Source organism: Misgurnus anguillicaudatus, chromosome 5, assembly GCF_027580225.2.
Source record: "Misgurnus anguillicaudatus chromosome 5, ASM2758022v2, whole genome shotgun sequence".
NCBI classification, from domain to species: Eukaryota; Metazoa; Chordata; class Actinopteri; order Cypriniformes; family Cobitidae; genus Misgurnus; species Misgurnus anguillicaudatus.
Genome location: NC_073341.2, coordinates 38,685,059 through 39,123,553, shown reverse-complemented (window position 1 = coordinate 39,123,553; position 438,495 = coordinate 38,685,059). Strand labels below are relative to the sequence as shown.

At 37.0% G+C, this 438,495-nt stretch overlaps 13 protein-coding genes across 29 annotated transcripts in view; 4 read left to right on the top strand and 9 right to left on the bottom strand.

Moving 5' to 3' along the window:
- Window positions 1-794: 794 nt before the first annotated feature.
- Window positions 795-79,586, bottom strand: grm6a (glutamate receptor, metabotropic 6a). Its single transcript, XM_055168045.2, has 12 exons — window positions 79,280-79,586; window positions 64,290-64,886; window positions 36,884-37,100; window positions 36,448-36,583; window positions 27,976-28,130; window positions 24,586-24,726; window positions 24,197-24,397; window positions 17,481-17,620; window positions 16,781-17,404; window positions 13,019-13,330; window positions 6,324-6,569; window positions 795-2,053 (listed from the first exon to the last, which is right to left on the bottom strand). The coding sequence occupies exons 2-11, from the start codon at window positions 64,839-64,841 to the stop codon at window positions 6,327-6,329; spliced, it is 2,721 nt and encodes a 906-aa protein (XP_055024020.2). The 5' UTR covers window positions 64,842-64,886; window positions 79,280-79,586; the 3' UTR covers window positions 795-2,053; window positions 6,324-6,326.
- Window positions 79,587-83,694: 4,108 nt separating this feature from the next.
- abt1 (activator of basal transcription 1) lies at window positions 83,695-86,907 on the top strand. Its single transcript, XM_055168555.2, has 4 exons — window positions 83,695-83,852; window positions 84,020-84,400; window positions 85,638-85,813; window positions 86,358-86,907. Exons 2-4 carry the CDS (start codon window positions 84,043-84,045, stop codon window positions 86,736-86,738), a joined length of 915 nt encoding a protein of 304 aa, XP_055024530.2. The 5' UTR covers window positions 83,695-83,852; window positions 84,020-84,042; the 3' UTR covers window positions 86,739-86,907.
- Window positions 86,908-87,086: 179 nt separating this feature from the next.
- On the bottom strand, window positions 87,087-95,861 carry comta (catechol-O-methyltransferase a). Its single transcript, XM_055168556.2, has 7 exons — window positions 95,785-95,861; window positions 95,461-95,666; window positions 93,069-93,240; window positions 92,351-92,468; window positions 89,564-89,757; window positions 88,436-88,567; window positions 87,087-88,353 (listed from the first exon to the last, which is right to left on the bottom strand). Exons 3-7 carry the CDS (start codon window positions 93,237-93,239, stop codon window positions 88,174-88,176), a joined length of 795 nt encoding a protein of 264 aa, XP_055024531.1. The 5' UTR covers window position 93,240; window positions 95,461-95,666; window positions 95,785-95,861; the 3' UTR covers window positions 87,087-88,173.
- Window positions 95,862-97,699: 1,838 nt separating this feature from the next.
- Window positions 97,700-153,506, top strand: cdk16 (cyclin dependent kinase 16). Of its 3 annotated transcripts, none has more exons than XM_073868156.1 (17): window positions 97,701-98,216; window positions 110,819-110,999; window positions 116,068-116,226; window positions 118,492-118,625; window positions 118,924-119,049; window positions 121,504-121,560; window positions 124,407-124,521; window positions 125,250-125,344; window positions 132,243-132,305; window positions 132,386-132,509; window positions 133,180-133,300; window positions 136,255-136,356; window positions 136,474-136,575; window positions 136,690-136,732; window positions 141,537-141,627; window positions 141,883-141,960; window positions 145,011-145,240. In XM_073868156.1, exons 2-17 carry the CDS (start codon window positions 110,879-110,881, stop codon window positions 145,223-145,225), a joined length of 1,746 nt encoding a protein of 581 aa, XP_073724257.1. In that variant the 5' UTR covers window positions 97,701-98,216; window positions 110,819-110,878; the 3' UTR covers window positions 145,226-145,240. The 3 variants fall into 3 exon arrangements, with proteins under 3 accessions (XP_073724258.1, XP_073724257.1, XP_073724259.1); XM_073868158.1 differs by lacking the exon at window positions 145,011-145,240 and adding an exon at window positions 149,584-153,506 and having other exon boundaries at window positions 97,703-98,216; XM_073868157.1 differs by lacking the exon at window positions 116,068-116,226 and having other exon boundaries at window positions 97,700-98,216.
- Window positions 153,507-156,314: 2,808 nt separating this feature from the next.
- Window positions 156,315-159,579, top strand: tsr2 (TSR2 ribosome maturation factor). Its single transcript, XM_055168120.2, has 5 exons — window positions 156,315-156,472; window positions 157,953-158,043; window positions 158,140-158,231; window positions 158,344-158,514; window positions 158,599-159,579. The coding sequence occupies exons 1-5, from the start codon at window positions 156,389-156,391 to the stop codon at window positions 158,728-158,730; spliced, it is 570 nt and encodes a 189-aa protein (XP_055024095.2). The 5' UTR covers window positions 156,315-156,388; the 3' UTR covers window positions 158,731-159,579.
- A 1,137-nt stretch (window positions 159,580-160,716) lies between these two features.
- On the bottom strand, window positions 160,717-186,470 carry srpk3 (SRSF protein kinase 3). Its single transcript, XM_055168119.2, has 16 exons — window positions 186,371-186,470; window positions 185,825-185,936; window positions 182,464-182,855; window positions 182,235-182,343; window positions 181,993-182,080; window positions 181,829-181,916; window positions 181,553-181,659; window positions 179,659-179,824; window positions 177,859-177,884; window positions 173,093-173,312; window positions 171,271-171,477; window positions 170,789-170,886; window positions 170,564-170,671; window positions 169,071-169,140; window positions 163,542-163,634; window positions 160,717-161,405 (listed from the first exon to the last, which is right to left on the bottom strand). Exons 1-16 carry the CDS (start codon window positions 186,384-186,386, stop codon window positions 161,221-161,223), a joined length of 2,085 nt encoding a protein of 694 aa, XP_055024094.1. The 5' UTR covers window positions 186,387-186,470; the 3' UTR covers window positions 160,717-161,220.
- Window positions 186,471-188,751: 2,281 nt separating this feature from the next.
- plxnb3 (plexin B3) lies at window positions 188,752-270,773 on the bottom strand. 4 transcript variants are annotated; one of them, XM_055167580.2, is made up of 35 exons: window positions 270,489-270,773; window positions 230,416-231,529; window positions 226,309-226,488; window positions 221,162-221,290; window positions 220,758-220,858; window positions 220,138-220,270; window positions 214,130-214,289; window positions 213,473-213,581; window positions 212,759-212,867; window positions 210,232-210,357; window positions 209,906-210,022; window positions 209,601-209,691; window positions 209,171-209,337; window positions 206,988-207,139; window positions 206,634-206,897; window positions 206,231-206,404; window positions 205,999-206,140; window positions 205,652-205,888; window positions 203,351-203,509; window positions 202,188-202,336; window positions 201,970-202,070; window positions 201,491-201,708; window positions 200,911-201,089; window positions 200,705-200,771; window positions 198,756-198,902; window positions 198,511-198,670; window positions 198,316-198,419; window positions 198,151-198,232; window positions 197,904-198,070; window positions 197,620-197,780; window positions 194,915-195,062; window positions 192,208-192,272; window positions 192,001-192,076; window positions 191,588-191,662; window positions 188,752-191,511 (listed from the first exon to the last, which is right to left on the bottom strand). In XM_055167580.2, the coding sequence occupies exons 2-35, from the start codon at window positions 231,514-231,516 to the stop codon at window positions 191,407-191,409; spliced, it is 5,655 nt and encodes a 1,884-aa protein (XP_055023555.2). In that variant the 5' UTR covers window positions 231,517-231,529; window positions 270,489-270,773; the 3' UTR covers window positions 188,752-191,406. The 4 variants fall into 4 exon arrangements, with proteins under 4 accessions (XP_055023555.2, XP_055023553.2, XP_055023554.2 ...); XM_055167578.2 differs by having other exon boundaries at window positions 230,416-231,532; window positions 270,489-270,772; XM_055167579.2 differs by lacking the exon at window positions 270,489-270,773 and adding an exon at window positions 240,966-241,153.
- A 5,064-nt stretch (window positions 270,774-275,837) lies between these two features.
- Window positions 275,838-299,998, bottom strand: abcd1 (ATP-binding cassette, sub-family D (ALD), member 1). 2 transcript variants are annotated; one of them, XM_055167695.2, is made up of 11 exons: window positions 298,137-299,998; window positions 297,590-297,770; window positions 295,657-295,799; window positions 291,775-291,943; window positions 291,569-291,663; window positions 286,952-287,097; window positions 284,007-284,152; window positions 283,575-283,659; window positions 282,052-282,177; window positions 281,346-281,665; window positions 275,838-277,253 (listed from the first exon to the last, which is right to left on the bottom strand). In XM_055167695.2, exons 1-10 carry the CDS (start codon window positions 299,058-299,060, stop codon window positions 281,380-281,382), a joined length of 2,301 nt encoding a protein of 766 aa, XP_055023670.2. In that variant the 5' UTR covers window positions 299,061-299,998; the 3' UTR covers window positions 275,838-277,253; window positions 281,346-281,379. The 2 variants fall into 2 exon arrangements, with proteins under 2 accessions (XP_055023670.2, XP_055023671.2); XM_055167696.2 differs by having other exon boundaries at window positions 299,818-299,987.
- A 6,622-nt stretch (window positions 299,999-306,620) lies between these two features.
- ccdc120a (coiled-coil domain containing 120a) lies at window positions 306,621-367,349 on the bottom strand. Of its 6 annotated transcripts, none has more exons than XM_055168541.2 (11): window positions 367,098-367,349; window positions 320,091-320,223; window positions 319,886-319,973; window positions 318,622-318,752; window positions 316,847-316,963; window positions 316,629-316,752; window positions 314,151-314,207; window positions 313,663-313,804; window positions 311,521-311,622; window positions 310,078-311,109; window positions 306,621-307,379 (listed from the first exon to the last, which is right to left on the bottom strand). In XM_055168541.2, the coding sequence occupies exons 2-11, from the start codon at window positions 320,136-320,138 to the stop codon at window positions 307,280-307,282; spliced, it is 1,941 nt and encodes a 646-aa protein (XP_055024516.2). In that variant the 5' UTR covers window positions 320,139-320,223; window positions 367,098-367,349; the 3' UTR covers window positions 306,621-307,279. The 6 variants fall into 6 exon arrangements, with proteins under 6 accessions (XP_055024516.2, XP_055024517.2, XP_055024515.2 ...); XM_055168542.2 differs by lacking the exon at window positions 367,098-367,349 and adding an exon at window positions 343,609-343,925 and having other exon boundaries at window positions 313,663-313,801; XM_055168540.2 differs by lacking the exon at window positions 367,098-367,349 and adding an exon at window positions 343,609-343,923.
- A 5,075-nt stretch (window positions 367,350-372,424) lies between these two features.
- mbd1a (methyl-CpG binding domain protein 1a) lies at window positions 372,425-390,108 on the bottom strand. 2 transcript variants are annotated; one of them, XM_073868153.1, is made up of 15 exons: window positions 389,533-390,108; window positions 385,941-386,405; window positions 385,664-385,773; window positions 385,041-385,513; window positions 384,776-384,846; window positions 384,624-384,664; window positions 383,157-383,207; window positions 382,974-383,009; window positions 382,823-382,879; window positions 380,721-380,748; window positions 379,230-379,417; window positions 378,806-379,111; window positions 377,265-377,366; window positions 374,040-374,291; window positions 372,425-373,894 (listed from the first exon to the last, which is right to left on the bottom strand). In XM_073868153.1, exons 2-15 carry the CDS (start codon window positions 386,173-386,175, stop codon window positions 373,424-373,426), a joined length of 2,421 nt encoding a protein of 806 aa, XP_073724254.1. In that variant the 5' UTR covers window positions 386,176-386,405; window positions 389,533-390,108; the 3' UTR covers window positions 372,425-373,423. The 2 variants fall into 2 exon arrangements, with proteins under 2 accessions (XP_073724254.1, XP_073724255.1); XM_073868154.1 differs by lacking the exon at window positions 383,157-383,207 and having other exon boundaries at window positions 389,533-390,105.
- A 1,451-nt stretch (window positions 390,109-391,559) lies between these two features.
- cxxc1a (CXXC finger protein 1a) lies at window positions 391,560-405,183 on the bottom strand. 2 transcript variants are annotated; one of them, XM_073868151.1, is made up of 16 exons: window positions 404,996-405,183; window positions 403,863-403,975; window positions 403,676-403,776; window positions 403,467-403,594; window positions 403,199-403,354; window positions 401,849-401,920; window positions 401,507-401,653; window positions 399,822-399,929; window positions 398,701-398,882; window positions 398,406-398,619; window positions 398,199-398,306; window positions 398,056-398,105; window positions 395,373-395,469; window positions 395,136-395,288; window positions 392,064-392,211; window positions 391,560-391,971 (listed from the first exon to the last, which is right to left on the bottom strand). In XM_073868151.1, the coding sequence occupies exons 1-15, from the start codon at window positions 404,996-404,998 to the stop codon at window positions 392,065-392,067; spliced, it is 1,779 nt and encodes a 592-aa protein (XP_073724252.1). In that variant the 5' UTR covers window positions 404,999-405,183; the 3' UTR covers window positions 391,560-391,971; window position 392,064. The 2 variants fall into 2 exon arrangements, with proteins under 2 accessions (XP_073724252.1, XP_073724253.1); XM_073868152.1 differs by lacking the exon at window positions 401,849-401,920 and having other exon boundaries at window positions 404,996-405,182.
- A 3,089-nt stretch (window positions 405,184-408,272) lies between these two features.
- On the top strand, window positions 408,273-415,854 carry LOC129414874 (uncharacterized). Of its 2 annotated transcripts, XR_008634587.2 has the most exons (5): window positions 408,273-408,396; window positions 408,496-408,627; window positions 408,710-408,958; window positions 413,427-413,837; window positions 415,518-415,854. XR_008634587.2 is itself a non-coding variant. In XM_055168996.2 (4 exons), the coding sequence occupies exons 1-4, from the start codon at window positions 408,294-408,296 to the stop codon at window positions 413,684-413,686; spliced, it is 744 nt and encodes a 247-aa protein (XP_055024971.1). In that variant the 5' UTR covers window positions 408,273-408,293; the 3' UTR covers window positions 413,687-414,604. The 2 variants fall into 2 exon arrangements, 1 of the variants encoding a protein (XP_055024971.1); XM_055168996.2 differs by lacking the exon at window positions 415,518-415,854 and having other exon boundaries at window positions 413,427-414,604.
- Window positions 415,855-421,613: 5,759 nt separating this feature from the next.
- The window catches only part of tfe3a (transcription factor binding to IGHM enhancer 3a), a 29,172-nt gene continuing 12,290 nt past the window's right edge, over window positions 421,614-438,495 (bottom strand). For 2 of the 3 annotated variants that reach the window (XM_055168075.2, XM_055168077.2), the window contains exons 6-11: window positions 437,357-437,474; window positions 435,359-435,415; window positions 435,148-435,204; window positions 434,952-435,027; window positions 427,144-427,291; window positions 421,614-425,476 (exon numbers count right to left, since the gene is read on the bottom strand). In XM_055168075.2, coding sequence (XP_055024050.2) covers window positions 425,030-425,476; window positions 427,144-427,291; window positions 434,952-435,027; window positions 435,148-435,204; window positions 435,359-435,415; window positions 437,357-437,474 — 903 coding nt within the window. In that variant the 3' untranslated portion in view covers window positions 421,614-425,029. The remainder of the gene's footprint in view (window positions 425,477-427,143; window positions 427,292-434,951; window positions 435,028-435,147; window positions 435,205-435,358; window positions 435,416-437,356; window positions 437,475-438,495) is intronic. The other variant, XM_055168076.2, reaches the window with a different exon arrangement.

Sequence of the window (438,495 nt, the reverse complement as noted above, 5' to 3'; positions counted from 1 at the left end):
TATAAAATAAAAATTAACTGTCTTTCTGCGTTCAAAGTCATGCAGCGCTGCGCATATCGATCAACATATGACATCAAGGTACCGCGAGAATGATCGTTTCTCGCAGTATTTTGAAATCATACGCCAATCCGTATGCGCAGGGCCGCATGAACACACGTTGAATAGTCTCTGTATTACTGTATGTTAATATGTATAAAAAAAGATTACCTTTTTTTTGGTTACAACATGGTAATCTTACAATTTAATTAATTTTTAACATGGACATATTTATTTTTTTAACTCCAAAATGTTCGATAACTTCATGTATAATCATCATTACCAAGTAGGCTACCAGGTTGAAAACGTATAATATTTTTAATCAAATATTAATTACACGTATACTATTACAGTAGCCAAATGTTTTGCTGTATGATGCTGCGATGACCACAATGTGGCAGTGTTGCCCAAAAATGCACAGCCACTCAAATTTACTTTCAACTATTACAATACTCTAAAATGTCCTAAACACCCAAAATTATTTTGTTTATATGTCGTTAAAACTAGGGGAAAATTTAATATTTAATTCTTAAAAACATTCCCTTTACAATTCCTAATGCAGATGAAGTTTCTGTAGATTTAAGCAGTAAAACATTTTTCTGAATGTTATTGGTAACAACACTAAAATGCATGAGAATATGGACCCTTGTGTTTAGCATGCAATAAAATAAGTAGGCTTTTACTGCCTTTATAAAATATATTAGTATAGTATTGAAATTGTATAATATACTGTATAAAAGGACAACAACAGGCACTGACATTATTAAAACATTTATTATTCTGGCATGCATGAAAAGCACTGACCATATATACAGTCTATAAACATCTGTCTAAAAACTTGCTGTAGGGCATTATTACATTATTATTTTGTGAACAAAAACTGTAAACTGCAAGATTCAGAAGAGTAAGTTTCATTCAGAGCACAGAACTGTACGAATTGCTTTGTCTGTTAACAACTTCATCATTTACCAAACAATTCAGCTTCAGATCCAAGTAAATTTACTTGTACATTTTGTTGTAGACTAACTCAGAACAAATATAAAGATGTAAAGGTCTTGTTAAAAGTGATCAAACATACATACATACATACAGCAATCATGTTACACAGGTAACACAATAATAAGACTTGTCAGAGTTTCCCATGCAAACTGTCAGTCAAGCACAAAGCAAAACTGAAAAACACAAAGTAATACTTATATTCTTTTTTCTTCTTCTATTTACAAAGTAAAGCCAGTTTCCATGTACATAATACTCACAATGCATTTTGGATGCTGTATTGATATTTTTTCTGATATCCTTTACAGGTTTCTCTACACAAGCACCAACATATCTTTGGCCATGGAGATCAATCGATAAAGAATTATTATAAACATTATTTAATAAAATAAAAAACACTAACTGATAACACCAAGTTAAACTATTTTCAATATAAAAGTTAAAACATGATATATAAGATGCATAACTCAATCAAATACACAACTGTCTTAAAACAGGGTCTAATTCATTATTTCAGCTTATAATCTAAAATAAAATTGTGTAATATGACACAATTTGAGCTAATCCGTATGGTTAAAAGTGAGGAAGAGAGAGTATTTATCAGATCTGGTGTTCTTTCATCAGTGCAATAATGTCCAAAACTACACCACTGTAAACACCTCATGCTTATATCTTATTACATTAATCATTACATTAACCACACAGTAAACTCAATAAACAAAATGACATTCGTATCAAGGTAAAAAAAAAGGAAAATAGATGTTAATCCAAATTGTGTTGTGCTATCCTCAAAAATCCTCTGCATGGGAAAAGCTTTGAACACTTTCTATCTACGAAGCATTTCAAGTGTTAAACAAAGATGCTTGATAAAGTGTTTTCTGTTCGCAGCGTTTGCGGTTTGTGTTTCACAGCACGTTGGCTTTGTTACCGTCCACACCTGGAACCAACAAAATATAACCCAGCAAAACTCTGATTCTGTTCCCTTGTGATCTGAAATGTAAACAGCTGTTCCAAGGGTCATCTGTAAATACAAAGATAGTTTTGTAAATACGAGAAACTCAGCAACAGTCTGAACAATAACTAAGCAGATTATATTGTATATATTCTGTACTGTAATCACATTTTTGTAATAATATATGTTAGCAGAATAAATAAATCAGCATATTTTTATCAGCATAATATTAGTTGTATTTAAACAATTATTGTATTTATTGTTTACCGGCAGTTTCTATGAAAGGTTTTACTGGATGGATTTGTAAAAAAAGATCATGTGTGCATGTGCGCCACATACACTGAAAAAAATGATTCATTGAATTTAATCAATTTTTTTTAAGGTAAGTGGTTGCAATCAATTTATTTAAGCTACATTTAAACAAAAGTTTTATATTTTATTTTACATTACTAATCTTTTTTGTTTAAATGTAGCTTAAATAAATTCATTGCAACCACTTACCTTAAAAAATTGATTAAATTCAATGAATCATTTTTTTCAGTGTACACATTCAGTTCTTGTGCATGGATTATGGTTAAAACAAATGGTTTGTAGAGATTTACTGCGTTTGTATTAGCTATTATGGCAACCCCTAACTGCACAAATTATGTCGGTCTTCTTGGATTTCATAATAAACATTAAACAGCCAGTCAAAACGGCACACTTGTGTCCTTCGCAATAGACTACCATTAACTTTAGTGGCTCACCAGAAGTCATAAACCGGAAAGCTCATAGATGGCGGCGCCCACATTTACGTCAAGAAACAGGTGCATATGCACTTTTGAGGTACTAATATGCACTCTTTAGGTACAAAGGTGTACTTTGTAAAAGTGACAGGTGTGCAAAGAGGTTAATCACACAGGTATAATTTAATTGTGAAATGTTTTGCCTATAAAGCCTTTAAAATATTTTTTAAATATTAGTTACCTACAAAGAAATCCTGACTTTATACTTAAAGAGCCACTGTATCATGTTTTCTTTTGACAGCATCTAGTCTCACAATATCTCATCAGACCTCTCACTAAGACCTCTGTGTGCTTTTTAGTACGAATTTCAGCACAAAAGGTCAAGCAACAACTCAAATTTTGGCTTCTGGACATAAAAAGTCTTACATTGGTTTCTTTAACAACTTTCTCTTCAAAGCAACATCCACCACTGACAGATCTAGAGTGAAAGCAAGATGTGCCATCACGTCTTATGTGTCTGCTCAGAATAGATCATGACTGTTTTTATATACGACTCTTTGACAAAAATGCTTCATGGAGTCAGTTATGGTGGACGTGGGTGTTTTCGTCTGTCACTTAAGTGAATCATGGCGGTTTGGTCGTATTTCCTATGACTGCAGGCAAATACAGTCCTCTCATGGTTATATCTCTCATGAATACACATTCTTGTTCTTGATGTCAGTAAGGGAATGCCATCAAAACTGCTGCTTTAGGCGAAGACATTTTTTTGGAGAAAGTGATTCACTGCTATTCATTGCAGTCTCAGTGGGATAACAATTGTGAGGATTTTGAAGTAGCTACATTTTAAAGAAAGTACGATGAGAAAATTTATGTATTGTTTTCCCATTCAAAACTCACTGGTATGATGCTGCGGTTGGTTGCTAGGGTGTTGCTATGCAGTTTTCTGTGTGCTAAGCCGCATCTAGTAGTGCTTAATTCAAGCATCTTTTATGATTTTTTTCATATTTATATACAGATATTTTCATATTTACTGACTGTTAACATAAATCACAAAAAGCATTAGAAGCTTAAAACGACTGTTAATGTGAGCACAGTACTGTTGTTCAACCAGCTGGATGTTTGTCCAGAGTAATTCATCATATACTGACATAACAGACTGTCTCTCTGTGGTTTCTGGAAATAAAATCCCTTATTTAAGGGCACAGGAGTGATAGAGCGAGTGTGAGATCTGAAACCCACACACAGGTCATAAATTATAATTGTCAGTCAGCTGCAGTGGCGTCCTGTGAGTTTTTTCAAGGGTCACAACATTTAAATAGCTTGTTGTGTGTGTGTGGCTCGTCATGTTAAAATATGTTTTCGGCATGCCTTGTAAACCTATGTGCATCGCGCGTCATGTCAAAATATGTGCCTGCTGCAGACGCTTCGAATAAGTTTATGATAAAAAAGACACTGATGTTTACCAGATACTCGCTTAATCTCATGTGTAATCAGAGTTTAGTGTTAAGTTAGTGTCGTGCGAGTATTTTGGGAACGTGAACGTCTCTTTTATCGCACGTGTGCAGCAGGCATGTATTTTGACATGACGCACTGAACACATATTTTGAATTCACACCCCTTGAAAGAGAAGTCAACGGGCACCACTGTTCAGTTGTCAAACAAATTTTTTTTACGCTGATTTCTATTACACTGTAACCGTGGGTTCACACCAGCCACGTTTGAGGTGTCAAATTCGTGTGTACCGCACCTAGTTTGCAGCTTGAACAGTTTGAGTTAACTAACTTCATTTGCGAGTAAAATTCTAGTCAACAAGATATTCATGATATCGCGTCATGGGAGGGGCTTCTCCGACTCTGCTCGCTTCCTGTAATCACGTCACTACTAAAGCAAGCTCCTGATGGAAAGTTCACATTTTTCAACTCGTGCGTTTGCCGCGGCAACGCTCAATTCGCACGAACTAGACACGCGAATGAGGCGGATTTACATCTACCGCGCCGCGTTAATTCACTATTTTTTTATGATGATTTAAATTACACTGTAAAAATATGCATTTTTGTCAAATTAACATATTTTATGTTACTTTAACTGAACAAATTAATTTAAATGATTTCAACTTGTTTTTATAAGTTATGTCAATTTATCAGAGGTCAAAACTTAAAATAGTAGGTTGAATTGACTTATAAAACACTTGTTTTAACTTCATGCTGCATTTTTAACAGTGTAGTGTTTGTTTTCAATGACTAAAGTAAGGCTGTCACTAATGATTGTTTTAATCATCAATAATCAGACAATTATTTTTGGATTAATCAATTAATTGGACAAATATTACAATTAGATTTTTTGCTTATTACATCAAAATAAATCACTAAATAAGGGTATTTATGTGTAAAAGTGTACTTTAAAAAGTCAAATGCCACATACTGAGTTATACTAATATAATCCTGTGTAAAAATTTGACTTTTCCATGTTTAAGTTCTATAATTGAGTCCCCAGTGCTTCTATTAACCTAGTAAACATGAAAAACAAAAACCCAGTTACTTTGTTTTGGTAAACCAAGCAAGTAGGTCATTCAGTTTTCACCTGTTTTGTGAGAGAGAAATTTGACAGCTGCTATTGATTTCCTAGCACAAATGAGTTTCAATTTCAACTACCATCATTGCATCAGTTTTTCCATTTCATCAGCTCATTTGGATTTTAAAGGACACACCCCAAAACGGCACATTTGCTCACACCTACAAAGTGGCCATTTTAACATGCTATAATAAATTATCTATGAGGTATTTTCAGCTAAAACTTCACAGACACACTCTGGGGACACCGAAGATTCATTTTACATCTTTAAAAAAAATTCAAAATATGACCCCTTTAATTCTGATATCCATTAAAATGAATGAATGAAGTTTACGGTTTGTTTACTCAATGTGCTCATTTCTATGCATGTTTTAATGCTTTTAGTGTCTGCTTGTGCACCAAAATATCAATGTAACCCGGAGGAATATCCAAATCATCCAGCATCATTTTGTGCAGCTTTAGTGATTTTTGCTTCCAGTAGCTAAATAAAGTAAATGTGCTGCTTTAGACTCTGTGTAATGAGAAAGCAAATGTGTGCTGGAGAGATAAAGAACAAGCAGAAAAGAAACCCAAAAGCATTTCACTGCAAAAATTGAGCAGAGAGAAAGAGTAAGAGAGAGAGAGAGGTGCAGACGAAGAGAAAGATGTTATGGATCTGAAACAGGCACTCAATACAACTCACTTAAAAGGATTCAGGGCACCTTAAATATTGATTTTAAGGCATTGAGTTCTCCAGTAATCCCATCTTCAGAGCTTTGAGGACAGTTTATTGCAATAAAATTTATTAGCGAATGGCATTTCTCAGCAGATTTACTGTTATAAGTCATTTGAGGGCAGCTTGGTGTAAACCAATAGAGACAGGATATCTTGTTGCAGCACACATTGTAAAACATAACTCAGAGGCTTAAAGTCTTACTTGGTAAACAAGGATTCATTACAAATTTTAGGGCACCTTAAAATCTCAGTGATTCTGATGCTGCAGGCAAGATGACCTATTGTATTGTGTTACATTGTATATTATCATATATTACAGGGCATGTTACCTGCTACTGCGTCCTGTCCGGCTCGATTTTCGTCTCTCCGTTTTGCTTGTCGTTCAAGGATTTCTGTGAAAGCCGCGAGGACATGGTGGCGGCTTGGACCACGGCCTTGAAGCTGCGCTTTCGTTTCTGCACGTTCTGCTCCGGGTGGAAGATGATGACGTAGACTTTCGGTATGTAGAGCATCCCCAGAGACACGGAGGCACTGAGACTCATGGACACAGTCAGCGTCGTCGTCTGGATGAACATCTACATCACACAAAGAGGGTTACGGGCACAGGACCACCAAAATGCTCACCCTTATGAAAACTACCAATTTTTTTACAGTTAAAGTGATTGCCAAACATGACTGGCTACCATTTGAAAAAACAATTTTACTACGATATTACCAATGTTTTAACCAGTTTTACTATAAAAACCATGGTTAAACTATGTTTACTGTACTTGTACTTGTTTACAAAATGCTCACCCTTATGAAAACTAAAAAAAATGTACAGTTAAAATGATTGCCAAACATGACTGGTTACCTTTTGTAAAAACAATTTTACTACAATATTACCAAAGTTTTTAACCAGTTTTACTATAAAAACCATGGTTAAACTATGTTTACTGTACTTGTTTACTTGTTTACAAAATGCTGACCCTTATGAAAACTACAATTTTTTTACAGTTAAAATGATTGCCAAACATGACTGGTTACCTTTTGTAAAAAAAAATTACTACAATATTACCAATGTTTTTAACCAGTTTTACTATAAAAACCATGGTTAAACTATGTTTACTGTACTTGTACTTGTTTACAAAATGCTCACACTTATGAAAACTACAATTATTTTACAGTTAAAGTGATTGCCAAACATGACTGGTTACCTTTTGTAAAAACAATTTTACTACAATATTACCAATGTTTTAAACCAGTTTTACTATAAAAACCATGGTTTAACTATGTTTACTGTACTTGTACATGTTTACCTGTTTACAAAATGCTCACCCTTATGAAAACTAAATTTTTTTTACAGTTAAAGTAATTGCCAAAGATGACTGGTTACCTTTTGTAAAAACAATATTACTACAATATTACCAATGTTTTTAACCAGTTTTACTATAAAAACCATGGTTAAACTATGTTTACTGTACTTGTACTTGTTTACTTGTTTACAAAATGCTCACCCTTATGAAAACTACAATTTTTTACAGTTAAAATGATTGCCAAACATGACTGGTTACCTTTTGTAAAAAAAATGTACTACAATATTACCAATGTTTTTAACCAGTTTTACTATAAAAACCATGGTTAAACTATGTTTACTGTACTTGTACTTGTTTACAAAATGCTCACACTTATGAAAACTACAATTATTTTACAGTTAAAGTGATTGCCAAACATGACTGGTTACCTTTTGTAAAAACAATTTTACTACAATATTACCAATGTTTTAAACCAGTTTTACTATAAAAACCATGGTTTAACTATGTTTACTGTACTTGTACATGTTTACCTGTTTACAAAATGCTCACCCTTATGAAAACTACATTTTTTTTTTCAGTTAAAGTTATTGCCAAACATGACTGGTTACCTTTTGTAAAAACAATTTTACTACAATATTACCAATGTTTTAAACCAGTTTTACTATAAAAACCATGGTTAAACTATGTTTACTGTACTTGTACTTATTTACTTGTTTACAAAATGCTCACCCTTATGAAAACTACAATTTTTTTTACAGTTAAAATGATTGCCAAACATGACTGGTTACCTTTTGTAAAAACAATATTACTACAATATTACCAATGTTTTTAACCAGTTTTACTATAAAAACCATGGTTTAACTATGTTTACTGTACTTGTACTTATTTACTTGTTTACAAAATGCTCACCCTTATGAAAACTACATTTTTTTTTCAGTTAAAATGATTGCCAAACATGACTGGTTACCTTTTGTAAAAACAATTTTACTACAATATTACCAATGTTTTAAACCAGTTTTACTATAAAAACCATGGTTTAACTATGTTTACTGTACTTGTACATGTTTACCTGTTTACAAAATGCTCACCCTTATGAAAACTAAATTTTTTTACAGTTAAAGTGATTGCCAAAGATGACTGGTTACCTTTTGTAAAAACAATTTTACTACAATATTACCAATGTTTTAACCAGTTTTACTATAAAAACCATGGTTAAACTATGTTTACTGTACTTGTACTTGTAGCACAATCATGGTGATACTCAGTGTGCCCATGAAAATTAAGACTAATTAAGATTAGACAAATAAAATATAAATTATAATATTTCTATTTCATTAATAGCTCAGACAAATTCATAACTGGCTCTGGTCTGGGGGGCAGTGCCCCCCCGGCCCCCCCAAACTCCACTTATGGTATCCACAGTTCAACTTTAGTACTGGTTTTGTTTGTAGTTAAATCATTGTTTATTCTGGTAAGGCAAGATGAGTGCAAGATACATAGGGGTAAAACTTTACCCTACATCTCATAAGACAATATCATGAAAAAAATATTGTTCAGTGGTGGAGTGCTGCGTTAGCATTACAAAAGTCCATGAATTTAAACCCAGGGAAGACCAGTGGCGGCCAGTGAGTGATTGTAGAGGGCGCACAAAGTATTTAGCTCGTCTCGTGTGTGGCTCGTCATTTCAAAATATGTGTTCGGCGCGTCATGTAAACTTTTATGTGCATCACTTGTTATGTCAAAATAGGTGCCCGCCGCAGACACCTCCAAGGGATTTATGAAAAAAGAGATGCTTGCGTTTGCCAGATACTCGCTTAATCTCATGTGTTATCAGAGTTTTGTGAACATAAGCATCTCTTTTATCATAAATCCCTCCAACGTGTGTGCGGCACGCACCTATAAGACACTAGGGCTGTCACAATGATTAAATAATCGTCTCATCATGATTGTTTGACCTCATCGCAATGATTTCAGATCACCGCAATGATTGCACATCTCTCTAAAAACACAAGAGGGAGCTGTAGCGCCTGTATAAACAAGACAGTATCAGATAGTGTTCATTAAAGGTGCAGTGTGTAAATTTTAGCGGCACCTAGTGGTGAGGTTGCGAAATGCAACCAACGGCTTACTCCACTGCTCACCCCTCGCTTTTGAAACACATGGGGAAACTACGCTAGCTGCCACCGGACAAACATGTCATCGTTGGAGACAACTTAGTAAAAAAAATTGTCCGTTAAGAGTTTCTGTAGAAAAATGACGGCACAAAATGGCGACTTCCATGTGAGGGGACCCTCAGTGTATGTAGATTAAAAGGTCTCGTTCTAAGGTAATAAACACATAACGGTTCATTATGACAGGTCTTTATACACCCCTGATAATATAGTTTTGTATATTATTTTGCATTTCTGTCAAGAGACAAAAATTACACACTGCACCTTTAACTGACCCTGTAATGCGTTACATTGCAAAGCCATTTAATACTGTGGAAAAAAACAGCATTTAAATACTTTTACATATGCGTTATGTGTATTAATATTCACTGCTAGGTAAACCTTGCAAAAGATTTAATTTAAATAATCACAACAATGTGTGAAAATAATTTCATAAACAAACAAAATATATGAGAATTAAATTACAAAGCAATAAAACAGAAACTCCAAACACATATTTTGAATTCTCTCCCCTCGGAAGAGAAGTCACAAGCTGTCACTGGGGAAGACACATACTAACAAAAACACATACATTATTATTCAATGCAAGTAGCTTTGGATAAAAGCGTCCAAAAAATGCGTAAATGTAAATGAGACCTCTTTATATCTCAGTTGCTTCTCCCATAGAAGCAATGTTTGAGCAAAAAAGCGTTCTGCTGGGACACGCCACAACACACATGCTTAAAATAGTCATATGTGGATGTCATGGCCAAAAAAATCCACACGAAAATGCCTACAAAGAGACATTTTCGTATACAAAATAACACATTGCATTAGCAGCGAGAATTAAAGTGGGAAGCAACCTTGGCTGTTTAATCAATGAAGCAACAACTAAGGCTTTAATTCCTGCTGACGAGGCTTTTGGCTTTATGAAGATGTAGAGCAGACATTGTCTTTCAGGCTCCCAAACATTCCCGTTATCATCCACCTCCCACATTAAAACCCTCAGAACCTCATTGGTGGGCGGAAGCGCCTTTGTCTCTGTGTCACGGTGTGTCTTTGGGAGATAGAGGGAAAAAATGACTTTCTCATCTCATCCCCTTCCCCGTCTGCAATATCAAAAGCCCTTCAAAACAGAAACAGTGCGCAATACAACTTGGACTCGCTATCATGAGACTGGCAGGTTGGCGCTTACTGCAATGGCTTTATATTGAAATGACTTCATTTCACATCACTTACTATTCCGAGACTTAAACGTCGACTAAGCTTTGCTCTTTTGTTGAGGGATTGAAGAGCACATGCTGTTGTGTAAACATATGAAGTCGTTTAATAGAAGTGTTGCATTTCCTATAAGATGACAATTGAAACTTTAATGTGTGATATTGCTCTCTGTCCTATTTTAAATGTGTGATGACTCGATGAATCATTTTACAACAGCAACATTTTGAGTCAAATTCTCAATGTCAGAGAATGCTGTTTTGCGCAATAAGATTACATACAAAGTCAATGCACGCCAACTCGTGCGGGGTGATGCAAATTAAATGAATTTGGCGTGTGCGATTGCCGCAAATACACGGATGATTATCACGAAATCCAGATTTAGAATTTTTAAAAAGCCCTTGAAGTCAATTTTTTTTTGCATATATGAGATTAAGGTCTGAACTTACTATAACCATTATTTTTAGAGGATTGAAAAAATGTTTCCTATAGAATTATTTACATTTTTTAGATTATCATTATCAAAAATTATCATTACCGCAACATGATATTACATTAAATATATGCATTTACAAACTCATGTTTCGGTAATGAGAACTAAAAAGTTGTCTAGGTACTATGACAAATAAAATTTCAACTTTTACCTGGAGAGAAAAAATAAGAACTGCTTACTTGGTAGCCATCTTGAGTGTCACAGTCAATTATGTCCCTTCCAACTATTTTTTTTAAATGTTAGTTCCTTAAGGGCTTAAACAATGATTGAAAATTGTTGGTCTTGGACACATTTATATTTCTTATTATTGTCTCTACATTTACCATTGATCACCAAATATCACATGTTTCTTTACTGTAAATTTTTATAGTATAACACTGAAGCTTTTAATTTTTTAGATTTTTTAATTATAAATATTTCCATGTCAAAGGACCCAAATCCAGTCATGGACACGTTGCGGTAATGAAAATTTTCCTCTTAAATGTGGAAAAAACAACAAAATTGGTTTGTAAGATGTCATTTGAAATCATGTGCAAAATAGTACAAGAAGAAATGTTTGTAACTGTATGCTTCTTATTTTGATTATTTTGACTTTTTTATCAAAATGTTTCATGACACCTCATAAGTCTAATTTCGCGAGAATCACTCACACGCTATTCGCCTTACTGTGGGTTTACACCAAACGCGAAGCGTGCAATCGCATCGTGTTGCTCGCTCTAGATTACCCGCAGGATTTAACTTCGTGTCATGCAAATTTTTCGCTCGAGTTGAATATTTTCAACTTGGGCGAAGATGCGTTGGAGGCGAATAGCGCATTTTCACTGCAAATCGCCTCAAGCGAGGACGCGTCTGATCGCGTCTTTGCATTGACTTTGTATGTAATCTACTCGCGCAAATCGTTGAACTCACATCTGGTGTAAACCCACAGTTAAACAAGTTGAAAAATTAGAGAGAAAAATTTGCATGACACAAAGCCAAATGCCAGGAGTAATCCAGAGCGAGGAACGCGATGTTTCCCATTTGGTGTGTAAGCAGCATAAAGCCGCGTTTCCACTGCACACGACATATGGAAGCGATTGTCGGAGTTCGCCCCCTAGTGGCAGTCGTAATGAAGTTACAGTTTAATCGTAGCATAGGAGAGAAGCTCATTCCAGCGCAAGAGGCTTTATTCTAATATTTACCATAGTGGAATGAATAAATGAATGCAAATGAATGAAACAATAAACAGCTACGGAGATATGACAAAGACTGCAAATATTTTTTTGGAGAGAACATATGAAGACAAGATTAAAATAATAATGTACACATATTAAATAAATAATGTATTACTTATCAGTAATCAATAGTTTTTGTTACTAATAAAGTTAAACAAAAAGGATTAATAATTCACCTCACACACAGTTTTTGATTGGAATACACTGAAATACATCACTTCCGGTCGGTATCGCATGCGATGTAGTCGCACAAGTTCAAAATTTTTACGGATCCAATGCTCAAAACAGATTAGAAAATTACGCATCCGCAGATGAATGACTTCCGGTTTATCAGCCGTCATTTGTCGTGTGCAGTGAAAAGGCGGCATAAAGCTTTCATTCATAGGACAGTAATATAGGAACAACAACTAAGACTTACATTTATGTATTTCGGCAGACACTTTCATCCAAAGCAAATTATAATAAAGCAACTTTTGTCAGCATGTGTGTTCGTGTGATCCTTCATTAATATCCTACCAATTGAGCTACAGGAACATAAAATAAATGCAACGTTGTTACCTTATCAAACACATAATGTGATTTACCCAACAGACTCAACATCCTGGTTGGCCCTCACACAAAAACCCCAAATCAGTACATGTTCACCAATCTGACCTTTTCTGTGGACTGGGCCGTGCCGAAGAAAATTGGCACGAATGCAAGCCACACGATGCAGGTGGTGTACATAGTAAAGCCGATGGGCTTGGCCTCGTTGAAGGTCTCGGGCACACCCCTGCTCTTGACAGCGTAGACGGTACAGGTGACCATCAGTACGATGCTGTAGCTCAGGCAACAGATGAGGGACAGGTCAGACATGTCGCACTTCAGGATGCCACGCGCCAGCTCTGGATTTGGGGGGCGCAGTTCGTCGTAGTCCACAATGGTGTGCGGTGGCACGACACCGAACCAGACGAAAACACCCACAAGCTGCGGAGACAGAATCGCAAGCTTATTATTAATGGCCGGGTTGCACCAGACTTGTTGAGAGCCGCGGTTAGATTGATGGAGAGCAAAGTGCAACAGAGGCTGTGTTTAAGATCTTCTTCAGGCACCTATTTGTACAAGATTACCGGTTAAAATAGACCACCTTTCAGCTCGACTGCTCCTAATAATGGCTTTTAAAGTGCTTTTTTGAGGATACAAAAGTTTAATATCCGTTTGTGTCTTTATAACGTAGTGTAGGTGTGAAGGGCCACCGGGTGAAAACAGCTGTTTAACTTATTTTTACTTTTATGTCCAAAAGTACAACACTTTTTAATAGTCTTCATTAGGTGTTGATGTGTTAACTTTGTCTAATGTGTTGACACCCAAAAATAATACATTTTGCAATCATTTATTCACCCTCATCTTTTTCAAGTTTATTTTGAACATACACTCACCTAAGGGATTATAAGGAACACCATACTAATACTGTGTTTGACCCCCTTTCATCTTCAAAACTGCCTTATTTCTACATGGCATTGATTCAACAAGGTGCTGAAAGCATTCTTTAGAAATGTTGGCCCGTATTGATAGGATAGCATATTGCAGTTGATGGAGATTTGTGGGATGCACATCCAGGGCATGAAACTCCCGTTCCACCATTTTAGTACAGTGAACCCGTTGTCATGTTCAAGAAACCAATATGAATTGATTCAAGCTTTGTGACATGGTGCATTATCCTGCTGGATGTAGCCATCAGAAGATGGGTACATGGTGGTCATAAAGAGATGGACATGGCCAGAAATAATGCTCAGGTAGGCCGTGGCATTTAAACGATGCCCAATTGGCACTAAGAGGCCTAAAGTGTGCCAAGAAAACATCCCCCACACCATTACACCAACACCACCAGCCTGCACAGTGGTAACAAGGCATGATGGATCAATGTTCTCATTCTGTTTACGCCAAATTCTGACTCTACCATCTGAATGTCTCAGAATTCGAGACTCATCAGACCAGGCAACATTTTTCCAGTCTACAACTGTCCAATTTTGGTGAGCTTGTGCAAATTGTAGCCTCTTTTTCCCATTTGTAGTGGAAATGAGTGATACTCGGTGGGTCTTCTGCTGTTGTAGCCCATCCGCCTCAAGGTTGTGCGTGTTGTGGCTTCACAAATGCTTTGCTGCATACCTCGGTTGTAACGAGTGGTTATTTCAGTCAAAGTTGCTCTTCTATCAGCTTGAATCAGTCGGCTCATTCTCCTCTGACCTCTAGCATCAAGAAGACATTTTCACCAACAGGACTGCTGCATACTGGATGCTTTTCACACCATTCTTTGTAAACCTAGAAATGGTTGTGCGTGAAAATCCCAGTAACTGAGCAAATTGTGAAATACTCAGACCGGCCTGTATGGCACCAACAACAATGCCATGCTCAAAATTGCTTAAATCACCTTTCTTTCCCATTTTGACATTCTGTTTGGAGTTCAGGAGATTGTCTTGATCAGGACCACACCCCTAAATGCATTGAAACAACTGCCATGTGATTGGTTGATTAGATAATTGCATTAATGAAAAATTGAACAGGCGTTCCTAATAATCCTTAAGGTGAGTATATTTCAATCAAAGATGGTAAGCACACAGTTGGCATTTCCATAGTAGGACAAAGAACTACTATGGAAGTCAATGGGTACCAGTAACTGTGTGCTACTGTGTCTCTCTCTCACATGTTTTTTCCTTAAAAAACATCTTGAATACAAAATCTGCACATAAAGTTTTATATATTACAGAGTGACTCATCCTCATCAGGTAAACTTTCTGATAAACTTGTTCAGCTGCTCGGAGAACAGCAGCCGGGTGGCCGGCGTGTTGCCGTTGAGACAGATGTTGCTGTCAGAAAGCTCGGTGGAGCACTCGCATCGGTGACGCATCCGCCAACATGCGCTGGAGGAGGTGCTGAAGGAGAAACGTCCTGCTGTCAATCATTCTCACCCTCCATTAATCTCGCCTCCCCCGCGCTCCGTTTCCAATGAGTCATGCACATAATTTTGGGGATAACTACAAAGCGCTTTGGAAATATTCTTTAAATCAGGCCGAGACAGGAGAGGGTCCTTCGTGTCCCCTGTAACAATTATAGCCATTATTGATGCTGAATCTGTTGCTTTCACACATTTAGCCTGGCACAAGCGAAATAAAGCCAAGCACTCAACCTGATGATGTGTGCAGCTTATCAGTGTCTGCAGAGCAACCAAACACAGCGAAATCTGCCTGTCTGGATGCTGTTATTGACAAAACCACTACATTAATCCACATGAACATGTTTAAAGTCAGATAACATTATTGTAGCTTTAGGTAGCTACTTCCTCCATTTGAGTCTCCTTCATTAGTTAAATGGGAATTCCTAACCTCACTTTCCTTGTTGAAGGTATCACAATAAGTTTTAAAAGATGAGATAATATTTAAAAGGTAAATATTGATATTCGTAGTTAGGGCTGGCTTCTGAATGGCCGCTTTCTTGTGTACCTTCCTCGTTTTTGGATGGCGTCGCCTCCTCAGAGTCTCCTTTACCCTCACCAATTACCAGAAGCTAGTTATTATAGTTTATAAAGTTTTTAATATCTATATGTTTCGTACAAAATTGCATTGATTCTCCTTTAGAAGGTCTTTGTTAACCTCATGAAACCATGTTGATTACTTTTGTGAAGGATGGATGGACTTTTTTGGGCTTCAAATCAAAAGCACCATTTACTACCATTATAAAACTTGGAACGCCAAATCAGTAATTTAAAATGAATGTGTGTTTGCTGAAGGGACCCAAGACGACCAAACTATCTTGCGTGTGTATATCGAGTCCTTTTCCAACCCCTCCTTTGTTTGGCAAGAGCACTTGCGACACCATTTACATTCGGGTAAAAAAATGCAACTGGTTCGGGTCGGACTCGGGTCTAATTTTCTCGGGTTTGTCTCGGTTCCTTCCCGAAAATTATTTATGCACGTCAGATTCGGGGAAAAGTGATTCGGGTCATGCCGGGTCAGGTACATTTCTTTGGACCCGAGAGGACCTCTACTTTGAATTACGTTTGATATCGTATGAAATGTGCAAATAAAGTTTAGCCTTGTCCTGCCTTATTAATAAAAAGTATTTAGAATGCAGGATGCATACTCGACTTACAGCATAAAATACAACAGGCCTTATAAGATATTATAAAAATTATCAAAGAAATGTCTAATTGTATGCACTTGTACCTTTATAAACTTTGTAAATAAAATCGCTCATCAACTGCAAAACAAGTATAGCAAATAATTTCCAATGAACTAAGTTTGGATGCACTTATTCAAATCTCACACACTATTTAGCACGTGTACTATGTGAAATAGCATGCAGCCTGCGGGAAGCAAAAATGTAATTATGATCCCATTAGCATCAGCTTTCCAAAACCAGCCACACATTATTGCTCACCTGTACTGAGATCAGTACGAATGTAATCACAAGCTGCGAAGTGGGGCTGATGAATTTCGGCGGCGTGACAGACTTTTTGCCCTGCTCGAAGATGCGATAGATGCGATTGGTCTTGGTGAGCATGGCCGAGTACGTAATGCACATGCCCAGACCCAGCAGCAGCCTGCGGAAAGCACACACCACCGTCTCGGGCTCGGCGATCATGAGGAAGGTGATGAAATAGATGAGGAAGATTCCGGTCAGGAGCACGTAGCTAAGCTCACGTCCCGCGGCTCTCACGATGGGCGTGTCGTTGAAGCGGATGAAGGTGACGATGACGGACAAAGTGGCGAATATCCCGAGAATGGCCAGGAAAAGAGGAATGATGGCCCAGGCCGAATGCCACTCCAGTTTGATGATGGGTGTGGGCCGGCATGCCGTGCGGTTGGGGGTGGGACGCATGTCGAAGGGACACATCTCGCAGTTGAACTCGTCGGCTTGAAACTGGTACCCATCGCAGAGTTCGCAGTGCCAGCAGCAGGGTACGCCTTTCACCATTTTCTTCCTCTCTCCGGAGCGACACGGAAAACTGCACACAGAATCCGGAATCTGAGTGGATCCATCGCTCCACTGCATTTCCTCTACCTGACAAAAAATTTACATCTTTTAATATAAGAAAAAGATGAATGAAGAGAACTGTCCTAAACTGATATCAAGTTACGTTGATTCGCAGGTTATTGGTCCACTGGCCGATGACTTTGTATCCTGGATTGGTGGTGTTGCTCATCTGGTACTGAAAGATGTCGTAACGTCCAGGAGCGTCACCATTTTCATTAAACAGGACCGCAGTCCCGGCACTACCTGACAATGACAAAACAAACTGGAATTATTTGACATCAGAAAACAAATGTCCTCATTTAAAGGTCAAACGTGTAAACAATTACATATAGGGCTAAGCAAATAAAATGATAATATTTTCTTAAAGGAAAACATCACAGTTTTTCAATATTTTACTGTTCTTACCTCAGCTTGGATGAATTAATACATACCTATCTTTTCTCAATGTGTGCACTAGCCCCATTCATTCCTTAGGATCCAAACAGGGATGAATTTAGAAGAAAATTGCTGTGTTATTTTGTGCCACCATACTTACTTGTGTAACTACTCATGTAAGAGTCTTTAAATAGGACAATCATCAAAGTGTTTTGTTGCTTCTAAATTCATCCCTGTTTGGATCCTAAGGAATGAATGGGGCTAGGCTAAATGCTAACACATTCACGACACGCTGTACAAAGACGAAGTGCATGCATTGACTAAGATAGGTATGTATTAATTTGTCTAAGTTAAGGTAAGAACATAGTAAAATATTGAAAAACAGTGGTGTTGTCCTTTAAATAAAACAAAACATGCTATCTTCAGTTTCTGAGTGCATGACCACAGTCAGAGGTATCATGAGGAGATGTCAAGTGCTAGAAACCTTGAACACCTCCTCTTCCCGTCACTCCTTCTCCACAGAGAGACTCCCGAACATCTTCACTTCGCTCTACAACCATCTGTCGTATAGACGCTCTATTCATGCATACTTTATCCTGCTGAATATTACATGTGGTGATATCTGTTTTAGTCCTTAATAAGATTTTAAAAGAACCGTCTCTCCAAAATAACTAACATACAGGGATCATTTATTCACCATCATACCTGGACGGCTCATACGGCCCAATTTTAACGATTTAAGACCATTGTGTAAAGCGCATGCCGCAGGTGCACTTAGGGTGTGTCCAAATCCACTTTTGCTAGATCAAAAATGGAAGAAACTATTCTTTAAATAAGTCATGGGTGTGTTTTGGGCGTAACACGTAAAAAATCTGAGTCATCTCCTATTCTCTTTAAAAGTCAGTCGTGCTTGCACCATGGCAGATTCGCTATTTACAGGGTTCCCACACCTTAGTTAACTTCAAATTCAAGGACCTTTCAAGGACTTTCCAGGTCCAGTACCCTCAAATTCAAAGACTAAATGCGGGGACACATTTCAAGTGAGAGCAAGGTTACATTGTGTTACCCTTTAAGATACATTGTTACAGTTCCCTTTCGAGGGAACTCGTGCTGCGTCACTGCAGTGACACATTGGGGACACCTCCAGGGGTAAGTGCGTCTGAATGTGTATATCAAATTCAACCAATGGTGATGATTAACAACAAAGATGAGGTGGCGCGTAAGTATATCGCTATCTGAAATATTGCCAAAAACACTGTTACAGGGACGCAGGAAGTATGGCAAGGGAGACGCAGCGTCTCGTTCCCTTCTCAGGAAACAACAGTTACATACATAACCCGTGACGTTTTCATGTGTCAAACACAACTATATGCAAAAAAGCCTACACTAAACAGGGAATAATATGGATTTTTTTCCCCAGAAAACCTTTTGCATAAAATAGATTCAAGCACTTTCAATGACCTGTATCTATGTATGTATATTTTCAAAAACTTCCCAGGGCCTTGAATTTTTCACCCAGATTCACAAACTTTCAAGTATTTCAAGGACCCGTTGAAACCTGTATTTACATCCTTAGATGAAGGATCACGGATGGATGAATGTGTGGATATCTATCTATTATATGCAGATATATATACAATATCCACCTTTAGTATATAGACAAAATTTTTGTTACAATGAACCGCACCTATGGGATAAGTTGTCACGTTTGCACTCCTGTCACTTTCGGTGTAATTGTACGATAACGGCAGGTCCCACAAACAAAATGTAAGTGTTCATTTGCAGCAGAGATGTGTGTGTTGATTTTGTAAAAAAAAAAGTATTGATCTATTTTTTTATATATTCACATTACTTTGTGCCTTTCTCTCCCCTACACCATTGTCTACCATGCTAAAACCAAAGAGATGTGGCGAAGAGAGTAGTCGGGTGATTCTCACGAAACCATTGAAACACCACGGCACTAATGATTTTAGCTTTAAAATGTGTAATGTAGTAACATTAAAAAGCATCAGAATTAACATAATACTTGTGTTCTACTGTGTGATTTCAACATAAGAATTTATAATTGGAAATTTTATCTCATTTTCTGCTGAAATTCTCATTACCGCAATGTGTCCGGCTGTGTTTGAACATACGTTATGTTGTAATTTAATCAAATTAACACAAAAATATTAAGAAAAAAAATAAATGGATGTTTTGCTAGACTACTTTAGATGACAGAAAAAATATTTACTGAATATTCATGTATAATAATAATGAAGAAAAATTAGGAAAATGATGTTTCCATGCCTGATGTTCTCATCCTCCGCAACACTTTTTGAGAACAGTTAATAAGCACACATACAGAATTTTAATAAAGTTTGATTTTGAGTGACCAAGCACATGGACCAGTTACTTCAAGATGGCTACCAGGTAAGATCATTTTTTTCACAGTTAATTTGAAATATTGTCTTGTCAGAATGCTTACACGACATTTTGATTATCATTACCGCAACAGATGCTTATTAAATGTTAATTTAATTAATAGAAGCATAATACTTTCATTTTAAATGCATGTGCAGAATCTCCAAATCATGTTCTTTTAGGTTTGTCATGTCATTTTGAAAATATGTCAGTGTTGATGTTTTCTGACTGTTGCGGTAATGAGATTTTTTAGGACAAATTTTTTAAATTATGTTACAAAAAGTGTTAAATGATAAGTAAAAGTTTTTAAATGAATGTTCCCATTTACTCCAGACTTTGTTTTTCAATGTCTGGTGGGAAAAAAAGTAAATTTAAGCAATTTTTACGTTTTCATGCTTGACATTTTTAAAACCAAGTTTTCGTGAGAATCACCCAGTCAGGAGTAGTGCCATGAATAGTGTGAGTACCAGGCAACATCTCCAGGTGCTCCTTTGAGAACCAGGTCAAAAAAGTGATGTGCACCCCTGACCATAATGCTTTTAAAAGGATAATAAAAGTACAGTCTGTACAGTACACTATATTCCAAAGAAGATGATCTTTGTTCTGACCGTTCCTCACAGTAGCTTCAGAAGAATGTTGTTTTTTTGTCATTTTCGAATAAGAGAAAAGCTAAGATCTTCTTTTGTGTCGCTGATAAAAGCCTCATACTAGTTTGAAATGACATAATAAGAGTGAATAAATGATGATTAAATTTAATTTAATTTCTGAGTAAACTGTAACTTTAAATGTAAACATTTAGCTAAATGTTTTCCATGTGCCATTTAATCTGAGTACAGTATTGTGCAAAAGCTTTGTTGCTTATATTTTGATTCAGTTTTTTTTTAATACTGCATATACATTTCTGGTTGTATTCTAATAAAGAGACTGAGAAATAATTATATACAGATTGCTAAAACAACAAATCTAACGGTGGCCTAAGACTTTTGCACAGTACTTTATGCATATTTAGTTTAGTCTGTACTAGATCACTTCCCTTAAATAACACATCATTAAAAACTAATATCCTTAAGTTACCCCCTAAGACCTTAAAAGAACAATTTTCCTTTCCGCTGTTTGCACATCCTGTGTAGGAAGACATATTTATAAGAACTTTTGGGGTGAAACTAAGGACGTTCATGTGTTTGTTTTGCATCAAAATAATGCACATTGCAGAAAATAGCCTCCAGGCAAACGCTCAACAAAATGATTTCAGAATGACGGTCCGACTGGAGTGTTGATGGAGCGCTTGAAAACATTTGAACAAATGTGAATGTATTTTCTGGAGGTTTGCATGAGTACACTGTCTGAAATTAAGGTACAAAAGCTTTCACTACGACAATACCCTTTTTCCATAGAGTTATTAATAAAAGAGTGTTTTGGTGGCATGCAAGTAAATTTTTTCATCATATGTTTTTTTTCGGTTTCTGAGTTGGGTATGTAAGATACCAAAACCAATGTTATGTCATATTAATCAGTGTCTTGTTGACTAAAACATAGCATCGTTTTGAAAGAGCTCTTAGCAACCTTTTTTGCTTGAAAATATTTTGACCCAGCGGGTCCCTTATTTTGACCCTCAGCACTTACGATATGAAAACCGCTAACGTTAGCGTTATTCTTGCCGTTGTTTTAAATAGGCTAGACATGAATGATTGCTGGCTGCCAGCAAAATAAATGTGCCTGTCGTCTCCAAAATCATGTGTCAAATGTATTTTTGTTCATATTTTTAATATTGATTGAATAAGGTCACGTCAAAGATTAAAATCATAATGAAATGAATGGCTACAATCAGACTTTGATTCTCATTATCTCAGAATTTGATTTTGAGACTGTAGTATGGTTTTACAGACTGGGTCACATATAAAAATGTTTTTTTTTTTGTCATTATTGTGCTGCGTTTTGCACATATTTAGACAGATATATAAACAATATCCACTTCAAGTATATAGACAAAATAGTATTGAAATATTTGCCGGCAAACTTAATTTTAGCAAGTGTTAAAACTTGCCCCCTGCCTGTTACAATTAACCCCACCTATTGGGTAAGTTGTAACGTTTGCACTTCTGTTCACGTTTCGTGTAATTGTCCAAGAATGGTAAGTACTAGAAACAAACTTCACATGTTCATTTGTAGCAGATGTGTGTGTTGCTTGTGTAAAAATATAATTAATCAAAAAAAAAAAAAACATTAAACCCCTACCATTTATGTAGAGATATGTACCTTTGACATACATGTATGTTGCTTTGCGGTACTAATTTGCACTCTTTAGGTACAAAAGTGTACTTTTTGAAAGGGAACCTCCCCAGTGACAGCTTTTGTACCTTAATTTCAGACAGTGTACTCATGCAAAACTCTAGCAAATACATTCAGATTTGCACAGATGTTTTGATGCGTTCCATGAAGGAATTCCCATCAACGCTTCCAGTCGGACCGTCATTCTGCAATCATTTTGTTGAGTGGATGTAAAAAGACAATCTCAAAGAAACTACTAGAGCATAGCTGGTACATGCTGTATATAAAGTCGAAATGACTTTAAGACTTAATCTCAGTTGTTTTACACTTACAGTATATTGATTTAGGAAGCTCATAGTTGTATTGATAACTTTAATCATCTTTTTATGTTGCTTTGTCCTTTTTAAAGCTCACATACCACATCTGTTCATCTCATGTTAATCTGGAGTACCTATAGAGTTGTATTACAATCTTTATATCTCAGAAGAGTCTTTAGTTTTTATCAGATTTATAAAAGACAGATCAGCTCTAGCGATTGTTTCCAAAAAAGCACCAGATTCCGGATGCGTCCAGCGGGACACACAACGACACACACAATACATTATCCTACTATTTCTGAATAATTTATGATTCACTACATGTTCGTTTCGTTCACATTATATGCACTTACGCGCCGATTGCCAACAAAACAAAGACATCCTCCTTTACTCTCACTCTGATTGACATGTGGGTGGGCTTTTTCAGAGGAAGTTCCCATAAAAGGAATATGGGGGTCACTGATATGTAACGGGTACCCATGTTCGAAAAAAAACTTTCCGAAACTTGTAGGAAAGAGGAAGCATGAGTTCAGCCCAGAAATACTCTGTTCATGTGTTTGTTTTGCATCAAAATAATGCATATTGCAGACGATTCCCTGCAGGCAAACGCTCAACAAAATGACTTCAGAATGACGGTCCGATTGGAGCGTTGATGGAATGCTTGAAAACTTTTGAACAAATGTATTTGCTAGAGGTTTGCATGAGTACACTGTCTAAAATAAAGTTACAAAAGCTGACACTGGGACAATACCCTTCAAACAGGTCCCAATATGTACCATTTAGGTACAGATATGTACCTTTGACGTACCAGTATGTTGCTTTGTGGTACTAATTTGTACTCTTTAGGTACAAAAGTGTACATCCTCGTTCGCTCTCACTCTTATTTGACATGTGGGTAGGCTTTTCCAGAGGAAGTGCCCATAAAAGGAATATGGGGGTCAATGATATGTAACGGGTACCCATGTTAAAAAAAAACTTTCCGAAACTTGTAGGAAAGAGGAAGCATGAGTTCATTCCAAAAATACTCCATTCATGTGTTTGTTTTGCATCAAAATAATGCATATTGCAGATGCTCAACAAGTTTTTGACACTTTGCATTTGTTTATCATGAGGATTAAAACTCCTTAACTGTGTTAATATGTCAGAATGCATGAAAACGCATTAAACATCACTCATTACAGACAAGAACATGTTAAATTGTTTCAACATTTCTCCAGAAGCAATAATGCCATACTGCTTTCAAACAACATAAGGAGAAGTACAGTAAACAATGGCAGAATAAAAATAATTTGGATATGCTGGTCTATTGAATATGTACATATTGGGTGATCCATGTCAATATGTACAACACTGAACACCACTACACACTTATCATACATCAGACAAAAGCAAAACCTATGTAGATTTTTAACTGGAGTCTGATGCCATCGCTCATGCCACTGTGATGTTGACTCACCGTTGAAGTTTACAGAGCGGATGTATTTGAGCAGCATGCGACCTTCCACTGGATCCATCTTATCACAGACGCCCGTGGCTCCCGGGCACAAATCCTGGTGCATGTTGTGCAAAGCATGAGCCATAGCATACACTGCATCAATTACAAACTGGACCTTTCCTTCCTGCTCGTAATGGGAATCGCGACTGATCCGTTCCTCTCCTGGAAGAGAGAGAATGACTGAAGGTGAAAGGTTATACAGATAAAAGAAATTCAAATGTTTTGATTGGATATTCTCACATGTTTTTAGTAGATATGGTTGTTAACATGTTAATGTTAAGTCCTCTTGTATTCTTGAATACTAGCAACTTAAAGCTGAAGAATTCAGTTTTGATTCATGTTGCTTCTACCTGTGCATTTTTTCTTCTCTGGGTCAATCTTGATCCCCGGTCGTGTAAGTTTGCACCTGAAGTCGTCTTCCCAGAATTCAGCAAACCAGATATTTCTGCGGTTGTTCTCCAGGGATCGAGTAGTAAAATACTGATCAAATCCTAAACAGAAATAGAAATGCACTAAAAATGATAGTCCTGTTTATTTGCACATGTAGTCCGTTTTCTTTTTGTACCCAATACCCAATCCTAGAATTTATGATAACTTTTACACTCACCTAAAGGATTATTAGGAACACCTGTTCAATTTCTCATTAATGCAATTATCTAATCAACCAATCACATGGCAGTTGCTTCAATGCATTTAGGGGTGTGGTCCTGGACAAGACAATCTGCTGAACTACAAACTGAATGTCAGAATGGGAAAGAAAGGTGATTTTTGCAATTTTGAGCGTGAAATGGTTGTTGGGGCCAGACGGGCCGGTCTGAGTATTTCACAATCTGCTCAGTTACTGGGATTTTCACGCACAACCATTTCTAGGGTTTACAAAGAATGGTGTGAAAAGGGAAAAACAACAAATATGCAGCAGTCCTGTGGGCGAAGATGCCTTTTGATGCTAGCGATCAGAGGAGAATGAGCCGACTGATTCAAGCTGATAGAAGAGCAACTTTGACTGAAATAATCACACGTTACAACTGAGGTATGCAGCAAAGCATTTGTGAAGCCGCAACACGCAACCACTCATCTCCACTACAAATAGAAAAAAGAGGCTACAATTTGCATGAGCTCACCAAAATTGGATACAGTTGAAGACTGGAAAAATGTTGCCTGGTCTGATGAGTCTCGAGAATTTTTGTTGAGACATTCAGATGGAAGAGTCAGAATTTGGCGTAAACAGAATGAGAACATGGATCCATCATGCTTTGTTACCACTGTGCATGCTGCTGGTGGTGATGTAATGGTGTGGGGGATGTTTTCTTGGCACACTTTAGGCCCCTTAGTGTCACTTGGGCATCCTTTAAATGCCACAGCCTACCTGAGCATTGTTTCTGACCATGTCCATCCCTTGATGCCCATCCTCTGATGGCTACTTCCAGCAGGATAATGCACTATGTCACAAAGCTCGAATTATTTCAAATTGGTTTCTTGAACATGACAATGAGTTCCCTGTACTAAAATGGCCCCCACAGTCACCAGATCTCAACCCCAATAGAGCATCTTTGGGATGTGGTGGAACTGGAGCTTCGTGCCCTGGATGTGCATCCCACAAATCTCCATCAACTGCAAGATGCTATCCTATCAATATGGGCCAACATTTCTAAAGAATGCTTTCATTTAGCACCTTGTTGAATCAATGCCACGTAGAATTAAGGCAGTTCTAAAGGCGAAAGGGGTCAAACACAGTATTAGTATGGTGTTCCTAGTAATCCTTTAGATGAGTGTAAATCAGAATAAAAATAACTTAAAGGCGGGGTGCATGATCTCTGAAAGCCAATGTTGACATTTGAAATCACCTAAACCCACCCCACACATACGCAACCCAGGAAATGATGTCGATTAGACGACACGCCTCCTTACTGCTGATTGGCTACAATTGTGTTTTGGTAGTCAGCCTGACTCTCTTTTCCAAAGTTTTTCAGATATCTTGCACTCCGCCTTTAAACACTAAATTAGTGTTCACAGCAAGCAATAGCCATCATTTCATTGTCTAGAGCCCTATTCGGACGGTAATTGTTTTTCGTGGGGACATAAGAGATTTTCATCATTTACAGGGGTAGTCAGTGATTTTTATTGCTTTCTGAATCCAGAATGTCAGTGTGTTTCTTCGTCCACCGGCTGAATTACCTACTGTTTTTTGACAAACACCAAGGTCGTGTGGTAATTTAATTGCCATCTGAATCCAGATCTCGGAGTTTATGAAAGGGGATCAATGCAAAAGTCATTCTGCACTTCCTTTAAGACCACTAAAAAGCACCATATGGTGCACGCAGTTCACGTTTATTCATGTCTGTGTCAAGCGATTTTCTTTGCGAGCATTTTAAACATCTTCATAACTGAAATGATGAGAAGTAGGGCACAATCTTTTATTGCTCTTCTACAGCAAGTGGGAGCTGATATAAATAAAGAGAAGAAAATCACGACAACTTTCAAAATGTGTATTATTAGCAGCAACAAGTAAAAATACAAATTTAAAATGTATTCAATTACACAACAGTATTCCATATACATATAATCAAGTATCCGGGTCATGTGAATGATCATGTAATTAACCACACCTGCCACGCATTTCCAGGTGTTTTGAATATAAACTCACACATCCACCACAAATTTATCTGCATGAGTTTTATCACGGAGGAGGTATGCAAATGTATTTTTACAGACATACTCATGAAAAACAATTACCGTCCGAATAGGGCTAAGGTTAACTATAGACCAAATATCAGGGTTGCCAGGTTTTCACAGCAAAACCCGCCCAATTTTCGCCTTTCAAAGAGTTCATCTGCTTAAATTCGCATTCCTGGGACTGAATATCATATTATTGGAGTCACTTCAACTTGCGGTCACGAAAAACAGCCCACGGCAGAGTATTAAAGTAGCCCTATTCTGCCGGAAAAACGTGGACTTGGCAACCCTGTGTCCAGCTATAAGTAACCCACTTCTAGACAAAATAACCTCGAATTTTACAAGTCTTGAATTTGGGTTACATGTACTAATGAAATAATTTGGGATGTATGAGATGTATGATATTCCATCAGTCAATAGTGATTACGTGTTTGGTTTCATTTATTTCTTTATTTTTGGGCTATTGTTAGATGTCTACATTTTTTACTGACAGCCCAAAAATGCCTTGTTTTAACCTAGACATCTGGGATGTGTTTGGACGGAGCCCTATTAAATGTCTTTTAAACATAAAATTGCTTGCTGGGTTGAATGTTGTTTAAAAGACAATGCCAGGGTGGTTACGTGTTGTAGGTTGGGGAGAATAAGGAGACTTTTGGCACAAAAATATTATGCAGGAAAGTGTTGAGTGAATTCAGGTCTTAAAGGAACACGCCCACATTTTGGGAATTTAGCTTATTCACCGTATCCCCCAGAGTTAGATAAGTCCATACATACCTTTCTCATCTCTGTGCGTGCTGTAACTCTGTCTGACGCAGCCCCCGCTAGCTTAGCTTAGCACAAAGACTGGAAGTGAATGGCTCCAGCTAGCATACTGCTCCCAATAAGTGACAAAATAACGCCAACATTTTCCTATTCATGTGTTGTGATCTTTATGTGTTATACAAATCACAACACATAAATAGGAAAATGTTTGCGTTATTTTGTCACTTATTGGGAGAATGTGGGCGTGTCCTTTAACAGAATGAGTAGCTACACACAATCTTTAGGACACACAGTAAGTTTCATACCTTCAACCGATGCTCTTTTGGGCAGAATTGTGACGGCACCCTCGGCGACTTCCTCTTGGTCCAGGATTGGAGAACTCTTCGCTCCCCAACTATCTGATCCTACGAACTTAAAGTGACCGGTCAAATTGGACTTCTTTGCTGCCTCCAGAACCTGCCTGGACAAAAATGGCCAAATCAAACTTAACGCAAAGTCATATTAGTTTATGATATTAATGGCTCTTTTGAAACAAAGGACAAAATCTTATGTAGACTTTAACAAAGCAAAGCTCCATCCTGACCAGCCTAAACTCAGCCTTAAGCGAAGAAACATCAGAAATCATACCAGTTGTGGCATCACAAATATTAAAACATGTCAATCCATATTTACATATCAGCCATCATTCAGTGTTTAACATCTTGACTGTAATGTGAATAAAGTAACTTCGCTTTTAAATAACGAATGATAAAGCAATTAAGTTTTGCTAAAACAATATATCAAAATGTTTTAGTTAGAGTGACACTTAACTAAGTTTTTGTGAATTAATTTTATTCAGTTATGCATTTGACTTCAGCCGCATCGCTGACAGTACACGCAGCGCGAGAGACAGCTCATGTTTGTAGGACAGCTTTAATGAGGAAAACTTTATCTACGCAGAAGAATTCATCATAAGCCCGTCAATAAGCTTGTCAGCACAAACCATATGGATTAGAGAGAGTCTGAGAGAGCAAATACAGAAGCATCACTCCTGAATATAGATGCTGATAACTGTGTGTTACCTGCTGTGGCTTTTATTGATAAAAGCATTGTGTCAAACATGGATAATGTCAAATCACGTTATAAGAAAAAAAAACACAGAAATGACATTTCCCTGTTGATATTTTAGTTTTAAAATCACTGCAGAAACTAAAACAGACATGTGAAGCATTTTATAATAGTTTTCTTTGATAGCTTTTAGCCAAAACTTCAAACAGTAGGGTAAATTGACTTGCAAAACCGAGTTGTTTTAACTTCATGCTGCGTTTTTTACAGTGTTACCAAAATAAACTTGATTTTGGTTACATGTTGTTTTTGCCAAAATAACTTGTAAGATGTCTGATATTCAACGTGTTTGGTTTTTGTTTATATATTTAATTTATTTATGAATAGACATCTATTAAATATTCACTGACAGCCCAAATTTTGCCTTGTTTAAGTCTAGACATCTGAGCTGTGTTTGGACGGCTATTAGGAAATGAATTGCTGGGAAGTGACTTCAATCAACATTTTGTCTTGGGGTATGTTTACATTAATGCTTACCTTTTAAAACGCATTACTTTTGCCACGTTTATGCCTTTCATTTACACTACGCCAGCGTTTTCGATCCTCTTAAACGGAGTCGTTCGTAAACGCTGTCGTAAACCTGTTTTAGTTTGAGAACTCAGACGTTGCACTGCAGTGTAAATGAACGTAGACGGAGTCTTATGTAAACGAACAGCTGATGTTAACGTGACAGCGCATCATTTTTAAAGTAAAAATTATTTTTATTCAAGTGAGGTTTGCAACGGAGGTTTTGCCAAAAATAGTAAACATCTACCAACCAGCTATTATAAACGCTATATCAGATTGTTTTAACTTGTCTCCTTATTGATAATGTCTGTTTTATATTTATGTTTGAATATTGTTGTAATGTTGTTTATGTTTTGTTTAAATTTAGTTAGCTTATTACGAAAGATAGACTGTAATTTTAAACGCCACATAGGGCGCTGTAAAGGCCAATATGAAGGGAGAATTGTAATGCATCAGACATTATTTTCGAGTTTAATTTAAGTTTTGTTGGCTACTTTAAAAAGAATTTCGTTTCATATAATTTGTCTCTTAATTTTAATCGATATTTTCTGATAAGTTTTGTGAATATAAATGAATAAAAACAATAAAATCAACGTCATATTAATATTTAATGCTCGGTTAGCCGATTGTGCTTTTTGCTATTTCTATGTTGCTAGCGGAGGACGTGCACGGACCTCGCACACTTTTAAAAATTAACCTCATAATTATTTTTATTAATTAATTGCACACTGAACAGCGACAGGTAAGGAAAGATAAGTTATTTGGTGTTTGGTGTTTGTGTGAAAATTTTTTAAATGGACTATAAGATCATAAATATGAACTGTGAACAATGAACTATTATAAATATAACAGCGTGAAATGGCTGAAGAGGAACTCCCGACATTAAAGCAATAAGCATTTCTGTAGGCTAAAGCTATACTTCAACTCTTATTATGTTTGATTGAAGTTTGCATTTGGTGAAATTTATTTTTAATTCAAGTTCGCTACTGTTTAGTACTGTTCACTTGAATGCTTCCTTTTTAAATCATAAAGACCTTTCTGTTTGGTTTATAACATCAACATTAACCTATTAATCATATGAATATGTTGTAGGAAGAAACTAGAACAATATAAGACTTTCCCAAACACATTTTTATAGGTTCAAAAATAGTGTGTGTTGTAGTTGCCGGCAAAGCATGAATTTTTGTCAATATCGCACGCCCCTAGGCTGCATAAATGCGCAAAGGTAAGCTATTACCTTATTTTTACAGTTATTTTACACTTTTATGTGCATGCCCAGTTACGTGATTCTGTCATCATTTATTCACCCTTATGTTGTTACAGATCTGTATAATTTCTTTGTTCTGCTGAACACAAAGAAAGATATTTTGAGCAATGTTTGTATCCAAACCATTTTTGAGAACCAATGACTTGCATAGTAGGATTTTTTCCTACTATGGAAGTCGATGGTGCTTCTGTTTCCTGCAAATGTGTTCAGCCGAACAAAAACATTTATACAGGTTTGTAACAACACGAGGGTGAGTAAATTTTAATTTTAAGTTAACTCTCCCTTTAAGATTCATTGTCCACAAAGATAAAAATAAACTGCACAATGCAATTCCCCATCTGTTTTTTTTTTATCATATCCATATCTACATTTATCATTCATGTCACATTTGAAAATTTCATCTGATAAGGTAAATTTATTTAGACAGATTTTGCACTATAGCACATCTATCGTGACATTTACAAGGCATTTTTATCACTTCCATGTGACAGGTAACACCTTGAGCAGCACCAAAAATATAATATAAATAAATAATCACAGCTACAGAAAATGTCAAAATCTTAAAATGATGAACTTCCAGTTCAAACAATTACTGTAGATGAAGGCAAATCCCTTTTTTCAAAGTTTTTAGTTATTCATATACGACGGACAGGTCTTCACAAATGACACAAGGCTCTGATTTCAAAGAAATGATCATAAGTCAAAGAATCCTCTGCTCATGACAAAAATATTCAATATATAAAACATTTAGCATCACTAGTTTAATGTTCAATATAAATGGTCATTAAATGAATGAATAACATTCAAAAAATGTAATCTTCAGAATTTAGTTAATGCAAGTAATATAACCACCAGTGGTGTCTAGGCATGGGCCGATATAAGATTCTGGCGGTATGATAACCTTTAGCAAAAATATCACGGTTTCACAGTGTTGCGGTATTGCCATTGCAACCAGACTTATATAGTACTTAAGTATTTTTACTTTCTACATAAAAGTACATTTTCAATTATTCGTATTTTTCTTTGGAAAACAAACATTCCAAAACATATTATCATAATTTTTACTCCACTACATTTCATAATTTCAAGTTTTTGGTTTATATTTAATATTTAAGTACATTAAACATCTAGTAATTTTTTGTACTTTTACTTAAGTAAATTTATTTTTGTACTTTTACTCAAGAAAGTAAAAGTACACAATTTTTATGTAATTAGGCATTAAATCAATTTTAATATGCAATATATAATGAATACACAGTATGATTTTATGCTTTAGAATGTAGTGAACATTTTTTAGTAAAGAAAAGTAAATTTTTTCCCAAGACAAACACTCTGATAAAGCACAGATGCTTGGAAAATGTAACTAAAATACTTAAGTATTATACACCAATGCCAGGTAAAAATAAAGCATTTAAATTATAATATGCTTTCAAAAAAATATATAATATTTTCGTAATGTATATTAAATGTAAACATCAAATCAGTTGCATGACTTAATGATTTAATAAATTTTGTATAAACACAGCTCATATCTTGGAGCCGGTACCACAGAACATTTTAGTGGTTTTGAAACCTTGACTGTTTAAGTAAGGAATAATTGACGACGGGCCATTGAATTATAAGAAAATAATGCACACCAAGGTGGTAATGAGGCACGACGCGAAGCGGAGTGCATTTTTTTTAAATAATTCAAAGGACCGGAGTCAATTATTCCTCTTATACCACCGTTACCACAAACATTGCTCTGGTGCCTATTTTTAAGACATTTGACAAGTTAGGTGTGCGGTTTACGTAAGGAATAATTGACGACGGGTCATTGAATTATAAGAAAATAATGCACACCAAGGTGGTAATGCGGCACGACGCGAAGCGGAGTGCTGTTACACCGCAGGTGTGCATTATTTTCAAATAATTCAAAGGACCGGAGTCAATTATTCCGCTTATACCACCGTTACCACAAACATTGCTCTGGTGCCTATTTTTAAGACATTTGAAAAATTAGGTGTGCGGTTTACAGAAAAATAATCAACACCCATAGAACATTTCTCAGCCAATCAGAATGCAGCATTCAACAGACCCGTGGTATAAAACCTCGATATTCCTTGAAAGTGGTGTCCAGTGACTTTATTTTCGAGGGTGCACGATGTGAAGCTCGTCAAAACCTATTCAGCCCATCGTGTGTGTGGCTCGTCATGTGAACCTATATGTGCATCAGGTATTATGTCAAAATACATGCCTGCTGCAGACGCTTTCAAGGGGTTTATGATAAAAGTGACGCTCACTTTTGCCAGATACTCGATTAATCGCATGTGTAATCAGAGTTTAGTGTTAAAGGTACAATTTGTAAGATATTTAAAGTAAAATATCCAAAAACCACTAGTCCAGTGTTATATATTTTTTCCGGCTGATTACTAACAATATCTATAATGTTTTCAACTACTTGTAAATTAAGAGAAAATTGCTGCCCTAAACAGTGACACGGGGCAGTGCAGTTGCCTGTAAATGACGTCAATATCTACGTTACCCTTTGTTACCGCCTTTACTGATGTAAAAACCACATGACAACAGTGTCGTGGACAAATGTGGAAGTAATAGCGTCTGTCGGGCCACTCGCTTTTTTATTTGTTCATCTGAACACTTAATTCTGTGCTGTGTTAACAAACCATCGTATTGGACTAATACTGTAACAACTAACAATTGCGTTTTGAACATTACATGAAACCTTACATAATGAAAAAAAAACCGATGTATCAAACGCAACATTTATAAAACTTGATCACTTTACCTCATGTGTAACATGATTTCTCATTCCCGTCTGATTGATGGCCATCAGCGTTTGAGTTAAAGACAACAAATCCCATCAGTCCACGCTGCTTCAGAGCATCATTAATCTACGTCATTGTTATTGATTTGATCTGGCGCCCTCTAGTGGCACGGATTATACAAATTGCATCTTTAAGTAAGTGTCTTGCGAGTATTTTGTGAATGTGAGCATCTCTTTTATCATTAAACCCTTTCGCCGCGTGTGCAGCAGGCACTTATTTTCACAAGACACATGATGCATAGGTTCACATGACGCACCGAACACATATTTTGAAATTGCGCCCCTTGGAAGAGAAGTCATCTGCATCAGTAGATATCAGTCTGAATAATCAGGTATCAGTATTGGTGGGAAATTAAATATCGGTGCATCACTACTCATAGTATCCTGTAAATCTTCATATTACAAGATCAGTAGAAATCAATGTATTGATGACCACATAAATTTACATTTATGCATTTGGCAAACACTTTTATCCAAAGTGACTTACAGTGCATTCAATCTATACAATTTTTATCAGTATGTACGCTCACTGGGATTGAACCCATGACATATTGCACTTCAGTTGTAAACTAGTTGAACATCTGGCTTCTTGAATAAATGTTTTATGAAGAACAAAGTTGTTTGTGACAGTGAAAAATCTTCTCCTATGAGATCTTAAAAGCCTTTTAATTGGGTTCAAATCTGAAACTTTGGTTTGAGAGTGCGGCCGTCGTTCAATTTCAGGTTTGTTGGGCAACAGCCAGTTTCATTTATATGCAAACAGAGCATGTGTGATGCATTGCATATCAAAAGAGAAATATCCCATATTGTTTTATCAACACATCAAACGCTGTTACCTCCAATTACATTCATTCTGACCGTTGGTCTACACCCAGATGCTTGCTCTCCATTCACTGCATGCACTTTGCATTATCCGCTGTTGTATTTTGCATTTGATCTATTCTTATGTAAAATCACCCCTAAATATTATCAAGAATAAAAGTGAGCTCAATCACATCAAATAATCCACATTTGCCCTCGATGCCACTGAACCATCATCAAATCTGTCTGTTTACGGCACAGCCACAGATGGAATGAACAGAGCGTTCCAGACACACAAATACAACAATGAAAAGGAATTGATACGAACCCATAACGCAGCTGTTACACGACTAAATCTCTAGATCATTTAAAGGTAATACTTATTGAATGTTAAAATACTTGCAGAGACTGTTATTAGCGTAAACACTGTGGCTTTGTCTGTTTAAGAACACATGAACATTATGCTAAAAAAGTCTGCATTTTGGCGTGGGAATACTTTCATATATACATTTATGCATTTAGCAGACACTTTTATCTGAAGCGACTTGTGCAATCAATCTTTATATTTCTTTTTTAGTTGTTTCCTGGGATCGATCCCCTAACCTTTTTTCAACTTTTTTTGTCAGCCTTTGACTCCAAATTATTTACTTGAAGTACCCCGTAAGATTTTCAGTAAATATTTCAATAATGTAATAGCATGTTTAACTTCAAAAACATTTTAAACGTTTTAATGTTTTTATCATGATATTTTAAATGTATATCTGTCCATTTTGCATGAGTTCTCAGTTTTCTGATATATTGCAATGTTGTGTAATGGTCAGTGTTCAAATTGAGGGGGGGCCTGGGGTGGTCCCAGACCTCCTATAAGCATTGAAGGACCCCCTATAAAGCACAAAAATATAAATTAGGGAGTCCCCTGATTTTTACTAAAATTAAAATACTAGATGAATTACAAATCTTGTGCTGCGCTGCCACAAAGCAACACTGTCCATTACTTGTCCCAATTTTGCAATAAACATATTGAAAACATTTCTGTCTGAAATAAATGTAAACTCTCATGCTGTTTTCTGGAGGAATTGACAGATGAGTCAATGTCTCTGTGTATGGATTATTTTCACCAGAAGAATCTTTAGTTATTATCTTTATTTATTATATTTTGCTATTATCTTTATGGGCTTTTAAAAAATTCTTCTCAAACTATTATTTCACGCTAATTTAAGGGCTAAAGTGGTTAAGGTTTGAGTTAAAAGGACACATCACTTTTTTTTCGAAAATATGCAATGATATGATGCAGTGCCCGAAAATAGTCCTCTACTAATGAAATTTACCAAGGGGACTATTTTCGGCTGTTGCGTAATATCATTGCGCCTCCTGCAGCCATGTTACGGCAGCAAAGTCCTTGATTATTACACCAGAATGAGAGTATAGTTCCCAGCCATATCGGCCTAGAAAATCACAACTTTAAATTTTCCGTCTGTCTTAGTACACGATGTAACTACAGAAGAGTCAAGTTTTAAATAGGAAAAATATCAAAACTCTTTGGTTATTTTAAGCGCAATGCTAATGGTCTAATCAGATTCAATGAATTATGCTAAGCTATGCTAAAAGTGCTAGCGCCAGACCCGGAGATCAGCTGAATGGATTCCAAAACGGTAAAAATCTAATGTTTAACTCTAGAGGAGCTGGAAAATGAGCCTCTTTTTTAAGTGGAGTGTCCCTTTAAGGGTAATTTGGGGTTTCTTTGATTAAAACGTTGATACAGGATCACATCTTACTTTGTGAAATCAAGGCGACCCTAGCTAGGGGGCTTATCTTTGACATTATTCGAACACTGATAATGGTCACGTGACATTCAGATGAAACAAATAAAATATTTAGCTTTGCTAAGTGTTTTATTTAAACTTTTTTATTTTAAAATCATTTATTTACATTTCATGATTTAATTGTAATTGCTAAACTTTTTTATTAACTTACAAACCCTCCGCAAGAACCCATTTATGAAACCCTGCTCTAATGCACTGCTAATGCATTAAACACTGACTGTTTTCCCTTTTTAGCCCATATACTATTTCACACCATTATTGTGCCAACACACATGGTCAATAGTATTGATATAGATATTTTTAAACATATATATCACAGTGCTTTAGGTTTACCTGTTAGACTTCCCTCGTAAACACAATACATGCCACAGATGTTGCTGATAAAACGTAAATTGTATTTATTCAGACCCTTCCTATTAGCGACCAAACATACATTAGGCTATTGACTTACTTGATGTCATCCTCATGGGCAAAAATGATGACCCCTCGGGCGTTGGGGGTCTCCATTAATCTCTTAATGATCTTGTCAAACTCTCCTGGTTTGGGCTCTCTCGGGATCTTCAAAGATTGGGCGATGCACAGACCTCCTTTGTCAGACACAGAGACAGACATTGATTCTGAAATTTTTCTCTCTCCCGATGTGACTTACTTTCTATTTATATTAATGACCGGCATGAATTTCTGGCAGCAGATGGGTATAAATGCATGCAGCTGTCCTAGTCTCGCTCTTCTCCCCAACTTTTTGAGAGATAGTATATTAATGAAACGTCTAATTTGGATCTATATCATTAGCAAACTGTATGCTGTGACGCTTAATTTTTCACCACCCCGCTTCGCATCTGTAGCACATCAGAATTCAAAGCTTGCTGACTGTAGAGTTACTGTACCTGCCTCGCGAGAGATCTGAACGAAGGCATCCACTCCGCTTTCACCATAAGTTCCCTCCGATGCCAATGTGGATACGTAATTCCAGCCCAACGCCTTCACGATGTCCACCATAGCTTGGGCCTGGTATGAGTCCGGCGGTACGACTCGTGAAAAAAAGTCGTAGCGGTTGTTGTCACTTAACTCAGGAGCTGTGGAGGCATAACTGATCTGAGGGATCTAGAAGGCAACAAGAAAAGATTTGAGCAATGTCAAATGCATTGTGTTTCAGATGCTGGTAAACATGAACTAGAATTAAGAAATCTTTGGTCAACCTGTTTCACCAGCAACGACTTTTCTGTTTGATCATACAGCTTATGGTAGTAGTCAGGGTTCACACACCTTAGTTAACTTCAAATTCAAGAACCTTTCAAGGACTTTCCAGGTCCAATACCCTCAAATTCAAGGACAAAAGGGGGACGCATTTCAAGTGAGAGCAAGGTTACATCGTGTTACTTTTAAGATACATTGTTACAGTTCCCTTTCGAGGGAACTCGCGCTGCGTCACTGACACTTTGGGGACGCCTCCAGGGGTAAGTGCATCTGAATGTGTATATCAAATTCAACCAATGATGAGGCTTAATGATAAAGACAGGGTGACGCGGGAGTCAGGAAGTATATCACTATCTAAAATATTGCCAAAGACGGCGTTACAGGAATGCAGGAAGTATGACAAGAGAGACGCAGCGTCTCGTTCCCTTCTCAGGAAACAACAGTTACATACATAACCCGAGACGTTTTCATGTGTCAATCACAACTATGCAAAAAAGCATTTTGGTATGAATCAACATTCGCATACAGAAGATATAAGCATTTAAAGTGAACAGTTTAACACGTGTGTTTAAAAGTCTAGAATTTTTATGATATTATCCTACACTACACAGGGATTAATATGGATTTATTTCATAAAACTTCTTGCATAAAATAGATTCAAGCACTTTCAATGACCTGTATCTATATTTGTATATTTTCAAAAACTTCCCAGTGCCTTGAATTTTTTCCCCAGATACACAAACTTTTAAGGATTTCAAGGACTCATGGGAACCCTGAGTAATTTATACTTTTAGGAACTCAAGCTTGGACAGAATAAATCCAGAAGTAGTAAATTGTCTGTGCAACTATTACATCATTTGGATGGTTGCCGTCATATATGCTTGACCCAATGATTCATTTATCAGCAACAAACTGGAGCAGCTATTTTTAATGCACAGAAGCTGTGCGAGGTCTTGGCATGCTGGTGGGCTGCGGGCACAGACTTACAACAGGTAGATGGATGAATGAACAAACCATTTGACAGATTATCTGTGAGGATTAGAGGGGTTTTAGTCAAATTAAGTCAAGCACAGGAGGAGAGATACAGCAGAGAACAGGATGGGAGTTCTCGGCAAAACCACTCATTTATCCCCATATTTCTGTCAACCTTTACAAATGAGACTTTAACTTAACGTATCTCAATCCTGGACATTTTAGGTGTCACACCCAAATTGGGTGATGAAGACCTCCACTAATGACCTGAAAAAAGTGCGTTAGATAAGTGACCCAGAGAAATGGCAATGGCAAGTTGCCAACATATTTTCAAGTATTTTTTTAAATGGACCAAATAATAATAATTTCACATTCATTTCAGTCTTTGACGTCACCTTTCACAGTCAATATTAAAGAAATCAAGGTTATATTTTCAAAGAATGTTTACATTATGTAGGATGAGGTAATGTAGAAAAAAATGTATTTTATGTAAATCATAAAATATTTACTTTAGGTCAGACAGGGTCACAATTCTGCTAATTTTACTTAAATGGTGTCTACATCAGGGGTTTTCAAACTTTTTGTTTGTGTGGACCACTATTTGTAATCAAGAATTTTCGCGGACCACCTCATACTCATCATAAAATATGTCTACACAAAGTCCTGAATTAATCTGCACCTCTAAATAGGCTTACTAGCACTAAAACTACAACTGGTCATCACATCAGTACAACAGATTCTTAAAACATATTCTTAAAAATATATTTTTCTCTTAATATAATATATTATTTTATATTTTATTTTGCCTTTACACGGACTACCTGCAGTACCCTCACGGACCGCTAGTGGTCCGCGGACCACAGTTTGGGAATGGCTGGTCTACACTATAAATGAATTACAGAAAATGTTATTTTTTAAATATATAAATGTACAATATATCACATACAAAAACAAACCATGTGCTTAAAAAAAAAAAGTTTCACCCTACATTTATTTGTTCTGTCCTCTCAAATATGGGTAAGTTTCATCAAAAATGTTTAGCAAAAAGCAGAGATAATTGCATTTTTGTGAAAGACTTCTGATAGAAATCCGATTCAGAGTGATAATCAAAACATACACAGAGTTTGAACTGTTTGACGTTAGTGGTTGCTTCCGGGTTTTATAAGTTGGGTAAGTCCGCCACCTGGTGGATAATAGTGGAAATATGAATTGCCGTAAAAACTCGTCATTGGCAAGGAAGCGTTTTCTCTTAATTGGCGAGTTAACTCGTTAATGGCAGGGAAAGAGTTAAATATAGATGTACAAATAACATAAATTAATTAATGCTGGGCAGAGATTAATCGCGATTAATCGCATACAAAATAAAAGTGATTTTTTGCATAATATATGAGTTTTGCATATATACACATATATTCATGTATGTATTTAAGAAACATTTGCCTGTGTATATATATTTATTTATATTTTTATATATTCTATATGATGTATAAATAAATAAAAATTATATATAAAATAAAACAATTTAGACATGAAAATATGTATGTGTGTTTGGTTAAATATACATAATAATTACACACAGCACACACACACATATATTATGCAAATAAATCTCTTTTATTTTGTATGCAATTAATCGCGATTAATCTTTGCTCAGCACTAAAAACAATTTTGATTGATATTGGCTGCTTTCTTCACAACATAATTCCCATAGTTGCATTTGTGCCATTTAAAGTGCACCTACACTCTTAAAACGAATGTGTTAAATTAACACATCTTGTGTCTAGTTAAGGACAACACACCTAGTGTGTTGTCCTTAATTTAACACATCTCTGTATTATTTTTAGAACAACACACTTTGTGTTATTTTTACACATCTTGTGTTGTCCTTTTTATTTATTTGAACTCAAAATCAACATGAAATGACACATAATGTGTTAAAAACAACACATAATGTGTTAAATAGTTTGAACACAAAGCAATGTGTTAAAATTAACACACCCTGAATGTGTTAATTTTAACACATTGCTTTGTGTTAAACTATTTAACACATTATGTGTTGTTTTTAACACATTAAGTGTCATTTAAGTTCATAAAAAATAAAAGGGACAACACAAGATGTGTTAAAACAACACAAAGTGTGTTGTTCCAAAAATACAAAAACAGAAAGATCAAAGATGGCAAACAGCAGCACTTCTTTCAAGCCTGCACCATCAACGTGATCAAACATTAGTACTACTACACACATTATTTAAAAATATACTCAGGTACTTAATTGCTTGTGTATTTACTTATTATTGAATCGATACCGAAGCAAGGCAATCAATATCGAATTGAGTCGAATCGAAGCCTCAAGAATCGAAATCGAATCGAATTGTGAAATTCCTAACAATACCCAGCCCTACTAATAATGCGATTATAATGGGATTTTGTCAATACTGCGATTATACTTTACCTCATGTAAACGCAATAATTCGATAAAAATAATGCGATTAAGCTCATAAACGCAGTAAGTATAATCGCATTAAAAGAGGTGGCGTACGTCGTTTTTAATCACAGCATGCGTCCATGTAAACACTTTAATCGCATTTATACCGCACTACCTGAAGTGCGTGTGTGTTTTAGTCATGCACCTTTAACACAAATTTGTTTTAAACTTGACATTAGGAAGTTTTACGTGAACTCTGCCAACACGACTCGCTATCAGCAGTCTGTCTTCATTCAGAAATAGCTCAAATAACACGACAGCAGTGTATAAAAGCTTTAAGGGACGTTATAACGATAATTATAACGATAAATATATTAGTGACCACATCATAATGATAACTTCATGCTAATTCGCTCAACGAGCGCGGCATTACCTAATATTGGATGTTTCTTGTAATAAAAACTTTTTTGCAATTGTTTACATGCTTATGTTTATGCTGTTCTTGTTGCATTTACACAGCGGGAAACCAGCAGATGTCCTCAACTCGCTGCGTTTGGCGTAACTAAACAATGAATGTACTAGGTTAATAGCTTACCTTTTGGCGTAGTCATTGTGGTAGAAAAATTTCACAGCAACAACTGCATCAGCTCTGTATACCTGAGGTAATTTTATGTTATAACCTCCGCAATGAATGAGCTTTCTACTGCATTTTAAGTGCGCGCGCACTTCAAGTTCAAATAGATTTGATTGGCTGTCAATGGTTTATCGTTCAGCATGTGCCAAAATTGCTATCGTTATAGTTGTTGTGTGAGCTCTGCTATTATCTTTAATATAAAACGATTTTTAAAACTATATTTTTATATCATGTGAACGCCCTTTACAGGCACTGTCATATTTATATCTTCATCACGGCACCGGATAATGAAATACATCTATAACAACGTGTTTGTCATTTAACGTAAGTAAATTAAAACATTGGACCATATATGTGAGTTCATCATTTGTGCTCTGCATTGGGCTATGTGTGAATACTCCGAAAATAAAAACTGCATGTAAACCGGAGTGAAGAGGTTAGCTCCAGTCATGTAAACATCTTACTGCGATTAAGACCTTACTCGCATTACTGGAAATAATCGCATTATTGGTGTGCATGTAAACGTGGTCATTGTGTGTGCGTGGTTTATGGTTTACTTTCCACATATCTTACATTTATACATAGATATCCTGCCTTCCTCAAACGCTCTGATTTTGTAAGTAACTCATCGATTTAAAAAGCTCTGTGTCCCTGATTGGCCAGCTAATCTCTACGTTGTGATTGGTCTGAATACCTCTGACGTCAGCCAGAAATGTGACGCTCCTTACCATGTTTGAAAGATTTGCGCACAATGCAACGCAAACAGGAGTTAATTTACAGGCTGTGAGTCAGAAGCGGGCGGAGTTATGATAATGACCGTCTTGGCCACGTCAACTGGCCCAGGAAGTAAACTGTTACCTAAAATCCGTGTTTTTTGTAGTCCAAGAAAAGAGATTTACGTTGGAGATGATAACTCGCATCATCGTATACTTTGGAGTTTGTATCTTTTGCATATCGTTAAAGGAGCATTTCACCCGTAGAAACATTAATCTTTATTGAAAGTGTCTTATATTTGTAGGTGAAATTTAACATCCATTTCGAATTTGGTGCCTATTTGACAGAGAAAAGGGGTGTTTGTAGTCTCACTCCCTCAACAAAAATATTGGACTTCCTTCTTTCAATGATGCAAAATGATGCTTTTTGCATCATTGAAAGAAGGAAGTGCAACACTGAAATCTGTATTTCTCCTGTCTCAGTGGCAACTGAGAAAATTATGCATGGCCATTCAAAAACATGACTGAGGTTCTAACTATACAAAGCTTAATGCAAATGGGTGAAGTGTCCCTTTAACATACTAATACACACTTACACACCAATGGAAATGTAAAATCGTGAATCAAATAATACTTGCTCTTTAATAGTTTTGATATGTCTGCTTTATTCCAACATGTGAAAAATATAAATAAAGAGCGTTTCAAACTTTGAATATTAGTGTATATTTCAATAGACCCTTGACACCCTGTCTCCAAACAATTCAAGCAATCATTCTCACGTCTGACAGAAAAGTGTCTAAAAAACAAAACAAGTCAGATTCTGCCCTAACTAAACTGTATTCCCAGAATGAATAGTGTAAATTACTTCGACCCCATTGGGGGAACAGTTTGATTCCCCAGCTAGACATGACACAGGTTCAGACAGACAGACAGAGAGGTATTTTACATCCTGCACTCGTTCATGCACATCAGGACTTTGTAATAATAATAATATTAACTGCCAGTCTATTGAGACTCTATGATCCAAATCCAATCTTTTAATCACAGTAATGGCTCCCACTCGCCCCTGATCTCTACCCAAGCATTTAACAGAAGACCTCATTTCTTTGACATGCATGTAGTATTTATGTGTCAATGCTTATGTTTGAGATCATGTCCATCGGTGGGCAATGCACACAAATTTTTAGATGATATTTTAATGCTGAAGACATGAAGTAATGGAGATTTTGATTTATTTGTCTATTTCTCAAATGTTTCTCCTGAGATAAGATGTTCAGTGACATCACATGTCTCTTCTAGAGATCAAAAGGAGATGTCTCATAGTCATGCAATCTAAAGTAAGAGATTTCAAATGCAAGCATTTCCAATCAGATTCAATTAGATTTGAAATACTCATATAAATTAATGTATTACAGTAAATAAATCACAAATGAGATGTTTTATATACATCTCAATTGTTTCTACAAAGAGATTAATGTTAGAGATTATTGCCAGATTAAATGAATGGCAAATGTAGACGTTTGAAATGGAGATACTGAAGTCAAAGCTTTCAAATAAAAACTCAGTATAATTATGTTAAAAGCTTTATAATTGTGCTATACATCCACAATTTTCCTAATAATGGATTTTTAGAAAAACATCTGCGACAAAGTTTAATGTAACCCAATTGCAATAAATTTTCTGAGCTATGAACTAGTAAGCATTGAGCAGTGATGTTCCTCTGAGAGTTGATCCACTGTCCTTTTCTTCCCTAATTAATCCATCCTGATGTTGCTATTGGTTTTCCTTAAATGACCTGAGAGCAGCACAAATGAAGTTTAAATTGACTAAATCCCACACACACTCCTTGCCATAGGCATATTTATGAATCACTGGTTAAAGCCTCCAGCTAGGGTTTAGTTGATGAATTAGACACAGCAGTTAATTAGAGGCTTTGAGCCGCTGCTCCCCAGACAAACATTTGAGAAAAAAACCTCTCATCAAGCATGCTTCTCAAAAACATGGTCTTCACATTAATATTATACCAAAGGCTAGAAAATTTACAATATTTAACATAAAACATTGGTATTTATCTTTGGTTAATAATGCCTTAAATTAATTGTGCTAAAAATATATAAAATGCCAAAAGTGAACCTCTAGAAACTGCTTAGCAACATGCAAAACACTCACGACACCTTAGCAACCACCACTACACCCTAGCAACTGCTTAGCAACATGCAAAACACTCACAACACCTTAGCAATCACCACTACACCCTAGCAGCTGCTTAGCAACATGCAAAACACTCACAACACCTTAGCAACAACCACTACACCCTAGCAGCTGCTTAACAACATGCAAAACACTCGCGTCACCTTAGCAACCACCACTACACCCTAGCAACTGCTTAACAACATGCAAAACACTCACATCACCTTAGCAACCAACACTACACCCTAGCAACTGCTTAGCAACATGCAAAACACTCAGAACACCTTAGCAACCACCACTACACCCTAGCAACTGCTTAGCAACATGCAAAACACTCACAACACCTTAGCAATCACCACTACACCCTAGCAGCTGCTTAGCAACATGCAAAACACTCACAACACCTTAGCAACAACCACTACACCCTAGCAGCTGCTTAACAACATGCAAAACACTTGCGTCACCTTAGCAACCACCACTACACCCTAGCAACTGCTTAACAACATGCAAAACACTCGCATCACCTTAGCAACCACCACTACACCCTAGCAACTGCTTAGCAACATGCAAAACACTCGCATCACCTTAGCAACCACCACTACACCCTAGCAACTGCTTAGCAACATGCAAAACACTCACGACACCTTAGCAACCACCACTACACCCTAGCAACTGCTTAGCAACATGCCAAACACTCACAACACCTTAGCAACCAACACTACACCCTAGCAACTGCTTAGCAACATGCCAAACACTCACAACACCTTAGCAACCAACACTACACCCTAGCAACTGCTTAGCAACATGCAAAACACTCACGGCACCTTAGCAACCACCACTACACCCTAGCAACTGCTTAGCAACATGTAAAACACTCACGACACCTTAGCAACCACCACTACACCCTAGCAACTGCTTAGCAACATGCAAAACACTCATGACACCTTAGCAACCACCACTACACCCTAGCAACTGCTTAGCAACATGCAAAACACTCACAACACCTTAGCAACCACCACTACACCCTAGCAACTGCTTAGCAACATGCAAAACACTCACGACACCTTAGCAACCACCACTACACCCTAGCAACTGCTTAGCAACATGCAAAACACTCACGACACCTTAGTTACCAACACTACACCCTAGCAACTGCTTAACAACATGCAAAACACTCACGGCACCTTATTAACCACCACTACACCCTAGCAACTGCTTAACAACATGCAAAACACTCACGGCACCTTATTAACCACCACTATGCCCTAGCAACTGCTTAGCAACATGCAAAACACTCACGACACCATAGCAACCAGCACTACACCCTAGCAACTGCTTAGCAACATGCAAAACACTCACAACACCTTAGCAATCACCACTACACCCTAGCAGCTGCTTAGCAACATGCAAAACACTCACAACACCTTAGCAACAACCACTACACCCTAGCAGCTGCTTAACAACATGCAAAACACTCGCGTCACCTTAGCAACCACCACTACACCCTAGCAACTGCTTAACAACATGCAAAACACTCGCATCACCTTAGCAACCAACACTACACCCTAGCAACTGCTTAGCAACATGCAAAACACTCAGAACACCTTAGCAACCACCACTACACCCTAGCAACTGCTTAGCAACATGCAAAACACTCACAACACCTTAGCAATCACCACTACACCCTAGCAGCTGCTTAGCAACATGCAAAACACTCACAACACCTTAGCAACAACCACTACACCCTAGCAGCTGCTTAACAACATGCAAAACACTCGCGTCACCTTAGCAACCACCACTACACCCTAGCAACTGCTTAACAACATGCAAAACACTCGCATCACCTTAGCAACCACCACTGCACCCTAGCAACTGCTTAGCAACATGCAAAACACTCGCATCACCTTAGCAACCACCACTACACCCTAGCAACTGCTTAGCAACATGCAAAACACTCACGACACCTTAGCAACCACCACTTCACCCTAGCAACTGCTTAGCAACATGCCAAACACTCACAACACCTTAGCAACCAACACTACACCCTAGCAACTGCTTAGCAACATGCCAAACACTCACAACACCTTAGCAACCAACACTACACCCTAGCAACTGCTTAGCAACATGCAAAACACTCACGGCACCTTAGCAACCACCACTACACCCTAGCAACTGCTTAGCAACATGTAAAACACTCACGACACCTTAGCAACCACCACTACACCCTAGCAACTGCTTAGCAACATGCAAAACACTCACGGCACCTTAGCAACCAACACTACACCCTAGCAACTGCTTAACAACATGCAAAACACTCACGGCACCTTAGTAACCAACACTACACCCTAGCAACTGCTTAGCAACATGCAAAACACTCACGACACCTTAGTTACCAACACTACACCCTAGCAACTGCTTAACAACATGCAAAACACTCACGGCACCTTATTAACCAACACTACACCCTAGCAACTGCTTAGCAACATGCAAAACACTCACGACACCTTAGCAACCACCACTACACCCTAGCAACTGCTTAGCAACATGCAAAACACTCAGAACACCTTAGCAACCACCACTACACCCTAGCAACTGCTTAGCAGCATGCAAAACACTCACGACACCTTAGCAACCACCACTACACCCTAGCAACTGCTTAGCAACATGCAAAACACTCACGACACCTTAGCAACCACCACTACACCCTAGCAACTGCTTAGCAACATGCAAAACACTCAGAACACCTTAGCAACCACCACTACACCCTAGCAACTGCTTAGCAGCATGCAAAACACTCACGACACCTTAGCAACCACCACTACACCCTAGCAACTGCTTAGCAACATGCAAAACACTCACGACACCTTAGCAACCACCACTACACCCTAGCAACTGCTTAGCAACATGCAAAACACTCACGACACCTTAGCAACCACCACTACACCCTAGCAACTGCTTAGCAACATGCAAAACACTCACGACACCTTAGCAACCACCACTACACCCTAGCAACTGCTTAGCAACATGCAAAACACTCACGACACCTTAGCAACCACCACTACACCCTAGCAACTGCTTAGCAACATGCAAAACACTCACAACAACTTAGCAACCACCACTACACCCTAGCAACTGCTTAGCAACATGCAAAACACTCACGACACCTTAGCAACCACCACTACACCCTAGCAACTGCTTAGCAACATGCAAAACACTCACGACACCTTAGCAACCACCACTACACCCTAGCAACTGCTTAGCAACATGCAAAACACTCACGACACCTTAGCAACCACCACTACACCCTAGCAACTGCTTAGCAACATGCAAAACACTCACAACAACTTAGCAACCACCACTACACCCTAGCAACTTAGTAAAAAGTTAAACATAGCAAGTAATTAAATAAGAGATTTTTTCTTCAACATAATTATTTAAAGATGTGGTTAGTGATTATGTAAAAACACTACTATAAATTAATCTGTAAAATATGACACAAAAAACTTCACTTCAAAACTTGGACAATGTTTATTATAATGTGTTAATGATCTCTCTTTGTCTCCGGGGTAGACCTTATTTCTAACAGTCTTCTTCAGCCTTTTAAGGGATATTATTCCCTCTCTAGGGTACATGTGTCCCTAACTAGTGTGACTCAATAAAGACTGCTCTCTCAGAATGAACGATACAGATTTACCATACATTTAATAAATTGTCGCATATGACCACAAAATATTTGAGTAAATGTTTTCCTGGCATGATAAGGTGAATTTTTAGGAATGATCCAAGTTACAAAAGCTTAAACAAAGTGCATGTCAATTGTATTTAAACACATACTAAATGTAAAAAATGTATTGCTAAAACATGTTACTGTGTACTGAGTATTGTGGAGTTAGACTGTTAAATAGTTTTTTCACATTTCTATGTTCAGGATTTTTTGGGTGGGGGTAAAACGGTGGCTCGATAATGCACCGTCCCTAACACAATCATGAGCATTCATTCAGGTTGTAGCAGTATTTGAAAGTTGAAAGAGACGGCAGCTTTCCCCTAAGTGGGCATTTTATTTACGTTGCCATTTTTTCATCATTCAAAATTGGCTGGATTGTTAATAACACATTTTACTGTGTTGTGACAAGCACATTTAATATTGGACATTACACAGATTTTAAGCTTTCTCCATAGTTGGTGGTGTGCTGTCTATAGAAAATATTTCAATGAAGAATACATTTACAATTACAATAAGCACGACCAGACATGCACACAAGCTGTACTGTGCTGTACCAAACAACTAAAGCAAGAAAGATTTCACATAAATAAATCTGCCGGTAAGTAGTAAAGACCAACGCACTTCACACAGAGAAGTGAAAAGTGTACTACTGACAACCAGATTATGCAGTGTCTCGACGCATAATAACAGCAACTGACACAAGAAAGTTCACACAAAATCATTTCCTTAAGCTCAACAATAAATAGCCACGGTTTTCTCACTTGAAAAGTGCTAAAGACATCAGAACAATTACTGACCATTTACCTCCAAATAACTGCAATTAAAGAAAACTGAGCACAAAAGATGCCGGAGGAAACTCTGTTTTTTTAAACATCTAATGTAATGATGATTTATTCACAAAGAAAACTAGAAATCTTTCATCAAAACATAATCCCACCATTGACCCACTGCATGCAATGTTTTAAATGACTAATTTGCAGACAGCAGCGATTCTGCTCTTCAGACTGACAAACTTTTGTTATGGTTATATGAAAAGGCACTGCTCTCTACTTCTTCTTTCTTTATCGCTTTCTTTTACAGACTCAATTTGAGCTGTCTGAACAGACGCCAGAGGCTTATTGTACCAAAAGGTCCTCTAATTGTGCGGCTAAAAGCTGTCTGATGTGTTTTCTAGACCCACAGAGTCTGCTTAATGGCTGGGGCTGAAGAAATTGTCATTTAGCACCCAAATATACTCTGCAAGCATTCCTGGATATGTGACCCAGTGTGTGAAAACCCAGCTAAAATCATTTTATTGTGATTTTTGCATAAAAATCATCCTACATAATGTAAAGAACATTCTGTGAAAATATAACATTGATATCTTTAAAACGGACTTGAGTAAGATCATGAAATCAAACTTGATGCTCTTAAAGGTGCAGTGTGTAGATTTTAGTGGCATCTAGGGGTGAGGTTATGAATTGCAACAAATGGCTCAGTTAAGCGCTCATCCCTCCCTTTCGAAAAACAAATAAAGTAGCTACGGTAGCCTGCACAGGACAAACATATCGTCATCAGAGACTCTGTAGAGCGGTTTGTCCATTTAGGGCTATTGTAGACACATGGTGGTGTAAAATGGCGATCTCTGAAGAAGTTTTTTTTTTAATCAAACTATAAAGGAATCAAGTATAATTTATATGAATGTAACCAGTTATGTGTATCAATTAATTTACTATTATGTATGCATTGCAATCATTTCAGAGTCCTGCACGGGTCCATTTTGGGAGACCCGCTCCCACCCGTACCCGCAAAGTTCAGCACCAGATCCGATCCGTCACCCGTGATAATATCAAAATGAAATCTGCACCCGCCTGGGCCCGTTAATATTTGGCCCGTTACCCGCACACGCATAAATCACACATGCTAAAATCATTCCAATTAAAGTGCTTTATTTTTTTATCCCGTATCTCTCTCAACATCAAATGTTGAGCGTGTAATGGTAATTTAGACATAAACATATTGCACATATTTTCATTCGCGCTACTACCCGCCCGCATGGAGTTATTTATCCGCCCACATCCCATCCCGTGAATTTTAGGAATGTCACAATCCACCCGTTTTAGACACTTTTATGCGGGTATCAGCGGGTACCCGCGAGTACCCGACCCGTTGCACTGTCGCAGTGGTGGTGACGTAATGGGTCAAATGTAAATGTTGCCCGTCTAATGGTAATTTAGACATATTGCACAAATTTTCATTCGCGCTACTACCCGCCCGCATGGAGTTAATTATCCGCCCGCATCCCATCCCGGGAATTTTAGGAATGTCACAATCCACCCGTTTTAGACACTTTTATGCGGGTATCCGACCCGTTGCAGGACTCTGGATCATTTGTTGAAAAAGTTGTCCAAGGCAATCATTTGTGAAGGTCCACTGCATAGTTTTAATGTCAAAGGTCACAGAGGGTCTTAATATAATGAGTAGCCCTAAATAGGTCATGGGAAGGAGACACCCAGTCTCAGAAACGATGACCTATGGTGACCCTTACAAAAGTGATTTCATGTGGTTCTTTATATTACAAGCCTGAACATAAACCTATTGTATTGAGCATGGGGTTGGGGGTTATATATACCAGCCATAGTACAGATAGAGGCGAGCAGGTTTTGCAAGATCTTCTCACGGCAAACAATAAAGTCAAGAAATCCTCCTAAAATGTACACACTGCACCTTTAATCTCATCATTAGATTATGAGACTTTAATTAGAATTTCACAGACACATTTATGTCACATATCGATCAGATATGTCAGATTGCAATTCATAACATAAACACAGGTTGCATTCTCATTCTTAAGTTTCTCATTTATGTCTTATTTACTTCAATTATTGCCACAGTCATTTGAAAACAACTGTGTCGCTCCCTGAAATACTGAGGTTTGTCACCAAAACACAAACACAAGAACACATGTTTACAATGCACCGGCCATACATTTGTGTCTATGTACATGTATAAACTATATTTCTGCCCTAGGTTGTGTTGTACAAGATGGGAGGTTTTCCTGTGAAAGAAAAACAAAAAAAAGGCTCTAAATAATTTGTGTTAGGTTTTAGACAGACTAAAAAATGTCTTGCAGGGGAGTTCACTGAAATCCTTGTAATATTAATGCAGCTCAGATTTCTGTGGCATGCGTCCTCTCCTCAACGTTTTGTTATTCTGTTTGGCTAATTAGTCACAAGCTTTATAGAAATAAACTTTATACAAATACATACTGTACTCGTGCTGATGTCACGTGGATATCTGTCCCACATACGCTGCTTAAACCACAATAATATTCACTGTTTTACTGTCCTTTATCTCTTCCCATCTCTGTGGTGAGAGACAATCAGCCCTGATATAAAACATCTCATCTCATAAAACCAACAGAGACCGAGAGGGATTTCTGCAGAGTTTTAAGCCATATAAAGATAAGATGTTAAAAATGAAGTACTCAGAGCTGTTTCATGAAGCAAAGCACTAAGTCTTATCATTAAAAAAACATGAGGTTTGCTACAGGGACCCATGCAGCCCGAGTGGCCACAGAGACTTTCACTATTATGCAACGGTGTCCTGCTGAAGTACTGAATTTTGCTGCATTCGGCTTACAGTTTGTGGCTCTTTCATGAGAAGATCTGTGAATGCTCTGTAATCCACATGAGAGCGTGTGTGTCTGATCATGACGCATGTTGTGTGTGTATAAAGCTGTGTACAAAATTTCATACTAATACACTACTCTTTACCTGCCGTATTTTATGCAAATATTCTGTATTCACAGAATATCCTGATAATCTAAGAGCATAATGTACAAAATCCCACAATGCAATTTGCTTAAAGTCCCTATGAAATCAAAACTGACATTTTTTTTGGAATGTTGCAGTGTTCATTATAACTTTAATCAAATTCTGAAAATGTTTTTCCATCCCCTCCTTTTCTAATGACGTCAGCTTGTCAGCTTGGGCGAAGCATCCATTAACCCCGCCCCCTCCAATGGTCTGTCTGTTGTGAGTTCCATTTTAGAATAAAACGCCTAGTTTTCTATATCCAATCAGCTCACAGTTGAAAACACAAGCCACGCCCACTGTTTTCTTCTTGTGATTCCATACACCAAAATAAATTTATCTGGCTAAAAAATATGTTTTAAATATATGCCTAATACACTTTGTAGAAAGTAAAGCTTAATTTAATATATTTTTGAATTTGAAAATATATTTAGTTTTAACATTCAAGTATTAACAAATTTCAAAATGTATTTCTACTAAGCCCCTAAGTTGACACTGGCTAAAGTTTAGTTTCATGTGCTCATGCGAAACCTTCATGTGCAGAATTTTTCTTAAAAGTTTAGTTTTACGTGCGCTCGCGATAGTTTAACGTGTGCACGCGAAACTAAACACGATAGTAAACTTTATTTAATTTTTGCTCCATGTCCCCTTAGGGGCTCCGTATATTTCAGGTGCAGCAAGTACATTTCTAATTTTACCACAACAACAAAAAAATTCTTGGAAAAAATATAGACGGTTTCATCGGACGCACGTGATACACGTCTGGATCCGAACCTTACTTCCGGTTTCGTTTTTTTAATGGTCTGACTAGTTGCTAAACTGATCTCTTGAACAAATGCCTCGTCGAAAATAACAAATGTTTCGGTTTCCTAGGTAAACTATGTGTTGTTTTTTTGCTTGTTATATAAATAAACTACGTTTAAAGAACTTTGTTGTTATTTATTCTTAGCAGAGTTTACCGGAAGTTACGTGCGGACCGCGACTTGTTTATGTTGTTACTGCTGAAACTCTATAAAAGTTTGTAAAGTATGAAATCTAAAATTTTATAAAGTAAATTTTTGCCATTAAAAATATACTTAATTTTAACCTTTTCAAACCCGTTATGTTCACAGGCTTGTAACATAAAAAATGTCTTCCAAATTTTAATGCAACATAAATATAAATACATTAAAATATATTTATTTTTAAAATGTATTTTTAAAAAAGGCCAAAAAATATACTGTTGAAAAAATATAAATATATATTTTAAACATATTTCAAAAGCCGTTGGTTGCAATTCGCAACCTCACCACTAGATGCCGCTAAAATTTACACACTGCACCTTTAAACTAATTTGGGTAAAAATGTGATTTCTATACCAAGAAAGTGACGAGATGAAAACCACTATTTTCTGTTACAAAATTGCACATAGCACCTATAGGTTATAATAACATTAAAAATTTAAATCAATAATTAGATTTTCAAGGATATATTATGATTATTTTTTCCGCAAAATGCAATAAATCCATGACAAGTCTTTTTTTTTCAAAATTCTATAAATCTATTGAATCAATATATAAATGTGCATTCATCTTTGCCATGTTATATTTATTTAGTTGACTAGTGGTATATATTGATTTAAAAATATATAAATATTAATGGCATTAATCAAAACACTTAAACGCTTAACTTTTTTGACAGTGATCAACTGTACATTTTTTTTTGTCCTGCTCGTTTTTTTGTTGACTTCGAGTAAAATAATGGAAAGTTTTTCATAAGATCACCTGGGGTCAATGTGTTAGCATGACAGAAGTTTGATGCTGTCATTTGAGAACAAGCAACAGCCGACATTTTTCCTTCAACCCGAGTGGATCTCGTGTAAATTATTCGATTTTGATGGCTTACGTTTCTTCCCCGGCCCCGCCACAGAAAACCACCACAGATTTATCAATGCCATATAAAGTATTATTTTGTTTTTGTTTGTTTGTTGATCATGAAGTACATAGTAGATGAGGAAAACTTGGATTCTGTGTGTATTCAACGCGCCGCCATTGTTGTTTACGGTGCATGGAATGGTGCGCTGTGATTGGTTGAGCAGATTTATTGCATTTTGCAAAGAAGGAGGAGTGGCATTTGTTGCGGTTTGGAAAAAAGGGGAGAAAAGATGACAGAATAACACGGCAGATATCGGATTTTGCTGTTTTGAAACCAAACACGCCATTTTTACTTTTGACACATTTTAATTACGTTTCTATCAAGAAATTTGTATTGTAAGTTATCGAATATGGGATTAGTTATCACAAAGGTGCTCCCTATTTGAGGCTGTCCGAATATGTTTCCCGGAGCTGCCTTCATGCACCCAAAGTCATTGCCTCATGATATCAATTTTATATTTTCACTGAATATTCTTTACATTATGAGTTAACGTATAAAACAGTGGGATTTCACAGGAAGGATCACAAAAAACAGCCGTCAATATGTATACAGAACACAAAGAATTCATTGTAGATGGTAGCCTAACTCTATCTGAAACTTTATATAGTTAAAAGTGCATGCTTTTCCCTCAGGAGCTAAGTACATACTTTAACTAGTGTCGTGGATTGATTTGAAGACCATCCAACAACCACAGAACACACGAGAGCCCAAATCCATCAACAGGTGTTCAGACACATCAAAGACACTTCCAGAACTTGTGCTCACAATCTGTCTCATGATATTTTCATAATGTTCTGACACATCAAACACATCGTAATGATCGGCTGTGAACAACATCGGTGAAATAACAGCCTCTTCGTATGCCAAACATTGGCTAAATGAACACTCCAAGCCCATTTGAAACCGTCCCAAGCATATTTACATAAACATAAAACAGGGTAAATGGAAAGATGTAGTCGTCGAACCTTTGTCCATGCTTCACCAAGCAATCTGTAGACTGGAATAATCAGTCTTAGTGGTTCAACGCTCCTCATCATACAAACGAAAATTGTCCATTTAATGAAGATACACGGCTGTGGATCCGCTGTATCTCTGCTTTTGTTCTGCATCCGTTTCAGACTTTATTCCACACGTGTTTAATTAGAGGGTTGAATACCGACAGCTGTCGGCACACGCTCAGTCTATTGTTTAAAACCTTTCTGTCTTTTAAAAGCACAATGGGATAACTTCCTTTGAAATCTTTTAAATGAATTTGAAATTTTGTTCAGAAAATGTTGTGTATGTAAACATCTTAATTTTCTGTTTTAAGGCTACTCTTTGAAAAACATACTAGCATCATGATAGAGCGATGGAATCAGAATACTTGAAAATAATTAGGGCTGGGAAAAGATTAATCGCGATTAATCGCATATAAAATAAGTTATTTTTTGCATAATATATGTGTGTGTAATTATTGTGTATATTTCAGATACATATATTCATGTCAGATTTTTTTTATTTATATATAATTTTTTTATATATATAATATAGAATATATAAAATATAAATAAATATATATACACATGTAAATGTTTCTTAAATACATACATGAATGTGTGTGTTTTTATATGTACATAATAATTACACACAGCACACAGCTCTTATATTATGCCAAAAATCACTTTTATTTTGTATGCGATTAATTGCGATTAATCTTTTCCCAGCCCCTAAAAATAATCCTACCAATTGCTTTTCAGATTGATGAGCTGTCAAAATCGACGTGTTTCAGAAAGGTTTGGAATAGAGGAGCAACAATAACGTACACTATGTAGGGCTGCACAACGATTAATCGCAACTAATCATTTACAGAATAAAAGTTTTTGTTTACATATGTACTGTGTATAATAATTATGTATATATAAACACAGACACATGCATGCATAATTTTAAGAAATATAAAAAATTATATATAAAGTATTTATATATAATATAAATTATATAATATAATACAAAAAGTATAAACACTAGGGCTGTCAAAATGAATGTAAATTAATTTTAACAACACTAATTTTATTAACGTGCAATTAACGCAACGCTCAATTTCTGACCCTTGACCTTGCACGTTGTTGGATAAATTGAGACCCAGCCTTTAATTGCCATTAAACATCTAAAATTATTTTATTTGTACATTTTCTGAAAGGTGTACCGTCTGAAAGGCTTAACTAATGCAAATGATGCGAGTCCATCCACTTGTCCGTCTGAGATTTTGGTTTGGGTTTTAAAACATGCAGGAATTAGAAAAAAAAGTGTTGGACTTGCTTGATGTTAAAATAATTAATAAGAAAGATAAAGTTCGGGACCTGATTGATGTTTAAAGAGTTATTAAGAGCGACAAGACTCGAAAACGATCTTCCTCGTGCTGACTGACAAATCTGAAGTGCGTGACCCTGATATATGAATAAAGAATTACAGTTTTAAAAATATCTGTTTTGACAGGAATTCATGCCAATATAATCTGTTATGTCTTAAGTAAATGTTTGGTTTACTGTTGGGGAAAAATATTGGATGTGTAAGATTATATTAGATCCTTACATTACAGTAGATCCTAAAGCTGTCTGTGTCAATGTCAATAAAACAATAAAAGAAAGAAAAAAAGTTGAACATATATAGATATTGTTTTTGACTGTGTGTGTGCCAAATCTATTAGTTTTACTAGTGAATTTAAGGTATGTATGCAGTGATTGTGCTCATGTGAAACTATCGCGCGCATGCATGTGAAACTATCGTGCGAGCATGTGAAACTATCGCGCACGTACATGAAAACGAAAGTTTCATGAGTGCACACGAAACTAATCGCGGAAGTTTCATATGTGCACGCGATAGTTTCACATGTGCACGCGAAACTAAACTTTATTTAATTTTTGCTCCATGTCCCCTTAGGGGCTCTATAAATAATAAACATACATTTGCATAAAGCATCCATATTCGTCCATGCCCATGTTGATTCGAGTATTAAAAAATAAGAGTTAAATTAAGGTAGATATAGAACAGATAAAAATGTTGCGATTGAGTTAACAATCATGCGTTTAATCTAGATTAAATATTTTAATCGATTGACAGCCCTTATATAAAATGTAAATATTTCTTAAATATATACATGCATGTGTGTGTATTTATATATTCATAATTATTATACACAGTACACACACATATATGATGTAAACAAAAACTTTTATTCTGCAAACGATTAGTTGCGATTAATTTGTTATGCATTATGTTTTTTTAACAACCTGATCTCACAAATTTTCATGATATAGTAACTGAATATTTTGCTCATTTATCCATGTCATTGTCACAGATCTCCGCATTTTTCCGTGTCCGTACCACGGACTTTCTTTTCCTTGTCAGTTTCACGTATTGGTTACTCTATTGTTTTTTCTATTTTCTTACCATTTTTGCATGGGTTTGGGGATAGAACGACTTTCTGTAACATAAAATGACATCCTAACCCAAACCCAACTCTAACCCATAACGTCAGGCGACAACTGTTTAAAACTAGTATAAAAAATAAACCAATAGTTCAAGTGACATTCTAACCCACACCCCAAATCTAACCCCAAACCCATGCAAAAATGGTTTAAAAATAGGAAAAACTATTGAGTAACCAATACGTGAAACTGACACGGAAAAGAAAGTCCGTGGTACGGACACGAAAAAATCCGGAGATCCGTGACAATGACACGGATAAATGAGCAAAATATTCCGTGACTATAACACAGAACTTTGTGAGATCAAGTTGTTTTTTAACCTTAAACCGCGTAAACACATTGCATTACAGCAAATACACAAAATAATGTTCTTTAAGCAACGTCATATGACCCCTTTAAAGAAATTTTGCTTGCAACTTCTGTCTTTCACAAAATTCAAATGGGTCATTAACATATTTGCTTTGTCAAAGCTAAATTATTAAGAGCAATCATTAATCTTCAATGTTTTATTCACATCTAGACTGTTTTAAACTAAATAATGCAACAAAAAAAAAACTCACATAGCAATGCGACATTTAATAAAGCTTTTCATTGGATAGCATAGCAGACCCATCTCACTTTCTGTCTTGTTCCATTAGAGAATAACCAAAAAAAGGTTTATTAGTCTGTCACTCGGTCGACTCTCATAAAATCAATTTCCCATTTCACCTTACACAAGATAAAAACAACTTTATGTGTGCTCAAAACAATATGGTTGCCTCTTTTTCCTCTCCAAACATGAGAACTATGTAGGAAGGATTCAAGACTTTGAGAAACCTGAGGGCATTGGGTATGAGAGATAACACTCCCCTACTGAAAAATCCAGCTAAGACCAGCATAAGCTGGTGAGCTGGTTTTAGCTGGTCTCCAGCTTGGTTTTAGCTGGTTTTGCTGGTGTAGGAAGCTGGTTTTGCTGGTGTAGCAAGCTGGTCTAGCTGTGTTTTGGTCACATTTTAAGCTGGTCTAGCTGGACTAAGCTGGTCAGGCTGGAATACCAGCTGGCCCACCAGCATGACCAGCTTTGTCAGGCTGGGAGGACCAGCGTAAACCACCTTAAACCAGCTAAAACCAGCTACCAGCTTATGCTGGTTTTAGCTGGATTTTTCAGTAGGGTCGAGAGAAAATCACAGCATTTGTTACAGATTGCTTATTTTTCATATAATCTCTTATTATTCTCAGACAGAGAAGTTCAATACTGAGCTGCAAGCTGAAGACACCAAATATCGGCCATTTGGGATGAACTTTCTTCCTAATCCTCTTTTTCAAATGTCCCCCACTTTTGTTTGCTAAAAATGAAATGTTTGACCATTTTTGGGAGGGTTAAGGGTAGAATTCTGGTCAAGCTTCTTCTTGGCATCTCTTTGCTTTTGTTTAAGCCACAAAAAACTGAGTTTGCTCGCTAATCTCCATGCAAACTGAGTTAGATCCGTCAACAATGGTGCTCGCCAATGTTTCAGAACAGTTTGAGTCACAGTTTCCTTTATGCATATGCAAGACTTACTTTCAAAACGTTAAATGAAATGTTTAGCACGTATAATTGCACTGAAATGGGTTCTGGGGTCAGTTTGATTCAGGATTATAATGTAGTTTAATTAAAGCACAAAAAACTTGTCCACAGACATTTAAGTGTAATTAGCTGAATGTAAATGTAGTGCAATAAAACGAAATTTAATAGCGGGGGGTTTCAAAGCTCTACATGTTTGGATGAGGATCATTTAAAGTGATTACTTCTTATGAATTCAATGATATGATGATAGTTATTCCCCACCATGACACACATCATTGAAGATGAAACGTTTTCAACACAACATGTGGAGCTTATACTGCCAGCCCATTCACTGTTCATTTGGCCATTCTCAAAGCCTTCATATTAAAATCCAACACCATTGTTAGTTAAATGTAATCATATAAAGGGTTAGTTTATTCAAAATATAATTACTGTCATGATTTACTAACCCTAATGTTGCTAAAAACCCAAATTAATTTCTTCTGTGAATCACAACAAAATAACCTGATTCCATTTAGTCAAGATATTAAAAAATTACCTTTTGTGCATCACATTGAAAAAAAAAAACCCAGCAGCATCACTGTCTGCACAATCCACTACCTTCATTTCAACACTTAAACTTTGGTATAACACCTCACAAAATGAAAACAGAAAGCTTTAGGGAATACAAATCTGTCTAAATGCTTGCTGGATTTAAGACAAAGCTAAAGTAATTTTCAAAGGCCTACAGGACAGAAGAGAGCCAAAGGCTGACAACATGATTAGTCGCTCTCTTTAAATCCTTATTGTCAATTAACTGTGGGTCCTGGCCCACGGGCATCAAGATCCTGTCAAGCATCCATTTCAAAGCAGTTTGGCAAACACACAATTAAAGGAACAGTTCACCCAAAATTGCAACGTTTGTCATCATTTCGCTGTGGTTATTTTCCTTTCAAAAACAGATCGGTCACAACAGCCACCAGCACCGAAAGGTCACATAAAAAGCAACGCCGTCTGACATCAATAAAGTCGGACCTCAGTGATGCATCTAAAGGTGGCATTTTAAGGTTTGAGATTCGACAACTTAAATGTGACAACCCAGTCTGTGAAAACCCACCCAAGTTTTTTTGTGTGTGTGTGTGTGATTTACTGTTTACAATTCTACATGGTGTAAAGAAGATTCTGTGAAAATATAATCTTGATATCTTTAATATTGACTTAGTAAGATTGAAATCAAACTTCAAAATTAAATATGAGACTTTCACAAACAGGATCAAAAATCTTTAGAGGTGAAAGAGTATATTGGTTGTATAAAAATAAGATGCTGGGAGTGAGTCAATTATGAAAAAAAATAATTTTAAGAGAGAACGACTTGGGTAAATGTGACCCCATGAAGAAAATTTGAGTAAATAAAACCATGCAATGCCATAATTTGTTAGTCCTCTAATAACATTTCTGTCCAACAAACATCATTCTAGACGTTACATTTACATTGAGCAGATGTTAAAGAGAAGTTAAACTTAAAGTAGTTTGACGTTGTAATCCTAAAGTCTGTAAAGCTGATGTGTCAGTGCTTGAGAAATATGCATACATTTAAAAAAGCCCACAATGCAATATGTTTGTAATGTAGCCTATTGTTTTTGCATTACACATCATTGTTATGATTAAATGTTTCACTCACACAAATGATAAATGGTTTGCTGTATGTTTCCATACCGCTATGTCTATGAGGTCATTTTATTAAATCCAGATGTTCATTTCTGCCTATATGCCACGTATACAGAACATATGTTTTTGTTTTAAGATCCCCCTCTGATACTCTTTAAAAGCCCCTGTAACCCCACAATAAAGTCAGCATTAAAGGGGACATATCATGAAAGTCTGACTTTTTCAAGGTTTAACCCTTATTAGAGTTCTCAACGGGTCGGGTTTGGGTCAAAAATATAAGCAAATGAGTCAGGTCGGGTCGGACCTCGGGCTTAATCTTTTACGCTCAGTGATTTGAGTTCTTTTTATTTATTATTGTGTGATTGTTATTTAAGGCATATTTATATAGGGGCTGGACAAACCAAAGCTTTTACGCCCGCAGCCAGCGCATGTTTTCAATTGATTCCAATGGAAACTCTGCGTTTTTCAAATTAGCAAGCAGCTAGTGGGTTTTTTCCTCGCTGAAAACCTGCGCTCAGGGTTTTTTTTGTGTTCAGCGCTGAGCGCCGAGAGTTCAAAAATATTCAACTTTGAGTGAAAAGCTCCGCTCGTCAATGTCAGGCTGAAAAACAGCTGGCATTCGGCGCCCTCAATGCATTTTCAGCCCCGTTTAAAAGTTTTGGTGTGTCCAGCCCCATAGCCTACATTTAAAGTTTATTGTTTCAGTTGTTTGTAAAAGGCGTGAATATTAAAGGTTGATTTGAATTCCCGTCTGCTGGTCATGATAATAGCCTACATGTATGAGAAAAAAAAGGGAGGGGGGGGGGTCTCTGGCGTCGGGCCGCGGGTCGGGTTCGGACAGATAATTCATGTTGATGTGTCGGGTTACATCAGGTCCGGCCTTTAAAAGCCACGGGCCGGGTCGGGTTGTAATTTTCAGGCCCGTTGAGAACTCTAACCCTTATGGGTTGTTGATGCCATTTTTGGCCATTTTTATGTAATTTGGCCACAACTTTCTCTGTGTTTCAGCAAATTGAATGGTTTTTGGTGACAAATCTTATATTTACACATATTTTGAGAAAATATTTTGAAATTTTTCAAAAACTCAACAATATACCGTGGGCAAATTTACTACCCTTTCGTGTTGTTTGTGTAATTTTTAAAAAAAAAAATTGTATAACTCTGTTAATCATCCTCAGTACTGATCAAATCTACCAAATGCTTACAAAATTTCCATGATTTTAACTCTTTAATTGCCAAGTTCATAAGTGGTGTCACTGATTTGATGAAAAAACACACAAAATTATCGATTTTCAATATATAAAGTGATTGTGAACTGGATTTTTTAAAACCTTTTTCACAGTCTTGGGCTTGTCAAAGATTGGTAAAAACATTGGATTTGATGCATTTTTAGTTTTTGTGCAGCATCAGTTTTTATTTTTTTCTCCCTAATTAGTTGTTCGTGGCATTTTTGCTCCATTGACTCCATTATAACAACATTTTTTGATTGCAAAGCCATGACACCATGGCTTTGGCAGTTTTTCCTGCTAAGAGGTCAAATTTGTCATTTTTACTGTTGATCACCATGGGACACCATTAACCCTTTATTAGGCCTGTGCAAAAGACAGAGCCTAATTTCTGGCTTGTACATTGAGTTATATATGGAATATAATAGCATACTAGGGAGAGAGAGAGAGAGAGAAAGAGAGAGAGAGAGAGAGAGAGAGAGAGAGAGAGAGAAAGAGAGAGAGAGAGAGAGAGAGAGGGGAAGAGAAAGAGAGTGTTTTCTCCCCAATTCAGTGACACCACTTATGAACTTGGCAATTAAAGAGTTAAAATCATGAAATTTTTTTAAACATTTGGTAGGTTTGATCAGTACTGAGGTTGATTAACAGATTTATGAAAAAAAAATTGAAAAAAATCATTCTGATAAATATTTAGAGCCGTTTAATTTAGTGGCCTGTTTTGTACACGAACAACCGAAAGGGAAGTGATATGGAACAACCCACAAGGGTTAAAGGTGCAGTATGTAAAAGGATTTCTTGACAGAAATGCAAAATAATATACAAAACTATATTATCAGGGGTGTATAAAGACCTTTCATAATGAACCGGTATGTGTATATTATCTTACAATGAGATGTTTTTATTTACATACACAGAGGGTCCCCTTACATGGAAGTCGCATTTTTGTGCCGCCTTGTGTCTACAGAAGCCCTTAACAGACAAACTTGTTTTTACTTTTTAAATTGTCTCCGACGATGACATGTTTGTCCGGTGGCGGCTACCGTAGCTTCTCTATGTGTTTCAAAAGCAAGAGGTGAGCAGTGGACTGAGCCGTTGGTTGCAATTCTAAAATTTACACACTGCACCTTTAAGAGCTATAACTGGGTCCAACCTAGAAAATGTGAAAAAGATCAACCCAGTAACTTAGTTTTGGTAAACTATTCTGCATATGTGAAAAAATAGGTAATTGAAATTTGGCTCCCCTTGTGATGTCAGAAGGGGATAATACCACACCTTAACCGCCAGTGTTTTTAAAAAAAGCTGCCAGCCAGCGCCTGCAATTTTGATGATTTTCACAAAAGTTTAATGCCTTTCAGAAAATTTTCTTCTTTAAAGGAGCATTTCACCCGTGGACCCATTAATCTTTTTTAAAAGTGGATCATATTTGTAGTCGAAATGTAACATAAACTTCAAATTTGGTGCCTATTTGACCAAGAAAGGAGAGTTTGTAGTCTCACCCCCTCTACAAAGATATAGGACTTCCTTTTTTCAATGATGCAAAATGATGCTTTTTACATCATTGAAAGAAGGAAGTGCAACACTGAAATCCATATTTCTCCTGTTTAGGGGAAACAGAGAGAATGATGCATGACCATTCAAAAACATGACTGGGTTTCTAACTATACAAAGATTAATGCAAATGGGTGAAGTGTCCCTTTAAATATATAAACAGACCCTCTGCTTTCAAACAACAACAAAAAAACTTTTCATCCTACCTTCATTAGTTCTCTTTTTATCACCTCTCAAATATGTGTAGGTTTCATCAAAACACAAAATTTTGAGCAAAAAGCTGAGATAATTACATTTTTGTGAAGGACTTTTAATAGAGATCAGATGCAGAGCGATCTTTAAAATATACACGGAGTTCTTTCTCTTTCACTTGAGGCGTTACTTCTGGGTTGTATAAGTTGCGGAAGTGCGCACCTAGTGGATAATAGCGGTATTGCAGAAAGCCGGAATTTCTCGTCATTGGCAGGGAAGCGTTTTCTCTTAATTGACGAGTTATCTCATCAATGGCGGGGAAAGAGTTAATCTACAGCCACACCACTGCCATTTAGTGCAGAGATCAGCTCATTTGCATTTAAAAGGACGCGCACAAAAACGGCACATTTTTGCTCATACAGTACCTACAAAGTGGCAATTTTAACATCTTATAATAAATGATCTATATGGTATTTTGAGCTAAAACTTTACATACTGAATGTACTCTGGGCACACCAAAGATTTATTTTACATATTAAAAAAGTCTTGTTGAATGTCCTCTTTAAGCAACTCCCTGTCAGTGTGCTTATTTGTTCCCAGGATCCTGCATGTAATCTCTGATGCTCTGGTCTATTTAACATAATGGTGATATTGATTTATTCTAAGAATCATAAGCTGTTATTTTATTAGAAAATTTGTTTTTATGATTTGTTTTGTATTTGGTTTGGTTTGCCTCCTCAATAATGACAGCTGCACTCAAGCTGGCATGGACTTCAAAACCTGATGATCCATGTTATCCCAGCATGATCTGAGAATCTTCCAGAGCATCTCATGTGTTTCACTGGAAGCAATCTAAAAGGAAATCTGTCACAATCTGCTGGTTTTATACAGTCATCTAGAAAGAGTGCAGAATTGTTTATTATTTTTCTTATATGTGACCCTGCCTGTAAAAACCCAGCTAAAGTCCTTTATTGTGATGTATTGGAAATCATCCAACATAATGTAAAGAACATTTTATATTTTGAATCATGATTGAATGTCAGATGTGGATGTTCAAACATCACTATATTAACTCACTCCCATACATTTACTATGTAATCTCACCTCAAATAATCGCAGCACATTGGCCACCATGATGGACACCGAACTGGCTGACGCCCCTATCACGCCCACCACTCGCTCGGGCTTGCGTATGATTGGTTGTTCCCCGTTGGAGCATCGGATGTCAGATGTGTCTTTCTGAATAAGCGCTTGGACAAACGTAAGGGACTGCTCAAGAGCGTAAGTGTCTCTGGAACACGTGTCAAGAATCCGGGCCCCTAGCGTAATGTTGGGTAGCAAGTCCGGGTCGCTGTTGATCTGGTCCAGTGCGTACAGCATGGCCTCCATACGATGGATTCCTTTTTCCTTCTTTATTTCCCCGCACGGGACCCCGGCGGGACCCCTGGAGTGAACCGGAAACAGACCGCCCAGTGTGATGTCCCCAAGGAGTTTGATAGAATGCGGGTGCGTGTGCTGGTGAGCCCAGGAACACGAGCTCAGCCACGCCCACATCATCCACAGGAGGTGTGGCCATGTAATAGAATGACAGCTGCTCAAACCTAAACTCCAGATCATCCCGATGTGACCGTCCAACATTAGCGAGTGTAATGTCATAATGGTGAGGACTCCAAAACTCGAGGGTTTGACTACCTGAGCAACCTGTTAAGAGATAAAAATAATAATATTGTGACCTGTGCAATGAAAACTAGTCATTCAATCATTCATTTTTTATCTTAGCAGACACCATTTCAACACTTCTAATCCTTAATACTTTGTGTTGCTTGTGCTAGTAACATGAATAGTCCCTGCAGAATTTTGCAAATCAAGCAAACGCTGCGAAATTTGCACTTGATTTGCAGCAGTATTTGACCCAAGATGCGCTAAATGACGTCATTATTTTGGGTGATGTTTTTTCCACTTCAAAGTCTGATAAATCATCCAACTTTTGGCATATTTTAACACACAGTGCATCTGATTCGCGAACTGACTCATTTGAACCGATTCGTTTGAACGAACAGTTAAAACAACAAAACTGTCCAACACTAAACTCATGAGACGTCACTGTCAGCACAGTCACTCACAGCGCCTCAGAAATGAGAATTTAAATGTGTTTCAAAAGATTTGCCCTAATAACAGTCTAAACAAAACAAAAATAGACGTTTACTATGTGAACTTTATGATGAATAAATAATTTATTGGGTCTACCAAAAAACGATTTTATCCTACAAAGCAATAAAAGCAATGGTAAAAAGAGCAAGAAATGATGACAGCAGATTGGCAGGTAATATCTGTCTCTGATAAATGCATGGTGCGGAGGAGGCTGTAAACTACTTTTTAACCTGGGTGTACACTGAGCACCGACGGGACCGTTTGGAGACAGATTTCATTTTAACTTTGATATTTGTATTTTTTTAATATATAAAACAATTTATTTGGATGAATTTGTCTGTCTTTTAGAGATGTAGATCCAACTCATCCCACTTTACTTTTGCTCCACCAAATGAACCAATATATTTGCAGTATTAGTTGCAACTTGTGGTCGCCAACGTTAACTCTTATCAATTTAAGTCTACATTTGATTAATAATATAGTCAAGAAAGATTCCTAATTTAGTAAGTAATGATCACAGTTAGGTGTAGGGGGAGGTGAGGGACAAATTCCCGATAGGGTGATATCACTGAAGGGATTTATTTGCGACCTGGTTGGCTGTACATTATCCCAAAAATCAAAACACAATTTTATTTAATATCTTTTATTAGCACATTTGTAAGACAGTGATGCGCAGGTTGATCCGAAATGAGTTACCCGCGGTTGCAAGTCATCCAAAAATATTTTTAATGATATTCGGGTCGCAGTCGGTTGAGTCGTTTGAAATAAAGATGCCAATTAACTATTTTAAACAATTACTACTTTTTAAAAATGCGGGCAAGGGAGCGGGTCGGGTACAATAATAATTTTTTTGCGGTCCGAATTGCGATTGGTTAGTTGAAAACATCGGTCGGGTGCGGGTTTTTTATACATTGACCCACGCATCACTGTTGTAAGAAAAATAAAACTTCTGCGAGGGAAACCTGTTTCCTAATGGCTGTAAAACAAGTTCAAATCCATACAAGATAAACATTACATTTATTAATTTCTAAATAAAATGCCATATATGTTAATAATTATGCATATTTATACTGTATACATTCATAGGTATTAAACTGCGTGTTTTACTCCAAAACATTATAGCAAAAAACCTTACATTTCACCTTAAAGGCACTACTTTTATTGTAGTCATAAGTAAAGTTTGTTTACTTTTAAGCCTGGTTTATTTCTGTTAACCAAGTATTACATTCGCAAGTCATGAGCATATTACAACAATTACGATTAACTAATTATAATAGTAAACTTTATAATTGTTATTTTTATGTCTTTATGACGTATGTAGCCTACAAATGCGACCTCCGAAGGATGCAGCCTTCCCTTTTTTAGAAACAACAAAATGAATTAAAGTACGTTTAAGTCAGATAAGAACAAGACAAAACTGCAGTTATACCAACATCATAAACCAACCGATTTAAAAATAAAAAAAATTGATTTGGAAATAACCTGCCTGCTATGAATGAATAAAAAAATAACAGAAAAGTCAGCTCTTCCCTATGACTCCACAAAACTAAAAGAAATTACTCATTTCAGGTGAAACATTGTACTCAAATTATTTTATGTAGGAAAAACAATTACATTTATTGAAAAAAAGTGAAAGTATGTAGAAAAAAAGTGTCTTTAAATCCATATCAACAATACATACCTCGCATAGTAAATGATGCCTTTTATCTGTTTTAAGTGTATTTATCCCTTTACTATTTTACTGTGACTGTATTTGGGAAATTTCAAATTTCAAAACAGTGAATTCAGTATTATTTACTCACCTTTATGTTGTTTTAAAGTCTTATTTTTCTCTGAACACAAAAAGAACAGTTCAGATCGCGCTTCAATCCAGTTTTTAAGATGGGCTCTTCCTTTTTGACCAAACGCTGTTGAAAACAATCCAGCATTTATTTAGCTAAACTCCTGCAGGTTACCTATAAACGCATTGCCAGTTCTGAAAGAGGACCCAGAAGCGAAAAATTCACCAGTGCTTTATTGAAAATCAACTTATAGAGTCGGGCCGTCGAGTCTCGCGCTACCAACAGCGAGTCAACTTTAGTGTTACTGGTGTACAGTTTTCATTTAGGAGGCTTTTGTTTTACCCCAGTGCTCCAAACAGATTAAACTGAGGGGAGTAAAACGCATGGAGCACTGGGGTAAAACAAAACCTCCTAAATGAAAACTGTACACCAGTAACACTAAAGTTGACTCTGCTGCAGTGCAATGCGGTCTACTGCATCCACCTCTTCAGCTCATCAGAAAACAGCGATTGGTGGACGGAAAGCAAGAAAATACCGTAATAAATTATATATGGGCAAGTGCAGTTTGTCTTCTTTCAGGAGCAATTTTTTCCGGTCAAATGAATAGCGCATGGTAGAATGTGGCTGCGTTCATGGCCCTGTCCCAAATGGCAAATTTTTTACTTCCTCACAGTCCACACTTTGAGGACATCATGTAGTGCAGACTTTACGGAACCCTTGACACGAGTCCACGAGGGTGCACCGGAGTCGTATTTTGGGACTCAGGAAATAGGAAGAGAAGTTGCCCATCAGAGTAAACTCCTTGCATCTGTCATCTGATTGGTCTGATTGCTCTAACCGTCCCAAAAGACGACTACAGTGCGCCCTCATGGACTCAGGTCAAGGGTCCCTAAGGTCTGCACTTCCTGATGTCATCAAAGTGTGAACTCTGAGGAAGTCCAGTGTGCCATTTGGGACAGGGCCATAGTGTAGGTTTAGTTTAGTTAATGATTTAAAACATGGGACAGTCTTGCGCACTTACTTCCTGTCACGTGCACTCCCTCTTGAGTGGCCAAAAACCGCAAGTGTGGGTATTTGGAAGCAGCTTATGTCAGCACCAACACTCATGGTCTGGGTTAAAGGCGGGGTGCACGATCACAATGTTGACATTTGACATCACCTAAACACACATGCCCCTAACCCAATATAATCTGGACCTTCTTTTGATAGACCCGCTCCACAGATACGCAACCCAGACAACAATGCCGGTTAGTAGACACGCCCGTAACTACCGATTGGCTACAAGTGTGTTTTGGTACCCAGCCCGACTCCCTTTTCCAAAGTGTTTTTTTAAAATCTTGCTTCATTCGCAAGTGAAAGCCGCGCGTAAAATTCCAGTCATCGAGACATTCACAAAGAAATTCGCGTCATGGGAGGAGCTTTTGCGACTCCGCTTGCTTACTGTAATCACGTCACTACTAGAGCAAGCTCCTGATTGGTTAACGTGGCGTGTTTTTCCGGCAAAGTTTAAATTTTTCAACTTGCGCGTTTTCCACAGCAGCGCTCAATTTGCGCCATTCGCGTGTCTAGTTCGCGCGAATGGCGCGAATTGAACGTTGCCGTGGCAAACGCGCAAGTTGAGGCGGAATCACTTCAACCGTGCAGCGCTAAACGGCTCATTCATGCTGCTAGACCTCCATATTGAGGTCCTCCAAATCACTCGCGCTTGACGCCTCTACTGCGGCTGGTGTGAACGCAGCATAATACTTAAGTGCCACAACTGAATAAATAACTATACTTTACAATAATAATTGTTTGCCTGTAGTTAATATGATGGATTCATATTGCCATTTTCTTAAGATAATGCAATGTTTATTGAATATCAGTTTGCTTTTTACTAATATACATTGTTATATGAAGAAAAGAAACTAAGGGCTCTATCTTACACCCGGCGCAATGCAGCGCAATGCGCGACGCAAGTGTCTTTCGCTAGTTTCCACCCTAATTTTCACGTTTAGCGCCGCGTTGTTTAAATAGCAAATGCATTTGCGCCCCCTTTTGCGCCCATGGGCATTCTGGTCTGAAAACGAGGTGTGTTCAGGCGCATTGTTGGCGCGTTGCTATTTTGAGGCAACTAAAATAGACTACGCCATTGATCAACAAAAACCTGGTCTTAAGTCTAAAGTCAATGGCGCAATATGTTTTTTTGTTATTTAAAGAGCGCATTATTAATATGCGCCTATAAACGGGAGGACAACGCGGGTTTGCTTATCACATAGTACATGAATGCGCAGCAGCACAAAAAGGCTTTTAAATATGAAAAATTAAAGGATTGAATGTAAAAGATTATTTTTGAGTCTCTTGGACTCTTTTTTTTTACTTCCATGACTAAAAGAAGACGATTTTTAAAGGTTTTAATAAAAAAATAACAATTTCAATACAAGTGAAAAACAACACAATTATTTAACATTAATCTTAAACTGGGGATCTTCTTCCTCCGCTTAGTTTTTCAGTTTACAAAGTCCGTCATCTAAATAGGGATTAGACATAGCGCCAGTGCAACTGGCTTTAAAGGGGATAAGAGCTGAGACTCTCATTGGTTTACTGCACGTTACGCCCAAAATACTCCCATTACAATAGGACCAACCATTTTCGACCATGCGCTCGGCGCACAAACCATTTTTCCCGTCGTTAAATTAACAAAAGTGGATTCGGACACGCCCATTTAGACGTTGCGCTTAGATCGTTAAAATAGGGCCCTATGTGTTCTTGAGGTCAGAAAGGTAATAAAAATGTGTACTGAATGTTGTATGTTGTATATCCTTGAGTCGTAGAAAGTAATTAAATGTTTTTACAGGTGTAGTACTTTGAAAGAAGAATCCTGTGCTTGGAAAAAAATCCCCACAATTTTTATTGAAAAATTTATATAAAGCTGCCGCAAAATCAGCGTGGGGACTGGAATAAAACCATAAACCATATAAAGACAGACCTGAGCCACATCTAGAGACCGACATTTCTTGGTAGTGGAAGAAAGGTTCTTAAAATTTTATAAAGGTAAAAAAGTATCTTTAAAACTTCCTAAATGGTACTTTGGGGAACCAAAAATGGTTTCCTTTTTGGCACTGTTGTGAAAAACCTTTTGTAACCGAGTGTACAGTGTGGGCACCCTAAAAGCTCACGACCGTGACTCTAAGATGTTTCACGAAACAATATGAGTCACTTCTTAGAGACTATACTTTAATAAAATCACGCTGCACTGTGTACAATGGATCAGAGGAGTGCATTGAGTTGGCGTGTGGTGAAGCTCCACAAACATCATCAGCTCTGATGTACAGTGACTGTAAGAGCAGCTGTGGAACAAGAGCCTCTCAAAAGGGTTCAAAGGTCAGAAGAAAGACTGAACTCTTTCAGAGAGACAAAAAAGATAAAAATATAGCGTGTGTCCAGTAGCTAAAACTTAAATGGAAGGAAAGTGATACTGAGGCTGCATAAAATGATGTAGTACTGTAGGACAATACAGTCATTCAATGATATTTCTGATGGTGTCCACCACAGCACAAAGTATGTATTGTGTTTGAAAACATTCTGCGGTAGATATGTGAAGACATTTTAAACAGATAGGGAATAAAATTGCAGTCGGTGTCTTGCTAGGGCTAATTTTTAAATGTCACTGTATTTCAAATACATGTGTTTATGTAAGGAATAATTGACGACAGGCCATTGAATTATAAGAAAATAATGCACACCAAGGTGGTAATGCGGCACGACGCAAAGCATTATTTTCAAATAATTCAAAGGACCGGAGTCAATTATTCCGCTTATACCACGGTTACCACAAACATTGCTCTGGTGCCTACTTTTAAGACATTTGAAAAGTTAGGTGTGCGGTTTACAGAAAAATAATCAACACCCATAGAACATTTCTCAGCCAATCAGAATGCAGCATTCAACAGACCCGTTGTATAATATATAAATAATAGATTACAGGTTAATTTGGACAAAAAAAATTCTACGTTATGTGTGAGAATTACATGTTTATTATTGTATACTTCTTCACAAAGTATGCACAAAGTAGCATATGGGTAAATATATATATGCAAGTACACTTTGTGTCCCCGGAGTCTCTCTCTCTCTCTCTCTCTCTCTCTCTCTCTCTCTCTCTCAAACACACACACACACACACACATACATGACTGTCAACACTGTTACTCTACTTTGGTAACAGAGTTTGACATTAACAGAACTGACACCGACTAATTCATCATATATGTGTGTGAACTGTGTATAATAATTATGTATATATAAATATGCACACGTGCATAAAAAATTTGAAGAAAGAATATATATTTATATATCAAGTATTTATATTTAAATAAAATATAAATTATACATAAATATACAAATGTATATGTGTGTGTATTCATCTAAACAAACTTATTATACACAGTTCACACACATACACTCACCTAAAGGATTATTAGGAACACCTGTTCTCATTAATGCAATTATCTAATCAACCAATCACATGGCATTTGCTTCAAGGCATTTGGGGGTGTGGTCCTGGTCAAGACAATCTCCTGAACTCCAAACTAAATGTCAGAATAGAAAAGAAAGGCGATTTAAGCAATTTTGAGCGTGGCATGGTTGTTGGTGCCAGACGGGCCGGTCTGAGTATTTCACAATCTGCTCAATTACTGGGATTTTCACGCACAACCATTTCTGGGGTTTACAAAGAATGGTGTGAAAAGGGAAAAACATCCAGTATGCGGCAGTCCTGTGGGCGAGGTCAGAGGAGAATGAGCCGACTGATTCAAGCTGATAGAAGAGCAACTTTGACTGAAATAACCACTCGTTACAAAGCGAGGTATGCAGCAAAGCATTTGTGAAGCCACAACACGCACAACCTTGAGGTGGATGGGCTACAACAGGAGAAGACCCCACCGGGTACCACTCATCTCCACTACAAATAGGAAAAAGAGGCTACAATTTGCACAAGTTCACCAAAATTGGACAGTTGAAGACTGGAAAAACGTTGCCTGGTCTGATGAGTCTCGATTTCTGTTGAGACATTCAGATGATAGAGTCAGAATTTGGCATAAACAGAATGAGAACATGGATCCATCATGCCTTGTTATCACTGTGCAGGCTGGTGGTGGTGGTGTAATGGTGTGGGGGATGTTTTCTTGACACACTTTAGGTCCCTTAGTGCCAACTGGGCATCGTTTAAATGCCACAGCCTACCTGAGCATTGTTTCTGAACATGTCCATCCCTTTATGACCACCATGTACCCATTCTCTGATGACTACTTCCAGCAGGATAATGCACCATGTCACAAAGCTCGATTCATTTCAAATTGGTTTCTTGAACATGACAATGAGTTCACTGTACTAAAATGGCCCCCACAGTCACCAGATCTCAACCCAATAGAGCATCTTTGGGATGTGGTGGAACGGGAGCTTCATGCTCTGGATGTGCATCCCACAAATCTCCACCAACTACAAGATGCTATTCTATCAATATGGCCAACATTTCTAAAGAATGCTTTCAGCACCTTGTTCAATCAATGCCACGTAGAATTAAGGCAGTTCTGAAGGCGAAAGGGGGTCAAACACAGTATTAGTATGGTGTTCCTAGTAATCCTTTAGGTGAGTGACTTTTATTCTCAATCAATTAATCAATTAATCACGATTAATCGGTGTGCATTCCTACTGGTCATGATAAATAATAGTAAGTAAAAATGATTTAATGAGTTAATTCAACAAAAAATTTTAAGGCAATAAATATTTTGTACAGTGCATGACAATGAGTACCAAATTATTGAAATAATAAAATTATTTGAAAAAGCAGAAATATGACTTTGGCCACCAACTGTAGTACCTAAATGCAATCACCCATACGCAAGAGTTAGCAAATATTAGAATTGAAATGCGAACACAGCCATGATTTATGTATGAGAAAGTAGAAAAAATCATTGAGGTTGCATTTGACAGCTTTCAAAAACTCTTAGTACCGAGCTATTAGATTTGGGCCAAAATTTAGCAGCACCTGATGTGACCGTAACATCTTTACAGCTTTTCGCTGCAGTTCCCTTCGTGTTCGCTCACAACTCCTAATCTACTCAGAGACAGGTGTACACCTGCAACTTCAGATATCGAACCGAGCATTTCTTACTGTACACGAGGCCTTGATTAAATTTAAAGTGGGAACTGCTTATTGAATTTGCTTTGAATAACCCGATCACATCCCAAACCGGTCACATTCTGCCTGCCAAATGGTTTTGAATTCCCCTTTCCTTTGAATTGATTCGGGTAAAACAAATCTGATTAAATACTGAATGCAGAGAAATAAGTCCCTCATGCAGTTATAAACAATACTTCCCTTCATGACGTGCGTGAGCTGGATATGTGTGAATGTGAGCTCAATAAAGTGCCACTGCCTCTTCCGAAATTAAAAGACATATTTAATATTGCAAAATAATTGTTTTGGAAGAGGATTCATCTCTTCATGACGTGTAATTTGATTTTGTGTTGGCAGAGACAGAATGCTGAACGGTAATTGGAGGAGACAAGCTCTCCCCAGCACTCTCTCTGGTAAATATCATTTGCACGGTGATAAAACATCATTTGAAGCTGTTAAACATAATGGGCTGTTTTAATAATGCGTGGTGGCATTCTCTCCTCTCAGTGATCACAGCAGGCAAAGGGCTGCGTGTCAGACAAAGGCTGTATGTGCAACAATGTGATGGTCAAAGCAAACATTGTGCCTCTTAAATACACCCTAATTACCAGGCCACCTCCTTATTGTAGTCGATCATTTTATCCCTTAAAATGCAATATAATAGCATATGTAAAAGTTTATATCCTGTGATAATAACTTCTATGCCTTTAAATGGCTTAAATGTAACCCCTGCCTTATTTAGTATACACTAATCTATGAATATGCAAATTAGCCCCCACTCCCCAGCTCTACTCAATCTCACTAGCTCAGACCATAATGCATATGAATATGCAAATTAGTCCATGCCTCCACTCAGCTCAGATCATAGATATATGTGTACATAGATACTACTACTGCAAACTACTGCTCCACTCGTTTAAATGGATATTTCACCCAATAATGAAAATAATGTCATTAATAAAATAAAAATAAAAAAAAAATAAAGTTGAGAATTAATGACCCCCACATGTCGTTCCAAACTCGTAAGACAGTTTAAGATGTTTTATATTTAGCCCGAGAGCTTTCTGACCCTTCATTGAAAATCTATGTACGGTTTACTGTCCATGTCCAGAAAGGTAATAAAAACATCATCAAAGTAGTCCATGACATCAGTGGGTGAGTTAGAATGTGTTGAAGCATCGAAAATACATTTTGCTCCAAAAATAACAAACATTACAACTTTATTCAGCAGCATTGTCTTCTCTTCCATGTGTGTTGTGAAGCGCATGCGCAAGACTAAAGTCATGTGACTGCAGTGACGCGGATGAAGTACGACATGGCTGACGTGTTATCTGGTGCGCCCCAGCTTTTTTTTCATTTACAGTCTAAAGAAGACACATGCTGTAAGTTTGAAAAAAAAAACATCGCAAACATGTCTGAGGATAACACGTCATCAGCGTCACTGCAGTCATGTGACCTTAATCTCGCGCATGCGCTTCACAACAGACGTGGAAGAGAAGACAATGCTGAATAAACACAGCAGATTATAACCATTGACTTCCATAGTAGGAAAAACAAATATGATGGAATTCATTGGGTACTATCCATCCAACTGTGTGCTTACCATCATTTATCAAAATATCTTCTTCATCATTTATTACAATACTTCCATAATATGTGTTCTCCTACTATGGAAGTCAATGGTAATCCGCTGTGTGCTTACCATCATGTATCAAAATATCTCCTTTTGTGTTCATCAGAAAAGTTATTTTTAGGTTTAGTACAACATGAGGATAACAAAAGGATGACAGAATTTTTGGGTGTATTTCTGAATGGCGAGGCCAGGATTAAGCAGATTTAAAGCGAAGGTATTTGATGAACATAGAGGGCTCTATCATACATCCGGCGCAATGCGGCGCAATGCTCGACGCAAGTGTCTTTTGCTAGTTTCCACCCTGCGCAATGATCATTTTCGCGTTTAGCGCCACGTTGTTTAAATAGCAAATGCATTTGCGCCCATGGCCGTTCTGGTCTGAAAACGAAGTGTGTTCAGGCGCATTGTTGGCGCGTTGCTATTTTGAGGTAACTAAAATAGACTACACCATTGACCAACAAAAACCTGCTCTAAAGTCTAAAGTCAATGGGGCAATATGTTTTTTGTTATTTAAAGAGCGCATTAGTAATATGCGCCTAAACGGGACGACAACGCGGGTTTGCTTATCACATACATGAATGCGCAGCAGCACAAAAACGCTTTTAAATATGAAAAATTAAAGGATTGAAATGTAAAAGATTATTATTGAGTCTCTTAGACATAAATGAGGACCGATTATGAGGCCTTAAAAAGCGCAAAGAGCTGCTTCACCTGTAACCTGGTAAGTAAATAAATGCTTTGCTTTAAACAAATGCATCTATTTTTAAATGTTTTTTAAATGCTATCTTACGTATTTATTGTATATGATGACTCTGTGGATATGGTGAGATGAGAAACATTTTAATTAATGCTTTGTAAAAATCCCGTGGCGCTGTCCGAGTGCTGAAACGCTTCGGCTCTCCGCGCGCTTGTAAATTCTTTATCTCTTGTTTGTATTTTTAGAGTACAAACCTTTTCTGGCATATTTGCAAATTATTTTATGAGATTACAATGATTATGTAGGATATCAATACATTTACAGCAATTAAAAGCCTGCTATTTGTACTTCTATGACTGAAAGAAAACAGCTTTTAAAGGTTTAAAATAAACATTTCAATACAAATGAAAACAACACAATTTTTAACATTATTCTTAAACTTGGGGTCTTCTTTCTTCACTTAGTTTTTCAGTTTACAAAGTCCGTCATCTAAATAGGGATTAGACATAGCGCCAGCGCAACAGGCTTTTAAAGGGGATGAGAGCTGAGACTCTCATTGGTTTATTGCACGTTACGCCCAAAACACACCTATTACTCATTAGAAAAATATGTACAACCCTTTTTGACCGCGTGCTCGGCGAACAAACATTTTTCCCATCGGTAAATTAGCAAAAGTGGCATCGGACACGCCCATTTAGACCGTGTGCCTGTGCACTTAAGACAATGCGCTTAGATCGTTTAAATAGGTGCCGAGAGCATTCGGTTAAAATCATTATCTCATTTTCAACAGAGGTGGCGTTTAGCAGGCTTTGCATGTGTGTTTTTTTTAAATATAGCAGTGTTGAATGATGAATTTGCAAATGGTTTGTTTTAAAGCATAATAAAAACACCACAGATATAAACAACAATAAAAACTTGATTTTCACACCAGGGGAACTTTAAACCATTTAAAGAAAAGCATAAAAGCCACTGAAAAAAACATACCCAAATTAATGATAAAGCAGCATGAGTTATAATGCATTAGAAAAACACTTTCAGAGTCATTTGCACATCAGAGACTGTTCATATAACTAGCGGTAACACTCCATTGAGTCTACAGGCGATTACACCGGACTGCAGATGATTTCTATTTCATTTCATTTCTCATAACGACTTTCTCCTCTTTCCCCTAAAAGTATGCAATTAAGTTAAGTATATGACTGTATTATGTAACTAAGAGCTCGAATTAAACTAGAAACCTAATTATCAGGATTGGCCACTGCAAAAAATGATTTCTTTTAAGCAATTTCTTTAATCCCTCTCCTATTATATTTTACATGTTGAACCAAAATCCCCATTTCATTTTCTAGTCTGTGAACAGAGCCCTAATTTTTTTCATCAGCTAAAACTATTATTTCTCACTCGGGTGTCTGGGCTGGTGACAAATGGTGAGGTCATTTTCCAGATGACACACTTATTCAATATAATGTGATCGCTCTTCAGCGATGAAAGTTGGTGTGTAATGGATAAGGCAACCAATCATTGGACTTTTAGACCTGAATCTCGCAGCCGATATCCATTGTGAGCCATCTGCAAAGAAGTTCAAGAGTAGGCTACTCGTTCTGAAATGATCGAGTATACGGGACAAAGTGACCCAGCTGAAAGGATGTCAGATACAGAAACCGTACCTGGATTAAGATGGACCACTCAGTTATAATGAGATCAGCAGTTCAGCTGTAAACTTTGCTAACTTTGCTTTTTGCTATAAACTGTCCATAACTGTTGCAACAGGTTTTGAAACATCATCCATCTTGTTATTACCTGGATATAAGGTTGCATTTAAGGTATAATGTGAGAGCAAATCCCCCAAACAAGCAGGAATCTACAGCAAAATATCACTTTACAATAAGGTTGTATTTGTTAACATTAGTCAATGTATTGACTATATGGCTGTCAAAAGATTAATCGCGATTAATCGCATACAACATAAAAGTTTGTGTTTGCATATTATATTTGTGTGTGTATTGTGTGTAAATATTATTTATATATAAATACACACATACATGCATAAATTTAGATCTGTACACTATACATTTTATTCATGATACAAAATATACAAAATATTTTATTTTATAATACAATATATATCAAAAACTAAATAAATATACATGTAAATGTTTTATAAAAACATGTGTGAGTATTTTTATAAACAAAATAATAACACACAGTTCACACATATATATATTATGCAAAAACTTTTATTTTGTATGCAATTAATTGCGATTAATCGTTTGACAGCCCTAGTATTGACATTAACAAAGATTACTTAATACTGAAAAACTATACTGATCATTGTTAGTTCATGGTAGTTAATCCATTTACTAATGTTAACAAATACAACCTTATTGTAAAATATCTAATGCAAGCTTAGCTACATGCACCGCGCTTGGTTTGAGTAAAAGGACGATGTTCACATAAAACTGAAGGTGCTTTTGTTGCTGAACACCATTTTGTTTAAAATTGCTGTCATTTTTTCTATAGAGCATAAAGATGAGTATAAAAATGAAAAAAAAACTATTCATACAAAGTGATTACAGCTGTCAAACTTTAAAAAGGTTTGCAGCATAAAGAAAAAATATCCAGAAAAAAATCTGCACATATTTTGCTTTTTACCTGAATGTGAACTGCAAGACTGGCTGTAAATGTTGACTGTAAAGAGAGCTAACAGGTCTCTACACTGAAGAAGCATGAGAACTGATTTCCCATGAATCCTTGCTGATCTATCCAGCAGGGCACAAACATCATTAAAGAAAATCCACAAAGATTTGGATCCTTGACATCATCTGAGCAGACAAAGACAGCAGCTCCAACACATTTCCAAACATTCCTGACGACATATGACATTGTTCACACGGAGTTATGTCTGTTAAACGATGACTGTGTATGGAAGCATGACACAACCGTCAGGGGGACACAGCCGTCGCAATAATTCAAAGAGACACAACAGACCCCATAGCGTGGTTTAAGACAGTAGGAATCCATCCTAAAGGACACGAAAAGCAGATCAAACCATAGGAGCTTTGAGGCAAACTCACAATTGTCCAATGGGTGTCAAACCCTTACAAGTGGTGCTTAACAGGTTTGTGTTTCTGAACAGAAAAGTCTATGTCTACATTATGAAATAAGTCTGCATAAGGGTTAATAATGTTTCTACACATCTTAAATTCACTACATTAATGTTCTTTGATACAGAGTGATAAAATATATTGAAGCCTGAAGATGCATTGATGAAAGAGTTATGATGTTACATAAAACAAAATGATGCACTATGGTACCATATCCAAAAACACATTTAATGGTTTTTGTGTTGAGCAATCTGTATATTTTGCCTACTTTATCATCCTTTCCAAAATAGTATAGTGGTGGTATGGTAGATTCTGTTGTACTTTGATATAAACTATTGTCATATTAATGTATCATTCAATTTGCATAGCACTAAAAGGAATACCATGGTAGTCTACATGTCCAAACATATTGCAATACAATGGTACTTTTTGTGCATTACGCAGGTAAGTTATGTAGTTTTACCGCGTAAACTTTTGTCGATAAAGCCTCACTGAAAGGAAACGGCAGATGTGCAAAACACGTAAAACACAAAGAAGACATCACATACATCAATATTGTGTTATGTCTTACCTATTCATTGTGAGCTTGAACTTTCTCCAAAAGACGCGGAGTGCGCCGCGATATCCACAATTTCTCATCAAATCCTCACAGTCACGACGAGTCATTTACACCTCTTGCAGGTTTTGTCTTTTGTTTAGTTAGTTCAACTACCTGTTTAGATCACCTGTGAAAAAGATGCGCGAAACTCTTCTTCATCTTGATACATTGTTGCGACTCATTCAATCCTCTGTCTTTGCGCGCGCGCGCTCTGTGATTCATATTGAACACAATATTTCTGTGGCGCTTCTAATCTCTATCAAATCTCTTAAAAGCTCGGTTCTCTCTCTCTCTCTCTCTCTCTCTCTCTCTCTCTCTCTCTCTCTCTCTCTCTCTCTCTCTCTCTCTCTCTCGCGCGCGCGCGCGCTCTCTCACGCCAATCATGTTGTTACATATGTATTGCTCTTTTCACTTTGACCATAATTTTGTTTATTTTGTCTTTTATTTATTGTATTTTATTATATTTTGCAGTATTTTTGAAAAAATGACAGAATAAACCCTTTAAAATAATTGTGTTTCGATTATGTTAGATTAAAAACAAAATTAAAATAGGAGTATTAACCTTTTATGGCTACAATTATTTTTATACTTACATAACTGAAATCTCTGAGACCCCAACAGAAAATGAGATTAAGATATTAACATTACAAATGAATATGTGTAATGTTTTAAACGATATGAAAGAGACAGATGGAAGGGCCAAATCTAAAGAAAATTACACTTGCATGGGTCAAATATTTTGCAAAACATCTGAAATACAAAAATCATTTCAAATCAAATAAGATCCATCTATGAATGCATGTATGTTTCCCAGAGGAGGGAGGGATCAATGAATCATCTTCACCTTAACATCTGTCATAGTGCTCATATGACATCCCACCATGTATGTCAACCTGGATCAAAAAAATAATCTTTGATTTATTTTCCCAGGTTTGTTTAGCCAAATTGCTGAATAGTTATTGTTTAGTAGGATGCACAATTGGAGACAAGCCTGTGATGTGCCAGAGAAACGATTTGGTAACACTATAGTAAGTACATGTTGTTTATGAGTATTACTTAGTACTTAAGTGTATAATTACACTGTAACAGTGCTGCCGTAAAATAAAGTGTGACCAAAGATTTAAAGAAAGAGGATTGGGAATTTGTGTTACAAAATAAATGTGCTTCCTTCTTCACAACGATGCCGTAGAAGAACCATTTTTGGGTTTCTCAAAGAACCTTTCAGTCAAAAGTTAACTGAAGAACAATTTTTTATAATTTAATGAACATTTTTCATTACAAAGAACCTTTTGTGAAACAGAAAGGTTATTCGGATGTTTTAGGTCTCTTTATTTTTAAGAGTATATCATATGTCCCTCCATCCCATGGCAATGAATTACAACCAGCAAACTGTGGTGATCATTTCAACAAAGATCAAGAACTTTAATTGTTAATAATTAGACAGATTACTAATAATAATTACATAATAAAAAATATAGAATAAAAGCTTTTTGAATCATATAAAGAAACTATGCCACTATTCTTTTGAGAGATAATGCAAACTCCAAAATGCAAAAATCCAAAATTGTATTTTTAGAGAAACAAGGAAACTGTGCAGGGTCTGAAGCCATTAAGGTCCCATTCACTGAAGGGGGATCTTCCAAGACCTGAAACCGCCTGCTTAACATGAAAACATCCTATCACATTTTCCTGAACAATCACATTATTTATAAGTCAAGTTTCTTTATTTGGACAGTTAAAAACATTTAAAGAATAGCTCATCCAAAAATGAAAACTCTGTCTTAAAATTATTTCAGACTGGATCACAAAAGCAGTTTCTTAAAGCAGAAATGACTATTTGGTATACAATGAAAGGGATTGGTGAACACAGCAGTGGACTCAAAAACTGTTCACTTATACAATGAATATTTCACATGGCATATAGGTTATATAAGATATACAAATTAGAAATAGGATATTCCTGCTTAGCACAAAACAAACACTGATTTATTTACATTAAATAGTATAAGCCAATACTGTAAATCAAATGCTTACCATGCTGCATAATATTCATGACAACTATTGGATGGGTATAACTCTAAAATATACAATAAAGCATCTTATATTCGTAAATCGTGACTGTTAAAAATGCAATGCATGTTTGGGCTGCGATCAGCAGTCATACTTAGTATTTCATTCACAGTGAGATGAAACCTTGTTGTGGCTCATTTTGCATTTATATCAGAATGAACAGTACCTGCTGCTGTTGAATTTCACATTTGCTCACTGCTACTTTATCAATTTTTGAAACGTGTAAATAAATCATTCATGTATGAAGTCCCTGAGGTATTAGAGAGTTGATGGTGTTTATATGTGCATTTGTTTTTAGCGTCTTTACTTTGCATGCACATTAATGCATGTTGGTCAGTACATTTACTGGTATGTGAAATGCACAAGATGATCTGTGTATGTGTGTGCATGTGTGTGTAGTCACAGGGATCCAACCAGACGCCTCAGTGTTGCATTCATTGTACTTCTGACTACAGTTATCCATGCTGTTTGATGTTTGTGGTAACAACTTCAATACAATAGCTTGCAATCCCATTTCATTATCCTCACACAAAAAATGTGATCGGCTTCTTAGGTTTTTTTGCACATTATCAGCACATGGGATTGGAAAGGAATCAAAGACAGACTCTTAAAATAAGACACATTTTAAAAAATGAAATAGATTTTACAAAACAGACGATTCCTCCAAGCGGGACCAAAAACAGGGACTTTTCTTTCTCATGCCTGGCTATATATCATGTATCAAACAAATGCAGTGGCCAGACAGCTGTGTATAATGTAATAATATTGGCTGCTGTTTTCTTTGTTCGGAACTGCTCTTTGTTGCCTGTCGCAATCTATTCACACCAGACCAAACTATAAGCCGTGCGGTCTGCGTATAAATTAGGTGGACAGTGTGGTGTCAAAAACATATCTCAGGTTGTCAGTCACCCTGTATGTGAAACAAACACACCCAGCAAAGGATTTCACTTCTGACAGGCGTTGCTGGAAATTTTGGCTGGCCATGACCCAAAGAGACTTCATCCATGAAGATGACTTATTGTAATTAGTTAAAGTTACAGCAGTGCTATAACTCTTGTGACAACTAGCCCCTGACTCCCCTATTTTATGTGTTAAAACACATCTTATTCACCAGGCACATAATTGAAGTTTAAAGCAGAAGTGGCTTCTCTAAAGGAGATGCTATCATCTTTACTTCGTGGTGATGTAATTTCTGATGGATCCCTGGAGCCTGTGGCCCTGATGCCTGGGGTTAGATTTAAATAGACAGATGTGCCTGTGACAGAACTGCTGCAGAGCTCTCAGAAAAAAAACAAGTCATCCTTTTTAATAATGCAATAACACACATGTGTCGGGCACATAGCCTTGCATATACAAGCAGAAGAACCTGCTGGAGAAACCTCACAGCTGGAGAGGATGAGTTGATAATGAAGGGCAAATGAGGGCATCTTTGTTCATTTGCATGCTTCTAAACATTCACTGTGCTTTTGCCTTAACAGATCCTACATTTTAAGTATGACCCATATGGCAAAAAAATATATTTTTAAATATATTTCAAAAATTGGCCAAAAAATATATTTGCTAAAATATGTTTTGGAATATGTTTACAGAAATATTTTTTCACCAATATATTTATTGGCCATTTTTTTATATATTTTGAAATATATTAAAAAAATAAATAAATTTTAAAGCTTTAAAAAAATATACTTAGCCCTCCACATATTTCAATACAAGGAAATATATTCACGTAGCACTGGAGAAAAACTTTATGTTACGAACCTGTAAACAAAACAGTTTTAAAAAGGTTAAAATTAAATATATTTTTAACTTCAGAAATATACTTTTTTTAAATTAACTTGTATTTATCATATATTTAAAATATTTTTGGTAAAGAATCAATTTTTGCCATATGGGTTGTAAAATTAGAAATTTTGAAATATAGCCTTTGAAATATATGTGTGTGTGTGTGTGTGTGTGTGTGTGTGTGTGTGTGTGTGTGTGTGTGTGTGTGTGTGTGTGTGTGTGTGTGTGTGTGTGTGTCATAGCATCCATCACATTTCATTGAAAAATATTTCTTTTGAACATTTTGGTCTGTGTTTTGCTAACATATGGAGGCTCTGATCTAATGCACAAGCCCAAATATTTCCTAGGGCTATGTCGCCACCTACTGATGAGTTTTAGGGTTACGGTTAGATTCGACTATAAAATAAAAAATCCCCAAGTACTGTCTGAGATATAATAAATGCTAATTGATATAACACATTGAACAGTGTTGTGCTAAAAATTCTAGTACATTTTAAACATTTTTAAGCTTGTTGCAAAAAGTGGTCTGTCGCTTTAAGAAAGTCTCGTGTATTCTTTCTGTCGCTTGACTGTGACGTCAGTGCTGTCTCCCGCACCACATGTGTTTGAAATGGTTGAATTTTCTTCAAAACATATTATAATTAACAAGAAAATATAACATATACATGATAAGAGTAACTGTCTTCATTGTACGGTAAGATTTACATCGAATAAAAGTTACTTTTAATCGTTAAAAGAAGTCACGTTAGATGGTTGTGTTATTATCTAATCGAGCCATGTTTATATTTATATATGTTAAGAACTGTTCGAATTAAATCGCGTAAGTTACATTACAATGGATTTATGATTTTTAACCTTCAGGCTGTAATCGTCACTTTTAAGTTATGGCTTTGCTGGAGACGAATAAAGATAAAACAGACCAAGAAACACAAGCCATGGTCACTGATGAAGAGTTAAATAAAGAAGGTGATGGTGAGGAGGAGAAAGATGATGGCGAAGAAATTGATGGTGAGGAGGAGAAAGATGATGGCGAAGAAGATGCTGATCAGGAGATGAGTTGTGAAGACGAAGCTGTCGATCTGGACGCTGATGATGATGATGATGGGTCTGAGAAACCAAAGAAAAAATGTATTCCTGGTATAGTGTATTTGGGACACATTCCTCCCAAAATGAGACCAAAACATGTAAGGAACATGTTGGGTTTATATGGCGAAATTGGACGGGTATTCCTACAACCTGAAGGTTAGAAGATGTCTTACTGTAACTTTTGTTTTGGACCATCAGCTTTAAATGCATCTATTTAGAGTCCTGTGCTACCAAACCTGGCTTGTCAAATTTGAATGCACAAATTTTTAGATGCCAGACTAAAGTCATTTTCGACAATTGTTATAAACGCATTATAATGTGTTTATAACACATTTTATATGTTAGTAATGTATTGCTAAAATACGTTACAAAGTCAACTATGTATTACTGAATTCTGGAGTTACACCGTTAAACCGTTTTTGTCTCATTTCTGAGTTTAGGAATATTTGGGCGGGGTTAAAAGGTTGGCTTGATGACGCACAGGAGCCACCAAGCATGGCCCCGCCCCTAACACAATCGCGATCCATTCAGGTTACAGCTATATTTAAAAGTTGAGAGAGTGGGTGTGGTTTCAGCATGACAGAAACACGCCCCCAGCGTTTGAGACCAGAGAATCCTGCCTGCTTTTCCAAAATTTTGATAATTAGTTTTATGTACTTGTCGTTTTTCGTCATTCAAATTTGGCTGGGTGGTTAATATAACAAATTTTTCTGTGGTGTGAGAAACTGAGAACACATCTATAAAGGGTTAGTTCACCCTAAAATGACAACTTGATCATAAATCACTTACCCCTGGGTAATTTTACAGATATAATTTTTCCGATAAAATGATAACGACAGTTCGTTCGATAAGTTATCGTTAATGTTTACGCACTGGGCGGAATGTTTCGCAAGCACTTCCGGATGCGGAATGCGCTCTTGGTTTACAATCACAGTTTCAGTTAGACTTGAAGGAAGGAGTGGAGTAAGATGAGGCAAGTTTTTCATTAATTATTAGAGCCCTATGATTTTCGCGATGCAGATTACGCGGATGGAATTACGGAATGCAAATGCGCGTAAACATTTTCCTTTTGTGTAATGTTGGATGCGCAAACAGGCTTCGTCAAAGCCCGGAACACAGCAGATAAAATAGCAGCATTCGCCGTAGTCTGCTCGTGAACACGCACTGAAGGACCAAATTGTTGAAATAAAATCGTTCAATTTGTTCTCTTTGTGCACAAAAGTTTTCTCGTCACTTCATAATATTATTATTGATCTACTGATGGCACATGGACCTTTGTGCCGATGTCTTTGTAATTTTGGGGTGATCCTTTAATATTGGATTTCACATGGACTTTAAATGCCTCTATACCTGGGCCAAGCTGTAATACTGTATATTTTTCTTGTGCTTTTAGATCGCTGCATTAAAAAAAAGAAAAAGAAAGCAGGAAGCAATTCTTCTAGTTTCACAGAAGGATGGGTGGAATTCAGAGACAAACGCATCGCCAAACGAGTCGCAGCCAGTCTGCACAACACGCCTATGGCCAACAGAAAGAGAAGCCGATACAGCAGTGACTTATGGTCCATAAAGGTATATAATAGTAATGCTATGCTTGCTTTGTTACAAGGATACCTTACAAGTAGGGGTATAATGATACGTCGTGCGATTCTGCTTGTTACGCTTCTCAATGAATGTCGCTACATCCAAAAGCCAGAGGGCGCTCTTGTGCAGAAACTCAATATGCGCCACAGAAGAAGAACCCTCCAGAAAATGTATAAGTATATGTATATTGCTGTTCTTGAAACCTTTTAGGTAATTTCATGATAATAAAAATATGTATAATGATTATGTTTGACGAGTGTTTCTTTTTCAAATGCATGTTATAAACGACTCAAACTGCTACTGATCAAAGAGCCGTAGTACATGCAAGAGCTGTGCAAAATATTGCCTCTGCGATTCAGAATCGTGTTTTGTTTTTTTTATTGTGTATTGTGAATTATCATTACAACCCTACTTACAAAGATTACCTTACAAAAAATGTACTAAAGTTATGTTCTCCCACCAATTTATTTATCCAAATCAAAATCTAAAGTCTGCAGTGTTTGGAGTCTGTAACTTTTTTTCTCTATTTCAGTATTTGCACAGGTTCCAGTGGTGCCATCTTAGCGAGCGACTGGCCTACGAACAGACCGTCTATCACCAGCGTATGAGGACAGAAATCTCCCAGGCCAAGAAGGAGACAAACTTCTACCTGGCCAGTGTGGAGAAGAGCCAGAACTTTCAGAAACTCAGGAAGAAGAAGGAGAAGAAGGGAGAGGCTGTGGAGGAGAAGTCCTGGGACTTCAAACAGCGTCCTACAGAAGACGAGATCCAGTTGAAACGTATGAAGAGTAAAGGCATGTCTAAAGCAAACCTCAGGAAGGCTCAGGAGAAGAGCAAAGCCATCCAGGAGAAATCTCAGTCCAATGTGTCTCTCCTGGCAAAGATCTTCAACAGTGGCAGGGCCCAGGATTGATGAGAACAATAAATGTGCTGTTAGTAGTCTTCTTTATATTTTTCAGTCTTGGAATGGATGTTTGTACTGTATTTTTGCCACAGAACTGATATAAATCGCATGTATTAACACGCTGAAATCCCCCACCACAGCGGCTTAATAATAAACAGTGTACTGTTTTACAATGTAAGAGGCTTAACCTTTTCGTAAGCATAATTCATTGTTCATGAAATTTTAGTCTAATGCAGACCTGTGTCTGTTTATCACATTTGGAAAGTAATTATTTTGTTCATTAATTGCTTTTGGTCATGTAAAGGTAAAAATGGTTAGTGTAATTTTGGACTGTATGCATAAACTGTGCAGCCCAACTGTTGTCAACACACATTTCACATCTTTTATTTTTATTTATTAAAATACAATCACATCAATATAAAGGACTTCATGGGACATTCTGTGCTCTGAAAACAGGCATGGTTATGTCCATATTTAATAGATGAAATGTCCCAGCTGTATCAAACTATACAATCGCTGTTTAAAAAAAACATCTATTTTATCTTAAGTGTTACTATAGGGGTGCAAATTAAAATCTAGTTAATTAAATATGTTGCATAAAAAGATATTCAAACACTTAGGGGTGGTTTCCTAGACAGGGTTTATCCTAGTCCCAGATTAAAATGCATGCTTAATTTAAAAACACTTTGCATTGACATATCTGAACATATAAGTCCTGTTGCTTTGGCTCAAGATGCACACCAGTATTTTTTTTGTAAGGTTTGCTTGTAAAAACTACTTAAATGTCCTAATACAGTGGTTCTCAGGGGGCCGCGAGATGGTGCCAGGGGGCCCCAGTTTTATGACATTTTATAAAATACACTAATTCATCATGAATTTTCTCTGTAATTAAACCTAAAAAATAAGGCTAGTAACCAACAGCACTGTATAATTTAATATGTTTTGTAAAATGTTAAGTTTTAGAATTGGTTTTTGTCATAAAATCTCTTTGGGGGGCTGCGAAGGATTGTGCTGTAGACAGGGGGGGGGGGATGTCACTGAAAAAGTTTGAGAACCACTGTCATAATTTATCTAATGCCTAGTCCTGGATTAATCTAAACCCCGTCTGGGAAACCGCCACTTAATGTGTTTTGGTAAGGGTGACCCTGCCTGTGAAACCAGGCTAAAGAAAATTATAACCATTTATTTCACGTCAATATTAAAGATATTAAGGTTATATTTTCACAGAATGATCTTTAGGATGATTTTATGTAGAAAACAGTAAATGACTTTGCCGTTTTTACAGGCAGGGTCAGAAATCTGTTTAAATGTTGTCCTATCACAAGATTCAAATGTTCTGGCGCATTTGGACAAAATCTTGTTTGCTTTTTAAACGTGTTGCAATGTCAAGGTCTCCTACCAACATAATTGGTCAATGACAAAACAAATACTACTAAATAAAGATTTATCCTAAGAAAACAGATTTCTCCAGGCCATCTTCTGCTTCGGTGTACTCCAGATGTGAGCGGTAGTATTGGCTCTTATACCGTGGGCTGTTCCTGACATATTCCAAATATTCTGGAGTTCCAGGACAAATGACATTGTCTGCGAGCAGGACCGAGCCTTTCTTGAGTAGACCACAGTCCTAAAATATAAAAAATAAAAGATGATCGTGTTAGAAGTGTTTACTCGATGGCTAAACAATAGGATATTTTTTAGGCTTTTACCTCCAGAAGTTTAATATCTGGAAGGTAACGGTCTTTCCAGTGGTCCAAAAAGATAAAGTCAAAAGATGTTATTCCAAATCGTTCCTTGATTTTGGGGATCAAATCACCGGAGGCTCCCTCCAGTAAAGTAACCTTAAAAATAACACAATAAAGAAAGCTGTCTTAAAGGGGACATAGCTCGAAAACCTGACTTTTCCCATGTGCTACACTGAAAAAAAATTATTAATTCAATTTACTAATTTTTTTTAAGGTAAGTGGTCGCAATCAATTTATTTAAGCAACATTTAAAAAAAATTAGAAATACAAAATAAAAAACTTTGAGGACTTTTTGAATGAAGCTTAAATAAATTGATTGCGACCACTTACTTTAAAATAATTGTAAATTGAATAAATCATTTTTTTCAGTGTACAATTGGGTCCCCAGTGCTTTTATTAACCTAGAAAATATGGAAAAGATCAACCCAGTAACTAGTTTTGGTAAACCATTATCTGCAAGCAAAATAGGTAATTGAAATTGGCTCCCTTTGTGATGTCAGAAGGGGATAATACTGCCCCGTAATCTGCACTATCCAACCACAGCACTGCCATTTAGCGCAGAGGTCAGCTCATTTGCATTTAAAGGGACACACCCGTAAATTTAACCTGCTATAATAAATTATCTAGATGGTATTTTGAGCTAGAACTTCACATATGTAGATTTATTTTACATTTTAAAAAGTTCTTGTGAAATGTCCCCTTAAACCTAAAAACACATGATTTATATAGTTGTAGCATCTTTAAACTAAGTATAAAACATTTATATATACAATTTAAATGTGTAAACTACACATGAAGTTCTTCTCAAATACAACAACAAAGCACAGTATCCCACAATGCAGTGCGCTCCACCTGAGCAGTCAACTGTAGCCTAATATCAGATCACTTTCTTAACATATTTTTAGTATTTATTGTAATGCCAAAAAAATTAAAATTTTCAATTAATAGGCCAAAAAAAGATGATTATTTGACTGCACTTAAATTGCTCACAGTTTCTTATAATCACATAGAAATGTAGGCTGCATACTGTTTATACAGTGTAATTCATTGTGAATGTAAGCCCTTGTATCTACCAGCTGTTTCCTCACTTACCTTGTTCTGAAGGCCGGCGTGGGCGATGATCTGGCGTGCGATGGTGGCGTAGGCCGGGTTGAATTCAACAGTAATGAGTTTAGAGCCAGGAGAGAGCAGCCGAGCGATACGAAGAGTGGAATATCCGCAGTATGTGCCGAGCTCCAGAGTCGTGCTGGGATTAACCTCACTCACCACTGAATCCAATATGGGCCCTTTAGAGACAAACAGATGAATTTAGACCAGAAGCAGAGGATAATCGAGACAGCTGATCAATGGGGTGGATAATGGTGTAGTCGAAACATCATTAAGGCTTCTCTGCCCCATTAGCAGCTCTGTGCCATCATTTATTCATCACTGCCTGTTGTCACACATGCAGTTGACCTACTAATAGGGAAAACCCATTTATGTGCTTTGGTATCAAATGGCCCAAAAAGTATTTGGACAGTTATGACAAAAAAAAAAACGTGTGAATGTTATTGTATTGGATCAGTGTTCAACAAATGTTTTATAAACGGGTTAGTAGAATTAATAAAAGATTCAACATTATTTATTAAAGGGATAGTTCCCCCAAAAATAACAATTCTGTCATCATTTACTCACTCTTATGTTGTTACAAACCCGCATAAATGTTTTTTTTGTTCTGATGAAAAGAAAGGATGATATTTTAAGAAATGTTTGTAACCAAACCGTTTGTGGACCCCACACTGAACAAATTCAATTTACTCAATTTTTTTAAGGTAAGTGGTTGTAATCAATTTATTTAAGCTACATTTAAACAAAAAAATTAGAAAGGCAAAACAAAACCAAAAACTTTTTTTAAATGTAGCTTTAATAAATTGATTGCAACCACCTTAAAAAATTTAGTAAATTGAATGAATAATTTTTTTCACTTACATAGTAGGAAAAAATAATAGTATGGAAATGAATGGGGTTCACAAACGGTTTGCTTACACACATTTCTCAAAATATCTTCCCTTGTGTTCATCAGAACAAAGAAATTTATTTGGGTTTGTAACAACATTAGTAAATGATTACAGAATTTTAATTTTTGGGTTACCTTTCCCCTTAATAAGAGCCGGAAATGGCTCACAATGTTTCTTTGTATTGGAAAAAGATGTGTTTTTTTTTTACAATTTTATGTATATATTTATGCTATAAGTGCCAAGAACATGCTTTCTTTACGATAATGGCAAAAGATAGTACGTTGCAACGTTCAGTGACATTTTCAGTTTTTCGAGACAACAAACTTTGTAGGAAATCTGTGAATTAAAATGCACAAACCAGAAACAATAATACCCAACAAACAGAGATCGGAGTGGTCTTTGAAGAACAAATAATATTTATTTTATTTCAATTTTCATGTATGCATTTATGAGGAAGAAACAATATTAAGGATGTGACATTTCTCTGTTATCAATTCTAAAAAATCTTACTAAACTCTCAGAAATAAAGGTACAAAAGTTATTCACTGGGACAGTACCTTTCAAAATGGTACACCTTTGTACCCAAAAAGTGCATATTGGTTCTTCAAATATACATTTGTACCTAAATGGTAGCCTACATATTAGGACCTTTTTTAAAGTGTACTGCCCCAGTGACAGCTTTGTACCTTTATTTTTGACAGTGTATGGAAATAATATGAAAAAAATGTTTGAAAACTTCAATAGAGATCTTGCATTGGTATTAAGCCACGAAATATTGACATCTAAAATATCAGCATGGTAAAAACTTTATTTTCCATGGTTGACATTTGCATAAATTGTTCAGTTATGTTTGTACTCTCCCGGCTAACAATTTTTCAATATTTAGCATTTTGGGACCAGTACAGGGAACTTTCTTAGTTGGTTTCCAAAAATGAACCGGGAACCATATGCTAATAAGGAGAACATTTGCTGGGCTGGAGGGTGGATGCTTTTTCCTTTTTGCCCATAAGAAACAAATGAACTTGGTTGAATGTTTTTTAGACTTACTATAGGCTAATAAAAAATTGCATACCCCAGTTTGGTAACCACACAAAACCATCTGCAAATAAATGATAGCGGAGCAAAAGCCAATTTGATGTCATGATGATTTTTATACATTAACGTTTATGAATTAACGTATTGCAGTTTTATCTACTACTGTGTAACCATGTAGGCCTTAATAATCGTAATAATGCTGAACTGAATGATGAAATTGTTCTGCTGAACACAAATATTTTGAATAAATAGCCAAACAGATCTGGGACACCATTCACTTCCACATAGTATCCTACTATGAATTTCAATGGTGCCCCAGATCTGAAAACATTCTTTAAAATATCTTATTTTGTGTTCAGCAGAACAAAGACATTTATACACGTTTGTAACAACTTGAGCATGAGAAAATGATGACAGATTTTTCATTTTTCAGTAAACTATCCCTGTAACGTCATTACATTTTACTCATCCACCCATCATTTTGAACTTAGATTAGTCTCCTGCTAAGTTTTACTATATATGTGTGAAACAGTATCAAAGCTTTCAGGGAAGATATCTAAATTAAATGTATCCCATTATGCATTGTTGCATCTAACTGTGACTGTTGCTTGTCTTGCATGTAATGTTCACGCCTTGTGCACACATGTTCCTACAAACAACATTCATGTGTGCTGCCATGCAGAAAAAATGGCATTGACCCAACAAACACAGACGGCCATCGCATCTCATTCAGAACAACATACTGTGAGAAGCCTCAAAGCTATTCACTTAAGATTATGTGAGATATACATAGGAAAATATCAGCCAGGCAAAAATGATGAGTTGGGATTGGGAGACAGGTTCATACCTTTCTCATCGCCCACATTCATAGCCCATTCTGTGTGCCTGCAGTGGAAGTCAATAGCCTCGATGACACTCTGTGGGTCACCTTTCGTGGCCTTCTTCTGAACAGCTTTTAGCATGCGCTGCGTTCATTGAATTCAGACATGATACAGTCATGTTATTTACTACACCATACAATATTGAGACTGTAAGGTATAACATAGAGTTAACTGGAATCCATTAATTATTCACTCTCGCTTTCAAAAGTTACTGTAAACCATTTTGTAGTGTTGTTTACGCTATTAAAAATGATGTCAACAACACTTAAAAAACTGAAAGTGGTGTTAAGATGATACAGTGTTGTATTAAATGTAAATCTGCCTGTAAAAACCCAGCTAAAGTCATTACTGTTTTCTATATAACATTCTGTAAAATATAACCTTAATATCTTTAATATTAAACATGATCATACCAATAATTGAAACCAGTGAGTAAAATAAATAATTTGATGCACCTAATCTTATAATGAGATTATGACACTTTAGCCTGGATTTCACAGACAGGGTCATAATAATACAGTATACAGGTACGGTATAGCATTATTGCTTTGATCATAGCAGTAAATCTAGTAATAACTTTGTACTTTTTGCTACATTTCTGGTTTGTGGTGTCTCTGTACCCTAGCCATAAAACTTTCATAAATGAATGATCGATGTACTGTATGCCTGGCAAGCAGGGGTCACCTCAGGCCGTGAAGATCCCGTCAGGATGTTAAGGAATCGTTGGATGATGACATCATGCCAGATGAGGGCCAGCGTGCCATTGGATTGCACAGCTGCAGGGATGAGCCAGTGATACAGAACATACAGGACAGCAGCTAAAACCACACATACGGCCAACACATCCAACACCATCCTGAATGGAGAGAGAGAGAGATTTAGGTCTTTTCACATATATTTTCATGACAATTAATTAAGTTTGCATAACAATGCAAAGCATCATGGTCCAGAAATAGATTTTCTTTTTTGTATTATTTTATTTAGATTTGAAACCATATGCATTTTATTTAGATCTCATACCATATGCATTACTATTTGTAACAACCCACATACAGTATGCTCATGCACGTCAATGAAGAAAAAAATGGTTAACAGTGGGTAATAAGAATAAGTGAATGGAATAAAATTACAAATGAAGAAATAGATTTTCTTTATGCTAAATATAAATGTATGTTTTATTTTAGGGTAAAATGTGACCCATTCATTTTTTTTGTGACATTCTCCTAAAAACCTTTGGACCTGAATCATTGATTAACTTTATACTTATGACATACAGCCACACCTGTGTAAATACCTGTAACAAGATTACATCACCAACCCACTGCAACAATATAAGCTATTACAAAATTTACTGTTGCACAACATAAATAAACTGGATGAAGTACATTAATAAAAAATAACAGGGGGTTAAAACACGGTGCAATAGTGGAGGGTTACAACACTTTAACTCTGAAAGGTTTCTTATTTAAATGATGCAGTGGCTTTTAAAAATTGTGTTTATTTCTTAACAGCATGCCAGATTTGGCCACATGCCTGGGAAAGAAAAAAAACTCTTCATCCCAACGCTGATTTATCACTTACACAAACAGAGTCAGCTTTGTAATGACTTGTAAATTGATGATTCAGATATTTTTATGTATTCACCAGCCAACTTTTTATGGCTTGATATTTATGTTAGACTCTTGCATTTTCTTCCGGCTTCCAATCTGCCATAGTGTAGTATAAACACCAGCGTTCCTGAAGTTCTTATAGGTAAAGCATTGACTGTTGATCTACTTTCTGGGATAATAAATGTCAACAAACATATAGGAAAACACAGAAATTAATAGACTAAGAGACCTACAATGTATCATCAGGAATATTTGTGACCCTGGACCACTAAACCATGCAACCATGTCATATGGGTAATTTTTTAAAATTAAGATTTATACATAATTTGAAGGTCCAATAAATAAGCTTTCCATTGATGTATGATTCGTTAGGATAGACCAATATTTGAAAATCTGGAATCTGATGGTGCAGAAAATTCAAAGTTGTCCAAATGAAGTCCTTCTCAACTGCATCCACTCACAAAATATATTTTTACTGTTGGAACATGATATTTACTTAACATCCTGATGATTTTTGGCATAAAACAAAAATCATACATTTTGACCCATACAATTTATTTTTTACTTTTGCTACAAATATACCTGTGTGACTTCTAACTGTGGTCCAAGGTTTTGTGGTCCAAGGTCCAAGGTCAGATACTGTATCGGAAGAACCATATATTTAAAAAAAAATGCTTGGTTATCGTCAGAAAATGTTTATATTTAACACAACAATGGGTCGAAACAACCCAGCATAGATTAAATGAGTTATTAAACTAACCCTATACTGTGATATGTAGTCTACTTAGCCAAAGTAACGTTAATCCAGTAAATAAATTCTTATGAATAAAGCTCATATTTAGGGCTCCAAATCATGTTTTAGGCACAATGGGGTGCTTATAAAGAACCCAAAGCACGATCCACTTGAGCCTTTTACTGGCATGTAAGATTGACAATAACAGCGTATATGTGCGCTGTCAGTACAGGCTTTAATTAAAGATGGTATCAACGCTCAAACCTGAACTGCAAAAATAGAAAGAAGAAGATTGCGACACAGAACAGACAGACGTGTCTCTCTTAAGCAAACTGTTTTACAGCTGCAGCTGTTTTTTTAGACGTAGCCATTATTGACCGCGTGGCCTGCCAAAACCAGAAGACTTTAAGTAGGACTGAATTTTAAATACTAGGCCACATGAATATTTAACTAACCTGTCCGGGTACAAATAAGTAAACACTACTGAAAGACTATTACTATTCGGAAGAGCAAAGCATTATATTAACACTCACATTTTGTGTGCAGACATTTCAAATTATTATATTTCTAATGAAACAGCAGTTCATGTGATGAATCATGCATCAAGTCACACAAAGAAAATGACAGGAAAATACAAAACACCCATTGAGGTATTCAAACATACTGACAGTATGCATATCATAATTCATAAACAGATGTTGCAATATTATGCCAAACTTAATTTCCATCTTACTTTCTATTGTAGATGCCTTCACATAAACACACGGATGAGCTTCCCTTTTCCCTTGTACTCCGATGCTTATTGCTTTTCTGTGACAAAGTCTCTTTACCTCTTTCTCTCTCTACCTCTCTCCCCTCCCCTCTATTTGCTCTCTTTCAAACTCGCTCTCCTGGTTCGCCTTGATATGTGTGGAGAGCACTGCACAGCTGCAGGTCACACTGGAGAAAGAGACACAAGGCACATGCTGTACACACATATATATGTATAGGCAGTAACATATAAGCTCTCACACACATGCACTAAAGCACATGCATATACACAGTTACAAGTCTGAACCTGAGCCAGCTGGGCTGAGATTTTAATCCTCTTTGAGCCAATCATGCTTTAATTAATCCCTCACACGAATTCTTCCAACCTCTTTCTGCCTCCCCCTTTTATTTCTCCCCTCGCTCCTCCCCTTACTCCCTCTTTCACACATTGACAAGCAGATAATGCTGACAAAAGAGGGGCCACCTCCTCCTCTTTATATGCAGGGATGTCTGGAGGTCTTGAAAGCGTGGCACATTTTCTGCAAACGCAAAAGCAACTCATTTGGTTTGGCTGAGATCACAGCATGCTGTATAGAATTTTTGGAGTTATAGATTTGTCAAATAAATGCATGCAAAATGTAGAGAAATGTATCTGTCTGTCTTTGTATTGTCTGCCTATTTGTCACATGATTGCATGTTTTGTGGCAACAGAGAGAGAGAGAGAGAGAGAGAGAGAGAGAGAGAGAGAGAGAGAGAGAGATTACATGTCCCAAATGTTTTTTCATCAGTACATGTCATACCCAATCTAAATCATCCACACACACCCGCATACAAACACAATGCTTTGGTATACACAGTTATCAGTGTAATATTGTTGCTATTGAAGCTCTGGTAGTGCATGATGATGTTAAGCTATGATATGTGACTGTACTAATAATTGCATCAGCTAATTTGTCTTTCAGATTTTCATCAGTACTTATCTCTTTATAACAGTGTTATTATTACCAGCATGAAAGTGATCTTAAAAACATTTTTTATTTTTTTATTCTGCACTAAGCATGAGATTGTAAGATCACCTGATCTGGCTGAACAGTGGCTACTGGTGGCCAAGAGAGGCATATTCAGACTCTTATTTGAATTTAGACAAGGTCAAATATATACTGTATGTCTGCCCTTGACAATTGTCATTGTTACATATAGTTAGGGCTATGTGAGCATGATTATTTTGTGTAGCTATAATAGAAATGTACGCTTTTATCCAAAGCAACACAAAGATAAGGAAACATAGGGAAGCAAATCATAGGGAAGCATTAATACAAAAAGTGCATATATATTCTGAAACAATACCAAAACAATGCAACGATAGAGCCATTCTGAAACTATACTGATTAAAAAAATGAAAGGAAAAGTGCTTTTATGGAATTGTGTGTATTAACACTTGTTATTTTTCTTTTGTAATAAGAGTTACCTAAGTTATTACATAACAATTATTAGGATATCCATATCTTTCATTATAAGATCTGTGCACAGAATGCAAAATTGTTCTTTGCAATTGCATACTTTTTTTATACATGTGAAGCTAAATAAGTATAAAATGAACAAAAGAGATGTTCATTTGCACCCAAGGCACATTGACACAACCCCCATTCAGAGGGTTTCCAGTACCAAACATACTGCTGGGGGCTCTGATGCATGCCAGAGAGATGAATCACTGACTGAGGGCCTCTACTGCTCTACATCACACACAACATACACTAATACACGCGCACACACACGCGCACACCTTATTTCTATCGAACCCATCTCTTTTAATAAGTGCAATAATTAATAAGATTTCAAACAAACTCAAACAAGCTTACATGCATTTGGTCAGCTTGGCATTTATTTATTTAATTCACGCAGGTGTTTATGAAATTGTTTCACAATGTATTTTAAAGAATGTATTTTGCTGGAATGAGACACTTAAATGATGAATTGTTTCTACTGGGTAGGTTGGTTCAATGTAATTTATTTAATTAATAAAAAAACACAATTCTACTGTAACTAACAGTTTAATCCTATTGCACTGAACTACCAAGATATCTCCCAAAGGACAAATGTAACAACTCAGCATTTACGTACAGCACTGTGCGGTAGAGACTGCCTCCCCCTCGCATTCACCCTGAATGGTACAGTCCGGCTTGCTTACAGTGACTGCGGGTCAGCCCACTACAGGCCCGTTTTAATTTTTAGGAGGTGTGTTCTATTACTTCACGTCCACATCGATGGACAGCACGGACGCGTAATATCCAGAAACATCCGATCAAGAATATATCATAATGAATACATCGATGCAAAATAAGAAATATTTCATTTATTAACACAGTTACACGTTCCTCCAGGCTCCACCTATCTAAACTGTCCTGACTGAGGAGGAGTGAGTGCCTCCTGAATCTATTCGCAGCTGCTCCGTCGCTACCACGATCCACTCCAGTCCGGATTTGGCAAGGAAGGGAACAGCTGCTGTAACGTATTAGCAAATTCAAGAGAGAAGATACAGGCAACAGCAGCAGCAGTGGAATATGAGGGGTGTAAAGGAGTCGCTGGGGCAGTTTTGGAGAGCGCTGAGGCAGCCGTAGAGGATCATGGCCGAGGACTATTGGGAGCGCGCGGCGGCTTTGGGATCATATTATTACTGCTGTTAAGATTACACGAGCAACGCACACTCCTACACACACACAAGGGATCTCAAGTCCACGGGTAAGAAAACCACACTAGATATTCACCTGTCCCGTTACGATATGTCATTTAAAGTAAAAAAACAAAAACGGCACAGTGTGTCAGGTAAAGTGGGTTTGGGTCGATGGAGTTTATTCGAGCCGGACGGTCAGAAATCGTGATCGGGTCGGTTTGGAGTCTTTGAATGAACACGCAAAGAAAGACAAAAAATTGGGATTGAGGGAATTAAGTTAAATTGAGACATTTATTTTTTTGCATTCCTGTGCATGTTTAACGGCCGTTTAATCCTGCTCTTTTAAGGCAGCTAAGCTAACCTGGCTAGCTTGTTTATGTGTGGTTTACAGTAGATTAGTCAGCAGTCTGGGCACACTTTCATTTAAACCTTATTTGTTATTTATTTATGACTTTCCATAATAATTAAGCTATGTTACTTTTGAGTGGATGCGTGTGTTTTCATTTAGGCATGGCGCGTGCACTCAAATGTCACAAATGAATAACCTCAGAGTTTAATTTATGATGTAAGTTACATTTATTAAAGGTCTATGTCTCATCGACAGGTTATTTTGTTTGTTGTATTCCCATTTTAAAATATCATTATTAATAAACACGTCTGAAGGAGTACGCAATTTTTAATGACGTATTTTATGTACTCATGACAGCGTGACATCACTCATGCAGAACATGACGTGCGTTACGTCTACGTGAATATTCCTTATTACCTACATATAGCCCCATGCTACAGCTGAACTTTATTAGCTGTTGGGCCAATTTCTCGTCAAATAGATATGTGTAAGCAGGTGAAACTAGTTGTGTTGTGTTTAAGAGAAGGAATGGGGAAGAGGTATCCTGTTTAACTTGATCAGAATATTGTGTCTGATGCGATAAAGTAATGTCTGAGTCATTGCTTTCCTGGTCAGATGGAGCGACATGTTTGAGAGTTGTCAAGAAGAGCCTCTCTGACTCAGCAGGACATATTGGAGGTGTGGGTGAACAATGGGTGGGAGGTTTGGAGAATATTATCATGAGGTTAAACGGAGGTATGGTAGATAGCTTAGATTTAGCACTAGCACTCTGTTGTTGCACAGTGTTCATCATCCCAAATTTATATGATGGTCTTTTATTGATTGCATGAAGAGAAATGGGGAGCGCGCTTGACCTCTTGACTTGCGTCTTGGGAGTAATTGGTTTAAAGCGAACTAGAGTAATTCCTGGGAATGCACCTTGCTTGCACAAGGTAGCCTTGAGCTTGTGAATATTTTTGTTTAGCTAGAAGATTTATTGTCACAATATTGTCCTCTCTATGTAAATTTGCTCAAAATACACTTGTCCTATTGCCAGATTTTGTCCTAAATTAAAAGCATAGTTTGCTGGTGAATTTGTCAATGGACCATTTCTTTAATAAGCTAGTATAAGTTAGTGGTTCTTATTAGGGATGCTTTGATTAGGTTCTTTGCAGCTAATACCAAGGACAGATTTCTTGTCATCATGATCAGCCAATACCAATGCCTGATACTGATTCTTTAAGCTGATATGTAAGCTTTTGAATGTGACTGTAACTGTTAACATTTTATTATAGATAAAGTAATACCAGAAATGTTGCATTTGTTATATTATTTGCAGTAATTATAAGGTATAAAGAATCAAATAAATAAGCACAACAAATTATTATTCTACAAAAAGCAATTAAATATGCCTTTATTTTCATTATGTATATATATATATATATATATATATATATATATATATATATATATATATATATATATATATGAAGAGTTTGGTTCCAAAACGCAATAAATCCATTTTGACAAATTTCGGTAAAAACATGTTTTCTATACCAAGAAAGTGACAAGACGAAAACCACTATTTTCTGTTACAAACTTTCACATAGCATCTTTAGGTTATAAAAACATAAAAAATTCAAATCCATAACTTGATTTTCAAAGATTTATTATAAAAACGAATTATTTTTTCCACAAAATGCAATAAATCCATGACATATTTTTATTTCAAAATGCTATAAATCTATTAAATCAATGTATAAATGTGCATTCATCTTTACCATTTTATATTTATTTAGTTGACTAGTGGTATACAATGATTAAAAAATAAACATTAATGGCATTAACCAAAACACTTACTTTGTTATATTAAGAACACAATGTTTTAGCATGAGAAGCTTGATGCTGTCTGGAGAACAAGCAGAGTGCCTCTCGCGGAAATTATAGATGTTGATGGCTTACGTTTCTTTCCCGTCACAGAAAACCATCACAGGTTTGACAATGCTATTAAAGTATTATTTTGTTTTGTTTGTTGATCACGAAGTACAAAGTAGATGAGGAAAATTAGGATTCCGTGTACTCAGCGCGCCGCCATGTTTGTTTACATTGCGTGAATGGTCCGCTGTAATATCAGAAATGGATTTATTGCGTTCTGTAAAAATGGAGTAGTGGCGTTTGTCGCATTTTGGGAAAAAAGGGAGAAAAGATGACAGAATATCATGGCGGGTATTGGATTTTGCGTAAAATTAATTATTTACTTTTAAATACTGACCTGATATAATACTGATTTTGGCAGTAACTTATTTTTTTCAAAAATGGCGTTTATCGCGTTTTGGAACCAAACTCTTCATATGTATATGTATATGTATATGTATATGTATATGTATATGTATATGTATATATATGTGTGTCAGATGTACACGGACAAGAGCAACTGCAAGTAAAATGAAAGTGCAGGGCTCAACACAAATAATTTTTTATACTGGCCCTGTTGGGCCAGTGGTTCAAGTTTTCACTTGCCCTGTCAAAATGTATAAATTTGACAATAATTTTTACTGGCCCGACTTCTCTCACGCTTGCCCCGGCCAGTCCTTTATGTTGAGACCTGAAGTGTAACCTGTCAAAACTTCAAAATGCATGCAAATAATAAACTTTCGGCGTAAAGATGCAGTGCCCGCTATAGATATCAGGTCTCAACATAAAGGACTGGCCGGGGCAAGCGTGAGAGAAGTCGGGCCAGTAAAAAGTATTGTCATAAATATATTTTCATCAATGTATATTATTTAACATCTTGGAAGCAGACACTTACTTGGGTAAAACACGACGAAAGAAACAATGCAATATTTTGCACAGTTTGCTGTCAGTTTACAGTAGGGCTGCACGATAAATCGCATGCGATACCACGCGCATCACGTCAGTAATGCCGGTTCCTTGATTAGTATTAAATTTGGGCCATATCGCATACATATCGCAGGCGATACGTCCGCGATAATTAATGCGAAATTGCCCTGATTGTCAGGGAACTACGGCTCTGTGCAGTTAATGTCGCGCCATCTGAAAACAGCTGATGGCGATTTAATACTAATCAAGGAACCGGCATTACTGACGAGATGTGCGTGACAAACACGTGCGATTTATCGTGCAGCCCTAGTTTACAGGTAAAGCAAAAAAGTTGGGAACTTTTTTCATTGGAACATGTCTGTTGTATATGTATACAATTATATTTTACTTTTGAATAATTTTTTTAAATATGTGAATTTGTTTTTCTTGGGGCCAGTGAAAACTTTGGCAGGGCAAGTGAAAACCTGAACCATTGGCCCGACCGGTCCAGTATAAAAAAATTATTTGCGTTGAGCCCTGGATATGTAGAAACGCTTTTTGATGGGGATGTAAAGACGTGTCACACTGCATGTAAGGAGAGGAGCATGCCCTCATAGAAAATACACATATCTCTATAAAGGCAGGGGGAGAAATCCAAATTTGCAGGTCACACAAGAGTTGTAAAAGTGCTTGCACCGCGTATAAACAGTCTCAAATTGCGGTCACGTTCAGGAGCCCTGTGATGACAAAACTAAATAGAAAGAAAGGCAAATTTAGCAAGTACAGATCGAGTCATTTAATTATTCTTCATTTAATTAGTCATTTTATAGTTCTTGTTATTGGTAAGCATCATTAATGCTTGCTTAAAATGTTAGGGATCTGATCAAACCCCTAACCCTAAGTTATAATCTTTAGTGAGAGTCGTCGGAACTGCTGGTCGCAACGTGTCAGATTGAGTTATATTTCACAACTTACTTAGTACACATAAATGTTCAGATACACACACAGGTTTGCAAATGCCTTGCGACTGTATACTTAAGGAAAAGGCTATTGAACTAACGATGTATGCCTAGTATAATATGGTATTACTGTTATAGTTTCATGAAAACATTGCAGTCTTTTCAACAACATACACAATGAAGCTATGACGGCAGTTCAATTATTTACACTTCAAATTGTGCTATCCATTGATGCACAAGATGATTAACCGAATTGTTCTACTTTTTTCTAAGTTTTTGTCAGAGCCTTTGTTGTTTTTAATTTTGACATTTTCATTTTTACACCAGACATATGAACCCAGTCTCACGGAGTTGCGTATAAATAGCACAAAGTGTAAAAATCGTGCGATACATCCACCAAATTCCACTTTGGCGTGCATATGATAAGCCAGTCCTTCCCATTCACTTAAATTGTGCATCAATTTTTTTGCTTTTTTTACAATTTTCGCTTGGGTTTAGGGTTAGAAAATCTTTTTGTTATATAAAAATTACATCCTAACCCAAACCCCAACTCTAACCCCAACTCCAAGCGACCATGGCTTAAATATGGTCAAAAACATGAAGACACCTGTATATTAAATAACCTCCTTCAGCAAATCTGAAATCTTACCCTAAACCCAAGCGAAAATGGTTTAAAAAACAGAAAAAAATTGAGAAACCAATAAATAAAACGTCAAAAAAATAGATGCACCGTTTAAGTGAATGGGAAGGACTGGCGTATGTATTGCACGATTTTTACACTTCGTGCTATTTATACGCATGTACATGAGACTGGGAAGGACAAATATATCGGTTCAAAATATCGGTTATCGGTCTACTCGATCTGTAACAATCGGTATCGCCATCCTCCCTGAAAAACACATAGCGTCGTTCTCTAAAGCTTTGTTACATGGATTTTCCTAAAACATTTGTGCTACAGTCATTAATGGCCCCTTAAATTGTGCAGCTTGTTCCTTTACTACCTATCAGGTTTGTGATCCCATAGAATTACATTAAGGGGAGGGTCCTGAACAATATCTATTAGACTAGAGACTATAAAAACATAAAATTTATGGTTGGCTTGCTAGCGACCATCTAGGAATGCTGTAACATTGTAAACAGCCAAGTATCACTTATATTTTCTTTAGAAAGCTTAAGTGATTACTGGCCTATTTGGAAATGAAAGTAAGCCCATAATGTTTCAGTAAATAACAGTGTCATTAGACAGAATAATTTCCAGACTTGCCATGTGTCACCAGCTTAAAAATGATGAAGTGTTGAAGTATACAGACATCTTCAAGATTGCTTTTCAACCAATGCAGAGAAATGACAACATTTGAGCTCAGTCTGGCTGATGTAGCGTTGTCTAATCCCGGTGTTTCTATGAAGGTCACCCCCATCATCATGTCACCTTGTGTTTGGATGCATGTCAGTCTGTAGGGAGGAGGATGCGGAGGTCCGCTGCCAGCACGGACCGATGCTTTATTGAACGTATGGTCTATGTCCTCCAAGACGAATGATTTGTTCAACAAATGACTTATTATATATGAAAGTTTGTAAGAAACAGGCTAGCTTTAACGCTTGGCTGGGAAGGTCTGTACACCCATCCACTTCAGCGAAGGTGCTTGCGCTTGCTTTTGATTTAACCAAGCTGTCAATGTCAATCGCTGGAACTCGGTGAAACGTATATTGACCAGCGGAGTGGATAAATGAGCCCCAGACTGTGCTAAAGTGGCATGGGTCAATTAAAAAAACATTGCGCTTCTGAAACCAAACCTTTCCAGTTTCTTAAACACAGGAGTTTCACATAGCACTGCATTGTTTTTGAAGCGATGGTCCTGCAATCTGCCTTGATGCTTGACCACTGCGGGCAGTAATGAAGAGAGAGAGACTTAAAGAGTCATCAGCCCTGATTAAACGGCACTAAGACGTTCACAAGAACTGCAAGTGGCCCTTAACCCACTGCATGCTGCTGCTTATGCACCTGAGGCCACAATCACTCACCCGGTCATAGAGATGACATGAATAACTTGCAGAGGTTGAACAGGTTAAGCTCATATACACATGGGTGTTTCTTGTTTGTCTTTGATTACTGATATGATTGGAGAGCGAATAGTAGATCAATTGTGCTGTTGTAACATAACTAGGGCTGTCAAAAGATTAATCGCGATTAATCGCATCCCAAATAAAAGTTTGTGTTTACAAAACATATGTGTGTGTAGTGTGTATAATTATTATTTATATATAAAAACACACACAGTCATGTATATATTTAAGAAAAAATGGTTATATTTATATATAAAATATTTATGTTTCTATATAACATAAATTATATACATTTATATACAGTATATAAATGCAAATACTTCTTAAATATATACATGAATGTGTGTGTATTTATATATACATAATATTTACACACAGTAAACACACATATGTTATGTAATAACAGACTTTTATTTTGGATGCGATTAATCGCGATTAATCTTTTGACAGCCCTAAACATAACGCTTTATAAGCTGTTCTTACCACAGTGTGTAACATGATCATATGCCAGTTCAGCGACATGCATTATTCAGAATTACAATTCAAGGCTTAATACTAGGCATGCTCCGTTCAGGATTTTTGCTGCCGATAACGAGTACCGATTTCTTGTCGTCATGATTGGCCGATACCAATGCCCAATACCGATTCATCAAGCTAATATGTAAGCTCTTTGATGACTGTACCTGTTAACTTTTTCTAGATAAAGTAATACAACAGATTTTGCCTTTGTTATATTATTTAATCAGGTATATTATTGTTTTATTAGAGAATCAAATAAATAAGCACAACAAATATACATTTTAAAAGGCTCATGTCTGTAAAAGTACTGAGTCTTCGGTGTATGAATGATATAAACACTGATTCTTATAAAGTAAACAGTTCCTAATTCATGAGCAAAATGTATGTTGTATACACTGTTTGATGGGGATATGAAGAAACGTCACGCTGCAAATTACAAATCTCTGTAAAGGGAAAGAGAGAAATCCAAATTTACAGGTTGCACCTGAGCGATGGGTTGTAATGCTCGCAGTGCGTAAAAATGTGTCAAATTGCACGCATTTAGGGGCCCTACGATGACAAACGAAAACAAAAAGGTCGGTTCATGAGATCAGCAAATTTAGCGTGAACCGATCGAGTCAGTAAAAACAGACAGGTTTATTTGGGCTGCTGTCACTAATAAACTGTTACACATGAGTTTTATTTCTCAAGTGTTTATTTTCACTCAAGACATAACGGATACGATGGTAAAACTCCATCGTAAACACTACTTATACCTTTTAAATGTTTATGATATCAGTCGTAATCTGTGCTCTAGCAGTTTCTTTAATCCCTGCATACCGAAAGGCCGTACCTCCTTTGGTACCTCGTTGTTCTTTTTAGTTTTCCGCTGCATATGATTGAAATCAGCTGCAGCAGACGCTAAAGCTAATACAGGATCATTGGACTTGTTTTTAGTTATTCGTTGGTGTTTATATCACTGTTTATAGCTGTGATATTTGTATCTCTTTTTTTATTATACTGGCTTTTTATGCTGCCTCTTGGCCAGGTCGTCATTGTACCGTATTTTCCAGACTATAAATCGCTCCGGTGTATAAGTCCCATCAATCAAAAATGCTTTTTGAAGAGGAAAAAACATATATAAGTCGCACTGGACTATATGTCACGTTTACTTAGAAAACGATTTTACAAAATCCAAGCCGAAGAACAGACATTTAATCTGGAAAGGCAAGTTATTTAACTAAACAGTAGCACAGAACATCAGGCTGAATAGGTGCCCGTACATGTTAAAGTAACAAAACAGTAATTTACACTATACACAATAGCGTACAGAACCATACCTGGGAGGCTGAATGGGCTAAATTAACACGTCAAGCCAAATCAAGTTTAAAAAGGTCCCGAGGTCATTTCACATCACTGAATCCATTGAATTGCATAAATACAAGAGAAGCATAGAGCGGACTCTCGCAGCTGTAGACTGTAATGGTTTCTCTTGGTTTATATAAAATAATTTTGACATAAGTCGTTCCAGTACACCCCAAAGTATGAAAAAAAAGTGTGACTTATAGGGCGGTTTCACATTTGGTGCGATTGCCTGGTCCGAACCAGAGTTCGATTGCTCCCCCGTCCCCATGCCCCCCATGGACTGTGTTCACATATTACTTTTGCATCCGAACCGCGGTACGCTTGCATCATCAAGCTGCAGCCGGCGCATACTCATGTTGCTTGGCAACCGCTCTAAACGAGAAGACGACAAGCGTGATTGACGAACTGCAAGCAGAGAGATGATTTCTGAATGGCTCCGCAAAAATTGATGTCGGCAGACAGGCCGTTGTCATCGAAACGACTTTAGTATGTTTACGGCAGACAGATGCAGGTGCGTTTCTGTATTATTTCTTTGAAAACAAAACCAAAAGTTAAAAAAATAAGAACAAATGTCAAGCCAGCATTCTATGCATTTTGTTGTCAAGGTAAGTGCACGCACACAAACACGCACGTCTGTTTTGGTGGGACATTCCATATAATACGTAATTAAAAGCGGTTCACTTCCGCGATTTGGTACGATTGCGCTCACATTAGCAGCGAACCGATCTGGAGTTCACATGAACCAGACCCCAGACCACCCTTTTAAAGCGGACTCGAGTACGTTTCGCGGGTGCACACCCGAGTTCGGAAGACAGCGTTCACATCATCTAAATGTACAGAACTCTGATGTCAATCGAACCCGGGTGCGAACCAAAAGTGCTAATGTGAAAACGCCCATAGACGGTTTCGGCAGTAACAACATAAACACGCGGCTTTCGTGGTCATCACGTAACTTCTGGTAAACTCTGCGAAGAATAAATAACAACAAAGTGGTTTATTTATATAACAAGCAAAATAAAGAACACATAGATTACATAGCAACCCAAAACATTTGTTATTTTCGACGAGGTATTTGCTTAAGAGTTCAGTTTCAGCAACTAGTCAGACCAATAAACAAACAGAAACCGGAAGTAAAGTTTATAACCAGACACTTATCGCATCACAGCACGTGCTCCCGATGAAGCGGTCTATAGTCCAGAAAATATGGTAAATGAGCAATGGTTCTCAATTGACTTGCCTGTTTATATAAAGGTTAAATAAAAAAGTAAAGACATAATGAGGGTAGTTGAGTTAATATTGTATAAAAAAGTGCAATATTGTATAATTAAGTGCACAGAAATTCTTGAACTTGGCATATGCGCTGTCCGAACCATTTGCGTGTATATGCGTGCTGTCTGAAATTTTGAGATGCGGTCTTCCCGGGGCATACAGTTCGATTGTCCGACTATTTAAATGGGCAAGGCCTAAAACACGTGCAAAAGATAAGCTTTCGTGACGATGCTGGCATGCAGCACTGGTCCAATCAGGGCAAGTGACAGTTCTGTCAGCTGTCCCAAACGCGTTGTTCAATCTGGCATCGGTCCATCAGGCACTCCTTATTGCCGATCCCTGCAAGTTAACTCGCAGTAAAATTGTTTGATGCATTGTCAACATGGTTGAACTACAATGCAGACACTGGCAAATGAAAGCAAAGTGGCCTTTATCACTCAGAGTTCCTGTTCAGAGCCGTTATTATATCTGTCGGCTTACTCTCTCATTGTGCCCCCAACTTTATCAGGTTTTAAGATAGCTCATCTTTATCAGATATTCTTGTGGTTATGGGTAACATAAATCAATGCTTTTTAAAGGCCTCATATTGACGTGATTTCCATTTGGCTCTTTGTTAATGTGTTTGTTCAAACTAAATAGGGTTTTGAAAAGGAAGGGATGTTTAAATTGCACACTTGCATTCATATGTGCGTTTTCATGCTGTTCAGCCCTCATGGGGGAAAGGAAATACTCAAACTATTTCAAGAATTTCAACTATCTGTTGTATTTTTGGTGTTTGCCTTTCAGTGGTTCACCTCAGAGTAACTTACAAACTTTTGATCTTTTAACTTTGTAGCACTTCGGGGTTTAGATTGAGATGACATCACTTTGTGTTATTGAAATTGGAAAAAAAAATGAATAAAGATCACAGATCCTAAAAGCTTTTTCTTTGTTGTTATTAATCTCACAGATTAGGCCTTATTAAATGTAAATATTGTTTTATATGCAGTGAACAAGAGATGTTCTTGAAATGCTGGTGTGATGTAAACCTTTTTATCTTAAATTGTATGACTTAACAGGCAGTGGCAGGTATTAGTTTCACCTTTAAACATATTTAACCTGAACACGTTTAGTTTTTTGAAGGACCTGTAGTCTGGCACTTATATAATGTTAAATCTCTTTCACTGTGGCCCATGATTTCTTGCTGCCCAGGAAACTTGTTCTTGTGCTTAAGCAGAATCCCAGCCCAAGACATCTTGATTATTAGGTCACCGTAGATCCTAGGACCCAAAGCCTGGATTTGTGCTTGAGATTGGTGCTCATCTTTGTGCCAAACCTCCTGGCTTTTTGGTTGTTTCTGTAGAGAAGTCACTGTATTTTCTGTTAGCATAGTTTTTGTGTAAGCAAGTCTGTGTTTCCTCTGTGTTTTGAATTGAATACTGCCATTCCCATGTACTACTCACGCATACAGTCTTTACTGGTAATATACTGGTGAGCGCTATGTGTGAACAAAGTATATAGATTACCGTACTTTCCAGACTATAAGCCGCACCGGAATAAAAGCCGCATCATTCAAAAATGCGTCATTAAAACGAAATAACACATAAGTCATAGTGGACTATACGTTGCGTTTATTTTGAAAATTATTTCACAAAATTCAAGCAATTTAATCTGGAAAGGCGAGTTATTGAACTAAACAATAGCACACAGAACAGCAGGCTGAATAGATGTCTGTACGTTAAAGTAATATTATCAGTTATTTAAACAATAAATCATAGCATACAGAACTTACCTGGGAGGTTGAATAGTCTAAATTAACCGAACAAGCCAACTAGCGTGAAGTTCGCAACTCGTCATTCCACATCACTGAATCCATTGAATTACATAAATACAGAAGCTGTAGACGGTAATGTTGTCTCTTGCCTCATAAATGTCAAAATTAATTCATACTGACTTACAAGGCGCACCTGACTATAAGACACAGCACCAGCAAAGTTATGAAAAAAAAAACGCAGCTTATAGACCGAAAAATACGGTACCAGCATTTAGAACGGACAACGTCAAACCGTACTGACAGCTTCGGGCCAATCATAATGTTTTGATACGGATGATGCGTTTACCCCGCACTGTTTACGGATGTTAAAAGTCAAGCACACCTGAAGTTAACAGCCACATTTCTACACCAAAGTTGTTTAAAACGGCTTACCATCTATTTGCCGAATTGCCGACGTCCTTAGCACACCCTCTGTGAAGCCTAATGTGCAAACAGTACTGTTGTTTAAGACGTAACGTTTGTTGTTGCCTAATGCAATGTTATTTGGTCACGAGCAACTTCGCGACCGTCAGCGTTTGCCACAGATGTAAAAACAACAAAATACGGACCGTGGATATGAAGTCCTCATAACCCACCGCTGTTTACAAATACAACACTGAGCTCGCCGCACACCAAGGGTAACTTCCGCTTTCTCACCGAGTTTACGGGTATTTTGATACTGATGTGTGAATTATATCTTACTGGTAAAAAGACGGAACCTTAACGCGTGTGTGAACAGCACATTTTTGTATTTACTGGTAAATTAATTCTGGTAAATTCAGGGTAATTTAACTGGTCAATATGAACATCTTTATTTGTAAATTGTGACTTTTTTTGCCAGGAAAGCATTACCTGATTGACCTACTACATGCACCTAAATGTACCGTATTTGTATAGAAAACATACTGATTACTGCCAAAATGCTTTGGTGGTGTATAATGTTGTATATATAGTATTTCTAAATCTCCCTCTCCCGTCTCTTGTTTCTTATGTCACTGACAAAAGAGGAGCATTAATGTTAAAATCTGCTCCATCATGATATTCAAGACGTGTTTAGCGTCTGTCTGCCTTCTCCGGACAGACTCTCAGCCTTTTTGAAGTGTCTTAATGGATTTCATCGTGCAATCATTAGTATATTTGCAGCTCCACAGGAGCCTCCCAGCTGGATTGCCTGGATTTCCGTCTTGAAGGTCCTGGAATTTGAAACGTCTGCAATCTTTTAAACGCTTGTTTTATCAGTGAAAACATTCACACATGGAATGATGAGTGTGAAAGTGGTGTTACTAATCTTTACTAATGTGAGCGATTACACTTGGCCGGGTTATTTGTTTATTGTAGGTGATACCTCTCGCTCATCTAGTTACATCTTTGATGTGTTTTCCTTAGAGCGCCATGTGTTCCAATCACATTCAACGCCTATGAAATAATTTTCCTCCCTGCTTTAGACCCGCTCCAAGTTCACATTGACATATAATTGCGCATTGACGCGTAACTTATTTTTTTTAAGACTTAAAATGTTGTTTTCACCAAATATTATGCCGTATTTAACGTCCTGTGTTTGTTTTTTACGTACAGGGCGTTTAAACAGTGGCAGCCCCACCACCCCCCTCATCTCGGCCCCCCTTGCCCCCAATAATGGACCGTATGAGGAAGATCAAAAGGCAGCTGTCCCTGACACTGCGGGGGGGTAACAGCGGGGATAAGAACATGAACGAGACCATCGGCACTCAGGACACGGGAGCACACAGCGATTCGGGTACAGTAAAATGTTTCAGCTTAACAACGAAGGCCACACATAATTCTCTAACACAGTAACTTAAAAAGCTGAGCACAACACAGCATAAGATGCTTACGACTAATAAAGCATCTAGTATTATATTATTAGTTCATCTGTTAACCTTCAACTGCAGAATCTTAATGCTTTTTATTCATATTATTCTTTCCTGATGTATTAAATATTTGGTAGATTTTCTCTCACTGTCAATGCAGAAAATGTGAGCGTTGGGTCTTTATGATCCAAATATGAAAACGTTTAAGCCTTATCCAATTCAGTGTGTTATATGTAACCAAACATTGCAACATGGTTATGTTTCATCGACATTGGTGATCAAGCAGTGGATCCTTCTTTTCTTAAAATGAGATGTGCATGAAAATATGAACGCATGTAATATTTCAAACGCTCATAACCTTTCTGTTTGTGTGTGTGTGAGGGCGATCTTATTTGAGGGAATGAAAAGCGCTTATATTTAGCACCATCTGTACAATCTGTTCCAGTGTTTTTATATAATGATAATGAAGGTTGCCAGAATTGTTGCTAATCTCCAGATTTGAGAACATTTAGTCTGTTAACACGGCTACTAAAGTGCTGTAATTCTCTACATGCTGAGCATAAAAATATGTAGTTTAAGTTGAAATGCTAATTTACATTCTATGGTTATGGATCTAAGGGACACTCCACTTTTTTTGAAAATATACTCATTTTCCAGCTCCCCTAGAGTTAAACATTTGTTTCTTACAGTTTTGGAATCCATTCAGCTGATCTCCGGGTCTGGCACTAGCACTTTTAGCATAGCTTAGCATAATCCATCGAATCTGATTAGACAATTAGCATCGCGCAAAAAAATAATCAAAGTGTTTCGATATTTTCCTATTTAAAACTTGATTCTTCTGTAGTTACAACGTGTACTCAGACAGACGGAAAATTTTAAAGTTGCGATTTTCTAGGCAGATATGGCTAGGAACTATACTCTCATTCTGGCGTAATAATCAAGGACTTTGCTGCTGTAACATGGCTGCAGGAGGCGCAATGATATTACGCAACAGCCGAAAATAGTCCCCTTAGTAACTTTCAATAGACCTTTTGCGAGTCGACGTCACAGTTACATCACACGCGCATGTGGTGGCAGAAAAACAGTGGAAATGAATGAGACACGAGTGAAACGAACATATAACTCACTAGAAAATGTTTTGTTGTGTTGTTGATTGTCAGAATAGGAATGCCAAAATAGATGACCTTCATTTTTATAGTATACCGTCGTCGAAGACGCCATTTGAAGATAAACGTAGGTGTTTATGGTTGCAATAAAAGCCCTCAACCGGACAGACTGGAGTGATGAAATCATCTGAAAATCTTTTAATAATTAGAATAGAAAATAATTAGAGAAGATATCCGGTGTGCTGTCGAAGTCTGATCCCTTTATGTGTTTCTAACAGCGTTTTCATCACGTTACGTTTATAATTTATTTAGAAAGATTAAAGATTTGAATTAGTTCATAATATCAATAATATTACCATTTATTAAAGTTTTCTCTTTTTTGTTTCGTTTTCTATTACTTTTTTTACCTTATATCTTAGCCTATGTCTTCTTACTGTTTGTTCTAAGTTATGATGTTTACTAATAAATATATACACATAGCACACACACACACACAATGTAAAGTGTTAATAATATATAAACAGGCCTATACAAATTAATTTGTATGTAAACATAATAGTTTTAGATCAAACACGTAGGCTAAAAATATAAGGAAGAAACTGAAAACAGGAAATGATGAAATATTTAATAAATGATATCATACAGAATACATGATAGTATTGCTCTTATAAGTACTTCAGCGATTCATACTGTAAAAATAATTGATTTACCAATAAAGAACAATACATATATATATACATTACAAACATGCACACAATTAGTAGCCAAGCCATTTAAACTTTTAATTTATTTAAAAAATAAACGTAACTTGGTGAAAACGTTATAAGAAACATTACACTTAAGCGAAATATATAAGGGAAACAGACTTCTACAGAACACCGGATCCTTAAAAATCACAGTTTAATGCTAAAACACTTCACACAGCTATTGAGAAGCATTCACTTTCTGCCACCAGTTGGGCTCCGCCCACAAAAAACGTCATCTCTGTTGGCAAACACGCAAAAGGTCTATGGCACAGGACTATTTTCAGGCAGTGAAACAATTTACTTTATGGGATCTTTTAAGGAATCAGAAAGACTCGCACACTCTTTATCAGTGTGATTACTGAATCAAACTCTAAATCATGTACTGTCTGAGTGAAAAGATATTGAATATAACAAGATTGAGCACTCCTATCACAATGAATAGGAGACAATGTTCTGCATAAAAATGGACAGAAGTCCCGCCTTCCAGGTAAATGTTTCAAACATTAATCGATAACGACTGACGATTGTGGGGATGGTAGGGGCTCTGTACAGAGTCACGTGAGGTGCTCGACAATAGGTGTGTTCGAGTTCATGCGGCGCTACGCAGACCGATCTGCGAGGTTTGTCTCTTGCAGTCGAGGGAGGAGTTGAAGACAGAGCCATTAGGTTGGACACCGTAGTGACGTTTCCTTTTTTCTAATCTCGAATGAAGTAAACTAGTTGGTAAATTTGTCAAAAACAAATGTTTTATTAAAAGTTGCAACCAGAAACCCTTTGTATTGAATATTTTACTTGCTGTGTGTACTATATGCCCGAAAATAATGCAAAACATAAGCCTAGATGATTAAAATATGAATAGAGTTTTTTAATTTTTTTACATGGTACAATATAACATATGGTTATATTAAGGAGTTTTACCTGTTAAAAAGCATGATTTTATAATGATTATTAGTGGTACTGAAGGTTGGATTAAACATAAAGTAAATAAGAAGGGTTAACGCTTACGCCCTGTGTGAATGTACCGTAAGTTTCAGTCACGTGCCGTTGGCACCAGCTCAATTCGGACCAAATTTATTACCGGCATGCACTGCTTCAAGCCAGCCGCCGATCAGTCTGCGCAGCGCCGCATGAAGTCGAACATCCATATTATGTGCGCATGTGCAGTAGCTGAAGCGACCTCGAAAAAAATGCTTTTTTAGCAATTTGAGCTTAAAGCAACACTATGTATTTTCCATGGAAGATTGGCTCCCCATGTGGTTAAAAAGCGCAACAGTGCCTGGTATCAGACACTCTTCTGCAGTCAGGGCGAGGGGTGGGGCTGTGTGCTCTACCCGCCAATGCAACTTTCAGAGTGTGCTTGTAGCAGCTAGGAGGCTGCTTAGGTTGCAGCAGCAGTAGAATTCGTCCAGTTAAGAGTTATCACTGGAATAATTTTAGAGACATTATTTAAAGGTAAAAAAACTACATAGTGTTGCTTTAAGAACAAAAGTTATTACATGTCAGATTGGTAGGAAATATCTTGTTTAATTGTGATTTTATAGAAATCTGAATTCAAGTAGATCTTTAGCTTGCATGATTAAAACAACTGCCCGGAAGCCCGGTTGCAAATATGACCACCTACAGGTGCGAAAGAGATGTTAGTTAGTTGGTTAGTATGTCAACAGGAACAGAATTCTAAAGGTAACACTGCCTTGCAGGGTTTAGTTAATTCATTTTTCTTAATTAATGGTTAGTTGGAGATCAAGTTAACGTCAACTTCATGCAATCCAATTTAATTTTATATAATGTGTCTTATTTTTCTGATTTTGTTCTGTTTTGATTGGATAATGATAAATTGTCAGTACAATATATTTTTTATAAGTTTTTATAAAATATATTTTTTATGTTAATATTAAAATGCTATTTTAAATTAATATAAAAAATATTAATAACTGTAATATTTCTTATAAATAAAATTCTACATAAAATTCTATAAAGACTTAAAAAGTTAAAAAGGTTTTCTGAATTAACTAGAAAGGTTAGGACTGCAATTAATTCTTGTGGTTTTGAAACTCAGTCAAATGTTAGATTCTTTAAGTCATTAATCGCATACATTTGTCATTAAATGCCTAGATTCACCTCTGCCTTTCTCCGTGTTGCTCGTCATTGTGATTTGATATCCAAGCAGAACCTCCAAATGAGTTTTAAAGTAAATTTGTTCATCATTTTCAAGGGCTTGCTATGGCTGTGCGTGTGTTAAGCTAAGCTACTGTCTCCTGCCTGCTTTTACTCCCTCTTACCAATCAGCATGTGTTTCCAGCATGGCTCCATTTCAGGCTAACCGCACTGACAGATCCTTCTCATCTCTTTAATACTACATGTTCAACGAAACAGCTTCAGTTTGACATCTATCTTCATAGCCGTCTCACCTTAATAATATTTTGAAACATTATGCATTCTGATCACCATATTAATCAGACGTTTCAACATAATGACCCCAAAAAATTCATCTCTTTCTATTGTAGTATGTTTTGGCATTTCTCCAAACCCTGCACAATTTCGAAATGCATTTGGCTTTGATATGCTGATGAATCGATGCCCTTGTGTGTCATTTAGATCGCCACCAGATTTCTGAGTACCATTAGAAACAATTAACAGCAGCCAGACAGCGAATTATCTGTGTTGTTGCTCAATATTTGTGGCCCTTGTTCCTCATTTACTAATTCTGAAGATGTTCCTCGTAAATTTATCCTTTAATGACATTTTTAATATGCATGTTTTTAAAATTTGTTTCCTTGTTGATTTATTTGTTTATAATTTGATATTTCCTCTTTTTCTCATTTTCATCCTTTGATCTCCCCCAACCTTGTTTTTCCTCCTCATTTTTCCTTTTCTTCTTTATTAATCACAAACACTTGCTATCCACCATTCCTATTTCATCCCGACACATGTTTTTTTTTCCTTTCATACCCATAATACGATAATCTGTTTATTTATTTCTGTCCCCACATCCATGATTCCATTCACATCTTCTTTTTGTATTCCCTACCCATAATGCACCATTCCATTATGCATCTCGCCACATCTATATTCTCCCTCCGGCTCCTTCTCTGCTCCTTCCCCCTCCTCCGTGTGTCCTTCACCTCCCCTCTCCTCCCTCCCAGAGGCCATGCCAGTTGGCGGCAGTCTGCGGGGTTCAGTGAGAGGTTCGGGGGCTTCCTTCAGCATGCACTCCCTCCTGCAGTCGTACAGCAGCGCCCTGCGCAGACCACGCAGCCTGGGCCGCAGTCTCAGCTCCTATCTCAACCACACCACGCGCCTCGGTACATGCACACGCACACACACGCATGCACACAGAGGAGAGAGAGAGAGTGATGTGATGTGAGGTTGCGCAGTAGGATCGGAATTGTCGGGAACTCTAGTTCCGATTTCATAATTTTAATTGTTCAAACTTAAAATAAATAGTTATAGAAATTTGGGGCCCTATGATTTCTAAAAAAACGCTTACGGAATCACGGAATCTAAGCATAAAAATGGAATTTACTGTACAATGCGAAATGTCACGGAATTCACGTAAATAATCGTTTTTTAAACCCATTAGAACTCCTTTTCAAACTCATCAGAGTGCAAACAGGTTTCTTAAAGCTTATGATAAAACATTTTTTTAGGAATATTGTTTTTTTTTACAAATTTTTTTACAAATTACTTATCTGTGAGCTTCATAATTTTTTTAAGTTCATGTGCCCTCATAATCTAAAAAAAACTTATTTTCTTATTCTGGTCATATAGTATGGCAGGTGGGCGGAGTCTGGGAAAAAATTTCAGCAATTAGCAACACGACCCAATTATAAACGATCGAGTCAGTTCTCGATGGATCCATTCGATTCCCACCCTACCTTTTTTAATTTCAGAAGCCGCTTCACTCGTCACCACGGGGAAAATCGCTACTTCCGTTTCATGGCGACTTTAAATAAAACTTTCAATAAATTGATGTTAAATTGAATTCGTTTAATGTTTTAAGTTGATGAGATATGCTCTTTCATAACTGAAATTTAGTTTAACCATTAAAATCTGAAAAATAAAAACGGAAAACACGGAATTTGAAAATAAATAAAACGGAATTTGGGAAAAAATAAAAACGGATTTCATAGTGCCCTAGTAATTGCAAAATGAAATCAGTGTTTCACTCAAAAGTGAAAACACTGAGTGAAACACTGATTTCATTTTGCAATTACTAGGGCACTATGAAATCCGTTTTTATTTTTTCCCAAATTCCGTTTTTTTTATATTTAAAGGAACAGTATGTAAGAAATTTATATCAATTAATCATAAAATGGCCCTGATATGTCACTAGACATTAAAAAATCATGTTCATTTCAAATACTTATATCATTGACAACAGTGGTCTGGCCAGGATATTGTCATTTAAAAAGTGGAGTTGCAGTCCTCAACTGATGTTTATGTTGTCATTTTGTGTATTGGCCACCAGTTGTGTGATTGCAGTACCAGTTTTAACCACAAGTTTTGTGATTGCAATACCAGTTTTGGCCACAATCCTACATACTGTTCCTTTAACTTATATTTAATATGTCACAATGATTAAATAATCGTCTCATCGCGATTGTTTAACCTCATTGCAAAGATTTCAGATCACCGCAATGATTGCACATCTCTCTAAAAAACACAAGGGGGAGCTGTAGCGCCTGTATAAACGAGGCCGTATCGGATGGTGCTCCTTAACTGACATTGCAACACAAAACATTGCAAAGCCATCCAATACAGTAGAAGATAAATTTAAAGAAATGATGCAAATATTTGATAAGCATTATGAACTGCTAGGTAAAACATACATTTCCAAAAATTCAGAGTTTTTTTATAAGATATGCTTTTTGATAACTGAAATTTAATTTTACCATTTTAAATCAGAAAAAATGGAAACGGAAAACACGGAATTTGTAAAAAAATAAAAACGGATTTCATAGGGCTCTAGTAATTGCAAAATAAAATCAGTGTTTCACTCAAAAGTTGAATGTGTTGTGTATTGTCGTGACTTTTGTTGCATATGTTGTTTTTCATCTGCATTGGCAGAACCATTTAAATGGAACCGGTTCTCGATTTCTTATCCTACTGCGCAACCTGGGCTCTCATATAATTCTGCATAGATATGTACTCTATTATACATGGATATACAGACAATGTGTGTGTGTGTATGCGGAGAGAGAGGGGGGTGGGAGGTTGTGTGATGCTCTTATGGGGGTTGGGGCATTGAATGTATAAATGAGACGGAGATGACTTCTATTTTTTCCTTTTGTGTGGGTACGAGACGGATCTCCTTTCAGTGTAGTTTCTTACAGGAGATCAGCTGTCTTGATATCTGGATCATATAACCCTGTAAGAGATTTATTTGGGAAAAGTTGCAGCTTTACAGATTATACATCATTATTACTCTTGAAATTGAGATTTATGGAGGTTTAAAAGTAGAAACATTATATCTTATTTATTCAGTAAATCGTATCACTGCAATATCATTGCGTTAGTGATGTCAGCATGGCGTGTCGATGGTTATATTTGTTTGTATGTAACTGCAGAGATTGTCCACGAGGATGTTAAGATGGGTTCAGACGGAGAGAGCGATCAAGCGTCGGCCACGTCCTCCGATGAGGTGCACAGCCCCGTTCGAGTTCGACTGAGAAACAACCCCGGTCGGAAAATATCCACAGAGGTACTTTTATGTTTGTTTATCTGTAAAGTGGGACACTAAATAAAACCTAATGTATATGTATTAAAACATGCAATAAAGAGTGTCCCACACCATAACCATTGGCTTTTTTGTGACTGTCCAACATAAATCAGTTGTGCATGACGAATGGTGCATTGTGGGTGCTGAAAATGCTCCACAGCATGGTACCCATCAGTTAGATGATTCGGCTGCGGGGCAAATGAGTTATTACTGCTGTGAAGCGTAACGAAACCTCTAGGCCTTAACTAATAATGCTTTTTCCCTCCTGTCTCGCATTCAGGACATTAACAAGCGTCTTTCTCTGCCTGCCGATATCCGGCTTCCTGATGGCTACCTAGAGAAATTCAGCCTCAACAGTCCGCTGTTTGACAAACCGCTCAGCCGAAGATTACGAAGAGTATCTCTGGTAATACCTCTCCTATGTGCTCGATTGGTTTTAGCTTTTGTTTTTCCATCTTTCTGTAGACTTTTTTAGACTATTTTATCTTTTTGCCTTCTATTGAATTTGAGTTTGCCTGTATCCAGATCTGATTATCTTCTTAGGTCAGAATTTATTTAATTCTTTTATCAAGTGTGCAATAAAAATTGCAAAAATGTACAAACTAATTCTGGTCTCTCTGTAAACATTGCAAAAATCAGATTTTGCACAATTTTTTTCTGCACATTTTTACCAATGTTGCATTTATCATTTGTGTTGCATTTATTGCCAGCAATTATTTTGCTCGACCTCTCGTTTACATTTTCATGTCTCGCTCTTCAAATATCAGTCCAACTTCATAAAATGACAGCAGAACATGCAGAAATGTTCGGCTCATATATCACCCCAAAAATAAGTCAACATTTTTTTGCATTTAGCAAAACCTTTCTTAAAACCGTTCAGTTTGCATGACAATCACATTTTCCCACCAAATCCTCATTACTTTAAAGTGAAAATATAATCCTCTGTAGTGTAATACAGTAATGGAAATAATCGGGTTTGTTATTTAGCATGACATTTTAGTACAACTAATACTATTATGATTTATTAATACCTTATCATTTACATAATTTACAATTTAATTTGCATGATTTTAACTATTGAAAGTTTGTTGCATCCCTATGTATTAGGAGGTAGGCATGGGCCGGTATAAGATTCTGGCGGTATGATAACATTTAGCAAAAATACCACGGTTTCACGGTTTTGCCATTTCGATATAATAATTATATCAATTATCCACCTCCTATTAGGCACTACTTCTGTTTACACTACTGGCCCTTGGGGTCTATATGACCCCAAAATTGAAAGCGTAATAGTAAAAAAATAAAAATTTTCAATAATACAAATAATATATATATATTTTTTACTTCTCCTCTATACAATAAAGCTGTGTTTTGAGAGATTTGATGTACTTTTGTACCTGTTTACCACTAAATTCCTCAACTACACGATTAGCTTGCCTGAAAAATATAAAAATTCACATAAATTATGACCTAAATTTGATTTAAATAATAGTTTTTAGATTTGATATAGGTGTTAGGTGTTAGCCATCTGTTTTTAGAAAAAAATTATAATTACAGTTTAGGAATTAAATCATTTCGACCAGCAGATGCCCATAGAGACCCATTAATTTCACTGGATGTGGCCAACTGCTTAAATCACTACTTTATTGATACATTTTGTGAATTTATGTTAATATAAACATTAGAAAGGACTTTAAAAATAAATATTATATTTGTAATTTAATTTGCATGATTTTATTTGTATTGAAAGTTTGGTGCATTCCTATGTATTAGGAGGTAGGAATGCGCCGGTATAAGATTCTGGCGCTATGATAACCTTTAGCAAAAATACACGGTTTTGCCACTTCAACACTAAAATGTGTTATTTTCAAATGGCAGGTAAAAACAAAGCCTTTAAATTATAATATGCTTTAAAAAATATATAATATTTTTGTAATGTATATTAAATGTAAACATCAAATCAATCACATGACTTAAAGGTGCAGTGTGCAATTTTTAGAAGGATCTTTTGACAGAAATGCAAAATAATATACAAACCTATATTATCAGGGGTGTATAAAGACCTTTAATAATGAACCGTTATGTGTTTATTACCTTAGAATGAGATGTTTTTATCTACATACACGAGGGCCCCCTTACATGGAAGTCGCCATTTTGTGCCACCATGTTTCTACAGAAGCCCTTAACGGGCAAACGTTTTTTACTAAATTGTCTCCGGTGATGGCTACCATAGCTTCTTTGTGTTTTTCAAAAGCAAGGGGTGAGCAGTGGACTGAGCCGCTGGTTGCAATTCACAACATCACCACTAGATGCCGCTAAAATGTACACACTGCACCTTTCATTTGAATTTTGTGTATACACATCTCATACCTTGGAGACTGTATCACAGAACAGTTTTTACTGGTTTTAAAGCCTCAGTATACCTTAAAACTGGTAACAGGCCCATGCCTATATTAGGAGGTGGATAATTGTTATAAAATATTGTCATTATGCAATTTAAAGATCTTCATTTTTATTACCTAAAATAATAAATGTATTCTTAAGCTTTGTATTTGTTATTGACGGGTTTTCACTACAAATTAAATATATTCATCTGCCATTAGCATGACCTAAACCCAGATCATGTTTGTTTAATTCTGCACACACACTTGATTTGTTTATTTTGGGGAAGGATGTTTCAGCTCATGTTTCTGTATGGGTTACATAACCGTCTATGACAATAGATTGCAGCGCTGCCATCTGAAAATAGTAACACTGTGATGTGGGCACATTTAAATGAGTTCACATGAATATGTTTAAATCTTCTGTCCTGTATGCTTACGATTGTGTGGTTGTAATGTTGTTGTATTTGTGTTTGCAGTCCGAGATTGGATTTGGGAAGTTAGAGACATACGTAAAACTGGATAAACTGGGAGAGGTAACGTATAATTAAATTCATTACATTACTCCAAAGTCTAAGTCTTACCCAAGCATCACCTATGAAAGCTTTCCGAAAGACAGGTGGGGTCATAATGACCTGTAAGGGTAAAAGTATCCCAGAATGCACTGCAGCAAGCTTAGTGGAAAAAGAGATGTTGATTAATAAAAACAGTTTATTTAATTTAGTACTGAAAGTATCACAAAGTATCTAAGGGTGTATTCACACCTACCTTGTTTGGTTCGATTAAATCGAACTCAAGTTCGTTTGCCCCCTTGGTGCGGACCTTTTGGGCAGGTGTGAATACAGCAATCGAACTCTGGTGCGGACCAAACAACCGCACCGAGACCCAGCTGAAGAGGTGGTCTCGGTCCGGTTCCAAACGAACTCTGGTACGGTAAGGTGTGAACATGTACCGACCTCGATTCGCACCAAATGTATTATATTATTGTTATTCTATAGTGGGAGATGCGCTATCAAGCAGTTTATGTCGTGCATATACTGTACGGCAATGATTTTGAATACCTTTATTGTATTAATAAACGTTTTATTTCTTTGCTTAACTGAAATGAGTTTGTGCATGTTTTATATTGTTGTAGTTTTATATTCATTAAGAAATGCAAGCTAATCATTTGTTTCGAAAAATCTAAGGATCTTAAGATTTATTTATGTTATAAGGCGGGTACAATGTTTTCCGTCTATTCCTATTGTTTAATATATGCGAGTAATTTAACTAATTTAATGTTGTTCTGTTTTAATAAAAATAATAATAAACACATACTAAGCATTATGGAAAATTATGAGACGCGCTATCAAGCAGTTTATTTCGTGCATATACTGTACGGCAATGATTTTGAATACCTTTATTGTAATAGCAGAATATTATGCATACAAACAGCGCATCTAAATCCGCGTAATTTAAGTTTTTTCCGCAATCGCGGAACAAAACGCAAAATAAAAAGAAATGTCTTGCCAACCTGCATTATTTATTTCATGGCAAAATAATAGCAGTAATTTAAAATGTCTTATTATATTTTTTATAAAATTATCTAATATTCTTAGATACAGAGTTAGACAACTTGGTAAACATTTTTGGCTTTATTTTACTTCAATCTTTCTCAAGCACCCTGCTCCCCTTAACCAGCAACACAGCGCCCCACAAACAACAGTCAATCAAAATCTCCTGTGCACATTACATTTTTTTACGTTTTTAATTGTTATCTAGTATAATTAATTATTTTCATGAGGATACAAACGTGAAAGGTCTTTGTGAGCTGCGTGTCGCACCTGCTGTCTCACATAAATTACAAAAACTGGGTGAAGCAATGTCATAATGCATTTCAATTTACTGTTTTTAGTCCTTATATTAAGTTGTTGAAAATTTGGGACACAAAAGAAAGGCATCTGTCCACTACCATCTCATCTCAGCGTTAGCAAACTTGTGCATGCTGTCAGCGCGTGAGGACCGATCTTTTTCCTTTAAGGCTTTGAACTTGAATGGTCCGGTCACATACACGCATAATAATAAAACACAAAATAAACACACATTATAGGGAAAATGTAGCTTTGGACTTGTGGCTATTGTGCATTATTGTAGGTAAGTAATTTTCAAACGTTTTAAGAAACAACCGTAAAAAACCAAGATTATGCAACGCACCTCTCTCAGTGTTGGCGATAAGGATTGATTCATATGTTCTCATTATTATCAAGCATTTATAAAATATTTATGCGCCTTACGTGGTTAATTATTTTAATAACATTTTCCTTAAATCATCTTGGCAAACCACTGTATGACAGTTGTCTAGGTTAATCATAAAAACAAACAGTGTATCTGTATCTTGAGGTTGAATTTATTTTTCATATGTTCATTTTGTTTCTCTGTTCTTAATATATCACTGACTGTTTACTTATTATTTAATTACTTGAGAACTTCTCATTTAATATTTTACAAGCATTGGTATCGTAATTGGAGAGAAAAAATATCTATTTTTGCGCAAATTTCTGGAAATTACTGCCACGCAATTACTGCATCGCAAAAATCACAAAAATAAATCGCGAAATCCTGGAGGGACTGAAATAATTGTGTTTGAACAATCTGAATAGCTATATTTGTATGAATAATGAAAGCCGCGTATACAGCGCATCTCTCTATCTGTACGGCGCAAAAGCCTGATAACTTTATACCTGATACATCATCTGCAAAGCCAACTGTCAGAACATGCTGTCTATGCTGTCTTTGCAAAATATATGTAATATATAATAATATAATATCGTTTAGATGAAATTAAATTGTGTGCTTCTCAATATAGTGTCGGTATTTTGGTTTACCTGCTGATAACACCAAATCAGTAACAGAACAAATATTGCATTATGAATTATCTCTATTATTTTGCTCTTCCTGCTTTCCCCCACCTGATAATTTCTGTCCAATGAATGAATGACCTTAATACACATGTGGTTTTGTTTACATATTTTGGTTCACTTGAAAAAAGGGCAGTGTGAATGCGAACCGCACCAAAAAATAAAAAAATAAAACACATTTGGTCCGGACCAAAGCAAGTGAACTAGCGGACTTTCCTGGTGTGAATACACCCTAAATAAAAGTAGATTTTCTTGCTTTTTGGGTACATCGTCATGGATATCAGATTACATTTTAAATTAGTTTGCTGCTCACGTAGGCAGTAGACGGCAAGGCAGCTCACTAGGTTTTAAAATCGAGCGTTTGTATTCCTTAAAAGCTCCTTAAAATGCTCAACACAGATTACTTCTGTTGTCCCATCTTTTTCCTGACGTATAATTAGACAGCAGACAGGTTTATTTTATATAGTATGTGTTGTTTTTCTCAGGGCACATATGCTACGGTTTATAAAGGGCGCAGTAAATTGACAGATAACTTGGTGGCTCTTAAGGAGATCCGCTTGGAGCATGAGGAAGGAGCGCCATGCACCGCCATCAGAGAAGGTGAGATACAAGCCTGACCTAATGGATCTGAAATATATTATCACTTTATGCATTTAGCGCTGACAGACATGAACACATTATATCAGAAAGTGTGTTCCTTAGGAGTCGAACCCATGACCTATACGCTGCTAATGCAAGGCTCTGCCAACGCTAAAGGGACAAATACAAGAGCATTAACATGTGTTCCTATGTTTACATACCTGCGCTTAGTATTCAACAACTTGTCTTGCCTCAATTAACAACACTGTACACAGAGATTAATCATAATAGAGGCCTGTTACATACTGCTTAGAGCAGTGGTCTCCAACATGGTGCCCGCGGGCACCAGGATGCCCGCACTGAGTCTGGAGTTTCCTGCCAAAGAACCTCCTATTAATAGCCTCAATTTGACTATATATTACATATTTTTTATATAATCTTGGCTTCTTTTATGTACGTTAACATTTTAAACAATGATAAAACATATCAACAAGTAAAATAAAATAAAATCAACAAATAAAAGAAAATTGTTTTGAGTGTCATAAAAGTAGCCCTGGCGTAGAATCTTAAAGGTACATTAGCGCAAAGGGGTTTCATTTCTTATAGTCAAATGTTTGCATGTTTTGCTTTCCATATAATTATTGCCTTAGGCAGCCCTTGTGTAGATTGGCATAGCTTGTGTCTTTGTCTTTTCTCACTGAATGCTCACACAGATGAGTTTTGTAATTTATCTCTATGTGTCTCTGTAGTGTCTCTTCTGAAGGACCTGAAACATGCCAACATTGTGACTCTTCATGACATCATTCACACTCAAAAGTCTCTGACGCTGGTGTTTGAGTACCTGGTAAGTCATTTACATGTGCAGTAACTTTTACTAACTTGCAAAATCATCTGCATATCAGAGCTGAGCAAGCTACTTGGAAAACTGAATGTTTAGGAAACTGGTTTGAAACCCTCATTATTTAGTCTTGAACATTTCTGTTTGGTTCTTCCAAAAAATAAAGTAGTAAAACTACAATCAAGCTGAAATAATGTAATTGTAATTTAACAGTGTAAAACAAAATTTAGTTTAGTAATCCGCTTAAGTCAAGTCATGATGATGTAAAATGCCATTTCAAGATCCAAGCCTCGATCCGCTTCATATAAGACTACAATCTTAACATCCGTTTATGAGCGCTATTTATTCATATCACACATTTAAGCTACATTTTTATAAACTCAGGTCTACACTACATTATCCAAGCTCACGACGTTCCAGACAACAATACTTCAATAATTCAAAAAAGATTCATTACATTCTGGCCGTGTGATTTCAGTGTTAGGATCGCCATTTTTCGGTATTTTACACTGCACTGCCTAAAATTATTAGTATAGTTTGTTGTTTGCTTAATGCATCTGATGGAGCATTTGGATTCGGGAGTTGATGTGAGACTTGACAAGCGAATTGAGGGATGACATATTTTTTTAAGGCAAAACCTGTAAGCGAGTTAGCGTTTTAGCACTTCTGGTTCTCTCGTTGTGAAGTCAGTGGGTTTATTTGATTGGAGTTTTAGTTAAACCCCACATTAACACAAACTCAAATATTTATTTATTATATATATATATACATGACAACAGCAATGACACTATTCTTAATATGACAAAGTAAGTGTTTTGATTAATGCCATTAATGTTAATTTTTTTAATCAGTGTATACCACTAGTCAACTAAATAAATATATAACATGGCAAAGATAAATGCACATTTATATATTGATTCAATAGATTTATAATAAAAACTTGTCATGGATTTATTGCATTTTGTGGAAAAAAATAATAAATCTTTGAAAATCAAATTATGGATTTGAATTTTTAATGTTATTATAACCTAAAGCTGCTTTGTAAAAGTTTGTAACAGAAAAAATAGTGGTTTTCATCTTGTCACTTTCTTGGTATAGAAAACACATTTTTACCCAAATTAGTCAAAATGTATTTATTGCGTTTTGGAACCAAATTCTTCATATATATTTTTAAAGAATATTATAATTCAAAGGCTTTATTTTTACCTGCCATACATGTTGTATGTTGCTTTAAAGTTGTTGTTTGTATGTGCAGATATAAAAAAATTGCAATGGTAATACGCAACACAGTGAAACCGTGTTTTTTTTTTGCTTAAAGGGATAGTTCGGCCAAAAACGATATTAAACCCATGATTTACTCACCCCCAAGCTGTCCGAGTTGCATATGTCCATCGTTTTTCAGACAAACACATTTTCGGATATTTTAGAAAATATTTTAGATATTTCTGTTCATTAAATGTTATGTTACGGGGTCCAGCCATAGTCCACGACCTTCAAGTCCAAAAAAGTGCGTCCATCCTTCACAAATTAAATCCAAACGGCTCCAGGATGATAAACAAAGGTCTTCTGTGGGTAATCCGTGCGGTGTTTTTGTAGAAATATCCATATTTAAAATGTTATTAACTTTATAAACTAGCTTCCGGTAGCGCCGCCATTTTGGAGTGATGCGCATTCAGGATGAGAGCTTACGCAGTGTACAGAGTTTCTCTGCTGCTGCTCGGTGCCCCCGCCCTCCGAATTTGTCATACGTCACTAAGAAAAGTGCGTACACTACGCTAATCCTCTCTCCTGAGTCTAAGATGGCGGCGCTACCGGAAGCTAGTTTATAAAGTTAATAACATTTTAAATATGGATATTTCTACAAAAACACCGCACGGATTACCCACAGAAGACCTTTGTTTATCATCCTGGAGCCGTGTGGATTTAATTTTTTAAGGATGGACGCACTTTTTTTTGAATTGAAGGTCGTGGACTATGGCTGGACCCCGTAACATAACATTTAATGAACAGAAATATCTAAAATATTTTCTAAAATATCCGAAAATGTGTTTGTCTGAAAAACGATGGACATATGCAACTCGGACAGCTTGGGGGTGAGTAAATCATGGGTTTAATATCGTTTTTGGCCGAACTATCCCTTTAAGGTTATCATACTGCCAAAATCTCATATCTGCCCATGCCTAGTCTTAAAACACGTATTGATGATGTCATTATGCATGAAAATCTCAAAAACAATGCGACATGGACACAATACACAAAAAAGATTCATCCAGAGTATTTTATTAACAGGGAATGTTTTTTTAAAATGTTTTTAATAAAGTTTGAAAGAGTTGTCAGAAGCCTGGTGATGATGTCATTGGAGTTGAGTGACCATGGTGTAGTTCACTTATAGCCTGAAGTTAGCTTTTAATTCCTAGTAAATGGATTTAGACTTCGGTATTTATAAAAGTTGTGTTCATTGGTGACAATCTTGATGGACAAAACGTATAACAGGGTTCCACAGGTTCTTGAAATCCTTGAAAGTTTGTGAATCTGGCGGAAAATATTCAAGGCCCTGGGAAGTTTTTTAAATATACCTTCATAGATACAGGTCATTGAAAATGCTTGAATTTATTTTATGCAAGAAGTTTTCTGGAAGAAAATCCATATTATTCCCTGTGTAGTGGAAGATAATAAAAATTCTAGACTTTTTAAGGACACGTGCTAAACTGTTGGCTTTAAATGCTTATATCTTCTGTATGTGAATGTTGATTTATACCAAAAATGCTTTTTTACATAGTTGTGTTTGATACATGAAAACGTCTCGGGTTACGTATGTAATTGTTGTTCCTTAAGAAGGGAACGAGACGCTGCGTCTCCCTTGCCATACTTTCTGTGTCCCTGTAACGCCGTCTTTGACAATATTTCAGATAGTGACGCAGCGCGAGTTCCCTCGAAAGGGAACTGTAACAATGTATCTTTAAAGGTAACACAATGTAACATTTAGTCCTTGAATTTGAGGGTATTGGACCTGGAAAGTCCTTGAAAGGTCCTTGAACTTTAAGTTAACTAAGGTGTGGGAACCCTGCTATAAGTGTCATAAACTTTCGTTAAAGGCGGAGTCCACGATGTTTGAAAGCCAATGTTGATATTTGAAATCACCTAAACAAATAGAATCTGGACCTTCTGTTGATAGACCCGCCCCACACATACGCAACCCGGCATTTGATTTGATTTGATTGGCTATAAGTGTGTTTTGGTAGTCGGCCCGTCTCCTTTTCCAACGCGTTTTTCAAACATCGTGGACTCCGCCTTTAATCACAGACTTTATTTTTTGCCATAATCCAAAAGCCTATGCAAAAATCCATTTTGCCGAAGGAACCCATGTGAAGCGAACTTCCGGGTTGGCCTACAAAAATACATCATCCCATCATTTCTCTATTGTAACTAGGGCCGGGACTTTAACGCGTTAATTAAGATTAATTAATTACACAAAAATAACGCGTTAAACATTTTTAACGCATTTTAATCGCACTTATTTTTGCACCGCGGAACATTTCTCATGAGTTTCGGCGGACCGATTATACTGGAGCACCAACTAGCGTTCATGATTTCACAACAAACCACAGTGAACATGAACCAAGAGGCTGATGAGATCGCTTTGGTTGGCCCCGTGGATGGGAATTTTTTTTATAAAAAACGAACGGATGTAAGCGTCGATAAAAGCATGGTTGTGTGTAAGCTATGCAACAAGGAATTCGCATATCACCGCAGCACATGATCGAGCATCTCAATGCAAAACATACAGCAGCTAAGTTAGCGTAAGTTAGACATTAGCCCGACTCCGGGCACAACGACTTATTCGGACGGGATTAGTTTTACATAGGGATGTGGGGTAAAGCAAGTTTTTATCAGAGCTTCTCTGTGATTTTAGTCCAGTCCGAATGCTCCATGTCAGTAATCATTACAGACAATGTCAGTAAAGATTACGGCGTCTTTTGCCTTCTGTAAAAAGGTCCGGAGAAATTACCTCAGGTAATACAAATCCAGTGCGAATAGACCAGCTGTAAATATACACGTAAATCGCGTCATTTCCTTTTAATTTGCGGGTTTCTTTTAAATATAAAAGCGCTTAAAGAAGCATTTACTTGCGTTCTAGACGGAGAAACAAGTCAGTTACAAGTCAGTTTCTGAATAAAACACGACACAAACTTTAAAAAAAAGTCAAATTTACTTCTCAGAGGCATGGAACTGTTTATGAAACTGACGTTCTCCCCAAACCGAAATTAAACACAGTGTTTCGCGTTTTCCTTGTCTGTGTCATGTTGTTTGCACATCTGATATCTGGAAGCAAGGTAATGTGCACGTGAAGAAGAGAGGTGACGCGCTGCGCCAACGAGTTACCCCTCCCACTTCTGAATGTTTTACAGAGATTTCTAATCCCGTCCGAATTGACCATTAATATAACCGACGTCCTGTGGTAAAATTACATTACGCCATCTACCCCTGTAAAACTAATCCCGTCCGAATAGGGCTTTAAAACAATATTTTGTTGCTTAAGCTTATGTATTCAGTCATTATTCATGGTACACTCACATTAGTGTTGATTCTGGGACAAAACACTAACTGCGTCATCCTGGAATCCACCCATCTCTGTGTTATTATTGAAACAACACATTTTGTGTTACTTTTAACACAACATGTGTTATACTTGAACACAAAATCAAGACAAAATGACTCATAATGTGTTAAAATTACACATAATGTGTTAAAAGCTTACAGCACAATGATGTGTATAAAATTAACACATCCTTTCTAAGAGTGTATACTAAAATCCATGTAAAAAATTACTTCTTAATGTTCTCAGGTCAAATATTTATATGCGATTAAAATGCGATTAATTTAGATTAATTAATTACAAAGCCTCTAATTAATTAGATTAATTTTTTTAATCGAGTCCCGGCCCTAATATATATATATATATATATATTAGGGCCGGGACTTTAACGCGTTAATTAAGATTAATTAATTACACAAAAATAACGCGTTAAACATTTTTAACGCATTTTAATCGCACTTATTTTTGCACCGCGGAACATTTCTCATGAGTTTCGGCGGACCGATTATACTGGAGCACCAACTAGCGTTCATGATTTCACAACAAACCACAGTGAACATGAACCAAGAGGCTGATGAGATCGCTTTGGTTGGCCCCGTGGATGGGAATTTTTTTTATATAAAACGAACGGATGTAAGCGTCGATAAAAGCATGGTTGTGTGTAAGCTATGCAACAAGGAATTCGCATATCACCGCAGCACATGATCGAGCATCTCAATGCAAAACATACAGCAGCTAAGTTAGCGTAAGTTAGACATTAGCCCGACTCCGGGCACAACGACTTATTCGGACGGGATTAGTTTTACATAGGGATGTGGGGTAAAGCAAGTTTTTATCAGAGCTTCTCTGTGATTTTAGTCCAGTCCGAATGCTCCATGTCAGTAATCATTACAGACAATGTCAGTAAAGATTACGGCGTCTTTTGCCTTCTGTAAAAAGGTCCGGAGAAATTACCTCAGGTAATACAAATCCAGTGCGAATAGACCAGCTGTAAATATACACGTAAATCGCGTCATTTCCTTTTAATTTGCGGGTTTCTTTTAAATATAAAAGCGCTTAAAGAAGCATTTACTTGCGTTCTAGACGGAGAAACAAGTCAGTTACAAGTCAGTTTCTGAATAAAACACGACACAAACTTTAAAAAAAAGTCAAATTTACTTCTCAGAGGCATGGAACTGTTTATGAAACTGACGTTCTCCCCAAACCGAAATTAAACACAGTGTTTCGCGTTTTCCTTGTCTGTGTCATGTTGTTTGCACATCTGATATCTGGAAGCAAGGTAATGTGCACGTGAAGAAGAGAGGTGACGCGCTGCGCCAACGAGTTACCCCTCCCACTTCTGAATGTTTTACAGAGATTTCTAATCCCGTCCGAATTGACCATTAATATAACCGACGTCCTGTGGTAAAATTACATTACGCCATCTACCCCTGTAAAACTAATCCCGTCCGAATAGAACAATATTTTGTTGCTTAAGCTTATGTATTCAGTCATTATTCATGGTACACTCACATTAGTGTTGATTCTGGGACAACACACTAACTGCGTCGTCCTGGAATCCACCCATCTCTGTGTTATTGTTGGAACAACACATTTTGTGTTACTTTTAACACAACATGTGTTATACTTGAACACAAAATCAAGACAAAATGACTCATAATGTGTTAAGGTTACACATAATGTGTTGAAAGCTTACAGCACAATGATGTGTATAAAATTAACACATCCTTTCTAAGAGTGTATACTAAAATCCATGTAAAAAATTACTTCTTAATGTTCTCAGGTCAAATATTTATATGCGATTAAAATGCGATTAATTTAGATTAATTAATTACAAAGCCTCTAATTAATTAGATTAATTTTTTTAATCGAGTCCCGGCCCTAATTGTAACTGAATAAATTATATTTAATCCAGCATAAACAGCAGTTTTTTACTTGACGTTTTACTGCAAAAAAAAAGATATATAACATTTTGTACTTGGACTCCTTGGTGATAATGTAAGTGACTCATTCTTTAGTGCTTCATTGATCCGTTTTGCTGATATAAGTGGCATTGGGAAGCAAAGACATCCAGTAGTGTGTGTTTGGCTGTTGGCTTGTTGGTTGTAAAGCTGTGGGCTTAATCCAATAAGACGTAATGCAGTCAAACAGCTTCTTCTCGGATGCTTTTTGAAAAATTGCTTGTTTAAACACGCACACGTTTATCTGCATGCAACTGTTTTATAGTTCATGTGAATTTGCTTTTTTCAGATATCTTTATAATTCATCGTATATCTCTCTATCTCTATTTTATTTGTTTGTTTTTAGGATAAAGACCTGAAGCAGTATCTAGACGACTGTGGAAACTGCATTCATATGCACAATGTCAAGGTATGGCCTCTTTGACTTTTTTTTTTTTTGCGTTGTGCTTTTAGAGATTTTGTTCTCACCTTTGTGTACATCTCTTTCAGCTCTTCCTGTTTCAGCTGTTGCGCGGTCTAAACTATTGTCACAGACGTAAAGTCCTTCACCGAGACCTCAAGCCCCAAAATCTCCTGATCAATGATCGCGGGGAGCTGAAACTGGCCGACTTTGGTAAGTAACCTACAAACATAATAAATATTAGATGGGATGAACTAATTTCTACGTTTGATGGTGTTTTTTAAGTTTGGTTGAAAGCTCTCTTGGTGATGTACTTTAGACTAGCAGTTAATGATCTAGACAGGCACTTAAAACACCCATAACTATTGATTGTTGTTACTGCAATCTCCCCAATTCTCACCTGTGGCTCTAAGTTTGGAAATTAAAGAGGATTGATCATTAAAACTGCCCACTTGTGACATTTCTCACTGGCTCTCTGTCACATATTACAGGGCTCCAGACTGCCATCAAATGGTGGCATTTTGCCACCAAAATTTGAGAGTGTGCCACTTAATTTTACATCCAGTCGCACATGTGCGAACAGTAAATTTGACCTTTTTTTGTGATGTCACACTGAATTTGAAACGGCACATTGTACTTTCTGCATCTATCATGAAAGTATTTATTAGTAAAATGAGTGGAAATGAGTAGAAATGTGAATATTTGGTTAGCATGTTGATTTACGGCGTGTGCCCCTAAATTTTCTGGTTGTGCCCCTAAAATTTTCAGTTGGGGGCCACTGTGCTCCTAGTGAAAAAAGTTAGTCTGGAGCCCTGTATTACAATTGATTTTGGCAACCAGTGCACCATATTTTCTTTTCAAATCGCTTTAATTTGGATTTTAGGTCTGGCACGAGCAAAGTCGATTCCCACAAAGACTTACTCCAATGAAGTGGTGACCCTCTGGTACCGACCCCCTGACATCTTATTGGGCAGCACAGATTATTCCACTCAGATTGACATGTGGTGAGCATTTGACGTCTTGTACATTAATATTAATGTATCTTATCTAACACTGAGCTTTAATATACCCAAGGTCTTTTTAAGGAGGTTGCATCACTGTGCCACAATGTTTGCATCCAGATTTTGCTAAAGCAAGATCTGTCAGATACTGTGCATGCGCAAATCCCTCCCTTAGAAGATGTCATTCTTTAATGGTTGACGATTGGCTCTTTTTACTGAAAGGAGGGCATATTGACCCGCTGCTATCGCCCCATTCATAGGAATAGCAGTGACGTTTCTTGTTAAAGGTGATGTAAAATGTAAAACTGTATTTACCTACGCATATATAAATAATAAGTTCTGTACATGGTAATGACATATCGTGAGCCTCAAACATGATTGTGTCCTCCTTATGTAAACCTTGTGCACACAAAAGACCGCTGGAAAACAGACCAACTTTGACGTTACAGTCGAGATGTACGCCCCCAACATTAAATGACACATTAAATTAAGTAAAATGATGTTAGAATGCTAAAATCAAAGTTGTGAATGCTGATTTAGTGCTATAGGCTAGTTAATGCTGTATGCTAACATTTAGCCTGAAGTTCTACTATTGACTTTACAGTTACATTGTGCAGGTCCATACTGAAAAAAACAACAACACAAACTTAGCACTCAGAAACGCCCATTAACAATCTCCAAACAATTGATTATTCCTCAAAATCTGTGTCTTCATCTGATACAGACTCAGACATAAGATCTGTTTCCAAACACACAGAGCTACTGAAGGAGCTGCTCTGAGAAACAGCCAATCAGAGCAGAGCTAAACATTATTAATCATGACCCTTTTAAATAAGGTAATAATAGACCATTTCAGTCTAAAGGTTTATAAATGGACATGTAAAACTGTATCTGGGTCATTTTTGCACTTAAAAAAGCCACAAACCTTCTATGTAGATATCAGAGAACAAGTTAAAATATTTTTTAATGCAGTTTTTGGCATCTTGTTAAAATTAAATATATGTTTGGTATAGCCCAGCATATCATGGCCACAGTAGGGATTAAATGTGACGTCAGTATGTCTTCCTCTGGTGTGAAATTGTAAAAATTCAAATAATTTCAGCTCTTAAAGATAAATATTTTTTATGCATTTTAAAAAAAGCATCACTATTAATATTATACATGCTTCGTATTAAGGATTTGATTTTAGAACGCTTACCTTTAGATATTAAAAAGCTGCTAGTGCTGTTGACATTAATTTCACATATACACTCACCTAAAGGATTATTAGGAACACCTGTTCAATTTCTCATTAATGTAATGGTGTGGGGAATGTTTTCTTGGCACACTTTAGGCCCTTAGTGCCAATTGGGCATCGTTTAAATGCCACGGCCTACCTGAGGATTGTTTCTGACCCTGTCCATCCCTTTATGACCACCATGAACCCATCCTCTGATGGCTACTTCCAGCAGCATAATTCACCATGTCACCAAGCTCGAATCATTTCAAATTATTTTTTTGAACATGACAATGAGTTCACTGTACTAAAATGGTCCCCACAGTCATCAGATCTCAACCCAATAGAGCATCTTTGGGATGTGGTGGAACGGGAACTTCGTCAAATCTCCATCAACTGCAAGATGCTATCCTATCAATATGGGCCAACATTTCTAAAAAATGCTTTTACCACCTTGTTGAATCAATGCCATGCAGAATTTAGACAGTTCTGAAGGCGAAAGGGGGTCAAACACCGTATTAGTATGGTGTTCCTAATAATCCTTTAGGTGATTGCACGTATAGTTTAAAATTTCTTTTTGTGAACATTTATACCTTATTATATTGCTGCCGCTTGTGTTATTTCAAAACAATAAACCATTAGAGTCTGCGCATTATAGTCATTATAATTAAAATATTATAGTTGAAGGGGTTTTAGTCCGTTAGCCTTTGGGAACCGTAGTAAACTCACTGTAATGCACTGCCTGTAGTGACTATTGGTTTATTATTTTTACGTTTACATTTATTTGGCAGGCAAGTGAATTTATTGTTGAGGACGCACGATGTGAAGCTCGTCAAAACTTGTATTTAGCCCATCGTGTGTGTGGCTCCTCATGTCAAAATATGTTTTCGGCGCGTCATGTGAACCTATATTCATCACGCATTATGTCAAAATAAGTACCTGGTGCAGACGCTCCGAAAGGTTTATGATAATAGTGACGCTTACGTTTGCCAGATAATTGCTTAATCTCATGTGTCATCTGAGTTTAGTGTTAAAGGAATAGTCTACTCATTTTCAATATTAAAATATGTTATTACCTTAACTAAGAATTGTTGATACATCCCTCTGTCATCTGTGTGCGTGCGCGTGGGTGCTGGAGCGCGCTGGGACGCTTTGATGGCGTTTGGCTTGGCCCCATTCGTTCAATGGTGCCGTTTAGAGATAAAGTTAGAAGTGACCAAACACATCAACGTTTTTCCTATTTAAGACGAGTAGTTATACGAGCAAGTTTGGTGGTACAAAATAAAACGTAGCGCTTTTCTAAGCGGATTTAAAAGAGGAACTATATTTTATGGCGTAATAGCACTTTTGGGAGTACTTCGACTCGCCTGAAAAGTCCGCTCCCCTTCTCAGGCTGAATCCCAAACCGCCTACTTCCATACTATATAGTATGTAAAAAGCGCTACTTTGCGTACTATATAGTATGGAAGTAGGCGGTTTGGGATTCAGCCTCACTCTCATAATGGGAGAGGGAGGGTATTACTGCGCCGAGTCGAAGTACTCCCAAAAGTGCTTTTACGCCATAAAATATAGTTCCTCTTTTAAATCCGCTTAGAAAAGCGCTACGTTTTATTTTGTACCACCAAACTTGCTCGTATAACTACTCGTCTTAAATAGGAAAAACGTTGATGTGTTTTGTCACCGGCTGCCACTGCTTAGGGTCGAGTGTGAGCTCAGTCTTAATGCCTGTTTGTCTCTACAGGGGTGTTGGCTGCATCTTCTACGAGATGTCTACAGGTCGGCCTTTGTTCCCAGGCTCCACAGTTGAGGAGGAGTTGCACTTTATCTTCAAACTGCTCGGTACCTCCGCCTCCCACTTTCTCTTCTTGCGCTCCACGCCGGCTCTACTACTGACAGCCTGTGCCTTCCTGTGAGTGTCGACGTGATATTTATAAACCCTCCTGTGTCTTTTCATAGGTACACCCACAGAGGAGACCTGGCCTGGAATAACCTCCAATGAGGAATTCATCTCCTATAACTACCCCCGATACCGCGCCGACTGTCTCCATAACCACACTCCACGGTAACGTCAGCTGTTCTCCGAACACAGTGACAGAAATGTTTGCAGTTCCTGTTGTAAAACAACGATGAGTTAATGGAGGTGATTTACCGTACTTATGTTTTTTTCTTTTCACAGATTGGATAATGATGGAGTTGAACTTCTTTCTAAACTGCTGCAGGTGATTTGTGTAGTATTTATAGAAATGTTGATATTGTTTATGTCAAATGTAGCGTACAAGTATTGTACAAAAGTTTGAGGCCAACAGACCAGCATTAGATTTATTGCGCATACAGTGCACGTGACACAATTTTCGTCATGAGAAGAGTTCACGCGTACTGTACGCGTCTTGCTGGATTTTTTAAACCCTATGTACATTGTACGCGTAGTTTGCACATGCGACTACAGAAGAATGTATTATGTACCCCAGGAGATGCATTGCATTGCATTTTGTCGCAATGCGCATGCGTCAAACGTCTGTGTACACGTATAAGTCAAATAAACTATACTTTGCAAGACCATGTGCGTACATTTGCATACATGTAAAAAACAAACTATAATCCGGGATTTACCCAACGGTCAGCCAGCTAAAATGATCACAGTAATTTAATGGGGGTTATTTAATAAATGATACATTAATAATAGCAGATTATGTACTTTTTCCAAAGCAACTATACAAAACATTTAAAGGAAAACACCACTGTTTTTCAATATTTTACTATGTTCTTACCTCAGCTTAGATTAATTAATATATACCTGACTTCTTTTATAGCATGCACTTTTAATCTTTGTACAGCGCTTCTTGAATGTGTTAGCATTTAGCCTAGCCCCATTCATTCCTATGGCTCCAAACAAAAGTTTTATTTTGTGCCACCATACTTACTCATGTAACTACTCCTATAACAGTCTTTAAATAGGGAAAATATGCAAGTGTTTGGTGGCCTCTAAATTCATCCCTGTTTGGAGCCATAGGAATGAATGGGGCTAGGCTAAATGCTAACACATTCACAACGCGCTGTACAAAGATTAAATGCACACACTGAAAAAAGATAGGTATGTATTAATTTGTCTAATTTAAAGGATTAGTCCATTTTCTTAAAAAAAATCCAGATAATTTACTCACCACCATGTCATCCAAAATGTTGATATCTTTCTTTGTTCAGTCGAGAAGAAATTATGTTTTTTGAGGAAAACATTTCAGGATTTTAATGGACCCCAACACGTAACAGTTTTAATGCAGTTTAAAATTGCAGTTTCAACGGAGGCATAAGGGTCTTATCTAGCACTTTTAAACCACAACTTCTTGTCTATCTCCGGTCCTGTGACGCCCCAGCGCGACCTCAAGTAATTGCATAATGCCTTGGAAAGGTCACATGTTACATATATGAAACGCACATTTGTGGACCATTTTAAACAATAAACTGACACAAAGACATTAATTAGTATCATTACACATACAACAACGTCAGAATGGTCCTCTTTCTCCACACGTGTAAACACTGGGGCATAGTTTCGCATTCATACTCCGTGACCTTTTGACATGATGACGTATTGCATGAGGTCGCGCTGCCGTGTCACATGACCGGAGATAGACGAGAAGTTGTGTTTTAAAAGTGCATATTTTTTTTGTCTAGATAAGACCCTTATGCCTCGTTTGGGATTGTTTAGACTCCGTTGAAACTGCAATTTTAAACTGCATTAAAACTGTTACATGTTGGGGTCCATTAAAATGAGAAAAATCTGGAAATGTTTTCCTCAAAAAACATCATTTCTTCTCAACTGAACAAAGAAAGACATCAACATTTTGGATGACATGGTGGTGAGAAAATTATCTGGATTTTTTTTTAAGAAAATGGACTAATCCTTTAAGGTAAGAACATAGTAAAAAAAATGTAAAAACTGTGGTGTTTTCCTTTAAGGTACATTATTTTAGGGTTTGTGAACTGCATCCTATTACAGAACTTTGGTTTGCAAACATTTGTTTCATGATAACTTTTCTGCTCATCTCATGTTAATCTTGAGCACCCATAGAGTGCCGAAGTAATGGCGTCACTTTGTAGGCTAAAACGCGGAAGTGAGGTAGCATTTTAGCACTACGGGTTCCCTCGCCCTGAAGTCTATGGGTTTTTTGAATGGGTTTTTGCTAAATCGCCTGAAATAAGGTCTGTGGTTAACAAAACCTCTAAATATTTTCACGTTTTGTTCTATGACATAAAATACACCAGTTATAATCTGCTTGTGATTTTTTTAAACTTTATTGTGCCTTAAAAACGGTGGTTGCTAACAAGTTGCTAATAGGGACTACATCCTTGGCGGGGAGTTTAGACGTCATCATGACAGGAAATCTGTCACTAGCCTTTCAGCCTCACGTTCTCAGAAGTTTACCTTTCAGTTAATATACATAGCGTTATATATTTAGTCTTTTCAAATTGTAGTTTTTTCAAATATTGTTGTACTGTGGAGAGACTGTAGTTTGACATGTTTTGTTTTGTCCGGAGACAAAGTTTACTTATTTTATGAAAATAAAGATGTTTACTACAAAACGTGCTGCAATATTTCTGTGGATCAGTGATTGGAGCATTTTGTTAACTTTTGTTTAATTCCCGGAGAACGCGCTGATATCTATAGCTTGAATGCACTGTAAGTCCCTTGTCTAACAAATACCAAAAATTAAATGTTATACTATTGTAACTATACACCAGTCAGCTCACAGTAATGTGAGATACAATTTACTACACAGGCTCTCACATTGGGGCTTGTGGATTACCAGGTAAAAATATATAGAAAATGTGAACAAAATTAGTATATATGGTTTATTTAGAGAACATATATGGTTTAATTATAATATATTGTATTTAAGCATTGATGCTATTGGACAATTCTCTTTAAATTTAACATATATAATTATATATAACTATTATATTAAATGTTTGGAATTTAACTGTGTTCTGTTTGTTTAGAGATTGTATAGTTATCTTAAAAATACATAGAACACTATTATAACTCCTCTATCTCTCCATAGTTTTACTTAATGAGACTTGATAAACCTTGTCCCTCATGCTGGCCCTTACAATACCGGTAAGTAAACCAGCATCTTTGCTGCACTGTTATGTCGAGATTTATAGTGGTTCTCTCTCCTCGATCTATGGTTTTCTATCGTCTAAGTAAGAAAAAGTACATAAGATTGGAAATTGATACGGCAAAAGCTATATTATAAACTATAGTGCTTCTGAGATGTTTTTTTTCCTGGCGAATTAGCAAATGGTATGCAAACATACAATCAAACATAATACAGTGAAATATAATTTTTAAAGTTTATTTGGGGCACAATGATAATATTAAGGTTTATATAAACTAACGAAATAATTAAACTAATAAATAAATAAAACATTAACAAAAAATCACGCGTAAACAAAATTTCTAACATTTTTGGAAATAACGAATGTGCAATATTTCTCATGAAAAAGTGGATAAGTGTCCATAAACAGCGCAGATCACAATGAGCAGGCGTGTTTTTTAAATAAAGTTTGAGGAAGCTTGATGATGACGTTGATCCGCGACCGGTGCGCTGTAGTCCGTTTATAGCATACCGTTAGCATTTTATATCTGACGGCTTTATTTAGGCTTCAAAATGTATACATTTTCGTTTAACTTATAAATATTATCTTGATAGACAAAACGTGTAAGGTTCATAACTCTTTGTTGAACACAGATCTTATTTTTTGCGATTTTCCAAAAGTCTATGGGAAAAATGAATGGCTTTTCGATCGAGGGAACCCATGCGCCGCTAACTTCCGGGTTGGCCTACAAAGTGACGTCATGACTTCGGCACTCTATAGAGTATATATCAGAAGAGTCTTTTAGTGTTATCAGATTTATAAAAGACAGATATAAAAAAAACAGCTTCTGGAGGCGTACTGCGGGCGGAGTGAGTCACAAGCAAGCAACACACAAAACATTATCCCACTATCTCTGGATAACTTATGAGTCACTATATGCTCATGTCATTTACTTTTTTATGCACTTACGTGCCGATTTCCAACAAAACACAGACGTTTGATGCAGTTTTACTTACCGCCTGCGACTCATGACACGTTTGGGGCCGCCCCACAAACACACACGCACAACTCCGCTGCTACCCCGGATATACAAACTATATCCATTGTTCCCATAATGCTGGGTACTTTGGGAAGCTAAACAAGTTAAAATATCCCACAAAAACACACTTTGGTGATTTCGTGTCAGCTCTTGGTTGGTGTGTGCATGCGCTATTCCGGTCGAAATGCCCATATAAGGACTTCCACTGTACTTCCAGCACTGCATATGCAACAGATTCAGTAGTCCAAAAAAACTTTCAGAAACTTGTACAAACCCTGACGAAGTGCATTTAGTATAGAAATACGCCGTTATACATCCAAATGGTTTTTTTAACCTTAGTACATGTTTAGCATGAGGAATCCAAATCTTTAACTTTGTAAACAAGTCAGTGCATGAAATACCGTTAGGACCGCCCTTTAAAGGTGCAGTGTGTAATTCTTAAAAGGATCTCTTGACAGAAATGCAAAATAATATACAAAATTATATTTTCAGGGGTGTATAAAGACCTTTTTATAATAAACCGTTATGTTTTTATTACCTTAGAATGAGACGTTTTTATCTACATACACAGAGGGTCCCCTTACGTGGAAGTCGCCATTTTGTGCCGCCATTTTTCTACAGAAGCCCTTAACGGACAAACTTTTTTACTAAGTTGTCTCCGATGATGACATTTTTCCGGAGGCGGCTATCGTAGCTTCCCTATCTGTTTCAAAAGCAATGGACTGAGCCGTTGGTTGCAATTCGCAACCTCACCACTAGATGCTGCTAAAATTTACCCACTGCACATTTAATTCGCGAATGAGCTTACTAATAAGCACCCATATTATCTATTATCTATTTTAAGTAATGTGTAAGTTTTTATTGACTAACAGTGTCGTTTCATTTAGTTCGAGGGGAAGAAACGGATGTCGGCGGATGAAGCCATGAGACACCCGTATTTCCACTGCCTGGGCGAGAGAGTTCTCACACTGCCAGACAGTGAGTTCACACAAACATACATGATTATAATTATAATGCTGTCAAATAACAAATGCATGTGCACTGATGGATAAGAGAAGTTAGACAGCATCTTACGCACTCTTTCTAACTTGAAAGACATTTAATTTCACAGAGTCAGTGTGAGGCGTTCTGTATTTTCACCGTATCGTGTGTTTAAATGACCCTGACGTTAATGTTCAGCACACATTTGTTTCATCGATGTGTTAATGCAACTGTGAAATGTTTCCCTGCCAGCTACATCAATATTTGCACTTCAAGATATTCAGCTGGAAAGGGAGCCGGGCATGAGGACGAACTCTCTGTCAGAATCAGGTAAAAACAACACACACAGCGCATCCAACCGGGTGATGATGATGATGATGATAGATTTGAGCTTCATCAGTGCAGCTCATTATTATAGATAATGACTTTTATTCTGTAGTACCATCTACTTAGACAGGAAGAGACTGACAAACACTCATAATCCTCTTAATTAGTATTCATATTCATCAAAAGAGAGATAAACCTTTGCTCATCATGCCCTGATAATTTGTCACTGAATTTCTCACCTCATCCTGCTGCTCAAGTCTGAGATGTTGATTTACTCGTCTGCTATTCCCTCTGGTTTTCTCTTTTTTTACTATCTCTTTTATTTATCTTTTTTCCTCTCTGTGATCTGTCCGCATCTCTGATGTTATGTTTCATGTGTAGAGTTAATAAGCTACAGTTACAATGATGATGATGTGTCCAATGTTCTCAGGAGGACGTCTTGTTAAAGAAATAGTTCACCCCAAATCTACTTTGTTTTATTGAACACAACAAAAGGTGAATTTTTGAAAACTATTCTAGTCACTTTTAACTTAAAATGAAAGTAAACGAGGACCGGGCAGTGTTGTAGTCAAGGTCACCTAACTGAAACCAACACTTCGAGGGGCTGAGACCAAAGACAGAAAAGACTGAGACCAAGATCATCAAATTTTTTAATTTATTTTGTTGATGGATTTCTTTTTGGACAATCCCCAATAAAAAATAAGTGAATGATTGTTTTACATCTAATCACATTAATGATGATGACACATAAATCAGACAATGCAACAGCTATTTAATGTAATTTCTGCATGTTGTGATATTGACCAGTCTTGAAATAAAATCCAGAAAAAGTCTGAGACCAAGACAAGACAGAGACCATCAAAATGACTTTCTTACTTAGTTTTTTCGTCTTGTTTTTAGTACAAATATCTAACAATTCTTAAAACAAGAAGCATTTTCTTAATGAGCGAAATGAGAAGGAAAATAAAAAATAATTCTAGTTTTTAAACAAAAAATATCAAATTTAATTGAATTTGTGCTTAAAACAACCAAAAAATCTGCCAATGGGGTAAGCAATATTATCTTGAGTTAATTGTTTAAGAAAAAGTTGGCAAAATGAGGTAAAAAAAGTCTCTTAAATTTTATATTTAAGACTTATTTTCAAGGCCCTGGGAAGTTTTTGAAAATATAAATGCATAGATACAGGTCATTAGCCTCTTTCACACAGAAATTCTGGTAAATTACCATGAATTTACCAGAATGAATTTACCAGTAAATACAAAAATGTGCTGTTCACACACGCAGTGGCGTTCCGTTATTTTACCAGTAAGACATCATTCACACATCAGTATCAAAATACTGGTAAATTCATTGAGAAAGCGGAAGTACCTGTAGCACGCGGCGAGCTCAGTGTTGTTTTTGTAAACAATCCACGTCGTTCATTTCCACGGTCCGTATTTTGCTGTTTTCACGTCTGTGGTAAACAGTCGCGAAGTTGCTCATGACCAAACAACATTGAATGAGACGACGTCAAACCGAAAATGCGTTTTTAACAACACTACTGTTTGCACGTTGGCTTCACAGAGGGCGTGCTAAGGACGTCGGCAATTCGGCGGTAAGCTGTTTTAAACAACTTTGGTGAAGAAATGTGGACGTAAACTTCAGGTGTGCTCAACTTTCAAGCAGCATGTGTGTGGAAACGTCAGTCAACACTGCGGGGGTAAACGCGTCATCTGTATTAAAACGCTATGATTGGCCCGAAGCTGTCAGCACGGTCTGACGTCGTCCGTTCTAAATGCCGGTAATCCTATAATTTTCGATCACACATAGCGCTTACCGGTAAATTACTGGTAATCTTACTGATGGAGCACTGATTTACCGGAAAGGTTCTGTTCACACATGATCTGTTAACTGCAATTTACCAGTAAAATACCAGTAAAGACTGTATGTGTGAAAGGGACTATTGAAAGTGCTTGAATCTATTTTATGCAAGACATTTTCTGGAAAAAAAAATTTTTATTCCCTGTGTAGTGTAGGATAGTATCATAAAAATCTAGACTTTTTAAGCACACGTGCTAAACTGTTCGCTTAGTTTAAATGCTTATATCTTCTGTATGCAAATGTTGATTCATATTAAAATGCTTTTTTGCATAGTTGTGTTTGACATGAAAATGTCCCGGGCTACGTATGTAACTGTTGTTCCCTGAGAAGGGAACGAGACGCTGCGTCTCCCTTGTCATACTTCCTGCGTCCCTGTAACGCCGTCTTTGGCAATATTTCAGATAGTGATATACTTCCTGGCTCCCGCGTCACCCTGTCTTTGTCGTTAAGCCTCACCATTGGTTGAATTTGATATACACATTCAGACACACTTTCCCCTGGAAGCGTCCTCAAAGTGTCACCGCAGTGACGCAGCACGAGTTCCCTCGAAAGGGAACTGTAACAATGTATCTCAAACCGTAACATGATGTAACCTTGCTCTCACTTGAAATGTGTCCCCACATTTAGTCATTGAATTTGAGGGTATTGGACCTGGAAAGTCCTTGAATTTGAAGTTAACTACGGTGTGGGAACCCTGTATTTTCTTAGACTTCGACTAAACTTATTTTTAGGTCATTTTGTTCATCATTAAAAATTGTTTGATATTTGTACTGAAAACGGGACGGGAGTACTAAGTAAGAAAGTCATTTTTTGCAGTGTGGAAACAAGACCAAGATTTGTCTCGGGTACAACACTAGGTCTGGGTCTGTCAAACTCCAGAATAATCATATGTAAGCATCACAAAGGTGATCCATCTGTATGACCGAGTCTGATAATTTCCATTTGATTTTAAAATTAAGTGCACCCAAATATTTTTTAAAGATTCACCTTTTTTTATGAAAGAAAGTCATCCAGGTTTGGAAGGATATGAGAAGTAGTGAATTGTTCCTTTAGTCTCAATGTCATGTTTAGGTTATTTAGTGCTAACTTTGTTTTTATCTTACGATCTCTCTGTCTTTTCTCTTTCTGCCTATTTGTGTGTGCTTCTGTGATGACGCTTTGTGATTTTAAACCATCACCTCACTCTCTTCCAGAGCTTTTTCAAAGATGTCTAAGGTTTCGCCACACCTTAGGTACAAACAGTATTTGTAACCCTCCGCTTAAAGCAGAAGGTCACAAACCCAAACAAATGCATTTACCCCCTGACTTTCCTGTTTATCTGTGTCTGGTTTTGCCCAACGGGAATCACATAACCACATCTTCATCACACACAAGAGATTTTCTCTCTCTGATGAGAGTTTTTGGGTGAACTTAAAGATGCCATAAACTTGAAAGCACATTGTATAAAGCTTTTTGTTTATTTTAGTCTGTTTTTGTCTTGCTGGTTTGCCCATAAACTTTGACAAAATTTGCTTATAGCATACACTGCAAAAAAATGATTTTCAAGAAAAAAATTCTTAGTATTTTTGTATTGTTTTCAGTGGAGATATCTAGAGATTCTTGAATTAAATAATTTTTCATTAAAATATCAAATTTAAGTGATTTTGTGCATAAAACAAGCAAAAAATCTGCCAATGGGGTAAGCTAATTTTTCTTGAATTTTTTTAGTGTTTAAGAAAAAAAAATTTGCTTACCCCATTGGCAGATTTTTTTGCTTGTTTTATTGAAAAAATCACTTTAACTTGATATTATTGGTCTAAAAACTAGACTTATTTTCTTGGGTTGTTTTGCTCATCAAGAAAAAGCATCTTAATTTAAGAATTTTTTGATATTTTTACTGAAAACGAGACAAAAATACTAAGAATTTTTTTTTCTTAAATCATTTTTTGCAGTGTATATACCCAATCTTTCTTATCTGAGATTGAATGAAAATGTACAGGATTATATACAGCGGCGACTTTATTTATTATGACTCAACTTGTATACTTAAATGTTCTGATTTCTTTGTATGAATTCAATATTTGGCCTGATGGCTACATCTGGTGGAAAGTTTCTGTCAATAGCCCACTTAGAAATCCCCTTACTGATAAAAATGCTGATGTGTCAAATACTTATTTTCCCCGCTGTAACACCAGCAGAGAAATCAGCACATAAATACTCAAACATTCACTGCCACTCACATTTAGAGCAAAATGCCGATATTAATTGAATTCTCATCAGTGTTTGAATGCTGAAATCAACCGTTCTCCCAAAACCAATCTGTCACTTCTTTCTTTTTTTTCTATATGATTTCATCAGTCCTGTAATATTCCCTGTAACAGTCCGCATGTGCATGTCAAGTTTGGATTTTACCATAAGATGAATCCAGAAACAATTTAACGGATGATGTTGCAGAATTAATCGGAGGCGATCAGACTCAAGTGTTTGTTACCATGGAGATGCGAGTCTTGGCATACAGGGTTGTAATGGGTTTTTATATGCTAGTGATGAAATCTTGGCTAAAGTTGATGCGCTAACTCCACACATGAAATTAATTTTTACGTCCTGTTGTTGTATATTTGGCTTGATGAAGCCGATACATTTTTAAAAGCCTTTTCTTAGTAGTAGCATGTCTCTCTGTTTCATCTCTGAGAAAAGCTGAATGACGTGATGGGCATTTTCTGATTTTGTCTAGCCTCTCCATATCACAGCCTGTGCTGAATATGATTATGCATCACCCCAGTTGAAGTATATTATTACAGTTATCTTCCCACACCTTTGGTCATTTCTAAGCCGACCGCTATGGAAATGCAACAATACAGCCAATGTAGGAGATGCCAGGAAGAATAACAAAGAGTAGTGAATATCATTTATCTGCAATGATTCCTGAAGGAATTGCGTAAAGTTCAAACTTCAAAACGATCCTAATTTGATCTGGAATTTGTTTGGGGTGAATGTTAAGGACATTCAGGGATATTACGTGGAGCATGTTAAGTTTGTTTTTATCTGCTACCTCCCTACCACAGCCATGCGCATCACTTTGTATTAAAGAGTTTGGGACAGTGATGCAGACAGATTTGAAAGTTATGGGCGTAGTAATAAAAAAACTCCTGAGGAGAAAATAGGCTGATAAAACAGTAGCATTGACAACTGTGCTTACAGGGGAGCACTAATGTAAAAGGGATATTTCACCCTAAAATGAAAACTAGCCAATATTTTACCGTCTTAGGTGTATATGACTTTTTATTTAAGCCGAACATAATTGAAGTAATTTTTAATAATATCCTGACTCTTTTCAGCTTTATAATAAGCATTGGACAGTGCCCCATCTTACAAGATGAAGCGATGGGTTTCAAACTTTACAAACTACAGCGGTACGCGTGTTTACAAAAGAGCTGAGACATCTCGTCTGAATCAACATTACAAAAACCTATTGCTTACACGGCAAAAAAATGATTTTAAAGAAAAAAATTTTTTATTTTTGTCTTATTTTTAGTAAAAATATCTAAAAATTCTTACATTTAAGATGCTATTTCTTGATGAGCCAAACGACAAATAAGTCTAGTTTTTAGACCCAAAAATATCAAATTTATTTGTGGATAAAACAAGCAAAAAAATCTGCCAATGGGGTAAGCAAATTTTTCCTGAATTTTTCTTTAATTAAGTTTTTTAAGAAAAATGTTCAAGATTTTTTTGCTTACCCCATTGGCAGATTTTTTTGCTTGTTTTATGTACAAAATGACTTAAATTTAATATTTTTGGTCTAAAAACTAGACTTATTTTCTTGGGTCGTTTTGCTCATTAGGAAAATGCATCTTAATTTAAGAATTTTTAGATATTTGTACTGAAAGCAAGACAAAAATACTAAGAATTTTTTTCTTCAAAATTGTTTTTTGCAGTGTAATTTCAGAAGACATTTAAAGGGACACTCCACTTTTTTGAAAATATGCTCATTTTCCAACTCCCCTACACTGTAAAAAAATCCGTAGAAATTACAATGTTATTGCAGCTGGGTTGCCGGTAATTTACCGTAGATTTAAATTTATGTTATTTACTGGCAAGAGTTTATTCAAAGTTAAATAAATTTTAAATATTAACAAGTCTTTATCTTTACAGAATAAAACTATACAATAACAGCCTCATGCAAAGCATTCTGGGAACCAGAAATCATCATCAAACTTTTTCTGTGTTTTGCTTCAGATTTTTTTTTCCAGAATGTTTTGCTTGATGCTGTTTTTTTAGTTTTACTCTGTAAAGACAAAGACTGGAAAATGTTTAATGTTCATTTAACTTTGAACAAAATGTTGTCAGTAAAAAACAAAAATTTAAATCTACAGTAAATTACTGGCAACCCAGCTGCAATTTCTACGGAATTTTTTTACAGTGTTGAGTCAAGTTTTAAATAGGAAAAATATCAAAACTCTTTGGTCATATTTGAGTGCAATGCTAATGGAAAATTAGAATATTTTTTTTAAAGTGTAGTGTCCCTTTAATGACTGTATGGATTAGTTTTTAATGGATGAATGCGCTTTGGGGCACTATCCAATGCCATTGGAAAGCTAAACAAAGAGTTATGATATCATTTCATATATCTCCGACTGTGCTTGGCTGAATGAAGGAACGCATATACACCTATGGCTAAAATATGGGATAATTTTAATTTTGGGGTAAAATATTCTTTTAATGTGGGCTGTAGCTCTGTTGACTGCAGAAACTGAGGAACATTACTACCTATGTGTAATCTTGTCTACCCCATCAAATCAGAAAGCAGCCCGGGCTTCTCTAGAGTCGAAACTGAGCATGGATGACGGCTCGAGTCGGGTGGGTGCATATAAACGGGTGTTTGGGTTTGTTGACCTCACCCACAGCTCATGCCCAGTTCTCTAAATGAAGTGAGCGCTGGTTTTCTCTCTCTACCTCTTTCCGGTGGCCCTATTTATCCCCTGATGAACCCTAACTGTTATTGTGTTTTATATATATATATATATATATATATATATATATATATATATATATATATATATATATATATATATATATATATATTATTGTATTTGTAGGGCTGTCAATTTAACAGAATGAAGCACTTTATGACCCCTGTCTCATAAGCATATTCCTTAATAACAAATTTTCCTATTATTGGTGTAATTTGAGCTTTAACTCTTTCCCCACCAGTCTTTTTTTTTAAGTTCCCAACCAGCACAGCATTTTTTTTATAATTATTTTAAAATTTTATAAGTTTAATGCCTTCCAGAAAATGTTTTTTTAAATAAAAAAAATCATTGTATCTTTATTTGTTATCTTTTTATTACCTGTAAAATATGGGAAGGTTTTCATCTTCAAAATACCAAATTTTGAGATAACTGCATTCTTGTAAAGGACTTTTGTTAGAGATGCACTTTTTACTGTTTTTGGATCAGTGGATGCTTCAGTGTTTTATAAGTTGTGTAAGATTGCCACCTAGTGGATAATAGCGGAAATATGGATTGCCGTAAAAACTTGTCATTGGCGGGGAAAGAGTTAATTATATATATATGAATAAAATGCGGAGTGCAGGGGTCTTAAATTATGCTTTCCAAATTTCTACTCGATGACTTCATCTTCATTCGTAAGCTTTTGATACGCAATTTAATCTGCATCGCTACGTAATTAATGTTTTTTTAAACGATTGACAGCCCTTTTGGTTCTTTAACAATGCAACATTTGATCTTAACATTTAAATCGATTTCTCTTTGTCTTTCTCTTCAGTCAACAGCATATCTCAGCGACAGAGCCTGCTCTTCTGAGGACACGGGACAGATAAGAGCAAGAAGACTGAAGACGTGATGTTGAAGATGAAGGGATGTTTTTTATTTTTTTCATTTCACTGACTGAGTCATTGCTAGTCCTGTGGCATTATATGTATGGAAGGGGTCACTGTAGCTGTTTACAAAGAGAGGCTGACTACAAAGTCATGTTTTTTTGTCGATTGTGAACTTTTTTGCACCCCGCCCCTTCCCTGTGTACATTACAAACATGTTTGCTGTACCCTCTCAACCACTGTATGTAACCAATCAGACGCCGAGTCCTGTTGGATATCGGACGACTTGTGAAGGTTTCCAGTGCATAACTTCTTCTTCCATTGACTGAAACGAATCAGTGCGTTTTTGTAATACTTTTCAAATGTAATGTGTGTAAAAGGAAGGTCAGTTTATGAAGGATTCTGCATGAATATCAGACCACAATAAGCCAAGTTAATATAAGTGATAGATTATCACTGTAGTCTTCCAGAACAATATTACTCCTTTGTTGATGTAATCAGCCCTCCTATCCAAAAACCTAAGGTTTAGTACTATGCCAACACAGTTATTGTGTGATCATCATCATCATCAGTCATTATTTATGTTCATCAGAAGATTGAAATGATACTGTATGTCAGTCTTGCTTCAATGTTTTATGTGTTTGCGGAGTCATTTCACTTATAATTGTTGTTTACTTGTTTTTTTGCCATGCAATACATTTTGATAATCTTGATGGTCACCAAAGACCCCATGTTTCCTCTCCCATCTGGTTTAACATGGTTTGAGCTTCCATATCCATCATCGTGTTCAATATAAACCCAATGAAGAATCAGCCACACTGTGTCGAGGGCGAACGTTGGCAAGGATCTCTCGTGACATCTAAGACCTCCGATGGTTCCTGCGGACACCTGGTCCATGCCATTTTGATAATTCTTCCATTACTGCAGCACTTAGGCTGTCACTCGGGGTGAAAACTGATCTGGGTTCAGTCGGTGAGATGAGGCCGAGGATTGTGCGGAGAACGGGTGGATTTGTATAGGTCTCGGGTTTCTGTCACTTTGTCGAACAGCTGAGCGTGGTACCGCATCTCTGGCCGGTTGTTCATACAGGATTTAGTACGCGTCGGTGTCGTGTAACACTGCGGATTTAACACAGTAGTTTCCTCGGGATGTAAAAACCAAGGCCTCTGTGCACAATATCAGTCTACAGTCCTGCAAATGTGATTATTGGGTAAATCTCATGACACCTTTCAAGTATATGTCTGGGTCAAATTACATCTCAAACCCAAATAAAGAAGAAAAGATGTTTCGCAAAAAGACAATAAAACACTTTACCACCATTTGGATATTACAAAGCCCCTAAGGTGACATTGGAGTAAAAAAAATCTAGAGTTTAGTTTCACGTGCACACGCGAAATGTGAAACTTTCGCGCGTGCAAAACTAAACGCAATAGTTTCACGTGCACACGCGAAACTAAACTAAAAAAAAAAAAACTGTGAAACTTACGCGTGCACGAAACTAAACGTGATTTAATTTTTTTCTCCATGTCCCCTTAGGGGCTCTGTAGGATATTTTGCAATTAGCATGTGTTTTTCTTTCTTTATTGATAAAAGGTAATCTTATTTCTACACTGCAAAAAATGATTTTCGGGAAAAAAATTCTTAGTTTTTTTTTTGTTTTTAGTAAAAATATGTTTTTAGTAAAAGTATCTAAAAAAGTGATTTTGTGCATAAAACAAGCAAAAAAAATCTGCTAATGGGGTAAGCAAAAAAATCTTGAACATTTTTCTTAAACACTAAATTCAAGAAAAATTAGCTTGCCCCATTGGTAGATATTTTTGCTTGTTTTATGCACAAAATCAATTAAATTTGATATTTTTGGTCTAAAAACTACACTTATTTTCCTTGGGTTTTTTTGCTCATCAAGAAAAGCATCTTATTTTAAGAATTTTTAGATATTTTTACTGAAAACAAGACAAAAAAACTAAGAATTTTTTTCTTGAAAATAATTTTTTGCAGTGTATAATGTGAGTTTAGTTTTATTTTTGTATATTATACATTTAAATACAGTTGTTGTTTAAGTATAATTTATTTTAAGGCAGTATAATACACATTGCAGTATTCTTTCATATAGTAATTATTGTAATAAAAAGTTCAGAATCATCATTTAGGAAAAACGAATGATATTACACAACCTTACATTATGTTACAGTAAGGTGAAGTTTCAGATAAAATGTGCAAATGCAAAAAATATTAACGTTACCAAAAATAACAATCATTTTCTTTCATGCAAAAAAATGTTCATTTGATTTTGAGGTGAAATGTGACCCAGATACTTCTTGTGAGATTTACCTCTTAGCTTGAATGCTGAGCAGTGTTGCCAGATCCAGTTATTATAAGCATCTTTGTCTGTTGTTTTTCCCACCTAATAAGACACTTTAAGAAGATGTTAAAGTCAGAAGTTAGGGTTAGTTTTTGTTTGAATAACAAAAACTAGCGTTTAATTTTTTGTATTTGTTTGTGTAACAATCTGGCAATGCTGATGCAATTAAGACTCTGTTTCAATCAGGGGATGGATAATATTTTATGTGAATATGTCATTTTTTTATTTCAAGCAATCCCAAAATGTTATCTGGTGATAGACTGTGACCTTCCTTCCTCGCTGTTGGAGATCACCTGTTTGCTTTGTGATTGTGAGTGTGTTTGAGAGAAAGATGCTCACATTGGGGGAAATATAACAGTCTTGCATGGCAGTATTGTAGACTGTGGTACATTGTAAATATGAGAAGTGAAGAGTGCAATGAGAAAATCCTCCTAACAATATATCATTTTAAAGATGATCATTTTTGTTACTCATCATTGATGACGTTGTTAATTGTGTTCTCGTTTTTTCAATGAGATGTACGGTAGTAACCGAGTGACGTTACTACCGTAGGAGATTTATGTGTTGTAGATATTTGGTTTGAATGTTTGTTAGGATGAAAATGGCTCATGTTCATTTAATACTTTCATCTGAAATGTGGCTAGTGAAAGGGCTTTGGTGGCTATATGTGTGCTTGTGTGGTAGCCAACTTTTCATTACTGCGCAATAATTGCTAATTTACGCAATAACATCTATATATCTCTCTCTCTCTCTCTCTTTTTTTTATAAAAAATTCACCCAGTTTCAAACAGCTATGATTTCTCCAAACAATGCAAACATACACAATTTACAGCAGAAACGGTTTTAATGTGAAATCTAATAAGTGTGACTTTTAATGCTTTTATACTTGGAGACATCTGAGCCAGTACAGACTTATCCTCTGTAAACGGTTTTAATGTTTCTTCCTGAATGGGCATACGAGACAAAACTTGATGATTGATCAGTATTATTTTCTTTATTTGTATTTTGTTTTTCCAGCTGGTCTATGAGATGAGATGCAGTCTGCTTTTATATAAATCTGTTTAAAGCAGTATAGACCAACACATTAAGCAATACTCACTGAAAATGCACAGGAAATACTCTCAGATAATCATGGTATATTTCTTCGGTTGACAATAAGTTCATAATGCATATAAGAATGGCCATATTTTCTGTATAAATCAAGGGATGTTAACCCTGAATAACTATCGTAAAATGTTTGATGCAATGCTGAAAAATATCCCTTTTTTATCCTTTGTGTTGTTGTAAATGCAATAGTCATTTTCTTCATCATAAGATATGTGGTTCAGATGTATGTTGAAAACCTGGCAATTACAATGCAGAAGTATTGCTGACTGTTATTTCCAGATGCTTGTATGATTACTGAGTTTATTTCCAACAAACATGAGCCATCTTTGTCAAACTTGAGACTCAAAACATTGGCACAAACTGTAAAGCATTGTTTTAAGAAATAGAGATATTTAAATGTAATATTCATGATTTTTTTACATGTGCATTACATCATTATTCCTGTAGGGTTGGGTTTGTCCATATTTAAAATCCACTCATAATCAGATTTAAATTAAGAACATAACGTGAACATTTGCTGATAAACTTCACTAAAGATCACTGTGCTTAGTCAGGCTGGTTATAGTTATTGAAGTATATATTTATATTGCGCATTTCCTTTGCTCAAATTTGCTTTACATGGCAACACACAACATTAACACTTCCATTACATACAGTACAAATAAAACAAAGTTTATCCAAAGTACAAATTAAGAGATACGTTATACAACATGGGGTGGTTTCCCAGACAGGGTTTAGATTAATCCAGGACTAGGCCTTAGTTATCTTAAGACATTTAAGTATTTTTACAAACATACCTTAAAAAAACAAAACATTACTTGTGTGCATCTTGAGACCAAACAATGGCACTGATTTATTTTAAGATGCGTCTTATGTTGTGTTTTCAGTTAAGGCAGCTCAAAAAAGCATTTTAGTCTTGGACTTAAACCCTTTCTTAGAAACATGTAACTGCAGATTAATGTGTTTATGTGGAAATCCTCACATGCAAACTAAAAAATCATTAATTTTACCACTAAACATGACATCATATATATTAATGCGTCAGTCATCTTCAGGCACTTGTTAGTAGGTAACCTCTACCGGATTTAAATGCAAATCAGGGAGGTATGATGAAGTGTTTTGTAGTAGCTTTGAAATGTGCCTTCCACATTTAATATGAACGTAAAATAGTTTTTATTATTCAAATAACACACTGAGAATAAGAGAAGACACCAAAATGACACTAATATGATTTACCCTGCAGTATCAAAATCATTTGAAAGGGTTATATTCTTAACCATCAGAATGATATCATTTATTTATAATTACATACAGTGACCACAACACCAGGGTAAAACTGGAAAAGGATACACAAGAAATCTTAGACTTTATTTCATATTTTTATTTAAAATCCAAATGTCCCTTCATTGTACAATTGAGAATATTTTGTGATTTTTTTTTAAACACCTAAATACTAATGATGGAGACTTTATATTTGATGATTTGTTTCTTGATATAAATCAATGCAGTTCCATCTCATTTCATGATTTGTAAACATTAAACATGGCCTCATGTATTATACAGCAGCGTGATTTGGTGACTGCTTCTTAGCTTTTGCTATTAGTCAATGCCAAAGTTATTCAAAGCCTTGCATGGGTTGGTGTTTAATTTTTCCAAGGAATGTTACAATGCTGACACCCTGCTTTGTGTTTCTTACTGAGCCAGTTTACTGCTGAGGATTACTATGAATTACTGTTATGATAAAATCACATAACCCCACTATTTAAGAGACATCTTTGAAAATGTTACAATAATTCTGTTCATTTATTGTATTAAAGATATATGAATATTCAATAAAGGTATGTACATTTCTGAATAACAATGTGTACCTGCTTGTATTATTTTTCATATCTTACATATGAAAACTTTTTACAAACATACACTTTGGCAAGAAAACATTTGCAATTGTTTTGTAAAATATGTTTGGTTTTCAACCAGAATTCACTTTATGTCTAGATAAATGTGTCTCACTTTGCACATTTTTGTTTTTGCATGTTTAAGACACTTTAATGGGAATTTTACCAATAACTAAAAAGCGGATGAATGCCGTTTATCACAAGATGAATAAAATTAAGTGTTGAGTGTCTTCTCTATTTAGTCCAGGAGGTGGCGCTCTGTAGCTCTTTAGTCCGCTGACAAACCAACTAACTCATACCGCAAAAAATAAATTTCTCTGGCTAAAAATATATTTTAAATAGGGCTGGGCATAGATTAATCTAGATTAATCTCATACAAAATAAAAGTTATTTTTTGCATTACATATGAGTTTGTGCTGTGTGTAATTATTATGTATATATAAATACACACACATTCATGTATGTATTAAAGAAACATTTACATGTGTATATACATTTATTTATATTTTTATAAATTCTATATTATATATAGCCTAAATAAAAAAACTATATATAAATAAAACATTTCTTAAATGTATATATATGTATGTGTGTGTGTTTAAATAAACATAATATTTACAAAACTCATATATTATGCAAAAAAGTACTTTTATTTTGTATGAGATTGGTCTGGATTGATCTATGCCCAGCCCTAATTTTAAATATATGCTAAATACGTTTTGTAGAAAGTAATGCTCAATTTAATATATTTTTGAATTTGTTACGGTTTTAACCTTAATATATCAATATTTTAAAACGGATAAGGTCATGCAAATACATTTTTAATTTTACATCCTATATGGCAAAAATGTATTCTTTACCAAAAATATTTTAAATGTGTTCTTAATACAAATTAATTTTATAAAGTATATTTTGAAGTTGAAATATATTTAATTTGAACCTTTTATAAGTTTTTTTTCCAATGGATTGAAACATATGGAGGGCTAAATATATTTTTTATGCTTTAAAATGGCCAAAAAATACATCAGTAAAAATATATTTTTGTAAACATATTCCAAAATATTTTCCAGCAAATATAGTTTTCGACATTTTTTGTATATTTTGAATTATATTTAAAAAATATAATTTTGCCAAATATGAAAGTGCTTTTGACAGTTGGCCACTAGTAGTCCGCGTATCCCCGGGTGAGGAAAATATCCCACACATGACTTTTGATTATAATTAATATTTACATAAATCAGTAGAAGCATTTCTAAAAAAAAATAAACCAGTCCAAATATTTAATAAATTTGCTCTTCTCATGCATTGAAGGCTAAATCCTATTCTGTTGTTGATTGCTTATGCCTGCCGCTGAAATCCGCGCTCGACTGATCGGGTCTGCTGATATTAATGATGGCTCCGCTCGCTTCAACAACACGTGAGTTATTCACTGAAGCAGTTCGGGCGATATTGGAAGCCTGGTCGGTACTTCAAGTAAGTGAATACATGTTGTCTGAAGTTCCTTAAAATATGACTTTCTCAGAATAGTGTCATGTTCGTATAGCGATATTTAATCGATGAGTTTATGAGTTAGAAACCGCACTGCTACTGGGTTAGCAAGTTAGCCCTGAAAACACAAGAAAGTAATACAGAATATAACTTAACTTACATACACGACAAACATGCATCACTCGAAACTCTGCTTGCTGAATAAACAATAGAAAGAATTATGGATTTAATAACTATAGTGGGAACTGTAAGTTATTTGTTTTAATATAAACTCTTAAAGTGTCTACTGGTAATGGGTTTGATGTCTGGTATATTAACTTATCTGGCAGGTGTGAACCAATATATCCACCATTAAATCCTACTTAATTTTGAAATGGTTTAATACACTGCAAAAAAATTATTTTCAAGAAAAAAATTTCTTAGTATTTTTTCCTTGTTTTCAGTCCAGTTTTTAGACCAAAAATATCAAATTTGTGTGAATTTGTGCATTAAACAAGCAAAAAATCTGCCAATGGGGTAAGCAAAAAATCTAGAAAATTTTTCTTAAACACTAAATTCAAGAAAAATTTGCTTACCCCATTTGCAGATTTCTTTTGCTTGTTTTATGCACAAAATCACTTAAATTTGATATTTTTGGTCTAAAAACGACTCATTTTTTTGGGTCGTTTTGCTCATCAAGAAGAAGTATTTTAATTTAAGAAGATATTTTTACTGAAGAATTTTTTTTCTTGAAAATCATTTTTGCAGTGTAGGGGTAATGGTGGAAACCCCTAAAATTGTTTTGTTTTGCAGTGTTTTTCATTTTAATTAGATTTTTGACACGTGTACGTTTGCAAAATTCTGGGAATTTTCAATGGGAATTAATAGGAAAAAACTGGGAATTTAAGAAAATTGCCGAGGTGCCTGTAACAGGGAATTTAATAGTAGTAAACATGCAGCATAATTTAGTTTAAAACATCAGGATTTATTATTTTGTTCTTGTTATCATACAGTATTACTGTACCACCCAAAAGTTTGGACACATTACTTTTTGTAATGTTTTTGAAAGAAGTCTTTTATGCTCATCAAGCCTGCATGTATTTGATCAAAAACCCTTCACATTAGAATGATATCTGAAGAATTTTTTATCATAAAATCCAAGCTTGATAAGCGTTAGTTTCAGGATTCTTCAAAAATGTTATTCCTTGCATGCATGTCTGCTTATGACCAAACAAAATGTTTATTTATATTTGTATATGACATAGCTTATACAAATTTACAAGAAATTTAAAATAATTTCCATGCATTCCTGTTAAGTTTCCAATTTGGAGTATTTCCAAAATTCCCCTGACTAAGTTCCCATGGAAAATTTCCAGAAATTTACCAGAAACTTTTCACCTATTTGCAACCCTACATATGTGTTTCTTCCGTGAGTGATTGTATAATCTTTTGCTTTACAGAGTAAAAGTGTTTTATTTTCTTCCAGATTGCAGTTGATAATGGTTTTGGTGGTGCTTACAGTCAGCAGAAGGCCGACTGGATGGTGGATGTGCTTCAGCAGTATTTTCATGACAATGGTTTGAGCATTTAAATGAGTTTACTAATAAAGACATCTTGTTGGACCTTCTGCTTTCTGTGCCAACATCAAATCACTGTGTGTTTCCTCCTTACAGATGACCTGCAGCAGTGTGAAGTGGAGGATTTTATCTCAGACCTGATGAACAATGAATTTGACACTATGGTAGATGATGGCAGCTTACCACAGGTTTGTGTTGGGTCTGGAGATAAAGTTACTAACTAGTCATCAATTATTTCATTTAAAATCGTATAGTATGTCTGAATAAATCCTAATTCTGTCAAATGATGTCTAATGTCAGGTGGCACAGAAGGTGTGTTTGATGTACCAGCTGTGTGATCAGGGCAAACTGACCGAGGTTAGAGAGCAGATCAGCCAGCTGGCACAGAAAAAAAACACTGGGCGGGCAAAAGCCACAGCTGTGAAAACACCAGCAGGCGATGATGATGAGGAAGAGGACAATGATGAAGAGGTGTGTGTACTTAAAAATGTTTAATATTCAGATCCTAAAAGGGACTGAATCTGAATAAGTAATCTTGCCGGATCATTTTCTCAGGCTATGGAGTGTGATGGAGCTAGCGATGGACCATCAGTCAGCAGCACAGCAGCGAAGCAACAGCCTCTTCCTCAGGTCATGAATAATGATGAAGAGGATGATGGATGGACGGTTGTGTGCAGGAAAAAGTGACTTTAAAAAACATAAATGAGTAAAAAATTATATTTAAGGACTTTTCAGCCACTCTGGATTTTTGTGTGTGTGTGGTTACAGACAGTATGCTTATACTGACTAAAGTCCTGCCATTCAGTCTGTGCAGATTCAAATGGGATATTATTACCTCACAGCACCCGATGAAGAGATTTTTAAGAGTATAAACTAAATCAGTTTAAACACATGTTGGCTATAGTAAATTTTAGCCAGTGAAAAGTCTAGTTTGCTTTACAAAGGTGCATTATTTATATGCATTATTTACTATAATAACATGTTGACCTGATTATGTTTTTAAACTCCTGTATGCCTGTTATTTATAACGCGCTGTTGTCGCCCTCTAGTGGTCATAACAGTAACGGCAAGAGAAAATTTGACAATTGCAGTTACCGGGTTTTTAATTTGTATGGCTATTGATTATTCTTTATTTGAAATTTACTTAATACTTTTTATTTGATGAATCTTAAAGGACTCATTTACCCAGAAATGTAAATTCTGTCATTTATTGTCCTTCATGTCTATTTATTTTCTCCAAGGAAAACACACTGTATGTAATATGTTTGGGTCAGTTTTTCCAGTCAAATAGTGCATAAGGACCATAAGTTCCTATAGTTTCATATTTTCTTATTTTAGTCTTTGAAGATAAGGTTGTGCAGTTTGCTTGAGTGTTGATCAAGCAATTTGTCATTTAATTATATTACAAGTTTTTCATATAACAGTATTCTGTATGCAAAGCACACATCAAACAACGTGAGATGCACAATGGGAAATGTGTAAGAAAATTATAAACAGGAACTCATGCTTCAAAAAGGATGTTTAAACAGGATTAAATGGTCCAATGTTTTCAGTTTACTAAAATTGTTGCCAAAGTTTTGTCTCCATCAATGCTGAATACAGCATATAGTGTTAAAGTCAGATAATCTGCACTGCAAAAAAATGATTTTCAAGAAAAACATTTCTTGGTATTTTGTCTTGTTTTCGGTGGAAATATCTAAAAATTCTTAAATTAAAATGCTTTTTCTTGATGAGCAAAGCGGCCCAGGAGGGTAAGTTTGGTTTTTGGACCAAAAATATACAATTTAAATGATTTTGTGCATAAAACAAGCAAAAAAAATCTGTGAATGGGGTAAGCAAATTTTTCTTGAATTTAGTGTTTAAGAAAATTGTTCAAGATTTTTTCGCGTGTGATTTTGAGCATAAAACTTAAATGTGATATTTTTGGTCTAAAACCTAGACTTATTTTCTTGGGTCGTTTTGCTCATCAAGAAAAAGCATCACCATTCAAGAATCTCTAGACATTTTACTGAAAACAAGACAAAAATACAGAGAAAATTTTTTCTTGAAAATAATGTTTTTGCAGTGTGTGCTTTTCATTTGATTTTTATTCATACTCACTCCATACAAAAATATCTTCCAGTAATCACAGCTATTTACAAAGCACCAAATGTATTCTACCCCATACGGCAAAATGTATTTTAAATATATTTTGTAGAAAGTAATGCTCAATTGAATATATTTTTGAATTTGAATACTTATTATAATTTGAACCATCATATATCAACATTTGAAAACCTTTTCAAGGTCAATCAAATATATTTCTAATTTTACATCCCATTTGGCAAAAATGTATTTTTTGCCAAAATATATTTTAAATAAATGCTAAGTACACGTTAATTTTATAAAGTACATTTAAGTTGAAAATATATTTAATTTTAACCTTTTAAAACATGTTTACAGGTTCGTAAAAACGTTTTTTTCAATGCAATTTTTTATTGAAATACATGGAGGGCTAAATATATGCTTTTCCAAACATACAAAAAGCCAAAAAATAAATTTGTAAAAAATATATTTTTCTAAACATATTCCAAAATATATTTCAGTATATATCAATATATATTTTGGCCATTTTTTGTATATTTAGAATTTTTGCCATATAGGACAGTACAAAATAAATTACTCTGATATCACTGTGGTTCATAGAGATTCTTTATTCTTCGGTACAGTGTTTAAGATCCCAAGTCTTTATTGAATTGAATCAAGTATTCATACAGAGCTCTGTATATTCACAAACAACAAGCATTCCTCACACATATTCGCAGACAAATATAAAAAGGTGAGGGTTTTATGATTTTTTTTACTTTTTCTGTTTTGCAGATGGCATGTCAAGGCACTATTTTAACATATAAATATGTGAACCTTCTACATGATTAGATGACCACAAAATGAAAACATCTGACAGACATTTTACCCGATCATGTTCAGAGATCAAAGCCTCTTTAAATATATACTGTATAATATATAAAAACAAAAGTTTGAGGTTAGCTAGCTAAGTGTGTGCTCAGAATACTCCATCTTCTGGGAGCGTACGCTCGGAAAAGTGGAAGTGTGCACCTGTAGACGGGTAACCGACCTAAGGGACGCAGACCGCACGAATGCAGTGAAAATGTATTTGGGAGGGAGACCCGAGACGGGTTATGAATTGAGCCAGGGGTGCTGTAGACACTCGGCCGCGGTGGCGCGGTTCTCTGGTATGAACTCGAGCATGGTGAGCAGGAAGTCGCTGAACTGGGCTGCCTGATCCAGCGGCCACTCGTATTTTTCCAGTAAGACCTCGAACAATCCCCACGGCTTCAGGTTGGAGATGTGTCGCAGCTCACCTGCACAAAACACACAAATGCTCAGTTAAAATGTGCTCGTGCCAAGCAAAGGACAGCACAAGAAGCAACGTCAATGTGGCCTATTTTCCAGCAAAGTTGAAATGAATACAGCTGTATCTGAAGGGAAGGTTGAGAGAATGATAAACATAGATCTGCAACAAAAACAAGGACTTCAGAAATGTGAAAACGGTCAAAAACAACATTACTGACATCCGCTTATCTTAGGGTTTCGTCAGTTTTAATATAATGATCCATTTCAGTTCACTTTTTCAGTATGTAATACCTAAAGTACATTATGATGTTTAATGTACAAATTTTGTGCACATTTTCTAAAAATGATGACATGTTCTATGTACCCTAACCCTGCTTAGTTATATTAGGACATTAAAGTAGTTTTTACAAACATACCTTATACAAAAACAAAACTGGCATGCATATTGAGACAAAACAATGGTACCGATATATGTTAAGATACGTCAGTACAAGATGTTTTTAAATTAAGACAGATCAAACATGCATTTTAGTCTGGGACTAGACCTAAACCCAGTCCGGGAAACTGCCTCTAAATGTTGTTTTATAATCCAATTTGTGATTGTAATCTGTAAAAATGACAGATTTTCCATCACTGCTAAAAATAATCCATTTAAGTGAAAAATGTACAGATAATGTGACTAGTTCAGAGGTTCCCAAACTAAAGATGTCTTGCAATGGACTTTAATTTGGCCCATCATGTCATGTGAGATAAACATAACTGATGCAGATGTTTATATTTCTAAATAAACATTTCCTAAAATGTAATGTTTTTAGTTTTATTTGTGCATTACAAAAACGAAAATTGAAATTAAATGCAAGGAATTAAAGTGAATATGTGCATGCATACTTGTAGGTGTATAGTATGCATCATGAAACTCAATGAAATCTGGTACTATAGGGCTAATAATGGAGAGGTTTAGGCAGTGGCACACAGACTAAAATTTAATAGAAAATTTAAAAATGATTGGCAAAATAATTTCTTTATTTACAACAGTTACCTTTGAAAATAAAACAGAATTTTTTAAATATTAGAAAATGATAAATGAGGAGAATCAGGGCAACTTTAATTTTAATATAACACAGCAAACTTTTACTTTCGGCCCACGGCTCTCAGTCAGGTTTGATTTTTGGCCTATGGTATAGGAAAAAGTTTGTGCACCCCTGGACTAGTTGAACAGTACCCAGTACCCGTCGACTTTAATAGTAGGAAAAACAAATACTATGGAAGTCAATGGGTATGAATGTGGAATTAAATGTGACACCATTTCATGCACATTTCTCAGTAACTCAACACAGACACAACTTTACTAATGACCTGATCTTCTTGAAGGCAGTTCTGATCTAATAATAACCTGACATATCATGGCATTAGAAAACTGTGTCAGAATAACCACTGAGCTCATGAAAGTGATTTCCCTGTGACCATCTCGAAAGGCTGCTTCTTAAATCTACATAAGTTCAACATAACTAATAACATAAGATTTTCCTCTTCAAAGAATCCAGGAAATTAAATCAAAGGTTCAGCAATGGTGCTATCTATAAGTTTACCTCTAAACATATATGTCCTTTAATTCATGCAATTTTAAAGACCCTGAGTTACGCGTTAGGCCCGAAGTTAACTTCCTGTCTGTGTTTTGTTTATTGGTCTGGCTAGAGGCTAATCGTACCTCTCTTCAAAAATAAAAATGTTTCGGTTTTATAAAGACGAGGGGAGACTGCAAGCATTGGGTCAAAGCTGTAGGAAGATTCCCTGCAGCCAGACAAGAATTCAAGGATTTGCAGTTAACATTGTATATATTCATCTGACACAGTAACGTTCGCTCAGTGTAATGGTTGATACGGTTTAGCTAAAGGTCATTTACTGGTTATTTATTTAGCTTGTTAATAAAAATCATCTACTGTAGTAGGACTCTGTTGTTATTGATTCTATGTGTAAGTCTACCAGAAGTTCAGTTTGGGCCACAAAAGTTGTTTGTTTATGTTGTTGCTGCTGCTGAAACCGTCTATATGTCAGTAACCCCAGTGCAATTATTAAAGCATAAAAGTCTGTGATTTGATATAATAAATGTGTAATGTCAAACAGGTTGTTTCAGTGAATCTCACCTCTGCGGTTGAAGTATTCTCTTGAGTATCTACCCGAAAGCGCACAATGTGGAGGAATGGACCCCAACAGCTCAATGATGTGAGCTATGTGATCTGGAGAAAAACAATTATAAACAATAAGAAACTACAGATTTTTTTTTTTTTAAATATTATTGCAGTGCTTTCCACACATCTGTAATATATTTGGGTTGTAGCCGGTGGAAAAGGCCGTCATTATCTGACGACAGAAAACGGTCTACTAGGTGTACTAGATTTTTAAATATATTTATTTAGATTTCTCAAATCCAACCACTTCAACCCCCTCTTCACCTTCTCTTTGGCATTAACAAAGCGCTTCATCTTTCTTTGTTTTTTCTTGTCCTCCAATTTCTTAAAGGGGATAGAAAATCCTTTATTCACCATTATGTTGTTTTAAACCTGTTTGAGTTTCTCAACAAAAGAAAATATTTTAATAAATGATGGTGACCACACAGTTAATGGTGCCCATTGACCTGCACAGTACTTGTTTTTTCTACTATGGAAGTCAATAGGTACCATCAACTGTGTGCTTATTGTCATTTATCAAAATATTTTCTATAAATAAACTCATACAGGTTTACAACAACATAAAGGTGAGTAAATGATGATAAAATTTTCATTTTTGTGTGAACTTTAATAATACAAGTTACCCCGCAGTAACAGCACACAAAAACACAAAAAATAAGATGACGTGGAAGTATTGAATAATCACTTGTTAATCAATCGTAGATAAAGTTAATATCACAGAGGGGCAAACGATTTCAAAATTTCACACCAAATATAAAGTCAATGTGTGGGAAGCACTATAGTGTCACAGCTGTTCATACAGTGGCAAGAAAAAGTATGTGAACCCCTAGTAATGAACTGGTTTTCTACAGTGATTTGCCATAAAATGTGATTCTGATCCTCATCTAGGTCACAACAATAAACAAACACGATGTCCATAAGCTCACAAGACATAAATAATTCCAGTTTCTTGTGTCTTTTCTGGAAAGACCCATTAAACATTCACAGTGCTGGAGGAAAATGTAAGTGAGCCCATGGACTAATTACTTTATTGAAAGCTTTTTTGTCAGAAGCTGGCAAACTGGAGTCCAATTAATAAAATGAGTTCAAATGTGTGGTTTAGTGCAACTTTGATTGATATTAAGACACTCACACATTTTAAGATTGCTGTCAGCTCTTCTGAACCATGCTCTTATAAAGATATCTGATCAAGAGATGTTGCACTCCATAAGGCTGAAAAGGGATACAAAACAATCTCAAAATGTTTAGAACTCCATCAATCTACACTTAGACAAATTGTCTATAAATGGAGACCCTTCCTAGAAGTGGGCACACAGTCAAAATGACTCCTAAGACACCATGCAGAATACTCAATGATGTAAAGAAGAACCCACGAGTAACAGCTAAAGGCTTGAAGACATCATTGGAACGGGCACACAGCTCTGTTCCTGAGTCTACCATACGCAAGTCTTTGGACAGGCACGGTGTCTATGACAGTACACCACGGAGGAAGCCGCTGCTCTCTCGAAAAACATTGCTGTGAGCCTGAAGTTTGCAAAAGAGCACCTTGGCAAACCCCAGTGCTACTGGAAAAATGTTTCATGGATTGATGAAACAAAAGTTGAATTTTTGGGAAAAAAATTTATGGCGCAAAATGGGCACAGCTTACCAACATCAAAACATCATCCCAACAGTGAAGTATGGTGGAGGGAACATCATGATTTGGGCTTGCTTTGCTGCCTCATGGCCTGGACCACTTGCCATCATCGAGGGAAAAATGAATTATTAAGTGAAAAAAAAAATCCTACAGGATAATGTCAGGGTGACAAAATGCTCCATTTGGAGTGGCCAAGTCAAAGCCCAGACCTTAACCTGTGGAATGACCTCAAGAGAGCGGTTCACACCAGACATCCTACAAATGTGTCTGAGTTAAAGCGGTTTTGTAAAGGGGAATGAGCAAAAATTGCTTCTGAACGAAGCGCAGGTCTGATTCAGAACTACTGAAAGCGCCTGCTTGAAGCATTTGCTGCCAAATGAGGCTCAATAAGCTGTTAAATCCAAGGGTTCACTCCAGCACTATGAATGTTTAATGGGGGTTCTCAAAAAAGAAACTAGAATTATTTGTGTGTTGTCATCTTATGCACATCGTGTTTGTTTATTGTTGTGACCTAGATGAGGATCAGATCACATTTTATGGCAAATCACAGTAGAAAACCAGTTTATTCCTAGGGGTTCACATACATTTTCATGCCACTGTATATCACAATAACAGCGCTATTGTTGATTTAAAATGGCACAAGGGATGCACAATATATTTGTACCCATACTGGTTTTGAAAAAAAATCAAGGCTTATTTTTTATCATTCGAACAGCATTACCTTATTTTGAGAAACTATGAAAAACCTGGAGACTCAAAAAAGGCTGAACAATACTGATTTATGGGTCAGTGACAAAAACAAGATGAGAAATTAAATTAGTTTTTTTTAAAACTTGTTTTAAAAGCATGCATCGGGTTTATTTCAATGCACAATGTATTTATGTTAACGCAATAAAAAATTAAATTTGCACCATTTTTATAAAAGTTAAGACTGAGTGGACCTGAAAATGTCAAATGGTGTAAACGCCAATTGCGCTATAGAATGAGAAATATTAAATATGTTATCCACCTTGATGGCATACAAGCGTAATCATGAAAAAAATAATTTTAAAATATAATTTATTATATATTATATAGTTTTTCTTAATGTAAATTTTAATGCGTTTTAGTAATATTTGTCCTGACATATGATTTACAAAGTAATTCCGTTACTGTAATTTCACTACTTTTAGCGGTAATAAACATGTAGCGAAGTATTACGCAGTTACAATTAGTGAAATTTAAATGAGTTGGATACTCGCGTTCCTCTATTTTGTGATAAATCTGCAAGTGTTAATTTATCATGTAAGAGCTGTAAGGTGGTGCCAAACCCTGACAAAAGGTATTTCCTGAAGCCAGCAGCAAATGGCTGAATCCACAGGGAATCGCTTCCTAATTCCTGTTGAATTATCATCTGAAACCTTTCTCAAAGAATTCACATCTACCCCCCAAGACAGTTACCCCATGGTGTGGGACACCCTACCACACTTTCTCGTCCCCCTCTTCTCATGTTCTCAAGCAAACTGTATATGGAATGCTACATTCTGTATACACAAAGTATCTGAAACTGGTCTTGTTTGGTGTTATATGAAGTGTTTTAATTCAAGTGGTACATTTGGGTTTATTAATATGACAACAGGATTCAATGTTAATCTGTGACAATAAATAAGTAAAATTAACCTAATGTTGGGAGACAACTCCTAACTTAGACATGTTGACCAATCACCCACTGTATGTATATTAGGCTACACCCCTGATTTTACAACAACCAATCAGTACCAAACTCCTATATGCTTTGTTCTCTGGTTATTTAAGGAGATGTGTAGAAGACCCAGGCGGGATTTTCGATATCTAGAAATGCACCCCCATGATGCTGTATCTTTGATACAGCATCATGTTTCTTTTTATTTTATTTTGAGGAATCTGTAACCAGATCTTCATCTCCTTACCAGGTATGCAACGGTTTTTCGTTTGTTTCGTATTTGAATTGGAATGTAAATTGGCTTCTGAATTATGTTTTACCTACCTGGTTAATAAATTGTGTTTGGATTATTCTGTGTTGCTACGAAAGTTATTGACATGATTAGTAAATTACGATGTATCCTTGTTACCGCAATGTCTGAAAAATCAGGCTAGTATTACGGACCAAAATCCCAGACTAGATGGCATAGTAGTACATCAGCGGAGGATTTTGGAGATCCGACTAGCACTTGGCGCTAGTTTAAGTTAAATTAGATGCGTGGAGGCTAATTTCCTGTTTAGAGTAACAAGTAAATGTTGTCTGACCACTCTAAATCAGATGAGCCTCAGCCTCTGGTTATTTCAATATTAATCTATCTAAGTTGCATATTAAATTATGACACGATTATACAAAGCTATCATTGGAGAAGACGGTCAGTTTGTTTTATGATAGTGGTCGTGAGCCTCTGGTTAGAAATAAATATTGTAATAATTAAGTTGCACCTCTATGGGGACTAAATAAAGTATTTTCAGAGATGAGCACGCGTAAAAGGCGGCCTTCTGAACATACAGTATGGTCAAACCTCTAGCAGCGACCAAGCCTGATTCGGTTGTAATCGTGGGCCCGCATGATTATTAAATATTAATAAACGGCCGGTGCGTGAGTCCAAAGCGACATGAGTAGCCGAATGAACGGATGCAATAACAAGTAGGGCTAAACAAGAATAACCAAACATCCACCCAAATTCTGTAACTGTTAAAAGTAATCATCAATCCGATTAATATTAACATTATCTTGGAGTCAGATAATAATACAAAATTGCATAAATGCCAAAACGTCACTTGCAAGTGCCGGAAAAGACTGAACGCACTATTACCCTTCGTTTGGATTCCATCGTTGGGCCAAACGGATGGATGGGGCCATATTTGGACCCCTTATAATCACAAAATAGATTAACGCGAGTAACCAACTCATTTAATTTTTTTATGAATATATTTATATTTTAATTTAAAAAAATACTTGTTACACCACATTGACATTTGTGCAATTATCCCCAAATATTCTTTCAAAATGAAATAAAACCAGAAATTTTTGACTTGGTCCTCAAAAAAAGAGAATGTATGCCAGAAATCTGCAAATTTATTTTGAAATTTGAACGCTTTTACATTTAATTTATCCATACGGAAACAAAATAATTAACGTCACATCATTGACCCTTATAATATAATATTTACTCTTAAAAATAAAGGCTCTTTACGATGCCATAGATGAAGCGTCTTTTGCTGAATGGTTCCATAAAGAACCTTTAACATCTGAAGAATCTTTCTGCTTTTTGTAGAAAAAAAAGGTTCTTTAGATTATTAACCCTGTAAAGCCATTTGTATCGTATTTGATATATGAGTTTCTGAGACCTCTACGTCATCACCATGATCAATATTTCCCTTAAAAAAATGTTGATTTTAGCCTGATGATGGGTTTTTATACGTGCTAATCCCTTGCTAAACGGTTGAATAGGTATATGGTAGATGAGGATTTTAACTCCTAATGAAGTGCTTCCTGAGGACAGCTTAAATTTTTTTTGCATATGCCATGAAAATATTAGTTTTCATTTCTAAAATAAACATTTTAGAAACATTTCATAAAGACCTGACGTATCAAATATGATACAAAAAATAAGAATATACAAAAAATGTTATTGAGTCTTTTTTGGGGGTATTTTGTCAAAAGGTCCAATAAACACTAAAAAAATATTATTTAATGTGTCAGGCTTTACAGGGTTAAACATTATGAAAGATATCAATCTTCTGTAAAGAACCTTTTGTAGCAGCTTTATTTTTAAGAGTGTTGGCGACCCAATCTGTCTTGATCATCAAATCATTTCATTGTTTCACAAACGAATAATTCTGACCTTCATCTCTAGTGTAGTCTTCTCCTGAATGAGGCTCAAAAAGATAATCCCCAGTGACCAATTCAAATGCCTGTTGAGACATCCCAATATATAAAACTTACACAGCATAACAATACAGTAGAGTAAACTAGGGCTGCAACAACTAATCGATAATAATTAGTTATAAAGATAGTCAACAAATTTCATTATTGATTAGTTGGTCTGTTAATGCACCACCGTCGTTTTGGACAGCAGACACATTTTATGCGCTTATAATAAAAGTCGGGGAATTTTCTCACAGCGTGACCAGCTTGGTTAAAAGCAAAACGAGCTGCGGCATGTAGCACAGGGCAGCGGGAGTCACGTGAAAAACGCAAACGAGGGTTAATAAAGGTTTCATGATAAAGTGACTTTGTATGGTAATGAACCATAAACTAATCATCTCTTTTAAAGTAAGGGGAAAATGCAGGATTTTTTGTGTAACAACTCAAGTATATTACTGTCATATCATCTGGCTTTTTTATTTTATTAATAACGAATAATGTTAATTCTCATCAAGGTCTAAAGTTGAAGATTGTAAGGAGTTTATTAATCTGTGGCAAAATTTCCTCACCAGAAAATCCCTTAAAGCTTGCCCTGTCATTGACGAGTTATCTTGTCAATTAAGAGAAAACATTTGCAAAAACTTTTTTAATGTTAATCTGTAATACCGCAATTATCCACTTACCTAATTTAGGGAAAAACTGAAGCCAAAACGTTTTTTACAAATTTTAAACTATGTATGTTTTGATAATCATTCTGAATCTGATCTCTAACAAAATTCCATTACAAAAATGCAATTATTTCAGCTTTTTTTTTTTAAAGAAAAATACCCATATTTAAGCAGTAAAAAATATAGATAGGATGAAACGTTTTTGTTTTCCTGTTTTGTTTGTTTGTTTGTTGTTATTTAAAGGAAGAGGGTCTGTTCTTTCATTTGATATATTTGTATGTTTATATCATTTTTAGAAGAAATTTTACCTGGAAAACATTTTGTGAAACTTCTGTGAAAATCACAAAAAATGTTGCCGGGCAATGACATAAGATTACAACTTTATGTTTTTGTTTATTTATATTTTGATATTTAAAGTTATTTTATTATTTAAAAGCTGCACAAACTTAAGGCTTAAAATATCAAAATCAAATCAAGATTTTATTAGTAAAACTGAATCTGTGGCTTTTGCATTTTTAAAAGTCCACCTCTACAAGTGAATATCCTAATTTTGGGTTTAATTTAGCTATAATAAGTGAAAAAATCTAGTTGAGTAGATATTTAGGTTTTTATGCAATTAGTTGATTAATCGAAGGGGAAAATAATCATCCGATTAATCGGTTATGAAAATAATCGTTAGTTGCAGCCTTAGAGTAAACAGAATCAAACAGAACAGTACTGATATAAAAACAAAGCAGCAGTAGTCGCAAGAGTTTCTCAGTGATTTGATAAAAAAGTAATTGTTTGATGAATAAGTTCATACCATACACGCAGTGCTCCATATGTCAGCCGGAGGGCCGTATTCTGCTCCGATCAGCACCTCCAGAGCTCGGTACTGACGGGTCTGGATGTCCTCTGTAAAGTGCTTGTGCTGAGAAAAAGAATATTTGTGGCATCAACAAGCATTTTTTATCAATAATTTAAATGTGTGTAAATATTTCAGCGCTGAAATGATCCATCATTCACTTTTTAGAGAGATGTTGCTTACCACCCAGCATGCATTGCCAAGATCTGCAATCTTAATGCGTATCTTGTCCGCATTCTGAGGCTCTAAAGGATTCACCAGGAAATCAGCAGCAGAGAATGCTGAGGAAAAAAAGTGGAAATAATGATGATGATGCCCGAGGCTCAGCTGAGATGCCATTTTATCTTAGTGTTTATGGATAGGAAGGTTAATCTGCAAGACCATTAACACTTCTGAAGCAGGGTGTGATGTGAGAAGATTACAGAAGTACGTTCAACCAAAGTTATGCATTTATTTTTACTGTATGCAATTAAACCCATGACCAATCAAAACAGATATGATACTAGAGCAAAACACAACTGACGTTGGGCAGGGCTACAGTAAGAGACACCAAACCAAGCAGCAAAATGTCCTTTAGGGTTTTAACAAAACTGCAAAACACGTTAGATTATCAAAAGCGAGAAAATGGTCATTAATAAAGTAAGACATCAAATCGCAGTACGTACAGTTAGGTGAGAGCAGCGAGCGCTCCGTTGAGTATCCCGACAGGGTGGACAGAGCCGATTCAGAGGTAGCAGACAGGATGGATCCAGACATGCCTGACAGACCCGAACCAGGACTGGAGAAACGCAGCGGTCCGTAGCCATTACAGTTCTCCTCCAGCCATGATGAACCCGACTCTGGACTGCTTTTAGTCGGACCATTACCGTTCACTGTAACACAGGGTGAAAATTATTTCAATGGATGTTGTTAAATGTTTTAACATCTCAGATAACATAAGAAAAACCCATCACAAATAGGATTTTAGTCTTAGTATCAGTTGGCACTAGGAAGTCGGATTCATTTTAACAAGAAAATTATTAGGAACACCTGTTCAATTTCTCATTAAGCAAGCAGTTGCTTCAATGCATTTAGGGGTGTGGTCCTGGTCAAGACAATCTCCTGAACTCCAAACTGAATGTCAGAATGGGAAAGAAAGGTGATTTAAGCAATTTTGAGCGTGGCATGGTTGTTGGTGCCAGATGGGCCGGTCTGAGTATTTCACAATCTGCTCAGTTACTGGGGTTTTTACGCACAACCATTTCTAGGTTTACAAAGAATGGTGTGAAAAAATCCAGTATGTGGCAATCCTGTGGGCTAAAATGCCTTGTTGATGCTAGAGGTCAGAGGAGAATGAGCCGACTGATTCAAGCTGATAGAAGAGCAACTTTGACTGAAATAACCACTCGTTACAACCGAAGTATGCAGCAAAGCATTTTTGAAGCCACAACACGCACAACCTTGAGGCGGATAGGCTACAACAGCAGAAGACCCCACCAGGTACCACTCATCTCCACTACAAACAGGAAAAAGAGGCTACAATTTGCACGAGCTCACCAAAATTTGACAATTGAAGACTTGAAAAATGTTGCCTGGTCTGATGAGTCTCGATTTCTGTTGAGACATTCAGATGGTGGAGTCAAAATTTGGCGTAAACAGAATGAGAACATGGATATATCATGCCTTGTTACCACTGTGTAGGCTGCTGGTGGTGGTGTAATGGTGTGGCGGGTGTTTTCTTGGCACACTTTAGGCCCCTTAGTGCCAATTGGGCATCGTTTAAATGTCACGACCTACCTGAGCATTGTTTCTGACCATGTCCATCCCTTTATGACCACCATGTACTCATCCTCTGATGGCTACTTCCAGCAGGATATTGCATCATGTCACAAAGCTCGAATCATTGGTCAATTGAATAAATTGGTTTCTTGAACATCACAATGAGTTCACTGTACTAAAATGGCCCCCACAGTCACCAGATCTCAACCCAATAGAGCATCTTTGGGATGTGGTGGAACGGGAGCTTCGTGCCCTGGATGTGCGTCCCACAAATCTCCATCAACTGCAAGATGCTATCCTATCAATATGGGCCAACTTGTATAAAGAATGCTTTCAGCACCTTGTTGAATCAATGCCACATAGAATTAAGGCAGTTCTGAAGATGAAAGGGGGTCAAACACAGTATTAGTATGGTGTTCCTAATAATCCTTTAGGTGAGTGTATATATATTTTTTTCTTACAAAATCACATTGATTGCCTTTTTGGGCTTCAAATCAGAAGCACCATTTACTACCATTATAAAGCTTGGAACAGCCAGGACTTTTTCTAATATAACTCTGATTGTGTTCCTCTGAAAAAAAAAATCATATACATGACGGTGAGTAAAGTATGGGGTAATTTTCATTTTTAGGTTAACTATCACTTTAAGGCCTTGCGGTACGTGCTTATTACACAGTAAATATCCAATGCTATTTGAATAGTTTGAGTGTATAGAAACATGGCATCAACCTCTGGTGTGGATCTGTTCACTCTGTGCGTTTTCTTCATCATATTCTCCATCCTCACTGAGTCTCCAGAGGGCACGCGTGTTTACTGGAGCATCTGAAGGCGGAGCTCCGTCCAGCTCTTCCATCTTCTGAAGATCCTGCAGCCTCTCATCCAGCAAACGCTGCTGTCGCTTAGCCTTTCTCTTCAACTTCTTCTTTTTATTCTTTGATATTTTACCCATCTAGACACACACACATACACAGGTGAAAACAGAGTCAGATGAATGCTGAGATAAAACCAAACTGCAGATCCATAAATACTTGCAGGACATCAACTCGTGCAATTATGATTGTGCTCATGTATCAATGAAAAACTCATCTAGAGAATACGATTTGAGATGTCATTATTGTTGTTCAGTTTGTGCTATAGACATAAAAGATACCTCAAATCGTGTGGCGAGGAGAGTTGTACTCTTTCAAAACAATCACATTAAACTCTTCAGGACCTGAACATCTTGTAACCACATATGACACTGTTGGCAAGTGCATGGATCACACCAATAACATTGTATGAATGTAGTTTTGCTATTTTTAGAAACAGTTGCTTGGTGGTCCTGCACATGTTTGGTAACTAAAAGGTTGATGGTTCAAAGCCCTGCAAAGTATAAACCCTAAACTAGAACCATTGCGTCTCTGTTGACAAGATCTATCAGGTCCACAGACATCCGGCAATGACGAGGGTCTTTCCAAAACGATTTCCCTCATGTCTGCATGAACTCTAGGCTTACAATGACGCAGCATAAACAGAAATCTGCCGAGGGGGTTATCTGACACCGCTGCGCCATTTCCTGCACTATTCCTGGGACTATTTTTAGGATGGCAGCTCTGCCGTCGGGTCGAGTCGTGACCCGTCCGCCTTACTAAAGCTCACAGGATTGACCTCATGAACTTTTGACTGGCACTGTCTGTAAAACTAATGCTGATATAGATAGATATATTTATTAGATGTACCGTCTGTATTAAAGGGTGTTCTGCTTACTGTACATCAAATATGAGCAGACTCATCAAACAAGGGGCCGTTTACACAACAAAGTTTTTAACCGAAAACTCTAGAGTTTTTTTATGCATTTTGGCTGTTCGTTTATACAACAACAGTGCTTTGGGGTCCTGAAAACGCAAACTTTTGAAAACGTGTATTTGGTATGCGCAAATATAAATAAAACAACAATGGCGGCCTACTGAACTTTATTTATGCGGCTCAAGCTTTCTTGACGCTTCTCTGCCAAAGTAGTCCAGGGTCAACTACCATTAACAAAACTGCTCGATGCTTTTGCAGTCTTTGTATTTATCGTTCTGTAGAAGAACTTTCTTTACAAGGTAACATCGCCATCTACTGGCCTGACATGCGAAATGATGACATCAAAACCATGCATCATTTTGACAATATTGTTGTGTGCATGTGAATTTGTTTTTAAATGCAAACTAAAAACCTTCAGTCTAAATACACTACTGGTCTCTTACGCTTAAAAACCTTCAGTGGTTTAAGCAATATTGTGTTTTTATACGTCTTTCCTCCTTATACTGCTGTACTCTTGCAAATTTAAAACAGAAACAATTGTCTCTAAATACAAAAAACACTAATCGCTGAAATCTTTTAGGGGCTGTTTACACCTGATATTGAAGATGCGTTTTGGGCGACTGGATCACAAGTGGATGAAGCTAAATACAGGTGTAAACGGGGTGTGAAAAGTTTTGAGCTTGTCCAATTTAAAGGAAGTGGAAAACACATTCGACCGGATTGCTTTTGTGGTGTAAGCACGCATGTGGTTGAATGTGTTCGAGCAGCCACAAAACACCGTCTATTGATCTAATGTGATGTACCGAGCACAATGTTTTTACATCAGTCCTGACTTCTAGTGCAAACACAAATTGTACAGCGCTATCTTTAGGCTTTCATTGATAAAAAAAAACTAAAGAGGCAGCTGTCCGCATTTCGTTTTTGTTTCAAAACTTGCGTTTGAAAGTTGCGCAAACTTATTTCATCAATCCTGAAAATGGACAAAAGAGACAAATTAAAATACCAGGTGTAAACATGAATGTGTCTTTCTCTCTCTTTTCCGTAAGCGTTTTTATTAAAAAAAGTTGCCAGTCAGCGGCAGACAAAACAAACAAACAACAGTTTCAAACAAACAAACAAACAAACAAATGAAAGCATTTTATCTTATCTTAATTTGTTCTCTTTTTATCTGGTAGGTTTCTTAAAAAATACAAAATTCTGAACAAAAAACTGAGATAATTGCATTTTTGTAAAAGGGCTTTTGTTAGCGATCAGAATCAAAACTATGATCAAAACATACACAAAGTTTTATTGTTTTTGAATCAGTGGGTGCTTAAGTGTTTTATACGTTGGGTAAGAACGCCAACTATTGGCTAATAGCGGAAATATGGATTGCCGTAAAAATTCGTCAGGTTTTCGTCAGAGAAGCGCTTTCTCTTAAAACTGAAAAGATAACTGATGCACATGAAAAATTACAACTACGCAAAATATGCCATAATGACAAAAAGATAAGGCACAGTTAAAAGATAAAAAACTTCAGATAATTACACACATTAGCAGTTATGTTACTTGAATACGAATATATGAATGCAGTAAAAAATTGTTAACAGAAAGTTAATTTGATCCTGGTTAGCGATTGACTGACATGTAGCAAAGAAAATGTTTTTCGCAGACCTTATTTCAATTATAATTCCTGCTTTCATCTTGTTTATATTCAGAAGAGCGATAAATGTGACAGATTTGTGAAATCACACTCAACCATGCGGAGGTGCCTGAAATAAGAAAAGCAGGATACTGGATACAGTGGGTCTCAGTCCAGACGGTCATGTAAAAACAAATGACTGCAGAGATTTCCTTATCCACTTTTAAAAATGTCACATTCAACTATTCTTCTAAAGAATCACAGGAAAGGCAGATGATCAGATGCAAGGAGGAGCCTGTTTTATGATCCAGCATGCAAAAAATCCTTTAAATTGTCTAACAATGTTAGTAAAGAATTAACGGTGTAAAATCATCACATCTGTGGGACGGCACAGAGCCTCAAACCAAATCCACTGATTGGGTGATATAAGGTTGTATTTGTTAACATTTATAGTAAATACATTTGTTAACATTAAAGGGGGGGTTTAATGGTATTTCAAGCATTCTGACTTATTAACACAGTTATATAGTTGTTTCCTCATGCTAAACGTAGGCAAATTGTCAAAAAACAGTTGGACATGTTACAGAGTATTTCTGTGCCGAATGCACTTTGCCAGCGTTCGTACAAGTTTCGGAACGTTTTTTTCGATTACAGGTCCAACTGATGTTTCAGGGGTTTTCGATACGTATCACTTCTTTATATGGGCACTTCCCCCGGAAAACCCTTTTGTCTTATGTTGGAAATAAGCGCGTGCATATTATATAAATGACACGAACATGTAATGAATCATAAGTTATAAGTGTTGTAGAGGGTTGCATGACTCGTACTCGCTCCACCCGCGGTAGTAACTCCTCCTTCTTCATTTTTTCGTACGTTAATTCGGTAAAGCTAATCTTTCTTTTATCAATTTGATTAAACGAAAGACTCTTCGGAGATATAAAGGGCGTCATACTACTCTATAGGTCCTCCAGATTAACATCAGAAATGCAGAAACAGCGTGTGTTACGTGAGCTTTAACTATAACAATGAACAATACAGCATTTATTAATCTGAGTTCATGTTCATTTCAGCATTTACTACTACATTTAGAAAATCAAAACTTCTCATTGTTAACATTACCATGGATAACTGTATTGTCATTAACAAATATTAACAAAGATTAATAAATGCTGAAAAACTATAATAATTATCACGATAATTCGTATGAATTTTACGAGTTGGCTAATTCGTATGAATTTCACATAGACTCTTAAAAATTATCAACATAGTGTTCGTGACGTCACCCGTACGATTGTGAAGAGCATTTTTGTAGCCAAAATTAGCTATATAGACAAAAAACACTCTTAGTACCAGGCTGTTAACATATTTATTTTGGCGTAAAGCATTTTAACATGGGGGGTCTATGGGATTAACTCTCTTTTGGAGCCAGCCTCTAGTGGTCAGTCGATTAATTGCAGTCTAAGTCACGTTTGTGTTATTTTACAACAACCGGAAGGTTGCCCCTTGGTCGTACGAAAACATACGATTATCATTAACAGAAAATACAACAAAACCACAATCAAAGTCACAGGGGCAAAATCAAATCGTACAAAAAAGTATATATGTGAACGAATTAATACGTATTAGCCACTTCATAAATTACGCACAAATTGCCATGAGATAGTGTTGGGTGTATGATATACACAATACTCAAATGTTTGAACTTAAATTGCTTTCTTTTTAATCTAAAGGCTTAAAGCTTAAATACTTGTTATAACAAATAACTAAACTAGTTTGATTAAATAGATTTTGAAAAAGCCAATTTAGTCCTATTCAAACAGTATACAGTGATTGTGACTCTGTCAATCAAAAATAATATCAAATCAAATATCCCCCCAAAAATAAAAGTGTATTTTACGTGTGTAACTTTTAATTGAGAACTGATATATTTTGTCTCCCACATCAGTGGATCTGTAGATCTCTCAGTGCTTCGTGCCCATATATTCACAGAGACAGGGGTGTGTTAAGGGTCAGCAGCAGGCACATGTGTCATTTCACCAGAACAAACTACATCCTATCTGTATTTCAGCAGGCACAACTCTCAACGTACCTGTTTATCCCTGGGGGCCGTGCTAACTGCCATCAGAACAGAGGAGAAAAGAGGGAAAGGACAGAAAACCATAATGATAATAATTATAATAATTAACATAAAAGAAACAGAGAAAGAAAAGATAGGACACAGTTAGAAACCAAACAGACAACAGCAAAGAAATAAGAAATGATGGCTTCATATTCAGCACAAAAGCGAAGGAGAAATAGCCACCGGCATGCAGATCAATTTAATGATTTGAGAGTAAAACTCATTTGATAGATGAACAATTTTCATTTAAAGTACTTTTTAACAAGCATACATCCATGATGGTTGTGAAAGCATGTTACTACACATTTAATAATGACCCAGAGGCTCGATTTATTTTAGAAAACTGAAGATTTGCACAAGAAGTATTTAAAAAAAATTAAAATGTGAATAAATATCTGATTATTACCACAGAAAGCACATTATTTTGTTGTAGCTAACACCAGGGATACTCAAATGCGGCCCTGGACCACAAAACCAAAACCAGTCTTAAGTAGCACGGGTATATTTCTAGCAATAGCCAAAAATACATAGTATAGGTCAAAATAATAGATTTTTCTTTTATGCCAAAAATCACTGGGATATTATGTAAAAATCATGTTCCATGATGATATTTTGTACATTTATTAATGTAAATATATTAAAACTTTTATTTTTGTGAGTGTATGCAGTGCTAAGGACAACTTCAAATGCGATTTTGTCAATATTTAGATTTTTTTGGCACCCTCAGATTCCAGATTTTCGAATATATTTTTAAATCATACATCAATGGAAAACTTATTTATTTAACTTCAGATTATGTATAAAGCTCAATTTAAAAAACTTGACCTGTTTGAGTTGTTGTGTGGTCTAGGGTCACAAATCACAAAAGAAAAAATGACTTTAGCTGGTGTCTTATTTACATAAAAATGGATTAGGACTCAGCTATATAATAATTATTATATACATATAAATACACACATGCATGTATATATTTAGGAAATATTTGCATGTGTATATTTTTTTATTTACATATAATTTTTATTATATATCAATTTATTTTTTTTTCTTTCTTCAAATTAAACATGCATGTGTGTGTATTTATATATACATAACTATTATACATAGTACACCCACATATATTATGTAAACAAAAACTTTTATTCTGCAAACGATTAGTCGCCACTAATCATTAGGCAGCCCTAATAACTACCCAAAAATAAAAATAATTCACTTTAAATCTATATTGAGAATTATGAGGCAAATTTAGCATATATTTTGTTTTCAAAAGCATTTTAGCCTTTGACGTCATCTAAATGGAAAGCGTGCAATTAAAAGTATAAAAATGCTACAACCAACCTGTAATTTACGCATCTGGTAGACACTTTAATCCAAAGCAATTTATAGTGCATTTAAGATATACATGTATTATTATCATGCGTGTTCACTGGATCAAACCTATAACCTTTGCATTATTAACACAAAGCTCTACACATCAAGTCACAACCCCACCAATCAGTAATGTAATTCACAATTTCGTAAAACAAAAATACAACAAAGAAAGTGATTGCTGTGTATATAGCTTCAATGATTATAGTGTGTAAACTCTCAGAAACGTCTACTGAACCCCTGACAGCTTTATGGAAAGCCAGACTTTGAGTATCCCTGGGCAAATAATATCATGTATAACATATAGTTTCAGTATATATATTTTATAGTATATAAGTCATATAATTTAGACCATAACTCGTGTCGCATGCTTGGCGAAAAATAAGTGGATCTTAAAAGACATACCGGAGGAACCGGAAGGGGGCGGAGCTCCAGCCTTCTGCCATAATGTTGCTTCGGCCGCCAGGCGTCTCACGTACACCTCGCTTACATCCAATAAGATATTTTCTGGCTTTATATCTGTATGAATGATTTTGCATTTTGTGTGCAAGTAATCTAAACCCTCAAGAACCTGAGGAGAGAAAATGTAAGTGACGAGGTCAGAATCATATCGCAAGAAGCATCGAAAGAAATGTTTTAAATTATAAGCAAGCCCAGATGGCATCTGTTATTTGGGGGGGGGGGGTTAAGCAAATAAAGTTAAACAGAGTACTACAAATTACCCAAAAAATGTAATAAACCAAGGTCTCGCAGCACGAATGAGGCATTTAGCATGGCGCTGTAGACGCGATTCCGCCTCACTTGCAGATCTAGTTTACGCAAATGGCGCGAATTGAGCGTTGCCGCGGCAAATGCGCGAGTTGAAAAATTTGAACCTTGGCGGAAAAACACGCAGCGTTAACCAATCAGGAGCTTGCTGTAGTAGTGACGTGATTACAGAAAGCGAGCGGAATCTAGTTCACACGAATGGCGCGAATTGAGTGTTGCCGCGGCAAACGCACAAGTTGAAAAATTTGAACTTTGTCGGAAAAATGCGCCGCATTAACCAATCAGGAGCTTGCTCTAGTAGTGATGTGATTACAGAAAGTGAGCAGGGTCTAGTTCACGCGAATGGCGCAAATTGAGCGTTGCCCGCGGCAAACGCATGAGTTGATACATTTGAACTTTGGCAGAAAAACACGCCGCATTAACCAATCAGAAGCTTGCTCTAGTAGTAATGTGATTACAGAAAGCGAGCAGGGTCTAGTTCACGCGAATGGCGCGAATTGAGCATTGCCGCGGCAAACACGCGAGTTGATAAATTTGAACTTTAGCGGAAAAATGCGCCGCATTAACCAATCAGGAGCTTGCTCTAATAGTGACGTGATTACAGAAAGCAAGTGAGGTCTAGTTCACGCGAATTGAGCATTGCTGCGGCAAACACGCGAGTTGATAAATTTGAACTTTAGCGGAATAACGCACCGTGTTAACCAATCAGGAGCTTGCTCTAGTAGTGAAGTGATTACAGAAAGCCAGCGGGGTCTAGTTCACGTGAATGGCGCGAATTGAGTATTGCCGTGGCAAGCGCACGAGTTACAAAAAAAATTTGAACTTTAGGGAAAAACGCACCGCGTTAACCAATCAGGAGCTTGCTCTAGTAGTGAAGTGATTACAAAAAGCGAGCGGGGTCTAGTTCACTCGAATGGCGCAAATTGAGCGTTGCCGCGGCAAATGCGCGAGTTGATAAATTTGAACTTTGGCTGAAAAATGCGCCGCATTAACCAATCAGGAGCTTGCTCTAGTAGTAATGTGATTACAGAAAGCGAGCAGGGTCTAGTTCACGCGAATGTCGCGAATTGAGCGTTGCCGGGGCAAATGAGCGAGTTGATAAATTTTAACTTTGGCGGAAAAATGCGCCGCATTAACCAATCAGGAGCTTGCTCTAGTAGTGACGTGATTACAGAAAGCAAGTGGGGTCTAGTTCACGCGAATGGCGCGAATTGAGCGTTGCTGCGGCAAACACGCGAGTTGATAAATTTGAACTTTAGCGGAATAACGCACCGTGTTAACCAATCAGGAGCTTGCTCTAGTAGTGAAGTGATTACAAAAAGTGAGCAGGGTCTAGTTCACTCGAATGGCGCGAATTGAGCGTTGCCCGCGGCAAACGCACGAGTTGATAAATTTGAACTTTGGCTGAAAAATGCGTCGCATTAACCAATCAGGAGCTTGCTCTAATAACCTAACCCACCCAACTAGACGTGGTAGACGCGAATTTGACGCCACAAACGTGGCTGGTGTGAACCCACAGTGTGAGACTCACCTGTCTGAGAATGCTCTTTACACAGACAAGAGGAAGACCCATGTAGTTGGACTTTATAATCCATTTGAGCAGCTGGTGACCGAGCACCTCCAGTACCATACAAACATCTGAGATATCCGAGAGTCAAGGACAGAGGCCAGATACATGCTGTGCTTGTGAATTATTAAAAAGAAAACAGACAAATGCAAACAAAAATTCACTGATATTAGGCCATCACACAAACTAATGCACCACAGCACTGGCACAATAGTCAGATGACACAGACGAGAGGGATACGAACACCGTTGACACCAGAGATTTTAAAATCATCGATCAGCTGAACTATCCTCTCACGTTTAGGATCTGTCGGGTCACTGTCTCGCACCTGTGGAAAAGTAATTCGGTTTAGGGTGCACGTTGTTGCTGTAAATAGATTTTTATTGGAAGGTTCTCACACTTACACATTTCAGTAGTTTAATCTCATCCAGCGCTGTTTCAGTGTAGTGCTGGGCGCTTTTCACCACTTTAAGTGCAACAAATCGTTTCCGTCTACAAACAGGCAGACCGATACAAAACTCAAAGAGAGTTGTACAACTCATCCACATGCATAGTCAGACATTTGTTGATAACGTTTAGTGCGTGTACTTCCAGAACAGCAGATTAATCTCTGGGATTAAGATTTAAACAGATATAAAGTACTCACTGTAGATCCCAACACAGCCATACAGTGGAGAAATGACCCCAGCCCAGTTTTCTGACCACGTGATATCTGCCATTAAATAGGTCTCCAATCTTCACTGGATAATACCCTCCTAAACACAAGATTATATAAACATAAAACGGCACGGGAATGCTTTTAGACTCTGTGGCATGACATATTTTATCGTACATCAACGTTTTTTTAAACCAATAATTTCCGACGGCTTTCATACCTTTACAATAATCTGACGGATTCTCTTGCTCCTCATCATCTGACCCGAGTAATTCTGCTGGGGGCGGGGAAAAGTCTGGAGGGGGAGGGCTCAGTGTTGGCGGTGGAGTTGTCTGATTGGACGGGGCCGGTGGAGTGGGAGGAGTTGTGAAAAGAACAGAAGGTAGACCGAGTGAAGGTGCTATGGGAGTGGAAGGCGTGTCTGGGGATGAGACTACACAGGGTGAGGAAACCGCCGTTATAGGAGCCGAGTGCGGCAGGGGGACCGGAGGCTGGAGGTCTGGTGGGCTTTGAGAGAGGTTCAACGGGGGCGTCGGGGGCGAATCTGGAGGGGTGGTGGATCTGTGAATGGTGAGTATGTGGCACAGTTCATCGGAAGAAGGGATCTGAGGTCTGTAAAGCAATGCATAAGAAAAAAAGTTTGTCACAGATACAAAGAACAACTACTCTGCCAAATACCACATAATTGTTGTCTACCACAAATGTAGTCATGGTTTAAGCAATACTGATGATAAAAAACTCCATAAATTATAAACCAGAAGGTACTAATTTTTATAAATAGTGTCAACATACCGTCTCAATGTCTCTGGCCAACGTACTGATTTATTAATAGTTATCAACAGTAAATCAATGTTTGCTATTAATAAAAACTGCTTATATATGTTATATATAGATAACTACTGGTTATACAGTACTGTGCAGAAGTCTTAGGCCAATTTCAAGTGAGAGCAAGTTTACATCGTGTTACCTTTTAAGATACATTATTACAGTTCCCTTTTGAGGGAATTGCGCTGCGTCACAGCGGTGACACTTTCAGGGGTAAGTGCGTCTGAATGTGTATATCAAATTCAACCAATGATGAGGCTTAACGACAAAGACAGGGTGATGCGGGAGCCAGGAAGTATATCACTATCTGAAATATTGCCAAAGACGCCATTACAGGGACGCAGGAAGTATGACAAGGGAGACGCAGCGTCTCGTTCCCTTCTCAGGGAACAACAGTTACATACGTAACCCGAGACGTTTTCATGTGTCAACCACAACTATGCAAAAAAGCATTTTGGTATGAATCAACATTCACATACAGAAGATATAAGCATTAAAAGCGAACAGTTTAGCATGCTAGAATTTTTATGATATTATCCTACACTACACAGGGAATAATATGGATTTTTTTTTTCAGAAAACTTCTTGCATAAAATAGATTCAAGCATTTTCAATGACCTGTATCTATGTATGTATAATTTCAAAAACTTCCCAGTGCCTTGAATCCCCCCCAGATTCACACATTTCAAGGATTTTAAGGACCCGTGGGAACCCTGTAGATTAGTTGTTTTTGCAATGTTATAGTGATCACATATAATTGTTTCTCGGTCTCTTTAATAGAATACATCCAGAAAATACAGGAAATGTGTATATAGTAGAAAAAACTGTATAAAACTGTAAGCTGAAGTGTCAAGTTTTTAGGATAACTCCTCTTACACTTGAGCAATAGCAGGAAACTGCAGAATCTCTTAAACCTAAATAAAATTAAATCCTAATTTCTAATTTTAAAGAAATTAGTCTTCTTACTTCATTCTGCTCAAAAACGCTCAAGATGTGTTTAGTGCCAAGGTCACACTAAACACCGACGATGCCTAAAGAAGACATTTAGTCCTGAAATTTTTTTTTTTGTACATATTTCCTTTATATTATGTTTTTATCTTAATAAAAAAGATTGAAAAATAAGTATGGATGGACATTAAAACTACTAAAACAACAAATCTGGTGATGGTGGCCTAAGACTTTTGCACGGTACTGTATATGTTAGTACAGTGTCATTTTCTTTACTTTGGTAAGAGAGTTTTACAATAACAGAATTGACACTAATTCAGACAACGGGAAATCATGATGTTCAGCTGTACAATAAACTTTTTACAGAAAATATTATATTGTAATGGCCTGTAACATCTTGCAGTCCATGACCATAGGTAGGTTTACATGTAACCAAATAATCCGTTTGTAATTGTATTGATGGCTCATTCGTATTGAAAAGCCATCATGTAAACAGCTTAATCAATATAAATGAGGTCGATCGGATGCAAATTCTGATCGTATTGAAAGGGGTTGTGTAGTGCGATCTGTGATCCGATCATCAGGAGAAAAGTACGCATTTTCTCAAAAATACCTTGTGCACATGCACAGAAGAATTGTGCTCAAGTCTTATATTTAACTCATATTTGCGTATCATATGATTCTCGTCACATTAACATGCAATAGCAACACGCATTATTAATGTAATGGGGTCACGCACTTTATTCTGCAGTGCGTTCATGTCTTTCATAACAATGCAATAAAATAGTGTTGTGCCTTTCCAAAAGTGTGTTTTCTTTTTTGCGGACTTCAGATTTGGGGTACTTTTAAACTGTGTCAGCGAGTTGATTTTTTTCTGCAGGTTAAAGATGAAAACATTCTGTTTATTAGTTATTGTGGTATTTGGGCTGTGAATAGTCATTGGGGTGCTTTTGGACTAGTTTTGAATGGCCATTTGGCTAGTTTAGATATGCAAATCTAGCAACCCTGGCTGTGCGCTTGCACAGACTTTTGGTTTGGATCATATAGACCCCTTCACGGTTCACGTCACAGGCGGTTCCCACTGCGCATGTCGGGGTCAGAAAAGCCTTTACAGCAGATTGAGTTGCGTATTATTCTGTATCGTCAAAAATGCCTACTTGCGTCGTGGGCTGTGAAAATCGCACCAGGTCTTCCGTTAAGTTTTCGCTATTCATGCAAAATCTCAAAAACAAAAAAAATACAACATCAGCGGCTAAATTATAAAGCCTGGATGGTATGAACAGTTTGACCCCATGCTGCGCGTGCACCCGATAGTCATTCAATGTTTACAAACCTTGAAGGGGTCTATAGAATGTACATGTAAACCAACATTTGAATCAGATTGCAATGTTAAGGGTATATGTAAACTGTATTGTCGTAACCTGCAATCGGATTAAATTCAGCTGGATTGAAAAAAAATGTGCATGTAAACTAAACAAAGCCATTGAGTACCAAATAATTTAAACAAAAAATTTGAAAAAGCTGAAAAAACAATGACACCAAATGTACATGCTTAATGAATAAAACAAGGAAGATTAAATTTTTGGACCTTTACCATGCAATGCAGAATAACCTTTCCCTGTCATAACATGATGGTTGCATGTCTAACATGTATTATTTACATTTTTTAAAGATGTGTTAAAATAGGCTTGACGTGCATGGGCAGAGAGGGAGGGCCGTGAGTCAATATGCTTATCTGGAGAAGTGACTCCCATGGCCACGCTCCTGTGTATTTTTAGCAGCAAACCCAGATCTGGATCTTCACTCACCCCAGCTCCAAACCAGAGATCTCCACTGCTGCCCCTTTGCGGTTCTTCTTGTTCTTCTTCTTGGGTTTTTTGCCGTGGTTGTGCTGGGGAAGGCTGTTATTACTGGTGTTTACTGTCATGAATCAGAGAAATTATATTATAATCACATTTTAGGCATTGCGTTACAGTACATGAACCCCCACCCCCAGTCACTCACTATATATAAGCAACTAACCAATGGAGGGCAATGCAACAACATGCATGAACAAATAGAGTTTATATATCGTCAGCAGGATACATAAGCATTTCAAACGTATGCATTTATCAGTAATCCACTAAATACTTCAACAAACAAAAAAAAAATCAGTGTAAATCAAAACATGAGATTCTCTAAACGTGCTCGCGCTTAGCCCTAACGCTAACACGGGCTCCAGTCAGCAAAACAAGCGTCGTTTTGATCTTCTGACAAGCCGACATCGGTGTATTTATACTCGACACACATACTACATTCACATATATCAACGTGTTTACGTTGTCCGGGTGTATTTGAATAAAAAACACTCTCACCGTTCATCGATATCATCGGGACAGCTGTCACCTCACGCACATTCGCTTGAGCTGGTTTTGCGCATGCGTGTTGTGTGTGCTAAGGAATGCGCGAGGAGATTCAGTCAAATACATGTCTGGCTCAATCGAAATGACAATAAAACATGTATTTTTGTTAACACTGTGTCTGGATTTATATTAAAAGATAATCTCTAATCTGTGAAACAGATCATGTAATTTTGTAAACACTAAATTATCTGAATATATTAACTTATATAAAAAACGAATGATCACTCAAAATATGCATATTTAAAAAAGAATCACATCTACAACTTGTCCCTTATATTATTTTATGCTGAATCCATTAATTTGATGAATTGTGCTTCACGAATCTCCTTTCACAGTTAAGCAAACAGAAAATTTACATAATCATTTTATTGGCACAAAAATGCTATATAGGCCTTAAAGGGATAGTACACCCAAAAATGAAAATTCTGTCATCTTTTACTCGCTCTCATGTTGTTACAAACCTGTATAAATGTCTTTGTTCTGATGAACACAAAGAAAGATATTTTGAGGAATGTTTGAAACCAAGCCGTTTGTAAACCCTATTCACTTCCATAGTAGGAAAAAAGTACTATGGAAGTGAATGGTGCCCCAGATCTTTTTTGTTAATAACATTTTTCAAAATATCGTACTTCATGTTCATCAGAACAAATACATTTATACAGGTTTGCAGTGGCGGCCGGTGACTTATTTTTTCACAACATGTATAGCCCGTCGTGTGTGGTTCGTAATTTCAAAATATGTGTTCGGCGCATCTAGGAACCTACGTGCATCACGTGTCTTGTCAAAATAAGTGCCTGCTGCAGACACGTCTAAAGGGTTTATGGTAAAAGAGACGCTCGCGTGTGCCAGATACTCGCATAATCTCATGCGTAATCAGAGTTTAATGTTAAGGGAGTGTCTTGTGTGTATTTTGTGAACATCTCTTTTATCATAAACGATGTTGACACGTGTGCAGCAGGGACTTATTTTGACAAAACACATGATGCACATGGTTCACATGACACAACAAACACATATTTTGAAAACACGAGCAACACACATGAAACTCCGAACACGTATTTTGAATTTTTTACAAATTTTTTGCCCCCCCTAAAGAGCAGTGAGGAGCCGCCACTGCAGATTTGTAACAACATGAGAGCAAGCAAATGATGACAGGATTTTCATTTTTGGGTGAACTATCCCTTTAAGGCTGATAATCAGGATGACACAAGAATGACAATTCTAAGACTAATCTTGAAAGGATAAATCAGCTTTAGGTTTTTTTTGTGATTTTCAAAGAGAGAAGGCACTGTTTTTATTGGAGATTGTCATCATTTCTATTTCTTTTTTCATTCACCATTTTCTGGTTTATGTAAAATAATTTCTTTTCTGATGCTTTGTATTTAAACTATATCACAAAATTTGTACCATCATTGTCAGGTGTCTTTATGCCATAGATCAGAGGTTCACAAACTTTTGGACTTCAACTTGGAATTTACTTAATTTTTATTTTGCAAGTTTTTGCATGAAGTTATGTCAAATTAAGTACGTCTACTTAACTAAAATTACACTGTAAAAAATATGTGATATTTACTTTAAAAAAGTTTGGTAACAATATTATACTTAATATTTTTAAGTACTTTCAAAGGCTTACTTCATTAATGGAATCTTCCTGATTTAATAATGTAAAATAACTTCTTTTCTTTACATATTTATTATTATATATCACATTATGATGAGCAAGTAAGAAGAGACTGATCTCTACTGACATTATTGTGAATTAACACACATCATGATTTTTATTGTGTAACCTACAGTCTTAACACAAGGACCACAAAACTCAAAGAAACAGAAACTCTTCTTAATCTCAAAGATAAATTAACATTAAACACTAACAAATCTTTCTTTTTAGTTAAAAACACATAAAATATTGTTTAAATTTTAAATGCAATCCCATGCAAAGCATGCTGGTAACTAAAAGTCCACTGCCAGTTATGTCTACCAAAACCATTCATGTAGTTTCAACAAAAAAAAATATTAAGTTCATTTCCTTCTTACTAATTTAAGTGGATTCTACATTATAAAATTAAGTTAAATTTACTTAATAATGTGTTCATTTAAAATTACTCACATTATTATGCTATTAATTCAAATTTAGGTTCAAAACAAGAATTAATTTTTTAATAGAGTTTACTTATTTTGTTTCATTAAATCTACTAAGGCACATAATGTTTTACAGTGTACGCTGTTGAATGATGCAACAAAAACATTTTGTTTACAAACACATGGAGTCTTCATAACTAGTAGGAGCACTGTTACCCATTTAATTTTGTCAACAAATGATGCAAAATCGAAACTGGTAAACACACAACTTTATTTTTTAAAAATTATAGCTTTATTTTTTCCAGATACAAATTTCACTCATTTCAACATTTCATATTGGCTCCCAATGTCTCTTCAATGAAGAGAGTAATTCTATCCAAGTTGAAAAAAAAAACGAACATCATCATCTCTTCACAATATGTACAGGCACATATACACAATTGTTAGCAAACTATACACAATACAAATACAAAAGTGTAAGTGTTGAAAATGGGTCCAAGTTCTCGTCCCCCCAAACTTCATTAGAAAATTACCATATATTATTTTTCCCTTGTACAAAAGTTGTGTAAAACATGGTCCTGGGCAAGGGCTCCACACACACCCACAATCTTTTACACAACTAAATGTATATCTGCAAACAGACAAAAAGATCAAGCAGTCTCTCTTTTTTCTCTCAGGGAAATGTGCATAACATAAGATATTTACAAAAAACTATTAATACTTACAAACTCTCATGCACACACGCGTACATCATTCACAGGCAGACGCACGGAGAGCTACACTTGTGTCATGCACTCATAATGCAGCCTGTGATGATGCAAACCAGACCAATCAGAAAATCCAATCAAATCTCAAGCATGCATCGATCTATAATCATCAAAACACATCAAGAGGCCAAACACATTCAACAACTGCTTAATAAACACACATAGGATAAGCAAATGAATACGCTTGGTGTTATTGTCTTCAATTTTTTTAAACACAACCCTGTGCATACATCAGTATGATGAAGCTTAATAGCTCAGAATCATGTCAATAAATGCAAGATCAGAGAAGCCGAAATAAATTTGATATTAGCATCTAATCCATATAAAGGGATCCCTTCAATAAATGAAAAAAACATTCTATACATCAAAGGAACCGTGTTGAAGCACACATCCCTATTTTATTTACTCATGTATTTAGTATGTATTATGCATTTAGACATTATGGGTCATATAACATGTAAACACAAAGTGCTTCAGGCAAACACAAAAGATTCACAAATACAGTTTAATGTCAATGCTAAATTACAATTTACACCATCTGAGATGATAAATCAGGGTAAGAACAAGTAGAAATGAATCGGGTGACACAGGAGCGTTTATACTGAATTCACTCCATCCTGAAGACCAAGAGCTCAATATGACAGAATTAATCTAAGGCCCAGCCCAACAAGTTCATCATCTTTTCCATTTGGCAACTAATGTCAAGCATTTGTACTTTCATTGGCAGACGTTATAAAATGTAACAAAGAAGGCACATTTGGCGTTCACGTATAAATAAGCATTATTTACAATATAATAAGTTAGTTTCTATTCAGTGTGTGATTTACACTTCTGTCAACCCAAAAGCCGCTTTTCAAATCACTGAAACGAAGCGGGAAAATTGCAATAAAGATTTTTACCCCAAAATGCAATAATCCGTCCCAGTTTTGTTTCAGTATTTCCCCAGAAGCTTTTTTGACATAAAATGGATGACATTGTAGCTCAGAGCAACGTACTCACTTGTGCTATTAAATACAAAGCAGGCATTACAGAAAACCAATGCTGTAAATGGGTGAATATCACAAAATGTATCAAAAACATCTCCATGTCATATTTCAAACACAAAAGAAATTTAGCATCAAATCAGGCTTGTTTTTACAAGCTCACAAAAGTAGTGCATCTTAAATTTAGCTTAATTGTTTTAACTAAATGCAAATACAGTTTCAATCTTGGGATAGAATATGACCCTGACATGTTTTTGTGAGATTAACTCGTACATCAAAGTAAACCAGGTCATAGTGCTACAAACCAGAATTTAGTCTGATCAAAACCTCCTAACCATTCTTGTCTTTTGATATCTTAACAACAACAACAAAAACCCCAAAACTGTGATTTGTTTTGCATGCACACATAAAGCTACACAATTACGTGCAAACACAACATTTGTGCTTTTTTAACTCATGGCACTTGTGTGCGAAGACGAACATTGTAGAGTCGCAGATTTAATACTTGTGATTTGACCTGCAATACTAAAGTAGAAATGTTAGTATAAAATTTTAACACCACACATCTGATGACAGTCTTTCAGTTTGGGATTTGATAAGGAAGTACAGATGAAGTGAAACAAAATATTTCTGAACAAAATACTTTACAACGAAAACGCTGGACATGTCCATAGCGCTTGCATGATTGTAATGTTTAAGCTGAAGTCTTCACGTGGCAGTCCGTGAAACACAATATGATGGATTTGAACAGAAGTATGAAAATGGTATAAAATTGTCTCATCATGTCACAACACACGTGAGAGCTCGTTCAGTAGTGTCATGGGGTCAAAAAGTGTGAATCAAGTAAACTTCACATACATTATTCAGCAGCCTCTTTCAGACAAAACAACACACACACGCACGCATCAGTCAATACTACTTTTAGTAGTCCAGAGCTTCAGTCTAAAAACCAAACGATTTCCATTAATGTTTAAAGGAAATGATAATTCCATCATTTCCTGTTCCCTTTTTTAACTTTACAGAAAGTTTATGGGAAAGTTTGTGGAAGCACGCAAGAAGTTTGGCATTGCAGTTGGATTTCACCAGTTCATAGTTGAGGAAGCATTGATCAGATGTAATTATTGATTATGCTTTTGTGACACGTCAAGGTCAAAGCCTAAAGGTCGGTGACTTTATTCTCCACCAGGGCGGCGACCTGCTGAAGCCGATAAGCCAACTGCATTTTTTGACCTGCGGCGTCTTCTTCCAGAGACATGATGACCTGCACACAAACACATGAGAATATAAAATCTCGACATAAACAAAACGAGAAAACCGTGACTCGTTCTTATACTGACCTGATCGTAATATTTGTTGATATATTTGTACAGCTCATGCAAGGCCACCAAACTGTTCATCTCCGACGCAAAGCTCTGAAAACAGAAAAAATCAGTTTTAACATTTAAAATATAATAAATAAGACATTAATGTTTGTATCAAATGGTGCAGGATCAAATGGTGCAATGAATTTTGAATTTAATACAATCTATCCCCAAGCAAATAAGGAAGTCAAAAAATATATCCTTTGTAATGCACTGTAAGTTGGTTTGGATAAAAGCATCTGCCAAATGCATATGTAAATGTAACGTGAGGAGTTTCTAAATTAACAAATGTTTTAAAAATGACATCAAAATCATTATCAAAACTTTACGTGAGGGATTACAAAAGGTAATGTTGGTTTCATTTGTGCAAGAGCAGAGTTGTTGCTCACCCCTGACAGCTCGGTGAGGGTCGAGTTCATTTCCTGATAACAGCCGGACACAGCGTTGTGAATATCACTATAGTACCTGCAGGAGAAGAAGTGTTGAGTTATTATGCAATTAAATAAAGACGACAGGTTGTGTGTCTAAACATCTTTACTGTATTCACAGCAAGACACTTTGCATTATATATGCATTGATGCCTAATATATACACACCTCTCCACCAGCTGCTTGTACCGTGGGATTTCTCTGGCGTACAACAACTTATTTACGGGAGAATCCTGAAAGACAGAGACAGAAATAGGCTCAGGAGTGAGCACACTAAGGGCCAGTCTAAACTAAAGACATTTCTCTTTAACAATGCATTCACATAATTTGTCTTGAACATGTACTTATCCCGCAGTAATTAGCTTGTCCGGAAACAAAGCATTCACATAACTCATCTAGGTAATATACTTATGCCGCAATAATCAGCCTGTCTGGAACCGTGTGGATATTAAACCATGATACTGTATGACGCTTGTATTACATGCGAACTTCCCCTACACCGAGTTTGAACTTTTGTTTCTCTTTCCCTGTCTCGTCCTTAATCACGATGTTTTATGTTTTAATTCCCATAAAATTGAATAAAATAGTATATATTATATAGTATATTCTCCATAGAATCAGCTATGTCTGGCTTTCTCTCAAGGTTTTTTTTCTCTTAGGAGTTTTTTTCAACCACTGGGGAGTGAGCTGACATTGGCTTAACTTAGCACCCGTTACTTATATTTTAAATTATTACTACGCCCTCTAGTGCGGTTTAATCTTAGTCGCTGTATTCTGCTGCCTATGTTGTCCATCTATAACCCTATTCACACAGACCTCTGGTCCCAGAAAATACCCGTAAAATTGCCAGACAAGCGTGTGTGTGAACAAAAACTCGTTCCGTTAATCTTCTGGGATCGTTGCCGGAAAGAGGACCTAGTAAGATACGCGGGTAACCCTCTGTGTGAACAAGAATGCCGTAAAGGGCGTGTCGAAGTGACGACGCGCGCGTCATCATCACAACACAAGTTATGGTTCAACTCCTTACAACGAGAGATAACATGCATATAAACATTCACCACGAGAAATGGTGCAACTAGATTGACGCAGTTATCAGGAAATGATAAATGAGACGCATAAACAATGACGCACGTGACGTAGTTAGGACGCGCGTGTCATTGCAACATGAAGTTGGTTCAACTCTTTAAAATGAGGGATTTACAACATTCACAACGAGAAATGTCTGCAAACTGGACTAACGCAGATATCAGGTAGGTTAGCTCATTACTTTCTGCGTTGAAACGGAGATCATTCAGCAGCATAAAAGAAGATCGCGTCACGTGCTCATTTGAGCTATAATAAACGGAAATATCCGCGCGTCATCCCAACAAGTCGTTCAGCTCCTCAAAATGCGGGTTTTAAATGCATATAAACAATCACGATGAGAAATGTCTGAAAACTGTATTAAAGCAGAGCTCAGGGAGCTCGTCAAATATCCACTCAGAAGCTGAGATCATTCACCAGCATTAGAACGGTGCGTCACGCGTTCCTTTATAATCTTATCATAAACAAAAATGCACGCGAGTGGTTCTTGGAGGGATAAATAATATAGAATATGCAAACTTCAGACGCTGCGTAGAAGAGAGGGCGGGACTTTCAATAGGTCACATGTCTTTCCGGGACCGTCATGCCGGATAAACTTGGCAGTGTGAATGAAAAAAAATCTAACTAAATCCAGGATGCGTATTTAAAAAAAATCCAGGATGCGTATCCCGTGTATTTTATGGAATTTGTGTGTGAAAAGGGCTTTAGTTTTCTCCTGCTTTTATTAATGTAAAGCTGCTTTGAAACAATTACACAATTGTGAAAAGCACTATATAAATAAAATTCAATTGAAAAAAAGCTTGCATCCTGACCTTATTGCATAAGCAAGATGTTTCGTTTTCAGATTACAATATCAAGGTGAATAATCGACAATGATTATTTTTCAGGGTTCCCACACTTTAGTTAACTTCAAATTCAAGGACCTTTCAAGGACTTTCCAGGTCCAATACCCTCAAATTCAAGAACTAAATGTGGGGACACATTTTAAGTAAGAGCAAGGTTACATTGTGTTACCTTTTAAAATACATTGTTACAGTTCACTTTCGAGGAAACTCGCGCTGCGTCACTGCGGTGACACTTTGGGGACGCCTCCCCAAGTGCGTCTGAATGTGTATATCTAATTTAACCAATGGTGAGGCTTAACAACAAAGACAGGGTCACGCGGGAGTCAGGAAGTATATCACTATCTGAAATATTGCCAAAGACGGCGTTACAGGGACGCAGGAAGTATGACAAGAGAGACGCAGCGCCTCGTTCCCTTCTCAGGGAACAATAGTTACATACGTAACCCGAGACATTTTCATGTGTCAAACACAACTATGCAAAAAAGCATTTTGGTATGAATCAACATTCGTATACAGAAGATATAAGCATTTAAAGCGAACAGTTTAGCACGTGTGCTTAAAAAGTCTAGAATATTTATGATATTATCCTACACTACACAGGGAATAATATGGATTTTTTCCCAGAAAACTTTCAATAAACCTATAAAATATATTCAAGCACTTTCGATGACCTGTATCTATGTATGTATATTTTCAAAAACTTGTGGGAACCCTGATTTTTTCATAATCATGCAACCATAGCCTAGAGAAATTTCTACTCCCTTTAGCACTTTTTTTTTTAAATTGCCCCGTTTAGTAAATTTGGCCCAACGTTTTTTCCTATTTCTTTTCTTTCCCTTTCCTGTTCTTTAACTTCTTCAACACACACACACGTGCACACACATTTTCACAAGCTGTTCATAATGAGGTCACAGCTAGAGAGATCAAGAGTTAATTGTTATACTGACCCGGCCCACTTTGTGCTCGGATGTAGTGCAGGAATCGATGAAGGTCTGTGCAATGACAGAGAGGACAGCATCAACGCTGTCTGTCACCTGCACGTCAAACACAAACTGAGGGTTCTTCAGGATGTTCACCCAAAAACGCAAAGGTAAACTGAAAGAAGAGCAGAAGACAAAATCAGAAAACAATCACATTATAATCATTATTTTTTATTTGTTTCCAAGTAATAATATATCAAAATATCAAAACATTTTTACATCTTATAAGAACACAGGAATCTCACTAGAATTCAGAATAAGCACGGCGGACGATATGCAGGAAGAAATTTTAGTGGTAGTGTTTGGAATGATTTTCACCGACAATTCAAGTAAAAAAAGAAAAGGGTTTGGGTGAAGTCATGGAGACAGCGGGAACACGGTCTGTCTGTACAAGCTCACTTTGCATCAACTTCACTTTGTGCTGCTCCATGACTGCTTCCATCTTCCGTTATCTCGCTTTCTGATTGGATATTGTTTCGTTTCACATGATAATCTTAAGAGCGTGCGCGTGTTTGTCCTCGGGGCTCCACACACATCAGGATTTCTGATGTAATGCTGGGTACACACCAAAAGATAAATGGGCTGATTTTGGGTGTTTAATGTTTAATATTTACAATTCCTGATCGGGGCGGCTCCGACGTTCTTCCGATCAGGTTCTGACACTCTTAACACACCTCACACCAAGGGAAAATCTGATAAGATAATCTGTAGAACAATCAGGATAATCGGGACATAGCTAGGATTGTCAGAAGGGGGAAATCGGACCAAAATCAGCCCCATTATCTTTTACCCAGAATTACATGTTAAAAGGTACGCCGACTATGAAGATTTGTATGCTTTAATACTTTATATTTGCCTTCAACTACTAAAATGCATTGATAGAAATACATCAAATATGGTTCTCAAACTCGAGTCCGGGCCCCCAGGGGGGCCGCGAGATGGTGCCAGGGGGGCCCCAGTTTTATGACATTTTATGAAATACATTCATTTATCATGAATTCTGTGTAATTAAACCTAAAAAAAAGGCTACTAACCAACAGCACTACTTTGTATAACTTAATATGTTTTGTTTAATTAAAATGTTACATTTTAGAACAGTTATTTTGTCATACATTTTCTTTGGGGGGGGGCCATGAAGCAATGCACCGTACACAAGGGGGGCCGCACGCAGAAAAAAGTTTGAGAACCACTACAAACTCAACATGTAATACTCATTTTAACCTATAGAGGATGCCATTACGTTTTGTGTACTAAAACTGATGACGTGTAATCTTTCTTGTGAAATATTACTACAGTTTACTATAGTAAATACTACGGTATATTCTATAGTTTTTCATGTGAGAATTTCCCACTCACAATTGTGTGCATTTATAATTCTTCTGTTTCACATCATTTTATAATCTACTGATTAAAGACTTGTTTATCACGTTTATCTCATGTATCCTTAATAGAACTGTTTTTATTGCAACCATTGGACGTCACGTATAGTGATGAAAAACAAAATGGCAGCCTCGAATAGAAAATATTTTTCAAGTTTACTAAAAACTATGACATTTTTACAGTTTTATATTCAATCATATGGCCAATCCCAGTGTTATTCTATTACCATACACGTGTTTATCTCGTCAATTAAGAGAAAACGCTTCCCTGCCAATGACGCATTTTCACGGCAATCCATATTTCTGCTATAATCCACTAGGTGGCACTCTTACCCAACTTATAAAACACTAAAGCATCCAAAAACAGTAACGGTACATTAAAGCGTTAATGATTGACGGAAGGCTTGTCTGAAGCGTGGTCAATAGCCAATTACAGTAGACGCACCGGTCTTCCATAAATGTAATTGGCTGGCTCTGCCTAGGTTATTTGCATAAAGCGATCTGATTTGGCTGACGCACACGTTGCCGTTTGAAAAGTTGAGAAACGTTCAACGGCAGTGATGTGGCACCGACAGATCCACAATTCAGTTCAGCAACGCATGACGTCACCCATTAAAAGTGAATGGGAAGCACCCCGTGTGAATGTACCGTTAAAACTCTGTGTATGTTTTGATCATCGCTCTGAATCTGATCTCTAACAAAAGTCTGTTACAAAAATGCAAAATTTGAAGCAGAGGGTCTGTTTTGTCATTTGATAAATTGTATGTTTACATATTTAAAGGTGCAGTGTGTAAATTTTAGCAGCATCTAGTGGTGAGGTTGCGAATTGCAACCAACGACTCAGTCCACTGCTCACCCATCGCTTTTGAAACGCATAAAGAAGCTACGATAGCCACCACGGGGAAAATGTCATCATCGGAGACAACTTAGTAAAAAAAGTTTGTCGGTTAAGGGCTTCTGTAGAAACATGGCGGAACAAAATGGCGACTTCCACGTAAGGGGACCCTCAGCATATGTAGATAACAACATCTCATTCTAAGGTAATAAAAACATAACGGTTCATTATAAAAAGGTCTTTATACACCCCTAAAAATAAAGTTTTGTTTATTATTTTGCATTTCTGTCAAGAGATCCTTCTAAAAATTACACACTGCACCTTTAAAGAAGAACATTTTCTGGAAAATCATAAAAAATTATGGCGCTGGCTGCACTTAAAAAAAAAATTCTGGCAGGGAAAGAGTTAAGATTGTTTGAAGTAATTTAATGTGAAATATTAAGTAGGTTTCTTCTGACCTGTTTGTCTTCCAGATGTGTACGGTTTCTGGGTCATCAATACCATGTTTCTCTGCCATGTCGTCCAGAAAGTCGAAGAAGAATCTGACGGCGATGGGTGGAGGCCGTTTGGTGCTCAGTATGGCAACAAACACATCATCTACAAACTTCTGCAGAGTGCCCTGAAGAGACGCATTTGCAAGCACAAACAGTCAGTCAATCATCCAGACAGTCAGCAGTCGACCTCAAAGAAACGACGGGGTGTTTTTGAAGTCTTATGACTTAATCGCAGCGTGAATGCGTACCTTCATTGAAAGCAGTCGTGTCAGGTAGATTTCAGGGATGGCTTTTGCTCGTTCTCTCTCTCTCATGCTGCTCTTCCTGTGTTTGGGGATCTCAGGGTCTTCGCTCGGCTTCACCAGATGCCACAGTCGAAGACCCTCTTCTTCCTCACCCTCCAGCATAGGGGTTTCTAGAAGATATTAAATAAGTAAAATTATGGTAGGCAATGAAATGGAAAACTCAGATTGACCAAACAGTGCCGGTGCTTACTTTCTCCTGTTTGATAGATCTGATTTACTCCAAAAGAGCTCTGGGAACGAGGGATGAGAGCCACTGTGGCCCCGTCAGGAACCTGAGAAAACACATCAGCGCATGAATCACACCAAATAAGCAATAATGTATAAAATGCTGTTTGTCAGAATTTACGTTTGGTACCTTATAGTGCTGCAACGTGTTGATTCTTTTCCAGCGACCATGAACGATAGCTGTGACATCATCATCAGAAAGAGTCAGGTGACCGGCCTGGCCCGATCGCCACTCTGAAGAGAACAATAAACAAAAGATGTATTTCATCCAGCCATTCCATCATCATCTATTAATATTATCATGCTCATTAAACATTCACCGTACCGAGATCGAGCGAGTCCGCGGCTGGTCTCTGTGAGTACGGTATTCCTTTATAAATCTGGTCCAAGATTTTATCTTTAACCTGCGTAATGGTGTCGGTGTCCAAAACTTTCACAGGACAGGGCTGGACCTCCACTCCACTTTTCACAAGCACTGTCAGAGTCTAAAACACAAATCTCTTGATAAATTAAACATATCCAGAGATTTCCAGCAGCGAGCGCTGAGATGAAGACATTATTGAGACCTACCAATGAGCAATAGTCTATATCCTCTCTGAACAGGTGGCTGTCATTGAGCGTGCGCTTGGCTTTGCCCGTCACCGCATCCACGGGTCCTTTATCCACCTGGTATTTAATGGCTCGGTATAACTTGTAGAGAGGCTCGCCGGCGACCTCCTATACATACACATAAAACAATATGTTAAAGAAACCAAATCACTCATCCAAAATGTTTTGTGATGCATTTTAACTACATAATCAAATAAACTAGATCACTGAAGAAAATGTGAGTGGTGCTTGCCATGGCAAAACTCGTTACAATAATGTTAACGAGTCAAAAGAACCCACCCCCATGTCTCTACAATGTTCTGATGCAGAGATATAGGAGTTGCTAAAAGGGTACTCTGGTTTGGTTGCTAGGGAGTGAATTGGCATCCTTCCAATGATTATACTCCAAGTGACAAAAGGTTTATGGTATTACATCTAAAGCCCAAGTTATAGTCGTGTGTAAGGTCTACGCTATAGGTTATCCGTAGCCTACGCGTAGCTCTGCATAGCCAGACGTGCATCTCGCCAAAATTTTAACAGCGTGTCAGTTCTACGCAGACTGCAAGCGCTGTGATTGGTCGACTTGAAGCCCTCCCGTCAGGTAAAAAACTGCATCATGGTATTTCAGTTTGTGACGCATCCATTTGCACATCGATGCTGAAAATCGTTTCATATCCTACGCCGTAGGACATACCCACAACTATAATGAGCCCTTAAGTTTGCAGTTGTTAAAAAAACTCATAAAACAAATAAAAAGAATAAAAAATGATAATAAAAAAATCATATCTCGACACCACTAGGTGGCGCTATGACAAATCCCTGCATGCAACCATGCAAGTCATGACTGTGATAACATGTAGCAAGTTTCTTGACGATACACCTTAGTTTTGTAAAGATACAGCTATATGACCAAACGGCTTGCTTGCCATCAAATGTTTTGTTAAATTTTCAGGCCAAAAAGTGGCACAGGCACTGTGTGGCATTTTTGTGCGACCTCAGACTCTGCCCATACATCAGCGTGTCAAATCTGGTAAAATATATCTCGTTTCATATGTCTAAAAATGCAAAAAAATAACATCACTTTTAGTTTTTTGACATTTTCTGACATTTCCGATAAGAATTTTGACGTTTTGTAATTAGTATGTATTCCAGAAGCATGATAGAATAACGCTCGCGAAGATTTTATTTTGCAGCGCTGGGCTAACCGTAAGGTAAAACCTGGCATGTTTGGTATCGACGGACTTGGCAACGATTCATGACTCCAAGGAAACAAGTCCCATGAAAATATGTTGATCGAAGCCAACGTTATAGGCATGTAAAACATTTGTCTGACCACTAGGTGGCGCTATGACGAAACTGTGCATGCACCTTCAGTTCCTGACTGCCAACACAACTAGCAAGTGTCACGTCAATACGCAAAAGTTTTGTGAATATACAGCCTCAAATCCATTTTTTTGCACATTCATCGACATGGTATACGGCAACGAATTCATGTTTCGAACTTCTTTTGACAACTTAATTGTCTCTAGATATGCTACATTTTCATAGCAATTGGTGAAAAGCTCTAGGACGAGTTCAAAAAAGTAGGTTTTACGAATAATTCAAAATGGCGGGAACATTTTCATGACAAAATATCTCGTGCAATTGAATCGTCATGAGTTTCTAGGACAAATTTAGATTCTAGGACTTGCGTGTCAGAAGTTATAAGCAAACATGTAAGTGCAATTTTGGACTGTTGGTGCCGCTAGCGAGTTTGAGATAGAGACTTTAAATTTGGTGTGGTAACTTTTTCGACTATCATCTATCTGTATGCAAAATTTCACAACTTTCATGCACTTCTATAGGCTGCCATAGATGCAATGGTTCAGGGCTTGACCCCTAATAAGTGTAACTGCATAGATACGATATGAGACCACTGCATGCTCTGATACCTTGAGAAAAGAGTACAGACAGATGGACATCCAGTTGGTCAGCATCTTCTCCACAACCGTCTCAGTCCTGCAGATGAAAGGATGATATCAGTGTAGATTATTATAATCAGATCAAAAAGGATTAGACCATTTGTTTGCCTAGTTTTGGTGGTAGTTGACTCAGAGGCTGCATTTAAGAAATATTTCAAATGCAGCATCCTTCGTACCTGCGCAGCATCAGTTTTGGGTTCTTGGATACGTATTGCTGAACCAGATCTCCAAGTAGGGTCTTCATAACATCTGTAAAGTATTCCAACTTATCATGAAGGGCCATCGTAAGTAGAGACGCCACGTAACCTCTGTCCCTTTGGGAGAAATTCTGCTGTGCTTCCAAAGTGTGAATGAACTGCGGGAACACGGAGCGGAGTTTATCATCAATGATGTCTGAAATATTTACTAGTTTGACCAATTTCATCAAACAGCCTGATCTTTCAAAACACAGTATCAGACCGATGCTCTGGATAAATATTTAAAACGATGAGGTGCAAGATCTAACGTCAAACTTCTGAGAAGTCTATCGAGTGAACTTTACCTCAAACACTTTCTCCACTAAAAAAAGAGCATCCAAAGGCATTCGATGTGAACTGAATATTACATTTGTTTTCTTTTTCATCTCTTGTTTACGGTTTGAGGTGAAATAATGGCTACGAGAAACACTCATGCCTGTGGCGTAAACATTGTAATTTCATTCGGGTACAGTAACACATACCCAAAAAATCTCATATGCGCTTAATGCATATTACTGACCCGTATTAGGAAAAGTCTGTTGTTAAGCAGGTTATTCAGCTGACCCAGTCCCTGTTCAACCGTCTGTCTGCGAGATTCAGGCAGGTCCAGATTTTGACTCAGTGGCGCCCCCTTCTGTCCGGGGAAGAAAACACGCTCTGCATATGTGCGATAATCCAGAAAAGGGATGCCAGGACCACCGACGTCACTACTCAGATCCATCATCTCGGTCATTAGATCTGAATGGAAGGACAAATGTGAATTTTATGGTGGATATTTTGGTAAATCTGTACCCATAGCTATCCAACATTATTGCTACAATAAACCACTAACTACTACTAAAACAATAAATGACCCAAATTTTAATTGTCTTGCACGGTTTGGGATTCTGTATGAATTATAATGTTTATAGTATCATTGCATTCAATTACAGTAATAAAAATGATCTCTTTTGGTATTATGGTGACTATGCTGGGTTTTTATATTGGTCTATCACTTACCAGTAAACTCTTTTCTGCATTGGTCTCCGACATTTATTTCCAAAGTCTCCAGCTGCACGAGAACCTTTTTATAGTCTCTTAAAGCCTGTTTACTCTTCCTTCTGTAAAAAGCAGAGAGCGAGAGGAGATATAGAGGGTCAGATATAAATGGATGCATTAAAATTTCTTTCGAGTTCTTGGCTCATCGTCATGACGACAGCCGTGTGAATTCACTCTACCTGTACATGAGAATGATGACCAACACTATAAGAACGACCACCGCTGCCCCCGCCGCCAGCCCGATCTGAGCAGCCAGCGGCACTGGAGAGTGTAAATCGTTGTCGTACTCAACCGGACCCAAATCAAACTCGATTTTGCCCATAAACACCTGAGAGAAAAACACAGAGATATTTGTATACGATCACCAAATTATGACACACAACACGTCCAATCCAGGTGCACGGTGACAAAGTGCATCAATGACATCTTTGTTATGTAAATCTAAAACATTTTATTAATCACATCACATTGTCATATCTCATCAGTCCAAAATCTCTCTTTTTGCTATTCATATGTAGAGGATAACTGCTTAATGCTTAAAGTGAAATTCTGTCATCATTTACTCATCCTCATGTTGATTTAAACCTGTATGAATTTCTTTTTTCTGATGACCATAAAAGAAGATATTTTGAGAAATGATGGTAAACACACAGCAGATAGTGACTTCCATAACAGGAATAAAAAATATGATGGAATGTAATGGGTACCTTCAACTGTGTGCTTACCATCCTTTATCAAAATATTCCCAATACTCCAAAATATTTTTTCGTACTATGAAAGTCACTATCTGCTGTGTGTTTACCATCATTTCTCAAAATATCTTAAAAAGATATTCATCAGAAAAAAAGAAATTGATACAGATTTAGTACAATATGAGGATGAGTAAATGATGACAGAATTTTTTATTTCAGGGTGCACTATCCCTTTAAAACTCTTTTTGGACTTGTTCTGAACATGATGATAAAGGAATAGTTCACCGAAAAATGATACATTTGACATCATTTACTCCCCCTCAAGTTGTCCTAAACCTGTATATATTCTATGTTCAGATATTTTGAAAAATGTTAAAAACCAAACTGGGGCACTATTCACTTCCATATATAATTTTTCCTACAGTGAAAGTCAATAGTGCCCCAGATCTTCTTGGTCTTTAAAATGGTTTCCTTTGTATTTAGCAGAACAAAGAAATTGATGTCAGAATTAAATGATGACAGAATTTCCATTTTTTGGTGAACTATCCCTTTAACAAAAAGATCTATAACCTCCAGCCAGGTAAACAACCCCTATGCCAAAATGTACAACTACTTTAGACAGTCGAAAAAGACACTGGACATCTACTAACTTTAAGTCTGGGTAAGTCGTCATCATCCAGGGCGAGTGGCTGCACCTCAGGCGGTTCGCAGTACAGATGGGTGTTATCCAAAGTTTTAACATCACACTCTTCATTGCCCAGCCGAGCTACAACTTCTTCTTTGCTCATGGCGAGAGTCAAGCCCCTCCCCTTTAAAACACAACATATAAACTCAGTATAATTGACTATAAGTGTTGATCTGATCCATGAGTTCAATTCTGATCCTGGTTTCTTTTCATATTGTATAAAGGTGCAGACTTTCGTTACACTGACTTCCATTCATACGTATCTGAATGTGTCAGACAGGAAATACAAGATCATGCAAAAAGTTTTGCATTTTACTGCATTCAAACGTTCTAGTTTTTACTTGCTATCTCATCAGGTTTAGTCCTAACCGAAACCTAATAAACACAGGAAATGTCAACTGTCCACTACAAGAAGTGCACGACAAGAAATCGAAAGTCATTTCTGCAAACAGGGCATCAGTATACAAATCAAATTTTTTGTCATCAATACCAATTCAATGCTGCAAATTAATCCAGGCTGCTTTCATGCCGTTTCTCATTGAAGTCAAAAGAAATTTGTTCCCAAACATACAACACCTCTAAATACATCAGCATTCAGCAATCCTCAAATTGATCAAGATGGTCTCAGGGGGCGTGCACACCAAAGCATTTAAACGCGGCAGAAAACGGCAGGCAGACACCGACTGTAGGCGCTTGCCAGCTTTTATCAGCTGAGCGCTTTGATACTTCTGCTTTGTTTTGTTGAACGATGCGCCGGTTGGTTGTTGTGATATTTGTCCCGCCCCTCCTTCACTGCGATTGTACGGCCATAAAGTGATACTGACAACCTGAGCAAAAACCCGCTTGTTTGAAAAGCGCCACGCATTTATTGAAAACAACTGAAAACATAGCCTTGCCTCCAGAGTAAATGCTTTGAGGTGCACGCTCACAAAGGGTGTGTTTATACTTGTAGTTTGGTCCGGACCAAAAAAGAAAACTATTTAGTTGGTTCGCTTAGCGTTCATACTGGCATTTTATTAGCGGACCTAAAGATAACGAACCTTAAAGGTGCAGTGTGTAATTTTTAGAAGAATCTCTTGACAGAAATGCAAATTAATATAAAAAACTATATTATCAGGGGTGTATAAAGACCTTTTATCATAAACTGTTATGTGTTTATTACCTTAGAATGAGACTTTTTTTATCCACATACTAAGGGTCCACTTACATCGAAGTCGCCATTTTGTGCCGCCATGTTTCCACAGAAGCCCTTAACACTAAAACTTTTTTACTGAGTTGTCTCCGGCGATGACATGTTTGTTCACTGGCGGCTACCGTAGCTTATCTGTGTGTTTCAAAAGCAAGAGGTGAGCAGTGGACTGAGCCGTTGGTTGCAATTCGCAACCTCACCACTAGATGCCGCTAAAATTTACACACTGCACCTTTAATGTGTAAGGATAATCCGATTGGTCGGCTTTGATGATGTGTTAAAAAAGCAGTTGGACGTGTTAACGAGTATTTCTGTGCCGAATGCACTTTGCCAGGGTTCATACAAGTTTCGGAAAGTTTTCAGGGGTACGCTAAACGCATCACTTCTTTTTATGGACACTTCCCCCGGAAACTACGCTTACACGGCAATCACTAGAAGTCACAGGCATCACTTCACGCGGCAGCTTTGTTTTTTATTTAGATTAAACAATTTTAGAGTTAGAGTTTAGAGATTAGAGTGTTGCGTTTAACGCTGGATTTCGTTAAAGTCCTAACCAGGTCGTGAGTTGCGTGCGGTAAATAAGACTTCTGTGTTATGTTGGAAATCGGTGTGTAAATGCATATATGTAAATTACACAAACATGTAGTGAATCATAAGTTATCCAGTGTTGTTTACAATGTTAAATGGTTTGTGACTCGCTCCTCCTCCCGCAGCTTGTGACTCCTCCTTCCGAATTTTTTCATACGTTATCGGAAAGAATTGCTTGTCTTTTATAAATCTGTTAAAACTAAAGACTCTTCAGAGATATGAAGAATGAAATACTATGTATGTAATGCAGAAACAGCGTGTGTTATGGGAGCTTTAATGAGGCTCTTTACCGCTCTGTTGCTCCACGTCTGCTCATTTTGTTTTTGCACACGCCGCTCATCCTGCTGTAAAATCAGGGTCGCGTCTTGTGATATTAGATCCTGTTTGGGGTTCGTAGTGCTCAAAGAACCACCAGAATTTGTTTTAATTGAACAAAAAGATGTCAAGTATGAACACACCCTTATTATTTTCATTATGCTGATAGCGTACCTCCACAGCCAGGACTCCACCGGGCTTGAAGCGAATGGCCGTTCCCGGAGCCTCACTGTTCAGCTGGAATAACTCCGGGTTTGGTTGAAAAATGAACTGTTTGCCCTTGATGGTCTGGAAATCGATGTGGACGTTGTCCATTTCAAACCACACTCGTGCTATCCGGGAGTCTGGCGGCACTGACGGCGTCCTGCAAATCATTCGCTCTGAGGTAACGTTGGTGCACAACTCCTTTGTCTGTAAAAAAAATTTATGGTGACAAATTCAGTCAAGTAAATGATTAAATCATTTTTTGGACAAATATTTCTCATGTTTGCATTAAAAGTCGTAAAGTGTACTTCAATTACCGTTATCAGGGGATTTCTGATAGATACTTGGGTATGTCTGCGTCTTCTGCCATAATTATCTTTCGGCTCATAAGCGACTGACATCTTCGGCTGCTGGACGACATTTAGGTTTTGTCCGCTCACGTATATGGCACGTCCACCCCTGCGTTTACGACAAAGGATAGAAAACATTAATGTTTGAGGAAGTCTTATAATGTAAATGCAGAATGCATGAATGCAAACAGACTCCCACCCGTAAAAACTCTCCATAGGAGTCGCATCAGTAATAACCGGGTCTTCCATATAGCTGAAGAGGACACTACCCACAATCCTTTCTGCTTTTCCAAACGTGACTTTGACTGGCACTTTTCCAGTTTGGTTTGAGTGACTTGTTCGACAGATCAGCCTTGTATCGCTCACTCTATCTCTGAAAAAAATAAGACACGACAGACAAGACAATGTGTCAATCTCACTTTAACTTTTTTAGGTTTCATGGCATCTGTTTGTATATGGTTCAGCTGATTTGTGATCTATGTTTTGAAATTTTGACATCACCACTGACACAACATGAAAGAGCTAGATAACTATAACTGGCTTATACTTCAATATCAAACAATGACACATTTGAACCTTAAAGAAATACTTTTGGTGCTTACATGCGACAGGGCTGTGAGCCGACGAAGGCTTGCAGTCCTGTGATTTGATCGTTTTGTTCTGTTCTTTGTCCCGTCAGCAGTTGAGTCCCGTGTACGGTGAGCATCGTCCCTCCAGCTAAAGGACCCTTGTCAGGCACAATCTTGTTCAGCTGTGGGTCCTGATACGAGAACGTCTGCTGGGATTCTCCTCTTTCTGAACCTCTCACCGTGATGATGACCGGCCCAGCTGAGACGTTTGTGCTGGCCTGCAGCTCACAAATGATGCTGCAACACGTTATCAGAAACACAAAAATTTGTAACCAATGTCTAAATATTTATTGCACCAAAATGCAGTCCATGATGCTGGAATTGTACCTGGTGGAAATGCGATAGGCTTCGGGGAGAGGCCTGCATGTGACCCCTGCCACCGTCACACCCGACTGGATCTCCTGAAAGCTCTGGCCCAGATTTGAACCCTGGATTGTCAGTAGTATGCCGCCCTCCAGTGGTCCAGTCAGCGGTTCGACCTGACCAGACGAAACACACAACAATACACAAATGAAGCCTCTAGGGAGAATTGCTACTGAAAGTACTCACGGATTTAGCCTTTGGGTAAATTTAGTACAATGCATAAATGGAAACATTAAATAAAAAATTGTACTTGGTCAAATAAAAAACACGTTCTGTGTTTAGGGCCCAAAATAAAAATCGCCATGTGTCTAATTAACAAATGTAAGATAAATAAAAGAGCAAAAGTTAATGCACTACTAAAATCTAACCACTTCTCCATTTTTGTCTTGTTTTATAACCACACTGCAAAAATGACTTTCTTAGTATGTGTGTTTTGTTTTCAGTACAACTATAAAAAAAAACTTAAATATGTATTTTCTGGATGAAAATAAGTCTTAAATAAAATTTAACTGAATTTGTGCTTAAACAAACAAAAAATCTGTCAATGGGGTAAGAAAAAAATCTAGCATTTTTTTCTAAAACACTAAATTCAAGAAACATTTGCCAGCTTATTTCCTTGTTTTAACCACAACTTTACTTACATTTTATATTTTTGGTCTAAAAACTAGACTTATTTTCTTAGGTCATTTTGCTAATCAAGAAAATGCATCTTGATTTAAGAATTTTTTATATTTGTACTAAAAACAACACAAAAATACTAAGTAAAATTTTTATTTGCAGTGCATAAATATGATTAAAACAAGATGCACAATACGTTATTCACATAAAAACAGAGTTGACTACATCACTGACAACATTAGCTGTGTTTCCATTAGATTTGTGCAAAACTTAAGCATTATTTTCTAAATGTCGACAAAAAAACTATTTTGAAATGACGGCGTTTCCGTTAACGAATGTTATGTGACTAAAAACATAATTTTGTCTAAGTCTTTCCAAAAATCATGCCGACGGGTATGTTCGACTTCATCTACGGCGCCACACAGGCCAACGAAATCAAAATATAGCGCTGTATTTTCATGTCATGCGCTTGTCGAGATCAAAACATACTGCGTCACATTTAAATAATGATCATGTGACTTTTATGCATGACTTTCCATTGCAGTCTTGCGATATTTTCCTTTTTTCAAATTGCCTGAAAAACCACCTCATCTGAGCTTAAAAACTTTTATGGGAGTTTATGCGAAATTGTCGTGTTTCCATTGAGCGCGTTTTCAATTCGCCATTTCAATTTGCGCAATTTGAAGGGTAATTGAAACGCAGCTACTGAGAACATCATCTTAGAGTGAACATACAATGTATCATTTTAAATTTAGCTAGATACTAAGTTACTATAAACAGTATTGTTGCTACTCCAGAACATCCCTGAAGAAAGTGTGAAAAACAAAATTACATTTCCCAGCAAGCAATATGGCGTCATTTCCCCGTCTAGGTTACCCACATACCTAATTTTGTCAGGCTATGAGTAACCCACTTTGGTTACATGTTGTTTTCGCGAAATAACTTGTGAGATGTCAGATATTCCATCATGTAAGCAAAGTCAACAGTTATTACAAGGTCATTGGTTTTTTAATTATTTATTTTATTTTTGTGCTATGCTTACACGCTACTAAGTTTTCACTGAAAGCTCAAATTTTGCCTTAGTTTTAGCCTACGATTGGGCAGTGTTTGGATGGCTATTAGATGTCTTTTAAATGCAAAACTGCTTGCCGGTGACTGAGGTTACGTTTGGCAAAATAGGTAACACTGACATTTACAATGTACCACTTATTTTTATTGACTTGCATTGTAGGGGTTTAACGTCCTTTCCCTAACCTGGGAAACTGCTTACATTTACGGTTTGTAAAAAAAGAAAATTCATGACATAAAACCATATTAAACTTAGAATTTGTATTAAACAAAACAAATTAAATGATACAATGTAGTGCCTTTGGTTAGTAGACATATTTTTAATCACACAGAATTAATGATCAATTTATGTATTTTATAAACTTGGGCACCCCCGTCACCATCTCGCACCCCCCAGTTAAAGTGCATAGTGTATAGTATGTCATTTAAGACACAGCTTGTGTGCATTTGTGTGTACACACCTGTGTAATGAGAGGAGGAGGGCAGGTGTCCACAGTTTCACTGACACATGATTGGTTGTACACACAACCAGGTGCTTCATCGGCACACCACACACACCCATAATCAGCTGCGACTGCGTGACACTGACTGCAGTCCGACTGCCCGACTGCGCAGTTGTACAGCTGCACTGTTATACAAACACAAGCGACAGATACAATTTACAACCCTGTTACATGCTGAATAAATACTGCTAAACTAATGTAATCACATGTAAATCTGCTGTAAATCTCATTCTCAATAGTTTATAGAAGAGGAAATAATACACATCACACAGACTATGACTGAAACAACGGTTAATCTTAGCACTTTTGTTGTTATGTGACATATATTTCCTGACAGATCACTACTCGTAACTCATTTCCTGATTTCCGGAAAGGTCAAAATACTTACGACGAAGATGTGGAGCTGAATCTATACGCTTCGTTCCCCACTGCAGATATACTGGAGCGTAATATTCAAACTGCTTTCCTGAATACTGAAACTATACAGACACAAAATCAATGTGTAATCAGCCAGGTGCATGCAGACAAATTACATGCGGCACCATCAACAAATCCATGTTTGGATTGCTGTGTTTGCTGGCTGGTGCCATAAATTACAGCTATTATCAGATGTCGCACGCGAGTCTATATTAGCCGCGGCGGATGCGACGTGATGCGACGTGGCTCAGAATAAATGGATGCTATTAATATTACCTTATGAGCGGCGCACTTGAACACATGCGTCCCCGTTTCTTCACCGCGGTCCAGCGTTGCCGGTAACTCCAGTTCCTGGCCTTCGATGACCAGCACGCATTTGTAATCTTTCTCATCCTTCGTGGAACATAAGACCGCATGTCACACGTTAATCAAGAGCGACCTCTAACCCCCCTCCACCACACATACATTATCATAAATGAACACTTACATCAAGACCCTGTGGGAATTATGTCATTTTTAAATGCACAGCCATGAACCGGCCAAGGCCAGCGTATTGACCGAGGTACAATATAAGAGAGGGTTAAACCACAGATGATAATCACCTCAAATATGTCCAGGTTTTTGCCCTGCAGAGAGATCTCGGTGTCAAAACCAACAGGAACCAGAGGCGAGCTTTGCAGGGCCCAAACGCAGGGGCAAGATTCGGGCCCGCGGGGCGTTGAGTCCTCCTGCACACATACACCAACAAACATTTCAGTGGACTCATATCAGATGCCAATATTATAGTAGTTTGATTTATTTGATATTATTCATGTAATATAATGTGCATTTTAAAAAATTGAAAAAGGAAGCTTAGTATTATGCATTTTTCGGTTTTAATGTACATAATGTTCAACAGCTAAAGCAAAGCACGGCGTTAGGATGCTAAATAAAACATCACTGTTACTGAACTATTTGACCTCACTAATGGACTAGTTGGTTGTCGTACTTTAAAGACAAATATCAAGATATTTTATGTTTGTCCTATTAAACCCTTTGAAACAGATCTGTTCCAGCATTAGCAGCAAGAATTATAGAGGACTGCTGTGACTCCGGTAGTCTTATTATGCGTTCACACCAGACGCGAATGAAGTGATTTAAATGTTAAGTCAATGGAAAGAAACAATGCGATTCATGCAAATGCCCAACACAAATTGAGCTTGCTTTAGTAGTGACGTGATTACGACGTAGCGAGCAAAGGCAGAAATACGCAACAACAATGGTGGACAAAATCATTGTCACTTTATGTGGACACCTGGAGCTGTACGACACATCTTTGTTGGACAATCTGGTAAGTTGTAAAACATGCTCTTTACTCAATTTTGAGCTATATATATACAGTGAAGAAAATAAGTATTTAAACACCCTGCTGTTTTGCAAGTTCTCCCACTTAGAAATCATGGAGGGGTCTGAAATAGGTGCATGTCCACTGTGAGAGACATAATCTATAAAAAAATCCAGAAATCACAATATATGATTTTTTAACTATGTATTTGTATGATACAGCTACAAATAAATATTTGAACACCTGTCTATCAGCTGCCTGTTAGTCACTGTTAGTCTGCCTTTAAAATGTCCACCTCCACTCCTAATTTAGGATAATAAATGATGCACCTGTTTGAGGTCGTTAGCTGCATAAAGACACCTGTCCACCCCATACAATCAGTAAGAATCCAACTACTAACATGACCAAGACCAAAGATCTGTCCAAAGACACTAGAGACAAAATTGTACACCTGCACAATTCTGGAAAGGGCTACAGTGAAATTGCCAAGCAGCTTGGTGAAAAAAGGTCCACTGTTGGAGCAATCATTGGAAAATGGAAGAAGCTAAACATGACTGGGGCTCCATGCAAGATCTCACCTGGTGGGGTCTCAATGATCCCAAGAAAGAGAAATCAGCCCAGAGCTACACAGGACGAGCTGGTCAATGACCTGAAAAGAGCTGGGACCACCCTTTCCAAGGTTACTGTTGGTAATACACTAAGACGTCATGGTTTGAAATCATGCATGGCACGGAAGGTTCCCCTGCTTAAACCAGCACATGTCCAGGACCGTCTTAAGTTTGCGAATTTGTTTTAAGTCTTAAGTTTAAAAGTTTGAAAATTACAATTACAAAATCAAAATGTTCAAGCATCCTACTATGCGCAAATACCACAATTTATTCGCTTCGTTCGCGTCTGGTGTAAAGGCCGAAGTATGGTCCATTTTTACGCATATGAAAGAGTCCGCGTACAGTGCGCGTGAGAACGGTACCCGCACCACCAGATTTTTGAAACCATGCATACATTGCAGTGTTTCCCACAGGATTTTGAGAGACTGTGGTGGTGATGACGTCACCCGCTAATTAGCATATAGGTGACGTCATCATGTCGTGTTGGCGTTTGATCTAGTGTTGGCACCTGAAATATGTTTCACTTCTACTCTTTGATCTGTATCTGTATTTGATCTGTATTATGTATCAAATTATATTTTAAGCCGAATTAAGCTGTTTTAAACAGTGAAATAAAAATGTAAATGGGAATCATGAAAATTCTATTTGTGGGGGCCAGTGTTGATTCTGTGGTGGGCCACCACAAATAAATCAATGTATGGGAAACACTGCATTGTACTTGTAGGTCCTGTATGCGCCTACAGGAGAATGTAGTATGTAGCCCAGGAGATACATTGCATTTTGTCGCAATGCACATGCGTTGAACGTCTGTGTACACGTATGAGCCAAATCAACTATAATTTGCAAGGCTGTACTTTCTACCATGTGTATAAGTTCGCGTACACATAAAAAAGGCTATACTCCAGGCTTAAGGTACAGCAAATTTATAAACACCAAGAGTTTCTAAGTTGCCATCTGAATGAATTTTATATGTTTTCTGAGAGATGTAGAGACATCGACTTTAAATACAAGGCTGAACAAATTAAACTTTGATTGGTTGATTTTCATGTCAGTCAGACAGTCTCATGGGCGGTCCTTGACCAATAAAATCTGCTATGGAGTCCAGAAGTTCAGTCGTCAGTCTGTAGGTCAGGCTATGATTTATAAGGTTCACATAAAACAGGTAAAGCCCTGCTGTTAAACAGTGAAGTCACTTACCCTGCTGTTATGGATGATATGATGACTGGGGCAGCCGTTCTCATGAGCACAGAGTTCATCCTTCACGCACCAATGACACGGCCACATGCTGCTAACACACGCCATGCACCTGCAATGTATTACATATGAGATTTCTTTCTTTATTTCTTTTCTTTTAAACGCCATGCCAGCTTCTAAGGCTATATTCATGGCGAGAATAAAGTCTAATTATTAGAATTTGGATCCTAAGGAATAATTGGGGCTAGGCTAAATGCTAACTCATTCACGACGTGCCGTGCTAAGATGAAGTGCACGCATTGAAAAAAGATAGGTATGTATTAATTTGTCTATGTTGAGGTAAGAACATAGTAAAATATTGAAAAATGGTGGAGTTTTCATTTAAGTTTAAAAAACAAATATAATGCAACAACAGTGTAACCATAAATCAAATAATAACATTCAATCATAAATATGTAAAGGATAATTGACAATGGGCTGTTGAATTATTAGAAAATAATGCACAACCAAGGTGGTAATGCGACATGACGAGAGTTATCGAAAAATAATGCATACCTATTTAAAATTTTTTCAACCAATCAGAATAAAGCATTCAACAGCCCTGTGGTATATTATTATAAGAATAATACTCCGTTTTTATTTTTATTTATATACATTTACAAATTAATTTATTATCATTACAAAAGCACAATGTTTGAGTTGAGTCTGTATCCTTACGGTGAAGTGACATTAAGTCGTCCGACCGCGTTGCAGTCATAAAAGGTGATGTTTGTGTGCGTGATAGTCACATCTCCAAACTTCAGTGCCATCCGGACAGACACGTGATCTACAAACAAACCCACAGAAGAAATATCACATTAAAAAAACATCACAGACAAGAAATGCAGACTTGAGCTCACTTTTTTTATCTTTATGTTTCAATATTTAACCATTCCTGTGAGTTTGAAAGAATAAATCGTACGCTCCCTGGAGATGATTCAAGACTCAAGATTCATTCTCTCACAGCGGACATGCTTGGGTCTGAGAGACGTTTGCTTTAAAACCTTAGTGCTGAGTTTCGACAGACTGACATCTCATAGTTGCATAAAAGATTATTTACTGAAGCAACTCAGAAATATCTGCAGAAATATCTTCAAATGTCAGCATCTTCTATCTATGCATGTTCATGTATGTGTTTTGAAATTTCGAAAGTGAATGTTTATGTGCAAGCAAATGAAACCACAAAGTTTCAGATGACCAAGATTACCAAGAATTGCGTGTTATGGGCGCAAAAGAAGCAAGACTGCAAAAGTAATGATTCAGGTTTCATGCACTCAGCTCAACAGTTGGTTGTTGGGATAAAACTGTCTTGGTAAACGTGTCAGCGCTCCTCACCGTTGCCTGGTGGGCTGGGGGGAAGCTGCTCGGGTTCTGGTGATTGACATTTGATTCTGTTCTCCGTGACAACCGCAGGCTGAGCAGCCAAACTCCCAAAAGCGCAAGATAGAGACTCATCCTCCGACAGGACCGGCAACTGAAGGACTGTGAAAGAGACCTTGAAAGCAAAGGAAGAAAACATTTTAGACAATTAATGGCCAGTTTAGGAACGCGCAAGGCCAAGGTTGATGTTGTGAATACTAATCTGAGATGTTGTTTGGTTGCTTGTGGAGTTTGTTTGCAAAGTTTTTTGTGCATAAAGAGACCGCTTGTGTTCGAAACCGCCTGTGCTTGTGTCTGCTGTTGGCAGTCTGTGCTGTAACAAACCTGCTGTTGTCTAAATTCGTTTTCCATTATAAGAGTGTTATTCAACAATTAAAAACAACATGAAATTGCTTAACCAGCACAGTTTTCATTCCTATTCCGACATATTTCTCATTAAAACATAATGTTGGGGTGAGACAAACAGTAGCTCATAATAAGATAATTTCGTGCGCAAACATTTAGATGCCTCAAAGCTGAAAGACAACAAACTCCAATTTTGATTTAACATCGCAATAAAAACATCTAAAGCGTCTGAAAACACATAAACCTATAATGTAACCACAGCCTTAGATCGCACAAACCACAGACCACACACAGACCATTCATGAACCGATAAATACTGAAGACAAAAACGGCCAGACTTTTAAATTCTGTCCACATGACAAACAAAGTGTTTACATCTACTAAACTGCTACTATAAGCTATACAAAAAAGGGAACTGGCGTTGCTCATGTAAAACACCCTGTGTTTAAATATCAATGTGAAAGATAAGAGAAGACAAGATAAGATAAGAAAAAACAAGAAGTTGCCAATGTAGTGTTTTTCACAGATCTGAAATATACTTGTGGTGGTAGCCGGTGAAAAAGGCAATCATTACCCACCGATAAAAAATGGTCTACTACATGTGTGACAAACAACTAGTAACGTGTGACCTACCCAAATACTTTGATTTATTAAAGATTTATATTAATATGACAATGTATCTCATCATTTTAAATTCAGAATAGGGATGCATAACGATTAATCGCGATTAATCTATAGCAAAAAAAAGTTTTGTTTACATCATGTGTGAACTGTGTAGAATAACTTTGTATAGATAAATGCACACACATGCATGCATGTATATATTTAAGTAATACTGCTGGGCAAAGATTAATCGCGATTAATCATATACAAAATAAAAGCAAATTTTTGCATAATATATGTGTGTGTGTGTGTGTTGTGTGTAATTATTATGTATATTTAAACACACTTACATACATATATACATTTCACAATATTTTAATTATATATTAACAAATATTTTATTTATTTAATTTATATAATATAGAATATATAAAAACATAAATAAATATATATATACACACACATGTAAATACACATTCTTAAATACATGCATGCACACAATATATATACATATAATAATTACACACAGCACACACTTGTATATTATGCTAAAATCACTTTTATTTTGTATGCGATTAATCGCAATTAATCTTTGCCCAGCACTATGTATATTTATGTATAATTTATATTATATATAAATATAAAAACTTAATATATAAATATAAATTTATTCTTAAAATTATACATGCATATATACATAATTATTATACACAGTTCACACACCTATATGATGTAAACAAAAACTTTTATTGTGCTATAGATTAATCGCAATTAATCGTTATGCATCCCTTATTCAAAAGTCTACTTGCGACAGGTGACTTAACAGTACAGCATTGCTCTTTATATCTTGAGTCAGCTTACATAACAAGAACTGTTTGCCAGTTATAATTGCTCTTCAGTGCATGGGCTTGACATTAGTATTGCTTATTTGCTACCATCTCTGCTTTCTGAGCAAACGTTTTAGATATAAAAAGACGGTTCATTCATAACATAATTATAAAAATGGGAGAAAGAAAGTGCAGGCCATAGAAACCAAAGGCACGCTTAAAACTACACATGCACTTTAGCACGTTTGTTCTCTGATCGACTCACACAATGTTAATCAGACCCAAAGTTATTAAACTGGGACCGACCAGGACCCGACTGACCATTTAAAATATAAACCCAGAACCGTACAGGCCCTGGTCCTCCGTGAAGACCTCTAATGCATACAACTTGACTCAAGTTCACAAACATGAAAGGGTACATCGTGATGCACCCAATTCGAGAAACAGAGAGCATGCGAACGCACAACGAACTCATCGTGAGAGACAGGACGTGCTTGCACGCAAAATGTCATTATTAAATAGTGTTGTTTCATCAAGAACCAAAAAAGACAAAATTTGATGGCAGATATACTTGGGTGGTTGTTAATAGTAAAGTCAATGTGTGGGAAACACTGCACCAGCCAATCAGAGCGTATCTAAGGGTTAAACACAGTTATGTTAAAGCAGAGACATTTCACTGTGGGTGGGGGTGTCAGAATCACACGACAAAAACAGAAGGTAAAAACATAGATGTGAAATAGATGTGACCCAGCCTGGAAAAACCCAGATAAAGTCATCTCTTCTGTTTTCTACATAAAATCATCCATTAACATTGTGAAAATATAACCTTGATATATATGATATCGACCAAGATCATTGATTGAAATCAGTAGCTGGATTTCCTTGAAACGCCAAGCGAATATTTTCAAAATTTGCAAAAGAAAAACAAACAAATGCAAATTAGGTGCGTTTCCATTAAGTTGTTCGTTGGAATTGGTAACCTAACCAAAAGTAAATATAACAAGGCACGCTTAGAAATTGGAGACAGGACTGCATTTAGTGACGATTTGGCAAGGTATCAATTAACAGGCAGTGCAGCTTGTAATTGCCAATCTGAATGCTGTGCTCAGAAAAAGACATTTTGAGCCCCATATATGTTAAAGGCAATGTCAGCTGATACAACTAAGTGGTCAGTCACTAGAGGTGTGAATCTTTACTGGTTCCTCGATTCGATTGCGATTATTATGTTAACAATTCGATTCAATATCACGTTGCATCCTGTTTTTAGAATTACTGCACATTGCTACATTTATATCAATGAATGTCTTTATTGTATAGATTAAATATAATTATTATTTTTTAGAGCTACAGAAGTGATCTTCTCTTTGTCTTTGGTTGTTTGATTAACATTAATGGCACAGACTTAAGTAGGTTAATTAAGGTTACTGTCTCTTTAAGAGAAGCTTGGACTGGTTTCTGCCTAATCTATACATAGATTTAAGACATAAACAAATGTTTTTATTAGAAAAAGAATACTGTGGAGATCATTTTGTTTGTATGTGGCCTGTCAAGAACAGAAAGATTTTATCTTCGCTTGTTTTTGGAAACGCTTCTCTCCGTGCGCACACACAGAGACCGAGGGTGAATTCCAAACGGCGCAACATAAACAGTCGCTCCTCATAAAACATTACATTGTTTTTCATTGCTCTACTCGCCAAATGTATGTTAATGGACCACAGTATGAGACACAGTAGCGCAACTCTTTCTAAAGTTTACACATGAAGAGTATTAGGGATAATCACTTCTGACCGGACCTGGGCCAGACACATTCAACCACACATGCGTCTGTTCGTACAGAAAGCTGCTCATTTTAGCGCCTTTTCTGGTTAAATTGTTTCAAATCACTTGAATGTTAACATTTACAAGTGTTTGAAACATGTTCAAATGATAAACTTTCCTTATTTAAATTAGCATATTACTCTGGAATCCATTTTCTCTACCGTGACTTGCGCGTACGCGACGAATGAACATCAGTAGTTTATAATCGATTATGGGCTATTACTACATCGATGCAGAATCGCCCAATCCCGCATTGCGATGTAAATTGATTGTTCATGCCAACGTCCACAGACCACAGGTGGGTTAAGTCGCTAGGGTCACTATCAAGCAGAGGTTTTACTTTCTACTTAAACTTATTTTTTTCAATTATTCGTATTTTATCCGTGTTTTTCTTTGGAAAACATACATTCCAAAGCATATTATCATAATTTTTAACTCCATTGCATTTCATAAATAATACGTTTTTGTTTTACATTTAATTTTACTCAAGTAAAAGTACACAATTTAAATGCAATTAGGTATTAAATACATTTTAATATGCAATATTAAAGCAACACTATGTAGTTTCCATGTAAAAATGTCTTACAGCTCCCCCATGTGGTTGAAAAGCGCAACAGTGCCTGGTATCAGACACTCTTCTGCAGGCAGGGGGAGGGGCGGGGCTGTGTTTCCTACCCTCCACCGCCACTTTCAGAGTGTGCTTGTAGCAGCTAGGAGGCTGCTCAGATTGCAACAACAGTACAATTTGTCCAGTTAAAAGTTGTTCTATCACTGAAATAATTTTAGAGACATTATTTAAAGGTAAAAAAACTACATAGTGTTGCTTTAAAGAATACACACTATGATTCTATGCTAGAATGTAGTGAAGTAATGTTTTTCCCAATATAAACACCCTAATAAAGCACAGAGGCTTGGAAAATGTAACCAATATAATTAAGTATTCTCCCCCTCTGCTATCAAGTCCAACTAAATTCAATTTAAGCTGCTAATAGTCAGTTTTACTGGCATTTTCGCAGCACCCGCTATGAAAACCAGCCATTTTGCTGAACGTTTGCCACTCAACAGGGAAAGCTCTCGTGTGGTCACGTGGAAAAGTGACGTCAATGCATACCCTCTATTTATTTGGCAAATGCATTTCCATCTGCAGTTATTCGCATTTAATCTTTTGCGCATTAGTCAAAAATCACCTCAATTCGAGAGTAAAAACTTTTTTTGCGAATTAAGGGATTTTTATTAGAAATTTGGCGTTTCCATCACCCGTTTCTTATGCGATACTTGTGCATAAAATCTAGGGCTGGGTAGCGGCAAGGGCCTCATGTTACGATACATCTCACGATTGATTTATCACGATACGATACGATACAATACGTTGCATGCTGCGATACATTGCAATACTTTTTCTTTTTTTTATCAAAAATGCAGATTTTTATTTATTTTTTTAAAGGCAAAGTGCTTCAACACGTCGGCTTTGAAAGCAGCAGGTGATTTTAAAATTTCTGCCATTTTCTCACTCCCACTAACTTCCGAGACATTGGCCGAATGGCTGTGTATGACAGAAAACTGGACAGTGACAACTACAGCAGTTGCGGAGGAGGTCGCTTGAAGCACACAGAGGGATTCGATTTTTTTTTTAATATTGATAGTAGAGATTGAAATATCGATACACTATCGGGGAAAATGTTTCGCGATACTTTGCTGTAGCGATCTTTTTGCGCAGCCCTAAAAAAATCGGGGTGATGGAAACCCAGCTAGTGAGTGAAATCAAACTTAAATGCTCTTAAACTCATCAGATTATGAGACTTTAGCCTGGATTTCACATATAGACGATTTCAGCAGTAACAACATAAACAATTTATTTCGTGGAACACAAGTAATTTCTGGTAAACTCTGGTAAGAATCAATATCAAGAAATTCCTTTAAGAGTCGTTTATTTATGATAACAATCAAAATAAACAAGTAGATTACCTTTGTTTATATTTTATAGCTAAAGCGTATAAAAACAACACTGAGCTAACGTTACTATGTAAAATGTGTATGGCAGTCCAATGTATATAATGTTAACTAGAAACCGGCTGCCAAACCACATAGTGGTGATTCATGATTGCCGTCTCCCCGTCTTTAGAAAAATTTTGATGAGGTATTTGTTACAGAGTTAATTTTAGCCACTAGTCAAACCATTAAACAAACAGAAACCAGAAGTAAAGTTCTAACCGCGACAACGTACGTTCGTCCGACGAAACTGTCTATAAGGTCAAATTCTGAAAAATACCGAAACAGGCAATTCGTTGCCTAAAATTGATTGCAATTTGCATCGTCCTCAATTGCTTCATGCTACGTGAATTAATGCTGATCTGGGATCAGGGTACGTACCTCTGTTTGCTGTTCTCTGCTTTGGATGGCAGGTTTAACGCTCTCTATGGAGACACACTGATGCTCATGGCCGTAACTCCAGATCCAGTGGTTTGGTTGAGCGTGTCGTGCACATCCCATCTTTCGTGTGCATCTGAAATACAAATACACAATGTGATAAAAGTCTTTTGAGAATATGACAGCAAGATGTTGAAGGCTTCACAGGTCAGCGAGGGTTCTCACAAAAATGAAAATCATTTCCTCACCTTTATGTCAAGCCGACCTCATATAATTTTATTACATCCGTGCTTCTGTTTCCATAAAATGAAAGTGTATGGTGATTCATACTGCTTAGCGTCGCTCCACATTCACTTTCATTGTATGTAAAGGAGCAACCGTAATTTATCCTTTTATGAAGGAAGTAAATCACTACTTAAAACATAAGTAATGATCCCCATAACAAAACATACAGTTTGAACGGATAAACCAGTAACACAACTGCTGTTCTGTTGTTGAAAAATATTCAAAACTGATCCACGGAAATAAACGACATACAATTGTTTATGCAAAACTAGGGCGCAGCCTCATGTTGAAAGATCAAGCAATAGTGTGTGTTAAACCATTCATGTGCGTTAGATTACCTGCCCTCCAGCGAACACCAACCACAGTACGGATCTCTGTTAGACAGACAGGAGTGGCAGTCCAAATGCTTCTCGCACTGAGCAACATCGAGCTTGGTAACCTGAAACATGCACACAGACACACAAAGGCCCTGAGCAACGTTCTCATTTTGCAAACTGATAAACGCAAGCGAGCGCAACTTTTGCATGAGCGAGCAGCGTGCCAAGAATCTGGGATTCTGGTTGGCTGTCAAAACGATTCCACTGGTAATTATTTAATGTAAGAAACAGAGACTTTCATCGGCAGAAAAACTGTCATACGAGAGATGTTTGTCAGAGTAAACGTGTAATCCTTTGAGAGATTGTGAGTGGTGCCGTTTGTATCGGTTGCTGGCAGTTGAAAGGAAACGATTTGTCTCTCATACCTTTCTGTCAGTCAGCACGTAGACGCTCTGGTTGGTTGAGTCCAACAGAAGGTCAGCGTTAATGGGGCTCATTGGATCCACCTCCACAGTGTCATATTTAGTACCGGTACCATTTGCATGAAGGAACACCTGCAATGAAAATGTGCATACAGGCACCCAAACAAAAAGACACACGCAGACACACACACACACACACACACACACACATACATATTGGGTAAATGTACCAACTCACAAAAGAAGATAATTGCCTAAACTGTTCCATTTTGGAGACATTGTGGCTTACAAATATTTTTCAGTAATGTTCTCATTTTAAGTGCATGAAAGCATTGCATTTTACATGAATACAGTTTTTATAGAGAATGTGACTGTTTTTTGCTAAATGGATGCTAAGTGGTTGCTAGGGTGTTGCCAAGTAGTTGCTAGTGTGTTTTGAAAAGCTGCTAGGGTGTTGCTAGGTGCTTGCAAGAAAGATATGAGTGGTTGGTAAGGCATTGCCAGGGACTTGCTAGGGTGTTTCAAGTGGTTGAAAGGCATTGCCAGGAGCTTGCTAGTGTGTTTCGAGCGGTTGCTAAGACGTTGCGAGGTGCTTGCTAGGGTGTTTTATGTGGTTACTAAAGCATTGCCGGGTGCTTGCTAGTGCGTTTTGAGTGGTTGCTAGGGCGTTGCCAGATACTTGCTAGTGCCCAGTGAGTTTTAAGCAGTTGCTAATGCATTGCCAGGTGCTTGCAAATGATACTTGAGCGGTTGCTAGGGCATTAACAGGTGCTTGTTTCAAGTGGTTACTAGGGCATTGCCAGGAGCTTGCTAGCAGGTTTTGAGCAGTTGCCAGGCCATTGCCAGGTCCTTGCTAGCGAGTTTTAAGCGGTTGCTAGGGCGTTGCCAGGTGCTTGCAAGTGAGATTTGAGTTGTTGCTAAGACGTTGGGAGATGCTTGCTAGGGTTTTTTATAAGTGGTTGCTTAGGCATTGCCAGGTGCTTCCTAGTGCGTTTTGAGTGGTTGCTAGGGCGTTTCCAGATACTTGCTAGTGCCAAGTGAGTTTTAAGCAGTTGTTAGGGCATTGCCAGGTACTTGCTAGTGCCAAGTGCGTTTCAAATGGTTGCTAAGGCATTGCCTGGAGTTTGCTAGTGTGTTTTGAGTGGTTGCCAGGTCATTGCCAGGTGCTTACTAGTGTGTTTCAAGCGGTTGCTAAGGCATTGCCAGGTGCTTGCAAATGATACTTGAGCGGTTGCTAGGGCACTGCCAAGTGCTTGCATGTGTGTTTTGAGTGGTTGCTAAGGCGTTGCGAGGTGCTTGCTAGTGCGTTTCGAGTGGTCACTAGGGCATTGCCAGGAGCTTGCTAGCAGGTTTTGAGCGGTTGCCAGGCCATTGCCAGGTGCTTGCTAGCGAGTTTTAAGCAGTTGCGAGGGTGTTGCCAGGTGCTTGCTAGTGTGTTTTAAGCAGTTGCTAGGGTGTTGCCAGGTGCTTGCAAGAGAAATTTTACTGTTGCTAGTCACTGCCAGGTTGCTAAGGCGTTGCGAGGTGCTTGCTAGTGCGTTTCGAGTGGTCACTAGGGCATTGCCAGGAGCTTGCTAGCAGGTTTTGAGCGGTTGCCAGGCCATTGCCAGGTACTTGCTAGTGGGTTTTGACCAGTTGCTATGACATTACAAGGTGCTTGCTATTGAGTTTCAAGTGGTTGCTAAGGCATTGCCTCGTGCTTGCTAGTGTGCTTTGAGCGGTTGCCAAGGCATTACCTGGAGCTTGCTAGTGTGTTTCAAGCGGTAGGTGCTTGCAAATGATACTTGAGTGGTTGCTAGGTATTGGTATTAACAGGTGCTTCCTAGTGTGTTTTGAGTGGTTGATAAGGCTAGTGCATTTCGATTGGTTGCTAGGGCATTGCCAGGAGCTTGCTAGTGTGTTTTGAGTGGTTGCCAGGCCATTGCCAGGTGCTTGAAAGTGAGTTTTAAGCAGTTGCTAGGGCGTTGCCAGGTACTTGCTAGTGAGTAGTGTGTTTCGAGTGGTTGCAAGGACATTGTCAGAAGCTTGCTAACATGTTTTGAGTGGTTGCCAGGCCATTGCAGGTGCTTGCTAGCGAGTTTTATGCAGTTGCTAGTGTCTTTGAGAGGTTGCTAGGCCATTGCCATTTGGTGGCTAATGAATTCTGAGCAGCTGCTAGGGCGTTGCCAGGTGGTTTTGTTTGGTTGCCTGAGTATAGCTGTGTGATTGGTAAAGCATTCTGGGTTCTTGTAGGTTATTCACTGACTCAAGTAACTCTTTAAAAAACTCACATTTTTATGATATTCTGGTTTCTGAACATGGCTCTGGTCACAGACTATGCTATTTTTACCAGCCTCATTGTCTGCCTAATAAAAATCATAAGCCTGATCACTCCCAAAAAATAATGCACACACTTGAGTGCTCCAATAGCGCGGTTAGTAGAGCACTGCTATACAAGATTGTGGGTTTGATTTCCAGGAAACACACACACTGATAAAAATTTATATTTCGAAGCACTGTAAGTCATTTCAATGCATGACTGTAAACGTAAATTTTATCAATCATATTTGCCCACAGCACAAACAGTTGCATGCCAGGTTTAACATCTAAGCTCAGGGATTTCGTAATATTACCGCTTTTCAGCATAAGCAATAGATATATCCCTTAGCAAACCACATTATTTTACATACATGTTTACACCACACACTGACCACAATGCTCAGGTGAGCTGCACTCTCAGCAGTACGGTATGTGCGTTTCAACATCTTGTAGGTGGGAAGCGATACAGTGGGCTGCCTGTGATAAGTTTTGCCCGAGGAAAGTTTAGAGTAGTAAACAAGCAGCTGTTTCAGAACTGTTGTAAATATTTCATGCAGCACTGGAGGGGATTTGGGCAACAAAAAAATCATCATAAACAAAAAAATTCGCCCTGGAGTACACCTCATGTGACCAGCCTTCCCCACGAGATAAGCTCTATGAACAAGTCCTCTCACGCTTTTAAGGCTGTCATACACAGTACCACGTGCACACACATGATCACAAACCCCTATGACTGGGCTGACGATGAGCTGTAAATAGCCCACATTCTCCTACTGAAAGGAGGCAAAACATCTATCAAAACACATTTACCCCAAAGAGACGCCACAAACAGACTGATGCAGCCCAACACTACTTATTATTTATTAACAATGAAGAATGGATCTTGAAGGACTAGTCTACATAAACACTTGAACTCTGTTATCATTTTTCAACTTACATTTTGGACTGTTTCTTGCACAAAAGCTATGGTGAGCAATTCATACATACAATTCAAGAAAAATATTAGTCTATACTCATGTTTTCTATTTTAAATAAGAGAAACATGCATGCATTATGGATTTGACAAAAAGTACACGTTTTTGCGAGACGACATACTTAAGCAATAATACCCAAATGAAAAGGTATGCCTCTTCAAAGAACATTTAATATTTATTTTATTAAAGGTGCAGTGTGTAAATTTCAGCGGCATCGAGTGGTGAGGTTGTGAATTGCAACCAACGGCTCAGTCCACTGCTCACCCCTCGCTTTTGAAACATATAGAGAAGCTACGGTAGCCACCACCAGACAAACAGCTCATTACCAGAGACAACTTAGTAAAAAACTTTTGTAGAAACATGGCGGCCCAAAATGGCGACTTCCATGTAAGGGGACCCTCGATGTATGTAGATAAAAACATCTCATTATAAGGTAATAAACAAACAACGGTTCATTATAAAAGGTCTTTATACATCCCTGATAATATAGTTTAGTTTATTTTGCATTTCTGTCAAGAGATCCTTTTAAAAATTACACACTGCACCTTTAAGGGAGAAACAGCATTATAGACTTGACATTTCTCCATTAAATCACTATGAACTTCTGCTTTTGTGTTTTAAAGAAACAAAACAACAAGTTTAGGGCTGAATGGCATTAGGATAAATATTGAGAGCAGGATTGTCATGCAGGCTGCATACCGATTAATCGCAACTAATCATTTGCAGAATAAATGTTTTTTTATATGTATTAAGTATTTAATATTTAATATAAATTATATAAATAATTATTATTTTCTATTGAAAGAAAACTGAATATTTAAACAATGCTTAGAAAGCATTTGTGTGTAATCTGAATTGGACAGAAATCCAAAAACTTAAGAAAATGACATGCTCAAAGTTCATTAAAACAACTATTTCAAATGCTGTAGTGATTTTCTTTTTTATTTATTAGTTAGAATATCTATAACTTAATGTTGAAAAAACTGATTAATCGTTCAAAAGGTATTAGTCGTTGATAAAACCGACTATTAGTCGATTAACTGATCTAATAATCGATAGATTAATCAATTATCAAAATAATCGTTTGTTGCTGCCCTAATCGTTATGCAGCTCTTTCATATTTTGGGCAAACAACTCCTGTAATGCAACTTATTAGAAGCAAATCCTAGCGTGCAAAGAAGATGACTCGCTAATCATGTATTTCCTTCAACCTTCATGACTCATTAAAACATTTTAAAACTTTCCCACCTCTTATTAAGAGAACAGAAGCTTAAGATATGCATGCACCCTCTTGTCCAGCTGTGTATTAAAGGCAGCCAAGATAAAATGAGATCTCTTATCTCTTATCTCATGTTTTTCAGGTTTGTAGCAAACCCCTTCGAAAGATGATCTTGAGTTTAATGGCTTTGAATCGCAGCCTTCGTACCAACACGTTTCCTTCCTAATACAAAAGTGTCCAAGACTATATATATCACCAAAAAAAAGTTTCTTTCCTTTTCACAACAAAGCCACAAGAGAACAACAAAACTTTATCATGATAAATAATTCACCCCACTAGCTGAACTCTGAACAAACCGAAATGGGTTTTAATAACACATTACAACGCTTCAGGGTGGTTTACTCATTACCAGTGAGTTTCTGCTTAATGACAGATTATGATTGCTGTGTGTGTTTGCGTTTCGATAAAACGACCCTTAATGACAGTAAACAGTCTTTAAAAGTCACTTTTTCACGCTGATTTTTCCCATTACGCTTTCGGAGATAGATCGTGGGTGTGTAATGTGAATGTGGACTGAAAACATAAAAACTGCAGGTTTAAACTAAATAAAAGATGATTTAAGAAGCTAGTTCTAGATATATGGCACCATTGAGTCGTACCTTGTGCAGCCGTCCGCTTTTGTCCCCTAGCAATACGATGGTGTGGCTGACCTCGGTTGCCGTGGTGACGGCGGTGATGGAAGGAGTCCAGGTGAAAGCAGGTGTGGCCTCGAGAGCAACAGCGCTGGCGATGGGGCTGGGCGTGTGTTCTCCGCCACACGGGTACTCGGTCAGAGATGTCTGAAAGATCGGGAAACATCATATTACATATATGCATCACAAAATACATTCATAACACTGTTTATAACATGCAGAAGAAAATTATGCACCATTGCAAATAAATTGTGAAGCATTTAAATTGTTCGAGGTAAATGCAACCCATACGGTATGTTTTGCTTTTAATGTGCTTTTAAAATACTGAAATATTTGTTAATGTTTTTTTTCCAATATTACTGCAAGACAAATTAGACAGAAAATTATTGAGGTGGTAAATGAGACACGATGCAGGCCAAAATCAGTTTAGTCGCTTTGGATAAAGCATCTGCCAAATACACAAATGTTTATGTAAATTGGTACAACGTCTGAACTTCATGTAAGTTTCCAATAAACGTAACATTGGCTGTGTTTTGAATTCAGTCAAACGGAATATAAAAAGTTTGGGAATTAATGAATGTTAAATGTTTTGGAAATAATGAAGAACAAGCACAGTGCTTATCACAAAGACAGGCAGCTGTATGCCCACATGGCTGCAAAACGCTGTCCATTGATGCAGTCGAAATAATTAATATCCAAAATGCTTGTTGAATAACAAGTCTGAATTACCAAATACCGGCCAAGTGTTTTCCAAGTCTTCCAAAGACAATTAGGCTAACATTTGTAGAGAACCGGAAACATCCGGTCCTCTCTGTGTGCATGAAAATCAATACCAAAAAAGCGTAGCTGCTTTTACAACGGTGTCTGACAAACGCTTTCCATCATCTATACATGGCTGGCAGTGATTTTTAGATGCACTCTCACTGGAGCCAGAGGTCTGTGTGTCCTAACCTAAAGCTATTCTGAAACTTCAGCTGTTAGCGGATGAATAGACACAACTAACCAGTCAACAGAGTGGACGGCTATGAGAGAAGAAGGGTAACACGTGATTGAAATCAAAGACGAACACATCAGCTGCTTTCGAGATATTAAACAGCTGTTCGTTTTGCAATACTTAGATGTATGCTTCACACAGAGAGCAATCCCACAATGCACTTCCAGGGTGGCAGATGAGGTTTTATGGTGCTGATAATAGTTTTGATAAGCTAATAACATAATTTTGATAAAAATTCCACATCATAAGTTTAGCAATAAGCTGCAGGGTAACATCAAACGTTTGCCAACCATTTCTAGTTGCACCTCTCATGCTGAGAGGTATTAATGTGGCAGCATGTGTTTATGTACAGCATTCCAAATTGGTCACGCACGGGGTCCCATGAAGCTACCTTAGAAGGCAGCTGCCTATGTAGGCAGTTTAGTAGGTGTTGAAACAAAGAGGACGAAGCTGGTACAGAGAGGAGTAGTTGTGGTGGCGGTAACAAAGTTGGGATGTCGGATCACAAGTGGACGAGAGAGAGACATTCACGTTTACACCTGGAACTTCAATCCGTCTATTTAGTTCACTTTTGACCACTTCTGTCCCGATTACTGAGGGTGTGGTCTGTGGGAGAGACCTTCTGCTTTCGTTTAAACGCAAGCAAGAGAAATGACGGGTTTAAATTGATGTTAACTAATATTATGTCAGAGTCCTATGCTTGTGTTGTTAGTAAACATGCTGAACAGTGTTTTTTACATATATGGGTGATTCTCACGAAATCCAGACTTAGAAGGTGTCCAGCATCAGATTTTTTAAAAAGCCCTTGAAGCCAATTTTTTTCACATATAAGTTTAAGGTCTGAACTTACTATAACCATTATTTTTTGAATTATAGAATTATTATTATTTTTTTAATTATTATTATCAAAATATATCATTACCGTAACATGATATTACATTATATACGGTATATGCATTTATAAACTCATGTTTCGGTAATGAGATCTAAAAAGTTGTCTAGGTACTATGACAAACAAAATTTCAACTTTTATCTGGAGAGAAAAATAAGAACTGCTTACCTGGTAGCCATCTTGAGTGTCACAGTCAATTATGTCCCTTCCAACTAATTTTTTTTTTTTTGAAAATGTTAGTTCCTTGAGGGCTTAAACAATGATTGAAAATTGTTGAAGAGGATGAGAAAATTGGTCTTGGACACATTTATATTCCTTATTATTGTCTCTACATTTACCAATGATCATCAAATACCACATGTTTCTTTACTGTAAATGTTTATAGTGTAACATGCACTGAAGCTTTTTATTTTTTAGATTTTTTAATTATAAATATTTCCATGTCAAAGAACCAAAATCTAGTCGCTGCTGTAATGAAAATCTCCCCCTTAAATGTGGAAAAAACAACAAAATTGGTTTGTATGATGTCATTTGAAATAATGTGCAAAATGGTACGTGAAGAGATGTTTGTAATGCTGCTTATTTTGATACTCTTACTTTGCATTGTTTTTTTATCAAAATGTTCCATGACACCTCATAAGTCTAATTTCGCGAGAATCACCCATACAAGGGTTTTTTCTGATATTTCAAAGCAATTTATGAAATAAGGTCGCGCAACTTTAGCGCGATCGCAAAATGAACCAAAAATTTAAAAGTTGTGAAAAAAACGCTTCAGTTTTATCAATGAAAGCCTAAGGATAGCACTGTACACTGTGTGTTCGGGGCTAGAAGTCATGTCCTATGTTAAAACAATGTGCTCGATACACGACACATTAGATCATCAGGCGGATAGTAGGCGGTGTTTTGTAGCTGTTCGAAACTCATTCGACAACATGCACGTTTACACCACAAAAGCAATCCGGTCGAATGCGTGGTCGAAAGTGAAAGAGCTCCAAACCTTTCACACATCATTTATACCTGTATTTAGCATCGTCCACTTGTGATACGATCAACCAAAACGCATCTTAATACGAGGTGTAAACAGCATCTTTAAGGTCACAGGTTCAATGGACTTTCGTGTGTGATAGTCAGTGTTCAGTGGAGATATGGGTCAGTAGTACTTAAATCAGCTGCTACACTGAGCTGGATTAAACCCCCGTCCCAAATCTATACACAAACACAAACCATAACTTTATATAGCTCCTACTAACAAAATGTCGCTGTACCTCGTTCCATCTCTTTCATATTCAAACAAAACCTCTTAAGATTTCACTGTGAGAAGCTCTTAATTGAAACTAACAATAAAAAAACTGTATACCCAAACTTAACAATATAATATCTCAAAGCTAACCAAAAAGTTTATATATATATATAATGCTCCTGTAGCTCATATGGTAGAGCATTCCATTAGATGTGCAAAAGTCATGGGTTTGATCCCAGAAACACATATTTTGATGCAAGAATTGTTTTGGATAAAAGCATCTGCCAAATGCATAAACATAAATGTAGACATCTGGGTCTGTGTTCCATTTCTACAGTTGCATTTGTTGCACTGTGTGGATAAACACTAGTTCAGGCAGCTGGATGTTAATCTGCGTCAGCAGTGAGGCAGCTGCCACTTGTCCGGACCTACACCCCCATGACAACAACCCAGTTGACCCTGATCTGTCGCCAAGAAACCATGCCACCCCGCTGTCTTACACGACCCAGCTAATGGCCAAATCTCTCATGGTTTTTCCGGCTGTATTCCTACTTAGCGCTCTTTAGCCACGGATTTAACCATCATTAAAACTGCTACGCTTGTGCTGCCACTCCCTTCATTTGCCAGCATGTTTTAAATCCGCCCTGAGATAAGAGGGTACGATTGGCTGAGCCTGTTAATGTAAGTAAATGTGAGTGCAAGCTACTGCCAAAAAGCTTTAAATGCTGCTCTCTTATTGGCTAATATTGGAATTATAGATCTAAAGAGGAGTTTACTCTAGATGGTGGGCTGGATTTCATCCTGAACAAAAAAAGGCAAAAAGCACCAATTTAATTTCAATGGATCATTTGGCACGGGCATCAAAGGCCCTTTGAGAACAAGCTGATGAATTTCGAGCAGTTCTAATCCTCTTTGAGCAATGACTGCAAATCTAGACCAGCGACTTACCTGCGGGAGTTTCAGACAGCTGGAGGACACTTCGTACTCGATATAAGCCTTCTCCTTGTTATTGGAATCCTTTCCCTCCTGTGTGTAACACAAGAGTTGGGCAGCATGCAGGGCTTTATCCAGATCTTCCACCTTGTACACACAAAGAGCCGACCTGTCTGTAGTTGTGGGGGTCGAAGCTTGCCCCATGGCCATGGCCACAAACAGAGTAGGATGTTCCCGGTGCGTGCCAAGCATGGCCGCTTGTGCCAAATTATATCCTACGCCGCAGGAAAGCGGCACCTCCACGTAAGAGTAGAAATTAGGGTCGCCCGCACAGAGTCTCGAAACGTACGTCTGGTACTCTCGTTTACCCACGCCACGGCGAGAGAAAACGAAGTAGACATAATTGTTGTGGTGGAAGGTTTTTACAAAGTTATTGTTGTATTCTGAATAGCTACTGACGACCAGCTTACCAAGTTCTTCGTGGGAGAACGCTGGCGCAGAATGTTGCGGTATTGAGGCCAAACGTCGCATTGTGATTGGAGGAATGCCACCGGGCCCTTTGCTGGTGTAACCCCGACCGACCAGCATAAGCTGAACTCCTTTCTGCTCCACCACCACGCCCACCGTGGACACGCGAGGGTCATTCGCAGCCACATACTGAGTGTCCACTGGATTGTCTGTCTTGTACAGGATCTGAGAGATGTTGTCAAGGCTCCGCTTTTCGCAGATCCCCTGCAGGACCGTCCCACACACGATGAGGCTCTTTGGCTGCCCTCCTTCGACCTCTTCTAGCAACAGAAGTTTGTTGGTGTTGTCCGTGATTTCAGCCTGGGTGCAATCGATGGGGTCGATGGGGGGTAGGCAATCAGGGCTGTCCAGTTTAGGTCCCGTTTTGCCCCAGGAAAGCAGCTGCAAGTCTGCCGAGAGGTGATAAAGCACGTTAACCGCCCCCACGTAGACGTGACCCGAGCGGGTGTCGAGCAGAAGGTGATTGAGGCGGGAGCCATTGAAGGAGATGAACGTCGGGACGCTCTGAAGATGACCACGGGCCAGGGGAAATACCAGAGGCCACCACAAGATGGCGAGGAGCAGCAACAGGGGAGCAGCAGCTGGCATGGCACCCCGTCACCTGCTGAAAGAGAGAGAAAAAGATCAGAAATTGAATTTACAAGGGCAACAGAGATAAAATTTCAAACAGAAAAGAGGAGTCAGAAAGGTTGCATGGGAAAGTGGAGACAACGTGCATGAGAGTGAGGGGGGGTCAAGATGAAAAAGATTAAAACGACAGTAAGGAAGCAGGATAGAGGCATGGAAAGTCGAGAAACACATGAAAAGGAAGGAAGTCAAAAAGTCAGAAGCCACACTGAGATACTCCATGTCAGCGGAAACCAGAGAGAGGATATGATTCAGATGGATTCACGGAGGGAGATAAATAAATATATAGAGAAAGAAAGCGAGACGGTCAGGAAAGGAGGACGATAGAAGACAAATGTTATGTTACATTAACAAAAACACCACAGAGAACACCAACTGCTGCACAACACTACGTGGCACAAAGACTACAGGCTTCAAACGCTCTCTTTTGTTCTTCAAAGTCCTGCCACCTTCACATATAGTGTTGAATGCATGACTGAGGCTTGCGGTTTTGGTCCAGCTCAATAAAAGGCACGCGTCTGAGACCAAGCACCTTGCAAGAGTACTCGAATCTGATGAAACATAACAGCATACTACATGCAACTCATGTTAGCATTCATACATCTTTTGTGGTTTTTGTTGGTCTCAGACCATCTGACTACCCTGCTGAAAAAAAACAGCATCAAACCAGCATGGAATTATGCTGGTCTATGGTGGTTTGATGCTGGTTTAGCTGGTGATCACCAGCATACCACCAGCACCAAAACACAACATATGCTGGTCTTGCTGGTATGACCATCATAGGATGCTGGTGGTAATGCTGGTTTGGTGCTGGTATAGCTGGTGCTAATGCTGTTTTGGTGCTGGTGTAGCTGGTGCTAATGCTGGTGCTGATGCTGGTTTAGCTGGTGTTCACTATCAAACCAGCACCAAAACACAACATATGCTGGTCTTGCTGGTATGCTGTTTTTTTCAGCAGGGTAGCTGTTTAAGCCGAACCGAAATGATGCGAGTAATTTGAGCAATCCTTGAAATAATCAAAAAAGTTAAAATTAAAAGATGAGAGAGGGCGAGAGAGCAAAGGGTAGAAAGAAAGCGTGTGCTGATAAAAAGTAAAAGAGCTGTGAAAGAGTTATGTGCTAAATTATGCATGATGCCTGTAGCTGTTGCCATTCTGGTTTTACTGATGAGCTGAGAAAACAGTATAAGTGTTGACTGCTGATTCACAGACGATGCTTTAATCCACCAATCAAAACGCCACGAGAGCCAGCTGTTACATATCAACCTTTGAACGGTAGAGATAGAAAACAAACAAAGAAACAATACGGATCTGATGCCACACCTTAAAAAAAACGACATTTTGCTTTTATTCTGGTCCCTAGCTATGGCTTTGTAATTGTATAGATCACATCTTTTTCTCTTTAAATCATTAAGAGATGCAATAGCTCACATCTTCACAACAAGTCTCATGAATATTTTTGACGACAATTCAGAGCGAGAAGATGAAACGTACTGCAGCATTACTTTAATACGCGCTCGATCATTCCTATTCATCCAAAAAGTCAGAATATAACTGAGCAAAGCAATAAAAAACGAGTACAAGATGGCAATAGATCAGTTTTCAATAACGATACATTAAAAATAAAAAATTGAGAGATACATCATATCCCAATGTAATATTGTACCGCCAGGTCCCCGCTGATTTCCACTCCTTGTAAGAGCGATGCTTTAGCGAGAACCAATAAAAGTCAAGTCTAGATAGAGGCTTGACTAATTTCTGCCAATACTGAACACGATTTCAATTTTGAAGGAGAAAAAGCATCAGAGGACACCCTGTTTCTGAGCGAGAAAGTTACGGATGGAAAAAGTGAGAAAGATTCATCTTTAATTCATATCACAGCAGACACAGAAGTCTTGAGGGCCTCGTATATGAGAGATGAAGAGAAGGGGAAAAAATCCAGAGAAGCTGCAGTCTATCAGTATGCATAACATTTTACCTCGTCTCTACCTTCAAAGGGCTTCTGGGTAAGAAAAGGACAGTTTGACACGCTGGTAAGATTAGCCACTTCTTTTCAATTAAGCTTAGCATAGGAGAGTTCACACGTCACTTTGTTTATAAGGATTGAAAGCGAACACCGCTCTGTACGGAGACTCGAGTCTCGCTAGCTTACGGCGTCATGCTGGCCACGTTCAATGAACGCGATCAAAAGGAATGAGCTATGGGAGGATACGGTTTGATTTTTTTATCCTCGGTCACTATCTGCTTCGTCAAGGTCTCTGGAAAGCTAAATGATGCTGACTTGCATCTGAAGTGGAAGAAAACTCTTTAATGATGGACTTTACAAAGTCAGCAAATGCTTTGAAAGAGGTCATTTCATGAAAAATGTAATTTCCTTTGATCATCTCATAAAAAACGAAAGAGTTTGATGTACGCTACTATGTGAACAAATTTTAACTAAAGTGAACAAAGTTAAGGAAATTCATTTATTGAAATTAAGCTGGAAAATCAGGTCATGTAACATGTCGAATTGCACCACGATAAGGAGCTTTGCCAACCACAAGAGAATATTTACATATGGTTTTGAAAGCTCAACTGTAGCTCAACTGGCACAGCACTATGCTAACAGCACAAAGGTCATCATGGGTTTGATTTAAATGGTGATACAAGTACTAAAAAATGTACACTGAAAGTCGTTTTGGGTTTGTCAAATACATACAATTTAAAAAAAGTAAGATACACTAGCAATAAGTCAAAGCAAGGGTGCCAAAAAAAACTTTAATTACTATTATAAATGTTTAATATGTGTATTTGCATTCGAATAGAGCTGCGTTATCGCGTTATCGCTTTTGGACATTTTTGAATAAAACAACTCCTCTACTTCTTCTTTGTTAGATAACTCCTCTTCAGGGGGCTTACGGGATAAAGTGTCCATCGAATGAACACTACAGGATCTTGCCAAAAGTAGTATGTCATCCAGGTACTTTTCGCCTACTGTTTTTGAAATACTATGAATTCGGACATACTATTCGCTAGGGCTGCACAATATACAGCGAAAAACTATCATTATCGTGATAACGGTATAAGCGATATCCATATCGCAAAGAGTTGCGATCAGTGTTGGGGAAAGTTACTTTTAAAATTAATGCATTACAATATTAAGTTACTCCCAAAAAAGTAACTAATTGCGTTACTTAGTTACTTTTCATGGAAAGTAATGCTTACTGAGGCTTGATCTCTTTCAGGCCTTGCAGGTGTCTTTTTATGACTGAAAAGTTCAAACTGTCTGACTCAAACTGTTCGCACACAGGCATGTACGCATAGAGTGCATAATGTGACTACGTTTAGTTTAATTCAGTAAATAATTTTAATCAAATTCATTAAACTAAAAAGTAACTTGCATTACTTTTTTGAAAAAGTAACTAAAATATTAATGTGTACATTTAAAAAGTAATGCTTTACTTTACTCGTTACTTCAGAAAAGTAATATTATTACGTACGTAATGCAATGGTAAACCTAGCGGCTGAAACATCGAGGAAAACAACAGCAACGAACTTGTGCCTAAAAAGATTGGTACGTCTGAAATAGCTTTTTTTGCCTGAATTAGATGTAATTACATCAGGAGAATATATATTACCTGTTTATTTCAGAATGATAATTACATATCCAAATGATTTTAAAAAAATAGCTAATACAAATAGCATCTCTCCAGGGAAACGACGTAACGCAAGTCATATCGTTATCGCAACAACAAAATAGCAGAATCGATATCCCATATTTTCTCAATACCGCGCAGCTATACTATTCCCCTTGCCAACTTCTTTTTGCCCACTATATAGTATGGAAAATAGCCGTTTTTGGACGCAGTGTAAGTTTCAAGTAAATAATGCCTAATATGGCTGCTATCTTCTCACCGAATTAAGTCAAGAGTAGGGCTGCAAGATTTACCCAAAGCACCGCAGATGCACATGTCGCAATACACATATCGCAATGGTTTGCAATAACTAAATTAATATTTAAAAAAGTTATGTAACATAAGTTTTAGATTGATACAGATAACAGAGAGACTGTGAAACATAATTTTCAATTTTTAATTATTATTCAAGTTGATTTAACAAACAAAGCATTATCGTATCACATATTGAATCAATTAAAAAGTTATTACTAGACATGCACCGATCGACCGGCTAGAGACCGGAATTGGCAGATTTTACGAATTATCGGCCAGACCGATAATTGGCTGGTCAGTCTCACGACATTCCAATTTCGAGCTGGAATTTTTGTGGTCAGTGGTGCAAGCAATAACAGCACACTCGCAGTGGAAGCTGCACCCGACCGTTATCCAACAGTAGTATGAATTTCATTTCCGTACCTGGAAACGTGACAACAACATTACATCTTGACTGAAGAGAGGTGAGAACACGACACAGCTAATTGCTAAAATAATAGCAAAAACACGTAAAGCTGTATATTGATGTTATAAATCCATGTGCTTTATCTGGACATTGTTTTTAGCGCGTTATGATGGTGCGCACCCACAACGGGACTTTGTCCGGTACATAACTTAGTTTAAGTCTTGCATGTTGTGCAAATAGATGCATGTTGAAAGTGAAATGTTTTATTATTTTCACCGTAGAAAGAAAAGTGGATTTTTGTTTGTACTCTATATGCTGTCAATTAGAATTCTTAAAAATAAAATCGGAATCAGCAGGTCACGAAATTGGTGCATCTCTAGTTATCGCATAGCGCACATCGCATTTTCCCTTCAATATCAGGCAGCCCTAGTCAAGAGAAGGGCGTTTACCACCAGATCAGGATGAAAAAAAACGTAGAGGATGCCAAACTGAATCGGGGCGGATAGCAAAAGTTGAAAATGCACCCCATGCGCTGTCTTTCCTACACAGATACTCCCAACAGCAGTAGACAGGGTGAGAAGAGAGCAGAACAAAAGTGCGTTACAATCGAGTCGGCTGGAGGTCCCTCATACTGTCAAAACATGCAATTTCACAGCTTGAATTTAGGTCGAGCTTTTGCAGCATCAGCATTCATCTCCATTTTTTCACTTAAATTGTAATAAACGTTTCGGGGCATCTTGGGAGAGAGAGAACACAGTCTCCATTGAAGAGAGAGAAGAAGCTACTGCCTTTGTGCAAAGAAATGGAAAAAGAGCCGAATATATATCGGAGACGAGCTCTTCCTTGCACATACACACAAAGAACTGGGATCTGACAAAGGGAGGGATGCAAATGAAAGTTGATTTTGCAGAACACTATTGGTAACACGTATGCGGCTAATATCAGGTTTTTAGAGTACGTAATGGAGGTAACGAAGTTCATCGCTACTGATCGAGGCAAAATCCTTTCCACTGCTTGTGGACCTATGACCCTGACTGAGAGAGCCTGTGCCGCCCATCTCTTCAGTCTGCCTGCATCTTCCTGTTTAATCTCCGTAAACTTCCTGTGCTAGACAGCAGCATATTAGAAAAGCACATAGTCGTTAAGTTGCCAAGTTCACTCAGCATTCATTACCCCAGAAAGACACACACCAGCAATTATAGCGTGTATGCGTGTCTAATTCTTGACTACGCCATTTAATGGCACACTAAACACGATAGCAGACACAAAGCTTGCTCAGACACACACACATGCTTTCAGACAGACATTCATATGAAGGCATGGAAAAATTGAAGGACATCGCACAAAGCACCTAGCCAGTGCATTCAGATGCGAAGCAGAAAACTAATCTCTGTGCTTTAAAGGCTTTGGAGACCCTGACTTCTCCACGAGGGGAGACATGTGAACCCCACCCATGCTGTATGTTTGCATTATCAGAGGAAGGAATCGCCCTGGCAAGCTTTCACTACGGATTTGACAAAACGTCACTCCTAATTTAAAGCACAGTGCATGAACTGATCCGGTAACAATTTTTAGGGAGTCTAAACCGGGCCATAGACAATGAGATGGGGGCAATCAATAAGTTTTATTTTTACCTTTGTCCTCTCGAGTATTGCATATTTGCTCACACCGTTACGTCTAACGGAGCTTCGCTGTCAAATTCTGCACGTGCCAGCAGATTGTAGATTTATGAATGCTAAATTACTTCATTGTTCCTAATGGGAAAAAAGCCAGTCATGACATTTTTGCTCGATTGCAGTCGATTCCTCGTGAGGCCAAGATGTCCGCATCCCATTTGTGTCAGTTCATGCCGCACGCAGAGGGCAACGCGGGTGGGTCATCGAATTGAGCGGGGACAGAGAGATAATGCCATGCTAAAGCAGATGTCATGCTGAGGAATTTGACTGGAAACAAAGCGAGAGACAAGACAAAGATACGCATCCTTTGTTTAAAAGCTTTGATCTGCAATGCTTAGATGCAATGTAATGGTGATGTGGTGATGTACTTTACAATATTGCATGTGCCAGCAGATTTGTAAATAATGAAAGCTAATTACTCTAATCTTACAAAAACCCAATCAAGTCACGACAGGACGTTATTGGCTAACTGCGGTCGCAATGTCATAGGTTTAAGGTGTGAACTTTCAATGCAAGACTGGTACAATCGCTTTTGTTTATGTTACTTAAAGCGAGACTCACCACGCTAAGCAAGGTGTCAAGGTGAGGAAAATGAAAAAAATAAAAATAAACCTGCGAGACAGACAAAGCATCTTGCAATTCATATCACCATCTTACTGAGATGGGCATGCTGTGGAGACGCTGCTTATTATTATAGCGCCCGCATTGGCTCTTTGAATGCAAACTAAAAGTGAGAGTGACTGGGATTTACAAGTCTCTTTGATCCCAGGCATGAAAGTGTCAATGTGTGTGTATGAGAGAGAGAGAGAGAGAGAGAGAGAGAGAGAGAGAGAGAGAGCATGCCTGGGGTGTGCAGTGGTTAATCACCACCTATGTGTGCAAAAAGGGGGGCAAGCTCTCATTTCCATACTCTACGCCCAAGTGGGGGGGTGATACTTTGGGAAATATGGGAACAGAGGAGTGTGGGTAGACAGTGAAGGTAGGAAAATTGAAAGAAAAAAAGAAAAAAGCGCCTAGCTATTTGATAAACGGAAAGCCTGAGAGAACGTGAGTGTGATAAAATACAGCGATTAGCAATGTAATCTCTTACATATTTTATTGCCGACAGTTGTACGATACTCAGATTTCTAATATTTTACCGAACAATCTGGGTTTTGCATTTAGTCAATCTTCATTTTCTTTCCATCGCGCTCTCTCCACGACATCTAAACTATCTTTATCTCTCTGTGGCAATCTGTCCTCCAAAACCACCTCTTCATCTCCTCTTTATACTCTCCAACTGAGCTCATGAATATTTCGCACATTTTTCACACACGCTCGATATCTGATATCATCGGGGCGTTTCGGCAAGGATAGTCTGCCAGTGAGCAGAGGTTAGCGGGGTGCTGTGGTGCGCTGTTCGGGTCCTGAAGGAATTTCTGGTGGAGGAAAAAAATACAAGGAAGCAGACAAACGAAGCGAGTAAGACGACCAATCATCTTCGACTCCCTGTAATTATCACCTCTCCAAACAAACAAATATGATGACATCTTATTTTCATGGTAATGAGTCATAATGGCCACAATGGGAGATATAATGATGTTCAAGCACAGCATTCATCACAGGAAGGGTTTACGAGAAAACAACACGGGCTACTTTCGGAAAGCAATCACAGTATAGCTTTTGATAAAAAAGCGGCATTTCAATTTTTACGGTGATTGAATTCAACAGTTCTGGTGGGTTAGTGAAGTTCACATCTATATTCATAAGCTGGATGAGTGCGAGGAGTGCGTCTACACTCTGTGAATTTTAAAAACAGTTCTGGAACCATCAACCGTATGATGATGATTATTAGGTTTCACCTTCAGCTCTTATTTTCACACTACCAGACGCAAACGGCCCTACAGCTTTCATCACCACCTTGACAAGCATCTGCGTGCATAAAAATGCAACATTAATTACGTGATGCTGGCAGATAAACACTCTCACGCCAGTGAAAATGACAGGAAGGGAGCTGCCACTAAATTCACAGACTACATTGCACACCCTATTTAATAGCTGTTTTAGTGGCTGCAAACAACAAAAACAGCTGTATGTTTTCTTTTGCCCGCCTGGGGACCGTAATAGCTTTGAATGAAGGTTCCCCGATGTGTTTACAAGCCACTTTACTGGATAAGGGTTGCCTTTGAAGATGTGAAAATATGCACAACAAGTGCGTTTTCGAATTAAGCACTGAACTTCTTTGTGGGCCCGAGACAATACCAAAAAGCACAAAAAGCAGCAAATTACACACCCCATATGCTAAGCGCAAGGTGAAAACCCACCTCTCCTGAGGGAGCGGGAGGGAGGAGGCGTTTAGAGGAGAGACAATGGAGTCATAACAAGAGGGGGTGTGGAGACCGCGTGTGCGTGAAAAGAAACCGAGAGAGTTCAGATTTCATTGCTGCGGGTCTGAAACTTGGTAAAGCTCGGTGAAAAAACAATCCCAATTGTGACTTCTGGAGCGGCACGTCACACCTCCCAGAGGGAGCGGCACGTCACACCTCCCAGAGGGAGCGATACAATAACCACAAGCTGCTGATACAAAGCCTGGATAACCACTGAGTAAATGTGTGATTAAGCATGTAGTTATCTTCCAATTAAGTCTGAATACATTAGATACACTCCACAACAGGTTACCGTGTCATTTGGTGGTCTCCGACTAGTCATCTTAGACTAATTAAGAGTCTTGAGACTTTGCTTGGAAACTTCAAGCACATCTGTCTAATGATTTTCATCTGATGTTATGTATATATAAGCTGTATAGACAAATAACACCTGGTTGGTGTTATAAACAAAGGCAAAGAGATGCAATTAGTTTAGTTTAATGATTCTCAGCTAGTTTGTAAACCACACCTCAACCACAGATAACTGAATAAAGATGAAAAACATTTTGCTTTTTACATTGCAGGAAGCTTGTCAGTACATTAAAACTGAATGCAAAAATCAATAAATATTCATAGAGGTCTGCAGTAAAACATCTAAAAAGGTTTTAAAACATAAAGAAAGAACATAGCATGCTGAACAACGTGCAGAAGACAAAGATAAACTGTTTAGTGCTCTGACGGAAAGTATGAAGCTAAATGATAGTCATTAAATAATAACAATACTATAATCCACTATCACTGACATTAATATTTGATCAACTCGAGATCATTTAGCAACTTCCTCACATACACTTCCTCGCAAGTTAATGCAACAATCCTAAAGAAATCACGCAGAACAATGCTATTCTTTTTAACTTTTAAAGCACTTAATTATTATAAATAAAAGCAAAAACTGAACGCGGTCGGTATGTATCTGAAAGGCATAAGCAACACAATTAAGAGCTAGCAAACAAAAAAAACACAGAAAAAAATTACCCAGCGGATTATTTTACTCACTTCAATCAGAGGCAATGCGTTTCATCTCCTTTGAAGTCAGAACGAAACTCGTGTTATTTTTAACAACAACAGCAAAAGCGTTTGAAAGTGAAGCCGGTAAATCCCATTACGCGTGTGTTACATTATTGTTGCGAAGCGCTTCAGACTCGCACGAGAAGCTGAAAGCGTCTGTGGGGAGTGGGCGTGGCTTTCCCAACACGTCAGGAAGCGGTTTCAATGGAGCGCTGTTGAGAGGGCGTGGCTTCGTCTTACTTGAGGGGAGAAACTACAGGTGAATAAAATAATTTTGCCTTCGTTTTGGCACTTGTAAAATGGCTCTAATACTTGGCAGATATCACTTAGATAAGTGTTGTGAGAAATCACGCCAATGTTAGGGCTCTGTAAACGATTTAGGGAAGCGGCTCGCCCTATTAATAAAACGTACGTATCCAATCATACGCGCTCAATGCCTGTCAATCATTGAGCTTGTTGAATGCAGACGGGCGGGGTTTTAAAGAGAGGGCGTGTTGTTTAAGTTAACCAAATGACTAAAATTAGTACTTTTAGTTCAAATGAAACTTGTGCACATAGTAATAACAATATAATATTTTCTAAATTGTGTGTTTAGACTTTTGTGTGCATTTAACTTTTGTGGACATAATCTTATTAAGCATGCACAAATTAATAAAAAAGTCACTGCATTATTCACAAATAATGGTTATTTATAAATAACTTTGACTTTTTTGCACTAATAAGATTTATAAAATGGTCATTCACGTCGTATTTCATCAAAAATACCCTTTTTGTCCTTTAAATAATAAAATTGTTTCTATAATGCTATCCAATTGCTCAATCACACAAAATGAAGGGCATGCATCTGTTACCCAACATTAAAGGATTAGTCCATTTTCTTAAAAAAAAAATTGTGATAATTTACTCACCAGCATGTCATCCAAAATGTTAATGTCTTTCTTTGTTCAGTATTGAAGAAATTATGTTTTTTGAGGAAAACATTCCAGGATTATTCTCACTTTAATGGACTTCAATGGACCCCAACACGTAAAAATTTAAAATTGCAGTTTCAACGGAGTTTCAAAGGACTCAAACGAGGCATACGGGTCTTATCTAACGAAACGATTGTCATTTTTGACAAGAAAAAAAAAAAATATGCACTTCTAAACCACAACTTCTCGTCTATCTCCGGTCCTGTGATGCGCCAGTGCTACCTCACGCAATACATCATCACATCAAGAGGTCACGGAGGACGTATGTGAAACTATGCCCCAGTGTTTACAAGTGTGAAGAAAGAGGTCTGCTCCGATGTTGTTGTATGTGGAATAATACTAATTAATGTCTTTGTGTCAGTTTATTGTCTAAAATGGTCCGCAAATGTGCGTTTCATATATGTAACATGTGACCTTTCCACGGCATTACGCAATTACCTGAGGTCGCGCTGGCGCGTCACATAACTGGAGATAGATGAGTTGTGGTTTAAAAGTGCATATTTTTATTTTTCTTGTCAAAAATGATGCTAGATAAGACCCTTATGCCTCGTTTGAGATCGATTAGAGTCCTTTGAAACTCCGTTGAAACTGCAATTTTAAACTGCATTAAAATTTTTACGTGTTGGGGTCCATTAAAGTCCATTAAAATAAGAAAAATCCTGGAATGTTTTCCTAAAAAAACATAATTTCTTCAAGACTAAACAAAGAAAGAGATCAACATTTTTGATGACATGATGGTGAGAAAATTATCTGGATTTTTAAAAAAAATGCACTAATCCTTTAATATACAAAATGTGCCTAATAATAATATAAATGATGTTGGCTATTATTTGGTATGCCATTAGTTTGGTATCTAAATTAAAATTTTATTTAACCTTGCTGTGATGATATTTAATGTCCACTTTCAGGGGCGAATTTAAAGACATTTAAAGACAAATCTTAGGTGGATTTCGGGGGTATAAGGGTGGGAGGGTGAGACACGCCTCTGTTCACCGCAGCTGGAGGGAGCAGATGGGGTTTTTCACCCGCATGTTTCAGCTGCACCGGGGCTTTGACACCAACACTGTCAACTTCTCACAATACCAACTGAAACAAATGCAGATCTCAAACGCACCTCCTTTAATAGATTCTTTGCCATCCGCTGGGCTTCATTTGTCACATGTCACCCTCCTGTGACATTTCCCACGGTGTGTCAACCTGCGAGTTTATTTAAAAGTGTTTTAAGCACAGTCATTAGTGAAACATATGCACACCTTTCTACAAACTTATTTTTTTAGTAAGAGAAATAGCAGGAGCTGCCAACAATTTGGGGCCCCAAAAAATCCAATGGAGAGTCCCGTAACAAAAGCTAAAAGAGGCTGCTTCTTGACACAGCAAAGAAACGAAGATGGCTCATTGTATTTAGTTAGTGCCTAAGAAGAAAGCGATAGAAAGAGAGAGAGCCAGTGAAGGGAAGAGAGAGATGAGAGAGAAGGGTTCCCTAGCGGGTTTACTGATGAGCAGGCATGCGGGGAGTCTAGGGGGGCTCAGCTGGGGCTGTTTGCCCAGCAGTGAACACCCGTCATCAAGAAGCTCATAAAATATTAATCCACCACACAAAGACGCAGTACTGGAGGCACCAGACTGCGAATAAGACGGACAGAGTGACCAGAAAGAGACAGAAAGTGATGCAGACCGAGCGACAGCAAGTGTAATGAATGGCCACGAAAAGGGAGGGGGCTGCAGGGTAAAAAGGGTGACATGCCGTAATTGGGGGGAAATCTGCGCGACGGTGGGTGGAAACTATTATTGGCAGGTGGAACAAAAATGGACGCATCCCTGAAATAATGAAGCGAGGGGGAGGTGAGGTGGGTGGGGATGCGAGGAGACATGGGAGCAATAGATGTGAGAATTGGCTCTCATTTAATTACAATCGCTTTTGAATAAAACGTTTCTGCGTGACAATAGAACGGAATTAGAAACAGCGACGCATTCCGACTGTGGAGGGCCGTGTTTGGAGGAATGGGCTAGGAGCGTATGTTCACATAAGAAGTTTTGGCAGCAAACCGAGCGCCCAACAGTTGTCTGTTTACACTCCTGGAGCCAAGGACTGGGCCGACAACAGAACAATGCTGATTTGTTAAAAGGACTCAAACTGGCTCTTCACTACCACATACACACAAAGACAACCAGTGAATGGAGCGCACACACTCGGAGAAGAATGCATCCAATGCACGCACGCACACACACGAGCACACACTGGATAAGACATCAATACATATATCCAGAGAGCATTAATATTCCGGAACAGAGGGCAAAGCTGTTAGGGCTGCCTAAAAGCAATAATCAATATTATTCAGATGGTTATGGTCAACGGGGAGAGCATTTAAAACTGAAAGGCCAACAGGAATACAGATACTCCACAAATACAAGAAACACAAGTAGTAGACACTAGGGCTGTCACGATTATGAAATTTGGATGGTGGTTAATTGTCTAATAAATTGTGACGATTGTGACGATTAAAGCAACACTAAAGAGTTTTTGCTCTTTGCTCCCCCTACAGGTTGGAAGCGGAATTGTCCATTACCACTGTCGTAAATAATTTAGCCTACTGCAGCAAAGCTGGCTCTGTTTGGATTGTAGGTCTGCCGTAAAGCACGCTTTTGTAGTTTTCACTCGAACTACAGGACTGCGACCCGACGGTTGAAAACTTTTTTAGTGCGGTTTTGGCCGATAGAGTGCTGCAAAGCGAATGTGAAAGTGCCGTTCACCCTGTTTCGAGTGGATGAACCACTGAACTTTTTTGGAAATGTTATTTTAAGGTAAAAAACCTTAGGCTTTAATTGCCTGTTTTAGTGCTTTGACGATTAATTGCCTGTTTTATTGCTTTGACATTTAAATCTCATACATTGTTTTGTTTGTTTATGAAATAATTTTTACACATTGTTGTGATTATTTAAATTAAATCTTTTGCAAGGTTTACCTGGCAGTAAATATTAATACACATAACATATATTTAAAAATAATCTGATACTGTCTCGTTTATACAGGCGCTACAGCTCCCCCTTGTGTTTTTTAGAGAGATTTGCAATCATTGCGGTGATCTGAAATCATTGTGATGAGGTCAAACAATCGCGATGAGATGATTATTTAATAATTGTGACAGCCCTAGTAGACACAAGGGCGATTTAATGTATTGAAAGTGTGACTTAATTCTATCATCATTTACTCACACTTATTATGTCATTGTCACCTGTGGGTTTTACCACTGACGCAACTAACCTTTAAAGTACTGTAACTATACATAGCTGTTATTTTTAAACATTGAGATTTATATTCCCTCAAGCATCTAAAAGACCTGGGGTCTCATTTATAAAGCGTACGTACGCACAAAACGGGGTTGGAAACTTGCGTACGCCAGTTCCCACGCAAAGGTTAAAAAACACACTTGATGGGATAATGGCCTTGCAGGGTGGGATCTGAGGATGATTCATGTACGCACACTTGCAGGTGATTATAAAAGGAGCTTCGCTTTGTTTTATAATTCTTAATATTTTTTGGCGTATTCCATTTTTGCTTGTGTGCGTACGTAGACTTTTAGTAAGGATCCTATGCACGGTTTATATAAGAGACCCCAGAAGACCATATACAAAATCATAGCTTGCTTCGGTAATGTGCCACTGTTTTTGTTCTTTCTTGAGCTTCGTAAACTTTATTCAAAATGTAAAATTTGTGCATACAGTTTTGTTATGATATGTGATTATGACAGTATTGTCACTTCATGAGCATTAGTATTAAAAAAAAAAAATTAAAAGTCAAACAAAAGAAAAGGTTGAATACACAGGCTTGGTCAGACGCCTATTTTTCTGCAGCTGAAAATAAAGGATGCCATCAGCAAGTTTTGAACTTTGAGGTTTTCATGGTGATGCTAAATGACTCACTGAAGCAGTTCAGCCACGCCAGTGTTGCACTTGCAAAACCTGCGGTTAAAATGGAAAAAAAAATGAAAGCAAACCACCCACCTGCCTTGACAATAAAACACAAAGACTGAGTGCCAGAAAAAAAAAACATTTTAACAAAATAAGAATGCACAAAATAAAAATGTATACTGTATGCACGCCGGTGCAGCAGCAGTGCCCAAAACTCAATTAATGGCACCCAAAATTCACTCCACATTCCTCACTCGCTCCACTTTCTTTCCATCACTCGACACAGAACAGTCCAGTCACAAGAAGCCGTTTAAATGCTCAAACCGCATGCCTATTACAATATCAAAGCACGAGTTGATAAAGATGACAGTGTGTATGTTAACGGAAGCGCTGTGACCTCCCCGCGTGTTGGACGACTCTCATCAGGGCCTGAATGGTGCTTCTGTGGCTGGACGTGACTGGTGACCTCCTTCTGCCTTTTTACACGACGAGCCAAATATCTCTCTCTCTTTCGCCCGCTCTGAGCGGAATAATAAGTCGTTGCCGGATCTCTGAATGTTTCAACTCGGTTTGCATGTTTTTACCCAGAAGTCCCTGAGGCGACGGCGTACGAGAAACAAGTTTTCTGCACCTCACATGTGATTTACAGTGTCCTCTTTGGAACGCTTCGTCACAGCGGTTGGCAAACGTTAATTGACTATGAATTGAATATATGAATAATTGATGTCTTGTAGCAAATTTGAACAGTAGGAGAAAAGCAGCAGTTAATGGGACTAAAAAGGAATAAATTTGGCTACTATGTGTGAAACGCTATAGTTTTCTGAAAAAGATGGATTTATACGCGTGACTATAATGACTATTTAAACTAGATTTTCCAACACAATCTCATGGCAATCTGTACATGTTTTACGAGTTGGCTTATTTGCAAAGAATTCGTACGTTTAAAATCATACATTTTGGTACGATCTAATTTCACCCCAGTGATGTTGGGTTTGGTGGGGGAGTTAGGGGTTGGGTATCATAACTTTTTTCTAACAATCGTATGTTTTTGTATGACTCGTTTCATACGAATTTATGCAAGTTAGCCATCACGTAAAATACGTGCAAATTCTCGATCAGGTTGGACAATGCGAGCGGGTGCAAAACCTGCCTTCATGATGCTAGGGCAGAGTTTCTTCTTCCAGGGCCAAATTTTAAAATTGTAAATATGAAGCGGGCCAAACCTTTTATATATTTTTTACTTTTACCTATTATATATATATATTATTATATATTATACCTTATGTTGTTATTGTTGCTTTTTGTTATAGGTCATATATTAAAAAACATGCATTTTAAAGGTGCAGTGTGTAAATATTAGTGGCATCTAGTGGTGAGGTTGCGAATTACAACCAACGGCTCAGTACATTGCTCACCTCTCGTTTTTGACACATATAGAGAAGCTACGGTAGCCGCCACCGGACGACCATGTCATCATCGGAGACAACTTAGTAAAAAAGTTTGGGCTTCTGTAGAAACATGGCGGCACATAATGGCGACTTTCATGTAAGGGGACCCTCATGTATGTAGATAAAAACGTCTCATTCTTAACACATAACGGTTCATTATGAAAGGTCTTTATACACCCCTGATAATATAGTTTTGTATATTATTTTGCATTTCTCTAAAGAGATCCTTCTAAAAATTACACACTGCACCTTTAAAAAAGATGCACACATCTTGTATTCAGTATTTTGTCTTTTAATTACTGAAAACTCATAATTCCTTTTTAATATTTTAAAAACAATTGCAGTTTAACATTGCAAGAACCAAATTTTACAATTTCAACTATGAACTTTGCACAAAAAGTGCAAGTGTAAATAGTCAACATATCTTGAGCTCTTAAACTTCTCTTGTTTATAATGGTTTAACTTTCATAAATTGTTAAATTTCAAGTATTCACAACATATAGTCAGTCTTCTCCTAATGCCTAAAATTGCACTTCATGTTTTCTTTTTTAATATTTTAAAGATATATAGGTCAAACCGCCTTTCAATTGTACACTACATCTGGACACGACGGTCGGAGTTTGCCCCCTAGTGGCAGTCGTAATGAAATTTCAGTGTAATCGTGAGCTCATTCCAGCGCAAAAGCCTTTAACACACAAATATATTTATATTTAATAATTTACTTATCAGTAATCAATCATTTTTAAAAGATTCAATTGTTACTGATAAAGTTAAATAAAAAAGGATTGATCATTTTCACCTTGCGCACAGTGTTTTGATTGGGACAGTCTTCTCCTAATGCCTAAAATTGCACTTCATGTTTTCTTTTTTAATATTTTAAAGCTATATAGGTCAAACCGCCTTTCACTTGTACATGACATCTGGACACGATGGTCGGAGTTCGCCCCCTAGTGGCAGTCGTAATGAAACTTCAGTGTAATCGTGAGCTCATTCCAGCGCAAAAGCGTTAAATCTACAAATATATTTATATTTAATAATTTACTTATCAGTAATCAATCGTTTTTAAAAGATTCAATTGTTACTGATAAAGTTAAACAAAAAAGGATGAATAATTTTCACCTTGCACACAGTGTTTTGATTGGGACACAATGAAATGCATCACTTCCAGCTGCTGTGTCACATGCGATGTAGTCGCACAAGTTTACTTTTTTTATTGCATCCAAAGCTCAAATTGGATTCGATAATTAAACACCTGCAGATGGTTGGCACCCCACGCAGCCCATTTCTGTCTCTCATACGTTTTTCTGTCATTTGTCATGTGCAGTGGAAAGGTAAAAGTAACCACACTGATTTTAAATTGGACAAAGATGACCGGCAGGCCAGATAAAAATGATTGGAGGGTTGCATTTGGCCTGCCAGTTGACTAGTCATATGCTAGGGTATATTTAAAATAAGCAGTTTATCAGTCAAAAAATATATAAACAAATTCACATAAGATACATTTAGCAAAACTCAAACACTGCAACTTATACATATAGGTGCATTTCGTTCTAAGGAACTGACAGATTGATTTATTGTTTTACAAGCAAACAAAGAAAAATCACTTACAGTTTATATAACATATAGGTTATGATGTTGTTAAAGATGTTATCTTAGTCTGATCCTGTCGGGGTCAAAATGAAGGACAGACCCCCTCACACTTTTGCTATCGCACTGTAGTTGGTCAAAAAAGGATAAAAGACTGATACTTGAAAACAGATCCCAAAACTCTATATAGCTGTTCACTGTAACCCTTAGTAGACTTTCCAAAAGCCTGAGGCAACACACACAGTGAAAGAATGAGATGGAGAGAGAGAGAGAGAGAGAGAGAGAGAGAGGGAAAAAGAGAGAGAATGAGGGAGAGAGAGCTCACCTCAATATCATTAATGTGGCAAAACAGGTTTGACAACAGATGCAAACAACATAGCAGTGTAACATGAGAACATATTTGATCCCTGAAAACTCTCAATTACTTGGAAACGGATGTTATTGCACCGAGAGCCCCTCATACTAAAACACCGTTTTTTATTACCGAAACCTACAGTGCACAAGGAGACCCCGGCAGCATTGTCATAAATCAAAAGAGATTCAATTACAAAGAGCACATTGCGGCACGATTGTATCAGAAGTGCAGAAATGGGAGCAAAAGACAATTTGGGGGTTTAACTCGGGAAAGAATAAGAAATCCCTCATATCAATGTGACGAAATCAGGGCACATGAAAAAAGTCATTAATTTATAACAACTTTCATATGTGTGGTCATATTTACATTCAATAGCGACATGTCTGATTCCACAGCACATTAAACTCAATCGGAAACAGATTATGCGTGCACAAAGCAAGCACTCGGTATAATCCAAATATTACTGTTTTAAAGCTAAAATGGGTCATTTATGCACGACTGCACGAAACTGACTAAAAGTGTTTTTTTTTTATACAAGCAAACATTTTAAAGAAAGAAATCTTAAAACGTGCAATGTAATGCATGGGTCATACGGACGTTTTTTGGAGATGATGCACTTTAAAGTCAATGTAAAGTTGGATATTAAATGTGTTCTCAGTTTGTGACACCACAGAAAAATATGATGTTAAACACCCAGCCAAATTTATATGATTAAAAAACACACCAGATAAATAAAAAAATATGTTATCAAAAACATGCAGGATTCTCAAAAGCTTTGGGTGCTGAGAATCCCCCCGCCCCCTGCAGCTTTCATGCGAGGGGGCGTGTCCACTGTCTGTGCTGAAACCACGCCCCTCGCAGGAAAGCTGCAGTGTCTCTCTCAACTTTCACCAGTGTTGGAAGTAACGCATTACCAGTAATGTGCATTACGTATAATATTACTTTTCTGAAGTAACAAGTAAAGTAAGTAACACATTACTTTTTAAATGTACACATTAATATTTGAGTTACTTTTTTAGTTTAATTAATTAGATTTAAAAACAATTTTGTACTGAATTAAACTAAACATAGTTGCTTTTTTTTACTCTATGCGTACATGCCAGTGTGGGAACAGTTTGAGTCAGAAACTTAGATGGCAGGCCAGAGCTCGACATTTTGCAACTTGCAAGGCCTGAAAGAGATCAAGCCTCAGCCAAGAAAAAGTAACACAAAAGTAACTAAAAAGTAACATAAGCATTACTTTCCATGAAAAGTAACTAAGTAACGCAAATAGTTACTTTTTTGTAAGTAACTTAATATTGTAATGCATTACTTTTAAAAGTAACTTTCCCCAACACTGACTTTCACATACTGCTACAACCTGAATAAATGCTTGCGATTGTGTTAGGGGTGGTGCCACACTCGGAGGCTCCAGTGTGTCATCGAGCCACCATTCAAGCCCCGCCCAAATAATCCTGAACTCTGAAATGTGGGAAGACTGTGCAACTCCACAATTCAGTAACACATAGTTCACAGTCTTTGTAACATGTTTCAGCAATACAATTGTAACATTTATAATATGTGTGTAAACAATTATATGAAATAACTTTACACAGACTTTTAATGAGGGCAAAACATTTTTTATTTTGTTTTAACTGTAAAACTGTATAAACAGTATCTATAGACTATATAGGGTGGTCTCCCAGACAGAGCTTATCCTAGTCTCAGACTAAAATGCATGTTTGAGCTGTCTTAATTTAAATTGCACTAAAATATCTTAAAGAGCACCTATTGTCCAATTCACGATTTTACATTTCCTTTGGTGTGTAAGTGTGTATTAGTACATGTTAAGGATATGGATAAGGTACTAACCCCAAAGTAAACGATGACACAAGTTATCGTCTCCAACATAATGTCTTTTCTTGGACTACACGGATTGTAGGCAACAGTTTACTTCCTAGGATTTATGATGTACTAAAGGCTGACATTATCATAATTCCTCCCGCTTGGACTCACAGCCTGTAAATTAACTCCTGTTACCGTGGGTTCACACCAGCCACGTTTGAGGCGTCAAAATCGTGTCTACCGCTCCTAGTTTGCCACTTGAACAGTTTGAATGCATTTGCGCATCTAGAGTGAAGTAGACGCGCGGAAAAGCAAGCATTTGACGCGCGTCAGAGGCGAAATCCGCTTCTTGTGGGAGGGGCAAGTCCTATGCGGTGATCAAAAGTGAAATGTCCTTTTAAGCAAGGTCCTTTATATTCCTGTCGTATAGCTACGGGTGACTGCTTACGGACAATATTAAGCATTCCTCCATGTTGAATAAGTGACTCCGGGAGGGGCTGCCGCCACACAGCAGCAAGCAGGCTCCTGATTGGCTAACAAGGCGCGAAAATATGCCAAAGTTCAAATTTTTGAACTCGGGCGTCAGCCGCAAATTCGCGCCAGATGCTCAATTCGCGCCATTCGCGTGAACTAGATGCGCGAATGAGGCGGATTCGTGTCTACCGCGCCTCGCTAAATGCTTCATATTCGCGCCACGAGACTTCCATACCCGCGTCAACGCGTCTTCACATTGACTTAACATTGAAATCACTCGCGCTTGACGCCTCTACCGCGGCTAGTGTAAACGCAGCATTAGTATTGCATTGTGAGCGAATCTTTCAAACATGGTGAGGAGCGTCACATTTCCTGCTGAAGCCAGAGGTATTCAGGCCAATCACATTTTACAGATTAGCTGGCCAAATTAAGGACACAGAGCTTTTCAAATCAATAAGTTCAGAGCGTTTGAGAAAGGCAAGGAGATCTGGAGCTACAAACATGTGCGGTATGTGAAAAATAATGTGTTTTTGAACCATAAACCACGCAAACACATTGTATTATACCAAATACACAAAATATATGTTTTTATAACATATCTTTAACATATATCAGTACCATTGCACACCCGTATTTTGTTTTTGTTAGTTATGTTTGTAAAAACTACTTAAATGTCCTAATATAACTCAGGCCTAGTCCCAAAGCTAAACCCTTTCCGAGAAACTGCCCCCCGTAGACTATAAAGGGTTATATTCTCAAAAAAGAGTTGCATATTTGCAGAGATGCTTCCGTTGTGTCTTTACAAACTGAGCGCAGACGAGTCCAAATTATTTACAGTAAGTGGTAGTAAAGTTGCGTGCCACAGACGCTCAACATCCTTTAAGACCTCGCTGACACACATAACTGAGATTCTTCTGCTTAAGAAAAATCAATAACACAAAGGGCGCGAGAGAAGCGGCGGTGCGAGACGTACTGTATGTATGTGCGTGAGCAGTGAAACAGATGCTGCGGCGCTCAGACAGCTGTGAAGTAAAGGCACCAATTACAGTGGCAGCCCTGCCTCTGACACACACTATTACACAGTCTATAATCTACCCGGCAAATCTCGCTCCCACGCAGTGTCAAAGGCTACCGAGAGAGAGAGAGCGAGAGAAAAACAGGCACGCACAAAGAAACACGAGGGTTAGAGATATCCTGAGACTAAATGAGAGACTGATGGATGAAGAGTACAACGAAACCCAGATAAAACTGAAAGAAATGTATAGAAACCAACAAACAGGAAGTTGAGGGCAGAAAACAGGAAGTAAAGGGGCAAAAAAGGAAACAGATAGGAATAAGAGAAAGTAGCTGACGACTGTGGAGAGACAGAATGGAAGAGGGGCTTCGCGGCTACACTGGCATGTGGAGAAGATGATTTTGGCTTGAATAACCGTGTCTGTTTTTTGTGTCCCTCTAGGCAGCGATCACTGTCGTTACACTGCTACACGAGAAGCCGCTCCGGATGTGTGTGCAGAGGCCTGGAGTAAAAGAGAGAGAAAGAGAGAGAGAGAGAGAGAGAGTAGGATTCATTTCCTCCCGGTCTGGCAAGGCCCTATCCAGTAAATACACGGATCCACAAACAGCTCCAATGAACACTTGCTCGCCAACAAGCCTCAGGCACGCCTCCTGATTAGCTCAAAGAGTAAATCAACGGAGAAAGACTGCAACTCTCCAGGGAAGAGAGAGAGAGCGAGCGAGAGAGAGAGAGCGAGCGAGCGAGAGAGAGAGAGATGTGTGGCGAGTGCTAATTTTACATTCTAAATGACTCTGTCTACACGTTAACTGTGTTAGCTGATCCAAAACTTAGTAAGCTGCCTACCTAGACGGTTTTCCATGGAAAATTACCTTGGCTTATACCATTTTTTTAAGGGGGGGGTGGGGGGGGTGAATTTTAAGGCAACGTTACACGCATTCTTCACTGAAACAAAATTGATACCGCAACAAAAATTACGGCCTGCAAAATTATCTAAAAAAATAGGCTGCATGATTTTATTTATTTATTTTGAAGAAAATTGCGATAACTTCGTAATAACTACATACAATAATGGGACAATAATGCTTTAAAAATCCATGTAAAGTAACATTAAATATGTGTTCTGAGTTTAAAATTTTGAAAAAAAAAGAGATAAAAACGGCATATTAATAAAAAGTTATCAAACTTTGGATTAGTATACTCTGCTTTAAAATGCTGGGGGCGTGTCCACTGTCAGTGCTGAAACCACGCCCACTCGCGGGAAAGCTGCCATCTCTCTTAACTTTAAAATGCTGCTACAATCTGAATGGATGCTCATGATTGTGTTAGGGGCGGAGCCATGCTCAGTAGTCCCGCCCAAATAATCCTGAACTTATAAATGTGGGGAAATGTGGGGTGCAGAGCCATAGAGAAACAGAGTTGTGCCAACGGAAGTCCAGAAGCTCGGCCGTCACGTGATTCACGCAGACTTCAGTTAGTTCCTAGAAGCCCATAGTGAGCCATTGAAATACATTGAGTTAGAGGCAAAGAGCTGTGATTTTTCTTAATTTATAGTCAAGAAACGCATTTTTTTTACAATATTTCTATATCACATCAAAATGTGAATGTAGTATTGTTATGCAGTTATATAAACAATGTTTTTTGACAAATTAAATCCACCAATATAGGAACATTTGTATGGTCATCTGCTGGTATGTGGCTTGTTAACATGTTTTACGCTACCTTTAGCCACTTTAAAATGCATCACACTGTACTAATGTAAGTTTATAATGTTATGCTTGTTTATAATGTACAAAGTGAATGTGCTGTGAATGTAACTCATAGTGGTTTAATTTATAAATATACAAAGCACAACATTAAAAAAGACTTTAATATTAATTTTTTTTAATTTATTATAAATTATAATAATATTTCTGGCTTAGTGTAGTTTTCTTTTTGTTGTTAATATAAACATCTGATGGGACATAACATCATCTTCACTTTAAATGATTACTAATTTCTTAACTATGTAAGTATACATTTGACAAGTTATTAATGAATACATTTATTTTATTTTATTTATTAACCAGCAAAACCACAGTGTTAAAAACATTCCACCCATACGTTGATGCATAAATATGCACTTTATACCACCATCACTTTCTTTAGCCTCTCTAATTACACAATATTTACAATAATGGACGAATTTGCATTAAGAAAACGAAATTTACCAATACAAGGCTGTTAGTGGTTTGTTGTGTGTTGCTAAAGTTATCCACAGCTTGTCCTAGCCTGACCCGTTTTCTACTAACACCCCTTAAATGTACTAATTAAATGAGAAATAATGCACTACAAACACACTGATGCATAAAGTCATTCGATTCACATGTATTGCTAACATACAATCTTATTTGTCAAGCGTATTAAGTCTTAAAACTTGTATTAAGTTCAACACATTCAATCTTTCTAATGCAACTCTATGGAGCTGACTGTGACTTCCGGGAACTTTGGAGAGACTCCGTGGTCTGCCATTGCTGTAAAAAAACCGTTCCATTGGAGTGAACGGACTTGACGTAACTCTATCCTTCTATGGCTCTGGTGGGGTGTAACTTCACAATTCAGTACTACACTGCAAAAATGATTTTCAAGAAAACATTTTCTTTGTATTTTTGTCTTGTTTTCAGTAGAAATATCTTAAATTAAGATGCTTTTTCTTGATGAGCGGGGCGACCCAGGAAAGTAAGTCTAGGTTTTAGACCAAAAATATCAAATTTAAGTGAATTTGTGCATAGAACAAAAAAAATCTGCCAATGGGCTAAGCAAATTTTTCTTGAATTTTTCTTGAATTTAGTGTTTAACAAAAATTTTCAAGATTTTTTTTGCTTACCCCATTGGCAGATTTTTTTTGCTTGTTTTATGCACAAAATCAAAATCAATTTTTTAGATATTTTTACTGAAAACAAGACAAAAATACTAAGAAATGTTTTTAACTTTCTTACTAAGTATTTTTGTCTTGTTTTTAGTACAAATTCTTAAATTAAGATGCATTTTCTGATGCAAGAAAATAAGTCTAGTTTTTAGACAATAAACGTAACATTTTAGTGAATTTGTGCTTAAAACCACCCAAAAAATCTGCCAATGAGGTAAGAAAAAAAACTTAAACTTTTTACACTTAATTCAAGAAATATTCAATAAAACATTGCCAGATTTTTGGCTTGTTTTGAGCACAGATTCGCTTGGATGTTGTGTTTGTTGTCTGGAAACTTTTTCTTGTTTTCTTAGCTCATCAAGAGGGTGCATCTTGATTTAAGAATTTTTAGATGTTTGTACTGAAAACAAGACAAAAATACTAAGTATGAAAGTAATTTTTTGAGTCTTTGTAACGTGTTTCAGCAATAAATATATTTATACATTTATAATGTATTTAGAAACAGTTCTCTGAAATGACTTTACATGGACCGATCATGAGCCCCATTAACTTCCATAGCAGGAAAAATACTATGGAAGTGAATGGAGCTCATGATCGGTTTGTTTACAAACATTCCTCAAAATATCTTCTTTTGTGGTCATCAAAACAAAGAAATGTATACAGGTTTGTAACAACATAAGGGTGAGTAAATAAAAATCCATTTAAATTATAAAATATATTGACAAACTTAAATAATACCACCAAACAAACAAACAGACGTGTTTAACCTCCTTTCTGAGAAAAGAAACTTTTTGAAGTTTTAAAATCATTTAGTTACAGCAAACCACTGACATACACTATGTACATTCACGGTCAGTGTTGGGAGTAACGCATTACAAGTAACGTGCATTACATAATAATATTACTTTTAATAATATTAATAATAAAGTAATGCATACTTTTTAAATGTACACATTAATATTTAAGTTACTTTTTTAAGAAAGTAATGCGAGTTACTTTTTAAAATTAATTATTTATTCTATTTAAAAAAAATAATAATGAACTAAATTAAACTGAACGTAGTCACGTAGAATTACGCACTCTATGCGTGCGAACCTGAGCGGGAACAATTTGAGTCAAAAATCGCAGAGGGCAGGCCAGAGCTTGACATTTTTGCGATGAAAATATGCAATTTCTGAATGCAGAACTTCTCCACACCTGCAAGGACTGAAAGAGATCAAACCTCAGCCATGAAACAAAAAGTAATGCAAAAGTAACTTAAAAGTAACGTAAGTATTACTTTCTATGAAAAGTAACTAAGTCAGTGGTTCTCAAACTGGGGTCCGGAGCCCCCAGGGGGGCCGCGAGATGGTGCCAGGGGGGCCCCAGTTTTATGACATTTTATAAATTACATTAATTTATCATGAATTCTGTGTAATTAAACCTAAAAAGAAATAAGGCTACTAACCAACAGCACTACTTTCTATAACTTAATATTTTGATTAATTAAAATGTTAAATTTTAGAACAGTTTTTTGTCATAAATTTTCTTTGGGGGGGCCACGAAGGATTGCGCCGTACACAAGGGGGGCCGCACGCGGAAAAAGTTTGAGAACCACTGAACTAAGTAACGCAATTAGTTAATAAAAAAGTAACTTAATATTGTAATGCATTACTTTTAAAAGTAACTTTCCCCAACACTGTTCACAGTACTGCTGTGATTTCAATATTTCTTTCAAACCTACTAAAAAAGTAAAATAAATCGGAGTAAAAGCACAGGAATACTTCTCACACTTTGTTCTTATGTAAATAGTACGCATAAGGTCTCATTTCACTTAGTATACTAATAGACAGCAAGGGCCGAACAAAACACGGAGGTGCTGATTTGTTTAACGGGTTCACTTCAACTTTGTGGATGAAAACACAAAGGCAAATTGGCTTTGCGACCTTGTGCTCTCTTGACCCTGTTTTGTCGCATAAAAGCCAAATTACGTTTCGTACTTCGAAGACAAACAGCCTGAAGTGACCGCACGCGCGCTCAACAGCACGAGAGAGTGGACGACCGAGAGAGACAGACATACAGACATGCATGGAGAGAGGAAAATAAGGCTAGACAATTACAGGAAAACAGCTCAGAGGGCTGAAGAGGAAGAGACCAGAGGACAAATAAAAGACAGAGAGAGAGAGAAAAAGAGAGAGCTGACAACCTTTCCCGTTTTACACAGCAGCGGTTTTACTGTAAGTGTTCATGTGGCCGGCGTAACCCAAACAAATAAAAACACATCAAAACAGCTGTGAAATCTATTCGCCAGAGTCCATGGCCATAAACAGCGGCTAAACGACTGTGACATAGACTGAGATTATGGGCGTGTGGACGCATTTGTGTGTGATAAAACAGATCTGGGATTAAACGGCCGGTGGTTATGGGAGATGGAGCTTTGTTAATGGAAAAGCCCTGCCTTATCATCAGATAACAATGTGCTGTGGAGGGGGAAAGGAGAAAGAATGGAGAGAGAAAACAAAGAAAGCGAGAGAAAGAGAGAGCGAATGTAAAGACTTGTAATATAATGTATGTTGTGTGGTAATATAAGTGTGAAATCTCATGTGAACTGAAGAAAGTGTTGTTACTCAGATAATATCGTTTCTTAGCCCAGCAGCCCTATTCAGTTTTCTGTTACGTATTAAAGTCCAATCTCCTGAAATTCCCTAGGAAAATTAAAAGTAAATTTTCCAAAGACCACTTTAACGCTAGGTTGATGTGGGCGTTCCTATGCAGTGTTTAAGCTCTTCTGTAGGGTTTAACGTGATGCCCTGTGGTTGTTTAACTGTTCTGGCGGGTTGCCAGGTTGACGTCAGGTGGTCGCTAACTCATTCTTCCCATAATTCTTCATTGCGGCAGAAGAATCATTAAATACATTCGTTGTGTTGCCTCAGTGCAGAAAAGCAGTTCTTGCCAGGCAGGCAAAAAATAAAAATGCCAGAAAAAAACAAAATCAATCGAACATTACTTCCAAACTTCTAAGCAGCATCCTCCCAGGAGGATCTGAAAGCAGCAGAAACAAATGGAGAAACCGAGTTTCCAGTTTACGAATGAAGAAACATGCGCTGCGTGATTGCATCTGTGCGCCTTTGTCGAGGCGATGAGTGTAAACAAAAGAAGCGCAGTGGATAATGCGATGCTACCGCAGGACTGGAGAGCGTTTGGAGGGCTTTAGAGTTTGAAGAGCTCATTTCATGTGAGGACCGAGCACAACCGTCCGCCTCCGCTGGCATCTACTGTACTGCTTCATCATTCAGCAGGCCTTTCATTTCTGCTATTTTTGTGGTGGTTGGGAATAGCAGGAAGCCAGCGGGGGGCTAAATACTATGTTTTTTGTCTAAATGCGTTCTAGATTATTCCCGAATAAATCCTTAGACTGTGTGGTATCTTCAATCCTCAGATGGAAGAGGGATTTGGAAAACAGCTGCCGTTGGTCAGCGAGAGGGATTTGTAGTGAATTGGGGCAACGCAATATACCGAAATAATCAGAATGACGGAAATCTGCATACCGCAATAGCTTGCAATACAACTATAAGGTTATGTTTAGCAAAGGGATTAGCATATAATTGTCAGTGATTGGAAAAAAGTGAAACATGTATGTTTGCTATATATTTTAATAAGGTTTAAGGTGATTTTGTAAACTTAAAGGTGTCGTAAAATGTAAAAATGTATTTGTGTCGGCATAGATGAATAATACGAGTTTTGTACATAGTAATAATAATATCGTGAGCCTCTGACACGATTGTTTTCTTCTGCTTATGTAAACCTCATGCATGCAAAAGAGCGCTAAAAAACAGACCAATCTCAACATAACACCAACTGTGACGCTACAGTCGAGATGTACGCCCCAACATTAAATTAAGTACAATGTTGTAACCAGTGTTGGGGAAAGTTACTTTTAAAAGTAATGCATTACAATATTAAGTTACTAGCCAAAAAAGTAACTAATTGCATTACTTAGTTACTTTTCAATGCTTACGTTACTTTTAAGTTACTTTTGCGTTAGTTTTTCTTTCTTTAAGGCTTGATCTCTTTCAGGCCTTGCAGGTGTTTTTTATGACTGAGAAGTTCTGCATTCAGAAATTGCATGTTTCATCGCAGGGATGTCGAGCTTTGGCCTGCCGTCTCGGTTTCTGGCTCGGACTGTTCCCGCTCAGGCGGGCATGGAGTGTGTGGTTCAACGTGACTATTATCAGTTTAATTCAGTAAGTTTTTTTTACTTAAATTAATTTAACTGAAGGGTAACTCGCATTACTTTTTTGGAAGAGTAATTGGAATATTAATGTGTACATTTATAAAGTAATGCGTTACTGTTCTCGCTACTACAGAAAAGGTGATATTCCTACGTAATGCACGTTACTTGTAATGCATTACCCCCAAAACCGGTTGTAACCCAGTCTCACGAAATTACTTAACTATAGTCACGTAAATTTTTGGTTCTTTTTCGTGTTGCTGTCGCGAATTCCTGCGTTTTTTCATGATTGTATCATTGTCATGTATATTGGTTACTCAACTACTTTTTCCTATTTTCAAACCATTGTCGTTTCGGTTTAGGGTTAGATTTGGTGTTTGCGATAGGATTTTACTTTAAGTATTGGTTTATACTATTTTTTCTGGGTTTTTTTATATTTTCTGATTTTTAAACCATTGTCACCTGGGGTTTAGGGTTAGAGTTAGGTTTGGGTACAGATGTCATTTTTTATGTAAATCTAACCCTATACTGAAGCGACAATGGTAAGAAAATAGGTCAAAACAGTTGAGTAACCAATATGTGACAATGAAACTTCATGACATTCACGAAAAAACACGATACAATCACAAAAAAACACGGAAATTCGTAACAGTATCACAAAATGGAATAAAAAATGTATGTAACTATAGACGGTTTCAGCAGTAACAACATAAACAAGCGACTTTCGTGGTCCACACGTAACTTCCGGTAAACTCCGCTAAGAATAAATAACAACAAAGTACTTTAAACGTAGTTTATTTATATATGAAGCAAAATAAACAACACGTAGATTACATAGGAAACCAAAACTTTTGTTATTTTCGACGAGTTATTTGTTCAAGAGTTCAGTTTAGCAGCTAGTCAGACCATTAAAAAACTGAAACCGGAAGTAAAGTTTGGACTAGACGCGTCACGCGTATCACTTCACCGCACGTGTGTCCGATGAAACCGTCTATAGGTACGTAATTTCGTGAGACGGCTGAATGTTGTTACAATGCTTAAAACAAAGTTGTGACTGTTAAGTTAGCGCTATATGCTAGCGTTTATGCTAAAGTTCTTCTATTGACGTTACAGTTACATTTTGCAGGTCCAAACTGAAAAAACCACAAACTTGGCACTCAGAAACGTCCATTAACATTCTCCAAAAAATTGATTATTCCTCAAAATCTGTATCTGTTTACACACACACAGAGCTACTGAAATGAGCTGCTCTGAGAAACAGCCAATCAGAGCAGAGCTCAACATTATTATTCATGACCCTTTTAAAAAAGGTAATAATAGACCATTTCATTATAAGGGCAAATCCTAGGGTTGTTAATGAACATGTAAAACTGACTCTGGATCATTTTTGCACTTAATAAAGCCACAAACCTTCTATGTAGATATCAAAGAACAATTTAACATTTCATTTCAGTGCATTCTTTGGCACCTTTAAAATATTATCCTGCCACATTATTGTGTGATTTATCGAAATTTTCTTCAATACCGTGCAACCCTATTGTTGCATTGGAATGAAAATAGTGTTCTGCTTAAACAAAGTCAACAAGTCGACTTCAACTGGAGAATTTCAGAGAAACTGAAAAAAAAATTAATTACAGCTTATATGGAGATTTCACTACTGTTTGGAAAGGAAGAGGTGCCCTTCGGGAACCCTGCCGGGAAGATGCACGGGATATCAAAAAAATCATACATTTTTAATGCCACCTTGAGCGCATCATGACAGAAGTTCTGTGCTGGCCGCTCTATGACAGGTAATGGGGAGGGAACGCAGCAGTTGGCGTGATCAAGAGCTCTTCACGCAAACACACACACACATGCTAAAACACACACACACACGCTTCGTCAGCACACTTGACAGGATCCGTGTCTGAGCTGAGCTCTTTCCTAATCTGTCGAGAAGGCTCGGTCCTCTGCCTTAATCTCCCGAGAGCCGATGCGAGGGGGGAAACCCGGGGGTCCCTCTGCCCCGTCGAGACACTCCCACATCGCTGCCTCGCCCTTAAAACACGACTAACCGCAGAGGCGCCCCGACACGCACATGCTGCGCTTTGATCAGCACACCGGTGTTGATCCGTGAAGATACCAAATGACCCGTTAGGACATCACAAAAACTGGTTGCAAAACAAACTGAGATCTAAGAGCACCCACAATGGGGTGATGTTATCAGGGAGCGGTCTGGAAATATGATTCAGAGTCATGTTCATCTGAAATTCATGAGCTATCCAGGACTTACTGGATCACGGGGCAGGGGGGTTTGTTTGCTGTCTGGACATTGACACACAGGTTCAATTCTTCTTTAATGATTGTGCTTTGTAAAGAAACAGATTTAAGGGGATAGGTTATCCAAAATGAAACTTTGCAATCTAATCACCCTCATGTTAAGACAAACATGTAGTGTTTAGTACTACATGCAATATTGTACATCAATACCATAAACAGTATGCCTATTTATTGTGAAAGGTGCTATACAAATAAATGTGAATTGAGTAGAAAATAAGAAACTTCACACAAACCTGAATATTTGAAAGCCACAATTAGATTTTTTATTGTGTAAATATACTGACAAAAAAAGCAGATGGGTGCTTGTCTTAACATCATATCAGAAATGTATAAGTCAGCACACCAAAGCTCCAAAAATATATATATAAAAAAAGATTTAATAAAAGACTTTTGAATGGTGTATGGCGTTCCGAGTCTGATAAAGTGCCTCTGTGCACTAAACGTTGAGCTGCCCAAAAAATTCATCATGATTAATCGTATACAAAATAAAAGTTTGTGTTACCATAATATATTTGTGTGCATTGTGTGTAATTATTCTGTATATACACTGAAAAAAATGATTAATTCAAGTTACTCAATTTTTTTAAGGTAAATGGTTGCAATCAATTTATTTAAGTTACATTTAAAGAAAAGTTTTTTGTTTTGTTTTGTTTTTCTAATTTTTTTGTTTAAATGTAGCTTAAATAAATTGATTGCGACCACTTACCTTAAAAAAAATGAGTAAATTGAATAAAACATTATAAATACACAAATACATGCATAAATGTATTTATTCACATTTTTAAATGTATATATAATATTAAATAAATAAATAAATAAATAAATATTATATATACATTTAGAAAATGTAAATAAATACAATTTGTCTTCCATTTATGCATTACCTTATATTAGTGCTGGGCAAAGATTAATCGCAATTAATTGCATACAAAATAAAAGTGCATTTTTGCCTAATATATGTGTCTACTGTGTGTAATTATTATGTATATTTAAAGCGACACCATGTAATTTTTCAACCTTCATAATACATTTTCAAGGCCCTTGTGATAGTACATCGACTTTAAATAGGTTGAATGACATGTCTGGCGGGGTCTGTATCGTTTTTACTCGTACTTTAAAACTTAGGGTTTCTGGTAGTAACAAGAGCACAAAAAAAACTACAAAATTCGACTGCTTTACGGCATACGTCACTTCCTCCACAAAAAAATTTTTAACGTGAATTTTTCTGGAGGTTACTTGCGGAAAATCCTGTTGGCGAGGGAGAGAGAGACGATGCAACAATATTTGTTTGGAAAAAGGCAAGGAAATACTTTTGGTCGTTTCTCAATTGGAAGGCTGCAGCCTCCGGAGGTCAAATATGCAGGCTGCATACGTCATCAAGCCTGGTTTATTAAGGTAAACTGAGCAACAATTTACGATTAACTAAGTATAATAGTCAACTTTATAATTGTTAATATTCTGAAATAAGACAGTCTTGATGACGTATGCAGCTTAGAAATACGACATCCGGAGGCTGCAACCTTCAGATTGAGAAATGGCTTCTGCCACGAGTTTCTCATCAGAAAGTTGTAACATGACTGCGTTTCTCCCTGTTGTCTCAAAATGTTGATCGTTTAGCGTTTTAAAGGTTTAGTTTTTAGTTTCGTTTTAAGGTTGGCCAGTTCTTTTCCTTTGCGACAGTGCTGCGGCGCTTGTGGCCTCTAGGGGCGCTAGGCGTGAAAAATACATGTCTAGCGCCCCCTAGTGGCCAAAAAGTTCCGCGGTGTGCCTTTAAACACACACATATGTATACATTTCAGAACATTTTTATTTATATATCCATTTTTATTGTTAATTATAAATATAACTATATATATATATATATATATATAGTTATAAACATAAGAAATGGATATATAAATAAATAAAAAATATATACAGGCCTATACACATGTAAATATTCTTAAATATGTATATATGCAGAATAGTTACACACGGTGCACACACAGATGTTGTGCAAACACGAGCTTTTGTTTTGTATGTGATTGATTAATCTTTTGATAGCCCTAACGAAACGTCACACGTCATTTCAATATCTTTTATTAAATAAATTTTGTATATTTTTGTGTCAACTTTACTTATACTTTTCAGTCTGAATATAAAAAAATCTGTGACTTTTTTTCAACTATCATTATAATCCCCAACACTCAGATGATAATATCCAAACAAGCTGGACTTGCTAAAGTCTTGAAAGGAATCTCCACTCCTGTCTGGTGTGTAGATAAAACCTTTTGTTTTTGCCCTGGGAATCTTCGAACATGCGACATGCACGCACATGCACACGCTCACGCACAAATACAACGGATCGAGCACGCTTGCATGTTTCTCTGGATAAGACACTAAATAGTAAGGGTGAGTTAATCTTGTTCTGGAGCAGGTGTATGCACACAAGCATGCCAAAATCTGCCCTCCCCTCCTCCTCTTGGCCTTTGGCCGCTTGCTGGGTGTCGGGCATGCATTTTCTCTCGCATACGTCGCATGGATCCCCCCTCCCCCGGCTGTCATTGTCATGCTCTCCATGCACACATACATTTACAACATAAACACAGACAACCATGCACCGTTTGACCGGATAGACCTGTAGACTGACTTCCTATAGTTATTTACATTCTTTAACGAATACTTGCACGAATGCATCCAGTACTCAAAGTAACATCGGCCGTTGAAACAGTTTAACAGTGAGGCTCTTGAGAAAATTGACTCATTGGAAAACAGTCCATATCCAATATACATCCCATATCATAAGGGTCATCCTTAATTTAATTTCACAGTCAATTTTTGTGCACTTTGGAGAGACTGATCCATGTTATAACCCTGAATTCGTACAAGACTGATTAACAATGCACTAACAGATGTCTTCTTTGTGCCTGTACAATGTGTGTGTATGTATGTGTTGAAGTGGGGGGTTGGATGGTAAACCGATGTGTGTGTGTGTGTGTTCATCTCATCCTTTGGAAAGGAAATCTCATTATAATCCAGATTGAATACTGAGGGCAGTCAATGTCAAACTCGTAACCTCTCCAGCATCTCCAGGTTTAAGCCGTTTGAATGAAAGTAAATCTAAGAATGAAAATCTCTTCTTGACCGTACTGAGTTTAAAACAGATGCATGCTAAATATATATTATATCACACTCTGTGGATGTTAGTAATTCATTTAGTGCATCATAATAACTAATTTCCTATGTAAATCACTTGCTGACTCGCATATCATTTAAGCAATTTATAGGTTTCGAGTCTTATCTTAGTGTATCACATTTCTAAATGAATACATGAATACTGTAGATAACACGAGAACAATGTGTAGGTCTTTTATTTGTGTTTAAGAATATGTGCATATATTCAAGATTGAGCTTATATTATAGTTCCTATTACCATATTGCTCTACCACTAATCTGAATATTGGGTGGGGACGTGCTGGTAATTGTTCGGTAAGAGTTTTCGATTGGCTGGTATTGATTAAAAGACAAACAATACCACGACCACCCGGTCTAATCCATCAGTACATACACATGGGGGGTGTTGTCGATTTAGGACGGGCAAACAAAAGGAATTTGCCACTTATGTAACGCCCCATATGGATGTGAAGTATGATAGGAGCTGTGCAGACTAATAAAGACCTAACCAAAAGTCCAGTGAATATTCAACTCATAAAGTTTGATAAACGCTTTTATACTCTAAGTCGGCCCATATTTAATAAATTGAAAATAAAACCAACAATATATTGACATCTATACGCACTAACAACAAACGCTTTCTGTTTAAAATTTTAATGTATTAAATTGAAACGGATACTACGTTTGGGTACTTTCCTCAGAAAATACTAATACATGTGATTATTGCCAATTAATTGGATTAAATGATCAGCACACCATGCAATCCATTGATGGACATGACTATAACCATTTAATGTGAAAATAGTGTGTGTGCAATAAGTGTTGCTTTAATCTTTGCAGTTGGTATGTGGTCTTAACACTGGTATTAACCATTACAAAAACCCATATTGGTCAACCGCAAGTACAGAGCACACACGGGACCCAACGGCCTCATTACTCAATATTGCAGTGCTAAGCACACGAGAGAGCAGCAGAGGAATGAAGATTAGAGATTATTAACAAGACACAGTCTAAGCTCAGCACAAAATCCTCTCGCCCACTAGCAGAGAAACATTATGGAAAGAAAAAAAGGAAGCATTCAGGTGTAATGAGGCTTCGATTGGCCCTTATAATTCATCCAGGACCCCGTGAATTGTGTTAGAAATGTGTGTCTAAAAACATGAAGATATGATAAAGTTATCTTAATAGAAAGAAAGTAAAAAAAATAAGGAATGGATGCATGGTAAGAAAGACAGGAAGAAGGAAGAATCGATGAAAGGAAGAATGATAGAAACATGGAAGGAAGGAAAGGAAGAAGGAAAGAAAAGAGGAACATGGCAGGAATAAAGGTAAAAGAGAAAGAATGATTGATGAAAAAAGGAGGAAAGATGGAGGAAAGGGAGGGATGAAAAGAAAGAAACATGGAAGAAAGAAAGGTAAGGGAGAAGGAAAGAAAGAAAGAAAGGATCAATAGTTGAATGGATGCTAAAAAAGAAATGAAGGATGGATGAAAGGAAGGAAGGTAGGTTAGAAAGAAAGAATTAAAGGATATGTGGGTGAATAGTAAGAAAGAAAAAAAGAAAGCAAGAAAGGATTGATAGATGGATGGTAGATGGTATGAAAGAAAGAAAGAAAGAAAGAAAGAAACAAAGAAACAAAGGATGGAAAGATGGATGGATGGTAAGAAAGGAAGGAAGACAAGAAAGAAAGAAAGATGGAAGGAAGGAAGGCAAGGAAAAAGGAAAGGATGGGTAAATGAATGGATGGTAAGAAAGAAAGAAGTAAAGGATATATGGATGAATGGTAAGAAAGAAAGAAGAAAGAAGGGATGGATGTAAAAAAGGAAGGAAGGAAGGTAGGAAGGTAAGAAAGAAAAAAAAAGAATGAACGGATGGAAGGAAAGAAAGAAACATTCAAAGAAGGAAGGATGAAAAGGAAGAAAGAAAGTAAGGAACAAAAGAAAGAAAGAAAGGAAAAAGAAAGAAACATGGAAGGAAGGAAGGACGATAAGAAAGGAAGAAATAATGGAAGGAAAAAGAAACATGGAAGGAAGGAATGTAAGGAAGAAGAAAGGAAAGAAAGAAAAAAGAATGTATAGATGAATGGGTGGAAAAAAGGAAGTGAAGGAAGGTAGGTAAGAAAGAAAGAAGTAAAGGATATGTGGATGAATAGTAAGAAAGAAAGAAAGGATGGATGATAGATGGATGGATGGATAGATAGATGGTATGAAAGAAAGAAAGATGGAAGGAAGGAAAGTAAAAAATAATAATAAATAAATAAATAAATAAAGGATGATGGATGGATGGTAAGAAAAGAAGGAAGGTAAGAAAAAAAGAAAGATGGAAGGAAGGTAAAAAGTAAATGATATATGGATGAATAGATGGATGGATAGATGGTATGAACGAAAGAAAGATGGAAAGGAAAGAAAGGAAGGTAAAAAAGAAAGAAGGGTTGATGAAAGAAAGTATGATTGATGAAAAAAGAAAGAAAGATTGAGGGAAGGGAGGGAAGAAACAAACAAACAAACAAACAAACATGGAATGAAGGAAAGGAAAAAAAGGATGGATGAAAGAAAGAAAGAAAGGAAGGTAGGCAGGAAGAAAGAATTAAATGATATATGGATGAATAGATGGATGAATAGATTGTATGAAAGAATGAAAGATGGTAGGAAGGAAGGAAGGAAGGAAGGTAAAAAAGAAAGAAGGATTGATGAAAGAAAGAATGATTGATGAAAGGAAGGAAGAAAGATTGAGGAAAGTGAGAGAAGAAAGAAAGAAGGATGGAAAAAAGGATAGAAAAGAAATGATGGATGGATGGATAGATGAATGGATTGTGAGAAATAAATGAAGGATGGATAAAAGGAAGGAAGGAAGGTAAGAAAAAAAACGTAATTGATATATGAATGGATGGATGGATGGATAGATGGAATGAAAGAAAAAAAGAAAGGATACATGGTTGGATGGTAAGATAGGAAGGAAAGTAAGAAAGAAAGATGGAAGGAAGGTAAAAAATTAAAAAATATTGATGAAAGAAAGGAAGAAAGATTGAGGGAAAGGAGGGAAGAAAGAAAGAAAGAAAGACAGAAAGAAACATGGAAAAAAAAATGAAAGAAATGATGGATAGATGAAAGGAAGTAAGGTAGGTAAGAAAAAAAGAAGTAAGTGATATATGAATGAATAGATGATATGAAAGAAAGAAAGGTGGAAGGAAGGAAGGCAAGGAAGATGGAAAGGGTGGATAAATGAATTAACGGTAAGAAAGAAAGAAATGATAGGTAAGAAAAGAAGGAAGGAAGGAAAGAAAGAGAAGATGGGAGGAAAGAAACATGGAAGGAAGGAAGGATGAAAAAAAGAAAGATAGATGGAAGAAAGGAAGGAAGGATGCAAAAAGAAAGGAAGGAAAGAAAGAAACATGGGAGGAAGGAAGGAAGGAAGGAAAGAAGGAAGGAAATAGGAAAATAAAGCAGCAAGGAATCTATTTTGAGAACAAGAGAATCATTTCAGCAGAACAAAACTGCAATTATTCTGTTGATGTTGCTCCTCCTCTTAGATCCGTAGAAATCTGACAGTTTTCATAAGCAGTCATGTGTAGATGCATAATGTACCAAAAAAGGAAACGAGGAAGAGAGAGAGAGAGAGAGAGAGAGAGAGAGAGATTCACACATGCTGGTGGAGTGTGAAGGACCGACTACAGCGTTGATTTGGTGAAAATGAGCCAGAATGCTTGAAGACATCTCTGCTTGATTCAGTAGCACATCTGTTCAGAACTCATTACTCTTCCACTGAAATCATTCCTCCATCACCACCACACAACCAACCATCATTCCTCTCATTCCTTACAGGAAAACCTCACACATCAAAGAGGATCAACTATCCACACAATGTACGAACGATGGCACAGACAGGGATGGTATCGCAGTAGGATAATATTATTATATTCATGTGTCATACTGCAAAGTATTTTAAACACTATCATTGGATTACTAAATTATTTTAATGCTGTTTGCAAAGTTTTGCACAAAAGACAGAAACAAATCTCTAAGTACTAGACTACTTAACTGACTTATGAGTTTCACCACATACTGTAGCTGTAAAAACAGGCAAAGTAAATCCCATTAGGGTGGGGTCTTACTGTATGACTTGGGCTACTAAGCAACCACCTTGACAACAGCTCGCTACGCCCTTTTGTCCAAGCAAGAACCAGTCTGCTGTTTTCATGAAAACTTGAGGAAAAACCACATGACTGCACTTCAAACAGATTTGGGTTTATATTACTTTGCCTTATTAGTTGAGTAACATCTGCTGCATACACACAGACAGGTGAACAGTCAAAAGTGTTTGACATATCAAAGCTCACGTCTGAAAGAGCTTTGAAACAACAAGATCTCACAATTACTTCCACCAGAAATAGCAATTCGTCATGAATGAGCGGACCAAGTCCTGAAAAAACACCTCAAGCTTCGCCAGGCGTACAAGAATTCAAACTATTTCCAATACAAGAGTCTCGTCAGGTCGATCAAGCATGACACATTCACAGCTGATGTATAGAGTTACAGAACTAGTAAAAAACATTGTCACGACACCACCGACAACACGCCATCACTGCAAAAAAATCTTTATAACTATCTAACAACTTAAAAACTAAATATACTTAAATATCAAAATGACAGATTATGTTGCTTTATATGCTTTAAAGAAAGCTGTTTAAAATAAATTTATAAGGAGAAACAAGATTATTATTCTAACCTTTTCAGGCCAAGGACTCCTTAATGGACAGAGACCCCCAGTACATTTATCAATTAAGACTGGATTTACATACTTTCATGAAGGTAATTGTAGGTAAACACAGTCAGATGCTACATAACATTTAAAATTTACTGAATAGTTTTGAATGGGGGACCTTCATTTAATCAAGTTTTATTTTTAGTATTAGCCTATTAATGCCTTTCTTCTTATCTCGAGGATCCCCTTTAATACCACCATAAAGGGGCCCAGGACCCCCATGTCTTTGCAAACATATTTTTTCCTGTTTTAAGCATAAACTTTCCCCAAAAAACATTTTTGCTGTTTGTTTTAAAGATGTTAAACTGAGTAAAACTACGTTTTGCATTGTATCCCATCTGTCCATACAAACCCACATGCACGTCATACTTCTACACATGCAATGTTTATAGAAAATACATGAGCACTAAACAGCCTCAGGTCTGGTGTATTTTGTCTGGCAGGTTGTTTTGCATGTGAAATGTGTGTTGAGATCTGTGACACTTACTGAAATAAGCGCAACAATGTAACAATGGGTAAGAATGTACAGTAACGCAACAATGTAACAACAACACGACACTGAATGTTGTGACGTCTCTTACCTTCACTCTACCTGCCTCAGAAATACTTCAGCACAAACTGCTCGTGCTCACGGTTAATCTGTCAAACATGGAAAAGTCCGGTGTGATGGCGATCACTCCTCCTGTCGGTTCATTACCGGAGACCTCCGACGGGGACGCGAGACGCAACACGTGGATGACTGACAGACAGACAGACGAACGGACGCAGTGAAACATAGAAAGCGCAGAAGTGGACGCTGAAAGTCATTTCTCACACGAATGAAACTGAAGGCAGGGAGCGCCGGTGCGCGTGCTTTAACTCCATATACAGACCCACAGCGACACCCTTTGGTTACAGGTCCATGTCAGATAGACAGGTGTGTGTGTCTGTCTGTCAAACTGACAGACATATACTGTATGTTTCTGTCTGTCGGACCATTTCTCTTGGTTTCAAAAATGTCTATTAAATTTTATAAAGCACAATTTATCATAACTTCTGTGTACTTCAACCACAGCACGACATTGAGAAACGATTCCCTACTGAAAATTCCAGCAAAGACCAGCATAAGCTGGTAGCTGGTTTTAGGTGGCAGTAGCTGGTCAAGCTAGACCAGCTTAAAAGTAACCAAAACACAGCTAGACCAGCTTGCTACACCAGCTAAAACCAAGCTGGGAGACCACCTAAAACCAGCTCACCAGCTTAAGCTGGATTTTACAGTACGGTTTTATTTTGTTTCCCTACTGAAAAATACAGATAAGATAAGCAGAGGGTTTAAACTGGTCATCCCAGCCTAGCAAAGCTGGTCAAGCTGGTGGGTGAGCTGTGGCCGGTTGCATAAACTTCTAAGACTAGTCTTAAAAGTTAGTCATGATTTTTTTTTTCAAGACTGATCTGGGTAGCTTGGTCTAATTTAAATCCAAAAAATAAGACTGATTAGCCCTAACTAATTGCTAGTTAGTCAGATTCATTCTTAAGATGCAGTCTTAACTTCACGGCTATATTTGGGTGATTCTCACGAAAACTTGGTTTTAAAAATGTCAAGCATGAAAATGTAAAAATTGCTTAAATTTACTTTTTTTCCCACCAGACATTGAAAAACAAAGTCTGGAGTAAATGGGAACATTAATTTAAAAACTTTAACTTATCATTTAACACTTTTTGTAATATAATTAAAAAAATTAGTCCTAAAAAATCTCATTACCGCAACAGTCAGAAAACATCAACACTGACATATTTTCAAAATGACATGACAAACCTGAAAGAACATAATTTGGAGATTCTGCACATGCATTTAAAATCAAAGTATTATGCTTCTATTAATTCAATTAACATTTAATAAGCTTCTGTTGCGGTAATGATAATCAAAATGTCGTGTAAGCATTCTGACAAGACAATATTTCAAATTAACTGTAAAAAAATGATCTTACCTGGTAGCCATCTTGAAGTAACTGGTCCATGTGCTTGGTCACTCAAAATCAAACTTTATTAAAATTCTGTATGTGTGCTTAAACTGTTCTCAAAAAGTGTTGCGGAGGATGAGAACATCAGGCATGGACACATCATTTTCCTAATTTTTCTTCATTATTATTATACATGAATATTCAGTAAATGTTTTTTCTGTCATCTAAAGTAGTCTAGCAAAACATCCATTTATTTTTTTTCTTAATATTTTTGTGTTAATTTGATTAAATTACAACATAACGCATGTTCAAACACAGCCGGACACATTGCGGTAATGAGAATTTCTGCAGAAAATGAGATAAAATTTACAATTATAAATTCTTATGTTGAAATCACACATTGTGCAAGGTAGAACACAGTATTGTGTTAATTGTGATGCTTTTTAATGTTACTATATTACACATTTTAAAGCTAAAATCATTAGTGCCGTGGTGTTTCAATGGTTTCGTGAGAATCACCCATTTATGCAACCGGCCACTGGTCTTCCAGCCTGACAAGCTAGACCACCCTACTGAAAAATTCAGCAAAGACCATAAGGTTTAAGGTGGCAGTAGCTGGTCTAAGTGTATCCTCCCAGCCTGGCAAAGCTGGTCAAGCTGACCTGACCAGCTAAGTCCACCCAGGTGAAAAAGTAGTACACTTCCACAGTGTACTTAAAGTGCTTTATTTTCGCACACTAATTTTGTACTTAATATACTAAAAATTCATCTTTAGTACTTCTTAAGATGTTCTTAAGATTATCTAAGTGTACTTATTTTGAGACACTATGAATATAAACTAAAATGCACTTTTAACACACTATCTCTGTATTAAAAAATGTATTTAGTTAACACTTGTATCAAACTTGAACTCAACCTTCATACAAAGACGGGTTAGAGTTTACTACAAGTGGTACCCAAATACATTTTTTAGCACATTTTAGTTCATATTTATGGTGTCTCAAAATAGAAGTACACTTAGACCATCTTAAGAAGTACTAAAGATGAATTTGAAGTATTAGTGTGCAAAAATAAAGCACTTTAAGTACACTATGGAAGTACTTTTTCACCTGGGCAGCTAGACCATCTTAAAAAAGGGCCAACACATAGATAGACCAGTTTGCTACACCAGCAATACCAGCTAAAACCAAGCTGGGAGACCATCTTAAACCAGCTCACCAGCTTATGCTGGTCTTAGCTGGGTTTTGCATTAGGGCAGCTTAAAAAGTGACCAAAACACAGTGGGGTTTGGGAAACTAGAAAGAGATTATGTTAAGCCAGGAGGACTAGGCCTTAGTTTAATAAGGAGATATAACTAGTTTTAACAAACATGTCTTACTAAAAACATTACTTGTGTGCATTTTGAAACAAAGGGCACTGATGTATTTTAAGATTGTCAGTGCATGTTGTTTTCAGTTTGGACAGCTCTTACATTTATTTTAGTCTAGGACTAGCCTTATCCCTGTCTGGAAAGCCACCCCTGCTAGACCAGCTTAAAAAGTGACCAAAACACAGCTAGACCAGCTTGCTACACCAGCAAAACCAGCTTATGCTGTTCTTAGCTAGACTTTTCAGTAGGGAAATCTTTCATGTGTTTTGATATAAAACGTGTCACGAACAGCCCTTATGAAAATTAGACATGGTTTTACTAAAAACAAGAATACTGTAGTAAAACCATGTTTTTTACACCAAAAACCATGGTTATTACACTTTACCATAAAACCATGGTTAATTTTCATAAGGGAGGGGGGAGCACCCCAAAAAGTTTGAGTATTAACTTGTAGACAAATGGACGAGTGCTCATTTCTGCTCATGTATCTCTTGGTCTCATGTATCTGCGTGTCTACCTTTTAATTTCTAGCATACCTGTTTGTTTTTGTCTACTGTGTTTATCTTCTATCTGCGTATCTATCTCATAAGGAAGTCTTTTTCATTTGTATCCATATAAGGGTTTTCTTTAATAATCTATTTTTGAAGGTCTTATCTGTATGTAGGTACGAGTTCTTCAGAATCTGAATGAGCGTCATTGCCAGGTATGTTTACACAAACACAAGGAATTTGTATTGGTGACAAGAGCTTACAGTCCAGAAGAAAGTACAGAGATAGTGCAGACATGCATAGGAATTACACAGAAAAAATAACCAGCATAAGAAATGTACACTTATTTTTATCCCAGCATTGGGTCAAAAAGGGACAGACCCTACTGTTAGGTCAAATTAACCCAGAAAATGTTTATATTTGGGTTAAAACAACCCAGCATAGGTTAAATCAGGGGTTTTCAAACTGGTGGGCGGGGCCCCGTGAGATGGTGCCAGGGGGGCCCCAGTTTTATGACATTTTATAAAATACATTAATTTATCATGAATTCTATGTAATTAAACATAAAAAAATTTGGCTACTAACCAAAAGCACTACTTTTTTGTATAATTTAATATGTGTTTTAGTAAAATGTTGAATTTAGAATAGTTTTTTGTCACACATTTTCTTTGGGGTGCCGCGAAGGAATGCACCATACACAAGGGGGGCCGCACGCTGAAAAAGTTTGGGAACCACTGGGTTAAATTACAACCCAACATTTATATAATACAGTAAGAGAAATATAAGTACAGTGGGGCTCAAAAGTTTGGGCATCCTTGGTAAATATGAGCAAAGAGCTATAAAAAATAATGTATAATGTTTCTTCTTTTAAACTTTAATCAAAAAATGAAAAATTATATTTGGCGAAACCAAATCCTATTTAAAGTTCCAGTATGGCAAATTAAATAGGACTTTGCAGCCATATAAAATGAAGAAGAGTATTTTTAGCAGTAGGAACACAAGATGGTTTTGGTGCACACATGGATTAAAAATTGCTTCATGTCTACAGATAAATATACTGCTGGATCTTCATTGTTTTGAACCTTATTTTATACCAGAGGTCTTTGACGTCTTATTCAGACACATGGCTTCATAGATTATATCAAATACCAACAGATAAAAGAGTCAAATCCTGATTTGCTCTGCTAGAAATCTTATAATGGATCATGGTAAAATCTTTCATCAAGACATGAGTATTGAAGAAAATGATTTATTTCGTAATGTAATTTGCCCTTTACTTTCATTTGTTTTACTTTAATGAAACATTTTATTTTTGTGATTTTTTTATTAAAGCTAAAAGAAGAAACATTATAGATTATTGTTTTATAGCTTTCTTTGCTCATACTTACCAAGGATGCCCAAACTTTCGAGGCCCACTGTAATTGTTTTTTATGAATGTACAGATCTGTTATTTACATAGTTAAAAATATTATTAACAGATGTATGATTTGCAATGTAGAAATGTACAGCTATGATATATAACGTCAAGTTTTAATTGTTTATACTTTATAAAGCCTCTTTTTGTGCCTGACTTAGTTAACTTCAAATTCAAGGATTTTTCAAGGACTTTCCAGGTACAATACCCTCAAATTCAAGGACTAAATGTGGGGACACATTTCAAGTGAGAGAAAGGTTCCCTTTCGAGGGAACTCGCGCTGCGTCACTTCGGTGACACTTTGGGGACGCCTCCAGGGGTAAGTGCGTCTGAATGTGTATATCAAATTCAACCAATGATGAGGCTTAACGACAAAGACAGGGTGACGTGGAAGCCAGGAAGTATATCGCTATCTGAAATATTGCCAAAGACGACGTTACAGGGACGCAGGAAGTATGGCAAGAAAGACGCAGCGTCTCGTTCCCTTCTCAGGGAACAACAGTTACATACGAGTGGGTGTGTGGGGTCCAAAATGATTTTTATTCATATCTTAATTTTTCAAAGTATCCAAATCTGATTTAAACCAACATTTATGCATTTGGCAAATTCTTTTATTCAAAGTGATTTCAAGGTACATTTGTATCAGAATATGTTTTACTGCACTGAGCGCATATCTCAAACTTGTATTGCTTTATTGCAAAAGGAAGCAAAAAAACAAAGAGTTTTGTAAATGTTTTATTAAATTGCATTTTTTTTATAATTCTGGCAAATGTGCAAAGGGTACAATAATAATGGAAATCAATTACATTGCAATTTTTTTATTTGTATCAAACCTAAAGAAATCAAAAACATTTATGTTAGGAAAGGTAAGATATTAGTTTGAAATAACTAACCATTGCAATGTAAAGATGATCATTTCAGGTTTTAAACGTTTTGTGCAAATGTCACATTTACTAATTTAAAAGACACAGAAACAACTAAATTCAATGTCATACAAATTGTGAACTGGGATATTTCTTACAGCATCGATTTACAATCATCAAACATCTTTCAAGTGACTGACTTTTTGAAGTCATACTTTTTGAAATGTTATTAAAAAGTGTGAAATGCTAAGGACACTTTGAAGAAAGTGCAGGATGAGTCTCATTCATGTTTAGATTTACTATAGTGGTCATCACCTTAAAATAAAGAAAAACTATATTTCAGATGGCATCACTTTGGGCTAAAGGAAAGTGATGTAACGATGACATCACCACTGTTCAAACTAACAAAAGTAAGCCCTTGGTTATCATTTCAAAATCAGTCATTCATATCAAACTTTTTCTACAAAATAAAACATTAAACTTTTTTTAAGAAAAACAATCTCCTCCAATAGTCAAAATTAGAGATTTGAGTTCAGCTGACATCTATCTTATAAAGATAAAAGATAGAAAATTACATTTTAATGGACAAATTTGCTTGTAAGGTGCTATGCACTGATTGTTTAGAAATGTTAACACAAATAATCTCTCAAAAATATATTTTTTTGCATGCATCATTTTCTGATTCACATGTAAGTGCCTGTGAACATCATTGTGCGCCTCAAAACTGAGATAAATTCAACAAACTAATATAGACATCCATTAAAGATGTCAAAAAGGTTTTTAAAAACCCAATTCGGCAATCCAGCTGGCAGTTGTGCTTTTGGAAATCCAATTTGCTGGATTCCCGCTCTGATTTAAACAGACACGGTTCTTTCAACACCCACAAAACAAATCTTTTAGACAGAGCTTTCTATAGCGTGAAACGGCAATATACATGCAATAATAGTTCATATCTATGACAATAACAATTACGGTTATATCATCATCATCATCATATATACCGAAGATTTTTTTGCAGTAAAACATGGCACGGATTTCAACTACAGCATCTACCATCGATGCATAAGTGCACAGTAGACACAGAAGAATAAGAGCTTCAAACTTCACTCGCACTTTTTCCCTAAAGACAAACATTGACGCACAGGTCCCAAAGATTTCCAGAGAATTCTTCAGAGAACAGCGATAACAAGCCAGAGGAACGGCTTTCATAGGTGCTTTCATCAACAGTCGCACCTGCTCGTGCTGGCAGCTGTCTCGTATCCCTCACCCTCCCTTTAAAACACATACACACGCACATATACAGTAAACAAACACACACACGCTCACTACATGCATTGTCTTTGTACAGCTAACAAAAGCTTGCCCTGTTGTGTGTTTTATGTTTAGAAACTAAGTGATAGGAATCATACGGGATTAACTGTTCGGTTTCACGTAGTAACTATGATGCAGAATAAATTAAGAGTTTGGTTCCAAAACGAAATAATTTAATTAAAAAAAAATCTTGTTTTTTGATTGTGCATTCCAATTAATATCAATCAAACTACAGTTGGTTAATTTAAGCCTTCATAATTTAATAAAAAAAAATGCAGCTAAATAGCACAATAAAAACATTATAATTAACATGTTTTGAAAAATAAAAAATAAAAGTTATCTGGTTTTGGAACCAAACTCTTTAAATGAACATTTAGAAAACAGTTTCTATCTACAAAAGCCTGCGGTCAAATTATACAATTAATTTTAGATAGAAATCAAAATAATAAGAAATGAAGGATATAATTCTTGGTGTTTACATTTGTTTTATTTTTTCTAACCTTTATCTTGTATTTGAATATGCTTCTGCACAGTGTTGGGGTAAGTTACTCAAAAAAGTAATTAATTACAAGTTACTAATTACATCTTCAATCATGCAATTCGATTACTGTACAAATTATTTTCTACGAAAAGTATTTAATTACTTATTACCAATTAGTAAATGATACAAAGATAGGTTTGAAACGGCTTGAATAAATCATATAAAAATACATCAATTATTCTGTTCACACTTATAAGGTCCAATTCTCAAACTGTTAACTACGTTTGCCTCAATATACTCCTTATTAGTAATTATTAATACTTAGTAAAGTAGTTGTTAAGTTTAAATATTGATAGGAATTGGGTAGAATAAGGATGTAGAACAAAGTTTTGGAGAATCAGGCTTTATAATATGTGCTTTATAAGTACTAGTAAACAACCAATATCTCAGTAATATTAATGCTAATAACCAACTAGTTAATAGTGAGAATTGGAAACTACACTCGAATGTTACCATTATACCTCATTCACACAGCCTTTTGGTCCCTGAAAATATCCATAAAATTGCCAGACAAACTTATGCGTGAACGCAAACAGGTCCTGTAAATGTTCTGGGATCACTCCCGGAAAGCTGACCTAGTAACATTCCCGAAAAAGCCTCAGTGTGAACAGGACACAGAAACAATGCCGCAAAGGGCGTGCCGTAGTGAGGACGTGAGCGTTATCGAAACATGAAGTTATGGTTCAGCTCTTTAAAATTAGAGATTGACATACAGACTAACATTCACAGATATCAGGTAACTCGTCACTATCAGCGCTGAAGCATCATGCGCTCATATGAGCTTATAATAAACAAAAATGCCCACGCTCTTTAAAACGGGGTTTTAAAGGCAAATTAACAATCACGATGAGAAATGTCTGAAAACTGGAATGAAGCAGAGATCAGGGAGCATGTCAAATATCCACCAACATCACGCGCTCCTCTAGAATCTTATCATCATAAACAAAAATGCACGTGAGAAATGTTTCTGGAGATAGAAATACCCGTAATATGCAAACTTCAGACGCTGTGGATAAAAAACCTACCAAGCGCAGGACTTTAAATACTAAATACGTCACATGTCTTTATGGGATCTTTACGATATGTGTGTGAACACAAGTACAGATTCCGGATAATCGTTGGCAGTGTGAATGATTGCTGGGTGCATTTTCTGTAATAGAACTCATAGATGCGTATAAATAGCACGAAGTGGAAAAATCGTGCAATACATACGCCAAACTCCAATTTGGCGTCCTTCCCATTCACCCAAACGGCACATCCTGTCTTGTCGTTGTCTTTACTGGTCTCTCAATTTTTTTTTTTACCATTTTCGCTTGGGTTTAGGGTTAGATTTGAGATTTGCTTAAAAAGGTCATTTAATATACAGGTTTCTCCATGTTTTTGTCTATATTTAAGCCATGGTCGCTTGAAGTTGGGGTTAGAGTTGGGGTTAGGATGTCATTTTTATAAAACAAAAAGTTGTTCTAACCCTAAACAAAAAATAGCAAAAAATTGAGAAACCAATAAATAAAACGACAAAAAAAGATGCGCCATTTAAGTGAATGGGAAGGACTGGCATATCATATGCACACCAAAGTGGAATTTGGCGCATGCACCGCACGACTCCTACACCCCGTGCCACTCACACGCAACTCCGTGAGACTGGGTTCTAATGTCTGTTTGAAAAGGGCTTTATTTTTATTAAAGGATTAGTCCATTTTCTTAAAAGAAAAATCCAGATAATCCACTGACCACCATGTCATCCAAAATGTCGATGTCCCTCCCCGTTCAGTCGAGAAGAAATTATGTTTTTTGAGGATAACATTGCAGGAGTTTTCTAATTTTAATGGACTTCAATAGAGCCCAACATTTAATACTCAACACTTAACAGTTTTTTTCAACGGAGCTCCAAAGGACCACAAACGATCCCAAACGAGGCACAAGGGTCCCATCCAGCGAAACGACCGTCACTCTTGACAAGAAAAACAAAAAATATCCACTTTTAAAGCACAACTTCTCGTCATATAGATCCGGTCGTGATGCCCCAGCGCGACGCCACGCAATACGTCATGACGTCAAGAGGTCACAGAGGACGAACGCGAAACTCCGCCCCAGTGTTTACAAGAGTCTTGAAGGAGGACTGTTCCGACGTTGTTGTATGTCAACTGATACTAATTAATGTCTTTGTGTCAGTTTATTGTTTAAAATGGTCTGCAAATGTGCGTTTTATGTAACACGTGACCTCCCTACGTCACTACGCATTTACGTTAGGTCGCGCTGGATCGGATCTTGACGAGAAGTTGTGGTTTAAAAGTGCACACTTGTTATTCTTTTTGTCAAAAATGACAATCGTTTCGCTGGATAAGACCCTTATGACTCATTTGGGATCATCCAGAGTCCCCCGAAACTCCGCTGAAAAAAACTGCCAAGTATTAATTGTTGGGCTCTACCAAAGTCCATCAAAATGAGAAAAATCCTGCAATGTTCTCCTCAAAAAACACAACTTCCTCTCGACCGAACAAAGAAAGACATCAACATCCCGGATGACATGGTGGTGAGCAAACCATCTGGACCCTTCCCCCAAGAAAATGTAATATTCCTTTAACTCACCAAAGAATTTAAAGGGGTCATATTATAAGACTAAGATGTAAAATAAATATTTGGTGTCCCCAAAGTAAATACGTGAAGTTTTAGCTCAAAATATCAGATAATAGATCATTTATTACAGCATGTTAACATTGCCACTTTGTAGGTATGAGCAAAAATGTGCCATTTTGGGGTTTAAAATGCAAATGAGCTGATAAAAGCAAACACTGATCGCAATGATGGTGGTTTGTTGAAATTCAGTTGTGCTGTCAATTATTATCTCTCTGCATTAAATAGCAGTGGTTGGATAGTGCAGATTAAGGGGCGGTATTATAATAATAAGATCCCCTTGTGATGACAAATTTCAATGAGCTTTTTTTACATGCTTGCAGAGAGTGGTTTACCAAAACTAAGTTACTGGGTTGATCTTTTTTACATTTTCTAGGTTAATACAAGCATTGGGGACCCAATTATAGCACTTAAACATGGAAAAGTCAAATTTTCATAATATGTCCCCCTTAAAGTGATAAAGATACATAAAAAAACAACATTGATGTTAAATCCACTATTGTATTATTTGTATTAAATGTTTTACAGTTAACTACATTAGAAATAACTGTAATTAAATTACTGGAAAAATAAGAGTAATCCCTTACTTTACTTTTTTGTAACTAGTTACACCCAACACTGACTTCGGCAAAAACAGCATCGTATAGCTTCTACTTTGATCACAAAGAAAAAACAATGTAAGATGCACACAAATCGTCATCACACGTCTCTGATGTGCGTTATAAATATTTCACTACAGTGTTCTGCTTGATTGTTTTTTGTTTGCTTTTAATAAAAGAAACCAGACCTGTATTCCCTAACCCTATTAAAGAAACATAATCTATGCGTCCACAGGCGTGTGCTGGCAGACACACAAAACCACACACACTCGCACACACCTGGCCTTGAATACATCTGTCATCTGTCTGCTAATCACTCCATAAGGCCTTTGCCTTTTCCAGCAGCAGACATCCCCTCTCCCTCCTCCTCTTCCTGCTGTTGCTCTCTCTCCTCCACCTCCTCCGTGCTCGGCAGGCTGCTGTCCTCCCCCAGAATGCGGCACAGCTCCACCAGGCGCTGCTGCATCTTGGGAATTCCCGAGAGCTGCGTCTCCAGCCGAAGCTTTTCGTCTTGCAGGGAGATACGCGTGGAGGCGTCCAGTTTCTCGAAGCGCCAGCCGCCCTCGCCGTCAAACTGCAGCAGGTGGGAGTGGTACTTCCTGTGTGCAAATGAAAACAGGGCGGGGCGATGCAGAAGTGCTTAATAAAACGTCTGAGGAATGGTTCGGACTAATCACTTATATTGACAGAGAGCACTTTCTAAATAAAAGATGTTGAAAAAGCATTTGATACTGTTTAGAGACAAGTGCAATATCTCAGGACACTTATTTTTATTTTATGCATGGCTTTAAAAACAAACATTTACAGTGCCTTTAAAGAGATGTTATTGGAAATGTTATGCCGTAAACATTTAAGTAAATCTACATAGCACATCAAACCCTTCCCTTAACCCTTACGTGTTTCAGAAAAACTGCTTTGTTCCTAAAATAAAAAACAAGTCTTTTTTGGTGAACTGCTTCTTATTTTCATATGATTGAAAACCCACCAGAGAGAAGGGCGGTGTGTAATAGACAGTAGCGCAATCCCAGCATCCTTTGCAGCTTCAAAGATTTTCCCTTCCACATCAATACTCACAGCGCTCGTGCACTCGTCCAGGAGAGCGTATTTGGGTCTGTTAAAGATAAATCAGATTTATCGGCTTTAAACACACAAAAGTTGAATTTGCGAGGGACTCTTTAAAGTTGAATTGTTTTATTATATTTGGACTTGGTTACTAAATATCTTTGTGGTTCGACTACAATCTCCCACAAAGCAGCTGCTCACTTCAAATGCAAATTATAAATTGTAAAGATGCCAGAAACATGCGCTGAATCCACAAGACACAGTTAAATGCTAATAACATTTAGTAATTGAATATTTTATCACTTTAATGGCTTCAAGAAAGCCATGAGCCGTTTACTTTCTTGCAGTTTCTTTGCATACATTAGCATTTTGCAAGTGTTTACCTTTGTTTTAGGAAGAAATAATTTAACGAAAAGAATCCCGATACAAAAGATATAAAGATCATTTTGCAAAAATATAACCTTGATATTTAATTTAATATTGACTGATTGAAATTAATCTGTGATGCTCTGAATCTCATCATTCGATTATGAGACTTTAGTCTGGATTTCACAGACAGGATCACATTTATAAACTACAATTAATGCATTAAGTGTTCAGACTGTGATTCAAACTGTAAAAATAGATCAATAATAAGTTTATCACACCTAGGGTCAGTTTTAACCCTGGGATATTTTGCTTCACATCATTCCTATTTTAACCTGGATTATTAATTCAGTTTTGGCAACACAGTTCCGATCAGGGCTTTATTACCCGGGGTTAAAGGTCACCTATTATGCCCATTTTTACAAGATGTAATTTGAGACTCAGGTGTGCCTACAAATGTGTCAAAATACCCCACAGATCATTTATAATACCATGTCCAAAATTCTCCTATTAAGATGGGAGCAAAAATGAGCTGTTTTCATGTGTGCACTTTTAAATGCAAATGAGCTACAGCTCCTCACTCCCTTATTAACAAGAAGTGAGCGCATTTGGTTAAAAAAAAATCTGATTCCTGTGAATACAGTCTGGGACAATAGTCTCTTTAGATGCATTAGCGCTACAACGTGCTAACAAACAAATATGAAAAAGTTTTTGGGTAAAACGAACCGGTCAGTCAGTGGCAGTGGGCGGGGCTTTATCAGTGTGATGTCACATTAACAAAATAATCAAAACAGCATGTCTAACTGTGTGTTTACACCAGATGCGGTAGAGGCGAAAAAATGTGCGTAGTTGGACGCTTGAACATTTTGAGTTTACACGTTACATTCGCGTGTGAAAGCTGCGCATGAAATTGTAGTCATTCGAGAAATTAATTCCGAAATTCACATCATGGGAGGGCTTCTGCGACTCTACTTGCTCCCTATAATCACGTCACTACTAGAGCAAGCTCCTAAAAAGGTTGGGATAGATCATCCAATCATCCTGCCAAAAATGTTAAAATGTAAATAATCTGTGACATACTTGTGGTAAAACATCCTGGCCATGCCCATCCTCTGCTTCTCTCCTCCAGACAACACGTCCTTCCAGTCGTTAACTGCATCCCATCCTAATGATATTTCATTGTGTTTATATACAGTATTAACTATACCATTTAAGTTTCAAATATTAACAATCTTTCACCGTATATTACTGAATAATTACAAAGGCTCACAGAATCTAAACACTGACTACATTTATTTATTTTTCTTTATAGCTGCACTAAATAAATAAAAGATAACATTATTATTTTTGACTAATTTGATATGAAATATGGACAATTTTCCTTATACAACTATATTGTTTTTGTAAAACTACTTTGCAAATTGTAAGAAGCACTATAGAAATAAACTTGAATTGTTTGTAAAAATGTGTGTCTAGTATCTAACATGAGACCAGTGGTGTAAAGTGATTCACCTCCTTCTCTTTCCAGGATATAGCAAAGGTTCACAGTTTTAAGGATGTCCTCCAGATGTTTGTCTGTGATGTTTTTCTCATTCATCTCTTCAACTGAATGAGGATAGATGACCTGATCTCGCAGGCTTCCCACAGACATGTAAGGCCTGCATGATTAACAAAAAAGAAAAAAATCTGAATCCAGAATTCGAAAAAACGTCAGGACATTTGTGTTTTTTTATGGATTAGATGCACTTTAATTAAAATTCCTTGTTGCACATAAATATTTTAATTTTAATTTATAAGTTTAATCAACTTTCAAAGTTTAATAAGCTGAAATAACTTAATTTTGATAATTTATAACAACTTCTTACCAGTCAAAAAGTTGAAATTAATTTTAAATTAATGAAAATATTTCACTGCCGGATTACGCATTCAAATTTCTTACTTTGAATGCAATTATGTTTTAGGGATGCACCGATGTATCGGCTTACAACCTGTATATCGGCAGATAATAGCAATTTTTTCCGTTGTTGGACATTGGCCGATTGTTGAAAACCGGCCGATGATCAGGACAGATTATATCCTGAAAATCGAAAGGGGAGGAAAAACGCATTAAAATACTGTGTGATTATTTTGTATTGAATGACAATCGATGCAGATTGTACGCTCTGCACTTTTAAGATTTCGTGACATAATAATCTGGAAATAGGAGTAAAAGGCAAAGCTATCGGGATAGTTAACTATCGATTAAACATCGGTAGATGTCATTCCAAATAATCAAATATTGGCATCGGCACAGACATTTTGTATCGGTGCATCCCTAGATGTTTTCACTGCATGAACTGTCTTGCTGTGTTTGTTTTCTATCCATCAACCTCTGTGCTGTCACGTTCGTGGTTAAAACGTGAACATAACTAAACCAAAAAAATTAGTGTTAAATATAAGTAAAGTCTGCTAAAAATATGCACGTAAATATATACAGCTATAAAATGCATTTATGCTTAGAATTCAGGTTTATGCAAGAATAAGCTTTTTTAAAATAATTAGTTCATTGAAAGTTAATGTTTTGACTGCGTTTCGAATTGAAATGGCTCCTCACGCAGTAACGTTTGCGCTTTCTTCATAATAGCTTTGATCTAATGTTTATTGAGCATCAGTTGGGAAAGTACAAAGCAGCTGCTGGTGTACACATCTCGCCGTGTGATTCAGAACAGGAAGTAAAAGCATGTGTTCCTGTTGGTTCTGTAATGAATCAGATATGTAACAGAGTCACAGGAGCACCATATGTGCTGACTGCTTTTAGATTGTGCTCTCATTTTTAATCGCACTCTCATCAGCGCTAATTAACCTGGCACGGTGTGGGAAATGAGAATAAACACATGCGCACACCCACGTTTCTGCATTCTAATTGGTCTTAATACTTTAACTAAATCCAGCAGACTGCGTCTCAGCGCAGGGCCGTGAACCTACGCAAAAAGAAATCACCTGCCTTCTGCTCGCAAATCCCTGTTCATGTACTACATGCAATTGACATAAGCATACTATTGTGTACTACATAGTATGCCAGAACAAGTTAATTTAACACTATGGGGGAAAACTATGTTTTTTAAGTATGCATCTATGCAAGATAACACTACACATAACATCTTTTACATTTAGCTGAGGTGTAACAATACATTGATATGAATTGATGCATCACTCAAATGTCTAACAATACAATGCACTGCTCTGATGCCAGACATAAAATATAAAGAAAGCTTTATTTTGACACTCTCAACGTTCATGTAAAAGACATCAGCACTTTTCCGCCAATGTGTGCATATTTGTTTCCTGAAAATACTGTTTGCCTACGTGTCAGATTGCAATGCAGTAGCAGCAAAAAAGTCACAGAAAACATTCTGTATGCTGCTAGACATGGTCTAAATTTCGATAAATCAATTTGTATAGCCCTAAATTGAACCTAAACTGTATCACAGAATTGCTTGGGGTATCGGCAAAACATCATATCGTTAAGAGAATCAAAATTATATTGTATCATGACAAGGTGTCCAATTTACACCCCTAGCATTTATATACATGCACCTAAAAGTAAGGTAGTAAACAACTTGAGGCAATAAATTTAGCCACGTTTACATGCAAACGCAAAAGGGATGTAACGAGTTTTCTGTAGTATCAATACACACATTTTACTGACTCCATTATTATATTAATACTGAAAAATAGGGGTAGGTAGGACTGTCACAATTATGAAATTTGGCTGACGGTTAATTCCCTAATAAATTGCGACAATTAATTGCCTGTTTTATTGCTTTGACATTTAATTCTCTTTTTTTATATAATTTTTTACACAATGTTGTGATTATTTAAATGAAATCTTTTGCATAGTTTACCTGGCAGTAAATATTCATACACATAACACATATTTAAAAGTAATTATTAAATTAATATATCTTTAAAAAAATTAAAATACTTCATAAGAAATAAACACAATAAGGCCTCTGAAAAATAAAAATGCAATCAAAATAAACAATACCAGAACAGGCCTTAAATAGTAGCCAATCATACTTAGGTCATTTTAGTACTGGACCACATGCCTGTAGTGGCTGCAAGAAAATCAATTTCTGCAGCTCCCCCTTGTGTTTTTTAGAGAGATGTGCAATCATTGCGGTGATCTGAAATCATCACGATGAGGCCAAACAATTGCGATGAGGCGATTATTTAATCATTAGGACTTAGTTCATGATTATGGTTTTTATTTCGACTATGTAAAATATTCTGGTTTCAGATTTTCATTAATGATTCTTACTAAGATACTAAACACACCACACTCCTTATTTATATAAAACAAAAACAATACAAATTTGTTAGCGGTTTTGGTGTTTCTATCTACATGTGGTCCTGTAAGACACAGGCAGTATTCTGGCTGATATAAGGTGTGTGGTCACAGGATGTACGGGAGTTACCTTTGAGGTATGTAAAACATGTGCTCAGGTGAAGGCTTGTAGAGAACGCCGCTGTAAACCGGCCACAGACCGCTTAGGATTCTGAACAGAGAGCTTTTACCGCAACCATTCGGTCCTGTGATCAGCAAATGCATTCCTTCTTCAACCTGCAGATTGGAGGAGTACAACAAAGCAGCAATGTTACAAAAGACACATGACTATACAAGCAAAAATATCCTATAGTACACAGCAGTGATGCGCGGGCTCAATGTATAAACAACCCGCACCCGACCAACGTTTTCAACTAACCCGCCTGCAACTCGGACCGCAAAAAAAAAAAAATTATATATATATATATATATATATATATATATATATATATATATATATATAAATAGTTAATTGGCACCCTTATTTTAAACAACCAGACCAACCGCGACCGGAATATCATTAAAAATATTTTTGGATGACTCGTAAGCACGGGTAATGATCAACCCGCGCATCACTGTTACACAGTATGACTTTAAAGTTAAAGACTTTAAAGAAGTTAGCAAAACTTGCTAAATGCCGATAAAAAACAACCGCAAAATGACAATGTTTCCATTAACTGATGGTACGTGACTAAAACTGATTTAGTTTCTTTTGTGCCACATACAAGGTGTTTCTGGGAGGTAAACGTATGCGATTTTGGATCACTAAAGAATGATCATGTGATGTTTATGCATGTCAGGTGACCTGTAAAAAAGATTTGTTAATGCAAAAAAAAAAACACTATGCGAGAGTTTTTATATTAGCAATTTCAATTTGCGCAATTTGAAAGGTAAAAGAAACCCAACTACAGACATGTTGTTTTGATATGTTATGCAAATTTTTTTGGCATTGTAATGTAAATTCTAATAATTAAAAATAATAATCGTAATTACGACATCAAAAGAAATAATCAATAATTACAGTTTCTGTCAAAATTGGGTGGGCCAAACACAGAAAGAAGGCCACAGGAAACAGCCTAATGTGTTTACAAATTCAGTAAAGCCACAGGGTTAAAAAGAGCCACTCCGAAGGGAAAAGCTGATGGTTTTTAAATACCTCTTTTAACAGCACAACATACCATACTGGGCAAAACGGATGACTACCCTGCACCCTATCATTATACTAAAGTCACTCACCAGACACACAAACAAAATAACACTGCATCCTGCAATAGCATCAATTGCTATTATAAGATCTTCAGTACAACATCAAACCCAATGTGAATCATCTGGGCTTACATCATCTGAAGCCAGGCTCACATTGTCTGTGACAAACAGAATTAAACATCTATTAAAGGAATAGTTGAAAAGACCAAAAAATGAAAGTCTGCTATGTGCCAGCTTGGTGAGACACAGACTAGATAACTTGGGCTGTCAAAATACAAAACGATCTTACGTTACAGGTTTTATGTTGTCATCTAATCTACAGGAAAGTCGTAGCCTGGGTGCCAGCTGATCTTAGCCCCGCCCACCACAATTTGAAAAACGGGAAGATCGGTCTGGCGTTTTTCCGTTGAGGAGCTACTATGCGAGTCCCAAAACCGGCCGACGAATCAAATTGTGAGGGCGGGCTTTATACGATGATGGACAGATGATCAACAGTAACGTATCAACCACATCACCAAAGAGCGCGTGTGTTCAATCTGTTTACAATGAAATGGCTGCCGCTGGTGAATTCAGATGTGTGGATTCTGACATTAAGTCTGTTCTAAAAGATATCGACAGAGCATTGATTTAAAAAGAGGAACAGAGAAACGCGATCAAGGCATTTGTTTATGTTTTCGCCGTCCTTCCTATGGGATTCGGCAGAAGTTGGTCCTTATGGAGGACAAAGTTAAAGAAGCAACTGAAATGGGTATCACGGCGATGCAACTCGGTGTGCACGACGAGATGGATATAATTAGCGGTCGTTGCCAGCTTCTTTTCGGAAGCCCGGAATCGTGACAGCTGAATAAGTGGAGGGACATGCTAGGCTCCGATATTTTTCAAGCCAACGTAATGGGTAGCTATCGTCGTGGATGAAGTTCACCTAACGTACAAATGGTAAGCGATGGTCTTACTGTATGACTTAGTAAACACTTAATGTTGTGATATAAATGAAATGTTGTAAACATAGTAGGTGTTGATGTACCTTCGCTAACTCAGACTTAGTATAATTACAATGATGTTAGTATCATTGTAGCGGAATTACTAGCAGTTCGGTCAGGCTGCTAAAGACGCCATTTCAACATAAGTCACACACTCCGTTGCTCTGATTGGTCGTATGTCTATCCAATTGAGTGCAGAGGCATTTTTCGGTTGAGACACGCCTCATAATTTTAGCTGAATGGAGCGGTATCAGACTCAAATTCTGACTAGAATTGAGTATGACAACGTCAGGCTAGGAAAGTCGCGTAACCGAATGTGATTTAATTATGCAAGTGAAATTTGGACAGAGTTAAAGGGATAGTTCACCCAAAAATGAAAATAATGTCATTAATGAGTGACTCACCCTCATGTCGTTCCAAACTCATAAGACCTCCATTCATCTTTGAAAACACTATTTAAGATGTTTTATATTTAGCGCATGCGTGAGACTAAAGTCTGAGAGCTTGTTGACCCTTCATTGAAAATTTACGTACGGTATATTGTCCATGTCCAGAAAGGTAATAAAAACATCATCAAAGTAGTCCATGTGACATCAGTGGGTCAGTTAGAATGTGTTGAAGCATCGAAAAAACATTTTGGTCCAAAAATAACAAAATTAAGACTTTATTCAGCATTGTCTTCTCTTGTCTGTTGTGAAGCGCATGTGCGAGACTAAAGTCACATGACTGCAGTGACGCGGCTGACGTGTTATCTGGTGCGGCCCAGCTGTTTTTTTTTGTGCACCCGGGCTTCGTTTACAGTCTGAAGGAGACGCATGCTGTAAGTTTGAAAAAAAACTTCGCAAACATATCTGAGGATAACACGTCATCTGTGTCACTGCAGTCACGTGACTCCAGTCTCGCTCATGCGCCCCACAACAGACGCTAAAGAGAAGACAATGCTGAATAAAGTCGTAATTTTTGTTACTTTGCGACCAAAATGTATTTTCGTTGCTTCAACACATTCCAACCGACCCACCGATGTCACATGGACTAAATTTATGATGTTTTTATTAGCTTTCTGGACATGGACAGTATACCGTATGTAGATTTTCAACGAAGGGTCAACAAGCCCTCGGACTAAATCTAAAACAACTGTGTTCCGAAGATGAACGGGGGTCTTACGATTTAGGAACGACATGAGGGTTAGTTATTTATGACGTTTAAGTTATTCATGTTTTTTTAACAGCATCTAGTGGTGAGATTGCGAATTGCAACCAACCTCAATTTCGAAACGCAAAGAGAAGCTACCGTAGCTGCCACAGGACAAACATGTCGTCATCGTCGTTGTCTAAGACAACGTAGAGACGAAAAACTGTACAACAATTTCTAGGTGAACTTCATATACAGTATACAAAATAGGAGATTAGCTTAGAATCCAAGCTTGATTACAGTATAACCACCAGGTCTATTCAACTTTCTATTTGGTCTCTAAGTGGGGTTTTGTATGACATCATCGCCTATCACGCCCTCATCCTCTGGACTTGCAGAAGGCGACCTGTTTTGGCTACGCTGCTGGGGGAATTATCCGAGAGAGCATTGTGGGTAATGTGCACAGTTTCATGAGCACCACATGACTGCGACATCAGGGCCATGAGAGGATATTAGCCCCATACCGCCCCTGCAGATCGAGATGCGGCCATGGAAACTTTAAGAGAACACCAACGCACGACCGGAATATAATCAGCATATTGTCCGCGGCAGACCAGAGGGGGGTCAAACATGTGGTGCTCATGACCCATTTCTCAGAATTTCACAGGAAACATGAATTAATCATAAAGGAGCAAACACTCCAGACTCAAGAAATGCATCTTCTGAAGTCCAGCACGTGGACATGCATGCAATCTTGTTGTGCATTCATAAGCTTGATTATCATAATTGCTGACATAATTAATTTGTCGTTCCTTTAAAATTAAAGCTTTTTAGGGTGGGTTTGTATAGATCCTCTCTGCAGGTGATGTCTAAAGCATGCATAAAAACAGCAGGAGTGAGGATGGATCTGCATTCCACTGCTGCACTTATCTGACTAGCCGAATTTATAGATTGAAGTCCCGCCAACATGCATTGAGTTTTATGTTATATTTAACAGAGCAGAAGACTAAAGAAGACTAGAATGAACTAAAAACAAAAATTATAATCTCTTCAGGGGTCTTTAAACAATGGGCTTATAAATATCTTAACGCATTTTAAAATCTCAAAGGTCAGAAACTCAATGGTGATTACCATCAGTTCACCGTATTATCAGAACTCACAGATCAAGTTGAAATAAATCAGATGAGATAAAAGTTAAGACTCGTGACATATTCACAGTCTATGGACATAAATTATGCACAGAACAGCATATTGCATCAGACCAAGCTCATTTACTCTGCATATTGCAGCATAAAGTCAGAAATAATTTCGTAACCAAGCACACGACATGCACATGGACGTCTTGCACTCAGTAAAAGCAAATCAAAAGTATTTAAATGATGCAAGTTTACCTGGATGTTCAGGCAGGATACCACCACATCTCCTGTTGGGGTTATTATGGGCAGGTTTTCACATTTGATGCCTTGCTCCACATCAATCACTTGACCTATAAGTTAGGTAATAATGTTAACATCACGACAGACGACAAAATGATTTTAATACACTGTGTGTTGCTTAAAAGCCTGGCACTGGATGACGTTTCTCACGCATATCGTACCTCTGATCTGAAGCGCTCCCTCCACCCTCACGCCGTGTTTAACTTCTTGGGCTCCGCTCGTCTCTGGCTTTATATCTGCAGCCGAGCGCCGGTACACCCCGACACGCACATCCTCAAACACGGCAAACATCTCATGCACACGGGCCGTATATCCAGCCAGTTCTGTGACCTGTGAAGAGAGATGAGAATTGTGAGATTACTTTTTTACTAAGATACATTGTTTACTTTTTCTTAACGCCATTCCAGTAGAGAACTGGTTAATCCATACACGTGTTGGGAAAGGGCAATTATTTTGCATCTCCAATTCACCTGCATGTTTTTGGTCTGTGGGAGGAAACTAGAGTACCCGGAGTAAACCCATGCTGACACATAGAAAAGCCAACTGACCTAGCCGGGGCTCGAACGGGGGACATTCTTGCTGTGAGGCAACAGTGCTACCCACTGAGGTAATGGCTTTGGTCTAAAAATGGCAGGGCTTGATTTATGTGTTGCTTTTTTATGCATTGTGTGACTAATATGATGGCACATTATGACTTCACATAAAGTAGAAGTAAACTGCATGGAGTAATAGCTTATCACACAGTTCAAAAAAACCTAATGCTAAGACATTTTCCAGCATATTAAAGCCCGGGATACACTGCAGGATTTTTGCAAACGTATAAGATCATTACCTTATCACACTGAGCAACCTTGATCGTTTAAACCTGGGTACAACAAGCATGTAGACTGCATGATGATGATGATACCCATTGGATGGTAGGCTGTGACACACGTTAAGTCCAATATATAGTCGTGCGTAAGGTCTACGCCATAGGTAATCCGTAGCCTGCACGTAGCCTGTCGTGCACCTCGCCAAATTTTTAAAAGCACGTCAGTTCTATGCGGACCGCAAGCGCTGTGATTGGGCCACATTGTCATAGTTATTTCCGTTCGCAACGGTGACAACAAAAGTTGCTGTCTATTTACTTCCATCACTGCTGGTCTTCTCAAAACATACACAACAAGTTGCTGTTTTTTTCTTTGTTTGTGGGTTAAACTGACCTTCTTCATTGACTGTGGTTACATGTGTGGATACTGCCTACCAGTGGTTTGCATGTGTTTTTGCACGCCGACGCAGAAGTTAGAAAACCGACACCGTTGCGGCTACGCCGTAGGGCGTACAAACAACTATAATGAGCCCTTTAGCGCAACGTCAGCAGCATTTAAAGCAACACTAAAGAGTTTCTTTACCTTAAAATAACGTTTCCAAAACAGTTTCAGTCGTTCATCCACTCGAAACAGGGTGAACGGCACTTTAACATTCGCTTTGCAGCCCTCTATCGGCCAAAACCGCACTAAAGAAGTTTCCCCTGTCGGGTCGCGGTCCTGTAGTTCGAGTGAAAACTACAAAAACTTGCTTTACGGCAGACCAACAATCCATTTAGAGCTAGCTTTGCTGCAGTAGGCTAAATTAGTTACGACAGAGGTAATGGACAATTCCGCTTCCAACCTGTAGGGCAGGGATGGGCAACTTTGATAATGCCTAGGGCCAGCCTTTTTCTCCTTTATACCAAGGGGGCCAGAACCAAACACACAATTTACATAATTCTTAATTTCCTTTATTAACTCTCTCCCCGCCAACGTTTTTAAAAAAGTTGCCAGCCAGCGCCAGCATTTTTCATGATTTTCACAAAAGTTTAATGCCTTCCAGAAAATGTTCTTCTTTAAATATATAAACAAACAATATATCAGATGAAAGACCCTCTGCTTTCAAACAAAAAACCCGTTTCATCCTACCTTCATTAGTTCTCTTGTAATCACCTCTCAAACATGGGTAGGTTTCTTCAAAAACAACCAATTTTGAGCAAAAAGCTGAGATAATTCCATTTTTGCGAAGGACTTTTGATAGAGATCAGATGCAGAGCGATCTTTAAAACATACACGGAGTTCTTTCTCTTTCACGTGAGGTGCTACTTCCGGGTTGTATAAGTTGCAGAAGTCCACCTGGTGGATATTAGCGGTATTGCGGAAAGACGTAAAATCTCGTCATTGGCGTGGAAGAGTTTTCTCTTAATTGACGAGATCTCGTCAATGGCGGCGAAAGAGTTAAGAAACCACAATATATAATTAACCTGTCTTTAAAGATTTTAACTATAAAACTTAGCAATTATGCTAATTCTAAATCATAACTTTATTTTCAGTGGACAAGCATTTCAGATAAAACTTCTTAACTGCATTGCTTTAACATCTGTAACAAGCAAGGCACTTTTAAATCAGTACAGAGGAGTTTCTCATCCTGCCCTTAGAAAACAAAATTATTTGAAATAAATAACACATAAATTCAAAACAAAATATATATAAAAAATGTTAATAACGATGTATTTTACCTTTCAAATCTGAGAGCAATTCTGGCCCGAGTACGACCCGTCACCCAAACCAATGGCATTGGTTTTAACCTGACTGGACCCGAATGTAAACTGACGTGTGTGCAGGCTGCAGCCCCGGTGGCCTCGCAACAAATTTGGCAAGCTGCTCCATTTGTTTATATGACTAAGACACCAAGGTAACCGCTAAAATTTACATTTAAAAATATCTGACATGTCTGTCTAAACGAATATTAACCTATCGCCAGGTTTGAAAAGGACATTGACACACACATGCGAGAGTTCAGGGCTTCTCGAGTCCGTTCAGCAAAAACACATTCATTTTAAATAACCCGAGACCTGATTATTGTACCCGACCCGTGTCCAAGGCATGCGTGAAACTTTTAGACCCACACCTGATCGGGTCTTAGGAAGGGCCTCGGGTTTTCGGACTCCGTGAAGACCTCTTCTTCACATAAGCCCAAACACGGGACTATGCTTACTGTGAGGATCCGCGGAACCTAGCGCCCCCTCCTGGTTGGGAGTATTTACGTCCTAATACAAAAATCATAATTCTTAAAGTATTTGACTTGGTATAATATGGTCCAGCGGGCGTATTAGAATTTACCCCGGGCCGTGTGCGGCCCTCGGGCCGCCAGTTGTCCATCCCTGCTGTAGGGGGAGCAAAGAGCAAAAACTCTTTAGTGTTGCTTAAATAAACAAATACCTATACGCAGATCATAGCAGCAAACACTGTCACTGATCATTCTGAATTTCTGACACTGTCAGAAAACTATTGTAGGATTTATTTAGTCGCAAGATCGGGATAACGGCCATCTTTGAACCTCTCTCACTGTACAACATAAGACAACCGATTAAGAGCCTCGATATGGATCGATGCATTGATTACATTTCTAAAATATCTATATGATTTACCTTTTTTGACCCTCTCCTCATTCTTTGACGTAACATCCATCTACGCATTTCCACCAAAGCACGCATATTCGTTTACTTTCGTGTGCTATTCTCAGCAGTAAATGCAATGCAGACACAAAGTGGTTGTAACAACAAAAACACAGCAAAAGAGGCAGAAGACGTTGTGACTGTTATAGGATGCAAATAGTGGGTTTGGATATTATTTGTATTTGGAAAATGGACTGGACAAACAGATTGGCAGAAAACCTTTACCAGCACAAGACGAAACGCTAAGGACTTTGGCTGTTGCCATCATAAGCTTGATTTTGTGTGACATTTTTCCTTAAAAAAAAGTGTATTATTTTCCTAGTTTGAAAATGTTCCAAATGGTACATTTATTGTTTCTTTTTTTAAAGAGTTTCATTAAACGGTCATGTTATATATTTTGGTTGCATTTGTGAGTTATTAAAAATGTAACTGCTTAACTAGGCCCATAATATTAAAGTATCAATAAATGAATGGAATCAAATCGTAATTGCATTGAAGAAATGTTTTATGTATCTGCTGTATGTTTTACTGTAACTGTGGCAAGATTAAAAGAGCAGTAGGTAAAAAAGCATCTCACCTCCTTGTACGAGCTCATGATCCTCTCTACAGCATCAGCTGCAGCGTTCAGAAGGTTTCGGGCTGTGGTGAAGGCCTGCGTGCGGTCGCTTACCAAATCCTCCTCCTTCATCACCAATGCTGCCTGCTTCACATCCTCTGAATCTGATTGGACAACACAACAATAAGAGAAAAAGTTGGAAACACCTTATCAGTGGTACATCAATGACCTTGTTTTTTGATGAAGTTGCCTAATGCAAGGACATTCCTACGGCATGTCAGGTTTCGTCACCCATCAATGAAGCATAAAAAAACATGCACTTCATCTTATGTAGACACGCACACATGCACATCAAATCAGAAGTTGCGTAACAACTGGCTGTTTACAAAATATGCTTTGTTTGTGCCCAAGAAGTTTGGTTCTTGAGTAACATCATGTGTGGATTTCAGGAACCAAAAATGACCAAACCTAAGCTACAAGTGAGCTGAAAATAGCCCCTTTTTGCTGCGTTTACACCAGCCGCGGTAGAGGCGTCAAGTGCAAGTGACTTCAATGTTAAGTCAATGTTAAGACGCGTTGACGCACATCTGGAGGTCTCGCGGCATGAATGAGACGTTTAGCGCAGCGTGTTAGACGCGATTCCACCTCATTCGCGCGAATGGCACGAATTGAGCGTTGCCGTGGCAAATGCATGAGTTGAAAATTTTGAACTTTGGCAGAAAAACACGCCACGTTTACCAATCAGGAGCTTGCTTTAGTAGTCACGTGATTACAGAAAGCGAGCGAAGTCGCAGAAGCCCCTCCCATGACACAAATTTCCGCGTGAATGTCTCGATGACTATAATTTCACGCGCAACTTGACCATTTTTAACTTTGGCGGAAAAAGCGCCACGTTAACCAATCAGGAGCTTGCTTTATGGCGCTTTTCCACTGCATAGCACCCCACGGTCTAGTTTAGTTTGGGTCGGGTCAGTTCACCTCACTTTGGCGTGGTTAGCTTTTCCATCGAGTTTAGTATCACTATGCAGTGGGAGGGATTATAGGCGTGTCGTTATATTTGCGCTGCCTGCTGTGACATCATACAAGTGAGAGCGTCGTTGTATATTCCAATACAGTTATTTATTTCTCAGTCCACCACAAAATTAAAAATTTACCACCACAAACAGATGTTTGCACATCGCGTTTATCACTATACCTCTGTCTCACATGACAGTTTCTGTACAAACACCCACGGCATGGTTGCATTTAAGCATATATAATCCTGACGTGCTCGTCGCAAATGTTCCGCCACAAATTGCAAGTCTGGAAAAAAACTGTTATGATGTCCCTGTTTCTCAACCTGTGGATGTTTTTCATTGCTAAATGGGAGTTTGGGAACTTATAGCAGAGCAGATGACAACATGTTTGCTCAAGACAGCGCAAGCTAGCATTGAGGTAAAGCTAATCTTTTACATTATAGCGATGACGTGACGATTCTCTCAGACCAATCAGTGATCTACAGTGTTTTCGCGTCACGTTTGGTATCAGCTCGGGTCGCTTGGAACCCCAATCGAGGTGGTACGAAAAAAAGTATCGGGTACTACGTACTGCACCCAATGGAAAAGCTCCCAAAAGTAAGCTGACCCGACCCAAACTAAACCAAACCAAACCGTGGGGTACTATGCAATGGAAAAGCGCCATTAGTAGTGACGTGATTACAGAAAGCGAGCGGAGTCGCAGAAGCCCCTCCCATGATGCGAATTTCCACGTGAATGTCTCGATGACTAGAATTTCATGTGCGAATGAAGCGAATACACTTAAAGCGGCAAACTAGGTGCGGTAGATGCCTCAAATGCGACTTGTGTAAACCCACGATTAAGGTCACCATATCCACAAAAAGTTCAAAGTCATTTCGACATGCAACAACCTACATGGAGTCAAAGACAATGACAGGAGGATTGAAGAGAATCATTACCGTATTTAGAGTATCCGGTAGCAGTGATGATGGGCACAGCGACCATAACCAGACCTGAAGCACTCCAGAGATACTTCATGAGGAACTGCTCCAACATGACGTACCACAACCTCTTAAACAGTATCAGGTTAATCTGCTCGGACAGCGCCGTGTAGCTCCTCTGCAGCTGCAACATCTCGATCTGCGCCGGCATGCAAACACATGCGCAGACACAGAGGTACAAAACCAACAAGACAACATCAGCTTGGGGAATACAGCGATATAAACAGTACCTAAAGGTTATGAAAACATATTTGCAAAGAATTTACTTACAATCAGAGTTAAAACCATCATTAAAGTTAATACATGGTAACCACAATGAGAATGAATGTGAGCTTGCTTTTGGGTGAAGACTTTCGCCCCAATTCCACATGACCTTGGTACACTATGATCACATGACTGTCCATTTCAGGAACGTTTCTCATTGCCTGCATTTTGGCAGGGGTGCCTGCTTTGCCATCAGGGCACAAGATGACCCCCAAGTTCAACTAACAATGAAAATGCTCACCTTATGACCGCCGTAGAAGGCGATCTCCTCCGAATTGGCGATAATGCGTGAATGCATGTATCTCAGGTCTCCTTTTCTTCTCGCTTCCTCAGCCACCAGTTTACCAAAGCGAGGCGAGAAAGCTCGCAGGACCTTGGCAGTGAGCGCCACCACGATCCCAGCTATCATTGAGGGCCACGTAGTGTTGGCACCTTTCGATTCAGCGGTTTTCAGAAGCGTGTAACAAGTCACCACCACATCGAGAATGGGCTTGGTGAGGTTCGAGTACAGATGGGCCACAGAGGCCGCAAACATGACCATATCTTCTGTCAAGGACTGGTCAGGGTTCGCCAGCCTGCCGTCCATGTTGCTGACACGGTAGTATGTCTGATCGCTGAAATACAGCATGTAGGCATGGGTGACCAGCCTGGTGCGAAAGGCCAGACTGAGCTGACCCTCCAAATATCGTATGGCACTGTTTACGAAAGTTGCGGGAATGGCGATGAGCAGCCATTTGGCTAACTCCACCACAAACGCCCTCGGGTCTTTCTTCACGATGGTTTTCACGATGTGGCCATCTAGGTTTGCCACGTAAATGGACAGAAAAGTGCGCGAGATGAGGGCGAGAGAGTGGAAACCGAGCAGGACGAGTTCTTTGCAGAAAAACCGGGGAAAGAGAATTCGCAGGAGATGAATCAACCTCTCCAAGAATTCTCGGTTCACAGCTGGACCCCTTTTCTTTTTCCTCGCCTCCGCAACTTCGAGGGCTTCTCCGTTGGAGGTAACCGGGTCAGAGGGTTTTTGTTGTTTACTAGTCTTTCCTTTTAGTCTGCCATATATATAAGGAGAAAGTTTCTTTGCCCCATACAGAGCAACCAGGAGGAGTAAGGCCTTTCTTGCAAGAGGCTTTTGCAGCTGTGAAGGCAGTTTTGAATACACAGACATGTTTTTGTAGCTTATTGATACTAGATCATTCAAAATGAAAGGAAATGTAATGCTAGTAAGCTTGTTGAACAGCTATGTGTGTAAACTAACTTTCAAATGTTAGCAACCCGTAAGATAAAATATATAATAAATGTTTATATAACAGCATGGAGAGCTGCATATAAAGCCTCGCGTCCCCCTATGACGTCACATAAGAGATCGCGACAGTTTGCTCTGACACAAAAGTTGACTTTAACATAAGCTAAAACTTAAGCATTTATATTTTATTTCTCTGTATTATCTTCCTGTATGTTAACAAATAGCATTTGTGTATATTTGCATTTCCTCAGAAAAACGTCCGAGTAAACTTTGAGAAAAAAACTATTTTCAGATGACATAAACAGCAATAAATCGCAATACTGTTACTGTTTTGTGGTTAAATCGAAGTAAAATATTCACGAAACCAGCATGTTCTGACTAAAGAGGTAGTTGACAGAAACAGCTAAGTTAGCAACTCTCAAGCTAACACCGCACTAAACACGAACAACAGCTAAACTTAAAACGTAGTCATTGTAAAAGTGACTATAAATACTATTTACATATCTTTACATCTTCATTATGAATGAATTAAACAGCGTGTGTATGTTAAAAAAGAAGTGTCGTTTAAAGTCAGCTAGCGGCGCTGGCTAATGCGCGTGAAGTTCGTCAGATGAACTTTTCTCCGGTTCTCCTGATCTTCAGAGAGGTCATTTTAAAGCAGATGTGAAAGCTGACAGACCTTCATCGTGAAGATCATATGCGGTGTTTATCACTGAAACACCCAAACGGTCCGAATAGCGCCGTGTTTCGTTGATTCCACGCGTAAATCGCCATCAGATGCCCCACCGGGTTTCACAGTGAAGACAAATAGCGCTGACAGTCACATTGAAGTGAGCCGATAGGTGGAGTTCAGTTCAATCTGTACTTTAAAACACAATCACTGACTTATCTTACATGTTTAGTGTTTTATTGCTGCATTAGGAAACACCGTTGTTTTAAGATCGTTCCGTATGTATAGACATATTATGATAACTTTCTCTCGTGGGATTATGTCTGTCATATCAATCTATATATCGCAAAACAAATAAAAGTTGTCAGTTGGTCAAATAGGATTAATGATATGCATGTATGCATTTCTTTGTCTGTCTATCTCTATTTTGAAATTAAATTACACTTATGGGATTATGTAGGTGACGCTTTTTGGCTTTGGCTCTATCATTCAAAAAAAATATTTAAAGGGATAGTTCACCCCAAAATAAAAATTCTGTCATAATTTTCTTATTCTCATGTTGTTCTTGATCTGTATGAATTTCTTTTTTCTGATGAACACAAAAGAAGATATTTTTAATAAATGATGATATGCACACAGATGACTGTAGTAGGAAAAACAACTATGATGGAATTCAATGGGTACCATCAACTGTGTGCTTACCATTATTTATCAAAATATCTTCTTCATCATTTACACAATACTTTTATAATATTTGTTTTCCTAGTCAATGGTTATAATCAGTGGCGATTCGTGACTGCTCATCCAAGGGGCGCTAATTCAAAATAAGTGTTCGGAGTGTCATGTGTGTTGCTTACGTCTTCAAAATATGTGTTTGTTGTGTCATGTAAACCATGTGACTCGAGTGTTTTGTCAAAATAAGTGCCTGCTGCACTTTGTTTATGATAAAATAGACGTTCACAAAATACACGCCTGTAGTGATATATAAAGTAGCCGTATTACAATTAACCCGCGTTAGTTTGTGACCCGCTCACCCATTTGGTGTCCTAAGTCATGATTTTTTTTACGGGGCTCTTGAATGCTTTATTCTGATTGGTTAAGAAATGTTCCAAGGGTATGCATTATTCTTGATAAACACACACCTGACCTGTCAAATATCTTAAAATAACCACTAGAGCAATGTCTTTGGTGTTAGCCTATAGCTGAATAATTGACTCCGGTCCTTTAAATTACGTAAGGAATAATTGATGACAGTCATTTAATTATTTGAAAATAATGCACACCCAAGGTCTGCATTATTTTCAAATAATTCAAAGGAGGGGAGTCAATTATTCCGCTTACCACAGACATTGCTCTGGTGGTTATTTTAAGTTATACCACAGGCCTGTTAAATGCTTTATTTTGATTGGTTAAGCAATTATCCATGGGTGTTGATTATTTTTCTGTTATACGCACACCTAACTTGTCAAATCTTTTAAAATAACCACCAGAGCAATGTTTGTGGTAACTGTGGTATAAGCACAATAATTAACAATCTGGGGTGTGCATTATTATTGAATAATTATACGACCCATTGTCAATTACACTTTTGACAGGTCAGGTGTGCGGTTATCTAGAAATAATGCATACCCATGGAACATTTCTCAACCAATCAGAATATAGCATTCAACAGGCCCGTGGTATAATTTCAAATAATTCAACGGCCCCGTTGTCTATTATTCCTTTTTTTACAAAAGGTTATATTATTAAGTATTTAAATAATTTGGTACTCATTGTCATGGATCTCAAAATGTTACAGGCAATAACAAAATATTGTTAGAATTAATAAAAATATATCAATTTGAAAAAAGCTGAAAAAATTATGACACCAAATGTACCTGCAATTATATAATCCCCCATCTATATCTGTCCGTATGAAAAGTAGCATACAGTATGATAATGTTCATTACAACATTTCCTTCATTGCAATATTAATTAATCTGTCAGTGCACAAAACATGTTGCTTATATGATGCAACAAACTTAAATATGACCAAAAACACTTTATTGTAAACTTTTTTTAACAGTCTTATTTCTTTTATTTTTCAATAGAGATATAAAACGTTGAAAACAATCGAGTGAACAGCAAATTATATACAATTTGGAAAGTGTTCATACAGAATTGATAAAACACACGTGAGCAGAGAAATAACATTTACAAACTGAACAAGGGAAAAGTGTGTTTAACCAAGGGTGTCAAATACAGAATTAAATGGAAGTGGAAATATACAGTACAATCTCAAAGGATGATTTAAAATGGGTTAACATTTGGTACCATGATATAGAAGCAAATAGATATTACAAACGTCATTGGTTTTACTTGCCTTCAGCGTTACAACTTTAAATCATATTTGTTTATTCATGACCTTCTTTAATCAAAAACAAAATTGTGTAATCATTCCTATCCTTTCCACTTTCATCATAAGTGTAAAATGATAGATTATCTAAAACGTCCTCAAACAGCATAAACACCCAGTAACCTTCTCATGTGTCACTTGTGTTAAAGTTGGAAAATTGTACTAATGTTGTCGACTTCAAAATGGACAAACCACAATCAAAGCAGCTTTCTGTGTAGTCCTGAGACGAGCATGGCAGCATTTGGGGACAAGATTGAGCTCTGTGCTCAGCGTCTGAGAAGATTTCGATTGCTTCAGTATAAGCTCAAATGTCAGTGCATTTCTACAGATATATAAATGTCCAAGCTACATCAAGTTACCTACATATAATGCTGTCAATGATAATAAAAAGAAGAGGAGCAATATTGTTTTAGAGGAAATAAAGAACAATTAACAGACATTTGCATGCACTGGTAAAGCAAAGGGTTTTCGGTAACACTTTACAATAAGGTTGTATTTTTTAACATTAGTTATGCATTAACTAACATGACCTACAGTAACAATGAACAATACTTCTACTGCATTTATTAATCTTAGTTCATGTTAATATCAGCATTTACTAATACATTTTTTTTAATCAAAAGTTGTAACATTACTTAAAGGTGCAATGTGTAAATTGTAGCGGCATCTAGTGGTGATGTTGTGAATTGCAACCAACGGCGCAGTCCCCTCGCTTTTGAAACACATAGAGAAGCTACGGAAGCCATCACATGTCATCGTCGGAGACAAATTGTCCGTTAAGGGCTTCTGTAGAAACATGGTGGCACAAAATGGCAACTTTCACGTAAGGGGACCCTCGTGTATGTAGATAAAAACATCTCATTAAACATTTAATGGTTCATTATGAAAGGTCTTTATACACCCCTGATATTATAGTTTCGTATATTATTTTGCATTTCTGTCAAAAGATCCTTTTAAAAATTACACACTGCACCTTTAATGCACCATTAACTGACACAAATAACTTTGTCATGTTAGCTAATGCATTTACTAATGTTAACAAATACAACCTTACTGTGAAGTGTTACTGGTTTTAACACCACCACTATAAGAAATATAGCAGACCATAATATTAAGAGTGGATCAGCCAGCAATCCAAACTCATTTTTTCTTTGTCTAGTTTTCATTCTTAATCTAAAGAGAGACTAAAATGAGATGGTAATTTATAAGCAGGCGCTCATTTGTATTTCAGAAATACACATTGTGATGATAAGTCATTGTTTCTCCACCGCTTGTTTTTCCTAGGCACAATGGTCAAAAATTGGCATCCTGGCACTGGTATGCTATGCCATGCCACATTCTGAGTATCACAATACATCCAATAAATTCAATCCTAAAATAAGGATGTAGGAAAATTATGGTTCCCAAATGAGTTAATTAGTCTTTTTCATTACATCCAATCTAATTACTAAGAAGTACAGTAAATATTGACATGTGCAACTTACAATTGCAATTAAGATTGTATACACAAGAAACTGGTTATTCTTGTAACGAGAGCTGCACCTGGCAGTGTGTTTTGCATACATCTGCAAAGAGCGTTGAGTTGAATAGATTCAGAAAACACTCGAAACAAGATGAAGGGGCTCCTTCTAGTGGTCTTTATATAGAAATCTTGACATTTTATCCCAAAATCTAAAGAAGCTAAATGATTTTCTTATAAATAGCCTATTTTAGGGACACATTTTGCATTATTTTTATATAAAACAAGCACGCTTCCTACAGATTCTCATTATTATGTGTGGATTTAAATTTTATTTTTGAGTTTGCCTGTATTTCTCATTATTCTTAATGACTATTCTCATTACTCGTATTAATGATGCATTAACAATACTATTGAAATATTTATATATTCATGCAACTTTTTTCTTTTTTAATTTTTCTTTTGATTTTGGAATATAACCTCAGACGTTGTACGATTTTTGCAGGAATGGGATTATTTAGATGTATCAAATGTAATGTTTTACATTAAAGGGATAGTTCACACAAAAATGAAAATTCTGTCATCATTAACTCACCTCTCTGTTAGAAATGTGTAAACATTTCTTTGTTCTGATGAACACAAAGGAAGATATTTTGAGCAATGTTTGTAATCAAACCGTTTTTGAGCACTATTTATTTTTCTTACTATGGAAGTCAATGGTGCTTCTGTTTCCTGGTTTATTACAAATATCTTCCTTTGTGTTCAGCAGAAAGAAGAAACTTATAATATGAGGGGGAGTAAATGAATTTTGAGCAAACCATTTTTGGCACCACTGACTAATGAAGCAGGAAACAGAAGCACCATCGACCTCCACAGTAGGAAAAAATACCACTATGGAAGTCAGTGGTGCTTCTGCTTCCCGCCTCATTATATATTCCTTTGTGTTCAGCAGAACAAAGAAACTTATCATTTGAGGGTTAAGTAAATGAATTTTGAGCAATTTTTGTAACCAAACCAATTTTGAGCAATACTGACTTTATTTTTTCTTACTATGGAAGTCATTGGTGCTTCTGTTTCCTGGTTTATTACAAATATCTTCCTTTGTGTTCAGCAGAAAGAAGAAACTTATAATATGAGGGGGAGTAAATGAATTTTGAGAAATCCGTTTTTGAGCACCACTGACTAATGAAGCAGGAAACAGAAGCACCATTGACTTCTATAGTAGGAAAAAATACTACTATGATAGTCAATGGTGCTTCTGCTTCCTGGTTCATTATATTTTCCTTTGTGTTCAGCAGAACAAAGAAACTTATCAGTTGAGGGTAAAGTAAATTATTTTTGAGCAATTTCTGTAACCAAACCATTTTTTGAGCACCACTGGCTTTCATAGTAGTATTTTTTCTTACTATGGAAGTCAATGGTGCTTCTGTTTCCTGCTTCATTAAAAATATCTTCCTTTGTGTTCAGCAGAGCAAAGAAACGTATAATATGAGAAGGAGTTAATGAATTTTGAGCAATCCGTTTTTGAGCACCACTGACTAATGAAACAGGAAACTGAAGCACCATTGACCACCATAGAAGGAAAAAAATACTACTATGGAAGTCAACTGTGCTCCTGCCTCCTGCTTCATTATATCTTCCTTTGTGTTCAGCAGAACAAAGAAACTTATAATTTGAGGGTTAAGTAAATTTTTTTTGAGCAATTTTTTTAACTAAACCATTTTTGAGCACCACTGACTTCCATAGCAGTATTTTATCTTACTATGGAAGTCAATGGTGCTTCTGTTTCCTGGTTTATTACAAATATCTTCCTTTGTGTCCAGTAGAGCAAAGAAACTTATAATAGAGGGGGAGTAAATGAATTTTGAGCAAACCGTTTTTGAGCACCACTGACTAATGAAGCAGGAAACAGAAGCACCATTGACTTCTATAGTAGGAAAAAATACTACTAAGTTCATTGGTGCTTCTGTTTCTTGGTTTATTACAAATATCTTACTTTGTGTTCAGTAGAAAGAAGAAACTTATTATTTGAGGGTTAAGTAAATGAATTTTGAGCAATGTTTGTAACCAAACCGTTTTTGGCACCACTGACTAATGAAGCAGGAAACAGAAGCACCATCGACCACCACAGTAGGAAAAAATACTACTATGGAAGTCAATGGTGCTTCTGTTTCCTGGTTTATTACAAATATCTTCCTTTGTGTTCAGCAGAACAAAGAAACTTATAATTTGAGGGTTAAGTAAATGAATTTTGAGCAATGTTTGTAACCAAACCATTTTTGAGCACCACTGACTTCCATAGTAGTATTTTTTCTTACTATGGCAGTCAATGGTGCTTCTGTTTCCTGCTTCATTACAAATATGTGTTTAAATATGTGAAATTTATAACATGAGGGTGAGTAAATGATGACAGAACTTTCATTTTTGGGCGAACTGTCTCTTTAATCTAGCTATATTGTGACTTCTCCAACATTGCGTTTGGTAATACTGGTAAAGTGTATCATTAATCCTGAGGTTATAGAGACCATGAGTGATACAGATACAAATCTTGAGCCGCACAGCGACCGTTGTGCCATTTTTAATGACATCACCCTGAATGAGCATCTTTATACTCTTCCATATTCAAATTTAACAATAAAGATTACAGAAATACAAATTTTATTAAATACTATGAGTAATTTGCTGCGTCCAAAATCGTCTACCTTTATACTATATAGTAGGCGAAAGTCAGTAGGCGAGGTGAGTAGTATGTCCAAATTCGTCGTAGTAGTAGTATGCCATTTACACTAGTACCCATATTCATCCGTTATAAGAACCTACTGTTTTGGCGTGATGTTAAAATGCAGCATGACAAGTCAATTCAACCTATAATTTAAAGTTTTATACCTGTGATAGGTTGACATAAGTATAAGGATAAAAACAAGTTGAAATTGTTTAACTAAATTTGTTAAGTTAAAGTAACATAAAATATATGTTTATTTGACAAAATGCTGAATTTTTTTAACAGTGTAGGTACTTCATTTAATTCAGTATGTGATATCGAATGCAGGAATTAGCTCTCTAACAGTCTAAAGTTTAATATTCGGCTTGGCTTTTTTTAATCACGGGTTTTGTCTTTTTGATTGTATTTTGCATAGAAATATGATTTCATAATAAAACAATAAAACAGGGACAAAGCTTTTTGAAAACGGTCACAGTCAGCGACCAATACTGGATTCTCGTGAAAGACTTCTGTAAATGTATATTCTGTATTGAAACAAAAACGTCATAGAAATTGTTCCTACTAATGTGAATGTGTTGACATATGTTAGCGGTCTGTATTTTATCTAACGTCTGGCAGAACCTGCTGCCACTTTTGTTGACTGTAAGGGAAGTTTAACATAAGTCCACAAATAAAATGACAGCTTGATCCCATGCAAAAGGGTCCTATGAAAACGTAGCTAAAAGGAAGGCGGGACTGATTTCTGCCAAAATTATTTAATCAAGAGAAGCAAAAAGTCTTTCTGCTATTTTGTCGTTTCATACACACACACACAAGCTGGTGTTTGCTTTAGTCTCTGTGTTTGATGAGATGCGCCCGTGTCTGTGTATGCGCAGGGGTTTGGTTTGTTTGCATGTTAGACCAGCGTGCCTGGACCGGGTCTCTCAGTCTCTTTAAGTGTCACATCCTGCATTTTAGATGAAAAGGTATCTTGATACGTAGAACGCTCCATCGTCCTGAAAGGAACAACCAAGAAAAATGTCAAAAAGAGATAATAAATCACAAAAATTACTTTAGCTGGCCTGTTTATGCAATACAACATATTGACGAAACAATTTACTCATTCTAGTTCAATTAAATATGGCATCTATACTAGACTAACATCCAGTTAGTGCGTTTACATGCACAGAATAAGTGAATAATTATCAAAAATCTGCTTATTAAAGCAACCTGTTTTATGCGTTTATATGCAAATCAATAAACCGGCCATGCAGAAAACTGTGTTTACATGGGATTTGGAGATTTATCAGGTTTCTCACAAACAGTAGCGTCACTGCCTACAGTACATATGTGACCTGTGCTAGCAAATTTTTAAAAAAGAGATTTATATTTTGACATTCTCTATTAAAAAAACTTCAAAACGATGTATGATTTGTTGAAATCTGACAAGAAATGACAGCTACACGTGTTTGAAGTTGACAGAGTCAGCAAAGTTAATTTTGAGAAAAAATAACCACATCCATACCTTTAAATCACTGGTAAAACTAATAGATTTAGCACACACAAAGTCAAAAACAATAATCTTCTAAACTTTTTTCTTTCTTTTATTGTTTGACTGACATTGAGACAGGCAATCTTAAGATCTACTATAATGGAAGGATCTAATATAATCTTAACCATTACATCCCCAACAGTTAACTAAACATTCACTTAAGACATAACTGATTATATCTGCGTCAATTCTTGTCAAACAGATATTTTTAAAACTACAATTCTGTGTAGATGTCTGCGCATGTGGATGGAGACACATCTTTGTATTAAGCATTACTAAAGATCATTTTAGATGTTTAATAACTATTTAGAGCATTGAGATTGCTAGAAGATGGCTTAATGTTCTTAAAAACCTCAATTTCGACCAAAATTAGACGGTGCGCATTTAGACTCATTTTGCCAGCACAAGTCACATATAGTCGTTCAAAAAGCCGATGGGAAATCAGTCTATACTGTTGTATCTCTGTAAATGTAACCTGTAAATGTAACATGAGCTTTAATTTTTGCAGTTTCTCTGCCAACTGCTTTAGTTGAGCGCAGACTTTTACGCATTACTTTGCGCTTACTTCCGCCCCATTCAGACTGCCAGCGACTAGCAGTAGCAGAGCGATGCAATCTCATTCATTTTAATTTAAGCTTGGCGACTTCCGGCGAAACGACAAAAGTGACCATTGGCAAACCGAATGTCCAGTGACGGAAGAAAGTTAAGAAAAGTTTACATTTATGCAAATGATGAGCAGTGTTGGGGGTAACGCATTACAAGTAACGTGCATTACGTAATAATATTAATTTTGTGAAGTAACGAGTAAAGTAACGCATTACTTTTTAAATGAACACATTAATATTTGAGTTACTTTTTAAAAAAAGAAATGTGAGTTACTTTTCAGTTTATTTTGAAAAAAATTACGTACTGAATTACACTTAACATAGTGATGTAGAATTACACACTCGATGCGTACGCCATTTTGAGTCAGAAACGGAGATGGCAGGCCAGAGCTTGACATTTTTGTGATGGAAAATGCAATTTCTGATTGCTGAACTTCACCTGCAAGGTCTGAAAAGATCAAGCCTCAACCAAGTAAGAAAAAGTAACGCAAAAGTAACTTAAAAGTAACGTAAGCATTACTTTCCGTGAAAAGTAACCAAGTAACGCAATTAGTTACTTTTTTGGGGAGTAACTTAATATTGTAATGCATTACTTTTAAAAGTAACTTTCCCCAACACTGATGATGCGCGATATCGGGAGCGACTACCAGTGGGAGCGAAGCAGTGGAGTTCATGTCATCCTTCTCTTGTCAGTTACTGGAGTAGATGGTATTTGTCTACTCCCAGATATAGAAACACCTCATTGAAAGAGACGGCAACACACAGCGAGAAAGTCGCTGGCGGTCTCAATGAGGCTTTCTGCGTATGACATTTTTCCTTCACATGTGGAGACTTGCGCACATGAACAAAACAAGGGGTTTACATGCAACGTGAAATCAGGGTAATGAGCAAAAAATGTATGGGCTATTAAGTTTATGGGCTTTCCCCAATAAAAGAAAACTGTTTTACGCGTTTACATGACCTCAAATGTAATCAATTATTATTAAGCATAATCCAGTCCCTCCAGAAAAACGCGATTATGATTTAACGCATAATCAGCCGAAGTCCGCATATTTATGCAGGGGGGTGCATTTTTTAAAATACGGCGCACTTTCGCAGCATAAATTGCAGATTTGCGTGCGCAAAATATGCAGCAGGGCTGGCATGATTTCATAACCCCCGCATTTTCGTAGCAAAAATCAAATATATCTTAGCAGAAAGTTGAAAAATGTTGCATTTACTTCACACAAGCACCATGGGAAAGTTATGAAGTGACGTGATTGTGTGACGTGTCGTTACTGCTGCAAACAGTTTTTGCAAGTTCCCGCAATTTTTGCAAGTTCCCGCAAGATCAAGGATTTTTGCCTGCAAAAATCACAAAAAACTCTGGAAGGACTGATAATCGGCGTAAGGCGTCATTGACTAGTTTGTATAAGCACAGGTGAACAAAGGAACAAGGATTTAAGTTCCTTCTACAAATCCATTTAGTGTTGCTAGTGTAAAAAATGAGACACCTTACATTTAAAATTCTCATAATCAAGTACATAAATCTTTATTCAAAACAAGATCTGTAATTACCTGGTGTGTAGCGGATGACCATGAAACGTGGCCGACTGGGGCAGTTGTGGATAAACCGTGTCTCCCTGGAATGACTGTGTCTGGTGTTTGACGGGTGGTTGCGGGTGGGAGCCGTGCAGCGAGGATGTGGTGCGTCGGCGCTGCGTCTGCGTCCCGTCTTTTCCCTTTCCCCCGCTGGCCGCCTGACCCAGCGCGTTCCTCAGATACCAGTCTCTCAACCCCTCCAGCGCCAGGGCTTTGTGCAGGCTGCGTGTGGGGTCATCGGGAGTCGTGGGGGCAGACGACTCAAACGGGTAGTAGGGCGGTCTGTGAGGGTGGTCGTTCTGCTGGTTATGCGTAACGTTGGATGCGGGTATGTCTGTATAAGCAGAGAGCATGATGGATTCTTGCTGGTGTTGCTGGAGGGGAACAAACGGGCCACAGGACTTTGTGCGACTCACTTTGACCCTCCGCGGCTCACCGGGCTTCCCCCTCAACATTAGAGGGCTGTAGGCCGGAGGGCCAGTGCCCAAAATGAGTTGCTGCGATTGTGGAATCCCATTCCTGTAGGGAGGGGGCGGAGCGTTGGAACCCTCTGGCCACGCCCTCGTTTTTGAACCGTTCTGAAGTCTTTGCTGTCGCTGAGCTTGCATCTTCTGCTGCTTTCCCCAAACGTAATCCATTAGGATCTCACTGTAACCGCCACCTGCGTTCGTTGCTCGACTCGCGCGAATGCGGCCCAGTTCTGCGTGTCCGTTGATCTGCTGGTCGGGGCTGTTCCACTGTGCCTGTTCCATCAGTGCTTCCGAGCTCTTGTACGAGCCGTTTCGCACGGGCACTCCCGACCTTTGACCTCCCTCTTCCGCCACGTTGCCGTTTCGGTCGAGCAGCGTCTCTGAGCTGTTGCTGCGTCGTGTTTGGGAGCCATGCGGACCCTGCTCGTAGGACCCTGAGGAGGTTGGGGGATCCTGAGACTGCGAAGGCACCGGTTGGGACGCCTCTGGATTATCTGACCACTGCTTCACAGGAGCAGTGGCGCTGGAGGATTCTGACCTAAATAAATGAAAAACAAATTAAAATACATCAATATGCAACACAGAATTGAGAACTGGAATGAACTGTTTTTTAATATAATGCATTTGTATTAGTGGCTGTTTAAATCATAAGCATATATAAGCAGCAAGAATAATTACAAAACATAATATTTCAGATATGTACCAATGAAATCTCTGTGCTACAACAAGCTTCTCTGTTCATTGAGTTTGGGAATAATGGAGTTTTACACAAAACGGCCAAACACATATATTACTTCATTATACATTACAAATAAGTAATTTAATTTAGTGTTTGTGCCATTATAAAATCAAGGCTTTTTAAATGTAATATAAACCGTTAGCCGAATGTCGCTAGTAACAAAGAATAATGCCTCAGCCACTTAAAGTGTGTTGTGTGTGTGTTTGTGACCTGATGTGCGCTGCTGTTTGTCCGTTTCGGGACAGGTGTGGAGTTGCTGGTACACTTCTGCCTTCCAAATTTGACACACTCCTTGAAAGAGAATGACTCGGGCTATGAGAAAAACACAGGTTTAGTTAAGTCTTCTTGTTAATTAAATACACAATAAACAAACCGGCTCATTATTAGAATCCAAAACAGGATTGGCCAATGCAGACAAACAAAAAATTGAAAATGTCGGAGCAGATGATTCGTCTGAGTCTTCAAATTCAAGGACCTTTCAAGGACTTTCCAGGTCCAATACCCTCAAATTCAAGGACTAAATGTGGGGACACATTTCAAGTGAGAGTAAGGTTACATCGTGTCACCTTTTAAGATACATTGTTACAGTTCCCTTTCGAGGGAACACATGCTGCGTCACTGCGATGACATTTTGGGAACGCCTCCAGGTGTAAGTGCATCTGAATGTGTATATCAAATTCAACCAATGGTGAAACTTAACGACAAAGACAGGGTGACACGGGAGCCAGGAAGTATATCGCTATTTGACGCAGGAAGTATGGCAAGGGAGACGCAGCGTCTCGTTCCCTTCTCAGGGAACAACAGTTACATACGTAACCCGAGACGTTTTCATGTGTCAAACACAACTATGCAAAAAGCATTTTGTTATGAATCAACATTCGCATACAGAAGATATAAGCAGTAAAAGTGAACAGTTTATTACGTGTGCTTAAAAAGTCTAGAATTTTTATGATATTATCCTACACTACAGGGAATAATATGGATTTTTTTCCAGAAAGCGTCTTGCATAAAATAGATTCAAGCACTTTCAATGACCTGTATCTATGTATGCATATTTTCAAAAACTTCCCAGGGCCTTGAATTTTTCCCCAGATTCACAAACTTTCAAGGATTTCAAGGACCCGTGGGAACCTTCCCGGCTCAAGGTCCGTACCCATATCTCCACCCTGTATTTTCTGGTCCTATCCTTACATATTGTATCTCAAATAAAGGCAAAATGACCCAAAAATACTTTGGGTTAACTATCTAAAGCAATTTGCTGTGTTTTTAAGCTAAACAATTATAAGTATGTGTGTTTTTGTTGGGAAATTAAACCACAATCTTACAAGTTACAAGTTACAGACCCCAATTACTAACATTCATGTACATGCAGCATGTATATTATCTAGTGAAAAAGTGAATGTGCTTTATAAAATTTTATACAAAATTATGATACAAATTTGTAGCATTATTACTTTGGTATTATTATTATTATTTATGTGCTGTCAAAAGATTAATCAGGATTAATCGCATACAAAATAAAATTTAGTTTTTGCATAATATATTTGTGTATTGTCAGTAATTGATGTATAAATGTATATGTATATGTATATGTATATGTATATGTATATATATATGTATGTATGTATGTATGTATGTATGTATGTATATATATATATATATATATATATCAGTCCCTTCAGAAAAACGTGATTATGCGGTTGCATGATTCAATGCATGATCAGCCAAAGTCCACTTATTTATGCAGGGGGCGCTGTTTTTCAAATACGCCGCACTTTCGCAGTATAAATTGCAGATTTCCTGTGCACAAAATATCAAAATTCACATATATCTTACCAGATTTTGCATTTACTTCACACAAGCGCAGCCATGTCTCCTGTTGCCATGGGAACGTTATGAACTGACGTGATTATGTGACATGAACATCATTGAAAAGCTGCAAACAGTTTTTGCAAGTTTCCTGCAATTTCATCGCATAAAATTGCAAATATCGTGCATATTCCATTGCACTTTTAAAGAAAACGTGCCGCACGATCAAGGATTTTTGCCCACGATCACAAAAAAAACTCCGGAAGGAGTCGGACTGATATATACACACATGTAAATGTTTTTTAAATACATACATGCATGTGTGTGTATTTATTTATACAAAATAATTACACACAGTGCACACACATACTGTATATTATGCAAAAACAAACTTTTATTTTGTATGCAAAATAACATTAGTATTATTTTTGTAATTGTTCTATAAACTATAAAGCACTCAAACTTTATTGTGACTTTTTGTATTTTTTTGTAATTTTTTGTTTTGTATATTTTGTATCTATGTATTATCTGCAGACAGTGTACCTGGCTGAGCTCGCCACTGAGCTGCGGCGTGTTTTTATTTCATAGTAGATTTCCACAGGTGAGAGTTTTCGAGAAAATCTGCCATCTGGGCTCTCGGAGACGTGCCGGGTGCACGAGGGCGACAACCTGTCAGAGACATCTTCTGATAGAGAGAGAAAGAGAGAGAGAGACTGTGAGGCTGACAATAGAGTCCCACTTTCACTGAGATTTATTTTTATTTATCCTTTATTTTCCATGAAATATATAAATCTCTTTTGACCAGAGAGTCCTGGCCAAAATGGCAGCACAAAAAGTTTTAAGAGTTTCAATTTCAGAGCAAAAAAAATTGAATGAAAGAAATAAAGATTTGGTTTGTCACAGGCTTTAATGACCCCCGTTGGGTCTCTCTTTCCACTAAACTCATCTGATTACTCAACCAGCGTATCTTATCTCACTCTCTCACATTCATGATCCTGCTAATGAAACTTAGTAACCTTCCCATAACTCACCAGTGTCCTGATTGGTTGAATCTGATGTGGAGCTGCTCTCTGACTTCACCGTGTTATCTAAAAATATAAACAGTCGGGTTACATAATCAGACTGATAAAGGGACTTCTATGAACCAGATATAGATTTTTCTTAGTATACTTGTTGCAGTTTACTTATCCGTTATTACATTGTGGGTTAAAATTCTTGAAAAATGTCCATCTAATACACTTCAGTATACTGCCCTCCAAAGGCTAAGTGCAGTATCTACGCAAACACTGAAACTGAGAAAAATGGCTTTAAAGTTTTTTTTACACCAGCCAGTCAAACATGTTACTGCAATTTTGGCACACACATTTCTCTGAAATGGGACAAAATTTAACCAGGAGACTTTGTCACAAGACACAACAGCTCTCACAAAGCCCATTTTAACCCTTAACTCAATTTTGACCAAATGCGTAGTTACTGCGCTTTCGCTTTGTTGGGCAGTATACTGTACATGTGCATATTAATATATTGTACTGTGCAACCATTAGATTTGCTGTATTAATAATGGTATATAATGGCAAATACAATTATTTCTCTGTCTCTTTATTAGACTACAACCAGAAAATACAAGAAATGTGTATGTGTTATTAAAAAGTATCAGGATCTCTTAAACCTAAATGAAATACAATCCTAACGTCTAATTTCATTCGACTTCAGTCTCCTTAAAAGAGTTCAAGATGTGTTTAATGCCAATAGAGATCAGACTAAAAATTGTGATTTTTAATTATAAAAATGCTAAAAGTGAGCTTTTCTAAATGTATGCATGTTATTTTTCATTAAACCAGCATTATCATTTTATCAATAAAGGAAGTAAATCTGTCAGTTATCCAGCACTTCCCATTACACAACAAAACCACATCACATGTTTCATCAGACTCTATCCATGTTTGTTTGTGCACATGTGAAAACCTTATACCAAATTCACACACAAACCCTGTCTGAGACTAAACCGGTCTAATCCGTTATAAACCTCTATGTGTCCAGTTTCTCACACTTAAATGCCAAGTCTGATAAGGTCATTAACTCAAGATTAATTTGTGTATATTTAGTGCCATCTAATCTCTGGATATCCTACAGTACATGGGTGATTCTCACGAAACCATTGAAACACCACGGCACTAATGATTTTAGCTTTAAAATGTGTAATATAGTAACATTAAAAAGCATCAGAATTAACACAATACTGTGTTCTACCTTGCACAATGTGTGATTTCAACATAAGAATTTATAATTGTAAATTTTATCTCATTTTCTGCTGAAAATCTCATTAACGCAATGTGTCCGGCTGTGTTTGAACATGCGTTATGTTGTAATTTAATCAAATTAACACAAAAATATTAAGAAAAAAAAATGGATGTTTTGCTAGACTACTTTAGATGACAGAAAAAATATTTACTGAATATTCATGTATAATAATAATGAAGAAAAATTTGGAAAATGATGTGTCCATGCTTGATGTTCTCATCCTCCGCAACACTTTTTGAGAACAGTTTAAGCACACATACAGAATTTTAATAAAGTTTGATTTTGAGTGACCAAGCACATGGACCAGTTACTTCAAGATGGCTACCAGGTAAGATCATTTTTTTACAGTTAATTTGAAATTTTGTCTTGTCAGAATGCTTACACGACATTTTGATTATCATTACCGCAACAGATGCTTATTAAATGTTAATTTAATTAATAGAAGCATAATACTTTGATTTTAAATGCATGTGCAGAATCTCCAAATTATGTTCTTTCAGGTTTGTCATGTCATTTTGAAAATATGTCAGTGTTGATGTTTTCTGACTGTTGCGGTAATGAGATTTTTTAGGACTAATTTTTTAAATTATGTTACAAAAAGTGTTACATAATGATAAGCAAAAGTTTTTAAATTAATGTTCCCATTTACTCCAGACTTTGTTTTTCAATGTCTGGTGGGAAAAAAAGTAAATTTAAGCAATTTTTACATTTTCATGCTTGACATTTTTTAAAACCAAGTATCACCCACATATGATATCAGTCTAATGTTAATGTAGTACAATTAAATCTTTCTACATAAAACCGGTCTTAGTTGAGTCCGATCAGTGTTACCAAGCCCAGCATGATGTCTGTTAGCTCATCATACAGTTCTCTAGTTCAGTCTGACCTTTATCAGGTCAGTTTAAACTGTAGCACTGATAAATCTGCTCAGCGTGGAGCTGAAACAAATATTTGTTCATTTCACAAACAGAAAGTATAAATCCTTTTTTAGTAGAGTAGGCTGTATATCTGTGTGTACCTAAAGAGTTTTAATAAACACATAAAAAGTGACATCAGGGATCTTATCCAAATGTCTAAATAAGAAAGGAATGGTAACCAATTTGAACCTTTTCGTCCAAATACTTTATCAGTTCACTTCATATTTCACTGTACTATTTTAAACTTTAAGCATGAAATGGTTTATAGTCTGTAAAAGGATTTAAACGCACCTGTGTGGCATCCTCTATGAACTGTTCTTTTGCCATGTGAAGGATGTTGCTCTGAATCCACGTGCCTGCGGAGGGCGCCACTGAACAGAGTTTTCTTTGCCTTGCGCTGAGAGACGTCCTCTTCCTAAGCCATAAAAAACATGGAGGCAAATTTTATATTTAACTCTAATACATTCAGTATCCAATTAGTTCATCCGTATCATCTCAAATCCACACACCTCATTTTTGGCGTTATGTTTGGAAGCACTGCGGGACAAAGCAGATTTACGTCGCACGTGGGGAGGTTTCTCTCCGGTTTCTAAAGGATATTCATGAGGAACTTCACCTGTCAGTTCCTGACAAATTAATGAACACAAGAAATTAACACACACTTTCACAAAACTGTTTTTAAATATTATATCCACTGTTGTAGCATTTAGTTTATATTTTTGGTTTCACGTTTGTGTGAACCTTCGAATGTATCTATAGAGTACATAAAACTCTTTTTTAAAAGAGCCTTGCACATGATTTTTTGACAATCTTCCAAAGTGTGCCTTTAGCTCAGTGGTACAGCATTGTGTTAGCAGCAGTGCAAAAAATTTGGGTTTAAACCCAGAGAACACACAAAATGATATATGCCTTGTTATGCGCTGTATGTTGCTTTGGATAAAAGCGTCTGCTAAATGCATAAATGTAAATTATTTTTACAGTTAGTATCGCTTATATACATCTTACAAAAAATATGATATGCATATTTGCTTAATAGTACCGTGAAATTAATGTTCGAATCACAATCCTACAGACAATTATTTTTACAAATGTGACCCTGGACCACAACTGTCTTAAAGGGGACATTACACAAGTAAAATAAATCTTTGGGGTCCCCAGAGTACATATGTTGCATTTTTATCTCAAAATATTATATAGATCATTTATTATAGCATGTAAAAATTGCCACTTTATAGGTGTGAGCAAAAATGTGGCGTTTTGGGTGTGTCCTTTAAAATGCAAATGAGCTGATCTCTGCACTAAATGGCAGCGCTGTGGTTGGATAGTGCAGATTAAGAGGCAGTATTATCCCCTTTTGACATCACAAGGGGAGCCAAATTTCAATGACTTATTTTTTCACATGCTTGCAGGGAATGGTTTACTAAAACTAAGTTACTGGGTTGATCTTTTTCACATTTTCTAGGTTGCACTGGGGACGCAATTATAGCACTTAAACGTGGAAAAAGTCCGATTTTCATGATATCTTTCTTTAAGTAGCACAGATACATTTGTAGCAATAGCCAACAATACATTGTATGGATCAAAATTATCATGTTTTTATGGCAAAAATCATTAGGATATTAAGTTAAGATCATGTTTAATGCAGATATTTTGTGAATTTCCTGCAGTAAATATATATACAGATGTATTTATCATTAATAATATATGTTGCTAAGGACTTCATTTGGACAACTTTAAAGGCGATTTTCTCAATATTTCCCTCAGATTCCAGATTTTCAAATCATTATATCTCAAATATTGTCATATATTTACAAACCATACATCAATGGATAGCTTATTTATTCATCTATCCAGCTATTTCTGACAATGTATCTCAATTTCCAAAAACTTGACTGGTTTTGTGGTCCAGGGTCACAAATAGTATATATATGCACATATTATAAATCAAACTGCAATAAAACCATTTCTATAGCATTTCTTCAAAAAAGTGTTTAGATGCAAATATGTGCAGAGATTTTTGGCGACATCTTTGTGCTGTCACATGACCTGGCAACTCACTGCTGTTTGGTTCACTGGAATGCCAGGCCAGTACATCAGAGAGTGTAAAAAAATGCTTTTTTCAACCCAGCGTTGGTCAAAAAGAGACAAACCCAAACTATTCCGTAAAATTATCCCCGAGAAAATTTTTATATTTGACCCAACAACCCAGCGTGGGTTAAATTACAACCCTTTTTGACCCAACACTGGGTTGAAAATAACCCAGTATGTACTGTAAGACACTGACCGCCTCTTGTAGACACAAGCGTCTCAGATCTGCCAGTCGAGTGTTCAGCAGCGTCTGCAGACTTCTGCGTCTCTCCTGCAGCTCCACCATCCGTTCGGCACGATGCTTACTGTCCATACCGACTTGCAGCTCTGTGCATCCACACAAAAAACACACAGACACATTGTGTTTTATCATAGCAGGGTTCTATTGATTTATATTGATGTATTACATTATTGACACTTTTATCTAAAGTGACTTGGAATCCACAAGGTGGCAACACTTCCATGCATTTGTCTGCACTCATGCATAGATCATCCCTTACGACAAAAACAACCAAATAAAAAAAACATGGTTATGATAGTAAAACCATGGTTACCTCAAATTATAAGGCGGTCAAAAAGATTAATCGCATACAAAATGAAAGTGGTAATGTGAAAAAGAAAACAGCCTGAATGTTAAATAATAATAAAAATGATAATGTTTTAATTATCATCTAATATTGTAAAATCATCAACAAGCTATATTAACTTTTATGTTGTTGTTCATTAGTAAATGCAGGATGTTCTGGTTGGTCGGTGTAGTATTTGTCCCGCCTCTCCTCCATCGTGATTGGACGGATGTATAAAACCAAGCGCCAAGTTTTGATAAAAACAGATATTATTACCAGATAAAAACAATTGTTTTACAAGGTAACATTATAAAATGTATAAGAATTTAAATTATTATGTAAATTTGTTGTGGAATATTACCGAGCCCCTAAGGTGACATTGGAGTAAAAAAAATCTAAAGCAGAATTGCGTAATGTGTTTTGTATATATATTATTTTGTAATACAAACATGCATATGCACATTTACATGTAGGCTACCGTATATATTTATATTTATTTAGATTTTAATATATTTTATATACATTAAAAATATACATAAATAAAAATGTTCTTACATTTATACATGTATGTTGTGTGTATTTATATACTATATACTTAATAATTGCACACAATACACACAAATATATTATGCAAAACACACTTTTATTTTGTATGCGATTAATCGTGATTAATCTTTTGACAGCCCTACAAATTAAATTAAGTTTAGCAATGGTTTTCAAAGTAAAACTACATTTTTACTACTGGCAATTAATACAACAAAAAGACATGTTAGCACACTTTTACTATGATAAAACTATGTTTTTTTCATAAATTTTTCATATAATTTTCATAATGCTGAATCCTAAGTATTCTTGAGACTTTAAACCCACACACAATCTCATAGAGGTCCTCACCGGGAGCTCCTGAAGTTATCAGGTGACTTCTGACCTCCATCTCATGTGTCTTTTGCGTCACCTCGCTGCCTCCTGATTGTACGTTTATCTTCAAAGAAGAAGAAAAAACAAACATGATAATGACAAAACTATTCAGCAGAAAACTGATGAAATGATTACAATGGGGTTGCAGTGTGAAGTCCAGCTGTCATTCTTACCTTCTCACCTTATTGTAACAGTCATACGTACTGCAGACGTCTGGACCCGTGGCCATGAAGCAGATCGGCTGCTGCAATACTGTGAGTGGCCTGAAGGTGAAGCCACTTTGCTGTTGTTTAATCCTTCACAAACTCAATGCCCTGAAACACAGAAGAAAAACACATGAGACACCGGTGCACGCAAGGGCCCTGACTGAAAAAAATAGGATCAGATTGAGTACAAAGTTATATTTAATATAAATGAGGAGAGGTAATGCTTAGGAAAACAATAGGAAAGATTTAGTTGAGCTCTCAGATGTCTCATTTTAGTATGAAAGCGGTTGTTTAAGATGTTTCTGCAAAACATACAAACAAGCACAAAGAGACAGTATATGCATAGGCGTAGCTTGACATTTGAGTTCAGGGGTGCAAGACTGAAAAAATTAAAATGAATAAAAAACATATTCGTTGATAAATAAAAAGAAAATAGCCTGAATGTTAAATAATAATAAAAAATGATAATGTTTTAATTATCATCTAATATTGTAAAATCATCAACAAGCTATATTAACTTTTATGTTGTTGTTCATTAGTAAATGCAGGATGTTCTGGTTGGTCGGTGTAGTATTTGTCCCGCCTCTCCTCCATCGTGATTGGACGGATGTATAAAACCGAGCGCCAAGTTTTGATAAAAACAGATATTATTACCAGATAAAAACAATTGTTTTACAAGGTAACATTATAAAATGTATAAGAATATAAATTAATATGTAAATTTGTTGTGGAATATTAGCGAGCCCCTAAGGTGACATTGGAGTAAAAAAATCTAAAGCAGAATTTTTTTTAAATTTTAGTTTCGCATGCTCATGTGAAACTTTTGCGCGCGCACGTGAAACTATCGCGTGCGCACGTGAAAGCGAAAGTTTCATGTGCGCATGCGATAGTTTCACGTGCACACGCGAAAGTTTCACGTGAGCACGCAAAACTAAACGCGGTAGTTTCATGCACGCATGCGATAGAATTACGTGCACTTGCAATAGATTCACGTGCGCACGCAAAAGTTTCACGTGAGCACGCGATAGTTTCACTTGAGCACGCGATAGTGTCACTTTAGGGGGGGGTGATAAACCGGTAGACATAATTAACCAGTAGAAATTTGTCAACCGGTAGAGATTTTGGACTATCGTTACTATCGAGGTGGTCACGCGCCACATCACGCTCCTGTGCACGTGGTCGCGAAAACGTAACGTTTGTACACATATTTAAGCACTGCAGTTTTAAAACAAGTTATTTTAAGCCATTGAAACACAGACGACAGATCTGTATGCGTGCGTTCTTCCTGTGTTTCAGGCGGACAAGTCACGCAACCGCTTCTCTTTCTGTCTGTAAGGAGCGCGCAAGTCGCGCGACCGCTGCTCATTAAGCTCATGAGCATTTTTCCGCTTTATTGGCCTTAAATACACATATGCGTCAAAATTCCTGTCTTTGCAAGCATCCTCATAAACACGACCAGTTAGGTCTTAAGAGAAAGTAAATAGCTAAGAGAGAAAGCGCATGTGTAACAGTGTATTGGATACGGACTTTGGTCTTAAAGGGGAAGTTACCTAATTTTGTTCCTGTCTGTCACTCGTGTTAATCAAACAGCATTGAGAGAAAATCTTTCACTGCTCCTGATTAAATCACTTTTCTACCTTAAATAAATAAATAAATAAATAAATAAATAAATAAATAAATAAATAAATAAATAAATAAATAAATAAATAAATATATATAGGCCTATACATACATGCATAATTATTTATTATCATTCTTATATCATTGACTGTTTATCTTCAGAGAGCTTGAGTTTTGTTTGTTTTTATCTTCTTTCTATGCTTGTATATGTTTTTTGTGTGATAATTGTGAACATTTCTATGGTATTAAAGATTTAAACCTTATTAAAACATAAACAACTCTATCGTGATGCATATTGTTATCATGATATAAAATTAATCCTATCGTGATAGAAGATTTTGGTCATATAGCCCACCCCAGGGTTTCCCGCAGCATATTTCAGTTAAGGCGGCCCGCCTAAGCTTGGAAACCCTACCGCCTTAACTAGCTCGTCCAAAAAAAAAAAATGCTGCACAAAAGGCCGTCAAGTGCATCTTGGAGAATAGCGCATAAGCGCATCACACCGCATGCGGGGACGCGCGCCACACGGCCGCAATGAGAGAGACGTGGTCCGGACCGTCACTGTCTGGAGGATAGCCAGTTGATTAAACGCATGTCCATGAGAACTGTAAGTGGACTTATGTTTTGGGTTTATTTAAGCCTGTTATTGTATTAGTCTATAGTTCTTCTGTTCTAATGTTAAAGTAAGTTAGCTGGTGATTTTGTTGTTTGAGCAACCTGCTAAGGTTTCACGTGCCTGTTGATTAGATATAATTGTTGAGCGCTCTTGCTCACATTATTTATGTGCATTATTTACATGCTACAGTTACACTCCTTTAAGATAATGTAATTAATAGTGGGAAATAATCCGTTTTTACAATGTTTGCGCTATCTATCATCATTCGCCAGATGTTCTACAACATCTGCTTTAGTTTGAGTTTATTAACCCTTTAGTTTCACTTCATCACGCAGCTATTCCCATTAGAGGTAAAAACATTTGTTCATTTTTTGTCATAGTTTCTTCAAAAGTAAGAATTGTATTTGAGTGTTTTAAAAATAAATATTTTATTTATTTATTTTATTAAAATATTTAAATTTTCATCATGACACATATGCCCCGCCCCTTTGATTACCACGCCCTTGGCCCCACCCACTCGCCCAACCCTACCACCTTAACTAACAAATTTTCTGCGGGAAACCCTGCACCCATATGTCACTTTATTTAATTTTTGCTCCATGTCCCCTTAGGGGCTCCGTAGAATATAATTTATTTTATAAAAAATATTTAGCCAGCCCCCCAAGCCCCCTCACAATCTCCGCCTTGTATATGTAATATATACAGCATAGCTCAGATAAAATTGGTCTTAAAACTCATTGTAATATGTCAAAAACAGTAAACCTGATATCTGGCTTGGTGTTGAAGAGATAATTTATGGCATTGACAGAGTTGCGATACATTAAGTCGTCACTCATCAGTTTAAGATTTTAGGTGCCTGTCTGTTTATTTTATTTTCAAACCTATGGTTGATCCAAGTCAGATTCATATCTAAAGCTCAAACTGTATTTCCGCCGTCATATTCACATGGATTTGCTTGTGGGAACTCCGGACAGGATGCGTGCTACGCGGTACAGGAAGTGGCTCGCAATGCAGGAAGTGAGTGCGGGAAACAGAAATGGGAGGCTCAGACTGACCTATAACAACAATGGCGAAAGAATCCTCATGCGAAAAACACTCACAGGCCTCGAGTAATTTCCTCGGAGACACGAAGCCACAGACAATGAGAAGAAAGGTCAAAACCTCCGAGCTGTATATTTAAAACGGCACCTTACGTCATTTCCCGTCGCCAACTACATAAACACCAAAACCACCAGATGCCTCGACAGATCCAGATTTAACACCCAGTGCCAGTTTTGTCCTTCACAACGGCAAGTTTTAGGCTAGAAAGTGGTCACCAATAACTGGTTATTATCTCAGCAGATGATGGGTGGATATTTGGACTGCCCAAAGCAGACCTTTGTGTGAATGATGTGTGTCTGGGTAAAATGTAGCAGGCTGTTATTATGAACCAAGATAAATAGTTAAAATTTCACGAAAGGTCTTCAACGAAAATATACACTAGTGATGCAAGCAAGCATTCGAATTAAAGAGACAGTACACCCCAAAAAATCCTGTCTTATGACTTTTTTATTAGAATTTTCTTAAAAGGTGATAAGCTTAACTTTGCTCTCTAGCGCCATCCCTGTTTGTAACATAAAGTTGCAGTTATTTGCAGTGTTGTTTTTTTTGTACATGGGTTGTGCTTTGCCCTGCTACACCGTGCAGATGAATCTGATGTCAGTCATAAATCCTAAAAAATGCAATCTAAGCAAATAATATATCTGATTAAACACCGCCACAGATAACACATTTTTGTTCACTTTTAATTGAAAAAAAAGTTATAAGTTTTAGTTTTAAGCAAAATGTCATCCAGAAATTCAGTTTTATATTTTACACAAGTCATATAATATATAGTATTTTGTTACTGTACACTTAAAGGAAGATCCTAATTTACTTTCATTATATGGAAGAGTGGTCAGGATATCCTTTGAAAATTCACCTTTTGTCTTTTGTACTAAAGAGTAAGTCATGCAGGTTTGGTAAGACATAAGCATGAGTAAATAATAAAACAATACAGGCATTGTATTTTACTATGACCTAATCGTCCGCACGTGCAAACATACACTAAAAGGTCAAAGGAGAGACAGATGAAAGCGACTCAGCCAATGAACCTAACACAAATCGATGTGTGTTGCTCGAGCAAACACAGGCTTTCTGTCTGACACGGTTTGTTTAGTGTTGGGTTTCACCTAATGGAATCACACTGTTGAGCGTGATAAGACCCTTCATCCAGCTTTACAGATATTGCAAACTTTGGCATTCGTTGCAGATATAACAAAACTCTCCAAATATTTTCATTATACACCTTTTCAATGTTGATCCGGTCTAAGTTGGCCATTAGTTTATTTTTTATAACAGCATCATGTTTTGTTGATCTCACATTCATACGGCTTATGTTTCTCTTGCTGTCTCAATATGACTGTTGCTCATAGCACTATGTTGAAGTAAGAAATAATAAATCCTAAATAGATTATAATCAAGACAAAGAAAAGACTAGGTGAGCTTGCTGCATTAAAATGTGCAATTGTTACTTTAAGGACCTCTTTCCAATAGTTTTTATCCAGAGATCAGTTTAAATCCAAGTGTTGTCAATACAATGCACAGCAGTTAATGCACACACAATGTTTCTAAATCAAACAGTATTGTTGCAAATTGAGAAAAAGACTAGAGGTCGACCGATATGGGGATTTTTATGGCCGATGCCAATATTAAGAAAGCTGTATGGCCAGTATGAGGCTGATATTATCACAGTAAATTGGTGTATAATGATTGGTTACTTTACTGTCTGTCAGACTTTGGCTTTACATTGAGTGTTTTTTTTTTATTACAAACATCAAATTTAAGTAATTGAAAAGATTTATCGGCCGATGTAGATAAAAATATCGGGTGATATATCGGCATCTGCAATATACCATCTTATCACTAAAAAAGACATTTAAATGGATAGTTCACCCAAAAATGAAAATTTCGCTATCATTTACACACCCTCACGTTATTCTAAACCTGTATAAAAGTATTTGTTCTGCTAAACAAAAATAAAGGTTTTTTAATCTGGGGCACCATTGACTTCCACAGTATTATTTTTTCTTATTATGGAAGTCAATTGTGCCCCAGTTCTACTCGGTGGCAAACACTTTTCTTAATATCTTTATTTGTGTTCAGCAGAACAAAGAAATGTATAAAGTTTGAAATAACTTGAGGGTGAGTAAATTAATTTTTATTTTTGGGTGAACTATTCCTTCAAGCCGGGAAAGGAGTAACAACAACACCTTAGCAACCCAATAGCAACCACTCAGGTCACTTCACCCACACATTCTAGCATCTTGGTGATGAGTTGTGAACAGTAAAAAAGGTAAAAAAGCTGTCCCATGGGGCATTTACTTTAAATGTCATAATATGTACCATTTAGGAAAAGTTATGTACCAACGTGTACATTTGAGGCACTAAAATGCATTTGTACCTTATTCTCAAAGTCCACAGGCAAGCACCACACAAAACAAAAATAGTTTATGTAATTCTGCCAACCAGCTTTAATGTAAAACTATAAATATGCACTTGACAAGCTGTGCATTGTGTTTAAGTGTGTGTGTGTTTTACCAAATGTCAGGACAAATGGCCTGAGATTCTCCGGAGGTTTGCCAGCATTCCTCTCTCTCATGTTGGAGCCTGTATCATCAGTGCTGTTCACGCTGAGTAATATCTGTCCATCTTTCAGATATTATACACTCATTCCTTTCCCCAGGTGTCAAAGAATACATTGAAATAATCTATTAAATTGTTCTCTGATATCTACATGTGGCTTTATTAAGGGCAAAAATCATCCAGAGATGGTTTAACATGTCAATTTACAACCCTAGGATTTGTCTTTAGAATAAAATGGTCTATTATTACCTTATTTAAAAGGGTCATGAATAATAATGTTGAGCTCTGCTCTGATTGGCTGTTTCTCAGAGCATCTCCTTTAGTAGCTCTGTGTGTGTAAACAGATTTTATGTTTGAGCCTGCATCAGACAAAGGAATAATCAATTGTTTGGAGATTGTTAATGGATGTTTCTGAGGGCTAAGTTTGTGTTTTTTCAGTATGGACCTGCAAAACGTAACTTTAACGTCAATAGTAGAACTTTAGGCTAAACGTTAGCATATAGCATTAACTAGCATATAACGCTAATTCAGCAGTCACAATTTTTTTTTGCATTGTAACAACATTATAATTAATTTAATGTGTAATTTAATGTTTGGGCGTACATCGCAACTGTAATGTCACAGTCTGTGTTATGTTGAGATTAGTCTGTTTTCCAGCGGTCTTTTGCATGCATGAGGTTAACATAAGGAGGAGGAAATAATCGTGTTTGAGTCTCACAATATATTATTACCATGTACAGAGCTCATATTATTCCTCCATGCATAGATAAATACAGTTTTACATTTTACAGCACATTTAAAAGTAAAACTTAAAACCATAATACTACTTTGGTGACTTTATTTTATCTCAAGTTGAGGCTACAAAACAATGGTAACTTAGTTTAACATCACTGACATTTACACATTTGGCTTATATCTAGGGCTGGGTATCGATTTAGGTGTTCCAGATCAATTCGATTTTCGATTCGCAAGCTAACAAATCGATTCGATTTCGCTTCTCGGTCCGGTTTTTGATTCCGATTCTCGACTTGAATTTTATACACGGTTCTCGATTCAACTCAATGAATATAGATTATATATTATATTAGATTATAATATATTAGAATATAGACTGAATGAATGAATGACAGGCTCACCTCTTGTTCCTTGGTAACATAGCGCAAGGCAAAAAAAGGGTGACATCTAGTGGAGAAAACTAGTAATTAGATTAACGTTAATCTTACGTTCAATGTTTGCGGAAATAAAATGCGAAAAAATTGATTTGTGGCCTGTGAGAATCGATTTTTAATTAACAAAAAAAAGGATTTATCTGTAAAATCTATTTTTTTGCCCAGCCCTAGTAGACTTACAGTGCACTACAAGGTATAAGTTAAATTTGAAGAGTTTGGTTCCAAAACGCGATAAACACCATTTTTGAAAAAAAATGAGTTACTGCCAAAATCAGTATTATATCAGGTCAGTAGTTAAAAGTAAATTATTAATTTTACGCAAAATCCAATATCCGCCGTGTTATTCTCTCTTTTTTCTTCCTTTTTTCCCAAAATGCGATAAACGCCACTCCTCCTTTTTTACAGAACGCAATTAATCCATTCCTGAAATTACAGCCCACCAGTCACGCAATGTAAACAAACAATGGCGGCGCGCTGAGTACACAGAGTCCTAGTTTTCCTCATCTACAGTACTTTGTACTTCGTGATCAACAAACAAAACAAAATTATACTTTAATTGCATTGCTAAACCTGTGATGATTTTCTGTGACGGGAAAGAAACGTACGCCATCAACATCTAATAATTTTCGCGAGAGGCACTCGGGTGCTTGTTCTCCCAACAGCATCAAGCTTCTCATGCTAAAACATTGACCCCAGAGGATCTTATGAAAAACTTTACATTATTTTACTCAAAATCAACGAAAATCGAGCAGGACCAAAACATTTTACAGCTGATCGCTTTGAAAAATGCTAAGCGACGGCGTCAAGTATAACCGCAGCAATGTTCTTAATATAACAAAGTAAGTGTTTTGGTTAATGCCATTAATGTTTATTTTTTAATCATTGTATACAACTAGTCAACTAAATAAATATAAAATGTTAAAGATGAATGCACATTTATACATTGATTTAATAGATTTATAGCATTTTGAAATAAAAAAATTATTCGTTTTTTATAATAAATCTTTGAAAATCAAGTTATGGGTTTGAATTTTTTATAATCTAAAGATGCTATGTGAAAGTTTGTAACAGAAAATAGTGGTTTTCATCTTGTCACTTTCTTGGTATAGAAAACACGTTTTTACCGAAATTTTTCAAAATGGATTTATTGCGTTTTGGAACCAAACTCTTCATTTGTTATCAATATGTGTACTCCCTGGATTTGAACCTATGGCCTCTACCACTGAGCTCTATAGGAGCTTTCATGAAATATTGCTTTAATCCAACAAACTCATGGTGTTTAGATTAAAAACATGAGAAGAAATCATATAGTTTCATCTCAAGCAACAATACGTCTCCACAACTAGAAGTTCAGTTTATTTCAAGTCTGTTTTGAAAAACTCATAAATAATAATCATATTTATGAACAGCTGTCAATGGAAAATACTTTTAGTAAATAAGTGTCTGGGAGGACAGAGGAAGAAACTTTGTCTGCATAATACATCAAATGCTTTTACTTGGATAAGGAAATCCTATTTATCCCAATTGACCCCTTCAATATAAAAGACAAAATGGCACATCCATCTTTCTTTTTGGCTTCATACTGCATCTGTTTTCTTCCCAAAGTAAGATTCTTTCAACTGATCTTAGCCTTGATATTTTACGTAACATCAACGATTTCAGATTGAAACAGAGTAGCAGATTTTTCCCCTCCTGCTTGCTCTCTTCTCAAGGGAACACAATTTCTACCGAATTTCTCCTGCTTGCAGAAAGCGCCGAGGACATGAGGTCAGCAGATTTTTTTGCTTCTTGGACTCTCTGTGACCTCTCTGATCCCGGCGGAGTCTGACAAACGCAGGATCCATGCCTCCGGTAATTAATCCCGCTCTAATGAGGACGTGTGGACACAGCTGCCGGACTGAACTAAACCATGAGTCTTACAAGGACTTCAGGTTCGGTCTGGTTCAAGTTTTGGGAGTATGCTACAGTATATGAGTCACTAAGATGACTACATAACTAAATTCATTAGTACAGGATATCTCACATGACAATGAAGTTATAGATACAGAAGTAAAGTACAAAATGAACCTTTGGGAATAATTGGTATTTAAGACTTGGATAATGAATCCAACTAATGGTAAAGCAAGCATTACTACTGTAACTATTACTCTTTATGACAAGCATGACATTTGTACTTTTACATTTACCTTTTCAGTAGCGAATGATGAAATGGGTGTAAAAAACCAAAGACGTACTGTAGAGAAAATTTTAAAGATTTGGAAATGGGCTCTGACCAGACTCTACAATCATGCCAGGCGCAAGCAGCATATTAATTTTTCAGATGTAAACATTGTTAATAATTAATGTACTCTGCAAATACATACAAACACAGATATTATCCGTGTAGTTAAAAAGATAGCACTTCCTAAATCTCGCCCAATGCTATGGTGCTAAACAGATGCATGAGTGATGCTGAGCTGCCACATAATAGGCAATGCGGACCAAATGACATCTTAAAGGAACACGTCAACTTTTTTGGACTTTAGCTTATTCACCTTTTCACCCAGAGTAAGATAATCCATACATACCTTTTCCATCTTCGTGCGTCCCATAACTCTGTCTGATGCACCCACCGCTAGCCTAGCTTAGCACAAAGACTGGAAGTAAATGGCTCCAGCTAGCATAATGCTCCCAATAAGTGACAAAACAACGCCAACACTTTCCTATTTATATGTTTTGATATTTATAGTCACAGCGCATACAAATAACAAGGTCATATGAGACACAGACATCTTTTAACCATATACACACTGGGAACTATATTCTCAGCAGACGAAGCACTGCTACTTGGGCGGAGTGATTGGGATCTGAGCAATTGGATCTGATCAATCCGCCCAAGTAGCAGTGCTTCGCCTTAAATGTAGAAAATGTTGTTGTTATTTTGTCACTTATTGGGAACAGTATGCTAGCTGGAGCCATTTATTTCCAGTCCTTGTGCTAAGCTAAGCTAGCGTTGGGTGCGCTAGACAGAGTTACAGCACGTACAGAGATGAAAAAGGTATGTATGGACTTATCTAACTCTGGGCGATAAGGTGAATAAGCCAAAGTCCCAAAAAGTTGGCGTTTTCTTTAAAGAGCCCCTATTTTCCTTTTCATGATTTTACATTTCTTTTAGTGTGTTTGTGTGTTAGTAGTGGTAATGATCTAGGATAAGTCTACAATGACGTGAGTTATCGTCTCCAACTTAAATATCTCTTTTTTTGGAATACAAGGAACGCAAGGATTGTAGGCAAAAGTTTACTTCCGTAGCAAGTTGGCTTGGACTCGATTCAGGCTTATATTGATAAGATAGTAAAGACAATATAATTTCCTGTTGGGAGATGATCTTCCAAATATGGTAGGGAGCGTCACATTTCCATTTAAGTGCTTGAGGTATTCAGCCAATCACAATGCACTGCATAGCTGGCCAATCGGGGCACACCACGCTTTTCAGAATCATGAGCTTTGTACAAATCGACGCGTTTCAAAAAGGAGGATCATAGAAGTGCCATTTTTATACTGTATCCTCCAAATATGGTAAGGAACGTCACATTTCCATTTACGCGCTTGAGGCCAATCGGAGCGGCGCTTTCTCATAATTAAATTGTCGTGTTTTAGAAAGGCAGGGCATAGAGGAGCAACAATACAGTATGGTATGTGGAAAATACTGTGTTTTTTAAACTTTACACCGCGTTAAAACTTTGCATTACACCAAATACACAAAATAATGTGCTTTTTAGCAAGGTCATATGGGACCTTTATGCATCTTCAATATCCTTGACTTTAATTAAACTTTGAGAACTTTGTAAATTGTTTGTTACATTGGCTTAACATCATGTTTCTATGCGTCACGGCATAATTAAACTAAAAGAAACAAACACTGGCTAAAGATTGTTTACTTTAACGGTTACATCACACACCATACGACTACAGCTGTCGATGGTCCTTTAAACACAAATGCTGCTGTCATGTACAACCAGTAACCAAGATTTTATTGCTCAGAGGTTACTCATGAGACCTAAACGGGTTTACTATTCTCAAATCTTGTAAGTGTAGAGCTATGTTAATGTGGCAAGCATAATTTCATCATAAAACTTTACAGAAGTCAAATTTGAACGAGGGCTCTAAAATGAAGTGCTAGTTTCCAACTTGATGTCCTTTGTTCTGCACTACTCCACCTTACTGACATCCTCCAAAGTTCCTCAACACCCTGCAACAGAAACCCAAAAATCTGCCCTTTCTCCACCCCCTTCTCTTCTCAGCAGGCTGGGTGGAGGGCACATTTCCTCTGACTGGCAGCAACAACAGCTCCAGCTGAGAGGAGTCAAGACGGCTACAGACAACAGATGGACCCAACACATGAACCAGCTTCCCCCATTTCACCAACAGAAACTAAACAAACATCACATTTGATTTATACTTTTAAGACCAGATGATGCTACAGGTCTACTCATCCGTAACTCCTTCACACAAGTTGCAGAAATTATGTACCGCGAGAGCGATTGGAAAGCATATAGAATCCGCTTGTCTTAAATCGGACTTGGGCAACAGTGATGTCACTCGCTGATCGGTCTGCGCAGCGCCGCTAAAGCTGAACAAACCTTTTTCACTAATACGAGTTGAATCAGGTGTTTTATATAGAGAGACATCTAAAACATTCTAGGAGATGGATCACGAGAACTTGAGACTTGAATTCAGTTACTGATGAATTCACACTGAGCAAAGTGTAAACAGTGCTAATGTTTTGACACATCACTGGTGTGAATAGGCACTAAAAATACCTCACTAAAATATTCTTTTAGATTTGAGAAACATTTTTGTGACATTCATGAATATGTATTTGAATCTGCTCTTTGTAAGACACTTATTAGATATTTACACAAAATGACAATTAATAAGGATTACTTCACTTTCATAAAAAATGTTTATAATTTACTCTTTGATCAGACGAAAAGATTTTGTGATTTTCTCCATATAGTGGACTTTAGTGGACCTCAACAGTTTACAGTTTCAGTGCAGCTTTAAAGGAATCTAAACGATCACAACCGAGGCATAAGGGTCTTATCTAGCAAAACCATCATCATTTTCAGAAAAACAACAACTTTTTAACCAAAACGTTTTGTCTTGCACTAACCATGTGATGCACCAGCGATTATGAAATTTGGCTGACGATTAATTGTCTCATTAATTATGCCGATTATGGCGATTAATTGTCTGTTTTATTGCTTTGACATTTAATTCTCATATTTTTTTGTTTGTCCATGAAATGGTTTGTTTTCACACATTGTTGTGCATTTATTTAAATTAAATATTTTGCAAGGTATACCTGGCAGTAAATATTAATACATGTAACACATATTTAAAAGTAATTATTTAATGAATATATCTTTTATAGATATTTTTAATTTCTTAATAAAAAATAAACACAATAAAGTGTCTGAAAAATAACTGAAAATAAAAATGCAATCAAAATAAACTAACTATATCAGTACAGGCCTTAAATAGTAGCCAATCCTACTAAGGTCTAAAAAATCTAAACCTTACACATCCATCACTTCTTTAAATTTGGAATTATTAACTCTTTCACCGCCAGCGTTTTTAAAAAAAGTTGCCAGCCAGCACCAGCGTTTTTCGTGATTTTCACAAAAGTTTAATGCCTTCCAGAAAATGTTCTTCTTCAAATATATAAACATACAGTATACCAAATGAAAGAACAGACCCTCTGCTTTCAAACAAAAAAAACGTTTCATCCTACCTTTAGTAGTTCTTTTGTAATCAGCTTTTGAATATGGGTAGGTTTCTGCAAAAACACCACATTTTGAGCAAAAAGCTGAGATAATTCCATTTTTGTGAGGGACTTTTCATAGAGATCCCATTCAGAGCGATCTTTAAAACAGACACGGACATGCAGCAGCTTGCCATACGGCAATACTTCCGGTTTTAAAAAGTTGCGGAAGGGCGCCACCTAGTGGATAATAACGGTATTGCGGAAAGACGGAAATACTCGTCATTGGCGGGGAAGCGTTTTCTCTTGATTGACGAGATATCTCGGCAATGGCGGGGAAAGAGTTAAATGGCTTTGCAATGTATCGTCTAACACTGTCAGTTAAGGAGCGCCATCTGATACTGTCTCGTTTATACAGGCACTGCAGCTCCCCCTTGTGTTCTTTAGAGAGATGTGCAATCATTGCGGTGACCTGAAATCATTGCGATTAGGTCAAACAATCGCGATGAGACAATTATTTAATCATTGTGACAGCCCTAAGCGTGACATTTCGTATTACTACTTATCATGACGAAACTACCGCTCCAGTGTTTAAAAATTTGTAGAAAGAGGACCGTTCTGACATTGTTGTATGTGCACTGATACTAATTAATGTGTTTGTGTCAGTTTATTGTTTATGGTCCGCAAGTGTGCATTTCACATAGGGCTGGGTATTAGGAATTTCCCAATTCGATTCGATTTCGATTCTTGAGGGTTTGATTCAATTCGATTCAATTCGAATTGAATCAAACCCTCAAGAATTAAGTACCTGAGTACATTTTTAAATAAAGTGTGTAGTATTACTAATGTTTGATCACGTTGATGGTGCAGGCTTGAAAGAAGTGCTGCTGTTTGCCATCTTTGATCTTTCTGTTTTGATAAAGCACGTCTTGTACAACGCTGAACGCTCTCACTAGAGTGTTGCCCACAGCGCCACCACTGGCCGGGGGACTGAATCGATTCATAGGATTTGATGAATCGATATTGAATTGAGAAACAAATAATTGCAATGCATTGATGAATCGATATTTTTACCCAGCCCTAATTTCACATATGTAACGCTTCGCCTTTCCACGTGATTACATAATACGTAAGGTCATGCTGGCGCATCACACGGCTAATGCAAGATGAGAAGTTGTGGTTTAAAAGTACTTTTTTTGGCGAAAATTACGATCTTTTGGCTAGAAAAGACCCTTATGCTTCGAATGGATCATTTAGAGTCCTTTAAAGCTGCACTGAAACTGTAAACTGTTGGGGTCCACTAAAGTCCACTATATGGAGAAAAAATCCTGGAATGTTTTCCTAAAATAAAAAGGTTTCTTTTCGACTGAAGAAAGAAAGACATAAACATCTTAAATGACATGGGAGTGAGTAAATAATCGGGATATTTTTATGAAAGTTATCCTTTAAAGCAACACCAAAGAGTTTTTTTTTACCTTAAAATAACGCTTCCAAAACAGTTTCAGTCGTTCATCAACTCTAAACAGGGTGAACAGCACTTTCACATTCGCTTTGCAGCCCTCTATCGGCCAAAACCGCACTAAAGAAGTTTCCAACCGTCGGGTAGCGGTCCTGTAGTCTGAGTGAATACTACAAAAACTTGCTTTACGGCAGACCTACAATCCAATCAGAGCCAGCTATGCCTCAGTATTTATGACAGTGGGTAATGGACAATTACGCTTCTAACCTGTAGGGGGAGCAAAGAGCCAAAACTCTTTGGTGTTGCTTTAATATAAAACATGGTGCTTTACAGATAATTCAGTCATTCTCAGTGTTTATTTATAACATTAAATGAAATGCAGAAGATGAGGTATCTTTGCTCCACATGAACAGGTGCTAGGATGAAAACCGTTGCTACATTTTGTGTGAAGCAGCCAAACCCCTTAGTGTGCCGACACAATGATGACCAGCTATATTTAAAGGTCATGTTGGGTTATAACGCATCAAGCACAATTTGAAACGTGGAGCAATGCATTTCTTCACACCAGCAAATTAACAATCGTCCACTCAACGTCCAACAAACGTATGGTTAACAAAATGCACATTCATCGATCTAATACACTAATGCATACACAGTTAGTAAATGTCTTCCGAGGCAAAGGGATGGGTTTATGTAACGTTGGATCAGAGAGGTCAACTTTCCTTCCGAGTTCATCCAAAAATGTAAATTAAGTTTTTATACTCTCATCCTAATGTTGCTACAAATCTGTATAACTTGTGAAGCACAAAAGAAGTTTGGCAAAATGTTAGCAACAGAAAGTATGCAAGGTAGCAATTTTTTTTTTTTCATTTTTTGGTGAATCATTCCTTTAACTCTAATTGATGATTCACACCACAACAGCATCCACTTCTTCAACATTTTTTTAAACAGGCTTGTAAAAAATCACCAAAAGCATCGTGACAATTATGTCCCTACTGCATGAGACAGACCCATTTCACCATAACCCTAATCACAGAGCTTTTGTTACGCTATAGACGATACACATCTCTTTTATCTCACAGTCAAAGACCTTGACACACATGAAACTCTTTAAAGTCAGGTGATGGGTACGAAACCGAGTCCCATGAGGGACAGACTACCTGTACATCTGGAAACCACATGTGGCCAAAAATCTCTCTTTTGTCCATAAGCTCTGAACATCCACATCAAAGAACCACAGGTCTGCAGGTTACAGATATTCATAACACTGGAGCTATCTAAGAAAAGCTCTGAATCAATACTGATCCAAAGCATCTTATTAAGTAAACACTAAACAGTCGAGTTATAAATGCATGAAAGACACAATCTTGTCCACTGGCTTAACTGCTGTAGTTCACAACGACCACAGGATCCAGAAATCGACACGAATCTTCAATAGTCTTTCATGACTGTGGTTCAGAATATAAAAGCCCTCAAAACCAGAACATCATGTGTGTGGCAAAATATATTATGAGTCTCTGATGCCTGAAGAAAATGTATGCCTTTCTTTCAAGCCTTTGAAGTTCCTACCGAACATCTGAACAATGAATCAGCGCGGGTAAAACCGAGAAAGGTTTAAACACCACAGCAACAAGCAGCCTCAACTGGAAAGGCTTTAAAAACACAACCACAGAGATTAAAACATTACAGGATCATTAAAAGCAAGTATGATGCTAGTAGTGTTTTGCTGGTGGTTGCCTGGGCATCTCAATGCTGTTGTTAAAATGGTCAGAGAGGTGTTTAGCATGCTGCTATCAAGTTGCTAAGGGCTTCTGGATGGTTGCTTGGGCGTTTTGGGTAGTTGTGGCCTGGTTTATAGGTGGTTATTTACCGGCTATAAAAGAAAAAAAAGACTACCTCCATTGCTCTTTGATATTCTGCTCTTTAAATATAGCCTGGCCCTTTTTCAGTGTAAGGCCCTGTTAATACCTGATATTAAGATATGTTTTGGTTTATTGGATCACCAGTGGACGACGCTATACAAGTATAAAACACTGATATATAAATGACTGGATTAGGTATAGAACGCTTAACGTAACAGCAAGAAGTGCCAGCCCAGAGTTCAAGCGGCCATCTTGGTATTCCCAACCGGCAGAGGGCATCATTAATTTACATTCAAAATCTTGATCTAAATTCACCTGGTTTACAGCATATCAGTCGCACAAGATTAATTTTTAGGATATGTGTATGTAAATTAATTGTTACTTTTGATGTTATTTGCAATGTTTATGTTTATTTATAGAAACAGTAAGGTGAGTGTGTCTGTTGTAATGACACAGGTGTAAATAAAGTTTTATGACATTAAAAGCGTATACGATCAACGTTATTTCCTGAATAAGTTGTAAAGTAAAAAAGATCTATATTCTATGGCTTTTAAGAAGCATAGCAGCATCGTAATTGGGGATTGGTTTTATATTAATGAATCACATGTTAATTTAACCACAGTTTAAAACATTATCTTAACCGTTTCAAAATACATGCCATTAACATTTTTAACGCATTTTACTGTACAATTATCAATTAAGAGAAAACGCTTCCCTGCCAATGATGAGTATTTCCGACTTACCGCAATACCGCTATTTTCCGCAACTTATAAAACCCGGAATTAGCAGCTGCATGTCCGTGTATGTTTTGAGGATAACTCTGAATCTGATCTCTAACAAAAGTCCTTCACAAAAATGGAATTATCTTTTTAATAAAATTATCTTTTTCAATAAAATTTTGTGTTTTCGAAGAAACCTACCCATATTTAAGAGGTGATAAAAAGAGAACTAATGAAGGTAGGATGAAAGCCTTTTTTTGTTTAAAGAGTGTCTGTTCTTTCATTTCATATAGGGCTGCAACAACGAATCGATTAAATTGATAAAAATCGATTACTGAAAGTGTTGGCAACGAATTGCATAATCGATTCGTTGTGTCGTGCGATGCGGATATCTTTGAGTAAAAAAAGTTGCTTTATATTATCTGAATCATCGATCAATCAAAAAAATAATAATCGACAGATTAATCGAGTATTTTAAATAATCGTTAGTTGCAGCCTTAAATTGATATATTGTATGTTTATATATTTAAAGAAGAACATTTTCATCATGAAAAATGCTTGTGCTGGCTGGCAACTTTTTAAAAAACGCTGGCGACAAGAGTTAAAATAAATAAATAAGTACATGCTTATGATGTTTGCGTTGTAATAATGTACAGGGAGACTTCAGATAATGCATTTGACTGGATTGCTTTTGTGGTGTAGATGCTCATCCTATTGATCTAATGTGATGTATCGAGCACAATATTTCAGAATCGGTTCTGACTTCTAGCGCGTACCCACAGTGTTCAGAGCGCTCTTTAGGCATTGATAAAACTAATGTGCCTGCTCTTTCATTTCTGTTTTATTTTGTGAGCGAGTGAAAGTTGTACTCTGACATATTAGTGCACGTCAACTTTAACCCATCATTTCTCCCACTTGTGTTTTAACGACTCACACATAGACCATCCCCTCAAAGTAATCAGGACAGAAGTGATCGAAAGTGGACAGAAAGGACACAAGGTGTCAATGGGAATGTTTTTCCCGTCCACGTGTGATCCAATTGACCAAACCGCATCTTACTATCAGTTTTAAACAGGGCTTAAGACTATATATTTCTTTGCTTCTTTTATTGGATGGCATATAAGTGAAGACATATTGATTAGCAAAGAAAATGCACTCTCAAGATGTGCAGATAAAGAAAAAGAGCAAGTTAAGTTTGTTTAAACTTGTGCAAACCCAAAGCATGAGCTACAGCAGTAGCGATGCCGGTCTTGGATAAAACCTTTATTTTAAAGCTTTAGTTCATTTAAAAGGCTTTGTGACACTTCAAAAAGGCAAAGTGAGAAGCCGAGGTGCATCCAGAAGGGAAGCCTTGAAAACATGAGATAATTAAGAGCGGATTAAAGCTCAAAGAGACGGAGCGAGCTCACAGCAGCTGGAATCACACGCATGCAAATGGGAACCTGATTTGAATATTCAAAGCCAGTGGGAAGGATTTTCTATGCTTGTGTTTGTATGTGTGTAAAGATGATCTCAAACCATTTCAAAACAACATTCACTTCTGACTCCCAAAATACATGTACAGTAAAGCTATACTATACATTGAATGTGAAGTGAATGATTTATATTCTGGATGTCTCCTATCACATTTAAAATTTTGCAATCCATAACCTTTTTTGGTTAAAACCATACCTTACCCCGATTCACAAAAGTAAACTTACAATAATAATTTAAAATCTGAGCTGTTGGGTACGACGTCGCAGGTATTGTCAGTTTGATGTCATTTGACTTCCACTCATTTAAAGATAACTCCTTAAAGTAACCTACAATTTTACGTTTCAGAGATGGCAATATAGTTGCAAATATAATGGATTTCCGCTTTGAAGAAAAACTTGAAATGAAAATGAACCCATAATTTATTCACCCCAATGCCATCCTAGTTGTATGACTTCTGTCTTACGTACCAACGTAAAGGTTTCTATTCTAGATTAATTGATAATAAAACGCAACATATTGCTCAGTAAAAAAAGCCTGGAGCATAGGTAAGGAATAATTGATGACGGGCCGTTGAATTATTCGAAAATAATGCACACCCAAGGTGGTAATACAGCACGACGCAAAGCGGAGACATTGCTCTGGTGGTTATTTTAAGACAATTGACAAGTTTAGGTGTGCGTTTATCGAACAATAATGCATACCCATAGAACATTTCTCAACCAATCAGAATAAAGCATTCAACAGCCCTGTGGTATAATTAGTTTTTTACACGTACATGAACACATGCGTATGGTCAGACTAGAGATTGGCATTTTTAAGTAATATAATATTAGAATATTTGAGCTCATAAGACATAAATATTCGAATATTCATTTATTTAAATGACATTAATTAAGACATACGTTTTTGAAATTTAATGTATTTTTCATTTTGGCTCTAAATTTAGTGGCACGTGTCAGGGGCCTCTGTGCATAAGATGCCATGCCGCTTTATGTTAAAACTGCTATGCGAAGCCTTGCAAAGCATTGTTTATTTGAGGCATATGCGTACACAGACGTTTGGTGCATGCGCATTGCGACTAATTGCAATTGTTTTCTTGGCATACATACTTCAATACGTGCATGCGCGGCCTATGCGTACAAAGTACACACGGACGGTTACAAAAAATATTCTGTATTTCTGTATATTTGATGGTGACAGAATATTCTGATGACTAAAGCCGTTTCTCAATACCAAGTACGCCAAACTCGGACATGTGTCCTTCGTAGTTCGAACTTGCAAGTTCAGACTCGGAAGAACGAACTCCTGACGCGAAATGCATTCTGGGAAACTTCGCTCTCATAAGTCCACACAAGTCTCCTCTGATGCATCCTCGATAAAATGGGCGGATCAAGAACACATCCGGGGATTTTATGTGAACTTGGGCTTGATGCGAACTTTGAATTGGAACAGTACTTGGGCCGCGACTGATGACGTTTCACAAGTCCACAAGAACGCAAGTACAGACAAGAACGCATATTGAGAAACGGCTTAAATCTACATCCTGTACACTGTATGTACACAAAAATACTTACAAAAGAAAACAGAATGTATGAATTTTGCACTGTAAATTGCTGCAGATTAAAGCGTCTTCCAAAATGCGGTAATGTCTGTTTCAAAAACATTTTCAATCTAACATAAGGGAAGCCAAATCTATCACAACAACTTCACCCTCAAACAGATAAAAAGCAAACACCAGCACAAAAGTTCAACAGCTGGACTAAACAACCAGTGTGGGCTAAAGCATAACATCAGCACGGTAATATATCATTAAACCAGTCAGATCAGTCAGTAGTAGACATGTGGTTGTTCAACTTATGCAATGTCATTTATGTCTGTCACATTTGCTGGTAACTGAGCAGCTGATTATGGGAGGAATGGAGCCAGGTCCCATACTGTTGTCCTGGCATCCATGATATCAACTCATAAACCCTGAACGAGGTGCGGCTTTCACGGCTGTTTCAGAGACAAACAACATGTGTTCATGGCATGTTTGCTGAACATGAGGGTCAAAGTCATTATCCATAATATTAACTTGCTGTGTTGTTAATTTAAGTATGTGGTTTGTAAGATGTTTCTATGTGGTTGTTAGATAGTTGCTTGCTCATCCTTGTCAGATTTGACGTATGTGCAAATTATGCTGTATAAGTTAAGTTTAATATTTGGGGTTAAAGGGACAGTAAGTTGGATATTTCCCATCTAGTGGTGAAATTGTGTTTTGCATTAAAACGAATAGTGCTCTCTAGCGCCTCGCTTTTCCAAATGCATGTTGCAACTACATTAGCCGCTATGTACTCACTGATTTCCTTGTCCATTTCAGCTGGTTCACGTGTTCTGAACACCAATGCTTGTGGAAACGCGTTGCGGTAGGCTAGTGTTTTTTGTCCCCCTCTGCTATTACTAGGGGTGTCATGATTCTCCCAATCCTAGATTCGATTACATTTTCGATTCTAAGGTCGCGATTCGATGCGATTCTCGATTTTTACTTTTTTTTTTGAAAAATAAAAATGCTATGCCATTATTATTTATTATTATTATAGTTTTACATTAACATGCACATTGCGTGTTTTTCCTCGCATGGGGGTACTTTACGCAAGAAAGCTTGTAGGATTCCTTCTTGCACCCACATGGACTTAATGCGCATGTCTTGGACTCCTAACATCTGAAATAAATCCAGCGCGTCATAAGCAACTGCGCTTTCTCTGTCTCACGTGCACACGCTATCGCATCTGATTCTGTCCGAAGTCTAAACATAAACTTAAGTAGTAATCCTTACGTATTTGTTCAGTTTTATGCGTTTCATGCGAGCTGAGGCAAACTATCCCTTTTGTTTAAAATATAACCCGCTTGGCACCTCTCTCACTCTCGCGCACGTGCAGAGAGCTGCGCTCTGTCCGAAGTCAGATCACTAGGTAGTAATCCTGTTTATGATATGCATTTCAAGGAGTTGTAGTAATACATCCCTCGTGTTTAAAGAATAAATCTCTGAGAGTTTTTTTCCCCCGCTTGGCAAGCCGACCGGACGTGACATGGGGGCATGGCAGCATCGACGATCCCATTTTTTAATTCGAAGTTCAAGGGTGTGACATAATTTCGATCGATTTCGATTTAAAATCGAAATTGTGACACCCTTACCCTTAGCTATTACAGTTTTTTAATATGGCGAAACGACATGGAAGCCTCCTTGGACTTATCTCTTCAATGCAAAAATAAAGAGAAGAAATTCTGAGCTTACAAAGAAAAGTCAGATTATCGGCAGAGGTAATTTGACACCAATGAGGACATATTTATGAATAAAGACATTGATTTAACTAATAAAATACTTAAAAAACTACACACTGTTTCCTTTAAAGGCACAATATACAATTTTCACCGCTAGAGGTTGTCTTACAAATACAGCTTGATGACGCTATGAAGTCTTTACTTCCACTGTCAACTGGAAATCAGTCCGACAGGACTTACAAATCATGTGCATGGATGATGTAATAAAATAAAGTTTTATAACCGTTATGTTATAATATATGCCAGCTTGATAGAAACAATAGCATCTACTTATGCATGTGGCACTGCACAGATTGATTGCCGTATGATATCTTACTACTTGATAATAGTACTCTTGCGATACTATGATATGCCGATCAGTCTGTGCAGAGCTGCATAAACTTGAACAAAAAATCTACGATTTCTACCCCAGCAAAAGCAAAAAAACAAAAAAAAAACAAGGATAATGCGCATATGATCCCATTGATAGGCAATCCTAACGCTTCTTAAAATTGTGAATTCTTCGGATTCAAGTGTTGTTGAAAGCATTTCTGATAAAGTCTGTACACATGTGAATAAAATATATAAACACTGTGCTAGTAGTGTTTGGATATTTCAATGCATCTTACATATTGTGTCTTTAAATGTTCGTTTAACACAGAGTGAGAAGAAATAGTAATAGTGATACTTGCCTTAGCAAACACTATAAACAAATCAAGTTGATCTGATCAAGTATGACAAATTATCGATTTTCTTGATAGCCAGTATCAACAGTGGTGCTCATAAATACATCATCAGATCAGCAGAACAACATTTGCTTAAAGGAAATGAGGAAGCAAATGGGAAATTACACAAAGCTATAGCAACAAGGATTCATTCTGCATATACAGCATGTGAATGATTATAAAAACATAAGGCATTCAAGGTTTTTTGTGCATGTGTATTTTAAATTACCGTGACTGTTATGGATTAATATTTAATAGACCAACTATTCGTCTCCTTTTTAAGATTTATTTTCAGGTAGGCTTACCAAACCGAGCTATTTCAGTGTGAAAATGATCACCTTTAACACAACGTGCAAATGCTTGCCTGGTACAGTGCTACTCAAAATGGTCAGTGTGCAAGTTCAAGTCCCACGTGGTCTTGTTAGTACTGGTTTGTGTGTCCAACAGCCACAATACATCAGCTTAGACCACCTGAATTAAATAATAAACCTGTCATCACATCCCTTTCCCCGAAGAGCTGGATATTCGGAAGTTTGGCATCCTAATGAAGAAAGATCCTGAGCAGATGTATCCGGACCTCAAATCCATGCAAACAGAGGGCTGTCATTAAACTGTACCTACTGTTGTACCGATCACCTCTCTGTATGCTCTATATAATGTGATTATGGGAAGATTTAATCACTTTAAATGCATAACAAACAGTGTGATGTCCTGTTACTGGTTCACAGCAATCATCCAGTATAATACCACTCCTGTTATATAGTCTGTGTTTAACCCAAAGACTGTAAAAAAAATAGCCACGCAACAAAATTATACCTCAGGTAATGAAAGCAAAGCTCAACACAAGCTGTTATGGCAGAACTTTGACATGACGTCAACACAATTCATCTGAAAGATCTGCAAACCCCACAATTTAGGTTAAAGAAGTATAATCTAAGATTTTAATTTGCACCTTTACTATTAAAGAAAAAGCACTGTTGTACACTGATGGTTTAGATAGTAATACCATGGTATCAAACTAACTTATATTCATGTGGTCTTTTTAACACTGCGTGCAGTAACGTTACGTTAAATGTGAATATTCCTAGCATAAACATTGTCAAATAAAAGTTTATATTAGAATAAATTTTAAGTTTATTACCTGTTTGCTCCTGTTGTCATGTTCTGTATGAGTTTAAAGGGAAGTCGGTCCTGGTTGCGTTGTATTTTATGCATCAGCTGTAAATTTATCCTTATCACCTCAGGTAAAACACCGGTAACAACGATCACTCATGTTCGGTTGCAACGCCACATAAAATCATTTAGCAATGATGAAATCGCGTCACTGTCGAAGATAAATCACAAAAATGTTGAGATTTTTACGGTGCCATCCAACTTTAGTGACTTTCAGCGCAGTCTAGCGGACCGGACCAAATTTACAAACGGGAGTAGACCGCTTGTGAGGAAAACGAGCGTCCTACTATGGCGAGGGCTTGTTGGGGGCGGGTCATGAATGCTTAATTAGGTTGCGTCACTGGACGAGCCTGCAAGTTTAGCTGGCGACGTCGGAACGCGTAAATTAATATTCATAAGGAAATCCTTTAGCATAGTATAATACGTAAATTTCGTAAAGGATGGGATTTAAACTCACAAATTCATCTTTAATTCTTGTCAGTGATTAACTGTGTTGAGCATACAGTCCGTTTGAGATTTTAATGTTTTTTTTAGATTGTGCTTAAATATAATAGTCAAGTATAATAGTTATTTTAAATAAAGCACATCTGCTTTGATTTTGCAAATTTGTAGGTTAGATGACAGGCGTTTCACTGCATGTGTTTTGAATCACTCATGACTCTCGTGTGGTTTTTAAGGATGCCTTAATAGAAAGCTAATCTAGGTGGTGAAAATTGAGACTGTGCCTTCATTTGCAAACCAATTGGCATCAAACAGAGAATGTCTATTCACATGTAAAAGATTTCATCTACATGAAACAACAGTCTGATCCTTTAGTGTCCTGGCCTCATAGTACAACACAACAAATTGCAATAAACAAACACAAATAGACTAATGTTTCTCAATTTACTGCCATATTTTTTGGGAAATTGTGTTTTCACAATATGCATTAATTACACCATGCACCATTTGTTAAACTGACCTTGTTACCTAAATTGAGAAAACAGCCCAAAATTCCACACATCTGCTGTTTAAATGTTCCTTTTAAACCTTGTGATTTTAACGAGATAGTGACGACCAACTGCATTCTCAGCAAACACAGAACGTTCCACTAACCGAAAGTTTTTGGATATCTGTTGGTTATTTTTTGGGAACCAAATAATAACGGTCTAGGACGTTCTTTTTAGATTTTATATTTGCAACCATAAATTAACGTTCCTTTAACGTTGCAGAGTGGTTATTTTTAAAATAACCTAAAAATAACTTATACAGAACACTCTCTAATGTTTGGGTTTCTTTTGGTTATTTTTCGAAACGTTAGTTTTTGGTTATCTTTTGGTAAATTTTTGGGAACCAAATAATAACGTACTAGGAACGTTCTTTTTCGATTTTTTTTGTTGTAACCATTAAATAACGTTCCCATAACATTGCAGAGAAGTTATTTTTAAAATAACCTAAAAATAACTTATACAGAACACTCTCTAATGGTTGGGTTTCTTTTGGGTATTTTTTGGAACGTTAGTTTTTGGTCATCTTTTGCTTATTTTTTGGGAACCAAATAATAACGTTCCAGGAACCTTCTTTTTAGATTTTATTTTTGCAACCATAATATAACGTTCCCATAACGTTGCAGAGAAGTTATTTTTAAAATAACCTAAAAATAACTTATACAGAACACTCTCTAATGGTTGGGTTTCTTTTGGGTATTTTTTGGAACGTTAGTTTTTGGTCATCTTTTGCTTATTTTTTGGGAACCAAATAATAACGTTCCAGGAACCTTCTTTTTAGATTTTATTTTTGCAACCATAAAATAACGTTCCCATAACGTTGCAGAGAAGTTATTTTTTTAAATAACCTAAAAATAGCTTATACAGAACACTCTCTAATGGTTGGGTTTCTTTTGGGTATTTTTGGGAACCAAATAATAACGTACTAGGAACGTTCTTTTTAGGTTTTACTTTTTTGGAACCATAAAATAACGTTCTCATAACGTTCCAGGGTGGTTATTTTTAAAATAACCTAAAAATACTTTATACAGGATGTTCTCTAATGTTTTTTTTTAAAGGGAACGTTTGAGAACATTAAACTAACATATAAATAACATTTTATTGTTGTAAAGAAAACTTTCCTGGCTAACCAAAAACATACCTCGGAAATTAACATTCTGGAAACCAAAAACTAACATTATGGGAACGTTTTGGGAACCAAAAATTGTTAGCTGGGTTAACACATTTGAGATCCAATAGGCCTGCTTTGAGTTTGAATGAGTCTTTATTAAAGTAATTTTTCAAATAATGCTTCAAACAAAGCATGAATGTCTTTTCTGTCAGATTTTGTGGGGAGGATTTTGTGCTATTAATCAAACACATGGTTTGATCTTATCCAGCTATTTAATCACAGCTGACTTATCTTGGTCACATAATCAGATGTGAAATAAACCAGGATTACAGATTACTTGGGCTCTAATGGTCAATATGTTTAATATGGTGCTGCTGTATGAAAGTCCCCCATCATCTGGGATGTTCATCACAATACTACAGTTTAATATGCAGGAGGATTTCAATGAAGGGAAGTTTAGCCTGAGATCAGAACATCTCCTGCCCTTCCTGGAATTCTTCACAGAACATTCACACAAACAGAGTCCCGGTGAAGGAGAGAGAGTTCGGGAAACCCTGCTGGGATCAGACCCTTCTGCTTCGTCATCAATCACTCAACAAGACAAAACAACAGTATCCTCCTAATGAAACTGACAATACTGCCACAGTGCCTGCGCTGTCATGGTTCCTGGTTTGAGTTTATCCCATTAAGCATTACTCAAATCTCAAATTAACATTCTTTTTTACAGTATTAGTTGTGCACGTAATGCTATATACAGACTCAGAGCACAACTGTCAGTATAAATGGTTCTGGAGTTAAGAAGTGTGCAATGCTCCACTTTAATATTTAAACACTCCAATGGGAGTGAAAAGTTCAACTTTTGAATGCTGATAATAATTTTCGCTTCTCATTAGCAAAAACAATCAAATGGTTTTAAAGGCATAAAGCCTTGTACCTGTTAAAGGTGCAGTTTGTAATTTTTAGAAGGATCTCTTGACAGAAATTCAAAATAATATAGAAAACTATATTATCAGGGGTGTAATAAAGACCTTTCATAATGAACCATTATGTGTTTATTACCTTGGAACGAGACCTTTTAATCTACATACACTGAGGGTCCCCTTACATGGAAGACGCCATTTTGTGCCGCCATTTTTCTACAGAAGCCCTTAACGGACACATTTTTTTACTAAGTTGTCTCCGACGATGACATGTTTGTGGCGGCTACCGTAGCTTCTCTATGCGTTTCAAAAGCGAGGGGTGAGCAGTCGACTGAGCCGTTGGTTGCAATTCTCAACCTCACCACTAGATGCCTCTAAAATTAACACACTGCACCTTTAACCTATTATTCCAATTTCATATAAAAAAAATTGATAATTTACTCACCCCCATGTCATCCAAGATGTTTATGTCTTTCTTTGTTTAGTAGGGAAGAAAACATTTTAAGGAAAGCATTCCAGGATTTTTCTCCATATAATGAAATTTAGTGGATCTCAATGGTTTTCAGTTTCAATGCAACTTCAAATGGCTCTAAACCCTCCCAACCGAGGCATACGGTTCTTAAATAGTGAAAGGATTGTCATTTTCACTAAAAAATAAGTACTTTTTAACCACAACTTCTCGTCTTAAACTCAGTTTATTGTTTAAAATGGTCTGCAAGTATGCGTTTCACATATGTAACTTGTGACCTATCGCATCACACGGCTAGTGCAAGATGAGAAGTTGTGGTTTAAAGTACTTTTTTTGCAAAAAATGACAATCATTTTGCTAGATAAGACGCTTATGCCTTGGTTGGGATTGTTTAGAGCCCTTTGAAACTAAATTGTAAAAGGTAAATTAAATTATTGAGATTTTTTAATGAAAGTGGAGTAATTCTTTAACTAATACAATTCAATCAAAGTTGCATACATAAACTAATAAAAAAGTCCTCTGGAATAGCACACAGTTTTGTATAAAAAATTATATAAATGCATTAATAAAAATACAAACATTTTATTTCTTATAAACCCTGTGAAACCTCCGTACACACAGACAGCACATCGAATCTGGAATGAAAAAGGAACTCTTGAAAAACTGGACCTATACTTAAGAGGTTTTCAAAGCATTTATAAATTAAAAAGGAAACAAGGTTCATTTGAGGAGACCCCGAAGATCTGGCAAAGGAGACATGAGCTATGGTGAAGCCAAAGTGAGATGTTTGGTTTGCCATCTGTTTAACAAAATCGTGACATAAACGTTCTTCCCCCACTCGCTATTCCCACAGGTGTTTGCTGTTAAACACAAATGCTGCCCAGAACGAGTGACCCTGAACCAAACACATGTCCATTCACAACCCCAAACAAAAAACACATGGGCGGTTAATGAAAGATATCAAACCACAGATCTGCTACTTACTCTCCTGCTGTTCATCGAAAGGCCACAAGCCATATAAAATATTCAGGTGAGTGTTTGCATTGGATAAAAATATTTATGTCTCCAAGCCTGAGAGTATTTAAAAGTTAATTCCTAAAACATGATTTAACCAAGGACTAACTGGTGGCACTAACTAGGACCAAAACCATATCTAAAAACCAGAAGGTCATAGAGACTTAGAAATGAGTTCTTTTGGCACAACAACTAAATAATAAATAATACACCTTGAACCATCTTAAGCTGGTTTTCAAGACCCAAAATAACCTTGAACCTTGCAAGCACCACTCACATTTCTTTATCAATATTCATATAGTGGTTAACCAAATATTAAGAACAGATTATATGTATGAAGTTGTGTTTTAATGTTGTATTTATAGCTGATTTAAACAGACACACACATTTCTTTGATGTCTGGGTATAATAAGACACACACATGAGATTTACAGGGTCTAACACAATAGATCCACAGCAGCCAAGATACGCAGAAGAGATTTCAGAGCAGCAGCTGATTCTGACATATTTAATGCTGCTCTTGCCAGTTGGCTCGACCATCTCTATCTCTTTACTCTCTCTGAAACCTCTCTGGGAGTAATCTGTTAAAAAAGCACACAGATATAAACTCTCAATGCTTGTCTACACTAATCCACCGCTGCATGAGGAGGAGGTGGCAGATGCGGTATGTGGCCATACATGGGCGGAGATCACGCAAGGGGACACGGGGGGACATGTCCCCCACAGTTTTTAACTTGCGTCACCATTCCCTCCATGTATTTTTGATTATTACTTAGATTAGAGTGAAGTAACATAGGTGAGCAAGCATTTTTCATGCACGTGCATCTGTTTGAGTTTTCAAAAGAGTGAAACGGGAACAACGTGCACAGAACTGTCACTTGCCTGATTAGGTCAGTCATGACCTGTTTCACATGGTTTTAGGCATTGCCAATTTAAATATTTAAGCAGAAGAAGACATGAAACAGATTTACTCACATGCTGTTTGAAAATGTTGCGTGCAGGCCCACTCGAAGCGTGTGCCTAGAAACACGCATCTTAATGCTTCAGACAGCGCACAAATCTATGTTAAAGATATCTTGCGCTTAAACGTCAGGGTTTCCCACAGCACTTTGCAGTTCGGGCGGCCCGCCTAAGATGGGAAATCCTACCGCCTTAACTAGGTCGTCCAAAAAAAAATTATTTGCTGCACAAAAGGCTGTCAAGAGCATGCACACGCGCCACACGGCCGAAATGAGAAAGACGTGGTCCGTCACTGTCTGGAAGATAACTAGCCAGTTGATAAAACATCTCGGAGAATAGCGCGGACCCGCTTCACACACCACAAGCGTTACTGCGTAAGTTTACACAGAGACAACAACGCGTCGTTAACAAAAACTTGCACTTTGAAACATGTCTTTAAAAGTTTGCATTTGAGGACCCAAAATCGCCAAACCACAAATAATATCCGCGAAAAACAGCTTCTGGAATGAAATAATGTAGGGCTGGACTTGAATTCGTCCATCAGGAATTTATTGGATTGTTGGAAGTTGGGTCATGTTGCTATTTGCTTATCATGGCGATCCTTTCCATACCCCCTGACCAAAAGTAAAGGAAAATCATTTTGAGGAGGAGAGGAAATTTGTATTTTTGATTAAAGATTATGAGGGCACATTAATTTTTTTTAAATAATGAAGCTCACAGATAAGTCATTTGTAAAAAATACTACAATATTAAAAAAAAAAGTTGTTTTTTTTTCATTTCAATTTCATTGTGACTTATGAAATTTCCCCATAGTGATTGCTAGAGCGTGTTTTGCCGTCCTTTGCCTACACACACAGAGCAAACAGTTTATAGATATTAAGATCACCAATAAGCAAAATGTAGGTACCACTATATGCATATAATGAAACTCACCTTAAAATAGCATCACAAACTTTTAAAAGGGCAGAAAAACATTTTGCATTTCTATTGTTATTGACGTCAAGTATTGCATTCATTCAATGTCTGACTGTGTTTTGGCACAAATTCATCTTTCACTTTGTAGAAACCTGATGAAAGTAATTAATTTGTCGCTTCGCACATTTTCTTCGGATACTATAAAGTGCACACCGTACAAAGAAATATGCCTCAAACTATATTAAATATAAACATGCAACACACAAAGACATTTATTTAAACATAAAATAAACATTTGAAAGATAGACCAAAGTGTCCATAGGGAAGACAGTGTCCAAATAAAGACATTCCCTATTTAAACAAATTAAAAACTTTGAAATTCTTATTTTTTTTTTTTTTAAACCTCTGTCAGGACTACATTTTATCAAAAGTGTTTTGATTATTATTTAAAGCACACTGCCATCGCTCTGAATTTCTTGGTTCTCAGCGGTTACGAGCACGATCCTGTCAGGAGTAGACTTGCGAGATCATCGCTTCAAACAGATGAATTCCTCTATTCGCTTTGCTTTGATTCTGGATGGGAGGGGCACGGGTTGCCAAGCAGAAAATCCAAACGCAGTGCTCCTCTCCTTACCGTCCCACCACCACCCGCTGAGGCAGAGCCGACTTATCCAGATCACATCTCTAGACTACATAACACAAACCAGCCAAAGCTACACGTTTACCTTTCACAAGTCATCAGTGATCAACAGAGATGATAGATTGCACAGGAGAGACTTTGAATAAATTGGATGGTCTGTTTTTAACTTGATGTTGTGCTCATTGATGTGTAGTGGAGAGGTTTACAGCTGCAGCTCATGGGGGAAATGGGGGCTTTGATAACTTCTGAAAAACATCAGACTTTTGAACGTGTCAAGACCTGCTGGGCCTTATCATGACAAATGAATGAGGCTTTGACACGATGATTATATGAACAAACCAAAGCTATTACAGTAAAAAGTGACTAGTGCAATTTTGGGATAAGTTTGCATTAGTTTTTTTGTCTGAGCTTAAACATAAAAGTTTCTTCATAAAAGCAGTTCTCTTGTGATACTTTTATAAGCTGATTAATCTGGCCAAAATGTGTTATTAAATATATGTGATTTTGTTAGAAAGTAAAGCTTAATTAAATATATTTAGTTTTAGCTTTAATATATCAACATATATTTTAAAATATATTTCAGGGGCAACAAATAAATTTTTAATTTGCAACCCATAGGCAAAAAATATATTTTTTTCTGGCCAAAAATATTTTTAATTATATATATAAAAGTATATAGTGCTATTTGCAGCTGAAAATATATTTATTTTAACCCTGTAATGTTTACAGGTTTGTAACATAATAAACACATTTTTTTCATGTGATGTAATGTGATGTGAATGTGGATGCTTTAAAAATATTTATTTTTAATATATATTTCAAAATATACAAAAAATAGCCAAAAAAATATAATGGTGAAAAATACATTTTCGTAAACATATTTCAAAATAAATTTCAGCAAATATATTTTTTGGAGATTTTTTAAAATTATATTTGAATATATATATATATATATATATATATATATATATATATATATATATATATATATATATATATATATATATATATATGTCATATGGAGAAGTATGCATAAGTAGTAACATCTAGCACGCCGCTTTGTTGTGGCTTCTATCAATCCACACTGTGGGCTCTCACGTTATAATTTAATGGTTGTAAAAATATATTGTAATACTTCATTCATGAACATGATGATTTGTAAGTCCTGTTGGATACATTTTTAAGTCTTTTTAAGGAAGTTGCATCACTGCGCCACTATATTTGCAATGCCTTCAGGTTGTGCTAAAACTAGACCTGTCAAATTCTGCACATAAGCAAAATCCCTCCCCTAGAGGATGACATTTTTTCGATTTCAATCAACAATGAAGGTGAAGATTACAAATATCATTGCCCCACAATCTTTTACAGCATCATCAAGCTGCGGCTGTTGTTGTTATTTAGCAAAAACTAGCAGCAAAAATGACATACTGTGCCTTTATGTGAGTGAGGAGAAACACTTATATAAAACACAACATCCTTTCCTTTTAAATAACATCTAGTTTTTACCTTTTGTGAACCAGTGCACCATTTTTAGGTCACTTGCTATGTTTAGTTCTGCAGGTTCTTTTGGAGCGAGTCCAAAGCACAAGATGGGACAGATTTCAATAATGAGGTGTAAAAACTGTGAAGGAATCTCTTGCCTACCAGGATCAGACAGGTTACAGTATATAAGAAAACTCCTGAAATACAACCAAATTCAGGATGGTGTGATGCAGTGCAGCAAATAGCTCAAAGTTAGTCATATAAATATATAGACATGAGAAACAAGCAAATCCTTAATAATGCAGTCATGTGCTTCAGAGATCGGGAGTTATTACTCATGCTTTTTAAAAGGATTAATTATGCATTTAATGGCGGAGTGCACAATGTTTGAAAAACACTTTGGAAAAGGGAGTCGGGCCAATTACCAAAACACACTTGTAGCCAATCAGCAGCAAGGGGCGTGTCTACTAACCGACATCCTTGCCAGTGTTGCGTATGTGTGGGGAGGGTCTATCAAAAGAAGGTCCAGATTCTATTGGGGTAGGGGCATGTATGTTTAGGTGATTTCAAAAATATCAACATTGGCTTTCAAACATTGTGCACTCCGCCTTTAAAAAAAAATTAAAGGTACCAAATACCAAAAGCCCATTCAATATCTCATAGACTTTTGGATCAAAAGTTTATGACACACAATTTTGGCCAACTAGATAATCTTAAGAGATGAACACAACTTTTTTGAATTTAGAAATCTAAATGTGTTTACTAGAAATGAAAAGCTAACATTATGCTACAAGCGAACTACACCACATTCTCTTGACATCAACGTCATCACCACCAAGCTTCCGACAGCTCTTTTAAACTTTATGAAACGCATTTAAAAACACATTCCCTGATAAGGAAATACTCTGTGGATGAATCTTTGTTGGTAATTGTGCCCACAATGCAAAAAAATGACTTTCTTACTTAGTATTTTTGTCTTGTTTTCAGTACAAATATCTAAACATTATTAAATCAAGATGCATTTTCTTGATGAATAAAATGACCTAAGAAAATAAGTCTAGTTTTTAGACCAAAAATATCAAATTTAAGTGATTTTGTGCATAAAACAAGCAAAAAAATCTGCCAATGGAGTAAGCAAAAAATCTTGAACATTTTTCTTAAACACTAAATTCAAGAAAATTTTTAAGAAAAATTTGTTTACCCCATTGGCAGATTTTTTGCTTGTTTTATGCACAAATATCTAAACATTCTTAAATCAAGATGCATTTTCTTGATGAGCAAAATGACCTAAGAAGTAAGTCTAGTTTTTATACAAAAAATATACAATTTAAGTACATTTGTGCTTAAAACAATACAAAAATAATAATCTGCCAATGGGGTAAGAAAAAAAATCTTGAAATAATCTTTTTCTTTAACACTTTCTTACCCCCCAAAAAAATTCTTCATGCACAAATTCACTTACACTTTATATTTTTGGTCTAAAACAAGATTTATTAGAGGTAATTAGATGTTATTAGAGGTAATTTTGCTCATCAAAAAATGCATCTTGATGTAAACATTTTTAGATATTTGTACTGAAAACAAGACAAAAATTCTAAGTAAGAAAGTCATTTTTTGCAGTGCATGTTGCATTGTTTTTGAGATCTTCATGCACGATGACGTTTACAGTCCCCGACAATGCCTGTAGTCCAATGTAGCAACTTGTTAGCTCTTTTAAAGACACTAAGCTTTAAAAAAATCATTACAGGTGTGTTTTATGTCGTAGAACTAAACGTGAAAATATATTGGGCTTATGTTCACCCAAGATCTAATTGACTTAAAAACAATTGACTTCGGGACGATGAAACAGGAAGTGCTAAAATGCCAACTCGTTTCTTTTGTCTACCAAAATACGCCATCATGCAGCACTGAATTAGCCACAGGGATTTGGTGTTAAACTATGTTTGAAGTGCATGTGCGCCATCTGTGGCAGGGAGAGGAATTACAACAACTCAACTGCAGCACAGTAATGTATAAACCATCTTCACTGCAAAAAATGATTTTCAAGAAAAAAAATTCTTAGTATTTTTGTCTTGTTTTCAGTAAAAATACCTAAAAAAAAAATTTAAATTAAGATGCTTTTTCTTGATGAGCAAAATGACTCAAGAAAATACATCTAGTTTTTAGACCAAAAATATCAAATTTAAGTGATTTTGTGCTTTAAAAAGCAAAAAATCTGCCAATGGGGTAAGCAAAAAAATCTTGAACATTTTCTTAAACACTAAATTCAAGAAAAATTCAAGAAAAATTTGTTTCCCTCGCTTGGCCTATTTTTTGCTTGTTTTAGGCACAAAATCAGTTAAATGTGATATTTTTGGTCTAGAAACTGGACTTGTTTTCTTGGGTCGTTTTGGTCATCAAAAAAGCATCTTAAGTTAAAAAAATGTAGATTTTTTTTTTTTTTACTGAAAACAAGACAAAAATACTAAGAAAACGTTGTGCACCATTTGGGACAGGGCCAAAAATATGCCACCCCTGCAGCACTTGATTAGCCACAGGGATTTAGGGTTAAACTATGTTTGAAGTGCATGTGCGCCATCTGTGGCAGGGAGAGGAATTACAACAACCTGACTGCAGCACAGAAAAGTGTGAACCATCTTAAAATCAATCCACGCAGTGACTATAAATCTACACAATTTTTTATAACAGTGACCTACTGCAGAGAAACACTGCCAGCAAACATTTAATCCTGTTTATATACAAATGCTACAATGTTTTCCACCTACAAAGATAACAAAACATCTGAACGCGAGCTCTTCTAACCGAGGAAACATTTGCTTTGAGAAAAATGTTGGCGCTCAAGGTCAGGTCCCACTCCAGAACCTTAAAATCCCATTCGACATCCGCAAAAGCTGTTTATCAAGGACAGTATTGTGTAACTCTACATCTCTGTGTCTCTCTTTGTAATTGCGAGACCTTTCCTATTCCTATTTTTCGTACTTTGTTTTATGGTTTCCAATTTACTGAAGAGCTTTATAACCGTCCTCATTCTTTCTCTACTAGGCCGTCTATCCTTGACACTGCACTCCGATGCATTTGTACGGTTTTCTTGCCCTGCTACAGTCACACCCATCACACAGACGCAGCTCTCTTATTGGTTAACTGCCGAGCCAACAGCAAGTGAAGTAACATCTATAAAATGTGCATGCTGGAGTAGGTTTTCAATGCCCTGTAGCCAGTTTCTCTCTCTCTCTCTCGATCGCTGTCTGTCTCTTTAGGTGTTGGCTTTATAATATGACCTACATTTTTCTGCTCGAGTGAAGCTCAGAGATCCGTCACGGTTCGACGCAGCACCACGATACTCGACGAGAGAGAAACACATTGAGCAGAGAGAGACGGAGGATGGAAGAGAGTCAAGCCAACCGCTGCATGGCAACAACGCAAAAAATCCCCTACTAAAAATAGTGGCATATCGCAGACCGGCAGTGCTGACTGCGCAGCCAATAACCTTTCACCCCTGGGGTGTCTGCGTGAGAGGGGCGTCATCATTGAGTTTGAGCATCCAGATGTATGCAGTGATATTTGGGGTCAATTTCACGTTCACTATAGCAACGGGGGAGCCATGATGAACTCGCATTGTCTGTCTCATCCGACAATAAAGCTGCGGAAAGTTTAAGACCTTTGAGGCTTCGGACAGGTCACTTGAAATTCCCCTGAGGCCTTCGTAGCCATCGGTCACACTTCATGCCTGCTGCTTTCCAAATTGTCTTCTCGATTTGCCTCACGCAGTTGATTTCTTTGAACAGTGACGCTCTTTCTGTCCCGTGAGGGCTGTAGGAATCGGTTTGTGTCCAACACAACCATCCGTCAGACTCTACAGTAACCTTAAGGTCATTTCATTGTGCTGTGTTTTATTTCAAGCTAAAGTGTGTTCCAATCCTGATTTAATATTGGGGAGGTCTGTAAGACATTTATATGTTGATTTCCCCCAAAAGTGTTAAAACTGTGGCAATTTTCAAACATTGCTATGTGTGTACATACATTAGTTTTGATGACCAATGGCAGACAAGATAAGGGATGAGTTTTGTTTTAAATTGTTTAAAAACAAAAAGTTAAGAGAGATGATGACATATGGTATTCCTTTTACGATAATAAGGGATAATAATTTGTTAAAGGGGACATATCGTGAAAATCTGACTTTTTCCTAAGTGCTATAATTGGGTCCCCAGTGCTTGTATCAACCTAGAAAATGTGAAAAAGATCAACCCAGTAACTTAGTTTTGGTGAACCATTCTCGGTAAGCATGTGAAAAAATAGGTCATTGAAATTTGGCTCCCCTTGTGATGTCAGAAGGGGATAAACCCACCCCTTAATCTGCACTATCCAACCACGACACTGCCATTTAGTGCAGCTCATTTGCATTTTGAAGGACGCACCCAGAACGGCACATTTTGCTCACACCTACAAAGTGACAATTTTAACACGCTATTATAAATGATCTATGTGGTAAACTTCACATATTTACTCTTGGGGCAACAAAGATTTATCTTAAAAAAGGTCTTGGGAAATGTCGCCTTTAACATTAGTTAATGCATTACCTAACATGAACTAACAGTGAGCAAAGTAGTTTTTCAGCATTTGTTCATGTTTATTTCAGCATTTACTAATAGATTTATAGAAACAAAAGTTGTAACTGTTAACTTTAGTTAATGCACAATGAACTAACACAAACAATTGTATTGGCATTACCCAACATTAACAAAGATTAAAAAATGCTGAAAAATGTATTGCTCTTAGTTCATGTTAGCTAATGCATTTAATAATGTAAGCAAATACAACCTTATTGTGATATGAGATCTGGTTGCTGATATCATATCATGCAATAAAGAGCATTTGCAGTATTCACAGTAAGCACGCTGCATTGCCCAGTTAGTATCCAGGACCACAAATAATCATGCCATAAGAACCATTTATTAAAAATAAACTTAATATCCATTAATGGAATGATTAAACTTAAAGGTGCTGTGTGTAGATTTTTACTGGCATCTAGTGGTGAGATTGTGAACTCCAACCAACATCTCAATCCACAGCTCACCCCTACCTTTCGAAACGCATAGAGAAGCTACAGTAGCACCACAGGACAAACACGTCATTGCCTGAGACAACGTAGTGACAAAACTCGCTCTATAAAGCGGTTTGTCCGTTTAAGGGGCGTGTACACCAAAGCATTGAAAACGCCAGGCACTTACTAGTTTTTTTACGCTAAGTGCTAGGTTGCTTTGATAATTCTGCTTTGCTTATCCGTCGTTAAACATGCAGCTGCTGGCATTTTTGAAAAGCGTGGGTCTTCCATTGGAAACGACTGAAAACATACGCCGGCCGCCAGCGTAAACACAAACCATTTAAACGCGGGTTAAAAAGCCATGCGGACGCTGACTGTGGGCGCTTGCCAGCAATTTTCTGCTAAGCGCTTTAGTTGCCATAATACTTCAGCTTTGTTTATCCGTCGTTGAACAATGCGCCAGTTGGTTGTTGTGATATTTGTCCTACCCCTCCTCCACTGTGATTGGACGGCTGAGTTAAAAGTTACATTGAGTACGTTTACATGCACAGCATAAGCGGATATAACTATCAAAAATCTGCTTATTACAGAAAACTGTTTTCATGCGTTTACATGCAAATCAATAAGTCGGCTATGCAGACAACTGCGTTTACATGGGACTTGCAGAATTATCAGTTTTCTCGCAGGCAGTGACGTCTCCACGGCGTATCTGTCTTAAGCTACACTGTTGTATCTCTTCTCGTGTCTGCAGAACCTGTAAATGTAACATGAGCTGCTATTTTAACAGTTTCTCTGCCAACTGCTTTAGTCGAGCGGAGACTTTTATGTGTTACTTTGCGCTTACTTACGCGTGTGACCTTTATCTTTCATACACGGAGACATGCGCACATGGACAAAACCGTGAAAAGCCGGTTAAGGTGTTTACATGCCACGCAAAATCGGGGTAATGAGCAAAAAACTACCTGTGCCGATCGGTTTTTGCTTACGCCGTTTATGGACTTTCCCCAATAAAAGAAAACCATTTTACGCGTTTACATGACCCCACGTGTTATCAGTTTATTAAGCATAATCTGTGTAAGACTGTGCATGCAAACGCACTCATTGACGAGCTGAGCGTTTCACGCAAAGTTGAACACTTTTCAACTCTGGTTGCTCAGCGCTGAACGCAGAAAAAACGGCGAGTGCTTGCTCTCTGTGCGGATAAAACCCACCAGCTGCTGGCATTTTTGAAAAGTGTGGCGCTTCCATTGGAAACAATTGAAAAAATACACCAGCCGCCAGCATAAATGCAAACCATTAAACACAGGTAAAAAAAGCCAGGCGGACACTGACTGTGGGCGCTTGCCAGCTTGGTTCTGCTAAGCGTTTTAGTTGCCATAATACTTCTGCTTTGTTTATCTGTCGTTGAACGAAGAGCTAAGCATCTGATGTGTGCGGAGCTGCTTGGACTTGATTGGCTATGACTAGGGACGTTTCACCCAAAGTTGAACATTTTTCAACTCTGGGTGCTCAGTGCTGAACACAGAAAAAATGGCGAGTGCCTGCTCTCAGCACGGACAAAACCCGCCAGCTGCTGGCATTTTTGAAAAGCGCGGGGCTTACATTGAAAACAATTGAAAACATTAGCCGGCCTTCAGCGTAAACGCAAACCATTTAAACACAAGTAAAAAAGCCAGGCGGATGCTGACTGTGTGCGCTTGCCAGCATTTTTCTGCTAAGCACTTGCCATCAAACTTGTGCAAAGTTGAACATTTTTTAGTTTTGGGTTCTCAGTGCTGAGCGTGGAAAAAATGAAATGCACAGCGCTTCCATTGAAAACAATTAAAAACATACACAGCGTAAACACCTTGGTGTGCACGCCCCCTTAGGACAACTGTACAAACATGAGGACCACTTCAATGTAAGGAAACCTTCGGTATATGGAGATAAAAACAGCTCATTCTAATGTAATAAAATCAATTCAGTAAGATCTTTGTTCACCACTGATAATATATTGCATTTCTCTCAAGAGATCATTCTTATAGTTACACAATGCACATTTAAAACTTAAAGTTTAACTAATCGTGCATTGTAGAGTCACTTATATAGCAAGCTTTGTCCTCTCAGGAGTTTTTGCTTCAGGGAACTTTGGGAAAAGCCATTGAAAGCCACTAATCTTCTAAACTCACACACATCCATCAACTTCATCCCCTAAAACAACATTTAGACAATATGGATGGCATCAGCCTAACAATCATCTTGTTTTGTCTTTTGCCTGTAGTATTTCACACCAGGACACTGATTTTTAAAAATGTTCAAATCTTCTAATTGGAGATTTCACAGACCAAACGTCTCTCCTCAAATTCTGCTTTTAACTTTCATAACTTATGTTTTGTGTTTTATCTAAGATGTCTTTCCTATTCCTTAAAAGTAAAATGAGAGAAAACATTTGTTTCATCTAAGGTCTTTCCGGTGAGAAATAAGCAGTGGAAGGGTTTATATTTTCCTTCTAGTTGTCTAAGACAAATAATTGAGTAAAAACACTCATTTTTCTTTAATATTGGTCTACCGAGGACCTGACCTACAAAGAAAATAAATAATGTTGCCACTTATCATCCAATAGGATTAAATACACTGCAAAACACCAAGCGGGTCAATGCAATATATTTAACACCGAGTACACACCAACCTCATTAAAATTTCATATCGTGCAGCATTGATATTCATGTATGTTTCTATAGCGTTTAAGATTTATGTTTCCATAAATCCTTTTACTTCAAGTGGTGTCAAGGGCTTAATACTGGTGGTTTACAAGATTGAAGTCAATATTGTGCTTCTTTCTTTGCCAACATGAACACACAGATGTTTTGAAACACATAAGCTTATGTAAATATTACTCCACATAGAGATGATATATATTTTAATGTGAACAAAAACAAGCCAGTGTATGAAAGGAATATACAGCAAACTTGATCACAATATTTACAAAACTTTTTTTTGTTTTTGTTATTTGGGCTGAATGATCAACATTAAGTTATCAGTACAAACATTACACAGATGTTATCTATTCCTTCTAGTTGTTTTATTCATATTTTTTCAATATCTCTATATTTATCATCAAATTCTCATTGTGGGTAAAAACCAGAATCTCATCCATCTGATAATCTACTTTACGTATGAGGTTTTCTGGATCAGGATGACCTGTTTTCATTCTGTCTGATTCCCTCGAGTTGCTTCAGATTACCATACAGTACCTCCCTCTCGTATGCATGCACGCAGGAGACCAAAGGTGCATTTATTTCACTTCAGAAGGTATGACAAATATTTATGTTATTCCCTTCATAACCCGCATGGGGTTTAGGTGATCTTTTTCTTTCAGATTGCTCGTAAGCCCTCATATTTCAATAACAACAGCGCAGCAGAAATTCCAGGGCGCTCTCATGCAACCCAACCCTTCAGGACATAAGCATCCTTCTGACATGAGAGTGATTACAAACTCATTAAACCCAGCCGAGAGCGAGAGATGCAGACCGGGTGTTGACCCAGCTTTGCCACTGACACCCTGGCACGACGCACGACGCTGACAGCCACTAACATAGAGATGCCGTAAAGCCTACTCCTTATCAAGACACCGATGGAGGGTAAATGTTACGGATCTCTCATGGCTCCGCTCTGGCTGTGTGGTTTATTAAAAGTCCTTGTGCACGTACTCTTGTCGTTTGACCCCTGGGGATTTTGAAAAGCACGCGGCACGGTTTCCAAGTGCTAAGGTACGCAGGTTCGCTCTGGAAAACCAAAGCAGTCGTTCATCATGCACAAAGCAGCTTTCCTGTTTCTGATCCTGAGCCGTGTGTTGGGTGAGAATGGTATGAGATGGGGATAGAGGCGACTTTGATTTCAACTCTTTAAAATATTCACCACACTGGATGCCTATTTAAACTATCTGAAGCTCAAGATCAGCTTCCTTATATCCAATGCACAAACTCTTTCTGGTTGTCGACGTTTCTACTTTTTAACTTCTACTAACAAACAGTCTTAGCTCTAGACGACACACCCGAGAGCGTCCATTCCTTACCATAGTACAAATATATGCCATAGTGTTGTGGTGTGAACGATATTTATATTTCTGTTCTAAAAACGGTCTGTTCTTGTCTTTCTCGTGTTCATCCCTTAATATTTCATAAAGCTATATACATTCACCTAAAGGATTATTAGAAACACCTGTTCAATATCTCATTCATGCAACTATCTAATCAACCAATCACATGGCAGTTGCTTCAATGCATTTAGAGGTGTGATCCTGGTCAAGACAATCTCCTGAACTCCAAACTGAATGTCAGAATGTGAAAGAAAGGTGATTTAAGTAATTTTGAGCGTGGCATGGTTGTTGGTGCCAGACAGGCCGGTCTGAGTATTTCACAAACTGCTCAGTTACTGGGATTTTCACACACAACCATTTCTAGGGTTTACAAAGAATGGTGTGAAAAGGGAAAAACATCCAGTATGCACAGTCCTTGTTGATGCTAGAGATCAGAGGAGAATGGGCCGACTGATTCAAGCTGATAAAAGAGCAACTTTGACTGAAATAACCACTCGTTACAACCGAGGTATGCAACAAAGCATTTGTGAAGCCACAACACGCACAACATTGAGGCGGATGGGCTACAACAGCAGAAGACCCCATTGTCCCCACTACAAATAGGAAAAAGAGGCTACAATTTCAACAAACTCACCAAAATTGGACAGTTGAAGACTGGAAAAATGTTGCCTGGTCTGATGAGTCTCGATTTTTGTTGAGACATTTAGATGGTAGAGTCAGAATTTGGTGTAAACAGAATGATAACATGGATCCATCATGCCTTGTTACCACTGTGCAGGCTGGTGGTGGTGGTGTAATGGTGTGGGGGATGTTTTCTTGGCACACTTTAGGCCCCTTAGTGCCAATTGGGGATCGTTTAAATGCCACGGCCTACCTGAGCATTGTTTCTGACCATGTTCATCCCTTTATAACCACCATGTACTCATCCTCTGATGGCTGCTTCCAGCAGGATTATGCACTATGTCACAAAGCTCAAATCATTTCAAATTGGTTTCTTGAACTTGACAATGAGTTCACTGTACTATAATGGCCCCCACAGTCACCAGATCTCAACCCAGTAGAGCATCTTTGGGATGTGTTGGAACGGGAGCTTCGTGTCCTGGATGTGCATCCCACAAATCTCCATCAACTGCAAGATGCTATCCTATCAATATGGGCCAACATTTCTAAACAATGCTTTCAGCACCTTGTTGAATCAATGCCATGTAGAATTAAGCCAGTTCTGAAGGCGAAAGGGGGTCCAACACAGTATTAGTTTGGTGTTCCTAATAATCCTTTAGGTGAGTGTAACTATATATAACATATAAATTATACTTTCACGTGTGTGTAATTATATATACATAATTTTTATCTACAACACACACACATATATAATGTAACTAAAAACTTTTATTCTGCAAAACAATTATTCGCGATTATTTGTTCTGCAGCCCTAGTATAAGACATAGTGGTGTAGTGACGAACAAAATGCCAGTCAGGAAATAGAAATCTAAAACAGGGATTTTTTCCACATTCGTCACTACACCATTAAATCTAGTATGCTGTGTCCTACACCATATGTCTATATCTCGCAAACATGCGACAGTCATTACCGAATAAATATTTATGTTTTTCGTACAAAATCGCATCGATTGTCCTCAGAAGGCCTTTATTAGTGTAGATTACGTCTGTAAAGGATAGATGGACTTTTTGGGGGTTTTAAATCAGAAGCACCATTTACTATCATTATAAAGCTTGAAACAGCCAGGACATTTTCTAAAATAACTCTGACTGTGTTGGCCTGAAAAAAGATAATCATATACATCGAGGACGGCTTGAGGGTGAGTAAATCATGTGGTAATTTTCATTTTTGGCTGAACTATCTCTTGGCTGAAACCCATATCGGTCAACTGCTAGCTACATTTAAATGGATTTTTGTAAATATATGCAAAAACACTTTCATCCAAAGTATTCGATCTATACATTTTTCAAGAGTATGTGTGTTCCCTGGGAATCAAACCCATGACCCTTGCTTTGCTAACTGATACACAGCATGCTCTCTTAGCTCAAGTCTAAAATATTCTTTTATGCCAATTACATACCCCAAAAAATCATATTAAATATACACAGACCATATTTCAACTAAAAATACACAAGCAACACCTGAACAACTGTCATGTCTAACTTGCACATCTAAAAATAAAGGTGCTAGAAAGGGTGCGTTGCAGCGATGCCAAAGAGGAATCATTTTTGGGTCCCCAAAGAGCTGAATAATTTTTTTCATACCCTTACAACAAAGAGAAATCTTATGGAACCATACAGCTTGACAAAAAAACTTTTACGAAGCTTTGTTTTTAAGATTGTACGTCTTTGGCCTATATGGGTGATTCTCACGAAACCATTGAAACACCACGGCACTAATGATTTTAGCTTTAAAATGTGTAATATAGTAACATTAAAAAGCATCAGAATTAACACAATACTGTGTTCTACTTTGCACAATGTGTGATTTCAACATAAGAATTTATAATTGGAAATTTTATCTCATTTTCTGCTGAAATTCTCATTACCGCAATGTGTCCGGCTGTGTTTGAACATGTGTTATGTTGTAATTTAATCAAATTAACACAAAAATATTAAGAAAAAAATAAATGGATGTTTTGCTAGACTACTTTAGATGACAGAAAAAATATTTACTGAATATTCATGTATAATAATAATGAAGAAAAATTAGGAAAATTATGTGTCCATGCCTGATGTTCTCATCCTCCGCAACACTTTTTGAGAACAGTTTAAGCACACATACAGAATTTAATAAAGTTTGATTTTGAGTGACCAAGCACATGGACCAGTTACTTCAAGATGGCTACCAGGTAAGATCATTTTTTTACAGTTAATTTGAAATATTGTCTTGTCAGAATGCTTACACGACATTTTAATTATCATTACCACAACAGATGCTTATTAAATGTTAATTTAATTAATAGAAGCATAATACTTTGATTTTAAATGCATGTGCAGAATCTCCAAATTATGTTCTTTCAGGTTTGTCATGTCATTTTGAAAATATGTCAGTGTTGATGTTTTCTGACTGTTGCGGTAATGAGATTTTTTAGGACTAATTTTTAAATTATGTTACAAAAAGTGTTAAATGATGTGTTAAAAGTAAAAGTGTTTAAATTAATGTTCCCATTTACTCCAGACTCTGTTTTTCAATGTCTGGTGGGAAAAAAAGTAAATTTAAGCAATTTTTACATTTTCATGCTTGACATTTTTAAAACCAAGTTTTCGTGAGAATCACCCATATTATAAGTTTGCCAGCTACACACAAACTCTCTCATGAGTCCAGGAAAGGCAGATTAGTGCCAAGCGCTCCTGTATGATATAGGTTAGCAGAATTATATTCAGAAAGACCTTTTCACCCCTACTGCGGCATAACCCAGTTTACACACACAGGACTGCTCTTACTCTCCTGTTCAATGTAATCCTGTGATCTGTAAAGAAGATAATGGGCCAAGATTTAGACTCCTTCAGCTAAACTACCCAAGGAGTCATAATACATAGATGATATTTATATTATAGTAGCATAGAGACTTTTTTTAGGGTGTTCACGGTCTCAAAAAGTCTGTCTTATTATATAATAAGATAAATATCTCAAGTTCAGGTTGCATGTGTCCATTTAACATAAGCAAATAAGAGGTTTAGTTGCTAAATGAGACCTCAACAATACAGAAAATGAGACCCATATGCTCCTGTAGCACAAATATAGATAAGTACAGTCTAATGCTGGGTAATTTTGAACCATGCATTGGGTCAGAAATGGACAAACCCAGCCGTTGGGTCGATTTAACTGAGAAAATGTTTATATTTGACCCAACAATGGGTTAAAACAACCCAGCATAGGTTAAATTACATCCCAATGGGTTGGGTTCATTCCAGCGGGTTGAAGTATATAATATATTAGTAGTATATATAAAGTACTAAAACAAATATAAAGTTCATATATTAAGATAAATATAAAGGTTTTTTTTGTAAGTTTTGGATTGTTTTAAATCAAAATCTGCATATGAGCTGCTAACCCTACTAAAAAACCCAGCTGGTGAGCTAGTTTTAGCTGGTCTCCCGGCTTGGTTTTAGCTGGTTTTGCAGGTGTAGCAAGCTGGTCTAGTTGTGTTTTGGTCACTTTTTAAGCTGGTCTAGCTGGCCTTAGCTTTGGTAGGCTGGGAGGACCAATTTAAACCAGCTACTGCCACCTTAAAAAAAGCTTATGCTGGTCTTAGCTGGATTTTTCAGTAGGAAAAACAGGATAAAGTATTTGGAAATATTAAATAGATGCAAGAAAGTCTTTTTCAATTCATTATGCAAAAGTTGCAATGAGTTCGTTTGTGACTTTGTGCCAAAGTCAAAAACTGAGATACTTTCAAATGTAACATTAAATTACAATATATTATATAACACAGTTTAAAGTGATAGTTCACCCTAAAATAAAAATTATGTCAGAATTTTCTCACTTGTGCATAATGTTTTTACAAATCTCTATACATTTCTTTGTTATAATGAATACGAAGAAAGATATTTTGGGGAATGTTTGTAACCAAACCGATCATAAGCCCCATTCACTTCCATAGTAGGAAAAACAAATACTATGGAAGTGAATGGGGCTCATGAACGGTTTACAAACATCCCTAAAATATCTTCCTTTGTGTTTTTAATAACAAAAAGATTTATACAGGTTTGTAACAACATGAGAGTGAGTAAATGATGACAAAATTTTCATTTTTGGGTGAACTATCCCTTTAATAGGCTATATTATATTGCAATCCCTGCTGAAAAAAACAGCATCAAACCAGCATGGAAATTATGCTGGTCTATGCTGGTTTAGCTGGTGGTCACCAGCATACCAGCACCAAAACACAACATATGCTGGTATGACCAGCATGGGATGCTGTTGCTAATGCTGGTTTAGCTGATGCTAATGCTGGTTTTGTGCTGGTTTTGTGCTGGTTTAGCTGGTGCTAATGCAGGTCCTGGTTTGATGCTGGTTTAGCTGGTGTTCACTAGCAAACCAGCACCAAAACACAACATATGCTGGTCCTGCTGGTATGCTGTTTTTTTCAGCAGGGATATAAGTCTAAAGTTTACAAAAGCAAAAAAACATAAAGCACACCTTGGCTGCAATGAAACAACGTTTAAATGAAGTTATTCAATGTTTATGTTTAAAGGATTAGAGCAAACATCTGCCTTAAATATTTGAGAAAATCAGTAATAAACATTACGGTTAAAAAGTGCGCTCGTGAACACGCCCAATTCTTCATACAGAAATGCGCACAGGAGCTCCCCATCTCCAAACTGCCCATACAGCAGATACAAAAACAAATAACCTCAAATTTACCACAGAAATACAAGAAAACCAATGCATTAAAGTGTGAATGTATGAGCCCGTTATTCACAATCTGATCATGCGCTTCCATCTGGGGCGAGACACTTTTATCTTCATGTCAACATCATCATCAAGATTTTTACCAACATCTTAAAATTATTATATAAAAAAACTCACAGCATCCCCAACAGGACTTTAAATGAAATATATAAGAAACACACCCAACTGAGAAAACATTTAAGCATAAACGCACCAGAAAGAAATGTTTCAGAAAGCAGCAATGCGCGGGCACGCGAACATATTATCAGCACATAATAAATACGTTGTTTATAAATACTGCACACAGCACGTGTAAATAATAACACGTTATTCATATCGACTGTGTTTGTTTCTGCTGCTGACCATGTGCTGCATGCAAACATCATCTCCCACCCAAATATCACAACATCATGTGCTGCCCCATTTCAAGTGAAGATAAATACCTGCTCATCCGTGCACGTGAGGTCCTCTGCATCATTTCAGGAGCGTCTTAAGTCCTGCACTGAGATGACTGAGTGTCTTCTGCTCATTGATTCAAGATCATCATCCTCCTCCTCCTCCTCTTCTTCTTCTTCAACACAGCCCCAGTGTTTACACCACACAAAGCGTGCTCCATCTGCAGGGGCTGTATATGTTTTATCCTGTCATGATCTACACACGAGGACCAAACCAATCACATCCACATTTAGTATCTTGTGTCTGCTTTAACCCCTTCACTGCCACAACAGAACGCAATGGATATTTACATCAAATGAAATATAAAAATGTATAGCAGAGCAAGCGTTTATATAGACGCTTTTATCTGAGGTAAGCGCGTTGTTGCGGTTACGCGTCTGGACGTAACTTTACTTCCGGTCTCTATTAGGTATGACTAGCGGATAAAATGAACTCTGGACCTCATCGAAAATAACAAAAAAAATTGGTTTCCTAAAGACGGCGATCAAATGCTATCTGAAGGGAGGTTTGGCAGCCGATCTGTAATTTATACATTATATACGGTTGAAGCAGTAACAACATAAACAAAGAGCTTTCGTGAAACAAACGTAACTTCCGGTAAACTCTGCTAAGAATGAATAACAACAATTGTCTTTTTTACAGTAGTTTATTTCTTATAACAAGCAAAATAAACAAGTAAATTACCTTAAATCGTATCAAAAAACTACACTGAGCTAACGTTCTGTGTAAAACATCTACTGAATGAGTTTGTTATATTATTGTTCTTATAAATGCTGTTCTTGATTATATTGTTGCAATTTGTTTACCTCATGTGTGTTCATGAACATGATGAGATTCTGATGTCTGTCTCTTCTCTGGCAAATAAGAGGTTAAAAGGCAGCAGTAATCCCTAAAGCTCTATTGAGGATTATGAATTGGTGGCTAGATTGCAGCTTTTCATTCAATAATGCTTTTCATATACAAATCATCTCTGAAATCCTGTACCAAAATTTAAAGGCTTTAACATGTCTGAATACAAATTACTTGTGTAAATGAATGAGTAAAAAGGAAATATAAAGTAAATATAAAAAGTACACAGTAAAAAATGCAGCATTTTTGTCAAATCAACATATATTTTTTAGGCTACATTAACTTTATTATGTTATGTCAAGTTATGTCAACTATTCTCAGGTCAAAACTTAAACTAGTATGTTGAATTGACTTGCAAAACCAAGTTGTTTTAACATCATTTTTTTACGGTACCCAGGGAACACACAAACTGAATAAAATTACCTTATGTATCCCATACGGCATAACATTTTCTGGCCACAAATATGTTTTAAATATATGATAAATACATTTTGCAGAAAGTAGAGTAAATAAAAATAAAAATAAATTGAAAATATATTTTGTTGTTACCTTCATATATTAAAATATATTTCAAAATGTATTTCAGAGGCAACAACCCATACATTTTCACAACCCGTACAACAAAAATATATTTTTCTTGGCCGAAATATGAAAGTTTGTATAAAATGTATAAATTATAAGTATGTATAAAATTATAAGTATATATTTTGCAGTTGAAAATATATTTAATTTGAACCTTTTGTTATATTTACAAGTTCGTAACATAGTTTCTTTTCCAATTTGACGTGAATATAAATGCTTTAATATATATATATATATATATAAGTTCAAAATATGCAAAAAATTGTCAAAAATATTTAAATATTTTTGTTATTATTATTAATATTTAAATATGTAAACATATTTCAAAATATATTTCAGTACATATATATTTTGACAATTTTTTGTATATTTTGAAATATATTCAAATTTATATTTGAAAATATATTTTTTTTGCCGTATGGGATGTAAGCAGCTTTGAATAGAAGTGTCTGCATGCATACATGTGTAAAATAAAAATGTACAATAAAAAATTATAGAATACAACTTTACCACAGACATATTATAGTTTTTGATTTTAGTGATGTAGGTTTTCTGGAAATTTGCTTATTTTGAGTAGCTACTAATAATTTAATTAGAAGTTAAAAGAAAAATAAACAATACATGCTAAAAAAAACTAAGGACGACATGCATATCAATCCATGATGACTCAGAATGCAAAAGCCAGACATTTGGGAAAAATCACTCGGGTCTCTTTTCCTGCACTTCCGTATGGAAACAAAGCAGTTCATTCAGGATTAATGTCCGGATTAACTGCTTATGAATGACTCTCTCTCTTCCTCTGTTAAACACATGAGAACTGAACAAATGTGTGTTTAAGAGTCATAGCAAATACTGTAAACTATATTACACTGAGAAGAGTTCACCAATATTAATATGCATTCTATTCTCTATAACTAAGACTGAGTCTCTTTAAATGTGTCTATTCACCAGCATCCATTCTTGAACAAGACAAGCTGAATATACTGTTATACATTATAAAAAATGAAACAGCGGCACCCGGTGGAAGACTGTATAACAACAAAACTATAGCTTAAAGAGGCCATTTCACAAAACTTTTTGGGGCGGTTTCCCGGTCAGGGTTTAGATTAATCCAGCACTAGGCCTTAATTATATTACGATATTTAAGCAGTTTTTACAAACATGGCTTCCAAACAAACAATACTGCTGTGCATTTTGAGACAAAACAATGGCACTGATATATGTTAAAATATTTCAGTGCAAGTTGTTTTTAAATTAAGACACCCCAAACATGCATTTTAGTCTGGGACTAGGCTAAGCCCTGCATGGGAAACCACCCATTTAAGGTGTAAAATAAATATTTGGTGTCCCCAGAGTACATACACTGCAAAAATGATTTTCAAGAAAATATTTTCTTAGTATTTTTGTCTTCAAAATACCTAAAAATTCTTAAATTAAGATGTATTTTACCCAAGAAAATAAGTTTAGTTTTTAGACCAAAAATATCAAATTTAAGTGATTTTGTGCATAAAACAATTGAATTTAGTGTTTAAGAATTTTTTTTTTGCTTTTTTGTGCTTGTTTTATGCACACAATTACTTAAATTTTATATTTTTGCAGTGTGTGTGAAGTTTTAGCTCAAAATAACACACATATCATTTATTATAGCATGTTAAAATTGACATTGACACCTTTGTAGGTGAGAGCAAAAATTTGTTGTTTTGGGTGTGTCCTTTAATATGCAAATGAGCTGATGAAATGCACTGGTGAAACACTGATCGCTATATGACATGACATCATAAAGGGAGCCAAACTTCAATGACCTAATTTTTCACATGCTTGCAGGTAATTCAGATTTTCATGATATCGCCCTTTTATGATGCCAAGGACCCCCAAATATGATAAACCTTTTTTGTGAGGGACCCCCTACCTAAAATATCACTCTATCAATTTATATATTTTATAAAATCAGCTACAACTAGGGTAATGCTACATTTTCAATTCAAATTTGTTATAATAATAATAATAAATCTTTCATTATATCTTTCAATCGTTTCATGGCAGCTTTACAGGGATTATTGCAGGGATTTTACAGGGACTGTAATACAAAAATACAAATCAAATACAGTATAAACAATTTTGGAATATATTTACTGTAGTAAGAAATGAAAGATAAATTAAAAAATCTAATAAATGATCTGTTTCCTCAAATTTTCTGGAGACCCCTTGAAACACCTGGATGCCCCCTCGGGGTCCCCAGCCCCCAGTATGAAAACTTTTGCCTTAAGATAAATATAGGGTGAACTGAGGTAAATATAAACATGTTTGCATGAACATTTAGTCTTAATGACTATGGTAAACAAACTTGGCTTGCTGTCCTCAAAGTGAACTCTAAACCTTCAGAGAGATCGAACCTGAGGAGAGATGCCCCAAGTACAACCCTCCTAAAAAACCCCTCCCGAACAAGCTTTCCAATCTTGTCACTTTGGATGAAAATGAAAGACCAGAACAGTTTGCATGTAAGGAAAAACTTTAATAAATTTAACCACGCTTCATAAAAAATATTATTTTACAATATCCTCTAAAAACTAAATTTGGTGGTTAAACAGACCAAAAGAGGAAAATTTACAACAGAGACGCTTCCTGTAACATCTCCAGCATCCATCCCATATTTATAAATAATCAGACAACTATGTATTTTACAGTTGAATTGCTTCCATCTCTGTGGGGACACGGTCTTGAAATTTGCATTAATTCCAAAATAATTCAAATCATAAAAAAGTTGTACTAAATAAAACGATTTTGAGACCGATTCTACTTCACGTCTTCTGTAAGACATATAAAAAATAAAACAAAGTGTATCAATGTTTTAAATTATTACAGTTGCTAATATGTCTACAGCTGGCTATAGGTTGGGATTATTATTACAGACACAAATGCACACAGCTCTGAACTCTGAACTAATGCAGTTTGCTGGCATGTGAGTAGTTGTACTTTATGATGAGTAACACAATTAAGTCACATTAACACAGGTGCTTGTGTGAATAAGATCAAGCCGAGAAAAGTCTGGAACGGATCTTCAAATGCATTCAGCTCGCGAGAACGACGTGTAAAGGCACCCTGCTAAAAACAGACAGACAGTTTTCATGCCTTTGGACGAAAACCGGAGCCTGGGGAATCATTACATACAGATAAAATCATAGACGGAGATTAAAGCATTTTGGTTTAGACTCTTCTCTGTCGAATGGTCTACGCAATGTTAGGTTTGAAAGTATGTGCCCAAGTTTACCGCGGGAAAACCAGTGTCATCGTCACATACAGTACACTGCAAACAATGGCTCTTATTCACTAAGCATGTGTACGCACAAATTTGTTCGTAAAATGTCCGTACTGAAGTTTTAACTTACAAATCTATCAAACAAAAACTTTCATACTAAAATTTATTTTAAATGCACTGCAAAAAATTACTTTCTTACTTAGTATTTTTGTCATGTTTTCAGTAAAAATATCAAAAAAATCCCAAATCAAGATGACTTTTCTTGATGAGCAAAATGACCCAAGAAAACAAGTCTAGCTTTTAGAGCAAAAACATAAAATTTAAGTGATTTGTGCACAAAACAAGCAAAAAAATCTGCCAATGGGGTAAGCAAATTTTTCTTGAATTTTTTCTCGAGTTTAGTGTTTAAGAAAAATGTTGGCAGATTTTTTGCTTGTTTTATGCACATAATCACCCAAATTTGATATTTTTGGTCCAAAAACTAAACCCACTTCTCTGGGTTGCCTCGCTCATCAAGAAAAAGCATCCCAATTCAATAATTTTTTTGATATTTTTACTGAAAACAAGACAAAAACACTACAATTTTTTTTCTTGAAAATCCATTTTTTGCAGTACGGGCGCAATAATCATGAACAAGGAAAAAAACTATAATATATATCAGTGTTATATATTTTTCCTTGTTCATGAAAAACATTTTTATTGAATAGATTTGTAAGTTAAAAGATTTATTAAAAGACAAATTTGTGCGTACGCATGCTTAGTGAATGAGACCAATTGACTTATTGAGTATTTTTGTCTTGTTATCAGAACAAATATCTTAAATCAAGAATTGTTGATGAGCAAAATGACCTAAGAAAATAAGTTATAAAATAATTTTAGACAAACATTTCAAATTTTAGTGAATTTGTGCTTAAAACAAGAAAAAAATCTGCCGATGAGGTGAGAAAAAAATTCTTTAAATACGTTTACTTTTTTCTTAATTTTTCAATTAATTTAAGAAAAAGTACCAAATTTTTTCCCAGATTTTCCTTTCTTGTTTTACACACAAATTCACTTAAATTTTATATTTGTTGTCTAAGACTTATTTTCTTAGGTCATTTTTCTCATCAATAAACTGTTTAGATATTTGTACTGAAAACAAAACAAAACTACCAAGTAAGAAATTAATTTCTTGCTGTGTACAAGAAGCATTTTCATTGTACTACATAAACATTTTGATTGAAATGAATGGGTTGTGTGAATCAATACTGTGAATATATGCACCTGGGCGGTTAATGTTAGTTTGTGAAATCATCGAGAGGTAGTTCAAATGAAAACAGAAATACTCCATGTTGAGTCTCAATATTTGGACAAAAAAAAAAGGATTTCAGCAGAAACCAGCTCATCTTTTCTACAGAGAGTCATTTCTCTGTAGATATTTTTCTGTGAAATCCAATTGCCACATAAAAAGCACCATTTTGAACGTTGGTTATATACTGTATGAGGTTTGCATCAGGCACTAGACATCTCTTACTATAACAGAAATGAGCTTTAAAACTGGTGGAAGGTCCTTTTTGACCTTTTTCAGACCAAAAAAATACTCTACATTGAATTTGTGGAAGATAAATCGGGGTATCTAACCGTCAGTCACACCTCCGCAGGCCGAGCGCATTTCTCACACTGTTCCTCGTCCCTAGGAATGAGCAAATCGCACAGGGCGGCCCGCACGCACATGTTGGGCTCCCCGGGTGAACCCGTGTTAAAGCTCTGATGACCCTGACACACGCTCATTCCCTCCAGGTCCAACAACAGCGACACCACGTCGCCGACGGAGGTCAGGCAGGTCGGGTGTTTCACGTAGATGGAGTGCATGAGGAGGAGAGGCTGATTCTGAACGCTGATCTGGTAGAAGAAGCCCTTCTCGATCTGGACCACCGTGTCGGCCATGGTGGAGAGTTTGGAGCACTGCAGGAGCTGTAAAATGGGGCCTTTGGCCATGACGCCCACCCAGTGGGCAGGCAGCAGCGTCTGACGTAGAGATGAGAAGAGCTCCATCAGACCCGCGTCTCTTTCAAAGTCCGTCTCCGTTCCGGCTGCCAGACTGAAGATCTGAGTTATCTAAAAAACGAATAACATTTGCATGGATGAAGCAACGTATCATGCTGTCCCATAATGGAGTATGTGCTTTAATTATGCATGGATAAGACTTTTGTTTCGTTAAGGTATCCTGTGAATATGACACAGAATTAAATGAGTCGCTCACCACTGGTGTGTGTTCAGTCGAATCTCCTTGTTGTTCAGGACGTGTCGTGTTTTCGGGGTTTATGAATTGTGACACCGGTGACCCAACTCTCACCATCTCAATCTGCAGTATATCATTCTGACTGATCTCTGGAGGAAGAGGACTGGTCGCGGCGCTCGGCTCATTCGGCGGTTCTGAATGATTGTTTGTCACAGTAACAGGGCTCAGCATATTGGATGCCTCTGGTACACCGGGCATGGTGTAGTATATTTCCTTTAAATACAAAAACAAAGACTGCGGTTAAACTAAATATTACAGCACTACATCCCAGAGATCCAATTAAAAAAATTTAGAGAGTTCCCTTTAAAGCAGGCGTGCCTAAATTCAGTCCTGGAGGGCCGATGTCCTGCAGAATTTAGCTCCAACCCTAATCAAACACACTTTAAAGGATTACTCCAATTTCATAAAAAATTCAAATGATTTACTCACCTTCATGTCATCCAAGATGTTTATGTCTTTCTTTGTTCAGTCGAGAAGAAAACATTTTTTGAAGAAAACTTTTCTCCATATAGTGGACTTTAATGGACTTCAACAGTTTACAGTTTCAATGCAGCTTTAAAGGACTCTAAATGATCTCAACCGAGCAATAAGGGTCTTATCTAACAAAACCATTGGCCAAAAAATAAATAAAAAATAAGTACTTTTAACCACAACTTCTCATCTTGCACTAGCTGTGTGATGCGCCAGCGCGACCTCGCATATTACGTAATCATGTCGAAAGGTCACGCAAGACGTATGTGAAAGTAATGCTCCAGTGTTTACAAGTGTTGAGAAAGAGGAGTGTTCGGATGTTGTTGTATGTGTAATGACACTATTTAATGTCTTTTAGGGTTGTGACGGATCACAAAACTTACGGTTTGGATCACATTACGGTTTTTGAGGCATGGAACGAATCAGAAAAAAAAAATGGGTGGGAAAAATCTAATAACAAATAAAGATATTACAAACATTTATAAAAAAGAACACAGTTGAACATTGATATGGTCTAAAATTAGCATTAGGTACAGAAATCGAATTAAATGAATAATAAAACTGTCTTTATTGTACGAATTAAACATTATTATCACTTTTTGAGAGCCACAGAAGTGATTTTTTCTGTCATCTGTGGTTGTTTGATTAACATTAATGACACAGACTTAAGTAGGTTAATTGAGGTTACTGTCTCTTTAAGACTAAATAAGCACAGACTGGTTTCTGACTCTAATCTATACATACACTCAAGACATAAACAAATGTTTTTATTAGAAAAAGAATACTGTGAGATCATTTTGTGTGTATGTGCCCTGTCAAGAACAGAAAATTTTATGTTGGTTTACTTTTTGAAACGCGTCTCTGTATATGCACTACTGAGGGCACTTAAAAACGTGCACACATACCGGAGGACAAATTTGAAACAGCGCTTCAGGAAGAAGATGCCGAATAAACAGTCGCTTCACATAAAAACGTTACATTTGCTCTATTCAGCAAATGTATTAATGGACTACAGTATGAGACACAGTAGCACAACTCTCTCTATAGTTTACACGAGAAGTTATGATCTTTGAAGGGAATTACGTCCGAATGGAGCTGGACCGGACACATTTAACCGCATGTGCATACAGAAATCTTTTCACTTTAGCGCCCTTTTGCGGTTAAATGGTATTAAATCACTTGAATGTTAACATTCGCAAGCCTTAGAAACACGTGCAAATGATAAACTTTCCCTATTTAAATTTGCATATTTATCTGCGAATCGCATGCGAGCCGAACCGTGGGTTGCGATACGTCACAGCACTAATGTATTTGTGTCAGTTTATTGTTTAATATGACCCACAAGCGTGCATTTCACATATGTAACGCGTCACACGGCTAGTGCAAGACGAGAAGTTGTGTTTTTAAAGTACTTTCTTATCATTTGTTTTGCGAAAATGGCAATCTTTTTGCTTAAAAAGACCCGTATGCAAATATCCTGGAATGTTTTCCTCAAAAAACATAATTTCTTCTCGACTGAACAAAGAAAGACATTAACATCTTGGATGACATGGTGGTGAGTAAATTATCAGACTTTTTTATAAAAGTGGAGTAATCCTTTAACTCTAAAGGACACTGGACCTCCAGTACAGAGTTTGGGCATGTCCAGGGGTTAAATTGGGATTGGTTATGTGGAGTGGGGGGTCTAAGGGGTAACAATACTGATGACAACAAAGCCACTGATATTTTTCAGTGACATGATGGACCACTGATAGGATTTGATAATTTTCAGCTTTAAAGCTGTGCCAGAAGTTGACCCAAATATGGACCCTATATGCATTTGTTGCACATGTCATCATGCACAATTGATCAAACTTTCAGAAAAGGAAGTTATAGGGATTGTACAACCTCTTTGATTAATTCTAGGCATAAAAAGACTCAATAAACAAAAAAAGGTACAACAGCAACCAACATGCCTTATAAATTAGCCATAGAGATTCCCTTTGCTGGTCTTAGGTCAGTAGCTAGTAAATGCAATTACTATAGTTTGGTTGTAATTGATTTGTATAATATATATATATATATAATTTTTTTCAATAAGTTATATTCAGTGTTATCCTTTTAGGATATTGTAAAGAGTGGCACAGCTATATACATTAATCCATGTTTACAACGATACGTGCTTCTGTAGGATTTAAATGCAAGAGTGATTTCTAATCGTTTGTACTACATTACCCACAATCCTTAATCTGAATACGAAAATCACAGTAAGCAGCATATGGTGAGGATATGTCGGGCAGGCCAGGAATTAACTACAAATCTAACTGGCAATGCTTTATACAGAAGGTAAGAAGTTTATACTTATAAATACCCAACACAATCTCAAGGAAATTCGTACACATTTTACCAGGTGGCTAATTCGTACAACCTCATTTGTACATTTTGTACGTTTAGCTTTCACACCTGTGACGTTGGGTTTAGGGGTGGGGTTTCATTATTGTTTTTTTTATATTCATATGTTTTTGAATGATTCACTTCGTACATAATAATCATACGAATTAGCCAACTCGTAAAATATGCACGTATTCCTGTGAGATCAGGCTGAAATATCCATTTGTATACGTGTATACAATTTTGTGCTTTTACATTTTGTGTTTGGTTAAAATCTTTAATCATTCAGGGTTTTAAACAAAAAGTAAAAAAACATCCTGGCAGTCTTTGTTATCATCTACTCACCTGAGACTGAGGTGTCTGGTTGACACTGAACCCATTTAAATGTTGACTGTTGGCCCCTATCATCTTCACAGGCTCATTCTGAACCAATGATAGGGAATCAGACTGCGGACAAAAAAAATACATCAATTAAAAGGATTGCTTTAAACATCATAAAGACATTCATTCAATATTTATAGATCTATTAGGAAACATCCCACTAGTAAACTCAAAACAGTTTGGCTTTGCTCCAACAAACATCACATTTACATTTATAGTGTGACATCACACAAACCCCACCCACTTTCACACCTGATTTACACAAAAACATCAGCTCTGTGTTTTTATTATTGGGTAACGCATTTGCATTGTAAGCGGGAGAAATTCAACATGCCCTGTTCATCCATCTCCAGGGTTTTTGTTTCTCCTCTTCTCTTTCTTCTCTATTGCAGTTTTATTATTTACTTTTTTTAAAGGTGCATTATGTAACTTTTAGAAAAATCTTTTGACAGAAATGCACTATAATGTACATAATAACTATATTATCAGTGGTGTATAAAGACCTTACATAATAAACTGTATTGTTTTTATTACAGTTTTTATCTACGTACACCGGGGGTCTCCTTACATGGAAGTCTACATTATGTTTCTACAGTAGCCCTAAACGAACAAACTGCTCTACCAAGTGCGTTTCATCCCTACGTTGTCTCAGACGAAGACTTACATATGTGTCTTAAAATTGAGGGGTAAAATTGAGTTGCAATTCGCCATCTTACCACTAGATGTAGCTAAAATTTACACAAACATTTGAATAAATGTTTGCTTTGCATCGCTGACTAAGCTTCGTTCCAAGACCAATATATTAACTCAGAATGAATTATATTCTGTATCGATATGCCTAAAAATAGCTAGCGGGACTAAAAGACACTCCCAAATAAAGATCCAGTTTATTAAAAAATATCAGTGTTAAATGTAACTTTCTGCAGAAAATATTTTTAGTCTAAAGCCAGATTTATACTTCTGCATCAGACCTATGTGTACTCTGAGGTGCACCTCACTAAAAATATAACACCACACCCTCCTCACTTATAGCCCTTTTCACACAGACATAATGTAAAATACATGGAAAATGTATCTGGGATTTATCTGGGATTGTTTGATTTTTTATTTACATCGTTCATGTCAATTATTTTCCAGAATTTGTGCGTGCATTCAGAGAAAGTAAAGACACGTGATGTATTGACAGGATCTTTATGGCGTGTGTGTGAATGCACGCACAGAATCCAGAAAATAATTGGCAGTGTAAATTAACCAAAAATCAAACGATCCCCAGATGCATTTTCTGAGTTTTTTTTGGTGTAATCTCGGTTACACTGGTAACATGCCTGTGGTTACTGCCTACTAGCGGTCTGCATGCATAATTGCACGTCGTCAATAAGAAGGATATGTAAGTATAAACGAAAACTGAGGCTACGGGATAGGTCCAATGCAGAAGTATAAATCAGGTTTAACTTTACACTTGTCTGTCTGTGTAACATTTCATGCTATGTTTAAAAGTCAGAAACCTCGTTCTCATCCGCTTCGACATCGTCAACCACCGCTTCAACAAACATCTCATCTTCCTCTTCCTTAAAACTGTAACTCCATTTCTTCCTCCCTCTTCTTCTGGTGCCTTTGGGCTTGGGGCGTTTAATTTTCTCCATCTCATCGGCCGTGTCAGTGATATCATCATCGTCGTCGTCGTCATCATCGTCATCATCATCATCTTCCCAGGGGTTTCTTCGGTTTCTCCGTTTTCTTGATCGTGGTCTTCCACGCGCCTTGAGCTTCTGCTTGATGTTTTTATTTCTCCGTGGACTCCTTGCCAGTTCCTAAAGATGGCAAGTAAAAAAAAACATTAAACCACATTAAACATACATTAAATCAGGAAGCATTCTGCTTTTGGCATAAAGGCATGACAGTCATGCTCTTTTGGAGATAATTACATACCTTCATCTGATGGCAAAGCTTCGACTGAAACTGGCACTGACGCAGGCGGCATTTCTGTCTTTTCTTGTTACTGCCACCGTACTTGGGCTTGTCCATGCAGAAGTCACACACGCCGCAGTCTTTATCTCTCATACACGCGTCACACTGCTGGCACATCCTGCTATTGCGTTTCTTATATTTGGCCCTCTCTAAACAATTTTTAAAATCATATCAGATTTTCAACATAAAAAGACCACAAACAAGACATTAAAATAATTAAAAGTCTCATATGCAAGTTTTCTTCTTATAATGTGTGGAGCGCTGTGATGTGACCAAGACAGAAGAGGTGCACAACATGACGATATTAGATCATGAAACATCTTCATAATTACAATGTGTCATGTTCTTTAAAGCAGCATGCACTTTAGTGCATTGGTCATCGCAAATGTTTCTTTTTTCATGTGTTTTAAAGGCCAATTTCAATTTACCTGAACATTATTCCTCTGACATATAAGTCACCCGCAGGGTTCCCACACCTTAGTTAACTTTAAATTCAAGGACCTTTCAAGGACTTTCCAGATCCAGTACCCTCAAATTCTAGGACTAAATGTGGGGACACATTTCATGTGAGATCAAGGTTACATCGTGTTACCTTTTAAGATACATTGTTACAATTCCCTTTTGAGGGAACTTGCGCTGCGTCACTGTGGTGACACTTTGGGGACGCCTCCAGGGGTAAGTGCATCTGAATGTGTATATCCAATTCAACCAATGGTGAGGATTAATGACAAAGACAGGGTGACGCGGGAGCCAGGAAGTATATCACTATCTAAAATATTGCCAAAGACGGCATTACAGGGACGCAGGAAGTATGGCAAGGGAGACGCAGTGTCTCGTTCCCTTCTCAGGGAACAACAGTTACATACGTAACCCGGGACGTTTTCATGTGTCAAACACAACTATGCAAAAAAGCATTTTGGTATGAATCAAGATTCGCATACAGAAGATATAAGCATTTAAAGCGAACAGTTTAGGACGTGTGCTTAAAAAGTCTAGAATTTTTATGATATTATCCTACACTACACAGGTAATAATATGGATTTATTTCAGAAATCTTCTTGCATAAAATACATTAAAGCACTTTTAATGACCTGTAGCTATATATGTATATTTTCAAAAACTTCTCAGGGCCTTGATTTTTCTCCCCAGATTCACAAACTTTCAAGGATTTTAAGGACCTGAGGACCCTGCACCCGAAGCTGATTGCTGTCTTGGTTTAGAGTACTGAAACAAGATCACCTTTGGATTTTACTGCATTTAAAACATACAGGGTTATGCCAAATTCATGCAAGGTTCCTTTAAGTGAATGTTAACAGTCAGATGTGTAACAGCAGCTCTTAAAGGGACAGTAGCCTTATAAACCACAGCTTACTGCTTTTGACCAAAAATTTCTGTATATTTCCTAAAAATCAGTGTATATTTCATTTAAGCAGTAATAATTTGGAATGTTACCTTGTTTTGTCAGTCCTTTAGATCCATCCTAAAAGCAGAAACACAGACGGTAAGAAGCTTGTGACACATAAATGTTTGTTTTGCCATTAAGAAACATATACTAAGGGTGGGCGGTATGACCAAAAATCCATTTTACGGAATAAGTCATTCTATTTCACAGTAAATGGTATATTTCACAGTATATATGAGGAGTTTGGTTCCAAAACGCAATAACTCCATTTAGACTAATTTCGGTAAAAACGTGTTTTCTATACCAGTGGTTTTCAAACTGGGGGCCGCGAGATAGTGCCAGGGGGGGCACCAGTTTTATGACATTTTATGAAATACATTAATTTATCATGGATTCTGTGTAATTAAACCTAAAAAATAAGACTACTAACCAAAAGCACAACTTTTTTGTATAATTTAATTTTTTTTTTTATTAAAATGTTGAGTTTAGAACAGTTTTTTCCCACAAATTTTCTTTGGGTGGCCGCAAAGGAATGCACCGTACACAAGGAGGGCCGCACGCTAAAAAAGTTTGGGAACCACTGTTCTATACCAAGAAAGTGACAAGATGAAAACCACTATTTTCTTTCACATAGCATCTTTTAGGTTGTAATAACATTAAAAATTCAAATCCAGAATTAGATTTTCAAAGATTTATCATAAAAACTGATTATTTTTCTGCAAAATGCAATAAATCCATGACAATTTATTTTTTCAAAGTGCTATAAATCTATTGAATCAATACATAAATGTGCATTCATCTTTGCCATTTTATATTAATTTAGTTGACTAGTGGTATCCACCGATTAAAAAAATCAACATTAATGGCATTAATCAAAACACTTACTTTGTCATATTAAGAACACTGTCATTGCTGCTGTTATCCTTGGGACGTTGTCCCTGAACTTTTTTGACAGCGATCAGCTGTAAAATTTTTGTTCCTGCTCAATTTTCATTGACTTTGAGTAAAATAATGTAAAGTTTTTCATAAGATCCTCTGGGGTCAATGTGTTAGCATGACAGAAGCTTGACGCTGGCGGGAGATCAAACAACAGCCAGCATTTTTCCTTCGTCGGAGTGCCTCTCACTTAAATATTTGATTTTGATGGCTAACGTATTATTTACGTAAGTATTATTTTGTTTTTGTTTGTTTGTTGATCACGAAGTACAAAGTAAATGAGGAAAACTAGGATTCTATGTGTATTTAACCCGCCGCCATTGGTGTTTACAATGCGTGAAATGGTGCACTGTGATTGGTTGAGCGGATTTATTGCATTCTGCAGAAAAGGAGGACTGGCGTTTATAGCGTTTTGGAAAAAAGGAGAAAATATGAGACGGCGGATATCAGATTTTGCATAAAATTAAGAAGTAACTTTTTAACACTGACCTGATTTTGGTGGTAAAAATTTTTTTTTATCGTGTTTTGGAACCAAACTCTTCATATGTTTTATGAATTACAAAAATTAGCCACTCACTATAGCTTTTAACTAAATATTTGCCACAGATTTAAAATATGGGAAAGTTAAAGTTAGTGTTAAAGTAAAAATGCCCAGAAGATAACAACAGATTAAGTTTTGATAGACGATATCAAGATACCGTCATACCGCCCAGCCCTAACACATACTATACGTTTATCAAATACTTTGTTTCAAATCTGCTTTATCCCGGCCTCTGGCCATTCAGAAATACAGCTTTGTTGGCAAAATCCATTAAGAGTCTGATGAAAAAAAATTATTACATCAATTACCATGCTCACCTTTTAACTAGCCAATAATCAACATGAAGCGTTTGTAGCAGTTTTACAGACCGTTTTAGTGGCAACAACATAAACAAATTTGTTCTAGATTTTGAGTTTTGAAATATGCAGGACAGGTGTATACAGGTTTGGAGTCCCACGCTCTATATAACGGGTCTCCAACATTGTTCCTGGAGGGCACCTGTCTTGCATATTTTAAAAACCGACTTTTAGAGTAAAAATGGGCTTATTTTCATTTTTTTTTGTGAAGTGTTTCTTTAACCCATGACACAATTACAATAGCTGTGGTTTTAAAAAAACTACACAAGACTTGTGTTCAAAGATGCCGCTGGCGTTTATCTATTGGACAGAGACTCACCAATTGATCATCATCATCATAGTCTTCATCTTCTTCATCACCATCAGGGACAAAATCCTGAACACACAAACACAGGATCACTGTTTGAATTACAGCACTTTTCTATATGTTTAATAACAGGAGGAGAAATAACAGAGATAATAATACTAACCTTTTTAATTTTTTTCTTAAATTTGGGATTTGAATTCTGCAACACATACAGAGCGTCATGAGTTCAGATCTCCAGGAGTTTAGCTACTACTGGATTATTGCATGATCTTTGGCAATACTTTTGTGCTTACTACCGTTTCACAGCCCTACAGATGCACTTGTGTCTACATATTATAAGTATTACCAGTTTTTTTGGAGGTTTTGTTTTCCCCACTTCCCACTTGTCCTGTCCCACCTTAAAAATAACAACAAAACAACAAAAACATGACAAAAAAATGAAAAACTTAAGAAGCAAACTTAAAATATGATAAACAGTGGTTTCACATTCAAACAAACAAAACAAATGTTGAAGAAAAGAAATAAAATAATGGATAATCTGGACTTTGTATAGGTAGGGTAACAGCGGTCACTGTGTTATTTTGACTCAAACACTCAAAAGTATCGCCAAAGCCCTACAGCATCACAGTGGCATTACACTGCAGTACAGAAATAATAATATGACAAAGTGCAGATGAGCAAACCAGGCCATGAATACACCTACAAAAGAAAAGACCGACTTCTGACTTCTACGATAATTAAAACATACACAGAGTTTTTACTGTTTTTGGATCAGTGGATGCTTCAGTGTTTTATAAGTTGGGTAAGAGTGCCACCTAGTTGATAATAGTGAAAATATGGATGCCGTAAAAACTCATCATTGGTGGGGAAGCGTTTTCTCTTAATTTATGAAATAACCCCTCAATGGCTGGGAAAGAGTTAACTTTACCCTGACGATTCACTGCCCCACAAAATCATTCTAGAATAATCAATTCTTCTCATGTAGTGTTTCTCTTCTGGTGAAACTATCATACGCACATGTCATATCACACGCTATATACTGGTGCGTATCATATAATTAGAAAAAAGTAAAAAAAAACGGTGATTTATTTCACTAATTCCATTCAAAAAGTGAAAGTATATTATATTCATTCATTACACACAAACTGATATATTTCAAATGTTTATTTCTTCTAATTTTGATGATTATAACTGACAACTAAGGAGAATCCCAAAATCAGTATCTCAGAAAATCTTTATTGCTTGTACACTTTTTTTCTACCACATCCTTTCCTTCCCTTCGCCTCTTTATTAATGTGCTCGGACACAGAGCTCTGTGAACAGCTAGCCTCTTTTGCAATGACCTTTTGTATCTTGCCCTCCTTGTGCAAGGTGTCAATGGTGTTTTTTTTATTTTAAATGCAAATGAGCTGTTCTCTGCACTAATTGGCAGTGTCATTGTTGGATAGTGCAGATTAAGGGGCGGTATTATCTCTTTCTGACATCACAAGGGGAGTTAAATTTTAATGACCTGTTTTCCACATGTTTGCAGAGAATGGTTTCCCAAAACTAAGTTGCCAGGTTGATCTTCTTCATATTTTTTAGGTTGATAGAAGCACTGGGGACCCAATTATAGCACATAAACATGGAAAAAGTCGGATTTTAATGATATGTCTCCTTTAAAGTTTTTTGTAACATTTTATAATTACTGAAGTTGATCAAATTAATCCAACATTATTTTTAGTACATAAATGTTCTTTTGCAGTTTTATTACAGTACTGAAGTGTCAATGGCATACAGCCAGGCTGACAGATGGTTAATGATACATACATACCTTTCTAAATACTATGTTTGGAGGAGATGACTTCTTGTCCGCTGCAAAATGAATTGTTTCATTTATTACTAAGCAATAAATATCAAAGAGATAAACTTAACAGAAATATTGCACAGTGACATATTTCCTGACAATACTGAGTGTGTACATACGTTTACATTTCCGACACAACGAGTCCCCGACGTTCTCAGCAGGAAACTGGCAGCCACAGCCAACACAGTCTCTGTCGGAAAATATATAAATTACAACCAAACAACTTGATAATCACAAGCGCTCATTAACACCTTAAATTCAGATCTATTAAAGACAGCACTAAAACAGGTGTATGGAGTCCAAAACGGGGGTAATTAAAAACACATGCAAAAATTTCATAGGCAATTTAAGTCTAGTTGAGCAAAATATTTAAAATGTGCTCACCTGATGAGAAGCAGGATTTCTTCCTTTTCTGTTTCTTTTCCATTGAAAATGGCATTTGGAAAATCCTGTGCCTCAATTGTCACGGTCTGATCTACGTATGCGCCACGAGAGCTAAGAGGTTGCAGAGGTGGGCACTGCCAGAGATGAGCGGGAAGCTGAATACCGTTATTCCCGGGTGTGGCTGGACTTAATTGTTGGGAAACGTTGCTCAGCTGAACGGATGGAGAGTGACAAGGTATCCGTGTACCGTCGACATTGAGCGGGGAGACTCTCGTGAGACGTGGAGGACTACGAAATTGTTGGGGAGAAAAGATGGTTATGGCTGCTGTTGGTGACAAGGGAGTGAGCTGGAATCTGTGCGGTGTAGAGATCGGGCTTCGGGCCGTTCTAGGTAAAACCTCCGGAGTTTGGGTCGGACCTGGGTCAGTTATGGATGTTCTTGATCGTCTCCTTCTTTTGGGGGTATTGACACTCTACACATGGAAAGCAACCAGAAAGAATGAGGTTAAAATATGATCCAATTTCTGGAATGTGGCCGTGTCAATACTGTTCTTCAAATCACAAAATTTCAATATTAATTCTAACCGAATCAGAAAATAAGCAAAGCAAAACAGTACACGTACCTTTGCTTGCACACCACCGCTACCCTTCAATGCTTTAATCTTGTCGAGTCGAGCACGAACATTTTTGGGAAGAGGAGGTCGACCTCTGCCGCGCTTTACTTTCACAATGTAAATACATGAGAGAAACTAAATTGGTTTTCTAATCTTAATATAAAGTTAGGCCTGAATATTTCAGATTCTCCAGCAGCTCCATACATTAAATCCTGAAGCAAGACATACACCCCAGCCTAAAAATCAGAAGTATATAAATGCAAACAAATATCAGGCACATACATGTGAGGATTGGTCTTCCTGGTGCGTCGCACAATGGTCTTTTCATTCTCGACAGCATCATCGTCCTCCTCCATTGGCTTCAGCCAATCAGGAAGCACCTCAACCGTCACCTCGCATGGCGAGTCATCCTCCAGTGCTTGTTCCATCATGGCAGCGTCTGTGTTTGCTCCGGTGGGCATAGATGCATCCCGATACGTCTCTTCCCGGTCAGATGACAACCTGTTTAGCTCATCAGTCATATCTGATCTCTTCCTTTGGGTTTGAGGTCTTGATTTATACTAGACTTATCAGACCGATGCGTCCGAGACATCTCAAGAAGAACTGGTGGCTCACATTTTCAATAGGAACAAGTCTACTAATCTATAAACGTAGGATGAAGAAGTTTCACCTTAAATCGTTGGGGTGCGTTTGGGTATCTTGAAACGTCAAAGTTCCATATTTTTATGGGTTACAGATCATTATAATATATCTGTAAATAGATAACAGAAATGAAAAAAAAAAGTTAAAAATAATTCTGGCACAGCATGTTTACATTTTCAACCTGGCAACATTATATCATTTGCCACTCGTTCATTTTTTAAATACGTGCTTCTTTTTATTGCCTTGGCTTAAATTATGCATTGACAATGACAAAACAAAGAAAAACACACAGATATATAGCTTAACATTGATAATTTTAATAATTTAGGGAAAAATTTTATTGCATCAGCCACTGTTTTTATACAGCAATTCAGCAAAGTCTTTGCCAAAGCACTGCACCAAATGTAAATAAAATCCCTCTATTAAATTGCCGTATCGGCTCGAGCTAGCAGAAACACGGCAGACTAGCGTGAAGGAGAATATTTATAGAACGGGACAGAAACGAGCGGTTGCTATGGTGATGGATTTTGCACCGAGCCCAGAAGCGACGGTAGAGAGGTCCATACAAATAAGCTGATATTCGATCTCTGCAATGCACCGCAATTACTATGGCAATGAAATACGCAAAACAAAGTAACAACAACAGCTAGAAACATAATCCAATGTTATAATTACGACAAATAGAAAAGAGTAAAAACACTTTCTAAAGCCCTAATTTTTTGTTATTATAACTAATTACACTAAATGCTAAAAGATGGCCAAGGGAATAAACATTTTAAAGATTCTCAATCATTAGAAAAACATAAACATGATAAAATAGATGTAATCGACATAAATGAATCTAAGTTGTTTTAACTCAAATTGGATCATTTATCTTAGGAAGATTTGAACAGGATAAGATTAGCTTGTTAAGCGGGCTGGTTAAGTTTAGAGTTTAGTAAGCAAGTAATTATCAACTCTGCAACCATACATCAAAATTAAATTAACATTTCTTTCTAGTAAATATACAATTCTTGTTATGGTCTACAAACATTGCACAGATGAAAAGAAATGTAAAATTTATGAAATGCAGTATACTTTACATTCAAGTCTTGATATTATGTGCACTTGTAGACCAACACAAATGTTCAACAGTAAAACTGACTAGTAAATATCAAACAAACAATACAATACCATGACTGCGATGTTCATTTTAATTTGGCTCACTGAAATGACATTAATACTTAAATAAATATGGCTGCGGCATTTCAAGGGTGTAAAAACAATCAAGAATTTTACCTTAATAAAAAACCTTGATTCCCAAATAATTATATTATTTACATACTTAACTATTCTACGAAAATGTCAAGACAATCACCTGAACTGTGAAATGTCATCCTAATAAGAAATATGCTTTTTATAGTGCTTTTTTATAGTGCGTTTCATCGGATGTTTCATGAGCGTAACTTTATTTCCGGTCTCTGTTTGTTTATTGATCTGACTAGTTGCTAAACTGAAACAAATACTTCATCTAAAATAACAAATGTTTTGGTTTCCTAAAGACTAGGGAAGACGGGATCGTGGATTACCGCTATTTGATGGGAGGTTTGGCAGCCAATCTGTAGTTAAGATTGTATACATTATATAGTACACATTTTACAAAGTAACATTAGCTAAGTGTAGTTTTTGATATGCTACGATTTAAACTAATAAACTACTCTTAAGTTTGTTGGACTTTGTTGTTATTGATTGTTTGCGGAGTTTACCGGAAGTTATTTTTGTTCCACGAAAGCCGTTTGTTTATGTTGTTACTGCTGAAACCATCTACACACAGTAAATCGAATGCCGCAAATCATTTTGACAGGTAGTTTAATATAACACAAAAAATATAAATATGTCTTTTAATAACATATATAACGTTATATTTACAAATGATTACACAAAATGGTGTGTTTGTGACATTTGAACGTCTCGTCCTAAAACCGAAAGTAAACAAGTTTTCCTCATAAAACGACTGAATTCATTAAAAATTTGCAAATAAAATATTTCAAATCAATATTTAAAGTTTCTTTCCTTCTTATGAGGTAAATAGCTGTGTAATGAGCGGGATAAGGTACAGACAGTTGGTTGTTATCGCGAAATAATCCCCTTCAATGTAATAAACTGGCTTATTTCTGCGATACAACTTGCTGCCTATACATTATTCCCTTACATATTATTGTAATTACTATATGTTGTTAATACGAATATATTCTGTAATAATAACAACTATAATGAATGAAAAACCTGTACTGAGGTTTACTTTAATATTTACTATGGTAATGTTCAAAAACTTTGTAGTATCTAGATATAATATTTACTATGGTAATGTTCAAAAACTCTGTAGTATCTAGATATTTTACTACAATCTACTATAGCAAAAAAATACTACAGTATAATTAAGTTTTTTTTATGTGGGTTATGCACATAAATGTAATATTTAAATATATAGTTTAATATTCTACTACATTTTTGTTTGTTTAAGTTACTTTTTTAATCTATTTTAAATCGTAAAAGTTAATTTATGACGTGTTTATTAGATCTGTTTTTTTTTATTAAGCGACACAATAATTGTTAATGTTACGTTAATGCGCTTGCGCTCGGACACGCGAGAACAACTCGCTCGAAACTGAACCGATTCACTCTTCTCGGTTCAAATAAACAACTTTAACCACTATAATTTTAAGCGCTTTTGACGCGGTTTAATTGCTAACATGTCTACCTTGTGATAAATATCAAAGCTCAGCATATTCGACATGCAGATTGTCGGGAAAAAATCGACACGAGTTTCGCCAGCCTCCATTACAGCTATCGCTGGACTGTGGAATGCTGTCCCGACCAGCCTGTAAAGCAAAACACGGCGGAAACAACGTAACATTTAGCGATATTATTATCAAACATAGCGCGTATAGACAGCTGACAATTATTCGTGCATTTTAAACACACCATAAGTTTATTTCACACGACTCTACAACCTCCATTTCGCTGTGCTGCATGAGCTTAAAGAGTCCACAGTCACTGTTTACCCTCCCCTCCTGTACTCCCTATGCTTTTAGCGATGCAGTCTCGGCACCGACTTTCCGAACGCGATCTTCCATTTATTTATTTCTACAGTAATACAATGCAATTTTCACACAGTCCGCTTTGTAAACACGCGTTTTTGCAACGCAAAAACAAACAACGTATTGTACATTTGCAGAATTATGACACATTCTTACCTCATCGCGTGTCGCGCAGTCGATCGCGCTGTTCCCCTCGTTCTCTCCTTCGAACAGCGATTCTTTCGGTGACCTGCTGCGCATGCGCAGACACACGCTTCGTAGGAAGTCGATACCGCCCGAGGTTCCGTACGTTACATTTAGCGATAAAACATCGGCGAACTGTTACCCCATAAATGAATTTACCAGATTAAAACACTGTTAAAACAGCACCCGTGTTTAGGTCATAACGTTACTGCAGGTATCAGCGTTTGTGTGTTTGTGCATTTGATAAACGTGTGCAAAGAAATTAAAATATGTATACAATTACTCTATTTTCTCAAGCCCACAAAAATACCTGACGTACCACCAACCTTTGCTGAGTTTGCTCACCTAACTTACTATCGCTATGTGTGAATTAAACATCCATCGGTAGAGATCTGGCCAAAGTTATATTTAAAATAACATAATGTGCCATAAGTTGCACGTATGTGCGTGGTTGTGCTGATACAGGAGCACATTTTGTGTTGAGCATTGAATGTACGTTGCACAACTCTCCGACACAAAAGTCAGGGACACTAGTCACGACACGAATGCACAAACGTAATCATTAAAAATCAAATTTCAAGTATTTTGAAAGAAACCATGTAAAAAATGTATAAAATCTCTGTCGGATTTCGCATCAAGATGAAGTCTTTGTGAGGAACACGTACTGTAGTGTACACATGGCAACAAAGGATGGGAAGAACATTGAAAAATGTGGGGTATTTTAAAATCTTTTGGTCCGTGACCCAGTTGGCTTACTTGCACTATGATCTAAAATTATTTACTGATGTGTTATGGTCTATATTTTATGAATAAGTATATACATTTTAATGCGTAGCAAAACAAAGTGCAAGTACTGCCGCGTGACGGAAGTGACTGTTGTTGCCCAGAGACAACAATGACACGCATCAAAAATAAAACCCGTCTTTACATTTAAGATTTTTTTCAATTTTTTCATCTAATGTTTTTAATTAAATTTATCGAATCATTAAATGATCACGTATATGATTTACAATTCAGTGTATGATCGCTAAACTCCTTCCTCACGCAATGATTTGTGGGTAATATCAGCCATTAAATGCTTCGATGTTATAAATCTTAAACGTTGCCATTTATATTGTAAGTTTATTATTATGTGCATTATATTATTTTACATTATTCGTCCTTAAAATTTTTTCCTTCACTTTGTTTGTTCTACTACTTTGTTATTTTCATTAGTTTTAATGACTAAAAAAAATCATAGCATAGCTCTTTTTTTTGAATGTCTAATAATTTTTAAATATAACACTAAAATCTTAAAGTGGTCTTGTGTTTCATGTCCCCTATACCCCAACACAACTGACACCAACAGAAGGTGCTAATTAAAAATGTGATAATTGTTAATAATTGGTGCAACAAACCAACATTTCACTAACTACTAAGCCTGCAGTCCATCATGAAAGGCTCATCCCTATACCTTAAAGGGACAGTAAGCAGGGTTTTAAGTGTTTTATTAATCAAAATCAATCTCTTTATTCATAAATTTGTCCTCGTTTGGTGTCAAATGACCTCTGCCAGTGATCTGACTTTTCTTTGTAAGCTTAGAATTTCTTCTCTTTACTTACAATGAACGGGTAAGTCCAAGGAGGCTTCCATGTCGTTCCGCCATATTGATAAACTATAATAGCAGAGAGGGACAAAAAGCACTACGTTTCCACAACGCGTTTTCATTCAAAACACGTGAATCAGCTGAAATGGACAAGGAGATCAGTGATTACATAACGGCTACCGTAGTTGCATTAAGCATTTGGAAAAGTGAGGCGCTAGAGAGCACTATTCGTTTGAATGCAAACCACTAGATGGGGTAAATCCTACTTATTGTCCCTTTAAAACCTTTGAAGGATTTATGCTTGAAGGGTGCAGGGGACCAAAACTGTTCCTTGGAACGCACATCTGGGTCATCTTGCCAAATCAATTGAAGAAAAGCCGTCATTACACAAATAATGATGGGAGTGAAGTGTCCATCGGGTGTACACTATGAAATCCTTTATTTCGAAAGGTTGACTTCAAAGTCTATGAGCACTTCGACGGCCATTTGGAACGACCCGTCAACACAGCGGCCATGATTGTTCTTACTCCAAAGTGCCCTTTGAATGTGGATTCAACACACCCTAAATAATGTTTACATCTTTAAACAGTCAAGAGGGATTTCCTTTAATGCACACGTACATGGTTATCAGATTAATACAAAATCTAAAAGATGTGGGAACAAATATTCACCGTTACAGCACCAATTAAAGAGTTAAACTAAAGATTGCATTTATGCAGGAACATGATGAGATTCGATTTACAGTTTCATAAGTTGATCAAACAACTGCTAAGACCTAGACTCAAGACATATCTTCACAAACTTCAGCAGCAACTGTCAAAATGATGCTGTAAAACATAAACACAACAAAGGGTTAAAAAAATGGCTGTCTCATGGTTGAACATCATGGATGAATAGATGAAAAAAGAAAATAGGTAACCTTATCTGTCCTTGCTGGTTCTTAGGTCTGTGGTAATGGGGTCATGTTGAATGGTCTGGTGAAGCATGAGGGCCATGAGACCTGCACGGTTTGTCATAGCTGTTTTTACATTGCGCTCCTGCTCAAATAGTTCATCCAACTTGTACCACTGGAGGAGGAGAGCATTTACAAAAATTACAGTCATTCACAAATTTAAATAGCAGAATACATGGTCGTCTAAATTATTTACAATTACATAATGACAAAATTTCATGGTTTTCTTTGACCACTACCTTAAATATAATATATAATTATTCATCTTTTAAAGAATAAGTCTGTCGTCATTTACTCACACTCACATCATTTAGTGTGGTTTCAAAACCATGTTTGAAAATTTTCTATACAAAATAAATGTAGCTCATGAGCCATATTTTATTAATAAAGCTGCAATCCATAACGTTTTTCAGTTAAAGATAAATGAAATGCAATGATATGCTTATAGACAGTTTCATCGGACCCGTGTGCGTGGCCGCGGTTTTGAGCCTGGCCTAAAGATAACTTAATTTGACACAGTAACATTAACACAGTGTAAAAAAGACATTAAAGGATTATTCCATTTTCTTTTTAAAAAATCCAGATAATTTACTCACCACCACGTCATCCAAAATGTTGATGTCTTTCTTTGTTCAGTCGAGAAGAAATTATGTTTTTGAAGAAAACATTCCAGGATTTTTCTCCTTTTAAAGGACTTTAATGGACCCCAACACTTCACAGTTTTAATGCCGTTTAAAATTGCAGTTTCAAAGGACTCTAAACAATCCCAAACGAGACATAAGAGTCTTATCTAGCGAAACGATTGCTATTTTTGACAAGAAAAATAAAAAATATCCACTTTTAAACCACAACTTCGTCGCTTCAAGATGTCAAGGAGGACGTATGCGAAACTCCGCCCTAGTGTTTACAAGTGTGTTGAAAGAGGACAGTTCCGACGTTGTTGTATGTTGAATGATACTAATTAATGTCTTTGTGTCAGTTTGTTGTTTAAAATGGTCCGCAAATGTGCGTTTCATATATGTAACATGTGACCTGTCCACAGATAGACGAAAAGTTTTGGTTTAAAAGTGCATATTTTTAAATTTTCTTGTCAAAAATGACAATTGTTTCGCTAGATAAGACCCTTATGTCTCGTTTGGGATCGTTTAGAGTCCTCTGAAGCTCCGTTGAAACTGCAATTTTAAACTGCATGAAAACTGTGAAGTGTTGGTGTCCATTAAAGTCCATTAAAATGAGAAAAATCCTGGAATGTTTTCCTCAAAAAACATAATTTCTTCTCAACTGAACAAAGAAAGACATCAACATTTTGGATGACATGGTGATGAGTAAATTATTTGGATTTTTTTTTTAAAATGGACTAATCCTTTAACATAATTTAAATATAAAATGTGACCCGCGCTGGCAAAATGAGTCAGAATGAGCACATTTTCAAAAATGAGGTGACATTGGCTTAACTTAGAACTCTCTTCTATACGTTACATTATTACTACGCTCGCTAGTACAGTTTAATCTTAGCCACCAAATTTTCTGTGTTTTCTCCCGATTTTTTAATGTGAAGCTGCTTTGAATCAATTATGAAAAGCGCTATATAAATAAAATTCTCTATTAAAAAAAACTTCAAAACAGGTACGATTTGTTGGAACATAAATTAATTTTATACAGTAAAGTTAGCTCAGTGTAATGCTGACACAAATACACACCAAATGCAAAGCATCACATTCCTCGCTCTAGATTACTCACAGGATTTAACTTTGTGTCATGTGAATTTTTCACTCGAGTTTAGTATTTTCAACTTGCACAAACATGCGTTTGAGGTGAATAGCGCATGTTTTCGTGGCAATCGCACCGCCTGATTCCCATCATTCAAACTGCCCCACGCGAGTTCGCATCTATTCGTGTCTCTGCGTTGACTATGTATGTCGCGCAAATCATTAAATTCGTGTTTGGTGGGTATGCACCATTATAGTTGATACGGTTTAGCTATGATTTGAACTAAGGTAATTTACTGCTTATTTATTTTGCATGTTATTAAAAATAATCTACTCTAGAGGGACTCTGTTGTTATTGATTTGATCCTGAAGTTAAGTTTGGTCTACAAAAGGCTTTTTTTATGTTGTTTTATGTCTATAATAAACATTTATAACTTTACTTGGTCGGGTTTTGTTGAAAATATAATTTGAACTTTTTGGATTAGGGTTAAGTATATACAGTATCTCACAAAAGAAGTTAACCCCTGAGTCTGACATATCAGTAACTATTTTAGTAGTTATAAATATATCCAAATTTCATTTCTACAGTAGTGTCCCTTGAGAAGATATACTAAAATAGTTGCAGAAATGCGAGGGACATGAGATACTGTATGTAAAATGACTCTGTAAATAACTGCAATTTTTATGTTTCAAACAAAGATGGCGCCAGATAGGCAAAAGTTACGAATTGGAGCTTTACGGGGATAGTTCACCCAAAAATAAAAATTCTTTCATAATTTTCTAATCCTCATGTTGTTTTAAACCTGTATGAATTTCTTTTTCTGATAAACACAAAAGAAGATAACACAACTGAGTGTAACCATTGACCTCCATAGTAGAAAAACAAATTATGGAAGTATTGTGATAAATGATGAAGAAGATATTTTAATAAATGATAATAAACACACAGTTAATGGTACCCATTGAATTTCATCGTATTTGTTTTTCCTACTATGGAAGTCATGGTTATAATTAGCTGTGTGCTTCCCATCATTTATCAAAATATCTTCTTTTATGTTCACCAAAAAAAAGAGGAAGAAATTCATACAGGTTAAAAACAACATGAGGATAAGAAAATTCTGACAGAATTTACATTTTTGGGTGAACTATCCCTTTAAATCAATTATTAATGCGCCTTTTGTCTCTTTTGAAGCTTGACAACTTCAGTCCCTGAGCAAAATGATAAATTTTCACCTTTTGTTTTTGTCACAGGACAAAGTCATACAGTTTTAGAAGAACATGTGGGTGTAGAAATGACGACTGAATTTTAGGAAAAAGGTGGTGCACTGACCACTCGGACTCGCTCAAGGTCCACTTCGGCCCTGCGGAGTTTCTCCCAGCAGTAGTGTTTGTTACACTTGCGTTTGGACACCCTGCAGTACTCGCCGGTGGGCTCGAATACATCACGGACCAGTGGGCATCCACAGACCTCGTCTGCAGGGACCTGCACAAGACCAGTTATGAAGAGCTTTCTTTAATATATCAAGATAAATGATGGTTCCTTTTTAATCAAATGAACAAAATTAACCTTCGGGTCTCTTGAATGCTCTGGACAGAGAACCTGTAGCCTCTTACAGTAGGTTTTGCTCTGTGTATTGTAAACATCACAGAAGAGTCGCTCAGCACTACACAACAGAGGAAAAAGACAGAATAAAATGTAAGACTAAATAATTTGATTCAATAAGGCATTATTATTCATGTGTTATGTACATTTTGTATTATAATGCATAAACATGAACTTGTATATTTATTGTACATGTCATGTCTTCTAAGTTTACTGTTTGGAGAGTGTGTGTGTGTTTCTGTGTGTATGACTGTCAGTTCTGTTACATGATGTCAACACTGTTACTCCAGCTTGGTAACAGAGTTTGACAGTAACAGAAATGACACTGACAAATTTGGAAAACAGGAAGTTTTTACATCAAATATTTCACTTTTTACATTAAATATTATATTGTTTTGGCATGTAACATCTTGTGATCCTTCACAATGAATATCAAATTATTAAAATAATAATCATTTAAAAAAAAGAAAAAAATAATGACTTTGGACACCAAATACACCTGCAATTAAATAATCACATTATATAGTCTGTATTGTGATTTACAAAATAAATCATGTTATAAAACACTGTCTAACCATGTGTCATGAAGAGACCACTTTAATCAATCATTTTGTGTTGATTAACTCATTCCCCGCCAGCCTTTTTTTTTGATTTTCACAAAACTTTCACAAAATGTTTTCCAGGAAATGTTTCTTCTAAATATATATATAATATACATACAAATATATCAAATGAAAGAACAGACCCTCTGCTTTCAAACAAACAATAAACAAACAAAACGGGGAAAAAAAAAAGTTTAATCCTATCTATATGTTTTTCTCTCCTTATAAAATCTTAAATATGGGTATTTTTCTTAAAGAATAAAAAATTTTAGCTAAAAGCTGAAAAAATTACGGAGCCCCTAAGGGGACATGGAGCAAAAATTAAATAAAGTTTAGTGAAACTTTCATCTGCTCACGCGAAACCTTCATGTGCAGAATTTTTTCTTTTAAAGTTTAGTTTCATGTGCGCACGTGAAACCATCCCGTGCGCACGTGAAACCATCCCATGCGCACGTGAAACCATCACACGTTAAACTTAAAAAAAAAATTCTGCACATGAAGGTTTCGCGTGAGCAGATGAAACTAAACTTTAAATTTTTTTATCCAATTTCACCCTAGGGGCTCGGTAAATAATTCCTTTTTTATGAAGGAATTTTGTTAGAGATCAAATTCAGAATGATTATCAAAACATACACAGACTTTAAAATTAGTAAATAATTTTTTGCTTCAGTTTTTTTATAAATTGGGTAAGTGCGTTATTACAGATTAACATACAAACTCATCAGGAACACCTTTTTTCATGAGAATGTTTTCTCTTAGTTGACGAGATAACTCGTCAATGGCAGGGAAAGAGTTAATAATTAATTTTCTGTTGAACTAAAAAATGCCACATCATTAAAAGTAAAATGCGTTCACTAGGGGTGGCACGGTTCACAAAACCCTCGGTTCGGTTCGTATCACGGTTCTATGGTCACGGTTCTCGGTTCAGTACGGTTCTTGTTGTTATTTTTTTTAACAGTCCAGAAATTTATTATCTTATTAATGTATTAATTATCCATAATTTAGGATACAGTATTAAAAAAAGTTATATCATGTAATCATGCACAAACTGAATTTGACTTTAAGCACATTATTGGGAACATCCCTGAGGAAAGCCAGGCGAGATTTTGACACAGCGAGAGGAAGACATTGATGATTTCAACATGCTTTTCATTTATTTGGCAAAAAAGAGAATGTGTATTGCCATCTACATGAACTTTGTGTGCATTTTAAGCACACAAAGATAACTTGCATTTATCAAAATGGCAACTTCAGTGTAGCTTTAAGATTTATCACTGAGAGGCTGCTTAAATACTGCAGAGAGAATATGTGAACGAGAGAGAAACATAACCTTTACACCTGTAATATTTAAATCCGTCTCTTTTGTCCACTTTTGACCATTTCTGTCCTGATTACTTTAAGGGGCAGTTTATGAAATAAGATCGCACGACTTTCACACGCTAGCAAAATGAAACTACGCGGAAATCAGCCGCTTTCGTTTTATCAACGAAAGGCTAAAAATAGCGCTGAATACGAAAAGACGTAAAACAGTGTTCATTACCTCAGATTAGATAAATGGTCGGAGAGAAGGCTGTCGCGTGTGGCTGTATCTATTGTTTTATTTCCGCTGTCATCATAGGTAACATGAAATAAAAAAAATGTTTCCACACACCAAACTTATACGACGCTGGCGCATCCTCCAACTGCGGGCAGACTTCTTTTTCTCTCCCTCTTGCCATTTCTACACGTAACATGACCGGGAGCACTCACTCTCCACACCAGTCACCTCTTCTTCCACGCTATTCGCGAAAGGGGAACACGCTATCTGAGGTCACATACAGGGCACGAGGCTAGGCTACATACATTGCGCATGCCATGAATCGTTGAACCGTACGACACACACGCGCTCCGAACCGAGACAAGCAAACCGAACGGTTCGGATTTTTTTCATGAACCGTGCCACCCCTAGCGTTCACAGCTATCAAAGTGAATGTGTCCTGACAGTAAGGGTGGTTTACCTGAAAAATAATGTGTATTAATAATATAATAGTAAGTGCGTTGCTTACCCCTCTATGCGCGTGGGATACATGGACCCAAATGATGTTTGACTCTCATACTGGACAACAAAACATTTGAAAAAAGACATAAACATCACTTAATCAAATTAATAGATTGTTTAATGGTTTATGATGACTCGAATTAAACACACCTTAGCGTAGCACCTTTCCATGTGACGCAGCGCCACCTTGGGGTTAACTGGGTGACTGCAGGACACACAGAAGATTTGCAGATCTGTGTCATCATCGCCCTCATTCACCTTTAAGAACCGCAAAAGATCCATTCAGCTTAGAGTAATGTCTGAATCGCAAAAACTGAACATGATTATGATGGTTGTCATGGCGATGACCTCATTCACCTCTTCATCATACTGCACGACCTGCTGTTTGGCTTTAGCGATGATGCCCTCCAGCTCTTGAAAGCGTTTCTCCATGTCACTGAGTTTCATGCGAGCCGACTGTTGCTCGCGACGGATTCGCTCCAGAAGTTTCTTCCCCTGCTCCTCAGCGATGCACGGACTCTGCTGCCACCGATGAATGCGCTCCGGCAGGATCTCACAGATGCGATTGGCATGACAAGAAAAACGGGAACGCTTAGAGTCTATATGGTCAGATTATAGCAGAATAACAGTATATTTCCAGTCTTACTTGGCAGCGAGTTTCATACCGCAGTCATCAGAGCAGTATTTAGAGTTGGCACGTGCAGCTTCAACACATCTGGGTCCGAGACACTGTCTGGCCCCTCCGGTGTCTCGAACCTCTGCCCGCTCGCTGTGTCTCACCTTGTCCCGATGCTTCTGTTTGGGTTTGTGCTTTCGGGGCTTATTCTCCTCTTTCTGACAAACGAAAATAAAGAGGTAACGTAGATTTATTTCTCAGCACAAATAATTCAGCGATTCACCTCAAAGTACTTATTAGGGATGCTCCGATCGATCGGCCTATAATGCTTGCTATGCTTCTCAATGAATTACGGTGAAATGCTGTTACATCCAAAAGCCAGAGGGCGCTCCCGCGCAGAAACTCAATATGCGCTGCAGATGAAGAACCGTACACACGCAGCTCCAGGAAATGGCTTAAGGATATATTTATATTGCTGTTCTTAAAACCTTTTCAGGTATTTTCATGATAATAAAGAATATGTTTAATCATTATGCTTGACGAATGTTGCTTTTTCAAATGCATGTTATAAACGACTCAAACTAACAGTGATTTCAGATCGATAAGGACTTACTGATCAAAAGCCGTAGTACATGAAATACCTGTGAATATTACACTGCAAAAAATGACTCTCTCACCCAGCACCTCTGTCCCGTTCTCAGTAGAAACATCTAAAAATTCCCAAGTAAATAAGTCTAGTTTTAAGACAAATAACATACAACTCAAGTGAAATTGTCCTTAAAACAAGCAAAATTATCTGCCAATGGGGTGAGAAAAAAATTGTGAAAGTGTTTTTTTTCTTAAACACTTAATTCAAGTAAAATTTTCTCACCCCATTGGCAGTTATTTTTGCTTGTTTTAAGCACAAATTCACTTAAATTGTATATTTTTTGTCTAAAAACTAGTATTATTTTCTTATGTCATTTTGCTCATCAAGAAAATAAATCTTGATTTAAGAATTTTTAGATATTTCTACTGAAAACAAGACAAAAATACTAAGTAAGAAAGTCATTTTTTGCAGTGTATCGGCTGTCCGATTCAGAATAGTGATCGGCCACGTATTTTTAGTGGATATCGGCATTGATCGGAGCACCCCTAGTATTTATGTAAATCTTAACCTTTTTTTCAGATCGCTTTTCTCTTCTTTTGACATGTTTGACCTTCACGGCCCGCTTTCTCCGAGCCGAATCAACGTAGGAACCGTCATCGTCATCACTGTTCCAACCCTGAAGAAAACACAGAACACAAGTTCATAAAAATGAAGCTTAACTCTTTCCCCGCCATTGACGAGTTATCTTGTCAATCCGCAATACCGCTATTATCCACTTCCACATACTTGTAAAACCCGGAAGTATCGCCCTAGGGCAAACAGCTGTATGTCCGTCTAAGTTTGGAGGATCGCTCTGCATCTGATCTCTATCAAAAGTCCTTTACAAAAATGGAATTATCTCAGCTCTTTGCTCAAAATGTGGTGTTTTTGAAGAAACCTACCCATATTGGAGGGGTGACAAAAAGAGAACTAATGAAGGTATGAAACCCTTTTTTGTTTGTTTGTTTAAAATCAGAGGGTCTGTTCTTTAATTTAATATATTGTGTGTTATATTGTGTGTGGAGGCATTAAACTTTTGTGAAAATCATAAAAAATGCTGGCGGGGAAAGAATTAAATGCGTGAAATGAATAAACAGTGCAAATAAACAGCTGTTTAAATTGTAGTCAGCAGAGGCTTGGACCCGGAAATGGTATTCCTTACGTCACAAGTTAACAAGCAGATTACATTTTGCTAAATGTTGCCTGCAATCCGTGTGTTTGTTGTAGTAAAATTTAAAGCAACAAACAAAAATCCCTGATATTCCATGACTTGGTAAAAAAAATAAAACATTTCCTGACTTTCAATGTCTGGGAAAAGTCCTTTAAAGAGCACCTATTTCATTGCTAAAAATCAATGTTATTTTGCATATTTGGTGTAATACAATGTGTTCGCGTAGTTTATGGTTAAAAAAACATTTTTTTTCACATATCGTACATTTTAGTAGCTCCAGATTTCACTCTCTTCCTGAAACTCATTGATCTGAAAAGCTCTGTGTCCCTGATTGGCCAGTTAATCTGTACGTCATGATTGGCCTAAATAGCTCTGACGTCAGCAGGAAATGTGACGCTCCTTACCATGTTTGAAAGATTCGCTCACAATGCAATACTGACAGAATTGAACTTACAGGCTGTGAGTCAAATTGGGAGGAATTATGATAATGTCGGTCTTGTCCACGACAACAATCCCAAGAGGGAAACTGTTGCCTACAATCCGTGTGTTTGTTGTAGTCCAAGAAAAATGATTTACATTGGAGACGATAACTCACGTCATCGTTTACTTTGGGGTTTGTACCTTTTGCATAGTGTTAACATGTACCAATACACACTTACACACCAAAGGAAATGTAAATTCGGACAATAGGCGCTCTTTAAAAATTGATATGATATTCCAGAAATTCCATGACCCGTGGGAATCCTGTAGACATCTCTGCTTTCAATCAAAAAAAGCTATATCTCCATGTACTCCATCCTAGACTATGTTCATAATACTTTTGGATGAAGTATTACTTCTTACATTCAAATACGGAAATACATTTAAATAAATTTGAATAACTCTTCATGTACTCAATTCTAAACAAACTGCCATGCTTTTGTTGTTCTTTGCTTTTCTGTGTAAAGCTCATCTAAAGCTGCTTTGGCACCATTAACAACTCTAAAAAGCGATATGTACATAAAATGAAGTTGAATTAAAATAATGTTGATGTATGGGGGTACCGTGCTGTGATCTCCATACTGGCCGGCACAGTACTGTTGGTAGAGCTCCAGCTCACTTTCACTGTAGTCTTCAGACAATGGACCATCTTGATACTGATCTCTACCCCTAGACATGGAGTATTCCTCATCCTTAACTCGCAACATTTTCTGCAACAGAACAATTATAGCTGGCATTGTGGTTAAAGCGCTGGGCGAGTAATCCATTCCCATCAAGACACTCAACCCCAGTTTCTTACCTTGAAAAAAAAACATTTAGCATGACTAAAATCATGAGTACTTAAAAAAATGTAATGATTCAAACAGGAACCATTTGGTAAAAAAAAATACATTATGTATACATGCCAGAGATTGAAAATTGGGTGTCAGATCTGAGACTTGACTTCTAAGCTTTTGACTCGAGACCTGATTCAGACTCTAGGAAAATGACATTTTAAAAATATAAGAAATTAATTGGGTTGCAAATGGGTTAGAAATGATGAATATGTCTGCAAAATGGTGAATATGTATGTTCATTTGTGACCCTGTCTGTGAAATTCAGGCTAAAGTCTCATCTAATGATGAGATCTGATACATCAAAGTTATACTGATATTACTCTTTTAATGTTTGACATGGCCTTAGTCAATATTAAAGATATAAAGAATACATTTTTACAATATGTAGGATGATTTCATAACAAGGAATGACTTAAACCCCTTAACTGGCGCTGTCGCGTGAGCAGGATACCTAAGTTTACCTTAATATTTTGCATGTTAATTTTAATCCATCACGATAAACTATATATCGTTTGAAAGGCCTAATGCTGCGTTCACACCAGTCGCGTGATCGAGTGATTTCAATGTTAAGTCAATGTGATGACGCGTTGACGCGCGTCTATAGGTCTCACGGCGCAAATCATTCTAGTTTGTGCAAATTGAACGTTGCCGCGGAAAACGCGCAAGTTGAAAAAATTGAACTTTGGCGGAAAAACGAGCCGCGTTTACCGTTCAAAAGCTTCCTCTAGTAGTGACGTGATTACAAAAGCGAGCGGAGTCACAGAAGCCCCTCCCATGACGCAAATTTCCACGTGAATGTCTCAATGCCTAGAATTTCATGCGCAGCTTTCACACGCGAATGAAGCGAGTAAACTCAAAATGTTCAGGCAGCATACTAGACGGGGTAGACGTGAATTTGACGCCTCAAACGCGGCTGGTGTGAACTCACGGTTATAATGTAGTTTTCATATTTCGAAATGTAATAATGCAGTGACAGTAATTTACTAATTTGTGACAAGAGTATGCAGCAAACCGCTGACACCTAGTGGCTGTTGTTGGTAAAACACAAACCTAATTGTTTGGTGATAATTTTATGCATAAAATATATACTTTATTGGTTAATTTTTATTTATTACAATAAATGTAAAGTGCTATAACAATTTTTATATTTAATATTTTCACCTCCAGACACTTCCATGAAAAACTTTTAAGTGTCTTCTTTAAAGTAAGACTAAGATTAGGCTTTTAGACAAAAAAAAGGGGTTATAAATTTAAGATACGAGTTATATTAATTTGAAGGTGTACATTACCTTTTCGACCCCCTACTTAAAAAGGGCTGCGCCAGTTAAGGGGTTTTAATTTGGTTTTCACAGACTTAGTCACAAATCCTTTTTTATTTGAGTAACATGTATTTTTCTATATTATTAAGATGAAACTCACCCTAGCGCGCACTTCACACTGTCTCAGGCGACACTTTTGCCTGATCCTGTTTGGGCCACCAAACTTCTTCATGTCTTTACAAAAGTCGCATTGTCCACAGTCTTCTGTGCGCATGCAGGGTTCACATTCACCACACATGCGAGCGGAGCGCTTAATCTGCAGCCAAAACCCAAATCCATCCCGTAGTCAGAGGATAACACACGATACACTCACATACACTGGTAAAGCAAAATTAAGAGGTCAGTTTGTGTAAGTCACAATTTCTCACCCGTGATCCGCGTCGCCCATCTGTCTTGAAATCCGGAGTGTCTGGTTGGCTATCTGTTCGGTCAGGCTCGGCTTCTTTTTCCCGGCTTTTCTTGGGACGATATTCGATCTCCAAGGAATCATCTTTACCTGAACCGCAGCACATTCATGTTTAAGGTTTAATGCTTTAGAGTAAAATTGAAAACAAACAAACAAAAGAAATGTTCTTACTTCGACACTTTTCACAGTACCAGGCGCGGATAGTTTTCGCCATCTTCTCTGATATATGAACGCAATCGCCATGAAACCACTCACTGCACTTCTCACAACCACTGTGAACAAGAAGGGTAAAAAAGATTTGGACAAAACAAAAGTAAACGATGTATTCAAAAACCCAAACCACAAAAATGCATCTTACATCATAAAGCAGTTGATATCTGGTTTACGACAAACACAGTACACAGGTGCATTTGTCCGGTCCAGACTCATCTTTGGTCCTGGAGGTTGATCAAAATCTGAAACCTCGCTATCCTGCAACATCAAAGAGAAACAAACAGTGGGTTCAGTTTAAACATGACCACATCAGCAACAACAAAAAAATACAAAACAGAACAACCAGGGGGAAGATATAAATCATATAAGTTAAATGTGTTGATCATAAATAGAATTATAGGACATCAAAAAAAGGAAAGGAATTACAGACAGACATAGTTTTTAAGGCGTGTTTATGCTCAGACATTTTGATTGAGGTCTTTTTTAAACGCTTTCATAAAAACAAGAAAGAGAGGTTTCACATTCAAATATTTAGGTTTGTAAATGTGAAACTTAGCAAGTAAAAATATCAGATTAATAATAAAAAATGTATCTCTTATAGATTCATCATAAACTTTAAAAGCTAGTACCACATTCTTCCAAAACAACATACATTCATCATACATTTCTTTCCTAATAAATCCTAAAACATCTTGCCAAAATATCTTAGTAAATAAATGTCCTCCTTCAATTGTTTTAAAGGGTACATATATTGAAAATCTGTCTTTTTCCATGTTTACGTGCTATAATTGGGCCCCTATCAACCCAGAAAATGTGAAAAAGATCAACCTAGTAACTTAGTTTTGGTAAACCATTCTCTGCAAGCATGTGGAAAAAAAAGGGGTCATTGTAATTTGGCTCCCCTTGTGATGTCAGAAGGGAATAGTACCGCCCCTCAATCTGCACTATGCAACCACGTCACTGCCATTTGGTGCAGAGATCTGGACGAAGATAATAATAAGCGCCTCTCAATAAAGCAAGTACACCTGAAGGGATTGAACCCATCACTATTGACAATTCTTTGGGAGGAACAGGAAACTGAAAATGATCTAGAAATTCCTTATATGAAAATAAAAACCCTTGAGAATTGATTAATTGACTAACTAACTAACTATTTTTATCAACCTAATTGTAAGAAAATATATTTATGTACCCTTGTAATGCCACCTTCACTGTACCATGACACCCCTACTGAGCTTTTTCGTATTGGTAATCATTCTGTAGAAATACTTCACTTACCATCACCGATTTGTCTCAATTAAAATCCAGAAATTATTAATATTGTCACAATAAAGTAGATCATCTGAAATACACACAGTTGTGCAGTTATAAACGTAACATTCCGCTGCTTTTGTTTTAACAGCGGAGTCCCACAACAACAACAGTTACTTCCGCTTCCGCTGATTCTTCTTCTACGGGTTTGATACACAATAATCAACTGCTGCCACCTGCTGGGCATGTGTGTAAATGACGTTCGCCGACGCTGCTGTGTCTACTTGGATATTTTCACAAACGTGTACTTTACAAACTTAAAATGTATTTCAAGTTTAAGTTTGCTAGCTTTTAGTCAAATACATACTTTTGATTATGCACAATAATCTATTACTTTTTTAAGTTTGTTTTATTGCGTAGCCTAATATATTGGTTTGGTATGTTTTTTGTCATAAATACACAGAATATACATATTTACATAACTTTACAAAAATTACAAATAGGTTATATTTGCTTGACAACAAAGTTACAAATTTAGGCAAAAGTGACAGGGCAGAGATCACTATAATTATTTTTATGTGTGTTGACAACTTTTGTAAGCTACTAAAATGACAAACAAATTATATTCACTGTTTTATATTTTTTCTATTCTTTATAGTTTAAATGAGGGCTTACTTTATTTTTTCTTTGTCAAACCACGTTAGGCACGTCAGAATGTTGAAAAGATGATTCAGATAATGAATATTATATACTTATAATTCTGCTTTTATGAGATAATGTTATGTTTTAGTATTCGTGCTGCAAATAAATCATCTGATAAAAGAAAATCAATGGTTTAGGTGTGTTAAATTTGTTGATTCACGCAGCGGAAGGATGTCGTGCGCGCGCGCACACACACGCGCTTCAGAGCAGCCGCAACTCGCGCAGGGGCGGGTTTATCGTTTATCATGGTTCTGGCTAGAGGGGGTACAGCTACGGACAAATTTCGTGAGATGTTGGGTTTGTTGTGGGGATTAGGATGAAAACAGGGGTTCTGGCTAGATAAAATACGGCTGTACGGTCTTATCCCGTGAAATTTTGGATTTAGGGTTATGTTGTTTGGGGTAGGTTGGATGAAAGCAGGCAGCGCTCATCCGGCAAGATTTCATAAGATTTTGGCCGTATATGTATCTCTTCTAGCCACAACCGTTTGTCATTTTCACATGACTTTATCAACACGGCTTCAACAGTAGGGAACAATAGTTTTGAGGGGGACCCAAATAATGCAGCTACAATTTTACTTTTAATAATTTATGGAGATTTTATGTCTGGTTCAAGTTTTTTATGTCTGGTTAAAGTAGATTTTTAAGTTGTTCAAAGCACTACATTTAAACTTAACTTTAAACCTAGCTAGGTAACGTTAATGACTCGGCATCACAATAAATAGAAAATAATCACTTCACCCGATGTTTAAAATAGCCATGACAGCAGACTGGAGTTCGATCCCCATCTCCACTACTTTTAACGCCGTTTGACTTCATGCAGCGCCGCAAGAAACGACTAGCGGATGACGTCAAAATACCGCGAGAGCGATTCGAAAAACCATACAAAGAAGTCTAATTTCTTCTCGCTCTCGCGGTACTTTGATGTCATCCGGCTGTCAGTTCTTGAAGTTGAACAAGCCTACTGTTCCTTTCCGTCAGGATCAAACCACTGAGACAGGGAGATCAATGTTTCTAAACATAAAATGCTTTTGACTAGTCTGCGTATGAATTGCTTTACTTCATAAATATTTCCAGTATATATTATTTAATATATTTCTTAAAATACACAGCATGGTTTTAATGGATTTTTTTTGGAAGGACAATCCTCAGATAGGGCGCTGACCCCCCATAATTTCCGCCAATGCGGCTGCCGTCAAAAGTAGTCTAGTGAGTGACAGAAGCGGGCGCAGATTGTCCAACAGGAGGCCCCCACCCTTCGTGTCCGCATGCATTTACGCGGTGGTTAAAACGATACTGTGCAACAATTAATTCAGAATAAAAGTGAATTTAAACTTCCTCGGTCCAAGACTGGATTTATTCAAGTTAAGGTAAGACTTTCATTTAATGTTGGGTTTTCACTTTCTAGTCATTTTTAAGTAAAACTTTAACAAAAACATTTGACTGCATGTCAGGTTATCTGGAAGTTTCCTTTTTCAGTTTAAATTTACAAGTGTAAATGTAGAGAGTTTACATCTTTTTTTCTCTAATAAATAGTGAAAAGCAAAATTTGCTTAAGCTTTTGCACGGTAAATCATATTTTAATAACTTCAAATCGCCACAAAACTGTATCAAAAAAGTTTCATTGTGACGTTTGCGACATATTTGTGTTGTGATGATGGTCAGCTGTCATGTAACTTATTATTTCTTCACATTTATTTCCTTTTTTTATTATTCCCACGAGAGAATTATGGACATTAAAAACATAACTACCTCATTTACATAAAAAATGTACTACAAAACTAATGAACAAAACTAAGCAGATAAAGTTAGTAAATTTCTACTTTAACTAAATTTCATAAATTGTTAATAAGTATTTCATTTTAAAATTGTTAATGGTTAAAATAAATGTTTTATTATAAATCATTAAGAATATAAAGTGTTCGGCATTAGCAATACAATAAAGTATTACAAATAAAAGTAGGCTAATATCCTAGTATTACATTTCTCTTCAAATAAGATTAATCTCTTTTATTGTCTGTTACATTTCAGTGTAAAATATTTGGTTCACATCCGAGAGTTATAATTCATTTTATTTTATTGGAACTGAAAAATATGCAAAATCTACACTGTAATTGTTGTATTTTGACATATATGGACCTAATTATACTCTAAAAACTTGTATTATTTTGAAACTTTATGTTGTCATTTAAATCATATTTAGACTTAAAGGGCAAAGAAACAGCAGAAAGTGTTTGTTGTGATTTCTGAAGTTTATTGATATTTTCAGTGCTCTGTGATTCAGCAGGATGTTGTGATTAATCACATTCCTATCACATTACTCATTACACTTCACTTCATTATAAATGCAGCCGTGCATGACACAACAAACCAAAGCTTTCATGCACTCGGCTCAGGGGATAAAGGGGTCGTGATGAACACGCTTTACTTTGAGATTCATAATGTCACAGTTCACGTTACACTTCTGAACAAACACAAACGGTTTATTTGATTCTGATGTCAAATGTTTTTGTAGTTGGGCACTAACATGATCCAGATTGGTTCTGCACAGTCCATTTATGCTGAGATATTTCTTCTCTCTCTGGATGTCTCATTAGAGTCAGTCTCAACAGGAGACAGAAGCGATGGAGGTCCAGCAGATGGACGCGGGGCAGGACAACACACCCAAGTCTGCCCAAATCCAGACATCACAACCACAGGCCACAGGGAAACCTCATGAGATCAGAGGTGAGAAAACAAATCAAATTACTTTATGATTTATATTGAGTATATGTGTGTTGTTTATTTAAGAGTATAATAAACTAAAATCCTCTTTGATCTCAACAGAGATGCTCTGTACCGACAATAAGCAGGATCACAGAGAAAGCAGCGAGTCTCTGACAGACACGGGTATAACCAGTGATGATGCGTTACTGCTTCCAGATCATATACCTACAATTTCACACAAAATAGAGAAAGGTACGGTACTTACAGTTACTGATGCATCACACATATCTCTAGTAAAATACCTTCATTTTAATATATTTTGTATGAATTTCAGAGAAACACGCTCTCCCCAATGGCTCGCCCGCTATAGTCAGTAATGGATCGACTGTTGTGTGCACATCACCATCAGAAAGAAGCAAAGCTCGTACCACAACGTCACCGAAATGCAGCGGACACACAAAGTGCAAAGGACACAGACACCCGCAGAAGAAACACCCGCACAAAAAACACCCGCCATCCACCTCCAAAAGTCAGCAGAGCTTTAAGGGAGACGCCTCTCAGATTCAGAAAGTCGCTGGAGATGGTACTTCATACACACACACACACACACACACACACATGAAGCCTACACCCGTGTGACTGTTTGTAAATATAAGGCCTGGTCTTATCTCATAGCAGCAGCAGAACGAGTCTGTGGATTTATCTTTCTGTGTTTAATGCTTCGTTCACGTCAGCGTTTGATATCTCTTTCCGTTAGGTCACACATCTCTGTTTGGTGACTAAATATTCTTCAGACCCTTACGAAACAAAAATATTTCGCAGTACATTGGAAAATATCTTGTAATATATTAGGCAACATATTCCCATATATGGGATTTAATATTTATATTTTCCAATATATTGCAATATATGCATAAACCATACATGTATATATGATACAAAATATATCGCAATCAAGAACAAAAAGGGCACTATATTTTTACATGTAATAGTTTGTCTTTATATGCTTTAATATATTGCAATATATGCATAGAGCATACATGTATATATGATACAAAATAGGTTGCATATTTAAGTATTCATATATTTTAGATATTACATGTACATGTACTGTATATATCTCCATATATGTTCATACATTGTATGTCCATGTTCTCATATATGTACTCATATTGTGGATACATTTACAATATTTATGTACATATATTTCCATCTAATTTTACATATATTTAAAATGTATTGCACAATATATTGAACACATATCTACATGTATTTTATGTATATATTTTCATATATTTTTACATATATTTGAAATATATTCTAGTAAACATACATGTGACACTATATCTGTATATATATTGTTAATACATTTTCGCATATAAATCGGAATACAATATTGTGGAAATTTATAAATATATAATTTGCATATATTTTTAGATATACAAACATACATATTATATTCATCTGCAATATATTGAAAGCGGCAATAATTTGTATATTTTGCAATATACTGCAATATATTAAACATATATAGAATATATGTCCCATCAATATATTATTCCATGAATTGCCAATATATAATATATTGGAAAATGGAAAGGAAAGTAATATATTACAATATATTTCAAGTAATATATTGGTAAATATATTTTCCTTTCATAAGGGGAGTTCAATGTTTTTATGATTATATGAGCGTAGGACTTTATCTTTAACAGGTATGGGTGTATAACATGACCATAAATATGATTATGTTAAAATATGTTAGAAAGATCAAACCGTTCTTTTTTTATAAAGGGGGAATATTGCAACATAAATGTAAAAAAAAGAACAAAAAATTCAATAAATGCATAAAAAGCATTTAGAAACGACCTACATGAAAGCATATTTTCATTTCAGTAAATGGAAAAGTTTATATTTATTATAATGTAAAAATAAATACTGCTAAATAGAGCACTGCGTTAAGCAGTGCAAAAGGTCATGGGTTCAAACTCAGGGAACACACATGTTGATAATATATATATATATATATATATATATATATATATATATATATATATATATATATATATATATATATATATATATATATATATATATATATATATATATATATATATATATATATATATGAAGAGTTTGGTTCCAAAACGCAATAAATCCATTTTGACAAATTTCGGTAAAAACGTGTTTTCTATACCAAGAAAGTGACAAGATGAAAACCACTATTTTCTGTTACAAACTTTCACATAGCATCTTTAGGTTATAAAAACATAAAAAATTCAAATCCATAACTTGATTTTCAAAGATTTATTATAAAAACTAATTCTTTTTTCCACAAAAGGCAATAAATCCATGACAGTTTTTTATTTCAAAATGCTATAAATCTATTAAATCAATGTATAAATGTGCATTCATCTTTACCATTTTATATTTATTTACTTGACTAGTGGTATACAATGATTAAAAAATAAACATTAATGGCACTAACCAAAACACTTACTTCGTTATATTAAGAACACAATGTTTTAGCATGAGAAGCTTGATGCTGTCTGGAGAACAAGCAACCGGGTGCCTCTCGCGGAAATTATTAGCTGTTGATGGCTTACGTTTCTTTCCCGTCACAGAAAACCATCACAGGTTTGGCAATGCTATTAAAGTATTATTTTGTTTTGTTTGTTGATCACGAAGTACAAAGTAGATGAGGAAAACTAGGACTCCGTGTACTCAGCGCGCCGCCATGTTTGTTTACGTTGTGTGAATGGTCCGCTGTAATATCAGAAATGGATTTATTGCATTCTGTAAAAAAGGAGAAGTGGCGTTTGTCGCATTTTGGGAAAAAAGGGAGAAAAGATGACAGAATATCACGGCGGGTATTGGATTTTGCGCAAAATTAATTATTTACTTTTAACTACTGACCTGATATAATACTGATTTTGGCAGTAACTCATTTTTTTCAAAAGTGGCGTTTGTTGCGTTTTGGAACCAAACTCTTCATATATATATATATATATATATATATATATATATATACTTATAATGCACTGCAAGTCACTTTGGATAAAAGCAGACTGCCAAATGCATAAATGTAAATTAATAGGAAATATCTTTTAATTTTACACAATCTAATAAAATAGGCATGAACCGATACAAAATATCTGTGCCGATACCGATATTTGATTACTTGGAATGACATCTACTAGGGATGCACCGATAGGATTTTTTTGGGCCGATACCGATTTAAACAGACAACTTCTGGCCGATACCGATGCCGAGACCGATTTTAAACACTTGTATACAATACTATACAGTTGGTCTTTTAGCTAGTTTATTTCTGCATCAAATTATTTTGCTGAACATGGATTGGATCTAATTAACATTCAACTGACCAACATAATAAGAGAGGCACAAATTAAGCTTAAACAAATATAATAAGACAGCATGACAACCTTCAAAGGTGGTTTTTGCTATTCAGCATTAATTTTATTAACAAACTTTAACTCATTTTTTTACATATGGATTTCTTTATGCAGTTAATTAATAAACAATCGGTATCGGCCTTTCTCGTGCTATTGCCGATATGCCGATGGTTTCAAATGTATCAAAATTCGGCCGATAAATATCGGTGGCGATATATCGGTGCATCACTAACATCTACCAATACAGGTACATACCGATAGTTTTGCTTTGTACTCTTGTTTCAAGTGATTAAGACCTGAAAAGTGCAGAGCGTACAAACTGCAACTCTTGTGACCCAATTCAAAATAATTAGAACTTATTTGACATCCTAAAGAAGTCTTGTGAAATGTCCCCTTTAAGAAATATTTAACTGAACTTGTTCTTGTCGGTGATGTCTGCACTGATGTGTCAAGTATTTGTGATGTCTGACCTACTCCGTTTCTCCTGTCAGATTGGCCTTCAATCTATTACAACGCCCCGATATATTGCACTTTTAAAATGACTGTCTGTCTTTCGTAATAAGCTATAATAAATTGATATAAAACAATATTAACACAACAATACTCAAACATAAATATAACAGACATGTGCTCTATTATACGTGTTAAAATCAATCTAATATAGCGTTTATAATGGTTGCACTATCTTTACTATTTTGCGCAAAACTTCAGTTTCAAAACATCCATTTAATGAATAAAATCACTTTTACTTTTTTTTAAACGATGTGCTGTCATGTTAAAGCCGCTGTTTGTTTACATAAGACTTCATCTAAAACAGGGTCTCCAGCGTTTACGAACAACTTCGTTTATGAGGGTCAAAAACGCAGCACTAGTTTGGAGTTAACGTGGCAAAAGTAATGCGTTTTAAAACATAAACGCATTAATGTAAACAGTCTCGGGTTACATATGTAACTGTTGTTCTCTGAGAAGGGAACGAGATGCTGCGTCTCCCTTGCCATACTTCTTGCGTCCCTGTAACGCCGTCTTTGGCAATATTTCTGATAGTGATATACTTCCTGGCTCTCGCGTCACCCTGTCTTTGTCGTTAAGCCTCACCATTGGTTGAATTTGATATACACATTCAGACGCACTTACACCTGGAGGCGTCCCCAAAGTGTCATCGCAGTGACGCAGCACGAGTTCCCTCGAAAGCGAACTGTAACAATGTATCTTAAAATGTAACCTTGCTCTCACTTAAAATGTGTCCCCACATTTAGTCCTTGAATTTGAGGATATTGGACTTGGAAAGTCCTTGAAAGGTCCTTGAATTTGAAGGTAACTAAGGTGTGGGAACCTTGGAGTATGTATTCCGACTGGCATTGTATATACATCAAGGAATGAAAAAATCTTCCATGTCATGATATTTGTGAAACTATGGGCCGAGAGGTCATATATTCCTGAAAATAAAAGAAAACTTGAAAAAAAGACATAAATCTATCAAATGAAGCTAGTTTCGGGGATATAAGCACGACACAAATTGTCACATTTTCTGAGAATAAACATAATAGTTCATATTTATATTTCAATATGACGGCTTAGAAATGTATATAAAATGTGCATAACTCTCACATAAATCTCTCTCTCTCTTTCTTTCAGATTGTTGTGCTCACTGTATCCTGGCGTGTCTGTTTTGTGAGCTGATGTCGTGTTGTTCGGTGATGGCTCAGTGTTTGGCGTGTGGTTTGGAGTGTGATGCTCTCTGCTGCTGCGGTGAAGCTGCCACCGGTGGACTTGCGTGCTGTGCTGAAGATAGCTGCTCTGCACTGCTGGATTGTGGGATACTGGAGGATTGTTGTCAGTCGTCAGATTGTCTGGAGATCTGCTTGGAATGCTGCTCCATCTGTTTTCCTACCTGAAACGAAAACTATGAACAAAGCAAATCAAGTGTGACTTTAAAAACAAACAGAAAGCATCGAGTTATTATCTTGTGTATTGTATTTATTTGGTGTAAAGGATGAGTTTGCTGCTTGGACCAAAATCTGACTGTTCTTACAAACCTACTTAAAGGTGTGTACATTTACATTTGAATGTTGAAGAGAAAAGCACCTGTTGGTTATTTTTCCCTAAAAGAGTAAAACCGCAGGCCTCTGTTGCACTTTTAAATCATTGCTCTGTTTGTTTGAGCATCGGCAACATCAGCTCTTTGTTTACTTATTGTAGAAATTCACTATTTACAGTCTTTATTTGATGATGAATGTATTTTCTGATAATGGAAAGGTTACAGAGATAAAGCGATGAATAGCCTAATGCAGAATACAACAGCTTTCAATTTCTTTATAAGAGTTTAAGTCAACAACAAATGAGTTTACGTTTAGACATATATAGTTTTGACGGTTTTCTTTCAGAAATCTGTCAATTTTTTTCTGTTAAGGAAATTTGTCTGTGATATAAAAACTTTTCTTGTAAATTGTTCAAAGCGTAGACTGTAAAAAGTGAAAGTTGGTTTAACTTCAAAAAATTACTTTGGTAACACCTAAACCCTTATGGGTGGTTTCCCAGACAGGGATTAGCTTAAACCAGGACCAGGCTTTAGTTTAATTGAGAAATGTAATTAGTTTTAACAAACATGTCTTACTAAAAACATTACATGTGTGCATTTTGAGGCAAAACAAAGGGCACTGAGATATGTCAGTGCAAGTTGTTTTCAATTTGGACAGCTCTTATTTAGTCTAATCCCTGTCCGGGAATACGCCCCTTAGTCTTGCTAGTCCTAGACTAAAACACATGTTTGAGGTGTCTCAATTAAAAATAAATTGCACAATCAGATTTTAAAATATGCCAGAGCCATTGAATTGTCTCAAGATTTTCTAAGGCTTGTTTATAAAAAATGCTTAAATGTTTTCATTTAACTAACGCCTTGAAACCATGCAAAAAATTACTTTTTTCAACCTGAATTTTGTTACTTTAAGTGAAATATTTAAGTTGGAACAGCTTAAATGTTTTAAGTGTTACCAATTGAATTAATTTTTTATAGTTTATTCACTTTTTCAAAATTTTCACTTAAACTGAGTAAATGTATGTTGACAAAACGTACATTTTTTAAGTGTTACCAATTGAACTACATTTTTTAAGTAAATCCAACTTTTTACAGTGTATATGTGACCCAGTCTGTAAAGTCATTTTTTGTAATTTACTGTTTTCTACATAAACTCATCCTGCGTAATGTAAAGACCAATCTGCACTGTAAAAAAGAAATGCAGAAAGGAGTTAAAACAATTTGGTTTAAAAAGTCAATTCAATCTACTATTTTAAGTTTTGGCTTAAAAAAGTTGAAATAACGTATAAAATCAAGTTGAAATTGTTTTTAAGTTAAAGTAACATAAAAATATATGTTGATTTGACAAAAAATTTATTTATTTTTTACAGTGAAAATATAATCTTGATATCTTTAATATTGACTGAGTAAGGTTATGTAAAAGATTGAAATAAATGTGAGATCAAACTTTGATGCTCCAAATCTCATCATTAGATTTCACAAACAGGGTCACATATGTGACTTTTGTGCACATTTGAGAAGTGCCTTGTTCCTGCATTAACAATTTAAAAATATTTATACTGCTTAGAAAATGAATTCTGTAACATTCTTTGACTCTATGGTAAAGTGTTAAAGTTTCAAATGTGTTTTCAATCAGTTTTATAATATCTTGAGACTATTTCAAATCTTTTTGTTGTTTGTATTCACTGCAGTCTTATCTGGGCGCTGCAGGAATTCTGCACGGATGCAAAAATAACCATCCAGAACGCCTGCATATTCCTTTGGGCATGTTGAATTTCACAGTCTTTCTCCAGATGACTTTGCCCGTGGCCTGATCTGCTCTCTGCTCTTTAGATAGCGGGCATAGAGGACGCTGATGTTGAATCTGGCAGAGATCTGCATGCGTGTCCAATAAAATCACTTTCTTCCTCTCCATCCGTCTGTGAGGTCATGACATCATCAACATTAGTTTGAAATACTCATACAGTCCTGCATCACTGATGCAAGCAATAGGCGTCATTTCACCATCAATAGACCCGATATAGTCCGGCTATGAGTCACTTCTAGCCAAAATAAACTTGAATTTGGTTACATGTGGTTTTTGACTAAATAACTTGTGAGATGTCTGATATTTCATCATGTAAGTGAAGTCAACATTGATTACAAAGTGTTTGCGTTCATTTATGTATTTAATTTCATTTACTTTTGAGCTGTGATAAGACATCTTTTAAATGTTCACTGACAGCCGAAATTTTGCCTTGTTTTAGTCTAGATGACTGGGCTGTGTTTGAACAGCTATTAGATGTCTTTTAAACCCAAAATTGCTTGTTGGGAAGTCAAGTGTCAAATCTTATATTTAAAGATGTGTTTGTTTCAAACAAACAAAAAATTAATCATTCATCTGTCTTTAAAGGTGCAGTGTGTAATTTTTAGAAGGATCTCTTGACAGAAATGCAAAATAATATACAAAACTATATTATCAGGGGTGTATAAAGACCTTTCATAATGAACCCTTATGTTTTTATTACCTTAGAATGAGACATTTTTATCTACAAACAGAGGGTACCCTAACATGGAAGTCGCCATTTTGTGCCGCCATGTTTCTAGAAGCCCTTAACGAACAAACTTTTTTTACGAAGCTGTCTCCGAAGATGACATGTTTGTCTGATGGTGGCTACAGTAGCTTCTCTATGCGTTTTAAATGCGATTGGTGAGCAGTGGACTGAGCCATTGGTTGCAATTCGCAACCTCACCACTAGATGCCACTAAAATTTACACACTGCACCTTTAAGAATAAAGCTTGTCCAAGATTTAAAGGCGGAGTGCACAATGTTTGAAAGCCAATGTTGATATTTGAAATCACCTAAACAATCTGGACCTTCTTTTAACACACATACGCAACCCGGCAAGGATGTTGGTTAGTAGACACGCTCCTTACTGCTGATTGGCTATAAGTGTGTTTTGGTAGTCGGCCCGTCTCCTTTTCCAAAGCGTTTTCAAACATTGTGCACTCAGCCTTTAAAAGGATAGTTCATCCAAAAATAAAAATTTTGTCATCATTTATTCACCCTCATGTTGTTACAGATCTGTACAAATTTCTCTGTTCTGCTGAACACAAAGGAAGATATTTTAAGCAATGTCTGTACGGTTTTGGGCACCATTGACTTCCATAGTATTTTTCATTTCTACTATGGAAGTCAATGGTGCTTCTGTTTCCTGCTTGATTACAAATATCTATGGAGCCCCTAAGGGGACATGGAGCAAAAATTAAATAAAGTCGCGTGCTCATGTGAAACTTACGTGTGCACACGTGAAACTACCGCGTTTACCCCAATGTCACCTTAGGGGCTCGGTAAATGTCTGCCTTTGTGTTCAGCAGAACATTTTTACAAGTTTGTAACTTGAAGGTGAAAAAATTATGACAGATTTTTTTTGTGAACTGTCCCTTTAAGGCAAGGGTAAAAAAATATATGACATACTTTTTAGATGAGTGGACAAACATGAAGAAAAAAGGTACTCACTCGTGCACACTGAAAGGAAAATGCTGTGATAAGACAAACTTACACTTTTTTTTGTTATTGCTCAGTTCATTATCAACTTAAGCCTTAAATGTTTCTTAAATTGTTTATGAGAAATAAAAGAAACAAATGAGATGAATGCATTAAGAGTATGGAGCTTTAAAATTAATGTAGCTTGTATGGGTAAAGTCATCTCGATTTGGGCAAACGTGGTGAGAAGTTCATATTGATGTCTTAAATAATATTGGGCCTCATTTACAAAGCATGCGTATGGACTATGGACGAATTTGTTAAAATATGTGGGTCGCATAAAAATGCGTTTAGACGCTTTAACTAACAAATTATGAATCAACAAAAACTTTTATACAAAAAATTTATTTAAATGTTTGCAATAACGTCAGAACAACTTAGACCACACATATGCAATAATCATGAACAAGGAAAAATAACCCTATTGTTCTGACGTTATTGCAAACATTTAAACACATTCTAGTAAGTTTTTGTTGATTCATGATTTGTTAAAATATCTGTATGCACATTTTACGAACAAATTTGTGCGTATGCATGCTTAGTGAATGAGACCCATTGACTTTCAGTTGTAAAAACTCTCTAAAGAAAACTCAAAAGAGGACATAAATATATCATCTGTTATTTTTTCTTCATTATGGGCGAACCCGATTTGCTCTTTTATAAAAGAATGCATTAAAAACTCATCTTTAAAAGTGGGTCAGACTGGCTATATCTGGATATGAGCATTACCTCGGTTAGGTGTGTGTGTGTGTGGTTCAGGAAGGCTGTGTTTATTATACAGATGTGCCAAGTGGCGTCAACAGGAAGTAGAGGAAGTGACTGTAATGACAGCGCAGGGACGACAGGATAGAGCAAACACAGCCATAACCCAAACTCGGTTCTGATCCAACTCTCCTGCCCACTGCGCTTCAAAGGTCCACCGCCACACCGAGTCTCCAGAGACAGGAAACAGCTTAGCCAACATCACTAAAAAAGTCAAAGCATCTAACCTGAAATGTCAGAAGTGCTGGAGTCAGTAAGATAATAGGTTTGTACAGTGAATCAATAAAAAAAAACATTTCTCCTCCATTTATCAATAAAAGTATCCAAAAAGGTGCAAAATATGTGACAATTCCTTTAAAACTCAACTAAAGTAATTTCAGAGATTGAAATCAATAAAGAAATCGACTTTAGCTTGGATTTCACAAACAGGGTCACATTTCCATTACATTAAATACCTATCATAACTTACTGTTTAAATGATTAAATTAGCATTTAAGCCTTTTTAAAATGGATTTGCCAGATGCTTTTATTCAAAGTGAATTACAGTGCATTCAAATTATACATTTGATTTATCAGTAGCAGATGCTTTTATCCAATCAGATACAACAAAGCAATTCATCATACAACCCAGCATTGGGTCAAAAAGGGACAAACCTAACCTATGCTGGATTGCTGCAACCCAACTGCGTTGTTTTAATCATTAGGTCAAATATAAACATTTTCTGTGCTAATTTAACCCAACAGCTGGGTTTGTCCAATTTTGACCCACTGAAAATAACCCAGGATTTTTTTTAAGTGTAAGGAAGAAACAACATGAGAAGTGCTAAATTAAAAGTTTTCAGCAATTGTTAGAGAAAAGTAAAAACTTGCTTGATAAGCAAATGCAATTTGAACTCTATACTATAAGTTGGTTTACGTGTTCCTGAGTTAAGTTAAGCCAATGTCAGCTGACTCCCCGGGGTTGAAAAATCCCCTAAGAGAAAAACCTCCCGACTTTTTTAGCCAGGAGGAAAAAAATCCTTGGGATATATATCCCAAGATGAACAATTGTAGGTCGGCCAGTAGATCAATGCAGCAGCCAAAACTGGGTCTGTTTGTCTCAATGTCCTCGGGACAGGAGATAGAAACAAAATCCTATTAGCATATAGGGGCAGTTCGCATGTAATGCAAGTGTCACACAGTGTTTTGGTTTAATATCTGCTCGATTCCAGACAGGCTAGCTATTGCGGCATTAGTATATTACCCAGATGAGTTATGTGAATGCTTTGTTCCGTACAAGCTAACTATTGCGAGATAAGTACATTTACTAGACAAATTGGGTGAATGCTTTGATAAAGAAAAAAGTCTTAAGTTTAGACATAAAATGATTGACTGTGTCTGAGGAAAATGATCTACCACCTTTAGACACTTTTGATATTCTAGGGACAGTTAAGAGACCAGAATTTTGTGACCGCAGTGTCCATGATGGATTGTATTCTGATATTAATTCTCTAAGATACGAGGATGCTAGGCCATTTAAGGCTTTGTAGGTGATTAGTATTATTTTAAATTGCATGCGATATTTGACTGGTAGCCAGTGTAAAGATGCAAAAATTGGGCTTATGTGGTCATACCTCTTAGAACGAGTAAGCACTCATTCAAAAGGTCACGGGTTCGAACCCAGGGAACACACATTTTGATTAAATGTAAACTTTGTAATTCGCTGTTGCTTTGGATAAAAGAGTCTGCCAAGAAAATGAATGATATGATTTATTGTGCATACTGTAATGTAATGCAGTATGTGAAGGCTGAACAGACAGACAACTCGTGTGCTCTGTGTGATGTGTTTTTGTCAGATGACCGCAGTCCTCCTGATCTTCCTGCTCAAGGATTTGAAGAAGAAAGAGTGCTGAGCTCATGAAAGCTCTCAACCCTAAAAACCCCAACAAAATCTTCACAATACCACAGCGTTTGAAGTATAAAAATAAACTTTACTTCCTTAAGTTGAAAGCCACACCTAACACGGTAACACTTTACAATAAGGTTGTATTTGTAAAAAATTTTTATTGTTCATTGTGCATAAATTATTGCTCCAACTTCTCATTTTATTCATTGATTAGTAAATGCTGTAAATATTTCATTCATTGTTAGTTCATGTTAATGCATTAACCAATACAACCTTATTGTAGTGTTACCACTTTATATCTTATCTGTGATGACTGTCCCTTCTGAAATCAAATACAACTTTAAAAAAACAAATCTACCCAGAATGCACCACACTGTAGCTTCAGGCGGGTCTGGGTTAAGCCTCTGGGTGGGCTTTGTGGTTTAACTAACACGGTTAACATAGGGAAGTGAGATTTCAGAAAAGCAGCAACACATTTTATAGCAGAGAGGTGGAGAACAAGAATACCAATAATATAATCGTGTTTTATTCTGTGGTCAGACTACTTTCAGCTCAGGGTTTGACCGAAAATAGTTGTCATTTACTAACTAGTTTTACTGATGAATGCACAACCTTGTTTAAGAGTTTAATACTTTTTGAATGGAAACATGATGAGACATTAAACTTTATAAAGTGAGGTGATGCTTGACTATGCAAATGAAAGACACAGAATTGAGAAACTTCTGCCCCCTGCTGGCTATTTGCTGTAAAAACATAAATATGACTATTATGAAACATGGTAAAGACCTATTTTACAAACTTTTAAAACAATATTTTACTATTCACTGGCCCCAAAAGGTACTTGGACAGATGACTTAATTGCACAAATAAAAATATATTAAAGCAAACTGCATTTGCGAACAAAATAAGCAATCAAGGTGATTTTTTTATGCCACAGATGTTATCTAATTTTTTACTTTCATACATTTTAAGTGCACTGTTAAAATGTCTGTAGAAATAACATTACTAGCAGCAGTTTGGCATTAACTAACTGTAGATTTAAATTTATATTATTTACAGCAACAGTTTGTTCAAAAATAAATCAACATGTCATAACAGGGTTTGGCATGTTTACATAACTTTAAAAAATTAATCGTGATTTGTGACCATGGACTGACTTGATTCAATTTGCTGTATTTTTTTCTTTTCTGTTATTTATTATTATTATTTATTCATTTTTATTTCTTGTAATTTTATTTCTTTATTTTCTGTCTGCTATGTTAACAAAATGTTAAAATCAATAAAAAGATAATTGAAAAAATAAATAAATCAACATTTAACATCAACAAGACTTTATCTTTACAGGAATAAACTATAAAAAGTACAACATTATGCAAAGATTTTTTGGGAACCAAAATCAAAAATAAATCTGGAGAAAAAGGTTGTCTGTAAAGACAAAGACTTGTTAATGTTTAATATTCATTTTCTTTGAACAAACTGTTAGCAATAAATTAGATAAATATAAATGTACAGTAAGTAAGTGGCAAACAGCTGCATAACTACAGCAAATGTTTGCCTTAAATGTTTCAATACTTTTTAGAAGTACAGTCTTTTAAGAACACACCAGCACAAAATCTGTTTTACAACTTTATTTATACATTTCCCTAAAAAGTAAAAAATAAAAACCCTAACAGAGTTCACAAGACGGCAATCTGTGTAACTCAGGGTTAAAAATACAGGAATATGCATCCACAAATATTGAAATACAGAACAGCCAACACGTTTCTGCCTGGATCTCTACAGGATATAATCAAGTTAATATATTCATGAGATGAATGTAAACATTGCGGTACAGATATACAGTGTATCGTAAAAGCTTTGATTGTTGTTTAGATAACGCTATAGACAGCACTGAGCACATAACTCAAGACGACAGGCAAAAACTGCACAACAACACCTCAATCTCATTGCTGGGTGTGCAAGAAGACCTATATACAAAATACAACTCATACAAGTTGTCATTTAGTTGGAAATAGCAAAGAGACGACAGAGATTTGCTACAATTCAGGCAGCATCTGAATACAGATTCACAAGGCAGCTGTAGGCCCGCAGTGAACACACAAATGAGCATTAATAAGACGACAAAACCAGCAACACACTCACACACACAAGCATGAGATACTGACATTGCATAGATCTAATGATGCGTATTGATTAAATATGATGATTATATTCATCCGTTGGCTCATTTTTACTAGAAAAGTAATTTGATTTTCTTCTTCTGTCACGGCGGAGGACATTTTGAAATATTTATACATCTTTTGTAAATATAGCCATGAAAATATATTTTGTGTCATGTTAAGCACAAGTTTCATAAATTCATCTATAGTGCTGTACAGGGTCGAAAATAAAATAAAAATCTTCTAAACACATGTTAGTTACAGGCATATATTCAATATACATTATTATATACATTATCTACCAGCACATTCCAACATATGGCATAGATTTAGCATAACTAGACCCGTTTAAGGGATGTTTGCTATTACTAACAAACACACACAAATGTGTTTTAGTTTGTCATATAAACACAACTAATCTAATACTACTTAAAAGTAGGGCTGCAACTAGCCATTATTTTTATCGATTAATCGGACGATTAGTTTTTTGATGAATCAACTAATCGGATAAAAATGTAAATAATACTTATTATAGCTAAATAAAGGCACTAAATTAGGATATTCACGTGTAGATGTAGACTTTTACAAGTGCAAAGCCAAACACTACCATAGAGTTTTACTAATATAATCTTTTTGATATTTTAAGCCTTAAATAAAAACGCTTTTGCAGCTTTTAAATGGGAAATTTTAAATGAGGAAATTTTGCCACAGATTAATAAATTCATTTTAATCTCTTTAACTTTAGACCTTGATGGGAATTAACATTATTTGTTATTAATAAAGATGCACCGATATATCGGCCAATAATCAGTATCAGATGATAAAATTCTCTTTAATGGCTGAAAACAGCCGATATATCCTGCCAATCAAAAGAAAACAGGAAAATTCATTAAATTTGATCTCTCTGTAATAGAAAATGTAAAGAAACATCATTAGTTTAATGTTAAATATTAATAGTCATTATAAGAATGAATAACTTTCAGAAAATGTAATCTTCAGAATTTCGTTTATGCAAGTTGTTACAACCAACTATCAGTGTCGGCAGATATCATCACTCTGAATAATCAGCTATCAGTAAAAAAAAGAAATTTAATATCGGTGCATCTCTAGTTATTAACAAAAGAAATAAGCCATTATGATATAAAAATTGTGATATACATGCGTTGTAACAATAAATAAAAGAACCACCGTTCGTGCGCTTTTACCTCCGTTATTTTCCTGTCAGGGTTGCCAGATCCGCATTACCAAACCACTCCAAAATTATTTCAAAAGGCATTCCAAGCCCAAACACCAACAACTAATAAACCAAATCCTTCATCTCTAACCCGCAGAAAAACATCAACCTGCAGAAACAGTTTAAAAGTAGCCCGATTTAGAATCGAGGACCTGGCAACACTGCCTTGCTTTTAAACAAGCAGTGAGAAGAATCAGCGCCTGGTAAACGTAAGGGTGCCTGACTTTTATTATAAGCGAACAGTGACGTCACAGACCAACTAATCAATACAACAAATTTCATTATCAATTTTAACCGATTAGTTGTTGCAGCCCTACTTAAAAGCATTAACCAAAATAAAATTTTAAAGCTTCATTACAAGGAAGAAATTTCCTTATTTACTTCTATTGTGGCTTTTGATTCAAATGTTTATGAGATTGTGTGAAAACAATCATCTCATGAATATTAATGAGCTGCTAGATCAATACAAGAGAGTATTTGAAAGTATTAAACTGATAAGAAGTCAGATGTGTTGGATTGCCATAATACATTTACTTCGTTAGGAAAATACTTGCATAGATAATTCAGTACTAGTGATCTGAATGGTTGGGGTCAACACGCAGTATAAACACAAATTACAGATTTGTGGTATTCAAATATTGAGGGCCAGAGACATGCGAGTAGATGTAATGGTTCTAGGTTGCCAAATATTTTGTTAATTTTTATAGCAGGTATGCTTTAGAGATGCAACCCTGATAAAATGTTTAAGCTTTAACCGTCCCTACAATATTCGACATGGAAGAGAGAATATTAAAACAGGAAATGGAAGAAAAGGTGAAGAGGAAGTTCTTGGCTTTCCGGAGGACATAAAAGCTTTACAGTAAACATAAAAGTTTACTGCCGCGCTGAACAAACACCTGGATGTACGAGCACCGAACGAAGACGTTCTTACAATAAAAATAAAAATTGTCCCTTTCAATATCTGACGAGCTACCAAAACAATGACATGCAGTGAGGACCACAAGTCTAAGACCAGCAAAATTTGTATTTTCTAATTAGTTTAAAAAAATGAGAAAATTTTATTTACTTTCATTTTCTTAGTATTTTGTGTTTAATGACAGCTCGTGCTGAAGGTCAATGTCACAAATTTGTTTTTATTTGATAAGTGTCTATAAACGTCACCTTCTCAAAGTCCTGAACTTTAGTTCCAGATTTTCACGTTGATGTCAGTCTCAGACTTTTGGACTACACCGACTTAAATAGATGAAGAAATCATCTAAAAACCATGATGAATTTTCGTCACTTTCTGAAAAATGATTATAGTGCTTGATACTTTTCCTACAACTGCATAATAAAAACATAAATTCAGCACTAAATCTCTACTGTATGTACATATATTCTGTTACATATCCATCAGAGGTCCTGTCCAAATGTCAAAGTTCACGTCTGTCCCCTCTGTTGTGGATCAAATGCTGATGGTACTTGCTTTCTGTTAACAATACATCTACAGTACGATGATTAATAAATGACCTTGGCATTACGCTGCCCTCTACTGGCCATCGTTGGAGTGCGCAAGCAGGAATGGAGACGCTGGGTTGCATAGCAGCTCTAGCTATTTAAATTTCCACCAAACTAATCTGTGTCCGGGTTAAGGATGTCACAAATCTTCTTCCATGCTGAAACTGCTTCTACGACTGCTGGTTTTGGAGGCTCCCGGTGACACAGAGGAGAGAAGGGGATCGGCGCCCCCTACAGGTGAAAGAGCGTCACTGTCATCCATCAGAATATCCCCCAAGCCGATTTCTGCCATGAGGGCGGGGTTAAACACAGAGGAAGTGGGGTCATCTAACTCGCCAAAGCTGAGCGTGGCGAGGTCCAGAGGGCTGGTGACCGCCCCGCCAGCAGAGGAGGTCGAAGAAGGCGGAGATAAAAACGAGGAGGGAGTGATATGGTTGAACCCTGCCCCATTAAGAGAAAGGAGGGTTTTGGAGAGAAGGTCATTGCTGGGATTGGGGTCCAGAGTTAAAGTCTGCTGCTGGGCGAGGGCAGGACCTGAGCTCTGGGATGACTGGATGCCGTGGAGACGAGCTTGCATCTCTAGCTCCTGTAGATCCCACAGAGAAAATCATTAAACACATTGCAGTTCCCACACTTTAGTTAACTTCATATTCAAGGACCTTTCAAGGACTTTCCAGGTCTAATACCCTCAAATTCAACTACTAAATGTGGGGACACATTTCAAGTGAGAGCAAGGTTACATTATGTTACCTTTAAAGATACATTGTTACAGTTCCCTTTCGAGGGAACTCGCGCTGCGTCACTGTGGTGACACTTTGGGGACGTCTCCAGGGGTAAGTGTGTCTGAATGTGTATATCAAATTCAACCAATGGTGAGGCTTAACGACAAAGACAGAGTGAAGCGGGAGCCAGGAAGTATATCGCTATCTGAAATATTGCCAAAGACGGCATTACAGGGATGCAGGAAGTATAGCAAGGGAGACGCAACGTCTCATTCCCTTCTCAGGGGACAACAGTTACATACGTAACCCGAGACGTTTTCATGTGTCAAACACAACTATGCAAAAAAGCATTTTGGTATGAATCAACATTCGCATACAGAAGATATAAGCATTTAAAGCGAACAGTTTAGCACATGTGCTTAAAAAGTCTAGAATATTTTCAAAAACTTCCCAAGTGTCCGTGCGAGATCTTCGGCTCATAACACTTAACTATTGCTGCTACTTTCCCATTTATTGTGTTGTTGTTTTTGTCTGTATGTTACTAAGTTTTCCCCCTGGCTCCTCGTTTTTGTATGTTAGTGTATACTTGGAGGGGAGCGGACAGGTAAGGTGGTCACGACGCAGGATTCAGTTTAAACGTGAGCTAGACTTATTTTGTTTTGTTTATTTCTTTGGTTTAGCACCGCTCGCGTCCATCTTGTCCCCCCTTCCTAGTGTATTTATTTGTTATTCCCGATACCTGTAAAAGCATCCGCACTTTGTTCACTCACGGCACATTCACACGGGGCGTCAGCGTTAACGCTTCCCATTCACTTTTAATGGGTGACGTCATGCGTTGCCGAACTGAATTGTGGATCCATCGTCGCCGCGTCAGTGCCGTTGCTCGCGGCAGAAGTTGAACATTTCTCAACTTTTCAAGCGGCAACGCGTGCGTCAGCCAATCAGATCGCCTTATGCAAATTACCTACTGTAGACAGAGCCAGCCAATTATGTTTATGGAAGAACGGAGCATGTGTAGCGGCCACTGTGATTGGCTGTTGGCCACGCTTCAGACAAGCCTTCCGTTAAGCGTTAACGCTTACGCCCCGTGTGAATGCGCCGTAAACGCCTTGTAAATTAACCACTTGATTTTTGCACCAAACCACCGTCTTGTTTTATTGCCTCACACATTAAATAAACGTTACGTCATACCTCTTGCCTACACCTTGGAATGTAATAATAGGTGATGTATACGTGTAAAATGTATGCCGGTAAAATGCAGGAAATTGAAAGTTCAACAAAAAATTTTTAGTAACTGAAAGCATTTTTAAGGCTGGTTCACACCAACATTTCAAACATTGCAAAGTTGAATGCTGGGAAACTGAACTGACTCAAAAACAATAACTGGAATTTCTTTGCAGTTGTGTTTGTTAACGACGTGTGATTTAAAGTTGAAATGCATTGAATGGGAGTATGTTTAGATCTTTGTGTATGTCAGGCATGCAGACGCTGTTCTGGTCGGACCTGCGCAAAAGTGAGACGTGCAGACTACCTGAATGCGCAGCAGCAGGCTGCGGTTAGCGTGCTCCAGCTTCTTCTGTCTCATCTCCATCTCTTTGGCTCTATGTTGCTCCTTCTGAAGTTTTCGGATGTAGTCGACCGAAGCCTTCAGGATGGTTCCCTTATTCCAGCGCATCTCACTGTCCACAGACGACAAAACAATTATTACATTGAGCATGATTTACACAAAGTACATCAAAGAGCACATTTTCTTTCAAACAAATACATATTTTATGTATCTCATGTATGTTGTTTTTTCATAATTGTACACCTGTTCCGGTAGCACTTTATTTTACATGTACATGTACTTATCTTGGCTTGTACATATATGGTAAATATGCTGTACTCAAAGACAAGTGTGTGGTACTTACTTTTGAGTATCTACATGGTAATTAAATGGTGTCATTACTGTACTTACCAGTGGTACATACTTGGTAGTAATTATGTAACTCTAGGTAAGTACTGGGTAATGCCATATACATACTTATAGTGTATTTATATCGCAACTAACAATAAACACTGCTGTACTCACAAACCAATGCACAATATAAGTACTCAGTACCTACAGGCAACCGTGGGCCAATAAAAATGTATTTATAGTGTATGATAACAAATAAAAAACACTACTGTACTTACAATTTGTATATACTGTACATGGTTCGTATATACTTAAACTAATTGCAAACATTACTGATGTGCCATTTTTGTACTCTGTATCCCTGTTCTTTACCGTACCCTTTAAACCCAAGCATTGAATACAATACGCATTAACTATGGGTACATTTACTATTACGTCCACAGTAACTGCATGGATACAGGACTGTAAATAAAGTGTTGTATTTTACACCGTTATTACACAGGACCTAACACCTAAGATTAAGCATAGTATATGCCACTGTGAGTTATATTAACTAATCAGACTATAAAATAAGATGCATTGTTGGGTTTAAAGGGTATAATAAAGGACAAAGATACTGAGTACAAAATGGCACATCAGCAATGTTTGCTACCAGCTATCACATACGTACATAAGTACCTGCCATAAATTGCACTGGCCTGTAAGTACAATACACTTACCATGTACATACAATTTGTAAGTACAGTAGCGTTTGTTATTAGCTATCATATACATACATAAGTACCTGCCATAAATTACACTGGCCTGTAAGTACAATACACTTACCATGTACATACAATTTGTAAGTACAGTAGCGTTTGTTATAAGCTATCATATACGTACATAAGTACCTGCCAAAAATTTCACTGGCCTGTAAGTACAATACACTTACCATGTACATACAATTTGTAAGTACAGTAGCGTTTGTTATTAGCTATCATATATGTACATAAGTACCTGCCATAAATTACACTGGCCTGTAAGTACAATACACTTACCATGTACATACAATTTGTATGTACAGTAGCGTTTGTTATTAGCTATCATATACATACATAAGTACCTGCCAAAAATTTCACTGGCCTTTAAGTACAATACACTTACCATGTACATACAATTTGTAAGTACAGTAGCGTTTGTTATTAGCTATCATATACGTATACCATAAGTACCTGTCATTAACACACGCTTGCCTGTAAGTACTTAATACTTATTGTACATTTATTTGTAAGTATAGTAGTGTTTCTTGTTAGTTACAGACCTACACTATAATTATGTATCTGGTATTACCCAGTACTTACCTAGAGTTACATAATAACTGCTAAGTATGTACCACTGGTAAGTACAGTAATGATACACTTTAATTACCATGTAGATACTCAAAAGTAAGTTGTCACGGTAGGAAAATCCATTGTTTTCCTCCGTGTCATGTTTGTATGTGTGTGTTGTTCACTTACCCTGCCATGTGCTCGTTAGAGCAATCCCTGTCACCTGTGTGTTGATTGTCTCGCTCCAGCTGTTCATCATTACATCATCTCCATATATACTCACCTGACTTTCTGTTCCCTGCCAGATTCTATTGTTTGCTCAGTCTCCGTGTTGCTTGGTTGTTCCGTGTGCATTGGATTACGTGTTTCAGTTTGGATGTGTATTGTCGTCGTCGTCTTCGTGTGGATGTTCCGTGTCAGTCTGGATTTCACCACTGCTCACCACTCCACCAACGTCGCACTCAAGACACCAACTTCCACCGTAGTCATCGTCACCATTGCCAGCAACAACACCGGACTGGATTACTTCCGCATTGACATTGAATAATCTCTCTTTGTTTATATTTAATAAACATTGTTATATTTTACACCTGCGTTTGCTTCCGTCTCTTACAAGTCATTACAGAAGAATCTGGCCAACATGGAAGCAGCAGGTGGTCAACCAGTCTCCGCGTTGGAGGAGTTTCTCCAGCGATCGATGGCTCGTATGGATCATCAGGATAAGACCATCGAAGCTATGCGGAAGGCCGTCCAGGTAATGGTGGCGAAGGTTTCCGAGCTCTCTCAGCGATCTCCGGACCTCACGCCTCCCACTGCGCCACCCATGCCGCCTGCACCATCTTCACCTCCAGGGGGTAGTTTCATCCAGGAACCGAGACTTCCGATCCCGGAGAAATACGCCGGTGAGCCCAACTATTGCCGTACTTTTATCTCTCACTGTTCTTTACATTTCGCCCAACAGCCCCGGACATTCTTCCTCGAGGAAACCAAGGTAGCGTTTACGCTCTCACTTCTCTCGGGCAAGGCTGCCCTCTGGGGGACGGCGGTATGGGAAAACAAGGACAGCTGTTGTTCCTCGTTCGCCTCGCTTTCTGAAGAGATGAAAAGGGTTTTCGACCGCTCCGTCGCCGGGAGGGAGGCCGCCCGTCTCCTCACGGATCTCCAGCAGGGGGAGCGGTCGGTCTCAGACTATGCCATCGAGTTCCGTACCCTGGCGGCGGAGTGCAGGTGGAACGAGGAAGCGCAGTGGGATCAGTTTCTGCATGGGTTGGCGGATCGGATCCAGCGAGAGATCGTTACGGCGGAGTTACCCACCTCTCTTAATGGGCTGGTGGATTTGGCGATCCGGGTTGACGCACGCCTGTCCATTTCAGTCAGAAGAAGGACTCACGACACGTCCCAGTTGAGAGGGGAGGATGCAGGTCCATCCAGTGAAGTGTCCGCCGGCGGTCTCTCAGATCCGGAGCCCATGCAGGTGGGTCGAGCTCGGTTACCCCGGGAGGAGAGAATGCGGCGGAGATCCCTGGGACTTTGCAGGTACTGTGGCGAGCTGGGTCACCAATGTCAGCGGTGCCCGGTTAAAGGACCACACCCGATAGCCAGGCAGAGGCTACTTTCGGGCGGGATCTCCGCACAGAGGACCTCTATGACATCTACCTTCCTCCCGGTGAGACTACGGTGGTCCACGAAGTCACACACTGGGCACGCACTTCTGGATTCGGGGGCGGAGGGCAATTTCATCGATAGCTCTCTGGCACGTAAGCTTCAGCTACAGTTCATTCCACTCACCCACCAGATTGAGCCCTTCGCCCTCAATGGACATCCATTACCCACTATCAAGCACACCACTGCACCCATTACACTCATCACATCTGGGAATCACACTGAGACAATTTCATTTTTTATTACTGACACTGCTCTCGCCCCCATAGTTCTTGGACATCCTTGGCTTCATCTCCATAATCCCAGGATCGACTGGAAATTGGGTTCCGTTATCAGCTGGAGCGAGGAGTGTCATAAATCCTGTCTTGTCTCTGCTTGTGTTTCTGTGTCTGAGTCTGTGTTTCAGGGGAAAGCAGTGGATTTGTCTACCGTGCCCGCGGAGTACCACGACCTGAAGGAGGTGTTCAGTAAGTCGCGGGCTGATTCTCTTCCTCCTCATCGTCCCTATGACTGTGCGATAGACTTATTGCCAGGTACGTTTCCGCCTAAGGGCAAGTTATACTCTCTGTCCGTTCCGGAGATGGAGGCCATGGAGAAATATATTTCTGATTCTCTGGCAACGGGGTTCATTCGCCCTTCCTCATCTCCAGCGGGGGCGGGGTTCTTTTTTGTGGGGAAGAAGGACGGATCCTTGCGACCTTGTATTGACTACCGAGGGTTGAACAACATCACGGTAAAGAATACTTATCCTTTGCCGTTGATGTCTTCAGCTTTCGAGAGGTTGCAGGGAGCATCCGTTTTCACTAAATTGGACTTACGTAATGCATATCATTTGGTTCGCATCAGGAAGGGGGATGAATGGAAGACTGCGTTTAACACCCCTCGTGGCCATTTTGAGTACTGCGTGATGCCTTTCGGTCTCACGAACTCGCCGGCAGTCTTCCAAGCACTCGTTAATGACGTGTTGCGAGACATGGTAGACCAATTCATATATGTTTACCTGGATGACATATTGATTTTTTCTTCGTCTCTCCAGGAACATTTGCAACACGTACGACGAGTGCTTCTGCGGTTGTTAGAGAATGGGCTTTTTGTCAAGGCGGAAAAATGCGTTTTTCATGCACAGTCTGTTTCTTTTTTAGGACACATCATTTCGACTGAGGGTGTTCGCATGGATCCTGAGAAGGTTAAGGCTGTGGTAGATTGGCCATCCCCAGAGTCTCGCAAGGCCCTGCAGAGATTTCTGGGGTTCGCCAATTTTTACCGGCGTTTCATTCGCAATTTCAGCCAACTAGCCGCACCTCTGACCGCTTTGACCTCCCCTGGTTTGACGTTCAGGTGGTCAGACGCAGCTGAGGCTGCATTTGCCAAACTGAAAAGCTGCTTTGTTTCAGCTCCCATTCTCGTTACCCCTGATCGTTCACGTCAATTCATAGTGGAGGTCGACGCGTCAGAGGTGGGGGTAGGAGCAGTGTTGTCCCAGCGCGCATCCTCAGACGGAAAGGTTCATCCTTGCGCGTATTATTCCCATCGTTTATCTCCTGCGGAAGTTAACTATGACATTGGCAATCGAGAGTTGTTGGCGGTCAAGCTAGCACTGGAAGAATGGCGTCACTGGCTTGAAGGGTCGGGTGTACCTTTCATTGTATGGACGGACCATAAGAATCTCGAATACATTAGAACTGCCAAAAGACTTAACTCCAGGCAGGCTCGGTGGGCATTGTTTTTCGGTCGTTTCGATTTTACACTTTCTTACCGGCCGGGTTCCAAGAACATCAAACCCGATGCTTTATCCCGTCTTTTTGAGCGTTCCGATCGTACTGCTACTCCCGAGCCCATTTTACCGGAGAAAATCATTATCTCCGCGCTCAGATGGGAGGTCGAATCGAAGGTTTTGACAGCCTTAGAAGGGGTAACGCCCCCGGCTCGCTGCCCACCGAACCGTTTATTTGTGCCGGAAGGGTTACGGTCAGACGTCCTCCAGTGGGGTCATGGTTCCAGTGTTGCTTGTCACCCAGGGGTTAGTAGAACTAGGTTTCTAGTCAAGCAACGATTTTGGTGGCCTGGTATGGCTCGTGACGTCCACGACTTCGTCTTGGCTTGTTCGGTTTGTGCCGTTGGTAAGACTTCCAATCGTCCTCCAGATGGGTTACTTTTACCGCTGTCTGTCCCTTCGAGACCCTGGTCCCACATTTCGCTAGATTTTATTACCGCCCTCCCACCCTCTAAGGGTAATACGGTGATTTTGACCGTAGTGGACCGGTTCTCGAAGGCGACCCATTTCATTCCCTTGCCCAAATTACCATCAGCCAAGGAAACAGCGGTAGCTGTCATTGACCACGTCTTCCGAATACATGGCCTCCCGACAGACGTGGTCTCTGACAGGGGTCCCCAGTTTGTGTCCAAATTTTGGCGAGAGTTCTGCAAATTGCTAGGGGCGACTGTTAGTCTTTCGTCCGGGTTTCATCCCCAGAGCAACGGTCAAACCGAGCGAGCCAATCAGGACGTCGAAAGGGTGTTGCGATGTCTGGTTTCCAAGAATCCTTCGTCCTGGTGTCAGCAACTCTCAATTGTGGAGTACGCACACAATTCTCTGCCGGTGTCATCTACGGGCATGTCTCCATTCAAGTGTAGTTTAGGGTACCAACCACCTAATTTTGTCAGTACTGAATCCGAGGTGTCGGTTCCCTCCGCAAACGCACTAGTCCAGAGGTGCCACCGCACCTGGACCAGAGCTCGCAGAGCTCTGCTCCAGGCAAGGTCACGCACCAAGGCTAAGGCCGATCGCCACCGGTCGAAGCCTCCCCGATACGTCGTCGGTCAAAGAGTGTGGCTTTCAACCCAGAATATTCCGATGCGTTCCGTCTCGAATAAACTTGCTCCCAAATTTATTGGCCCGTTTTCTGTTACCAAAATCATTAATCCGGTAACAGTGCGTCTTAGCCTTCCTCCTGCGTACAGGAGGGTTCACCTCGTCTTTCACGTTTCCAAAATTAAACCGGTGATTTTTTCCCGTCTTAATCCGCCTGCCCCGGTTCCCCCTCCGCCTCGTATCGTTAATGGGGAGACCACATATTCGGTTAACCGTATTCTGGACTCCAGACGGGGGGGGCCGCGGATTTCAGTACTTGGTGGATTGGGAAGGTTACGGTCCGGAGGAGAGAAGGTGGGTTCCTGCTCGGGACATACTGGATCACCGCCTTATTGATGAATTCAATCAGCAGGTAAAGCAGGCTGGGAACGCCGAGGGGCGTTCCTAGGGGAGGGGGTACTGTCACGGTAGGAAAATCCATTGTTTTCCTCCGTGTCATGTTTGTATGTGTGTGTTGTTCACTTACCCTGCCATGTGCTCGTTAGAGCAATCCCTGTCACCTGTGTGTTGATTGTCTCGCTCCAGCTGTTCATCATTACATCATCTCCATATATACTCACCTGACTTTCTGTTCCCTGCCAGATTCTATTGTTTGCTCAGTCTCCGTGTTGCTTGGTTGTTTCGTGTGCATTGGATTACGTGTTTCAGTTTGGATGTGTATTGTCGTCGTCGTCTTCGTGTGGATGTTCCGTGTCAGTCTGGATTTCACCACTGCTCACCACTCCACCAACGTCGCACTCAAAACACCAACTTCCACCGTAGTCATCGTCACCATTGCCAGCAACAACACCGGACTGGATTACTTCCGCATTGACATTGAATACTCTCTCTTTGTTTATATTTAATAAACATTGTTTCATTTTACACCTGCGTTTGCTTCCGTCTCTTACAAGTCATTACATAAGTACCACACATTTGTCTGTAAGTACAACATATTTACCATATATGTACAAGGTAAGTACACGTACTCTAAAATAAAGTGCTACCCATGTTCCTGTAAGCTTGACTGGTAAAGCACTGTGTTAGAGGTGCAAAGTTTGCGTGTTGATCAATTGTAAAGCTTTTTTAAAGCAATCTGTCTAAATTTAGGTCACAGCTATAATGATAAAGATCCAGAGGATCAAATGTAGTTGGGATCATTTTTAGAGTGATCTTTTTCAGTTGTTGAACAATAAGACACTAGCTGCGTAAAAGATTTGCACAAAACTCTAGCACTATTTTCTAAATGTTGACAAAAAAACTATTGCGCAATAACGGCATTTACCTTAAATGATGTTATGCAACTAATATGTAATTTTGTTTTCACGCAATAAGTTATTTCAAAAACCACGGCAAAAGGTATGTGTGACAACATACGAACATGTGAACATGTTTTAAGTCACTTTGGATAAGCGTCTGTAAAATGCATAAATGTAAATGCGTACAATACATAAAAATACCAAGACGTTTTGAAATTCACTTCATGTTTTACACATTAAGCGGATAACAACACTGTTGGTTTACATTAGAAACAAACAGATGTATTTTCCAAACTGATCTCATTCAGCAGTGACTGACAGTTCAACACAAGAGAGAAGTGAGAATGAAACACGGATACTGACGGGTCAGACGACTTCGGTATGAGAGCGCCAAGTTCCTTAATGCGGTCATTGATGTTGAATCTTCTCCTTCTCTCGACTGCACATAAAACGCACAAAGATTAAATTGATAGTAAAGATCAGGTAAATGTTATTTATTTGCTTATATTTGACAAGCACAGTGATAATCGGCCATCACAGATACATCTCATATACTCACTGAGGTTGTGGTTGTCTTTCTTCTGCCTTTCTTTCATAATAGCTTTTGCTTCAGCATCTATAAAACAACATTAAACATTTTACATTATTAAAGAAACAGTGAAAGCAGACAGACATTTACTGTGATATGTACTGAAACAGATAGACAGATTTTTGTTTCACTGTATATACATCTATGCACTGTATATTTTTTTGAATCAAAGTATATTCACTGAAGTTGTGGTTTTCTTTCTTCTGCCTTTCTTTCATAAAAGCTTTTGCATCAGCATCTATGAAACAACATTAAACACTTTAGACAGGCAGACAGATTTATTTTTTACTTTGTATTTATTCAATCAGAGTATATTTTGTGTACATTGTAAAGTCTTTATATATTGTATAGCACATTTTTTTATCTTTTGTATTTTATAGATATATTTGGCTGCTAAAGCAAACCATTTTCTTCATTTAAAATATTGATTAAACAAAATTTACCGAAATAACATGGAATCAGGAAACCCTAAATCAATTCTTATTTGGAATGTACACACAACAAACATGAATTCCACCTTTTGTACGAGTAGATACAAAGTCAACGCTAAGATACGAACAGATGCAAACCGGACGGCGCAAATGCCGCAAAAACACGTGCTATTCGCCTCAACAGCGTCGTCGCACAAGTAAAAAAATATTCAATTAAAGCAATTTTTTTACTTCCCGTAAATAACCTAAAGCGAGTAAAGTGATTAATTAATTTGCATGCTTTACTTCAGAGGATGTGAATATTATTAATATATTATCTGTACTTCGCCTCTCGTCCTGTAGATGTCGCCATCTTTTGAGTTGCTCCACTTAACGCAAAAAAAAATATATCATGGTAGCCAAATAAAGTCAGCATCAGCTAAATTTAAGTCAATTTAAATGTAATGACAGTCAAGATGTGGTCAACAATTTTTTATATATGTAATGAATTTCAAAACCTTTTTATTTCACAAAAACAAGCTTTTAACAAGTTTTTACTTTTTACATTAATGTGCATTGTTCGGTTTGTACACCTTTAGGGCTCGAAGGTGCGACCAACCATGAGCCCCATTCACTTTCATAGTAGGAAAGAATAATACTATGGAAGTGAATGGGGCTCATGAATAGTTTGGAATAGAAAATATTCAGTCATGATCACCAGAACAAAGACATTTATACAGGTTTGTAACAACATGAGAGTGAGTAAATTATAACAGAAATTTCATTTTTGGTAATTGATGCGATCAAAAATTTGGGTGCACCTAACTTTGTTTCTTAGGTGCACCAGCACAGAAGTTAGGTGCACCCAAATTTTTGATCGCATTTATTTCCAAAAATGAAATTTCTGTTATAATTTACTCACTCTCATGTTGTTACAAACCTGTATAAATGTCTTTGTTCTGGTGATCATGACTGAATATTTTCTATTCCAAACTATTCATGAGCCCCATTCACTTCCATAGTATTATTCTTTCCTACTATGAAAGCGAATGGGGCCCACGGCCGGTCGCACCCCCGAGCCCCAAAGGTGCACAAACCGAACAATGCACACCAATGCAAGAAGTAAAAACTTATTAGAAACTTGCTTTTACGGAATAAAAAGGTTTCGAAATTCATTACATATATAAAAAATTGTGAGTAAATTATAACAGAAATTTCATTTTTGGAAATAAATGCGATCAAAAATTTGCACAAGTGCAACTTCTTGTTACAATGTTTACCGAAAGGAAAAAATTATTTTACAATTGTTAATGTAAATGTGTATTTCAGTAATATAGCTAAGTGGGAGGGTTTCAGTTACCATCATTTATATTTAAATATAGATGTCATGTCTGCAAAAGTAAAATTTGTAATTAAATATTAATATTGAATCGAAACCATCTATCTATCTTTATAACAACACTTTACTGATAAATGATGGATATTTGCACGAACACTGAGTCACAAGTTCTGCAGAAGCAAAAATACAAGATAGTGCTGACACAACAGTGAATCACAAGGAGCGCCGATTTTATTCGAACGGCTAGTTTGAGCCAAACTGGGAACTGCTGTGAAACTGGGAAATGGCAACTGTGGCGTGTAACTGGCTGATACAGTCATACTGACTCAACTGGCCGGTGAAGACTGCCGCCAGAGAAATGAGGAAGAGGAAGCAGTCGAGTCGAGATGGAAGGACTGAGATAAAACATGAGTCTAAAAGCGTTTCGTACCGCTCAGCTCTCGCTTGACATTGTGCAGGTTTGCTGGGCAGGAGTTGCTGACGGTGATCGTTGGCGCTGCCATCCCTGCACTGCTGTACACATCCAGGAGATTCCCTGAGACTGGCAGCTGCACAAACCAATCACAATGCATTAAACAGGGCCACACCCACCGCATTATCTGTAAAAAGACCCCTCCCCTTTGATGCATGGTGTACCGTGCGGATAAACTTCATTCAACTCTGATAACCACAAACACAAAGTAACACATACATATCTGAAGGACAACATCTTGACTAAAGGCCAAACGGTTTTCGTGTGCACGTTTATGCAAAAGTGAAACTGATGTTAAACATATTGTTAAATATGTCGCTTTGAATAAAAATGTCTGCTGAATGAATAAATGTTAATTCGCACAGTAAGAAAGTTTTACGGAAAAAATGGTTTTGCAATAATTTTACACAGAAATATGTTTTGCTTCTTGAATGTGATCCACATTGAACTAGTGAACGTGCAAAAAAGTCAATGAACTACTAACCTTGATGTCACAAATATTTTGATTAAACTTAAAAGAGCCTGCCTGGTGACTGCTACAAAAACCAACATATAAGTGCTATCAAACGTCTTATAAATTTGTATTCATGAGGATTGACGCTTAAAGACAGTCAACACAACTCAACGAAGCCATTAAATAGTCAGCAACAACACTTTATATCTTGTCACACCACCTTTCTGCTGTAAAGTAAAACTGAAACAAACCTGACATCTCCCAAACGGCATTCACAAAACTCTCAAAGCGCACCGAATGAACCAAAGAGATCAAATTTACCTCAATCTTGCCTTTTTTCTTGTCATTCTCTGGCAGCAAAACCAGAATCCTCATGTTCTCATACACACACGCAGACTTCTTCCCTTTTCTACGAGCTTCTCCGTAAAAAGGGACGTTCAGAAATGGGGAAATATCTTTTGGAGTACAACAACGCTTGCCACAGAAATCTATCAGCTCGAGTGCACACACACAAACACACACACACACATGAACTATGAGCAGCGATCTGTGAATGTGTGTGCCGGTTCTCCGTCACTCCTCCACGGTGTGCCGACCCCACCCATTGTGAGCCATGTGTCAGAAGTTTATGTTTGTTCCCGGA

Coding starts and splice junctions, on each gene's coding strand:
- grm6a (XM_055168045.2), bottom strand. CDS start 64,841: ATGACATTACACTCGCTAATGTTGGACGGTCACATCGGGATGATCTGG. Junction 28,131..36,447: donor GCCCATGAGGATGACATCAA/GTAAGTCAATAG, acceptor ATTTTTGTCCAG/GCAGGTTCTGGAGGCAGCAA. Junction 13,331..16,780: donor TCGTACTGATCTCAGTACAG/GTGAGCAATAAT, acceptor CTGTCTCCGCAG/CTTGTGGGTGTTTTCGTCTG.
- abt1 (XM_055168555.2), top strand. CDS start 84,043: ATGGCTTTGCTGGAGACGAATAAAGATAAAACAGACCAAGAAACACAA. Junction 84,401..85,637: donor GGTATTCCTACAACCTGAAG/GTTAGAAGATGT, acceptor TTGTGCTTTTAG/ATCGCTGCATTAAAAAAAAG. Junction 85,814..86,357: donor GTGACTTATGGTCCATAAAG/GTATATAATAGT, acceptor TCTCTATTTCAG/TATTTGCACAGGTTCCAGTG.
- comta (XM_055168556.2), bottom strand. CDS start 93,239: ATGGTGTTGGATGTGTTGGCCGTATGTGTGGTTTTAGCTGCTGTCCTG. Junction 92,469..93,068: donor CGGGATCTTCACGGCCTGAG/GTGACCCCTGCT, acceptor CAATGAACGCAG/CGCATGCTAAAAGCTGTTCA. Junction 88,568..89,563: donor ACGCCGGCCTTCAGAACAAG/GTAAGTGAGGAA, acceptor GTTATTTTTAAG/GTTACTTTACTGGAGGGAGC.
- cdk16 (XM_073868156.1), top strand. CDS start 110,879: ATGGACCGTATGAGGAAGATCAAAAGGCAGCTGTCCCTGACACTGCGG. Junction 119,050..121,503: donor GATTACGAAGAGTATCTCTG/GTAATACCTCTC, acceptor TTGTGTTTGCAG/TCCGAGATTGGATTTGGGAA. Junction 136,733..141,536: donor TTCTTTCTAAACTGCTGCAG/GTGATTTGTGTA, acceptor CGTTTCATTTAG/TTCGAGGGGAAGAAACGGAT.
- tsr2 (XM_055168120.2), top strand. CDS start 156,389: ATGATGGCTCCGCTCGCTTCAACAACACGTGAGTTATTCACTGAAGCA. Junction 158,044..158,139: donor GCAGTATTTTCATGACAATG/GTTTGAGCATTT, acceptor TCCTCCTTACAG/ATGACCTGCAGCAGTGTGAA. Junction 158,515..158,598: donor AAGAGGACAATGATGAAGAG/GTGTGTGTACTT, acceptor TCATTTTCTCAG/GCTATGGAGTGTGATGGAGC.
- srpk3 (XM_055168119.2), bottom strand. Junction 171,478..173,092: donor TGAACAGATCCACACCAGAG/GTTGATGCCATG, acceptor CCTGTGTTACAG/TGAACGGTAATGGTCCGACT. Junction 161,406..163,541: donor AGAATACTTCAACCGCAGAG/GTGAGATTCACT, acceptor TGTTTTGTGCAG/GTGAGCTGCGACACATCTCC.
- plxnb3 (XM_055167580.2), bottom strand. CDS start 231,516: ATGCCAGCTGCTGCTCCCCTGTTGCTGCTCCTCGCCATCTTGTGGTGG. Junction 205,889..205,998: donor TCAGAAATCCCCTGATAACG/GTAATTGAAGTA, acceptor TTTTTTTTACAG/ACAAAGGAGTTGTGCACCAA. Junction 201,709..201,969: donor ATGCAGAAAAGAGTTTACTG/GTAAGTGATAGA, acceptor CCTTCCATTCAG/ATCTAATGACCGAGATGATG.
- abcd1 (XM_055167695.2), bottom strand. CDS start 299,060: ATGTCTGTGTATTCAAAACTGCCTTCACAGCTGCAAAAGCCTCTTGCA. Junction 291,664..291,774: donor GGGAGCGCTTCAGATCAGAG/GTACGATATGCG, acceptor CCTAACTTATAG/GTCAAGTGATTGATGTGGAG. Junction 282,178..283,574: donor GCCAGGATGTTTTACCACAA/GTATGTCACAGA, acceptor TATCTTTAACAG/ACCCAAATACGCTCTCCTGG.
- ccdc120a (XM_055168541.2), bottom strand. CDS start 320,138: ATGGCCACGGGTCCAGACGTCTGCAGTACGTATGACTGTTACAATAAG. Junction 316,964..318,621: donor GCTTGTGTCTACAAGAGGCG/GTCAGTGTCTTA, acceptor TTAATTTGTCAG/GAACTGACAGGTGAAGTTCC. Junction 311,623..313,662: donor TCAGTGGCGAGCTCAGCCAG/GTACACTGTCTG, acceptor TTTTTCTCATAG/CCCGAGTCATTCTCTTTCAA.
- mbd1a (XM_073868153.1), bottom strand. CDS start 386,175: ATGACTGATGAGCTAAACAGGTTGTCATCTGACCGGGAAGAGACGTAT. Junction 383,208..384,623: donor CAAACATAGTATTTAGAAAG/GTATGTATGTAT, acceptor GTTATTTTTAAG/GTGGGACAGGACAAGTGGGA. Junction 374,292..377,264: donor ACCAGACACCTCAGTCTCAG/GTGAGTAGATGA, acceptor TTGTATTTAAAG/GAAATATACTACACCATGCC.
- cxxc1a (XM_073868151.1), bottom strand. Junction 403,355..403,466: donor ATGGGCGACGCGGATCACGG/GTGAGAAATTGT, acceptor TTTTGGCTGCAG/ATTAAGCGCTCCGCTCGCAT. Junction 398,106..398,198: donor TGGAAAGGTGCTACGCTAAG/GTGTGTTTAATT, acceptor TTTGTTGTCCAG/TATGAGAGTCAAACATCATT.
- LOC129414874 (XM_055168996.2), top strand. CDS start 408,294: ATGGAGGTCCAGCAGATGGACGCGGGGCAGGACAACACACCCAAGTCT. Junction 408,628..408,709: donor TTCACACAAAATAGAGAAAG/GTACGGTACTTA, acceptor TATGAATTTCAG/AGAAACACGCTCTCCCCAAT. Junction 408,959..413,426: donor TCAGAAAGTCGCTGGAGATG/GTACTTCATACA, acceptor TCTTTCTTTCAG/ATTGTTGTGCTCACTGTATC.